Source organism: Oncorhynchus mykiss, chromosome 1 (genome assembly GCF_013265735.2).
Source record: "Oncorhynchus mykiss isolate Arlee chromosome 1, USDA_OmykA_1.1, whole genome shotgun sequence".
NCBI lineage: Eukaryota > Metazoa > Chordata > Actinopteri > Salmoniformes > Salmonidae > Oncorhynchus > Oncorhynchus mykiss.
Genome location: NC_048565.1, coordinates 31,934,729 through 32,511,444, shown reverse-complemented (window position 1 = coordinate 32,511,444; position 576,716 = coordinate 31,934,729). Strand labels below are relative to the sequence as shown.

Below are 576,716 nucleotides of genomic sequence, written 5' to 3'. Positions count from 1 at the left end.
GCTGGATTTCTTCGTTATTTCAATTCAACATTGATAAGATAATTTTGTTCTCAAGGTACATAACCCAGGCCCAGCTAAAATAGTCAAACAGGTTTATTCACTGGAACGTTCTAAAGTCAAGAATACAAAACAATTCATTTTATACTGACTTCTCACGCCCACACATTCACACAACCATACGCACACACATACACACAACCATACGCACACACATACACACAATCAGACGCACACAATGTCCTGCTACGCACACACTGTCTGCCTCACTACCCAGCCGACAGAGATTAGTGACCTTGTCCTTGAGACGTACTCCCCGTTCTCTCCCAAATCTCTAGTCAGGTCGGCACCAAGCTCAGACAGTCTGTGTTTATAATACCATAAAGACATATTGTTTTACCCTAATTCTGACTAGGACTACACATTTATTGATTATGATTTTATACATTCTAAACAATTCCATACAATTATATGTTTCAGGGCGGAATATTCTAGTCATTCAATGAACAGATAATTCTCAACTAACAAACATGAATGGCGATTCCGAGGTAATACACTTTGTCTGTTGCCTAAATGGTCTGCTGGAATAACATATTGAGAATGGAGTCGTATTTAAATAACTGAATCAAATAAGGGACAGTTACCTACATCTAACGAATTCTAATAATAGCGGATAAGTGATTGCGATGGAGTTGTGACCATGATCATAACTGATATCTAAACATGGATATTACTTATTGCAAGATACAACTGTAAAGAACTGAAGTTGTGGGCATGAAAAGGCTCTGGTATTCCGAAATGTATTTTTTTCCTTATTTATTGACTGATGTACAGTGGTGCAAAAAAGTATTTAGTCAGCCACCAATTGTGCAAGTTCTCCCACTTAAAAAGATGAGAGAGGCCTGTAATTTATCATATGTACAGTTCAACTATGACAGACAAAATTAGAAGAAAAAAAATCCAGAAAATCACATTGTAGGATTTTTTTGCAAATGATGGTGGAAAATAAGTATTTGGTCAATAACAAAAGTTTATCAATACTTTGTTATATACCCTTTGTTGGCAATGACAGAGGTCAAACGTTTTCTGTAAGTCTTCACAAGGTTTTTACACACTGTTGCTGGTATTTTGGCCCATTCCTCCATGGAGATCTCCTCTAGAGCAGTGATGTTTTGAGGCTGTTGCTGGGCAACACGGACTTTCAACTCCCTCCAAAGATTTTCTATGGGGTTGAGATCTGAAGACTGGCTAGGCCACTCCAGGACCTTGAAATGCTTCTTACGAAGCCACTCCTTCGTTGCCCGGGTGGTGTGTTTGGGATCATTGTCATGCTGAAAGACCCAGCCACGTTTCATCTTCAATGCCCTTGCTGATGGAAGGAGGTTTTCACTCAAAATCTCATGATACAGTACATGGCCCCATTCATTCTTTCCTTTACACGGATCAGTCGTCCTGGTCCCTTTGCAGAAAAACAGCCCCAAAGCATGATGTTTCCACCCCCATGCTTCACAGTAGGTATGGTGTTCTTTGGATGCAACTCAGCATTCTTTGTCCTCCAAACACAACGAGTTGAGTTTTTACCAAAAGTTATATTTTGGTTTTACTGATGGTAGGCTTTGTTACTTTGGTCCCAGCTCTCTGCAGGTCATTCACTAGGTCCCCCCGTGTGGTTCTGGGATTTTTGCTCTTGTGATAATTTTGACCCACGGGGTGAGATCTTGCTGGAGCCCCAGATCGAGGGAGATTATCAGTGGTCTTGTATGTCTTCCATTTCCTAATAATTGCTCCCACAGTTGATTTCTTCAAACCAAGCTGCTTACCTATTGCAGATTCAGTCTTCCCAGCCTGGTGCAGGTCTACAATTTTGTTTCTGGTGTCCTTTGACAGCTCTTTGCTCTTGGCAATAGTGGAGTTTGGAGTGTGACTGTTTGAGGTTGTGGACAGGTGTCTTTTATACTAATAACAAGTTGAAACAGGTGCCATTAATACAGTTAACGAGTGGAGGACAGAGGAGCCTCTTAAAGAAGAAGTTACAGGTCTGTGAGAGCCAGAAATCTTGCTTGTTTGTAGGTGACCAAATACTTATTTTCCACCACAATTTGCAAATAAATTCATTAAAAATCCTACAATGTGATTTTCTGCATTTTTTTCTCTCATTTTGTCTGTCATAGTTGAAGTGTACCTATGATCAAAATTACAGGCCTCTCTCATCTTTTTAAGTGGGAGAACTTGCACAATTGGTGGCTGACTAAATACTTTTTTGCCCCACTGTATTTTATACATTTGGCACATTTTAAAGTCTTGGACATTTCATAAGTGTGAAGCTGAAAGAGAAGAGAAAGTTGTCACGTTTGATTTTACCTAACGATAGAGGTAAGCGCAGAACATTGTTAAGAATGTTGTTTTTTCCCCAGCTGGTAAGAATACAAGAGGTTCCATGTTTTAGTCCGCTGGTGAAAGCGTGTTGTGCTCGCTGGGCTATATCGAGCTGTAAGGGATGTAGTGGGACATTTGCAGTAGAGGTCTGAATGGTTGAATCGGAAATGTTCTTTGATAATTACTGTTGCTGGGTTTTATAGTTTAGGTAACACCAGTGAATTTGAGCATGAAGTGAATGTATTCTAACATTATAATCTGTTTCCATTACGCGGAACCATGTCCGGTCATTAAAATGGAATCCAGTTTGAGTTTATTTTTATTTTTACAGGGACAGTGCACATTAATCAACGTTTCAGTAAAAGGGCTGGTTTTAGTCAGCTGACTCATTTTCAACTGCAGTCAATTCAATTCGCTTTATTGACATGAGGTAACATATTGCCACACTGCCGTCCCTGGGCAGGTTATTAAAAACAATAACAATACAGACAATCAATGAGTAGTGAGCACACGCAGAGCAACATAGAATAAGCAAGAACAAGCAACATGTAGCACGCAGACAGAGCCATAGTATAAAAAGCAACAAAACTGTTATGTGTGCTCCCTATCCGGCCTCTTGGTCACCAGGCTGCTCGTTATGGCACACACCTGTAACCATGGTTACGAGCAATTGCACGTCGTCAGACTCACCTGGACTCCATCACTTCCCTGATTAACTCCTCCCCCTATGTCACCCCCCTTGGTTCCTTCCCCAGGTGTCATTGTTTCTGTTTCTTGTCTGTGTGCTGTTAGTGTTTCTTGTTTTGTATTATGTTCCATTTATTTTATTAAAAAACTCACTCCCTGAACTTGCTTCCCGACTCTCAGCTCACTCATTACAAAAACAAAATACATAAAAGCAACAAAGTTTTTCCACACCTCACCAGCTACAGAAAACAATGACAGTGGAAATACACAACTAGGGATTATGTTCACTAATCTGATTCGTTTTTAGCCATGTCTTCATGTTTTTTGGGAAGGTGTGATAGGTGGTACAGTTGTGTGTGTCTGATGGCAGTGTATTCCTGACATGGGAAGCTCTCACAGAGAAATCAGATTGATTAAAGGTGCTTTTCCTTAAGGGAACTATACAGTCACCTCTCATGGCAGACCTTGTGGATCTGCTGCCATAGGTTTGAGTTTTCTGTTTAACAAAAGTACTGAGTGGAGGGGGAGCCAGGCCATTTAGGATCTTGAATACAAGACATGCGTCAGTGTATTGCACAAGACTTTCCAAATCAGGAACTTGTGCTTTTTGAGGATGTAACAGTGATGATGGCTATTGGGCTTCCTATCAAGCACTTTGAGAGCCTGGTTGTATACAGACTGAATGGGTTTTAATGTTGTACAGCAAGCTTTGCCCCAACTACTCAAGCAGTATGTATGTTAAGGGAGATGTAGGAGACCAGTCGCAAACAACTTTTTAATAGATGCCTGGGATCAAATATCACTGATTCCTTACGCTGAGAAATTGACTACATTTGCGACAGGAAAAAAAAGTATTACATTTAGTAACGATACCAGGATATTGTTATATGGTTATGGTAAAGAGAGGCCAGTCATATAATATATTGGAGGGAATTAATAGACTCGGTGGCGAGATACATTTTGCTGTGTCTAAGGGTAGCTAGCACATGCTAAATGAAGCGCACATAAACATTGGGGTAGATTAAAACAAATGATTAATGATTTGAGGGAGTACAGTGGACTTTTCATTATTATGTTATGTTTGTAGTTACAACTTTTGGGTGCTGATTAAGATGTAGTATAGTGGATATTGATTAATTGTACACGTTCTCTAGGAGGAGAAATGTTTCTATGGTCTATGGTCTTGAGGAGAGAAGTGAGTGAGATTGAGATCGTAAACTACCAAGTTAAATAAGGCCTGGCCATTTTTGTTTGTTTTTACCTTAAGGTTTACAAATACCCACACACAACACACTTATTATGACTATTTGTTGGTGTTTTTAAAATACTATGTTTGATTTATTTGTTAAGTGTTTTATTTCATTTGGGTTTAGTGAGTTTGTCTTTGTGCCAAGGTATCTTAAAGGGGCACACACACACACACACACGGAACTTCTGAAGAAGTTTTAATAGAACACCTGAATTATTTTTATAAGACATGCTGGAAACCTGGGATACAAATGTATGAAATGTTTGACTGTTTTTCATCAATTAGTCTAATATAGCAAGAAATACTTATTTGAAGGGTTTGTATGACCTCTGACCTCTGTCCTGATTTTCCAATGCGGTTTGATCACCCTCACTGGAAAGCCATGTGGATGATGAAGTTAAGGTAATTTGTAATACTGTTTTGAAGGTCATTTGTAATATTGATAATTATGTTGAAGTTTATAGTTCTTAGCCATATTTGTGATTTGGACCAACGGGGAGAAGGAGAGGGCGTTGCCTTTAATTAAGGGTAGGCTGTCTTAAGTCTATTTTACTATGACCGTATGGGTACAATTATTTTTATTTATGGAGTTGTTAAGGGTAATGATTCTAATTTGATTTTTTTTTATTTGAAATGATTTTGTTTTCTTTTTAACCAGTAGTAGTGTTTTTTTTCTCACATTACTCACATTGGGAGTCATATGTCAAAATGAGGGAGGTAAAAGTCCTCTGAGTAATATGTAGGAGTGCATTGAGTGATATGTGAAGGAGTGTATTGTTGTGTTGTTTGTGTTCTTTGTTCTGTTCTGTTTTGATACAAATCTCACCAGATTAGGTCTGCTGGATTGTTGGGATGTGGTCTAATTTCCTAATCCTGTGGCTCCACGATGGACTTGACAGTGTGATGGGGAGTATAAACCAATTTGAAAAAATTGTTTCAATACAATGTGTTGTTATTCTCTTTGACATATGTTTAGACATTGGTATTAAGAATAATTGTCAAAAGTAATAATTTATCATATAGTCAATGCTTGTCTGGATGTCCTGAATCAGAAATTAACTGAACTAAACTGTTGTTCTGATCTTTCCTCTCTCGAGGTCACAGTCGGTGTCTCAATGCATAAAAGGGATAATTTGACCACGAGAACGGTGAGAACCTCAAAACCCCCTCTAACTGGATGAAGAAAAGTGACAAAGGCATTAGATACGGCCCGCACGACTTTTACCAGAGACCCGAGTCCGAGTCAGCAACCGGTGTACAGCATCCAATCTAAGCTGTTTTTTTCTCTCATGTCTTTTCTCTCAGGAGTGTGACAGGAGTCCACGTGGAGTGAGCATAGGGAGAAATATGTTCCTAACTTCTCTTATGTTGCTGGTATACTGGTTGACAAATGGACAAGACATAATGGGTGGTAACGGTGGTGGTGGCTCATGTGAGACATTGAAATTGGGACATTATCATGGGACATCCACATTGAACTGTAAAGCTATCTGAATGCAATGAAGAAGACACCAGAAGAATCAATGCCTGAATGGGGGGGTTGGTCAACTGTGCCCAAAATTGATTTAGACTTTTCTAAAAATCGTTTATTTCGGGGTATCAGGTTGATTGTAGAGGTCTACACAGTGCTAAACTTATAGTAATTTAGATTAAGAATGTATTAGGATACTGATCTGTAATTATAATCATGATAATAAAGTTAATACTTGAATTATCTGATAATTATACTGTATGTTAATATAAATGTACATTCTGCCAATGTTGATGTGTGTTAAATTGAGGGGTTTGAGTGATTGGTCATTTAACATCTTGGTTGGATAATTAATTGGGTTTTGATTATGATTTGGAAACTGAATGATTGTTAGAACTGATGGATTGATTGGTGAATGGGGAGAGTAAAACTGATGGATTGATTGGTGAATGGGGAGAGTAAAACTGATGGAATGATTGGTGAATGGGGAGAGTAAAACTGATCCTAATCTATTTGACTTATTTCCATTACCAAATTACATTTTTGATGATAGTGATAACACTCAGGAACTATAACAGGTATGGTGTTAATGGCACATAGAGACGATAGGAGTTGCCTTATAAATAGTGGAATCACGATGCTTGTCTTGGGCCATGTTCATTAGGCACCAATGGAATACATTTTACTTAAACCAGGAGTCACTAACTGGATTTGTCCAACAAGATATGCTCATTTTAGTTTATTGGATGGAAATAGTTATTTCCACCATGCTGATCCATTGGAGTGTGATAGATAACTAAAGATGATTTTATTAAACTCCATTGTTGCATGCACTACATTATGCATTAAATATTTGATTTTGACTGTCTATGAAGATATTGCCTTGAATCATATAAAATGTATGCATCTTTTGTTTTTCTTCATGGGTACGTGCAGGTGACTGTGTATCATGACCTTCCCAGACAAATTGGTAGAATGCTTAGGATATGTGTTGGAGGTTGAAATGGGAGACAGTGTTAAGTTTCTTGGGAGGAGGCTGAGCCAGTGCTATAACAGCCGGTCACATACATGAATCCATGCAATGAATTATTGATTTTATGCTTCTTGTTTTATGAAGAATGTATGCATTTTCTACGTTTTCTTTGTACATTTATTTTAAGTTGAGAGGACTCTCAAAATGGGAAAATGCCAGAACAGAAATTACACAATTATGTTATAATACTGTTATTGCATAAAATGGTTGTTTTTTGCAACATAATAGTTTTTTTAGAACAATCTCATCTGTGTGTGTAGACTGAAAGTGGACCTATGGGAGATTTAAAACTAACAGTGGATTTACGATGGATTGGTGACAACATTCCATTCCATGATTAGTGTCTGTGTGCCTGTCTGTCGGTAACAGTGAGAACCAATCTCCAGTTTCTTTACAGAAAGGATGTAGTATTCTAGGTTGCATTAGTATTTTTGTATAAACAAGCAGTAAATGAACTAGAGACAGATATTTGGCGCCATGTAAATGTTGATGTCTGTTGCATGAGAGCAAAATGTGCATTTGTATAAATCATCTATGATTTGTCATGAACATCCAGGAGGATGGACTTTTCTTTAACGGGGGCTCGTTGAAAAGCTCAATTATTGCAGTAATTAACTAATAAAGTTGACTTGTTTTGAAGAAATGTAAGTGTCTCCTTTTGATTAGAATAATTCCACGGCACTTCCTTAATTGACCCCCCCCCCCCCCCCCCCCCATAAACGTAACGGACATATACCAGGATCACTGGCTTGTATGCGAAGCATTAATTGTTTCAAAACATCTCCTGCTATGTCACTGATGCATCGTGAAACAGTGTCTGTATAGTTTGAAGGCATTGTCTGTATAGTTTTTTGGCATTTTCCCCGAGCATTGTTCAAGCCATATCTGCAGCAGGAAGAATTAAGTCCTCCACAATAGTATGGGGCTTGCCTATCCTAGACACTTGGTAGCTCACCATATAAGACGCTTCTAGACCCTTCTTATTAATGGTATCTGTTGTTTTTATACATGTCTTACTACTCAAAAGTCGTCTTAATTTTCGCTCCAAAAACTGCTGTGGATTATTTTTCAAATTTTTCAAATTTGTTTCTTAATGTCTGCGCAAGAGTGAAGGTTTCATTGAGTTGAGATACTTTTACACATATAACACACTGTGGCTGAGGAAAGGCACTACTCCCAATATAAGTGAACCTCAAATCATGGTCCAACGTCCCTGTCTGTTGTTCAGTGCTTTCCCAGGTAAGGGGGCAGTAGCTCTTCGGCTGCATCAGATTCGCAACTGTCAGTGTCCATGCTAGCTGGGCTAACAACAAATGTAGAACTACTGATGCGAGCATTGGATGTGCTGCGTGGGAGTAGAACAACTTCTGTTGTCGACAGGTGCAGATGTAGTACTGCTGGTTGTAGCAGTACTACCGGTAGAGCGGGTATGTGTCTTTATGGATGCGGGCCTTAATTTTTTGAACCATTTATCAATATTCGGGCAAACGGAATGAGCAGCAGCTACGTTTGGCTACATAAGGACCAGTAGTAAAATTCCCGCTAGAGAGGAACGGTTAATGTGATTGGATGTTAATTATTAGACTACCTGTAGTTGAGTTTGTTTTGTTATTTCACTGATGGTTTCATTTTATTTTTGGCAGAGAAACGAGGCTACTCAGGTGAGAAAAAAACATCACCCAAATGTAAAGCCCCATTGGAATATCTAAATGGACTGTTTGAAAATGTGAATCACGTTTTTATTTGGCATAGCCCCGACGGCATTGCGCGTACCCCTGGGAATAGCCGGGTTATACCATTGGCCATATGTAGGTCAATCTTCTTAACCCCTAACCTTAAACTTAGTTTAGACTGAAGCTGTAAAATCTTGTGTGAGTTTTAGTAACTTCCAGATTGGCAGCACATCATGGACCTAATGACATTTGAAAACCAAACCAATCAAAATGCAGGATCATTCACAGTCGGTTTGGGCCTGTGGTATGTCTCCAGCCAGGGGCGAAACTTTAACTGGGGACGGGTGGACATGTCACACCCACATTCTGAAATTGCATTTTTGTCTCCCCCAGTTTTATCATTAGAATGTGATACAAAATGTAGCAACAGTGTGCTTTAGGAACATGCGGAGGCCTCCGAGCGGTCAGGTAGGCTGTTTGGCATGTTTATATGACTGAATAAAAAATATATACCATACAGTCAAAAGTTTGGACACACCTACTCATTCCTGGGTTTTTCCTTTATTTGGACTATTTTCTACATTGTAGAATAATAGTGAAGACATCAAAACTATGAAATAACACATATGGAATCATGTAGTAACCAAAAACAAGTGATAAACAAATCAAAATATATTATATATTTGAGATTCTTCAAAGTAGCCACCTTTCGCCTTGATGATAGCTTTGGACACTGTAGGAATTTTCTCAACCAGTTTCATGAGGTAGTCACTTGGAATGCAATTCAATTAACAGGTGTGCCTTGTTAAAAGTTAATTTGTCAAATTTCTTTCCTTCTAAATGCGTTGATCCAATCAGACGTGTTGTGACAAGGTAGGGTTGGTTTACAGAAGATAGCCCTATTTGGTAAAAGACCAAGTCCGTATTATGGCAAGAACAGCTCAAATAAGCAAAGAGAAACAACAGTCCATCATTACTTTAAGACATGGTTAAGAAATGAAAGTCAGTCAATTTCAACAACTTTGAAAGTTTCTTCAACTGCATTCGCAAAAACCATCAAGAGCTGTGATGAAACTGTCTCTCATGAGGACCGGCACAGGAAAGGAAGACCCAGAGTTACCTGCTGCAGAGGATAAATTCATTAGAGTTACCAGCCTCAGAAATTGCAGCCCAAATACATGCGTCACAGAGTTCAAGTAACAGACACATCTCAACATCAACTGTTCAGAGGAGACTGCATGAATCAGGCATTCATGGTTGAATTGCTGCAAAGAAATCACAACTAAAGGAAACCAATAAGAATAAGAGACTGGATGGGCCAAGAAACACAGCAATGGACATTAGACCTGTGGAAATCTGTCGTTTGGTCTGATGTTGGTCAAAATTTTTGATTTTTTGTTTGACCAAGAAGGAGAGTGATGGAGTGCTGCATCAGATGACCTGGCCTACACGATAACCAGACCTCAACATAATTGAGATGGTTTGGGATGATTTGGACTGCAGAGTGAAGGAAAAGCAGCCAACAAGTGCTCAGCATATGTGGGAACTCCTTCAAGACTGTTGAAAAAGCATTCCAGTTGAAGCTGGTTGAGAGAATACTGAGAGTGTGCAAAGCTGTCATCAGGCAAAGGGTGGCTACTTTGAAGAATCTAAAATATAAAACATTGTTTGATTTGTTTAACACTTTTTTGCTTACTACATGATGCCATATGTGTTATGTCATAGTGTTGATGTCTTCACTGTTATTCTACAATGTAGAAAATAGTAAAAAAATAAATAAAGATAAACCCTTGAATGAGTAGGTGTCCAAACTTTTGACTGGTACTGTATATACTAGGCGGTGTCAAAGGATTGTCCAAAAAACGGTAAAAGTCTTCAGTCACCCAAGTCATAGACTGTTCTCTCTGCTAATGCACAGCAAGCTGTACCGGAGTGTCAAGTTTAGGACCAAAAGGCTCCTTAACAGCTTCCACCCCCAAGCCATAAGACTGCTGAACAATTAATCAATTTACACTACTGCTACCTCGACTAACCTGTTCCCCATAGTACATTGACTTGGTACCGACATAGCCTCCATATTTCTAAAAACATTTTGCTTTAGTTTATTTAGTAAATATTTTCTTAACTCTATTTATTGTTGGTTAAGGGCTTGTACGTAAGCATTTCGTGGTAAGGTATACCATGCGCCTGTTGTATTTGGCGCATGTGATGAATAACATTTTATTTTATGACAAAGCTTACTGACAGTGAGATCATGTCCAAAAGAGGGGGAGGCAAATTTTAGCGTCATTTCAGCGGCATGCTCCAAACTGGTTGGCTGACTTCAGCTTTTCATCAGTTAGCCTTTATCTCGATTTACATACCCTGTATCTGAATTTCTGAACAGGGAGGGGCAACAGAAACAAATGACTGGAGAAGAAGAAACATTACATAAGCAGCCATCTCGGATACAGTCACAGACGGTGTACTGTTTCATTGCATAACAGTTTTACATTCGAGGAGATATCCATAGACAGACATGATTTAGCTTTCAAATCTCACATCCTGGGACTACGGTAAGGAAATAGCCTAATTTAACACTGGAGGCTTTTGGACAGTTTCCTATGTTTTAACAATGTTGAGCTATGCATGCTGACACAGTAGCCTTTGTGAAACTCTGCAGATGACTGCAGTACTTGAGGGCCGTGTGGAATAGTGCTGGTAGCACAGCTAAAGAGGGTGAAGAAAATTTATATTTTTCTCTCTCCCCAGGTTAAACTACTAGCATGGCTGAGTCTGCAGCTTTGATTTCAGATGGTATGTGACATACTGGCTTTGTGATCAACTCTTAACTCACAAATGATACTGAACTATTTTCATATGGATACGGACATAATTACATTTATCCAAATATTGTATGGTTTAATCACATTTCTCCAAGAATGGTATATGGGAAAAGAAAAAGGGAAAATATTTCACTTTCGCTATTTGATAAAGAGAGGGAGTCCAGCGGCAAAGCAGAGGGGGAAGATACAGCACGATAAAACTGGGTTGACCTAATGCTTATTTTTTCATAGATGAAACATCGGATCGCTACATAATTTTCAGTTCCCAAAACTAGAATGTGTTGTGAACAGAGTGCACAAAGTTTTTTAGACTTGGGCAATTGCCATACTCTCTAGAAATGATGTTATTTAGAAGGAGTGCAACGGCAGTTTCAAGATCTTGCGTACAAACTCATACAGAGTAGGCGTTCCCTGATGCAAATACATGGTAAAATGTACCAGTAGGATATTGCTAACTCTGGGTGGTGCTTGGCTCTTGTTATTCCCACAACGTGACAACGATTTCCATTTTAAAAAGCCCATAGGAACTATTTTGGGGAAGCTATAAGAATACTTCTATACATTGTAAATACAGTTAAATGCTGCCGTGTTTTGTTCAAAATCAAAGCAATGATTGTCCTTAAAGATTAACATTGTGCGGTAAACTGTGGGGTGTTGGGTTGAGCGTGCAGAGATTAACACAGAGACAGGGAGGTTCTAGTCAGAAAACACGATTTTACTAGGCAATAAAATACACATAACAACAAAATCACTTAGGTTTGGCTCAGCCCTTCTTCTCAGCCTCTGTTCTCCCCCACGGTGTTCGTTTTATGTGCCTCCACGGCTGGTTGGCACTTTCCCCTAATAACCTCTACTTGGAGCCATCTGTGTCGGGGTGCCCAGCCCGTGTACTCCCAGCAGAGGGAGCCAGCGCGCAGCACGTACCTCCCCCTCTATTACCAACCCCAGGGGTAGACTTCCCGGGATACCACAATTGTAATAAACTGTCTGGAATGATGCCCTCCAATGTCAGTCACAGAGACGTTGACAGATGTTTGTAAAGTCATATTTGTGAAACATGTGATATTCAAATCTTTAAAGCTTCCCTCCTAGTCCTACCCACTTCGGAGCAGATTCACAGAGATGATGTGATAACTTGGCTTGATAACTTTGCATCTTTCTTATCTAACATCACTCCCAGATGCCCAGTTTGTGGATAAGCATATGGCTGAGCTCATTCAGAGGGTTATCATAGTGATGCCCATAGCAGATGACCTACTCCAGAGGCGCCTGATCCATAAGGAGGTGTACTCTAATATCCATGCTACCAGGACCAGCCAGGGACAAATGAGACTGCTGTATGAGGCCCTGCATTCAGGAGGGGTAAAGGTGAAATCAGCCTTTTACAGGATTCTACTGGAACAACAACCTCAAATAGTCCAAGATCTAGGTAAGAGCATCTCTCTCCCTCTTTGTGCTGCAGAAATACAATGTATAAAGTTGGGATATCTTGGCTTTTTTCACGTTTGCTATTCATCACTGTCCCATGAGTTAAACCAAAGCCAGTACCTCAATCGCAGCTCAGACAAGATGCAATGTCATTGCTGTGGTTTATGCTAAATGCTTACCATATGTAAGGATCAGTTGATTATGCATCGATTAAAAACACTACAGGCAATGGTAAACAATGCTGAGTCTCTCGATATCCTCACCAAAAAATAATAAATGCACCGATGAGAAGGCATTGGTTGCCATTAATGTTCTGTTGCTCTCTCATCCCAGGTGAACCCTCTGCAGTCCATGTCAGCACAACTCTGAATTCTAAAGTCAAAGGTAAATGAGGTGAAATATTGGCTTTGTGATCATCAATACCTGATTGACTGACTTCCTACAATATTAAATTGTGTCCTGTGTTAAAGTAGTTTAAAAAGTACAAATAAAGGTTGCATTCTTCACCAATGTTATTGTTTTTCAGATGGGAATATTGAAATGTGCCAAACAGAATTGAAATCGTACCTGAAGAGAACATTTGAAAGAATATTTCCAGGAATAGCTACACAAGGACGTCCAACACTCCTAAATAAGATCTACACAGAGCTCTTCATCACAGAGGGTGGAAGTGGTGAGGTTGATAAAGAACATGAGGTGATGAAAATTGAGGCAGTATTAAGGAGACCAGCGACACAAGAGATACCAATCAAATGCAACGACATCTTTAAACCCTTACCTGGACAGGACATGACTATCAGAACTGTGCTCACAAAGGGAGTCGCTGGCATTGGAAAGACCGTCTCAGTGCAGAAATTCATTATGGACTGGGTTGATAGAGAAGCTAATCAGGATATACAGTTCATATTTCCAATTCCTTTTCGGGAGCTGAATTTGATGAAGGAAAAGACACTCAGTTTGATTGACCTACTCCATGATTTCTTCAATGTCATCAAAGAATCAGGACTTTCCAACTTTAAAAAAGTGTTGTTTATCTTTGATGGGTTAGATGAGTGCCAACTTCCTCTGAATTTCAACAGAAATGAGATCTGCTGTGATGTCAAAAAGTCAATCACAGTGGATGTACTTCTGACAAACCTCATAAAGGGGAATCTGCTTCCTTTTGCTCTTCTCTGGATAACTTCACGACCAGCAGCTACCAATCGGATCCCTCCTGAGTGTGTTGACCAGGTGACTGAGGTACGAGGGTTTAGGGATGAACAGAAGGAGAAATACTTCAAGAAGACAGTCAGTGATGAGAAACTAGCTGAAAGAATCATCGCACATATAAAGTCATCAAGGAGCCTCGACATCATGTGCCACATACCAGTGTTCTGTTGGATCTCAGCCACTGTTCTAGGGAAACTGATGAGTAAAGCAGAAAGTGGAGACTTGCCCAAGACTCTGACACAAATGTTCTTACAGTTTCTGATCTTTCAGATAATACAGACAATGAGGAAGTATCATGAAGACCCTGACACAGATCTCCACTGGGATAAAGAGATCATTCTGAAACTTGGAAAACTGGCCTTTGAACATCTTGAGAAAGGCAACCTGATCTTCTATGAGAAAGATCTGAAAGAGTTTGGCATTGACATCAGACAAGCTTCTTTGTGCTCAGGAGTGTTCACACAGATCTTAAGAGAAGAGTGTATGTACCAGGAAGTGGTCTACAGCTTTGTTCATCTGAGCCTTCAGGAGTTCATTGCTGCTTTGTATGTGTTTCTTTCATTTGAAGACAACAATGAGGATGTTATAACACCCCAACTACCATCCTCCTCGACTGGAATTGTCTTGTATGAAGAAATTCGTCCTGACAACATCTACAAGAGCGCAGTGGATAAGGCCTTAAAGAGTCAGAATGGACACCTGGACCTGTTCCTGCGCTTCCTTCTTGGCCTCTCACTGAAGTCCAACCAGACACTCCTTCGAGGCCTACTGACACAGACAGAAGGGAGCTCACAGAGCAACAAGGGCACAGTCGACTTCATTAAGGACAGGATCAGGAAAAATCCCTCTCCAGAGAGGTGCATCAACCTTTTTCACTGTCTGAATGAGCTGAACGACAATTCTCTGGTGGAGGAAATCCAAATCTACTTGAAGTCAGGAGGTGTTTCGAAGGTTGAACTCTCATATTCTCATTGGTCTGCTCTGGCCTTTGTTATGTTGTCCTCAGACGAGGAGCTGGATGTATTTGAGCTGAATAAATTTGTCAGATCAGACGAAGGCGTTATGAGACTGTTGCCAGTGATCAAAGCCTCTAAAACGGCTCTGTAAGTACTCTGCTTTCTTTCTCGCTCTCTCTCTATCCTTCTCTTCTTCTCATAAACATTCAACAAGTGACAGGTTGTCCTTTCTCAGATTCAGATACATGTTCAAAACACACAAACCTGGGCTGGTCTATGGACTAAAGTTATAGAAACACTGGACTAAAACACTGAGTGGTATTTTCAAATGTTCCTTATTTCCCTAAGGATGAATTCTTGCAATATCACTTGGAGATGTTGTGAGAATCTGGCCTTATCTTTCGGATCATGTACCTCAAGTTTGAGAAAGCTGGACCTGAGTCACAATGGCCTGACTGATTCAGGGGTAGAGCTGCTCTGTTTTGGACTGGGCAATCCACTCTGTAAATTGGAAACACTGAAGTGAGTATTATAACTATTATATTATTGTTATTTAGGTAACAGATCTATATTCAATGTATTAATTATTTATCGTAAAATAAATTATTTTGTAACTTCTCAGCTTTTTGTTGGGTGTCCTGAAAGAGTAAAACCCTTTCTACTTATATGCAGGCTGTCAGGCTGTAAAGTCCAAGAGAAAGGCTGTGCTTCTCTGGCTTCAGCTCTGAGGTCAAACCCGTCGCACCTGAGAGAGCTGGATCTGAGTTACAATAACCCAGGAGATTCAGGAGTGAAGCAGCTCTCTGCTGCACTGGAGGTTCCAGACTGTAAACTGGAGACACTGAGGTGAGTATTCTCTCCACTCAGCAGGTCACTTTGTTAACTTTAGAGTAACATTTGATTAAATATACAGCACCAATGTTCTTTTTTCAGTCTGATTGAGTGCAGCCTAACTGGGACATGTTGTGATGCCCTGGCCTCAGCTCTGTGCTCAAGCTCTTCAAGTCTGAGAGAGTTGGATCTTAGTCGCAATGACCTGCACAGTATTGGGCTGGAGCTGCTCTCTGCTGGACTGAGGAGCACCAATTGTAAACTAGAAACGCTGAGGTGATAATTGTCATTATGTTTAATCGTTTGCATTTCAGAAATTGTAAAAAATCTCTTGTAAAAAATTACAGAAGATGATATTTCACAAAGCAGGATGAGTGACTCAGTCTAAGATGCTTTCTTTATTTCAAACATTTTCATTAATTGATTGATTACTGTACATTGCCGATTCTATTACTGACTCTATTAAACATCATGCATGTTACGGTGCGTGAATGAGGACCCAAAAGCGAATTAACTTAAACAGAGCTTCTTTAATTACCAAACATAGGTAGGCTCAGACGGACCGGCAGATTCCGACAGGACAAGACAAGGTTACAGCAAACATGACGACAGTCTGGTTCAGGCATGAAACACAACAAACAAGAATCCGACAAGGACAGGAGCAGAAACAGAGAGAGATATAGGGACCTAATCAGAGGGAAAAAGGGAACAGGTGGGAAAAGGGGTGACGAGGTGGTTAGGAGGAGACAAGACACAGCTGGGGGAAAGAGGGGGAGAAAAGGTAACCTAACAACGACCAGCAGAGGGAGACAGGGTGAAGGGAAAGGACAGAGACAAGACACAACATGACAGTACATGACAGTACCCCCCCACTCACCGAGCGCCTCCTGGCGCACTCGAGGAGGAAACCTGGCGGCAACGGAGGAAATCCTCGATCAGCGCACGGTCCAGCACGTCCCGAGAGGGAACCCAACTCCTCTCCTCAGGACCGTACCCCTCCCAATCTACGAGGTACTGGTGACCACGGCCCCGAGGACGCATGTCCAAAATTCTACGGACCCTGTAGATGGGTGCGCCCTCGACAAGGATGGGGGGGGGGGGGGGGGGGAAGACGAGCGGGGGCGCGAAGGACGGGCTTGATGCAGGAGACATGGAAGACCGGGTGGACGCGACGAAGGTATCGCGGAAGAAGAAGTCGAACTGCGACAGGATTAAAGCCTGAGCGGAGGGGACGCTGGACTCGGCGAACTGAGATGAGAACAGCGGAGGCTGGTACCCGAGGCTACTCTGAAAAGGAGATAGCCCGGTCGCAGACGAAGGAAGCGAGTTGTGGGCGTATTCTGCCCAGGGGAGCTGTTCTGACCAAGACGCAGGGTTGCGAAAAGAAAGACTGCGTAAGATGCGACCAATAGTCTGATTGGCCCGTTCTGCTTGACCGTTAGACTGGGGGTGAAAGCCGGAAGAGAGACTGACGGAAGCCCCAATCAAACGGCAAAACTCCCTCCAAAATTGAGATGTGAATTGCGGACCTCTGTCCGAAACGACGTCCGACGGAAGGCCATGAATTCTGAAAACATTCTCGATGATGATCTGTGCCGTCTCTTTAGCAGAAGGAAGCTTAGCAAGGGGAATGAAATGAGCCGCCTTAGAGAACCTATCGACAACCGTAAGAATAACAGTCTTCCCCGCTGACGAAGGCAGTCCGGTGACAAAATCTAAGGCGATGTGAGACCACGGTCGAGAGGGAATAGGAAGCGGCCTGAGACGGCCGGCAGGAGGAGAGTTACCGGACTTAGTCTGCGCGCAGACCGAACAAGCAGCCACGAAACGACGCGTGTCATGCTCCCGGGTGGGCCACCAAAAACGCTGGCGAATGGAAGCAAGCGTACCCCGAACGCCAGGGTGGCCGGCTAACTTGGCAGAGTGAGCCCACTGAAGAACGGCCAGACGAGTAGGAACGGGAACGAAAAGAAGGTTCCTAGGACAAGCGCGCGGCGACGGAGTGTGAGTGAGCGCTTGCTTTACCTGCCTCTCAATTCCCCAGACAGTCAACCCGACAACACGCCCCTCAGGGAGAATCCCCTCGGGGTCAGTGGAGGCTACTGAAGAACTGAAGAGACGAGACAAAGCATCAGGCTTGGTGTTCTTAGAGCCCGGACGATAAGAAATCACGAACTCGAAACGAGCGAAAAACAGCGCCCAACGCGCCTGACGCGCATTAAGTCGTTTGGCAGAACGGATGTACTCAAGGTTCCTATGGTCAGTCCAAACAACAAAAGGAACGGTCGCCCCCTCCAACCACTGTCGCCATTCGCCTAGGGCTAACCGGATGGCGAGCAGTTCGCGGTTACCCACATCATAGTTACGTTCCGACGGCGACAGGCGATGAGAAAAATACGCGCATGGGTGGACCTTGTCGTCAGAGAGGGAGCGCTGAGAAAGAATGGCTCCCACGCCCACCTCTGACGCGTCAACCTCGACAACGAACTGTCTAGAGACGTCAGGTGTAACAAGGATAGGAGCGGATGTAAAACGATTCTTGAGGAGATCAAAAGCTCCCTGGGCGGAAACGGACCACTTAAAGCACGTCTTGACAGAAGTAAGGGCTGTGAGAGGAGCTGCCACCTGACCGAAATTACGGATGAAACGACGATAGAAGTTCGCGAAGCCGAGAAAGCGCTGCAGCTCGACGCGTGACTTAGGGACGGGCCAATCAATGACAGCTTGGACCTTAGCGGGATCCATCTTAATGCCTTCAGCGGAAATAACAGAACCGAGAAATGTGACGGAGGAGGCATGAAAAGTGCACTTCTCAGCCTTCACAAAAAGACAATTCTCTAAAAGGCGCTGGAGGACACGTCGAACGTGCTGAACATGAATCTGGAGTGACGGTGAAAAAATCAGGATATCGTCAAGGTAAACGAAAACAAAGATGTTCAGCATGTCTCTCAGGACATCATTGACTAATGCCTGAAAGACAGCTGGAGCGTTAGCGAGGCCGAAAGGAAGAACCCGGTATTCAAAGTGCCCTAACGGAGTGTTAAACGCCGTCTTCCACTCGTCCCCCTCCCTGATGCGCACGAGATGGTAAGCGTTACGAAGGTCCAACTTAGTGAAAAACCTGGCTCCCTGCAGGATCTCGAAGGCTGAAGACATAAGAGGAAGCGGATAACGATTCTTCACTGTTATGTCATTCAGCCCTCGATAATCTATGCAGGGGCGCAGAGACCCGTCCTTCTTCTTGACAAAAAAAAACCCCGCTCCGGCGGGAGAGGAGGAGGGGACTATGGTACCGGCGTCAAGAGCTACAGACAAATAATCTTCGAGAGCCTTACGTTCGGGAGCCGACAGAGAGTATAGTCTACCCCGGGGGGGGGTGGTTCCCGGAAGGAGATCAATACTACAATCATACGACCGGTGTGGAGGAAGAGAGGTGGCCCTGGACCGACTGAACACCGTGCGCAGATCGTGATATTCCTCCGGCACCCCTGTCAAATCACCAGGCTCCTCCTGTGAAGAAGAGACAGAGGAAACAGGAGGGATAGCAGACATTAAACATTTCACATGACAAGAGACGTTCCAGGAGAGGATAGAATTACTAGACCAATTAATGGAAGGATTATGACAAACTAGCCAGGGATGGCCCAAAACAACAGGTGTAAAAGGTGAACGAAAAATTAAAAAAGAAATGGTTTCACTATGATTACCAGAAACAGTGAGGGTTAAAGGTAGCGTCTCACGCTGAATCCTGGGGAGAGGACTACCATCCAGGGCGAACAAGGCCGTGGGCTCCTTTAACTGTCTGAGAGGAATGTCATGTTCCCGAGCCCAGGTCTCGTCCATAAAACAGCCCTCCGCCCCAGAGTCTATTAAGGCACTGCAGGAAGCTGACGAACCGGTCCAGCGTAGATGGACCGACAAGGTAGTGCAGGATCTTGAAGGAGAGACAGGAGTAGTAGCGCTCACCAGTAGCCCTCCGCTTACTGATGAGCTCTGGCCTTTTACTGGACATGAAGTGACAAAATGACCAGCGGAACCGCAATAGAGACAGAGGCGGTTGGTGATTCTCCGTTCCCTCTCCTTAGTCGAGATGCGGATACCTCCCAGCTGCATGGGCTCAGCACCCGAGCCGGCAGAGGAAGATGGTAGTGATGCGGAGAGGGGGGCCACGGAGAACGCGAGCTCCTTTCCACGAGCTCGGTGACGAAGATCAACCCGTCGCTCAATGCGAATAGCGAGTTCAATCAAGGAATCCACGCTGGAAGGAACCTCCCGGGAGAGAATCTCATCCTTTACCTCTGCGCGGAGACCCTCCAGAAAACGAGCGAGCAAAGCCGGCTCGTTCCAGTCACTGGAGGCAGCAAGAGTGCGAAACTCAATAGAGTAGTCTGTTATGGATCGATTACCTTGACATAGGGAAGACAGGACCCTGGAAGCTTCCTCCCCAAAAACAGAACGATCAAAAACCCGTATCATCTCCTCCTTAAAGTCCTGATACTGGTTAGTACACTCAGCCCTTGCCTCCCAGATTGCCGTGCCCCACTCACGAGCCCGTCCAGTAAGGAGAGATATGACGTAGGCGATACGAGCTGTGCTCCTGGAGTAAGTGTTGGGCTGGAGAGAAAACACAATATCACACTGGGTGAGGAACGAGCGGCATTCAGTGGGCTTCCCAGAGTAACACGGCGGGTTATTGATTCTGGGCTCCGGAGATTCGAAAGCCCTGGAAGTGGCCGGTGGATCGAGGCGGAGATGGTGAACCTGTTCTGTGAGGTTGGAGACTTGGGCGGCCAGGGTCTCAACGGCATGTCGAGCAGCAGACACTTCCTGCTCGTGTCTGCCTAGCATCGCTCCCTGGATCTCGACGGCAGAGTGGAGAGGATCCGAAGTCGCTGGGTCCATTCTTGGTCGGATTCTTCTGTTACGGTGCGTGAATGAGGACCCAAAAGCGAATTAACTTAAACAGAGCTTCTTTAATTACCAAACATAGGTAGGCTCAGACGGACCGGCAGATTCCGACAGGACAAGACAAGGTTACAGCAAACATGACGACAGTCTGGTTCAGGCATGAAACACAACAAACAAGAATCCGACAAGGACAGGAGCAGAAACAGAGAGAGATATAGGGACCTAATCAGAGGGAAAAAGGGAACAGGTGGGAAAAGGGGTGACGAGGTGGTTAGGAGGAGACAAGACACAGCTGGGGGAAAGAGGGGGAGAAAAGGTAACCTAACAACGACCAGCAGAGGGAGACAGGGTGAAGGGAAAGGACAGAGACAAGACACAACATGACAGTACATGACAATGCACTTGGTTGTGGTAAACATTTTGAGTAAAACAAATTATTGTGTGGCTTCTCAGCTCTTATGTATGTATACTGAAAGAGTGAAACTCTTTTCTACTTCTCTGCAGGCTGTCAAACTGTGAAGTCGAAGAGAAAGGCTGTGCTTCTCTGGCTTCAGCTCTGTGGTCAAACCCCTCACACCTGAGGGAACTGGACTTGAGCTACAATCATAACCTGCAGGATGCAGGAGTGGCCAATCTTTCTGCTGCACTGGGGAATCCACTTTGTAATCTGGAGTCACTGAGGCAAGTGCTGATAAAGAATAGTGTTGTTAAATCTTGTTCCTGGAGACACCATCTGAGTTTCAGATAGTTGAGATACTGATGGTTGACACTCAAACTGTACAGACTCAGCTGAAACAGAAAAAACATATCCCTCTCTTATCTGAAGGCTTGAAACCTGTAAAGTCACAGAAGAAGGCTTTTCTTCCCTAGCCTCTGCTCTGAAGTCCAACCCTTCACACCTGAGACAGCTGGACCTGAGCAGCAATAAAGCAGGAGACACCGGAGCAAAGCTGCTCTCTGCTGCACTGGAACATCCAGGTTGTAAACTATTGAAATTGAGGTTAGTCTTTTTGTAACAATTTGTAACTAAACAGGAACGGGATTTGGATTTTTAGCTAAGGTTACTGTCAACGCTGGTATCAAGATGGAGTGAAGGCCTCTTCCCTTCCTTTGTGCAGGCTGTCATTCTGTAGTGTCCTGGGGAACGGTTGCTGTTCCCTAGTTTCAGCTCTGAGGTCAAACCCCTCACACCTGAGACAGCTGGACCTGAGTAACAATTTCCTAGGAGACTCAGGAGTGAAGTTGCTCTCTGCTTTATTGGAGGACCCACACTGTGAAATCAAGACACTGAGGTACAGTTACACGACTTACAACAATACTTCATTCATATAATTCCTTGTTATATTTGGAAAGAGTCAAACTGTGAAAGTCTGTGGCTCTAAGCTATGTGTTTAAAATTAGGATGAGGCTGTCCTGTTCCTCCTCGTCCAGCACTACTGGAAGTATCTTCCCCAGAGCTAAAGAAGTGCTTGTGCACGTTATGTCTGGTGTGCGTCGGGTTATGTGCCCATTTATTGATTGTTCTGTTTTCCGGTGGAGTTTTGTTATTAAACTGCGCCGTTGGAAACACAGTTTTTGTTCTCCTGCGTCTGACTTCTCTGCCGCCACAGGTACACCTCCAATTGACTCAAATTATATCAATTAGCTTATCAGAAGCTTCTAAAGCCATGACATCATTTTCTGGAATTTTCCAAGCTGTTTAAAGGCACAGTCAACTAAGTGTATGTAAACTTCTGACCCACTGGAATTGTGATACAGTGAATAATAAGTTAAATAATCTGTCTGTAAACAATTGTTGGAAAAATGACTTGTGTCATGCACAAAGTAGATGTCCTAACCGACTTGTCAAAGCTACAGTTTGTTAACAAGAAATTTGAGGAGTGGTTGAAAAACAAGTTTTAATGACTCCAACCTAAGTGTATGTAAACTTCCGACTTCAACTGTACAAGCAGGCCACCATAGTCCCTGTGCCCAAGAAAGCGAAGGTAGCCTGCCTAAATGACTACCACCCCGTAACACTCACGTGGGTAGCCATGAAGTCCTTTGAAAGGCTGGTCATGACTCACATCAACACCATCATCCCCTCAGGCGTGCATCCTTAGTACACTCCTGTACTCCCTGTTCACCCACGACTGCGTGGCCAGGCACGACTCCACCACCATCATTAAGTTCGTTGACAACACAACAGTGTGTCACGGCTTCCGCCGAAGTTAAGTTGGTGCCTCTCCTTGTTCGGACGGCGTTCGGCAGTTATCGTCACCGGCTTTCTAGCTGCCACCAATCCACGTTTCTTTTTCCATTTGTGATGTCTTGATTGTACACACCTGGTTCCCATTACATTATTATTATTTCCCTATTTAACCCTCTGGTTGTCATTATGTTTTGTTCTTGATTGTTCCCGGTTCTGTGTTAGTCTGTTGTGTTAGGGTTTGTGATATTGCAGGGATTTATTTTTGCTGATTATTTTTCCTGAGTAAAAGTATGTTATTTTACTCAGTTCTGTGTCCTGCTCCTGACTCCGCTCTCACCTCTGCACAACTGACACATGACACAGTGGTAGACCTGATCACCGACAACGATGAGACAGCCTACAGGGTGGAGGACAGAGACCTGGCAGCGTGGTGCCAGGAAAACAATGGAGCTGATCGTGGACTGCAGGCAAAGGACGACCGAACACGCCCCCATTCACAGCAACGGGGCTGTAGTGGAGCGGGTCAAGAGTTTCAAGTTCCTTGGTGTCCACAACACACCTTTTCCCCCTCAAGATTTGGCATGGGTCCCCAGATCCTCAAAAAGTTCTACAGCTGCACCATCGAGTATTCTGACCGGTTGCATCACCTCCTGGTATGGCAACTGCTCGGTGTCTGACCGTAAGGTGCTACAGAGGGCATTGCATATGGCCCAGTACATCACTGGGGCCAAGCTTCCTGCCATCCAGGACCTGTATACTAGGTGGTGTCAGAGGAAGGCCCAAAAAATGGTCAAAGACTCCAGTCACCCAATCATGGACTGTTGTCTCTGCTACCGCACGACAACCAGCACCGGAGCACCAGAGTCCAAAAGGCTCCATAACAGCTTCTACCCCCAAGCCATGAGACTGCTGAACAATTAATCACATGGCCACACAGACTATTTACATTGACCCCACCTTTGTTTTACACTGCTGCTACTCGCTGTTTATTATCTATGCATAGTCACTTTACCCCTACATACATGTACAAATTACCCTGACTAACCTGTACCCCCGCTCATTGACTCGGTGCCGGTACTCCCTATATATAGCCTCGTTATTGTTATTTTATTGTGTTAATTTTTATTTAGTTTATTGAGTAAATATCTTCTTAATTCTATTTCTTGAACTGCATTGTTGGTTAAGGGCTTGTAAGTAAGCATTTCACTAAAATACCTGTTGTATTCGGCTCATGTGACAAATACACATTTTTATTTGAATCTGTGTATAGAGAATCTGGCACATGCAGCCACTCCTTTGACGTTATAACATTATATTTCTCTCTGTAGGCTTACAGACTGTTACATTTCAGAGGAAGCATTTGTTTCTCTGGCTTCAGCCCTGATATCAAACCCCTCGCACCTGAGAGAGCTGGACCTGACCAGGAATTACGTAGGAGATTCAGGAGTGAAGCTGCTCTGTGCTGGACTGAAGGATCCATGCTGTAAACTGGAGAAACTGAGGTGAGTTTTATAATCGGCAGTGTTTAACTAATTACAGTGGTTAAGAGAAAATTCTGTTTCTCATTATCTGTTGACATTTTTGCCAGCCTGTTTTGTTGTAAACTGAGTTGGGAATGCTGTGAGGCAATGGCAGCAGCTCTCCGCTCAACCTCAAGTCTGAGAGAGCTGGACCTGAGTCACAATTATCTGGGGAATTCAGGAGTGACAATGCTCTCTGCAGGATTGGGCAATCCTCACTGTAAACTGATGATTCTGAGGTATTGGATTTAATTGAACTATTTTTATTGATTTTAAAGTCACCAATTATTTGGCTTATTTTAGATTTTCTCAACCTTTGAGTTGAATTTCAGAAATGGCTTAGTGAATTACTTTCATCCTCTGCAGGCTCTGTAATTGTGGTATGACAGAGGAAGGCTGTGCTTCTCTGGCCACAGAGCTGAGGTTAAATCCCTCTCACCTGAAATATCTGGACCTGAGTTCCAATTCTCCAGGAGACCCTGGAATGAATCTGCTCTTTGCTGTGCTAGTGGATCCCTGTTGTAAACTGGAGATTTTGATGTGATTAATCATGACAAACTTTTGTGATATTACAATCACTGCAATTAGCTTATTCCATGTTGTGGGTTTGATTTAGTTAACGGTATGGTTATAGATGTAGTATACAGAAAGCAATAGAAAGTCATTGCTGTCATATTACAGTTTGTATCCTAAGTTTCAGTGTTTTTGGTTTCCCCTCCAGTCTGGATAACTGTCACCTCACTGAGAATTGCTGTGCAGCACTGGCCACTGCTCTCAGCTCAAACACCTGTAGTCTGAAAAGCCTGAACCTGAGTGACAACAACCTATATGATTCAGGAGTACAGCTACTCTCAGCTGGATTGAAGAATACACAGTGTAAACTGGAGACACTGAAGTAGGTGTACATGGCTTAGCCTTAGCCAATGCAGATGTGGGCTTTATACTGAAAAGTTTTATACAATCATTTTTGATCTGACATGGAATAACTGGATTCTCTTCCTGTAGGGTAGCAAACTGTAAGTTCAAAGAGGATGGCTGTGTTGCTCTGGCCTCAGCTTTAAGCGCCAACCCCTTCCACCTGACAGAGCTCGATCTGAACCAGAACCGGTATGGGCGTGGAAAAGCCCAGCTCAAAGCATTGCAGAAGGATCCACACTGTAAACTAGAGAAAGTGGGGTGAGTGGTATAGTTGTGGTATAGTGTCAAGAGTATCACAAATGTCATTCAAGATGTGTTTGTGTTTGTTAATAATATTGCAAGTCATTGAGTTTCATTGAAAATGCAAGGTGACTGAAAACAAATGCCTTAATAGTGGAACAGTAAAATGACAGAGCTCTTTATTACGCCATATGTTTCTTTCTGATGGTCCTGTATTTAGCTCTCCTGTATACATACAACTCATTGTTATTGTCCTGCAAAATCCTCTCTTTTAGATTGGTCCCAATGTGAAACAGCCATCATCATACAGGACCGAGAAATGAGCCGCATTCTGAAGAGACAGTCAATAAGTGAGGTGGACGTAGTGCTCGACCGTTCTTGAAACCACTGAACTAAAAACACGCTGTGTGTAGACCAAATAGACCAAACGGATGCAGCGTAACATTACAAACAAGTGAGATGAATACATGTTTTGATTATACTTTATCATTTTGAAAACGCTCAACACCTACTTTACAAATGTAATGCATGTGTTTGCAGTGCAGTCCTGATCTTTGAAAAATATATAGGCTATGTATTTTCCGGGATAAATGTGTACATATTTACAAGGTTTTATACACATTGTATAAGGGGATTGATTGTCAATGTTCTATTTAATGTCATAGGAATAAAATACAATGTAAGAATGGTACGTCATTGTGCATATTCTTAGACATCCTCATCAAATGAATATCTTAAGATAGTTTGTCACACACGCATGTACACACGCACGCACACACACACACAGGTCTGCTGGTTTAAAGGCTGAATTCTCCTGTTTCCATTAGGGGCTCATTAGTGTCCTCATCTGGGCCCTGTGAAAAACAGAGACTGTTTAGTGAGTCCAGTGCAGCTAAACATGTGACCATGTCAATATGTATTTGATTGTGTGAGTGTGTATTCGGCCAGGTGCATATGTGCTAGTGTTTGTATATGTGTACAGTGCCTTGCGAAAGTATTCGGCCCCCTTGAACTTTGAAGCCTGAAATGTGGCAAAAGGTCGCAAACATAAAGATATAAAACTGTATTTTTTTGTGAAGAATCAACAACAAGTGGGACACAATTGTGAAGTGGAACGACATTTATTGAATATTTCAAACTTTTTTAACAAATCAAAAACTGAAAAATTGGCCGTGCAAATTTATTCAGCCCCCTTAAGTTAATACTTTGTAGCGCCACCTTTTGCTGCGATTACAGCTGTAAGTCGCTTGGGGTATGTCTCTATCAGTTTTGCACATCGAGAGACTGAATTTTTTTCCCATTCCTCCTTGCAAAACAGCTCGAGCTCAGTGAGGTTGGATGGAGAGCATTTGTGAACAGCAGTTTTCAGTTCTTTCCACAGATTCTCGATTGGATTCAGGTCTGGACTTTGACTTGGCCATTCTAACACCTGGATATGTTTATTTTTGAACCATTCCATTGTAGATTTTGCTTTATGTTTTGGATCATTGTCTTGTTGGAAGACAAATCTCCGTCCCAGTCTCAGGTCTTTTGCAGACTCCATCAGGTTTTCTTCCAGAATGGTCCTGTATTTGGCTCCATCCATCTTCCCATCAATTTGAACCATCTTCCCTGTCCCTGCTGAAGAAAAGCAGGCCCAAACCATGATGCTGCCACCACCATGTTTGACAGTGGGGATGGTGTGTTCAGCTGTGTTGCTTTTACGCCAAACATAACGTTTTGCATTGTTGCCAAAAAGTTCAATTTTGATTTCATCTGACCAGAGCACCTTCTTCCACATGTTTGGTGTGTCTCCCAGGTGGCTTGTGGCAAACTTTAAACAACACTTTTTATGGATATCTTTAAGAAATGGCTTTCTTCTTGCCACTCTTCCATAAAGGCCAGATTTGTGCAATATACGACTGATTGTTGTCCTATGGACAGATACTCCCACCTCAGCTGTAGATCTCTGCAGTTCATCCAGAGTGATCATGGGTCTCTTGGCTGCATCTCTGATCAGTCTTCTCCTTGTATGAGCTGAAAGTGTAGAGGGACGGCCAAGTCTTGGTAGATTTGCAGTGGTCTGATACTCCTTCCATTTCAATATTATCGCTTGCACAGTGCTCCTTGGGATGTTTAAAGCTTGGGAAATCTTTTTGTATCCAAATCCGGCTTTAAACTTCTTCACAACAGTATCTCGGACCTGCCTGGTGTGTTCCTTGTTCTTCATGATGCTCTCTGCGCTTTTAACGGACCTCTGAGACTATCACAGTGCAGGTGCATTTATACGGAGACTTGATTACACACAGGTGGATTGTATTTATCATCATTAGTCAATTAGGTCAACATTGGATCATTCAGAGATCCTCACTGAACTTCTGGAGAGAGTTTGCTGCACTGAAAGTAAAGGGGCTGAATAATTTTGCACGCCCAATTTTTCAGTTTTTGATTTGTTAAAAAAGTTTGAAATACCCAATAAATGTCGTTCCACTTCATGATTGTGTCCCACTTGTTGTTGATTCTTCACAAATAAATACAGTTTTATATCTTTATGTTTGTAGCTTGAAATGTGGCAAAAGGTCGCAAAGTTCAAGGGGGCCGAATACTTTCGCAAGGCACTGTATATGTTGCTGTGTGTGTGAGTGCGTGTGCTGGCATTTGTGTGCATTTATTCTTGCCTGTGCTAGACGATTGTAGGTCTGAGTGTGGGGGCCGCTATACCGTCGTAGACCTCTCCAGGACAGGAAGAGAGTGTAGACAGAGGCCAGCAGACACTGTACTGTGAACATGATAGAGCTGCCCTTCGCTATGTACACACCCGCACGCTGAGAGGGAGACAAAGAAAGGAGGAGGTTACACAGAGAGAGAGAGAGAGACACATGCACATACATACACACACATACACAGACAGTACAACACACCTGTTGGTCTGTGTAGAGTGATTTAGCCTGTGACGTGATGAGGCTGTAGGCCAGCAGAGCACAGCACCCCAGCAGTAGGCTGAAGATGTTCAGGCCTATCAGTGTGGTCACCTGTTCAACACGTTAACAGAGCAGTGAGCATAACAACTTAACTTAAAATAAAAAATGGTGAAACACTTCACAATCACAGAAGCAATGAATTTAGCGACTCACTACTAACATTGGCGAACAACACAAAAGATTCACTAGGGTGAGACTTCCAAATTGGGATAATGAATTCAAAAAGTATCATCAATATCATACATTTTTTGATTAATCAGATCACTCGTTGAATAAAGCATTTGTGTGATATATGCCTAGTTAAAAAAATACAAATATACATACTCACATTGAGTTTGTTGGGTTTCCTCTGAACTTCCATTGCCAGCCCTCCAGTGGCCAGATACTGTAACAACACACAATAACCAGCTTAGTGAAACATCAAATCAAGCTTTATTTGTCACGTGCGCCGAATACAACAGGTGTAGACCTTACAGTGAAATGCTTACTGACATCATCTATACCAGGGTCGTGTTCAGAGGGCACATCATGGGAAAAACATTTTGAAACAGGTAGTGACAACATAGACAGTGTCAACCGGGGATGCCTAGGCATTATCTCAGTGGGCTAACACAGTCTTGCATAAGACAGTGAAAAGCGAGGACTCACAAACAGGCCGGACCAGACTGGTGTAGTCAAGGAGACGGAACAGTTGAAGCTCACGCAGGCGTAGGTTACTGTGGTTAGAATGGAGGCCAGGGCACCGAAGACCTGCAAAACCTTAGTGACAGAGAAGGACAGGAGAAGTACTCTAGAGTGATGGTTTTGGGTAACACTTTATTTCACAGGAAATGGTAACGTATTTACAAAACTACATGGTAAAATTATGATAACTGATTAATAACAGTATTTGGTCACAGGGCAGTGATTAAGAACCACCGGGTTGCTTTTTGTTTTCCTCATCTCACCCCAGTGACAAGGAGGCGGGTGTTAACGACTGTCCCAAACCAGCGTCCAATCCGCACATCTTTAAATTCTTCCTGATTGGTGGTTACAGTGAGTGGGTGGCTCGAGGTGCGGTCCTTAAAAAAAACATGGTACAGCCCCTCTTGGAACATGTTCTGAGTCATCTGAGAAAGGCAGACAACAAAAACATGTCGCTGTTTGATGATGTAATAGCTACAGCTGAAGATATCAGGAAAACGTATCTCATCTAATGGGCATATCAGGCTACACACACACACACACACACACACACACACACTGTCACATGCAGACACACTCCGATCACAGCCTTTCTCTCTCTATCTTACCTTCAGCTGCAGTGGGTCCACAGCCTGGCTTCCTCATGAACAACTTTCATATCCACAAAGAATAGAATAAGCCTTCTAAACCTCATAGAGGGAAAAAAGAGAGGGACCTGAAATCATAAAGGCTTTGTGTTGGTCAGTCATTCACAGCGTCTCACTCTTCCGCCCTCACCACCCCAGACTGACACGGTCAAAGTTCACCTGAGGCATAGTTTACTTCCAGGCTGATATGGTCCACCTCTAAGGAAGGGATAATGTGTTCTGATTGGCCAGAGAGCGAGAGAGACTTGATCAATGAGGGGATCTGACTAATCTGGCCAGGGTGCCCGGTTGGACGCGTTTTGCACCTGGTGAAAGTTGATTGCATAACTTTAGGAATCGGGCTGCCTCCAGGGTGTGAGCCAGGTGCTCCCTTCAAAACCCATGGCAAAGTCAGCTCAAAACATAATTAAACACGTGGAGTAATGATTAGGATTAATTGCCTTTCCAATGAAAACTAGTTTGAAAATTCAAACAACAGTCAAATGTTTGGACACACCTACTCATTCAAAGGTTTTTCTTAATTTGTACTATTTTCTACATTGTATAATAATAGTGAAGACATCAAAACTATGAAATAACACATATGGAATCATGTAGTGATGAAAAAAAGTGTTAAATCAAAATATACACTGCTCAAAAAAATAAAGGGAACACTTAAACAACACAATGTAACTCCAAGTCAATCACACTTCTGTGAAATCAAACTGTCCACTTAGGAAGCAACACTGATTGACAATAAATGTCACATGCTGTTGTGCAAATGGAATAGACAACAGGTGGAAATTATAGGCAATTAGCAAGACACCCCCAATAAAGGAGTGGTTCTGCAGGTGGGGACCACAGACCACTTCTCAGTTCCTATGCTTCTTGGCTGATGTTTTGGTCACTTTTGAATGCTGGCAGTGCTTTCACTGTAGTGGTAGCATGAGACTGAGTCTACAACCCACACAAGTTGCTCAGGTAGTGCAGCTCATCCAGGATGGCACATCAATGCGAGCTGTGGCAAGAAGGTTTGCTGTGTCTGTCAGCGTAGTGTCCAGAGCATGGAGGCGCTTCCAGGAGACAGGCCAGTACATCAGGAGACGTGGAGGAGGCCGTAGGAGGGCAACAACCCAGCAGCAGGACCGCTACCTCTGCATTTGTGCAAAGAGGAGCAGGAGGAGCACTGCCAGAGCCCTGCAAAATGACCTCCAGCAGGCCACAAATGTGCATGTGTCTGCTCAAACGGTCAGAAACAGACTCCATGAGGGTGGTATGAGGGCCTGACATCCACAGGTGGGGGTTGTGCTTACAGCCCAACACTGTGCAGGACGTTTTTCATTTGCCAGATAACACCAAGATTGGCAAATTCGCCACTGGCGCCCTGTGCTCTTCACAGATGAAAGCAGGTTCACACTGAGCACATGTGACAGACATGACAGTCTGGAGACGCCGTGGAGAACGTTCTGCTGCCTGCAACATCCTCCAGCATGACCGGTTTGGCGGTGGGTCAGTCATGGTGTGGCGTGGCATTTCTTTGGGGGGCCGCCATGTGCTCGCCAGAGGTAGCCTGACTGCCATTAGGTACCGAGATGAGATCCTCAGACCCCTTGTGAGACCATATGCTGGTGCGGTTGGCCCTGGGTTCCTCCTAATGCAAGACAATGCTAGACCTCATGTGGCTGGAGTGTGTCAGCAGTTCCTGCAAGAGGAAGGTATTGGTGCTATAGACTGGCCAGCCCGTTCCCCAGACCTGAATCCAATTGAGCACATCTGGGACATCATGTCTCGCTCCATCCACCAACGTCACGTTGCACCACAGACTGTCCAGGAGTTGGCGGATGCTTTAGTCCAGGTCTGGGAGGAGATCCCTCAGGAGACCATCCGCCACCTCATCAGGAGCATGCCCAGGCGTTGTAGGGAGGTAATACAGGCACGTGGAGGCAACACACACTACTGAGCCTCATTTTGACTTGTTTTAAGGACATTACATCAAAGTTGGATCAGCCTGTAGTGTGGTTTTCCACTTTAATTTTGAGTGTGACTCCAAATCCAGACCTCCATGGGTTGATAAATTTGATTTCCATTGATATTTTTTGTGTGGTTTTGTTGTCAGCACATTCAACTATGTAAAGAAAAAAGTATTTAATAAGAATATTTCATTCATTCTGATCTAGGATGTGTTATTTTAGTGTTCCCTTTATTTTTTTTACTTAGTGGGACTATAATTTGTTTTTCAACAGGACAATGACCCTAAACAAACCTCCAGGCTGTGTAAGTTTTATTTGACCATGAAGGAGAGTGATGGTCTGGCCTCCACAATCACTCGACCTCAACACAATTGAGATGGTTCGGGATGAGTTGGACCACAGAGTGGAGGAAAAGCTGCCAACAAGTGCTCAGCATATGTCGGAATTCCTTCAAGACTGTTGGAAAAGCATTCCTCATGAAGCTGGTCGAGAGAATGCCAAGAGTGTGCAAAGCTGTCATCAAGGCAAAGGCTGGATACTTTGAAGAATCTCAAATATAAAATATATTTCGATTTTTTTTCTCCCTTACTACACGATTCCATGTGTGTTGTTTGATAGTTGTGATGTCTTCACCATTATTCTACAATGTAGAAAATAATACAAATAAAGAAAACCCTTGAATGAGAAGGTGTGTCCAAACTTTTGACTGGTACTGTATATATAATACATTTCCATTGATTCTTGAAGAATATAACTTACACATGCCACATGAGCTTAGTTCAACTGTCACACTCCATGAGAACCCAAAATATAAGCTTGTTTTTCTCCAATGTTTTGAAACTTTGTAAATGTAAGCAAACACTGTATAGCCTCATAACATGGTTAAAACAATCATTATGATATCATGGATGGTCAGTCCTTTCATCCATAGCTCTGTCTATTAATCTGAGAGCGGTTACATGTCTCCAGGCCCATCCCTCAGCTTTTTACCAAAACAAAGGCGGGGCAACCGTTTTGTTATTGTTTCATCTGTGGATTTGCCATTTAAACAGCTGCATATTATCAAGATATCAAAGTGTCACAAACAAAAAGGTAAACAATTGGCCTATAGCAAGTGCAGCATATAGCATTCATTTTTCACATGTAAATAGCACTTTTCAGTAGTGCTCAAAGCATGTCATTCCATGAGAGCAGCATTTATTTTTCAATGCGAATCAATGAGCCCAATCAGTCCTCCATGACAACAACATCATAAACCACAGAGTAGGGCTGGCTAATAAGTCCTTCGTTTTGGGGTTATGCTCAGGTAAAGCAATTTGGCTAATCTATACTTCCATATTTCCAAGTCCTATTCTTGAAGATCAAGGGGTATAACATTTATTGGAATTATTGGAATTCTGATAGACATTGTTTTTTAATGTAAAGATATAATTTAATCGTATTATTATATGCAATAGAAAGCGATGGGTCAGAAGAGGCCTACATAACCCACCCATAAAGTAAAATTTAACATCCATATATGGCCAGCTATGTAAACTTTAACATTGATTTATCCTGCAATAGATGTCATTCAATTGGTAACATATGTTTATGTCTTCTTCTAATTACTCTTAAGAGGACAGTAATGTAAAATTATTTGAATGTAATCAGATTGCATTACTGACTTTGGGTAATCCAAAAGTTACATTACTGATTATAATTTTGGACAGGTAACTAGTAACTGTAACAGATTACATTTAGAAAGTAACTTAGCCAACCCTGTGTGTTACATAGCATGTTGCACAAAATGTCTGCCATGCATTTCTCAGGTGCTGCAACACATTGTTGGTGGATAGGGTGAGTTTGTCCCAGAGAGTGCTCTGAGACCTAGTGTGGCAAGGTCTCTATAGCTCTGGCACTATACTTGACTTTTCATTTTATAAATTCATCATCACTATTGTTATCAAGTGTGGATATTTTGGAGACTTGTCTTTATTTTTTATAAATTTATTTTACACTTATTTGACCATGTAAGTTGACTGAGAACACATTCTCATTTACAGCAACGACCTGGGGAATAGTTACAGGAGAGAGAAGGGGGTATGAATGAGCCAATTGGAACTTGTTGTATACATTACTGATATATGGCACCCCATTGAATACAGTTGAAGTCAGAAGTTTACATACACCTTAGCCAAATACATTTAAACTCAGTTTTTCAAAATTCCTGACATTTAATCCTAGTAAAAAGTCCCTGTCTTAGGTCAGTTAGGATCACCACTTTATTTTAAGAATGTGAAATGTCAGAATAATAGTAGAGAGAATGATATATTTCAGCTTTTATTTCCACAAATTTTTGTGATGGCCACTCCAATACCTTGACTTTGTTGTCCTTAAGCCATTTTGCCACAACTTTGGAAGTATGCTTGAGGTCATTGTCCATTTAGAAGACCCATTTGCGACCAAGCTTTAACTTCCTGACTGATGTCTTGAGATGTTGCTTCAATATATCCACATAATTTTCGTCCCTCATGATGCCATCTATTTTGTGAAGTGCACCAGTCCCTCCTGCAGCAAAGCAACCCCACAACATGATGCTGCCACCTCCGTAATTCATGGTTGGGATGGTGTTTTCGGCTTGCAAGCTTCCCCCTTTTTCCTCCAAACATAACAATGGCAAAACAGTTGTATTTTTGTTTCATCAGACCAGAGGACATTTCTCCAAAAAGTACGATCTTTGTCCCCATGTGCAGTTGCAAACCGTAGTCTGGCTTTTTTTCTTGCGGTTTTGGAGCAGTGGCTTCTTCCTTGCTAAGCAGCCTTTCCGGTTATGTCGATATAGGACTCGTTTTACTGTGGATATAGTGGGGCAAAAAAGTATTTAGTCAGCCACCAATTGTGCAAGTTCTCCCACTTAAAAAGATGAGAGAGGCCTGTAATTATCATCATAGGTACAGACAAAATGAGATTTAAAAAAATCCAGAAAATCACATTGATGAATGAATTTATTTGCAAATTATGGTGGAAAATAAGTATTTGGTCAATAACAAAAGTTTATCTCAATACTTTGTTATATACCCTTTCTTGGCAATGACAGAGGTCAAACGTTTTCTGTAAGTCTTCACAAGGTTTTCACACACTGTTGCTGGTATTTTGGTCCATTCCTCCATGCAGATCTCCTCTAGAACAGTGATGTTTTGGGGCTGTTGCTGGGCAACATGGACTTTCAACTCCCTCCAAAGATTGTCTATGGGGTTGAGATCTGGAGACTGGCTAGGCCACTCCAGGACCTTGAAATGCTTCTTACGAAGCCACTCCTTCGTTGCCCGGGCGGTGTGTTTGGAATCATTGTCATGGTGAAAGACCCAGCCACGTTTCATCTTCAATGCCCTTGCTGATGGAAGGAGGTTTTCACTCAAAATCTCACGATACATGGCCCCATTCATTCTTTCCTTTACACGGATCAGTCGTCCTGGTCCCTTTGCAGAAAAACAGCCCCAAAGCATGATGTTTCCACCCCCATGCTTCACAGTAGGTATTGTGTTCTTTGGATGCAACTCAGCATTCGTTGTCCTCCAAACACGACGAGTTGAGTTTTTACCAAAAAGTTCTATTTTGGTTTCATCTGACCATGTGACATTCTCCCAATCTTCTTCTGGATCATCCAAATGCTTTCTAGCAAACTTCAGATGGGCCTGGACATGTACTGGCTTAAGCAGGGGGACATGTCTGGCACTGCAGGATTTGATTCCCTGGCGGCGTAGTGTGTTACTGATGGTAGGCTTTGATACTTTGGTCCCAGTTCTCTGCAGATCATTCACTAGGTCCCCCCGGGTGGTTCTCACTGTTCTTGTGATAATTTTGACCCCACGGGGTGAGATCTTGCGTGGAGCCCCAGATCGAGGAAGATTATCAGTGGTCTTGTATCTTCCATTTCCTAATATTTGCTTCAACAGTTGATTTCTTCAAACCAAGCTGCTTACCTATTGCAGATTCAGTCTTCCCAGCCTGGTGCAGGTCTACAATTTTGTTTCTGGTGTCCTTTGACAGCTCTTTGGTGTTGGCCATAGTGGAATTTGGAGTGTGACTGTTTGAGGTTGTGGACAGGTGTCTTTTATACTGATAACAAGTTCAAAAAGGTGCCATTAATACAGTTAACGAGTGGAGGACAGAGGAGCCTCTTAAAGAAGAAGTTACAGGTCTGTGAGAGCCAGAAATCTTGCTTGTTTGTAGGTGACCAAATACTTATTTTCCACCATAATTTGCAAATAAATTCATAAAAAATCCTACAATGGGATTTTCTGGATTTCTTTTTCTCATTTTGTCTGTCATAGTTGAAGTGTACCTATGATGAAAATTACAGGCCTCTCTCATCTTTTTAAGTGGGAGAACTTGCACAATTGGTGGCTGACTAAATACTTTTTTGCCCCACTGTAGATACTTGTGTACCTGTTTCCTCAGGCATCTTCACAAGGTTCTTTGGTGTTGTTCTGGGATTGATTTTCCACTTTTCACACCAAAGTATGTTCATCTCTAGGAGACAGAACGCATCTCCTTCCTGAGTGGTATGATGGCTGCGTGGTACCATGATGTTTATACTTGCATACAATTGTTTGTACAGATGAACGTGGTACCTTCAGGCGTTTGGAAATTGCTCCCAAGGATGAACCAGATTTCTTTTGATTTTCCCATGATGTCAAGCAAAGAGGCACTGAGTTTGAAGGTAGGCCTTGAAATACATCCACAGGTACACCGCCAATTGACTCAAATGATGTCAATTAGCCTATCAGAAGCTTCTAAATCCATGACATCATTTTCTGGAATTTTCCATGCTGTTTAACGGCACAGTCAACATTTATCAACATTGTCAACGTTATCAGCCAAGACACTTTGACACTAAAAGGGTAATTCATGCATAAATTAAATGTTGTGATTTGCCAGATCACAGTTTGGATTGAGCTTCTTCTTGTTGCAGGTAAGGCCAGAGTAAACTTCTGACCCACTGGAATTGTGATACAGTGAATGATAAGTGAAATAATCTGTCTGTAAACAATTGTTGGAAAAATTAATTGTGTCATGCACAAAGTAGATGTCCTAACCAACTTACCAAAACTATACTTTGTTAACAAGAAATTTGTGGAGTGGTTGAAAAACGAGTTTTAATGACTCCAACCTAAGTGTATGTAAACTTCCGACTCCAACTGTATATCTGAAAAGACCCGATTGAATATTACACTCCGAAAGCTTCTCAACAACTTGTGGTGGAGTGCCGTATGTACAGTGCCTTGCGAAAGTATTCGGCCCCCTTGAACTTTGCGACCTTTTGCCACATTTCAGGCTTCAAACATAAAGATATAAAACTGTATTTTTTTGTGAAGAATCAACAACAAGTGGGACACAATCATGATGTGGAACGACATTTATTGGATATTTCAAACTTTTTTAACAAATCAAAAGCTGAAAAATTGGGCGTGCAAAATTATTCAGCCCCTTTACTTTCAGTGCAGCAAACTCTCTCCAGAAGTTCAGTGAGGATCTCTGAATGATCCAATGTTGACCTAATTGACTAATGATGATAAATACAATCCACCTGTGTGTAATCAAGTCTCCGTATAAATGCACCTGCACTGTGATAGTCTCAGAGGTCCGTTAAAATCGCAGAGAGCATCATGAAGAACAAGGAACACACCAGGCAGGTCCGAGATACTGTTGTGAAGAAGTTTAAAGCCGGATTTGGATACAAAAAGATTTCCCAAGCTTTAAACATCCCAAGGAGCACTGTGCAAGCGATAATATTGAAATGGAAGGAGTATCAGACCACTGCAAATCTACCAAGACCTGGCCGTCCCTCTAAACTTTCAGCTCATACCAGGAGAAGACTGATCAGAGATGCAGCCAAGAGGCCCATGATCACTCTGGATGAACTGCAGAGATCTACAGCTGAGGTGGGAGACTCTGTCCATAGGACAACAATCAGTCGTATATTGCACAAATCTGGCCTTTATGGAAGAGTGGCAAGAAGAAAGCCATTTCTTAAAGATATCCATAAAAAGTGTTGTTTAAAGTTTGCCACAAGCCACCTGGGAGACACACCAAACATGTGGAAGAAGGTGCTCTGGTCAGATGAAACCAAAATTGAACTTTTTGGCAACAATGCAAAACGTTATGTTTGGCGTAAAAGCAACACAGCTCATCACCCTGAACACACCATGCCCACTGTCAAACATGGTGGTTGCAGCATCATGGTTTGGGCCTGCTTTTCTTCAGCAGGGACAGGGAAGATGGTTAAAATTGATGGGAAGATGGATGGAGCCAAATACAGGACCATTCTGGAAGAAAACCTGATGGAGTCTGCAAAAGACCTGAGACTGGGACGGAGATTTGTCTTCCAACAAGACAATGATCCAAAACATAAAGCAAAATCTACAATGGAATGGTTCAAAAATAAACATATCCAGGTGTTAGAATGGCCAAGTCAAAGTCCAGACCTGAATCCAATCGAGAATCCGTGGAAAGAACTGAAAATTGCTGTTCACAAATGCTCTCCATCCAACCTCACTGAGCTCGAGCTGTTTTGCAAGGAGGAATGGGAAAAAATGTCAGTCTCTCGATGTGCAAAACTGATAGAGACATACCCCAAGCGACTTACAGCTGTAATCGCAGCAAAAGGTGGCGCTACAAAGTATTAACTTAAGGGGGCTGAATAATTTTGCACGCCCAATTTTTCAGTTTTTGATTTGTTAAAAACGTTTGAAATATCCAATAAATGTCGTTCCACTTCATGATTGTGTCCCACTTGTTGTTGATTCTTCACAAAAAAATACAGTTTTATATCTTTATGTTTGAAGCCTGAAATGTGGCAAAAGGTCGCAAAGTTCAAGGGGGCCGAATACTTTCGCAAGGCACTGTATGTATTAACAATGAGAGGGCTAGGCAGTGTGCTAATGCTAGGCAATTATGCTTGCACAAACAGACTGAGGGGTTTCTCTGCTCCTACAGACAGTAGGCTAGTTAATGGTTAACACTAGTTAACCATTACATCTCCAGTATACAGTATGTGTCCAGTAAACAAGGTCATCCCCGCCCCAAGAGATTAGACTTTCATTGGAGCAGTAACATACCTTTACACAGAGAATAACTAGGACAGGGTCATACTTTCTGCACTACAGGAACTATATGTTACCTTGGCATTTACCCTATCAGCATTTATCAACATTGTCAACGTTATCAGCCAAGACACTTTGACACTAAAAGGGTAATTCATGCATAAATTAAATGTTGTGATTTGCCAGATCACAGTTTGGATTGAGCTTCTTCTTGTTGCAGGTAAGGCCAGAGTAATCATTTACAAGTCAATGTTGATCTTATAAGCTTTAAAAAAAATGTAACTGGAGTGGAGTTGTGCTTACAGAAATATTTGTTCCTAAATGCATGTTTGCCCACTTGTCACCTGTTGTGATTCCTCTTAATTCTGTGAGGGTCGTATTAAACTTCCCTGAATTTTGATATTGCTACACTTGTAATGCTTTTATTTTGGTCAAGTTTCAACCACAGAGTTTTAATTGGTGTGCTCTGTGTAGGTATTCTTCTCTCATCACATTGTCATAGAAATTCTTACACAGGGACACTCAAAGTCAACCTTAATCATTGTTTATTGTAAGCACGCTGGAGAGGTTCCAACAAACTTGACGCACCATAGTGAACGACTGTCAGGAGCTCTTCCGGGGCAGTCCCGTTAGTTCTCTTATATACTGCAGACAGGTCATATTTGCATGATTTAGCTTATTCATAAATAATTCATCATTAACGTTTGCTTTATTCATGTGGCCAACCAACACTGGGTCATCCATGTGACAAATCAATACCTCACAAGGCTTCTTCTCTCAGCTAAGACCTTGAAACTGAGATATCTTTTGTCCTCAAAATAACGGTCTAGGTGTACTGCCAAATTGCAGATACTGATAGTAAGGATTCGCTCAGTGAGTCACGCATGAACACAGAAAACGGTTATTAGAAAAGTTTTAAAAAAACAAATTCCATCACAGCATAAACTTTCAGACACTTTGCCCATGTTAAATGTACTGGATGTACGTATGCTGCTGTCACCCTTTTAGGTTATCATCCCCCCAGGACTGTGGCAAAGGTCAAATCAAATCAAACAGTGACATCCATTACAGACACTACAATAAGAATAACTGGTGATAACTTGGTGAAAATTGTATTTAAACTTCACAAAAGCAGACTTTATAGAACTCAATCATTGTGGCAAGAGTTTATTCACAATAAAAAGTTTAATAAATATGAATGGTGTTTGAATGAGCTCAGGATTTGAATGTTATGGACATGCTTCCTAATTGGTGGAAATTATGTTTATGGTCTAACAGGTCTGCTAAAACATTGAGAGGACCTTGGCCCTCGTTTAATTGATAAAGGCTTAATCAGGGTAGCCTAGTGGTTAGAGTGTTAGTGTTGGACTAGTAACCAGAAGGTTGCAAGTTCAAATCCCTGAGCTGACAAGGTATGTTGGTCTGCCCCTGAACAAGCAGTCAACCCACTGTTCCTAGGCTGTCATTGAAAATAAGAATTTGTTCTTAACTGACTTGCCTAGTTAAATAAAGGTAAAATACAATTTTAAAAAAGGTTAGGAGGGAAGGGATTATTTGAGTTATTTTCATTATATTGCATTTTTTTATTGTACTAGACTGATTTTTTCAATTTAACTAGGCAACTCAGTTAAGAACAAATTCTTCTTTACAATGAGACCCCACCCCGGCGAAACCCAGATGACACTGGGCCAATTGGACTCCCAATCACGGCCGGATGTGATGCAGCCTGGATTTGAACCAGGTATACGCTTCTTGGGGGGCGTGATATGCTCTTATCTATTCAGTTGTGGGGGTTTGGAGTCGGACACACGCTTTGCTGTATAGACAGTTTAGTTTCTCTTCTCTCCCACTTGTGGTGGATATCAAGTGATCTGGAACAGTGCTTGCAATTAGTTCTTCACTTTTTCTATTAGTTTACAATTGTAAACTTGGTGAGAAGGGAACGGGAAAAATATAAAATAAGGAACATAGCATTCTGTTGCCCTCAGCTTGCAGGCCTGCTCCTGCCCATAGCAAGCAAGACGCATAGCTGATCATTTGTGCTCAGTTTTAATAGGCACAATCTTAGTGACAACACACCTTCTCCTTATCACTCTCTCACACACACCCATTGTAATTATGCAGTACAAAGCAATGTGCTCTCTTTTCACAATGGTCTGTTCCTAGAGTTGTGAGTTTTAAGTTTGAGTTTCAAGTTTGAGGAAGCTTACAATGGATTTGACCATTTCTACCGATCTACCTGCCAGTTGTGATTTTCATATGCGCACATTTGTTGAACAGTGTTGAATAATTGAATAATGTTGAATAATGTTTTTGTTTCTCAAAATCATTGTCATGTGGTTAATGTAATGGGGAAAATAAACAATCAAAGGGAAAACAATTAACACAAAAAAACAATGACTGTGCAAGAATTGGTGGGAGACAACTCAGTGCATTATGGAGAGCTGAGCGCATTTTGGTGCGAGATGAGCCTATATCTTTGCCATACACCCCCCTCCCGTTCTTCTTGTCTCAACATTTCAAATTATACTGAAGACACTATCTTTACACATATTTTAGATGCATTGCTTTTCACTGGCAGCCACATCTCAATAATCAGCCAGGCCCTTTCCCTTATTTCCACGCACACTGCCCAAACTGTGTATATAGATAGGCCTACAGGCTTATGATTTGAAACGATCCACAGCTTTAAAAAAAAAAAAGCTAATGATCCTCTGTGGCTAAGTCATGCTCTCTGGTGAAGTATGTTTAATGATTTGATTGATTTATGTCTAGACAGGAGGAATTATATACTTTTGACACTTTTATTGAAATTGACTTTAGACTGCAGTGACTACTGTTACCGAATCTTGTCCTACTCATCACATTAGGAATTGTATGTTATTGTTAGCCTGCAAATACCTTATTATGAAGGTGTTTTTTATAAAGGTGTTCGTGGACGGCACAAGGGTGGGGGTCCAGCCATAGGGGCCACGTCGGCACAACATTCTCAGGACGGTTATTCAGACCTCTCTGGAGCTGACTCAGATTATAGTCTTGAAAGAGAAGGTAGATTATGTTAGATTATAAATAAAACCCCTCCAACCCAAAAAAGGCCTGTGGTGTTGATGGTATCCCCAATGAAATTATAAAATATGCAGACAACAAATTCTAATTGGCTATACTTAAACTCTTTAACATCATCCTTAGCCCTGACATTTTCCCCAATATTTGGAACCAGGGAATGATTACCACAATCCTCAAAAGTGGTGACAAATTTGACTCCAATAACTACCGTGGGATATGCGTCAATAGCAACCTTTGGAAAATCCTCTGCATTATCATTAACAGCAGACTTGTACATTTCCTCAGTGAAAACAATGTACTGAGCAAATGTAATGCTGGGGAGTCCTCCAGCGCCAGGGTGGAAAAGCGAGAGCAGGCGTGACAACAATGGTGTTTGTTTTTCACTGATTGCCCCTTTCTTGTGGCAACAGGTCACAAATCTTGCTGCTGTGATGGCACACTGTGGTATTTATATATATTTATATATTTATATTTATATATATTTATCAAAATTAGATTTGTTTTCTAATTCTTTGTGGGTCAGTGTATGTGTCTCTAATATGGTCATACATTTGGCGGGAGGTTACAATGTGCAGCTCAGTTTCCATCTCATTTTGTGGGCAGTGTGAACATTTTCTAAATGTTTTATTTAACTAGGCAAGTCAGTTAAGAACACATTCTTATTTACAACAACAGCCTAGGAACAGTGGGTTAACTGCCATGTTCAGGGGCAGAACAACAGATTTTTACCTTGTCAGCTCGGGGATTTGATCTAGCAACCTTTCAGTTACTGGCGCAACACGCTAACCACTAGGCTACCTGCCGCCCCAACATAGTCTGTCTTGGTCCTCCTTTCTTTTTGATGACCAATTTACCCCTTTTACCAAACAGCACCTTCTATCTACCAAAATGTACTATTGTGTACCTTAGTAGCGCTACCCTTCCTCCTCTTTCTAATAGTCTGTCTTCTCTTGAAAGCCAGATCTGACTATGTCGGCCTCTCTCAATAGTAAGACTATGCTCTTCTTTCACCTCTTCCCCATCCTCTTCTCTCCTTCCCCCTCTCCTCTCTTCTCCTCTCATCTGGTAATCCTCTCCTCCCCCTCCTCATCACAGTAGTAAATGTTGTCTTTGACTTCCTCTTCCTTCAGCAGGACGTTCTTCTTCACTGGTCTCCTCTTCCGCAGGAACAGCAGCAGCAGCAACACTGAGGGGGAGACAGATTACATGAATGACCTAGCACACTGTATAGGCATACATGAAATCGCTACGGTTGTTGGACTGTCAACATAGCCCACTCTTCCAAAGGGAAAAACGGTATATTGCAACACCCAATTTTGTTAAATAAACAACAACACGCGTGTAAAAGAACAGAAGCATGACACGGATGTCTACGGTCCCCCTGCACTGACATACCTCTGTCCATCCATGTGTTTCATCACACTCTGTTTGTGATCTACACTACCGGTCAAATGTTTTAGAACACCTACTCATTCAAGAGTTTTTCTTTATTGTTGCAATTTTAATAGTGAAGACATCAAAACTACTAACCCATATGGAATCATGTTATAACCAAAAAAGTGTTAAAATATATTTTATATTTGAGATTTTTCAAATAGCCACCCTTTGCCTTGATGACAGCTTTGCACACTCTTGGCATTCTCTCAACCAGCTTCATCTGGAATGCTTTTGCAACAGTCTTGAAGGAGTTCCAACAATATACTGATCACTTGTTGGCTGCTGTTCCTTCACTCTGCGGTCCGACTCATCCCAAACCATCTCAATTTGGTTGTCGGGGGAATGTGGAGGCCAGATCATCTGATGCAGCACTCCATCACTCTCCTTCTTGTTCAAATAGCCCTTTCACAGCCTGGAGGTGTGTTGGGTCATTGTCCTGTTGAAAAACAAATGATAGTCCCACTAAGCCCAAACAAGATGGGATGGCGTATCGCTGCAGAATGCTGTGGTAGCCATGCTGGTTAAGTGTGCCTTGAATTCTAAATGAATCACAGACAGTGTCACCAGCAAAGCACCCCCACACCATAACACCTCCTCCTCCATGCTCCATGGTGGGAAATACACATGTGGAGATAATCCGTTCACCCACACCGCATCTCACAAAGACACAGAGGTTGAAACCAAAAATCTCCAATTTGGGCTCCAGTCCAAAGGACAAATTTCCACCGGTCTAATGTCCATTGCTCATTCTTCTTGGCCCAAGCAAGTCTCTTTTCCTTATTGGCGTCCTTTAGTAGTAATTTCTTTGCAGCAATTTGACCATGAAGGCCTGATTCACATTGTCTCTGATCAGTTGATGTTGAGATGTGTCTATTACTTGAACTCCCGTGAAGCATTTATTTGTGCTGCAATTTCGGAGGCTGGTAACTCTAATGAACTTATTCTCTGCAGCAGAGGAAACTCTGGGTCTTCCTTTCCTGTGGCGGTCTTCATGAGAGCCAGTTTCATCATAGCGCTTGATGTTTTTTGCGATTGCACTTGAAGAAACTTTCTAAGTTTGTGACATTTTCCATATTTACTGACATTCATGTCTTAAACTAATGATGGACTGTAATTTCTCTTGGCTTATTTGAGCTGTTCTTGCCATTATATGGACTAGGTCTTTTACCAAATAGCGCTATATTCTGTATACCACCGACTCCTGTGGCGGGCTGGTGTACGCTAACCAAGGTGGCCAGGTGCACGGTGTTTCCTCCGGCGCATTGGTGCGGCTGGCTTCCGGGTTGGATGTGCGCTGTGTTAAAGAAGCAGCGGCTTGACTTTCAACCTTCGTCTCTCCCGAGCCCGTACGGGAGTTGTAGCGATGAGACAAGATAGTAGCTACTACAACAATTGGATACTATGAAATTGGGGAGAAAAAAGGGGTAAAAATTTTAAAAAAAAAAACAAAAAAAAAAGAAGGCGGTGTACAGCTGTTGTCACATGCACTCTTCTTACATGGCCAGAAGATGAAGACCATTTGCTTAAGTTACATATGTGTGTAAGTGTGTGTGTGCATGCATACGTTTGTGTGTGTATTAGTCTTGAAGCTAGGTGGACTGGTAGCTCCTCTATCGCCACATCTTGAAGCTAGGTCGACTGGTAGCTTCTCCATCGCCTCATCTCCTCAGCTAGGTCGACTGGTAGCTCCTCTATCTGCTCTTCTTGAAGCTAGGTCGACTAGTAGCTCCTCTAACTCCTCATCTTGAAGCTAGGTCGACTGGTAGCTCCTCTATCTCCTCATCAGGAAGCTAGGTCAACTGGTAGCTCCTCTATCGCCTCTTCATGAAGCTAGGTCGACTGGTAGCTCCTCTATCTCCTCATCAGGAAGCTAGGTCAACTGGTAGCTCCTCTATCGCCTCTTCATGAAGCTAGGTCGACTGGTAGCTCCTCTAACTCCTCATCTTGAAACGAGGTCAACTTGTAGCTTCTCTATCGCCTCATCTTGAAGCTAGGTCGACTGGTAGCTCCTCTATCTGCTCTTCTTGAAGCTGGGTCGACTGGTAGCTCCTCTATCACCTCATCTTGGAGCTAGGTGAATTGGTAGGTCCTCTATCTCCTCTTCTTGAATCTTAGTTGACTGGTAGCTCCAGTATATACTCGTCTTGAAGCTAGGTCAACTGGTAGCTCCTCTCCCTGTGCTGATGCTGTGTTGACTGGTGGTTTTAGATCAAATGAGCGTAAAGCTGGTACAAAGGAGAAGGTAAGAGTAAAGTTACTATTATATGCGTTTCTGGCATTGAGAAATATGTGCTGCACTGCATTTATTTAGGCAGACCTAGACCCTGACAGACTGAACGAGCCAAGACACCCGACAAATGTTTACTGCCTAATGATTTGCCCACGACATGTATATTTTGTTTGCGATGGAAACAATCTTGCTGTAAGATGGCTAAAATCATACAGTCTGCAAAGGCCTTTAGATAACATTGCAGCAATTAAAGAAAACCTTGCTACACTAGGAAAAACTAACCACATCTACCGTAATTTCCGGACTATAAACCGCTACTTTTTTCCCACGCTTTGAACCTCGCGGTTTATACAACGACGCGGCTAATTTATGGATTTTTCCCGCTTTCACAAGATTCATGCCGCCAAAAAAACTGAGCTCCGTCACATAATGTGACGTAAATCGAGCGCGCTCAAACTTCCCATCATTCTGATTACGGTAGTCATTTTGTCACCCTCATCATTGCAACGACACGGAAAAATGCATATGATGCAGCTTTCAAGTTGAAGGCGATCGATCTGGCTGTTGGAAAAGGAAATAGAGCTGCTGCACGGGAGCTTGGCCTTAATGAGTCGATGATAAGACGTTGGAAACAGCAGTGTGAGGAACTGACTCAGTGCAAAAAGACAACAAAAGCTTTCAGAGGGAAGAAAGGCAGATGGCCCAAAGTATTTGCAGCCACTCGACATCAGTGTAAATCGTGCATTTAAGGTGGCGCTCCGTGTTCAGTGGGAGGCTTGGATGACAAGTGGGGAGAAATCCTTCACTAAAACGGGCCGCATGCGAAGAGCAACTTATGGTCAAGTCTGCCAGTGGGTCCTGACAGCGTGGAGCATTGTCAAAAAATCCACTATCATCAACAGGTTTCGAAAGGCTGGACTGCTGCGTGTTGAAGAGGGCAGCATGAGCTCAGCGGGGAATTTGCCTCCGGATGAAAGTGAGGCGATCGACAATGAAAACGATCCAACATCGGATGAAGCAATTCTGAGGCTATTCAACTCCGACACCGAAGGATATGACTTCAGTGGTTTCACTGCACCGGAGGAGGAAGTGACCAATGACTTTCTTGGTAGGCTACTGTTTACTGCTATTTTTTAAATTTTTGTTACAAGCCGTGTTTCGTTAAAGCCTATTTATTTTTGTTACAAGCCGTGTTTCATTTAAAAGCCTATTTATTTTTGTTACAAGCCGTGTTTCATTTAAAGGCTGTGTAAAGTTCATTTGTTTCAATGTACCGGTAGGCACCTGCGGCTTATAGACATGTGCGGCTTATTTATGTACAAAATACATATTTTTTAATAATTCAGTGGGTGCGGCTTATAAGGGGGGTGTGGCTATTAAGGTGCGCTTAATAGTCCAGAAATTACATGCAGACTCAACCTGAATTCCACTAAACACATTTTGAGAACAAAATTCAAATCAAATAAAATGTTATTGGTCACACACACACATGTTTAGCAGATGTTATCACAGGTGTAAGGAAATGCTTGTGTTTTTAGCTCCGACAGTGCAGTAGTATCTAACAAGTAATATTCTATCTTTATCAGTCAGACAGCTAGGAATTCTGTCATCTTCCGTTACCTTAGCAGTTTTATGCCACTGTTCAGTTCTAGGCCTATTTGTTTACACAGAGTATTTTCCTGGTTCAAAGTACTCCTTACCCTCACAGTGCACAGAGAACTACTATTTATTTAGTGAGGGACTTATGCATGAAACATAGCAAGCACATAAAAGGTGCTTTACTGACACCTGCTAGACGTTTGCAAAAATGTAAAAAACATTTTTTTTTTTGCTTTGTCATGGTGGGCTATTGTGTGTAGATTGATGAGCAGAACAAAAACATTTATTTAGTTAATTTTAGAATAAGGCTGTAACGTAACAAGATGTGGAAAAAGTCAAGGGGTCTGAAAACTTTCCGAATGCACTGTATATTTAAAAACAAATACTTTTAGACTTTTACTCAATAAGTATTTTACTGGGTGACTTGTACTGGAGTCATTTTTTATTAAGGTATCTTTACTTTTACATCATCATTGGGTACTTTTTCCACCACCAGACCACAAATACTTATGACTTGTTCAAATGGGGGAACCAGATACATAAAATGCATTTTATTATGCTTTTATTATCTCTAAATGGTAAGACATATAATGTACAGTTGAAGTCAGACGTTTCCATACACTTAGGTTGGAGTCATTAAAACTCGTTTTTCAACCACTCCACACATTTCTTGTTAACAAACTATAGTTTTGGCAAGTCGGTTAAGACATCTACTTTGTGCATGACAAGTCATTTTTCCAACAATTGTTTACAGACAGATTATTTCACTTATTATTCACTGTATCACAATTCCAGTGGGTCAGAAGTTTACATACACTAAGTTAACTGTGCCTTTAAACAGCTTGGAACATTCCAGAAAATGATATGATGGCTTTAGAAGCTTCTGATAAGCTAATTGACATAATTTGAGTGAATTGGAGGCGTATCTGTGGATGTATTTAAAGGCCTACCTTCAATCTCCGTGCCTCTTTGCTTGACATCATGGGAAAATCAAAAGAAATCAGCCAAGACCTCAGAAAAAGATTTGTAGACCTCCACAAGTCTGGTTCATCCTTGGGAGCAATTTCCAAATGCCTGAAAGTACCACATTCATCTGTACAAACAATACTATGCAAGTGTAAACACCATGGGACCACGCAGCCGTCATACCGCTCAGGAAGGAGACGCATTCTGTCTCCTAGAGATGAACGTACTGTGTTGCGAAAAGTGCAAATCAATCCCAGAACAACAGCAAAGGACCTTGTGAAGATGCTGGAGGAAACAGGTGCAAAAGTATCTATATCCACAGTAAAACGAGTCCTATATCTACATAACCTGAAAGGCCGCTCAGCGAGGATGAAGCCACTGCTCCAAACCGCCATAAAAAAGCCCGACAACGGTTTGCAACTGCACATGGGGACAAAGATCGTACTTTTTGGAGAAATGTCCTTTGGTCTGATGATACAAAAAAATAACTGTTTGGCCATAATGACCATTGTTATGTTTGGAGGAAAAATGGGGAGGCTTGCAAGCCGAAGAACACCATACCAATCGTGAAGCACGGGGGTGGCAGCATCGTGTTGTGGGGGTGCTTTGCTACTGCAAGGACTGGTGCACTTCACAAAATAGATGGCATCATAAGGGAGGAAAATTATGTGGATATATTGAAGCAACAACTGAAGACAGTCAGAAAGTTAAGCTTGGTCGCAAATGGGTCTTCCAAATGGACAATGAACTCAAGCATACTTCCAAAGTTGTGGCAAAATGGCTTAAGGACAACAAAGTCAAGGTATTGGAGTGGCCATCACAAAGCCCTGACCTCATCCTATAGAAAATGTGTGGGCAGAACTGAAAAAGTGTGTGAGTAAGGAGGCCTACACCCCTGACTCAGTTACACCCGCTCTGTCAGGAGGAATGGGCCAAAATTCACCCAACTTGTTGTGGGAAGCTTGTGGAAGGCTACCTGAAACGTTCAAACCAAGTTAAACAGTTTGAAGGCAATGCTACCAAATACTAATTGAGTGTATGTAAACTTCTGACCCACTGGAAATGTGATGAAAGAAATAAAAGCTGAAATAAATCATTCTCTCTGCTATTAGTCTGACATTTCACATTCTTAAAATAAAGTGGTGATCCTAACTGACCTAAAACAGGGAATTTTTACTAGAATTAAATGTCAGGAATTGTGAAAACTGAGTTTAAATGTATTTGACTAAGGTGTATGTAAACTCCCGACTTCAACTGTAAGTATATAAATACTCTCAAATGAAAGGTGACATTCAGTACTGTCACCTCATATTAAACATTTGATCTCAAATCCAAATTACTGGAGAATAGAGCTAAAATTAGACTTTTATGTGAGCTCCTGGAGTTGTTTTTACTCTGCACTTTCACATACCTTTTCTTCTCCCATTCAGTCTCCTATGTTTCATGCATGTTTAAACCACACTCACACACCCAAAGTCCTGGATTGCATAAAATTGTATCAAACTAATATCTATGCCGAACCAAAATATAAACGCAACATGTAAATTGTTGGTCCCATGAAATAAAAGTTCTCCCATCCAAACGCACAAAAACTATATTTCTCTCACATGTTGTGCACCAATTTGTTTTCATCCCTCTTATTGAGCATTTCTCATTTGCTAAGATAATCCATCCACCTGACAGGTGTGGCATATCAAGAAGCTGATTAAACAGCATGATCATTACACAGGTGCAACTTGTGCTGAGGACAATAAAAGGCCACTCTAAAATGTGCAGTTTTGTCACACAACACAATGCCAAAGTTTTGAGGGAGCATGCAATTGGCATGCTGACTGCAGGAATGTCCATGAGAACTGTTGCCAGAGAGTGTAATGTTCCTTTCTCTACCATAAGCTGCCTTCAACATCGTTTTAGAGAATTTGGCAGTACTTGCAACCGGCATCACAAACGCAGACCACGTATAACCACGCCAGGCCAGGACCTCTACATCCGGCTTCTTCAGCTGCGGTATCGTCTGAGACCAGCAACCCGGACAGCTGATGAAACTGAGGAGTATTTCTGTCTGTAATAAAGACCTTTTGTGGGGATTGGCTGAGCCAGCTCCCCAGTGGGTGGGCCTGGCTTCAAAGTCCTTCAAGGCCCAGCCCAGTCATGTGAAATCCATAGAGTGGGGCCTAATGGATTTATTTCAATTGACTGATTTCCTTATATGAACTGTAACTCAGTAAAATCATTTGAATTGGTGCATGTTGCATTTATATTTTTGTTCAGTATACATATGGTGAGGACTGTAAGTCATGGATACTGAGTAAAAGGTGTGAGGATGGGAGCTGATGATTAAACTTACTGCAGTAACCACATTATTGCACAAGGAAATAGAAATTGCTACCGGTTTCCATGTTTTCATTCAGACATGATAACAGATCTGTATATAATAAGGTGCTCATAATAAAATGAAAAACATACTTTTTTTTGTCGCATACACCGGATAGGTGCAGTGAAATGTATTGCTTTACTGGGTCAGCCATAGTAATATGGTAGCCCTGGAGTCTCTGCCCTAACAATGGGAGTCGTTGTCTCGGCAGGCAGCAAGCGTAGGTCTGCTTAAGCCGATAGAAACACATTGCCTTATTTTGGCAAGAGATAACCCTCTCACTTCACCTCTTCCTCGCTGATAACAAGTTAACCATCTTCTAGAACCAGGAAATAGATACCAGGACAAACAGGAAGTGAGATTGTGATTGAGCGTACTTTGTATCAGGAAGGCAGGCCTCAGGGGTTCAGGGCAATCTTCTGGTACACTCACTTAGAGGCACAGCATTAACATGGAAGTTACAAAACTTGAACCACTGGCGTCTAACATAGTGTATGTAACAAAGGTGTTTCGGTGATCCACGTCATATGATGAGTAACCTTGTTTCAGACCTGAAGACTTGTGTTAGCTCCCCCAAGGTAATGTGGTGCTCAGATGACCTGGGTTTAAACCTGTTGGTCACATTATGCAAATGTCTCTGATAGTTAGGGCCAACCACACTGGGCCAAACTATAGTGAATACAGCACTGGAGCATTAGTGTTGTCAACTCTATTTTGGAACAAAGCCTCCTTCACTCACGCCGCAAAACTTACCCTAGTAAAACTGACTATCCTACCGATCCTCGACTTCGGCGATGTCATCTACAAAACAGCTTCCAATACTCTACTCAGCAAACTGGATGCAGTTTATCACAGTGCCATCCGTTTTGTTACTAAAGCACCTTATACCACCCACCACTGCGACCTGTATGCTCTAGTCGGCTGGCTCTCGCTACATGTTCGTCGCCAGACCCACTGGCTCCAGGTCATCTACAAGTCTATGCTAAGTAAAGCTCCGCCTTATCTCAGTTCACTGGTTACGATGGCAACACCCACCTGTAGCATGCGCTCCAGCAGGTGTATCTCACTGATCATCCCTAAAGCCAAAACCTCATTTGGCCGCCTTTCCTTCCAGTTCTCTGCTGCCTGCGACTGGAACGAATTGCAAAAATCTCTGAAGTTGGAGACTTATCTCCCTCACCAACTTTAAACATCTGCTATCTGAGCAGCTAACCGATTGCTGCAGCTGTACATAGTCTATCGGTATATAGCCCACCCAATATACCTACCTCATCCCCATACTGTTTTTATTTTATTTACTTTTCTGCTGTTTTGCACACCAGTATCTCTACCTGCACATGTTCATCTGATCAATTATCACTCCAGTGTTAATCTGCTAAATTGTAATTATTCACTCCTTTGGCCTATTTATTGCCTACCTCATGCCTTTTGCACAGAATGTATATAGATTTTTTTTTTCCTACTATGATATTGACTTGTTTATTGTTTATTGTTTACTCCATGTGTAACTCTGTGTTGTTGTCTGTTCACACTGCAATGCTTTATCTTGGCCAGGTCGCAGTTGCAAATGAGAACTTGTTCTCAACTAGCCTACCTGGTTAAATAAAGGTGAAAAAATAAATAAAAAATAAATAAAACTCAGACCAATCATTCCAGGGTATTACAAGTCAGTCCAAATGTTTGTTTCATTCATTCCATTCAGTGTTAGAAAAATCTCCTGCAATAGCTTCACTGCTTGCCAGGAGACAGGCCAAACCAATTTATGAAACCCATGTTCTAAATGGGTGAGGAGGCTAGAGACAGAGAGCGAGAGGAGCGAGAAAGAAAGAGAGGCCTACGTCGAGAGGACCTACATCCAGACCACAGCATCACCAGCCACATCCACACCCCAACCAATCAATACCCCGCAAACAAACCGTGCGCACACCTCATATAGGCCCCCCCAGATCAGACCTATGCCCCTCCTGCCCACCACTCCCACAAAGAGGGCTTCAACATGAAAGTCACACACACACTCAGGCTGTGAACAGGCAAACAGGCCCAACCCCCACTCTTACACTAGCCCAAGCCAATGGCATGTTCCAGATGCTAAGCAGGCTCTGCTCACACTTACTGGTCTGAGGCCAAACCACACAACATTGGACACTTTAAGGAACACAAAGCCTTCCCTATCTCATCCTGGAATATCCAAGGTCTGAGGTCATCTGCCTTTGGCCTGAAGAGCAGGAACCTGGACTTCACCAAATAAATCAGAAATACAGACATTGTCATCCAACAAGAAACATGGTATAGAGGAGAGGGACCCACTGATTGCCCTCTAGGTTACAGAGAGCTGGTGGTCCAATTCCTTAAACTACCAGGTGTGAAACAGGGAAGGGACTCAGGGGGTATGCTAATTTGGACAAGAACCTGACACCTTCAGCACACAGGGGGAAAAACATCTACCTGGAGGGGACAGCATTCCCTCCATTCCCCATATGCCCCCCTAGGCACAACATAACCAACAAAAACAGGTGACAATTCCTGCAGCTCTATCGCATGCTGGGTATGTACATAGTCAATGGTAGGCTTTGAGGGGACTGCTACGGTAGGTACACCTAAAGCTCATCTCTTGGCAGTAGTACTGTAGACTACTTTATCCCTGACCTCAAACCAGAATCTCACGCAATGTTCACAGTCAACCCTATCAGATCATAGTCTGAGCAATACTCAATCATGAGGCATCAAAGCCAAAGGAACTGAATAATATTAAGAAATGCTATAGATGGAAGGAAAGTAGTGTGGAAACCTACCAAAAAAACTATTTATAACAACAAATTTGTCACAGCTGTTGAAAGGAGAGGACCAAGGTGCAGCGTGGTAAGCGTACATTTTCTTTTAATCAAAAACTGCACTGCACTGCACTGCACTGCACTGCACTGCACTGCACTGCACTGCACTGCACTGCACTGCACTGCACTGCAAAACATAGTCAACTTCCCACAAAGAAAGGAGGGAAAGAGCTACCTAAGTATGGTTCCCAATCAGAGACAACGATAGACAGCTGTCCCTGATTGAGAACCATAGCAGGCCAAAAACATAGAAACACTAAATCATAGAAAACAAAACATAGAATGCCCACCCCAAATCACACCCTGACCAAACCAAATAGAGACATTAAAAGGCTCTCTACCGTCAGGGCGTGACAAAATTAAATCCCTTTAGACAACTTCCTGGACAAAACGTTTCACTTTAATAGTGAAGGTGTAAACTTTGTAGTAGAAAACCTAAACAGTATATTTGACCTCTCAGCTTCCCTTTAAAATCTAAACATTTCAAGCAGACAGCCTAAGAAAATGAACAACAATGACACATTTTTTCTTGTTTATTTCACTTTTGTTTATTATCTATTTCACTTGCTATGGCAATGTAAACATATGTTTCCCATGCCAATAAAGCCCCTTAAATTGAAAAATTGAGAGAGACAAACATCCCAGTAATAGTGCCCACTCCATCACATTCATTAGGAGGAGGTTGTCTATTTGAGAGAAAAAACATGTGTAGTTGTTACAATACTTTCATAATGCATCCTTCCAACAGCTCCCTGAAGAAATCACTGATCTCAAATGATTGGCCAGGTGAAAGGAAAGATTCCACTTTATAGCTTTCATACATCCAGACCAGTGGACCATTCAAGAAGGAGAGGAAGTGGGGATGAAATAAGGAAGGAAGGATGGAGGGAAGGAAGGATACATTTATCTGTTGGAACATGGTCACAGTCTCCGGGCGTACGAGCGACAGTGGGCGCGCGCACAAATACACACATCCCAGACAACACGCACTAAACCTCTGTCCAAACTTTCCTCCCCTTCAGTCTGTGCGTGCCTCGCCAAGTCGTGAGAGCGCAAGAAGAACTTTCCGCTCTCTAGCACGGCTAAATTCACGTTTTAATTCCGCTACCAAGGTTAGTAAATATCTTCTCTACACTGCACTCTATAATGACGAAAAGTCATTGTATTTATGTATTTTTTTTGTTATTTTTAGATTAGCCTGCTGTTTTATGTTAGTGTGCTTTTCACTCGAGGCTGTTTCAGCTTGTTCAGCAATCGGCGACCCCGCCTACCTCATCAGCTCTCTTTTGTTCTTTCTCCGTTCAATTTCATCTCCTGAACACAAGGTCCGCTCATTCCCCGTTTATTAATGCTAATTTGTATGAATATGCGCAGCTGTGGAGGTCTCAGTGCGGTGTTCGGGTTACTTTGGTGATGGGTGAGTTTAGAGGGCTGTCTGTGTGTAGACGATGTCGGACTGGGACCCATTTTTGTGCTGCCTAGTAAACAGCAGCTGGAGGAACGTGTGGTTTGGGTGGTAATTAGCTTAATGAGATTCCCTAAGAAACATTCGTCATCAATAACTGATTAATTTAAGTGGCTTTTGTGCATGTTCAGTTTGACGAATATTTAACCATTTAAACCCCAAATCTTACTGCGCGCATTACTTGAGACAATCAATTTCACTGTTTGCGCATTTGTCGTGCACTGTATTTGGAGCGCAACACAAGTGTGTGAATCTCTTGTTTCTTCGTAGTGCGTAGTTTGACTCCAACGCGTTTTCGAGGATTGTTTTAAATCGTCGCATGCACCGGCGGTGCCCATGGACATGTAGCCTACATACCACGCACGTGCGCTTGTAGCTCGGGGGACGGGGACGGGGGACGAACGGGACACTCACTATACGCTCCATAGAGCGGACACGTGATCCTGCACGGGATGGAACATAATGTTCCAATGCATCGAGGTCAATAGTGCCTCTTAACCTGTGTAGCACAACTTGGTTGGTGAAATTCCCCTAAGTATGATCCCAATATTTAACCATAGTAGTTTACCATTTTTGTCTCTGCAGAATTGCACCAACCATTTGCAGAATAGTGAAGTTGTTTGAAGTAAATGCACGTTGGTAATTTGTGAAGGGATTGGATAGGTTAAAGCTAGAATCCTTAATTGAAATAATAATAATAATTTATTTATTTCACCTTTATTTAACCAGGTAGGCAAGTTGAGAACAAGTTCTCATTTACAATTGCGACCTGGAATAATAATGGTCACCCCACCTGTATTTTGGTACAAACCTTAGGGATGGGCCTGGAGAAATGAAACCACTCTCAAATTCACAGAATGGGCTGGGTATGTAAGGACTGATGACCATCCATGATATCAAAATGAGTTTTAACCATGTTTTTAGGCTATACAGTGTTTGTTTACAAACATTGAAGTAAAACAAGCTTGTGTTTTGGGTTCTGATGGTGTATGACAGTTGAACTAACCTCACGAGGCATTTATAAGTTGTTATTTAAGAATCAGTGGGTGGGGGTGTGTGTGTGTGTATGTATGTATATATATATATATCTCTATCTCGATCTCGATCTCTATCTCTATCTCGATCTCGATCTCTCTCATTCATTTTATAAGTCCAAAAATGCATGTAGAAACAAAGGATTCCACTACTCAGAAGTTCAGTGACATGGACAGCTCACACTAATTATACCACATACAATAGAATGATAATGCAACTGCCAGTGGTGTAAATAATTCTGATGTGGTTGTCACATTACTGGTTCATCAGGGACAAGTCTCACCATGGTTCGATGATTATAAGCCAGCTCGAAATCCACAGTTTATTGTTGGTGACAGAGCAGAAAAACCACTTTGAGAAGTAGACTAAATGCTGTATCTCCTCCCACCCCTGACAGCATAAGACAAGTTGATTCAGATATTACACTCTACACCGTCTCCTCACTGGTGTAGCTTGTGGCGATGAGAGCGGTGTTCATCAGTTGGTAACTGTTAGTGTTTAAATACTGGAGAGTTGAGACCAAATCACAGACGCTGGACAGAGTGGATTTCAGTTGTAACAAAAGACAGTTTTAATGAGTCAAAGATATCTTGTCCCGCAGTTTTACGTGCACGGATCTAATTCATATAACTCGGCAAGGAGTCAGGTGAAAAAGAGACCTTATACAAAGGTTACATTCATTTTTATACATAGAATAAAGTAGGTGGAGTCTTGTCGTTTCGGTCTTCTGACTGGTCGGAGGGTTGGAGGCGGGCCTTGCTCTAGCCAGAGCGGGCCCCATTTTTGCACAGCAAAAGTCCTTTGCTCTTGGGACTGGCCAGTAGAGGGGGATGAGATGTGTGTTTATACAAGGAGATATTTGTGTCTGGAAATCTGATACCAGAGAGCAGAGGGGGTCGTGAAAGAAGAGAACAGAGGGGGTCAGTCTTATGGCTGGATGTATGTGTTCTTGCGATGGAATGTCTTTGTTTATATGAGCTATGTGTATGAATATTTATATAACATAACCAAACACTTATTTCCACTAGGGATGCACAATATATCGGTGAACATTTCGAAATCGGCCAATATTAGCTAAAAGTGCCGAAGTGAAAACCCAACGTCAAAGCTGACGTGCATACCTAATATAATGTAGGTACATGCCGTAATGACATTTTGCGCTACACGTGCAAGACCACATTCTTAACCTAGCCCACAATGTCTGCTGTGGGGATCGAGCAGTCAACAAGTTGAGTTGTCATTTGAAAGAGTAAGAACATTTCAGCGAGACAACTCAAAAGGCGAAATCCATTAAAGCCAAGATAATGGGATTCAATGCCCTTGACAATCAACTGTTCTCTGTCGTGGGTTCGCGGACTGGTCGGGCACCGGTACACACTACCAAGTGCGTTAATTTTCAGATGTTGCCCTACCGGAATTACTTAGTAATAGCGTCACTGCTATTAGCTTCAAGACATGCATACTATGGAACACAGTTTGGGTCTTTGCATTTCAAAAAAGATACAGTAGCACTGTCAAAGCTTTTTTTTTAAAGTCTGAAAACACCAGCCACAAACGATGTGTTTGCCATACCGCATTGGTAATAAAGCATCATTTGTTCGACCGCAACTTCCACTAGAAACTGTAGTCAATTTCATTATTCGTAGCAATGCTTTAGGAATCCTTGTGAGTAAGTATTAGCTAGGTTGCCACTTGTTGTTCGCCTATTGAAATTGAACTTCAGTTAATGACAAATAACTATCCCGCTACTTAACCCTGTTGCCCAAAGCTAACGTTATAAGCAGCCAGCTAGCTTCATCTGGCCAGTGAGGCTCGACCGGACTTGGTTGTGTTGTGAAGCTAGCCACAATAAGGATTAGGCACAATAGTGGAATTTGCGGTTTGCATTCAACATAAAAGTATGTAATTGACAGTGATGCAAATTAAAACAAATACTTTTATTTTGAAGGCTAACCGCAATGTCCACTATTGTGGCTTGCTTCACATAGATGGGTCCGACCAACATTAATCAAATAAAAACTCTTTATAAATTAAGGTTATTTTAGATAACACCTAGCGAGCTAACTATATAGCTAATTAATAGCTACTGAAACAGATTGTCGTTTTGGTATGTTTTTGCGGAAGAACATTGTTTGCATCCATGGGCTAGCTAGATTTTATTTAGGACCAGTACTGTAGGTACTGAACTACCAGCATCATCGCATACGTATCGTTGTGACATGAAATAAGTGATGGTGTAATCAATGTAATAACTACGTTAAATTATGAACGCGTTAAATTATGTGGCGTGCAGTCATATTCATGTCCAGACACGTCAATGTTTTCAACTTGTCATACTATTCTTTTTTGACACGCAGTGACCCAAACGGCGTTCCGTACGCAGAGACCCAAACGGCGTTCCGTACGCAGAGACCCAAACGGCGTTCCGTACGCAGAGACCCAAACGGCGGTCCGTACGCAGAGACCCAAACGGCGTTCCGTAGCAAAGAAATGGCACAGCAAGGAAGTGAAAGAAATAGGTTTTGATTATGCTTTACTGGTACGGGGGACATGTGTTGTAAATGCCAACCAAAAACTTTTTGGTGACGCCTGATATGCAGTGCCTTAGACTGCTGCGTCCATGTGTGTTAATTATTTAACTGTACTAGAATGCTTAAGACTGTTACAATTTTAAATATCGGTATCAGGTTTTTTTTTTTTTTAAAGGAAAATATCGGTATTGACCAAAAATGTAATATCGGTGCATCACTAATTTCCACAGTTAGTTTACTTGCTCTCACTGATGCCTATGATTTATGGCGTACTAAGTCAATAAGCACATCCAAACTGGGAACTGGTGCTGGGAAAATCAAACAAGGCACAAGGTCAGGGAAAAGTCCAGCACACACAACCTAATAGCTGTGAATGAAAGGTGAATGTATTTTATCCATTGTTGAGTTCATTAGCTCATGTGCTAGTCCGTGTCCAAGACGACAAACTAAATATAATTCTTTAAATTACTGATTCACCAGACCTGTTAAACCTGTAACATACATGTAAATGGACAGGTATACAGCCACCCTTAAGAAGCAGGACTTTGTCCCAGTTTATCTCGGTGCAAAGTTTGGGTGTGCAAATGGCCTTTTCCCCCTCTCCTGATCTGCTCGCTGTCGGGCCCTCTCCTCATGGTTGAGGTGTCTCTCTCACTCTGCCGGTCTCATTGTCTCCAGGTGCACCATGGGAAACAAGATCAGCAGAAGACGGGACACTGCACCAGCCGAGCAGAAGGCTGCAGAGGAGGCAATCGACACGCAGGAAGCTGTGGTGGAGGCAGTAGCTGATGCGCCAGTGGTGGTTGCAGAGGCGACTGAACCAGTAGTCGAATCAGTGCCAGCACTGGTACAGGAGGCTGAGCCAGAGCCCCCCAAGCAGCCAGAGACGGAGCCCTCATTGGAGGAGCTGGTGAGCGTCCCACTAGTAGCCCCAGCACCGCCTGAACCCGAGCCCCTGGTGTCAGTCAGCAAACCAGTGCCAGTCGTCCCGGAGCCAAAGCCAGTCGTCCCGGAGCCAAAGCCAGTCGTCCCGGAGCCAAAGCCAGTCGTCCCGGAGCCAAAGCCAGTCGTCCCGGAGCCAAAGCCAGTCGTCCCGGAGCCAAAGCCAGTCGTCATAGAACAGGAGGCTGTCCCAGAGCCAAACCTCTCCCAGGAGTTCCTCCTACAGCCAGTCATTCCAGAGCCCTTCCCCTCCCCCGCCCCTCTTCTGGACCTGGGTGTCCCTGAGCTGACCCCTAAGCCCCTCGATGCTCCCCCCTCCCACAGATCTGCCCCAGACCAGCCCACAGACCTGGGGGGTGCAGAATGCTATGACGACAAAGTAAAGGCTGCCTGGAATTCTGTCTCCGTCCCAGAAGAGTCCAAAGAAACCCCGGAGAAGCCAGCAACCATGGCGGAGAAGCTTCTGTGTGATGTCATGGGCAGCGAGCTGAGCAAAGCGGATTCTTCAACCACTTAGACCTGACGGCCGATGACATCATGGTCAATGATGTCATAGCAGACGACATTCCGGAAGGTGACGTGTCCACTGAGCTGATATGGGCGGAGAAAATAAAAATAAAAACTAGAAGAAAAAAATGGACAATGACGTTCTAAAAAAGGCAGACGCAGCAGAAAAAAAATTTATAAAAAAAGAGTACAACTTTGATCTGAGAAGGCTAAAGGGAAAACTAAGACCGTGAAGTAGCAATCAGATAATCTGAGACCTGGGATGTATTCCCTAGGAACCAAACAGAACCAAGCGTACGCAAACGGAATTAAACTGGGTGGGACCTACCTGAATTTGTCCAATAGAAATTCTAGTTTCTGTTGCGAAACATTTTGGAATAATGATTAGACCCCAGGTAATAGACATGCCTTTCTTTCTGAGTGTAGGTTGACTAAAGGGATTTGGTGATGGGTGGCCAGGGCAGAAGTGTACCCATCATCGCCCTCTGAGCCATATAGACATAACACTGCATAGTAGAACACTTACAGTAACTATGTGGTAACTATGTATGACAAGACGTTTGCCTTGGTGTGTACGCCTGATGAATTGTAACAACGTTTGAAATCGGCCTACATTCTATGATGTACATTCATGCTTGGACTCTCTCAATCCTTCCTCTTTAACTCTGAAACGGAGGTGACCTTATTATATTTTCTTGGTGGTGAGAAGTGGTTTGAAGGAATGTATTAAAGGTGATGGTCTGGTTGTGAAAATAAAATAAGATTGTTCCACCTTGAAGATGATTCTTTGTTTTCGTTCTTTTCTAATGTGGTTTTTAATCTTTAAAGAGGCTGAGGGCTGCAAGTGCATTGTTTCCAAGACTGACGTTTTCTATTAAGGCTGTTTTCAGAGGTTTATGTGCTGCCACTAATGCTGCAGCGATATGGCTCAGCATAACCAAGAAGATCAGCAAATAAAGATTACCTTAGTGAGTCAATTTCAATCCCTAAACATCAATACAGAGATCAGCAAATCAATAGGTGAATTAATTCTCTACATAATGACAGACCATCAGTTGTGGGCTACATTACATTTTTAACTGAACACTTGCATTTAGATGAATGAGCACTTGAGCAGTGCATCAAGTTCCTTCTATGCTCCAGTACACTCTTTCACTATGCAAAAAAACATTTCTGCCCCAGAAACAACTAGATAGTGGTTTTGCTTGAATAGAGCCCTTGGTTGTTCATAACCATTTCCTTATGGCTCATGTCCCTGTAGGTATGTAGGAGGGGACTACTGCAAGCATAGAACTAGAATTGTTGGAACAAACATGTTTAGTAAAGCAACACTAGGACAGTCTGGGCGTGGTTTGAGTGGAGAGGGAAAATGTGCTGTTGGCAGAGGTTTGGAACTCTCTTATTGGTCTAACTAATTTACTGCTTGGATATATCATCGTGGAAGGCCAAAACTCGCTCCCACTTAACAGGCTGAAATTTCAGGTGGACTTTACAAATCGCTCTTACACTAAAAGGGCATTGTCACAATTTCACAGTATTATTCTAACCTCCATAGTGTGGAAATATATGAAACACAGGAAAATCACTTTTTTACTGCCCTGGGCCTTTAAGATCCATGGCCAATACAGCATGTGGGAAGCATGAATGTGTTTCTGTGCTCATAGAACCCCTCTTGCCCCTCCTGCTCATCCTGATCACTGCTCAGGGAGTTCCCACTCTCCCTCAACACACACTGTCATTCCAACCCACATACACACATACATGCTGCGGAAGCACGTTCACATACATGCGCGTACACATACAGTGCAAAACATGTGTGCACATAGAGGAAGACCGAGCGCTCTCACAGAGTGAATTGGCGGTTGAATGTGGGAGTGGAGAGGGAAGGAGCGAGGAAAGGGGTGATAGAGAAAGGGGGGTGGGAGAAAAAGGAAGACACAGGGAATGGAGAGGGAAGGACGAAGGTTGGGAGAAGAGGGAGTGAGGGGGGGGAAGGGGGTTTCAGGGGTCTAAGTCAGTGGTCTCCAGTGTGACTGTGCTAGAGTGCAGCATGGGAAACTTTTCTACCCCCCCCCCCCCCACTCTGAGAAACAACTCTTCCACCATGGATGTATTCAGTGGGTTGAAATGTTCAGAATGTTTCAGATGCAATATTGTATAAGTTGATTTACTACATGCTCCTCCCAGTGCTTCTATACAATAGTCATTCGATGACCACGCTAGAAAGGTCAAAGGTGTCAAAACTGATGAGCATGTAGTACATCGGCTGCTTGTTCTGCCGTTAAGGTTTGAGTTTACTGTTCAAATTGTAGTTCAAATGTGCTATACTTCTGTCCTGTCTAGTTTGGCCACATACTGACATACCAGTCCCCTTACTCATAAACCTCAGGGAGGATGTAGTATTACTGATGGAAATGTATAGTGTAGGGGCCTCCCGAGTGGCGCAGCGGTCTAAGGCACTGCATCGCAGAGCTTGAGGCATCACTACAGACCCGGGTTTGATCCCAGGCAGTGTCACCACCACCCATAGGGCCAGCGTTGTCCGGGTAAGGGGAGGTTCTGGCCAGGAGGGGCTTTACTTGGCTTGTCAAGCATTAACGACTCCTTGTGGCAGGCCGGGCACCTGCAGGCTGACTGCAGTCATCAGTTGAGTGGTATTTCCTCCAACACATTGGTGAAGCTGGTTTCCAGGTTTAGCAGGCGGGTGTTAAGAAGCGCAGTTTGGCGGGTCATGTTTCGGAGGACGCTTGACTTGAACTTGGCCTGTCCCGAGTCCGTTGAGGAGTTGCAGCAATAAGACAAGATTGAAATTGGGGAGATGCATGACTTGACCTTGGTCTGTCCCGAGTCTGTTGAGGAGTTGCAGCAATAAGACAAGATTGAAATTGGGGAGATGCATGACTTGACCTTGGTCTGTCCCGAGTCTGTTGGGGAGTTGCAGTAATAAGACAAGATTGAAATTGGGGAGATGCATGACTTGGCCTTGGTCTGTCCCGAGTCTGTTGGGGAGTTGCAGTGATAAGACAAGATTGAAATTGGGGAGAAAAAAATAAGACATGTATAGTGTAGAACCAATATAATTGTTTTTAATGTAGAATCCAGAATCTGGTCAGCTCTATTCACAGTTTACTCACTGAATACACCCCACATCGCTCCCCCAGTCTCTCCCTTATGACAGTGCAGACTAGGTCAGTGAGGGTATTTTGGTATTTTATTGGATCCCCATAAGCTATTGCGAAAGCAGGAGCTATTCTTCCTGGGGTCGACTCAAAACATGAAATATTACAGAACATTAATAAACAAGAACAGCTCAAGGACAGAACTTGTGGCCACACACACACTCCCATTGGTCAGTTTTGTGTTTCATCCATGATGATTAAGGATAGGATCTGGAGAGGGTAACATCATCATAGATCTGATCCTAGATCTGCCAGACATAGCAACAGTCAGACCAGCAGCCTGTTCTTCTCCAAATGTGATTCCTATCATTCCACAGGCTCTGAACTCAATAAACAACACTTCATATATCCACTCGAGATGTGGTCACCATTAGGGGATGGGCTACTGGCCTATTTTAATAGGAAGACATAGTGAAAGCAGCTAGTCATATGTAGGTTCATGATGTAGTCTGACTGGTGGTCGCTATTATCACTTCATTATTCGTTTTCTGAAGTAAAAAAACTAATCAGGGATTCCTGATTATCAGAAATCATAATATAAGCTAATTTAAATCATAATTGTCAAACATTTGAGTTTATAAAACCTCTGATATAACACAGGAGTATTGAACAGAAGTTTGACTCAACAGGTTCTTCTCACTAGCGATCAGAACCAACGTCCAATTGCTGGTAAAACTCCATGTAAGAAAAGTATGAGCTCCTGGAGTTGTTTTTACTCTGCACTTTCACATACCTTTTCTTCTCCCATTCAGTCTCCTATGTTTCATGCATGTTTAAACCACACTCACACACCCAAAGTCCTGGATTGCATAAAATTGTCTCCAACTCTAATATCTATACTGAACAAAAATATAAACGTTAAACGTTGGTCCCATGTTTCATGAGCTGAAATAGAAGATCCCAGAAATGTTCATATGCACAAAAATCTTATTTCTATCAAATGTTGTGCACTAACTTGTTTACATCCCTGATAGTGAGCATTCCTTTTTTGCCTAGATAATCCATCCACCTGACAGGTATGACATATCAAGAAGCTGATTAAACAGCATGCTCATTACACAGGTGCACCTTGTGCTCGGGACAATAAAATGCCACTAAAATGTGCAGTTTTCTCACACAACACAATGATACAGTTGTCTCAAGTTGAGGGAGTATGCAAATGGCATGCTGACTGCAGGAATGTTTGTCCACCAGAGCTGTTGTCAGAGAATTGAATGTTAATTTCTCTACCATAAGCAACCTCCAACTTCATTTTAGAGAATGTGGCAGTACGCCCAACCGTCCTCACAACCGCAGACCATGCTTAACCACACCAGCCCAGAACCTCCACATCCGGCTTCTTCACCTGCGGGATGATCTGAGACGAGCCACCCGGACAGCTGGGTTTGCACAAGCGAAGAATTTCTGCACTAACTGTCAGAAACAGTCTCAGGGAAGCTCATCAACATGCTCGTCGTCCCCACCAGGGTCTTGACCGGACTGCATTTCGGCAGTCTTAACCAACTTCAGTGGGCAAATGATCATCTTCAATAACCACTGGCACTCTGAAGTGTGCGCTTGACGGATGAATCAGTTTCAACTATACTGGATAGATGGCAGACAGCGTGTATGGTGTCGTGTGGGCGAGCGGTTTGCTGATATCATTGTGAACAGTGCCCCATGATGGCGGTTTGGTTATGGTATGGCCAGGCATAAGCTACGGACAATTGCATTTTATCGATGGCAATTTGAATGCACAGAGACAGTGACGAGATCTTTAGGCCCATTATTGTGACATTCATCCACAGCCATCAGCTTATGTTTCAGCATGATGGTGATGGATCTGCACACAATTGCTAGAAGTTGAAAATGTCCAAGTTCTTCCATGGCTTGCATACCCAGACATGGTCACCCATTGAGCATGTTTGGGATGCTCTGGATTTACATTACGACAGCATGTTCCAGTTCACGCCAATATCCAGCAACTTCGCATAGCCATTGAAGGAGCAGGACAACATTCTACAATCAACAGCCTGATCCACTCTATTCAAAGATGTGTTGTGCTGCATATAGGACCTCCCTTCTGTTTAATGCAATAGAAACAACTTCAGGAGATGACAAGTGAACCACCGTCTCAGTCTCAAGACATACATGAACAGTGAACAAAATTATGAAAAATGTCGAGTTACATTAATCATTTCCATTTTTCTATTCCAAATAATATTCAACTACTTCACATAGGCACCAGATCAGATCGGTCATTAATCCTCAATGAGTATTAAATTAACGCATTTCAAATAGATCTTCATGTAGTTTACTTACAGTAGTACAAAATAGAAGTTAACAATTTCAAACTGGGGATTAAATGTAAGTACTTCAAAACTATTACTCAATATTAAATTAGAGTATTTCAAATATATTACTGTGATGTACAATAGACAAATCAGTGTGTTCTTCTCAGATCTCAGGGAGAGGTTGAATCCATACCCTGGAATTTAGCCTGTGGGAGAGAAAGAGAAAATGAGAGGGAACAAGACAGAACGGGACAGAGAGACAGCAGGCTCAGTCGAATACTCACCAACTGAAATTGAAGTCAATGACAAACATTTGTAAAACCATTGTTGATGCCTGTTACCTGCAGGTGTTTGTATGTCTTGGCCAGATCTACATTGGTGCGCCCCGGCTGGAAGGGATAGGACCACAGGATGGTGTTCCAGGATAGACCAAACCTCGACACAGGTAACGCTCCTCGTCACGGCTGAATTTCCTCCTCTCCCTCTGTAGATGAAGAGAGGGAGGGAGAGAAAAAGAAAGAGGGCAGGGCTTAAATTGGAAAGACTGAATGTACGAGAATGCAGAGAACAGAAAGAGACAGGAAGAGGACATGAGACAAAACACAAATCAGTCATCATCCTCCTTTCCTTGGTTTTGCGACAGACAAACTTCCCTACTGAACAGGGAAGGAGCCACCATCACACAAACACATACTGGCATAGTTGTCTGCTGTCACATTGCCTGGTAACTAGAACACTAGCCATCCTATACAGTCCATCCACTATAGATTAACCTCCATTCAACACACACTTCTACAGAGACAGAGCTGGTCTCTCTCTCTCCTTACAGTCAGAGAGGGTTTTCCCATGAACAGAGTCTCCTGCTGATCATCAATGGCACCATCTTCCTCATGATCTGTTCTCCTGTCTGTGTGTGTCAACGAGAGAGAGAACATTATTCTGTGTGTGTGTGTGTGTGTGTGTGTCAGTCATAGAGAAAGAGAGTGAGAGACAGAAAGCAAAGAACTGATGTCACGCCTCATTGAGAGCAGAGACCAACAGTTGTCAGAGCGTATTGAACTAAACACAGACAATCTCTCCCTCTCTTCTCCATTGGAGTGACATTACGTCACTCGTCACACCTAATACAGCTGCCTGCAACCAGAACAATAGTACACAAGGGAGAGATTCAATGGCCAGAGAGGGAGAGAGACTGAGCAAGAGAGAGGGGCAGAGAAAGAACAGAGAAAAGCGATAAAGACAAAGAGGGCAGGGGGGTAGAGACTCTAGAGCCCACGAGAGGGCGACAGACAGAGAAAGAGAATGTAGTATTTCAAACAAAAAAAAGTGGATGACGAGGAAGCATGTGTTCAAAAAGAGAGGGCAAGAGTAAATCTAAATGAAGAGTGAAACACAAAAGACTAGAAGTGGACACTGCTACATGACATTGGGGAGGGGGGGGGCCTTGACAGCGCTATAACAGAGTTTAAACTAGCTAGCGTCGTACAGCTGTAGAGCTCAGTAACAGAGTGATGACTACTGTAGCTAGGAGCTAGTGTTGAACAACTAAGGCCGCTCTGGCCTGTGAGAACATTGGCAGTGGTTCAACATTCCTCTGTGCTGCCAGGAATATACTGGACACCAGGAATCTCACGAGAAACACACACAACCACAAATGCGCACACACACAGGCATTCAAGTCGCATATTGGTTATAACCTCAAAGCAGCCCGTCACCACCGTCGTCTAACTTATCCCATAACTATCCAATCTCCAACACCCATTTCAAATTTAGCCCAAATCTCAGCCTCTTTCTAACCCCATTCTGTATCCGAGCACAAGACTGACCCTAACCTCTGACCCCTTGCCATGATCGAGTGAGATACCCCCAATCATACCAGTGTAATTGTTGCACAACACCATAATGCATGATTATATAACCCTGACAGCTAGCAGGCATGATCAGAACAACTTCCAGAAGTAATATTTAAACACACACACTTCCATCCAAAAAGAAATCGAAACAAAACATACAGGATCACATTTCAACAAAAGCTTAATTTCCTTACCTTCAGAGGGCCGAGCCTTCTTCAAGGGAGTGAGACTAACATCTGTGTGTGTGAGTGAGTGAGAGAGAGAGGACATATTAGAAGCAATAAGGCTATCTCATTATGAGCCGGGTTAAATGAAGGCTAAAGTGCCAATGTGCTGCAGTGTGTTAAGTTGTCTGAACATCCTGTACCTCCTCTCTCCTGCCCCCTGCTGGTCACAGAGGAGACGCTCCTCATAAGACCACCTCTACGCACAGGAGTCAGGGTGATATCTCCATATGGACTACGCTTCTTTAGAGGGGTGAGACTCACATCTGACAGAGATGGGGGGGGAAGAGAGAGATGGGGGGGGGGGGGGGGGGGGGGGGCAGAGAGGGAGGAGAAAGAGCGCGATAGAGAATGATATAATAGGTTGTCGTTTTCCAACCCAAAGACAGAGGATAGAACTTTTGGTGAGATGGTGAATCTTACGGTTGTGGTCATTTCTGTGTTGTCCTCTGTGGGTTGAGAAGCTCTTCAGCAGGGTTCCTTTATGGATAGGAGTTAGACTGGCATCTGTTACAACAGGACACACATCACGTCAGATTGCGTCAGATCGTGTGTGTTCAGCACTTCAGAATTCTTACCTCTGCAGTTATCCGGGACGCTCTGCATCCCTCCCTCTCTCTGCTTGGTCGTGTGTGCGTCTCTCCTCCTGCATATTTCTCGGAGGCACTTTGTGTAGCTGTGTGTGGCCTGCTGCAGCACCATGTGCAGGTCACAGCTGTGAGGACAGAACCTCTGGAGGAGAGGGAATGACCGGCTGGTCACCTCACTGAACCGCAACCCACAGCCTGGGGAGATGGAAACAGCTGGGTTAACAAACAAACACACACTATACTGTATACACACACACACACAATACTGTATACATACTCACACACACCTGAGCACCTATAGGTGGGTTTATATGTGGTGACTGGAGTCTCCATTATTTTACGGATCTCACTGTCCAGCAGCTCAGAACACACAGAGAGGACATCTAAGAGAGGCAAGAACTATATTACTGTTGGGATTTGGTAAGAGACTGTTCAACTTTATTTCAGAACTGTAGATAAAGCGATAAACACAGTTTTGCATTGTCACTTTATCCCATTGACATGTAGTACCTTCATTGTCCAACAGTTTCTTCTGCCTGCCCAAACCTGACTTGCCTGGAGCTGGGCACTTGAACACTTGGCTAAACCCCGAACCACGAGGGAGAGAAAAACAGGTATATACAGAATTCCACTTCATTTCTTACATAACATTAAGATGAAACACTTCACTAGAATCATGTTTCAATAAATATAGCATTTGCATATTATGCAGTGTACTGACCTGTGTGTGTGTGTCTGGGAGTGTCCCTCTAGTGGCCTGGAGGAAGAGGAGGTGACCAGTGTTCCCGTCCCCAGACATACAGAACACCTCTCATCCTCTCCACCACTGGGCTGCCCCGCGACACCAGCTGTACCAAGTCCAGCATGGCCCGTGGCTGACACAGTCTGCCGTCTCCTCCCAGGGTGCTCGTCTCGGCGGTTCTCGGTCTGTGTGGTTTTGTCTTTCTCTGCCAGTGTGTTCGTGTAGAGAGGATAAGTGTTTCTCATAGCTGCCGAGCCCCTGTCCCTTTTCTTCTCTCTTTGTGTGTTTCCAAGTGTGTGCAGCGTGGTGCATCTTTCCTGTGCTGCCGGTGTGTTTCTGTGTGCTGCCCTGTCGCTCTCCCTCTCTTGATGTGTGAGAGAGTGTGTGCGGGTCCTCTTCTCTCGCTCTCTGCTGCTGCGGCTGTGTTTCTGCGGCTCCTCACTGGCTTGGAATACCAGTCTCCTTACACGCTAGTGGTCAAAACAACCACAACTTTTGACAGCATATCATACGACATGGTGGAGCTACAATATTGCTTGTTATACCTATCCAATCCTTTCAGGTGAACATGAAGTGCCTAGAGCAGACCTGGGCAACTCCAGCCCTCAGGGGCCTGATTGGTTACACTCCCAGCATTTTTAACTGAAGATCATGATTAGTTGATTATTGGAGTCAGGTGTGTTAGCTGGGGCAAAAGCGTGACACCAATCAGGCCCCCGAGGACTGGAATTGTCCAGGCCTGGCCTAGAGGGTAGGGGCCAAGGGTCTGTACAGACAATTGTGTGGGGACTGGACTGGAACCTAGTTAGACCCTCACCGTTAGGTCATGCCCTCTGTTTGTGGGTTGATTCTCCTCTCTCTGGTCTCGCTTCACTCGCTCTCCATCTCTACCCACCCTCGCTAAGACAGGAAGGACAGGGGTCTCTCTCTCGCCATCCATTGCCCTCTCCTCTCCTTTCTCTCCTCCCCTTCCATATCTTCTCTGTTGGCCCCTCCGCTCTACTCCTCTCCAACTTTCCTCACACCTTTTATCTCCTCCTCTCCTCTCCTGGTATGGTAAGGAGATGTGGTGGGGGGTTGGGGGGAGGGGTATGGGTGAGAGTAGCTCCTTCCTCCCCAATCCTGTAGGGTTCTGTTGGTCTGGAGGGTTCGGTGTGTCCTCCTCCCACTCTTCCTCAGCTCCCTGGGCAACAACCCCAACACCACACACACAAGATAAGAGGAAGACTTGTGTGTCTATATAAAAGCTTGGGGTTTGAGGAGTGTGCATGTGGATGAGGGACTGAGTGTATTTGCCTGTGTGTAGGGGAGAAGACTGATGTTTGTAGTGCCTTTGTAAAGATTGCTGTGTGTGTGTGTGTGTATTTAGTACACCTGAGCCTGTTGTCTCTCCAGCTGGTTGATCCTGTGCAGCATGTCTCGTGCTGACCTCCAGTATCCCTCCATGTCCACAGGGGGCTCCAGCTCCCCATTCTGACCCAGGGACACCCCCTGGACTGCACCACGCAGAGACACAGCTGGGAAGAGAGAAGGATGATAGGAGAGTGCTTTGGACATCAAATGGCTAGACTCACTTTAACAGACTCGCGGACCTTTGAACAGGTCTTTGTGTGTGTGTGTGTGTGTGTACACTCACTAGCCTGTTTGCAGGTCTGCAGTATGAACGTAGCAGCCTTCCTGAGCTCTTCGCTGGTAGACTCAGTCAGTAGAGTGATGATGAGGGACAGACCTCCACACTGTAACAACTGAGACTGGTGCTCCTCTGGAGGGGGGGGGGGTTAAATACTCTAGTAGTTATTCCAGTTATTACTGTGCGGTTATCATTGATGTAATATGGTCATTATTTGTTTCCAATTAAGCTGTGCTAGTTACCAGAGGCCTCAGTGCAGTGTCCCAGGGTGAGTATGATAATTAGCCTGCCTTGGGGATCCAGGATGGGGCTGGACAGCAGGGAGATGAGGGGGGGAACCAAACCATAACCTGCCAGACCTGACACCAACACAGCTACGCACAGAGGAGAGAATGGACTGGTTACCTGAGGAGCGCTGGTTTACATGGCTGTATGAGAGTGAATGAGTTCTATACAAGTGCCTAGGCCTATAGCAGGGATAGGCAACAGGCCAAAATCTTCCTGTGAGCAATTTATTTTTTGCCCCCCCAAAGTTTCTAGTAAAAACAAATATTTGTTGTGTGTTTTTGGCAACACAAAGTCTGTAAAATCATCAGGAATTCAGCAAAAAATGATTTAGGATATATGTGATTGTGTCTCAATGTGATCAAGGTATGAAAACTGTTATTTTCAAATACCATCTCCTTTTGGGTTTAGTTGTGGTCAATTTTCAGTATACAAATTCTTATGTTCCAGCTCCCCGACCCTCCGCTCTGACAAAAATCATCCCGCCGATGAATCTAGTTGCCAAGGGGGTAGGGGTTGATTTGCGATTCAGGGAGTGATTCACTCACGGTTGTCAGTGATGCAGGCTGACACGGTTTTGGTCATGATGACAGACAGCTGACAGGCCAATGGGCTGTGGGAGGCATCAGAGGCAAAGTGAATCAGCGTTTGGGTCAGAGTTCCGAGCCCGCCAACTCTGGAAAAACTCTCCTGAGCACAATCTGATAGAGAGAGAGGGATCCAGAGGGAGAGATAGATAGTGAGACACAGAGAAAGGAGTGAAATACAAGATAATGGGAGTTCAATAGATAAACCAAAACTGTTCTCTACACTGTAGTATCTACAGACTAAAAGCATCCATCCATGACACGAGAGAGAGACCTTCATCTGAACAGTTAGTGAAACGTTGTCTAAATCAAAACACTCCAAGATACTGTAACCTCTACAGACTGAAGGTCTGCATCAATCCTTCACATCTTTGTCAGGCCATCATGGAAATAGAACCAACAACACTACACTTATAAAACTAGTCGGATTACAATTACAAATCATCCATTGCAAGAGCAACCTAGATATTCTGTGTGTGACAGACAACTTAAGCAAATCTTTGAAAAAGGCTAACCGGCCATTTTAAATCACAAGATATAGATACATATGTAAGTAACAGACTCCAAACAGTGTCAGTGCATCATCCCGGTCTTACTCACGGTTGTTGGCGACCGTCATGGCTATGAAGGAGCAGATGGGCTGAACCATCTCTGCCTGGGGGTGAGAGAGCTGCTGCAGCCAGGACTTGACCAGGGGGAAGGCTGACACACAGATACGCTGGCTCTCCTCTAGGGAAAGAAAGGGTTAAGACATGAGACAAAAATAGTTTTCTTCCTTCGATTTCCCTTCTGTTCCATCTCTCTAAAACATTAACCTACTGCAAGATACACACATGCATGCGTAACCACAGTTGTTTATTTTATGTTCAGCTGCATAGAACACTGTACAAGGACACAAACATACACACAGACACAGGTGTTACCATTCTGGGGGTTGTTGACACAGCCACAGAGAGCACTGGACACAGAGGTCCAGAGTTGGAACAGCTGAGTGATGTTCGCAGGTTTCACTGTGGCCTTGCCAGAGAGAGGGAAACTAGTCCTGCGGAGAGAAAAATCAATCAACCTGAACTGGAATTGGTGTTGTCCTATATAGTTTCAGTGCTATTTGTATCTACTGCTCACCTCGACCATTCAGGTCTTCTGTAAAAGTAAATTAGTTCTCCATTTGGAAACTTCTGCCTGAAAACCAGTGGTGCTATTCAGTGTTTACCTGAACAAGTCTAGCAGGATGTCCAGACAGCCAGAGGTCTGAGCGAAAATCTGTCCAGACCCTAAAGCAGCACACACAATCACATTTAATGTGTAATATACAGTGATTTCACATAAACATCCCAAAGTGCCTTACAGTAACGTGGCCTAGACCCCAAAGATCAAGCAGTAGCACAGTGGCAAGGAAAAACTTCATGGAAGGAAGTAACCTTGAGAGGCACCAGACAGGGGAGCCCAAGAAGGGGCGGTCCATCCTCTGGCTGTACCAGCTAAACACATGCCTGTCATGACAATCACTCCCTGTCCAAAATCAATTCTCAACTGCAGCGCTTACTGTTGTTGGCGACGAGGACAGAGATCAGGTAGACAGCTACTCTCCTCTGGGTCAGTGGGCTGTCCTGCTGCATCAGACCATCTGTCAGATCACTGAACAGCTCCCTCCTACACAAGGCCTGCTTACAGTACACTACACACACAGCCTGTTTACAATTCACATACAGCATCAGAGAACCTGCTTAAAGTACACTACCAGTACACACACACCATTAGCCTCTGCCAGCGTTCCCAGTATGAAGAGAGAGGTCTCCCTGACCTCTGCGTGAGCACTAGATTTGGAGAGGTTGTACACAAACACCACCCCTCCAATCTCTCTGAAGAAGTTCACATTCTCCTCTGAGAAAGAGAGAGAGAAAATCAGTGCCATTGCATAACTGTTAGATTTATAGACAAATTGACAAATATATCTTTAGGGGATTTGCTGTGTGTGTGTGTGTGTGACCTCTCTGTTGACAGATAGAATAGATGGTAAGAAGAGCTTGTTTCTGTGAATCAGGACATCTCATCTGGTACTTCAGACACTCCAGCAACAAACTCAGATCTGTCTTCGTGGCTGTAAAGTAAAAATAAACTCATGGAGATACAGACAAAACCAACAAATAAACCGTCAAGTACTGTTGTGTAACTTATAGAAGTCCATCAACAACGACCAACACTCACCATTATGTTTGCTTACGCTGGAAACATCCTTTTCCATCTTCAATGGATATGCTTCGTGAAATAAGGACGCTAGCTAGCTAGAACAGATGTTCCAAAGATATGAATCTGTGCAGTTGCCGTAACAGCTAGCATGAAAGCAGTCAGATTGCCGGCGTTGTCACACTGCGAACTCTCCTCATGAGCGACCGCACTGAAATCACTTAACGTTAGCTAGCTAGCTACTTGCCAATTCATAATTTCACTTCATTAATTACAATTCAAAAGTATACTCTTTTACATTGTCATTTGTCCTTTGCTGGACTCTAAACAGATATTAAGGTGCTGCTGTGTTGCTGGATTGTTAAAATGACAATGGATGGAAGTTGATTATAAATTGCCGCTACGATGCCATCGTTTCTGATTGGCCACAGTAAAGGGATGCTTGATTTGTAGGGGAAGACGGAACGAAGCAAGGTAGTTAATTAGCTAACAACGCCCGCGTTAAAACCGAGTCAATGGTTAAACATGAGCTAAATACCACACAGATACGAAGGCAGTTTGAGACGTGGCACCGTTTTCTGCGAGAGGAATAGGTAGGATTCGAGCGCTGGGGGGAGAAGCGGGAGACATGAGTCGAGCGGTTACGGGGAGGACGAACAGAGTGATGCCGGCATCTGTCAACTAAGCTAGGAATAGGGTTGTCACTAGTTATCACAGTCACAAAGTTATAAATCCCGCCTTTTATACAATTTATCTTTGGGGATTCCGGATGGAAATTGAGAAGTTTTTTTTTTATTGTTCCCGGAAATGGAATGGAATCTAGCGACTTTTTCTGGTGTTAATGGAGATTCTGACGTGAAAGCACGTGTCCCTGGAGCAGTGTTGCCAACTTAGTGACTTATCGCTATATTTAGCGAGCATTCAGACCCCTCTAGCGACACATTTTCAAAAAAGCGACTGGCGACAAATCTAGCGACTTTTTCTGGTGCTTTTGTAGACTGACGTGAAAGCACGTATTGTTCTTAATCTTCTCAACTTGCAGCGGGTGCTGCCGTGGGTCTCGTCCCAAAACACTCACAGGCGGCCCAGTCGTAGCGCTGCAGTCAGAGCAGGAGATCTTCATCCCTCCTCGTCCAGACTGCAAATGAATCGCACATGCGGGAAGCCGCTGGCTGATCCCGCCCTGGTCTACATTCAGGGCGTGATGTAAATGTAAAATGTTCTTTGTATATTTGTCTAAATAAATCACTGCATTTGACTCACACAGCCTGTCACTTACTCACCTTGTCCACTGTGTGTGTGCCTCTCTGACATAAGCTAAACGTCTAGCTGGCTAGCTCATCATGTCTCAGTCTAAACTGTACAGTCCTGGCCAAAAGTTTTGAGGATGACACAAATATTAATTTTCACAAAGTCTACTGCCTCAGTTTGTATGATGGCAATTTGCATATACTCCAGAATGTTATGAAGAGTGATCAGATGAATTAATTGCAAAGTCCCTCTTTGTCATGCAAATTAACTTAATCCCCCCAAAAAACATTTCCACTGCATTTCAGCCCTGCCACAAAAGGACCAGCTGACATGTCAGTGATTCTCTCATTATCACAGGTGTGAGTGTTGACCAGGACAAGGCTGGAGATCACTGCTGATTGAGTTCAAATAACAGACTGGAAGCTTCAAAAGGAGGGTGGTGCTTGGAATCATTGTTCTTCCTCTGTCAACCATGGTTACCTGCAAGGAAACATGTGCCGTCATCATTGCTTTGCACAAAAAGGGCTTCACAGGCAGGGATATTGCTTCCAGTAAGATTGCACCTAAAACAACCATTTATCGGATCATCAAGAACTTCAAGGAGAGCGGTTCAATTGTTGTGAAGAAGGCTTCAGGGCGCCCAAGAAAGTCCAGCAAGCTCCTGGACCGTCTCCTAAAGTTGATTCAGCTGCGGGATCGGGGCACTATCAGTGCAGAGCTTGCTCAGAAATGGCAGCAGGCAGGTGTGAGTGCATCTGCACGCACAGTGAGGCGAAGACGTTTGGAGGATGGCCTGGTGTCAAGAAGGGCAGCAAAGAAGCCCCTTCTCTCCAGGAAAAACATCAGGGACAGGCTGATATTCTGCAAAAGGTACAGGGATTGGACTGCTGAGGACTGGGGTAAAGTCACTTTCTCTGATGAATCCCCTTTCCGATTGTTTGGGGCATACGGATAAAAGCGTGTCCGGAGAAGAGAAGGTGAGCGCTACCATCAGCCTTGTGTCATGCCAACAGTAAAGCATCCTGAGACCATTCATGTGTGGGGTTGCTTCTCAGCCAAGGTAGTGGGCTCACTCACAATTTTGCCTAAGAACACAGCCATGAATAAATAATTGTACCAACACATCCTCCGAGAGCAACTTCTCCCAAGCATCCAGGAACAGTTTGGTGACGAACAATGCCTTTTCCATCATGATGGAGCACCTTGCCATAAGGCAAAAGTGATAACTAAGTGGCTCGGGGAACAAAACATAGATATTTTGGGTCCATGGCCAGGAAACTCCCCGGACCTTAATCCCATTGAGAACTTGTGGTCAATCCTCAAGAGGCAGGTGGACAAACAAAAATCCACAAATTCTGACAAACTCCAAGCATTGATTATGCAAGAATGGGCTGCCATCAGTCAGGATGTGGCCCAGAAGTTAATTGACAGCATGCCAGGAAAGATTGCAGAGGTCTTGAAAAAGAAGGGTCAACACTGCAAATATTGACTTCGCATCAACTTCATGTAATTGTTAGTAAAAGCATTTGACACTTATGAAATGCTTGTAATTATACTTCAGTATTCCATAGTAACATCTGACAAAAATATCTAAAGACACTGAAGCAGCAAACTTTGTGGAAATTAATATTCGTGTCATTCTCAAAACTTTTGGCCACGACTGTACACTCAAAAATACAGAAAGGAGTGGGAATCAAATCCTGAATTCAAAGCCTGGTTGAAGCCATTTATTGGAGATGGTACACGGGCATACTGCCTGCATTGTAAGGCTGATTTCTACGCCAAACTTAGTGATGTAAAAAAACACATGACAACTCAAAAACATACTCAAAAGGCAAAGCCTTATAACAGTTCCACCCAAAACAAGCTGCCATTTATAGTTTAAAAAATTGACTCTGCAAAAAAGGCTGAGGCCACCATGGCATGGCATTAGCTATCGCTGAACACTGTTCCATGCTGGCATGTGATCACATTGGAGAAGCATGTAGAGCTTCTTTCTCCGACTCCACTGCTGCTACCTACTTCAAAGTGCACAGAAATTATTAATGGTGTTCTAGCACCATACTTTCTGAAAAAGTTGGTTGCAGATATGGGTGACCAGCGTTTCAGCCTCCTTCTCGATGAGTCCACGGATGTAAGTGTTTCTAAGTACCTAGGGGTTGTGATAACGTACTTTAGTGACACCAAGCAGACAATTGTGTCATCATTTCTAGGGCTTGTTGAGTTGGAGGGAGGAGATTCCAAATCTATAGCCTGTGCTGTTGTGGCTTTCCTCGAGAAGTGTTGTCTTAAAAACTCCTGGGAATAAGGACTGACAATGCCTCTGTTATGACGGGGATTAACAATGGGGTCCATAAAGTGCTGAAGGAGGAGTATGGCTTCAAATATCTGGTTCTTATTCGCTGTGTGTGCCACTCTCTGCAGCTTGCTGTAAGTAATGCTTCCAAATACACCATCCCCGTAGTGTGGAGTACTTGGTACGAGATACTTATAACTCGTTTTCAGTGTCTCCAAAGCGCAGGGAGGCCTACAAGGCCATATATGAGACCATCAACTGTGTGGGGAAACCTTTACAGATAACCAAGGTGTGTGCCACATGTTGGCTCTCCATTGAACCCGCGGTTTCACACATTTGGACCAGTGGGGGGAGCTTAGGCTGCATTTCGCAGTCACCAAGTCCAGTGAACACTGCTACATGGCTGAGGTTTTATACTCCATGTACAGTGATCTTCAAAACATATTGTATCTGACTTTTATGAAGTCAGTTCTGGGTGAGGTACAGTTGGCCATCAAAGTTTTTAAGGGAGAGCAAGTAGATCTTCTTAAGCTACTTGACAGTTTGGTTAGCCTGATCAAGTCTGTGAGCAGCAGGGTGCTGAATCCACTGGCAAATGTTGATGTTCTCAAAGGGCCAATAGATGGATACATCAGTCCCAAACCGTACCTTGGTTACCTTTTTGAGTCAAAGGCAGCTGAGCTCCACCTTGCGCCTGAGGATGAAAACAATGTCTGAAAGGGGTGTGTAGCCTTCACCATCTCCCTCACTAATGAGTTGAGGGTGAGACTGCTGGACACATCGAAGAATTGCAGTACATGTCAGTTTTCAATGTGGAGGAAACTCTAAAGCACAATAAGAGCCTTGGAGAAATATAAAAAATAGCCAAGCTACTCACCTGCAGAGATAGGCAAGATTGTCCAGCAATGGCGTTCCACCCATCTTGGTAAATGGAATGAGACAAAAAACACACTGGGCTTCTGGAGTGAGATTTGGAAGTTCAGGGATGCAGCTGATATCAACCCGTTTCAAGAACCTGCCATGGCTGCTGTGTCTGTGTTGTCCTCGCCACACTTGAATGCTGAAGTCGAGAGAGTATACAGCCAGATGAGTGTGTAAAAAGCAACCTTAGAAATCGGATGTTCTTGCAGACCCTTAACTCCATTCTGTACATTCAATATGGGACTGAAGCTGTCTGGTGAGGCTTGCTATGAGCACCAGCTGCCTGATAATGTTTTTCAACTTTTTGGCACATCAGCTGCTTACTCATTTAAGTCAGCTCCCTTTACCAAAATTACGATGACCCACTCTTTCTGTGAGCCAGCACATCTTGTGTGTGTGGAGGGGGTTCTGAAAATTTAAAAAAATAACCGAATTAGGGCCAGACTAGTTACCATAATTTTCTCACATTGCAATTGACAGTTGTTTCTATTGTTTCTTTTGGGTCCATTTAGATTGTTCATTTAGAGTGTATACAAAAACATGTAAAAAAAATGTTATGGTTAAAAATGTTCATGTTTTACTTGTTGTGGACCATAAGGTTAAAAACCAAACCAAATTAAGAAAATTGAACTAAAAAACAAAAATCAATCAAATAAAAAATCTAATAAAAGAGACACCGCCAGTGTCTCTTTTGGGTCACTTTTGCAGGTCCCAAGCCTGGATAAAGGAGGAGGGTTGGAATTGTGACATGAAAAAAAACAAGAATCGACAGAAGAAAGTTCATTTGTAGTTCTAAACATATTAGGGTGTTTTTTACTCACTTTTTGTCTCTCCCACGATGTTATTCCTCTCTCCTACAGCATCCATCACAATTACATGCACATGGCTAATTATGCAAATTAGGTGATGATGTAATTTAGTGACTTTTAGGACAGCCAATAGCTACTTTACTTATTGAGGAGTTGGCAACACTGCCCTGGAGAAGGCGGGAAGGAGATGGCGGTCAGGCGTAGTGCAGTATTATCATGAGGAGACGTATACGTTGAAAACAGAGGAGGAATGGAGGGATATGGAGCGGGAGAGAAGGTATAAGAGAGAGGGAAGAAGGTCTAAGAGAGAGAGGGAAGAAGAGGGTGAGCTTGAGTCAGATAAGAATGGTTGAAAAAAGGGAGATGGTTTGTTAAAGAAGAAGGGAAGAAAGTGAAGGGAAGAAAGTGTAAGCAGAGGGAGGTAAAGACAGGAGGAGAAATGGAAGTGAATGAGGGTGAAGTATGCACCGAGGATCAGGATAAAGAAGAGTCTGTGACAGTAGGAGCGAGGTTTATGGAAAAAGGGGACTCCATTTGTGGTTTCACAGTGGGTGAAAAAAGAGTTGGGTCATGTGGAATCAGTGAGGGTAACCAGAAGTGGTCTAGTGATAATTGTTTGTGTTTCTGTTGGGCAGAGTAAGAATGCGCTCGAAGTAAAACTAATGGGGGCAAAAAAAGTTAATTGTTTCATTCTCAAGAAAAGTGATAACTGGGGTAGCAGTAGATATAAAAGTTGACTAGCTGAGGGCAAAGATTCCCGGTGTATGTGATGCTCGTCAATTGATGCGACGCAGACAGGTTGGAGAGAGTCGGGAATCAGAAGAGTCATTGTCTGTTCTTTTGAGTTTGGAAGTTGAGTCTTTGCCTGACACAGTGAAGTTAGAATATATAAGTTATCCTGTACAAGCGTATGTGCCGAATACATTACGATGTTACAGGTGTCAAGCTTATGGGCATGTGGCAGCAGTGTGTAGGAGGGAGGGTCCAAGGTGTGAGAAATGTGCAGAAGGGCATGAGACAAAGGGATGTTTAGTATTGAGGAAAGTAGTGGAATGTGTTAATTGTAGGGGTGCCCATGGGGCTGGGGATCAGAAATGTCTGGTGCGAGAGAGGCAGGTTGAGGTTTCCAGGGTTAGAGTAGAGCAGAAGTTGCCATATGCTGAGGCAGTGAAGAAAGTAGAGGAAGATGGGTTAAGGGGGAGGAGTAGTAGAGATGTACCATTACAGAGGGATAGGCCAAAAAGTGAAATAAGTTTCAGTAAGATTGGATTTTTTGCATTTATACCAATGCTTATCAATTGTACTGCAGGGATGGATCGGAAGTCTCAGAAAAGTGAGGTTGTGGTGGTATTTGGGTGTGCGAGACTTGACATCAGAAGAGTTACAGGGTGTGTTAAGTGGTGATGTCACATCCTTTCAGGATGATGGCATGAGGTAGGAATAAATACATTTAATTAGTGGAGTAGGATGGTGTTAAATTCTGTATATCATTTTGAAAATAGTGAGTGTAGTGTTAGATGGTAGGGTATTTATTTAGTAAATTTTTATTATTTTTTCAAGCAAAGTATAAGGGAGTTGTACTCCAGTCTAGTAGGTGTTGGTAATGCAACAAATTGGATGCCAACCGCTGTTAAACCTCATAGAAGATGAAGAAGACAATTTATCTTTTGAAAATGTGATTTTCACACTGCTAACCTTATGTCTAACCCTTACCATTAATTATGATCAAAAATCCCATTTTTGTTGTCATTCACTTTTACAATAAACAATGATGACTTTGTGGCTATAGTAACTAGTGGAAATCTAGGATCAGGGAGGTGGAAGTTGGATAATGATGCTGCATTCCTCCATACTATGCTTTCCTGTAAAACTTCAGGACCACGAAGGAGAGAGTCGGGGAGAAACTATAAGGACACAGCTGACGCTCAGATCGACTAGCAAAAACCTAACGCTAACCATTACCTTAACCTAACCTCGTCGCGAACCAGGCCCGACAACATTGTGATTTTGGAGGTATGGCAACACGAGACTACCCAAACCCTAACCTAATTTTGATACATTCTGAAATGAAATCGTTTGGGCGTCAGGCTTCTGTGTCCTTATAGCCTTTTCCTCAGGACCCCGAGTTGCTCTCAGGTGCGCGGTTTGAGACCGGGGCTAAATTAGTTTTATACTGGATATTTGGTTCTCTCGCCATAGCTATTGTATTGAACCAAGCATTCCATCACTATGAAAATGATATATTCTGAATCAGGTGAGGATGGGAGATGCATCCAGCTACAGCCCTGCTACAGCCTGTGGCTAAAACTAACATGCTGCTCTAGAGGAGACCAAAACATAGCTGCCCCCTGTAAAACTAGAATAGTCCCAGTAAGCAAAATTACATTGAAAAGATGTCTAAAATACATATTTTCCAGACATTGAAGTTTAGTTCAATTTAGGTTTTGAATTAAAGGTGAAAATAAGTATTTTCAGGTGTTTAAAATACGTATATTTCCAATGTTGAAAAGGCATTTTTGGTTTGGATTTGGCTTGACTCCTATCACATCGCTTCAAGAGAAATGCACAATTGACAGAAACAACCTCATTTGTTGCATCTCGTTGTGTTGTTTCCCTCCGGTGGCTAGCTAGCAAAAATGGTCCCATTCTTCAATTAGCCATAGATGGAGATAGGGATTTGGACTTGTGGTTTTACTTAATTCTCCATACTGGCCAATGATTATAACCGCAATTCTGATCCAACCATAAATGCATACACATTGTGCCCCTGGACTGAGAGGATGGAAGTTCAATATGTAGCTAAATGTAGGAGGCTAATGTTGCACATGAAAGGAAGTTATGCTAGCAAGCAAGCATTTTAGCCAGGTAGCCTATAAGACAATAAAAAATAAAGGGTGTACTGTATGACAGAGAATATACTTTTTTGTCAACATGAAAAAGAGGATGATGGCATTGGCGTTTCTGTACAAGTAGGGTGAGTCGACATGTTTTTTCTACTTGCATGCACACGCACACAGAAATCAGAACCATAGACCTTCACATCCTAGGTTTAGGTTACGTTGACCGAACTAAATCTTTTTTGGTAATTTTTTGGTTGTCACTGTATTAGACTAAGCATAGCTACAGTATCACCCTCAGGCACTTAAGGAAATCATGAATGTCATTGATATGTTGGAATTAGTGGATATATGGAGGCTTAAATACCCTGACCTAGTTAGATATTCATGGCGGAGGCTTAATCAAGCTAGTCGTCTTGATTACTTTCTTATGTCATTCTCTCTGGCACCAAAAGTTTAAAAAGTGTTGATAGGGGACAGAATGCAGTAGGATCATCACACAATTGACATCATATATATATTACTCTTACATAATTTACACGTATGCGAGGCTATTGGAAATTTGATCAAAGCCTACTGGATGATAACTTGTTTTTAACTAGGACAGAATCATTTATAACTGACTTTTTCCGACATAACATAGGAGATCCCCTTATTGTATGGGCCACTTTTAAATGTGCCTTTAGAGGCCATGCAATTCAGTACTCATCTATAAAACAAAAGCAATTTAGGTCGAGTCTATATTAACAAAGGAAATTGAAGGACTAACAGTACAGATAGATAGCAATAAAAACTGTACCATAGAGGCTCAGAGTAACTTAGAGGAAAAACAAAAATAAATGGAGGAACTTATTCAAGAAAGATCCAGTGTAATATATTTTTTTAAATAAAGCGAACTGGAAGGAATATTAGGGAAAACGCACCAAATTATTTTTCAATCTTCAACATAGAAATGCTACCAACATTTTTTTACAGACATTTGTTACAAATGATGGAGTCACTCATGATTCACCAAACAAAATTTTGAAAGAGGAAGTAAAGTACTTTAAGCATATGTTTTCGTGTCAGTCTCCTCCATCTCCACTAACCGAAGCTAATTGTATAAATTTCCCCCCGTATTAATAATGTAAAATTAACATCTGTACAGAAAGACTCATGTGACGGCCAAATTACAGAGAAGGAACTTCTTGATGCAATTAAAGCCTTTAACTCTGGGAAAACTCCAGGGCTGGATGGCATACAAGTGGAGGTATACCAAACTTTTTTTTATATACTCAGAGGACCGTTATTAGAATGTTCTAACCACTCCTATAAAAATGGTAGATTATTGTACACTCAACAACAAGGTCTGATTTCATTATTACTGAAACAGGATCCAAGTGGTACATATAAAGATACAGTCCATTAAAAAAATGGAGGCCTCTTACACTTCAGTGTTGTGATGCAAAATTTCCAGCTAAATACTTAGCGCATAGAATTAAAAAGATTTTGTCAGATATTAGTCCTCCTAATCAGACAGTTTTTTTTACATGGACGATACATTGGAGATAATATAAGACAAGTACTGGAAACAATAGAACACTATGAAATGTCTGGGAAACCAGGCCTGATTTTCATAGCTGTCTTTGAAAAGGCTTTTGATAAAGTACGACTGGAGTTTATATATAAATGCCTGTAATATTTCAATTTTGGAGAATCTCTTATAAAATGGGTTAAAGTTACGTATAGTAACCCTACACGCAAAATAGTAAATGATGGCTGCATCTAGGGTTGCAAAGGGTCAGAAATGTTCCGGTAAATTTCAGGAATTTTCCCGGACCTTTTCCATGGGAAGTTAAGCCCTGGAATCTGGGGAATTTTGCTTAAAATCATCAAAAAAGTTAGCTTATAACAGTGACCCTTTTTTGTGGGATACACAAGGCAATTAATTCTAGGTCTTTTGGCATATTTTGGTTAAAGTATCCCCAATTCAATGGAATTGCAACCCTCTGCATGTACAGTACAGTACATTCTCCCTTCACATGTGCTCTTCCATCACATGTACAGCTGATTCAAGATCTTGCACATTAATGAGATGCTATTGAGCACACGCTACTATACTGTCTGAGCCAAGGACTACATGCTTTCTGGTATGTTTTGATTACAATACTGGGTGGGAATATTTTATATGAAATACATTTTTTGTTAAATAGTAGCCTACAGCAAAGTGTGTTTAAACCATTTTCTAACTTGTTAATTTCTGCTAGTTAGTTTTTGCTACAATGTGGGTTTTAGCTTGCTTGAGCCTGCTAACTGAGGAGTGTTAATTCACCTGTTTCCATACATGTTTCATTTTAAAACATTTATTTTACAGTTGTTTAATCTAACTGCTAACTATTTATCTGTACATGGAATTGTATTCGTTTTGTTTAAAAAAAACAAATCTTAACAGGAAAATGCAATGGGCACTATATGTGTGGAGACATTTCACTGCAGCCAATGTAGAAGGAAATGCTGTGTACATTTGCAAATACTGTGCCAAATCATGTGAAGAATGCAACAAAGATGGAGTCATCTGGCCAAGTGCATAAAGTTCCCTCAGCGCTCACAACAAGCAACCACTGACAAAATATATTTTTAATTTAAGGTAAGTTTTGTCCCTTGTATGATCTAAATTGATATTGTTTCATGATGATACCATCTATTGTTTCATATTTGTGAAAATCTAAAACAGAAAATGGACACAATTCGATAGAAATCAGAGGTAGAAATATGTAGGCTATAAGAATATGTTGAAGGCTAGCTGTATTGGGTGCAGACTTTTTTTAAACATTCAAATAGCTCCTTGGTCATGTAACCTCAACCAAGGTTCAGAATGTCCACTGACTACCCTTCTATATTGCACACCCTTTTGACACTTCATCTCAGGTGATTTGACATTTCAATATCGCCTTGGTTATGTGACCTACTGACCTCAAACAAGGTTCAGAATGTACACTCAGTGGGTCTACATATTGCACACCCTTTACTTTGTCCATTTTACATTTATTTTTTAAACTAGAATTTCAATAGCTCCTCGGTCATGTAAATTGCACACCTAAGAAGTGTGCAGTGGATATATGTATACCCATACTGCATAACCTCTAGTTTTGTATCTTCTATATTGTTGTACATTAATAGTTTGACAATTAGGGGGTTCAATCCAGTGTTGTATTTACCCTTTTCTTTCATATTTATCTGTGATAAATTGGTCGTTTTGAGTACTTTTATTTTCCCTTTCCTTAAGTCTTTATTTTGCCACAGTATTTAACAGTGGTACACAATAGGACAGAAAGAGAATATCTCCCTTCATCGTTAATATCAACCATAAAGGAAAAAGGGCAAAGTATGAGAGTCATGTTATTAATTGTCCAAAGCAGACATGGAGAGTGAACTGCACAGCCAGTAAGGTAGGCTGTAGTGGGTTCAGGCAATACATATACTGAACATGTAACCACAATAATGGTGGCCAGATAATCAATGAATTCAAATTAAATATTGACAAATTAAACAAATTGTAGACCTTTAATATTTTCCAAAATGTCAGACACTTTACGTCAAATAAGTACAAAACATTTCAGTGTTAACTTCCTCTTTTCCTGGTTGATGTACATTACAGAGCCTCTTCAGTGTGGATGGGGTATAGCATACATTTTAAACAAAGACATCACTTCCAGTTTGTGTTCTTCACTCTATTGAACTCATTTGTATTCATCCCTAGGTACAGCACATGGAACCACCGTTGGCATGCAAAACATTCAATCTAAAACAGAACAAAGCGTAACACGTTACAAATAATATCAAATGTCAATGCAGTATGACAAATTAGCCATCCATTGTGTTATCATAAATTGTCTTACATGCTGTCTGTTGTCAAAAGATTATAAACATGTTAAATAAAGTAACTAACCCAGTCAGTCTTTGGGCAACTGCCAGGTACTTTATCAATGGCACACATGGAGCAGTTGTTGCCTTTGTTGAACTCTGAAATCATAGGCATGAACTACATAAAAATAATTTACATTTACTTTGAATTACATTTCATTACATACCAGGCATTTTTAGTATATCCTCAGCCATTTCTTTTCTCAGCTGCTCTGTGTTTTTGTGAAGGTTCTATATCCATTTGGGAGGGGATGTTGGGGAAGTTCTGTGCAACTTCCTTGGCCATCTACACCAAAAAAGAAAATCGTTTTTGATCTAAATTGTCACATAACAGCTAACCATTCATTATTGAAAATATAACTATCAAACCTGCATTACAAAGACCCCGCAGCTGAAGTTGTCCTGCTGCATGGTGTGAGTTATTTCCCCTCCGTTCCACTTTATGTCCACCCAATCTTGTCCATGGCAGGATCTTCATTTTGAAGTATTTTCTTTATGTAAACATAATGGAATTCTGATTAGTTATAGGCAAATGAATACACAGGCCAAAACTGTATGCTCTTTTCCTTATCAGCATAATCTAGTAGTGGTAATTTCCTTTAATCCCCATTCTACACAGCCTAAATTAGAGGCACTGAACCATTTACAGGATGACAATAAAATTAACATTTAGGATCCAATGCTATCACAGAGTGAATAGATGCAGGGAGTTTGTAGACAAAGAAAAAAATATTAAGTGACAGTTTCATCAGAACGTGCTTAAAGTCATATCACAAAGGCCACAGATGACAGTGCCCACCAAGTCCATGACAATAGAGAATTCATTGTAAGCACCAATGTGTTTTGTCAAAATATGATCTGAAAATGTCAGTTGTTACGGATACAAGTATTCTGTGTGTATCCTGGGTGTATTTATTTTCTCTCCCCCTACTCACAGATGGCAATCATTCCCCAATCAGTCGCTAATCAGAAGACACCTGCTCCTTTTCTCCTACCCAATCACAGTTCCCTTCCCTTGGTTTAAAAACCCTGTCAGTTGTTCTCTCTGGAGCAATCTCTGTAAATGCCATATGTTTGTAGATCTAGTGTGGTTTAGGATACATGTCACTTTGTCCCCACGTGTGAGTATTGTTTTTGGTTATGGTGTTTGATTGATGTTGAGAAAAGGGGGTAACCAGACAGGTCGCCCATTGGCATACACTACCTGTAGGTAAACTTTGGGGGGGGATTAATCATTATGCAACTTAATGGGTCATTGTCACATTGGGGAGATTATGTATCATAGATAAGGTGTTGCTGACAATACTGTTTACATCTTCACCATTTACTTTAAAGTGACAGAACAAGGGCCATAATTATTAAAGTGTGTGTCATCAGAAACATTCAACTCCAATTCCAGTTAACTCCATGATAATATTTAATATTCTTAGACTTGGTTAGGTGCACATCTAATGTACTTCTATGTTCATCCTTCATACTGTATGACATTTATTTTTACATGATATGTTTAGAATTGTGATTGAAAAATCCTTATTGTCATGTTATGTCTAGTATTTATTACCTCACCCACAAACCATTTGTGGGGTTGCAGGGTGCGACTACTTCCCGGAGGAGAACAAGAGACAAGACGACTGGATACCGGACCCCTTTAGAGTGGAGATGGGACGCGTCACGTTGCCAAGCAACAAAGACAATCTGATGGTGGAGCTGTCATTTGATCGCGGACTGAGCATGCACTTCCCTGAAATGACACCACCAAAGTTCTGGTGCAGCGTAATGGGATAGTATCCTGTTCTCGCCTGTCATGAAATCAGAATCATGCTACCGTTCAGCACTACCTATCTGTGTTAAAGTGGCTGAAAACTAAAGTTATGATTCACTATTTTAATTATTATTGTTAATTCATTCTGACATGCATATGACATTTTATTGAACTGGTTAAAAACTTACACCTTTAAAAAAAAAATGTAAGGTTGTGAAACTATTGACATTGTAATTGATGATTAAGAATTTCTGCTGATTGCTGTTTTTTCTATTTTTAAACACTGGTATGTGTTACTGTTCATTAACATTATTGGACTGGTTTTGATGTCATGTTCTGAGTCTGATCATTCCTTACACCCACTCCTGAACTGGTCACCTAATTAAATGGCCTATTCTCTTCAACTGATAATAAAAGTTTGCTCAGTTAATATGGTTAATATGGCTGTGTAATGACTTTCTTACCATTACCATTTTTTACCATAATTGAGACAGCCTATTTTGCAAGTGAAGCCTTCCCAAGAAGGTAGCTGCAACACAACATTATAAAATGTAATCATCGACAGTTCATAATGTTGGGTCGCGACTCAATTGTCAAATTTGGGTCCCCAGGCAAAACCAGTTGAGAACCACTGCTGTAGATGACATAATAGGCAGGACAAGGAGCGGGTGTGGCCTTGTATGCTGATGATGTGGCTGTATGGAAGAGAGGTGGGAATGTGAAATATGTGATGAGGAAGATGCAATAAGCTGTGTGAGTTAATGAGGGCCGAACAGGCAACTGCTCAGTATCTGACCGAAATGTTCTACAGTGTATGGCCCAGTACATCCCTGTGGCCAAGCTTCCTGACATCCAGGACCTATATACTTGGCGGTGTCATAGACTGTTCTCTCTGCTACCGCATGGCAAGCGGTACCGGAGCGCCAAGTCTAGGACCAAAAGGCTCCTTAATAACAGCTTCTACCCCCAAGCCATAAGACTGCTGAACAATTAATCAAATGGCCATCCAGACTATTTACACCTCTGCTACTCGCTGTTTATTATCTATGCAGAGTCACATTACAAATTATCCCGACCTGTAACCTGTACCCCCGCACATTGACTCGGTACCGGTACCCCCGGTATATAGCCTTGTTATTGTTATGTAACTTTCTTGTGTTACTTTAAGATTTTTTTTATTTAGTAAATATTTTCTTAACTATTTCTTGAACTGCATTGTTGGTTAAGGGCTTGTAAGTTCACATTTCACCTGTTCTATTCGGCGCTTGTGACAAATACAATTTGATTTGATTTGAGATATTCAGGTTCTGTTGGGCTGTAGGGAAGTCAAGTCCTTGATCCGGGCAAAATGGCTCGTTCTTTGGTAAAGGTAGTGCGATTCTAGTAGTAAGGGAAGGCAATTTTATCATGTGCACCGGTCAGTTGAGGAAGAGGTGGGGAGTATGGGATGTAGGAGAGAGGATGTTGTGTGGAGCAGACCAAGGTATGGGCATACAGGTTTGAATGCCACATTGTGGACGATAGAGCGACATGAAACAGGTCTGTGTGATGAGTGTTCAGTGGAGGAAATGGTGGAACATGTGTTGATATTTTGTGAACTGTATGGTTTAGAAGTGGTATCTAGGGCTCTATTTCACTTTCTTAGAGGAACAGGACTGAAGATAATTAAATGTAGGTATGACGTGACTGGCCTCACACTCCAGTACAGTAGTTGGCAGTGTATGCACCTTTAAAATTGGACGGCTCGTCAACCCCCAATCTCAAAGAAGAAGGTGTCGATGACAGGCAAGCAGTAGCTTACCTGTCTTGTTCTTTTGGGCAGCTGGCACACACCGCAGCAGTCGATCTGAGAATGGTTTGATTTACACTTCTTCACTCGTTAGATACCTGATTCATTATTATACGTCCGATAAATATCGCTATCTAAGTATCGCTTGCAAAGCATTCGGTGGACAACTTCGCTTGCTATTCTGCGCACATCAGTGGTGGCTAGCTAACACCGGCAGTCTGTTTGGTCGTATTCATCTAAGCACACCGTAGCATTAACTGTTAAAGTTAACCCAAACGGTGTAAGTAACGTTAGCTAGCGACGTTGCATAACGTTGCTACAGTGTGTGCACTAATGAGCACGATCTGATGTAGGCTAGCAGGTTACGTTACTGTATCCTGTTTATATTTTAGCTAGCTAGCTAACGTTACCTGAATTTGTTTCCACATTAAATCTACATATATAGCCAACTTAGCGCTAGCTGCACCAAACGTGTTATAACGTTAGTGCTTGCATCTTGTGTCCGCGCTCTACTTGAACGACAAAAGTAGCTAGCTATTTCCACTCCCAAATCCGATAAGCTTAATCAGGTGTGCAGGTGATAATTGCAGACATTTTATTGATTAGCCGCTGTTTTCTAGGTCTGAGGCACATCAGAGCCTCTCATCCTCAAGCCTTCGGATGTCTAGCCATGTGTGTGGCCGCATCCTTCTGCGAGCTGCAAGCAGCACCCTCAGCCCTCTCTCTCCCCCTCCCCAGGTAGGTGCTGTCTGAGAGATCAGAAACACCAAAGCGTTCAATCAGTGACTGGTTTAGGACAATTGTCTGCGAAACCAGGTGTTTGCACTCAGCAAGTAGACTAAATAACATTAATGGATGACTTGGATTGCAGCCCTTGGAGGGAGCGAACGCTTGCACTATCGATGTAAATGCTGGCCTGTCATTATATCTATCCATTCCTTCTCCTGTCTTTCTCTTTTGGCCATCATGCCCTCTACTCCTCCATACCCTCCTGCCCCTCCCCCTCTCAGTGGCCCAGTCTGACCCAGCGAGCCTGCCTCTCCTCCTGGGGCTGCTCTGTGTCTGGTGCTAGGTGTAGGTCTGGGGCCACCATGCGCTTCCTCTCCACCCGTCAGGACCTGGACTTTCAGCTGAGCCGTGTCCAGATCAGCAGCATCCTGCGAGCCAACGAGCAGGTAGCACTTATTATAATAATCACTACGTAATCATATAAAGCAGGAGTGTTCATTTCCCATCTGTATGTGGGCCACTTCAGGATGCACATTTTCGTTCCACCCCAACAAAATTGCACCTGTTTTAACCTATCATTAATGCCCTTGGGTAGTTGAATCAGGCGTGATGGCATTGGGCTGGGCTTTCTCAGGACCGAAAACCCTTGATATAAGCCATCAAGCAGGAGAATGCCTTTTTCTAATGAAGGTTGTTGATCTAGTACAGTCTAGTATTTTTCCATGGAGTGATTTTGGTATATGGTCTGCATTCACACCCTGTCTGCATCAGGGTGCATGGCTCACCCCTAACCAACATGTTTTAGGCATCATTTATTCTCCAGTTATTTAAATACAACCTATTGTTCTGTCTAACCCAGGCAGTGAGCATCCCTGAGTTTGATGGCCGGGGTCTCAGTGCTGTGAGGAAGTTTGAAAGCAACCAGCTGGCAGCTAACACCCCCAACGAGGACCGCCGCAGCGCAGCCACCTGCCTACAGGTGTGTGTGTTGCTAGTTACAAACAAGCAGGAGAATGCCTAACATGCTCCCCCAGTTCCTCCTGCTCTCTCTCCCCCAGACTAAGGGAATGTTATCCAGGATGTTTGACAGTCTCTGTTCCCCAGACTAAGGGCATGCTGTTCGGGGTATTTGATGGTCATGGTGGCTGGGCGTGTGCCCAGGCGGTCAGTGAGCGTCTGCTGTACTACGTGGCGGTGGCCATGATGTCCCAGAGAGGACTGGAGGAGCTGGAACACTGCATGGAGCAGAGCAGGCCTGTCCCTCCCATCCTACAGTGGTACAAAAACCACGGAGACTACAACTACAGAGAGTCAGCCTCGCTCTACGTTGAACACCTCCGGGTCTTCTGGCAGGAGCTTCTGGACAGCGAGGAGCACGGCGACGGAATGAGGTGGGGCTGTGTGTGGACGTTGTGAGACAATGAGCATGGCATGAGGTGTGGGCCTGACTCATCTCTCTGATTGTTAACCAACTGTTTTTGTCTTCTGGTTCTTATACGTCTCTCCAACCCTCTATCCTCCTTGCCTCCCTCCCAGTCCGCCTGATGCTCTTTATTATGCCTTTAAGCGTCTGGACACAGACATCTCTCTGGAGGCCCAGGTCCCACACTCTAGCGACCTGATAAGGAGTACTGCCATACAGGTGTGAGTGTGTGCCGTCCACCTCATTCAAGATTAATCAGGAATTTCAGATTTTCTCACCTAAATCAGCAATGCTATTGCCTGGGTCTGTAACTTATTGTGGCAATGGATCGGTGGCAATTCTCCCCTGACTTTCTCTGTTGTGTTTAACACATCCAACTAGGTGGCGTTTGCTGGCTCCACAGCCTGTGTTGCCCACGTGGGCACTGAGGGGATCCATGTGGCGAATGCAGGTAGGGTGGGATATACGCTGAGTGTACAAAACATTTAAGAACACCTCTTTCCATGACATGGACTGACCAGGTGAAAGCTATGACCCCTTATTCAAATCAAATGTTATTTGTCACATACACATGGTTAGCAGATGTTAATGCGAGTGTAGCGAAATGCTTGTGCTTCTAGTTCCGACAATGCAGTAATAACCAACGAGTAATCTATTAATTCCAAAACTACTACCTTAATACACACAAGTGTAAAGGGATAAAGAATATGTACATAAAGATATATGAATGAGTGATGGTACAGAACGGCATAGGCAAGATACAGTAGATGGTATCGAGTACAGTATATACATATGAGATGAGTAATGTGGGGCATATAAATATAAAGTGGTTAGTGATACACGTATTACATAAAGATGGCAAGATGCAGTAGATGACATAGACTACAGTATATACATATACATATGAGATGAGTAATGTAGGGTATGTAAGCATTATATTAAGTGACATTGTTTAAAGTGGCTAGTGATATATTTTTACATCAATTTCCATTATTAAAGTGGCTAGAGATTTGAGTCAGTATGTTGGTAGCAGCCACACAATGTTAGTGATGGCTTTAACAGTCTGATGGCCTTGAGATCGAAGCTGTTTTTCAGTCTCTCGTTCCCTGCTTTGATGCACCTGTACTGACCTCGCCTTCTGGATGATAGCGGAGTGAACAGGCAGTGGCTCGGGTGGTTGTTGTCCTTGATGGTCTTTATGGCCTTCCTGTGACATCGGGTGGTGTAGGTGTCCTGGAGGGCAGGTAGTTTGCCCCCGGTGATGCGTTGTGCAGACCTCACTCTCCTCTGGAGAGCCTTACGGTTGTGGGCGGAGCAGTTGCTGTACCAGGCGGTGATACAGCCCGACAGGATGCTCTCGATTGTGCATCTATAGAAGTTTGTGAGTGCTTTTGGTGACCAGCCAAATTTCTTCAGCCTCCTGAGGTTGAAGCGGCGCTGTCCGTGACGTGTACGCCGAGGAACTTAACTTACTACCCTCTCCACTACTGTCCCATTGATGTGGATAGGGGGGTGCTCATGTTTTTAAGTGGGAGAACTTGCACAATTGGTGGCTGACTAAATACTTTTTTGCCCCACTGTAGGTATTTCTCTTGTCCAGATGGGTTAGGGCAGTGTGGTTGCGATTGCATCGTCTGTGGACCAATCGGGGCGGTAAGCAAATTGGAGTGGGTCTAGGGTGTCAGGTAGGGTGGAGGTGATATGGTCCTTGACTAGTCTCTCAAAGCACTTCATGATGACGGAAGTGAGTGGTAGTCGTTTAGCTCAGTTACCGTAGCTTTCTTGGGAACAGGAACATTCTTATTGATGTCACCTGTTAAATCCATTTCAGTTAGTGTAGATGAAGGGGAGGAGACAGGTTAAAGAAGGATACGCCTAGAGACATGGATTGTGTGTATCATTGAGGGTAAATGGGCAAGAGTAAAGATTTGTGCTTTTGAACAGGGTATGCTTGTAGGTGCCCGGCGCACCTTTTTGAGGGTGTCAAGATCTGCAACTCTGCTGGGTTTATCACAATACACACGGGAAACTGTTGAGCAAGAATGGTCCACCACCCAAAGGACATACAGCCAACTTGACAAAACTGTGGGAAGCTTTGGAGTCAACATGGGCCAGCATCCCTGTGGAACGCTTTCGACAGCTTATAGAGTCCATGCCCTGACCAATTCTGGCTGTTCTGAGGGCAAAGGGGAGTGCAACTCAATATTAGGAAGGTGTTCTTAATGTTTTGTAAGCTATCTATAATGGGATTGTATCATGATAACTCTGTGACAATGACACTCTTAAATTACTCCCCGTTCGCAACAAATGGACATTAAAATACTATACTATTATTTTCTTCTTTGAACACAAGTTATTTTCTATTGTGTGGCGTAAACTTAGGTGACTGCCGTGCAGTGCTGGGGGTGCAGGAGGAGGACGGGTCGTGGAGCGCCTTACCTCTGTCCCAGGACCACAACGCACAAAACGAGGCTGAGCTGGGAAGGCTCCGAGCCCAGCACCCCCCCTCGGAGAGGGACACTGTGATCACTGACAACAGGCTGCTGGGGGTCAGAACACACCACCACTATCACATAATAGTTGTTCGATCAAATACTGTAGATTTATTTGTATATCATAAGAAAGACCAGGCTGCGCTGGAGACTGAAACGGTGGTCACTGGTGACAGACTCATACAGTATAGTTACCTCTGCATGTATTCTGTGTGACTAATTCTCCATCTCGTGATCTCTAGATCCTGATGCCTCTGCGTTCGTTTGGAGACGTAAGGTTCAAGTGGAGCCTTGAGCTGCAGCAGAGTGTTCTAGAAAGCCTGGAGTCTGGAATAGAACTGGACTTCCTTAACCTCTACCAGTACACTCCGCCCAACTACCTGAGCCCGCCCTACCTGGACGTGGCGCCGCAGCTGACCTATCACAGCCTCCGACCGCAGGACCGCTTCCTGATCCTGGGCTCTGATGGGCTGTGGGACGAGATGAGCTCTGAGGAGGCGGTTCGGCTGGTGGGCGAACACCTGAGTGGGATTCATCTACAGGTAAGGATGAGAGGGTGTGTGTGAGGGCTTTAGGGAGAAACTTCTTACAGGTGTTTTTTTGTCTAGGTGCATATATCCAATTATCAGTTCTATTGTCGTAAACCGTCATCCCTCTAGGCTCCAGTCTCCCCCACTGAGAGACAGTTGAACCTGGGCCAGATGCAAGAGCTGCTGTGGAAACGCCGTGCCCTTGCCATGCCCACCCTGGACCCCAATGCTGCCACACACCTCATCAGACATGCCCTGGGCACCGGGCAGTATGGAGAGCTCTGCCAGGAGAAACTGGCATCTATGTTGGCTCTGCCTGAGGACCTGGCACGCATGTACAGAGACGATATCACAGCTACTGTGGTTTATCTGAACTCTGATCTGGTCAGACAACACAGGTAATGCAGATGGGGACACACAAGAACATACAATTTTTACAGTAAAGATGGTATACTTCAACTCATGCCTGGTCACATAACACACACACATTTCTTGACAGTTGTTTACTTTACCCTACGGTGAAAACATTTGCTGCGTACCTAGGCCTAATGCTCAAACACTGCTCGCAGAGAACTGAGTGGCATTGTATTAGTGTTTTTCAGATGGTTAAATAAACTCAGCAAAAAAAAAAACGTCTTCACTGTCAACTGCGTTTATTTTCAGCAAAGTTAACATGTAAATATTGGTATGAACATAACAAGATTCAACAACTGAGACATAAACTGAACAAGTGACTAACAGAAATTGAATAATGGGTCACTGAACAAAGGGGGGTCAAAATCAAAAGTAACAGTCAGTATCTGGTGTGGCCACCAGCTGCATTAAGTACTGCAGTGCATCTCCTCCTCATGGACTGCACCAGATTTGCCAGTTCTTGCTGTGAGATGTTATCTCGCTCTTCCACCAAAGCACCTGCAAGTTCCCTGGACATTTCTGGGGGGAATGGCCCTAGCCCTCACCCTCTGATCCAAAAGGTCCCAGACGTGCTCAGTGGGATTTAGATCCGGGCTCTTCGCTGGCCGTGGCAGAACACTGACATTCCTGTCTTGCAGGAAATCACGCACAGAACGAGCAGTATGGCTGGTGGCATTGTCATGCTGGAGGATCATGTCAGGATGAGCCTGCAGGAAGGGTACCACAAGAGGGAGGAGGATGTCTTCCCTGTAACGCACAGCGTTGAGATTGCCTACAGGCTCTGTCCGATGATGCTGTGACACACCACTCCAGACCATGATGGACCCTCCACCTCAATCTCGCTCCAGAGTACAGGCCTCGGTGTAACGCTCATTCCTTTGACAATAAACGCGAATCCGACCATCACCCCTGATGAGACAAAACCGCGACTCGTCAGTGAAGAGCACTATTTGCCAGTCCTGTCTGGTCCAGTGACAGTGGGTTTGTACCCATAGACGACGACGTTGCCGGTGATGTCTGGTGAGGACCTGCCTTTACAACAGGCCTACAAGCCCTAAGTCCAGCCTCTCTCAGCCTATTGCGGACAGTCTGTGTACTGATGGAGGGATTGTGCGTTCCTGGTGTAACTCAGACCGTTGTTGTTGCCATCCTGTCCCGCAGGTGTGATGTTCAGATGTACCAATCCTGTGCAGGTGTTGTTACACGTAGTCTGCCACTGTGAGGACGATCAGCTGTCCGTCCTGTCTCCCTGTAGCGCTGTCTTAGACATCTCACTGTACGGACATTGCAATTTATTGCCCTGGCCACATCTGCAGTCCTCGTGCCACCTTGCAGCATGCCTAAGGCACGTTCACACAGATGAGCAGGGACCCTGGGCATCTTTCTTTTGGTGATTTTCAGAGTCAGTAGAACGGCCTCTTTAGTGTCCTAAGTTTTCATAACTGTGACCCTAATTGCCTACTGTCTGTTAGTGTCTTAACGACCGTTCCACAGGTGGGAAACTGTGTTTTTAACCTTTTACAGTGGTCCGTGAAGTAAATTTGGATTTTTAAGAATTCTTTGGAAGACGTGGTCCTCAAAGGGACGTTTCTTTTTTTGCTGAGTACACATGAAGTTCTTTTTAGCTTGAAACTCCTACATTTAGGTGAATAACCATGATGTTTTATGTGTGGATGTATGCTGATAAAACTGTAATTATTTACTGCATAGTCCCAAAGCACAATCGGCGCTAAGTGTTTCACAAGTCTTGACTGGGTACCACATCATACTTGGCCATAGTTTTAAATAAATCCTATTTTCTTATGAACTCTGGTGCACTTCCTCACTTTTTACTGAGTCTGATAAAATCTTAAATATATTTTCAGAACTATGTTTTGTATTTGTTACCTGGTGTTAGTTTGGTAAACCTGCTATGTATCATATTTTGACTATTTGCTGACAATCTACAGTCCACAAACTGAATGTTTCATTGTTATTGACATATGCAAATTGTACTCGTAATGCCAAGTTAAGAGTAGTCCGATCAGGGGATGAAGTGAAATTGTTCATTGTTTGCTATAAATGTTTTTTTCAAATCACGATTTGAACTTTAAATCACTTCCTGAATGAAAATATGTTAATGTTAACAAAAAGCCTTCAATTCTGTTAGTTGTTTGCCTGCCTGTGTTAGGTTTGAGTTTTCTTCATCTACTGTAATGTGTCTGCAAGTTACTCGTCCTCTGCTCTCTCAAATCCTGTTTTCCTCTTAGGATTTTTAAAAATGTATTATGCTCGCCTCTCCCACAGGGATTCTTTAGTGCAATTAACACTGGAGCAGAGGCTGGACGAAGTGTACTTTTTAGTCACATGTCTGTATTGTCAGTATTTTAGGTCACAATGTACCATCTTCTGTTTCAATAAAGGACATTTTGGTTAAATTAATGCAATTCCCTTCAAAATGGGAAATTAAGGCCTTATTTTCAGTTGTTCTCATTTGAACTTCAAACATTTCAATCTTCCTGTGCCACCACCACTACTTTATCTTGGGTAATTGTTTCATGTACAAAATGAACAAATTTAAAATAGTCCATTTTTTTCTGTTCTCTATTGACAATGAAGCTCTTCAAATTTGGAGAACTGTATAAACTGGAAGTGTTTTGTCAAGATCTGCTAAAATCTTGTAGGGTGTGCCAGATAAAGCCAATTTGGGGCGGCAAATAGCCTAGTGGTTAGTGTTGGGCCAGTAACCGAAAAGTTGCTGGATCGAATCCCCGAGCTGACAAGGTTACAATCTGTCGTTCTGTCCCAGAACAAGACGTTTAACTCACTGTTCCCTGGTAGGCCACCATTGTAAATGAATAAATCTGAATTTGTTATTAGCTGACTTGCCTAGTTAAATGATAAAAATTACTTTTAAATTACCTTTTCAATGTTTACTCTTAAAATCCATGTAAGATGTAAGTCATATACAGTAGTCTGTCAGTGTAACTGTCATTACCACTCAACTCCTTTATGAACATTCTGAGGAACATTCTGAGGAAGCAGCTGGGCAATTAAACTGTAGGACTCCCCTAACATTTTGTTCTTGAATGTTGTGAAATGAAATAAAGGAATTTGTGTCCTACTGTTACCCAGCTGCTATACCTTAGTGTATTTATGCAGGAGTTGAGTCGTAATAAAGAACTAATAAACAAGAGCACAGAAAACGACAGGGTTGTTTGGGGATGGTTATAAGGAAGTCTGTTAGTTTCACTTCTACATTCGACTAAGTGCCTTCAGAAAGTATCCATACCCCTTGACTTATTCCACATTTTGTGTTAGAGCCTGAATCTAAAATGGATTACATTTTTTTTGTTGTTGCTCACCCATCTACACACAATACCTCCTAACAAAGTGAAACATGTTTTTAGAAATGTTAGCAAATGTGCTAATTACAGAAATATCTCATTTACAAAAGTATTCATGCCTCTGAGTCAATACATATTAGAATCATATTTAGCAGCGTTTACAGCTGTTAGTCTTTCTGCGTAAGTCTAAAAGCTTTGCACACCAGAATTGTACAATACTTGCATTTTATTTTTTTCTTCAAGCTGTCAATTTGGTTGTTGATCATTGCTAATCCTTTTTCAAGTCTTGCCATCAATTTTTCAAGATAATTTAAGTCAACTGTAACTCGGCCACTCAGGAACATTCAATGTTGTCTTGGTAAGCAACTCCAGTGTATATTTGGTCATGTGTTTTAGGTTATTGTCCTGCTGAAAGGTGAATTTGTCTCCCAGTGTCTGTTGGAATGCAGACTGAACCAGATTTTTCTCTAGGATTTTGCCTATGTATTCTATTTATTTTTAGCCAAAATTACTCCCTAGTCCTTGCCGGTGACAAACATACCCATAACGTGATGCAGCCACCACCATTCTTGAAAATAGGAGTGGTACTCAGTGATATTTAGTTTGCCCCAAACATAACACTGTATTCAGGACATAAAGTACTTTTCTTAGCCACATTTTTTGCAGTTTTACTTCAGTGCTTTATTACAAAAAGGATGTGTGTTTTGGAATATTGTGATTAAGTAGAGGCCTCCTTCTTTTCACTATGTCATTTAGGTTAGTATTGTGGAGTAACTACAATGTTGTTGATCCATCTTCCCATTTTCTCCTATCACAGCCATTAAACTCTGCAACTGTTTCCTTCGTCTCTGGCATTTTAGTTAGAAAGGACGCCTGTATCTTTGTAGTGATTGGGTGTATTGATACACCATCCAATGTGTAATTAATAACTTCACCATGCTCAAACATAACATTGGTCATTATGGCCAAACAGTTCTATTTTTGTTTCATCAGACCAGAGGACATTTCTCCAAAAATAACGATCTTTGTTCCCATGTGCAGTTGTAAACCGTAGTCTGGCTTTTTATGGCGGTTTTGGAGTAGTGGCTTCTTCCTTGCTGAGCAGCCTTTCAGGTTATGTCGATTATAGGACTCATTTTACTATGGATATAGATACTTTTGTACCTGTTTCCTCCATCTTCACAAGGTCCTTTGCTGTTCTGGGATCTATTTGCACTTTTCGCACCAAAGTACGTTCATCTCTAGGAGACAGAACGCATCTCCTTCCTGAGAGGAATGACGGCTGCGTGGTCCCATGGTGTTTATACTTATGTACTATTTTTTGTACAGATGAACGTGGTACCTTCAGGCATTTGGAAATTGCTCTCAAGGAAGAACCAGACTTGTGGAGGTCTACAATTTTTGGCTGGTTCCTTTTGATTTTCTCATGATGTCAAGCAAAGAGGCACTGAGTTTGAAGGTAGGTCTTGAAACACATCCACAGGTATACCTCCAATTGACTCAAATTATATCAATTAGCCTACCAGAAGCTTCTAAAGCCATGACATAATTTTCTGGAATTGTCCATGCTGTTTAAAAGCACAGTCAATTTAGTGTATGTAAAGTTCTGACCCACTGGAATTGTGATTAAGTGAAATAATCTGTCTGTCAACAATTGTTGGAAAATGACTTGTGTCATGCATAAAGTAGATGTCCTAACCGACTTGCCAAAACTATAGTTTAACAAGAAATTTGTGGAGTGGTTGAAAAACAAGTTTTAATCTCCAACCTAAGTGTATGTAAACTTCAACTGTAAGTAGAGCGCCATAGCCAGAGAGAGAACTTTCTTTGAGGCATTGTAATTGAGATTGTCACCTGTAGAATTACATTTACTAGAACAGCCATGCCCATTCAAGTCAACATTCCAGGACAGTTGGACCAGCAACCATCAACTAAACTGACATTACATGTGCCACATCAAATTCCCACACCAGCTCTGTCAGGAGGAATGGGCTAAAATTCACCAATTTATTGTGGGAAGCTTGTGGAAGGCTACCCGAAACATTTGACCCAAGTTAAGCAATTTAAAGGCAATGCTACCGAATACTAATTGAGTGTATGTAAACTTCTGACCCACTGGGAATGTGATAAAATAAATAAAATCTGAAATAAATAATTATCTACTATTATTCTGCCATTTCACATTCTTAAAATAAAGTAGTGATCCTAACTGACCTTAAACAGGGAATGTTTACTAGGATTAAATGTCAGGAATTGTGAAAAACTGCGTTTAAATGTATTTGTCTAAGGTGTATGTAAACTTCAGACTTCAACTGTATGTGCTGGCCATAACTGATATCTGAGATGTGAGTTCACAGATCCAGGAAGTGAAATGTTATAGGTCCGTGAAAGCCACTCCTACTCTGCAAACAAGAAACTAAATGTATCTCTGACGCTCAGTCTTTTTATGTGTTTCAAAATGGCAGAAGCCATGGACTCGGTCAGTTGTTCGATCTGTTTGGAGATACTAAAAGATCCAGTGACTATTCCCTGTGGACACAGCTACTGTATTGGCTGTATTAAAGGCTACTGGGATCAGGAAGATCGGAAGCTTGTCTGCAGCTGTCCCCAGTGCAGACAGACCTTCAACCCAAGGCCTTTTCTGAACAGAAACACAGTTATGGCTGAAATGGTGAAGACACTGACAGAAAAAAATACTAAAAAGAAGAAGAAGAAGAAGACAAAACTCCAAACTGCTCCTCCTGCTCACTGTTATGCTGGACCTGGAGATGTTGATTGTGACGTCTGCACTGGGACAAAATTAAAAGCTGTCAAGTTCTGTCTGGTGTGTCTGGCCTCTTACTGTGAGACACACCTCCAGCCTCACTATGAATCTCCTGCCTTTAAGAAGCACAAGATGGTCAAGGCCTCCACACAACTCCAGGAGAAGATCTGCTCTCATCATGACAAACTACTGGAGGTTTACTGCCGGACAGATCAGCAATGTATCTGTCATCTGTGTATGTTGGATCAACATAAAGGCCATGATACAGTCTCTGCTGCAGCCGAAATAGCTGAAAAACAAGTAAGAACCTTAATTCACTTGCTTAAATATTAAGAATTACAAAATAGGGGATGGTAGGGGACGCCATGTGCGACTGACGTGTTTTCCGTTTGCTCCCGTGGTATTCTTAAAGTTTGAATTCTGCAGCAGAACCGTATTTATTTTCAAATATTAATTTGGTGATCCCTTTCCGTAAAAAACAAGACTACTTTGCTTCCGAATGTCAGCATGTCGACCAAACATAAGGCCAAGAGCATGACTTTGAGAAAACCAGACGCGCTCTCAGGTTGAATTGTTCAGTTCTAATGTTGTCATTCTGTCTTTTTAGTTTTTTTTCTGTTTTTTCTGTACTTTTCCCAAACATTTACCACCGTACATTATTACTCTGAGACAAGTTATTCAAAGGGTTTTGGGCGCTCATTGCTTTTCCATTCTATGCTCTTAATGACAGGGTTGAATAAGGGGAATGCCCAGAGGGGCCGAAATAATACGATCAAGTACATTTCTTGGAATACCAAAAGGGGTTAACAACCCGGTGAAGCGTAAGAGGGTGTTGACACACTTAAAGGGTTTGAATGCAAATATTGCATTTCTACAAGAGACTCACTTGAGGACTGGTGAGCATTTTAGGATGCGTAAGGACTGGGTTGGTCAAGTGTTCCACTCGAACTTTCATAGTAAATCAAGAGGTGCTGCTATTCTGGTTGATAAAGCTACTCCCTTTGTAGCTTCTGAGGTTATTGCTGATCCTAAGGGACGATATGTCATAGTAACCGGTGAACTGTTTTCTACCCCTCTTGTTTTGGCTAGTGTTTATGCTCCCAATTGGGATGACACAAGTTTCGTTTCTTCCTTTCTGTCTACTATTCCCAATTTAGATTCTCATTTGTTGATTTTAGGGGGGGATTTCAACTGTAAAATGTCCCCAGTTCTTGACAATTCCTCACAAACAAATACAGGCCCATCTAAATGTGCCCTACTTATTCAATCCTTTCTTCAGAAATATGTTATGTTTGAGGCCTGGCGTTTCCTACATCCTACAGATAGACAGTATTCCTTTTTATCTCATGTTCATCAAACATACTCCCGGATTGATTACTTATTTTTGGCCAAAAAACTTCTGCCTAACCTTCGGCAGTGTACTTACGAGAGTATTGTTATCTCTGACTATTCACCATTAGTGCTTGAACTAGAGTTTCCCCAGCGACCTCCTATGTGTTATCAATGGCGTCTCAACCCCATTTTACTCTCAGATAAGGAGTTTGTCAATTTCATTTCTTCTGAAATCACCTTATTCCTAGAAACTAATTCAACACCAGGTATGTCCTGCTCTACCATATGGGAGTCTCTCAAAGCATACCTACGTGGCCAAATTATTTCTTATACAGCCGACCAAAACAGAGTTCGCTCCCAGCGACTTCGGGACTTGAGCGAGTCCATAGCCACATTGGATGAGAAGTATGCTACGGATCCTTCCTCTGATCTGCATAAAGAGCGCCAACTACTCCAATCTAAATTTGATGAGCTTTCTACCAGGCAAGCTGAACAGTTACTCTTGCGAGCTCGATACAAAGTCTATGAACTAGGCGACAAGGCCAGTAAACTCCTTGCACATCAGATCCGTAAATCTGAGGCCTCACGTTTAATCCCACAAATAAGGACCCCGTCTGGTGCCACCACAGTTATACATAAAGAGATCAATGATCAATTTAAACAATTTTACTCTTCGCTATACACCTCTGAATCCCCTCAAGACCCCTTGCTGATTGACTCCTTCTTTAATGGCTTGAATATGCCTTCAATTGATACAGACTCCCATGACTGTCTAGAAGAAGAATTTAGCTTGAGGAGATTGCAACAGCAGTGTCCGCAATGAAAAGTGGTAAATCACCGGGTCCGGACGGTTTTCCAACCGAATTTTACAGGACATTTTCTGGTCTGCTTTGCCCATTCTTGTCTCGACTATTTGCAAAGTGCCTCAATACTTCAAAGCTACCGCCTAGTCTTTATCAGGCTTCAATTTCATTACTACTAAAGAAAAACAAAGACCCCCTGGAATGTGGATCCTATCGCCCAATCTCGCTTTTAAACTGTGATTACAAAATCCTAGCTAAGCTTTTAGCCATCGGTATGGACGTTTTGCTGCACCAAGTAATACACTCTGACCAGACTGGCTTTGTGAGAAATAGGCATTTATTTTTCAATATTAGGCGCCTTATGAATATACTGTACTCCCCAGCGTCGGAGGACCCGGAGGTGGTGGTCTCACTTGATGCCGAAAAAGCGGTTGACCGCGTTGAGTGGGATTACCTAACAGCTGCCCTTTATAGATTTGGCTTTGGCCCAAAATTCATTGCGTGGATAAAGATTCTTTATTTTTCCCCCATGGCTTCGGTACGGACTAATAACTTGTCCTCTGACTATTTTCCCTTGCACTGCGGATCCAGACAGGGTTGCCCACTCTCCCCCTTGTTTGCTTTGGCAATCGAGCCTCTCGCCATTGCACTACTCTCTAATGATGCCATTCAAGGCATAATCAGGGCGGGCTGGGAGCAGAAAGTCTCGCTATATGCTGACGACCTCCTTTTGTTAATCTCCAACCCCAATACCTCATTGCCACGTGCCCTATCTGTTCTTAAAAAGTTTGGATCAATCTCCGGGTACAAGCTGAATCAAGGCAAGAGTGAGCTTTTTCCGGTAAACAAGGCTGCTTTAAAGTGCTCTTTTACAAGTTCTCAGTTTAGGATTGTCCGGGATCAATTCACTTACTTGGGAGTAAAAGTGACAAGGAAATATTCAAATTTGTTTCAGGAAAACTTTGTTGCTCTAGCAGACAGATTGTTTCAATCTTTTATTTCACTGGATCAAACATTCATGCATTTTATTTGGGATGGCAAGATACCACGGATTGGTAGAAAACATTTACAGAAGTCTAGGTCATTGGGGGGTTTAGCTCTACCAAATTTTCAGACATACTACTGGGCTGCAAATTTCAGAGACGTTCTGTACTGGCTGCAGACTGATCCTACTGGCCCTAGACCACTATAGGTCCAGATGGAGTCTGAATCGTGTAAACCTGCAGCACTTTCCTCTGTGCTGTGCTCGTCTCTCCCAGTGTCCCTAGGCAAAAGGTGTGTCAACCCAATTGTAAAGCAGTCTCTTAAAATGTGGAATCCGTTCCGTTTAGCCTTTAGCCTCCGAGGCTTTTCTCTATCAAGCCCAATCAATCAGAACATTTTATTTCCTCCATCTTTGAATGATGGGACTTTTGGCATTTGGCACTCACTAGGCCTCTCCTCGCTAGCCCAATTATTCTTTGATACATTTGCCTCTTTTTCTCAGCTGCAGGAAAATTTCAATCTCCCCCAATCCCACTTTTTCCGCTATCTCCAGACTAGAAACTTTGTCAGGGCTAACACACCTGGATTTCCCAATAGGCCTGCGAATACAGCTATAGAGAGCATCTTGGAGCTGAACAAGCTTCCTAGGGGCACAATTTCAGATGTATATGCAATCATTCATGACTTACAGAACCCTTCTTTGGTGCCTTTAAAGACTCGATGGGAAAAGGATTTGGGGGAGGAACTTGGGGAAGACGCCTGGGAATCTGTGCTGCACAGGGTGCACTCGTCCTCTTTTAGCACTAGACACAGCCTCATTCAATTCAAGGTGGTTCACCGTATGCACTGGTCGGGGGCCAAACTTGGAAGAATATTCTCTGATTTTGATCCTACCTGTGTCAGATGTAAAGTGGAACCAGCCACACTGTTGCATATGTTTTGGGGCTGTCATAAACTGTCAGGTTTCTGGGAATTAATATTTAAACGTTTCTCTGATATATATGACACTGTTATAGATCCGTCTCCCCTTACAGCCCTTTTTGGAGTACTGCCCATGGGTACTCCCCTATCAAGAATCCAGTCGGACACTGTTGCTTGTACAACTCTTTTAGCTAGACGGCTAATGCTACAGAACTGGAAGATGGCAGCTCCCCCATCTTATAAATATTGGGTGAGGGATGTGTTGTGCTCTCTGAAACTAGAAAAAATTCAATTCACGTGGGAACCCCAAACTGTTTGAAGCTTGGGCTCCATTCCGGTCTTACTTTAAACAGTCTATCCTCTGATGGCATTCCAATTAATACTAAAATAAGTCTGTGACTTAAGGGTTGGAGGAGCTTCTCTCTGTGTTTTTGCTGGGGGGGCATTAAGGTCCATGTGCTTATTGATTGTGATCCGCAGATGCCTTGTTCATCTATTGCCAGCAGCATACAATCCTGCATACCACTGCTGGTTTGCTTCTGAAGCTAAGCAGGGTTGGTCCTGGTCAGTTCCTGGATGGGAGACCAGATGCTGCTGGAAGTGGTGTTGGAGGGCCAGTAGGAGGCACTCTTTCCTCTGGTCTAAAAAATATCCCAATGCCCCAGGGCAGTGATTGGGGACACTGCCCTGTGTAGGGTGCCGTCTTTCGGGTGGGATGTTAAACAGGTGTCCTGACTCTCTGAGGTCATTAAAGATCCCATGGCACTTATCGTAAGAGTAGGGGTGTTAACCCCGGTGTCCTGGCTAAATTCCCAATCTGGCCCTCAAACCATCATGGTCACCTAATAATCCCCAGTTTACAATTGGCTCATTAATCCCCCTCCTCTCCCCTGTAACTATTCCCCAGGTCGTTGCTGCAAATGAGAACATGTTCTCAGTCAACTTACCTGGTAAAATAACGGATAAATAAATAAATAAAAATCTTGCCCAGGCAGAGACTGAAGTGTGAGGTTATTTTTACATTTTGTTCACGCCTACATGAATAATCATTTAATTTTTTTATTTTAAAGCATTGTAAACTTTTTTTCTGTCCAGTGGATGGTCGGTCTGTGGCCATGTCTCTCTGTGAGTGGTTGCATTTCTCCACCCTTATCCCTTGACTGTTTACAGGAACAATGGTGAAGTGTTTGCTCTGTCTCTGTACTATAGATTGCCCTTTAACCTCTGTAGCTTTCTGCCTGGTGTGTTTAACTTGTCTAAAGTATGGGATCTTTAAAGCTATTTTTTTATTTGTATTTTTTTTCTAGTTGAGTTATTTATATTGCTTTGTCTTGTCTGTGTGTGTGTGTGTGTGTGTGTGTGTGTGTGTGTGTGTGTGTGTAAAACTTAATAAACTGTTTTAAAAAATAAAACAACGGACAATGTACCTTATTTGTATCTGAACAAGGACGAATTCCATTTATGAACTTGCAAAACAGGAAAAAATACACAACCCTTTTCCTTCGATAAGACATGGACATTGACATGTCTGACTATCATTCATTAGAACAGAAAAATAATGAATTAAATTACATTTGTTTCTCTACAGAGGCAGTTGGGGGAGAAATCTAAGCAGAGAATCAAGGAGAGAGAGAAGGAGATGCTGGAGGTGAGACAGGCTGTGAAGTCATTCAAGGTGAGTTTTGACCATTTGTGACCAAGCGCCTCGATTCGGTCTTATGTAGCAAAACATTTTTATACCAACATTTGAAATTGTGTTTTTTACATTAGATAAAAGTAGAGACACAGAGCTAGAAAATGGTATATCATACACTGCAGTTAACGGACAATGGGAAAGTAATTCTGCTTTGAAATGTTATTAACTTGTAACCCCACTTTTGAGAAAATGTCATTTTGAATGTTTTGGTACATACTGGAGAGCTCTTCTTTGTCTACACCCATTCAGCATCGTTCACACCCTCTTAAGCATTAGCCCCACCCATCTCTTTAAGGATTCACATGTGAGGCCATGTGGTAAACTCACGCTAAAATCTAAGCATATTTGTCACATGCATAGGATACAGGTGTAAACAGTATAGTGAAGTGGTTAGTTGCATAGTAGCAATATCAAAAACAGAAAATATCCTGAAAATATTTTATCATTAGTAGATGATGCTTACCTGACACACGTGTCTAAATTGATTGGTCATGTGAAGGAAATGCTATAACCCTCCCACGGCCACATCTACTAAGTGGGTCACTATTGTCTAGACATGTACACATATTCATGAAATATAGTGGTTGGCCGTATTCATCCCCAGACACACCTGGCTAATTTAATGGGTCATGTAATAATCAGGGTCCTTTGTTTAGACATGTAGCTAGCTAGCTAAACAATGAACTAGCATAATCCCAACTCATACTACTAGCAATACAAACATTGTCATAGATGTAGTATGAATCTGCAGGTAGCTAAAGCTAACAAACTAGGTTCAGCGTTAGCTAGCTAACATTAGCTATAACTAGCAATGCAAATTAATTTTCTGATTCAAATAATATTACCTCACAGATCATACATTTAACATTAGCAACATTTGCTAACTAACAGTACGCTTTAACTTGCAATAAAAATGATTTTCTGTCTAAATTAGAAACATATCTGAAAATGTAGCAAGACTCTTACCCATATACATGGATGATCGCTTCACGGCAGAGTGGAACCATTTAACTCCATTTGTTTGTAGCTGGCGTTACATCTTGTTTGGACAGCATTGTGTCTAGTCACTCTGGTTCACACTGACCGTGGCCTGTGCAGAAATGAACCCATCACTTTTTACAACTGATCTGTCGCTAGTGCCTGTTAAATTCAGGGCATCAATGTTGTTGAGAAAAGTACTTCTCAATGGCTAATGTTATATGTTTTAAAAACAGCACGGTAGAAAGGACTGTCAACACATATTGAGCAGCTCACGTATAAACAGATGCGTGCTACATGGCAGACCAATCCAAACTCATCTCCCGGCATTTCCAGCCCATCCATTATCTCAGCCAATCATGGCCAGCGGGTAGGCCCTTGTCTTTTTCTGTGGCAAAACGAACTAGGCTCGTAATTTAACAATTGTATTCATATTTTTGGATGGAATACAAGTTTGTTATTAAGGCAAATGAAAGTTCACATGTTCCAGAAGGCATTTCTGCCAAAAAACACATTTTGATAAAAAATAAATGTTTATGTTCGAATGCCACTCCTGAGAAGTAGTGATGTGCGACATGCTCCTAGTTTCCTGAAACAAGTCACATTTACATGCTTTCACTTAGCAGATTGTCCTTTCTAAGTGACTTACTATTCTTAAACTAAAGTCCAGCAAAACTAGAGCCAGTTAGGAATCCATGGAGGGCCACATTCCCATCCCACTGAACCTCACTGTGGGGAACAGGCTGTCTGGAGTTCTGGTGAGAGCTGAGTGAATGGGGTGATTAAAATCCCCCCCACCTCTCCTCTTTGTGTGTCCTAACAGCACTCTACACAGGCAGCAGTTGAGAGTAGTGAGAAGATCTTTAATGAACTGATCCGCTCCATTGAGGGAAGGCGCACTGAGGTGAAGGAGCTTATCAGAGCCCAGGAGAAGGCTAATGTGAGTCGGGCTGAAGGACTCCTGAAGCAGCTGGAGCAGGAGGTGGCTGAGCTGAAGAGGAGAGAGGCTGAGCTGGAGCAGCTTTCACACACAGAGGATCACATCCATTTCCTCCAGGTGACGTCACTGTCCATTGCAGCAGGTGTCTCTAAAGGGAAATCTTTAATTAAATTATTTGAATCTATAAATTGTGCCTTCCTGTGTTATACTTATGCTAAAACGTTTATTCTGTTCTACTGAGCCATTCATTTTATGTTCGTATTCTTACATTTTCTTATTTCTTAGAACACTCGCAGACCCCACAAGGCGGGGGGCATAAACAACAAAAAACATAGCACCAGATAGCATATGAACACGTCATAAGCATTTATTTATTTATGACAGGAAATTGGCTTTAAAACTGCAAAAAAAGTTCTCAGCCTCATGGAAAAATGTGTAGAATAGCAGGAAATTAGTTCTAAAACAGCAGTTTATTGGAGGTGGGGATACTGCGCTAAGCCTCTGGTCTACCTGCAAGTAAGCATTTTGTTGGATGGTGTATACCATGTGTATCCCATACGACTAAATAAAATAAAACTTTAAACTAATTTGTGTTTCTCAATAATCATATTTTCCTTTTTTCCTTGTCTTTGAATCTAGAGCTTCCAGTCTCTCTGTGTCCCTCCTGGGTCTGAGACCTTACCCAGCATCACTATCAACCATCACGTCTCCTTTGAGGATGTTATGAACTCTGTCTCTGAGCTGAGAAACCGACTTCAAGATATCTGCGCTGGAGAGATAATTATGTTGTCTGTACAAAGTAAGGACACATCTTCTTAGACCACATTAAAATATGGGATTCAATCAATTGCCGATGGTTACGTTCCTGATAGGGCATTTGATTTGCACTGCAGTGTGTCCTAAATGGATGGAGTTGACTCTTAATTTAGAATCTGGTAGTGCCATGGGAAATTAAGCCCTGGAATTTGGGGAATTTTGCTTAAATTCATTTTAAAAAGTTAGCTTATAACAGTGAACCTTTTTTGTGGGATATACACAAGGCAATTCTAGGTCTTGTGGCATATTTTGGTTAAACTATCCCCAATTCAATTGCAACCCTCTGCATGCACTCTTCCATCACATGTACAGCTGATTCTCAAGATCTTGCACACTAATGAGATGCTGTTGAGGTAAGTTTTGATTACAATACTGGGTGGGGTGAATATATTTTATGACATACATTATTTTTTGTTAACTAGTAAATAGTAGCCTACAGCAAAGTGGGTTTAAATAATTTCTAACTTGATAACAATTTCTGCTAGTTAGTTTTTTTTCTACCATGTGGGTTTTATTTTTTTTATTTCACCTTTATTTAACCAGGTAGGCTAGTTGAGAACAAGTTCTCATTTGCAACTGCGACCTGGCCAAGATAAAGTATAGCAGTGTGAACAGACAGAGTTACACATGGAGTAAACAATTAACAAGTCAATAACACAGTAGAAAAAAAAGAGTCTATATACAGTGCCTTGCGAAAGTATTCGGCCCCCTTGAACTTTGCGACCTTTTGCCACATTTCAGGCTTCAAACATAAAGATATAAAACTGTTTTTTTTTGTGAAGAATCAACAACAAGTGGGACACAATCATGAAGTGGAACGACATTTATTGGATATTTCAAACTTTTTTTAACAAATCAAAAACTGAAAAATTGGGCGTGCAAAATGATTCAGCCCCCTTAAGTTAATACTTTGTAGCGCCACCTTTTGCTGCGATTACAGCTGTAAGTCACTTGGGGTATGTCAGTTTTGCACATCGAGAGCTTAACATTTTTTCCCATTCCTCCTTGCAAAACAGCTCGAGCTCAGTGAGGTTGGATGGAGAGCATTTGTGAACAGCAGTTTTCAGTTCTTTCCACAGATTCTCGATTGGATTCAGGTCTGGACTTAGACTTGGCCATTCTAACACCTGGATATGTTTATTTTTGAACCATTCCATTGTAGATTTTGCTTTATGTTTTGGATCATTGTCTTGTTGGAAGACAAATCTCCGTCCCAGTCTCAGGTCTTTTGCAGACTCCATCAGGTTTTCTTCCAGAATGGTCCTGTATTTGGCTCCATCCATCTTCCCATCAATTTTAACCATCTTCCCTGTCCCTGCTGAAGAAAAGCAGGCCCAAATCATGATGCTGCCACCACCATGTTTGACAGTGGGGATGGTGTGTTCAGCTGTGTTGCTTTTACGCCAAACATAACGTTTTGCATTGTTGCCAAAAAGTTCAATTTTGGTTTCATCTGACCAGAGCACCTTCTTCCACATGTTTGGTGTGTCTCCCAGGTGGCTTGTGGCAAACTTTAAACAACACTTTTTATGGATATCTTTAAGAAATGGCTTTCTTCTTGCCACTCTTCCATAAAGGCCAGATTTGTGCAATATACGACTGATTGTTGTCCTATGGACAGAGTCTCCCACCTCAGCTGTAGATCTCTGCAGTTCATCCAGAGTGATCATGGGCCTCTTGGCTGCATCTCTGATCAGTCTTCTCCTGGTATGAGCTGAAAGTTTAGAGGGACGGCCAGGTCTTGGTAGATTTGCAGTGGTCTGATACTCCTTCCATTTCAATATTATCGCTTGCACAGTGCTCCTTGGGATGTTTAAAGCTTGGAAAATCTTTTTGTATCCAAATCCGGCTTTAAACTTCTTCACAACAGTATCTCGGACCTGCCTGGTGTGTTCCTTGTTCTTCATGATGCTCTCTGCGCTTTTAACGGACCTCTGAGACTATCACAGTGCAGGTGCATTTATACGGAGACTTGATTACACACAGGTGGATTGTATTTATCATCATTAGTCATTTAGGTCAACATTGGGTCATTCAGAGATCCTCAATGAACTTCTGGAGAGAGTTTGCTGCACTGAAAGTAAAGGGGCTGAATAATTTTGCACGCCCAATTTTTCAGTTTTTGATTTGTTAAAAAAGTTTGAAATATCCAATAAATGTCGTTCCACTTCATGATTGTGTCCCACTTGTTGTTGATTCTTCACAAAAAAATACAGTTTTATATCTTTATGTTTGAAGCCTGAAATGTGGCAAAAGGTCGCAAAGTTCAAGGGGGCCAAATACTTTCGCAAGGCACTGTACATTGTGTGCAAAAGGCATGAGGAGGTAGGCGAATAATTACAATTTTGCAGATTAACACTGGAGTGATAAATGATCATGTACAGGTAGAGGCACTTCCAAGCAAGGGCTTTGGGATGGAGATGCAATATGACAGTCGTGCCAACATATCTCATCAGCCACTTGGTGGAAGGGACTTTGTGGATCTGAGGCTCCTCCCCCTGTTGCTTCCATCATCCTCCAAATACCACCAACACCAGCCACCTCAGAGTGCTGCTGGTCCTTGTTTGGGAACACACACATCAAAGCACGCAACAGGTTTACCAATACAAGGGTTGAAAATTGGTGGCCATCCGGGCAAATTGGAGGCTTTTTGAGCCTGACAACGAGCCATCCTCAACAAGGTTGGAAAGTGACAGTGAAGATGAGGCCTCAGAGTTTGATGTTCAAGAGGTGGACATTGAGGAGGTCCAGGGAGAAGACATGGAAGCCTGAGAGGAAGACAGTCTAGAAACTAAAGCTTGGTTATCATTTTACAGACGTATGTTGAAAACGTTTTTGGGAGATGCGATGGATCATTGGGGTCATTCAAAATTCCCTTTCTATTGTTGTTCAGTGAAATCATCCCATGTGAAGAGTCATTCAATTAAAGTTGTCAACTCATTTAATTAAATTTCAATTCATAACTAAAAACTTTTTTACATTTCTATTGGAAGGATTTAATCATTTGCAATTATGTCTACTTATGATAAGGTAAAAGGTTTATGCTTCTGTTTCCATATGTAATAGTAAATATATCCGATGCAAAACATCTGTATAATTAGCATATATTTCTGTTAATTCCCATATTCCCATTAATTCCCGCGGAAAGTTTCCGCCTCTGAATATTCCTCAATGTGCAACCGTAAACCTGATCAGTCTGGAAAGACCAGTCATGTTTGATTCTCTCTATTTTCATAGTGTCAGGACTTCACATTGTCCCACCTCCTGTGCCCAGGACCAGAGAAGAGTTCTTGAAATGTGAGTTAAACACACACACACACACACAAAAACATACTTTTTTTTATTCAACAATACCCACTGACATCTTGAGTTCATCTTCACCACAGCTTTTCTCTCATATATTCACAGATTATTGCCAGCTGACTTTGGATCCCAACACACCAACTCAACGTTTGTATCTGTCTGAAGAGAACACAAAGGTGGCATACAGTCGTGAGCGCCAGATCATACGTCCTCACAATCCAGAAAGATTTCATATGTGGCACCAGGTGCTGTGTAAAGAGGGTCTGTCTGGGGCCTGCTACTGGGAGGTAGAGTGGAGTGGGATGGTTACTATAGCAGTCTCATATAAAGGGATCAAGTGGCACGGTGGAACAGAGTGTTGGTTTGGGAACAATGATAAGTCCTGGTGTTTGGTATGTTATTCAGATGGCTGCTCTATCAGGCATAATATGGCACCATTTGAGTCACGTTTGGGATTTAAAAGGGACTTTGATAAGGACTTTACAAAAGAGATTAAAATCCCTGTCGCGCCCTCCTCCAGAGTAGGAGTGTACCTGGACCACAGTGCAGGAACTCTGTCCTTCTACAGCGTCTCTGACACAATGACCCTCCTCCACAGAGTCCAGACCACATTCACTGAACCACTTTATCCTGGGTTCTATTGTAATTGTGATTCATCCGTGAAGATAATTCCTTTGTACACATGTAGTGTTAAGGCAATCTTCACATACCAAACAAAAAGTAATCATAATTTACTGTAAATCTGATACATTAAAAAAGGACACTAAAGAAATTACAGAAATAAGTGTTATCGACAATAATCAAATTTGACAACTCATTTTTAAGTAAATGTAAAACTTTAAAAGGAAAATGACAATGAGTAACATTTTCTGATCTGAAATGCAAAAAGCAACTGTTACTTACAGTAACAGCATGATGTATCTCCACTTGAGATGAGATGGTGGAGATCATTTATGCAGACCTAAAGTAAAGTCAACAATGCATGGAATTAAATTATGTATTGTGTTGAATTTTGTGGATTATTAACGGTTTGAAATGTTATTTCTTTTTGATAAACTCCCTTGTAACCTTTGAGGGCTGGTTAGTGGACAGAAAAGGTAGTCGTCACCTTTAGAGAAGAACAAATTGCTTTATCAAACCAGGAGAGGACAGCAGTGAGTCAGAAAGCTGAATTTATTGGCTGTCTCTAAAAATGTTACTAGCTGTCTCAAATCTCATTGGAGGAGGTCAGAGAGAATAACCTCCTGGATCCTCTCTTCAAATGTGCTTTGAGAGGAATTTAGAAAACCAGGATAGAGGAAGCAAGGGTATGACAGCTAGTAACATTTTCAGACACATCCATTGCATCTAATCTCTTTATTTTTCAAGCAGCAAACAAACTTGATTTTATGAGGCAAATCATGCTGGATTTGTTTTGCTGGATCGCTCTCTCTTTCTGAAAGCTGCCTATTCCTGTCTTTCGCTCAGTGCTCTCTGGGTTTTTAATTATTTGAACTAAACCCCCACCAGTGCTTAGGCTTTGATTGCAAAGCTTTATATTTGACTAAATTAAAAAAGTGGGGGAAACACTGTCTAGGCAAGAGTGTATTTTAAGTAGAAACATGCAGAATACCGTGTGTGTAAAGCTCTCATTGAGCAATCACCACCAGGAGATTGAACTGCACAGCAAATAATAAATCCTCAATCTTGTCTGTTTTTCCTTCTGGTTCCAAACCGTTGCTGATTTTCAGTTTAATGTTCTGATGCTGTAGTTCTTCACCAGGAGAGCAGGATAGCAACACAGCAGAGTGCCAAATTGACTCATCTCAATATTACACCACGTTTGACATCAGAAAAACCTTTTTGAATGAACTATCCCTATAAGTGTTTTCTATTTTTACTAATGATCTACCACTAGCCTTAAACCAGGCCTGTGTGTCTATGTATGCTAAAGATTCAACCTCATACACGTCAGCGGCCACAGCTAGTGAAATCACTAAACAAAGAGTTGCAGTCAGTTTCAAAATGGGTGGCTAGTAATGAACTAGTCCTGAATATGTTGAAGACTAAGAGCATAGTATTTGGTACAAATCACTCCATAAATGTTAAACCTCAGCTGAATCTGGTAATGAATGATGGCTGTTGAGTGGCTGTTGAGCAGACTTAACATGTTGGACTGTAAATTGTCATAGTCAAGGCATATTAATTAAATTGTTGTAAAGATGGTGAGAGGTCTGTCTGTGATAAAGAGATGCTCAGCATTCTTAGCACCACACTCGACCAAACAAGTACTGCAGGCTCCCATTTTATTTTGACTTCTGCCTGAATATATGGTCAGGTCTTGCAATGAAAAACCTTGGAAAGCTGCAGCTGGTCCAGAACAGAGCTGTGTCTTGCTCTTCACTGTAATCAGAGGGCTAATGTCAACAATATGCCTCTCAAACTCTCTTCGCTCGAAGTATAGAAGAGAGTGACTAAGTTAAAACACTACTCATTTTTGTAAATATTAATGTGTTAAAAATTCCATACGGTCTATTCATTCAGCTGACAGACATACAGTTGAAGTCATAAGTTTACATACACCTTAGCCAAATACATTTAAACTCAGTTTTTCACAATTCCTGACATTTAATTCTAGTAAAAATTCCCTGTCTTAGGTCAGTTAGGATCACCACTTTATTTTAAGAATGTGAAATGTCAGAATAATTGTAGAGAGAATTATTTATTTCAGCTTTTATTTCTTTCTTCACATTCCAAGTGGGTCAGACGTTTACACTCAATTAGTATTTGGTAGCATTGCCTTTAAATTGTTTAACTTGGGTTAAACCTTTCGGGTAGCCATCCACAAGCTTCCCACAATAAGTTGGGTGAATTTTGGCCCATTCCTTCTGACAGAGCTGGTGTAACTGAGTCAGGTTAGTAGGCCTCCTTGCTCGCACACGCTTTTTCTGTTCTGCCCACAAAGTTTATATGGGATTTAGGTCAAGGCTTTGTGATGGCCACTCCAATACCTTGACTTTGTTGTCCTTAAGCCATTTTGTCATTGTCCATTTGGAAGACACATTCACGACCAAGCTTTAATTTCCTGACTGATGTCTTGAGATGTTGCTTCAATATATACACATACATTTCCTACCTCATGATGCTATCTATTTTGTGAAGTGCACCAGTCCCTCCTGCATCAAAGCACCCCCACAACATGATGCCTCACGGTTGTGATGGTGTTCTTCGGCTTCAAGCCTCCCCCTTTTTCCTCCAAACATAGCGATGGTCATTATGGCCAAACAGTTCTATTTTTGTTTCATCAGACCAGAGGACTTTTCTCCAGAAAGTACAATCTTTGTCCCCATGTGCAGTTGCAAACCGTAGTCTGGCTTTTTTATGGCAGTTTTGGAGCAGTGGCTTCTTCCTTGCTAAGCGGCCTTTCAGGTTATGTCGATATGAGACTTGGTGTTTATACTTGCGTACTATTGTTTGTACAGATGAATGTGGTACCTTCAGGCGTTTGGAAATTGCTCCCAAGCATGAACCAGACTTGCGGAGGTCTACAAAAACAATTTGAGGTCTTGGCTGATTTCTTTTGATTTTCCCATGATGTCAAGCAAAGAGGCACTGAGTTTGAAGGTAGGTCTTGAAATACATCCACAGGTACACTTCCAATTGACTCAAATGATGTGAATTAGCCTATCAGAAGCTTCTAAAGCCATGAATTTTCCAAGCTGTTTATAGTCACAGTCAACTTAGCGTATGTAAACTTCTGACCCACTGGAATTGTGATACAATGAATTATAAGTGAAATAATCTGTCTGTAAACAATTGTTGGAAAAATTACTTGTGTCATGCACAAAGTAGATGTCCTAACCGACTTGCCGAAACTATAGTTTGTTAACAAGAAATGTGTGGAGTGGTTCAAAAACGAGTTTTAATGATTCCAACATAAGTGTATGTAATCTTCCGACTTCAACTGTACTTATCCCTCCAGGCATGCTACTAGGGGTCTATTCACAGTCCCAAAATTCAAATGAAGTTAAAGCAACGCACAGGATTTATAGAGCCATGGTCAAATGGAGATCCCTGCCATCTCAAATCATTAAAGCAAACAGCTAAATTAACTTTTTTTTAAACAGCCCCTCACAACACAACGCCTCTCCACTTATTGACCTAAATAACTTGTAAACCTAAGCATATGTACTGCTGTATGAATGTGGTGTAGGAAAAATAAAATGTAAATTGTTGAGGTGGAAACCATTACGTTTTGAGTGGGAACCCTTTACACCTTTTTGCTTGTCTGGAAACTATTAGGTTGAAACTTTAGCGGGAGGAAACTACACGATTCAAGGTTGCTGAGCTCACATTAGGGGGAAATGGCGGGAGTGATACTTCGGTGCAACTCCATATGCAAGAGATTACATGTTACCCCAGGATACCCATGTCAGGCAGGAACTGTAGATGACAAGTTAGCTATATTCACGTCAGGGGAATTTAGTGAAACATTGTAGCTAATGTCAAGTGGAAGAACAAAGGACACGGATGATTCCTGATGTTGTGGGATGATTCCTGATGTTGTGGGATGATTCCTGATGTTGTGAGATTCTCTCCGCTGTTTACAGAACAACTGGTGCTGTGAGATTAGAATATCAGGATATCAAGACCTGCTTATCCTGCTGAAAAAAACAGCATAGACCAGCCTTCGTTGTGTTTTTACTGGTGACCAGCCTTCGTTGTGTTTTTGCTGGTGACCAGAATTCGTTGTGTTTGTACTTGTGACCAGACTTCGCTTTGTTTTTGCTGTGTACCAGCCTTTGTGTTTTTACTGGTGACCAGCCTTCGCTGTGTTTTGAACACTGGTCGCCCACAAAACCAGCACCATATCACATTTGCTGGCTTGCATACTGATGTCTAATGCCTTTTGGAATCCAGCCGCTGAGTGAGGATATCCAATAATTTGAACTTTCATTGACACACAATCAGCATTCAGAATAACTGCCAGGGTTAGAAAAATGTGTAAATGAGACTACCAAACCATGGTAGTCCATAATGGTTGCAATAAGTCCAACTAACACACACTGTTTGTCTAGATGAAGTTCAGATCAAATTTGATGACCAATTTATGCAGAAATCCAGGTAATTCCAAAGGGTTCACATACTTTCTCTTACCACTGTATTTCTTTCCTTGTGCTGTACTTGTCTATTAATGTTATGTATTACAAGTACAAGTAGAACAATGAGCCAGATGTTTCACCAGATGTATACATTTGAAGAATCTGGTTGGCATTTCCACTCATCACGAATATGGTGATGAGAGGAATCCCAGTGGCTGACAGTGGGAGAAGGTGGAGCGGGATGGATTTTGTCTGACATTCTGCACATTTTGTCATCCATGGAACATTTGATCTCAATACCGCTTTCTGTTCCCAAAACTAAAAGAGTGGACTAAGTTTGGTTGACTTTACCCTTTGCCAAAGTTTCTAAAAGGTGCATTGTTTAGGAGTGCAAGGGCGAATTCAGTTATTTCACACTTGCATTTCAGAGAGTAGGTGTTCCTTAACGGAAATATGCAAATACATGCTAGAACGTGCCAATAGGATCTCGCTAGGGCGTGCTTGGCTCTGCCCATCTCCTTGCTTATTCTGCTCACTATGATTAATTTGCTCCCATTGGAAATGACAGACAAGAATGAAAATGGCACCGGAGGATATGGCCGCCGTTTTACGGTCTCCTAATCAATTGTGCTATTATGTGGGTTTTTTTCGCGATATTTGTCAATTATTTTGTACATAATGTTTCTGCAACCGTATCTTACGGAAGAAAAGAGCTTCTGGATATCAGGACAGCGATCACTTACCTCCGATTAGACGATGATTTATTCAACAACACCAAGCAGGACTCACACGATATTCTCCAAACACCCCACTGGACAGACATCCCAATTATTCGCAAAAGGAAGCGACGCAGAGGATGAAGAGCCGGATGCCTCGTCCGGACCCGCAGAAAACTAGGAACGCTGCCGTTACCGTCAATATTACTCGCCAACAGTAATACCTTTAAACAGGTCAACATACACAAGGCTGCGGGGCCAGACGGATTACCAGGATGTGTGCTCCGGGCATGTGCTGACCAACTGGCAGGTGTCTTTACTGACATTTTCAACATGTCCCTGATTGAGTCTGTAATACCAACATGTTTCAAGCAGACCACCATAGTCCCTGTTTCCAAGAACACGAAGGCAACCTTCTTAAATGACTACCGACCCGTAGCATTCATGTCCGTAGCCATGAAGTGCTTTGAAAGGCTGGTAATGGCTCACATCAACACCATTATCCCAGAAACCCTAGACCCACTCCAATTTGCATACCGCCCAAACAGATCCACAGGTGATGCAATCTCTATTGCACTCCACACTGCCCTTTCCCACCTGGACAAAAGGAACACCTATGTGAGAATGCTGTTCATTGACTACAGCTCAGCGTTCAACACCATAGTACCCTCAAAGCTAATCACCAAGCTAAGGATCCTGGGACTATACACCTCCCTCTGCAACTGGATCCTGGACCTCCTGACAGGCCGCCCCCAGGTGGTGAGGGTAGGTAGCAACACATCTGCCACACTGATCCTCAACACTGGAGCTCCCCAGGGGTGCATGCTCAGTCCCCTCCTGTACTCCCTGTTCACCCACAACTGCATGGCCAGGCACGACTCCAACACCATCATTAAGTTTGCTGACAACACAACAGTGGTAGGCCTGATCACCGACAACGATGAGACAGCCTATAGGGAGGAGGTCAGAGACCTGGCCGGGTGCTGCCAGAATAAGAACCAATCCCTCAACGTAACCAAGACTAAGGAGATTTTTGTGGACTACAGGAAAAGGAGGTGGAGCAGGTTGAGAGCTTCAAATTCCTTGGTGTCCACATCAACAACAAACTAGATTGGTCCAAACACACCAAGATAGTCGTGAAGAGGGCACGACAAAGCCTATTCCCCCTCAGGAAACTAAAAAGATTTGGCATGGGTCCTAAGATCCTCAAAAGGTTCTACAGCTGCAACATCGAGAGCATCCTGGACCGGTTGCATCACTGCCTGGTACGGCAATTGCTCGGCCTCCGACCGCAAGGCACTTCAGAGGGTAGTACGTACGGCCCAGTACATGACTGGGGCTAAGCTGCCTGCCATCCAGGACCTCTACATCAGGCGGTGTCAGAGGAAGGTCCTAAAAATTGTCAAAGACCCCAGCCACCCCAGTCATAGACTGTTCTCTCTACTACCGCATGGCAAGCGGAACCGGAGTGCCAAGTCTAGGACAAAAAGGCTTCTCAACAATTTTTTCCCCCAAGCCATAAGACTCCTGAACATCTAACCAAATGGTTACCCGGACTATTTGCATTGTGTGCCTCCCCCCAACCCCTCTCTTACGCTGCTGCTACTCTCTCTTTATCTTATATGCATAGTCACTTTAACTATGCATTCATGTACATACTACCTAAATGGCCCGACCAACCAGTGCTCCCGCACGTTGGCTAACCGGGCTATCTGCATTGTGTCCCACCACCCGCCAACCCCTCTTTTACGCTTCTGCTACTCTCTGTTCATCATATATACATAGTCACTTTAACGATACCTACATGTACATACTACCTTAATAAGCCTGACTAGGTGTCTGTGTTTAGCCTTGCTACTCTTTTTTCAAATGTCTTTTTACTGTTGTTTTATTTCTTTACTTACCTACACACACACACACACACCTTTTTTTCACACCATTGGTTAGAGCCTGTAAGTAAGCATTTCACTGTAAACTTTACACCTGTTGTATTCAGTGCACGTGACAAATAAACTTTGATTTGATTTGAACAATCTTTAGTATTATGTCCTGTTTTATGTTTTGTGTGGACACCAGGAAGTATAGCTGCCTCTTTAGAAGTAGCTAATGGGATCCTAATAAAATACAAAAAAAATCCTTGTTGGAACCTAGCAAGTCAACAAAACCAATATCTCAAGGATGGAATGTCAATCTCTGCTAGCAAAAACTCCTCTAATGTCCTAATGTCTCTGCTAGCAAAAACTTCCTTTCTTTTTCCCCTCCTCAATTCCTTCTGTATTCCTGTTCCTCTGTGAATCCCTCTCATTTCCTTGTTTCTAATTAAATAATTTGGAAGGAGTCTTCCTGGTACACGACACCAAGTCAAAGACTTCTGACCAGGTTGACCCTAGTTTGAGTAAGGGCCACCCTCTTATTAGAGAATGATTGTGATTGGCCATTGAGATCAAATGGCAGACGCACGGGGGGGACTACTTGAGTAAAGAGATCACACAGAGCAAGACATATGCACGAACACAGACAGCCATACGCTCAAAGGACCAACATCAGTGAGTGGATTTGGGAGGAGGAGTGGTTCTGGTGATGAAGTGAAGGAGGATTTATTTATTTTGAGTCACACAGATGGTCCGATGCCAGATCCCATAGTACACCACAAGTGTGTGTGTGTGTGTGTGTGTGTGTGTGTGTTTACCTTCTAGGCTTTTAATCTATTTTCTTTGCAGTAAGTTGGAAATCTTCCATTGGGAGCTTTTGTTCTGTCTAGAGCAGAGATTAATGTACAGCTGTGCAGAGTTGGTACCCAGTCTCCTCAAATAAATTATGTGGTGTACAAACTGTGTGTGTGGTAAGTAAATAAAAAAATTGGTATATAACACCTTTGAATTATAAAGGTAAAACTTGAAATCTCTCACTCCCCAATTATCAGACTCCTCTGTTTCTCTCTATCCGCCTCTCATATGCACATATGCAAACACACCTGCACACACACATTTTTCTCTCCTCCAAACACAAGGAGAAGAGGAACTCGACTCAAAATGTATTTAAGTCCTGCTAGATTTGCCTGACAAACAATATGCAGAACAACATGCTGCTACTTCTTTGTTCCTCTACTGTGACTGTGCCATCATGAAAGGATGAGCAGAAGGACATCCATTTGCCTAGAGATTCATTCTGTTAGGTTCTATTAGAGTAAGAAATCGACGGACACTGTGAAAGCCTAAACCAAGTTTATTCTTCCCAGAGGGTCAGTACAGCTGCATTAGACAAAGACATGGTTTCTCCCGTGGTAGTATACATACCCCACTTTGGGTGGAGTCTCCTCTATATAGCTAAACATTGCATATTTTTTGCTAGGCAGGGAGCTGAGTGATATGGGCCTTAAATGGTTCCTCCCCTTATCAGTATTGTCACATGTGACCATTTTCCCTGCACTCAGCCCCTCCCGAGCTTCATTATGGCACCGCTCATGTCTCTTTTATAACTAATGATTAATAATAGTTAAAAGTCAGAAACCAAACCTATCAATTCAATCAAAGCCACACTGTGGTGTTTATAGTAGTGTAGGCTACAGTATGAGATTGTTCTGAGAGGAGGAAAGAGATGAATTAAGGAATTCAGAGAGAGAGTTAAGAAATAAATTGTGCGTTTTGTGCCATGTCACTCACTATAAGGTTGTGCCGGGCAGATTAGAAACAAAAATGAAATCCTAAAAACCATCAAGCTAGCATTCTAAGAGGAGAAAAATACACACTAATTTTTGTGTGTATGTCAGGTTTGTTTGTGTTTAGTGTATGCTTATGTCTGAAGGAGAGAGATATACAGTAGAATACCAAATAAGGGCAGGAACTTGGTGTGGCTGTTGCTCTGATTTTTTGGAATTCTTAGGTGGCACAGAGCTACTGCTGAGATCTTCTGCCTGTGTGTGTGTGTGTGTGCGTGCATATGAACAGTACATCTTCATCTTCAACAGTCTGAGTGTGGGTCACAGTCAGGGTCAGGGATTACCTCATGGGGGTTAAGACAGATGGGAATAAACCACTACTGTAATTAACAGGCTGTGTCATACTATGATAATGAACCATGACTGTAAGCCCATGTGATACGGCTGGTTTGTTTCTTCATGAGCTACAACGCAGAGAGGTTTTACTCTGCTTAAACCATGACTAGCTGTCACTGATTCCCAGAAAATACTTAAATACTTTGACTTTCCTGTTTAAACAGTCATCAGGATGGCACTGACCAGTAATTTACTTTTATTTTTTATTTTTTATTTCACCTTTATTTAACCAGGTAGGCAAGTTGAGAACAAGTTCTCATTTACAAATGCGACCTGGCCAAGATAAAGCAAAGCAGTTCGACACATACAACAACACAGAGTTACACATGGAGTAAAACAAACATACAGTCAATAATACAGTAGAAAAATATGTTTATATACAATGTGAGCAAATGAGGTGAGATAAGGGAGGTAAAGGCAAAAAAGGCCTAGTAAATACAATATAGCAAGTAAAACACTGGAATGGTAGATTTGCAGTGGAAGAATGTGCAAAGTAGAGATATAAATAATGGGGTGCAAAGGAGCAAAATAAATAAATAAATAAATGCAGTAGGGGAAGAGGTAGTTGTTTGGGCTAAATTATAAATGGGCTATGTACAGGTGCAGTAATCTGTGAGCTGCTCTGACAGCTGGTGCTTAAAGCTATTGAGGGAGATAAGTGTTTCCAGCTTCAGAGATTTTTGTAGTTCATTCCAGTCATTGGCAGTAGAAAACTGTAAGGAGAGGCGGTCAAAGGAGGAATTGGTTTTGGGGGTGACCAGAGAGATATACCTGCTGGAGCGCGTGCTACAGGTGGGTGCTGCTATGGTGACCAGCGAGCTGAGATAAGGGGCGACTTTACCTAGCAGGGTCTTGTAGATGACCTGGAGCCAGTGGGTTTGGCGACGAGGATGAAGCGAGGGCCAGCCAAGGAGAGCGTACAGGTCGCAGTGGTGGGTAGTATATGGGGCTTTGGTGACAAAACGGATGGCACTGTGATAGACTGCATCCAATTTATTGAGTAGGGTATGGGGGATATTTTGTAAATGACATCGCCGAAGTCGAGGATCGGTAGGATGGTCCGTTTTACGAGGGTATGTTTGGCAGCATGAGTGAAGGATGCTTTGTTGCGAAATAGGAAGCCAATTCTAGATGTAACTTTAACTTTTTTTTAACTTTGACATGAAGTAGCAGCTAACCCTGATCCACAACCAACACAGAGAAATCTAAAATGTTCATTGCTTGTACTTCCTTCCTCCTTAACAGTGTTTAAGTTATTTTCTCCAATGAAGTCAGCTACAGTGGAAGGAATGTGGATGTGCCCACCATGACATGATGGTGACTTTTCATTCGAGGTGCCCACCCGACATTGTTTATTTACTACCATGACATGATGGTGACTTTTCATTCGAGGTGCCCACCCGACATTGTTTATTTACTACCATGACATGATGGTGACTTTTCATTCGAGGTGCCCACCCGACATTGTTTATTTACTACCAAATGTTCAAAAACAGTCCTTTACCACAGTAATTCAGTTTCAACTACCTATTTCTGACCATATGTGACAGACCTTAAAGAGAGGAAACAAAGTTCCATTCTTATTTCCTGTCTGTACAATGACAGATTGAGGGAGAAGAGATGGAGGAGCAGTACCTCATTATAAACACAGAACAACAAGCTCTAAGCCATCCGATAAATCCCTGTTGAAAACTATTGTGAAATACAGTATGTGGAATCAGTCACTTTAGGATTAAAATAAATCGGTCTCCCCCACGCCAGCATACCCACCCTATCCAATCCTATCCTTGCACCCAGCTCTTTAGTGCTTGGTTGACAACTTGATATTTTTCCTATTTTTATTTTTCTGTCCCTTAATTTTATTGTTCTTCTTCTTTATCAATAGAAAATGAAGAAATACATTTTTTTTTTCAGAAGCATTGCAATAACCACTCAGCCATACAACTGGCCACATTAAGAATGTCACAAAGTGCTTATAGAGAAACCCTGCCTAAACCCACAAAGAGCAAGCAATGCAGAAGCACGGTGGCTAGGAAAAGCTCCCGAGAAGGCAAAAACCTACAGTCGTGGCCAAAGGTTTTGAGAATGACACAAATATTAATTTTCACAAAGTCTGCTGCCTCAGTTTGTGTGATGGCAATTTGCAATATACTCCAGAATGTTATGAAGAGTGATCAGATGAATTGTAATTAATTGCAAAGTCCCTCTGCCATGCAAATGAACTGAATCCCCCAAAAAACATTTCCACTGCATTTCAGCCCTGCCATAAAAGGACCAGCTGACATCATGTCAGTGATTCTGTCATTAACACAGGTGTGAGTGTTGACAAGGACAAGGCTGGAGATCACTCTGTCATGCTGATTGAGTTCGAATAACAGACTGGAAGCTTCAAAAGGAGGGTGGTGCTTGGAATCATTGTTCTTCCTCTGTCAACGATGGTTACCTGCAAGGAAACATGTGCCATCATCATTGCTTTGCACAAAAAGGGCTTTTCAGGCAAGGATATTGCTGCCAGTAAGATTGCACCTAAATCAACCATTTATCGGATGATCAAGAACTTCAAGGAGAGCGGTTCAATTGTTGTGAAGAAGGCTTCAGGGTGCCCAAGAAAGTCCAGCAAGCGCCAGGACCGTCTCCTAAAGTTGATTCAGCTGCGGGATCGGGGCACCACCAGTACAGAGCTTGCTCAGAAATGGCAGCAGGCAGGTGTGAGTGCATCTGCACACACAGTGAGGCGAAGACTTTTGGAGGATGGCCTGGTGTCAAGAAGGGCAGAAAATAAGCCATTTCTCTCCAGGAAAAACATCAGGGACAGACTGATATTCTGCAAAAGGTACAGGGATCGGACTGCTGAGGACTGGGATTAAGTCATTTTCTCTGATGAATCCCCTTTTCGATTGTTTGGGGCATCCGGAAAAAAAGCTTGTCCGGAGAAGACAAGGTGAGCGCTACCATCAGTCCTGTGTCATGCCAACATTAAAACATCCTGAGACCATTCATTTGTGGGGTTGCTTCTCAGCCAAGGGAGTGGGCTCAATTACAATTTTGCCTAAGAACACAGCCATGAATAAAGAATGGTACCAACAGATCCTCCGAGAGCATCTTCTCCCAACCATCCAGGAACAGTTTGGTGACAAACAATGCCTTTTCCAGCATGATGGAGCACCTTGCCATAAGGCAAAAGTGATAACTAAGTGGCTTGGGGAACAAAACATTGATATTTTGGGTCCATGACAAGGAAACTCCCCGAACCTTAATCCCATTGAGAACTTGTGGTCAATCCTCAAGAAGAGAGTGGACCAACAATACCCCACAAATTCTGACAAACTCCAAGCATTGATTATGCAAGAATGGGCTGCCATCAGTCAGGATGTGGCCCAGATGTTAATTGACAGTATGCCAATTAACTTGCCAATTGACTCTTTGCATGAACTTCATGTAATTGTCAGTAAAAGAGTATGACACTTGCTTGTAATTATACTTCAGTATTCCATAGTAACATCTGACAAAAATATCTAAAGACACTGATGCAGCAAACTTTGTGGAAATTAATATTTGTGTCATTCTCAATGGCGCCCCCCTTGGGTTGTGCCGTGGCGGAGATCTTTGTGGGCTATACTTGGCCTTTTCTCAGGATGGTAAGTTGGTGGTTGAAGACATCCCTCTAGTGGTGTGGGGCTGTGCTTTGGCAAAGTGGGTGGGGTTATATCCTTCCTGTTTGGCCCTGTCTGGGGGTATCATCGGATGGGGCCACAGTGTCTCCTGACCCCTCCTGTCTCAGCCTCCAGTATTTATGCTGCAGTAGTTTATGTTTCGGGGGGTTAGGGTCAGTTTGTTATATCTGAAGTACTTCTCCTGTCCTATCCGGTGTCCTGTGTTTAAGTATGCTCTCTCTAATTCTCTCTTTCTCTATTTCTTTCTCTCTCTCGGAGGACCTGAGCCCTAGGACCATGCCTCAGGACTACCTGGCATGATGACTCCTTGCTGTCCCCAGTCCACCTGGCTGTGCTGCTGCTCCAGTTTCAACTGTGCTGTCTGTGATTATTTGACCATGCTGGTCATTTATGAACTTTTGAACATCTTGGCCATGTTCTGTTATAATCTCCACCCGGCACAGCCAGAAGAGGACTGGCCACCCCACATAGCCTGGTTCCTCTCTAGGTTTCTTCCTAGGTTTTGTCCTTTCTAGGGAGTTTTTCCTAGCCACCGTGCTTCTACACCTGCATTGCTTGCTGTTTGTTGTTTTAGGCTGGGTTTCTGTACCACACTATTTTGATATCAGTTGATGTACGAAGCGCCATATAAATAAACTCGATTTGATTTGGCCACGACTGTAGAGAGGAACCAGGCTGTGAGAGGTGGCCACTCCTCCTCTGTTTGTGCCGAGTGGGGGGGATGGTTAGAGATGAAAATTGCACGCCCAGTGAACATGTCAGGTTTCCATAGCCGCAGGCAGAACAGTTGTAACTGGAGCAGCAGCATGACCAAGTGGACTGGGGACAGCCAGGAGTTATCAGGCCAGGTAGTCCTGAGGCATGGTCCAATGTTTCAGGTCCTCCGGGAGGGGAGGGAGAGAGAGAGAGAGAGAATAAGAGGGAGCATACTTAAGTTTACGCAGGACACCAGATAAGATATGAGAATTTCACCAGATATAACAGACTGACCCTATCTCCCCAGCACATAGACTATTGCAGCATAGATACAGGAGGTTGAGGCAGGGGGGGTCGGGAGACACTGTGGCCCCGTCCGACGATACCCCCGGACAGGGCCAACCAGGCAGGATATAACCCCACCCATTTTGCGTGAGACACTGATGCGATCTTCTTGTCCGGTTTTGCACCCCATCTGGCTTGTGGGCCACACCCACTCAAGTCGAGGAACGTGACGCACCCGTCCTAGGGACGGTATGGAAGAGCACTAGTAAGCCAGTGACTCAGCTCCCGTAATAGGGTCAGAGGCAGAGAATCCAGTGGAGAGAGGGGAGTCGGCCAGGCAGAGACAATTAAGGGTGGTTCGTCATTCCAGTTCCTTGCCGTTCACCTTCGCACCCCTGGGCCAGACTACACTCAATCATACGACTTACTGAAGAAATTAGTCTTCAGTAAAGACTTAAAGGTCACATGGATAAGCACACCATTCCATAAAAATGTAGCTCTATAGGAGAAAGCCCTGCCTCTACCTGTTTGATAACAAATTCTAGTGACAAAAATAAGACCTGAATTTTGTGACCATAGCGTATGTGTAGGCATGTATGGCAGGAACAAAATCGGAAAAATAGGTAGGAGGAGGTCCATGTAATTTAGGTGAGCAGTAAAACCTTGAAATCAGCCCTAGCTTTCACAGGAAGCCAGTGTAGAGAGGCTGGCACTGGAGTCTAGCAGCCATTTTTAGCACTAACTGAAGTTTATCCAGGTAGCCGGCATTGTTATGAAGATAAAGGAATGCTGCCATTGAAATATTCTTGATATGTTGGTCAAAAGAGAAGTCAGGGTCTAGAATAACGCTGAGGTCCTTCACAGTTTTATTTGAGACGATTGGACAACCATCAAGATTAATTGTCTGATAAAACAGCAGATATCTTTGTTTTTTGGGACCTAGAATTCGCATCTCTGTTTTGTCCGAGTTTAAAAGTAAAACATTTGCCGCCATCCACTTCCTTATGTCTGAAACACAGACTTCCAGGGTAGGCAATTTTGGGCTTCACCATGTTTATTCTAAATGTACAGCTGTGTGTCGTCCTCATAGCAGTGAAAGTTAACATTGTGTTTCCGAATGACATCACCAAGAGGTAGAATATACAGTATAGTGTAAACGGAACCTTGAGGAACTGCGAAACGTACAATTGATTTGGCAGAGGACAAAACGATGCAGAGCCTTGGTCTGACGCCATTAACAGGTAATTTACCATCTTCACGAGTGCAGTCTCATGATGAGGTCTAAAACCAGAGTAAAGCATTTCATATACATTCTTTCCCTGTACAGACACTGTTCATTTCAATTCTCTTCTGACTAATGAAGAATTTGTTGTATTATTTCACTGTCTGTCCGTCTCTCTCTCTCTCTCTCTCTCTCTCTCTCTCTCTCTCTCTCTCTCTCATCTAGAGATCCCTCTTTGTGTCGCTATATCGCACTCTGAACTCTGCTGCTAGTGGCTGTTTGTGAGGAAAACATACAGGTTTGTGTTTGTGGTTGCATGCGTGTGTTTTAGCAATCGATTCCCCAACATCTTAGTACCAAATGACACTCACAGCCTGTCTATTCGGTCAAAACAAAAGTAATAAGGGGAAAGCAATCTGGATAAAGCTTTAACCATCACTGTCTGCTCAGTCTATCCGCGCCTGTGCACGCGAATGTGTGTTGCCAGCTGAGATATTCAGCCAAGAGTTTGTATTCTCAGAGGATTTGCTCTGTCCAGTTACTGGCACTCTCTTATTAATTCAAAAGGCAGTTGCAGTGCTGAGTAAGAGTCTTGAACACAAGCAGCATTGAACTGAAGTAAATGATTCATGCCCTTGTAGAAATACATTCTTACTAGAATCAATCCCAAAAATCCTAAAAGCTGATTTTAATTCCCTTACCATAGATGGTGTGTGTGTTTGTGTGCGTGCATGTGTTTGTTTGTGTCCATGATTGATAGCACACCTAGTGTCATTTCCACTGGAACCACAAACACTTACTGTGTGATTTACTGCCATTACAATCAGGTGAAGAGGACAGAGAAAGAGAGAGTGTACGTGTGTGAGAGTGAGACACAGAGAGAGAGAGTGAGAGAGAGGGAGAGAAAATGAGGCAGAGAGAGATAGAGAAGGAGGTAGAGGGATTGAGAGGGAAGGGGGAGAGAGAGGGGGAGAGGATTTTGGTTAGTTTGAGAATAATAATTGCATGATTTATCCTTCTACGGTATGTATGTAGGTAATATAGTAGAATGTTATGAACCGACACTGAATCGTAGGAGCTAACTACTAGCTATGTAAAAGTTGGAGGGAAGAAGGCCCAGTGCTGCTTACCTGAGATGCCATCATCACACAGTCCTTCTTCGTAGGTGTCCGCTATGATTTCCTTGGTGTCAGAAAAAAGTTGCTTTCAGAACAATTATTTTTGATTGAAAATAAAAAAACGTTTTTGCTCTTGACAGAAAGACACAAATGTACCTCCATAGCATATAACAATTTGCCTGTGAATAACCACACCTTCATACAAACTTGCTACTGTATGCAGAATTCTTCACGCACAACCAAAGATGCTGCCATATCTTGCCAGCACGCCCACAAGCGAGCCAGTCAGGCGTAGAATGACGACTCGTGGAAGAGGGAAAGGAACGAGATGGGAACAACAACAATTTGTTGCAAGTTGGAGAGGGGGGCTAATAGCTGAACAATAGACTATTCAACCTTTACTAAAGAATTGTCTCATAGCCGAGCTAGGTGTGAAACCCCCCTCCTATCACAGACCATATTTCCCTAACGACCAAGGGGTAGCTTGCTGCTCAATGTAATAAAGGAATGACTTTTCAAGTAAGTTACCTTACACGTTATGTTGGCTGACAATTTGTTAGCTACGCTCTCCTTACGAACCACATAGCATATCATTATGGCAATATGTATGATAGTATGTTAGCTAGCTACCTAAAGTTCGTAGTTATACATCAAACTTGCCAGTATATTAACTATAGGCTATCTAACTACCCAATGTTTGTTGACTTGAATATTCCCGTCATTCTTAGCTTAGCTAAATGGTATAGTCGTTGTGCGTTCTCAAAGTTCTCGTAAATTCGCTTTGGCTATCTACACCGATTTCAGAGCACTCTCATCTGAGTGTACCAGAGTGCAGAATAATTAATTTCCGAGAACCCAACACCCGTTGAATATGGCTGGTGTCAGTAAATGTTGGCAAAAAAGTTAAATGAAATTGTTTCCAGCAGCACAGTTACATTCACAATTGCTCTAGTTAACACGAAAACAGCCTTACCAGCTCTGCTAGGGCAAGTAAATTGGTCAGAGTGGTCTCATGTGTGTCTGGAAGTAGCTAGCAAGCTAGCAGACATTAGCTTGAGTGCTTAACTGCCGGTGTAAGGTTAGAACACTCAAATCAACCCTACTCCTCAGCCTGAAAGTCCAGTGTGCGCTCCGAGAGCGAAACGGTCTGAATTTACAAACTGACAATCTGACAATTCAGAGCGTGACGTACAGCGCCATATTTTCTGTCCATCCTAACGGAAACTCTGAGTTTTTTTTCCATGGAATAGAAACACCATAATATTAATCAAATTAATTAAGCAAGTACCAGTTAAAAGTTTGGACACACCTACTCATTCCTGGATTTGTATTTATTTTTACTATTTTCTACATTGTAGAATAATAGTGAAGATATCACAACTACGAAATAACACCGGTCTCCCACGTGCCCCACATTCTGTAGTACAGACATGGCCTGCTCTCCGTATGTAAGGAATTAGGCACTTTCCTATGTTTACTACAGTATGTATTGTAGACTGCACAGTAGCCTAATAAGCAAATAAACACATTTTGTTAATAAAATGATCAAAAAGTGATAAAAAAATACTCTTTCAAAACGCAGATGTTAGTTTAGTTATGGATCCATAACGAATTACTATGGGAATAAATATCACTGATTTACAGAAATATTGGAACAAAGTTGTCTAATGAAGGCAAACAATTTAGAATCCTCCAATCCTGTAGCCTACTCCCGACCGTCACGTTGTACAGCGCCATATTTTCCATTCCATCCTAACGGAGACCCTGAGGGTTTCGTTTTTCGTTATTCTCTGAATAGAAACAACATAATATTAATCAAATTAATTAAGCCAAATTTCTTAAAATCAATCCCATATACTATGTTATTACAAAAAAGGTTTTAAATTCTCTGGTAATACCAATACGGAATACAATACAATGCTTTTCAAAGATGCCCTCTAGTGGTCAAACTAGCAATAACTTGCAGTAACAGAAAAAATGCCCGACAATTAAATGACGTGCCACAGAATGCTGCGGCAGCCCGCAAGGTGTGCCGCAGTATGGCACAACATTTAAAGGAGGAACCACTGTATACTAATGAAGGATGTAAGAGTGAACTGCCTCCCATGCCAGCAGCAGTTCAGAAGAGGCAGTCAGTGTAGTCTTGAACAGTACAGTGGTGTTGGTGTGTATGTTTATTACAGTGTAATAGAGTGAGAGAGAATGCACCAACCAAGGATTCACAAAATGGAAACAACACCAAATTGAGACTATGCGTGCAGAATTCTGCAAAATGATCCTCTGTGTACAATGTAAAACACCAAATAAAGCATGCAGAGCAGAATTAGGCCGATACCCACTAATTATCAAAATCCAGAAAAGTTCAATTATATAAGTTCAATTCAATTAAAGAAGAGTTAAATTATACAATTACCAAAAAGGAAGCGATTCCCAAACCTTCCATAACAAAGCCATCACCTACAGAGAGAATCTCGGAAATAGTCCCCTAAGCAAGCTGGTTCTGGGGCTCTATTCCAAAACACAAACATACCCCACAGAGCCCTAGGACTGCAACACAATAAGACCCAGCCAAATCATTAGAAAACTAAAAGATCATTACACACATTCAAAAGAATTTACAAAAAAATTGAGCAAACTAAAATGTTATTTGGCCCTAAACAGAGAGTACACAGTGGCATAAAACCTGACCACTGTGACTGACCCAAAATTAAGGAAATCTTTGACTATAAACAGAAAGGCCACCATAGGCAGACCTCGCTTCAAGAGAAGACAGTCTATGTGCTCACTGCCCACAAAATTAGGTGGAAACTGAGCAGCACTTCCTAATCTCCTGCCAAATGTATGACCATATTAGAGACACATATTTCCCTCAGATTACACAGACCCACAAATAATCTGAAAACAATTCCCAGTTTGATAAACTCTCATATCTATTGTGTGAAATACCACAGTGTGCCATCACAGTAGCAAGATTTGTGACCTGTTGCCACAAGAAAGGGGCAACCAGTGAAGAACAAACGTTATTGTAAATACAAACCATGTTTATGTTAATTTATTTTCCCTTTTGTGCTTTAACTATTTGCACATAGTCACAACACTGTACATAGCCGTACTATTCCTCTGGAACTTGTGTAAGTATAATGTTTACTGTAAATGTTGTATTGTTTATTTAACTTTTGTTTATTATCTATTTCACTTGCTTTAAGAATGTAAACATATTTCCAATTCCAATAAAGCCCTTCAATTGAATTGAGTGTAATAGATGCATAATAAGAACAATGTGCTTCTGGCACATCCTGTGTGTGTGTGTGTGTGTGTGTGTGTGTGTGTGTGTGTGTGTGTGTGTGTGTGTGTGTGTGTGTGTGTGTGTGTGTGTGTGTGTGTGTGTGCGTGCGTGCGTGTATGTGTGCGTGTGCTTGTGTGTCAGAGAGAAAAACTGACAGATAGACACTGCTGAAACAAAAACAATTGAAAACATGGTTATTTGGTAATTAAACAATCAAATCAAAAATAACGAAAGTTGGTTATCCCTATTAATCAAACGCTCGAAAAAAACGAAGGAGTAAAGGGAGTTATGGAGGGGGGGGGGGGGGGGGGGGGGGGGGGGGGGGGGGGGGGGGGGGGGGGGGGGGGCGATGCCTGGCCAGCAGTGTCCAATCTTTAAAAAGGGCCGCAGCCAGCTAGTTCCGAGAGAGAGAGAGAGAGAGAGTATCTTTCTCTGAATGGCTGAACCTACAAATTAAACAGAACTTTTAGTTTCATGTTTCTCAAAACAAGGCTATACCCATCTACATAAAGAAGCAATATTTACAGGGACTTCATCACTTCGTGGGATTTTTATTGAACAAGTAGCCAGTTTTGGATAATGATGATTTCCGTTAAGTTTTTTTCCTTATTTGAGATGACAGGGATTCGGAGTCGTTGATCAATTACATTGTATATGTCTATATTTAGAGCTTTTTACAAAAACACGTAGCAGTGTCTTATCCGCGGCGATGTAGTGTAAATTGCATTCTACGAGGAAAGTTGTGGTTTGTAAAAGTCGATTCTAACGTTTTACCCTGAAAAGCGTAAAGGAGGCGGGTATTAAAGGAAGAAAGCAAGGAACGAAGAAAAGCTTTGTAGCCTAGCAAGCCATCCTGTGAGGAAACTGAGCGGAGGAGGAGATGTACATATGTGAGTTTAGACTGGGTGTGGGTGTGTGTGCCAACTGTCTTGTCAGCCTCTTTCTTGATGTGGTTGTTTTGCTGGTCGGCCTCTGTTTGCGTGTGTGTTGTGTTTGCGCGCGCGCCTTCATGCGTTTGTGTATCCATTTCCATTTCATTTTCATCAGCAATGAATGCTCAACTGACAGACTTTAGTCAGAGGCGCATGATGCCCACATCAGCTCGTGGTACAAAACTGGGTGATTCAGTGCGCAAGCGGCCCAGTGATGCTGAAGTGACAGCTCCCTCAGCGCGCTGTCTCTTTCCACACACACTCTGTAAAACACCAGTAGCAGATGTGCCGCTGATGGTCCTCGGGTTTCAGAGTGTGTGTCTTTTTATTCTTTATCCCTCAAACTCTCTCTCTCTCTCTCTCTCTCTCTCTCTCTCTCTATCTCTCTCTCTCTCTCTCTCTCTCTCCTGATTTACTCTCTATGCCCTATTCAACCCCCATCCAGTCTGGGTAGCTCTCTTTCTGATAGAGGAAGGCTTTGCATTGGCACAGAAAACCAAAGGTGGGTGTGATCTCATTTATATGGCAGAAATGTGTTCTATTTAGGGTGAATGTTTGTTTTAATTCACTGAACAAAAATATAAATACAACATGTAAAGTGTTGGTCCCATGTTTCATGAGCTGAAATAAAATATCCCAGAAATGTTCCATATGCACAAAAATCTTATTTCTCACAAATTTTGGGCATGTGGTGGTTCATTTCTTTACTATCAAATGAGGAGAGACAAACTTATCACACAAGTCAGAGTTATACTTAAACTACATCTTTAATAGTGAGAGCTTGGCAATAGCAATGGCTTGTCGACGAAACACCGTCTCTGATGATCCTTTGAGAGCGGCAACACAAAGGCTACTGAGATCTTTCATAGGAAAGATACACCCCTTTCAACCTACATGACGAACAACAGATAGATAGAATGGGTCACAAGGTTAAGATTTGTATGAAAGATATCTATAATACATAGCAGACAGTATCTGCTGTGTCAACAGTTGTCATTGTAGACCAGTGTCTCCACTCCAAATTGGAACCATCTCTCCCTGGTACCATATAGAACAGAAACATTAACTCATGCTCTGGAATGCTCTTTAGGTTTTATCACCCAAAGACATCGTAAATCTTCTCTGTCAGTGTTATCTCCCAGAGGCCCATCCTCAGTAGAACACACACACACACAAAAGCTATAAGAATACTCTATTCTGTCGAATAAAACAACCATTTGATGCAATAGAAGTATTATAACATAATCTTGCAATTTCTCTCACAGGCACAAATGTGTTTACATCCCTGTTAGTGAGCATTTTTTTATTTGCCAACATAATCCATCCACCTGACAGGTGTGGAATATCAAGAAGCTGATTAAACAGCATGATCATTATACAGGTGCACCTTGTGCTAGGGACAATGAAAGGCCACTCTAAAATGTGCAGTTATGTCACATAACACAATTCCACAGATGTATCAAGTTTTGAGGGAGCGTGCAATTAGCCTGCTGACTACAGGAATGTCCACCTGAGCTGTTGCAAAGAATGTAATGTTCATTTCTTTGACATAAGCTGCCTCCAACGTCGTTTTAGAGATTTTGGCAGTACGTCCAACCAGCCTCACAACCGCAGACCACGTGTATAGCGGTGTGTGGACGAGCGGTTTGCTGATTGCTGTCAACGTTGTGAACAGAGTGCCCTATGGTTGCGGTGGGGTTATGGTATGGGTTGGCATAAGCTACGAACAACGAACACAATTGCTTTTTATCAATGGCAATTTGAATGCACAAAAATACCACGACGAGACCCTGAGGCCTATTTTTTTTAAGCTATCTGTGGCCAATAAATACATATCTGTATCCCCATTCATGTGAAATTCATAGATTAGGATCTAATGAATTTATTTAAATTGACTGATTTCGTATATGAACTGTAACTCAGCAAATTTTTTGAAATTTTTGCATGTTGCGTTTATATTTTTGTTCAGTATATTTTATATCTGTCACATTTTATAAATGTCACAGAAACTCAGTTGTGATCGGTTCAGTTTGTGATGTCTTTCAAGGAATACATACGTTAATTCATGTGTGTTAATTTCAAGTTTGGAAATCAAACTAAGACAGTGCTTTTGGGGTCATCCCCATTATATAGAAGTACCCTCATAATCAAGCTGTTTCTACACCTGAATAATATCGGTGACATCACTGTACTAATAAATACTTCCTGGTGTGTGGTGTGTGATTGTTTTTTCCATGGCATCCGTAGACTCTCAGAATGTGGGTAAGATTTCCCAGAATGCCCGACAGTGTGGCACCTGGATCAGAAACATCAACGGGGGGCAGTTCAGCTCTCCAAACTACCCTAAAATCTACCCTCCCAACAAGGAGTGCCTCTACATACTGGAAGGTAACACACGCACGCACGCACGCACGCCCACACACACACACACACACACACACACACACACACACACACACACACAAACACACACGCACACACAGATTAAAACGCTTACATATTTTGACACAGAGCGCCTTTTTACCTTGGCCAAATAGTGACACCTACTCTCCTTCCAGCCCTGCCCCGTCAGAGGATCGAGCTTCTGTTTGATGACATCTTTTACATTGAGCCATCCTTTGAGTGTCGTTTCGACCACATCGAGGTGAGAGATGGTCCGTTCAGTTTCTCTCCTCTGATCAACCGCTTCTGTGGCTCCTCCAGCCCAGGCCTGGTGCTCTCCAGCGGACGATTCATCTGGATCCGCTTCTCCAGTGATGAGGAGCTGGAGGGACTGGGCTTCAGGGTCCAGTACACCTTTACCGCAGGTAATTTACCTAAGCCACAGCTAATGAACCACAACACACCTTTTACACAGGTAATACACTTCTATACTTACCTTTACCGCAAGTAATTTACCTGAACCACAGCTAATGAACCACAACACACACTTTTACTGCAGGGAGTGGCTAACTCAATCCAACATAACACATCTAGGCATCAGGGTCCAGTACATATTTTCTGCAAGTAATTTACCTCAACCACAGTTAGCACTTTACTGTAGGTAACACATCTTAGGAGCAAACATTGACTTCAGCTTTTTTATTATGTTCAGACCCAGAGTTTCACCTCCACGTGGGAGGAATATTAAATCCTATTCCAGGTAATTCATCAACACTTTAACCACTTCTTCAACTAGATAACAATAATATGACACTTTATTTAACTGGATTTAACAAGATCATATGTGTTTCTTCAACCCACCCTATCACCTCTCTTTCTCCCTGTCTTTCCCTCTCTCTCCTCCCCCCTCCCCCCTATCTGTCAGACTGTCAGTTTGAGCTAAGTGGAGCTGATGGTATGATCCGGTCCGGTCAGGTGGAGGAGGAGGACAAAGTCAAACCTGACCAGGCGGTCGACTGTATCTGGACCATACGAGCTCCGCCCAACTTCAAGGTCTATTACACCTCTATGACATGTCTCAACTCTCTACATCTAAATATCTATATCTAACAATCTATATCTAAATACCTACAGTGCCTTGCGAAAGTATTCGGCCCCCTTGAACTTTGCGACCTTTTGCCACATTTCAGGCTTCAAACATAAAGATATAAAACTGTATTTTTTTGTGAAGAATCAACAACAAGTGGGACACAATCATGAAGTGGAACAACATTTATTGGATATTTCAAACTTTTTTAACAAATCAAAAACTGAAAAATTGGGCGTGCAAAATTATTCAGCCCCCTTAAGTTAATACTTTGTAGCGCCACCTTTTGCTGCGATTACAGCTGTAAGTCGCTTGGGGTATCTCTCTATCAGTTTTGCACATCGAGAGACTGAAATGTTTTCCCATTCCTCCTTGCAAAACAGCTCGAGCTCAGTGAGGTTGGATGGAGAGCATTTGTGAACAGCAGTTTTCAGTTCTTTCCACAGATTCTCGATTGGATTCAGGTCTGGACTTTGACTTGGCCATTCTAACACCTGGATATGTTTATTTTTGAACCATTCCATTGTAGATTTTGCTTTATGTTTTGGATCATTGTCTTGTTGGAAGACAAATCTCCGTCCCAGTCTCAGGTCTTTTGCAGACTCCATCAGGTTTTCTTCCAGAATGGTCCTGTATTTGGCTCCATCCATCTTCCCATCAATTTTAACCATCTTCCCTGTCCCTGCTGAAGAAAAGCAGGCCCAAACCATGATGCTGCCACCACCATGTTTGACAGTGGGGATGGTGTGTTGCTTTTACGCCAAACATAACGTTTTGCATTGTTGCCAAAAAGTTCAATTTTGGTTTCATCTGACCAGAGCACCTTCTTCCACATGTTTGGTGTGTCTCCCAGGTGGCTTGTGGCAAACTTTAACCGACACTTTTTATGGATATCTTTAAGAAATGGCTTTCTTCTTGCCACTCTTCCATAAAGGCCAGATTTGTGCAATATACGACTGATTGTTGTCCTATGGACAGAGTCTCCCACCTCAGCTGTAGATCTCTGCAGTTCATCCAGAGTGATCATGGGCCTCTTTGCTGCATCTCTGATCAGTCTTCTCCTTGTATGAGCTGAAAGTTTAGAGGGACGGCCAGGTCTTGGTAGATTTGCAGTGGTCTGATACTCCTTCCATTTCAATATTATCGCTTGCACAGTGCTCCTTGGGATGTTTAAAGCTTGGGAAATATTTTTGTATCCAAATCCGGCTTTAAACTTCTTCACAACAGTATCTCGGACCTGCCTGGTGTGTTCCTTGTTCTTCATGATGCTCTCTGCGCTTTTAACGGACCTCTGAGACTATCACAGTGCAGGTGCATTTATACGGAGACTTGATTACACACAGGTGGATTGTATTTATCATCATTAGTCATTTAGGTCAACATTGGATCATTCAGAGATCCTCACTGAACTTCTGGAGAGAGTTTGCTGCACTGAAAGTAAAGGGGCTGAATAATTTTGCACGCCCAATTTTTCAGTTTTTGATTTGTTAAAAAAGTTTGAAATATCCAATAAATGTCGTTCCACTTCATGATTGTGTCCCACTTGTTGTTGATTCTTCACAAAAAAATACAGTTTTATATCTTTATGTTTGAAGCCTGAAATGTGGCAAAAGGTCGCAAAGTTTAAGGGGGCCGAATACTTTCGCAAGGCACTGTATATCTCCCCTCTTTAACAACTCCCTCCCCTCCCTCCATCCATCTGTTTCTCTCTCCCTTTTTTCTTGGTCAGATCTACCTGCGGTTTCTGGAGTACCAGCTGGAGAATTCGAACGAGTGTAAGAAGAACTTTGTGGCCGTGTACGACGGCAGCAGTGCCATAGAGGACCTCAAGGTAGGAGTTGGAATGAGAACTACTTCACTGACTCACTCGCTCACTCACTACTATGCAGTAATACATATCATTCCCACATTGTACCCATTCATAATAAAACTAGAGGAGAGTTAGCACTAATCAACATTAACTACTCATCGGAATAAAGCTTGTGCAGTGATGCATGTGATAGTGAGTTTATTGTTGTCATACTTTTAGAATGTTATGAATTGTTTATTTACTGTGACATCACGGTCACTGCAGGCCAAGTTCTGCAGTACCGTGGCCACTGACGTAATGCTTGACAACGGGGTGGGCGTGGTCAGGATGTGGGCCGACGAAGGCAGCAGACTCAGCCGCTTTCGGATGCTCTTCACGTCTTTCGCAGACCGTGAGTCCATCACGTTCTTTCTGTCTTTCTCTTCACCCCTTTCTTCACCTGTTTGGCCTACCATGAGTCTATCACCCACTCACTTTACCTCTCTATAACTCTTTCTACCTCTCTCTTTCCCTCACAGGCTCACTCTTTCCCTGAATCTGTCTTACGCTTCCCCTTTCCCGCTTTCTTCATCTCATCCTTATCTGCTGTGTGTCTCTCTCACTTTACCTCTTTGTACCTCTCCTGTATTTCTATTGCTCATACTTACTTTTTTTTTTATCACTTTCGTGATTTTTTTTGCACGTCTGTGGTACATTTTCACAACTCTTAAGCACAAAAATCAAAACAGATCATCGAAATGGCTGATGTTTCAAAACTCTAAGGACATTTTCAACTGACTGAGTACAACAAAAAGATTCACAAAGTCACTTGTTCACTGCACCAAATCACTCTTTAAATGTAGATACATATTCAATCCAAGTATCTGCTTTTCAAAATTCTATATTCACTTTACTTTTGATATAGTTTTCTTATAATTTGTTAACAATACAATTAATTATCACTTTATCAAACTACTCAAAACTGGTAACTACTGAGCCAAAATGATGTAGTGCCTAGTTAACGTATATAGTTTGATAACTGCTGAACACTGTCAAATTCTATATTTCTACCTCATAAATGTATCAATTTGACATCAATTTATGTTTGAAGGTTAAACCAAATCATATATGGATGTGACTCAGGTGTATCAATGAAATTCAGATCATGTGTGGAATATATTGTTATACAACCCAGGTATTCCAGCTGTGCATTTTATACTACACTATAATTACAAATGGTAGCAAATAGTGACTTTTTCCACTATGTGTTACCATTTTGATTTATAGTGTAGTATAAAATGCACTGCTGAAATACCTGGGTTGTATAACAATATATTCCACTCATTATCTGAATTTCATTGATACACTGTAAGCTGAGAAACAGGTGATACTGTATTAGTTGACAAGTCACGTAGAAAAGGTGATCTTGTACAATGTTCCATTGAGTAGAAATCAGTGGAGGCTGCTGAAGAGAGGACAGCCCCTAATAATGGCTGGAATATAGTGTAATGGTATGGAGTAAATGGAATGATATAAAAACCCATGAAAACCAAAAGAAATGTGACACCATTCCATTTACTCCGTTCTGGACATTATTATGAGCCATCCTCCCCTCAGCAGCCTCCACTGGCAGAAAGGGCTTACAAACCGTGGTTTTACCGTAGCCGTCATTGTAAAATAAGAATTTGTTCTTAACTGACTTGCCTAGTTAAATAAAGGTCAAATAAAAATACAAAATATAAAGTAGCCAACTGTTTAACAATACCCCTATTTCTGATGATTTGTCCTATGTACTATATGTATTGTATGGTGCATGCCAAATTATAATCAAATACTATATGGAATATATTTACCATCTACTACTTGGTTCCATTCTGCACTGCAAAAACTACAGTTTTGCAATGTGTATCTTGTATTTTTTGCTATTGGCTTTAATGGTAGTTAAAATAACTAAATGGTGAGCCTATCATTATCTGATGTATTGGTGACCGAATGAAATGTTCTCATGGTATTTCACAGAAAACATTTGCATGAATCACTGATGAATGATTTTGCATGAATGACTCAGTGTTGAAAGATGTGTGAAACCCCAACGAATGCACAATCAAACGTTCTGAACATGCAATAGGGGGCATTACAAATTCACCACATACTTGTGAAAATAGCACCAAAGCGAGTGTAAAAAACTGTAACATAATTGTATCCTCTTGTAGCTGAGACTTCACATAGCTGTTTCAGATTTGTTTTTCTCTTACGTTATAGGTTTACATACACTATATATACAAAAGTATGTGGACACCCCTTCAAATGAGTGGATTCGGCTATTTCAGCCACTCCCATTGCTGACATTTGTATAAAATCGAGAACAAAGTCATGCAATCTCCATAGACAAACATTGGCAGTAAAATGGCCTTACTGAAGAGCTCAGTGACTTTCAATGTGGCACCGTCATAGGATTCCAACAAGTCAGTTTGTTAAAATGTATGCAATGCTAGACCTGCCCCGGTCAAGTGTAAGGGCTCTTATTGTGAAGTGAAAATGTCTAGAAGCAACAACTGCTCAGCCACAAAGTGGTAGGCCACACAAGCTCACAGAACGGGACTTCTGGGTGCTGAAGCACGTAGTGCATAAAAATTGTCTGTCCTCGGTTGCAACACTCACTACCGAGTTCCAAACCGCGGTTTCCGTGGCCAAGCAACCACACACAAGCCTAGATCATCTACTATGCCAAGCATGGAGTGGTGTAACTCTTGCCCCCCCCCCCCCCCCCCCCCCCCCCCCATTGGACTCTGGAGCAGTGGAAACGCGTTCTGGAGTGATGAATCACACTCAACCATCTGGGTTTGGCAAATGGCAGGAGAACAGGAGAACTACACCTGCCCCAATCCATAGTGCCAACTGTAAAGTTTGGTGGAGGAGGAATAATGGTCTGGGGCTGTTTTTCATGGTTCATGCTAGGCACCTTAGTTCCAGTGAAGGGAAATCTTAACGCTACAGCATACAATGACATTCTAGATGATTCTGTGCTTCCAACTTTGTGGCAACAGCTTGGGGAAACCCTTTCCTGTTTCAGCATGACAGACAATGCCCCTGTGCACAAAGCGAGGTCCATGCAGAAATGGTTTGTCGAGATCAGTGTGGAAGAACTTGAATGCCCATGATTTTGGAATTAGATGTTCGACGAGCAGGTGTCCACATACTTTTGGTCATGTAGTGTAGCATAACTGTGCTAGTAAAGGTTACAACTAACATAATGGCTCGTCATATCGAATAACTAAAAAATGATTTGTGTGTGTGTGTGCTGTGTGCGTGCGTGTGTGTGTTGCAGCCCCATGTTCAGGCGACATGTTCTTCTGTCACAGTAGCATGTGCATCAACAACTCTCTGGTGTGTAACGGGGTGCAGAACTGTGTCTTTCCCTGGGACGAGAGCAACTGTAAAGGTCAGACACATGTTATGTTATACTGTGTTATATTTTCATAATATCATCTTCATATTTCACATCAAGAGGAAAAACACATTTTTGTTGGACGATTCCCGGAATCAGTAGGGAATGAGCAGGAAATCCAGAATCCTCCCACCAGGTTTTCTAAGAATTTTGCAAAAGTTACCGGAATTTTGGAACCCTAAGTCTCTCGTTCTCTGTCTCTCTGTAGAGAAGAAGCCAAAAGGTATATTCCATCACATTACTAAGACCCATGGGACAATTATAGGTGTGTCTACAGGACTCGTCCTCCTCCTCCTCGTCATCTCCATACTGGTGCAGGTCAAACAGCCCCGCAAGAAGGTGTGTAGCAACCAAATGTTGACAAATATTACAAATGATGTTTGACAGTCAATCGTCTGTGTGTGAATGAACAACATTCGTAAAATGAAGCACTTTACTATTCTACGAGTGGCATGGGTCTGGGTCGTCGAGAGAGAAATAAAGTGTCTATCCCGCTTGTGGGATCCTAACCCTTGTATGTTAACAGGTGGTGGCGCGGAAGAGTGCCCTTTTCAATCGAGCGGACTTCAAGGAAGTGTTTGAACCTCCGCACTACGAACTCTTCTCACTCAGAGAGAAGGTGGGTTTAACATCTAGACTTAATGATATATACCAAACCAAAATATAAAAGGCAACATGCAAAAATGTCAACGATTTTTCTGAGTTACAGTTCATATAAGGAAATCAGACAATTTAAATAAATTAAATCTATGGATTTCATGACTAGGCAGGGGTGCAGCCACAGGTGGGCCTGCAAGGGCAATGGCCCACCCACTGGGGAGCCAGGCTCTGCCAATCAGAATTTGTTTTTCCCCACAAAAGGGCTTTAATTACAGACAGAAATACTCCTCAGCACCCCGGTTGGACGTACTGCCAAATTCTCTAAAACAACGTTGGAGGCAGCTTATGGTAGAGAAATGAACATTACATTGTGTGGCAAAAGCTCTGGTGGACATTCCTGCAGTCAGCATACCAATTGCAATGATCATGCTGTTTAAGCAGCTTCTTGACAGATTATATTGGCAAAGGAGAAATGCTCATTAATAGGAATGTAAACAAATGTGTGCACAAAATTTGAGAGAAATAAGCTTTTTGTAGTTTTGGAACATTTCTTGGATTTTTTATTTCAGCTACATGTTGGGTTTATATTTTTGTTCAGTGTAGTTTATTATGCTACTGATGTTTTAATCTTGCATTTTACTTTGCTTTACTTAGTTTATAAAGTAGTGATGATGATGATGATGATGACGGTGGTAAGGAGGATGATGACGATGATCACTGTATGAAGATGGTTATCATCATCTTTGTCATCCTAAGGAGTTGTCTACGGACATAGACCTACCAGAAGAACTCCAATCTCTCAACGCTCTGAGACGTTCCTCCACCACTTCCCGCTGCATCCATGAGCACCACTGTGGCTCCCAGACCTCCGCCAACCCCAGCCGACGTGCTTCCTCTGTGGGCATAGGATCCATGGAGCTCCCCTTCCGGTGCGAGTTCACCCAGGGTCAGCCAGGCTCCCTACCCTCTCTGAGAGGCGTCAACAGCAGCCTGAGGAAGAAGAGCTGGCCTAGTATGAAACAGGTAGGACTGGTGGGAGGCGAGGACCTGGTGGACCGGGTAAGGGGGAGGGAGGATAGGGTGATGGAAGAGGAGGAAGAAGAGGAGGTGGAAGGAGGGAAGTGTGATGTGTATGTACGCAGAGGGATGAGCATGAGATCCATCTGTGAGATGTCTCAGCAGAGATCGATGTCCATGGACTTCTGAGAGAGAATGAGGAGAGGAGGAAGGGGACAGAAAGGAGGATGTGGTGGAGGAAGGAGAGAACATTTGTGATAGAAAAACAATCAGTATCGCTTGACACATTTACTATGAAGGAAAATAGATTGGACCCCAACCCCTAACCTAGACACTATCTCTGAAACTCCGACTATCCTGTTGCACTGGATCTACGAGTTAAAGGCATCATCTGTAACTTCGATCACCGTTAAAAAGTACACCCTGACACTTTTCTGAAGGTGACAATCTGGTATGCAAACCACAAGTATGACAACCAAAAACGAAGAGGAACAGGAACACACTGATGTTTTGTTTTAAGTTAATTATGTTTGTATTTCATGTTTTTGCCACAGGGAAAAGAGAATTGATGGAGTGTGTCCTTAACGTCGGCCTCCTTTAACAAATACTGTTCCAAGGCTGGAGACAGGCCTTATAGTGTGAAGTTCTTATTTATTTCATGACATACCTCACTGTGTATTTTTTCCCTAAAGGTTTTTTCTCTCCATTTGTTGATTTTGTATTCATAGTTTTAGAGAGGATAGTTGATGGAGAATTGTGTTTACGGTTAGCACTGGATGATAATGATGAAGGATGCCTTGTATCATTGTGTTGTTGTTTTGTTTTGATAAATTTTGTTTTGTTATTGAATCTATTAAAGAATGTGGCTCTTGGTGACTGGGGTGAGTTGATGGTGACTGAACCATGTGGCTGTGGTAGATGAGGATCAGAGTGAGTTGGCCATGGTTTCCGTTGAACACTCCAACACCCACCCCTCTCTCTGCTGAGACAGCATGGTTTTATGAGGCTTCCTGTAATGGTCTGTCACACCACTACGCAGGCAAGAAAGCCCCTCTTGAAACCCTGACTAACACAACCAAGCAATATACAACCAATAAACAACCAAATGTACAAACAATATACATACTGTAGACAGTGAGCGCCAAAAGTATTGGGACAGTGACATTTTTTGTTGTTTTGGCTCTGTACTCCAGCACTTTGGATTTCAAATGGTACAATGACTGCAAGGTTAAAGTGCAGACTGTCAGTTTTAATTTGAGGGTATTTTCATCAATATCGGGTGAACCGTTTAGAAATTACAGCACTTTTTGTACATAGGAACCACATTTTAGGGGACCGAAGGTATTGGGACATATTCACTTATATGTGTATTAAAGTAATCAAAAGTTTAGTATTTGGTCCCATATTCCTAGTGGCTCTACAAACTTGTTGGATGCATTTGCTGTTTGTTTTGGTTGTGTTTCAGATAATTTTGTGCCCAACAGAAATGAATGGTAAATAATGTATTGTATCATTTTGGAGTCACTTTTATTGTAAATAAGAATAGAATATGTTTCTAAACACTTCAACATTAATGTAGATGCTACCATGATTACAGATAATCCTGAATGAATCGTGAATAATGATGTTACAGATGCACAAATATGATACCCCCAAGACATGCTAACCCTATAACAATAATAGGGGATGTTAGCAATTGGGGGGGGGGGGTATCAATATTAGCCGTAATCATCGTAGCATGCACATGAATGTAAAAGTGTTTAGAAATATATTCTGTTCTTATAGTGATTGTATCATTTCAAATCCAAACTGCTGGAGTACAGAACCAAAACAACAACAAATGTGTCACTGTCCCAATACTTTTGGAGCTCATTGTAGCTTGTCAGAACCACCCTATGGGCAGTGGTTGGTTGGCTGAGATTACTTCTCCAATCATGTGGGGGAGTTTTAGAATAGATGGTCTGTATTTAGGATATTGATGTGGATACCATTTACTTCCATTTTTAATCTCCCCCAATTGAATGCATGCAATATACAAGCAAAAATGTATTTACATTTGAGTTATTTAGTTATGCAGAGCTACAATAAGAGCATTACCTACCTCAACTAAGTTGGGTAAGACAATGATATATGACTACTAAGGACTGATATAAGCCTGGGAATAAAACACAGGTCCTCCCATCTAAGTTACAGCATATTAAGACACATTAACCAGAAAATACTTCAGTGATGAGTCAGAACATAGCTCTTATTCAAAATAATTCACTGCCAGCAGGACTGTGAACTAACTCTCTCTGTCGCAAGCACGCACGCACACGCACGCACGCACACACACACTTGTACCTGCATGGTATGAGGACAATGAGATATGTCATTACTGATGGTATGTGACCCATTTGAGTCAGACTTGGTTTGGTAAACAGAGTAGATGAAGGTTTAACAAACGTGAAGCCTTGGGTCTGGTGGCTCACATCCAACTTATTCTCCATGAAAGAGGATGGCTTTGTCATAACGTGTTGATTACTGCTCTATGTAGGTCACTCATATTGTATTAATGCTCTAACATTTGCTGTGTTTGATCTTTCGTTCCATAGATATGGTATGAAAGAATGACCCATAGTGTTTTATTGCCAGGGCATTTTATTTCTTTATCTTATGACATATAGTTCAATCAAAGTAGACTAATTGCACTGGTCAACTTTGGGCTGCTACATCATTCATTGAGTGATTTCTTTAATGTGCAAAAATAATAATTTGGGACTAAAGTCTTTAGAAATATCTAAATTGTGTTTTATTTTTTATTACATTTATTTAACCTTTATTTTAGCAGATAGTCCCATTGAGACCAAGGTCTCTTTTCCAAGGGAGCCCTGCATGAACACAATTGATACAGTGTACAAAATTCAAGCATACAATGTCATAAAAACATACAATATTACAAGCAATTTAAGAAGCAAACACATTCCTCAACACTGAGTTTCTCCATTAACAAAAAATACAATTAACTTCTACTGGCTTAATCTATTGATGTAATTCATCATTAAAATAGTATAACTCACTTTATTTAAAAAGCATACACAGTATTCACTAATGACCTGATTCACAGATAACATAATCACATGCAACTAGAACTTTGGCATAGATGATCCATGTCAACGGCAGACATGCGCTGAAAAGTTAAGCACGCAACTGTGCACTGATCTCAAATCAGAGTACAGCCTGCTGAAAAGTTAAGCATGCAACTGTGCACTGATCTCAAATCAGAGTACAGCCTGCTGAAAAGTGAAAAGGCACAGGACCTAACTATGGCTTTTTGGCTTTTTGTCTCTGTCGGTGCTGTAGGAATTCACACTTTTCACCCCTGTCTCAGCACCTGTGGGCCAGAGACACACACAGGAAGTACAAACACATACAGGAAGTACAGATGTTAAAACATTCATAGATTTCAGTTTCAGACACAGCATGAAATAACAGTATTGGAGATGAGTTATTTGAAACAGGAGGAAGAGGGGTTATTTGATTAAGTAAAGCTCAATTCAAAGTTCACAGCTGCAATAGTCCACTGGCCTATTATAACATACAACATATAGCAAGTCTCATATCACCAAAAGCGTGAACATACAGTGGGGAGAACAAATATTTGATACACTGACGATTTTGCAGGTTTTCCCTACTTACAAAGCATGTAGAGGTCTGTAATTTGTACCTATGATAAAAAATTACAGACCTCTACATGCTTTGTAAGTAGGAAAACCTGCAAAATCGGCAGTGTATCAAATGCTTGTTCTCCCCACTGTATGTCATAATGGACCGGCAGGCTATTGCAATTTTACTATATACACTATATTTACAAAAGTAAATTAGTGGATTCGACTATTTCAGCAACACCTATTACTGACAGGTGTATAAAATCAAGCACATAGCCATGCTATCTCCATAGACAAACACTGCCAGTACAATGGCCTTACTGAAGAGCTCAGTCACTTTCAATGTAGCATAGTCAGTTCGTCAAATTTCTGCTCTGCTAGGGCTGCCCTGATCAACTGTAAGTGCTGTTATTGTGAAGTAGAAACATCTAGGAGCAACAACGGCTCAGCCGCGAGATGGTTGGCCACAGAAGTTCACAGAACAGGACCGCTGAGTGCTGTCCACGCTTGCAACACTCACTAACAAGTTCCAAACTGCCTTTGGAAGCAATGTCAGCACAAGAACTGTTCATCGGGAGCTTCATGAAATGGGTTTCCATGGCTGTGCAGCCACACACAAGCCTAAGATCCCAACGTGCAATACCAAGCGTCGGCTGGGGTGGTGTAAAGCTCACCGCCATTGGACTCTAGAGTAGTGGAAATGTGTTCTCTGGAGTGATGAATCACGCTTAACCCTCGAGCAGTCCGACAGACGAAATAGTGGAGGTCAAGTCACTGTTTGTGAAAATAAAATAATGACGAGACTTACCAATCAACTTGTAGATAAATTGTCTCTACTCCATGGCTCTAAAGTTAGTGAGAGAGAGCAGAATTGAAATAGCTGTCTAAGAAATCTAAAGTATAGCTCAATTGTTACATTGATTACTTTTAGCAGTAAATAAACAGAGAAGAGGTGGACAATTGGCATCTAAACATTGAGGTGAAAATAGAGAAAAGAAGAATGTCAACACAATAAAATAGTTTTTATCGCTGTCGAGATGTTATCAGGAAAAGCTACGACTCTCTCCCAGAGCGCCCGGGTCTTTCTGCCTTGGGCTCCAATGTGTATGACTATTGACTTTATGATACGTTATCAATAACGCAAATTAATCTCCATTTCCATACATTTGGTTTCCATGCAAAAATGTAAAGAATGCTATTTTATTTTATAGAAGGTTCAAACAATACATTATGTGTTTAATGTCTGGGTTAAGTGCTTAGCTGGTGCAGGGCAGATCTCATGTTTTTCTTAGTTCATTGAACAGTCTAATGGCTACAGCAAAAAACATTTCCTCCTGTTAGTCTTACAATGGGGGCAGCAGAGGAGCCTTCCAAATGGCAGGAGTTCAGATGCGGGATTGAGGATTTGGATTCCATCACCCAAGATTGCATAATATGGGCCTTCCTAAGAGTTTTCTGTCAGGCTTGCTTGACCTTGGAGCTGAGGTTCACAATACTTTGAATGTCAATATTCAACCAATGATCTTAGGGATTTGGGAAACAAAATGTGTCCTTATAAAGTGTACCTTGCCATGTCAAATAAAATGACAACACTGACCTTCTGACTCCAGCGAGTGTGTACCAAGGCAAAATAGGTAAACACAAAGACCTACTATGAAACTTTCCATTTTCCACAGACTGAGTCTGTATATCTCTTTGTGTAGGTAACCTAGTAGTCAAATGATGTGTTATATTACACCTTGTCCTGATCAACCACTAAAACGTCATATAGTACCTGCCCTGGGTCTCTCTGGCTAACCATTAACAGTGGTTTAGTGTCAATATAGAGTGACCTCTCGACCTGAACCACTGTTGTGTCTGCAGGGAGGTGTTTATATTAGGAGGGATAGGGTGGGGCAGAGTGATTGAGGAGAGAGGTTGTGAGGGAAGGGGTGTATGTGGTACTTATGATAATGGGGTGGGGGGGTTAGGCTTGGCCCTTAAGACCCTCACAAACTTCTACAGATGCACCATTGAGAGCATCCTGTTGGGCTGTATCACCGCCTGGTACGACAATTGCACCGTCCGCAACCGCAGAGCTTTTCAGAGGGTGGTGCGGTCAGCTCAATGTGTTACCGGGGGCACACTGCCTGCCCTCCGGGACATCTACAGCACCCGGTGTCACAGGAAGGCCAAGAAGATCATCAAGGACCTCAGCCACCCGAGCCACTGTTCACCCCATGAGGGGGTTAGGACAGGTCCATCAAAGCTGAGACCGAGAGACTGAAAAACAGCTTCTATCTCAATGCCATCAGACGATTAAATAGTCACCACTAGCCGGCATCTGCCCAGTACCCTGCCCTGAACTGAGTCGCAGTTTCTAGCCAGCTCCCGGCTGGAGTGTTGTAAAGCTCGCCACAATTGGACTTTTCTGGAGTGATGAATCATGCTTCACAATCGGGCAGTCCGACAAACAAATCTGGGTATGGAGGATGCCAGGAGAATGCTACCTGCCCCAATGCATAGTGCAAACTATACATTTTGGTGGAGGAGGGATAATGGTATTGGGCTGTTTTTCACAGTTAGGGCTAGGCACCTTAGTTCCAGTGAAAGGAAATCTTAATGTTACAGTATACAATGACATTCTAGACAATTCTGTGCTTCCAACTTTGTGGCAACAGTTTGTGGAAGGCCCTTTCCTGTTTCAGCATGACAATGCTCCCTTGCATAAAGTGAGGTCCATACAGACATGGTGTGTCGAGATCGGTGTGGAAGAACTTGACTGGCCTACACAGAGCCCTGACCTCAACCCCATCGTACACCTTTGGGATGAGTTGGAATGCCGACTGCGAGTAATACGTAACCGCCCAACATCTTCACCTCACTAATGGTCTTCTGGCTGAATCGAAGCAAGGTGCGTGACCTTAATCTTTTAAACTCTCATGTCTCTCATCACACACTTTCACATGTATAGTCACACACTGACTGGGCCTGACACAGCACAAAATCCTATCTCATTTATGTCACCACTTGACTCAGCACTCCGATGTCTGAAGTCATTATGATACAAGGTCACCATAGGACTAAACCATTTTTTCCTTAGCTTACCATAAAAGAGATGAGGAGAACATCAGTAGAATGGGACTGGGTAAGAATGCATTTATTGTACAAATAAACATCATAACAACATGTCATGTCAAGTTCTCCTGGGATTTTACTGACCACAAAAGAAGGTATACTTGTCAAAATATAATAAAGCACTGGTCAACAAATAAATGCAAAATGACTCACATTCGTATTTTTCTACTTTTATACACATGTCAAACAGTATTCCCTTTAAACTGCGCGCAGTAGCTTGAGACTGCCCCGCAGCTCCCCCAGGACTGCCTTGCAGAGCACAGAAGAAATATCAGCCCACAGATAGAAGAAGATAGAAGATTGAACTTCACTCAACTTCCTAGCGTTTTCCCTGTTAGTTAACACTATCAACGTTTCCCTTTACTGTGGCAATTGTGACCAAGTGAGTTATTAGCCCAGTTATAGATAATGTGCAGTCAGCAATGGGAGAGTGATTCCTTCCTACAAGAGCACAACATGTCAACATTTCTAGACATCTCTGAAAAGCTAGTCAAATAAAGAGCTTTTTTGTCTTAAAGGGGCAGTGTTGTAATTTGAGACAGGCATGAATAAGCGTAGTAGCCAATAGGCAGAGGGTAGCACAATTTGTCTGATTCTCTGTAATAATGGTATTAGAATAATAATGCATTTTATTTGGTTTCTTGAATTAAACAACACAACAACATGTTCAGTCCCCTCCGTGTCTGAAGGACAAGTGGATAAACAGGTTCATGTCAAGCCCTGCATGTTTTTCTTCTAAACTCTCATGGAATGCAGGCCTACATTGAGCATCACACATTGCTACTGTAGGCTGAATGATAGAACAGCTATTTCCATGCGTTATGGGATGCATTTTCTCCATTGTTTTTCATGGTAGGCCACTCTGGTAGGCCTATATTATGATCAAATAGCAACAGTAGCCTACTTGGCCACTGTTAAAACTGTAACTTAAAGCGAGTACAGCCTCAGTGTGCACAGTAAATGCATGCTGGAAGATGCACAGAATTTTCACAACATTCAAGTTTGCGCTCAGCAGACCCGAAATTTGCTAAATGCCCCCCCAAAATCAAGGGATCATTGATGTCAAATGATAGAATAAAAAACATACCCCTGATCTTTCTTCAGTTTGTTCAGGGTGATACTATATTTACATTGACATGTTTGTCATTTATTAGACGTTCTTATCCAGAGTGACTTACAACCTGATACAAAAGCCTGTGAATGTGTACAAATGTGTACAAAACTGAACGTGTACAAAACTTGCTATTCTTGCTAGTTACATTGTTTGCTATGTTGTAGACAATTCCTGCCGTAGTAACTCTAGCTATCTATTGGAAATTGGGAAAGGGGCCCATCCCCCAACCCTTAAGGAAGTGCTTTGTAAACCATATTAATCAATGAATTAATCAAACGAGAATCATTGTCATATCATGTTGACTTCTATTATTCTCCGGCCCACCTGGCTCTACAACTCATCATAATAATCACCTTATCAACCCTTCTTACAGAAAGAACACAGTACTAAAAATATGATATGAAAGCATTGAAGATTATTTTCAGAATAAATAACAGTAAAATAAGTACATCATAAACTCCATTGTCTTGGCTCCAGAGGAATGAAGTTCTCCCTAGAAACGGATCTAAGGCCAGTGTTGAATCGCTTTCCTCAATGGTGAAGGTTAGTACTTGAGCAGGGAAAACTCTTTCTAGATCTGGGCCAGAGGGAGAATTCCACCAGCGGCATCTCTCGAGTCTGGGTTAAGGGCTAGAGGTCAGGCGTCAATGGGCGCCCCCAAAAATGGTGGATAGATGAGATGTCCCACTCAGGCCGTTTACCATTGACCAACAATGGTCAGTTCCTTTCTGCTTAAGGGGGTGGCTCTCCCATAGCACCATTGCATTAGTAGCTGGGTTTGGTCTGTTTAGTTTATTGACTGTATATGAACCAGAAAAAACTAGCGAGTGGAATGTCTCGCTTCCTCTTCCGTCACTCTGGCGGCCCCCTCAGTGATTCATCGAAGAAGGACAGGGGGGCGTCTTGGCTGAGCAGGGGCATCCTCTCTCCAAGCACAGCGTCTCTGAAGTTTGGTCGTCTCCAGGCGTAGACTACACTGTTCAGACAGCCCTGCAGCGACACCGTCACCGCCTGCAGCGACACCAAGATGGAGTATAGTGGGTACCCAACCAAAGAAATCTGTATTTATTTTCACACAATGTTTTGCCTAAATCCAATGACATGTTGACGTTTTTTTGTTGATTTCACATTGAATTCACGTTAGTTGACTACTCAACCAAATGTCAGTCAGTTCAAAGTCTAGTTTTGATTTACATCTGTGCCCAGTGGGTAAGGATAAAGCATTATGGGTGCTTATCTAGTGTCATTATTAATTTGACATAGTTAAAGAACGCTCTCTAGGGGAAAGGGCAATTCATTCTGGGTGATGGCATCTTGTTAGGGCTATGTATGTCTGCAGTCAGCAGTGAGATAGTTGTACAGAAATACTGACCTGTATAACATAGAGGGGGAAGAGCTTCTCTTTAGGTATGTCTGGCATCACAGACAGGACAACCAGAAGAAGAGCTGGGGACAGGGAAAAAAATAGGAGGTTGGAGATACACGCAGACAATGTGTGTGTGTATCAGAGGAGGCTGGTGGAAGGAGCTATCAGAGGACAGGCTCATTGTAATGGCTGGAATAGAGTAAAACACACTTTTCCATGTGTTATATTTGTTTGGTACACTTCCATTGATTCCGTTCCAGCCATTACAATGAAACCCGTCCTCTTATAGCTCCTCCCACCAGCCTCCTATGGTGTGTGTGTGTGTGTGTGTGTGTGTGTGTGTGTGTGTGTGTGTTGGGATGACTTTGTGTACCTGGCGTCCAACAGAAGATGATAACCACAATCATGTAGCGAACAGTGGAGAACACACCCCTCAGTCTTTTCCTTGAACGTGCGTCTCCCTCCACAGGAAATAGTCCCTCCTCGTACCTGCGATACAAGCTGTCCACCTTGTAGTAAACCACCTGCACAGATACAGTACATCACTCATCATTTTCATGATCATCCTTCTTCATTACATTGGTTGTAAACTACTTAAACTACTGTAAATGAACCCATGTTGATATGGTAACTGTATTGTGTGTTGTATGCTAGACTAGTGAAGATGTCTGGTACTTACCGTGCAGCACACCAACACTAGTATCACACTGAAGAAGAGGAAGCATCGCATGAACATGTCATGGATCTGTTCCTGAAAAAAAAAAAAAAAGGTCTCATTCAATATGCTCTCCAGTCCCTTCATAAACACACAGATACAACCCAGGTGGAACCAGGTATTTACTCACAATATCTGAGCAGTGGTCACTCCAGACATGCAAGAAGAGGATACAGCTAGGAGGAAACACAATCACAGAGAGACGTGAGATAAGGAATCCATTTCATTCATACGATTTGTTTCGCAAGAGTGTCTACATTTTCTCTCATTCGTGTCATTAGACAAATCTTGACACACACACACCTGGTGCAATATGTGCTAACTTCACTGTTGTTTGCTGTCCCGTGTCCGGCTGGTACCAAGTCCGCTGTGGTCAGGACTAAAGACATTGTGTACGCAAAGTACATCACCAACGGCGTAAACCTGTTGGGGCACCGCACACACAAACAGTTAGGGACATATGCTGCTTTTAACACACTACGCAGATCAGTTTGGTTAAATCCAGGGACGTTTTTAGTTGGAAATTAAATAGTGACTCACCACACAAGTGTATTTACAGGCAACACCACCACCCTTCGTCTACACTGGGACTGGGGGGAGAGAGAGATGTTTGATTTTTAGAATGAATCAAACAAAGTCGAGGTGTGTGTGTGTGCCCTTGGTGGAGGGTTGGGACCTCACCTCTTCCTCTCTTGGTCTCTCCCTCCATCTCTCGACAGCTTGCTTTGACTCCCAGGCATACACTACCACCAGCAGAAACGACACACAGTAAAATGTCTGGAACAGAGAACACACACACACACACACCATACACACACAAACACAAAGTTAAATGTATAGACAAAAAAACACACAGTAAAGTGTCGAGAACAGGAAGCGCACCAGGTAAAGAAAGGTCTGTAATAGAAAAGGACAAGCTGTAAAACGGCTTCTTCACACTCTGTCTCTATAAACGACACAGCATAATGTCATGCTCCATGACATAACACAGGATAGAACAGTTCCTCCACCCCAGATGTACTGTGTGTTCTGTCTGCCCTGCAGATTCATCTGCTGGTATGTGAATGTGAAGTCTAAACAAACATGAACTAAAATGCTTTTAAAGTTGGATCACTCGCACTGCAGCACTCAAAGACAGACTATGTACAGTATCTATGCCTTATCTATACCTCAGTCTAGAGGTGAGCACACAAGCATTCTAGTCTTTTCATGAACCACATTTCAAGTAATTCATAGATCTGTAGTGCGTCTCAAAGCTGTAGAGTGTTTTTTAAGGAGACCACGTACAAAATTGAACTCGATTGTATCTACAGAACGTTCATTCTAAGTTGAGGATTGTTATAGTGCACTATCCCTGCAAATAAGAACCACAGTAGGCTGGCTCACCAGTGACAGAGGCAGTAGGTGTTTACAGATTAACACACTGTCGGTGAAGCTGTCGGTCTCATTCATTGCATTGGTGAACATCAAGGTGGCTGCTGCCAACAGATCAGCTACAGCCAGCTGGACCAGGGGATTCACCTAGAGAGACACAGGCGCGTGTTAGCAAAACTAAGAGAAAATGACAACAACATTGTACATCAACGGCCACAGAATATAGCCTGTCTAATGTGCTTGAGGTAAGTGGGAATATACTTGATATCATTCATAGCCGTGGTGTTACAGCGTCTGTAAGACTGTGTCAAGGGTCACGTTGGTCCCATCACCAACATTTCTGACGGTGCTCTGGATGGGTTATTGTATGTTTAGACTTCATGGACATTCAGTAAATAGTTTGTACTGGTACTGTTCGTTCCCTGTTCTATAGTTCAGGTATTATTGTCCCTTTGTCCAGCCAGCCTTTGTGACCCTACTAGAATATTCCTCTGACTTTAGCTAGAGTTGATAGAGCACACAGTCCTATAGTTCTGCCTCAATGAGGGAGTATAGACACAGGCAGACAGACAGATAGTAGCCTGGGCCACGTTCAGCTGGCCACAACGTTTCGGGAAACATAATGATTATGTTTTGTAGAAAAGACATTTAGAGTAAGGAATCATGTCAGCTCTATTCATGACTATTCTACCTGCAATGTTCAGGTAGTTACATCCTGAGTGAGCCTGGTAGACAGATATTTAGCCAAGACACCGCCTTGGAAATAATTTTTACAATAACTAAGTTGCATTATCACACTCACACACACACAGGTACACATAAGCACACACACACAAACATACACACACACACACACACAAGCACGAACACACACACACACACACACACACACACACACACACACACACACACACACACACACACACACACACACAATCAAACATTCTCTTCTCATCCACCCACCTGTTCTTGTAAGTGCCTCCTCCTTGCGATGGAAACCACCAGCACTGAAAAACTCCCAATCAAGCTGTACGCAGAAAGTAAAATACCTCAATACTGACTGTATAAAATTGTAGCACTATTACACAACATTCAATCATTTCATTCAGCATGTTCACAAAGGTTGTGATGGAGAATAATTACAATCAAATTGAAACAGAAACCCATGAAATACAATAAAGAAATATAAAATCCAATATAAAATGTAATGTCCTGTAAGCCTACACTTGACCAATAAACCATCGGAATAACTAGCAGGTATGCCTGACGTAGATGGATTTAATTGAGCACACTGCCCATGAACTCTCTCACTCACACACACACACACACACACACACACACACACACACACACACACACACACACACACACACACACACACACACACACACACACACACACACACACACACACACACACACACACACACACACACACACACACAAACACACACACACACACACACACACACACACACACACACACACACACACACACACACACACACACACACACATTTGTTTTACTATCATTGTGGGGACCAAACAATTGATTCCCAACTCTTAACCTTAACCTTAACCCCAAACCCCTAATCCCAATTGTAACCCTAAACATAAACCTTAAGCCTAAAATAGCCTTTTTACTTGCGGGGGCCAGCAAAATGTCCCCACTTGTGAGGATAGAACTTGTTTTGCTATCCATGTGAGGACTTCTGGGCCCCACAAGGATAGTAAAACCAAAAAAACACGCACACACACACACACACACACTGTGGAGGGGGCTTGGTTGAGGTTATTTAGTAAAAAGGGGGAGCTGTCCAGCCGAGTAGGTGCTGAAATGGGAGGCTAACAACTCAAAAATCACTCACTCATCTCAATTCCTCTGCAATCAGATATAGGCTACATACATTCAAATATAAGAAGTCAAGAAAAAGAACAAGGTAGCCTCAAAAATTACGTATATAAAACTTGACCCAAAATAAACGTAACAAATCAAGCGTTTCTTTGCAGCCAAGCAACAAACTCCTCATCTGCTGTGCAGGCTTAAATTGCACTATGGTAGTGGTGTAACGAGCTATGGTTAGACATAGAAACATAGTGCTTTATATTTTTCTATGGGCCCAGGCTATGATGAGTTAGGATACATTCAGCATTGCGTTATTAACATGCATGTCAGGTTGCTCAACTGGTCTGACTGGCAACACTGAAGAAATATGAATCTGAAAAGATGGGAGGCCAACCGTGTTATTATGACTTGACACATGAAGTCAACTTCTCAGTGGTGTAGCTTGCCAGTCTACATTTTCAACAGCAACAAACTAAAATATGTTCTAGACTAACCTACTATAAATTGGTTTGATTTGAAAACACATAGGTAAAGCTATTTTCACTACACTTAAAAGCAGATAAATGTAGAAACAGCTAGACCTAAATGTCCTCAAATCCTAGCCAACATGAACGCAACACTTTACATTCATGTGTCACAGATAGCCTAAGGGTGTTTGAAGTCAGATGTGCTTACCTTAACGACAGAGATACTAGGTACACAGTCGAGAGACCAGTGATCTAAATAAAGGAAGAACATTCAAATCAATTCAATAGTGTGTTAAAATAGCCTCCTATATAAAACAGACTGAGCCTGGGCTTATAGCACCAATGCAGCTCTGTATGGACCTCTGTATGGATCCACTAGGCCTATAGCTATACCTAAAATGTAAATAGGTTTAGGATACACAACAATTTACTTGCTCTAATCAGTAAAAAAATATTTAATACCTGGTCGTTACTTAAAGTTCCATTCGAAGGATCCATAGTGAATGAGCCACACAATTGCCACCTTGGCAAAGTTATTCAAAGTGCACCTGTCCTTAGCCTGAAATAAAGAACGCGTTATCCATGTGGTCCACAGCACAAAAGATATGATTCTTTCCATAAATCTGAGTGGGTTATTAACAGACGGCCCCGCCCATGGCACAAAGATATCTGCACCTTGGACCAGTCTGTCACGTGTCCACTTACCTGCACAACGAAAAGCCCCGCGGCAAGGGACAGGTGAAGGAATGTCCCCTCGGGAATGCTGTGCATGGCTTTCTTTTGCCTGTCAATGAACCATGACTCATACAGGTTTGGAGATTTTTAGAAAAGGCCAGAGAGGGAAATGCATCCTTGCATAACCTGGAGATTCCAGAATATGGGGCCATTGAAGTTATTTCTTTATGGGACACACAAATATAGGAGAAAGGAGGAGAAATACTAAAATGCAGTAAAAACATTGTTTACTCTAAATACCCGGTTAACACGTTTCTCTGTGATGGTAGACTGTGATACTAGGTTAGCTGCCCTAGGTGTCTGTTACACGCTCTATAACCACTGTGATTATTATTTGACCATGCTGGCCATCTATGAACATTTCAACATCTTGTAGAACAATCTGGCCTTAATGGCCATGTACGCTATAATCTCCACCAGCACAGCCAGATAAGGACTGGCCACCCCTCGGAGCCTGGTTCCTCTCTAGGTTTCTTTCTAAGTTCCTGCCTTTTTAGGGAGTTTTTCCTATCCACTGTGCTTCCACATCTGCATTGCTTGCTCTTGTTTTAGGCTGGGTATCTGTATAAGCACTTTGTGATAACTGCGGATGTAAAAAGTGCTTTATAAAATAAATGTGATGGATTGATTGGGGCAGCACACTCCTGATAACACAGAAGTCTCAAGTTTTGCACAACTATTGCACAGAATATTCTCAGTTAGTCTGGTGTGCTCTACACCTGTCGTGTGTGTGCACGTCGTGCGTGCAAGTTTATTTAAAACAATCTCTATTATGTGTGACATTGGTCCCTGCCCATTGCAGAAACAAACACATGACATCCCTCACACTTCAGAATTTAAATACCAAAGATGAATTATATACACTACATGACCAAAAGTATGTGGACACCTGCTTGTCGAACATCTTGTTCCAAAATCATGTCCCCCCTTTGCTGCTATAACAGCCTCCACTCTTCTTTGAAGGCTTTCCACTAGATGTTGGAACATTGCTGTGGGGACTTGCTTCCATTCAGTCACAAGAGCATTAGTGAGGTTGGGCACTGATGTTGGGAGTCTGCATTCAAATTAATCTCAAAGGTATTCGATGGGGTTGAGGTCAGGGCTCTGTGCAGGCCAGTCAAGTTCTTCCACACCGATCTTCACAAACCATTTCTGTATGGACCTCGCTTTGTGCATGGGGGCATTCCCATACTGAAACAGGAAAGGGCCTTCTCCTTCTTCATCCGCAAAACCCAGATTAATCCGTTGGACTGGCAGATGATGAAATGTGATTCATCACTCCAGAGAACGCATTTCCACTGCTCCAGAGTCCAATGGTGGCAAGCTTTACACCCCTCCAGCTGATGCTTGGCATTGTGCATGGTGATCTTAGGCCTGTGTGCGGCTGCTCGGCCATGGAAACCCATTTCATGAAGCTCCCGAAAAACAGTTATTGTGCTGACTTTGCTTCCAGAGGGAGTTTGAAACGTGGTAATCAGTGTTGCAACCAAGGACAGAATAATTCTGTGAGTTTATGTGGCCTACCACTTCGTGCTGAGTCAATGTTGCTCCTAGACATTTCCACTTCACAATAACAGCACTTACAATTGACCAGGGAAGCTCTAGCAGGTTGAAAAGGTGGCATCCTATGATGGTGCCACGTTGAATGTCACTGAGCTCTTCAGGAAGGCCATTCTACTGCCAATGTTTTGTCTATGGAGATTACATGGCTGTGTGCTCGATTTTATACACCTGTCAGCAACGGGTGTGGCCGAAATAGCCAAATACACTAATTTGACCACATACTGTCCACATACTTTTGTACTTCTATATACATGCAAGCACATCGACTATTCCTCGGGAAATACTGACCAGAGAGTCAATCTGATGTGACATTGCAATAACAGCGTAACCGTGTTGTAAGGACATCTGGTGCCACACAATTGAACTGCATCTTGCTGGCAAAAGCAGTGTGAACAAGTTACCATTTAACATACTTTTTTTATGTGATACAAATGAGTAGTGTTGGATCGGTCGAACCCGTAAATGCAGAGTTGTTTTACTTACGATAATGTTTGTCAAGACAAATGGTCTTGCATTAGTGCGTTAATATTATTGCTGTTGTTTAATTTCCATCACCACGTTGAACCCATTGTATTACTAATAAAGTTGAGTCAAATAGATGACGTCGGGAGTTCCACGTTGGCCCGGACGTGGCAGCAGCATCAGAGGACAGAAATAAACGATTCTTGCTTTGGGTGTCACAAACATAACGATTCACGCCTCGTCTCAACAACGACAAGAATTTAGAAAAGCTTTGCTTAAAATTTTGACATTCACTCACAACATGGGGCTTCTCATCTCGTCAGTTTTTACCAGACTGTTCGGCAAGAAACAGATGAGAATACTTATGGGTAAGTGTCAGCTGAGTCTTTATTGAGTAAGTAGCCCATGAAGAAAAACAGATTCGTTGGACTCAAAAGATTTAGCTTGAAGATTCAATAGTAACGGTAACAAATTAGCTACGTTAACATTTAAAGTAACGTTAGTAAATATTTGTTAGTGTTAGCTAGCTACAGTAATGTAGCAGTTAACAACGTTAACTCACTCGTATTTCATATGTCACAACGATTCATGCTATGATGCTGGTGAAGTTGTTTCGCGCACCTACAGTGCTGGTCATAAAAAAAACTATTTGTTTTGTTGGTTCATTGTGTCAACTAACTTACAGAAAGTTCATAGCCAACTAGCTAACACAAATACCTATCTACTCTAGCAATGTTTTCTTTGAGTAGTTTCTCTTGAGTAGTTTGTTAGTTCTAGTTAACGTTAGCTAGCCATTTTAGCCTATCTGTCATTTGAATGGTGGATTTTCGTGTCTTTAATCAGCTGTATCGATATGGACAGTCAAGTGTCAATGCGACAGTGTAGACATGTTTGATTGCTCGCTCATGCTTGCAGTTGTATGTGCGAATGAGATCTTGTTATTTTAATCATAACGTTGTTTGTGTTTTCTCAGTTGGCTTGGATGCTGCAGGGAAAACCACTATCTTGTACAAACTGAAGCTGGGAGAAATAGTGACCACCATTCCAACTATTGGTAAAACACACTCAGTCACACCCACCACCTTTCACCCTCCAGTCTCAGCTGATTCCTACTCGAATTACCTTTGTTGATGATCACCATAGCTAGGTATATTGGAGTCACTAATCACATTCAGAGTGTACAAAACAGGAACCCCTGCTCTTTCCTTGACATCGACTGACCAGGTGAATCCAGATGACAGCTATGATCTCTTATTGATGTCACGTGTTAAATCCACTTCAATCAGTGTAGATGGAGACAGGTTAAAGATGGAATTTTAACCCTTTAGACATCGTTTGTGTGTGCCATTCAGAGGGTGAATGGACAAGACAAAATATTTAAGTGCCTTTGAAATAGGCATGGTAGTAGGTGCCAGGTTTACGGTGAGTGTCAAGAACTGTAAGGCTGCTGAGTTTTTCACACGCAACAGTTGCCTGTGTGTATCAAGAATGGTTCTCCACCCACATTAGATCCAGCCAACTTGACACAACTGTGGGAAGCATTGGAGTCACCATGGGCCAGCATCTCTGTGTTCCTAATGTTTTGTACACATTGTATGTAGCCTAATATTGACATCCATAAATTGTGGGAGTGACATTTAAACCCAATACATGCATACATACAGTCCACCACACACCCTCAAAGTTTCCAAGGTGATAGCTCATGTGACGACAATTGTTTTTGAACACTGGAAATTAGAAATGTCTATTTGTTTAAGTCCCTTAATGGTGTGGGTGACAGGCTTTAACGTGGAGACGGTGGAGTACAAGAACATCTGCTTCACAGTGTGGGATGTGGGTGGTCAGGACAAGATCAGACCTCTCTGGAGACACTACTTCCAGAACACACAGGTAAACTCACGCACCAAAAGGAAACCGGGGAGGCTACACCACAGCCTGCTCTTTTATTCCTCTTATGTAATGCCTCCGGGCATCCTCCTGACTGTCCCTGCCCTGCTCTGACTTTGTGTTCCTCCCTCAGGGTCTGATCTTTGTAGTAGACAGCAACGACAGAGAGAGAGTGGCGGAGTCTGCAGAGGAGCTCTCCAAAATGGTGGGTACAGTGTTCTAGATTAAAATAAAAATTATTGGTGGTCACACTGGTGCTCACAAATTACACTGGTGCTCCCATCTTTAAAAAGTTAGAAGCACCACATGACATTTAGGAACACCTGAAAATGTTATTTAAATGTTTTGTTTTTTAATTCAGAGCCCATATTGGGCCTAAATTAATTATAGCTGCTCTTGACACCTGTTGTGCTCTAGAAACGAATATGTAACATTGTAAATTAGAGCTGAACGATATATCGGTGAACATATCGGAATCGGACGATATTAGCTAAAAATGCCAACATCAGTATTGGCCGATGTCAAAGCTGACGTGCATACCTATATATCGTATGTACGTGATGTAATGACGCCATGTAAAATTTTGCGGCACACCTGCAACACAGCATTCCTAACTAGCCCACAATGTCTGCTGTGTGGATCGAGCAGTCATTTGAAAGAGTAAGAATTTCAGTGTGACAACTCAAAAGGCAAAATCCATTAAAGCCAAGATGATGGAATTCGTTCATCAACCGTTCTCTGTCGTGGATGATGTTGGCTTTTGCCAACTGGCCGAGCACCGGTACACACTATCAAGTGCGCACATTTTTAAATGTTGCCCTTCCGGAGTTATACAGTGATAGCGTCATACATACTATGGAACACAGTTTGGGTCTTTGCTTTTCAAAAAAGATACAGTAGCACTGTCAAAGCTGTGTGAACAAGCAAACGCCGGCCACGAAACGTGTTTACAATACCTATTTGGTAATCAAGCATAATTTGTTCGACCGCAACTTCTGGGGTAGCTAGCTTTAGCTTGGTACCTAGCTAGTGCCAATACAACCAGCCTGAAAACAATGACCAGTGGAAACTGCAGTCATTTGAATTATTCTCACTTGTTGTTCGCCTATTCAAATTTTTATTCTGTTCATGAAAATAAATAGCTAGCCAGCCACTTAACCCTGTTGCCCAAAGCTAACGTTATAAGCAGCCAGCTAGCTTCATCTGGCCAGTGAGGCTTGACCGGACTTGGTTATGTATTGTGAAACTAGCCACAATAAGGATTAGGTACAATAGTGGAATTTGCGGTTTGTCTTCAAAATAAAAGTATGTAGTTGACAGTGAATCAAATGAATACAAATAGTAGAATTATCTCATACTTTTATTTTGAAGTATAAGAACTGTCTTATAAATTAGGGTTATTTTTAGATGACTCCTAGCTATATAGTTAGCTAGCTAAACTGTTGAAACAGAATGTTTTACTATGTTTTTGGGGAAGAACATTGTTTGCATTCATGAGCTAGCTAGCTTTTTATGACCAGCACTGTAGGTGCACGAGACAACTTTACCAGCATACGTATCGAATCGTTGTGACATATGAAATACGAGTGAAAAAATGTGTTAAATTATGTGATGTGCATTCATATTCAGGTCCTTGGTCAACAAGCTTATTTGACACGTCAAGTAGTGTTATTTAACGTATCTTTTTTTGACATGCAAAGACCCAAATGGCGTTCCATAGCAATCCTGGTTGAGAATGAAACGACTGAACAAATAAGCGACGAAACAGCACAGCAAGTAAGTGAAAGAAATAATGGGGACATACGTAAATGCCAACAAAATAACTCTTTGGTCAGTGCGGTGTGCGTGTGACCTTTATTTAACTAGGCAAGTAAGTTAAGAACAAATTCTTATTTACAATGACGGCCTACCCCGGCCAAACCCGGATGAAGCTGGGCCAATTGTGTGCCGCCCTATGGGACTCCCAATCGCGGGCGGATGTGATACAGCCTGGATTTGAACTCGGGACTGGAGTTATGTCTCTTGGACTGAGATGCAGTGCCTTAGACCGCTGCGTGTATGTGTTAACTTTAACTGTACTAGAATGCTTAAAAGTCTGCAAAAATGTTAAATCGGTATTGTTTTTTTTGGGGCAAGGAATGTAATATCAGTGCATCACTATTGTGAATACATTAGTTTATTATAAATGCTAAAATGTTGATACAAATATCTGGATATACTGGTAAAGTTACCAGACGGGTATACGACAAAGCAGGATCAATGAGTTAGCCAGTTAACTTTGATAAACAACCAGAAATAACTACTGATTTTTCTGGTTCGTTGGTGGTTGAGTCAATTAGACCATGCCCATTTCACGCTTATCCCACCCGAAAAACGTTATTTCAGAATATTTAGGCAAGTTAGCTGGCTAATTCATTGATGCTGCTTTGTAGTATTCTACTGTAGTTAGCTAGATAGCCATTGAGTTAACATGGCTGAACAAAGTGTAACAAATGGTTAACAACGTCAACGTGCGAGTAGTTTTAGAATGACCCGCGACATGATTTATCAATGTGAAATGCGCTCTGGGAAGATACATTTTGAGCTGGTAATATGGGCCGGATCTTTTGACCTGGTTGGTCTAGAAATGAAGCCGTTTGCGCTGCAGTAATGGTGCACCCATGACTCTTATGAATCGGCACACATTTGTTTCTCTAGGGCACTCGGAAACAACGGTACATCAAAGCTTAATCATTACAACAATTATCTGGGAGGTTTTTCACACAGTGCTCCCAAAATAAAACTCCTGATCAGAGCAAAATATTTAGTCTCCTGTGCAACCAAATTAGTTGCACTTTAGAGCCCTGGGTAGGAATATTTACTCTATGTATGATATGTAGCCAGCTAATAGTAGGTATTTTTAGTGTTGGTATGGTATGTAGGCCTATAGGCCTGGTCTGTTTTATTTATAATTGACTGGACATTGCAACTTGGTGGGGGTGCACACCCCCATTTACATCGACAGGGCTGCAGTGCAGAGGGACAAGAGCATCAAATTCCTCGGTGTCCACATAACTGAGGACTTAACAGGGTCCTCTCACACCAGAAGGGTTGTGAGGAAGCCACGGCAACACCTCTTCTCCTCAGGAAGCTGAAACGTTTTGCATGGCCCCTCAGATACTCAGGAACTTTACAGCTGCACTATTGAGAGCTGACTGGTTGTACCACCGTCTAGTATGGCAACTCCACCGCCCATGACCGGAAGGCCCTACAGAAGGTGGTGCGGATGGCCCAGCTCCCAGGACATATATGCCAGCCGGTGGAACAATTGCCCAAAACTCCAGCTACCTGAGACATGGGCTGTTCTCCATACTCCCGTACGGCAGGCAGTACTGGTGCATCAACGCTCAGGCAGACTCCTAAACAGCTTCTATCCCTTGGCCATAACTGTTAAATGGCTAACAACTACTACTCTCCCACAGACCGTCCAAACTGACTCTATGCCCATCCACAGGTCTCTACACACTCAGACACAACTTACACTGCTGCTAAAATGATTATTGATTAGATGTATTACTTCCTTAAGCTGCTGTAGATTGATTGCCAATACCGTTAGTATTTATCCTGTTACTGGTCACTATTACCCCTGTTTACGTGTGTGTATACACTACTGTTCAAAAGTTTGGGGTCACTTGTAAATTGACTTGTTTTCCATGTAAATATACATGAAATTAGTTGCGAAATGAATAGGAAATATAGTCAAGACATTGACAGGGTTATAAATAATACTTTTTAATTGAAATAATTGTGTCCTTCAAACTTTGCTTTCGTCAAAGACAACCTAGTTGTCAATTTGTTGAGGTAATCTGAAGAGATTTCACCCCATGCTTCCTGAAGCACCTCCCACAAGTTGGATTTGCTTGATGGGCACTTCTTACGTACAATACGGTCAAGCTGCTCCCACAACCCCTCAATAGGGTTGAGATCCTGTGACTGTGCTGGCTACTCCATTATAGACAGAATACCAGCTGACTGTTTCTTCCGTAAAAAGTTGTTCTTTTGTCCTGTTTGAGAAGAAAGTGCTTTGTTTCTGGCCATTTTGAGCCTGTAATCGAACCCACAAATGCTGATGCTCCAGATACTCAACTAGTCTCAAGAAGGCCTGTTTTATTGCTTTTTTAATCAGAACAACAGTTATCAGCTGTGCTAACACAATGTGCTATTGGAACACAGGAGTGATGGTTGCTGATAATGGTCCTCAGTACACCTATGTAGATGTTCCATTAAAAATATGCGATTTTCATTTACAACATTAACAATGTCTACACTGTATTTCTGATTAATTTGATGTTATTTTAATGGACTAAAAATGTGCTTTTCTTTCAAAAACAAGGACATTTCTAAGTGACCCCAAACTTTTGAACAGTTGTGTATATAATTGGTATATTACCAAAAGTATTTATATATTCATGCTACCAGTCACTTTTTCAGCCCTGTTTGCTTGAATAGTCTACTACCAGTCACTTTTTCAGCCCTGTTTGCTTGAATAGTCTACTACCAGTCACTTTATGTATAAACCCACCTTAACCACTCCTGTACCTGCACATTGAACAAGGTACTGGCACTGACATGTGTATATACTTGTGTTCCTTTTACAATAAACTATGACAAGTTATTCTATCACTGCATTGTTGGGAACGCCCTCTCAAGGTATGAATTACACTGTACTGTTTTATACCTCTTGTGTCCTGTGCACGTGGGGAATAAGCTTTGAAACTTCGTATCCCAAACCTGCGATCTAATCACTCTGCGCCCCCCCCCCCCCCCCCAGCTCCAGGAGGATGAGTTGAGAGAAGCAGTATTGCTGGTGTTTGCTAACAAGCAGGACCTTCCCAACGCTATGGCGGTCAGCGACCTCACGGACAAACTGGGACTGCAGAGCCTCCGCAGCAGAGTGGTGAGTCTCACTCACGCCCGTGTAAACGCCGACAGACATACACGCACACTCCTCAATGTTTTTATTTCTCACTCTTCCTCCTTAGTGGCACGTGCAGGCGACCTGTGCGACGCAGGGCACAGGACTGTATGAAGGACTGGACTGGCTTTCCAACGAGCTGTCCAAGCAGTAATACCGGACATCACAGACGAGAAAAGCAGAGCACGATAGAGAGGATGAGAACACCTCGGAGAGAGACTGAAACCTTTAATGAACTTTGGTCTTGAAGAACCTGTGCCCCTAGAGTGGACAGAACTTGTGGACAATGCAATCAATACCTATTGGAACATGTTATGTTACTACTCTTTTTACTTTATTGTCATCCCTTCAGATACTTGTCTAATCTTCACATTTTCCCCAACCTCATGTCTCGCAGCAGATAAACTGTCGCTCTGTTGCATGTTTAGAAATTGCTGCTCTGAGACACCTTGGAGACGACCCCTCTTTCCTCTGCACATTGTTCAGCTGGGTCGAAGTTGCCCCAAAACGCTGATCCTGGGTCACTTTTTTTTATTTTTATATGCTTATGGTTAAGATTAGGATTGGGTGTGTTGTAATCTGATCCTAGATCTGTGGTTAAGGGCAACTTCTACCTCAAACTGTTCAGCTCCACTAGACTTCATGGACATTTTCACTGAAACAACCTTACCCCTCACCCCTGTGACCTCATTGCCATTCTGTCACCTCGGTAAGGACAGAAGCTTCTAGAATGAGATGAAGACACTGATGCCATAAACCTCAAGATGTTTGAGGAAGTTTTTGTGCCCTGGGAGCCAAATGGAACTCCTTTTAGTGAATGGAACCACTGGAAACAGTTGGCTCCTGGTACTTCCTATTTTCTTCATCTCATTGTAGAGTAGGTTTGCTCTGGGTTCTCCACATGTCCTTTTTATTTTTTATGCAATAACCCATTTCCTAATGTGCTTTGATCTAAACTGGGAATCTGAAATGGTAAGGTAGTTGCTGCCACTAAGCATTGAAACGGGCTGAATACTTTTTCATCCACCTTATGGTTCAGGTTAGGATGGGTTATCTGATGTAGGAGCTGTGTTTAGGTACAACTTCTACCTCAAGCAAGTTGAAACCACACAAGGCTGTTTTGTGAGAATAAGCAGCACCTAACCCAGACTGCCTGTTCTAATACTTAAATGTTTTCTTCCCTCCTGCCCTTCCTTGAAATGTATTAGATTTAAGAAGTACTGGCTTGAAACAATGCAGTGGAAACCTTGTCCTCACTTGACCAATCTTTGATAACCTGAAGGAAAGGAAGCAGAAATTGTGTTTTCTAAGCATTGGAACAAGGCCAATATCAGTGTTGTATAGTGCAGGGGCATGCTTTGGTTCAGCTGCGCATGATTGTGGTTAGGTGTGCTCTTCTGGCTGATTTTGCACACTTAATCTGACTCTTCCACACACCCCTACTCAATCTCCCTGGGCTAGGCATACATTCCAGCTGACTGACTGCTTCTGGAAGCTGCCTCACAACTTTGAATGATCTGATAACTAATTGTTTTACAAAAGATCTCTAATAAATTCACCTGTTAAATTGTGTTTTTCTGAGGATTTTCTATGTCTATGTTCATGTGTTCTGGATATTTCAGTATACGTCTGTAATTCTCTGTAGGTTGCGTTAAGGAATGTGTAATGTACTCGTGCTTCATGTTTGGCAGCCAAACGCTTTAGGTCTCTCTGGTGGAAGTGAATTTGCTTCTTTCTGGTATTCTTTCTGGTATTGTTCCAAAGCCAACAGTAAACAAACCTCTGTGTGACTGTGCACATTCACTTGCCTGGCTGAGTGGTAATCTGGAATTAGATGAAATGAGGACCAAACTGATGCAAATGACTTCTGTCTAATGTCCTTGCTGTCACACGGTGCCTCATTCAAGGTTTACCAAAAATATAGAGGGGGTGTGACACCATAGTCCACACTACCACATCTCGGTTTAGGGTGAAGTTGCCCATAGACACTGATCTTGGGACAGTTTAGCATTTCCCCCTGCTAATGGTTAGGATTTGGGGAGGGGAAGCTGATCCTAGATCTGTACCTAGGGTAACATCCTGGAGCCCATGTCTCTTTGGCCTTCCTATTGGTTGTAGTGCTGTACATCAACTAGAATAATCTTTAGTTTTTCAGGTACAATGATACCACACCAGTTGTCTTAGTTTAATGGAAATTGGGCGGCAGGTAGCCTAGCCGCGGGCCAGTAACCGAAAGGTTGCTGGTTTGGATCCCAGAGCCAACTAAGTGAAATCTGTATGTGCCCTTAACCCTATTTGATCCTGTAAGTTGTGGATAAAATCATCTGCTAAATTTGACTTTCTAATGTGCTACGCAGCTGAATCAAATAACCAACTCATCATCATGCTTTGATTATGTGAATCAGCTGTGTAGTGTTGGGGCAAAATAACTAAATGTGAACTCGGGGTGTCCCAGGACCGAATTTGGAAACCTGTAATAGAGGACTAAAACCATCAGACAGATCTTGACATGGCAGTTGTTATCCAACAGAGGGGGTAGTTAGCATGGTAGCGTGTGTGTGTCAGCCCAGGTAGTTTCTGTTGGGAGGGGTTGGGTACAAGCTGTGTTTGTGCTATGTCAGTACTATGAAATGTGATATATTTTTCTCAAATTACAGATAAGTAATTTATGGAGTAAAGAGAGTGGATTGGTCAAACAATACAGTAGGAATTATCCTCATTCACAAGGGTCCTTTTATTTGTGTAACAGCAAAGACCAACATGTTGAGTCAAATCAAATGTTATTTGTCACGTGCTTTGTAAACGACAGGTGTAGGCTAACAGTGAAATGCTTTTGCAACAATATAGACATTCAAATAAATCAAATGAAATAGTGACAAGCGGAATACACAGTGAATAACAATTGAGTACAAATAACATGGCTACAGTGTATGTACAGGGAATACCAGTACTGAGTCGCTATGCATGGGTACGAGGTAGAGATACTGTAGGAAGGGGTAAATTGTCTAGGCAACAGGATAGATAGTAGGCAGTGGCAGCAACGTGTGTGTGTGTGTGACGTCAGTATGCATGCGTTGGGGTGTCAGTGTAATTATGTGTGAGTGTGCATAGTCAGTGCAAGAGTCAAAAAAGAGTCAATGCAGATAGTCCAGGTAGTTATTTAGGAGTCTTAAGGCTTGGGGGTAGAAGCTGTTCAGGGTTCTGTTGTTTCCATACTTGGTGCATTAGTGAAGAGAACAGTGGCTTGGGTGACTGGAGTCTGACAATTTTTTGGGCCTTCATTTGACACTGCCTGTTATAGAGGTCTTGGATGGCAGGGAGCTTGGCTCGAGTGATGTACTGTGCCGTACTCACCACCCTCTGTAGTGCCTTGCGGTTGGGTGCCTTGCTGTGATGCAGCTAATCAAGATGCTCTCAATGGTGGAGCTGAGGACCCATGCCAAATCTTTTCAGCCTCTTGAGGGGGACTAGGCGCTGTCGTGCCGCCTTCACAACTGTGTGGGTGTACGTGGACCATGTTAATTCCTTAGTGATGTGGACACTGAGGAACTTGAAACTCTCGACCCACTCCACTACAGCCCCATCGATCTGGATGGAGGTGTGCTCGCGCCTCTGTTTCCTGTAGTCCACGATTGGGTGAACAGGGAGTATAGGAAAGGACAAGCACACACCCCTGAGAGGCCCCTGTGGTGATGATATTTTCTGATGTCTTGTTGCCTACCCTCACCGCCTGGAGGTGGCCAGTCATGAATCCAGTTGCAGAGGGAGTTTTTCAGTCCCAAGGTCCTGAGATTGGGGATGAGCTTTGAGGGGACTATGGTGTTGAATGCTGCGCTATAGTCAATGAACAGCATTCTTACATAGCTATTCCTTTTGTCCAGGTGGGTGAGGGCAGTGTGGAGTGCAATAGAGATTCTGTCATCTGTGGATCTGTTTGGGCAAATTGGAGTGGGTCTGGGGTTTTTGGGATAATGGTGTTAATGTGAGCCATTACCAACCTTTCAAAGCACTTCATGGCTACGGACGTGAGTGCTATGGGTGTGTAGTCATTTAGGCAGGTTACCTTAGGGTTCTAGGGCACAGGGACTAAGGTGGTCTGTTTGAAACATGTTGGTATTACAGATTCAATCAGGGACATGTTGAAAATGTCAGTGAAGACACCTGCCAGTTGGTCAGCACATGCCCGGAGCACACGTCCTGGTAATCGGCCCCGCGGCCTTGTGAATTTTGACCTGTTTAAAGGTCTTACTCACGTCGGCTACGGAGAGTGTGATCACACAGTCGTCCGGAACAGCTTGCCTCGAAGTGAGCATAGAAGTGATTTAGCTCGTCTGGTAGGCTCGTGTCACTGGCAGCTCGCGGCTGTGCTTCCCTTTGTAGTCTGTAATAGTTTGCAAGCCCTGCCACATAAGACGAGCATCAGAGCCGGTGTAGTACGATTCAATCTTATCCCTGTATTGACACTTTACCTGTTTGATGGCTCGTCGGAGGGCATAGCAGGATTTCTTATAAGCTTCCATGTTAGAGTCCTGCACCTTGAAAGCGGCAGCTCTACCCTTTAGCTCAGTGCGAATGTTGCCTGTAATTGATGGTTGGAGTACGTACGGTCACTGTGGGGACGATGTCCTCGATATACTTATTAGTAAAGCCAGTGACTGATGTGGTGTACTCCTCAATGCCATCGGAAGAATCCAGGAACATGTTCCAGTCTGTGCTGGGACTACCTGACATGATGACTCCTTGCTGTCCCCAGTCCACCTGACCGTGCTGCTGCTCCAGTTTCAACTGTTCTGCCTTATTATTATTCGACCATGTTGGTCATTTATGAACATTTGAACATCTTGGCCATGTTCTGTTATAATCTCCACCCGGCACAGCCAGAAGAGGCCACCCCACATAGCTTGGTTCCTCTCTAGGTTTCTTCCTAGGTTTTGGCCTTTCTAGGGAGTTTTTCCTAGCCACCGTGCTTCTACACCTGCATTGCTTGTTGTTTGGGGTTTTAGGCTGGGTTTCTGTACAGCACTTTGAGATATCAGCTGATGTACGAAGGGCTATATAAATAAATTTGATTTGATTTTATGAAAACCTGCTCCAGAGTGCTCAGGACCTCAGACTGGGGCGAAGGTACAACTTCCAACAGGACAACGAACCAAAGTACACAGTCAAGACAACGCAAGAGTGGCTTCGGGACAAGTCTCTGAATGTCCTTGAGTGGCCCAGCCAGAGCCGGACTTGAACCTGATCGAACATCTCTGGAGAGACCTGAAAATAGCTGTGCAGCAACATTCCCCATCCAACATGACAGCGCTTGAGAAGATCTGCAGAGAAGAATGGGAGAAACTCCCCAAATACAGATGTGCCAAGCTTGTAGCGTCCTACCCAAGAAGACGCGATGCTGTAATCGCTGCCAAAGGTGCTTCAATGAAGTACTGAATACTTATGTAAATGTAATATATATCATTTTTTTTGCAAAAATAAAGAATCTTAACCTGTTTTTGCAGTGCCATTATGGATTATTGTGTGTAGATTGATGAGGGGAAAAAACAATTTAACCAATTTTAGAATAAGGTTGTAACATAACAAAATGTGGAAAAAGTTAAGGGGTCTGAATACTTTCCGACGTCACTGCATGTTAACATGGGCTATTTTGAGCACTTTTCTGGGATGCTTGTTTTCATTGCTTTACTGAGAAGCTTAGCAGAAGTAGAAATTTTCATGTTATTTATGTTAGTGCAGGATGAGCTGCACACAGTGGACTTCCTAATAGGGCACACGACCTCAGTGCTAACAGCATAAATCTGGTTCATAGGCACGTTTGCTGCATACAATAGCGGTAGGATCAGCAGGGGCATTCAGGGCAGTTAGAGGGAAATAAATTAGGTTAATTAAACATTGTGTCTTCCAATGCCCCTCGTATAATGTACATTTGCTAAAGCATTATGATGACTCAGTGACACAATGGCATGGGTTAACTGAGCTGGGCTTGGATCATTGATAAGTCATTGTCTCAACGCAGCCTTATAATGCTGTGAAAGGATCCAGGAAACCAAATGATTTGGGTGTTATCAGATAGATCCTGGAACATATTCCAGTCTGTGCTAGTGAAACAGTCACTGGTACTTCCTGTTTGAGTTTTTGCTTGTAAGCAGGTAGAAGGAGGATAGGGTAACGGTCTGATTTGCCAAAGGGAGTGTGAGGGAGGACCTTGTATATATTTCTGTGTGTGGATTAAAGGGGATCTAGAATTTTCCATTTCCCAGCACTGGCCACGAGAAATGCCGCCTCTTAATGCCAAATGTATTGTGTGCTTACGGCCCTATACAGATCATTGAGTGCCAGCATTGGTTTGTGGTGGTAAATACTATAGACCGCTACAATAAATATAGATTAAGACTCTCTTGTTAAATAGTATGGTCTGTAGTCATGAGGTATTTTAACTCAGGTGAGCAAAAACTTGAGACCTTAACATTAGAGAACACGGACCAGCTGTTGTTAACAGAGACAGACCCTTCCTCCCTTTGTCTTGCCGTCTGGTTCTGACAATGCATAGAAAAATCAGTCACGACTCTGAGAGACATAGGATATTCCCGTTTTTCAGGTCCCGTTAGCAGGATAGTCTCGAACGGCTCATCCAGCTTGTTCTCCAGTGACTGCACGTTCGCCAATAAAGGAGGGCAATGCATTCTATTTGGTCGCCGACCTAATCTCGTCAGGATGCTGCCTCGCCTGCCTCTCTTTCACTTCCACTTCCTCTTTTGAGTCCAGGGGATTATGACCGGGTCTGGAGTAAGCAGAATGATAATAAAACGTGTAACAAAAAGTAAAATGAAGATGTGATTGCTGATGTGAAAGTTATATAAAGACAGAGTTTTATGTTAAGAGTTGTATTGGTCTTTCATTGCCATCTAAAAATAAGAGTTGTACTTGTTGAGAAGGGTGCCTAGAAACCTAGTAACCAGACACACACCCTGTCTTGAGAAAAGGGAGCAGGGAAATTAAACTCAAGACAGACTTTACTGGAAACAAAACTGAAGGGAAAGACTTTTGTGGCAAATAGCCATTGTGCTCAGCGTGTGCATGAGTCAGCACACACCGCAGAAGGCTGCTGAGGGGAGAACGGCTCATAATAATGGTTGGAACAGAGCAAATGGAATGGCGTCAATGGAAACCATGTGTTGGATGTATTTGATACCATTCCACCTATTCCACTCCAGCCATTACCACAAGCCCATCCTCCCCAATTAAGGTGCCACCAACCTCCTGTGACACACACACAAACAATGTGGGCTGAGGGTAAATTAGGTGCTTTCCTGTGGCCCTCGGCATTGACAGTTGAGGAAGAGGGGAGGGTTTTTTCAGAGAATAGATGGATGATGCAACGTTTGATCTGTCCTTTTTATTCTGCGGAGCCCTTGGCTAAAGGGTTCAGGGGCGAGTTTCTTTTCCATAGAGATCTAATAGCTTGTATTGTTTTATTGTTTAATGTGCTTTGTATGTAATTCACTTTGCATGCATTTCAATGTCATCAAACCAAAATATTGTATTTGTGTTGTTCATTTACAGTTACACGGAAAGGCTACTGTTTTGTCTTTAGAGTAATATTGCTATAGTACAAGATAACTTTGACAATAATATAATAAATGGTAAGAGTATTTGTTAAACATCAATCCTGAACCAGGAAGTGTCAGTGTCGCCTACGTCACTTACATCTATGTGTGTCCTTCCTTGTGATGCAGTACTGGTGACCCTCTGTCAGGTCACCATGGAGTTCCCACTCTGTCTGCTTGCTTTGTATTTTATTGTACCTCACATCCGCAACATGAATGTGCCTGTGATGAATAAACATTTTATGGACAATAAAGATTAATAGAATTCAAATGAACCTGTAAACATACTAAATTGTAGGGCCAGAGTTGCCTTGTGGACTAGCTGTGACTAAAACAAAGTATTGTCCCACGGTGACAAGGAGGAAGAGAGGAGGCTCCCAAGGGGAGATCACTGGGTCCCTGACCATGTCCTGAGGGGTGTGTTGGGAATCTGTTCACTAGCAGGTACTGACCCTCAGCATGACCTTTCAGGACCTGTGCCCGGTTTCCCAAAAGTATCTTGATGCTAAGGTTCTAAGATTAACTTAGCCTTAAGATGCTTCTGGGAAACCGAGCCCTGGTCGGTCGGGCCTGGTGAGCAGAGCCAGGTGACCTTGACGCACCGACGAACCCAAGCGCTAGACACCCGAAAACACCTAGGACGACAAGATGAAGCTCATCCAAAGCACAAAGCTTATATTACTTACCTGAATACTGAAACAATTAATACTTACCTGAATACTTAAACAAGCAATGTAACTAAATAGAATGCAGCCAGATGAAGAACCATTATTTTCTTTATTTTGGTTGGCTTCTGGTTGTCCGTGTTTCGGCAGCTCGTGGGGGAACTGCTGATTTAAACACAATCCCAAATACACTACAAGGCTGAAAGCATGATTTCCTTAAATGTTTTTAAAAATGAAAATAAAAATGGAAAGAACCTATGCGACATGAACAAACTTGCCTGTGTCATTTGTTTTGTAGTTTTGCCATTCAGGTCTCTGATATTGATTCCACATTGCAGAGAACTACTGCAAAATGATACATATAGATAGTAGTGTAGTGTAAGTAAATGATATCAATCTACTTGACACATCCTTGAATTGATACATACTAACAATTTCATATCAGTCTCACTGCATTATTTTATTCATACTTTTTTGAAATTAGCTTCATGTAGGCCAAGATTACCGTGTAGTTTAGAGCCTTCTCTGGTTTTATACTTCCTTGAATGGGATTGGCCTCTCTCCTGCCACGCACGCACACATACAGTGCATTCAGAAAGTATTCAGACCCCTTGACTTTTTCCACATTTTCTTACTCTACAGCCTTATTCTAAAATTGATTAAAAAACTATTTTTAATACACACATATAAATAAGGTATTTTTGTGTTTTATATTTAGTAAATTTGCAAACATTTCTAAAAAACTGTTTTCACTTTGTCATTATTGGCTATCAAGTATTCAGACCATTTGCTATCAGACTCTAAATTTAGCTCAGGTGCATCTTGTTTCCATTGATCATCCTTGAGATGTTTCTACAACTTGATTGGAGTCCACCTGTGGTAAATTCAATTGATTGGACATGATTTGGAAAGTCACATCTGTCTATATAATGTCCCACAGTTGACAGTGCATGTTAGAGCAAAAACTAAGCCATGAGGTCAAATGAATTATTCGTAGAGCTCTGAGACACGATTGTGTTGAGGCACAGATCTGGAGAAGTGAACCAAAATATTTATTCAGCATTGAAGGTCCCCAAGAACACAGTGGCCTCCATCATTCTTAAATATAAGAAGTTTGGAACAACCAAGGCTCTTCTTAGAGCTGGCCGCCTGGCCAAACTGAGCAATCGGGGGAGAAGAGCCTTGGTCAGGGAGGTGACCAAGAACCCGATGGTCACTCTGACAGAGGACCAGAGTTCCTCTGTGCAGATGGGAGAACCTTCCAGAAGGACAACCATCTCTACAGCACTCCACCAATCAGGCCTTTATGGTAGAATGACCAGATGGAAGCCACTCCTTTGTAAAAGGGTCAGGACAGCCCACTTGGAATTTTCCCCAAAACAGGTTTTGACTCTCAGAACATGAGAAGCAAGATTCTCTGGTCTGATGAAACCAAGATTGAACTGTTTGGCCTGAATGCGTTACGTGTTACGTCTGGAGGAAACCTGGCACCATCCCTACGGTGAAGCATGGTGGTGGCAGCATCATGCTGTGGGGATGTTTTTCAGCGGCATGGACTGGGAGACTAGTCAGGATCGAGGGAAAGATGAACAGAGCAAAGTACAGAGTGATCCTTGATGAAAACTTGCGCCAGAGAGCTGAGGACCTCAGACTGGGACGAAAGTTCCCCTTCCAACAGGACAACGACCCTAAGCACACAGCCAAGACAACGCTGGAGTGGCTTCGGGACAAGTCTCTGAATGTCCTTGAGTGGCCGAGTCATAACTCGGACTTGAACCTGATCGAACATCTTTGGAGAGACCTGAAAATAGCTGTGCAGTGGCTTTCCCTTTCCAATCTTACAGAGCTTGAGAGGATCTGCAGAGAAGAATGGGAGAACCTCCCCAAATACAGGTGTGCCAAGCTTGTATCGTCATACTCAAGAAGACTCGAGGCTGTAATCGCTGCCAAAGGTGCTCCAACAAAGTACTGAGTAAAGGGTCTGAATGCTAATGTAAAAAAATACATTTTTGCTTTGTCATTATGGGGTATTGTGTGTAGATTGAGGAAAAAACTATTGAATCCATTTTAGAGTAACACTGTAACGTAACAAAATATGGAAAAAGTCAAGGGGTCTGAATACTTTCTAAATGCACTGTACATGTACGCACGTCATAGTTTGGTTCTTTTTTTAATACACAATTACGGGTTCTAAAGAGGCAGGGGCTCATCTCATTCGCCAGTTCGCCACTGGAACCAATAAGTGATATATCTCAATTATTATCTGTTAACCAGGATTACGAAAGTAACCTTGAGTTTTGTTGTGTTGTGTTTGTTCAGCACCTAGTAACCAAATAAGGCACACCCTATCTGAGAAATAGAGGCAGTGCAAAAAATGAAACTTAAAGATGGATGTTGATGTACAACAAAACAGACAAAGAAAGAAGTAAAGCTTGCTCACACACACACACACACACACACACACACACACACACACACACACACACACACACACACACACACACACACACACACACACACACACACACACACACACACACACACACACACACACACACACACACACACACACACACACACACACACACACACACACACACACACACACACACACACACACACACACACACACACACACACACACACACAAACAAACACACAATGCAGGCTGCTTGTCTGAGGCAGGGCTAAACAGTTCAGGGTATAGGACGAGGGAGAGTAAGAGGAGGAGCAGGAGCAGGAGAGGAGGGGGAGGAGTAGGAGGAGGAGAAGAGGGTTCTCAGGGTATATAAGGAAGATGCAGTGATTCATCTGTCCTTTCTATCCTGCGGACATGTCTGCTGAAGGATTCAGGGGTGAGTTTTATCTCTATAATGATGAAGAACTTACTGTAAACATTGACCTGTGTTATTTGACCTGATGAATATATAGTTGAGTTTACATTAATTTCAGCATAATTATTGCTTTTATTTTTTAAAGTAAAGTTGATATGACAAACAGGAATGTTTTTTAAAACTTTTAAAAAACGTTTAAAGTACATTTCCTGTATTATGAATAAGAGCAGTACAAGTAGAAGTATAATGTGATGTACAGTCATTATCATATGCTGTTGTTGTTTAGTCAGAGAGTAGCAGATTTATTGAGAAAATATGAAAAATAATTCAATGAATAGCTTTTGAATTATTGATAAACCATGTAACACATTGAATTCAGAATCAGAAAAAGAGTCTGAAAAAAGGGAAGTGACCATGTTTTGTAATTATTGACTGTGTCACATCTAAGTCTGTCATTCCTTGTGTTTCAGGGCTGGTGACCATAACCTTTTAACAGGTCACCCATGGAGTCCCATTCTGTCTGCTTGCTATGAATCATGTAAATATCTCTGTTTGAAGTATCTCTGTAAAATAATATATTACTGTTCAGAGATGTCAGGTCCTAGATAATGTATCTGTAAAAAAAGGAGACAAGTAGACTTCCTTTTTATTGCTGTAAATCAAGAAATTTCTCACAACTACTCAGAACTGTCAATAAGTCTGTATTGGGACACGTTCAATGATACGTATCAAGACCTCTACCGCTGCTGTTTTCTCTGCCACTCCCTTGCATCACCACTGATAAAGTACTGTTTGATAAAGGTTTATTAGCAAATGTGAAGGTTTTGCTGTGGTGAAGGTTTATGAAATGTAGTACTGAACACAATCTCTCTTCCCACAGTGAGGAGGAGGAGGAGGAGGAGGAGGAGAAGAAATCCTGGGCTAGACTAAGGGCGGGTCGCGCCTCCCCCGCGACCGTCCGGTCATGAGAACACTACACATCGGGTGCGGCCTTCACTAGGGAGTAACGCAACAGTGGTGCTGCCTACCGCAGGAACAAGGCCGGTGCGTCGTGTTCCCATGCCGGGCCAGCAGGGGGTGACGTGTGCAGAGCCAGCGCTGCAGAAATGCAGTGACCTCGAAACAACTAACCAAAACTCAGACTACAGAAGCAAAACCACAAAAGCCAAAACTACTTTCCACTTCCCCTTTTCCCTTTGGCTTCTGGTGGTCTGCGTGCTTGGTTAGGTGGGCTCGAGGGAGGGGCCTGCTGATAAACACAATCCCATAATAGATTCACCTAAAAAGGCTGTACGCAACATTTACTGTAAAAACCAATGAAAATGTGAAAATAAAACTGTAAACACATGCAACTTTAACATGTTTTGTCCAGTGTCTGTTGTTTCTATGTGTTGTTTATTCCATATTATAAACCGAGTGGTTCGAGTCTTGAATGCTGATTGGCTGAAAGCTGTGGTATATCAGACCTTATACCATGGGTATGACAAAAAATGACTATTTACTGTTCTAATTACATTGGTAAGAAGTTTATGATAGCAATAAGGCACCTTGTGGGATTGTGCTAAATTGCCAATTTTACCACCCCTCCTTGGGCCTTATTGCTTAATTGTATCCTTTCACCAAAATATAGTATGTTTGAATTCTCTATCGATGTGTTAACCAAGTGAGTCTTTCCCTCATCGGTCCTACTAGTATTAGTTAAATTCAAACGTAAGAATGGTTTATATGAATTGTTATAGTAGGATTAGTTTTGATAGGAGTTTTAGTGCCAATTATGTTACAGACAGGAGAACAACAGGCTGACAACAGTGACACAACAGTTCAGTAACATACATATAACTATGAGAACTGTCATTTGCTCAATATGGGCACAAGGTCACTAGCCATTAGCAGGTATAAGGTGCATTAGTGGGTGGGTGCCAGCTGGGTAGTCAAGAGTGACAAAATCCTAGTTTACATTTATTAACATCTGTAGTTTTAGAAGGTCTCATCATGAGACTTGAGGCTCATGCACCCCACTGGTGTGACTTTTCAAAATGTCCAGGGGAAATAAATGATTACAAAGGAATGCAAAGTACAATTACACAATATTTGATAATAACATAATATTAATCATCAGATAATGTACAGTGTACCTTTCTAAAGACAAATAAAATATAAAGTCTGCCTTTGTAAGATATTTCTCTGACCATAGTTTCAAATGTTTAGTAGTGTATTGTGCTAAAGGCCTTTTAGCACTTGTAAAGGGTAAGAGTTGGTACAAATACACCTCTTATTTCCACCTTCCAGTTGATTGTATTCCTCCAGATGACAATAATGCAGTAAACACCAGCCTGTACACTCAGCCAACAGAGTAGATGACAATAATGCAGTAAACACCAGCCTGTACACTCAGCCAACAGAGTAGATGACAATAATGCAGTAAACACCAGCCTGTACACTCAGCTAACAGAGTAGATGACAATATTGCAGTAAACACCAGCCTGTACACTCAGCCAACAGCGTAGAGGATGTATTGGCTCCACTAACTCCATGGCAGGTGTGTCAGGTGTTTTCCAGCAGAGGTGTCAGGCTTTTCCAGTAGAGGTGTCAGGGGTTTTTCAGCAGATCCATTGGAGGGTGAGTGAGTGAGTGAGTGAGTGAGTGAGTGAGTGAGTGAGTGAGTGTGCATGTTTAGTATGCACTGTGCTCAGTCGTACTTCACTGAGACACACCCTTTCCCATCTGTTTTGTTTCCAGAAAAGTCGGTCTGAGTTTCATTTCACAGGGGAGGTGGAGACTCAGGTTTTGTTGCTACCCTGCAGTATAAAATCCACACACGGCTCGCTCTCCTCAGTCCTGCAGTCCCCTGCTGAACGCCATTATGGTAAGCTTTGTGTTTTTTGATTGCAACAATGACAACTTCTATTTTAGGAACAGTCCAATATATACCAGCAACACATAACTACTTACACTGTAATACATTGTATTGCTACAAAATACTGTTTAGTTTTAAATTTGATATTTTGTAAAAGTGATCAGTTGTATCATTCTCACTCAAATGTACAGTCAACATCACATGATAAAGGATCTCTCACACACACTGCATAACTGATAAACATGTTCTATCTGCAGACGACCACAGATGAGCAGGATGAAGAGGAAGATGAAGATTACAAGTATAATTACTTTTTATAGTGTACAGTCAGTCTACTGCCAAGGGTAGCGCACCGGGTTCCTTTGTGGAACCGGTGGGCAGAAGTCCATCTGAGGCACTGAAACAGGCCTTAAAACTAGGAGGAGGAACTCCTTCCAGATGAGGAAGGACTTAACCTCGAACAAAACAGACTATCACTATGCTATGTGAAGGTACTTGAAGGAATTTCTGAGTGGCTCAGAACATTTCAGGGTTGCTGCTTTGGCTAATGGTTAGGATTGCATAATTTACTATATGAGGATATTATGGTTGTAGATATCTTTTCAATAATGTAAGATATGTAGATGCATCTAACCTCCAAACCCAGGATCTCTCCTGAAATGAAGCCACAAGTCTAAACTCCCATCTTCTGCTGTGTCATGCAAAAACTGCATCACAAACCACTGAAAGGCATAAAAGAGAGCCACTAGGAGACAGGAGGGCAGAGTTCCACCTGAGGTACTGAAGATAAGACAAGATGTCTACCAGGCCTTAAAGGGAGAAGCGGCGCCTACCAGATGAGGAAGGAGGACTTAAGCCTTGAAACCATGAAGCGAGAAGACTCTCACAATATGAAGGCACTTTATTATGTTAATCATAACATGATACATAATTTCTGTTGTACCTTAAACCAATGAACATACTGTATGTTCAACTATCACAATGCTATGTGAAGCAATGTGAAGTGTCTCAGAACATTTCAGGGTAGCTGCTTGCCCAAAATGGTCAGGATTGCATAATTTCCTATATGAGGATATTATAGTGGTATACCTTTTCAATAATGTAAACCATGCATCTAACTGATAAATGAGGAAATAGGACTTAAGCCTTCTATACTTCAAGTGAGAAGACACTCACAATGTGAAAGCATACAGTTACAGGGTATAAATAATATAATAGTATGTTTATTATCGAACCATGTTTACTTGTGCTGTTATTACCGATGTGAAATGGCTAGCTAGTTAGCGGGGTGCGCGCTAATAGCGTTTCAATCGTAACGTCACTTGCTCTGAGACCTTGAAGTAGTTGTTCCCCTTGCTCGGCTTTTGTGGAGCGATGTGTAACTATGATTCAAGGGTGACTGTAGTCTATGTGTGCAGGGGGTCCCTGATTCGAGCCCAGGTAAGGGCAAAGAGAGGGACGGAAGCTATATGGACTATGTTCAACTATAACTATAAGGATTTCTGTCGCTTGGTTTTGTGGCTAAAGGGAACATTTGAGGGTAGTTGTTCAGGATAAAATGGTTATGATTGCCTATATTTTCATAATGTATTATGAACATAATTTAGGGTGATTACACATGTTCATTATTAATGTATATGTAGATACAACTAACTATCAAAGCCAACATCTCCCTTCACTTGGAGCCACATGTTGAATGTCCCTTCTTGTGTTTTACTTGTTTTGAAATAAATGTTTTCTTTCATTCTAATGTTGTCTGTACTTTGTATTCAAATTAATGTAATTCCTGTGAGATTAATGTGCAAGTACTTCCATGCCTATCATTATTGCTGAAACCTGTTGAACCATGATATTACTATGCCTAATTTACTTGCTTTGTTACATATTACTCACGTAAGATCAGTGAATCTTACTCCAAGAAAGGAAATAATAAAATTATTATTGTTAAAAGTATTCGAAAGGGCTGTTTGACAAACACACTTGTCCGTCGGCAAAACCCTCCGTACTGGAACGTAAATTCACAAGCTATGATATGAGAGCATTTGCCCATAGAGAATGATAGAGGCCGAAACGCCATTGAAGGCGTCCACTATTTGCATGTAGTAGAAAACTGGGTGGGACGTCCAACATCGTTGTGACCATGTTGGAGTGATGTCCAACCGGGTCATCAGAAGGGTGGGTCACCAGGAGGGGTCAGCCAATCGTGAAGAAGAAAACGTTCTAGAGATTGCCTCAATTGTCCTACATATGCTGTCAAATACCCTAAAATAGCATAGATACAAAGATGAGTCACCTATCCATCTCTATGCAGTTGCTTTACTTTAGCCTCGGTTTGGCTGCAAGTTTGACATTTTATCTGCTGTTTGAAACAATAAGGCACTGGTCGCAATGGAGTCTTTTGTTAAGTTTACAAATCAAAGTCAAGGAAGGGATCGTATTTTCAGGTATGTCATTGGTAAGTTAGCTAGCTAAATCGTCTTATTTAGTAGAAAGCTAACGTTAGCTGTCTGCAGTAATTTAGCTAACTCATAATTTAAAAGTTAGGGTTGAGCATAATTCCAACCTTAGCTAGCTAACTAATGCCAATGTTATCCATCATTAATTTGCTGCAACAAGTTACACCTCTTTGTTAATGTAGCTTGCTGACTGTCAATCTAGCAAGTCAGATCAGCTTAGACTGAAAAGGAGATCATCATACAAACTAACGTTATTTGATACATATTGCTCCCGAGTAGCTCAGTGCTAGAGGCGTCACTACAGACCCTGGTTCGATCCCGGGCTGTATCACAATCGGCCGTGATCGGGAGGGCGGCGCACAATTGGCCCAACGTCGTCCGGGTTAAGCCGTCATTGTAAAATAAGAATTTGTTCTTAACTGACTTGAATAGTTAAATAAAAGTAGACATGGTTGCTGAGATGTGTCTAATGGTCATAATGTCTATTGCTTGTATTTCAGGACAACCCAATATGCATGTGCCTTGGTGAAGTATTTGCTTCGCAATAATTCTGCAAGGAAAGAGCTTGTTGTCAAGCTGCAGAGTCTGGAGTCCAACATGAGTTCTGGAAGGAAATGTGAGTTTGTACAACCTTCACCACCACCAACTACTACGTTCCCCAGGGACATACTGTAGCTAACTAACCTTTTAGAACAAGTGTTTTTGAAACGAGCTGTAGGCTAATTATTATTGGATGGCTTTATTGACTAAGTGGAGAACATTTTGGGTATCAGACCCTCAACCACTCGGAAGAGTAGGACCCCTAGGCTGTTTCTGCAATTGCATAAGAGACTGTTAATAGTTACATAAGCAGATATTTTCCCCAGCCATAGGTCATATAGGAAAGCTGTCGTTCTATTCCTGGGAAGAAGCTCTAGTTTTGTGCTGACAAATATTTGGTTCAACAATCAGTCAAATGTAGCTTACTTGATGATAACTGTTTTCATTCATGAGCAAGTGCTGAATTCTGTCCTTTTATGTTCTTTGTTTCAGTGTTCAGACTGGGGAACACTGTGAATTCCATTGACGCTGCCAAGCGAACCTTGCAGCTCTCTGACCCTGTGTTGCGCCTCTGCCTTACTGTGGCGAACATCAACCGCGCCCTTTACTTTATCTGCGACAATGTGCTCTGGGCCAGAAATGTTGGCCTTGTCCCTGGTATCGACAAGGAGCGCTGGAGCTTGAATGCCTCTTGTTGCTACTTCATGTCCCTGGTTATGAGTCTGACCAGAGATGTTTACGTAATCACCCAGACTATGGTTCAGAGAACCAGAGAGAGGCAGTTTCAGGAGAAAATGGATCAGCACCTCAATGACAACCCTGATGTGGCTACTGTTATTGTTCCTCAACTGGATGCTTTTCTGTTCCTGCTTTTCCAGAGTCTTAAAAGCCATCCCTCGGTTACCCTTGACACACTGAAAAACATTTGTGATATTTTCATTCCACTGGACAGGCTGGGTGTGTACCGGTCAAACCCAGGAGTGGTGGGCTTTTGTGGGCTGATTTCATCTCTCTTAGGGATAGTGTCAGTCTTGCACCCCAGTTTGAAAATCCAACCGTAACCTAGAGTTGAAGGAAAATGAAAGGAGCAAGAATTATGAAATGAAGAGAAGCCATACACAGTACAATGGGCAGATGCCAGTACTAAGGTTTATAGTCATTTTTCAGGGGTACTATCCTACTTTGAATCACTTCAGGGGAAGTTGCATGCTAGCAGAAGTTCACTGATTACAGCAACCCCTTCAGATAGCAATTAGGAGCTTAAAGGGCAAACACTTATGAGTAGCCAATGTTTATGATTACTGTTAGGACCAGCAACAGCTCATAGGTGGATCCATATGTACCTTTTTAGACATTTTCAAAATTAATATATTATGAAGGGAACTTTGCAGTATTTAGGAACCACAAAGACAAACGAGGCTGGACAGGGATCTTAGTCAACTTTGTTTTTCTAGTGTTTATTTGAGCACGAGGAGGTTTGTGATATATGGCCAATATACCACGGCTAAGGGCTGTTCTTATGCACAACGCAACATGGAGTGCCTCAACACAGCCCTTAGCCGTGGTATATTGTCCATGTATCATAAATCCCCAAGGTGCCTTATTGCTCTTATATACTGGTTAATGTATTTAGAGCAGTAAAAATAAATGTTTTTTCATACCCATGGTATACGGTCTGATATACCATGGTTGTCAGCCAATCAGCTTTCAGGGCTCGAACCACCCAGCAATTTTTAATTGAACGTAGAGCACTGTAGGTGGGGGCCATAATGCTTTATTAGCTAAATAACTTGACGGATCATGAGTTGCGTGATTCAGCATTACCACACTGTCTCCTGTATGTCTTTGATTCTAAGGCCACTTTGTATCAGGTGAATTTGCACAGCCTGTGCAATTGATAAAAGGAAGCATTCACGTTGGAAATAAGGCCCTTATGATGTAGAATATAACTGATTGAAATGAACACAAATTCAAGTGTACTTTAGATTGTGACCAATTGGAGCATTTACTAAACAAGTTTTGTTAATGTCTTGTGTAATTGTCAAATCATGTACAGTATGTTTCTTTATCGTTGTTTAACTATGTACCAATACATGAAACACTGATGTTTAGGCCACTCCTGCCTTTTTTAGTTACAAAAATCTTCCTCTTAATAGATGCTGTTCAGCATACATAGTCTACCTCACTTTTTAGATGGTCTGCATTTTGTATTCTGCCTGGGATATCAACTATGGCAGGGATATGGCCTAGAAATCAGTATTTCTCCAGCGCTGTGAAATGTTTGTAACAAACACTATGGTTATAGAATGAAATCAAAGTTTCAAAAGGTTCTAATGAGTAACACTAATCAATAGTTGTAATGTTCTGTTTATCATGAGAAAAGTACAAAAAGTCTATGCAAATAATGTATTCCATAATGGAAGAGCCTTATTAATACTTAATATATTTCTATGCATAATGCAATGTAACAAAATGGATTGAATTTGACCAAACCTGTTCAATAATAAAATAGATTCTGTTGACGTTTATGCTATAATTCACAATGCATATGTAAAGTTATTGGAAGTCCTGAGTTGGACAAAGTTAAAATAACATAAGTTAAAAACCAAGCATGTTTGATAAATGGGGCCCATGGGACAGAAAAATATTGTAACACAAAGTAGATGATATTTTGGTGTTGAAATGCATTTTTTTTTTATCAGATTGCAAAAGTTCAAAGTAATGCATTATTGCTCAAGGTTCCCTTTCCCCACATTGCTAATATTTACCTAATTTTTTAAAGGTAATAACCAAGGTTACTTTGATGATTTGGGAAATAAGTGCATCTTATCCAAACATGGAGAATATTTGTCGTTTGCTTAATTGATTTTATCTAAAGTTGTGCAATTTTCCCCAAACTACTCGGCAAAAAAAGAAATGTCCTCGCACTGTCAACTGCGTTTAATTTGAGCAAACTTAACATGTGTAAATATTTGTATGAACATAAGATTCAGCAACTGAGACAGACTGAACAAGTTCCACAGACATGTGACTAACAGAAATTGAATAATGTGTTCCTGAACAAAGGGAGGAGCCAAAATCAAAAGTAACAGTCAGTATCTGGTGTGGCCACCAGCTGCATTAAGTACTGCAGTGCATCTCCTCATGGACTGCACCAGATTTGCCAGTTCTTGCTGTGAGATGTTACCCCACTCTTCCACCAAGGCACCTGCAAGTTCCCAGACATTTCAGGGGGAAGTGGCCCTGGCCCTCACTCTCTGATCCAACAGGTCCAGAGGTGCTCAATGGGATTGAGATCCGGGCTCTTTGCTGGCCATGGCAGAACACTGACATTCCTGTCTTGCAGGAAATCACGCACAGAATGAGCAGTATGGCTGGTGGCATTGTCATGCTGGAAGGTCATGTGAGGATGAGCCTGCAGGAAGCGTTGAGATTGCGTGCAATGACAAGCTCAGTCCGATAATGCTGTGACCCTCCACCTTCAAAATCGATCCCGCTCCAGAGTACAGGCCTCGGTGTAACGCTCATTCCTTCGACGATAAACGCGAATCCGACCATCACCCCTGGTGAGACTAAAACGCGACTCGTCAGTGAAGAGCACTTTTTTGCCAGTCCTGTCTGGTCCAGCGACGGTGGGTTTGTGCCCATAGCCGATGTTGTTACCGGCGATGTCTGGTGAGGACCTGCTTTACAACAGACCAACAAGCCCTCAGTCCAGCCTCTCTCAGCCTATTGCGGACAATCTGAGCATGGAGGGATTGTGCGTTCCTGGTGTAACTCGGGCAGTTGTTATTGCCATCCTGTATCTGTCCTGCAGGTGTGATGTTCCGATCCTGTGCAGGTGTTGTTACACGTGGTCTGCCACTGCGAGGACGATCAGCTGTCCATCCTGTCTCCCTGTAGCGCAGTCTTAGGCATCTCACAGTACAGACATTGCAATTTATTGCCCTGGCCACATCTGCAGTCCTCATGCCTCCTTGCAGCATGCCTAAGGCACGTTCACACATATGAGCAGGGACCCTGGGCATCTTTCTTTTGGTGATTTTCAGAGTCAGTAGAAAGGCCTCTTTAGTGTCCTGAGTTTTCATAACGGTGACCTTAATTGCCAACCGTCTGTAAGCTGTTAGTGTCTTAACGACCATTCCACAGGTGCATGTTCATTCATTGTTTATGGTTCATTGAACAATCATTGGAAACAGTGTTTCAACCCTTTACAGTGAAGATCTGTGAAGTTATTTGGATTTTTACAAATTATCTTTGAAAGACCGGGTCCTAAAAAAATGGATGTTTCTTTTTGAGTTTATAATTGACATTTTGACTAAAGTAGAGAATTGTGTGATGTACAGTCAATATTTAAGATGTAGGCTGCCGATAATATCAGTTTGTGATGCAAGGAATTCCAATAAACCTGCTGCAATGTCGCCACCTTAAGGAAATAAGAATTTTAACTCAATTCTTGATGAAAAGCTTTATTCTTTGTTTTTAGAGACAATACATGTTGTAGGAACAGTAGGTGATAAAGCATCCCCTCCCACTGAAAATTGCAAAAATATATATTCCATTTCCCTTTTTCCAAGGAGAGGCTTCTCGTCTGCCTTATAGACTGAGAAAAGTGTGCAAAGGAGGAACCAAAAAAAGAAAACATTAAAAGCAATAAATAGTTACACAAATGTTCTCATAGGTAGACTGCAGTGACATACTGGACGAGATATCATTTCACATTTCTTTTGAGACGTTTAATTGACCAATATCAACAAAGTAAACGCACCAGCAAAAGCAAGACAATTACCTTAAAATAATCTTAGAGTTGTTTGATTTGTAAGCAGTATTCAGATGAAATTTCAAGAGCACATTGTGGGTGTCATAACAGTTTTTAAAGGACCTTTAGCCACGAAGCTGTAGACCTACACATGAAAAATACAATTTGGGGACCAATAATTTGAGTGCATACATTTGATTTCAACTGCATGTTATGCAATAATATCAATTATGAAAGATAAGAACATTATGTAAACACCAATGTGACTCAGAGTTTCCTATTAGAAGGCACCTAGCTAACTCCTGCATATATCACAATTTGCACTTATTCAGATGACCAGCCTCTATTGCTCAGTCCAATACTGGACACAGAGACAGTGGTATATATGCTGGTCTCATATCTGATCATGTGCTTTCCAGAATACCACAGTAGCATACATTTCATTTAGGACATTTAGAATTCAACATTAAAAACTAAACCAAACTGTGACAGAAGAACTCTGACATTTACATGTCAGTGATGAATCTGGTCGAGTCAAGCACTTCTGACAGACCTTTCACATAGACACTTATACATAGCTCTTGAACCAGGTGGTTTGTGACAGTGGTGCAGAATTGTACTGGATGAGAAAAGGCCCTTAACACAATCACAATAATTTTTTCTACTCTATTCATGATTATCAAAAAGATCCACAGACCACTCATATGGATGAGGGAAATTAACCTATGACAAACACAAAAAGGATGAGGGGCTCTATTCAATCTAACGCTGAAGCATTATAGGCTGCATTACAGAAATGTAAAGGTCATTTCTGATAGAGACGACATATGCAGCGATTACCATAACTACAGTCTGCACTAACGCTGGAACATTGCCTTTAAAATGTCAATCACTCTGTAATGTTGACTCATTAACCTGGCTGATGTGACCCACGTGACTACACAGCGAGCTGTGACTCATCGATGTTAGTAAGACTAAGGACTCACATGGTAGAGAAGGAATACATATACATTGTATTCTAACACAAAAAAAATGCTCTGACATAACGTAATATTGAACACATCCATGAACTTAAATTCAGAATTTCCTTAAACCTAAAAATAAGTGAACTAAAATACGTGATCCTGAAATGTGTATATGCAGATAAAAAGTATAGAAAATTCATATCAGAGACATGGAAATGTGTGATGGGTATGTTAAGGCAAAAATGAACTTTATCTTCCCATTTACACCCATCTTAAGACAGCAATTAAGTAGCAAGATTGTGTACACTGACAGTCACATCGACTTCAATACTGCGTTTAAGAGTAGTCACTGTATCTGATATATATATATATAAAAACACACACAGTACCAGTTAAAAGTTTAGACAGCTGCTCATTCAAGGATTTTTATTTTTACTATTTTCTACATTGTAGAATAATAGTGAAAACATCAAAACTATGAAATAACACATATGGAATCATGTAGTAATCAAAAAAGTGTTAAACAAATCAAAATATATTTTAGATTCTTCAAAGTAGCCACCCTTCGCCTTGATGACAGCTTTGCACACTCTTGGCATTCTCTCGACCAGCTTCACCTTGAATGCTTTTCAAAAAGTCTTGGAAGCATTTCCCACTTATGCTGAGCACTCGTTGGCTGCTTTTCCTTCACTCTGCGGTCCAACTCATCCCAAACCATCTCAATAGGGTTGAGGTTGGGTGATTGTGGTGGCCAGGACATGTGATGCAGCACATCACTCTCCTTGGCCAAATAGCCCTTACACAGTCTGGAGGTGTGTTGGGTCATTGTCCTGTTGAAAAACAAATGATAGTCCCACTAAGCGCAAACCAGATTCAATGCAGAATTATGTAGTAGTGGTAGCCATTCTGGTTAAGTGTGCCTTGAATTCTAAATAAATCACTGACAGTGTCACCAGCAAAGCACCCACGATCTCTTTGCAGCAATCGATCATGAAGGCCTGATTCACACAGTCTCCTCTGAACAGTTGATGTTGAGATGTATTTGTTACTTGAACTCTGTGAAGCATTTATTTGGGCTGCAGTGTCTGAGGCTGGTAATTAATGAATGTATCCTCTGCAGCAGAAGTAACTCTGGGTCTTCCTTGCCTGTCGCAGTCCTCATGAGAGCCAGTCTCATCATAGTGCTTGCTGGTTTTTGCGACTGCACTTGAAGACATTTTCCGAATTGACTGACTTTCATGTCTTAAAGTAATGTTGGATTGTCATTTCTCTTTGCTTATTTGAGCTGTTCTTGCCATAATACTGACTTGGTCTTTTACCAAATAGGGCTATCTTCTGTATACCACCCCTAACTTGTCACAACACAACTGATTGGCTCAAACACATTAAGAAGGAAAGAAATTCCACAAATTATATTTTAACAAGGCAGACCTGTTAACTGAAATGCATTCCAGGTGACTACTTCATGCAGTTGGTTGAGAGAATGCCAAGACTGCAAATCTGTCATCAAGGCAAAGGGTGGTTACTTTGAAGGATCTCACATATATTTTGATTTGTTTAACACTTTTTGGGGTTATTACATGATTCCATGTGTTATTTAATAGTTTTGATGTATTCACTATTCTACAATGTAGACTATAGTAAAAATAAAGACAAACCCTGGAATGAGTAGGTGTGTCCAAACTTTTGACTGGTACTGCAATCATGTATGCATGTAAGTAATATAGCTCTCTACAAGCCACAGATAATGAACTGTATGAAATCCCAGGTAATGATACATCCAGAGAGGCTAAGTTAATGTGGTCCAGTTTGTTGAAAGGCATTCACTCCAACACATCCATATGTTGGAATGGAACATTCACTGTTTCAAACAGAAAATAAAACTGTCCTATCTTGGCAATCTATATTGTTTGTGGAGGTGAAATCTAGTGAACTGCTACAGCAACACAATGAAATGCCACAGTATTGTCCTACAAAGCAGTGCACACACATCAGAAAATAGATCTGTGAGATCTCATCTTTGAACAACAGGATGGACAATCTTATTTAGGAGGCCCTGAATCCGGTTGGAATCAGCAGACACAAGCAGCTTTAAGGCATTGCATTTAATCACTGCATGGACGCAACCCTATGTTTCTTGCTGGACTGAGAATGCATTCACAAGCAGAAGCTGATAGGAAGCTTCAGGAAGTACTGTTAAATGCTCTGGTACTCCACCCAGTCTCACAAATGTAATGGACTATTGATCGAGGTAATAAAAGATTTGTTAATATTGTATGAACTTTATTACCATCAAAGGTTAGAGCATACTGGCTCAAACAATGAAAACCATTTACTCTAAAAGGATAAGTAGGTAATAGAATGCCACAACAATCTTGACAAATGTTCTATTAATTGTGCTTGATTGCTCTTCTTATTCAGAATAGTGTTCTTTCAGTAACGATATAGTGTTTTAAAACAGAAATATGGGAGTATACTGTATGACTATGATGGCACTTTCCTCTATCCTACACATTTCAGGAGGCAATTCCCCTTGCCCAAATTTGATGAAGCAGAAAGCCATAATTACTGCCAACAGGAACCACAGACTGAATGTGATGTTTGGGTTAGAGGCAGATGTATAGGATGTTTGACTGGCATGTCCGATTAATGACATGCACTGCATCATTAACTTTAACAAAGATCAATTATCATCTCAAACAGTTAAGTTCATGTTCATAGATGTCTAAGATATTTCCACAGAACATTATGTTTAGGCCACTCCTACCTTTTTACAATATTCCTCTTAATATCTGCTGTTCAGCGGCTCAGCATACATAGTCTACCTTCTTTTTTAGATGGTCTACATTTTGTATTTTGCCTGGGACATCACCAATGGCAGGGATATGGCCTATGAGGCAGTATTTCTCTACAGCGCTTTAAAACATTAGTGAAATGTTTCTGTAACGTAACAAACACTATGGTTATAGAATGAGATATACGTTTCAAAAAGGTCCTAGTGATTAACACTATCAATAGTTGTAGATGTTTTCGGTTTATCATGTGAAAAGTAGAAAAAAAGTCTATGCAAATAATGTATTCCACAATGGAAGAGCATTACTAATACTGATTGAAATGAACAACAAGTTCAAGTGTACTTTAGATTGTGACCAATTGGAGCATTTACCAAATAAGTTTTTTTGTTAATTACTTAGCTAATTGTCAAATCATCTACAGTATTTTTCTTTGTAATTTTGCATTGTTTTTTTTAAAACTATGGATCAATACCTGAAATGCTGATGTTTAGGCCACGCCTACCTTTTTACACAGTTACAATATTCTTCCTCTTTATAGCTCCTGTTCAGCATACATAGTCTACCTCCTTTTTTAGATGGTCTACATTTTGTATTCTGCCTGGGACATCAACAATGGCAGGGATATGGCCTAGAAGTCACGTCTAAGATATTTCCACAGAACATAAAATATCTTCCAGTTTTCCCTAATCTTAATCCAGTGATTACAACCCTCTCTATAGGAATGAAGACTTTATATAAGTATTTTACATCTATACATTCAGTGAAATAGCAAACAACAAATTGTACTGGGTACTTAAATATAGCATTGATAGAAGACTGGGTATGAAGAGCATTTGTTCTTATCTGTCCTTATGATTGTACCATCAAACCAATATGCCTTTGTGTGTAGTCATGATAATAGACCAAACGATAAAAGCATTTGGGCAGGAGAGTTCATGTACATTTTGCATTATGGGTAGAAAAAGGAATTTGGCTTCAATTGTGTCATCTTATGATTTATACACCACAACAAATTCCAGTCATTACAACCCTCGCCCTCAACAACAAAAACATGAAAGGGTTTCACTTGCTCACAAGTTGCTGGTCTTGGCCCACTTCATATAAGAGAACATCGCTCCTCTCTCCCATCAACACTGGGAGGAGTGAAGTGAATGTGTGATTCATATGCGATTCCAGGTCACTCCAGGACCCAGGCTTGGCTGGGCAGTCTTTTGGTCCACGGGGAGTCTTTTGGTCCATTGATACAGTAACACCCTGTGGCAGCAGGGTGCAGGCCAGTCACTATGAAGGGGCCTGGGTACGGTCATAGTCCAGGATCAGACCTTTGATGTGAGAAAGTTTCTGATGCAGATACTCGCATCGCTTCTTCTCTTCCCGGTAACCAGGGAACTTCTGTAAAGTCAAGGCAGAGGGGTGTCAGAGAGCTGGCATTACGGTGACATGGTCAAGGCAGAGGGGTGTCAGAGAGCTGGCATTACGATGACATGGTCAAGGCAGAGGGGTGTCAGAGAGCTGGCATTACGGTGACATGGTCAAGGCAGAGGGGTGTCAGAGAGCTGGCATTACGGTGACATGGTCAAGGCAGAGGGGTGTCAGAGAGCTGGCATTACGGTGACATGGTCAAGGCAGACGGGTGTCAGAGAGCTGGCATTACGGTGACATGGTCAAGGCAGAGGGGTGTCAGAGAGCTGGCATTACGGTGACATGGTCAAGGCAGAGGGGTGTCAGAGAGCTGGCATTACGGTGACATGGTCAAGGCAGAGGGGTGTCAGAGAGCTGGCATTACGGTGACATGGTCAAGGCAGAGGGGTGTCAGAGAGCTGGCATTACGGTGACATGGTCAAGGCAGAGGGGTGTCAGAGAGCTGGCATTACGGTGACATGGTCAAGGCAGAGGGGTGTCAGAGAGCTGGTATTACGGTGACATGGTCAAGGCAGAGGGGTGTCAGAGCTGGCATTACGGTGACATGGTCAAGGCAGAGGGGTGTCAGAGAGCTGGCATTACGGTGACATGGTCAAGGCAGAGGGGTGTCAGAGAGCTGGCATTACGGTGACATGGTCAAGGCAGAGGGGTGTCAGAGAGCTGGCATTACGGTGACATGGTCAAGGCAGAGGGGTGTCAGAGAGCTGGTATTACGGTGACATGGTCAAGGCAGAGGGGTGTCAGAGCTGGCATTACGGTGACATGGTCAAGGCAGAGGGGTGTCAGAGAGCTGGCATTACGGTGACATGGTCAAGGCAGAGGGGTGTCAGAGAGCTGGCATTACGGTGACATGGTCAAGGCAGAGGGGTGAAGAGTGATTAATATCACTGGTATAAGTTCAAGTTATTTGTGATATTCATACAGGCTACAGTAGACAAGACCGGCTATACAATAATTAAATTATATTTCCTGCTCATGTGTTACTTACTTTCTTATACTTTCTGTATTTCTGCAGTATTTGCTCCTCCATGAGCTGTAAGGGTGGAAAAATAGAAGACATTTAGTAAGTCCTTGAAAGTACATCAAACCAGGTCTTCAACTGTTTAACCAGAAGTGTTTTGTGTTGTGTGAGTGGAAGTGATGTCAGTTCCTTGCTCATACCTTGTATTCCTGTGTACCGGGGGACAGAGTGTTTATCTTGGAACCCAGCTGAACAAACATCTCAGTGATGGTACCGATCTGGTCGTGCAGGGCCCTATACTCATCGTACTCTGCACAGAAATCCTGCTTGTACTGTTGTCGCTGTTCTGAGGCTGTGATGGTGTTGTACTTTCTGGAAAGAGAGACCAACATCTTGTGAGCTGTCATTTCAACAACCAACGTGGAAATAGAAACATTCATGGTTCTTTCCAGAAGGTGGCACTGCAGATTAGCAGAGTGATGGCCTATGACTCCCCAATGATTTCATAGAGATTTAGAAATGTAAGACAGATACTAATAATTAGGTGCTTACATTTGTCCCATTTCACGTACAAGTGTGTATTATACACGTGTGAATTGGACATTTGTTTTTTGCATATCCCACTCCCCTTGAGATACCCTCAGAGAGTGGGGTCACGGCTAGGGATCTGCCATTATAGATGGCGACACTGGAGCAATTAGGGTTAAGTGCCTTTCTCACGGGGACATCGATGCCTAGTACATTTTCGATTACTGGCCCAACGCTCTTAACTGCTAGGATACCTGCCGCTCCTAGATTATTTGTTTTCTAAGTCACTCTCTTATTTATTTTTTAACACAAAACATAAAAATAAAAAACAACAGCATACAGGTGCACACAAACATCAATGACATCAGACTCCCCCCATGGCCATATGGCCTCAAACTGCATAATTTTGTTTCTCTCTATCACTCACACCTTTCCATTGTGTTAAAGGTGGAGGATTGGTTGATTTCCAGTTTAAGTAGACGTTTTTTTCAAGATGATTGACAAGACAAGTATCGTCCAACACATTGGGTCTCACTACTCACTCAGATGCATGTATTGAAATATGCAGACAGATGGATTAAAAGTACATTTGCATTGTAATACTTCTGACAGACACCTTTCTAACTCCGCTCATAACTTTTAGACTTCATAGCATTCCCAGAAGGCCTGGATTATTGAGTCATTGTTAGTTTTACACTTATTAAGACATGACTCTGCCTTTGTGCTGTAGGATTTGTAAATGTTGTCTCTTGTATAATAAATTCTACACATTTCCATGAACTCTTTCCTCCAGCTTGTGCCAATATCAGTTATTTTTAAGTCTTGGTTCCAATAGTAAAAAAAAATTTTAAAAAAAGAGATTGTCAGTCGGATATGCTGCAAGGTTTTGTATATCTTAACTACACTACATGACCAAAGGTATGTGGACACCTGCTCGGCAAACATCCCATTCCAAAATCATGGGCATAAATATGGAGTTGGTCCCCCTTTGCTCCTATAACAGGCTCCACTCTTCTGGGAAGGCTTTCCACTAGATGTTGGAACATTGCTGCGGGGACTTCCTTCAGCCACAAGAACATTAGTGAGGTCGGGCAATGATGTTTAGCGATTAGGCCTGGCTCGCAGTTGGCGTTCCAATTTATCTCAGAGGTGTTCGATGGGGTTGAGATCAGGGCTCTGTGCAGACCAGTCAAGTTCTTACACGCTGATCAACAAACCATTTATATATGGACCTCGCTTTGTGCATGGGGGCACTGTCTCGCTGAAACAGGAAAGGGCCCTCCCACAAAGTTGGAAGCACAGAAATGTCTAGAATGTCATTGTATGCTGTAGCATTAAGATTTCACTTGACTGGAACTAAGGGGCCTAGCTCGAACCATGAAAAACAGCCACATACCATTATTCCTCCTTCACCAAACTTTACAGTTGGCACTATGCATTGGGGCAGGTACCGTTCTCCTGTTATCCACCAAACCCAGATTCGTCCGTCAGACTGCCAGATGATGAAGCATGATTCATCACTCCAGCGAACGTGTTTCAACTGCTCCAGAGTCCAATGGTGGTGAGCTTTACACCACTCCAGCCGACGCTTGGCATTGCGCATGGTGATCATACGGTTCTGTGCGGCTGCTCGGCCATAAAAACTCTATAGTGAGGGTTGCAACCGAGGACAGACAATTTTTATGCACTACAGACCTCGGCGGTCCCATTATGTGAGTTTGTGCGGCCTACAACTTTGCGGCTGAGCCGTCGTTGCTCCTAGACGTTTTCACTGCACAATAACAGCACTTACAGTTGACCGGGGAAGCTCTAACAGGGCAGAAATTTGACGAACTGACTTGTTGAAAATGTGGTATCCTATGATGGCACGTTGAAAGTCACTGAGCCCTTCAGTAAGACCATTCTACTGCCAATGTTTGTCTATGGAGATTGCATGGCTGTGTGTTCGATTTTATACACCTTTCAGGAACAAGTGTGGCTGAAATAGCCGAATCCAATCATTTGACTGACCCATATATATATATACACACTGCTCAAAAAAATAAAGGGAACACTAAAATAACGCATCCTAGATCTGAATGAATGAAATATTCTTATTAAATACTTTTTTCTTTACATAGTTGAATGTGCTGACAACAAAACCACACAAAAAATATCAATGGAAATCAAATTTATCCACCCATGGAGGTCTAGATTTGGAGTCACACTCAATATTAAAGTGGAAAACCACACTACAGGCTGATCCAACTTTGATGTAATATCCTTAAAACAAGTCAGAATGAGGCTCAGTAGTGTGTGTGGCCTCCACATGCCTGTATGACCTCCCTACAACGCCTGGGCCAACTCCTGGACAGTCTGTTGTGCAACGTGGCGTTGGTGGATGGAGCGAGACATGATGTCCCAGATGTGCTCAATTGGATTCAGGTCTGGGGAACGGGCGGGCCAGTCCATAGCATTAATGCCTTCCTCTTGCAGGAACTGCTGACACACTCCAGCCACATGAGGTCTAGCATTGTCTTGCATTAGGAGGAACCCAGGGCCAGCCGCACCAGCATATGGTCTCACAAGGGGTCTGAGGATCTCATCTCGGTACCTAATGGCAGTCAGGCTACCTCTGGCGAGCACATGAAGGGCTGTGCGCCCCCCCCAAAGAAATGCCACCCCACACCATGACTGACCCACCGCCAAACCGGTCATGCTGTAGGATGTTGCAGGCAGCAGAACGTTCTCCACAGCGTCTCCAGACTCTGTCACATCTGTCACATGCTCAGTGTGAACCTGCTTTCATCTGTGAAGAGCACAGGGCTCCAGTGGCGAATTTGCCAATCTTGGTGTTCTCTGGCAAATGCCAAACGTCCTGCACGGTGTTGGGCTGTAAGCACAACCCCCACCTGTGGACGTCGGGCCCTCATACCACCCTCATGGAGTCTGTTTCTGACCGTTTGAGCAGACACATGCACATTTGTGGCCTGCTGGAGGTCATTTTGCAGGGCTCTGGCAGTGCTCCTCCTGCTCCTCCTTGCACAAAGGCGGAGGTAGCGGTCCTGCTGCTGGGTTGTTGCCCTCCTACGGCCTCCTCCACGTCTCCTGATGTACTGGCATGTCTCCTGGTAGCGCCTCCATGCTCTGGACACTACACTGACAAACACAGCAAACCTTCTTGCCACAGCTCGCATTGATGTGCCATCCTGGATGAGCTGCACTACCTGAGCCACTTGTGTGGGTTGTAGACTCAGTCTCATGCTACCACTAGAGTGAAAGCACCGCCAGCATTCAAAAGTGACCAAAACATCAGCCAGGAAGCATAGGAACTGAGAAGTGGTCTGTGGTCCCCACCTGCAGAACCACTCCTTTATTGGGGGTGTCTTGCTAAATGCCTATAATTTCCACCTGTTGTCTATTCCATTTGCACAACAGCATGTGAAATTTATTGTCAATCAGTGTAGCTTCCTAAGTGGACAGTTTGATTTCACAGAAGTGTGATTGACTTGGAGTTACATTGTGTTGTTTAAGTGTTCCCTTTTTTTTTGAGCAGTATATATATATATATATATATATCCTTTTCTGACTCAAATCAGATTCCCTCAATATTGCGCTGATGTCCAAAAGATTTCAAATCGAAATTTCGTGATATGAAACTTAAGTTACATGCATGTAATAATTTAATAATCTACATTGGACAGACTAAAATTGCATCTGAATTCTGTAATGGAAATTATGTATTTCCTATTGTAATTTATGGTTACCATGGCTTTAGTTTTCCATGTGGACCAATTTAAAAATCAGTGAATTACGAAAAGCTATCCAAGGATTGTTCCATACGGTTGTGTTTTATGGGAGTGATATTGGCTCATGTAGAATAAGTAAATTTTTTCCCCATATTGTTATAGTGTACTTAACTAGGAAGTTCTTAATGTTCTTAGCTTTAGCCTTTGAAAATAGACACGTGAAAAGATAAGCATGTGCATTTTCAATTTGTACACATTGCTCTTCTTTAGTGCATTTAACGATATGGTCGCAAGTAAACACCTTGGGTGGCGAGTTGATACAATTCCAAGTCTGAAAGGTAAAAACACCCTCAGACTTAGAAAGATGTAAAACCTTCCTTTTTGTTTTATGAGTTGTATTTGCCTATATCAAGTCTGTTATGACCGAGTAAACTTTTTTAAATAATGTCTTCGGTGGGGTAATTGCTATTACCGGGAATAAATATACAAACGTTGGGAGCCATATCATTCTGAAGAGGTTTATTCGACCTGGAGGATTGTTCCATTTATTTTGATATGTTTTCATATTGTTGAGTAATGGGATAAAGTTATTTTTATACATTTGTTGTTACTTATTAAGCATCCTAAGTTTGTGGTCCACTTAAAGGATTACTGTAGATCATGGGTTATTTTTTTTAGTTGCCATTATTTTGGGGGTTTTCCATATTAATTTTATATCTTGAGATTTTAGAGTATTTTGAAAATATTTTTAGCAAGGGGGGGCATTGAGTTTTCAATATTGGTCAGGTATATCAGAAGATCTGCAAATAAGTTCTGTTTATATTAATATTTTCCAATACTGATTCCTGTTACATTTGTGTCCTGTTTAATTCTTTCTGCAATTGGTTTAATTACCAGTGGAAACGGGAGGGGGGAGAGAGGACATCCCTGTCATGTGCCCTTTCTAAAACCATTTCATTAGATAATGTATTATTTGTGTATATTTTTGCTTTAAGACATTTATATAACATTTTTATTAAATGTATTATTTCAGCTTGAAAGTTACTAAAGTTTTGAATAGAAAGGCCATTCAAGATGTTTGAAAGACGTTTTGGCCTCAACAGCCATTATTGATCTATCGATATCATGTTTTTTTGCGTATTGTATGTATTAAACTGAAACATGTTCTTTAATTTGCGTAAATGTTTTATATACCCTGTCTGGTTGATAATACTTTTGCCATTGTACTGCTTTTGAGCTTTGTTATTATTTTGTCAATTTATAAAATGTATGGGTCTGTAATCAACAGGGGGTTCTCCAGATTTTCCTGGTTTGATATAACTGAAATAACTATTTGATACACGGAACTAGGAAGCCATTTGTCATTTGTGTAAATAGTGTGGCGCACATTTGGCCCAGCATCGTCCGGGTTAGGGGATGGTTTGGCCGATGTAGGCCATCATTGTAAAATAAGAATGTTCTTAACTGACTTGCCTAGTTAACCTTTTATTTAAGAATATATATAGATTTATTTTAAAAGGCCATTACTTTGTCCCAAAATGTTAAATAGAATTCTATGGGAAAGTCGTCCATTCCTGATGCTTTTCTCCGCGCAAATACTTTAGTGTCTAATATTTCATTTTGGCTGATCTTTGTTTTTAGTGATTCTTTTTTTGTCTACTGATAAATGCTTCAGGGTTGTTGAGTCTAAGGCTGTAGGATCAGTCCAAAAGTTGTTTAATTTTGATTGATATAGATTTTCATAGACGCTTTTAAAATGGTCATTAATCGCGTTGATTCTAAATAACGCATTTGTATTTTTCATCTTTTAAAATTGTAACTGGTTTGGCATGTATTCATTTTGTGAGAGCTGCGAGATGTTAACCAAGCTTATTTGCCATTAGTTAATATGCTTTATTTGAGTTTAACCTGTAGTTGTTGGCTCTCTACAAAAGTAAAATGTCATATCGCTGCTTAAGTTCAGACATTTAATTTTCTTCTTTACAAGAAGTTTATTTTGAATGTTTTTTTAAAGTTTTTTTTATAGTGATTTCTGGGCCTCCCAAGTGGCGCAGTGGTCTAAGACACTGAGGCATCACTACAGATCCGGGTTCGGTCCTGGGCTGTCGCAACTGGCCATGACTGGGGGACCCATGAGGCGGAGCACAATTGGCCCAGCGTCGTCCGGGTTGGGGGAGGGTTTGGCCAGCTGGGCTGTCCTCGTACCATCGTGCTCTAGCGACTCCTTGTGGTGGGCCGGTGCGCTAGCGTCGGTCACCAGCTGTACAGTGTTTTCTCCGACACATTGGTGGGACTGGCTTCCGGGTTAAGTGAGCAGTGTGCCGTGTTTCAGAGGAAGCATGGCTCTCGACCTTCACCTCCCCCGAGTCCGTACGAGAGTTGCAGCGATGGGACAAGACTAACTACCAATTGGATATCACAAAAAATGGGGGAGAAAAAAGGTGTAAAAGTACAAAAATAAGCACTGTGACATCTGGTCATGTAAAATGGGCTTTATAAATAAATGTGATTGAATTTGATTGCTACAGTAGATGGCAGCATAGGCCTCTCCAACCAAGCTCCTCTTTAAATATTCAATTTCTCATAGAAATCTTTTTTAAACTCTTGCAGGAAAACCACATCTGCTGACAATCTCTTTAAGTGTTCAAGAACCATATGCTTTTTTTTTTTTTTTTTAAATGTATGGAGCCTGTGCACATTCCATGTAATAAGTTGGATACTTACTTGTATAAAATCAAAGTTAACCTTGTCTGTTCTGTCGGTCATTGAAGAGCTAGATATAACAATTCAGCAGACATTCCATGGAATGGGAGAGTCATAATATGAATACATAGTCATTATATACATTACAAATACAGTGTAGATTGTGTGGGCATGTGGGCTGAGCAGACATTTAACAGAGAATACACAAAAAACAAAGCAAAGGTGTTATTTTTAGGGATTTTAAGCTCCAACTCATCTCCTAATGTACCAAGATTATGTCATTTATATATTGGAGAAAGACAACCACTTAAGTATTGTGGTCAGTTTGTATTGCCTTGTAAATTCAATTAAAGTATAGTGGATGATAGGTCTCTACTTGGGGAGAGTGAGTCCACCAAGAGACTGAAGTGAGATGAGTGGAGGCCCCACACAAAACTGTCTGTCTGATGCCCTCCCAGTCACCTCGTCCCAATTTCTCGGATAGAGCTCCTCTCCACTCTCAACAATAGCCACCATTGAATCTTAGCTATAATAATAATAATAACAACTCGACATACTCTCCTAATCTGTCCAGAACCCTTATTTATTTTACAGCAGGTTTGCAAGTCACAAAAAAAAATCAAATTACATTGTTATATAGTTAAATCCTTCCGACTCTCTCCCAAGCCCATTCCTTTCCAACTCCCCCTCCCAGTTCCCCCCCCCTTTACCTCACCCAAGCAAAGCTTGTCCCAGCCTCCCATCCAAGTTTGCCCCAACCTCCCATCCTTGCCCACAAAAGCTAAGATTGTCCTTCCCTATCTCCCACCCTTGCACATCCAAGCCAAACTTGTACCAACCTCCCAACTTTTCCCACCCTTCCTACTGCTCAGACACACTTACACCCATCCACTTACTCATCCATTCTCATTATTTCCCACCCAACATCCATCCTGTATCCACACACCCATTCTCTCCCATACCTACTCACCATCCCTCACACACCTACTCACCATGCCTCACTTTTCCCACACACACACACACCTATTCACCATCCCTCACTTTTCCCACACACACACACCTATTCACCATCCCTCACACACCTATTCACCATCCTTCACTTTACCCACACTTTCCCTTTTGACTTGTCTTGTCAGTGTCCATGTAGCCCATTGGCGTTGGCTACTTCTGTCGTTACTTCATAGAGGAAAACAATTACTTGGAGAAAGTATAGGTTGTATTGGGGGAGGGGGAAAGGATATTGTCTCAACTTAAGATAAGCTTGTTTTTTCCTACTTGACTAGGGATTCACCGGCGCTTATGAATTCCATCCTTTGCGTTCCCTTCGATACCCACAGTACTGCCGGGAAGCAGAGCTGAGACTTGATCCCCTTTTTCTCCAGTGTCTGATCGAAATGTATTCCTTCGTCTCTCTCATCCTAGTTGACAAGTTGTAGATTACAATGATTGGGTATTTAGCGTTCTTCTGTCTTCTGGTGATAGATTCACATCCAGTTCCTCTGATATCAGTTTGACCACTTAGCTGGAAAGGTCTCCTTTTTCCTCATCTTCCAGTGAGGACAAAATACTCTTTCATCCAATTCATCTTCTGAATTCTGAAACTTGGTCTCCAAAAGGCTTGTTTTGTCGTCTTGACCGTTCATGTGCACGTCTTGTTTGTGTGTGACTGACACGACAGCATCTATTGTCTTTTTGAGCTAATCTCATTTTGTAATAACAGATTGTAGCAGTTTGTTTTGTTGTGCATTGAGAGCATTTTAGCCATGTTTTCCTAGATATCCTTCAACTGTTCATTACACGAATTTGCATCCCCAAGCTGCTCCTTATCTTTTCCTCCGGGGAAGCCATGGCTTGTTGGACTCGTGTCACCGGGCCACTTTACCAGCTGATTGGGTGGCTTTTGTACATCACTGATCGCTCACACTCACCCAGTTGCTTGGGGATATGTTAATTTATCGATTTTAGAGGCTTGATTTAAACTTTGTCTGGTTTCAACATATAACATATAGCTAGCTACTCACACCCCATGCGTCCTATTGGTACGCGCTTGCGCCTCATCTTTTTAAGTCGTTCTCAGTGAAGCTGTGCTATTAATGCACATTTGACAGACCATTTAAAACTTCAAAATGTTCCACTATTTATGTGAATGTTTTCAAGCCAAATCCAGACCTTTTGGAACAAATCACTTTCCTTTCACAACAAAAGTGACTAAAGTAGTAATACCATTAAACATAAACATTGGAGCAACAGATGGCAGAAACGGAAACTGAGACTGAGACCTGAGACCACATACTGGTTTCACTTGTACCATGTTTACAAAATGAATGGGTTTCACATAACTTATCAACCTAGAAGTACAACTCAGCAACCCAGGGCAATTCTGGAGAACTTGTGAATGAAGCAGTGTGTTTAAACTTACATTAAAAATTCGGGCAGCTCCTCCGGTGATGTATGAGTGACAGGTGTTTTAGCCCCCTCATTGTCTGGAGATAAAAACAAGCAGAGAGAAAAAAAAGTTCATGTAATCTGCCAATGCAAATGTGATAAAACTCATATCATACCAAGGCTGATGGAGTCGTTTATCACTACTACGGATAAGAGACCTGCTAACAAGGCAGGCAGTGACGCCAGAAGCGCCCCAGATTGGGAGTCAGAGCAGCCTGCTGACTCGATGGACCGTGGGTCACCCAGCTGTTCCACAGAATCATCTACACACTAGCCAGGGAAAGGGATGGGGGTTGCTAGCTGAAGCTACATACACAGCACCCTTTCCACTGGAAATTCTCTTCAGATCATTGATTTGTCGCCACTCTGTTTAAAACCTACAGCAATTCACTGTGAGCCGTATATCTAGATATGTCACCTAAACTTTTGGGGACCGATCCCTTTGAAGTTTCAAAATACTTTTCTAGAGCAGGTCGTTTTTTTTACTACTGTAATAAATATGGGTTAGGAAAACAGACATCTTGACTGGGTTTTTACTACTTTGCAAATGGAAAGTTTTAAGGACAGTGTTTATGTATACGGAGAGTGTTTATTCGTATTTATACAAATACTGGGCAGTCTTTTCTGTAATCTTGTTGGCTCAAATACACTGATTAGATGGTTATTGTAAATTATTAAACTTCTGATTTCAATGCGGTCATAGACCAGTGGTGCTGTAAATATATCCTTTGATGTCATTACTGTATCATTATCAACATGTTCTGTTTCTGCTATCATTATAGTCAACAAGGCCTCAAAATGATATCATTTAGTTGAAAATTACATTGGGAAAGAGATGATGCCTGTCTTACCAGTGATGTTTTCCTGGTTCTGTTTCAGGTCGGGACTGTTCTCTATCCAGTCCTGTTTTAACCGCTCCCTGTCCTTGTCTTTGTGCTTCTTGGACTTCTTCTTTTTGTGCTGGCCGTTGGCTAGCTGCTGGTCGGTGCAGATGGAGGGCTCAGTCTGTGGAGCCTTGGGGCTTGGTACTGCTAGGCCTGGCTCTGTCCTCTCCAGCTTGGGAATACTGGAGGAGCAACCCAATTTATGCCTTGTGTAGAGACCATTAAGGCTCTCCTGGACGTGATTGTTGGTTCTCTCAAACTCTGTTTTAGTCTGTACACTGGTGTTGCCTGGACCAGATGAGCTACGGGCTCCAAAGGTGCCAAGCTGTCCATTGGAAGGAGACTGCAGAGATAAACTGTGGTCTAATAGTCTTTGCTTCTTGGGGGTCTGATAATCAGATAGGTCGGAGGGCACGGGGCGTTTCTATGAGAAGGGTAAAGAAGAGGTTTTACCTGTAATACAACTTAGCGAAGACCAACTTACCCTACATTTGAAAGGAATGGCTCCTCTACATTAAAACATCATAACTGGCTCCTGAAAATGTCAGTGACTGAACTGCCTCCAGCACTCCAATGAATAAAAAGCAGATGCTACCAAACCAAGCAACTTTCCTCTCATTTCTCCTTTACTCAAGCTTATTCTGCAGTCAAAAGGCATGACACTATTCAAACATAAATTATTTAACCCCTGAAATGAATCTGTGCATTCTCTTATTTCTAATCAATCTCAAGCTTTTAAGAAAAACAATGAGTAAGGGCAGGATGTAGGAATTCTTTTAGAGTTAGGTAGGAGAGTATTTACCACAGAGGGAGTCTTGACCGGGCTGAGTTGTGACGGAGAATCCGCAGGGGTTTTGTGGAATGAATGGTTTGACTGGAAACTCTTCAACTGGCTACTGCTGCTCAGTGGCTGCAGTTTCCTGCAACATTAAAAGGGGAAGACATTTTTACTTTGCTATTCCGTTTATGTTAGGGCAGATAACCCAAGCTTAACTCATTTTTTTGACAGATTTATTATGTTTTATTCAACGTGTAGGTCTAATCCGGAATGCAGACTGGTTAAAAACTCATTTTAGCTGGTGTCAATTCCACAATTTACCACTGGCTAAATCTATGACTTTTAAAGGCCTATTTACTCTGTTCCATTTGTGTAATCCACTGTCTTATCAGCCCAGGCAGGGAAGTTATACACTTTATCTCCACTATATATAAAAAAAGCATCTAGACATGATCTCACATTTCTTTTAGACTAACATTTAGTTTTCAACAGCGGAGATTTGTATAAACATTGCGGTCAGTCTCCGATATTTGCAACATTGTTTCTATATTCAAATTCAATCTTCAGCTGTCCCATAGTAATGTTAAACGTGTCGGGAGTCGGGACAGGCAGGCAGCTGTTCTCATCCCGTCGAAATCAGCATTGTTCTTTGTATATATCCATACAAATTATCAATAGAAAACATGAAAAATGAAACAAAGTGCAGCTAGTTTGCCGTCGTTCCAGTTTCAGTTTGAAGTGATTGTGTTAGCTAGCTCCTCTGAACAACAGCGTGCTAACAAGAGAGCACATTTCCTACGGCAGGCGAAATTTATTTGAGTACATCCATAACAATGTCACTAGAAAACAGCTTAAACAAACGCAAATGCAGCTACTTCGTTGTTATTCTGGCTGCACTAGTGTTTGACGTGGCTGTAAATTAGCTCGCTAGCAAGCAAGGGATAAGAATGTTGCCAGTCAGGATGGCAGTGGAACATTCAGAACGAACGACTGGGTCCATAGATACAGAACATAACGACTGAATGAGTCTGGCAACCAAACCGATAGAACGCCGCTTGGGTAGCAACCCTAGGTGTGTGTTGGGACTATATCTTGTGGAAGAATTAAATAGTATGAATAAATTAAAACATGTTATATGAAAATATGTAAATCATTATTTGAATATGTTGGTAACTGGTTGTATAAACGTGAGAATGCCCTCGAAGCCGGTGTTTGGAGGATATATTGGCACGGTTTGCCGGTCCTCAACTTTTTCTCGGGCCTAACACCCGTGCCAATATATCCTCCAAACACTGGCTCCTCTGGCATTATCACTTAAGTAAATAATGGTTCAAACTCCAATTGCAATTGCATGGTTTACAGAGAAGTGAGCGAGGTGGGGCCATGTTAACAGAGGAAAACACAACACAAAACAGGTTGAACCGGTTGGTTACTGCAAAGTCCACCTTGACGCAGCTGTTCACATGAATATTGCATTAGAACAAATAGACCACATTGTCAGACAGATGTTACACTCCCATTATCTACACTTGACCTCAGGGTGAAACTGACACATTTTTCAGCATGTTTCAAAGTGTTAGGCTGTTTGTAGTGTTTCTAGGTTACAGAACACAGATTACATCTGCAAGAGGCAGGCACTAAGACAGAGCGGTGTCCAGTCACTTCAGTGAGGAGAACAATGGTGCCAGATGCAGGCTCTGTTAGGCCAAACACTCCTCTCTCCACTGGCAATCTGCTTCCTCCAGCTCCTTCCTCACAGAAACCTCACTGGAATCAGAGTTCCATCATACCTCCCACAGCAGCCACATGACCTTTTCAACTACATGATCAATGGAATCTCCTGGAAGCACCACTGGCTTTCAGGACATTCCAGACATGAGACCCTCTGACAGACTAGGCTTCCAGCAATATGGTTGCTTTCTGGGATAAACTATAAGGAAAGGCTCTGATATCGAAAACAATTGTTGTTTTTTTAAACGGTCATACACTGATGAGCCACATCAACCTTACCTTGTACATGCAGCAAAACAACATGTCCACTTCCATTCAGAGCTCTCTTTAGAACATCTGAGTAGTGTAAACAGAATGAAAACAATAAGCAGGCAGGAGGTCCATCTAAAAAAGCTTATGAAAGCCACCCCCTAACTGACCAGTGGCAGGATAGGACACGTACTTAACGTGGGATGACGTCCACTCTCATTCTGAACAGCTCAGCCAGGCTACCTTCCTCCACATTAATGCTATTTGACAACACCAAGCAGAGAATATTTCTCTCCCCGCTTTGATGTGCCCATTAAGAAATTCATCTGTGTAGAGAAATAGTCATTTAGAGTCTCGCCTTTCACCATGATCACAGCAGCCTGCCACAGTAATCCAGTAGTCTCAACGGCAGCACGTTGTCAAAAAGCATCAGAGCTACTGAGAAGAGTTAATCATCCAATTACTGACGCTTAAAGGTTAAATTAAGATAAACTACAGATTCGGGGACTCTCCGCCATGACACCAACATGTTGATACAGGTACATATTTAAATATTCAGTGGTGAAAATGTGAAGGAGAGTATGATGGTAGAGAAGACAGGTGAGTAGAAGTACAAGCCACACCCACCTGGCCAGGAGCCTATGGATGAGCGGCTTCTCTTCCTCCAGGTAACCGGGCCAATCCTTTTGGACGTGCCTGTAGAACTCATCCTTCAGAGTAAAGCTGTGGTCTTTGTGGTTCAGTTTAGCAACCTGCAAATCATTGACAAACACATTTGAACCCTCTGTCCCTGTAGCATTAAAATACACTTTTGACCCCGGTTAAAAGACAGGCTCAACTGGCAGACTATCAGAATAATAATACATTGTTCACCATGTAATTGATAGCAAACACAGCAATTACACGAGCACTGCACCAAGTTAGTGCTAAGTCAGTCACAAAAACAGTACCAAATCTAGTCTACCCAGAGAGCCTCTGTGACAGACGACATCCATTTGTCAGAGTAGTACTGGCCTGGCTGGAGATACCCCACCCTCCCCGGTGGAAACACTGTCTTCTCCTCCAGACATAATTAAAGCACAGCTCTAATTACAGCTACCAGTAGAGGCAGTAGCAGCAGCGACACAGTCGCTCCTTGTATGACTGCACTGGGACTCCCAAACATACCCAGAACAGGAAGTACGCCTCAAATATACCAACTGAGATCACTTAGCTGCTCAACATTTGGTTGTAAAAGGAGCCATTAGCATTAGATTCAGAGTGGATGTAGAGAGCGAGCGAGGGAGACAGAGCGGCTACACTACAGTGTTTCCATTTGGAATCCCTGGAGGGATTTAGAATTGCTTATAGATGCAGCTGAATCTCAGAGGCACTTTTAAAGACCCTGTCCTTTCTTTCAATGTGAAAGTTGCTGTGATGTTTTAAATGTTTCATTTACAAAATAGATTGTTTATTCATTTCAAATGCATTACAATTGGAATACAATATGCAAAAGTTGTGCATTATTGAGTTATAGCTCCACTTAGTAAAACCAGCACCTACCATGTACACATATCTACATCCTAGTATCGGAGTACAGTTTTAGTGTTGTGCCGTGTTGCGTTCTACAGGTCTCACCTCATCCAGTACTGCTCCCAGGTCAGTCTTGTCCTTGGGAGTGGCCCTCTCCCTCTCCAGCCACAACAGGAGCTCAGGCTTCCTGTAGGGCTTTAAGGCCAGGACGTGGATGATGCGGTCTCTCAGGGGCCTGAGGACTACTGGGTTGGGGGCCCCGCTCTTCTTGTTGTTAGGGGAGTGCTTGTTGCTGCTGCTGTCCATGCCTGACGACAGGCCCTGCTTCCTCTGGATCTTCACACATTTACCTGACAGAGAAAGGGAGATGCACAGAGAGGCGCCATTTGACAAGAAAAATGTTTAGTAACTTACAAAATATCTTTCCGTCATAAAAGCTACCTTCTTACTAAGCTACTGTTACCAAGTGAAAAGCAGTGGTTTTGTGCTCGTCAGTCAATGAAAGTTTCAGCAATTACCACAATTATGACTTGGATAATTCAAAGCTCTCATAGAAGCAGTACACTGGAAATGTGACAAGTGGCGATGGAAGTGTTATGCTTGTTCTAACTGCCTCTGAACAGGATTCAAAATACACAGACACTTCTCTGAATAGCCCAGACCAGTTATGCAAAAAAGGCCTGGTCTAATGTGACAAGGGCCAGAAGCAAAACTTTGTCTTGACAGATGTCAGTTATATATACAGTATGCAAACACCGCACACAGGAATGGCACCTTGTGTCCCTAGTAGGAAATAGCGTCTTAAAATATTTAGCCAGAGCTCATGAAAGCCTCCTGTACACATACACACTAACCCTTCGATCACACCGACAGCATCCTTGCGCAAAATAGTACCCAGGATCATCTGGATATTTATGCAACAAAAGTTCCACATTCACCTTCTGCTACCGTTTCTGTCAAGCCGTCTACACATACAGGTTTGACGCGTACGTTCGATAAGTCCAATGGATGCACCACACCGAACGCACTGCAACACACTGCTCCAAGACAAACGCATCCCTTCATTGGAAATGAATGCAATTCTGGTGTACCAAACCGCAATGACGCTGTCGGTGTGATCGAAGCGTTGGTACGCAGCACCAGGCTTGGAGTGCAGTGAAAGGGTTGACAGTGAGGTTGGCCAGTTCCTGTGTAAACAGAGGAGCATGGAAACTAATGCACCTTGCTCACTCACACACAGAGACCATTTTTCCTGTTGCAGAACTAATTAACCTGGCTCCAAGCCAGCAGGCCATGGTGGTGCTTATACTGTATGTAGATGTATCTCCCCAACCTAATCTCATTAAACGTTTAAGATCTGCTTTCAAGGTTGCTATAGGATGAAAAGCACAGCCTCTATGTGGGAGCAGTGTGGTTCTGGTATCAGGCATCTACTGCATTATGTAAAGTATTGTACGTGAAAGAGTTGATCTATTATATTTTATTTAACTAGGCAAGTCAGTTAAGAATAAATTATTATTTACAATGACGGCCTACCCCAGCCAAACCCAAAGGACGCTGGGCCAATTGTGCGCTGCTCTATAGGACTCCCAATCACGGCCGGTTGTGATACAGCATGGAATCGAACCAGGGTCTGTAGCGATGCCTCTAGCACTGAGAGGCAGCGCCTTAAACTGCTGTGCCACCCGGGAGCTAGAGTAGGTTTAGATATGACAATCTAAATAGTATTTTAAGGAGTATGTCAATTATTTGGCTCCATGCACTCAAGTTCACATTTCTAAAAAGGCCACAGTTGTTGCACAACTGGAATGTAATAATGTTAAAGATATTGAATAACAAGTCACCAAAATGTCTCTATTCTTGTGTGTTATGCATCAAACATTATACAAACAATTCATGACATTTTCTTTAATGTGAAAAATGACGATATCAACAACATATAATATGAGCCCTAGTAACAAACTATTTTTTTTTTTTATCAACTCTGGGCCTGAGGGTAAATCTCTGCTTTTGCCAAATGCAATGTAGTTTCGAGAGCTTGTCGTAACAGCTACCCTGGTTCAAGACGCATACATTTTACAGTCCAATATCTTCCTGTCGTGTAGAGAAATAGCCTGTATTGCCTCATTTTAAAACAAGCCGCGACTAGACGCTAACAATAAATTAAATCTGCTTGTCATGTAGTTGGTTATGGGAAGGTTTGTAAAACGCTATTCTTTCTACTGCACATGCTTGACTGAAACATAAGTTGCTTTTCAGAAACATGATATGGGTTGGTTTCCTTGTTTGTAAAAAAATATTTGTTCAACATCATGGCGTACAAAATCAAAAACAGAATCTTTATGTCACCCAGAATCACATTTATTTTCCATGCTACAGCATGCAACATTTTACATACAGTAACTTTTTTAAAGGACCAAAGAGTTACGTTTGCTTTGTGTTTTCCTGTTTGCCATGGAAAATCAGGTATTGTAGTATTGCGATCCTGGTATCGTGACAACCCTATACTAGATAGTCATGTTTGGATACACCAATGTTTATCACATTCAAACCACAACAGTAGCATTCGTCCAACATGTATAGTTACACCGAAGACCATCATAGCTCAGTTTGAGATTATCGGGTGTTCCTCAGCCTGTCTATCACCAAGGTGTAATGCATTACAACAATAAGTCATGTACGTCAGACTGACACCAGACCAAGCGGAGAAGTGAGGAGTTAGTGAGCCTATAACAGGCTTACGATGAGTTCTCCATGGTTCCCAGGTTGGACTTTAGCCAGGAGGGCAGGGTTAAGTTCTACTCCAGCATTAAGTGCCATAGGATCTTTAGTGATCACAGAGAATTATGATCTTGGCTTATCATCTCATCTCAAAGACAGCACACAGTTTGTGGTATTCCTCACTCCTTGGGTGTATTGGCATGTCCTACTGCTACCTGATGTTCTCCTTACCAGATAAATGAGTCTAACCAGACCCAACCATAACTGGACTAACCAAGCCTAGCCTTTCTTAACCTCAATATCAGATATTTTGGAGGGGGTTTCGGTTATTAAACAACTAATTGACTAACGTCGGTTCATTACTTGAATTCCACGTAGTATTTTATTTTGTGAGCCCAACGCGCCCTTTCTCTAGGGTGAAATCAAATCATTCACGAGAGAAATCAAGTCAAGAACTATGTGGGACGCTGAACTGATGGGAGTTGTAGTTTACATTAAGCAAATGTTCAACCTAGTTCAGCGCAGAAACGTGGTAATTAACTAGGTGTAGTGTCTCACGTGTTGTTTTCAAACTCTCCTGAGAATGTTTCAGATGAAGTAGATGTTCACTCATTAGATGGTCCTCCAATTGAACGTGTTGCAGCATATACATACTTAGGCATTTGGATTGATATGGGATTTGACGTTTATAAACAAAATCATACTGTAGATGAGCTGGTAAAGAAGCTAAGATTTAAAGTGGGCGTTTCTAAAGAAACAGATTGTGCCTTTCTATAAGCAGCAGGAAGCAGATTATTCCATCTACCTTTTTATCTGTTCTTGATTATGGTAATATTATTTATCCAGGTGCAGTTGTTACTACTCTTAAACCTTTGGATGCATCTACCATAGTGCCCTTCGTTTTTTTACTCATCACTGCATCAAAAGGATGGCTGGACTTCGCTAAAGACCCATAGATCTCTACATTTTTCCCTTTTTGTTTACAAGGCACGACTTCATAAACTTCTGTCTTATCCAACTTTGCTGTTAAAATATAGACACCCGAGTTGCCTAACCCGTTCACAGGACTGGTTAACAAGGTTCCTAGGGTTTCCACTGAGCTAGGTAAATCTGCTTTTAGTTTTAATGCACCTTATTGCTGGGTCAAAAATGTAAATACATTTCATCTTGACGTTCTGGTGCATTTCAGGCAATTTAAAGTATTGATTGGGGACTTAGATCTCTTTTACAAATGCGCCCTGTATACACAATGTAAATTTACACATTATACCCAATCGATCTCTAAATACAAAAAGTAATGGGAAGCACAAAAGATATACACATTCCTACACAAATACACTGCCTGAAAAAAGTACATGTTTTTCAGTTAATTTCCATGACTGGTATAGTGACTAACATATACTGCATGACAAAAAGTATGTGGACACCTGCTCGTTAAACATCTCATTCCAAAATCAGGGGCATTAATATCGAGTTGGTCCCCCTTTGCTTCTATAACATCCTCCACTCTTATGGGAAGGCTTTCCATTAGATGTTGGGACATTGCTGTGGGGACTTACTTCCATTCAGCCACAAGAGCATCAGTGAGGTCAAGCACAGATGTTGGGTGATTAGGTCTGGCTCGCAGTCAGCGTTCCAATTCATCTCAAAGGTGTTCGATGGGGTTGAGGTCAGGGCTCTGTGAAGGCAAGTCAAGTTTTCCACACCAATCTCAACAAACCATTTCTGTATTGACCTCACATTGTGGACAAGGGCATTGTCATGCTGAAACAGGAAAGGGCCTTCCCCCATACTGTTGCCACTAAGTTGGTGGCACAGAATCGTCTAGAATGTATTGTATGCTGTAGCATTAAGATTTCCTTTCAGGGGCCTAGCCTGAACCATGAAAAACAGCCTAAGACCATTATTCCTCCTCCACCAATCTTTACAATTGGCACTATGCATTCGGCAGGTAGCGTTCTCCTGGCATCCTCCAAACCCAGATTTATCTGTCGGACTGCCAGATGATGAAGCGTGATTCATCACTCCAGAGAACGCGTTTCCACTGCTTCAGAGTCCAATGACGGCAAGCTTTACACCACTCCAGCCGACGCTTGGCATCGCGCACGGTGATCTTGGGCTTGCTTGCGGCTGTTTGGACTTGAAAACCCATTTGATGAAGCTCCCGATTGACAGTTATTGTCCTGACGTTGCTTCCAGAAGCAGTTTGGAGCTCGGTAGCGAGTGTTGCAACAGAGGACAGACCATTTTTACGCGCTGTGCGCTTCAGCACTCGATGTTCCCGTTCTGGAGCTTGAGTGGCCTAGCACTTTGTGGCTAAGCCATTGTTGTTCCTAGATGTTCCCACTTCAGAATAACAGCACTTACAGTTGACCGGGGCAGCTCTAGCAGGTCAGAAATTTGACGAACTGACATGTTGGAATGGTGGCATCCCATGACGGTGCCACGTTGAAAGCCACTGAGCTCTTCAGTATGGGCCATTCTACTGCCAATGTTTCCCTATGGCGATTGCTTGGATGTGTGCTCGATTTTATACACCTGTCAGCAACGGGGGTGGTTGAAATAGCCAAATACACTAATTTGAAGCGGTGTCCACATACTCTTGCATATATAGTGTAGGTCTCAATGTCTTCCCTGTTAAAATAAAAAGGTTAAATAAAACTAAAATTACCATTATACATTGAGTCTGTTTTTTCAGGCTTGGACAGATGGATACAATTTTACACTAACTATGTTAGGTTAGATACGCACAGACCACATGAGAGGACTTGTTCAGTGGCGGCAGGTAGCCTAGTGGTTAGAGTGTTGGACTCGAATCCCCGAGCTGACAAGATAAAAATCTGTTGTTCTGCCCCTGAACAAGACAGTCAACCCACTGTTCCTAGGCCATCATTGACAATAAGAATTTGTTCTTAAGTGACTTGCCTAGTTAAATAAAGGTAAAATAAAAAACAACATGAGAGGGAGAGACAGTTTGTTAAAGTATGCCTTATCTACCTTGAAGAACGAGTCAAATTTTGTCAGACAGCTCTGTAGAATACTTAGGCAGGCTAGCCTAGCTAAATAGGATGACTAAAGACAGTACAGTATGGGGAGCACAGAGATCATGTTAAATGGTCTGGCTGGCCAGCAGCTACTCCCTGAGCAGACATGAGACGATGACATTAAGGAATTAATGTCTTAAAAGCGCAAAATAATATTAAAAAAGGTACAATATTTTATTATTTCTTAGCAATTTTCTATTTTCTACTGATGTCTACCAAATTTGGACCTGACAGAGACAATGGAATATTTTAAATTTTTGGCTTTGTAATTTCTATTAAAAGACATTCTGGGTTCGAGTTCAGGCTCTGTCGCAGCCGGCCGCGACCGGGAGACCCATTTGGCAGCGCACAATTGGCCCAGCGTCGTCCGGGTTAGGCCGGCAGGGATGTCCTTGTCCCATCGCGCACTAGCGACTCCTGTGGCGTGGGGGGCCGGACGCAGTGCACGCTGACACAGCTGTACGGCGTTTCCTCCAACACATTGGTGCAGCTGGCTTCTGGGTTAAGTGGGCATTGTGTCAAGAAGCAAAACAGCTTGGTTGGGTTGTGTTTTGGAGGACACACGGCTCTCGACCTTCACCTCTCCCGAGTCTGTACTGGAGTTGCAGCGAGGAGATAAGACTAACTATCAAAATGGATACCACAAAATTGGGAAGGGAAAAAAAGGTTGAAAAGTAACCAAAAAAATAAATAAAAATGGCTCTAAAATCAATGTCATTATTACATAATACAAATCAAAACCAAAATCAAAAACCACGATAAAGAAAATAAAGAATCCAACCAAAACCGACCTCAAAAAGTTGTAATCACAGCATACAAGTGGTGGGAGATGGGGCTGCCAATGGGTTTCCAGATATAGCTTCCCAATACTTTTATCACTACTGAACTAAAAAAATGATTTTTCCCTTCATAAGACAGTTTTGTAAAGAATGGTCAGTGATGACCTTAAAATGCCTTTTGCAGAATTTCTTCAGCAATCCTTTCGCTGGGAAAGTACAGGTTTTTGAGCCATACATTACAACTAAAATCATAGATGGTTGGTATTTAGAAAGATGTCGGTTTGTGTGCTCCGTAGCGCATATGACGTATAGTTTATGACCCTTTCATTTAAGTTCCCTTTGATATCAAGTATATGGGCACCTTACTGTCCTGTCCTGTCCATGCTGTGGGAAAGCGAGCCCAGTTGTGTGCCTTACACCCTATGAAACATGAGAACCAATGTCAATGTTACCAGGCTAAGGCTGCAAGTGGCCTTCTACATTTTTACTTGATAAACTTTAATGTAAAAATGATGTATTTGGATAAGAAATAGCTCTTTTTTTTTGTACTCATTCAGCAGAGATATTACACAGCAAACATGCCAGCTACATTTAACTGGGTTGTGCAAGAAGAGGAAGAGGCCCATTTTCAGCAGCAGACCATGGGAGGTCATGTGTCCTGCTTGCTTCAACAGCTGTAGAAAATGGCTTGTGCAGGAATTACCATTAAATGTTATAATTATGTTTTAGACAATATGTGTAAAACTGTCAGTGTGTGCAAAGATGAGCTCCATGTGGCTTAAAGCCACTAGTATAACGTCATAAACGCAGCAATTTTGTGTGCGTCCAGGTTATAATACACAGCATCTGCAACATGTCCCTTCAGACAACAAGACATAACCCATCAGAAGACACAGAAGCCTGTGTCTACACCCTCCTCCTGGATGAAATATAACTAATGCACATTCCAACGGTCCCACTGGTTCTGATGCTGTGTAAAGGCATGTACAGCACTGGTATGCTCCCACAATAATTTATTTACTTTGTGGCGCAAATAAACAGTGTTTTAATTTAGATCTTCATTAGTTCATAAGTTCTTATGATGAATTATGGCCTTTGCTTCAAAGAATCTCCATACATTATTCAGTTTTTCAATAGATGAAAACTAATTGAGTCGCAGCCACTGTAATTAAACTCTTAGGCAAAACTTCATCCACTCAGCATGAGACTAGTTAGTGCATACTTCTGGCAAACTCAATCACATGAATGGAGCTGCTAGGCAGGTTGGCAACGTGCCTAAGCAATCTGGTCAAAATGAAGGGAAAAGGAGAAGAAAAAGAGGCATCCCCTCTCGCATGAATAATTGCAACCCAGTACTTTGATCAATTATGTGAAAACTTTCACACCATATGGCAATTATCAGCAGGACAAGATGGTAGAAGGCGATGGATTAGAAGCTTTCCGAGAACATTAAACACCTCCATTATTTTTCCCTTGATCCCCAGGCAGCAAAGGACTCCGTATGAAGCTGGTTTGGACCTAACGCAGTCAGCATAGGTAAAGGCAGCCTGTGACTGCAGACTTACCATGTGTGGAGCCTGGTTTGATCTCGATGGCCGACCTGCTCATGATGTCCTTCTCAACCTGAGACATACGCTCTCGGGTCATCTGGTATGAGTCATCAGTGGCACACACCGTGATCTTGTCCTGAATACTGCCCTGGCCCTCCAGGTGCTCCCTGCCCTCCCTGAGGAGAACACAGGATCAGGCTCACATAGCAGCAACTGGTAATGTACAAAATATCACACACTACTTCCCATTAAATAGACCATTTCGTGAAAGTGTATTTGTGTTTCTGTCTACGTGTGACATATGCCTCACTCCCATGACCGGTTCTTTGACTTCTGTCCTCATGCTCATTCCTCACATCCTATGCTATGGCATTAAGCTGTACAACAAGTGAAGATGCCTATGAGCTGCAGTGCTAACTAGAGGTCGACCGATTAATCGGAATGGCCGATTAATTATGGCCGATTTCAAGTTTTCATAACAATCGGAAATCTGTATTTTTGGACACCGATTTGGCCGAATTCTTTTATTTTTTAAAAATTATTATTTATTTTTTTACACCTTTATTTAACTAGGCAAGTCAGTTAAGAACACATTCTTATTTTCAATGATGGCCTAGGAACGGTGGGTTAACTGCCTTGTTCAGGGGCAGAACGACAGATTTTTATCTTGTCAGCTTGGGGATTCAATCTTGCAACCTTACGGTTAACTAGCCCAACCACCTGCTTCTCATTGCATTCCACAAGGAGCCTGCCTGTTACGTGAATGCAGTAAGAAGCAAAGGTAAGTTGCTAGCTAGCATTAAACTTATCTTATAAAAAAATAATCAATCATAAATCACTAGTTAACTACACATGGTTGATGATATTACTAGTTTATCTAGCGTGTGCTGCGTTGATGCGGTGCGCATTTGTGAAAAAGGACTGTTGTTGCTACAACATGTACCTAACCATAAACATCAATGCCTTTCTTAAAATCAATACACAACTATACATTTTTAAACCTGCATATTTAGTTAATATTGCCTGCTAACATACATTTATTTTAACTAGGGAAATTGTGTCACTTCTCTTGCAACAGATTCAGGGTATATGCTGCAGTTTGGGCCGCCTGGCTCGTTGCGAACTAATTTGCCAGAATTTTACGTAATTATGACAGAACATTGAAGGTTGTGCACATGTAACAGGAATATTTAGACTTATGGATGCCACCCGTCAGATAAAATATGGAACGGTTTCGTATTTCACTGAAAGAATAAACGTTTTGTTTTTGAAATGATAGTTTCCGAATTCGACCATATTAATGACCAAAGGCTCGTATTTCTGTGTGTTATGTTATAATTAAGTCTATGATTTGATATTTGATAGAGCAGTCTGACTGAGCGATGGTAAGCAGCAGCAGGCTCGTACGCATTCACTCAAACAGCACTTTCGTGCGTTTTGCCAGCAGCTCTTCACAATGCTTCAAGCGTTGAGCTGTTTATGACTTCAAGTTTATCAACTCCTGAGATTAGGCTAGTGTAACCGATGTGAAATGGCTAGCTAGTTAGGGGGTGCATGCTAATAGCGTTTCAAATTGGTGACGTCACTCGCTCGGAGACTTGGAGTAGTTGTTCCCCTTGCTCTCCTAGGGCCGTGGCTGTTGTGGAGCGATGGGTAACGATGCTTCGAGTGTGGCTGTTGTCGATGTGTTCCTGGTTCGAGCCCAGGTAGGAGCGAGGAGAGGGACGGAAGCTATACTGTTACACTGGCAATACTAAAGTGCCTATTAAAACATCCAATAGTCAAAGGTATGTGAAATACAAATGGTATAGAGAGAAATAGTCCTATAATTCCTATAATAAACTACAACCTAAAACCTCTTACCTGGGAATATTGAAGACTCATGTTAAAAGAAACCACCAGCTTTCATATGTTCTCATGTGCTGAGCAAGTAACTTAAGCGTTAGCTTTTTTACATGGCACATATTGCACTTTTACTTTCTTCTCCAACACTTTGTTTTTGCATTATTTAAACCAAATTGAACATGTTTCATTATTTATTTGAAGTTAGTGTTCATTCAGTATTGTTGTAATTGTCATTATTACAACTACAAATAATTAATTATTATTTTGAAATTGTCCAATTAATCGGTATCGGCTTTTTTTGGTCCGCCAATAATCGTTACCGGTATTGAAAAATCATAGTCGGTCGACCTCTAGTGCTAACAGAGCAGCACAGAGCTACCTTTGACCCCCATATGACCACAAACACTGATCTCACCATTCTCTGATCTCACCATTACCCGCAACCTGTGCAATGTTGCGGGTAACATGTTACAAAAGTAATGCATTACGTACTCAGATTACTTTTACTTTTTCAAAATGGGTAATATTACAACGGTTACGTTGTCAAACAGTGTGTGTTACTTTCAGAATCAAATCACATTTTATTGGTCACATGCTTCTTAAAGAACAGGTGTAGACCAACAATGAAATGCTTACTTAGAGCCCTCCCAACAATGCAGAGAAAAATAGACAAATAAATAAACAATGAGTAACAATAACTGTCCTATATACAGGGGGTACCAGTACCGAGTCGATGTGCAGGGTTACAAGGCAATTGAGGTAGATATAGGTTGGGGTAAAGTGACTAGGCAACAGGATAGATAAAACAGTAGCAATGAGTCAAGAGTTAGTGCAAAAAGGGTCAATGCAGATAGTTTGGGTGACTATTTGGTCAGCTATTTAATAGTCTTATGGCTTGGGGGTAGAAGCTGTTTAAGGTCCTGTTGGTACCAGACTTTGTGCATCGGTACCACTTGTCGTGCGGAGGCAGAGAGAACAGTCTATGACTTGGGTGGCTGTAATCTGACAATCTTTAGGGCCTTCCTCTGACACCGCCTGGTATAGAGGTCCTGGATGGCAGGAAGCTTGGCCCCAGTGATGTACTGGGCAGTACGCACAACCCTCTGTAGTGCCTTGAGGTTGGAGGCCGAGTAGTTGCCATACCAGGCAGTAACTCTCGATGGTGCAGCTGTAGAACTTTCAGGATCGGAGGACCCATGCCAAATCTTTTCAGTCTCCTGATGGGGAATAGGCTTTGTCGTGCTCTCGTCACGACTGTCTTGGTGTGCTTGGACCATGTTAGTTTGTTGGTGATGTGGACACCGAGGAACTTGAAGCTCTCAACCTGCTCCGTCGATGAGAATGGGGGCGTGGCTCGGTCCTCATTTGCACCCATAAAGTGTATTCCTTTGTAGTGTTCTTCTGCAGTATTACTTTAGAGCCTTGTTGCAAACAAGATGCAGGTTTTCTATTTATTTTGTATATATGTGTATTCTTCTTTTCACTATGTAATTTGAGTCATTATTGTGGAGTCACTACAATGTTGTTGATCCATCCACAGTTTTCTCCCATCACAGCCATTGAACTCTGTTTTTAAATCACCAATGGCCTCATGGTGACATCCCTCAGCAGTTTCATTCCTGTCCTGCAGCTCAGTTTAGAAGGACAACTGTATCTTTGATGTGTCTGGGTGGTTTAATACACAATCCACAGCATAATTATTAGCTTGATTATGCTTAAAAAGAGATATTCAATGTCTGATTTGTTATTGTTACCCATCTACCAATCGCTGCCCTTCTTTATGAGGCTTTGTAGTTGAATCTGTGCATGGAATTCACTTGACTGACTGTATGTATGGGGGGGGGGGGGGGGGGGACAGAGGTTTAGTCATTAAAAAAATGATGTCAACCCCTATTATTTCACACAGTCAGTCCGTGTAACTTATGTCATTTTTTAAGACAAATGCTACTTCTAAACTAATTTAGACATGCCTGAACATATGGGCTGAATACTTATGCAACAACTCTATTTTAGTCATGTCATTTTTATTTTGAGTAGATTGTTGACAAAAAAACAACTATTAAGTAGCTTTTAATCCTGCTTTGTAACAATAAAATGTGAATAAATCCAAGGATGTGAATATGTTTGCAAGGACTCTGTTGTGTAAGTACAGGACTTTGTCTATTTTTCCCATTTAAAAATGTATGTAGTTATGTCCTTGAGCTGCTCTTGTCTATTTATGTTCTGTACCATGTCATGTTTTATGTTTTGTGTGGACCCTCGGGATAGTAGCTGCTGCTTCAGCAACAGCTAATGGGGATCCTAATAAAATACTAATACACCAGCAGTCAAACTTCAGCAACACAGCACGCTAAATAGGTGCTTACAGTAACTCAAAGGAAAAACAAGACCTCAACAAATACTGCTTAACTCAAAAAGGTTAGAGTTTATGAGTAGTTCAAAAATAAGACTGAACTATACATGGTAAGAATAACAGTCTGGGATAAGGTGTCATTGGTTTCTAGCGGTCAGTCACATGAAGACAAGGGTTACTTGCGTTAGCAATGAGAGATAGAGCAAGAGAGAGAGCAGTGTCTACAAAATGCAAAATGTCTACAATAAGTGATCTGTATGGTCGGTGTCGAGAATGTTTGGTTTATCGGCCCAGCTCTACTGTGAAATGACTGAATTCCATCTGTGGTTGACTGAAAACAGTAGAGTGGGCTTACCCTGAGACATGCTGGTGGATGCAGTCAACGCTGGCCTGAGGTTTGTCTTTGCTATCACTGGACAGGTAGAAGGAGAAGACCCGGAGTGCATCTGGGGCCTCTGGGGATGGGGCGGGGATCTTGATATACTGTTGTAAGGGGAAACAGAGAGCGCATTAGATCACTGAGGAGATCATGTGTAAAGTTATAAAATGTTTATGACCAAGCAGTTTTAGCATATTCAGCTGTGCTTTCGGTTTGCATTTTCTACATTTGAGTAATTTAGCAGATGCTCTTATCCAGAGCGACTTACAGAACTGAGTACATACATTTCAATCCTTTTATTTTTTTGCTGGTCCCTGTGGGAATTCTAAACATGCTAAATAAAACGCCTTGGGTTTGTATCATACAATCCGAAACGTTTTGGTAACTAGTGTATAAAGGACCGCAAAGGATGAGCCTTACGTTAGTCATCAATTAGGCTACACATTTAATTGGAGAGCAAAACAGGGTAAATCGGAAGTCTGAGGTCATTTCCATTACGTATGAGTCAACTGCTCGGGGTGACAGCCAGGCAGTCTCTGGCTTAATTCGATTTCAAATGAAGCCCCATCTGAAGCATATGAAAATCAACTAGGCATAGCATATCACTTTTCCAAACTAATCCCAAACTACATCAGCACACATCTTGAAATCTGTGCTGTGGCTCTATTCTCATCGATTACACAGTATTTAATCTGTGGTTGCTAACTGAATGCTGTGTCCTTTTTGTTTGTGTGTTTAGTACACAATCCAAACTCACGACACGCGGGCAAGTCCATGCGAAAGTTCAGACGAAAATTCATATTACAGTTCGTAGAAAAATGTCAAACGAAGTATAGAATCAATCTTTAGGATGTTTAACATTATTGAAGATTTGTTTCAACTGGAGAATTCCTTTGTCTTCAGAAATGTAATGGAACAGAGCTAACTCTCACGTGAGCGTGCGAAACTGAGCTCGTGGCTCTCTGTCATTCCCCCCCACTTCACAGTAGAAGCATCAAACAAGATTCTAAAGACTGTTGACATCTAGTGGAAGCCTTAGGAAGTGCAATATGACCAATATCCCACTATCTTCGATAGGCAATGAGTTGAAAACCTACAAACCTCAGATTTCCCACTTCCTGGTTGGATTGTTTCTCAGGTTTTTTGCCTGCCATATGAGTTATGTTATACTCATTCAAACAGTTTTAGAAACTTCAGTGTTTTCTATCCAATTCTACTAATAATATGCATATATTAGCAACTGGGCATGAGTAGCAGGTAGTTTACTCTGGGCACCTTATTCATCCAAGCTACTCAATACTGCCCCCAGCCATAAGAAGTTAAGGGTATATTGTATATTAATAATATTACATTGTATTGTATCTGCAACTTTTCCACATACCACTTGGCCAAATTTGTTTAATCTGCTAGCAATATTGATATTTAAAAAAACAATATTAATTAAATAAAATCTCTGGCCTGGACGCCCTACTGTACCTCTGCGAGCCGCAGACCCTACTTTGGGAACCACTGCTTGTATCAACCTTGCAGCATTGCTGTTTTGATGTTATTGCTTTGGAACAACACACAGTTATGTATTGAGTACTTTAAAAAAAAGTAGTATCTCCCCAGAAGGTGATTAGAGTAAAGGTAATCTAGAAGTGTATTTGTTAGTGGACCAAAGTCACACACACACACGTATGCGTGTGTATATATACAGATACTGTACATACATTTTAATTTAACGAGGCAAGTCAGTTACAAACAAAATCTTATTTACAATGACAGCTTACCGGAGAACAGGGTGTTAACTGCCTTGTTCAGGGGCAGAACGACAGATTTTGAACTTGTCAGCTCGGGATACGATCCAGCAACGCTCTAACCACTAGGCTACCTGTATTGATATGAGAATGAGCTTGACCCTCCGCTATTCCAGCCATAAAACTGACCTAAATAAGCCACTGGTTAAGCCAATAACCCAGGCCACGTGGGACCTCCTATGTCCCAAAGTGGCAACCTCTAGTCAGCTGTTGGAACAGTGAGGCTGATATCCTGCCCTTAAACATAGGGACTTGTGTCTCGCTACCTAGGTGACAGTATTCTACTGTACTGTCCAGAGCTCCCCTGGAATCAAACAGACCCACAGGGAGCTATGGGGCCCTAAACCAGCTAATGAAATGGCCTAAAAACCTACTTTCACAGAATGGCCAATTAAATCACTGGAAGTCATTAACTAACAGGTATTGCCGTGTACTTGAACACACTGGGTGCCGACTGCCCTTTCATTCCAGCTGAAATGGACCGTTTTGTTGATGCTGAGCCTGTGCCCTAGATTCAGAGGACAAAATGAAAGGGACAGAGCAATAGATGGTCCACAGAATGATTATCACTTCTTTTGACCCAGCATGATCACTGACTGACTGACTGACTGACTGACTGACGCCATACAGTCCTCAGAAATTGTTTCCAAATCATCTGAAAATAAGTAACTTTCACTTCCCTAGTGGTCTCAGACTAGGGTGAGATGGCTAACACAAAAAGGGCTCCATGTAATATTTCCCTTTTATTATGAGCACTAAGACAAACAGAGGACAGTCAGTCGGCCTTGAAACAGCCTCTTTAGCTTAACTGTGGAAAGTGATTGATTCCAGGCTGACTGGTAGAATGCACAGTGCCTGGGGCAGATGTGGCAGGCAGGACTATAGCTGTCACAAATGCCCAGTCATGCAGTACAGCCAAAAGCGGTTTCTGTAGCGTGTAGCCAATAAACAGCTTCTCTTTCAACCCCCCCCCTTCTTCCACTGAACTCCACAGCGAGCTTTGCACTCTCCCCCCCATCACCCTCAGTGCTCTTAATAGCACCCAACACACAAGCCAACCATCGCAACACAAAGCACAAGGCAGCCCACAAAGCCATGGACACTTTTGATATCAAACTGACTATTAGTTATGTTGACCTATATCTGTCCAGCCCTTCAGATGAAGTGGTGGGGCAGGATTCCACTAATGTCTGCTTCAGGTTTCCACTAATTAACTGTCATCATCCAAAAAAAGCGTCAAAGTAAATAGGAGCAACAGAAGAGCCATGCCTTCAGGACCTATTACCTCAAGACGCTGTCGAAAGTGGTAGCGGTCTTGACCAAAACGCCAAGCAACAAGTCATAGAGGCGCTCCAGAAGTAGGTCAAGGCAGATAGCACTGCAATGGAGAATGATTTCTTTCAAATGGAGATGCTGATAAACAGCTTGACTGCCCCCAGGCGAGAGCACCGCTCAGGATTTACAGTCTTAGCTCTGCAATCACCCCCCCTCAGAACCCCATACCACCACATCCCCCTCAGTCACTGTGCGCCTTTGGTTCGAGGCAAGCAGCAAGCCCCCCCCCCCCCCCCCCCTCCCCCCTCCTCCCTCCCTCCTCCTTCCCTCCCTCCAGCCAAGCGTTAGAATCACCCTCTCCTCCCCATCCCTGCCACCGTGCACACATATTCTAATTCTAATCACTGTTACTCAGGTCAGTCCATTCTGAAGTTGACCCCGTTTTATCCACAGCTTCCACCTTCATAACCATATGTCATTAGTTCCCAGCTCTATGCTCCCTGGCTCATGGGGGAGCTTCTCCTGGTTCCTTTTAGCCCATACAATCCCTTATGTGAAGATTAAGGGCCCCCAAAATGACGCATTCCAGTTAAAAGCTCTGTCTGAGCACACAGGGGCCATCCTTGACTTGCTACCTGCAACTTTTTTTCTCTCTCATCTTCAGATTACATTTCCCAGGACAGTTGTTCATGCTAGAGGGTTTTCGAACAAACACTCAAAAGAAACAGAAAACAAAACCTTAGGCCTACATTTTGTAGGCTTTTGTGTGCGTACAAAAAAAAGAAAGTATAATCTATAAAAATGTGCATCACAAAAATGCTGTTGAAATATTTATAATTTTTAGAATGTCATTCAATTATTTGTGGGCTCCCATTTCCAAACTGACGAAAATCTACCAGGACTTTTCCCCTCATCCCAATCTGTTCCAGAACCACAACCCACATTGACAGGTAAGTCTAATATCAGTGTGAATAACAGAGGTGTGTATTTCCATAGAACTGACGACACAGGGCAGGGCGGCTGTACCATGAAGCTGCCCTTTACATCCCTGATTAAGCCAGGGGAGTCCCACACTTCCGCAAGTCACATGGAAGGACTAAGGTCAAACATCTCCTAAGCTACGCTGCAGCTGAGGCCGTATGCCACAACTCAACATCAGCTGTCAATGCCCCCAACTAACTTACTAGGCCAACATGTGAATACTAAATAGTGATTAGTTTCCGTAACTGCGGGAATTAAGCTTCACCCTTCGGGTCTGTACTCTTACGATATTTTATCTGCCCATTCCTAAAGGGACATTTCAAATATATAGTAAGCTATGCCATATTACACCAAATGTATATTGTTCAAATCATTGTTCAATATCTCATGACAAGACAAGTTCCATTTTTTGGGAGAATGGATAACATATGCAAATGATTCTAAAAACTCCCCAACACAACAAATGGAAGTCACTGTGCTACAGTGTACCATCAGGAAAGTGGTAGGTCAGTCAGATTTGCCCAGTAGTGTCCATCCTGTGAGCTGAACTTGGCAGTCGGACAGTTAGTGTCGTCCTTGCCAAATGGCATTAGATCGACAATCCTCAGCACCTTGTCAGAAGAGCCTCTCTACAGGGTGCCAGGGCAGATACAATAGCCCCCTCTGTGGCCCAGGCCCAGGCACATCTGCTGCAGCCTGCACACGGCCGGGGCCGGATGGCTCTGTGTGTTTGGAGATGTCAAATACTTTCAGGCTGTTGTAAGGTATGAGCTGGACGGGAACGGAACAACTTGGCGTGGGTTCTGCCGTTAGAGCAGGACCAATGGCACCCTCACTGGTGTCCATGAAAAATTCCCCCTTACCCCATTTAGTATTTATCACCTTTAAATCACGTTTAATAATGCTCTTCTCCTGCCTTACGTTTGGTGGCAGATGAGGAAAGGATTCTGGTAAAGAGATTTGTTTCCTACAGCTAACCACACATCTGCTAGGAAAGATGAAGTCTTTTTTTTGGTGATGTTTTTTCTTCTTCTTGGGTCTGTAGATGTAAGCGGACAGGCAGAGATCCCAGCTCTATTTAGCATGGCAGCACAGTGATGAGAGCAAGCGCCTAGATATACAAACGTGATTTACTATAGACTGTGCCTCCTGCCTCGGTCTGTACTGACACTGCTGGCCATTGTCCTCTCATCCCAGTCTGCCTCGGTCTGTACTGACACTGCTGGCCATTGTCCTCTCATCCCAGTCTGCCTCGGTCTGTACTGACACTGCTGGCCATTGTCCTCTCACCCCAGTCTGCCTCGGTCTGTACTGACACTGCTGGCCATTGTCCTCTCATCCCAGTCTGCCTCGGTCTGTACTGACACTGCTGGCCATTGTCCTCTCATCCCAGTCTGCACTGACACTGCTTGCCATTGTCCTCTCATCCCAGTCTGCCTCGGTCTGTACTGACACTGCTGGCCATTGTCCTCTCATCCCAGTCTGCCTCGGTCTGTACTGACACTGCTGGCCATTGTCCTCTCATCCCAGTCTGCCTCGGTCTGTACTGACACTGCTGGCCATTGTCTTCTCATCCCAGTCTGCCTCGGTCTGTACTGACACTGCTGGCCATTGTCCTCTCATCCCAGTCTGCACTGACACTGCTGGCCATTGTCTTCTCATCCCAGTCTGCCTCGGTCTGTACTGACACTGCTGGCCATTGTCTTCTCATCCCAGTCTGCCTCGGTCTGTACTGACACTGCTGGCCATTGTCCTCTCATCTCAGTCTGCCTCGGTCTGTACTGACACTGCTGGCCATTGTCCTCTCATCCCAGTCTGCACTGACACTGCTTGCCATTGTCCTCTCATCCCAGTCTGCCTCGGTCTGTACTGACACTGCTGGCCATTGTCCTCTCATCCCAGTCTGCCTCGGTCTGTACTGACACTGCTGGCCATTGTCTTCTCATCCCAGTCTGCCTCGGTCTGCACTGACACTGCTGGCCATTGTCCTCTCATCCCAGTCTGCTCAGTCATGGCTGCTGCTGTGAGCTGCCTGTCTTTTGTTCTTGCATCTTCCCCCACACAGCTGAGTGCAATGGCCCGTCGGCCCGCCTGGATTATTCATGAACAGCATGGACGTGTGGTTGGCGGGCGGGTGGGAGAGGGGGACAGCACTGTCACGGTGTGGCTCCCCGCTCAGCTCGTGCATGAGGGATAGCACTCCACAGTCCCCGCTTTCCTCTCCCTCTGGAATGTGGTCAACACTAAAGCATCCCAGCAAAGGGACAAACAGAACAGAGAAAACTAGTCTGGGAGGAGGGGAATGGGTAAGAGCTGGTGCGAACAGCATTCCCTCTCTGCATCTCTTCGCAAACAGCCATACGCACACGCTGGATCCATGTGTACTATGGGGAAACACTGATAAGACATTCACAAAGAAAGGCAACGTTTTTCCTCTGGAGGCTCCACACAGAGGTATTGGTCAAAAAGGAAAAGAAAGCTTACAAGTGGCATTTAAAAAGGAAGGCATAATTCCAGTGACACATGCAGACAACTATACAAGGCAACACAGGCAGGCGATGCCTCAGGGAATATTCATATTAATTCCTACTCTCCACAATCCTCCCACTGTTTACCGTATGATCAATGACTCTGTGGTGACTCAGATTGTGAATACAATGCATGAGATCACCTCTCCTTTAAAACCAGGCTTTTAGTGAGGCTGGCTTTTTGTTCCTGTGCTTCAAGTCAGCCTGACCGTTGAGGGGGTTGGTAGAGAAAGACTGAAGATCCACAGAGAGGAGGAGTGGGGGTCTGAAGGGGGTTGTGAGGGGAGTAGGGGGTGGGCAATTGTTGTGGCGACAACATCCCCCAAGGTATTGGCTCTTATGCCAAGCTAAATTTGCCTTCTCCAAGAGAGGCTGGGCTAATCTGTCAACCTCAGCAAACACATGGGTCACCAACTCACCGCCTCCCCTCAACATCCCCTCTCCTCCCAGCAGTGTTCCTGTCTGAGTGGATACACAGATAGGGGGGTGGAGAACACTGATGGCAGGCTTCATAGACAGCCCATTTCAACATTACATGCAGACACTTTTCCACTGGTTACTATAGTTACAGTGTTTGAGGATTCTCTAGGCCCATGTCTAACCATAAGGCTTGGGGGTGGAGGGGCCCGTATGTGATATGTGATGTCGTGTTTTAATCAATTGTTTAATTACAGTGATCATGACCAACTTTGAGAATGATCCAAATACGCCCTTTGCCGGACCTAGATTCCAAACAGTCGGTAATCCTTTAACAATTCCCAGATTGTAACATGGGAAAGTACATCCAAATCTGATTAATTTACGCAGAGCCTCAGAGAAACAAGACAAAATGGAAAACATGCACCGAGCGGTGACGTGGAAACCCAGTGTGAGCAGATAAGCCTTGCCTTGTGCATGACAAACAAACACTCATAAACCAACACATGCCCAAACACACACAAAACATACAGTGAAACCTCAGTATACACCAAAGTCCTCTTTGCACACAAAGTATATCTCCCACTGTCAATGTGGTAAAGATTATCTTAGGTTGTTATTCTTCTTTAGGTTAAACAATAGCTCCGTCTGTAGTACTCTAGTGATTTGAGCCCTAAAAGAACAAACTACACACTGCAGACAAACCCTGCCCTTTGACCATTCCACTTCCCTAACCATGTTTGTTTACCGGGGCAGCGTTGCATGTATCCTGTTGTGCTGCATTTTTAAATGGCGGAAAAATAATGGATGTGGGAAGAGTTCAGGAAAAGCAACCATTGCAGATAGCCGAACAACCAACGAGACCAACAGAAAGATTGGAGGAACAGAGGATTGCTCTTTCTTACATCACATACTGCTTTTGACTCTCGCTGATGGACGTTTTGTAGCACTAGTGCTTTCAGTGATGTTATTACCCACCAAAAAGGTAACTTCTGGGTCAGTCTTTACTGGTTTACAGAATGGTGAGGCATCTTGCATGAATGGGATTAGATCCAACAGGATCTCATTGGTCTAGCCTATTCTTGTGATATAATTTAAATATCCATCATGATCCCAGTTAGATGTAGTAAGCATTTGCTAAATTGGCAAGATGTCTCACAGAATGACTACATCCTAAATTCTACATTGATTATATGTCGGCCAGGCATTCTATTCTGATGTCTCGGCGACGTCTTGCTAGTGTGCAAACACTCTCCGAACGACATATTCCCTACCCATTTTGATACGTCGGCCAAAAGGTGTGCGTGCTTTTTGGGATATTCCTAACACTGTTATTGGAATGTAAGGAGAACACTAAGACTGTACAAGTATAAACAATTGGGGGTGTTTCAATCAGTCTTTCTAATAGATTTTTGACCTGTGCTAATAAACAAAATGGTTGACCTAATACTGTATGTGAGCAGAGCTACAACAACCTCCTGGAACCGATAGTCATCCTGGTGAGGATACTACACACTGAGGCTGTGCCAGGCCAGACAGATCAGTGCTGCTGGGAATCAACGGTCTCAGTTCAATGCGCCAAACAATCAAAACTCTTTACCTTCAGTTCCATATCAGTGTTAAGTTACGTGTTTAATTGCTACACAAAAACGAGCTAAAATATGCTCGCTAAAAGCCCTTGTTGTGCGATAACTTGGATAATATCATCATCAAATGACTACTTCGGAGCTACATTAGCAATCTCAATATCAGAGGAGCTTGCTAAAGAAAGAGGGCCAGCCTTCCCTGGACTGGGAGATGTCTCATGCAGCTTGTCCCTCCGATATGTGATCCCAAAATGGGGCCAACAGCTTTGCCAGTCAAAACAGTGGGCCTCAGACACGCAGGGCTTTTTGCCTGACACATCTGGATGAATAGAGCGGCGTGTGCCCTTTCAGGCACACGTGGGACGACTCCCCCAACCTCTGGCTGAGCCACTGGGAAAGGACCTTGCTCTAACCGCATTCCTCTTATTGTTATTCTAATTAGTGTTCGGGGAAAAAAAATACTGACTGACGGGCGTGCACACACACACAGAACAAGAGCTCATTTGCAGTGAGAAAGGGAGGCGGAGCGCTCTGGGTGGGGGTAGATGTCTCCCAAGCCAAGGCACGGGGTGAAACGGCACAATAATCTGGGGGGCAGATGGGAGGGGGCAGCTAGCTGATCCTTCACACACAGTCGTCATGAGAAGATCTCTGGGAAGAATGCTCCCTTCCTCTACTCTCCTCCTCTAAGCACCAGCCAGTCTTCAGTTCGATAATATCTGGATGGTCTGCCCAGCAGCTATGTATATCAACTCTTATATGCAAGGTATTCCCCATATCTGGAGGGGGATGAGATCACCATCAATGTGAAACAACACAGAAAGAGACTGCTCTGCAATATATAGCCCAGACAGATTATAGAGAGCACACGTTTTTAAAAAACTGTGGCTGTAACACTGTATTATGGCATTTCTGGCAAGAGCAGAGATCCCATTTTGAGGGCATACTGTACCAGCAAAACAATGCTTAACCCAGATCCTTTCTCTAGTTCTTATTTGGGAAACTGAGTGGGAAGCAAAACAGGAATCTCATCATTTGCAAGAAGATTTCTGGAGGCAAACAGGAAAGTGATCACACTGCAGGATTATGTGATAGAATTCTATCCCCGCACGACAGAGCCATGAGGAAATAGTGTGCCAACCTAATCCAAAAATCAACACTATCCAATCTCACAAATTGCAATATCCCTACAATGAATGAATTGTCACCATATGGCACAAATACTGTAACAGAGCTCATTGGACAGAACTCTTGCTAATAAAGACAGCCGCTACCTTAGGTGTGGAAAAACAACTTGAAAATCACACACTGTTCATTTGTGTACATGCACTCGACATGAGAGATGGATAATATGTCCAATGCTGTGAAAACGCAGTAAAAAAAAATACAAATCACCACGTGTCCTATAATTGGAGACCAAAGAGAGCTAAGAGCTAATAAAGGATTCCATTTCTACTAAGCAGACATAAAACATGCCAGCTAAAAGACTGCTTTGCCAGCACTACAGGAAAATAAGCACTAGGATGTGAAATTCCAGACCATGAGAACCCAAACTGAATAAGTTCCTAGATCCCAAGTGCCGATTTCAAAGTAATCCAGACCTGAATTCCTTTTAGACTGAGAGCTTTTGTGAAATGGGAAAAGAATTTCACATAACCCTCTCGTCTTCACGTTTATTTCTTTACAGTTGCGTCACCCGCTCCACTTTTAATTTGTTAGCTTACATGACAAGGTTGTTATTTCTTTAACCACTGCAACTGAAATCTCATTACTGATCAAGCTTTTCAATTTTCTTTCCTTCAATAACATTCTGAATATGACAAGGATAGCTAGTTGTTATGAGCAAATGGTTCCAACATTATCATTGGGGGGGGGGGGGGGGGGGGACACAATGTGGGCACTTGTCAAGCATGAGTGACTACACATCACCAGGTGATACATAGTTGGCCACATAGCCAGAGGAAATCTGTGCGTCAACCACAGCATGGCATTGCTTGATCTGGGGACTAACTCCTAACACCAAAGGTGTTGGAGAGAGGCCAGCAGAGTGGTTATGGGAATTCCCTTGGCTTACTGGCACTGGAAATGGAAATGTGACATGAGCTTGCAAGCCCTGAGACAAGAGCAGGAATTGTTTGAACTGGTAGGGCACATCTAATAGGACACTGCCACCTGTCACAAGAATCACCCCTCTCTTCACTCACTCTTCCTCTAGGCTAGTAGGTTTTTCTAATATGTTGCTCTAGATAAGATGGGCAAGGACACTTTACTGTACTGTTGTAAGGCACCTTAGAGCCCACTGGTCCCCCTCTGTCTGGTGTACTCCCCCAGTCTGCCATGTTACCAGCATCCCCCCCCCCCCCCCCCCCCCCCCCCAACAGTAACAGCTTAATCTGCTCTCCCTCCAACGGCTGCAGATAGCTCATTAATGCCCAATCGGCCTGCGCAGGGGGGCGCTGTCAGAGGGGGAGGGAGCCTATACTTGAATTCCGCCAAAGCAATTTGAATATGTAATGTGCCAACAAATATATAATCACAAAATCCTATTCAGTGATTAAAGCACACTTCAATTACACACTAAACAGAACGACTGACGTTCCCTATCCGTATTCATCTCGTGTGTTTTGCATATGTTCAATTACACTCGCTGGTTTGCATATGCCTTAGATAGGTTTGTTTTTACCTAAGCTACATTCTGTGTCAGAATACTTTATTATTTTCTGATGAAGCGCCATAAAGAACAGTGCAGACAGAGGGAGAACAACTCCACGGCTGCCATAGCATCCCCCTTTCCTCATCTCAGCTCTTTCATGTCTACACAGAGACAACAGGCGTGGAGACATGGGGCTCCCTGGGGTTCACCAACTCCCCAACCTCCTCCCCCTCTCCAAACAAAGCCTTTCCAGTTGCCAGCCTGACCCAGTAACCTGGCTAGCAGCCTGAGGGTATGGTGTACCCGCTCTTAGGGCCCGTGTGAGCGCACAGGCCAGCGTTTGTGTACAGAGCGAAGTCACTTTCGTCAATGCAATCGGCTCTTGCAGGGATTAGAGCAGCTCCTTTTAGACAGGGCTGATTGTGTGGTAAATGTGCAGTAGGCAGCGCTGGGTAGGCTGCTCTAGTGCCCCGGCTAATCTGGTTGGACACAGGCATCTTTCTTTACTGCAGTTTCACAGGAATGTCTTCTCCATTTCACTGCCAAGTGTTTCTGTAGGTGATGTACTAGGTCTGACTACACTCAGCATCAAGGATAATATGACACAGAGCCACATTCAAACAAACCTGCATTGCAGTATTTATGCATTTGCAATATTACCTTTTCCCCCCCGTAGCCAGATAAAAATCACAAACATGGTCCTGGAATACTGTGAGAATACCAGCTATATGCTTCCAGTTTTCAGAATGACTGGCAGTACTGTACTTGTGTAAATAAAGACTCTGTATAAACATTGCTGTGGCAGGACCAATTAAATCCGGTTCTAAATCTAACATGGAAAAAGAGCTGTCTGAAACATAAACCTTAACTCACACGCCACAAATGCAAAGGGAGGCCACATTAAACACTGATAGTCTCTTTGCGAGGCAGTCAAGCTTTTAATGTATTTATAACGACAAATATGAGAACTGCTCCATTCTACTGTATATCCCTGTAAGGCAACAATAACCACCAGCTGAAGAATAGAACAAGATCCTCACAATATGCGCCATCTAAATCAGGCAGGCCTTCAGGGTTTAGTCAGTGGATGCACATGCATGCAGCTGAACTGCCCTCCTGTTTCAAGCCATTGGTTTTGGATCTGGTGAAAAATGCAGCGGCAGAGCGGTTGCGAGTGCTGCCTGTACGGCAAATCAGAACTAATTAAAGCATTTCATTTCTAAAGCTTTAGAAAGGAGGTGCAAAAACACATTCATCTTACCCCCTGGCTCCCCTTGAAGCAAACTGCTGGCTGATTTGGTAAGGATCCCTGGGAAGGAGGAGAGAAATGGAGAAAGTGGTTATCATTTAATATAACAAACACAAGCATTGCAGGTAAAATACAATTGATCCTAAAACACATTAGGTAGCATTTAAAATATTGAAAAGGAAATATTGTTATTTCATATCTGGTCAAGATATGCTAGCAAATACCTTTTCTGCAATTGCACGCTCAACACTGTCAATTTCTCACAAAGCAATCACCCTTTATTCATCAAGCTAACAATGTATTACAACAGTACTACTTAGTTCAATTAGACCAGTGGGGAAAATTATACCCATTAGCCAACTATCACAATAATTAGAGTTTCCTATCGCTTATTTGCCCCAATGGCCAGCGTACAACTTCTTAACTGTTAATTCAATAATAAAATGTGCTCTTAAGGCTTTGTGAGTGCTCATATTCGTGGCCCCCCGCCAGTATCGTGGTTCTATACGGCCAGGTCCACAGATCAAGGGGCTTCACTGCTAATCTGCACTGGAATGTGTCTGATTAATCAATCTAGAGCACAGAAACCTTGTTTCACTCAATCAGTTCTCATAGTCAATTGGAAATTGGGGACAGAGGGGGGGAGAGAGAGGCGTATCAACGGAAATGCCTCATCACAAAGCTTTTAGTGTCAAATCCCTAATCATTTTCTTAGCTGATTACTAATTGTACCTTCGTTTACAAGTGGGCTACATTTGATCAGCCCTTAGGTTTGTGTAAGTCACAATACAGTCGTTCATGTACAAAGCTGTCCCCCAAATAAGCCTTTATCTAACCGTAAAGAGGTGACCATGCTGTGCATGCTTCAGGAGTTCCTCAACATTCAAGCATCAGTACCTTCATATGACCAGAATGTAACATTGAAGAGAACAAAAAAAAAACTGTTCTCTGCTCTCTGAGGTACTCCTAGCGATGGTACAGGGTCAAGAGATAAGAGCCACTATCTGAAAGTTACAGCTGCAGCCATGGTCAACAGGCCTGTTTATCTATTATAGATGGTTTTGGGAGAGGTCATCATGCTCGTTTCTTTCCCTCTGGTCATTGCTTAACAGGCCTACAGCTCACTTTGTATTTTAAAGTGTAGGCTTATTACAGATCCATTTCTTTTCATGGGTTGCAGGATAAACGTCATTAACAGAGGTTAGGGACTGGCACTTTGCTCCTATAGTCGGAGTGAAACCCATAATGACCAGACTTGACCACCGTTGCTGCTTTTTGACTGTAACACCAGTGTTACACTAGAGCAAAGCACTTAACCCTAATTGCTCCAGGGCCGCCATTGATAATGACAGACCCTGGCCATGACCCCACTCTCTGGGTGTGGGGGGGGGGGGGGGGGGGGGGGGTTGTGATATGCAAAAAACAAATATCCAGAAATAGGACAAAATATAAGCCCCCAAATTATATTAAAAAAACAACATTTGGGGAATGTGTGTATACAATCTGATGTTATACTAGGGAAATTGTGTTTGTATCTAGGGCTGACAGTGAAGACCTGTGAATAGCAGAATCAACAACCTCTGGATAATCAAAACAGTTGCTTTGTGAGAAGGTGTTAACCGTTGAAGGAGTGCGCCGGTGTGCTGAATGAGGAATATGATCAGGGCTCTAAAGTCCACCCCTTTTGGTCACATATGCTCCAAAATATTTTTTCTGCAAGAACTGCCATTTTAGTTAAATAAAAAAAAATGCTAGGTAGTTAGCCAGCTCTAGGTCGGCTGTACCTGCGCCAAATCTCCAGTATTTCTCATTTTTTCTCTAGTTTGTTCTCCATCTTCTTTTAAAAAAAAATGGTAAGCCAACATGTCAGCACTTTTATTTCTATGACTGATCAAAACAAGTTCTCATGGCTCTCTCATGTCCCTCTGCAGCAGATGAGCAACTTGAGTATTTTGGCAAGGAATTTGTTTGGAGCATCGAATTGCAATAAAATGCCAGTATCGAATCGCAATACATTTAGAATAGTGAGAATTGCAATACATAATTGTATCGGCACCTAAGTATCGTGATAATATCTTGTCGTTAGGTACCTGGCATTTTCCAGCCCTAATTATTAGAGAGAAACTAATTGTTCAAAAGATATGGCCTACATGTAGGTGCTACATTTTTTATTTTGCACAGTGGTGGGCCGCATGTACACATTCATAAGCCATGTCGCAGGCCGTTCTAAAACTACTCCTGGGCCGCTAACCATTCGTTTACACCTGGTTCGGTTAGCTAGCTGACAACAATAGGAAAAGTGTGCTTCTACACAATGCAGAAACCTAATATTCCACAAATGACTAATTTCATTAATAGGTATGTGTATCAACATTTTAGGTTATAATTAACAATGTCTAAAGGGTTTTTCGTTTCTAAGGCACAGCGTGTGCTTCAAAAAAATAGCTGGAGTTCATATAGGCTTTATCTCAATCAATGTAAAAATCTGCTTTTCTGGTGCTACTAAATTTATTTTGTGCTCCTAACTTTAAGTTGGGAGTACCAGTGCTACCAATGCTTTTTTATTTTATTTTAGAGCCCAGCATATAATCAACTAAAACCCACACAGAATTTATACATGAGCTATGAATATTTGGTTAAGAGAAAATAATATATATAATAATAATCTACTTTGACTGTTGAAATGAGAGCAGAATTAGTCTACATTAGTGAGACAAAACACCCGTATATTTTACTCTGCATCTGTTTATACTGCAGCAGCCTACATTGGCCTTCAACAGATGAGGAAGTTACCGTGCATTGTCATTGGGGAAAGCAACCCATAGTTCTACACCACCTAATGGACCAATAAGCTCTGGAATTGGGCACGGTTTCAAATGTTTAAAAGGACACCACCAGAGGACAATGCCACCCACCCCTATTTCAATGTAATTCCTGTTCTAGAGTGGAAATGCTCGTTTAGGTTCCACCTCCGAAGGATGACGCAGGCTACTTACACATATTCACGAATTGGGGAAGGGAAGGTGATTTCCACATGGAGTGGAGAAACATCAATAAATAGCTAGCTATAATGACAGCTGTCAGTACCCTATCCTGCAAACCTTATTTAGCTAGCTTTTGTTATCAGTTGTTGCTGTGATTTTTTTAACTACACCATATTCAGAAGATTAACCAGCTGGCTAGGCTGTGGCTGGTGCTGGACTTTTCATAAGCATTTAGGGAAAACACAGATGGAAACCAGTATCTTTGACTTCGTCATCTATTGACGTCTCCAAAGTTTGGGCATTTTCCATAAATTGTGGCCACGAATCCGCCACAGAAACAGTAATAAGATGAAGCTCGTTATGGATAACTACTGAAAGGTTTAGAGACATGCGTTTTTCTACATTGCAATGGACACGGTGCAACCTTTGTTGCCTGGTAAGTGGACTGAGAAGACATTCTCATTTACAGCAACAACCTGGGTAATAGTTACAGGGAATATAGGCTGCTGGTATGTGGGCTGCTGGCAGGATTTGGCTGCAATATAGCAAAGCCAAATCAGCCCGTGCTCATGGTTCTCACAGAGGAAGTGAAATGATAGGCTACTATGACTTTGCCCATGATGCACTCCGCAAATCACATGTAACAACACCCTGAGCGCATCAGACACAAAACACCAATACAAATGTAACAGCACAACAACAACAAAATTCATAAACATGTTCCTTCAAATGTCTTTCACAGGTGCCTTTTCATTACAGGACAGACACTTCTAGTTTCTAGCTGCACCAATCAAAGCAGTGGAGAGTGTAGTGAAGTAAAAACCATTTATCTTGACGGGACGGGACGGGACGGGGGGGCAGATATGCAAAATGCAACTATGAAAATTACTATAATTTTCTGATAAAGTAGCACTGCAAAAACATTAGTTTACATCCCCTGTTTTAATTTGCTCCACGGCTTAGGTGGCCAAGTGGACTCAAGGCTGTTTGGCTCAGCTCAGTCACAAAGAGGAAGAACTTTGCAGCTGTTTTTGATTAAGAAACAATGCCATGCTCAGGGGTGGTAAGGAAACACACAACAATGACACGGATTTCTACAAAATGTCCCACTTCGGATTTCCCATTTCAATTCCAAATTAGCGCAACTGGCTGCAAGATGGCCCTATTATTCATTTTACATCGTTTGTCATCTTATGCCCAAATGTAATGTATTCAGCTGGCAATATCTCATGTCCTCCATGGACCGGCTCGTACACAAAACATCCCCCTGCAAAAGGGTCAGTTTCCTCAACTCGAGTTATGGCTCGTCAGTGGGAGAAAAAAAAAGTGAAAATATTTCTGCTGTCTTCAGAAAAAACAACATTTTACCACAACCGTTTTTGGATTTTCCGTCAACTTCCGGATGTTGCACGCCACGTCAGTCTGTTGTTCACTTCTGGCTGAGCTTGCACCACAACATCAGGAAGTAGCATCACCTGGCACGGTGATGGAAAATAGTGTTTTATTAGACAGTACTAATATTTTCCCCGTTTTTCCTCCCACCGACAAACCATTAAATCAAGTAAATGAGGAAACCGATGCACCTTTAAAGCCTGAATGGAGGCTGTTGTGTACGAGGTCCATGGGGACACGAGTGTATTACCAGCTGGGTTGAATGCGTCGACGTCGAGAAGTAATAGGTCATCAGGAAGAACTACGCCCTCTACAGGTATTGGCGCTAAAGGCCAACTATATCATACTTTGACTAAAACGATGACTTATTGACTTACAGTAAATCGATGTGCAACATCATGGGTAAGGTCCGGGCATCGTGCTTCAGTCTAAAAAAAAAAAGTGCATTTCCTATTAAGTCCTATTAACCTGAGTTGAAGAGCAGCAGTATATAGTCTGTGACGTGAACAGGCAAAAGCGGTGAGGGAGGAGCACCCTTCTCAAATCGAACAGTAATCTGCACAACTCTGTCAACAAGGCAGCATGGTGCATCATCTGGAAACATACACATCTTTTCCATCAAATATACACTACCGTTCAAAAGTTTTGGGTCGATTACAAATGTCCTTGTTTTTGAAACAAAAGCACATTTTTTGTCCATAAAAATAACATCAAATTGATCAGAAATACAGTGTAGACATCGTTAATGTTGTAAATGACTTTTGTAGCTGCATAAGGCTGATTTTGAATTGAATATCTACATTGGCATACAGAGGCCTATTCCAGCAACCATCACTCCTGTGTTCCAATGGCACGTTGTTAGCTAATCCAAGTTTATCATTAAAAAAAAGGCTAATTGATCATTAGAAAACCCTTTTGCAATTATGTTAGCACAGCTGAAAACTGTTGTTCTGATTAAAGAAGCAATAAAACTGGCCTTTTTTAGACTAGTTGAGTATCTGGACCATCAGCATTTGTGGGTTCGATTATAGACTCAAAATGGCCAGAAACAAATAACTTTCTTCTGAAACATGTCAGTCTATTCTTATTCTGAGAAATGAAGGCTATTCCATGTGAGAAATTGCCAAGAAACTGAAAATCTGGTACAAAGCTGGTACTACTCCCTTCACAGAACAGAGCAAACTAAAAAATGTGGCTGTTCACGGATGAGTCCTGGTCTCAATTGTACTGGGAAGATGGCAGACAGCGTAGCGTGTATGGCGTCATGTGGGTGAGCGGTTTACTGATGTCAACGTTGTGAACAGTGTGCCCCGTGGTGGTGGGGTTATGGTATGGGCAGGTATAAGCTGCGGACAATGAACACAATTGCATTTTATCAATGGCAATTTGAATGCAGAGATATACCCTGACAATATTCTGAGGCCCATTGCCATGGCCGCCATCACCTTATGTTTCAGCATGATAATGCACGGCCCCATGTCGCAAGGATCTGTACAAAATTCCTGGAAGCTGAAAATGTCCCACTTCTTCCATGGCCTGCATACTCACATTACATGTCCCCCATTGAGCACTTTTGGGATGCTCTGGATCGATGTGTATGACAGCGTGTTCCAGTTCCCGCCAGCAACTTTACACAGCCATTGAGGAGGAGTGGAACAACATTCTACAGGTCACAATCAACAGCCTGATCAACTTTATGCTGAGGAAATGTGTCACACCAGATACTGACTTGTTTCCTAATCCACGCCCCTACCTTTTTTTAAAGGTATCCTGTGACCAACAGATGCGTATCCGTATTCCCAATTACTTGATTTCAATTGATTGATTTCCTTATATGAACTGTAAATCTTTGAAATTGTTGCATGATGCGTTTATATTTTTGTTCTGTGTAAGTGCACGCACATGACACTTTGGCAAAAAAGATGGCTTTATAATATCGGAGTTGCGCCTGTTCACACGAGTATCTGCATTCTCATTGTCTAGAATGGTCCCACCGTATCTTGTCTCCTTCCGCCTGCCTTACATCTTTGAGGACATGTATTTTCATTGTTAGAGGGACTATCTTTTCAATATAATAGAAACTATTTGGCCGTGGGCTTTGAACAGAGCACTTGGCTCAATCACGCTCGTGAGACCAGCCCGGTTCCAAAACAACTGCAATCACCTTTCACCCGATGTAAACTCCTCCCACCAGCGTTACTGGGGCCAGATAATCGAATCCCCTCACTGCACAAAAGCACAGCAACAAAACTGCCCTGCCACCTCCACCCAATAGCAACAAGAGACTCCAGGGTTGGGGTGACAAGTTTTCATGTCCTAAATAAGGTATATATTTCTCACCAAATACACCACGTTTAGAATAGATATCATTTGGAAATTTGAGTAATTTAGAAACGCTTACACATTATCCATGTCACATTGGCATATTGCTATTAGGCTAGGCCTACACATTTTTCTAAATGACAAACTGCAACATGTTATCAGAAACCATAATAGGTCATGTAGGCTGTTACTTTTGAAAGTAACACCATTGCTGGATAGATTAAAGCCTACTTTCGATGGCCTACATTTATGCTACATTCAAGCTAAGAATTAAAATGTTAATTATTGTTATATTTAGAGCCTAAATATGGTGGCTATGTCGCCATGATCTGTCTCAGAGACTATCCCAATGTTAAAAAGTAGACTACAAAAGTTATGAAACGACAATGTAGTTAGGCGCTTTATGCCAACATATCACGATCATTTAAAATACCTGCATTAATTGTTAGTTTCTCAATTACGAATAGATAGCCCAAACATGAAGTCTGTCTGAAGGAATATAAAATATGTTTACTTTAAAACACCAATGGATCACATACATACGCTAATATTCTACACAACAAACATGCATCACACAAATTACATCTCATTCTTTTTAGCGAAATCTTTGGCATTTTCCAAGCAATTTTAAAACAACCTCAAATTGTGTATTGGATGCTATGGCATTATTTCTATGAAGTCCCATATAATCAAGCAACCATAGCCTACTTAAACGGAACGCTTTCCCATCGACCAATAAAGCTTACACCTACCTATACAGTGCAAGCACAAGGAAGTGTACAATCACCACATAGGCTACTGTGTCGCTGACACTTTTGGAACTTTTTACCCCAGTGGTCTACCTCTTTTCACTGAGATTAGACTAGTCGGAGGAGTATCCAAACAAACACCTGCGCGATAGTAAATAAAGAATTGTCTAGGACTTACCTTGAGATTCTGATAGGCTTCAAGCGTTCGAATGGCGGTATCGGTTAGCTTGACGTGAAATAGAGTTTTATTTTGAGCTTTCTTGTTGATTTTTGCACAGGAGAGCCCATACCGATGCTCCTGTCTCAGCGCTGCCATGACTTCAACTGGGGTAAATTGGCGACATTCTCATTGAAACGTCACTAGGACCTAGGAGGAGTTTACATTGCCTGCGTTGCGGTGATCACGTCACACACACACACACACACACACACGCACACACACACGCACACACACACACACACACACACACACACACACACACACACACGAATGGTTAATTTGCATGTCTTTGAATGTCTTTGTTTTGGTATTATAATAACAATGTCATACAACATGTTTGCATAATAATCCTTCTCAGTTGTTTTCTACTAAATGAGAGGGGAAAACATATTGAAGAATTGCTTGTGACAGATTTTTTTGTTTGTTATGCATCCATTGTGAATATTAATCAGAATCATTGTTATTACTATATTGCATAAAGTGAAATATATCATATTTTTGTGTAGCCTAATACAGATAACTATGTTTATAACCAATGTTCTAATTCATTCTACAGCCCTGGGGTCATAACAAATAAAAACATTATTATATATTTTTTTCAACTACAAAAATAGCTGATCAGCTGGGCCGATCCCCTGCTCCTAGACAGATAAGGTGAAACAGACAGTGATGAAAAACTAGGAAATTTGGGTTAATTAAAAGGTGTAATCCCTAACAGACAAGATGCTTGGGCAGTGGTTAAGGAGATCTATCACAGCACTAATGGAGTCTTTTTACTTGTCAAATGGCCATTTGAGGTTCTCTATGACTATCTGAACCAGACTATCAACAACACATGCCTCACAGCAAATGTACAGTACATAGCCTAGTGCAGTATGTTGTCTTTGGCAATAATGTGAGAGGAGATAATGAATTCAGACCCCAGAGATTATCACTGTGAGTGTTCTTGTCGGTTGTAGCTACTATGTGGGACAATATACCTCAGGAGATTTAACAACCCAAATCCAAACTCTCAAGTGATGGTATTACGGAATTGTAGAATGCAAGTGTGGCTCTTGCTCAGCTGTGTATTAGTCTAATAAGGGTCTTTTCAGTAAATGTCTCTAAGCTGTTTTGCAGTGCTACAGTATTAAGGGTGTTGTGGATAAAACAGAGGGGGATCATCAAACCATATGTAGGTACAATTAGAAAGCCTTGTTCATGTTGCGTTTCCACACGTATGTTAGTACTTTTGGTTCCCTTTTCCTGTTGCGACATGACCAGAAACAACAATGACACACACACACACACACACACACACACACACACACACACACACACACACACACACACACACACACACACACACACACACACACACACACACACACACACACACACACACACACACACAAACTCAAACAAGAAAATGTAATAACTGTATAAAATGAATGCAGATCTCAGTTCATGTATCCTTGTTAAGATAACAAATACTTGATATTATGTTGACACAGTGCCAGGGGATACCTGACAGACACTCCAAAATCATGAACGCAAAAACATTATGTTTGTGTCACTGTTTAAAAACCAAAGCTGTTTTCATTTAAATTGTGAGTGCATTTTGAATTGAGGGATGGTTTATGATTACATGGGTTGTGGTCGTATATTCTGATCTTGGTTGAATTTGCAATTCAATGAGTTATTAAGCTAATACACTCTATGAGACACAGTGTGTAGTCATTATAGTACTGAGGCCTGTCTTGTCTTGAAAGTGTTGCTTACTGGCTCCTGTTCCACAGAAAGTATGTGGTAAACCTAGAAAAACCTGTTCGGTTTTCAGAAATGTATTACCCTCAGATCACATCAGATGATAATAATATCTAGTTTGTGCCACACACATGTTGCTGTGATTGTTTTTCCCTTCAAACGTATAACAAGATTAAAAGGTGTGGAAGTGCATACATTGTTGATTATTAGTATATAAAGGGAAATCCACTCGACTCAATCTAGCACTCAATGTCTCACATAGGTCATCAGGGCCATCCTAGGAACATTGGGTCTCTCTCCTAACACTTGACTACTTAAAAAGGGAAAATAAGATCTCGCGCCACAGAATAAGACAGAACTACGCCCAAGACAGCAGTCCCTAAGATCTTATTGGTGGAAAGCATTCATGGAAACTGCATTATGGGGCAGCGCGATGAAGTCATTAAGAAGCTTACAGACGTTCTGCCAGATTAGATGTTGCTCTCCTAATCCTACAGATTACAGTCACGCAAGCCTGCTGACCGAGTGTGCTTTGTTGTGTTGTACAATTTCTTTGCATTGATAATTTCTTGTTGCTCCTAACTCTCTGGAATATATAGGCTATCAAGGAGTAACAGGATTGAGAGGAGGTTAAGGTGAGACTGTATAGCTCTAGTTGATAAAACAAGGCACTGGTAAAATCTATTGATGCAACCGGGATTCAGTCTAGTTATGGATGTTTTTAAATTGGATTTAACAACAGTTTATGTGAATGTTTGGTTTTCATAAAAACTACAGACTGTCTCTAATGGATGAAGGCACATCTCAGCTGTAACTAGACCGAGCAACTGCTTCCACACTACAGAACCAACCAGCCAGGCAGGCCGTGTGGGGAGAGATAGGTGGAGAAGGATCATCTCTTTGGGAGGCTTTCACAGATGGTGTCCCTTGCTCCCTGTAGTGATATGGAGACAGAACCCTGCCCTGGAATGCAAGAGAAGCGGGTGGTGGAGACCAATGAGCCAGTGTTGAAGAAGGCCTACACAGTCCCTGGTGACAATGAAAGTCAGGAGGAGAAAGAACTGTTCCATGGGCTTCAGCAGGAAGACAAGGAACCCCATGGGGAGGGAGACCCCAGGATAAACAGCCAGGGTGGAGGGAAGGAGGGCACTACGTTAAACCAGCTCCCTATGTCTGAGATTACAGAGATCCCCTGTGTGGAAGAGAGGAAGCTGAAGACCCCCAGTTTTGTGAAGACAGTGCGGTTCAGTGAGACAGAGTCTGTGGAGGACAGAGAGAACTCGGAGGAGGTGCTCTTCCCTGACCATGAGATGGTGCAGTGGACCTCCTCCAGCTTCGAGGAGCTGTTCCTGGCTGAGGACTGGGAGAACATCACAGGTATGATACTCAATCAATACTGTCACATCAAAGTTTTTTAGGAATGATGAAATATTGAAATGGTTGTTGAAGTTGAAGCAATATTGCTCTCATGGTAAACGTTTTTGTTCTATTGTTTGTCAATTATTGTGGCACTGCCTGTAATTTGCTTGCCAACAAATTCTACAGACATTGGAAGTTATGTGGGGTATTGTCTATGTAATTCATTTAATTCTATTTAGTCAAATTCTATTCTATTTAGTCAAACACTGGCATGTAATGGCTTCTGAAACGTTATTACACAACATTATGCCCTTTCCTAATAGTTGTTTTGTCTCCAAGTGTCTGTTGATCAACAACAAGCAGATTAACCCCAACCTCCTTCCTCCCTCTTTCTCTCCCCCTCTGTCTGTCCATCCCTCGCTCCCTCCTTTCCCCAGATGATCGGCTGTTGAGGAAGAAGGTGCTGGTGCCTGGCCCCCAGCAAGCTGAGCACCCAGCCTGGGGTCAGGAGGTCACAGTCAAAATGCAGGGAGTGCTGGAGGACAGGACTGTGGTGGAGAAGGACCCTAAACTGGTGTTCGTCATCGGAGAGGGAGATGTAAACCAGGTGGGCCCTACAGACATTCTGACTGACGACAGGACAGGTTCCAGCACACCTGTCCTCCACCCTGTCACACACACCTGCACCTGCTAAACATAACACAGGGTTGGCCTGCTCCTTCAGATAATCTACATGTGATATATACAGTATAGGTTGCAGTATAGCCACAACACAACAGCATTGTAAGTTATGTATTGGTATTCTATGTGGCTATAAGGTTTCAATGTATGCCATCGTAACACTAGACATTTGAGGTAAGTTAATCACTCTTCATTAATAGATTTTCATAATTATTATCTAATGTGTGCAAATAAAGTATTAACAGTGAGAGATCGGTGGATAATACAGTGCCGTTTGACACACAGGCCCTGGAGGAGTGTGCCATATCCATGCAGCAGGACGAGATCGCATTACTGCTGGCAGATTCACAGTACACCTATGGACTTCTGGGAAGGTAAACACCGCTGGGAGAAAAACACATTCATGATCCACAGCACCACTGTAGGGCAAAGACACAATCACAACACTAACAAAACGAAGATATTGGTTAAATTAAACTTGAGTCCTGCCCCTCCTCCGATCTATAAGGAGGTTGTGTTATGGGGGTGAGGGTGTAAAAACCCCAAAATTGATTTGGCCATCTATCACCCCTCATTTCAAAAAAGTAATGTGACATATATCATCACACTAAGGAACTGAGTCCTATTGTACCTGTTGATCAGAGTGTGGCGGTCCCAAGTAGCCTGACTAATGAACCACAACCCGGAGCAGATGGCCCCCTCCAAACACCATTCACACATGGCTAGAGGCCTCTACCCTCCCTCCCACCCTATGGTAAAGACACCACTCAAATGACAGCCAATGGCTTGGATTTACAACCCATGCCCTGTTAATGAGCCATTGCATGCATAGAAGCATGCATAGAATTGAACACATTGACACCTGTGGTTCTGACACAATGATACTTCACATGCAATGTTTACTTCAACATGCCGCTGTAATGTGATCCTTGCTCTGCAAATTACCACTTGATTTGCAAAAAACATATATATATTTTATTTTTTAAGCAGTTCACCAGCTGTAAATTCAGACATTTGCCGTATGTCATGCTACCTTTTTCCAAAGTATACATTAATGTTGTTCATGCACAGGCATATAACGGTGTGTTTCTAACAGGTAAACAAAACTGGATAAAGCTCATGAATAGAGTGTCATGTCACACAACATGTTTAATCTCCCACACAGATTACCAAATCATGTTGTTTAGGATCTTCCTCTGGATATTGACATTCAACCCAATGGAGCTAATCAAGATGTGACAATATTTTTGGACAAAACAGCATGAAGATAATACAGCTGTCCTATATGCAAAGAGTTATCCGTTGCACTCTATTTGCATTTTATAGTTTACATCCCGAAATATAGCTGTTTCAGAGGATCCAGGGGCAAGGGTGTCCTCCGACTGTGGCATGTGTCTGTGTGGTCTTTTATTTCTTGCCAGAGCCTGATGCAGTGTGATGAGCATGCAGTGCACGTCTTGGCCTCGATGTGTGGTCCTATTCTATGTGTGAGGTCTTGTTAGTATTGAGTTTGTGGAGCTCTAGAAAGTAGTTGTTCAATTCTGTTTTAGCAGAGAGAGGGGTGAAAGGAAGGTGATCCTCTGAGGAAAATCTCTACCTCTGTCTGTTCCTGAGGTGAGTCCCCTGGTCTGTTCCTGAGGTGAGTCACCTGGTCTGCGTGTAGACAGAGAGAGCTAGAGAGGCCAGGCAAGCAAGCAGGCAGGAGCTCAGTTAATGATTGTTTTGCTGCATCTGGTTAAGGCTGTGTACTGTGGAGTCAAATTTAGCCCTTCCCCTGAGGTAGTCCTCCTGGGCACCATGCCAGCTCCTAAAAGGGTGGTGACAAAGCTGTTTAAGTAACTTCTCCCTGCTGTGATGTCCAACAATGAAAGACAGCTAGTGGTGTCTCAGAGAGACTTCCGAAACTAAAATATTACAAAAGGAGTGACATAAATTAAACAAGGTGCCGTTGTACAGTGCTTTTTATACCATGACGTGATTCAAAGACAGTAATACCACTGATATTTTAAGATGGAATAACAACTACTTTTTTTAAAAATAGCATGCAAAATAATGTCATTGCCCTCTCCCCATCCTCTAATGGATACATTGATTGAAACTGTCGGTCGCCTGTTGCAGACAGCGGCACTGTCTCTGCTGAGAGCACTTCATAGCTATTTGTCTGAACATTTTGCTTCCCCGCTGATTCGCTGGTAGGATGCACTGTGGCGTGTTGTGGGTTCGCTGCTGCATCTGATCCTAAAATACTTGGTCTGTTAGGATTATTTGACTGATGATGTTACAGTATGTTAGGATGTGTCCAATGAAACCCCTGGAACGGTCTCCATGAGCAACAGTTTACCTGGTTCCATATCTCAGACAGGCTGGTGAAAGGTTTACGGGATAAATCAAGTGTAAAGCACAGTGACGTTTGTGTTGCCAGGAATGAGCCATGGAACAAGGCAATAAAGAAGTGACTCCATCATCATAGCCATCTCTGACACAAGTAACATACGCCAAAAGCATCCAAGTATTTCCAGGGAGATACAGACTGGACTCTGTCATTCACCACATCCTAATCATAAACCCATGGAGAGCAACATCTGTGGATCTGTGCTCAGGGCCAAGACCAACACAGTCGGAAAGTCCTAGGGGGGGAGGGGCAACACCCCCTCAGCTCCTCATTGACCCAAAGTCAACAACATAAAACATGTGCACTGACAGCTGTTGTGAGTCTTTGCAAATATTAGGAAAGTTTATACAATTAATTTTGGGTCCTGCCTGACTACTTGACACCTATGTTATTTGACATCTGTACAAAACACTATGAATTCCTAACTTTAATATAACTTTTGTACTAGAAAAAGGGTTACACTGTGTCAGGATTGCGAGCGGAAGTTGTTTTAGAAAGTCCTATTCAATAGAACCTTATGTCCCAGCAGGGACTCTAGTATCATTTTTGGCAGATATTTGTTTTCTTGGCAGTGATGAAAGCAATGTTAATGATGCATGTTAGAGAGAGCGGTGTTTATTTTCTAGGATATTTGGACATATTCTAATAATTCTAATAACACAAACATTCTAATAATTAACATACCTCAGAGGGCTTGGTCTAGTCAAACCAAAGTCTGATTTAAGGCGCTGTATAATAGCCAAAGGGTGATGAATTCTATCCATTTCAATTCAAATAACTTGTATTTCCTGACAACATAGTGGCATAGAAGACAAAAACAAGCAATCTATGCAACCACGGACTATATACACTGAATGTAGAAAACATTATGGACATCTTTCCATGACATAGACTGACTAGGTGAATCCAGGTGATGTCACTTATTAAATCCACTTTAATCAGTTTAGATGAAGGGGAGGAGACAGTGTAAAGAATCATTTTTAAGCCTTGAGACGATTGAGACGGATTGTGTATGTGTGCCATTCAGAGGGTGAATGGGCAAGACAAAAAGAGTCAAGTGCATTTGAATGGGTTATGGTAGTAGGTGCCAGGCGCATCGGTTTGTTTGAAGAACTGCAAAGTTGCTGGGTTTTTCATGCTCAACAGTTTCCTGTGTGTATCAAGAATGGTCCACCACCCAAAGGACATCCAGCCAACTTGACACAACTGTGGGAAACATTGGTCAACATGGTCCAGAATTCGGGTGGAATGCTTTCGACACCTAGGGTCCATTCGCCGATAAATTGAGTCTGTTTTGAGGGAAAAAGGTAGAGGGGATGGGGGGGTGCAACTCATTATTAGGAAGGAGTTTTTAATATTTTGTACACTCAGTGTACTGTATATACAAATAAGAATAAGAACCTAAAAAGTTCAGGAGTTTGATGAATGTTGGCACAAAACTAGAAACTGCCCTCTTAAATTTGTATGCCAGAGATATACTTCTGTAACCGGGGGGTAGGGGGCTATACTGGTCATGGAGTGTGTGCGTAATGTCCAAGGCTATTTGTTCCCCCTTCTTCCTCACTCGTTATTTATAGATGTCACTGAGGGCTTCCTGGCTTTCTCCAATGACCTTCGTTCCCACTGATTTTTATAACCTTGTTCAATTGGTTCTGACTAGTGTTCCCTAGAGCAGGGGTATTCAACCGGGGGTCTGCGGCAACCTATGGGTCTGCAGAGGTACTTCAGGGGGTCTGGCAAAATAATATACACTACATGTCCTCTGTTGCAACACTCACTACTGAGTTCCAAACTGCCTCTGCAAGCAACGTCAGCACAATAACTGTTCATTGGGAGCTTCATGAAATATGTTTCCATGGCCGGGCAGCCGCGCACAAGTGTAAGATCATGCAAGGCGTCGGCTGGAGTGGGGTAAAGCTCGCCTCCATTGGAGCAGTGGAAATGCTTTCAATCTGGGTGTGATAAATCTGGCAGTCCGACGGACTAATCTGGGTTTGTCGGATGCCAGGAGAAAGCTCCCTGCCCCAATGCATAGTGTCAACTTTAAAGTTTGGTGGAGGAAGAATAATGGTCTGAGGCTGTTTTTCGTAGTTCGGGCTAGGCCCCTTAGTTCCAGTGAAGTGAAATCTTAACGCTATAGCATACAATGACATTCTTGACAATTATGTGCCACCAACTTTGTGGCAACAGTTTGGGGAAGGCCCTTTCCTGTTTCAGCATGACAATTCCCCTGTGCACAATGCAAGGTCCATACAGAAATGTTTTGTCAAGATCGGTGTGGAAAAACTTGACTGACCTGCACATAGCCCTGACCTCAACCACATCGAACACTTTTGGGATGAATTGGAACGTGAGTGCTCAACCTCACTAATGCTCTTGTGGTTGAATGGAATCAAGTCCCAGCAGTAATGTTCCAACATGTAGTGAAAAGCCTTCCCAGAATAGTGGAGGCTGTTATAGCAGCAAAGAGGGGACCAAATCCATATTAATGGCCATAATTTTGGAATGAGATGTTCGATGAGCAGGTTTCTATATACTTTTGGTCATGTATTGTAAATATACAGTACCAGTCAAAAATGTGGACACTCCTAATCATGCAAGTGTTGTATAACAATAATTGTTGAAAAGTGTTAAACAGTGTTGAAAAGTGTTAAACAAATACATCTATTTTATATTTGAGATTCTTCAAAGTAGCCACTTTTTTGCCTTAACAGCTTTGTACACGTTTGGCATTCTCTCACCCAGCTTCATGAGGTAGTCACCTGAGGTAGTCACCAACACAATTAACAGGTGTGCCTTCAAAGTGAATTTGAGGAATTTCTTTCCTTTTTAATGCATTTGAGCCAATCAGTTGTGTTGTGACAAGGTAGGGTTGGTATACAGAAGATAGCCCTATTTGGTAAAATACCAAGTCCATATTATGGCAAGAACAGCTCAAATAAGGAAAGAGAAACGACAGTCCACCATTACTTTAAGACATGAATGTCAGTCAATCAGGAACATTTCAAGAACTTGGAAAGTTTATTCAAGTGCAGTCGCAAAAACCATCAAGCTATGATGAAACTGTCTCTCATGAGGACCGCCACAGGAAAGGAAGACCCAGAGTTACCTCTGCTGCAAAGGATACATTCATTAGCGTTACCAGCCTCAGAAATTGCAGCCCAAATAAATGGTTCACAGAGTTCAAGTAACAGACACATCTCAACATCATCTGTTCAGACGGGACTGCGTGAATCAGGCCTTCATGGTCAAATTGCTGCAACAAAAAAAAACATTACTGAAAAGGACATCAATAAGAACAGAGACTTGCTTGAGCCAAGAAACACAAGCAATGTACATCTGGAAATCTGTCTTTTGGTCTGATGAGTCCAAATTTGAGATTTTTGGTTCTAACCGCCGTGTCTTTGTGAGACGCGGAGAAGGTGAACCTATGATCTCCGCATGTGTGGTTCCCACCGTGAAGCATGGAGGAGGAGGTGTGATGGTGTAGGGGGTGCTTTGCTGGTGACACGGTCTGTGATTTATTTTGAATTCAAGGTGCACTTAACCAGCATGGCTACCAAGGCATTCTGCAGCGATACGCCATCCCATCTGGTTTGCGTTAAGGGTGGCTATTATTTGTTTTTCAACAGGACAATGACCCAATACACCTCCAGGCTCTGTAAAAGCTATTTGACCAAGAAGGGCAGTGATGAAGTGCTCCATCAGATGAGCTGGCCTCCAGAGTGAAGGAAAAACAGCCTACAAGTGCTCCGCATATGTGGGAACTCCTTCAAGACTGTTGGAAAAGCATTTCTCATGAAGCTGGTTGAGAGAATGCCAAGAGTGTGTAAAGCTGTCAAAGGCAAAGGGTGGCTACTTTGAAGAGTCTAAAATATATTTGGATTTGTTTAACACTTTTTTGGTTACTACATGATTCCATATGTGTTATTTCATAGTTTGTCTTCACTATTATTCTACAATGTAGAAAATTGTAAAAAATAAAGAATAACCCTTAAATGAGTAGCTGTGTCCAAACTTTTTACTGGTACTGTATATAAAATAAGGGAATCATTTTTGTAAGATGTTTTTATGAATATCACTAGCAACAACAGAATACATATATTTTAAATGACATACCTACAGTAGAAAAGAGGATAATATATTATTTCTAATATCTGACATAGGCTTTCAGAAAGCATCCGTGAGTATGCTACCAGTTTGGTAAGTGCCGCTGGCTGCTGGTAAGCTTTCTTGACTTGGACATACACTGCCCTACAGCACCAAACTACCCCACAAATTAAACCATAGGATGGATTGTATAAAGCATTCATAAAATGCTTGGAGTATGGATTGGTGTATATTAAACTTCTTAATTTCCATAAAATGAACAGCCGTTGTTGACATTTAGAGTGAATCTGTTCGGTGTTTGTTTTTTTAACTCATACAGAATAAGGGATTACCACATTCAAAACCTGAGACCCGCAAAGGAAAAGTGGATATATTGTTGAGGATTCACAGATGGCTATCATGATCAGAATTCTGCAAGGAGCAAAGCAAACTAGTTTATCCCAGTTGTTTAAAGTGCCACCCACAGTAAGCATAATGGTTTGATAGTGTCTATTTGCTGAATCATCTCATTTGGAAGATAAGAAAATTATACATTCTGTTCCGTTTCTTTATTTACCCAGAAAACACAGGTAATTTGCATACCACTCCAATTTGCATACCGCCCCAACATATCCACACTGCCCTCACCCACTTGGACAAGAGGAATACCTATGTAAGAATGCTGTTTATTGATTACAGCTTAGCATTCAACATCATAGTCCCCTCCAAGCTCATCACCAAGGTCAGGACCCTGGGATTGAACACCTACCTCTGCAACTGGATCCAGGACTTCCTGACGGGCCGCCCCCAGGTGATGATGGTAGGCAACAACACATCCGCCACGCTGACCATCAACATGGGAGCCCCTCAGGGGTGTGTGTTTAGTCTCCTCCTGTACTCAGTGTTCATCCATGACTGCACGGCCTCGCACGACTCCAACACCAAGTTGGCTGGCGACGTGATGGTGACAGGACTGATCACAGCGACGATGAAGCAGCCTAAAGGGAGAAGTTCAGAAACCTGGCAGTGTGGTGCCAGGACAACAACCTCCTCTCTCAATGTCAACAAGACAAAAAGGAGCTCATCGTGGACAACAGGAAATGCAGGGGCGAGCGGTACACTTGCACCAAATCTCGAACCTGCCCAGCTTCTACCCCCAATCCATAAGACTGCTAAATAGCTAATCAAATGGCTACCGGACTACCTGCATTGACCCTTCTTTGTACTAACTCTATACACACACACACACACTGCTGCTACTGTCTATCTATCCTGTTGCCTAGTCACATTACCCCTACCTATATATACACATAGCTACCTCAATTACCTCGTACCTCTGCACATCGACTCGGCACTGGTACTCCCTGTATATAGACACGTTATTTTGACACTTATTCACTGTGTATTTATTCCTCGTATCACTTCTGAGACACACCAACATCCAGCAGAGAATGTACCTGCTTAACGTAACAGTGACATTCTTAGAAGAAAAGAGAGCATGCGGACAACGTGAGCCACAAACCACCACCACGTGAGAGGGCATGAACTCTGGGTTGTGATGAATGACTTGTCTAATGAGTGAGGGTATCTGTGTGTGTTGCTATTCTCAATGAAAATGTAGAATTTCCAATTGTCATATGACACATACACACACACGGCATATGACACACACACACACCCACTTTGTGTGAAAGTCTGTTTGCAACAGGGATATGAATCGACACATCCAGCCCTGGTGACTCCCATCCTTTCCCAAGCTTTGAGAAAGACCAGAACAACAGGAGAAAAGAACTGGCCACAGCTTGTTCTCTGGCATTAATAACAATAGACTCAGCTGTCCAATTGGGTCTAGTCCCAAGATTCGAATGGTAGTAGTTTTTCAAATCCATAGCCACAAGTACAGCCAGTAATAGTCACATTTGGTAAAACATTAATTCACAACATTAATTCACCTTTGGTACTTACACTGTAATACTAACTTGGTGCAGTCGAGAAGCAATGCTCTGAGTGTGTGTTTGTCCATGTATGCATTTGTGTGAATGCGTGTGTGTGTGTCTGTCTTATGCTCAACCCAGTGTGATTGTAAAATGATATGACCCAGAACATACTTCTGCTTTACGTTTGGAACACTGGTAAGAGGATATGTATTGGAATAGTGTACTACAGTAAATCTCTCACGGAAATGGTCTGCTTATAAACGTTCCTGCATGCGTGTGCATGTATGTGTACGTGTGTCTGGCAGAAAGGCCCATTAGAGTAAATGAGCTGTCTGCCGTGACGCATCATCCCAGAGATGCATCATCCCAGAGATGCGTAAACAGGGCTGACCACAGAGGGGAACGTGTGATCGAGGAGAGGCTCTCTGAACCCAAGATAGAGTGTGACTCACTCCCCATCGTGACATCAACAACTACACTACCAGGGTCAAAATCAAGTTCTGACACCACCCGAGCCATCATGGATGACTTAAAATAATAAACCAGTTTTACAAACAGAATTAAACATGTTCAGAAGGGTTTAGCAAGATAAACCGTGGTCAATAGGGGCAATGACTAAAGACAGGGAGTAGGGTGGATCATTTTCTGCTGAAAATGTCCTTGTATGAGGTGACGTCATTCATTGACGGCCTAGAATTATTGTAGGATGATTTTTCAGGAAACCTGAAATTGAACTTGTGTGTATGTGCAGTCAAATATCTGAGAAGTTAGAATTTTAGGACTGTGTTTGTAGTTTTCCTGTCATAGGAGCAGCAGGCAGACAAGAGGCCACACCCAGCTGTCATACAGCAGGAGCATGCTGTTTAGCACAGACAACAACAACAACACACACACGCGCGCAATATTATATCTGTACAGTCTTCAGGTCAGCAGCAAGACTCAAATATAACAGATTTAGTGAGGGGAATATAGAACACTATTAGAATTAATAAAATATACATTAAGTTTATCAGGGGCGCAACTTTGGTTTTAGAAGTGGGGGGGAAATATATACACACACATATTTATATATACACAGTTGAAGTCGGAAGTTCACAATTCCTGACATTTAATCAGAGTAAAAATCCCCAGTCTTAGGTCAGTTAGGATCACCACTTTATTTTAAGAATGTGAAATGTCAGAATAATAAGAGAGAGGATGATTTATTTCAGCTGTTATTTCTTTCATCACATTCCCAGTGGGTCAGGAGTTTACATACACTCAATTAGTATTTGGTAGCGTCGCCTTTAAATTGTTTAACTTGGGTCAAACGTTTTGGGTAGCCTTCCACAAGCTTCCCACAATGAGTTGGGTGAATTTTGTCCCATTCCTCCTGACAGCGCTGGTGTAACTGAGTCAGGTTTGCTTGCACATGCTTTTTCAGTTCTGCCCACACATTTTCTATAGGATTGAGGTCAGGGCTTTGTGATGGCCACTCCAATACCTTGACTTTGTTGTCCTTAAGCCATTTTGCAACAACTTTGGAAGTATGCTTTGGGTCATTGTCCATTTGGAAGACCCATTTGCGACCAAGCTTTAACTTCCTGACTGATGTCTTGAGATGTTGCTTTAATATATCCACATAATTTTCCTGCCTCATGATGCCATCTATTTTGTGAAGTGCAGCAGTCCCTCCTGCAGCAAAGCACCCCCACAACATGATATTGCCACCCCTGTAATCCATGGTTGGGATGGTGTTCTTCGGCTTGCAAGCCTCCCCCTTTTTCCTCCAAACCTAACGATGATCGTTATGGACAAACAGTTCTATTTTTGTTTCATCAGGCCATAGGACATTTCTCCAAAAAGTACGATCTTTGTCCCCATGTGCAGTTGCAAACCGTAGTCTGGCTTTTTTATGGTGGTTTTGGAGCAGTGACTTCTTCCTTGCTGAGTGGCCTTTCAGGTTATGTCGATATAGGACTCATTTTACAGTGGATATGGATACTTTTGTATCTGTTTCCTCCAGCATCTTCACAAGGTCCTTTGCTGTTGTTCTGGGATTGATTTGCACTTTAAGCACCAAAGTACGTTCATCTCTAGGAGACAGAACGCGTCTCCTTCCTGAGAGGTATGACGGCTGCGTGGTCCCATGGTGTTTATACTTGCATGCTATTGTTTGTACAGATGAACGTGGTAGCTTCAGGCGTTTGAAAATTGCTCCCAAGGATGAACCAGACTTGTGGAGGTCTACAATTTGTTTTCTGAGGTCTTGGCTGATTTCTTTTGATTTTACCATGATGTCAAGCAAAGAGGCACTGCGTTTGAAGGTAGGCCTTGAAATACATCCACAGGTACACCTCCAATTGACTCAAATGATGTCAATTAGCCTATCAGAATCTTCTAAAGCCATGACATCACTTTCTGGAATTTTCCAAGTTGTTTAAAGGCACAGTCAACTCAGTGTATGTAACCTTATGACCCACTGGAATTGTGGTAGAGTGAATTATAAGTGAAATAATCTGTCTGTAAACAATTGTTGGAAATATTACTTGTCTTGCACAAAGTAGATGTCCTAGCCAACTTGCCAAAACTATAGTTTGTTCACAAGACATTTGTGGAGTGGTTGAAAAGCGAGTTTTAATGACTCCAACCTAAGTGTATGTAAACTTCTGACTTCAACTGTGTGTGTGTGTGTATGTATGTGTGTGTATATATATATATATAGCAGACATTTGTTGTTGCAATGCATGCAGGTCAACCAAACAACTATATAGAGTGTGACTCATATATATATATATATATATATATACACACACACACATTTGTTTTTTTAATTTAGTCAGATACACTCCAAACTCCCTACCTGACCTCTTGGAGGAATTTGCACACCGTTGCCTCATTCTGTATCACATTCCAATGCTATAACAAAAGTGCAATTTCAAAATGTGGGGGGACATGTCTCCCCGTCCCCAATGAAAGTTGCATCCCTGGTTTTTATACCCCTTTTACTTTTGTTTTCGTCAAGGCTAGTTGTTTGGTTGACCTGCATGCATTGCAACAACAAATGTCTGCTGTCAGGCTGTGTGTGACCTCTGCATGTGCTCGCTGGATGTTTATCTTTTAGACTTCTTGCTAGCAGCAAACCCCACACTTATCGCTCCCATCGACACAGCCCACATTGTAATACGATACTGCCTTGGAACAGGTCAACTTCTGCTCTTTATTTCTGGAATCTGTGGTGAGAGGATATTTACTGGGATACTAAATCTCAGTGAGTGGAATCTCTCAAGATAGAAAACTCTTCCCACAGAAACTGAACTAAGTTAGTGAGAGTGTTAAGTTAAGCTGTTTTGTGCTTGACTGACCAAAACGTATTCACTTGTGCCTGCATCAGACAACCGACACAGTTTAATTGTTGTTGTTAAAATGGCAACATGATATATTGATGATTCTTTAGTTTAGACCATGCTTTTTTAGCCACGATGTTGATAGTAAGAGCTGGGGTCATTTTGAAAGTATGTCACATGAATCCTTCACAGTACCATTAAAATAATTGCTTGTTTCTCGTAATATAAACATGCTCTGCTATTAAGCTGTTTTACATTGTTAAAGTATAGTATTGTCTGGATGGGTGCCAGATAAAGGAGATAGACAGTCTGCTGCTCTCCTGCTGACCCACTGTTAAATAAACCCTCCCCTTTATCTTCACAGTTTAATAGCCAGTTAGAGATAGGCAGTCCACAGTATCAAAACAAGCTGTTTGGACTGAAGCACAAAGAGAATATTATTTTTCTGCTTCAGTTATTGAAAGCCCTTTTTAGTCCATTGTTACACTCGCCCCAGCATGTTGGGTCTACACGGCCATGTGGCGGTGCATCATTGTTACACTCGCCCCAGCATGTTGGGTCTACACGGCCATGTGGCGGTGCATCATTGTTACACTCGCCCCAGCATGTTGGGTCTACACGGCCATGTGGCGGTGCATCATTGTTACACTCGCCCCAGCATGTTGGGTCTACACGGCCATGTGGCGGTGCATCATTGTTACACTCGCCCCAGCATGTTGGGTCTACACGGCCATGTGGCGGTGCATCATTGTTACACTCGCCCCAGCATGTTGGGTCTACACGGCCATGTGGCGGTGCATCATTGAGAGCGACATGCATAGGAAACACGCGGAGGTGCACACGTGAGGTAGCACTCCACCTCTAATCAAGCCTAGCTACCTGCTCCTCCTCGCCTCTTTGTGCCGTTCTCTCCCCAACGCATAGCCAATAAGGGAAGGAGATTACTGGTGCATGGCAGAGAATAGAGGAGCACATGAGGCGCAAGGATCAAATCTGCCACATCCACAGGAACCTGATGTCCTCTCCAGGCACAGATGAATATGTATCAGGACCCCAGACATTCTCCACTATGGTTGAGGCTGGGGGAGGTCTGGGCTCTGGGGGATACAAATAATGATTTGAAACTTGAGGGCGTTATATTTTTTTCCTCCCTGGTTGCTTTTGAACTGTTTTCTTAAATCGCAAAATACACTTCTACTCTTGCACAAAAGTTAAGAAAAGTGAGAGAGGTCCACACAGACTAGTTAGCCCCGAAGTGCTACACCCTTTAGCACTTGAAAAGTAATTGCAATATGTCTGTGTATTGATTAAGGCCAAGACACCTAAAGTGTGTAACGAGAGGACATGTATGCTCTGCCGTTCCTCTGTGTTCATAGCTGGTTTCCATCCACCTTGTTGTTCTCCATACATAGTAAGTGTTTAACAGACTTCGTTTCTGGGACTCTTTCACTCCAGGGCCACCCTGCTTCTCTCCTAATTTGTGGTCCACCCATGTCAACTGTTATTATACTCTTACATATAATTTAAGGCATGGCTATCAACCCCCTCCCCAGAATGCTCCCTTCTCATAATCTGCCCTGAGCTAGACCCTTTTGTGATAACAGACGCGTAGTTGCTGGGCAACTCATAAACACACCCACTACATGACTTTTCTGTTTGTAGCACCATTATAGTGGAAGCAGATGGGAAAGTGTGTGACCAGCTGTTGTTAGCAAGAGAGAGCGACACAGAAAAACATGCACACACACGCACATACACACAGTAGGAGCTCTGGGCAAGTCCTGGCACTCTGGTCTGTATTTAATAGCTATAGCATGTTGACTGTGTCACACACTAGAGTCTATATGCAGACACAGTCAACATGCAGAGAATGACCCAGTGATGTGAGCTGTTTGTGTGTCTCTGGCAGTACAGTGTGAAATGGGAGGCAGGGAGCCAGAGAGGTATACTCATGGCAGAGCAGCCAGTGCCACGGGGGGCCCCCCTCCGTCAGTGAGGACGTGGAGTCGGGGTGACTCATCATGTGAGACGTCAGTGCTTCGTCACCAGCCGTCTGCATCTGCAAAGCAGTCAATCACTGAAACTCTGTGCTCACACTAACAAAATATCTTCAATGGGCTTTCTATCTCCTTAATTCATCACTAGCAGGCTCCATCTTACTTGTGTGATTATAACACTAAACCTATATTTTGAAGATTAGTTCAGTAGGTCTTAATTATCACAACCAGAATTGTCTTAATAATAGTGATACAATAATGAGTATTTCAGTGTCGAACAGCACAGGGCACAATATGTATGTTTGTATTGTGTAAAATACCTGAGTCTATATGGTAAAGAAGACGTATGATAATTATCTTTTGTATGCTCAGTTAAATGACTACACATTTCTCCTAATTGCATGTGAGGCTTTCTCTCTGATGAGTATAATCCAGTGCCATTGCCCCTGGTCAAGTAAAGTCAAGTCCTTTCTCCTCCTGTCTAATGACTGATGCTCTGGGTCTCATCCCTCCTCATGGTGATGATCTGAGGGAGAGAGTGTGAAGAATGGGATGGGCCAATGGCAGTGCTATATTAAGTGTCCAAGATGTGTAGCTAGAGTTGCAAAGCTACCAGTAATTTACTGAAGTTGCCAGAATCTTTAATAATTAACAGGTAATATGGTAACTTTGGTAATTTATACTTGAATAACTTTAAATAAAATCTATTCATATGCAATGCCTTCAGAAAGAACTCACACCCCTTGACTTTTTCCACATTTTGTGTAAAAATCTATTTTTTTATTAACGGTCTACACAAGATACTCTAATGTCAAAGTGGAAGATTATTTTAAAAAGATAAAAAAGAGACACTAATATACAGTATCTTGATTAGATAAGTATTCAACCCCCTAAGTCAGTATACAACTCCAAGCCAAAAGTTGACACACCTAAATCATTCAAGTTTTTTTCTTTATTTTACTATTTTCGACACTGTAGAATAATAGTGAAGACATCAAAACTATGAAATAACACATATGGAAGCATGTGTGTTATTAAACAAATCAAAATATATTTTAGATTCTTCAAAGTAGCCACCCTAGACTGTGTCACCAGCAAAGCACCCCCACACCTCCTCCTCCATGCTTCACGGTGGGAACCACACATGCAGAGATCTGTTCACCTACTCTGCATCTCACAAAGACACGGTGGTTGGAACCAAAAATCTCAAATCTGGATTCATCAGACCAACGGAGAGATTTCCACTCTTCTAATATCCTTAGCTTGTGTTTCCTGGCCCAAACAAGTCTCTTGTTCTTATTGGTTTCCTTTAGATGTGGTTTCTTTGCAGGATTTCGACCATGATGGCCTGATTCACGCAATCTACTCTGAATAGTTGATGTTGAGATGTATCTGTTTCTTGAACTCTGTGAAGCATTTATTTGGGCTACAATCTAAAGGTGGAGTTAACTCAAACGTATCCTCTGCAGCAGAGGTAACTGGGTCTTCCTTTCCTGTGGTAGTTCTCATGAGAGCCAGTTTCATCCAGGCGTTTAATGGTTTTTACGAGTGCACTTGCAGATACTTTCCAAGTTCTTTACATTTTCCAGATTAAGAAGTGAAGGTCAGTCAAAGTAATAATAGACTGTCGTTTGTTTACTTATTTGAGCTGCTCTTGCCATAATTTGGCAAATAGGGCTATCTTCTGTTTACCACCCCTACCTTGTCACAACACAGCTGATTGGCTCAAATGCATTAAGAAGGAAAGAAATTCCACAAATTAACTTAAGGCACACCTGTTAATTGAAATGCATTCTAGGTGACTACCACATGAAGCTGTTTGAGAGAATGCCAAACGTGTGCAAAGCTGTCATCAAGGCAAAGGGTGGCTGCTTTGACACATTTTTTAAAACAGTTTTTTGGTTACTACTTGATTCGATGTGTTATTTCATAGTATAGTGAAGACATTAAAACTATGTAGAAAATAGAATAAATAAAGGTGTTAAACTGCAATGGTATTCACTAAGTTGGTTTATATTTACAATATTTTACAGCTTTGGGGGAGGGGGGGACAGAGGGAGCCTCAGTTTAAAATTAGTTCATTTTGTGAACTCTAGTTCAATTACCCGTTTTATCAGTTTATCCGAATGAATCTTTCTGGCACTGTTTGTGATGCTATTTGACCCAATATTGCTTGATTTACAAAGCAAAAGATCAGCATAGACACAAGTCGGTCATGGCAGGTAGGCATCCTGGTGTGGGATGCATGATTAACACGTTGTCTATCCACTGGGTGATATTGTAGACATGGTGACATTTCTTTGATCACCATTTAGTCTCTGGTTCTTACCTTATGATTTTGTTTTTTTCAATACATGCACCAGTAGCGACTTTGAAATATTTTTTTTTTCTATTTTCATGACATTTATTCTATTCTCAGTGTCACACGTAAATGACTAAGCTGCACGTGGTCACAATTTTTTGGGTCATCAGAATTCACAGAAATCTATTAGGAGATGATTGTATATTAAAGTGGGTCTGTCTCCCAAACATAGCTCAAATGTGTAGCAGTAGTGTGAGGAAGGAAATTTGAAACCTTGTTGGATGAGGATGATTTATTTGATTCATTACTACAATGTCGTGCTGTTCATTTTTCACTCACTCCTCTCAGATACATACTAAATGGCATACCACCGTTCTGTAGTTCACTGGATATGCTGGTGCCAGAGGAAAACTACAGCACGTAGCTTAATTTAACGACAATCGTTGTGACTGTGTAGATCAGGGATCCCCAACTTGTGGTCCGCGTGCCAAATTCTGTATTTGTTTTACTTACATTGTTGAACATAAGACTGTAAAAACACCGCCAAACCAGCGGAAGATTATTTCAATAAGAAATCTGTTCAAGTATTCCCACACAAGAAAGAGACACGTAAGTCGTATGCAAATGTAAGGTTTGAAATGATTATGTTTTAGTCAAACATATCTCTTTGAGCTTATTGCAGTCAATTTACAGTCTACAAATGATTTGTAATTACGTTCCGGCACCCCGACCAGCCGCTCAAGAAATATATATATATTTTTTTTAAACGCCCCGCAGCTGTATCTAGTTGATGATCCCTGATGTAGACAGTATGTGACACACTTTAGCACCCAGCACATTTAGTACTTCCTTGAATCTTGAAATTATTGGATAGACTGAGAGTCAAGCATATGCCTAACTAAATTAATCTGGTGTTGACATTTACCTCACTAATAAATATACTGAACCAAAGGTTCCTCGGACTGCGCGCAAACTAACATATTTGCCTAAGTCTAGTCTTAATTAATCCTGTAGTCAAATCTATTGTGCAAAGTACCAACCCAAAATTGACATTTAATATCCCTGAAATGATAGCCTCTGAATTCCCCTCCAAAATAGGTCTCCTTCCGATAATACTTTCATTGAACAACCCATAATAAGGATTGCATTTGTATGTTCCAATCAGTTAACACCAGTGAAACAGGAAGTACTGTATTCATAACGTAACCTGTAGTCACACCTTCCTTCACAACATCTCTGACATTCCAGTGATGATGTGGAGCAGTTGTTACAAACTGTACTTGTGGATCAACTTGAAAATGGAATGTATGATTGGTTCATGTTTCATGTACAAAATGCAGCCTAAAAATGCATAAATTGTTTGGTGCAAAACAATATTGGTGACTTTATTTAACTAGGCAAGTTAGTCAAGAACAAATTCTTATTTACAATGACTGCCTACACCGGCCGACGCTGGTCCAGTTGTGCGCCGCCCTATGGGACTCCCAATCACGGCCGGATGTGATACAGCCTGGTTTCGAACCAGAGACTGTAGTGACTCCTCTTGCACTGAGATGCAGTGCCTTAGACCGCTGCACCACTTGGGAGCCCAAAACACACCCTCCGATCAGTGTCATGTCTCAAAATGCTAGGCGATACCCATAGACCTAGTTAGCATTGGCTTGCGAAATTACATCGAATTTCCTTCGTTCTGGACACAGAGAAAATGGTATCCACAAGTTCATCTGACTCTGGGGAAGTAGATAAAGGGTCTCATTGCCAAAATACTGAAGTATCCCTTGAGCCACACTGTGTTGACCCATGTCTCCCTAAACCGCAGATAGTCGTCATGATATAACTGTGGTTCTAGCAATCTGCCTCCATCAGCTCGGACCAGCACACAACTGGCTATAAAAAGATACTGTAGCACTGTAACTAGCCCCAGGCCTGAGATTGGATTCATTTTAACAGGCTAAGAAGGCCTGCTCCAGATTATATGAGGACTTTTGAAGAGCTCACCCCCAGGCAGTGGGCAGGAACTACCCTTGATGTCTGCTGTTGTTTTCTCCCTCATTGGATTTTGTGGACAAGGGAATGAAAATAAACAATGTAGTAAACAGAGGCATCAGCTCAGTTAGAGGTACATAGTTGACAGAATAAAACGTTGGCTAGTCCTTGTATCATAGGACAGTAACAGAGGGCTGTTTTGCAATAAATTAACCGCTTAGGCGAGGCAGAAAAACAGCTGTGACGTTTCACTGAGGGCAGGATTAGAGCTAAGCTCCTTTGTGTGGTTGTTTTGATGTTGTGTCCAGAGCTGCCAAAGTCTCTTTAAAGAGCAAAACAGAAACAAATGAATGTCCAGTGGACAATCCAATTGATGTGTTTATCATGACATTAAAGTGACTATCCTCAAATCTTACACCGGGTGATGTTAGCATACGATTTGTACAACACATCTATTTTTATTACTGGCTTGTACTATGGTAGGTTATCTCCATAGCAACCGCAGTGAGACACTTTCTGGGCATTTCCATCATTTAAAGACGCATGATGAAAATGGAGTGCCTGACGTCAAAGGGACTTCTGTTTTTCCCCCACTGAGGTATATTTCCTTCATTCACACTGACACGGTGTCTGTTTGCCTGACAGATAACACTATGAGTCAGCTGCATTAAGTTTGCATTGCAGCTCTCGGTGAGACAAACAGATCAGTCATGGATGCATGCATCCCATAGAGATGACATGGGAGAGAGGAAAACAAAACCTTCATAAGTGTGGACCATTATCCAAACAAACACTATGGGATGGCAGGTGTTACACACACATTCTATTGACCTGACAAGTGTATATGAATTGCATCAATATATTTCTCTGCTTAATTCTAATGAAGTACCGGTCACTTGCACTACTGCTTGTGTTATAAGAAACATGCCAAGCGTTTGCTGTAAATTTTGCCTCTCCCTACAGGCCTACTCTTTCGCTTTAATGGAGACTGATAACGTACCTCAACAGCCCCTGGCCAGACGATCCTGCCAATGTGACTCACTCAACCTGTATACCTCTCAGCACCACTAGCAGACTTGCTGCTTCAGCTAAATCCTTGTCCTAAGTCTCTTGTAATTTTACTGCTATCCTCTTCCATCTGACCCACCTCCAGCATACCCCACACCCACTCAGCTCAGTCACAGTGCTCAGGGTCAGCTCTTTACCAACAGGACAGTGTCAGCCCTAAAGGTTAAGTCTACCTGATGTAGGGCTTGAGTAAATGTGTTACTATTCTGCCTTTTATTACCCCATCACATTTCAAGGCCTGAAAACGGCAATCAGCCTGTAGAAATGTAGCCGATATAACCTATTTTCTCTGGTCTCTGTCAATAGCTACTCAAAAAAAAACTCAACTACACACATACCCCTCTTCTGGCTAACTGTGGGTGGCTTACTTTTCTGGGCTTTAGACTTTTAAAAAAAATTCTGTATATGTGTGAGAATCTAATGGCCTCTTTAGGCTACAACACCGATCGGTGGTGTGCCAGGCACTGCTAGGCTTAGCCTCGAAGGACCCTGGGTTAGTGTCAAATGAGTTTGTCCCACTGACCAGCCTGTGTTTCCTGTCTTGTAATTAGGCCCTGGGGGCTCATTCACTGCGCTCAACATACCAGAGGCCGGTTATGGGGCTAATCACTAGTGCCCTGTGTGACACTGTAAACCCAGTGGAGTTGTGATCTCAAATGACAAATCTCTGACAATGCCTGTTTGGTTTGAAGAATGTACAGTTGAAGTCAGAAGTTTACATACACCTTAGCCAAATATATTTAAACTCAGTTACAGTTCCTGCCATTTAATCCTAGTAAAAATTCCCTGTCTTAGGTCAGTTAGGATCACCACTTTATTTTAAGAATGTGAAATGTCAGAATAATATAATTATTTATTTCAGCTTTTATTTCTTTCATCAGTTTACATATACTCAATTAGTATTTGGTAGCATTGCCTTAAACAATTTAAACTTGGGTCAAACATTTTGGGAAGCCTTCCACAAGCTTTCCACAGTAAGTTGGGCGAATTTTGGCCCATTCCTCCTGACAGAGCTGGTGAAACTGAGTCAGGTTTGTAGGATCCTTGCTCACACACACTTTCAGTTCTGCCCACAAATGTTCTATAGGATTGAGGTCAGGGCTTTGTGATGCCCACTCCAATACCTTGACTTTGTTGTCCTTAAGCCATTTTGCCACAACTTTGGAAGTATGCTTTGGGTCATTTTCCATTTGGAAGACCCATTTGCGATCAAGCTTTAAATTCTTGACATGTCTTGAGATGCTGCTTCAATAAACCCACACACTTTAACTTCCTCATGATTTCATCTATTTTGTGAAGTGCACCAGTCCCTCCTGCAGCAAAGCACCCCCACAACATGATGCTGCCACCCCCATGCTTCATGGTTGGGATGGTGTTTATTCAGCTTGCAAGACTCCCCCTTTTTCCTCCAAACATAATAATGGTCATTATGGCCAAAGAGTTCTATTTTTGTTTCATCAGACCAGAGGACATTTCTCTAGAAAGTACGATCTTTGTCCCCATGTGCAGTTGCAAACCGTAGTCTGGCTTTTTTATGGCGGTTTTTGGAACAGTGGCTTTCTCCTTGCTGAGCGGCCTTTCAGGTTATGTCGGTATAGGACTCATTTTACTGTGGATATAGATACGTTTGTACCCGTTTCCTCCAGCATCTTCACAAGGGTCTTTGCTGTTGTTCTGGGATTGATTTGCACTTTTCGCACCAAAGTATGTTCAACTCTAGGAGACAGAACGCGTCTCCTTCCTGAGCGGTATGACGGCTGCGTGGTCCCATGGTGTTAATACTTGCGTACTATTATTTGAACAGATGAACGTGGTACCTTCAGGCTTTTGGAAATTGCTCCCAAGGATGAACCAGAGGTCTGGTTCAATTTGTTTTCTGAGGTCCTGGTTGATTTCTTTTGATTTCCCATGATGTTAAGCAAAGAGGCACTAAGTTTGAAGGTAGGTCTTGAAATACATCCACAGGTACACATCCAATTGACGTCAATTAGCCCATCAGGTGGGCCTCCCGGGTGGCGCAGTGGTGAAGGGCCCTGTACTGCAGCGCCAGATGTGCCACCAGAGACTCTGGGTTCGCGCTCAGGCTGTGTCGTAACCGGCTGCGACCGGGAGGTCCGTGGGGCGATGCACAATTGGCCTAGCGTCGTCCGGGTAAGGGAGGGTTTGGCCGGTAGAGAAATCCTTGTCTCATCGCGTACCAGCGACTCCAGTGGCGGGCCGGGCGCAGTGCGCGCTAACCAGGGTTGCTAGGTGCACGGTGTTTCCTCCGACACATTGGTGCGGCTGGCTTCCGGGTTGGATGGCGCTGTGTTAAGAAGCAGTGCGGCTTGGTTGGGTTGTGTATCGGAGGACGCATGACTTTCAACCTTCGTCTCTCCCGAGCCCGTACGGGACTTGTAGTGATGAGACAAGATAGTAGCTACTAAACAATTGGATACCACGAAATTGGGGAGAAAAGGGGTAAAAATAAAAATAAAAATTGCCTATCAGAAAATAATTAAGTAATTTTCTGGAATTTTCCAAGCTGTTTAAAGGCACAGTCAACTTAGTATATGTAAACTTCTGACCCACTGGAAATGTGATACAGTGAATTATAAGCGAAATAATCTGTCTGTAAACAATTGTTGGAAAAATGACTTGCGTCATGCAAACTAGATGTCCTAACCGACTTGCCAAAACAAAAAGAATTTGTGGAGTGGTTGAAAAACGACTCCAACCTAAGTGTATGTAAACCTCCGACTTCAACTGTAGGTGCAATTCACAGCTGTTCATATTTTGGGGTGAAAGGAAAAAAGACTTGTGATGTTAATGGAACTTCAGCTGTATGCTACACAGTCCACCTTATGTAGCCTGGCAACAAGGGGGCAGCCAATTTGTTGCTTTTGCCTTTCAACTTCTGACGCATTGACGCAGCTGGTGATGTCGTTATAAATTACACTTGTCAAAACTATACCATAACGTGCACATAATTTGAAATATATACTTTTCTGGTGAAAAAAATTATTTACATTTCAAACGTTTGTTTTCTCCAGTGGAGGCTCCTCAGAGGAGGACCATCCTCAGTTAATCTCATTAAAAAATATATTTTTAACCATTTAAAAAGTTATCCTTTTAAGACAAACTTATACTAAATATATTCACGTCACCAAATAATTGATTTAAACACATTGTTTTGCAATGAAGGTCTACAGTAGCCTCTACAGCACTGTAAGGTAGCATGATGTAGCCGGACAGCTAGCTTCTGTCCTCCTCTGCGTATATTGACTTAAATACAAACCTAGGAGGCACATGGTTCTCACCCCCTTCCATAGACTTACACAGTAATTATGACAACTTCCGGAGTACGTCCTCCAACCTATCAGAGCTCTTGCAGCATGAACTGAAATCTTGTCCACCCAATGAAAGGATCAGAGAATGAATCTCGTACTGAAAGCATAAGCTAGAGCTAGCTAGCACTGCAGTGCATAAATTGTGGTTAGTAGTTTACTCAAGGAGAGGCAAACAGTTGAACAAACACATTTCTTTCACTTTCACTTAGCTAACAAATGCAGCTAGCAAGTTGAGCCTACTCAAACAGAGGGGTGCTGTGTTAACTAGCTGGCTATGACTATTCAAGACAACACTGGAGCTCTTCCAAGTCAAGGTAAGCTTTTGGTTTGACTAATTCATTGCCACTGGGGCCCGCCTGTGTAACTGCTAAACTGCTTGATTTAAACACATTGTTTTGCAATAAAGGTCTACAGTAGCCTCTACAGCTATACACTAACGTTACTGCTTGACTGTAGCGGGTTTACTAATGCGTTAGTTCTATTAGCTATGTTGAGTATGAAGTTACTTTAGCTAATATGGTGACAACGATGTAGGCTGTGTGTAGCGGTTATGATAGTGTTTGGCTTGGAAAGGTATTTTCACCTGGTCACGTACTGTGTGTTGTGCTTTGAAGTCCACAAATGGAGGGAAAAGGTGAGAGGAGAGTACAGATGCGAGAAGGAATACAACGTGACTGCTATGAAAGTGAACTGTGTTTTACGGCTGATTAGGGGTGTTGAAAAACGTTATTTTTAAACGTAAGCAAGATACCTGCATCTGTCCAATAGAAACTCTTGTTGGCAACTTTTTAACTAATGATTACACCCTAGATGAGCTAGATGCAGGAAAGAGTGTGCAAGGCAGTATTGAATGTGTCACTGTCTGTACATGTGTCACTTCAAATGTTTCTTGACATGTGTACAACTGCGTTGCAAACCTTTCATAGGCTAGGTTTTAGCAACCTCATGATGGGTGTAGGGAAAATTCTAGTATCATGTAGAAGCCTAAACCTATCGATGTTACATTGAACTGGGTGAATGGAATATGAATGACAGTCATCCAATATGCTGTAATTGAAACAAGGCCGTGCTCATGAAAAACAAAATTGTCCTCCCGGATCATAAAAGGCACCGACCCCGATTCCCATAGACTTAACATGGCCAGTTAGCTAGCTTTGTAGCACAACAGATTACAAATATCCAACCTTATGTTATCGCCTACCTAACGTTGTCTACATCAAAACATCTTTGGGGGTAAATACATTGAGATAAGTCATCCTGTCAGAGAGATTGACATGGTTATCAAAATGCCACGCCAGGGTAAGTCTACACCAAACATAGCCCATATTTGAAGTGTTTCTAAAATTCTCTATGGGAACAATTAATGGAGCTTCCACTGTGGGTGTGGTCGTGGCTGTGGTTCATATTCTATTGATGTGGCTGTGTTTTAGGAGCACACCGCACCAGTGCATTAATCAACCAGTGAGTTTACCCTAACTAACTGGATGCCTGTAGCACAGTGATCTGCTTTTCTTAGCTAGTCAAACTGGCTGGTGAGAGGCTGTGTTTGTTTCTTCAATACAGTCCAGTGTTACATAATGTAGCCTTTGGACTATTGTGAAATGTAGTGAGATAAGAGCAGAAAGGGAAAACTCCAAGGCAAAGAGAATCAAATCACTGTTCTAGTAGGTCTATTTATACATTCTCAGCAATTGTCATCCGTCGTGGTTAATGGATTTACATGGAATGTGTGACCAGAATGAGAAAACAAATAATAATTGTCACTCATGAAGGTGAAATGCAATGACATCAGTTGTTGGGCTGTTATATAAATTCATAAACTATTCACATTTCCATTGGTTTATCACATAAATAAATCATTATAATGCCAGTGAGGACTTGTACAGAAAGGTGATGGACAGATTTATGGCAGATCATGAAAGGATACTTCCTCTGTAGTAAGCTCCAAAGAGGACAAACAATGTGTGTTTCTCAATATGCATACAACCGTGCGCCACACTCTTGCTCCAAGTATATTCTCCATGGACATTCTCTTGAGTATGTCCTTGTGAGGACGAGTGTGGAGAACGCATAAAACACTACATTTGAGAAGCACTCACACACCCTTACTGTATTACCTCGTGCTGCATCTCTCCATTCACTGAACATTCTTCCAGCCTGGACGATGGCAACAATAGACAAAACAAGATATACACAAGCAAAACATTATCAGCTAGATATACAGTATGGGAATCTTTGTAATCTAGCCAGCCAGCTAACTAGTTAAACAGGAAAAATTGACCTAAAACTAATGGTTATGCAAGGTACAGTAAATGTCAATTCTTTGTTGGTAGCGAGCTAACACTTCTTTGTGGCCAGCTAGCTAGCCCAATTGACTTACCCATTCACTGAACCTTCCTTCTTGCCATTGTCCTGGCTATAGAGACGAAACAAGATACAAAGCAAATGTTTTACTTCATAACGATGTGAATCGTAACATTGTCCTTCATTCATCTGGTTAGCTACAATGAATTCCATTTTATTTTTGTGTCAAATCACCAATTGGCAACCCATCCCTCATGGGATTAATTGACAAACAAACATTACGATAATTTACTGTGATAATTAAGATAATTATTTTTCCTGTGTTCTCTGCAGTGCAAATAAATTGTAAATAAGCTCATCCAAACAATAATTTAAATTCAGAAAAAATAAAATGAAGGCATTTGAACCCAGTCTGGCACAAAGAAGATTCATGTGGGAGACAGGCCTATATACAGTTGCGGCCAAAAGTTGAGAATGACACAAATATTAATTTTCACAAAGTCTGCTGCCTCAGTTTGTATGATGGCAATCTGCATATACTCCAGAATGTTATGAAGAGTGATCAGATGAATTGCAAAGTCCCTCTATGCCATGCAAATGAACTGATTCCCCCAAAAACATTAACTGCATTTCAGCCCTGCCACAAAAGGACCAGCTGACATGTCAGTGATTCTCTCGTTAACACAGGTGTGACTGTTAACGAGGACAAGGCTGGAGATCACCGTCATGCTGATTGAGTTCGAATAAGAGACTGGAAGCTTCAAAAGGAGGGCGGTGCTTGGAATCATTGTTCTTCCTCTGTCAGTCATGGTTACCTGCAAGGAAACACGTGCCGTCATCATTGCTTTGTACAAAAAGGGAAGTGTTGTGAAGAAGGCTTCAAGGTGCCCAAGAAAGTCCATCAAGCTCCAGGACCATCTCCTAAAGTTGATTCAGCTGCGGGATTGGGGCACCACCAGTACAGGGCTTGCTCAGGAATGGCAGCAGGCAGGTGTGAGTGCATCTGCACACACAGTGAGGCGAAGACTTGGTGTCAAGGGCAACAAAGAAGCCACTTCTCTCCATGAAAAACATCAGGGACAGACTGATATTCTGCAAAAGGTACAGTGATTGGACTGCTGAGGACTGGGGTAAAGTCATTTTCTCTGATGAATCCCCTTTCCGATTGTTTGGGGAATCCGGAAAAAAGCTTGTCCGGAGAAGACAAGGTGAGCGCTACCATCAGGCCTGTGTCATGCCAACAGTAAAGCGTCCTGAGACCATTCATGTGTGGGGTTGCTTCTCAGCCAAGGGAGTGGGCTCACTCAACATTTTGCCTAAGAACACAGCCATGAATAAAGAATGGTACCAACACATCCTCCGAGAGCAACTTCTCCCAACCATCCAGGAACAGTTTGGTGACCAACAATGCCTTTTCCAGCATGATGGAGTACCTTGCCATAAGGCAAAAGTGATAACTAAGTGGCTCGGAAAACAAAACATCAATATTTTGGGTCCGTGGCCAGGAAACTCCCCGGACCTTAATCCCATTGAGAACTTGTGGTCAATCCTCAAGAGGCGGGTGGACAAACAAAAACCCACAAATTCTGACAAACTCCAAGCATTGATTATGCAAGAATGGGCTGCCATCAGTCAGGATGTGGCCCAGAAGTTAATTGACAGCAGCTACTGTAGATTGACAGGGCGGATTGCAGAGGTCTTAAAAAAGAAGGGTCAACACTGCAAATATTGACTCTGCATCAACTTCATGTAATTGTCAGTAAAAGCCCTTGACACTTATGAAATGCTTATAATTATACTTCAGTATTCCTGTTACATCTGACAAAAATATCTAAAGACAATGAAGCAGCAAACTTTGTGGAAATTAATATTTGTCATTCTCAACTTTTGGCCACGACTGTACACTCGTGCCTGTAAGGTTCTGCTTTTCTTTGTCAACCTTGTGTTTTTATTCTTTGTGTTCTTGAACGTAGCCCTGTCTTTCATTTTTGTTCATTGATTTCACCTGTGTTCGTTTCTCAGCTGGTCTCATCAGCTCCCTATTTAGTTCAGTTCTTTCTGTTTGTATGTTTTTTTTTTACCATTGCCTGCGACCACGATTCCTGCTTTCTAAGGTTTAAATAAACATCTGCCACACTCTGCGTGTGAATCAATACCTTTTTCTCCATGAGTATTCATTAGTGTCATTTGTCAGAAGCAAATTTTTATCATTTAATTATAGGTAGCCCTTTCTTTTATTCCAGGCTTTATCTAAATATTCCGCAAATGGAAATACACAATGGACAAAACAATTTCAGTTTCTTTTCATCGCTCAGCCACAATGCCAGGGTATATCTGGTGTGCTTTCTGTAATAAGAGCAAGTGTATATCGTAGTAAAAAGGGAAATAGAGGATCAAATTAGTTTAATACTCAATTTCTTTGAGGTCCCAATAGTTAGTCTTTCCTCTTCCGTTTCACCACATACTGCCTGTTTCAATATGCAGGGGTAATATCCCAGATGTTACCTGTGCACTTGACGATCTCTTGCATTTAGATAGGTTATACATAATATACAGTGCATTCGGAAAGTATTCAGACCTCTTGAATTTTTACACATTTTGTTACAGTACAGCTTTATTCGAAAATGTATTTTTTCCCTTATCAATCTACACACAATACTCCATAATGACAAAGCGAAAACAGGTTTTTGGAAAATGTACATAAGTATTCAGACCCTTTCCTATGAGACTCAACATTGAGCTCAGGTGCATCCTGTTTCCATTGATCATTGAGATGTTTCTACAACTTGGAATCCACCTGTGGTAAATACAATTGATTGGAGATTATTTGGAAAGGCACACCTGTCTATGTAAGGTTCCACTCTTGACAGTGCATGTCAGAGGAAAAAACAAAACATGAGGTCGAAGGAATTGTCTGTAGAGCTCCGAAACAGGATTGTGTCAAAACATTTCTACAGCATTGAATGTCCCCAAGAACACAGTGGTCTCCATCATTCTTAAATGGAAGAAGTTTGGAACCCCCAAGACTCCTCCCATAGCTGACCGCCCAGCCAAACTGAGCAATCAGGAGAGAAGGGCATTGGTAAGAGATGACCAAGAAACTGATGGTCAATGACAGAGCATCAGAGTTCCTCTGTGGAGATGGGAGAATCTTCCAGAAGGACAACCATCTCTGCAGCACTCCATCAATCAACCCTTTATGGAAGCCACTCCTCAGTAAAAAGCACATTACAGCCCACTTGTTGGGCAAAAGGCACCTAAAGGACTCAGACCAATATTCTTTGGTCTGATGAAACCAAGAGTTAACTCTTTGGCCTGAATTCCAAGCATCATGTCTGGAGGAAACTGGGCACCATCCCTACGGTGAAGCATATTGTTGGCAGCCTCATGCTGCGGGGATGTTTTTCAGTAGCATGGACTTGGAGACTAGTCAGGATCGAGGGAAAAGATGAACAGAGCAAAATACAAAGAGACACTTGATGAAAACCTGCTCCAGAGTGCTCAGGACTTCAGACTGGGGCAAAGGTTCACCTTCCAACAGGACAACAACCCTACGCACACAGCCAAGACAACACAGGAGTGGCTTCAGGACAAGTTTCTGAATGTCCTTTAGTGGCCCAGACAGAGCCCGGACTTGAACATCTCTGGAGAGGCCTGAAAATAGCTGTGCAGTGACGCTCCCCATCCAACCTGTCAGAGCTTGAGGGGATCCGCAGAGAAGAATGGGAGAAACTCCCCAAATACAGGTGTGCCAAGCTTGTAGCATCATACCCAAGAAGACTTGAGGCTGCAATTGGTGCCAAAGCTGCTTCAATAAAGTACTGATTAAAAAGTTTCTGAATACTTATGTAAATGTAATTTCAGTGAAATTAGAAAATAAAAACATTAGCAAAATGTCTAAACCTGTTTTTGCTTTGTCATTATGGCACATATTGTGTTGATTAATGAGGGGGGAAAAAACAATTTAATCAATGTTCGAGTAAGGCTGTAACGTAACAAAATGTGGAAAAGTCAAGGGTCTGAATACTTTCTGAATGCACAAACAATTCACCCTTAAACCCAATTTGAGAACCTTTTGTTTGATTAATCTCCTCCACCCATTTTTTTCATATTGCATCAGTGTTTTTTATATCTACAGAAGGTCTACTTTAATTTGGTTTTCGTACAGATGTTCAGTCTGACTGGTATTTTGTGTAACAGGCAAAAATGACCTAAAACCAATGTTATCCAAGTTAGTTGTCAATTCTTTGTGGGTAGCTAGCTAACTGTTCTTTGTGACTATATGGCTAGCTAACAGTAGTAGCTAACCAGTTAGATAAGTTGACTTACTATTATGCATACCTACAAATCCCTGCACGTCATCTCCAGACAATACCTTTGCTAAGAAGTATTATGTCAATTTAAAACTTGCACAAGACAGTTCACAGAATTGTCAATTTAAAGAAAAGTAGCCTATTTACTAAGTTACAATACTGAACAAAAATATAAACGCAACAGCTAAGTGCTGGTCCCATGTTTCATGAGCGGAAGTAAAAGAGCCCAGAAATGTTCCATACACACAAATGTTATTTCTCTCAAATTGTGTGCATAAATGTGTACAACCCTGTCAGTGAGCATTTCTCCATTGCCAAGATAATCCATCCACCTGACAGGTGTGGCATATCAAGAAGCTGATCAAACAGCATGATCATTACACAGGTTCACCTTGTGCTGGGGACAATAAAAGGCCACTAAAAATGTGCCATTTTGTCACACAACACAAAGCCACAGATGTCAAAAATGTTGAAGGAGCATGCAATTGGCATGTTGACTGCAGGAATGTCCACCAGAGCAGATGCCAGATAATTTAATGTTATTTTCTCTACCATAAGCCTCTTTCAATGTAATTTTAGAGAATTTATGTCCAACAGGCCTCACAACATGTATGGCGTTGTGTGGACAAGCAGTTTGCTGATGTCAACGTTGTGAACAGAGAGCCCCAAGGTGGCGGTGGGGTTATGGTATTGGCAGGCATAAGCTGTGGACAATGAACACAATTGCATTTTATTGATGGCAATTTGAATGCACAGAGATACGAGATCCTAAGGCCCATTGCCGTGCCATTCTTTTGCCATCACCTCATGTTTCAGCATGATAATGCACGGCCCCATGTTGCAAGGATCTGTACACAATTCCTGGAAGCTGAAAACGTCACAGTTCTTCCATAGCCTGCATACTCACCAGACATGTCTCCCATTGAGCATTTTTGTACATGACCCTAAGCATGATGGGATGTTAATCACTTAATTAACTCAGGAACCGCACCTGCTTTTAATATACTTTGTATCCCTCATTTACTCAAGTGTTTCCTTTATTTTGGCAGTTACCTGAACATCTACATATGCTAAATATGAATATTCCACTACAGGGATGGGCACCTCCAGTCCTAGGGGACCTGATTGGTCTCACACTTTTGCCCCCAGCCCCAGCTAACACATCTGACTCCAATAATCAACTAATCATGATCTATAGTTTAGAATGCAATTAGTTTAAATCAGCTGTGTTGGCTAGGGATGGGGAAAAAGTGTAACACCACTCCGGCCACCGAGGACTGGAGTTGCCCATTCCTGTTCTACGAGCTAGTCACCATCACTAATGGTGGAGTCTGACTTCTAAGGTTATTTCCTCTTTTGTCTACTCATCCAAAGCCTAAACTGATAAACATCTTTGAATGCCCCTACTTCCTCCAGTCCCAAGGGATCCATCTCATGTTTCCAAGGCCATAGCTCATCTGCTACATGCTCCTGCATCATGTAACACTGGATGTAGTCCCTTGGGAGGAGAGGTGAAATGGTAACCCGATTCCACCTGACGACACAGGCACAGTGATCGTGCTCCCCCGCTCAGACATTGCATGCATCACCAATGGTTGCGTGCCACGTCATCGACTGCGTCATCAACTGACTGATTGCTATAACATAATGATGTGGTTAGCTGAAACTTAAAATACCTATCCACGCATTGTAAGATCTGGCATGCGTCATCAATGCCTGGTCAGAGGAACGCGCCCAAAGACTGGTGCTTTACTAATTATGTTAAACAGACAAATTGTGTTATTGACACAACCAATTTGAATAATTCATGATCTGACACACCACAGTGTTATCACCTTGCAATACAACTACCAGTAGCAGACCTTGCTATGACAACTGGACTGGTATCAGATTTCATTTAAAATCTCTACTTTCTAGAACTGAATTTCTAACATGATCCGATTGGCTTGTTTCTTTCTCCTTTTAAAGTGAATTGATTATTACAACTTTATTTTGGCATATGACCTTGACATACTTAAGACCCTAGAAATCAGAATTGCACCTTCCAATTATGCCTTCATATTGAATGAGGGATGATAATAAGACAGGGCTTACCAATTTCACTATAATTAAGCAAGGGGTGTGCACTGTACCATCTAGATGTTGACATATGGTATGGGAATTGTGGAGCTCTCCTCCCAACTCCCGAATTCAAGTCAACCTACTGCTCCCTCTGCTAAACGTAATCAATTAAGTGAGCCCATGTCATGCACGCTCCATTGTGTGCTATAGGGTCACAGGTATCAACTGCAGAACCAATTTAACTTTCCTTCTGAGTGACTCTTGCGTAAACTGAAGACATCAGTAATTTACAGGTGTAACTCACAGGTGGACCAGATTACATTTCTTGCCAGTTTGGAGGGATTGGAATACCCTCCCAAGTTCACAAATCCTAGGGCTTGTGGTGACTTAGATATTAAACTTTAATTCACTGTAGTAACACTGCCTTGGGATAGAACAGCTGTCAAGTGTGAACCGACAGGAATATATATATACAGTACCAGTCAAAAGTTTGGACACGCGAACTCCTTCAAGGGGTTTTCTTTATTTTTACTATTTTTGTACATTGTAGAATAATAGTGAATACATAAAAAACTATTAAAAAACATATGGATTCATGTAGTATCCAAAAAAGTGTTAAACAAATCAAAACATTGTTTATATTTTTGATTCTTCAAAGTAGCCACCCTTTGCCTTGATGACAGCTTTGCGCACTCTTGGCATTCTCTCAACCAGCTTCACCTGGAATGCTTTTCCAACAGTCTTGAAGGAGTTCCCACATATGATGAGCACTTGTTGGCTGCTCTTCCTTCACTCTGGAGTCCAACTCATCCCAAACCATCTCAATTGGGTTGAGGTTGGGTGATTGTGTAGGCCAGGTCATCTGATGCCGCACTCCATCACTCTCCTTCTTGGCCAAATAGCCCTAACACAGTCTGGAGGTGTTTTGGGTCATTGTCCTGTTGAAAAACAAATGACAGTCCTACTAAGCGCAAACCAGATGGGATGGCGTATCGCTGCAGAATGCTGTGGTAGCCGTGATTGTTAAGTGTGCCTTGAATTCTAAATCACACTTCCTTTTCCATGCTTCACGGTGGGAACCATACATGCAGAGATCATCCGTTCACCTACTCTGCGTCTCACAAAGATGGTCTCATCAGACCAAAGGACAAATCTCCACCGTTCTATTGCCCATTGCTTGTATTTCTTGGCTCAAGCAAGTCTCTTCTTCTTATTGGTGTCCTTTAGTAGTGGTTTCTTTGCAACAATTCGACCTTGAAGGCCTGATTCACGCAGTCTCCTCTGAACAGTTATTGTTGAGATGGGTCAGTTACTTGAACTCTGTGAAGCATTTATTTGGGCTGCAATTTCTGAGGCTGGTAACTCTAATGAACTTACCCTTTGCAGCATAGGTAACTCTGGGTCTTCCTTTCCTGTGGTGGTCCTATGAGAGCCAGTTTCATCATAGCGCTTGATGGTTTTTGCGACTGCACTTGAATAAACGTTCAAAGTTTTTGTAATGTTTCGTATTGACTGACCTTCATGTCTCAAAGTAATGATGGACTGTTGTTTCGCTTTTCTAATTTGAGCTGTTCTTGCCATAATATGGACTTGGTATTTTACCAAATAGGGCTATCTTCTGTATACCACCCCTACCTTGTCACAACACAACTGATTGGCTCAAATGCATTAAGAAGGAAAGAAATTCCTCAAATTCACTTTTAACAAGGCACCTGTTAATTGAAATGCATTCCAGGTGACTACTTCATGGAGCTGGTTGAGAGAATGCCAAGAATGTGCAAAGCTGTCATCAAGGCTACTTGTGGCTACTTTGAAGAATTTCAAATATAAAATATATTTTGATTTGTTTACACTTTTTTGGGTTACTACAGGATTCCATATGTGCTATTTAGTAGTTTGATGTCTTCCCTATTATTCTGCAATGTAGAAAACAGTAAAAATAAAGGAAATCCCTTGAATGAGTAGGTGTGTCAAAACTTTAACTGGTACTCTATATACACACACTTCCATTCACCCACAAGAGCGTATACTCTATATACACACATTGCTTCCATTCAGCCACAAGAGCATTAGTGAGGTTTGGCACTGATGTTGGGCGATTAGGCCTGGCTCCCAGTCGGCGTTCCAATTTAGCCCAAAGGTGTTTGATGGAGTTGAGGTCAGGGCTCTGTGCAGGCCAGTCAAGTTCTTCCACACCGATTCAACAAACCATTTCTTTATGGACCTTGCTTTGTGCATGGGGTCATTGTCACACTGAAACAAGAAAGGCCCTTCCAACAAAGTTGAAAACACAGAATCGCCTGTAATGTCATTGTATGCTGTAGCGTTAAGATTTTCCTTCAATGGAGCTAAGTGAACAGACCATTATTCCTCCTCCACCAAACTGTACATTTGGCACTATGTATTGCGGCAGGTAGTGTTCTCCTGGCATTCGCCAAACCCATATTTGTCCGTCGGACTGCCAGATGGTGAAGCATGATTCATCACTCCAGTGATGTGATGTGACTATCATTAATGTGATTACAGCTATTTATTTAATAATTACCTACTACGTTTAATTATTACTCGATTAAATTAATCATGTAACAATTAACTCATTAGGAATTTGGGGCACCACAGCAGAAGTTCTTTACCGAGTTACTATCTTCCGACTTAAAATCTAAATATTCATAAATATCTCTTACATCAATAACAGACAATTATTAATTATTACCTCATCAGTCTCATTCTGAATGTCACAATGTCCCTGGATCCGCAAGAACCCTAGCCCTTTTGAACATTCAGTACTTCACAAATGTATTTAATCATTTATTTATTAACTAACTAAATAATAACACAGAATACCATGCACACTTACATGAGATAAAAGTCCCTAGTGGACTGACACGATATGACGGCTTGTTACACAATGGAAAGGGGTGGGGAAAGGTAAAGAGTGGGAGAGACAAAGAGAATGGAGTTGTCATACATACATACATACATACATACATACATACATTTGGAAACTATGCTCGCCGTAATATGAATACTTTGTACATGAACGGCCGCTCATTTGGAAAAGAAATGCAATGTATATATTTAGACATAGATGTCTTTGTCGTCTCTCTGTTGAACTTGATGGTTCTATGGGAATGGGTTTGATGATGTAAGTCTCTGGTTGTCCACCTAAGGTCACAATGACCTTCTTAGTAGGCCTCTTTGTCTTGGTGTGTTCTTAGAATGGGTACTTCAGGTGTACCACACGGTGGTGAGAGGAATCTGTTCTTTCCTCCCATCTTTGGTCAATTGCTCTAGACTACTTTACATACCCAGCTGCAGACTGTGGGTGTTTGGTCTAGTCTTCAAATTCTTCACTCATCGAGAGTTTCAGAGGGTCTTACCATTTTCTGGTCTTGTAGTTTTAACCATTTCAATGTGTGGACCACATCCTCACATTCTCTGGACTGTATTTCAATTCTCAGCGAGTCCTTTTAAGCACTCTGGCCTTGCAGGGCTGTTCCATCATGTGGAAACGACCTCTGACCTCATTAGGGGCGTGACTTAGTTAGTATACAACAGACATGAAAAACCATTATCTTATTAGAAGACTAAACTCACGTTTCTATATTTTCAAACATAGTTTCATCGTTCTTCATATTGTATTATCATCCTATTGGGTAGAAACTTTACGGCTAGAATGTGTTTCCTTCCTCAGTTACAGTATTTCCGTTATAGCCTTGCTGATAATTTTTACATCACAAAATAGACATTCATTTTCCATATTCCATCCCTCATCATTCCCAGAATTTGGATGTTGAAATATATTGTCCAGTGACCGTTGTTTAAGTGTTGGCGGCGAAGTCTCTCTGTGTAACAAAGGGATTTTTTACTTTTTAATACTGCAGGGCAAGAGAGAGAAAGTTTACGACCGGCATTAAGTCATAAAACCGTCCCAACTCCCCACTTCCTCCCTGGTGGGAGAGAGGGGGGAGCCTGGCTATCTGTCAGAGCTCTTCAGTAAAGCCATTCAACTGCCAATGTTTGTCTATGGAGATTGCATGGCTGTGTGCTCGATTTTATACACCAGTAAAAGGTGTTGCTGAAATAGCCGAATCCACTCATTTGAAGAGGTGTCCACATACTTGTGTGTGTATATATATATATATATATATATATATATATATATATATATATATATATATATATACACACATATACACACCATACACATTTACATATACATACAGTTGAAGTCGGAAGTTTACACACACTTAGGTTGGAGTCATTAAAACTCGCTTTTTAACCACTCCACAAATGTCTTGTTAAAAAACGATGATTTTGGCAAGTCGGTTAGGACATCTACTTTGTGCATGACACAATACATTTTTCCAACAATTGTTTACAGACAGATTATTTAACGTATAATTCACTGTATCACAATTTCAGTGGGTCAGAAGTTTACATACACTAAGTTGACTGTGCCTTTAAACAGCTTTGAAAATTCCAGAAAATTACATCATGGCTTTAGAAGCTTCCGATAAGCTAATTAACATCATTTGAGTCAATTGGAGGTGTACCTGTGGATGTATTTCAAGGCATACATTCAAACTTAGTGCCTCTTTGCTTGACATCATGGGAAAATCAAAACAAATCAGCCAAGACCTCAGAAAACAAATTGTAGACCTCCACAAGTCTGGTTCATCCTTGGGAGCTATTTCCAAATGCCTGAAGGTACCATGTTCATCTGTACAAACAATAGTACGCAAGTATTAACACCATGGGACCACGCAGCCGTCATACCGCTCAGGAAGGAGACGCGTTATGTCACCTAGAGATGAACGCACTTTGGTGCGAAAAGTGCAAATCAATCCCAGAACAACAGCAAAGGACCTTGTGAAGATGCTGGAGGGAACAGATACAAAAGTATCTATATCCACAGTAAAAATGAGTCCTATATCGACATAACCTGAAAGGCTGCTCAGCAAGGAAGAAGCCACTGCTCCAAAACCACCATAAAAAGCCAGACTATGGTTTGCAACTGCACATGGGCACAAAGATCGTACTTTTTGGAGAAATGTCCTCTGGTCTGATGAAACAAAAATAGAACTGTTTGGCCACAATGTCCATCATTATTTTTGGAGGAAAAAGGGGGGCGCTTGCAAGCCAAAGAACACCATCCCAACCGTGAAGCACGGGGGTGCAGCATCATGTTGGGTGGGTGCTTTGTTGCAGGAGGGACTGGTGCACTTCACAAAATAGATGACATCATGAGGCAGGAAAATTATCAACATCTCAAGACATCAGTCAGGAAGTTAAAGCTTGGTCGTAAAGTTGTTGCAAAATGGCTTAAGGACAACAAAGTCAAGGTATTAGTGTGGCCATCACAAAGCCCTGACCTCAAACCTATAGAACATTTGTGGGCAGAACTGAAAAAGTGTGTGCGAGCAAGGAGGCCTACAAGCCTGACTCAGTTACACCAGCTCTGTCAGGAGGAATGGGCCAAAAGTCACCCAACTTATTGTTGGAAGCTTGTGGAAGGCTACCCGAAACGTTTGACCCAAGTCAAACAATTTAAAGGCAATGCTACCAAATACTAATTGAGTGTATGTAAACTTCTGACCCACTGGGAATGTGATGAAAGAAATGACAGCTGAAATAAATAATTATCTCTACTATTATCCTGGCATTTCACATTCTTAAAATAAAGGGGTTATCCTAACGGACCCAAGATGAGGAATTTTTACTTGGATTAAATGTCAGGAATTTTGAAACTGAGTTTAAATGTATTTGGCTAAGGTGTATGTATATACAGTGCCTTGCGAAAGTATTCGGCCCCCTTGAACTTTGCGACCTTTTGCCACATTCCAGGCTTCAAACATAAAGATATAAAACTGTATTTTTTTGTGAAGAATCAACAACAAGTGGGACACAATCATGAAGTGGAACGACATTTATTGGATATTTCAAACTTTTTTAACAAATCAAAAACTGAAAAATTGGGTTTGCAAAATTATTCAGCCCCCTTAAGTTAATCCTTTGTAGCGCCACCTTTTGCTGCGATTACAGCTGTAAGTCGCTTGGGGTATGTCTCTATCAGTTTTGCACATCGAGAGACTGACATTTTTTCCCATTCCTCCTTGCAAAACAGCTCGAGCTCAGTGAGGTTGGATGGAGAGCATTTGTGAACAGCAGTTTTCAGTTCTTTCCACAGATTCTCGATTGGATTAAGGTCTGGACTTTGACTTGGCCATTCTAACACCTGGATATGTATATTTTTGAACCATTCCATTGTAGATTTTGCTTTATGTTTTGGATCATTGTCTTGTTGGAAGACAAATCTCCGTCCCAGTCTCAGGTCTTTTGCAGACTCCATCAGGTTCTCTTCCAGAATGGTCCTGTATTTGGCTCCATCCATCTTCCCATCAATTTTAACCATCTTCCCTGTCCCTGCTGAAGAACAGCAGGCCCAAACCATGATGCTGCCACCACCATGTTTGACAGTGGGGATGGTGTGTTCAGCTGTGTTGCTTTTACGCCAAACATAACGTTTTGCATTGTTGCCAAAAAGTTCAATTTTGGTTTCATCTGACCAGAGCACCTTCTTCCACATGTTTGGTGTGTCTCCCAGGTGGCTTGTGGCAAACTTTAAACAACACTTTTTATGGATATCTTTAAGAAATGGCTTTCTTCTTGCCACACTTCCAGAAAGGCCAGATTTGTGCAATATACGACTGATTGTTGTCCTATGGACAGAGTCTCCCACCTCAGCTGTAGATCTCTGCAGTTCATCCAGAGTGATCATGGGCCTCTTGGCTGCATCTCTAATCAGTCTTCTCCTTGTATGAGCTGAAAGTTTAGAGGGTCGGCCAGGTCTTGGTAGATTTGCAGTGGTCTGATACCTTCCATTTCAATATTATCGCTTGCACAGTGCTCCTTGGGATGTTTAAAGCTTGGGAAATCTTTTTGTATCCAAATCCGGCTTTAAACTTCTTCACAACAGTATCTCGGACCTGCCTGGTGTGTTCCTTGTTCTTCATGATGCTCTCTGCGCTTTTAACGGACCTCTGAGACTATCACAGTGCAGGTGCATTTATACGGAGACTTGATTACACACAGGTGGATTGTATTTATCATCATTAGTCATTTAGGTCAACATTGGATCATTCAGAGATCCTCACTGAACTTCTGGAGAGAGTTTGCTGCACTGAAAGTAAAGAGGCTGAATAATTTTGCACGCCCAATTTTTCAGTTTTTGATTTGTTAAAAAAGTTTGAAATATCCAATAAATGTCGTTCCACTTCATGATTGTGTCCCACTTGTTGTTGATTCTTCACAAAAAAATACAGTTTTATATCTTTATGTTTGAAGCCTGAAATGTGGCAAAAGGTCGCAAAGTTCAAGGGGGCCGAATACTTTCGCAAGGCACTGTATAGACACACACACACACACAGTACCAATCAAAAGTTTGGACACACCTACTCATTCCAGGGTTACCTCTGCTGCAGAGGATAAGTTCATTATAGTTACCAGCCCCAGAAATTGAAGCCCAAATAAATGCTTCACAGAGTTCAAGTAACAAACACATCTCAACATCAACTGATCAGAGGAGACTGCGTGAATCAGGCCTTCATGGTCGATTGCTGCAAAGAGATCGCTATTAAAGGACACAAAGGAAGTGTGATGTTGTGGGGGTGCTTTGCTGATTACACTGTCTGTGATTTATTTAGAAATCAAGGCACACGGAACCAGCATGGCTACCATAGCATTCTGCAGCGTTACACCATCCCATCTGGTTTGTGCTTAGTGGGACCATCATTTGTTTTTCAACAGGACAATGACCCAACACACCTCCAGGCTGTGTAAGGGCTATTTGACCAAGACAAAGAGTGATGGAGTGTGGCATCAGATGACCTGGCCTCCACAATCACCCGACCTCAAACCAATTGAGATGTCTTGGAATGAGTTGGACCGCAGAGTGAAGTAAAAGCCGCCAACAAGTGGGAACTTCAAGACTGTTGGAAAAGCATTCCAGGTGAAGCTGGTTGAGAGAATGCCAAGCATGCCAAGCTTATGCAAAGCTGTCATCAAGGCAAAGGGTGGCTACTTTGAAGAATCTAAAATATATTTTGTTTGTTACACTTTTTTTGGTTACTACATGATTCCATATGTGTTATTTCATTGTTTTGATGTCTTCACTATTATTCTACAATGTAGAATAGTAAAATAGTAAAAATAAAGAAAAACTTTTGACTGGTGCTCTAACTAGCTATCTATCTAGCTTAGATCACAGTGCCAATTCCCTGTCGATCAGATAGCAGATATTGGTTGTCTTCTAATACATATTGCAGGTGAAGTCACCAATCAATATACTGTCCAATCAAACAAGATGTTACCGAAACAACTTAAAACTTAGTTGTGGTATTGGAAAATGACTGGCACATGGGTAATGACTTCAGACAACCATTCTGGTGATGTCAACAACATGAGTGATATGATATGCACTGACCCAGCATATTTCCACACAATCAAAGTGAGATGTTGATGCAGATATTTAGGCTATCCATCCCTATTGCTCCGGTCTGGGTGTGATTAAAGGTTTGTGTATGTGTGTATTTGTTTTTGGCAGGGAGACAGATATTCCAGCCTGGGCCCCCTTACTCTACCAGCTGCAGCTCCTGGACATCAGAGAGAAGCCCGACCCTCTGATTCTCCCCATTTCGGACCGTATGCGCATCGGAAACCAGAAACGAGAGCGTGGGAACTTCCACTTCCAGAGGGAGGAGTACAGCATGGCTGCCAGAGCCTACTGGATGGCTCTTGATGTCCTTACTACACATAATAGAGGTAATCCTTTCTTTCAACACGTGTGTCATGCTACTCATGCACAGGGGCACGTGCCCCCTCAGATTTGTCTTGTTAATAAATAAATACACTTTTTTTTCTGTAATACTACTAGCCATCTACAGATGTAGGATCTTAATTTGAGCCAGTTTGCTAAATCAAGAAAATAATCCTGTGGGAATATGAAATGTGAATTATTGTATGGATTATAATGAATGGACATTTTTGTAGGGTTTGATACATTTTTCGTAAGGGAAAATCAAAGGTAATTTCAAATTGGAAATTACAAACTTCAGAAGACTTTTTAAACCTCATATACACTACACATTTAAAAATGTCATGCATTGCAGGAAGGTTCTCCTGCAACAGGGTGATCAGATGAAGTTCCTACATCTGTAGCAATTTTATGAAGTTGGCTTTAGCTAGCCAAGATAGGTTTCCAATCCCTCAACCTCATAACTAGCTACCAAAAAGACATTTCAGGATATCAATCAAGTTAGAGTAGCTAGCTTGTTTAACTATCTTAGCTGGCATGCCTGCTGGCAAGGTTGGTAGACTTTAGAAAAGCAAACAATTACTAAATGTACTGAATAAGACTCATATTTTTTACAGATGCAGAGAAGCATATTTTTTAATTTGTTAAAATATACCAATTTTAGTATATAATTAAGCATAATGATTATGCCTCTAGGTTGCAGGAAAAAGCTATTTCAGGTGTTTGAAAAATTATAAATTCTGCAACTTCCGTCCCACCCCCAGCCATCCTCACATACTTTGTGCCCCCTCAGATTTTCGGGTCGCCCGACGCCCTGCGCACGCACACAGCTTTTAGTTAACTAGCACACTTCAGAAAAATACAGTGTCCACATTTCCAGCAGCCAATTGCCTGATAGTCTCTTCATGGCTTACTGGTCGTCCATCTCAGAACTAATCATGCTATCATAATGAGGAGCATATCCAGCAGAGGTCACTGTCATGAGAAATGTTATTGTTGATTCTTAATCAAACCTAATAAATGTTCATGTTAATTCAAGGTCCTTAATAATGTTCATTGCTGGAAAGGCAGGGTGGACCCAAGAGAGACATTCGACAGAAATTAGTCAGTGAGGAGAAGCGTGTGGGCTGCATCTAAATGTATCAATGATGATAGGCCAATGGCTACATTTTACTCAGCACTTAACAAGAAATGAATATATTCAATGCAAAAAGACTGTGAATTTAGCAGGTTAGCATTTTTCATCCTGAATCTTGTTCTGGAGGCAGCTCTGCAGATTGTGGCTGCGCCAGCAAATGACCAGAGTCATAAAATCCTATTTTAAATCGAACCCTAACCTTAACCACACTGATAACCCTAACCTTAAATTAAGACCAAAAAAGCACATTTTTGTTTTCATAAATTTTTACAATATAGCCAATTTCGACTTTGCAGCTGGCCCATCTAGCTGAAATCACTCATTCTGCCTCCAGGGCAAGATTCATGACAATGCTTGAAGTTATAAAATGTGGTAATGCAACAGAATATTGAGAAATGTAATACATGGTGAAAAAAACTCCATCATTGAATATCTGCATTAGAATTATCACTGACTATCCCAACAGATTTGGTTTCTCTCCCCCTGTATGTGTAGAAGTAGAACAAATATACATAAATAGAACTTGCATCAAAACACTGATTTACATCTCTCATGATCATTTACACTTAAATACACAATGGCAATGCACCAAACTTTAGATTATGATGACTTCTTCCTGGATTTTAGTGAGATGAATTAACTTTACCGTCTGTATAATATACTGTAAATCCTTGAATAACTGCTCCTTCCTCCCAATCTAATCCTAACATAGCGCTGCTAACAACAATCCCTCACAGATCTTAGACTAAAAACTCTCACTTCAGCTGTAACAGAGAGACTTCCAAACTCACAGGAGTGTCAAAGTCTGCGTGTCCATAATGGCGCTAACAATGGATTTTTACTGAGGCAAACAAACACACAGTACATCGAATACCCAAAGTCTCTCCTCCCTTTAGTTCCTGTGAGTATATAATTCTCCCTAACACTCAAAGACTGGGGCTCCAAGGACATATACATGACAATAGCCCAGGTGTGAGGCTTTGTGGCCTGTGCCCCCCCTCCCCCTGTAGATGGTAGTAGTGATGTGCTGTTGGAGGGGGAGGAGGAGGAGGTGCAGGACTACCGGGTGAAGTGTCTGAACAACCTGGCAGCAGCTCAGCTGAAATTGGAGCAGTACGATGACGCACTACACACCAGCCGGGATGTTCTGTCCCTTGATCCACAAAACGTCAAAGCCCTCTTCAGGACAGGAAAGGTGAGGGACACACTGTAACATTACCTGTCCTTCACAAGTCTACGGTGCCTGGGTGGAAGGGGAATTCTATTCTAAAACCATATTCAGACATTTTAGATGGGTGTAAAGATGTACTGCCATTCAACATACTACTGAAACATGTACAGTATACAGCTGAAGGATGATTGTTGATTTAGCTGTTCAGATATATTGCAATCTACTTGCAGCTTCTGTCAGACAAGAGCGAGTACCAGGAGGCAATGGAGATACTGAAGAAGGCCCTGAAACTGGAGCCGTCCACTAAGGTGAGATAGCCTATTTAAATGAGGTTCTCAACACCTCCACCTCTCCCTCGCCTCTAGACTGCTAGTGAAATCCACCCCCCACAAACAGATAAAGGGTCAATGTCACTACAGGTCCCTGAAATCATTGCCCAATTAAACACACTCATATGACACTAGGCCAGAGATATTTTGTAAAACTGCACGCAATACTCAACAAGTTCTTAAACCATGTCTAGAGTAGTGTGACTCACAGTTCACAATAAGTTTACAGAGTTATGTACTATTGCCCAATACTGCCAATATTGAAGTAATGCCAAAAATGAACAACCTTATGGCATGGGTTTGTGTTGGATTTGCACAATATAGTTCAGAAAAGCAAAGTCAGCCAAAGGTATTAGAGCCTAACACTTTGCAGATATCATTGTGTGGTGTTACTTCCATAGCCCCAGTGAAGACCTGTTCTGTCTTGCTCCTAGTGCTGTCTGCTAAACTCTCTACTCAGCCACAAAGACCCTGATGTCACACATTGAGTGATAAAGCAAATCGACATTTTTATTAATTTAACATGTTTTATTACTTCAGTTAGTTCCAACTCATTATGCTAAACAACTCCAATGCTACCAAAATACAAAGTGTGAATAACAACATTTAGAAACGTTTGCCCTTGTGGGTAGACTTCAGAATATTGCGTGTTGGTTCGTTTTTTTAACCCATGCTCTGAATGTGTTTTTCTGTGGCCTCAGCCCCACTTGGCCTGACCTGCAGTGTGCACTGCTGTCATGGTGAGACAGTCTTGTCTAGACAAAACTGAAATATCTGCTGCTTTGGTAATTACACCCTTGTCTTGATGGAGAATAAAGTCATCTTTCCCTTTAGAGACCTGATTTAGGCGTGTGGGTAAGGCATTGAAAAACAGAAACATGATTCTGAATCAGAATTATATAGAAAAGCCATTTTGGGCTATAGGTTAGACCAATAACCAAGGGTTGGAACCAGTTCAGGGAACAGAACAGAACCGAAATCCAGAAAATACAAATTTTTCAAGGAACAGAAACAAAAGTGATCCATACCAGTATTTTAAAAGCATGGGAACCAGTTAATAATGTTATTTTATGTTTCAGGCAAATCTTTGCCAGTGTGTGTGTTCAGCCTACCTTCCTGTATTCCCAGTCATGTGAAATCCATAGAGTTGGGCCTATTGAATTTATTTCAATTAACTGATTTCCTTATATGAACAGTAATGCAGTAAAATCTTTGAAAATATTGCATGTTGCATTTATATTTTTATTCAGGGTAGTTAGAGAAGAATAGATTAACTTTGTCAATGCTAGTTAAGGATACTACAGGCCTATTTATCACGTTTCACATTGAATTTTCTAACTACAAAAAGGTAAGAGGTGTGTTGTTAGCTAGCTCAAAGGACATTAAACGTCTCTCCATAGAAGCTGCTCCTACTATGTATAATTCTGTGGACCTAGCTATTAAAGCGTGCCAGATTGTATGTAGTCCTAAAACCCGGAAATAAATTACCTCTGGTTCGTTCAGCCATCCATATGGAAAGAATGAATGGGGAAAGAATAGGGTTTTGGAATAAACACCGAAAATAAAGTTAACAGGCTTAGGAGATCTTTTACGTTTTGTTTTATGAGATAATAGCAATCAGTTAACATGCCCTTAATTAATTATAAAGCCTTTGTCATGTATGTTTTATTATTACATAAATTCTTAAAAATTATCAAAAAGTGAGTAAACTGATGAAGATTATCTAGAACAAAACGTATACGATCTCCTAAGCGTGTGTTTACCACATACCTCATTTTCGGCGTTTATCCAAAAACGCCATTCATTTTCCCTATAGGCTTTGTGCAACAAACCATGGTAGAGTTGGTGCCGACAAAAATACGCCCTTACATTCAGATAATGCAGATCATAACAATTTGCCCAGCGCTTCAAGCCTACCCCTCAACCCTTTCTCGGGTAATAGCTAGAGGGGATCCGGCTTTATTTTGTATTTTAGCTAACCCCTCACCCTTTTCCTAACCTGCTGCATAAATTCTCCTAACTTGCTACGAAAAGTCCAATCTGACGTTAATTTGACAAAAACTGGATCCCTTCTAGCTAAAACCCCTCTCTCGCTCTCTACCCACCCGACAAATTTCAATCGCATTTTACGCCATAGGCTACACTTGTCTGTCCATCAAGCATGTTAACAACTAGTTTGCCTGCTCTATCCGGACTGATTGGTGAAGTAATTTAATGAGCTAAATTAAGAAGAAAAAAACGGTTGATTTCACAGGTTAAAAAAGGAACAGAAATTAACGATATAACCGGTGCTTTTTAATTGTTTTCTGGTTCACAACTTTATTTGGCTGGTCGGAACAGTGGAATGGAACGGGAAAAAAAGTGATGGTTCTGTTCCGAATTAAACGATTGGGAAATAATTTCGGTTTCAACCCCTGCAAATAACAGATCGTGTTCAGGTTACACATCCCCCCATTAGGTTACCAAGAACCTATAAGGGTCAAAATGCAAAGAAATGCGAAACAAAGTAGGCTACAAAAAACAAGACAACTTTAGTTATGAGAGCTTAACAGGAAACTGGTTAATATTTGTTGTGTAATATTTGTTGAAAATACTTGTTATGCATGAAAGATAAACAAAATTTGATTATCAACGGGATCTGATTCAATTATAAAGTCCAACTATGGCTTGAGCCTGAGATTGTTGCATTTAATATGATCAATGATGCCATCTACTGGACAACCTCTAAACTACAACCTCATACTCATTGACAATCCACTCCGCACTCTTTACTGCTAAAATACTAAACCTAGACTACTTTACTGCTGACATAATAAATTGTATAAGACTTTGTATAAGGTTATTAGGATAAGTTGTCACTTGTCTCTCCTACCAGAGTGCCAAATCTAGGACCAAAAGGCTCCTTAACAGCTTCTACCCAAAAGCCACAAGACTGCTGAACAATTAAACAAATCAAATGGCCACCCGGACTATTTCCACTGATCCCCCTCGCTTTGTTTTTACACTACTTCTACTCGCTGTTTATTATCTATGCATAGTCACTTTGCAAATTACCTCGAATAACCTGTACCCCCGCACATTGACTCGGTACTGGTACCCCCTGTATATAGCCTTGTTATTGTTATGTACATTTCTTGTTACTTTTTGATTGGTTAGATGTTTTACTTTAGTTTATTTAGTAAATATTTTATGAACTCTATTTCTTTCACGGTAAGGTCTACACCTTTTGTATTTGGCGCATGTGACAAATACAATTTGATTTGATCCCCAGGCCATCCATGTTGAGTTGTCCAAGCTAGTGAAAAGGCAATCAGGAGGCAAAGATACCCAGAAGTGGCAAGCCAAACCTGCCCAGCTCCTCGGAGACAATATTGCCCCATTTCTGACTCCTTCTAAAAAGAAGCCACCTGTAAGCCTCAACTTTCCCTGTGTGAAATGTTTTGGTTTAATTCAGTTCACAATAAAAAAAAAATTTGTTGACTGTTTGTTGACATTGCGTCACTTGGTGTTTCAGGGAATTTCATGGACTTTCCTGCTTGGTGCTCTGGTGGTGGCCTTGGGCAGTTTAGTGACGTCAGTGGTTCTCACTGCAAGAAACTGACATCCTCTACAAAGGAACTGTCCTCTACACAAGTCCAGCTCATGAATACTAAACTGAGTTGTCTACTGTGAATAAAATAAAGATTGCACTGAACAATAAAAACAACATTTGCACCCCAGATTGTGTTTGAATGTAACAGAGTAAACTAATGGCACTTTAATTTTTTTGAACAATGAACACAAAATAGCTTTGTGTTGTAATCGTTTAGTACAGTTATTAGCTAATAAATGTCACCAATTCCATAGAAAAATGCCCAAATTCCAAAACTCATTCTGGAATAGTCACATGGTCAATGTTCCTCCACAAAAGATTGAAGAGAGCAGTATTCTCGTGTTACAGCTTTTAAATGTATTGTATGGGGTTTCTGCAATAACAGGTTGTGTCCAAATGAATAATCTATGTCAATGGAAAATCTAATAAAAACACTTGTAGGCTTACTGTCCGTTGATACAGAAACAACATCAATAAAGCTGCATACTGTCATAGCTATGTTCCAGTCATTGCTTATGAAGGGGGGGGGGGGGGGTGTACTGCCAATTAAGTAAATACAGTGCATTCTGACCCCTTCCCTTTTTCTACATGTTGTTACGTTACAGCTTAATCTAAAATGGATTCAATAAAAAATTGTCCTCACCAATCTACACACAATACCCCATAATGACAATGCAAAAAGTTTTTTAGTTTTTTTGCCAATTTATTAAAAAAATTAAAACAGAAATACCTTATTTACATAAGTATTCAGACCTTTTACTATGAGGCTCGAAATTGAGCTCAGGTGCATCCTATTTCCATTACCGTTGGAGGAGTACCAAAATTATTGTGCGACCTTCAATATAGCGTCCCCTGTCAGTCATTCAGGGTTTATACACATTGAATAATGCCCACTAAATTTTCATGAAGTCTAATATTAATAAATATCTTTGGGAGGAACAATTTTGTTTACATTTGTATCTAAAATCTTAATTAAGAAAAATCACATTCCAGTTGCAAATAGCCTTTAATATCTATCATAACGTATTTGTAGTTATTTAAAAATGTATTGAATCACTGAGAAATACAAGTTTTCCAACATAATTTGAAGCTATATATACAGTTATTTTACAGTCAAGTAGCCTGCCAACCACCGTAACATAATCTCTTTGGTTATTTTTTGTTAAAGAATGTAGTATATTTATGATATTTCATAATCTTCAAAAGCCACTGGGGAATTCAAATCATTGATACAATTTAGCATTTTTAGGTTTTATAGTACTTTTATTGATTATCACGGTATGAGTCATAATAACCATAACAACTAGTGGTCAAACAAGGAAATTGTTCTTTTCCACCATACATTTTTCCCATAGGGGATTTTAGAAACACTTCAAATAAGGGCTGTGTTTGAAGGTGTAGGCTTACCCTGGCGTGATGTTTTGATAACCGTGTAAATCTCTCTAGGACAAGGTGACTTTAATCAATATATTCGCCTGCATTTACCCTCCCAAAATGAAATGCTAATTAGCTGCTAATATGGCTATCATAAACAACTACAAATGCCATGATGATCTGGATGAGACTGCCGAATCGAGTCAAAAGTAAGAATATCTGGATTAATTATTTTTATTGAACCTTTATTTATTATCTAATGTTAGCTAAATTTCGTAATGAATACATTGGCGACATTTATTTAATGGACAATTCTGTGAACTGTCTTGTGCAAGTTTTAAATTGACAATACCTGCTAGCAAAATTAGCAGCTAGTTGACGTGATGTCTATTTCCATGCAAATTAGCATTTTCGAATCTGAGAGTAGAGTTGAATATGTTGATTAAAGTAATCTTGTCTAAGATATATTTACATTGTTATGAAAACAAATGGTGGGAAAAATATTGGAACCATTTCCCCACTGTGGGGCTCTATTGTCGCGTCAAAACAACTGGTAACTCAGAAATTTCCGACCTCAGTGTGTTCAAATCAACTGGGAACTCGGAAAAAACGAGCTTCAACTGGAAAAAATATATTTGAACGGTCTTCCAATTCGCGAACTCGGGCCTCTTTCTAGAGCTCCTACTTTCTGACCTGAAGATCACTAACGTCATCATTTGTTCCTGTATTTTCCGAGTTCCCAGTTGTTTTTAATGCGGCATAAAGTACTGACATTATGCAGACGTCAACTACAAGAATACCGCTACTCTCGCGATGTCTCGTATTAACGCGTTCAGTCGCAGTAAAGTAAATCGAATATTGTCGGTGCACAGCTGGCAGGCTTGGCAGCCTTCTCCAGACCGTTTACCTAGAAACAACAACATGACAAGTGAGTATATTGCTATATTTTATTTACTAGCTACTAAGCTAAAGTTGTGCTCGTTGGTAGCTTAGCTAGCTACGTATCGCGCTTTGCTGTTTTAAATAAATAAAATCAGAGACAATCAATGCTAGGTAGCTAACGTTAGCGATCTATGTTTGAACTGGATAAGTGAAAAAAAAACAAGTTAATATAGCTAACTAGAAAGTATAGTGTAACATGGTTTTCTGTTACCATACACATTTGTTTTAGTGCTATGAAATGTATATTTTTTTCATTATTAACTGGTAAGAAGGATCTGATTTGTAGTTAACGTAACGTTAGCTAGTTAGCGAGCTAACGTTAACTGTCTAGGCCCGTGAAGTGCCACGCACAATAACAAACCAGGCTAAGCAGTTGCCTAGCCTTGTACGTACGCATATTTATCGATTAAACAGTTATTTTCGTCTTATCCATTCGTTAACTGTTTTATCTAGCCAGTTACGTTACCAAACGATCAATACAGGGCTGTAGATGGCCACTAGCTAATGATGCTTGGTTTTAAGGAATTCTTTAAAATGTAAGACATAAGCAATGACTCTGCAACTGTACTCTCCTCACCTGGGTCTTTCAAATCGATTTCTTTGCAGGGGGGAATCAGCGTGACCTTGCTCGTGCTAGAAATGCCAAAAAACAAGGGAATGACAAGGGAAAGAAGGCTGATGATGGCATGTCTGCAGCTGCGAGGAAGCTGAGGTAAGTCACTAATATTGGCTTTTAGGAAGTTCTCCTGGTATACAGGTGAGAATCTTTCACTGAAACCAGGACACGTTTTTAACATGCATTTCGTTTTTATTTAACTGTTTTTATTTGGTTTAACAATTTGTTTTGTCTGTCTTCTTTAGGGATGCAGAGATAATGCAACAGAAGCAGAAAAAAGCCAATGACCCTAAGCCGGCCGACGAGAAAGCCAAATAGCAGGATACAGAGCCCAATCACAACTATTCTCAGATACCCAGATGTTACCCATTATTGAAAGATGACCAGGTCTTGCTTTTGTCCCATAATCTGGGGTTTAGAACCAGTTTGTAATATTTTGTGGTGGTGGTACAGTATAGTTTGGGAAATGAATAAGGACTAATGCGTATGCCTATTTCAATACACAGGTCGAATGTTAATCAGTATTTACAATGTAAAGAGCAGGAATTTCAAACTCCACTACTTGGAATTACAAAAAAGCTTGTATTTTTGTATTTCCTCATCTAGATTGTTACACAACTAGTGGTTTATGGTTTCTATACCATGTTTATTGCTTTTATATTGAGGATGAACATATGCAGTGCTGTAAGATTAATCAAATAAACTAATGAAAGATTCAATATGGGGAACTTTAATCTAACAAATTATACCACACACCTCTGTACAGAAAGTTTATTCAATTAAAACAAATAAAATCAGCTGACATAAATACTGAAAGCACCCCATTGTAAAATGTACTTGTTTCTAACCACATCATTAGCATTGTAGTTTCAACTGAGCCTTTCTGAATACAGTAAATTCCTGATGTGTACAACGGATATATGCAAACTATTTAGGAGCCGTACACGTCCCATTCAAATACATTCATTAAACATCTCTGGAGATCTACATGCTCCAGGTCAGTTATGTGCCATTACTTTGATTAAATTGAAAATATGAATTAGACATATCTACAGTAATCTCAGGAGATTTGTTACACAAAACAGCTCTGCATGACAAGTTCGCAATGACCAGCTGTGGTGCTAAAATTGTCTCCATCCTCCCAACTCTCCAGTCAGATGCATTCCATATGATGAAGTGATGGGCCTCCATGGTTATACTCTGCAGCAGTTGGTCAGAGCTTTCTTTGAACTGCTTAAACTCAACTTCACCTGTGACTCTGATTGCCGTCTCAGTTTCACATTTTTCTTAACTTCTCTGTTAGGAAAAAATGGTAAGAGCTCAGTTATAGTTTAGGTATTTGTGGTAGGGAGTGGATGGGAAGATTTAAGATTCTTACCTGGCCAGGTGAAGTACTGCCTCCACTATATTAGTTCCCTCTTTAGCACTAGTTTCACAGAACAGGGCATTGTATGTCTGAAACACATGTAATATTGTGATTTAATAGTTATTTGATGGACCCATGAACAGCTGTTATTTTGACTGGTAAAGGAGATTGTACCCTTGCCAGCCTTTCCCCATCAACAGTGCTGACACAGCTTCCCTCCGGTCGATCTTCCCGCAGGTCCACTTTATTCCCAATCACACACATTGGGAGTTGCTCATCTGTGGATTCCTGGGATAACAAGGGCACTTTGTTTTTCACTAAGTTCCTGATTTATGTGTAATAACAGAAACATACATTATGGTCTCAAACTGAAATATAAACAACCATTATTTTGGCAAGCCATTCCAAGTTTTTATTATCTCAAGGACCATAAAACCCATCCACTGTGATTGTTACCTGAATCTGGTCCATCCACTCTCTGACATTAAGGAAGCTGCTTTCAGAAGTGACATCATACAGCAGTAAGACTCCATGGGCTTTACGGAAATAAGACCTGGCAATACTGCGGAACCTACAGTAATAGGGAAATCCCATTTAATTTTTGATATTACATGATCATTTGGAATCTTCAAGCACTTCAGATTAACAGCCACATCATCAAAGACACATTATGAAACAACTCTGATAAGGCTTTTAGTATGTCAATGTACAGAAACATACCTCTCTTGTCCAGCAGTATCCCATATCTGGAGGTTTGTTTTTTCTCCATCCACCAACATCTTCTTGATTTGGAAATCAACTCCTAAGAACAACATTGTAATGGAAACAGCAATGCACTTTCTGCATTTATTCTACAACTACTAAAAATGTACTGTACATGTACTTACCCAACGTCGTCTGAATATCTCCCCTGAACTCATTGAGACTCAACCGCAATAGAAAGCTGGACTTCCCTGATCCTGCATCTCCCGCCAAAACTAACCGGTACATGGGACCAGGGCACTCAGGGCCACCAGTGTCAACAAGGTCTGCTTCTGTTTGCTGAGGACCAAGTAGCATTACTTAGGTTATGGAAAATAAAAAAGATGCCATATTTTTATTTTACTTCACCAGGTAGGCCAGTTGAGAACAAGTTCTCATTTACAACTGTGACCTGGCCAAGATAAAGCAAAGCGATACAAACACAGTTACACATGGGATAAACAAACGTACAGTCAATAACACAATAGAAAAATCTATATACAGTGTTGTGCAAATGTAGTAAGATTAGGGAGGTAAGGCAATAAATAGGCCATAGTGGCCAAATAATTACAATTTAGCATTAACACTGGAGTGATGTGTGCAGAAGATGAATGTGCAAGTAGAGATACTGGGGTGCAAAGGAGCAAAAAAAATAATATCGGGATGAGGTAGTTGGGTGGGCTATTTACAGATGGGCTGTGTACAGGTGCAATGATTGGTAAGCTGCTCTGACAGCTGATGCTTAAAGTTAGTGAGGGAGATATAAGACTCAAGCTTCAGTGATTTTTGCAATTCGTTCCAGTCACTGGCAGCAGAGAACTGGAAGGAAAGGCGGCCAAAGGAGAAGTTGGCTTTGGGGATGACCAGTGAAATATACCTGCTGGAGTGCGTGCTACGGATGGGTGCTGCTGTGGTGACCAGTGAGCTGAGATAAGGTGGGGCTTTACCTAGCAAAAACTTATAGATGACCTGGAGCCAGTGGGTTTGGCGACAAATATGAAGCGAGGGCCAGCCAACGAGAGCATACAGGTCGCAGTGGTGGGTGGTATATGGGGCTTTGGTGACAAAACGGATGGCACTGTGATAGACTACATCCAATTTGCTGAGTAGTGTTGGAGGCTATTTTGTAAATGACATCGCCGAAGCCAAGGATCGGTAGGATAGTCCGTTTTACGAGGGTATGTTTGGCAGCATGAGTGAAGGAGGCTTTGTTCCGAAATAGGAAGCCGATTCTAGATTTAATTTTGGATTGGAGATGCTTAATGTGAGTCTGGAAGGAGAGTTTACAGTCTAACACCTAGGTATTTGTAGTTGTCCACATATTCTAAGTCAGAACCGTACAGAGTAGTGATGGTGGGTGGGCAAGGGCAGCAATCAGTTGAAGAGCATGCATTTAGTTTTACTTGCATTTAAGAGTAGTTGGAGGCCACGGAAGGAGTGTTGTAAGGCATAGAAGCTCATCTGGAGGTTAGTTAACACAGTGTCCAAAGAAGGGCCAGAAGTATACAGAATGGTGTCGTCTGTGTAGAAGTGGATCAGAGAATCACCAGCAGCAAGAGCGACATTGATGTATGTATACAGAGAAAATAGTCGGCCTGAGAATTGAACCCTGTGGCACCCCCATACGAGACTGCCAGAGGTCCGGACAAAAGGCCCTCCGATTTGACACATTGAACTCCATCTGAGAAGTAGTTGGTAAACCAGGCGAGGCAGTCATTTGAGTAACCAAGGCTCTTGAGTCTGCCGATAAGAATGCAGTGATTGACAGAGTTGAAAGCCTTGGCCAGGTCAATGAAGACGGCTGCACAGTATTGTCTTTTATCGATGGCAGATATATCATTTAGGACCTTGAGCGTGGCTGAAGTGCACCCATGACCAGCTCGGAAACCAGATTGCATAGCGGAGAAGGTATGGTGGGATTCGAAATGATCAGTGATCTGTTTGTTAACTTGGCTTTCGAAGATTTTAGAAAAGGCAGGGCAGGATGGATATAGGTCTATAACAGTTTGGGTCTAATGTGTCTCCCCCTTTGAAGAGGGGGATGACCGCGGCAGCTTTCCAATCTTTAGGGATCTCAGATGATACGAAAGAGGTTGAACAGGCTAGTAATAGGGGTTGCAACAATTGCGGCAGATCAGATTTTAGAAAGATAGGGTCCAGATTGTCTAGCCCAGCTGATTTGTTGGGGTCCAGATTTTGCAGCTCTTTCAGAACATTAACTATCTGGATTTGGGTGAAGGAGAAGTGGGGGAGGCTTGTGCAAGTTGTTGTGGGGGGTGCATTGCTGTTGACCGGGGTAGTGGCAGCCGTAGAAAAATGCTTATTGAAATTCTCGATTATCGTAGATTTATCAGTGGTGACAGTGTTTCCTAGCCTCAGTGCAGTTGGCAGCTAGAAGGAGGTGCTCTTATTCTCCATGGACTTTACTGTGCCCCAGACATTTTTGGAGTTTGTGCTACAGGATGCACATTTCTGTTTGAAAAAGCTTGCCTTTGCTTTCCTAACTGCCTGTGTATATTGGTTCCTAACTTCCCTGAAAAGTTGCATATCGTGGGGGCTATTCGATGCTAATGCAGTACGCCACAGGATGTTTTTGTGCTGGTCAAGGGCAGTCAAGTCTGGAGTGAACCAGCATATACCAATTCCACATAAGCCTCCCTACACAATGTCTTACTGTGCTTCAAAACTGAGCACCTCAGCTCAAAGCCTTACCTTCATTGGGAAAGCAGACAAGCGTCTCCGGATGGATGACGCAATGGAACTAGCTTTGCTGGGAGCTACAGACAGTATTGCCTGACTTGCTTCCAATTTCACATCTGATATCTGGTGCAGAAATAGGTACATTCATGTATTAGAATGTGAAACGTACTAATAAAATAGTTGGTCAACCCTTGTAGTTACCCTTACCTCAATGTCTGAGGGCACATATGAATAACTGTGGTGTACTGTTTCTGTAGAGTCATCACTGTCAGACTCGCTGCCTGAGCTTTCAGTAGTGTCCATAGGCAAGGACACACCGCTGTCCGGGTATGTATCAGCCCAGCTGGCTACATGGGAGTTGGTCGTTTTACTGGATCCTACAGTTGTGTGTGCTCCCTCTGAACTGGACACAACATAGGGATGAAAAAATGTAAACATTAGTTAAGTGGTCAATTAATAGGTCCAGATTTCTTGGATAAGAATATAGTATGTGTACTTTATAAGCGTGCTTTGTCGAACTGGCTTCATTCTTCGAGCTGGGATTTCATTGTTGGGGGACAGCTGTGGGGAGGAAGATTTGTAACACTAAATGCCTTATAAATGTTTTATATTTACATTTATACAGGGGTAATGTGAGTCTTCTTTATCTTGAGTGAAAACAACCAAACTTACCCTCCTTTTACTCGATGCCACATCGTTGACTAAGGCAGAGCGCAAGCCATCATTGCTGTCATACAGCTTTTTGTTCATGGCCCTAATAGGAAGGAGTCAATGTAGAGAACATTTCAGATGCTTAACTAATCTTTTAGCCTGCCACCTTTAGAGTAGAGTCAGCGTTCATTACAATGAGCATATGGTGTGCACTGCACGGATGTGCATGCATGACTCAAAGCTATGCTTGACTACGATACAACAAAAACAATCATGAAAGGACATACTGTACTAATGAACAATCGGGTCAGACAGACTTACTGGAGAATTTCAATGTGACTGGAGTAAGACTGGTATTCAATAACCATCTTTTTCAGTTCATCGCTTTCTCTGTGAAAATAGACAAATACAACATTTCTTATCAACTCGTCTGTATTTACTGAGTTGGACTTGATCCATTGGACCTGAACGTGAAGTCGGTGATCTCACCTCTCATGCTGAAGTTTCTGGTCTGCATACATGTTCTTCAGCTTGTCCATCTCTACCTGCAGAATGGAGATGTTTGTCTGCGCTTTGAAGAGAGAAGTCCGTAACTGCTCCTTTTCCTGAGGATACATAATGTAATATGTACAACATTACTGGAAAGTGCACAGGAAATAACGTTCAGGGCATTCGGAAAGTTTGCAGACCCCTTCCCTTTTTCCACATTGTTGTTATGTTACAGCCTTATTTTAAAATGGATTAAATAATAAAATGCACACACAATAGCCAATGACAAAACAGCTGAAGAAATTTTAGCAAATATAAAAAATAAACTTATTTACATAAGTATTCAAACCCTTTGCTATGAGACTCGAAATTGAGCTCAGGTGCATCCTGTTTCCATTGATCATCCTTGAGATGTTTCGACAACTTGATTGGTGTCCACTTTTGGTAAATTCAATTGATTGGACATGATTTTGAAAAGGCATACACCTGTCTATATAAGGTCCCACAGTTGACAGTGCATGTCAGAGCAAAAACCAGGCTATTCGGAAAATTAATTCAACCTTAGAGCTCCAAGACAGGATTGTGTCGAGGCACAGATCTGGGGAAAGGTACCAAAAAAGTTCCGCAGCATTGAAGGTCCCCAAGAACACAGTGGCCTCCATCATTCTTAAATTGAAGAAGTTTGGAACCACCGAGCCTCTGCCTAGAGCTGGCCTCCGGTCAAACTGAGCAATCGGGGGAGAAGGACCTTGGTCAGGAAGGTGACCAACAACCTGATGGTCACTCTGACCGAGCTCCAGAGTTCCTCTGTGGAGATGGGAGAACCTTTCAGAAGGACAACCATCTCTGTAGCCTTCCACCAATCAGGCCTTTATAGTAGAGTGGCCAGATGGAAGCCATTCCTCAGTAAAAGCCACATGTCAGCCCCCTTGGAGTTTGCCAAAAGGCACCTAAAGGACTCGCAGACCATGAGAAACAAGATACTCTGGTCTGATGAAACCAAGATTGAACTCTTTGGCCTGAATGCCAAATCTGGAGAAAACCTGGCACTATCCCTATGGTGAAGCATGGTGGTCGCAGCATCATGCTCTGGGGATATTTTTCAGTGGCAGGGACTGGGAGACTAGTCAGGATCAAGGAAAATTTAACAGAGCAAAGTAGATAACCTTGATGAAAACCTGCTCTAGAGCACATAGGACCTCAGACTGGGGCGAAAGTTCACCTTCCAACAGGACAATGACCCTAAGCACACAGCCAAGAAAATGCAGGAGTGGCTTTGGGACAAGTCTCTGAATGTCCTTGAGTGGCCCAGCCAAAGCCCGGACTTGAACCTGATCGAACATCTCTGGAGGGCTGAAAATAGCTGTGCAGTGATGCTCCCTATCCAACCAGACAGAGCTTGAGAAGATCTGCAAAGAAGAATGGGAGCAACTCCCCAAATACAGGTGTGCCAAGCTTGTGGCGTCATACCCAAGAAGACTAGGCTGTAATCGCTGCCAAAGGCTCTTCAACAAAGTACTGAGTAAGGCTTATTTCAGAATAAGGCTGTAACGTAGCAACATTTAGAAAAAGTCAAGGGGTCTGAATACTTTCCGAATGAGACTCAAGATCCAGTTGTTTATCTGATCCAACGTACCTGAGTCAGTTCACTTATTTGGTTCTGTAGTTTGTCAACATCCTGCCTGGAACTGTTGAGTTCAGATTCCCCTTGAGACTACAATGAGAAGGTTTCAATTAAGATTAAGCATCAATTGAAATCATATTCACAATTAAGACTGCATGAATCTAGCTAAATAAAGTACTGCAAACATAAGCGTGGCAATCCTAGGGAAAGATGAAATAACCTTTCAACACCAACAATAATAGGTCAATAGATGAAATATGTCACAAAACCTGTTTCAAATAGATGACACCTACCTTTAACAACCTATCCATAACAGTATGCAGATCTGCCACCTCATTCTCATGCCTTCTCTGGAGTGCCGCCATGACTCCCTCCATTCTCTTATGCTCCTACAGACAAGAAACCCAAGGAGAGACAACTTTGCTCATTGGCTCTGAACTAAAAGAGGGGCTTTCACAAAACTGTAGAAAGGGGCCTTTGTGAGAGTTTGAGCTAACTGCTCTCCCTTCTCTAAAAGGTACTTCCCCTACCACAAATATGCGGATAAACACCTGTGCCGAGGCCCCTCTTGAAATTAAACAGTTTAATCTTAATTTCCAACAAACTATTTGCCCAAGTCTATTATATTAAACTTTTTCTCACCATTAAAAAAAAAAAAATTATAAACATTTTCTAAGGTATGTTTTCAATGACACCAATGCCTTTTTAATGACTTAGCTTGCTTTGTTTGTTTTTAGTTCTTAAATACTTGATGAGAGTGAATTACATGTTTTATTTCTAGCACAATGTGTAGAATATACTGTAGTAACTAAGTCCTCATAATACATCACTTACCTCTTCTCTCACCCTGACCTCTACACAGGCAAGCTGCTGCTGCATGTCCTCCTCCAGCTCTGTCAACTGACTGGTGTTCAGCTCCTCTGTTCTGTCGGCACACAGAGGTACATACCATTTACATGTCTGCCCTGGTTGTTCATCAAATGCAAAACAACTGCCCAAACACTAGTCCAGCGAAAGTGATGAGTCAGAATATAAGGTGAAGGTGAGGCACGGTTTGCAAGCAATAACACATCTTCAAACACAGCAGCAACACAGCACACAGAACTACACCTTTTGGTTTTCATCTAGTGGTGAACTTTGAGCGGGCGGGACACTATTCAGTTAAATGTGTTTTATCATAATAAAAAGTGACAGCACTTGGTCCAGCCAGTCAAGAGACTCATGAGGGCCCCTAGGAGGAAAATACCACAGGTGCACAAGACTGAGATTTGCAGTGTGAGATTGAATGAATCAAAATACAGCACGTCTCACCACTGATTAGCAAACATTCTTACAGGCACATTCATTTGCATAAGGGTTAAGATTAGGCCTAAATGGAAATATAAAAAAGGGATAACTAGGTTTACAAGTGGAAAATGGGGTGAACAAGACCAGCAACTCATTTAAGAGTACTTCATTGGGTGAGAAATGTCATCCCTATCAAGAAATGCAGCCTCCGAACCGTGAAAGCAACTCCACCCCATCTACAGTGGCAAGAAAAAGTATGTGAACCCTTTGGAAATACCTGGATTTCTGCATAAATTGGTCATAAAATTTGACTTGATCTTCATCTAGGTCACACCAATAGACAAACACAGTATGCTTAATCCAATAACAAACAATTATACGTTTTCATGTCTTTATTGAACACACAGTGTAAACATTCACAGTGCAGGATGGAAAAGTATGCGAGCCTTTGAATTTAATAACTTGTTGACCCTCCTTTGGCAGCAATAACCTCAACCAAACGTTTCTGTAGTTGAGGATCAGACCTGCGCAACGTTCAGGAGGAGTTTTGGACCATTCCTCTTTTCAAAACTGTTTCAGTTCAGCAATATTCATGGTATGTCTGGTATGAACTGCTCTCTTGAGGTCATGCCACAGCATCTCAAATCGGGTTGATGTCAGGACTCTGACTGGGCCACTCCAGAAGGTGTATTTTCTTCTGTTCAAACCATTCTGTTGTTGATTTACTTCTGTGTTTTGGATCGTTGTCCTGTTGCATCACCCAACTTCTGTTGAGCTTCAATTGGCGGACAGATAGCCTAACATAACATAACCCTGCAAAATGTCTTGATAAACGTCGGAAATTATTTTTCCGCCGATGATAGCAAGCTGTCCAGGCCCTGAGGCAGCAAAGCTGCCCCAAACCACGATGCGCCCTCCACCATACTTTACAGTTGAGATGAGGTTTTGATGTTGGTGTTCTGTGCCTTTTTTTCTCTACACATAGTGTTGTGTGTTCCTTCCAAACAACTAAACTGTAGTTTCATCTGTCCACAGAATATTTTGCCAGTAGCACTGTGGAACATCCAGGTGCACTTTTGCAAACTTCAGACATGCAGCAATGTTTTTTTTGCACAGCAGTGGGTTCTTCCGTGGTATCCTCCCATGAACACCATTCTTGTTTAGTGTTTTACATATCGTATACTTGTCAACAGGGATGTTAGCATATTCCAGAAATTTCTGTAAGTCCTTAGCCTTAACCTCATTGAGCATTCTGCGCTGTGCTCTTGCAGTCATCTTTGCAGGACAGCCACTCCTAGGGAGAGTAGCAACAGTGCTGAACTTTCTCCATTTATAGACAATTGATGATCATCAAGGCTTTTAGAGATACTTTTGTAACCCTTTCCAGTTTTATGCAAGTCAACACTTCTTAATCTTAGGTCTTCTGAGATCTTATTTGTTCGAGGCATGGTTCACATCAGGCAATGCTTCTTGTGAATAGCAAACTCAAATTTTGAGAGTGTTTTTTATAGGGCAAGGCTGGACTCCAGGTTAGCTGACTCCTGACAGCTTATGGAGAAGTCATTAGCCTAGCGGTTCACATACTTTTCTGTACCTACACTGTGAATGTTTAAATGATGTATTCAATATAGACAAGAAAAATACAATAATTTGTGTGCTATTAGTTTTAAGCACACTATGTGTGTAAATTGTTGTGACTTAGATGAAGATCAGATCAAATTTGACGACCAATTTATGCAGAAATCCAGGTAATTCCAAAGTGTTCACAACATGCAATTGTGTCTGATTATAATAACCTTACTGTGGGAAGCATACTGGCGCAACAAATACTCACATGTTGTAAATGTTAACTGATTAATAGCCCAAGCCTGATCTTGATTGAAACATCGTTGCATGGATATCCCACAACATAAACACTACATTGTGTTTTTGGTAACACAAACAGGCAAATGACAAAGTTAACTGATATAGAAATTTGTTCCATTCGTGAAGAGAACATCATTCAGACAATATAGTTTGGTAGATTGTTTCTCAATATATTGCTCTCCTCTTATTGACGAATCTGAGCCAAGAGATGCTGCTATGACACAATCCCTACCTTCTCAAACTGGTTTCCAGCTGCTCACTCTCAAGCCTGTGGTCCTTGCTTTCACTGACAAGAGCATCGACAAGTCCCTCATATTGTTGCAACAACAAAGGTTCTGAGATGTACATGGCTTGGTGAAGTTCAGCCAACTGATCCCGCAGTCTGAAAGATGAAAGATTATGGATAACCATCATTTCTACATTTGACATAAGTTATAAAAACAGAGGGATGAACGCAGAACGAACATCTACATATTACACCCACAGTCTACTGTAAGAGCTGTAATAGCAGGTGCAACTTTCTGTCAAACAATTGACACCCACCACCAGATTTACCTTCCTGAGAGGAGACCGGTTGCATCGTCCATCCTGCTCTGGAACTCTTCCCAGGGACTCCCTTGACTTTGAGGAGACGCTCCAAAAGAGGCCAAATTCAATGTTTCTGAAACCTCTTGAAACCGTGATGAAAAATTGCTGTAATTAATACATCCATCTTCACTAGCGCCGAATTTGTTGAATAAAGTTTTGATTTCGTCTTCAGGCACATTCAGCTCTCGACAAACAACTGTAAAGTCTTCGTATTCAATCACACCAGATTTATTAATGTCACACGCTGAAAACAGTCTCTGGAGGCTGGGTTTGTCCATGACTTCGTATTTCGAGTTTAAAAGTTACATGAAGTCCGCCTTGGGAAATAAAGCCTTGTGTAAAATAAAAAAGATAGGCTAGCAACAGGTGCAATACGTGACCATTTGATCCCCACCTTTATTTGTGTAACCTTATCCCGCACCAGTGATCAGAATTTTAGCCCGTCAGTATGAAGTGATGAAGGCAGTAATACTTTTCCCACGCGAATGATAACTATATTCACCGGGAGACTTGCTGTACAATCAAAAAGCCACTGATTGGCTTAGCCTGCCTGAAATGGGCGTGACAGCGCTGGGGCCAAGACATCAGACTGAGAATGTGCGTCACCTGTACTTGGCAATTTTTTTTATTTTTTACTGTTGTTAAAAATGTCAGTGTTTGTACACGTTGTCATGCAACACACATAGTATTATTTTTTATTGAGTGGATGTAGGTATCACAAATAAAGTTTAAACAAAATACACAATTTACATGTATAAAACACTCATATAAAATATTTAAATGAAATGTATCTCAATATTTTCAAATAGTATATGATGTATTTGCACAGGGGTGGAGAATAATTGTATATTCATTGCTAGGATGTGGCAAGGATTCTACCTATGACACCAAAGTAGACTATTTTCCTTTCAGGTGTGGACTGCACTCTTTATCAAGAATACTTGCCTGCCTGCCATTGTTACACTGTACGCATACTCAGTAATTAACTCCACCCTACCATGTGATATCCCTAGCCATACTTATTTTTATTACTGCGACAGAAACACCACTACTAAAAAAACACAGAACTACACTATTAGCTTATTTGTTTTACATGATAATGCAAGAATTAGGCTCACATAAAAAAAAAAGACTGAACAAGTTCAACAGGAACTTTCCGCGCTCTTCTTTGCATGTTTTTATTTGAGTCTGGTGGAATGCGTCAGCGAAACGCTGTGCTCCACCTTAATGTGACTAATGTGTTGACAGAAGACACAGTCACTGTTAACATTTTACTAATCAAAGAACAGAGGGGATAAAAATGGCTCACACATACTGCTTTTAAAGAACATACCAATACCAACATTCCTTACTGTAATGACAGAAATCCCTTTTTACATTACAATAAATCTTCTGAAAGTTGTTGATAATATTGTGGCCACACAGGGGCAGTGTAAGAGCAGAATCAGGCAAGTCTGGAACTACTTCTTACACCAATACAGTATTTGTATCCGTTTAGCAATGACTGAACCTTTATGATATAGACAGATTTTGAACATTTGTTTGATTGGTGTATTGCTTCATAATCAAGTGCAGCAATGTGACAAGCACAACTTGTGTCCTGGATCCTGTCTAAATTGAGGTTATTCTCTAATTTCATGTGGTATTACAACTATAGAGTTCATGAACCATATAGGAAACTAATTGTATCCATTTATCTTTATTTAAAAAAAAAATGTAAATAAAGTGCTTTTATGTACAGAACAATAAAAACAACTGAAACAGTAGTGATGTATAATATTAAAAAAATACAGTTCACAAGAGCTTTTTACATTGGCAGCTCAATTTACAAAGCATTTTAACATACAAACTTACAAGACATGTTGACATGAGTCAGAGAAACTTGTTACACTGTCACAATTAGAAGGCTTGGCTGAAGTGGTTCTTCAACTAACAGAGGTGCCTTACTGCAACTCAGTAGGAGCTTATAACAGCAGTCTCAAATCTTATGTCTATTCATTTGGAGCAGTGATCAAACAAGAGATTTATATGCTGCTTGTCTGAACCTATTATGCTAGATATTCAGGCTGATTTTGTTCTGCATTCGGCTAATGTATTATTGAGTTTAGAGAACTTTACTCATCTGATCCAAGCTGTCATTTCTTCACTTGCAATCTTTGTCACAAAATAAAAAATAATCATGAAATGTTCAGTTGTCAAGACAATGTTTCAACTTCTTCTCCTCCCATCTTTGTTACAATTGGAGTCATTGAAACCCTGATGGAGTTCACAAGTGTTGTGCAGACCTTACCAGTATGGGATTTCTGTACAGGTTGAGACTATAATTCCATATACAGGTGTTTGCAATAGTGTCAACACAGAAATACATTGTGACTGAAGTTGAAGCCATTCTAACAGAGTTGTTGTACTGATACTGGCCATAATCTAAAAGGAATTCACTCAAAGTGTTGTAATTGTATTGTTGGGCATGCCCAGTAGAGTCCTACAGTCTATTCTGTTGTACATATCATGCAGGTGATGCTGCTGCTGCTACCAGGTTATCCATTTGATTAATTAATGTCACAAAGACAGGAGAACACATTTAGTATCCCAAGATGTACAACTCAATTCTTTAACTTTGCTTAAAAGGCATGAAAAAATAAATTGAAAACCTAATACATAATTCAACAAAATCCTAATTTGTATCCCAAACTAAGTCTTTCCAACATTCTGTGCAAAAACAACGCATTCTCAAGGTGTTTGCTGGTTCTGCACTTTCACCACAATGATACAACTTTCACCAGTCTTCTCCAATACAATACAAATGTACATTATATACAATCAGCCAACATGGCAGTCCTTTAGCAGTATGCTTTTTGCACAGCTACTTTGTCATTTTTTAAAAATTGTCCCTTGTACAAAATTCAATATCTAGAATAAGCTTAAATAAACAGTTTTACTTAGAAATTGTTTTGGAATACTTGTATCACCACATTCCACAACACAATGTTGCAAGAGTTCATATTTACCACAATTTTGCACTGACATAGCAACATCTATGGAATACGAAATTGATATTCTTTCATTTTAAATGTATAATTATTATTTATTTCCCATCATGAACAGCTGAAAACATATACCTGTTATTGGGTATTGTAATGGCTGAATAAAGCCCTTGCTTTTGGATGATCAAATATTCTCCAGGTTTTATTACTTTAACAATATCGGTTTCTATAGTCGTTCTTTTTTAAACACACACATTCCTCCATTGACTGGTCCATAACTGCTGTGTGACCTTTCGCTCCATGTTAGTAAAACCCATTTTACAGTCATTAGTGTCATTAAACCAGAGGTGATGGTTGTAACTATGACAGCTTTCATATGCACTACGTTATGAATGGCCTAAGAACATACTGTTCGGTACAGTACATGCTGAATCATTCAGGCCCATTAAACATAAGACATTGATTTGACATGACAGTTGTGGATGAAAACAGAAGATGCATGATTTAAAAACTAGTTATTTTTGGCACAACAATCACTTTGTTTACATAAATTAACACGCAGGAGCTTGGTTGCCTCTGGGTGTGTCACATCAACGACACTAAGAGCTCCATAGCCCACTGGCTGATTCTCTGTTGTTGCCACTCTTCCTTTGGCTCTTCTAAACTCTGCTGTCTACTGGTTTCTGAATAACAGGACCAGAACAGAGCTATCTAAACAATGTGGTGAACAGGTTTTTATAGTCTCAGCCCACTTTAACTTGGTGACTGAATTTGGATTGAAGGAATCATTTCCTGACTGGCACTCTGAACTAGTCATTAACCATTTTATACTGGGACTTCAGCCTAGCTACATCAACTCCAGGCCTAGTGATAGTCTTTATCTCATCCCATGCCTCTATGACACAGAAATGGCTCAAAATCATTTGCATACTAAATTGCATGTGAGTATGCCTCTCATTCTCTGTAATTAAGAATGTGCTTGCAGTCTCAAGATCAGATTTCGGTGTGACCTTTCACCCCACTTCACATGATGTGCTTTGCATAGTCTGTCTGCTCCACAATGAACAATATGTTAATACCTGGTCTAGGGTCTTCCCGAATGTCAAGAGTACATTTCAAACCTGTGAATGTCAATCTTACACAACTTAGGCACCATATCCTCCAATACTTTGGGACTTACAAACCCCATCTGTGCCACTCTGGTGGAGCAGAGCAGTGGACCTCAAAAATACCTCTCCAGTGTTATGTTATTCTGTTGTGTGCTGTTTTAACCTCACCTCATTCCAGGTGGTCACTACCTCTTTCATTCCTTCCTCATTGGTTCCTCTCCATGTCTCTCTGGTACTGCTAGCCCTTCTCTTGACCAGTGGATACCATTCTAATGCCTGTCTGGTTATGCTGCATTGAGGTTTATGTACAGTTTAAACTGCCTTAAATTAATAGGGGCGGCAGGTAGCCTAGTGGTTAGCGCGTTGGGCCAGTAACCGAAAGGTTGCTGGATTGAATCCCCGAGCTGACAAGGTAAACCTCTGTTGTTCTACCCCTGAACAAGGCAGTTAACCCACTGTTCCCCGGTAGACCGTCTTTGTAAATAAGAATTTGTTCTTAACTGACTTGCCTAGTTAAATAAAGGTGTAAAAAAATTGCTGTTATAACTAAGTCATAGCCCTAATGATCTAATGTTTGAATACGAGGTTGTATATTCCACTGCTATCCATGCACTGAGTCTGTCTCAGTGCAGGGCTAAGCCCATGCTTATGGATGTAGGTGGGAGAGTTAAGGGTCAGTTCTTGACCCATAGAGTATCTCTCTACTTTCAATACAATGCCAACAGAGTATTTGGACGGATTGAGTGGCAAAGCATACAAACATGACTAAACCATATACAAATTGTTACAGAAGGACAATATCAGCTGTATGTGTCCTATACCCACCATGAGCATAATTCCACGGCTTCAATAGTCTGAAGGCAATCTGTATCTGCTTCTCTTCATTGTGCTTCAGATGCACTAGAGAAAGAAGAGTCACTGAACAAGGAAATGAGAACTGACTATAGGGACAAAATGAAAAAGACAAATGTGCAAAATCAGTGTAATGAAATGTCCCTCTTTGCGAAGAGGTTGGCGGTTTTCAGTGTTCCCTCCTTTAGTGTTTTTCTTTTCTTTCACTTATAGTCCCCTCTTTCCTTACAGTTCAAAGTTAGTCACTCTGCATTACAGTTTTATCTCCTGCTCAAGTTGATCAAAGCCGTCCTCACACAATGGAGTCTTTGATCTCTGAGCCCAGTCTCACCCGAGGCCGCGGGCAGGTGTGCGAGATCTCTACAGTGCTCTCCTTCAAGTTCAGAGGCCTCTTCTCTGACTCTGAGAAGCTCTTGCTGTTGTCTGGTGATGAGCATTCATGTGACGGCGTGTTGCAGATGTAGTTGTCATTGAGGGTCTGGTAACCCTTGTGGTCTGACACAGATGCTGGAACTGTGTTGTTGCCATTCAGAGGCAAGTTTTCTGCTGGCTTCCCCACTATCCTGGGTTTCTTCTGCTGCATGTTAGGACACTCACCCTCCTTCAGCATGGACTTCATGCGGTCACGGTTCCTATAGACCACAAACAGGGAGAAGACCACCAGGGAGAAGCCCAGCAGGGCACACACTACGATCAGCTCGTTCCAGTAGGTCTTGGTGTTGATCTGCGGGGAGCGGGTCTCTCCAGGTAGGATGATTGGCTCCTCCTGGGGGACCAGAGGGGTGCGTGAGTGGCCGATCAGGGTGGTGCTCTCTTGTCTGGCCTCACCTCTCACACAGTAGTTGGCCAGGAGTTGCCTGAAGCCCTCCTCCACTGACCAGCACTCATAGGTCTCCTGTCTGTCAGCCTGGGCCACCACCACTAGACCTCCCTCAGGACTGGGGTACAGGAAGTGACCTGCACCCTCACTGTACTCCCACTTCCTCTCAGCCAGGTTGGAGCGCAGCTTACAGGGCAGCACTTTGAATGTGTTGGCTGGGATCATTATCACCTGGCATGAAGACATCCCTGCAGACAACAAAAGGAAGGGCTTTTTCATTTTTCATTAGTGAAAGCAAGTCCATCCCAGGTAGTTTGAACAAACTGCATTATTATATCACTGTGGTAGCTGAGTAGGAGTGCGCTGAGAAGGAATACATTAAATGAGCTGGGTACGAATAATGATGGTAAGGGAATATTGGAATAAAATTGTCAGCAAAATGTTAATTTAAATGCAGCAGTCCAGGAGTAGAGCGCAGTGGTACAGTATAGAGCCGAAAGGATTTAGTCCAGCAGGAGCAGATGGTATGGTACCGTACTTACGTGTGGGTGGGGGTTTAACAAAGCGAGGGCTGGGCTGTGTCTTGTTGCAGATAACTGATGTGTCTGCCTCGTCCACATCCTGCTGCCAGTGGCTGAGAAAACAGACAACAGTAAATCAGAGAAATGGGTGTCTCAGAACAGCTCTAACGTGCACTATCAATCTACACATAGATGGTCTTGACAGACTACAGTGTTAGTCTGCACACATATCATGTAAGCAGACAGCATTGAACATTTTCCTGTATTGTCACTTTTTCTTTGGAGTAGTCAAATGTTCTGGAAAGTTTTCAGTCATTATGAGAGCTTAGCATCAAAATAGTTTATACCTATCTCTTACATGCCAATACAAGGCTAGTATCTATTTGATGAGTAACACCTACATCTCTCTGAGTGGACCATGGAAATGTAAAGTATAATGGTTGGTGGTCTGGATGAAACATACCTATCTGGTGGAGCCAGCCTGACATCCAGGCACTGCCTCCCTGTCCAGGCACAGTAAGGGTCTCTGGACAGGACACACTCTCCACAGCTCTGGTAGTTGGAGCAGTTGGCCACAGGGACCTCTACTAGGCCAGAGTAGGAGGACACAAACAGCAGGCCCTGTAGAGAGACCAGTCAGTCAGTCAGTCAGATGCCAGGGAGGAATAGCCCTAGGTCATGTATTCACATACAGTTACCCCTCTTTAATATAGTATCAATACCATCCCCTCTACGAACCGAATGCTGGAATAACATCACAGACTAACAGCACAGACTACCAGCACAGGCTACCAGCACAGGCTAACATCACAGGCTAACAGCACAGACTACCAGCACAGACTACCAGCACAGACTACCAGCACAGACTACCAGCACAGACTACCAGCACAGGCTAACATCACAGGCTAACATCACAGGCTAACAGCACAGGCTAACAGCACAGAGTAACAGCACAGAGTAACAGCACAGAGTAACACAGGACAAAATTCATGATGGGTCACACGCTGTATACAACCCATCTGTTTTCAGTTCCCCTGAGAGGAAGTTGCATGCAATTATCCCAATGAATGTGAGCTGAGCTCCCCTTCAAGCTCCGGCTCTCTTCACGGCTCATGGGACCCCTAAGCTGAAAGTGCTGACATTTAGTGAGCTCAATATTACTACCACTATGAGGAGATGCTTCAGAAATAAACAGAGTTCCCACTCTACACTCTGTACTGTACCTTCTCAGACTCCAGTTCTATGTGTTCTACAGGCTGGGGGTCAGTGAAGAGCACCATCTCCTCAATGATGTGCATCTTGTTGTTGACATTAATGGCTTTGTGGAGTCTTCCGTCATCTGCCAGAGACATATGACAGAACAGTAGATGGTTAATGTCTGCTAGAGCTCTGCCTCTCATACAGAACAGGAAAGGGGGAGAAGTTCTGTCAGCAGAGCCTGTTTACAGTACCTGTTCCAATGAAGAGCACATTGTAGTGTTTGTGGATAGCCTGGACCCGGTGGACAGCTATCTGGGTGTAGCGGACGCTGCGTTTCAGCAGGAGGGGCTGGCTGCGGATCACACTGTCCATCAGGAAGTGGTCCTTGACGAAGTTCAATACCTTGTCAGGCATGTGCATGGAGGAGGGGATGCCCTGGTCCCGGGCTGCATTAGTGATGCACTGTGGAAGAAACACAGGGAGTCTCATAAGCACACACTGGGCTACAATACACACTACACAACCATACTACGGCCCCATGCCTACTCCCCCATCAATATGTGTTTGTATCCTTCAGTTGATGTGGCCATGATAACACTACCAGGAAATGAAAGTAGCAGCAGCTTTTTGATAACATCAGGCCTTCTGGGAAGAGGGCTGCCAGTGACAGCAAAGAAACAGATAACTTAGCTGCTTAAGCACTGATGTTCAGGCCAGATTGGTGATGTGACTAAGGCAGGCTAGAACATATCAGACCTGCACACACGAGGTTGGCTAAAGTTTACTGTAGACTTCCCAATGGAACAATTTTGCGCATATATTATAACAATATTTTGGTGTTAGGCAGCTTTCAGCAGTTTTTTTCTTCGGCTGTTCGAGCACACATTCTTTCCTTGAGGCTTGTTGTCACAACTTCTACCGAAGTCGATGCCTCTCCTTGTTCGGGTGGTGTTCGGCAGTCGACGTTGCCGGTCTTCTAGCCATCGCCGATCCATTTTCCATTTGTTTTGTCTCTTTTTCCCACACACCTGGTTCTCATTTCCCTCATTATGTGTTGTGTATTTAACCCTCTGTTCCCTACATGTCTTTGTGTGGTATTGTTTATTGTAAGTGCTTGTGCACATTTTGTTTTACTGGTGCGCGTCGGGTTATTGTGCCCATACTTTGTATTTCTTATGTCGTTGGTTTAACTATTAAACTTCTCCGGCTATTATCAAGTTCTGCTCTCCTGCGTCTGACTTCCCTGCATCCAGATACGCACCCCTTACAATTGTAGTTCGGTAGTCAAAGTTTACGCCACTTCGTCGGTGATTGGTCAACAGTAGATTCTTTAAATGTTTGTTGTCATTCAAAGACAGGCGACTAGTTTTAATGTAAATGTTTTCACTTGAAAAAGACTGCACCTAACATCTTAGTTAAAACTGCGTGACTAAGACCTCCTTGGCAAAAATGTCCAAATGAATTACAGATTTCTTGCGTTATCTTAGATCATTTCGGACTATTTTGAGGAAGTGTACTGGCTGATACAGCGTTTCATGAAGATGGCAGACGTTTTACGTGCTCCTAACCAACTGTTAACGAGTCTGATGAGCCCGACGTGAAGGACATACTGCTTTCCGGTAACAGACCCAAATCCCTGTAATTTGCATGAAGAGAAGGAAGAGAAAAAGAGTTCACATTGTCGGATGTGGCTGGGCTTACAAACCATCACAGACTACAAAGAGAAGCACAGACGAGAGCTGCCCAGTGATACGAGCCTACCAGATGAGCTAAACTACTTCTATGCTCGCCTCGAGGCAATTAACACTGAAATATGCATGAGAGCACCAGCTGTTCCGGACAACTGTGTGATCACGCTCTCCACAGCCGATGTGAGTAATAACTTTAAACAGGTCAACATTCACAAGGCCGCAGGGCCAGACGGATTACCAGGATGTGTACTGCGAGAATGCGCTGATCAACTGGCAAGTGTCTTCACTGACATTTTAAACCTCTGCCTGTCCGAGTCTGTAATACCAACATGTTTTAAGCAGACCACCATAGTACCTGTGTCCAAAAACACTAAGGTAACATGCCTAAATAACTACCGACCCGTAGCACAAGTGCATTGAAAGGCTGGTCATGGCTCACATCAACAAAATTATCCCAGAAACGCTAGATCCACTCTGATTTGCATACCGGCCTAACAGATCCACAGATGATGCAATCTCTATTGCACTCCATACTGCCCTTTCCCACCTGGACAAAAGGAACATCTATGTGAGAATGCTATTCATTGACTACAGCTCACCGTTCAACACCATTGTGCCCTCAAAGCTCATCAATAAGCTAAGGACCCTGGGACTAAACACCTCCCTCTGAAACTGGATCATTGACTTTCTTTTCTTTTTTTGTTTCTTTTTTTGTTGAATTTTACTCCTTTTTCTCCCCAATTTCGCAATATCCAATTGTTAGTAGCTACTATCTTGTCTCATCGCTACAACTCCGTACGGGCTCGGGAGAGACGAAGGTTGAAAGTCATGCGTCTTCCGATACACAACCCAACCAAGCCGCACTGCTTCTTAACACAGCACGCATCCAACCCGGAAGCCAGCCGCACCAATGTGTCGGAGGAAACACCGTGCACCTGGAAACCTTGGTTAGCGCGCACTGCACCCGGCCCGCCACAGGAGTTACTGGTGCACGATGAGACAAGGATATCCCTACCGGCCAAACCCTCCCTAACCCGGACAACGCTATGCCAATTGTGCTTCGCCCTACAGATCTCCCGGTCATGGCCGGTTACGACAGAGCCTGGGCGCGAACCCAGAGTCTCTGGTGGCACAGCTGGGGCTGCAGTACAGCGCCCTTAACCACTGCGCCACCCGGGAGGCCTGATCCTGGACTTTCTGACGGGCCGCCCCCAGGTGGTAAGGGTAGGTAACAATACATGCGCCTCGCTGATCCTCAACACATTGGCCCCTCAGGGGTGCATGCTCAGTCCCCTCATGTACTCCCTGTTCACTCATGACTGCCCGGCCAAGCACAACTCCAACACCATCATTAAGTTTGCCGATGACACAACAGTGGTAGGCCTGATCACTGACAACGATGAGACAACCTATAGGGAAGAGGTCAGAGACCTGGCCGTGTGGTGCCAGACAACCTCTCCCTCAACATGATCAAGACAAAGGAGATGATTGTGGACTACAGGAAAAGGACCAAGCACGCCCCCATTCTCATCAACGGGGCTGTAGTGGAGCAGGTTGAGAGCTTCAAGTTCCATGGCGTCCACATCACCAACAAACTAACATGGTCCAAGCACACCAAGACAGTCGTGAAGAAGGCACAACAAAACGTATTCCCCCTCAGCAGACTGAAAATATTTGGCATGGGTCCGCAGATCCTCAAAAGGTTCTACAGCTGTACCACTCCCTGGTATGGCCATTGATCGGCCTCCGACCACAAGGCACTACAGAGGGTATTGCGTACAGCCCAGTACATCACCGGGGCCAAGCTTCCTTCCATCCAGGACCTCTATACCAGGCGGTGTCAGAGGAAGGCCTTAAAAATGGTCAAATACTCCAGACACCCTAGTCGTAGACTGTTCTCTCTCCTATCGCACAGCAAGCGGTCCTGGAGTTCCAAGTCTAGGTCCAAGAGGCTTCTAAATAGCTTCTACCCCCCAAGCCATAAGACCCCCCCCCCCTTATGCCGCTGTTACTCTATTATTATCTTTGCATTGTCACTTTAATAACTCTACCTACATGTACATATTACCTCAATTACCTCGACTAACCGGTGCCCCCTGCACATTGACTCTGTATTGTTATTTTAATGCTGCTCTTTAATTACTTGTTCCTTTTATTTCTTACTCTTATTTTTTAAACTGCATTGTTGGTTAGGGGATTGTAAGTAAGCATTTCACTGTAAGGTCTACACCTGGGAGCAAACTACCTACCCTCCAGGACACCTACACCACCCGATGTCACAGGAAGGCCATAAAGATCATCAAGGACATCAACCACCCGAGCCACTGCCTGTTCACCCCGCTATCATCCAGAAGGCGAGGTCAGTACAGGTGCATCAAAGCTGGGACCGAGAGACTGAAAAACAGCTTCTATCTCAAGGCCATCAGACTGTTAAACAGCCACCACTAACATTGAGTGGCTGCTGCCAACACACTGACACTGACTCAGCCACTTTAAACAATGCTACCTTATATAATGTTACTTACCCTACATTATTCATCTCATATGCATACGTATATACTGTACTCTATATCATCGACTGTATCCTTATGTAATACATGTATCACTAGCCACTTTAACTATGCCACTTTGTTTACATACTCATCTCATATGTATATACTGTACTCGATACCATCTACTGTATCTTGCCTATGCTGCTCTGTACCATCACTTATTCATATATCCTTATGTACATATTCTTTATCCCCTTACACTGTGTACAAGACAGTAGTTTTGGAATTGTTAGTTAGATTACTTCTTGGTTATTACTGCATTGTCGGAACTAGAAGCACAAGCATTTCGCTACACTCGCATTAACATCTGCTAACCATGTGTATGTGACAAGTAACATTTGATTTGATTTGATTTGATTTGTTGTATTCGGCGCATGTGACTAATACAATTTAATTTGATTGATTTGATTTGAACAGGGACAAACCGCTTTTTGTACTTCTGGTGTACCAAATGCAACTGCACTATTGGTGTGATCGAGGCGTAATTCAGGTTAGTGATACTGTGTCAGCTGTCCAGCAGAGGGCAGTGGACACTAACTCACCGTTCCAGGCCGTGGCTCAGGGACAGGGTGGTTGTAGGTGTACCACTGCTGGGTCTCCCGGTTGACCTCCCGGTAACGGCCGTTGAAGGCCTTCTCCACCTGTTCCATGGTGAAGGCACACACTGCTGAGCTGCCAGAGGCCCCTTTATACCTGGGATAACACCACACAGCAGTTAGGCTGCATCACATTCCTCTTCCCCCAAGTCATCCTATTCTTTACTCTGACAGTAGTGCCAAACTAATATAAAGTACGTGATCAATGATGTCTCCAATACACCATAGACAAACAGAGGGAATGGAGGTGTGGCTGTTTGCCCACGACTGGGTCAATGATAGTCTGCTATAAACTGTATGGAAAATGTTATTGAGGAGATGAGTGTAATACCAACCAACCCAGACACAGAATATTTCATTACCCAAATCAATAGAAAATCCTACACACTCTCACATATGTACTGTATGTCTTAGTGACAAAGTGTTTCCTCACCACTGTGAAGTGAAGACCCCATAGAACACGGTGTTCTTCCAGTCTTCTGGGCGGGGCGTCAACACAAACATGTCCTGGATGATGTTGAAGGGGAAGCCATCGTCAGGCAGCGAACAGAGGAGCTGTGCTTTTAGGAAGGTGGTCCATTTCTTCTGCAGCACCCTCTCTCCTCCTTTGTCACCCTGTAAAACAAATCAGAGCTTTGTTACAGTATATGGACCTGCAGTCACAGTAACCCAGTGTCCAGTAGAGGGCACAAGCATGTACGTTTAAACTGCAAACACAGTAGTTGAAATGGTGAGAATGCATAATAATCTGATGTCATGGCAAACAACTTGCCTAAATATTATTATGGTTTACATTCTGCCTGGTATACATGTTCTACACCTGTTGTATTCGGCACGTGACAAATACAGTTTGATTTGATATATGTCTGAAACATTATTCTCCCCAGTTGTTTACCTAGAAACGAGGCACTGTTTGAATTGGCATAAATGAGAACCAATATTGTAAAACCACCAGACTGAGTACAACGGATTGTGGCTATAACACATCTCCCCTGGGGCAGTGGAGTTCTAGGTCAAGAAAACAATAAAATACATCACAACTGGATGGAAGAAAAACACTGGGGCACTGGGGAGGCCAAATGCTTTTCAGTGAGAGAGAGAACAGGACACTGCTCACACACAATGCCTCTCCACGGACACTACCACTTTGAACCTGTGCCTGTGGCACTACCCTGCCTGGTGGGCTGTGGTCATCTATGGGAGCATAATACTTGGTTGGCTTGAGAAGCTAAAAAAGTAGCACAACTTTTCCATTAAGAAATGATTAATTCACTTAGATCACTCCAACCTCGGCATGAAAGAGATTATTTGTGAGCCTTACAGCCATGAATGCTGTACCTATACAGATAGCTGGATGTACAGGGAATGTGTGGGGACATACAACTGAAAAAAGTAATATAATTGTCTGTTTACATTCACTTGAGTCTGTGGCTCAGAGTGCAGCAATTACTCCAATTCTTGTCTGGGACATAGATCTGAGGAGATTGAAAAGGCTGAGGGAGGAACGGTAAGTCATCTTCACAGAGCACTGTTCAGAGGACTAAAAAGAAACCAAAAGAAGTCTAGTCTACATAACCCAGAGCCCTGTAAGATGTGCCTTCATCTGAGTCCCCCTCTGCCCAACATTAATCAGAGGAAATGACATCAGTGAATGGTAAAGGGAAATTACACGTGACTAATGCTGAGTTTCAGAAGCAATTACTTGCTGTATTAACCCAACCAGATAATGAGCTACATGTATTCCCTGCTCTGCTCCCCTGGGTCTACCTAGTTATTATTAAAACCAGAGAGAGTGTGTACCTAAAGTCTCTCCTTCTGAATATTGGACAGAAAATGCTCAATTCATTATCCCTTACATAAGCCTCCCTTTCCAACATGCAGGTACTCAGGGCCAGGTTGAATTTCCAGAGTTTCAGTAATAACAGTAATACCAGCTTGTTGTGCTTGTCTGTTTTCTGCACAGCTGTATACATCCACAATGCTCCACCCAACAAAAGTTTTATTTTCAGTATTATTGTAATTCTGTATTTCTGACAATGACTTGTCTACAGTTTCACCAACACATATTGTACCATCCAAACCTTTACAAGGCGAATTCTCTAACAAAGACACTATGGTGGTGTGTATGGCGTGAGGATAAGAAAGACCAGGAGCTGTAGCTAAGATACTCTGTACTCTGAGTTCAAATCTCCCCTGTGATTGGCCTGCACACCACCATTCTGTGTTTCATTTTAGAGGAGAATCAAGGGTGTGTCCTCCAGTCTCATTCTAACATTGGCAGACACACTGGTTACCATTTGACTGCCACTCAGTGTAAAGACATACACCTTCAGACAGCTACTGTAGAGAAGCCTTTCTGCTTGCAGTCTGCAGAGCCTGGGATGTATAGGCAGTCAAAATCCTATTACTAGAAGCTGTCTGCTGCCTGTTTGAAAAATATAAACAAGGAAAAATATCCCTCCATTGGAACTGTAACGTATGGGGCCTCTTAAAATGCAAAAGATGCCTGTCGCTGCTAAGTGTAGACGGCTTTAATGAGTTTAGCTCGTATGGCCGAGGTGGGTATTAAATTAAAAAGGCACGGAGGCAATTGAAAATGACTTGTGAGCTGGCCCCAAAGCAGAGCTCTATTTCACATCTCATCATGGTAAATATTTTCAAATTAAGTTTGATAATGGGCTTTGGTGGATTCATTCCGTTTGTTTGTCATATGCGGGAGGACAAGGTGCTGCCTGCAGGAGGACAAGGTGCTGCCTGCAGGAGGACAAGGTGCTGCCTGCAGGAGGACAAGGTGCTGCCTGCAGGAGGACAAGGTGCTGCCTGCAGGAGGACTCAGTCACACAGCTCCTCCCTTCACTGTATGCACCTCACTCTGCCCACTCTGGCAGCACTGAAATGGTACTGCTGATCTCTTCATAAAACAAAAAAAGAAAAGAAATGCAATATTACAAGATGCTTTCCCGGAAGATTGACTGCTGGAAATGCAAAGCCTGGGAGGAGGGGTGTTGCCCATAAAACTGTCAGCTAGTATTTCACACTGTATTTGGATTGGCTATACTACAGCTGGGATAAACAAGAGGCCATGACCATGCTGTCAAAGTGAGGGCAGATTCTCTGGTCACAGAGAATAGAAGAGGTTCATTAAATTATTGTGGAGAATAGACTGGTGGTATAATGATTGGAAACCATTCCTTTCAGGTTCAAATTCTGGAAACTGAAATAAAGTGTTCCGGCTGCTCATAGTACACCCTTGTCTGCAGGTACGTGCAGGAAAGAGGTGGAAAAGGAGAAGGCATTTTAGGTCTGCTGTGAATCCTAGCTGAACGCTAATATTTGCTGAAATGTGATAAGAGTAGAGGAGGAGGGCCCAAACAGGGGGAACTCACAGGAGGAATGTTTTTATGTAACACGAACCCCTGTGTCCCTCCCACCCTGTGAAACCAACCACTTCCACCCTTAAATCCCCCACCTCACACACACATGCATACACCACATAGAAGTGTACACACACACTTCTCCCACTCCATTAAAGTGTGTCTAGATCGGTGGGGTTGAGGAGAGCCTTGCTCAAGGGGAAAGACACTCTTTAGACAGGCCATCTCCGTTGAAGCGTCACTCACCTTACACACGCGAGCGATGCGTGACACAATGGTTTTGTCAAAAAAATCGAACTCTTTTCCTGCTTCGCTGAAGAAGAAGTAAATCTTATCGTCGTCGCCTACTGGGTTGCCTTTGGGCAGGCTCTCCTGGATGTAGGCAGAGCCCACAAAGGCTGGGTCTGGAACAACAACAAAGAAACCACAGGGTAAAATGTAAACCTAGAACTATGCATTCTAGTACACAGACATGCTTTTTACATCCACAAACGTCTTCTACTCTTATTCAGTGATTTTGCAACAGGAACTACTGCATGTTGAAATTAACAAAATACCATGGAAACGCCTATAGTTCTTCAAAGCTACGGTCATTTTCATTTATCATGTCCAGCCTGAGGTCTTCAAATACTGATTGTAGGTTTAGAGGGAAACTATTTACGCATGTATGTCTACCTTATCATCTAGCTTCATATACAAACAGTAGACCATGACATGAAGCAGTTACCAGATAGCTTGCTGCCTGAAGATCTGAACTTACCTTGGAGCCAGTTCAAGGAGTTTTCTGTTTTCAGGGCAGCGCCTTGGCCCAGGCTCTTGTAAATGATAGGTTCATTTCCTTGGAAATTACTGACCGTACCAGCATACAGTTCTCCATCTATAATGTAAGGAACGATAAGATGAAGACAAAGAATATCTGGACCTAGAGAAGGAGCCTCTGTGTAACAAACCCTGGAATCTAGAAGGGAAGAGTTGTCTGCTAGTATATTTACAGTATGGAAGACACTAAGGATGGTAAAATATACATTGCAGCTACTGTATATAAAATATTTTATAATTGATAAATCAGTAATTAAGTATGTCTACATTATGTCTATAATTTGTATGCATATATTGACTTGTATACAGTATGTATTGTGTACACAGTCTTATGGAAGCCAAACATATTTCCCTGACAGTAAATAAGTGACCCATATAGAGAACCTACCGGCCATGATGGCAGTGGACTTGTACTCAGGGTTGAAAGGGCAGCGGCTGCGTCCGTCCTCTGTCACTATCTCTCCAGTCTGGCTTCTCACCAGGGTGAAGTCAGCTGTGTTCTGGAGAGGACCCAGAGAGAAAGAGAGCCTTGAGGAGAAGTAGGGCTGTAATCTACACTGACAATTCCCACTGCCTGCTGGCCACTCTGTTCGCTACTACAGCGCTGTAGCACAAATTCTGGGGCGGGAACCACTGTGTGGTCACAGTCGGTCACTTTGGGGTGGGTCAAACCACAGGGTGTGGTTTGATATTGGTGACTCGTGTGTGTTCACAGGTGGGAGGAGTTAGCCAAAACATTTAGCCAATTAGCTTCAGCGGCTGGTGTGCAACCGTGGGAAAATTGGTTTGACTTTGGATAGCCGATCTCTGGGGCTGTTTAGGGACCGTCAATAAATTACAGAATGTTCATGTTGCACAACTTTTAGTTGTCTCATTAAATGCTTTCAATATTTGTATGTGAAAATGTATAGATGGTTTGAAGTTTTTAAGTCATTGACATTTGAAGCTATTGACCTTTTAAAATATTGTCCGATGTACATTGTGCAATTTACTGATGGCCCCTAACCAGCCCCATAGGGATATCGAGTGTCAAACCAAACTGACAATGGGCATTACAATCGGCTCGGGTGCAGCTGCGCTCCGAATGTATGATTATGTGGGTGCTGCCATCTGTGGGCATGATTGAAATAAACCCAACCCAAACTTTTACGCTACCCTTCATTTTTTCCATTATCTTGCAAATCTGACTTTTGAATGAGACTGACTTTATGACCAAATTTATCCTATTTTCACATTGTAGTACATTTTGGACTCATATTTATGCCACATATTCCATTTTCAAATGAGAAATAGCTTTTTAGGGGCCGTCGCTGTTTAAGTAAATGTTATTATACAATTCCTTTTAAAAGCGATCTGGTGATGGAGAAGATGATGAGTGCTGCTTCCAGAAGGAATGGACATAATGTTGTATACTGTACTTTATATCTCTCTGTGTGGGCTGAGACTCAATGGTTGTGATAAGAGAGACACTCGGGAATCCTGGTTCACAACCTAGAGTTCAGCCAAGATACTTCCCCTCCTCCCTTAATGTCCCCCCATATTGAAGTAGAACAAAGGGGAAAGGGACACACATTTGAGATGTTCTTTGACTGTCAATATTTTTAAATGGAAATGTCAATGTTATTCTGAATTGCCTCAGAGACTTGTCTGCTCCATCAGCAGAACACTTTTAAAGATGCACTTCCTCTCAAATCTGTGTTCCAAAACGTCTTCATACAACCCAGAGCCACACATGCTCACTAAGCATCTGTAAGCAGTCTCCAGGGGGATAATCGCATGGAGAAGAAAATATGTACCTTGATTGACAGAGTTAAATACATGGCTAATTACACCTCTCTCCAACACACAGGCATGGTGGTTCTCCCTACAACACACAGGCATGGTGGTTCTCTCTACAACACACAGGCATGATGGTGCTCTCTACAACACACAGGCATGGTGGTTCTCCCTACAACACACAGGCATGGTGGTTCTCTCTACAACACACAGGCATGGTGGTTCTCTCTACAACACACAGGCATGGTGGTTCTCTCTACAACACACAGGCATGGTGGTTCTCTCTACAACACACAGGCATGGTGGTTCTCTCTACATCACACAGGCATGGTGGTTCTCTCTACAACACACAGGCATGGTGGTTCAATCTACAGCACACAGGCATGGTGGTTCACTCTACAACACACAGGCATGGTGGTTCTCTCTACATCACACAGGCATGGTGGTTCTCCCTACAACACACAGGCATGGTGGTTCTCTCTACAACACACAGGCATGGACGTTCTCTCTACAAACACACAGGCATGGTGGTTCTCTCTACAACACACAGGCATGGTGTTTCTCCCTACAACGCACAGGCATGGTGGTTCTCTCAACAACGCACAGGCATGGCTGTTCTCTCTACAAACACACAGGCATGGTGGTTCTCCGTGCAACATACAGGCATGGTGGTTCTCCCTACAACACACAGGCATGGTGGTTCTCTCTACAACACACAGGCATGATGGTGCTCTCTACAACACACAGGCATGGTGGTTCTCTCTACAACACACAGGCATGGTGGTTCTCTCTACAACACACAGGCATGGTGGTTCTCTCTACATCACACAGGCATGGTGGTTCTCTCTACAACACACAGGCATGGTGGTTCAATCTACAGCACACAGGCATGGACGTTCTCTCAACAACACACAGGCATGGTGGTTCTCTCTACAACACACAGGCATGGACGTTCTCTCTACAAACACACAGGCATTGTGGTTCTCCCTACAACACACAGGCATGGTGGTTCTCCCTACAATACACAGGCATGGTGGTTCTCCCTACAACACGCAGACATGGTGGTTCTCTCTACAACACACAGGCATGGACGTTCTCTCTACAAACACACAGGCATTGTGGTTCTCCCTACAACACACAGGCATGGTGGTTCTCCCTAAAATACACAGGCATGGTGGTTCTCCCTACAACACACAGGCATGGTTGTTCTCTCTACAACACACAGGCATGGTGGTTCTCTCTACAACACACAGGCATGGTGGTTCTCTCTACATCACACAGGCATGGTGGTTCTCCCTACAACACACAGGCATGGTGGTTCTCTCTACAAACACACAGGCATGGTGTTTCTCCCTACAACGCACAGGCATGGTGGTTCTCTCTACAAACACACAGGCATGGTGGTTCTCCGTGCAACATACATGCATGGTGGTTCTACCTACAACACACAGGCATGGTGGTTCCCCCTACAACACACAGGCATGGTTGTTCTCTCTACAACACACAGGCATGGTGGTTCTCTCTACATCAAACAGGCATGGTGGTTCTCTCTACATCACACAGGCATGGTGGTTCTCTCTACATCACACAGGCATGGTGGTTCTCTCTACAACACACAGGCATTGTGGTTCTCTCTACAACACACAGGCATGGTGGTTCTCTCTACAACACACAGGCATGGTGGTTCTCTCTCCAACACACAGGCATGGTGGTTCTCTCATAAGCACACAGGCATGGTGGTTCTCTCTACAACACACAGGCATGGTGGTTCTCTCTCCAACACACAGGCATGGTGGTTCTCTCTACAACACACAGGCATGGTGGTTCTCTACTTCACACAGGCATGGTGGTTCGCTCTACATCACACAGGCATGGTGGTTCTCTACTTCACACTGGCATGGTGGTTCGCTATACATAACACAGGCATGGTGGTTTTCTCTACAACACACAGGCATGGTGGTTCTCTCTACAGCACACAGGCATGGTGGTTCTCTCTACATCACACAGGCATGGTGGTTCTCTCTACAGCACACATTCATGGTGGTTCTCTCTACAGCACACAGGCATGGTGGTTCTCTCGACAAATAACAGGCATAGTGGTTCTCCCTGAAGCACACCGGCATGGTGGTTCTCTCTACATCACACAGGCATGGTGGTTCTCTCTACACCACACAGGCATGGTGGTTCTCTACTTCACACAGGCATGGTGGTTCTCTACTTCACACAGGCATGGTGGTTCTCTCTACAACACACAGACATGGTGGTTCTCTCTACATCACACAGGCATGGTGGTTCTCTCTACAGCACACAGCCATGGTGGTTCTCTCTACAACACATAGAAATGGTGGTTCTCTCTACAGCACACAGTCATGGTGGTTCTCTCTACACCACACATTCATGGTGGTTCTCCACTTCACACAGTCATGGTGGTTCTCTCTACAGCACACAGACATGGTGGTTCTCTCTACAACACACAGGCATGGTGGTTCTCTCTACAACACACATGCATGGTGGTTCTCTCTACATCACACAGGCATGGTGGTTCTCGCTACAACACACAGGCATGGTGGTTCTCTCTACAGCACACAGGCATGGTGGTTCTCTCTACAGCACACAGTTATGGTGGTTCTCTCCACAGCACACAGGCATGCTGGTTCTCTCTCCAGCACACAGGCATGGTGGTTCTCTGTACATAACACAGGCATGGTGGTTCTCTCTACAACACACAGGCATGGTGGTTCTCTCTACAGCACACATGCATGGTGGTTCTCTCTACAACACACAGGCATGGTGGTTCTCTCTACAACACCCAGGCATGGTGGTTCTCTCTACAGCACACAGGCATGATGGTGCTCTCTACATCACACATGCATGGTGGTTCTCTCTACATCACACAGGCATGGTGGTTCTCTCTACATCACACAGGCATGGTGGTTCTCTCTACAACACACAGGCATTGTGGTTCTCTCTACAACACACAGGCATGGTGGTTCTCTCTACAACACACAGGCATGGTGGTTCTCTCTCCAACACACAGGCATGGTGGTTCTCTCTACAGCACACAGGCATGGTGGTTCTCTCTACAACACACAGGCATGGTGGTTCTCTCTCCAACACACAGGCATGGTGGTTCTCTCTACAACACACAGGCATGATGGTGCTCTCTACATCAAACACGCATGGTGGTTCTCTCTACAACACACAGGCATGGTGGTTCTCTGTACATCACACAGGCATGGTGGTTCTCTCTACAACACACAGGCATGGTGATTCTCTCTGAAGCACACAGGCATGGTGGTTCTCTCTACAGCACACAGGCATGGTGGTTCTCTCTACAACACCCAGGCATGGTGGTTCTCTCTACAACACACAGGCATGGTGGTTCTCTCTAGAACACACAGGCATGGTGGTTCTCTCCACAACACACAGGCATGGTGGTTCTCTTTACAACACACAGGCATGGTGGTTCTCTCTACAACACACAGGCATGGTGGTTCTCTCTACAACACACAGGCATGGTGGTTCTCTCTACAACACACAGGCATGGTGGTTCTCTCTACATCACACAGGAATGGTGGTTCTCTCTACATCACACAGGCATGGTGGTTCTCTCTACAACACACAGGCATGGTGGTTCTCCCTGAAGCACACAGGAATGGTGGTTCCCTCTACAGCACACAGTTATGGCGGTTCCCTCTACAACACACAGGTTTGGTGGTTCCCTCTACACCACACAGGCATGGTGGTTCTGGCTACATCACACAGGCATGGTTGTTCTCCCTGAAGCACACAGGAATGGTGGTTCTCTCTACATCACACAGGCATGGTGGTTCTCTCTACATCACACAGGCATGGTGGTTCTCTCTACAGCACACAGCCATGGTGGTTCTCTCTACAACACATAGGCATGGTGGTTCTCTCTACAGCACACAGTCATGGTGGTTCTCTCTACACCACACATTCATGGTGGTTCTCCACTTCACACAGTCATGGTGGTTCTCTCTACAGCACACAGACATGGTGGTTCTCTCTACAACACACAGGCATGGTGGTTCTCTCTACAACACACATGCATGGTGGTTCTCTCTACATCACACAGGCATGGTGGTTCTCGCTACAACACACAGGCATGGTGGTTCTCTCTACAGCACACAGGCATGGTGGTTCTCTCTACAGCACACAGTTATGGTGGTTCTCTCCACAGCACACAGGCATGCTGGTTCTCTCTCCAGCACACAGGCATGGTGGTTCTCTCTACAACACACAGGCATGGTGGTTCTCTGTACATCACACAGGCATGGTGGTTCTCTCTACAACACACAGGCATGGTGGTTCTCTCTACAGCACACATGCATGGTTGGTTCTCTCTACAACACACAGGCATGGTGGTTCTCTCTACAACACCCAGGCATGGTGGTTCTCTCTACAACACACAGGCATTGTGGTTCTCTCTAGAACACACAGGCATGGTGGTTCTCTCTACATCACACAGGCATGGTGGTACTCTCTACAGCACACAGGCATGGTGGTTCTCTCTACAGCACACAGGCATGGTGGTTCTCTCTACAACACACAGGCATGGTGGTTCTCTCTACAACACACAGGCATGGTGGTTCTCTCTACAACACCCAGGCATGGTGGTTCTCTACTTCACACAGGCATGGTGGTTCGCTCTACATCACACAGGCATGGTGGTTCTCTACATCACACAGGCATGGTGGTTCTCTCTACAACACACAGGCATGGTGGTTTTCTCTACAGCACACAGGCATGGTGGTTCTCTCTACAGCACACAGGCATGGTGGTTCTCTCTACAGCACACAGGCATGGTGGTTCTCTCAACAACAGACAGGCATGGTGGTTCTCTCTACAACACACAGGCATGGTGGTTCTCTCTACAACACCCAGGCATGGTGGTTCTCTCTACAACACACAGGCATGGTGGTTCTCTCTACAACACACAGTCATTGTGGTTCTCTCTACAATACACAGGCATGGTGGTTCTCTCTACATCACACAGGCATGGTGGTTCTCTCTACAGCACACAGGCATGGTGGTTCTCTCTACATCACACAGGCATGGTGGTTCTCTCTACAACACACAGGCATGGTGGTTCTCTCTGAAGCACACAGGCATGGTGGTTCTCTCTACAACACACAGGCATGGTGGTTCTCTACTTCACACAGGCATGGTGGTTCGCTCTACATCACACAGGCATGGTGGTTCTCTACAGCACACAGGCATGGTGGTTCGCTCTACATCACACAGGCATGGTGGTTCTCTACTTCACACTGGCATGGTGGTTCGCTATACATAACACAGTTATGGTGGTTCTCTCCACAGCACACAGGCATGCTGGTTCTCTCTCCAGCACACAGGCATGGTGGTTCTCTCTACAACACACAGGCATGGTGGTTCTCTGTACATCACACAGGCATGGTGGTTCTCTCTACAACACACAGGCATGGTGGTTCTCTCTGAAGCACACAGGCATGGTGGTTCTCTCTACAACACACAGGCATGGTGGTTCTCTCTACAACACCCAGACATGGTGGTTCTCTCTACAACACACAGGCATGGTGGTTCTCTCTACAACACACAGGCATGGTGGTTCTCTCTAGAACACACAGGCATGGTGGTTCTCTCTACAACACACAGGCATGGTGGTTCTCTTTACATCACACAGGCATGGTGGTTCTCTCTACAACACACAGGCATGGTGGTTCTCTCTACAACACACAGGCATGGTGGTTCTCTCTACAACACACAGTCATGGTGGTTCTCTCTACATCACACAGGCATGGTGGTTCTCTCTACATCACACAGGCATGGTGGTTCTCTCTACATCACACAGGCATGGTGGTTCTCCCTGAAGCACACAGGCATGGTGGTTCTCTACTTCACACAGGCATGGTGGTTCTCTACTTCACAGGCATGGTGGTTCTCTACTTCACACAGGCATGGTGGTTCTCTATACATCACACAGGCCTTGAAGAATTGTATGCCGTATGCTGCAGCTGAGTAAAAAATGTAACACTTACTATGTATGCACAGATTGGGCTGAAGGCGTACGTTCCACACACGTATAGATGGGTACTGTTCACACGCAGTAAAATCTTGATGTAATTGAAGCAATCCGTCTGCATTAAAGGCACATGAGAGGAGAGAGCATCGTTAATATGATTCATATGTTCCCACAAACTATTCTGGAGGGAGAGTTACTCAGGTTGAATGGAGTAGCTCATTAGGCGACCCTCCAAGCATATTCCCACATTACTTGGCTGGAATGAATTGCTTTCAAATAGCCTGGGAGGGCTGTTGGCAGCAGTGTGACAAACATCTGAGTGACTGTCTCACACAGAAAACAGATTAGAGTGTCTTCATCAAGATCCTGGTCTATGAGCCTCTGTACCACAACCAACCAATCAATAAACCATAAATGAATCATACAATATGGCCTTCTGATAATATACTTCCCACAGAATTGAGGATTCACCACAATCACAGGGGATTGGTTAGATGGTAGACAATTTATCTGGCTGTAACAAAATCACTCAGGCCTCCACTGCTGAATGGATATGTACTTAAATGAGAGTTTCCACTGCCTCTGACTAAGTTCATTTTCAGTACTATAGCAAAAAAAAACAAGCCTAAGGACTAGAATGGAAGTGTAAATATTGTCACTAGAGTTCCAGACATGTTGCGCAGTGTACTCACCTGTAGGTCTTTGCCTTTGAAACTGCACTCGTCTCTCTTCATTTTCGGGGTACTCCATGTAAGCTACAGGAGAGGAGAGTACAGGTGTCAGGCACATTACTAAGACACATCATAGAGCTGTAAAGAAAGTAGCTGCCGAGCACTGTCAAAAAGAGCAGTGTCGTACACCATATAAGTTATATAATTCACATACACACACACACACACACACACACACACACACACACACACACACACACACACACACACACACACACACACACACACACTCACTACAGTACTGTGATGATGTGTATCTGAGAGCAGAGAGGGTTTTACATACCACCTCTAAAAATACAAATGTTTCAATATTCACACACAGACACACACACACACACACACACACACACACACAGACACACTCGTGCCCACTTACATTGCGTTGTAGTTTGACTCTGCTGATATCAGAGAGGTTGAGGGCGAAGAGCTCCTCTCGTGCTCCAACATAGAGCATGTTATCTTCCTTACTGAGGAGGAGAGACGTGTAATTGAAGACTCCATCCACAGAGAATCTCTTGGCTGATCTCTCCTTTGCATCTGGGGAGAGAGGAAAAACAGAAAGAGGAGAAGAAATATTAACCTTACTGCAGTGGGCTAAATCAGGGTCAAAGAATGTTTCTTGGTAAGTCTTAAACAAACCTGCTATGAAACTCAAGTATACACCTCACACACATGGGGTTGGTTTAAAAAAAAGAAGACACCTGTACCATGTAAGATATAAATGCATTCAATGTTGGGTTTGCATACCAATATTACACTTTATAGACATCACAGAAGACTGAAATAACACCAAAACGTTTGACATAGAAACATCAGATTTTCTGCACTAAAAAAAATAGTTTATTCATTATAAAATTATGAAAAATATTAATATTATTCCATTCATGAGGCCACTAGAGGGCAATTTGGTCATTTGACTGCAGGAAAGGACTACCGAACAGAATGTATTACTGCAATATGAGCCTGCAAAGAGCATTCAAAGAGCCTTCTGGGCAAGAATGGGCAAGAATTAAACATAAAAACTGCAGTGTGTGTGTGTGTGTGTGTGTGGTCACATAACATCATGAGCAGGATAAAGACAGATGTTGTGTCTTAACCAGAGACACCAGCACACCATGTCATTATTGACGGTGTTCCTTCAGGCTGTATATCTGTTCCCATGACAACAACACTGTCTGGCCTAGCAGGCTGTCTCTCTCCATCGCTACAGGGGAGCTACAATAGAGATGGACAGAGCCTGGCCTCCTGTATGTGTGTGTGTGTGTTCAGTTAACAGTATACATTAGCAGCCTCCAGTCTTATCACCCGCTCTCATCACCTCTGGAGTGGGCTGCAGAGAAAGAGAGCGAGAGCCGGCACCCAATCTGTCTCTCACCATCCTGACACCCCTTGAAAAGCCCTCACTCTGTCTGCAGCCTGTAGCCACGTGTCTTATCATTGACTCTCTCTCTAAGCCTTCAGCGTTGCTGTCAAAGCTTCACAATCAGCGCACTGTTGCAGAGTGGAAGTCTTTAGAGCTGGCCACCGTCAAACACTTTGTCTTTACGCAAGTCCATCATTAGCAACATGGAGAACATTCTGTCATGCAAACAACGCCTACTAAGTGATTCTCAGAGGACATTACTGCCTTATGGATTATAAGCCAAATACTTCTAGGTAGTGTGTAGTTACCTCCCGGCCTGCTAACCCCACCACAGACGACAGAAGGTGTATAGAGAGGGTTCGCTTCCCCAGGGGAAACTACAGGCTAATAGCAGTGCATCAACGCCGCAACAGGAGGCTTTTTTACCACAAAATCATGCTGCAAAACAACAGGATCCTCTCTAGTCTACATAGCAAAAACCCAAGCCCACCAGGACTGCTCCCTCCCTGTCTGTGATTACAGGATGTAGTATGATTGGTGCTCTATGCTAGTGCCATTTACCCTCTCTCCTTCCTTCTCGCCTCTCCTCCATCTTCCCTCTCTCACCTCATTTCCTCTCCTCTCTTCTTCTCTCTCCCTTTCGCTCCTCTCCTCCCTTAGAACGTTGGGCAAATTTAACAGTGATTTACACATGCTAAGACAAAGTCTGGAGCTTGAACCAAAACAAGGGGATAGAGGGATTTCCACAGAGGAGGGCATCTACACAGTTAGAGTTAGATCACCACTGTCATGTTCTCTGAGCACTGCTGAGGGAGGCACAATGAGGTGTCCAATGTCCAGGGCACAGCTGGGAGCTGAGGGGGGTCTATAACAGGCGGCAACGGTGAGAGACATTTATGGAGAGATTCATTTGAAAAATTAGAAGCTCAAACTGTTTGGGCATAGACCTGGAAAGTATGACAGAACTTTGCAAGCTATCTCTGCAGTATATTGCAACTCCTCCCCCTTTGTGTGCTAGTGTTATTTATTCGAGGTACTCCTCGCTCTTTTGTTTGGGTTTCAACCCTGTGTTTTTGTTATGTGTTTGTTTGGTCTTCGTCCCCGTGCCTTTACATGGCACGCCATAATTTGGGCATAATTTTAAAAACTATTACGCATTCCTGCGCCTGTCTTCCGAATCTCTTCATGCCAACGTGACAACAAGGATATGTGTGTCCAGAACACAATGTTTTCCATGCATCAGATGGCTTGCATTAATTCATTATTCATGGAGCATACTAAGATAATTGCTCATAAATCCAAGATAATAATCTGGACTGATCCAAGAAAATGACCCTATAAAATGTATCAACGATTTGAGCAATTCCACACATTTCCAGGAAATGGTAACATATGGAGTGTGAGGCTTTTGGCAGAAGAGGTGCAGCTGCAAGGATGGCTACAAAAAAACTCAAGGGAGTAAATATATTGGATAAAGATATAATAGAAGATATAATAAATATTGACAGAGTCTGTCTGCCTGAATGTACTGGTGCTGCTGTTAGGGATTTAGTTTAAAGGTGCTATTACAATGGCATAATTTAGGAGATAAATACAACATGATTGCTGATCTCAAAGGTACAAAATATGATTTGGAAATAAAATAACATTTCTAGCCCTGGGACAACAAACCCCAATAGTGAACTGGAAAAACTGTGGGTCAGTGTCTGTCTGTCGACTATCTCCCCCAGTCACCATACAGACAGACAGTCACCACAGTCTCTTTCAGACAGACTACAATCTATTGTTGTTAGAGCGTCCGAGGTTGACTCCCGGGGGCCATTCCATGACAACGCAGGCAGCCATGGAAACGCTGTGCTGTAGTCTACTCTGGGAAGAGAAGAGGTCTGGCCTGTTTAGTGTTTAGAGGAAGCAGAAGCATTCAAGAGCTGCTAGTGTCTTCTGGAGCTTGGGAGACAGGGGGATGTCTGCCGGAGCTGAAGAAGGCGATGGCGTTGGGGAGGGCAGGTAAGTGGGCACAGTGTAACAAATGAATAGTCACAACAAGCTATATCACAACTAGCATGCCCTCACTTTGTTGAGCACACTCCCTACCCTGCATGGCCTGTGCCCCCGGCAAACCAGAGCTCCACAGTACTGGTCCACAGGGACATCTCATTATTGAGTCCCACAATTTCAATGACAAACAGGGGAAATCAAGCTAATAGAGGCTGGGTTCAAATAACAATACACTTACGTTGGAGAGGAGACATGGCTATCTAGGCTAACAACCTAGCACGTGTGCAAAGGAAAATGCATTGACAGGTGTTGTTAAAATGACCACAACACTGTTTTCTGCTATCACTGCGGGGTTTGTCACTGTTTTGAACATTCATTTGGATAGACTCAGTCCAAGTACAACATTGGTGCATATCACAGTTCCCAGTCTCCGTTTCACAGACAGACTCAGAGTTCATTCAACACAGTCCTATTTAACCTGCTGGCTCTGACTGAAAGACACAGCCTCCACCTGACACAGCTGCCAGTCACACCTTTCTCTTCCTGCGTGCCAGCTCTCTCACCGTATCGCTATACCCAGGCCCCCGTCCGTCCGTCCTTCCATCCATCCCACACCCTCAGAGAGAGCAGCTTTGTGTGACTGGGAGCACTTCCTGTGTGACCCCACAACCAAACCACACAGACACACCACACAGACACACCACACATACACACCAGTGCTCCTTCAGCAGGACACACAAAAAGATGCAGTTAGGGGGGTTGGCTCAACCACGGACAGCTGTAAGCAATATGAGATCTTTACAATCATTATGTAATTAAATGTCATTTTTGCAAATTACACTGCTAAATGGATTGTAATATCCACACTGCCTTGTTCACTAATCCATTTAGGGGCAAATTAGCGATGTGGGATTTTTGGGAACCCTAGTCTACATTTTGTTGCCATGGATTTCCCAACGGCTCTGAGTTCCAACAGCACAAAGTTAATTATGAGCACAGAACATCCCATCTAAAAGGCAAACCTCAACTAGCCTGTACCTCTGCACACTGACTCGGTGCCGGTGCCCCCTGTATTTAGCCTCGTTATTCTTATTTGTGTTATTTTGTATTATTTCTTTTTATTTTAGTCTACTTGGTAAATATTTTCTTCTTCTTGAACTGCACTGTTGGTTAAGGGCTTGTAAGTAAGCATTTCACGGTAAAGTCTACAGTCGTGGCCAAAAGTTTTGAGAATGACAAAAATATTAATTTGCACAAAGTTTGCTGCTTCATCGTCTGTAGATAGTTTTGTCAGATGTTACTATGGAATACTGCAGTATAATTACAAGCATTTCATAAGTGTCAAAGGCTTTTATTGACAATTACATGAAGTTGATGCAAAGAGTCAATATTTGCAGTGTTGAGTTTCCTTGTCATGGACCCAAAATATCAATGTTTTGTTCTCCGAGCCACTTAGTGATCACTTTTGCCTTATGGCAAGATGCTCCATCATGCTGGAAAAGGCATTCTTTGTCACCAAACTGTTCCTGGATGGTTGGGAGAAGTTGCTCTCGGGGATGTGTTGGTACCATTCTTTATTCATGGCGGTGTTCTTAGGCAAAATTGTGAGTGAGCTCACACCCTTGGCTGAGAAGCAACCCCACACATGAATGGTCTCAGGATGCTTTACTGTTGGCATGACACAGGACTGATGGTAGCACTCACCTTGTCTTCTCTGGACAAGCTTTAATCCGGATGCCCCAAACAATCGGAAAGGAGATTCATCAGAGAAAATGACTTTACCCCAGTCCTCAGCAGTCCAATCCCTGTACCTTTTGCAGAATATCAGTCTGTCCTTGATGTTTTTCATGGAGAGATGTGGCTTCTTTGCTGCCCTTCTTGACACCAGGCCATCCTCCAAAAGTCTTCGCTCCACCTGCCTGCTGCCATTCCTGAGCAAGCTCTGTACTGGTGGTGCCCTGATCACACAGTGGAATCAACTTTAGGAGATGGTCCTGGCGCTTGCTGGACTTTCTTGGGTGCCCTGAAGCCTTCTTCACAACAGTTGAACCGCTCTTCTTGAAGATCCGATAAATGGTTGATTTCGGTGCAATCTTACTGGCAGAAATATCCTTGCCTGTGAAGCCCTTTTTGTGCAAAGCAATGATGACGGCACGTGTTTCCTTGCAGGTAACTATGGTTGACAGGGGAAGAACAATGATTCCAAGCACCACCCTCCTTTTGGAGCTTCCAGTTTGTTATTCGAACTCAATCAGCATGACAGAGTGATCTCCAGCCTTGTCCTCGTCAACACTCACACCTGTGTTAACAAGAGAATCACTGACATGATGTCAGCTGGTCCTTTTGTGGCAGGGCTGAAATGCAGTGGAAATGTTTTTTGGAGATTCAGTTACATCTCCAAAAAACAACTGTATACTTGTTGTATTCAGCACATGTGGCAAACAAAGTTTGATTTGATTTTGATTTGATTTGAAATGTGGAGTAATCTGTCGTTCAGTCAGGGAGATCCAAGTGCTTCATTTTGTAGGGCATTCATCTACAGTAGCACCCTGATTCACTAAATGGCCTCTCCTATGAAGGGGTGTTGGCTTTCACATTTGTGGGTTGAGGAGTTTGAAGTATGCATTCCCCATTACAGACAAATGTTGTTATTGTTTACTTCAATGATGCAGAACTAGCTGGAAACAGTGATGGCCACTGGCAGAGCCATGTGTATCTCTAGTACACGTCGATGGATGGCAATGGGACAATACACAGCAGACTGAACTGCTTTTGAATAGGGCCAGATTCTGTTAATGTATGTTTTAGAAATCTAACAACAACACCAGCATCCTAACAGAGGCAGGATAAAAACATGATGAGTACTCTTTCCATTCCTCAAATCCCCACCCTTCCCCCCAATTCAGACCTGCATTATTTCAGCAAATAGATTAGGCTAAAGTAAGTGACAGCTCTCTATAGCTGCAATAAGATACGGTGTCTGTTCAAACAGTCATTAATTTGGTGCCTGTCATAACAGCAGATGACCTGGAAACAATCTCATCCCTCTTCATTGAGATCAAGCAGCATGCCCTGTTGGTGCATCTTGAACAGGAAGTCTGATGTCCCATTTCTAGCAGTCTGTCTATAAACATGGCCTAGATTCTCCTGTGGAGGGACACATGAAGATACTTCTATGGCATTGGCAGCAGGAGGCCACTATGGACAAAAGGGCTGTGCCTTCTGTAAGCAGGGCAGAACAAGCGTATCAGCAGCAGAGAGCTGAGCACAGCCCCACAGCCACAATTACAGCCTGATGGAGCTGAACCTATTACTCACAATAAGACAGAGCACACCTCCACAACCAAAACACACTAGAGCAGGGTCTCAGCAGCACCACATGCCATACAAAACCTGTCTGTGGAACTACATAAACTAACAGGGCCTCCACAAGATTCAAGAGCTTATGGGGTTTTCATTAAGATGACCCAAAGATGTACATACACAGGCCACTTTGGACATATCTCAGGAACAATTAATTGTAAGCAGATGATCAGGCCTATCTATTCATAGGTAACTGGGATTTAGCCTAAAAAGGATAGCTGTGTTGTGAAAGCCATAGGATAAAACTTTGTCACTATTGAACACATGCATGAAAGATATCTGCCCAGAAAGTCCAATCAAATAGGTTGGACACAGATACCAGAACTTAAAAGCACTAACTTTTGCGTTGTGTTAAGAGTCGGAGTCTGTATTGGGAGTATGCTGAGTGAGTGGGGTTTATCAAGGATTAGGCCATAAGCTTTGGAAGGTGAAGTCATGGTGGGGTTTAAAAGAGAGGTTAGGTAGAAGCAAGGGGGTGGATGGCAGTGAGATTGTTTCACCACAGCCAGACCAAAGAGGACAGAGGGGCTCAATGTTGTTTCATATGTCTCCGAGTCTTTCTGCTCCACCTGTATCAGAAACACTCACTGTCTTTTCATCTCACATCTCCACACCTATCTCATGTGTCTATCAGCACGCAGACACACACACAAATCTGTGTCATCACCATACTTGTTCTTACAGGATCCTCTGTTTTGACTTTGTGCACACTAAAACCAGGCGGTTACTTTTAGTCATGTTCTTTTTCAGTTGGATCTGACCCAATGTAGAAGAACAGATACATAACATTCAATAACCCAACATGTTGTTCTACTCACAGAGGAAGTGGTCACACCCCAACTCTTGGGAAACAGTACCAGGAACCCCTAACACAGTTAGAACTGAACAGCTCTTCCCGCTTTCTAGAAACCACTTTCCCAAAGGGGACAGACTGAGCTAGGAACAAAGTCAGTTCACAACTTCCCCTATCATCCCATCTAATCATATTCTCTGTGGACAAACAGCAGGAAGACAAAACCCACCACAGACCTTGTTCATTGTGGAGGCACACATGACATCAGTTGACCTAGAGTGGGAACTGAGTCAACCCAATGCTCTGGGACCTGGCAGCTTGCATGAGTAGTATGCTGCGGAGGTGAGAAAGCAACATGAACTATGATTAGTAGAATGGTGCATGGCCGTGGTAGAGCAGAGGCAGAGAAAGGGGCAGACATCAGATCCACCAGGAGATTCATTAGGCACTCTGTGAGTCAGCTGTTTGTTTAGGGAAGGGCTTGGGTCTTGGCTCGCTGTGGTTAGCAGGAGATAGGCTAGAGCTCACAAATGGTAGCATGAACAAAACATGGTGATGCTGAGAATTCTGGGAAGTTTATACACAATCTATGTGAAGAGGATGTTGGTTACCACAACAATTAAATGAAGATGTGCATATTAATGGTGTGAAAATGCAGTATCATAGAACTCAATAGGCATCTACAGAACAATTAATTTTGCCTAATTAATAGCTTCGTTAGGCAAAGAGGGGCGTAACAGGTTTCATGGGAACCATAGTAACATTTATTGGGAGAAAGAATGAAACTGCTCAGTGTTTTCAGAATTGGTACAGCCTGCAATTTGCAAACAACGGTGTGGCTCGGCTATAATTAAACTCATTCCTGCAGGAAAATAATGTTGCCCTCCTATGATCCAGGATCTGTTCTGCTGGTCAGAGAGATCATGCTGCTGTATGCTGCCGAGTGTTGCTGCTGACCCCTCAATATGGTGCTCCACTCCACAATGTAAACCAGCCGTGGCCTCAGGTGCTCAGGCTCAGGACCTCCTCATGACCCCTGCTGCACTATGGGGAGAGGCTGAGCATCAGCACCATGTAGTCAGAGTCCTTGGTGTGAGAGGACAGCAGGGGGCTGAACAGGCTGGCGGCAGAACTAGGCTACATGCTGAGTGGAGCACCGGACTAGACTATACAGTGTGTTGAGGAGTCCCTCCCCACAACACAGGTTAGGAGATGAGGGTGGAGGAGGAGCAGCAAGGAGGGTGTTTTCAAAACAAGGCCTGTCCAGGGTGATTTATGAGCAGCTAGCTCCCTGGTGGACTGGAGAAAGTGGCTGGGTCTCATAAACACTAGCAACATCAACATCAATGTTCTCTTTATAATGAACCTCAGTCACCCGAGCCACGGCCTGTTCACCCCGGCGGAGACAGACCGAGAGACTGACAAACAGCTTCAATCTCCAGCCATCAGACTGTTAAATAGCCACCACTAGCAGTCCACCGCCCAGTACCATGCCCTGAACCTTAAGTCACTGTTACCACACGGTACTCTACCCTGCAACTTAGAGACTGCTGCCCTGTGTACAGTTGAAGTTGTAAGTTTACATACATATAGTTGCATACTTGCATGACACAAGTAATTTTTCCAACAATTGTTTACAAACAAATTATTTCACTTATAATTCACTGTATCACAATTCCAGTGGGTCAGAAGTTTACATACACTAAGTTGACTGTGCCTTTAAACAGCTTGGAAAATTCCAGAAAATTGTCATGGCTTTAGAAGCTTCTGATAGGCTAATTGACATAATTTGAGTCAATTGTAGGTGTACCTGTGGATGTATTTCAAGGCCTACCTTCAAACTCAGTGCCACTTTGCTAGACATCATGGGAAAATCATGGGAAAATCAAAAACAATCAGCCAAGACCTCAGAAAACAAATTGTAGACCTCTACAAGTCTGGTTCATCCTTGGGAGCAATTTCTAAATGCCTGAAGGTACCACGTTCACCTGTACAAACAATAGTACGCAAGTGTAAACACCATGGGACCACGCAGCCGTCATACCGATCAGGAAGGAGACGCGTTCTATCTCCTAGAGATGAAGGAAGGAAGGAAGAAGCCACTGCTTCAAAACACATGGGGACAAAGATCATACTTTTTGGAGAGAAGTCCTCTGGTCTGATGAAACAAAAATAGAACTGTTTGGCCATAATGACCATTGTTATGTTTGGAGGAAAAATGGGCAGGCTTGCAAGCCGAAGAAAACCATCCCAACCATGAAGCACGGGGGGGGGGGGGGGGGGCATCATGTTGTGGGATTGCTTTGCTGGAGGGACTGGTGCACTTCACAAACTAGATGGCCCCATGTGGGAGGAAAATTATGTGGATATTTCGAAACAACAGCTCAAGACATCAGTCAGGAAGTTAAAGTTTGGTCGCAAATAGGTCTTCCAAATGGACAATGACCCCAAGCATACTTCCAAAGTTGTGGCAAAATGGCTTAAGGACAACAAAGTCAAGGTATTGGAGTGGCCATCACAAAGCCCTGACCTCAATCCTATAGAAAACCTGTGAGCAGAACTGAAAAAGCGTGTGCGAGCAAGGAGGCCTACAAACCTGACTCAGTTACACCCGCTCTGTCAGGAGGAATTGGACAAAATTCACCCAACTTATTGTTGGAAGCTTGTGGAAGGCTACTCTGAACGTTTGACCCAAGTTAAATAATTTAAAGGCAATGCTGCTAAATACTAATTGAGTGTATGTAAACGTCTGACCCACTGGAAATGTGATGGAAGAAATAACAGCTGAAATAAATCATCCTCTCTACTATTATTCTGACATTTCACATTCTTAAAATAAAGTGGTGATCCTAACTGACCTAAGACAGGGAAAATTTACTAGGATTAAATGTCAGGAATTGTGAAAAACTGAGTTTAAATGTATTTGGGTAAGGTGTATGTAAACTTCCGACTTCAACTGTACATAGCCATTGAATACTGGACACTTTAATAATGTTTGCATACTGTTTTACCAATGCAAAGTGCCTTCAGAAAGTGTTTATACCTCTTTATTTATTCCACCAATTGTTGTGTACAACCTGAATAAAAAAATGGATTAAATATATTTTCCCCTCACCTATCTGCACACAATACCCCATAATGGCAAAGTGAAAACATGTTTTTGTAAACTTTCACAAATCTATTGAAAATTAAATACAGAAATATCTCATCGACATAAGAATTCACACCACTGAGTCAATACTTTGTAGAAGCACCTTCGTAGGCGATTACAGCTGTCTTTTTGGGTAAGTCTCTAAGAGGCTTGCACACCTGGATTGTACAATATTTGCACATTATTCTTTCAAAAATGATTCAAACTCTGTCAAGTTGATTGTTGATCATTGCTAGACAGCCATTTTCAAGTCTTGCCATAGATTTCCAAGCCGATTTAAGTCAAAACTGTTCCCGCTCAGGAACATTCAATGTTGGTAAGCAACTCCAGTGTAGATTTGGCCTTGTGTTTTAGGTTATTGTCCTGCTGAAAGGTGAATTCACCTCCCAGTGTCTGTTGGAAAGCAGACTGTAAAACTTGATCAATCAGACTTGATCTTCTAGGATTTTGCCTTTGCTAATGGTTGTATTCTGTTTCTTTTTATCCTAAAATAACTCCGTAGTCCTTGTCGATGAGAAACATAGCCATAACATGATACAGCCACCACCATGCTTAAAAAGAATATGAGTGGTACTCAGTCATGTGTTGTGTTGGATTTTCCACAAACATAACGCTTGTATTCAGGACAAAAAGTTCATTTCTTTGCCACATTTTTTGCAGTATTACTTAAGTGCCTTGTTGCAAACAGATTGCATGTTTTGGAATATTTGTTATTCTGTACAGCCTTCCTTCTTTTTACTCTGTCATTCAGGTTAGTATTGTGGAGTAACTACAATGTTCTTGATCCATCCTCAGTTTTCTCTTATCACAGCCATTAAATTCTGTAACTGTTTTAAAATCACCATTGGCCTCATGGTGAAATCTCTGAGATTTCCTTCCTCTCCGGCAACAGAGTTAGGAAGGATGCCTGTATCTTTGCAGTGGCTGGGTATCTTGATACACCATTCAAAGCCTAATTAATAACTTCAGTGTCTGCTTTTTTATTTTATTTTTACACATCTACCAATAGGTTCCCTTCTATGTGAGGCATTGAAAAACCTCCCTGGTTTTGTGGCTGTATCTGTGCTTAAATTTCACTACTCGATTGAGGGACCTTACAGATGACTTTATGTGTGGGGTACAGAGATGAGGTAGTTATCCAAAAACCATGTTAATTAAGCAATAAGGCACAAGAGGCTTTGCTGTATCATGAACACAGTCACAGGTAAATGCCGTTTTTCGGTCCGCTATAACAAAGGGGTTGAATTCTTATTGACTCAATGTTAAATTCAGGCTGTAACGAAACAAAACGTGGAAAAAGTAAAGGGGCATGATGCTTTCCGAAGAGACTGTATATACTGTATTCTAGTCATGGCTCATCCTATATAACTACTGCTGTACACACATTTTCTACTCATATGCTGTCCATACTTATGTATATTAATTTCGGACTCGTTCTGATATTTCTTAATTTCTTAATTTTTATTTGGGGGATTTGTGTGTATTGTTTTGTATTGTTAGGTATTACTGCACTGTTGGATCTAGAAACATAAGCATTTCACTGCACCTGCATTTACATCTGCAAAATATGTGTACGTGACCAATAGAATTTGATTTGATTTAACGAAAACAGATACCAGTGTGCTGCAACATCTAGCAGATTTTAGCATGAACAGGTAAAACAGCATGTTTTCACACATGGTCACTCTTTTCATGGATGGTATACACTGAGTATACCAAACATTCTCCCGTCCCCCCCCCCCTTCCCCGTCTCTGCCATGGGGCTGTGGTCTAGTGGAGCGTGTCTAAGTACCTACGGCCAAACCCCTCCCGTAACAACACAGTCCACAGGCATGGAGACCATTTCAAGCATACTTAAAGAAGATTACGGTATAGTAGCTACATTGTGCAACTATACTGTACATACATTCTTGGTAGTCATTTTCAATCACTTCAACGTGAGTGAGTGGCTCAACAGGCCTAATCACAGTCCTACAGGACAAGAACAAAGCACATTCTGATTTACATTATGTGCTTTCAAATGAATGATCTTCTTAATTATTAGTGCTGTAGGCATGGCCGCTATATGCTGACCTATACCATGACTGGCCGCACTGGATTTAACAAACAGAGGGCTGAATAGATCGGCAGGCACATAGGGCCAACATAAACCGCTTATAGGTGTCCCTTTAAATAGCATTCTAGCACTCTAAGCTCTTCGGCATGGTCTGCATTAAAGCCAGGAACAAAAGAAGAGAGCAAAGCAGATGTAGGATCGCCTCCCTGAACCCATGATCCGTCCTGATAGGCGCATAATGAGAACCAGATCTATGTTCACACCATAACACACACAAATCCCCATTCAATATTCATGGAAGATTAGCCTCTCCATTGAGGCGGAGGGCAGATCGGAGGGATGGTGGGGGAGGGGAGAGGAGAGAAAGGCTGTCCAGGGAAATGTTGCTGCTGCTTGGCCTGACGAGGGACTGGGGAGGGCCTGGCTGGTCTGAGTGCACCAGAATCATAAGGCATGCAGTCATGACAGCTCACATACAAACAGACAGGACTGAGGGGCAGATGGAGAGGAGAAGAGAGGAGTCAGCCTGGTTCTGTAAGACCTAGGTCCCCAATGGTCATGGCACGAAGTGTTGCTTTGATACAGTAAACAAAGAGTGACACAGCCCTTTTGCAGGGAGCCTAGAAAATGTAATCACACCGGCACCGATGTTAGCAGGCAAAGGCAGCTTCCATCGTCAGGCCACTGGCAATCAGCATCCCTATCAACATGGCCACTTTGTTTTCTCTTCATGAAGGTGTTTGCTTAACCAATGGAAAATATATCACTACTGGGCACAAACATTTGCCTATTCCATAGAAACAGATCTGTGTAGGTTGTTTAAATGTCAGTGGGACCACATAATTTCCCTGTCAGGTTCAGTGCTACAGCTGGTAAACATTTATATGACTGTAACTGTATCATGAGCAGACAGTCAGTTCATTTTACTACTGAACCTCTCAAAGTTTTAAGAGCTGGAAGTCACTCCCATTGTTATTAAAGTAGGCTGTTTCCTTACGTTGACCCCATTGAGAAAAACATGGCTCATCAGTAGAACAGTGGCAAGACTGCAGTACGATGTCCAGTAATGTTATACTAATTAGCTTATAGCTTTACATAATGACTGAATGGGTTTATGGATCATTCCCAATGGATGCTTCTGTAACAATGGTTTTCTAAACCAAAAAACACAACCTACAGAGTACAGACACACAAGTGAGAAGATAGAAACTTGGCCTATGTCCAGAACCTTGACATAATGTAGGCATCTTGACATAATGTAGGCATCTTGACATAATGTAGGCATCTTGACATAATGTAGGCATCTTGACATAATGTAGACATCTTGACATAATGTAGGCATCTTGACATGATGTAGGCATCTTGACATAATGTAGGCATCTTGACATAATGTAGGCATCTTGACATAATGTAGGCATCTTGACATGATGTAGGCATCTTGACATAATGTAGGCATCTTGACATAATGTAGGCATCTTGACATAATGTAGGCATCTTGACATAATGTAGGCATCTTGACATAATGTAGGCATCTTGACATGACTGACTAGGAAAGTGACATTTAGGTCTTACATGAAAAAAAAGAGAGAAAAGAGAAGTGTGAAGGGACTGAAGGGGCCTTTTCAGGTAGTGATTGATGGTGTATGCTGTTATGAAATGCTCTGTCAGGGCCGTGCTGGGGGCTTTATGAAGGCTGGCAGGTGAGAGAGATGACCTGGGACTATAGAGGTCCACCAAGAGAAAGCCAGGATGCAGGCTGGGACAGGCAGGCAGGCAGGGCTCCGTGACCCATTTCAATCTTCCCCTGGCCTCAGAGGAGAACACAGTGGCTTACACTATTGTAGGCAAAGATATTATGACAACGAAATCTGAGCACACTGTTTCTATGCCAGTATGTGCATAAAGACTATAGGCTGATTGGGATCATTGGGATCAACAGCTCATTGGGATCAACAGTAAACTAACCCTATTCCTGCATTTGCTGTCTTGCATCACTACTATCCCATGCAAATAGCCATAAAGCTTTTGTCCTCCTATGAAAACAAAAATGTTACAGATTAATGAAAAGTATAGCTAGGATTTCTAATGCTGCCCTCAATAGAGCTGGACCCCCTGCCCCCCAAATGGTCTGTAAGACCGGAGACCATGTGAACCGTGGTGAATTGGGTGGTAAATCACTTTATGAATGGTTCACACCAAAGGGCATGGGAGCCATCCATAGCTTTAGCATTATGTGCACACGCTCATCAAACCTTGCAGAGCATTAGTATGTTGACAAATGGGCTGTATTGCCATTACATATAATTTGCTTCCTTCTTCCAAAACCACAAATCTGGAGCCATATTGAAATCAGATGAGAAAGCATAATCCCTATGCTTATTAGTTTAATGCACTGCACTGAATAAAGATGTGTTTTGAAGATTTAAAAAAAATACGGTGTAAGTTCATCTTGCAAACAAACCATTAGCACAGACTTACGAGGACGACTCCAGAAGAGCAATACCTCCCTGTTGATGGAAACTCTGTGTGTGATATTGTTCTGAGTAAGACTGAGTACAATGACCTGGTTCATGTTGTAACTACCTCTGACCTGCTATGGCTTGATAGACCCACCCTGATGGAACTGCCATTCATGCCCTGGGATTTAGCTGGCTTTACTGCCATTAAGGTCTAGACACACTGAGTAACACACTGTCACGAATGCCGTTTCCTGAGTCTGTTTTTTGCCTATGTTCTGTCCTGGAGTGTTTTTTCCGGCGTCCGGCGTCCGCACCCTGTCTGGTTGCCGGGCAATGTAGCCAGTTGGGGTTTCTGATTACCCGCACCTGTATCCCATCAGCTATCTGCACACCTGGTCCTGATCATCATCTCTCCTCTTCATAAGCCCGGACCTGACATCCATTCCCTGCCGGATCGTTAGCCATGAACAGTATGTTGTGCCATAGTATCAGCCTCAAGTTGGATAGAATTTGTTTTGTTGTTTTTTACGTATTGCTTGCCTTAAACTTACCTCCGTTTGTTCTGTCTTCAGTTACTCACCCGGATCATTTACCCCATTCCCGCCTGGTCGTCGGAGGATTCCGCTTCCCCATTGGATCCACCTATTTACTCCCATCAACTCACCACCGCTACCCACTACGCCACCTGGATATATCTACCCATTCACATTCACTTGTAAATAAATACTCACCTTCTTCCTACTCTCCTTGTCCTGGTCTGCTTCTGGGTTCGTTTTTGAAGAAACGTGACAGAACGATCCGGCCAAGAATGAACCCAGCGGACCTGCATTCCGTTTGCCATGCCATTACCCAGCAGGGGTAGACATTGGGACAACACAAGACGGCGCTACAGGAGATAGCGGTTGCAATCCAGAACTTATCTGCTAGCTTGACACAAATCCAGGATCAGCTCAGTTTGCTGGCGATTCATTCACCACCTGTTTCACCCATCTCACCTGCCGTGTCTGATGCAGTTTCCTTCCGTGAACCCAAGGTACCGACGCCTGATAAATATGAAGGGGATTTGGGAAGATGCCGTTCGTTTCTTATGCAGTGTGGGTTAGTGTTTGATCTGCAGCCCCATTCTTACGCCACTGACAAGGCTAGGATAGCCTTTGTTATTGAACTGCTGCGTGGAAGAGCTCTGGAATGGGCTTCAGCCGTTTGGGAACGACAGGGGACCTGCATGGCTTCATACCAGGAATTCACGGGAGAGATGAGAAGGCTTTTTGACCATCCAGTCCGAGGTAAGGACGCAGCTAAACGTTTGTTCACTCTTCGCCAAGGAGCTCGCAGTGTGGCAGACTTTATGATCGAGTTCAGGACATTGTCTGTGGAGAGTGGTTGGAATGAGGAGTCACTACAAGCGGCTTTTTACCAGGGGTTGTCGGAGCAACTCAAGGACGAGCTGATATCCTATCCAGAGCCTAGTGACCTAGACAGCTTGGTCACTTTATCTATTCGGGTAGATAATAGAGTCCGAGAGAGAAGGAGGGAGAAGCAGTGGTTGTCCATCTAATCAATCTGAGACTCGGTTACCATTCGGGTCAGGAAGTGGACCAGAACAGGTTGATCGTTATTCCCCACACGGGATTAGTGGAGGGGTCTTGCCACCAGATCCTGAACCAATGCAAGTGGGGCGACACGGGCTAACTAAGGAGGAGCGCCAACGTAGACGTGAGACCAACAGCTGTCTCTACTGTGGTAGCTCAGGACATTACATCTCCGCTTGTCCACAGCGCTCGTTAAACTGCCCGGCTCGCTAGTTTTGGGAGGAATTTTAGCGAGCCAGATTCAACCTCTCAAGAATCCTGTCAGACCCCGTTTTCCTGCGACCCTTATGAATAAGGATCAGAGCTTAGAGATGAACGCTTTTATTGATTCAGGTGCCGATGGCAGCTTTATTGATGCCGACTTGATGGAACAGCTGGGGCTTTCCAAGGAGCAATTGCCGGAAGCCATTGAAGCAACCACTCTGAACGGCAGTAGTCTAGCACGGATCACTATGAGGACTGAACCGGTTAAGATGTTGTTGTCGGGGAATCATTCAGAGTTTATCTCCTTCTTGATTCTGTCCTCGCGCCATGTTCCTCTGGTTCTTGGTTACCCCTGGCTGAAGGAACACAATCCCTCGTTTGATTGGGTGACGGGTAAGGTAACTAGTTGGATTGTCATGCTAACTGTCTTAGGACTGCCTGTTCTCCTGCCGTTTCCAGTCAGGTCAGTGACTCTGCTCCTCCTGATTAGTCCCTGGTTCCAGAAACATATCACGAGTTGGGTGAAGTATTCAGTAAACAGAAGGCTCAGTCCCTTCCTCCCCACCGACCTTATGACTGTGCGATTAATCTGTTTCCTGGAGCCGCCTTTCCCAAGGGACGGTTATACAGTATCTCTCGAACTGAACGTGAGGCCTTGGAGACCTACATCAAGTCATCACCTCTGGGAGCAGGATTTTTTTTTTGTGAGCAAGAAGGATGGCTCTCTTCGACCGTGTATTGATTATCAGGGTTTGATATTACGGTCAAGAACAAGTATCCCCTGCCCTTGATGAGCTCGGCTTTCGATTCTTTACAGGGTGCTACGGTTTTTACGAAGCTTGATTTACGTAATGCTTATCATTTGGTTCGGATCAAAGAGGGGGACGAGTGGTTGACTGGGTTCAATACTCCGATGGGACATTTCGAGTACCACGTGATGCCGTTTGGACTGACCAACGCTCCTGCTGTGTTCCAAAGTATGGTGAATGACGTTCTGAGAGATATGATTGGTATTTTTGTGTTCGTTTACCTGGATGATATCCTCATCTTCTCGAAGGAGCTTTCTAGCCACGTTCAGCATGTCAAGCAGGTCCTGCAGCGGTTATTGGAGAACCGTCTGTTCGTGAAGGCTGAGAAGTGTGATTTTCACGGCCACACGACGTCCTTCCTCGGGTACATCATCTCCAGGGGAGAGATCAAGATGGACCAAGAGAAGGTTCGGGCGGTTCGGGATTGGGTCCAGCCCGGTACGAGATTGCAGCTCCAGAGATTCCTGGGGTTTGCAAATTTTTATCGGAGGTTTATCCGTGATTACAGCCGGGTGGCCGCCCCTTTAACTGTACTGACGTATTGCACCAGAAAGTTCTGTTGGTCTCCTGAGGCAGACCGAGCATTTCTAGATTTGAAGAGCCGATTCACCAACGCCCCGATTCTCTCTCAACCTGACACTTCCCGTCAGTTCGTTGTGGAGGTGGATGCGTCTGATGTGGGGGTGGGCGCCATCCTGTCCCAGCGTAGCTCCACTGACAGTAAACTCCATCCCTGCGCCTTCTACTCTTGTCGTCTTTCTCCAGCTGAAAGAAACTACGATGTGGGTAACCGGGAGCTTCTCGCTGTGAAGCTTGCCTTGGAGGAGTGGCGTCACTGGTTGGAAGGAGCGGAGCAACCGTTTGTGGTCTGGACTGACCACAAGAATCTGGCTTACGTGCAATCGGCTAAACGTCTCAACTCCCGTCAGGCCCGGTGGGCTTTGTTTTTTGGACGCTTCAATTTTTCCCTGACGTTCCGACCTGGGTCGAAGAACGGGAAGGCGGTCGCCCTGTACCGGATGTTCTCCAAGACGGAGGAGAGTGGGGCCAAGACTGAGACGATTCTTCCCCAGAACGTTGTCGTGGGAGCCGTTACATGGAGGATTGAGGAGGAGGTGATGGCGGCTCTTCGGACACAGCCCGGGCCCGATAACGGTCCACCCGGTCGGTTGTTCGTGCCTGAGTCGGTTCGTTCTGCTGTCCTTCAGTGGTCCCACGCCAGCAAGATAGCTTGTCACCCTGGTGTTGCTCGGACTATGGCGTTACTGCGCAGACAATTTTGGTGGCCTGCCATGGGAGAAGATACCCGGAGGTTTGTTGCCGCTTGTCCTGTTTGTGCGCAGAATAAGAGTACCAATCGGGCCAGCTCTGGTCTTCTTCACCCCCTACCTATTCCCCGGCGACCTTGATCGCATCTGGCCCTGGATTTTGTCACGGGGTTGCCCTCTTCTGTTGGTAACACGGTTATTCTGACCATTGTGGATAGATTCAGCAAGTTTGCCCACTTTGTTCCCCTCTCCAAGCTGCCTTCTGCCACTGAGACGTCCGAGATCCTGGTTAGGGAGGTGTTCAGGGTCCACGGGTTGCCCTGTGACATTGTTTCTGACCGTGGTCCTCAGTTTACCTCTGCTGTCTGGAAATCCTTCTGTTTGGCCACAGTCAGTCTCACATCTGGATTTCACCCCCAATCTAAGGATCAGGCGGAGAGAGCCAACCAGAAGATGGAGTCCATGCTGCGTTGTCTTGTCTCCTCTGATCCCACCTCTTGGTCATCTCAATTACCCTGGGTTGAGTATGCCCATAATACCCTTCCTTCATCTGCCACTGGGATGTCCCCCTTCCAATGCCTGTACGGATACCAACCTCCCTTGTTTCCTTCTCAGGAGAGGGATCTTTCGGTCCCTTCTGTCCAGGCCCACATTCGTCGTTGCCACCGGACCTGGCATCATGCCAGGAGGGTCCTCCTTAGAGTTTCTGACCGGTATCAGATCCAGGCGAATCGTCGCCGTATTCCTGCTCCCGCTTATACCATCGGAGATAAGGTGTGGTTGGCTACACGGGATCTTTCTCTACAGACTGAGTCGAGGAAACTGTCACCAAAGTTCATTGGTCCGTTCGTGGTGGAGAGAATCATTAACCCTGTTGTGGTCCGACTCAAATTGCCGGGAACGCTTTGAGTACACCCCACCTTTCATGTCTCCTGCCTCAAGCCGGTTCACCTCAGTCCTCTGTTACCCCCTCCTCCTCGTCCTACTCCTCCTCGGATGATCGGAGGTGGTCCTGTCTACACGGTGCGCCGCATCTTGGACTCCAGACGGCGGGGTCGAGGGTTCCAGTATTTAGTGGATTGGGAAGGATATGGTCCTGAGGAGAGGAGTTGGATTCCTCGGCGTCAGATCCTTGACGATGACCTGCTTCGTGACTTTTACCGCCTCCACCCTGGCGCTCCGGGTAGTCCGCCCGGTGGCGTTCGTCGGAGGGGGGGTACTGTCACGAATCCCGTTTCCTGAGTCTGTTTTTTGCCTATGTTCTGTCCTGGAGTGTTTTTTCCGGCGTCCTGGAACGCACCCTGTCTGGTTGCCGGGCAATGTAGCCAGTTGGGGTTTCTGATTACCCGCACCTGTATCCCATCAGCTATCTGCACACCTGGTCCTGATCATCATCTCTCCTCTTCATAAGCCCGGACCTGACATCCATTCCCTGCCGGATCGTTAGCCATGAACAGTATGTTGTGCCATAGTATCAGCCTCAAGTTGGATAGAATTTGTTTTGTTGTTTTTTACGTATTGCTTGCCTTAAACTTACCTCCGTTTGTTCTGTCTTCAGTTACTCACCCGGATCATTTACCCCATTCCCGCCTGGTCGTCGGAGGATTCCGCTTCCCCATTGGATCCACCTATTTACTCCCATCAACTCACCACCGCTACCCACTACGCCACCTGGATATATCTACCCATTCACATTCACTTGTAAATAAATACTCACCTTCTTCCTACTCTCCTTGTCCTGGTCTGCTTCTGGGTTCGATTTTGAAGAAACGTGACACACACAGAGTCAAATGCATGGATTGGAAACTTTTCGTACTGCTGAGCCATCATGAATGTTCCTTTAAATTTTGCGAGGAACTGTCAGTGAAATGTATTGAAATGTTGCACAATGACAGTGGAAGTTAATCAATGGAAACACAAGCAAAATGTAAAATCACTGACAAGAGCATAATTCTCACAATAGGTTACATAGTACAGTATCTTGTACTGAGTAACAATATATCACTAAGACCTTGCAGAACATGCATTCTCTCCTTTTCAGCAGGATAACATTCAAAGTGTGTGAGGCACTGTCCTGAAATACCAGCGACTTTCCGTGAGCATGGAAGTTATGTCAATGTTGTGCTCCACCACGATGTGTCCCACTGAGAACACACTGAGCTCCTCCACAGAGCCGGTTAGAGAGGAACAGCCCTGCTCCCATCCATCAGTTCATCAACACCTTGCCAAGCGTTACTGTCCATGTCGTATATTCCTCAAAGCCCTGCCTGAGCCCCAGCGCTCCAGAGCTCTCCTCTCTTCTCAACACCCTGGGCCATCCCAGTCACCTCCACCACAACCCCACCCCCACACTACTCCCTGCTCTTATTTATAGACAAGCAACAACTCTGGGAGGGAAGCAGGCTGAGGCTGCCTTACACATTTTTCAGTAAATGGATGATCTACACACCCAGGTCAGTGGGGAGAGCACACCAAGAGCACACTCTCACTCACTTTGTTTCTCCAACACTCAAGGAATTATTGTGTTTCTCACACTATGACCTTCAACTGGTCCTGGAGAAACAGGAATACAGAAGGGAGGAGAGTTACAGTGCATTCGGAAAGTATTCAGAACCCTTGACTTTTTCACATTTTGTTACATTACAGCCTTAATCTAAAATTGATTAATTTGTTTTTTCCCCCTCATCGATCTACACACAATAACCCATATTGATACAGCAAAAACAGTTTTTTAGAAATGTTTGCAAAACTTAAATATCACATTTACGTAAGTATTCAGACTCTTTACTCAATACTTTGTTGAAGCACCTTAGGCAGCAATTACAGCCTTGAGTGTTCTAGGTTATGACGCTACAAGCTTACCACACCTGTATTTGGGATGTTTCTCCCAATCATCTCAAGCTATGTCAGCAGTACAGCATCGCTGCACAGCTATTTTTAGATCTCTTCAGAGATGTTTTATTGGGTTCAAGTCCAGGCTCTGGCTGGGCTACTCAAAGACATTCAGAGACTTGTCCCGAAGCCACTCCTGCGTTGTCTTGCCTGTGTGCTTAGGGTCTTTGTCCTGTTGGAAGGCGAACCTTCGCCCCTGTCTGAGGTCTGGAGCAGGTTTTCATCAAGGGTCTCTCTGTACTTTGCTCCGTTCATCTTTCCCTCGATCCTGACTACTCTCCCAGTCCCTGCCACTGAAAAACATCCCCACAGCATGATGCTCCCACTGTAGGGCCAGAGAATCTCGTTTCTCATGGTTTGAGTCCTTTAGGTGCATTTTGGCAAACTCCAAGTGGGCTGTCATGTGCCTTTTACTGAAGAGTGGCTTCCGTCTGGCCACTTAACCATAAAGGCCTGATTGTTGGAGTGCTGCTGAGAGGCTTGTCCTTCTGGAAGGTTCTCATATCTCCACAAAGGAACTTTGGAACTCTGTATGAGTGACCATCGGGTTCTTGGTCACCTCCCTTACCAAGGCCCTTCTCCCCCGATTGCTCAGTTTGGCCGGGCGGCCAGCTCTAGGAAGAGTCTGGGTGGTGCCTCGACACAATCCTGTCTTGGAACTCTATGGACTATTCGTTCATAGAGGCTTGGTTTTTGCTCTGACATGCACTGTCAACTATGGGACCTTATACAGACATGTGTGTGCCTTTCCAAATCATGTCCAATCAATTGAATTTATCACAGGTGGACTCCAATCAAGTTTTTGAAACATCACAAGGATGATCATTGGAAACCGGATGCACCTGAGCTCAATTTCGAGTCTCATAGCAAAGGGTCTGAATACTTATGTAAATAAGGTATTTCTATTATAAGTTATATTATAAGTTATAAGTTAAGTTATATTCTATTATAAGTTATATGTTATATTATAAGGTATTTATATTATAAATTTGTAAACATTTTTACAAGACTGTTTTTGCTTTGTCATTGTGGGGTATTGTGTGTAGATTGATGAGGATTTAAAAATATATATAATCCATTTTAGAATAAGGCTGTAACATAACAAAATATGGAAAGTCAAGGGGTCTGAATTCTTTCCGAATCCACTGTATGTTCCCATAAAGAACCACAGCTATTCTAACAGTCAGGAAGGAAAGCAATGGATGACACTTACTGTAAGTGAAGCTGAGTCGTGGAGTGACATCGTCCTCGGTGGCAGCTGCTTGGACAAAGGCGTAGGCCAGTAGGAGAGTGAAGGCCGGGAAACAGAGCTGGACCATGCTTATTGTCCACATGGCTCCTCTCCTCACGACTGCCAGCCAACTCACACTGTTTGTTTTTCAGGATTTGGGGGAATTCATGAACAGCTTCTTTTTCTCCCGTGTTTATTTTCTCTCCCGCTCTTCCTGTAGGTCTGGGCTCCCTAAATGGGAGACCTGTGCTCTGTTGTGAAAGTGAAGCTTCTCCGGGACTGCAGACAACTCTGGCCTCGGAATGATGACCTTTCACCTCACAACGAGCCTCCCAGGACGGACAGCCAATCAGCCTCCATACAGTCAAACCACCCCAAGGGCTCAGCTGAGATCTACACACATGGACAAAAGAACATTCATTCACATTGGTGTACAGACAGTGCAACACAGTTCACATGATTCCTCTCCTTATCATGGAACATTGGTTCGGAAAAACACTCCATTCGCACATGTCTCAGTACTAACAAAGGCTTTAGCCATAAGGCTACTGGCTACATAGGAGCTACTTTAGGCTGAGTGCACTTCCCTGTGTTTGTGTTTGTTGGACATAACTGGCTGGACGTATATTAATTTCATAGCTTGTGGTGATTTCTGTCTGTTTTCAGATGGGCAGAGTGCACTCTTTACCTGGACCAAAACAAACACATCCTCGGTCCTCTTAACGGGCCCGTAATATCATATCTGACAGACTGAGACAAGCAGAGCTGAGACAAAGACTCCCTTCTCCATGGGAGTTAGACTGGCGTTTTCACTACAGTTAATATCATAATAATATCATAATACTGTATCATAATATCACCCGGCTTGTATGGGTCTGCTTTCAATTGAAATTAAAACCAAATCAAGTTTAATTGGTTGCGTACATATATTTTCAGATGTTATCGCAAGAGCAGCAAAATTATTGTGTGTCTAGGTCCAGCAGTGCAGTTATACCTATTAATACAAAACAGTACAAGCAAATATACAGTACCAGTCAAAAGTTTGGACACACCTACTCATTCAAGGGTTTTTCTTTATTTTTACTATTTTCTACATTGTAGAATAATAGTGAAGACATCAAAACTATGAAATAACACATATGGAGTCATGTAGTAACCAAAAAAGTGTTAAACAAATCAAAATATATTTTATATTAGAGATTCTTCAAAGTGGCCACCCTTTGCCTTGATGACAGCTTTGCAAACTCTTTGCACTCTTGGCAATAGTAAAACTAAAGAAATACAGTTGAAGTCGGAAGTTTCCATACATTTACGTTGGAGTCATTAAAACTTGTTATTCAACCATCTCCACAAATTTCTTGTTAACAAACTATAGGTTTGGCAAGTCGATTAGGACATCTACTTTGTGCATGACACAAGTAATGTTTCCAACAATAGTTTACATATAATTCACTATCACAATTCCAGTGGGTCAGACGTTAACATACACTAAGTTGACTGTGCCTTTAAACAGCTTGGAAAATTCCAGAAAATTATGTCATGGCTTTAGAAGCTTCTGATAGGCTAATTGATAACATTTGAGTCAATTGGAGGTGTACCTGTGGATGTATTTCAAGGCCTACCTTCAAACTCAATGCCTCTTTGCTAGACATCATGGGAAAATCAAAAGAAATCAGCCAAGACCTCAGAAAACAAATTGTAGACCTCCACAAGTCTGGTTCATCCCTGGGAGCAATTTCCAAATGCCTGAAGTTGCCATGTTCACCTGTACAAACAATAGTACGCAAGTATAAACACCATGGGACCACGCAGCCGTCATACTGCTCAGGAAGGAGATGCGTTCTGTCTCCTGGAGAGGAACGTACTTTGGTGAGAAAAGTGAAAATCCCAGAACAACAGCAAAGAACCTAGTGAAGATGCTGGAGGAAACATGTACAAAATTATCTATAGCCACAGTAAAACGAGTCCTATATGGACATAACCTGAAAGGCCGCTCAGCAAGGAAGAAGCCACTGCTCCAAAACCGCCAAAATAAAGCCAGACTACAGTTTGCTACTGCACATGGGGACAAAGATTGTACTTTTTGGAGAAATGTCCTCTGGTCTGATGAAACAAAAATAGAACTGTTTGGCCATAATGACCATCATTATGTTTGGAGGAAAAAGGGGGATGCTTGCAAAACGAAGAACACCAACCCAACCGTGAAGCACGGGGGTGGCAGCATCATGTTGTGGGGGTGCTTTGCTGCAGGAGGGACTGGTGCACTTCACAAAATAGATAGCATCATGAGGGTGGAAAATTATGTGGATATTTCGAAACAACAGCTCAAGACATCAGTCAGGAAGTTAAAGTTTGGTCGCAAATAGGTCTTCCAAATGGACAATGACCCCAAGCATACTTCCAAAGTTGTGGCAAAATGGCTTAAGGACAACAAAGTCAAGGTATTGGAGTGGCCATCACAAAGCCCTGACCTTGACAATCATATAGAAAACTTGTGAGCAGAACTGAAAAAGCATGTGCGAGCAAGGAGGCCTAGAAAACTTGACTCAGTTACACCCGCTCTGTCAGGAGGAATGGGACCAAATTCACCCAACTTATTGTGGGAAGCTCGTGGAAGGCTACCCGAAACGTTTGACCCAAGTTAAACAATTTAAAGGCAATGCTACCTTCTGACCCACTGGGAATGTGATGAATGAAGTAAAAGCTGAAATTAATCATTCTCTCTAATATTATTCTGACATTTCACATTCGTAAGATAAAGTGGTGATCCTAACAGACCTAAGACAGGGGGATTTTTACTAGGATTAAATGTCAGGAATTGTGAAAAACTGAGTTTAAATGTATTTGGCTAAGGTGTATGTAAACTTCTGATTTCAACTGTATAATTGTGTGTAGAAAGACAGTATGGACAGTATATGAATGGAGAAGGTGTGTACAGTGGTAGTTTAATATGATATGAGCCTTGACTAGAATACAGTATATAAATATGAAGTGTGTAAAACAGTGTATAAACATTATTAAAGTGAGCGTTATTAAAGTTTTGTTTCTACGGGTAAACAAATAAAATACACAAAGAGATGGTTTAGTAATGATTCACAAAATACTAAAGACATAATTTAACTCTGCCTGTAGGCATGCATTTCTCTGTGTGCATGAGGTAATGCGTGAGGTCAGGTTCATTTGAAGGCATCACCTCATGACGAAACATCCTCAAGGCCTGAGAACTGGTATCTCCATACATACACTACATGGCCAAAACTATTTGTACACCCCTTCAAATGAGTGGATTTGGCTCATTCAGCTACACCATGCAATCTCCATAAACAAACATTGGCAAAAGAATGGCCCATGCTGAAGAGTTCACTGACTTTCAACGTACCATCATAGGATGCATCATTTCCAACAAGTTCATCAAATTCCTGCCCTGCTGGAGCTGCCCCAGTCACATGTAAGTGCTGTTATTGTGAAGTGGAAACATATAGGAGCAACAACAGCTCAGCTGCTAAGTGGTACTGTAGGCCACACAAGCTCACAGAATGGGTCCACCGAGTGCTGAAGTACGCAGCGAGTAAAAATCGTCTGTCCTCAGGTTGCAACACTCAATACCGAGTTCCAAACTGCCTCTGGCAGCAACGTCCTCACAATAACTTTTCATCTGGAGCTTCACAAAAGGGGTTTCTATGGCTGAGCAGCCACACACAAGCCTAAGATCACCATGCGCAATGCCAACCATCGGCTGGAGTGGTGTAAAGCTTGCCACCATTGGACACTGGAGTAGTGGAAACACAATCTCTGGAGTGATGAATCACACTTCACCATCTGGCAGCCCAACGGACTAATCTGGGTTTGGCGGATGCCAGGAGAACACTACCTGCCCGAATGCTAGTGTCAACTGTAAGGTTTGGTGGAGGAGGAATAATAGTCTGGGGCTGTTTTTCATGGTTACATATAGGCCTAGGGTTTCAAGCTGGTTGATTTAAAATTTAATGATATTTAGTGATATTGAATTGTGTTTGGTTGTCAACGCAACCAAATAGTAACATTTGAAGGAGATGTACTGCATCTTCTGCTTTTAAATGATTGAAAGCTCAGTGATAGACATTTGGGTGACAACTTACCCAAAAATAAGACATTGTTTTTCCATTGGAATTTTGTTGTACTTTTAGATGGTTGAAATCATATTGATAACACATTGGAAATTCAACTAACTTTTGGCTGTCTTTTTGAGTGGGTAAATATAGGATGTACGTTTCAACCAAGTATTACCCAATTATCCACATTGAAATGACATGGTGTGCCCAGTGGGAGTAGCCACTGAGATAAGAGGCCTTGTGTTTATTCATAATTGATCATAAGATGTTTTGCTTTTCACTGTACAAAACAGCCTGTCTGCTTTCAATTATGTCCTCTACAAAACCCTATTAAAGGAAATTGGAATAAGTAGAGCTTGTTGCCAGCCATTTGTGGTGGGGTTTGAAGAAAATGAAAGGACCAATGCCCACAGGAGAAGAGAGGCCTCTGTGATTAAACATGGTTGGACACAGCTACAACACTCCTCAACTCTCTATGGATCAATGAAAGGCTATTAAATCTTTAATGTACTTGCCAAGACCAGGAGTGGACACTGGCTACCTTGTATGCCCACATCTTAGCCAATATGATATGTGAAAGCATCAGGACAAAACCACAAAGCAGCTGTACAAGAGCATTAATGTGATGTGAACCACTGAAATGGACAGTGTGGCAAACGGCAAAGACTATATAGTAACAGAATGTAACGTGATAATTTTAAAAAATAATAATACAATAAAATACAGTGAGGGAAAAAAGTATTTAATCCTCTGCTGATTTTGTACGTTTGCCCACTGACAAAGAAATGATCCGTCTATAATTTTAATGGTAGGTTTATTGAACAGTGAGAGACTGAATAACAACAAAAAATCCAGAAAAACACATGTCAAAAATGTTATAAATTGACTTGCATTTTAATGAGGGAAATAAGTATTTGACCCCTCTGCAAAACATGACTTAGTACTTGGTGGCAAAACCCTTGTTGGCAATCACAGAGGTCAGACAGTTCTTGTAGTTGGCCACCAGGTTTGCACACATCTCAGGAGGGATTTTGTCCCACTCCTCTTTGCAGATCTTTTTGAGGCTGACGTTTGGCAACTCGAACCTTCATCTCCCTACACAGATTTTCTATGGGATTAAGGTCTGGAGACTGGCTAGGCCACTCCAGGACCTTAATGGGCTTCTTCTTGAGCCACTCCTTTGTTGCCTTGGCCATGTGTTTCGGGTCATTGTCATGCTGGAATACCCATCCACGACCCATTTTCAATGCCCTGGCTGAGGGAAGGAGTTTCTCACCCAAGATTTGACGATACATGGCCCCGTCCATCGTCCCTTTGATGCGGTAAAGTTGTCCTGTCCCCTTAGCAGAAAAACACCCCCAAAGCATAATGTTTCCACCTCTATGTTTGACGGTGGGGACGGTGTTCTTGGGGTCATAGGCAGCATTCCTCCTCCTCCAAACACGGCGAGTTGAGTTGATGCCAAAGAACTCCATTTTGGTCTCATCTGACCACAACACTTTCACCCAGTTGTCCTCTGAATCATTCAGATGTTCATTGGCAAACTTCAGACGGGCATGTATATGTGCTTTCTTGAGCAGGGGGACCTTGCGGGTGCTGCAGGATTTCAGTCCTTCATGGCGTAGTGTGTTCCCAATTGTTTTCTTGGTGACTATGGTCCCAGCTGCCTTGAGATCATTGACAAGATCCTCCTGTGTAGTTCTGGGCTGATTCCTCATCGTTCTCATGATCATTGCAACTCCACGAGGTGAGATCTTGCATGGAGCCCCTGGCCGAGGGAGATTGACAGTTCTTTTGTGTTTCTTCCATTTGCGAATAATCGCACCAACTGTTGTCACCTTCTCACCAAGCTACTTGGCGATGGTATTGTAGCCCATTCCAGCCTTGTGTAGGTCTACAATCTTGTCCCTGACATCCTTGGATAGCTCTTTGGTCTTGGCCATGGTGGAGAGTTTGGAATCTGATTGATTGATTGCTTCTGTGGACAGGTGTCTTTTATACAGGTAGCAAGCTGATATTAGGAGCTCTCCCTTTAAGAGTGTGCTCCTAATCTCAGCTCGTTACCTGTATAAAAGACACCTGGGAGCCAGAAATATTTCTGATTGAGAGGGGGTCAAATACTTATTTCCCTCATTAAATTGCAAATCAATTTATAAAATTTTTGACATGCGTTTATCTTGATTTTTTTGTTGTTATTCTGTCTCCCACTGTTTAAATAAACCTACCATTAAAATTATAGACGGATCATTTCTTTGTCAGTGGGCAAACGTACAAAATCAGCAGGGGATCAAATACTTTTTTCCCTCACTGTATATAATGTAGATGTATGACGCAGGACAACCCCATCCACCGCCTCCCTTGCAGGAAGACCCCATCCACTGCTTTAATTATAGTTGTCGAGAGGCTTTGCTGGTGCTATATTTGTGCTATATTTCAGTGGTGCTGAATAACAAATGATCCAAATGTATCAATGTCAGAAAGCCCCTCAGGTTAAGAACGTCTCGCCACCACCAGTAAATACCCACACAGGGAGCCGCAGAGCTCCTCATACTGACTGTATAATGAATTAAATCAGGAGCATCTGGATCAGACAGGATACGTGTTTTACTCCGTCAACACTGCGGAAGGTGTCCCGTCTCCTGTTTCAAACTGATGTCTATTTTCTCACACAACTAAATCACTCAACAGTAAAATACATTCACAAATGCAAATATGTACGCATTTTCAAAACTCCAACCAGGCTATATTTCTCTCTAACCCCTTGTAGAGTCCTAATTCGAAAAACTGGTTGCTGTAAGAACATAAAGAGCACAAAGAGAGAGGCTTCAGAGAGTTGTGATAGTCTGCTTGGCTATGATACCCCACCAAGTGCATCAATGATAAAGATAAAATGAAAGATAACGAGGCCATCTAATTGAAAAGGGCCACACTGTAATGGCAGCGCCTTCCAAGTTTCCCTGTCTTTTGTGTGGCCTGTTACATGCCGTAAACAGGGCCATGGTGAGGGCCACATCAGCAGGGGAGACAGCCACAAGCATCATTAGCCTTCTTTGTGGGGAGCAAATTGGAGTCGTCCCATCTGACCGATGAGCAGCCGCTGCTCCATTAATCCTTCTGTTCTGTGACAGGAAGAGGTAGTCCTACGCTACACTACTGGCCCACATGCATCAGGCCGAGTTTTGCTGAGGCATGCCAACACTTGAACTCAATGTGAGTAATAGAAGGAGGGCCTCTGACAGCATAAAGATTGCAACTCTGTATTTCTCTCTAGTATGGTTTATCTGAAGGCACTGAATCATCTCATTGTCTTGCTATCATCTCTTTCACACAACAGCCTACGATTTACTATGGTCAAGATACAACGGACCATAGCAAACATATATGATACAACTGAATAATGGATTTCATTGATATCAACGTAGGCTACTACTTAATTGTCATTCAGATACAATCAGGTTGGAGCAACCCTTTCTACTACTGTAGCAAATGTCAAGGTTGTTGATAAGAGCTGCGAGTTATTTTCCAATTTAGGTTGGAATAGTGTTTCTGGCATGTTTCTTTGGACACAATGTAGGGAAAAGAATGTGTATTTTTTGTGCAAATGAAAATAGCAGTGAAAAAAAAATCTAAACACTTACATTTCCAAAGGAGCAAGATGATGATGCCATGGTTTATTATTGAGGTGCTGAGTGAGTAGGTCTACAATTTCTAATAGACCTCACATTTTCAAAGGCATAAAGATGCTTTCCCTCAGATTCATACTAGCCTATCATCTGCATGATGAGTAACAGTAATAGTTTTGACCAGTCACTGCAATGGATTAATTTGGAGAGGAGGTGACCAATAAAACTAACTAGGTCTTTCCCAGTCACTGTGAGAGTCACTCTACTGGCCTTCCTAATTACTGGCCTTCCTATACTGGGAGAAACCGGAGCACTTGTGAGAACTGCATCACACAGTGATGTGCCAGTGTGCTGGGGAGCCACCAAGGAGTTTCTTACTGGAATTGTTTACAGAATCATGAATGTTTCCACTGCACTTTTAAACGGAGCAGTGATTATTATGTAGTGATTATTCAGAGCAAAGCTTTGAGGCAATCTAGACATATTAACTCAACATTAAAAGGGTATTAAGAGCTATGACAAGTTCAGAGCAGGATCAGCTGGAGCTATGTTATTGTTCCCACACTGAAGAAATAGATCATAGAAGGGTCTGACGCAAAAGAGGAAATACGTTTTATATTGAACTAAATCAGGGAAATTCCCAGTACTCTGTATAAGTATACTCTGTATAAGTCATATCCTGGAATACAGTTCCTGTTGTAACTTCCAGTGTATATCACTGTATTATAAAGTCAGTCAAAGGATAGCTCTACATATAAATGTGTTTCTCATACAGAAGTGGTTGTTGGCCTACAAGTTAAACAGGCGCTATGACTAGCAGGTTTGCCATTTGAGTAGTGAGGGAAGGTTCAAGGCTTCTTGAATTCCACTCTGGACTGTTGACTGGAAAAGTGTTGATTGATAAATAGGCGAAGGCCCCCCTTGGCATGCACGTCATCTACAGACACCTGTAAACACAGGCACCGGGCACCTTAATTGTGGAGGACGGGCTCACAGTAATGGCTGGAATGGAATCAATGGAATGGTATCAAAAACATACATGTGTTTGATACCATTCCATTCACAACATTTCAGCCATTATTATGAGTCATCCTCCCCTCACCAGCCTCCTGTGACACACACACACCACCTGGGCAGCCTGGGTCACAGCACCTCTCTCTGGTAAAGCAGCGTCAGATGTGTGAAGGAGCGAATGTGATTTGTGAAGGAGAAGATGCAATGTGTGTCAAGGAGGATGTGTCATCTGTCAGGAGGGGCTTTAATGTGAGATCAGGACACAGGCACATAAGGAACCTGGGCCTGATGCATCGGCCAGCAGGCTCGGGGGCCAGGGGAGCAGTGTTGACACAGTCCTACAGCAACACTCTCAGGTCATTTCACAACCAGTTACACAGATCTAAAGATACCACCGTTGAGAAAGATAACGAGCTAAGGAAGCACTAGAGCAGTATCAGAGCCATAGTGACTAACGAAGCAATTAATGGTAAATTTCACCGCTGCTCTATTTCACTATGTATACACAGTATGTCCATGAATATGTTATTAACATATACAGTACCAGTCAAAAGTTTGGACACACCTCAAGGGTTTTTCTTTATTTTCTATTTTCACTGGAGTAATAGGGAAGACATAAAAACTATGAAATAACACATATGGAATCATGTTGTAACCCCAAAAAGTGTTCAAATCAAAATATATTTTATATTTGGGATTCTTCAAAGTAGCCCCCCTTTGCCTTGATGACAGCTTTGCACACTCTTGGCATTCTCTCAACCAGCTTCATTGGGTAGTGAATTGTGCCTTGTTAAAGGTTAATTTGTGGAATTTATTTCTTAATGCGTTTGAGCCAATCAGTTCTGTTGTGACAAGGTAGGGGTGGTATACAGAAGATAAGTCCAAATTATGGCAAGAACAGCTCAAATAAGCAACGAGAAACAACAGTCCATCATTACTTTAAACCTCTACAGGATCAGTGGGTCCCCCGCGGGACGGATTGAGCTAACGCAGGCTAATGCGATTAGCATGAGGTTGTAAGTAACAAGAAGATTTCCCAGGACATAGACATATCTGATATTGACAGAAAACTTAAATTCTTGTTAATCTAACTGCACTGTCCAATTCACAGTAGCTATTACAGTGAAATAATATCATGCTATTGTTTGAGGAGAGTGCACAGTTATGAACTTGAAAAGTTATGAATAAACCAGAAGTGCAAAGGCTCATTGGATCAGTCTAAAACGTTGCACATACCCTGCTGCCATCTAGTGGCCAAAATCTAAATTGCGCCTGGGCTGGAATAATACATTATTTTAGGTGAAAATTGAAAAAAGGGGCGGATCCTTAAGAGGTATTAATTTGCAAGTAAACATGTTTCAATGAAACAGTAGATACGTCTGTCAATATAGCAAATAAGTAAACATGGCTTATATTCAAGACAACGTTTATTTTCTCTGGAGACCAAGGTTTCCCAGCAGTTATGGCAATGTATGATACAATAGAAAGAAAAATATACTACTAACGCTTTCAATAAATATTACAGTTCCACAAAGGGAGTACTTCCATATTGTGTGTTTGGGTGGTGCAGTGAGGTGTTTGGAGTCACTTTGATACAAGGGGAGATTGTTGTTTTCACATCTCACAAAGAGTCAACTTCTTTGAATCCAAGCAGTATTGTCTGTGAGAGAAAGACAAAAACGAAATTACACTTTCATTGGCAATCATTGTGTACTGTCTATATTTCTACTGTAGCAGCATGGTGTAGAATATGAGACATCTCACAGACACACGTTAGAAAGCTAGCTACAACACAGGTACAGTTACTCCAAGACTAATATGAATCATAAAGCCAAAGTCATTCCTTTACTCTCCGAAATCATCATCAAACATTTATCCAGTTTTGCTCCTAATGAGAGGCACGGAGGCTAGCCAGGCTAGTTAGCTAGGTAGCTATAATGTTAGACTACAGTACATTTTAGGTTTAGCTAGCTAAACTTGGCTAGGTTGCCTTGTAATGGTACTAGCAAGCCCCGTTATGGCCAATCATCAAATGTTACTGTACTGAACAACACTCCCTCATGTAAAAATATACCTTATATTGCTAGCTAGTTAGCTACTGACAGCGAAACAACTTTCTCGTTTGTCATTTGCCCTCCTGAGTCCAACTGGTCTAGGCTGCCGCAACTGCTTGCTGGTCTCAAAATGATTTTTCTCGCAGTCTCAACTCCTCTTTCTGACTGAAATAAATGGGGTTGTATATTCCTATGTTAAAGAACATTTACATTTTGGGGGGGGAAGGAATGATCAGAATGTCATGCCCTGGCCATAGAGAGGCTTTTATTCTATATTTTGGTGAGACCAGGGTGTGACTAGGGTGGGCATTCTATGTTCATTTTCTATGTTTTGTATTTCTTTGTTGTTTGGCCGGGTGTTGTTCTCAATCAGAGGCAGCTGTCTATCGTTGTCTCTGATTGAGAACCATACTTAGGTAGCTTTTTCCCACTGGGTTTTTGTGGGTAGTTGTTTTCTGTTTTTGTGTCTGCACCAGACAGAACTGTTTCGGGTTTCAGTCATTCTCTTTGTTATTTTGTTATTCAGTGTTCAGTTCAAATAAAAAGATGAACACGTACCACGCTGCATCTTGGTCCTCACCTTCTTCCACCAACAGCCGTTACACAGAAGCAGCCGTTGTAGCTAATTATATAGCAATCCCGGATTGACAGTGCATGGTAACATAGCTTCCATAAACCTGTAAACTACTACAGCCCCCATTTTGAAAAGCCTGCCTTCGAGGGTTGGAACAAGGAAGTAGGGCTCCCGTTAGGCTGTAGTCTTTACAAAGCCAGGGAATATTTGTCAACCTAGATATTCTACAATATCCTGGCAGATACGAACATCTTTAATGTCCAATGGTTTTAATGAAAAAGGACAATCATATCTACTCACTGCTAGCTTGATCGTGCAATCGGCAAAACACAAAGGCCACAATAATTGCTACAAAACATGACCCAATTAAAATCAAATTGTATTTGTCACATGCGCTGAATACAACAGGTGTAGGTAGACCTTACAGTGAAATGCTTACTTACAAGCCCTAACCAACGATGCAGTTTTAAGAAAATACCTAAAAATATATAACATTTTAAAAGTAAGAGATAAGAAAAACAAATAATTAAAGAGCAGCAGTAAATAACAATAGCAGTGCTATTTTCAATGGGTACCGGTACAGAGTCAATGTGCGGGGGCACCGGTGTGGAGGTAATTGAGATAATTATGTACATGCAGATAGCTATGCATAGATAATAACAGAGAGTAGCAGCGTGGGGGAGGGGAGGGGAGGGGGGGGTGCAAATAGTCTGGGTAGTCATTTGATTACCGCCTTGCAGTAGCAGAGAGAACTAGGGTGGCTGGAGTCTTTGATGATTTTTAGGGCCTTCCTCTGACACCTCCTGGTATAGGACGGCAGGGTAGCTTAGTGGTTAGAGCGGTGGGCTTGTAACCGAAAGGTTGAAGGTTCAAATCCCTGAGCTGACAAGGTACAAATCTGTCATTCTGCTCCTGAACAGGAAGTTAACCCACTGTTCCTAGGCTGTCATTGAAAATAAGAATTTGTTCTTATCTGACTTGCCTAGTTATATAAAGGTTAAAAAAATAGATTCAAAAAAGGGGTCTTGAATGGCAAGAAGCTTGGCCCCGGTGATGTACTGGGCCATGCGCACTACCCTCTGTAGTGCTTTGCGGTTGGAGGCCGAGCAGTTGCCATACCAGGCAACCAGTCAGGATGCTCTCAATCTGTAAAATCTCTTGAGGATCTGAGGACCCATGCCAAATTTCTTCAGTAGGTTTTGTCGTGCCCTCTTCCTGACTGTCTTGGACCATGTTAGCTTGTTGTTAATGTGGAGGCCAAGGAACTTGAAGCTCTCGACCTGCTCCACTACAGCCCGTCGATGAGAATGGGGGTGTGCTCGGTCCTCTTTTTCCTGTAGTCCACAATCATCTCCTTTGCCTTGATCACTTTGAGAAAGAGGTCCTTAGGTCTGTGACCTCCCTATAGTCTGTCTCATCATTGTCGGTGATCAGGCCTACCATTGTTGTGTCATCAGCAAACTTCATGATGGTGTTGGAGTTGGCCGTACAAGCAACTGGCCGTGCAGTCATGAGGGAACAGGGAGTACAGGACTGAGCACGCACCCCTGAGGCGCCACCATGTTGAGGATCACAATAGCGTATGTGTTGTTACCTACCCTTACCACCTGGGGGAGGCCCGTCAGGAAGTCTACGATCCAGTTGCCGAGGGAGCTGTTTAGTCCCAGGCTCCTTAGCTTAGTGATAGGTTTTGAGGGCACTATGATGTTGAACACTGAGCTGTAGTCAATGAATAGCATTCTCACATAGGTGTTCATTTTGTCCAGGTGGGAAAGGGCAGTGTGGAGTGCAATAGAGATTGCATCATCTGTGGATCTGCAAATTGTAGCCGTGACCAGCCTTCCAAAGCATTTCATGGCCACAGATGTGAGTGCTACGGGTCGGTAGTCATTTAGGCAGGTTACCTTAGTGTTTTTGAGGACAGGAACTATGGTCGTCTGCTTGAAACATGTTGGTATTACAGACTCAGACAGGGCGAGGTTGAAAATGTCAGTGAAGACGTCAGTTGGTCAGCACAGTACACGTCCTCGTAATCCGTCTGGCCCAGCGGCCTTGTGAATGTTGACCTGTTTAAAGGTCTTACTCACATCGGCTGCGGAGAGCGTGATCACACAGTCATCCGGAACAGTTGAGGCTCTCATGCACGTTTCAGTGTTAATTGCCTCGACGCGAGCATAGAAGTTATTTAGCTCGTTTGGTAGGCTTGTGTCACAGGGCAGCTCTTGGCTGTGCTTCCCTTTGTAGTCTATAATAGTTTTCAAGCCCTGACACATCCAACGAGCGTCGGAGCCAGTGTAGTACGATTCGATCTTAGTCCTGTATTGAAGCTTTGCCTGTTTGATGGTTCGTCGGAGGGCATAGCGGGATTTGTTATAAGCTTCCGGGTTAGAGTCCCGCTCCTTAAAAGTGGCAGCTCACCCTTTAGCTCATTGCAAATGTTACCTGTAATCCATGGCTTCTGGTTTGGGGTATGTACATACATTTTTAGATCAGACAGCAAGCTCAATCAACCAATGAGTGTGCTCTGGGCGTTCGTAAACTCAGAGCATTGTCAGATTGGCCATTTGTAAATTCAGGGCATCTCGCATCTCGCTCAGAGCGCACCCTGGTGCTCTGGCCGAAAAGTACGGTTGATCTGAGCTTTCTGACCTAACAACAGCAGTCAAGCACCCAAGCTAACAGGCTAGCTTTGGAAAAAAAATCCCATTTTCATGGTATCCAATTGGTAGTTACAGTCTTGTCCCATTGCTGCAACTCCCATATGGACTTGGAAGCAGTGAAGGTCAAGATCCGTGCATCCTCCGAAACACAACCCAGCCAAGCCGCACTGCCCGCTTAACCTTGAAGCCAGCCGCACCAATGTGTCAGAGGAAACACCATACACCTGGTGACCGTGTCAGCATGCATTGCACCTGGCCTGCCACATGAGTCACTGGAGTGCAATGGGACAAGGACACCCCTGCAGGCCAAGCCCTCCCCTAACCTGGACGACACTGGGCCAATTGTACACCGCCCCATGGGTCTCCCGGTCATGGCCAGCTGGGACAGAGCCTGGACTCGAACCAGGCTCTCTAGTGGCACAGCTAGTACTGCGAGGCAGTTCCTTAGACCACTGTGTTGCTCGGGAGACCCAATGTTGGCTAGCTTGCTAGCTATTCCAGACACAAATGAGAGAACAGCTCACTCTGACCCTTTTACTCACCCCACTCATTATGTCAGCCAATCATGGCAAGCGGGAATGTAGCTGTCTTCTTCCATGGCTAAACCAACTAGGCTCGGAATGTAACAATTTTATTCGTATACAGATGGTATACAAGTTTGTTATTAATAAGGCACATGAAAGTTCACATGTTCCAGAAGGCCAAAAAACACATTTTGATTCAAAAAAAAAAGTTTACGTTCAAATGGCACTTCTGTGAAATACTGATGAGCGACATACACCTAGTTTCCTGAAACTAGTCACATATCATCACATTGTCCTCTGGATACTTCTCGCATTCCGCTGCAGCACATCATCATTGCTGTTGAGATGTTCCTGTAGTTCCTGTAGTAAATGGGAACCGTGCAGCCAGCTAGTCTGTGTGAAGGTGACCGAGGGGCCTGGAAAGGCCACGTCTCTCTGCCCATTTCAAAGTCCGCTCCCCAGGCCCAGCTTAGAGTAATTAATGGCTTATTCATTCCTGAGCAAACCATCCAGCAGTAATTATGACCATATGCTATTTCAAAGACCTTTAATTGGCCAATTAAAATCTTATTAGACACCAGATCAGAGATGGGAGAATTTTTTTTACTTCAGGTTTTGGGAGTGTAAAATTCTTCAAGCCAAATTACCACAGGGACTCCTGAACCATGGTCAGTAGCCATTAATTTAATCACAAACAGGGTTTTTAATGGATAAAAAAGCGTTGTGGCAATGGGCGCAGTCGGCCCATTGGCGTGGTTGGATCTTAGAGAACATTTTAGAGGACCCCATCTTGGCGGTGTAGAGAAAAGTTTTAGTATTTAAGCCAATTTCCTGCAACTCTATACATTTTGCCATGGCTAATGCTGCATTATTTAGCTCAAACATAATAACAAAATCAATATAGCAAAATCAATTGTTTTGGGAATTTTCAATTCTCTCGGACTGTCAAGCTTTAATTTTGGTGATTGTTAGTTCTTAAAGATTATATTATTTAAAACAAAATCTAGGTCCTTTTCTACATACTTAATAAGTCATTTAAGTTTACACTGAAAGCGTTTTTTCCATCCCGAAAATGTATAAAACAATATTTATTAAAATGTTTGACACTGTTTGGACTTAGCCATCCCGAAAAAACACTTAGGCGGCCCGTCCAAGGATTTCAGTGGCAGAAACATCCCTGACAACTGCTGACTGGATGAAATCGTTCCTATGTGAGGAGGACATCAGATGCTCTCTGTGAGCTCAGCTCATTGATATATTAATGTAATATATGGCTGTGAAAGTGGATGAGAATATTTCATCACCTCTGTCTTTGAAACCTACGCAGCAAACTGCCTAAATCAACCAGCTCTCAGAAGTGGAAATATTTGAAATGGTATTCCGTTTCATTCCATTTCCCATCTGTGCTAAATTTCCGTAACAGATGTGGAGGCAGCAGAAGCACCTACTGTATCTGATGAAATGTAAAGTGTCTGTCTGTCTGTCTGTCTGTCTGTCTGTCTGTCTGTCTGTCTGTCTGTCTGTCTGTCTGTCTGTCTGTCTGTCTGTCTGTAGCTAGCCCTGCTGTCACTATCAGAGCTGTAGAGGATGAAGGAGAGCAGCTACACATAGGATATAAAGGTGCTACACATAGGATATTTTAGAAAATGTCCATGTACCATCTAAATTGCTGTGAAATATCTTTTCAAAAATAAAAAATATTGTTTTTATAGCTGTTTGAAGCTGGTGGATCAGAAATGTAAGTAACATTCGATTTTGGTCCACCAGCTTCAAACAGTTGAAAAATCTATATTTTGTGTTATTGAAAATATATTTCACAGAAATTTAAATGGTACAATGATTCCCTACACTATTCAGTGCTTGTTTTTTCACATAAACTGAAATTGAGCAAACAGTGTAGAATTTTAGCAACCAGGAAATGACAGAGCCTTTTCCACTAGATATCACAGCCACAAAGTCCAAACTGCTTTCCCAGATGTAGCTCTGGTGGGAAAAATCAACAGGTAAATATCACAGCCAATCACAACACTGTCAGGTAAGTCATACCGTGAAACACTATCATTCCACTGTTAGTGGAAGGAGAACTACAACTCATCTACCCGAAAGAGGAGAGCAGTATGGCAGACTGTTTCCCCCTGTAAATGTGAAAGTATCCAATGTGCTGCCTGCAAAAGAAATCATCATCATGACATTCACAAAGCCAATGTCTAGGCCTACACCTTCTGTGAGTTATGACCATCATATCATGCATCCCCCCCCCCCCCCCTCTTTTACACCGCTGCTACTCTCTGTTGTTATCATCTATGCATAGTCACTTTAATAACCCTACCTACATGTACATATTACCTCAACTAAACATTTCACTGTAAGGTCTACACCCGTTGTATTAGGCGCATGTGACTAATACAATTTGATTTGATCACATCAGTAGCTCTTAGGAGTCATTTTTGGTCAGTTTTGACCAGAGAAATAACCTAGTTAATATTCAACATCCTGTAAAAATACTATATTCTCTTTCCATTGAGAGGTGTGCTTTAGGTGGTTTTGTCCTGTGAGCTGTGCTGGCCTAACTGAGTGAGAGAGGGCTGGCGCCTCCCTTCCTCTTACAGCCAGGGCTTTTTTTCCTGGCACTGGGGCCAAATCTCCCTGTCAAAACACATCAGGCAGGGTCTAAACCAGGTGGATTAAAACCTCTCGTGTGTTGTCATGAAGAAAGTTTCATAACACAGTGAATGCAGAGGGATTGAGAAACCTTTTGAATAGTCAGAGGGACCATTTCTTCGTATTCTCCACAACTCTTGAAGAACTCTGCTGTAAGCTGATCTTCTTTGGGAGGTACCTTGTTGATTCAGTTGAGGTGGCCTGATTATTTTCTACAGTTTGTGTTGCTCTTGTCACACCCTGTATTGTGCATAGGAACACCTCTACTTCCCCTTCACTATAGCACATGATATTTATTGGACCACTGGCTATTTGATATGAAGCCACTATATTCCCATGGTGTAAGCAACAGTACAGTGAGCTTTCCAGAAGGTAATTCTGAGACCTCATAGTGGGCATCCACAAAAGATGAATCCATGCAGGAACTTCAAGAACAAATGAGATTCCTCATTGAACTATCCAACACTTGAGGTATTACATGCTCTATACACAGATCCCATTATTTGAATGCATGGCAGAGTTGTTATTGTTGTCTTAGCGGTGTATGGTTAGTAGCATCCCCTGAGATAGCTGAAATAAAAGGCTTAACATACCTAATTTCCTGGGTAAATACAGTATGTCATGCTGACATTTGCTTTGCTTTGGGGGGGGGGGGGGGGGGGGGGGGGGGGGGGTGTAATGGTCCAGAGGAGTTTTTCAGATACAGATACAGAAGACTGTGTGGTGAGCTACAAAACCAACCTTGACTGCCATCTCAGTTATTTGAAATGATTGAGTATTCAACACATACATTAGTGTGTAGCCTATAGCCTACTCTAAATGCATGCATTGTTATCATGTTCGCTTATCTCCAACACTATCAAAGCCGGTACTGATTGGGCTCCAGCTGGTGCATGTTTAACTGATTCTTGCCAAAGATATGCAAAATCACCAATTATAATCTTTGTCTTGTATGTGCTGTTATGATGATAGTATTCAACTGAATCAAAGCCTGCAGGTTCTATTCCCCTTCTAAACATCCTCATCAACAGCTGTTAGAGAAGTCATAACACTTCCATCTGTTGAGCCTCCTGGCTCCCAACACTCACAGAGCTGCTCAACATGCAGTCGGATCAATTGTCATCCCACATGTGTTTGGCAAGCACCAACCTGGTCTCAGAGCATTTCAGATTATTCTGTATGTAAATCTGAGACACTCCATTTAGTATGACATGTTACGTTTTGTATGGTATTTATTCATTTGTGGATGTCCATCATCCATTTCTCATGATATGTTACGAATTACAATTTATAGGATATGTTACGAATTGCAATTTGTTGTTGCTAACGTTAGTTAGGTGGCTAGGTAGTTAACGCTAATATTAGCTAGCTGGCTAATGTTAGCTAGGCTAGGGGTTAGGGGTTAGGTTTAAGGATGGGGTTAAGGTTAGGAGTTATGTTAAATTGTTAAGGTTAGGTTTAGGGGAAGGGTTAGATAAAAGGGTTAAGGTTAGGGGAAGGGTTAGCCAACATGCTAAGTAGTTGCAAACTAGTTAAACATTTGTAAGTAGTTGAACATTTGCTAATTAGCTAAAATGCTAAAGTTGTCCGTGATGAGATTCCAACATGCAACCTTTGGGTTGCTAGACGTTTGCGTTATATGCCCACCCATCCTCTCTGACCCACCATCCGCCTTTCGTTTTTGCCTTAAGTAACCTTCTGTTTTATGTAACCATACCAAACGTAACGTATCATACTAATTTGAGTGCCCTGGATTTACATGTATTATGTTACGTCTAGTTTATGAGACCAGGTTGCAAGCACTGCTGGGACAGTCAGGAAATACAGTACTGTACTAGGGGTATATCCTCAACCCAGGCCAGTCCTCTACTATCTCACTCTAGTATTGATTTGTCCTTGGTGCAGAGGTTTGTGTGCTGAATGGGGACAGTACCGGGCTAGCTAATTATGTGGACATCCGGTAATGAGACTCACATATGCAGACCTGACAGTGGGATTATGGAGCAGTCTTTTCCATTACACATAAAGACAGGGGGCGTGTGCCTGCAGAATGACTCAAGGGAAGGCTGCTGTCTTCATTACAGCCTTAAGGAGACCCTCATATAATTACAGTCACACCAGCCTGGCAGGACCACACCTCCTAGACCACTTGACCTTGAATGTTACATATTGGAGGATATGCAAGAAAAATACCTGAAATATAAATAGGAAAAAAACATACTGTATGTTGACTAATCAAAGGATTTTCATTAGGAAAACTTTGCAGAAAAGTATCCATTCAACTATACCATCCACTCTGAAATGTCTTACTGTAGAAATGTTCTCAAGGCGTGCTTTGTTTATGAGGGGTGACATCGTCAGAGACGCAGGAGAAGAGCTGTGAAAGTCCTGGCTGCTTAAAGTAGGTCAGAGCAGGTCTGTCCAAACGCTTGCTGCTCCGCCTCTAAGTTGTTTTGAATTATCTCCACGTGTCCTTTGTTGTACATTTACTGCCGGAGCAATATTGACCCTGATACGCTAAGCACTGATAAGCCTGTTACAATCTGCATGATTTCAAATCTCACTGTAGGTTCTGTTTTGCTTCAGGTCTGACTGCATGTGGTAGATTGGTTTTTAATGGCAAGGGCCTATTATTGTTAGTTCAAAGTACACTGTGGATGCTTGCCTTATAAATGACTAACACATCAGGTTTTACTAATGCATAACCTAGGTACTTTAATTAACATTATGTTCAATTGTTAAATTTTTCATTGAATGGTCACAAAAAGTGTATAGTTATTGATCACCAGATCTAACCTGCATAGTTAACATGAAGACATGTCAACGATTATTTAACAAAATTCCTGAGACTAGGAGAAAGATAACATACAGAAAAACATAGGCTATTTCAGAATTTGATTGAATACGGGTGCACGACCAGTGCTCTATTTGGTTGCGCGCATTCCAATAGCTTAGAGGCTTAGACAGATGCTCAGAGCACTGGCCAGATCAGGGCGGTGTGCTCAGTCCATCCATCCGTCACTGTGTAGGGCCGATAAAGGGCTCAGAGTCACTGCTCCTACACACACCCATCACTGACACACAGTCCCCAAGGCTGTATCTAGACTTGACAGTTAATGTAGTTTTTGTATTCTGATCATGGAGTTCTGGAATTCCAAACACATCATGCGTCTACACTTACAGTTGAATATGTCCACCATGTTCACACTATGTCCGGATTCTCTTTTCCTGAGCTATATTAAAATGCCAGTATGCATTTTGCAAATGGTGGAATAGGCGAAATATGATAATAATAACAACAACTGTAGCTAACTAGCCAGCTAACCTCTGTAGCTAGCCAGAAAGCTAGCAAGCAAAGCTAAAGGGATTGCAAAATTAAATTGTTTTTCTAAATATTAGCTAGCTTTATGAGGCAAATCAAAAACTTTCCTCACGCTGGGAACGTATTTCCTCCAACGTTATAATGAAAAGGTGCCTGGAGTGCTGGAGTGCTGATGATATCACCCACTGTATGGGCTCTCGTGGCCTGATTGCGTCCAGACTTAGGAGAAATCCACACACAATGTGCTCCGGCTCGTCATCTGACCAAAGCACCGGTTCTGATTCAAGTGCCAATGCCGTTTAGCAAACTTCAGGCATTTACATTTGTTGGATGACACGAAAATAGAGCTCTTTGGCCACGCACACCAGTGGTGGGTTTGGTGTTGAAATGAGAATGCATGAAAATAACCCCTTATCTACTGTAAAATATGGTGGTGGATCTTTGATGTTATGGGGCTATTTTGCTTCCACTAGTCCTGGGGCCCTTGTTAAGGTCAATGGCATCATGAATTTGACCCATTACTAGGACATTTTAACCAAAAACCTGCTTGCCTCTGCCAGTACGCTGAAACTTGGCCGCAAGTGGATCATCCAGCAGGACAATAACCCCAAGCAAACATCAAAATCCACAAATAGATGATTGTTTGGCCACAAAATCAACGTTTTGCAATGTCCGGACTTGTAACCCATTAAAACCTGTGGTTTGAATTGAAGAGGGCAGTCCATAAGTGCAGACGAAGGATATTAAGGATCTGGAAGGATTCTGTACGGAGGAATGGTCTAATATCCCTCCTAATGTGTTTGTGAACTCAGAAAAAAATTCAGAAAAAGGATCCGTGTCATTATCGTTGCAAGGTGAGGTATTGAACGCTATTGAAAATAGGGGTGTCAATCATTTTGACCTCAACCTTTTTGAGAGAAAAAAATATTACATGTTGAACAAAATATCTTTCTCTGAGAAATTACATTAGTGTCAAATAATAGAATTTCCCAATTTTTTGGATCATCCAATATAGCTCAGTATTTGAATTATTTACTTCATACAGTAATATTTTATCATCTTTATCAAGTGTCAATCATTTCAGGACCCCACTGTATGTGGGTGTATTGTTATCTGCATCTATAGACTACTTGTGGTCAACTCATAGCAAACCCTGCACACGTTTACACATAGCTTACTGTGTTAAGAGCAGAGGAAGAAACTGACTACAACTCGATATGCACTACACACAATATGACCTAGAGGATAACATTGATTATTTAGCCTACATGTCTGAGAGGTGTAAGAAGAGATTATGCATACAAAGTAGTCATATAACTGCCCACAGTAGAGTACCAGAAAACAGAGAAAGAAAGATACAAGCAATAAATACATACATACAAAACTGATGGCCACAACAGTCAACTGGGGGGTGACATTAACGTGTTCCTTCTTTGATGCTCGTTATATCGGCACTCTATTTGACTGTTATCATGATGCTCATCCCAGATGCTTGGTCACCCTCTTCCATGCACCAGTTTGTGTGCAAGCTGCTCTTATTTGCCGTGTGAAGATTGTAAATTGATATTTCATTGCAAGGTGTGTACTGGAGTAAACCTTCATCTGAGCATCCGTGTTTTCATTTTCATAACGCAGAAATAATGATAATTACAATGCTAATACCAAATATCAGGTCTCCCAGCTCAAACTGAATGCAGAAGTTGCCGTAATATGCAGACTGCTCTGCTCTGCCTTTGTAGTCAGGCTGTGCTCTGTATGATAAGACACTTCTCTATAGGCTGCAGATAGGAGAAAATGTTCTCTAAACATTCTGAGGTTGAATTCTAAACCCTGAACACAGTGCAAAGATTGCAAGACTGATATTATTTTGCCAATCAGGTTCACAAAATCCGGTTTACAGGGATATGCAAATGAGGTGCTACTAATCCTGGGGCAACAGCAGCAGACACTCTGACTGATGCCTGTAGGTAGTACCTCCAGTTCCTCTGCTTCGTACTCAGCCGTGAAATGTGTGGGGATGATACCAAGTACCAGCCCAAGCCCCCTGGTTGTCTTTATCTAGCAGACAGAGCTTTTAGTTTTTAGCATAGTCTGTGTGTGGGCTATTGGCCCTCCACATGCAGTGACCTCATAGTGGAGTGATCAATAGCATGCTACTCATTCCTAAAGAGCATTGGTATGCCAGTCATCCTAGACATATCATCAATCCTTTACACCACAGATATATAGGGTACATTCCACCCAGCAACCTAGACAACTGGCTTTGACCCCAAGGGGGGGGGGGGGGGGGGGGGGGGGGGGCTGGTTGCCAATCAGGGGAAGACTTGGTCTTGTCACTCAATGTGTCAACCTGATAGCCATAGAACGCTAAAGCGCAACACAGCTCCTAGTTCTTGTTTAATAGTAAAACCTATCATTTTAGGTCTAATTGAAGATAATCTCACATTGGAGGGATTGTTCTATCAAGCCTTTCTCCTCTTTTTTTGTTCATATTTCTAAGTAAAGTTCTGCAGGGTCCCTATGATCCCTGTGCTGTATGGTTATGAGGCTGACTGACTGACTGCTCTACTTAACCAGACAAGCATAATAACACGATTAGCAGCCTATCAGATGACACAGTATAGTGAAGCTGGTTGCAGGTACATACAGGCCCACATCTTATGTCACATGGTCTGGTCAACAAGCACTATGCAGTATTAGAGTGCAAATGGCTTAATTTGAAACTTAATGTCTGAGAAAGAGGGTAGAAATTAAGTTTCTCCTTTTCATTAACACCAAGCAAAAATACATGTATAACATGCATTAAAATGCATAACCTTTATATCACATTTCTGCTAGTGGGAGTTAGCTTTCAGCTTGCTTTCACTGCCTCTGCAGAGGAATGTTGGTTAATGTAGTACAGAGTGGAGTGAACCTCAAAAGCACCCTTGACGTTCCTGTGGCCTTTGTTTGCAGTGAAGGGCCCAGTCATAGAGTGCAGTGGATGTGTGTGAGATCCAATCAGAGTCCTAACACGTCCACACAGCTCAGCTCTTTGCAGGGCCCTGCGGCTGCAGGCATGGAGGTGGGAGCTGATGTCATGGAGAGATGGCAGTGAAATGATCTGTGACAGGAAAGTTGAGCCTCTTCAATACCATGTTAGAGCCAAGCCCACATTGTCACGGCTGTTGAAGGAACTGGACCAAGGTGCAGCGTGGTGAGCGTACATTTTCTCTTTTAATCGAAATGACGCCGACAAAGCAATAAACAATACAAAACAAACCGTGAAGCTTCAGGCTATGTGCCATCAAACAAAGTTAACATCCCACCAAGACAGGTGGGAAAAAAGGCACCTAAGTATGGTTCCCAATCAGTGAGAACGATAGACAGCTGTCCCTGATTGAGAACCATACCAGGCCAAAACATAGAGATACAAAATCATAGAAACACAACACATAGAAATGCCCACCTCAACTCACTTCATCTACTTTCACAACAGAGGTCAAGGCACGTCAAACCACATGTCAGGCCCTTGGAAAAAGCAGCATCTCTCTTGCTCTGCTCATGTTTGGAAAAGAGATTGCATCCTCTTTTCCAGACATGAGCAGAGCAAGACAGATGCTGCTTTTTCCAATATACACAGAGAAGAAAGATATTGTGCAGAACTGGAACAATGATAACCTATTTTCTTATCTGAGAAGTGAATCTATCAGGCAGACTAAATCCAAGTAGGTACTGTAGATGACTATCAGTTTTAAAAGAGTTTTGCTTAACCTTAAGAGCTGGGTCTGAACAAACCAAAGGTTTTATATTATACCTGGATCCAGAGTCAACTGATTAGAGGGCACAGGAAGACAAACAGTAATTTCAAGAAGACACAACTCAGACAATGAGCATACAGCATCCCTCAGGAGCCATACAAGGCAATCTCCCAAAATACCCTATAACTTCAGGGTAAACTGTAACTTGAGAAACTAGGCTCTACTGCTATGTTGTTCAGTAAAAAAGCAAATATATGCCATAGCTCTTTCTTTTGGGCAACCTCATCACAATAAGTAATACAGCATCCTTCAAATAAAGCACAAGAAGGTCACATCCCTACTTCATTAATTCAGGAACATGAGGAGTATGGCTGTGTAGAGGGACAACATGAGGATATCTGTGTAATCTGAACCAATTAGACCAGCGGCCCTCTCCTCTTTTCCACTGTCCCACCAACCACGCTGGCAGCAGTGGTGAAAATGAGCATCAAAGCATCAAAAGCGTTAGTTGCTTCCTGTGAGCTGCTACCTGCATGCTAAGCAGTTCCATTCCCCCAGATGTCTAAAAGCTCTGCTGGACCCCAGGCAGAAGCAGCATTTCTGTAACCATCTCCCTCCCAGGCGGCCCAGACCAGACTAGCCAGGCAGACAGTGTAGTGGACAGGTGCAGGGATCTGAACCCTGCTGTCACTCACAGAACAAGAAAGCACCGGGATAAGATGTTAGCTTCCTTTAAAAGGCCAACGGATGCCCTGCCCTGGGTGTTTATACATCACATATTCGATCCTATGCCATTAATTATTCAGACTGCACTCTGCCTACTGTGGCTCTTACTTCAAACACCTGCACTGTCTGCCTACCTGCCCTGGGTAACAGTGTTACCGTAAGAAGTACGATTCGATATGTATCTTGATTAATGGGCTCCGATACGATACAGGAACGATACGTTTTAGTTTGAAATGATTCGGTGCCATTCAGTTTCATTAGAATAACGAATCGATGTGATGCACTAACATTTGTTGCATAAACACATTCATTTTACATGATATATTAAAAGTGTGTGTGTGTGTGTGTGTGTGTGTGTGTGTGTTAATTATGTATATGTCTATGGTGTACACACTTTTGATCTGAAATCACCGTCACCCACTAATTCATTTGTACCCACTGAATATATAGCACAACTTTGGATTCCACCCTTCTCATAATCAAATGGAAGTTATGAAAGACTGGACCTAAAATTGTGTATAAATGATCAAACAAGAGGTTTTGCCATGATTCCTATGTTGAAGATGTGAGAATTATTTGTTGGTCTGTAATGAGGAACATTCTGACGCTGCACTTGAAGAAGTTATGAATGTACTTCTCCGGTTACTGGTAGGCATGCACCCATCAAGAAACTGACTGTTAGAACTGACAAATCCCCATGGATAGATGATACATTGAAAAACGGTATGGCTGAGAAGGATGAGGCAAAGGGAATAGCAAATAAGTCTGACAACACAGCAGACTGACAAACAGACAGTAAATTGAGAAATCACCTAACTAAACTAAACAAAAAGAAGAAGAAACTATACTATGGAACAAATAGAAATTATATAAAGAATAATAGTAAAAAGCTCTGGAGTACTTTAAATGAAATTCTAGGTTCCATCCTTCATTGAGGCAGATGGCTTGTTCATAACAAAACCCTTTGACATAACTTATTTTGTTGACAAGATTAGAAACTTAGGCATGACATGCAAACATCAAATGCTGAGTCTTCATATTCATGCATACTGGACCAAATAATTAAAGACAAGCACTGTAATTTGGAGTTCCACAAAGCGGGTGTGGAAGAGGTGATTTCTTTTTGCTATCTATAAGGACAAACCACCTGGTACTGACAACCTGAGGTTGGTAGTGGAATTGCTGAGGTTGGTAGTGGAATTGCTGAGGTTGGTAGTGGAATTGCTGACGTTGGTAGCGGAATTGCTGAGGTTGGTAGCGGAATACATTGTGACTCTTGTTTGCAACATCTTCAATTAAAGCCTGGAAGACGTTGTGTGCCCTTAGACATGGAGGGAGGCAAAGGTCATTCCGCTGCCAAAGAATAGCAGAGCACCCTATAATGGTTCAAACAGCCGACCAACCAACCTGTTACAAGTTCTTAGCAAACTTTTAGAAAAAATTGTGTTTGATAAAATACAAAGTTATTTTTACAGAAAACAAATGAACAACATACTTTCAGCATGCTTAAAGGGAAGGGCTCTCAACATGCTCGGCCCTGACACAAATGACTGATGATTGGCTGAAAGAAATTGATAGTAAGAAGGTTGTGGGAGCTGTTCTGTTCCCTCAAAAACTTTTCGGCACTGAGCAAATTTCAGAGCAAACTTGAAATTCTATGCAACTTCCAGTGTGCGTTTACTGTGAACACTGAGGCTGTACCCAAGTTACAGCTTAACAGTGGCCAATTAGGCTACTGTGGCTATTTGATCATAATCTAGGCCTACCAGTGGTCTACCACCAAAAGCAATGGAGAAAATCCCATACATAACATTTTAACACAGAAATAGTTTTTCTACCATTCAGCCTACAGTAGAGCTAATGTGTGGTGTTCAATGTAGGGCTTGACATGAACCTGTTGGTCCATCCTTCAGACACAGTGACTGAAAATGTTGTTTTGTTTTGTTTGATGCACGCAACCACTTCACAAAATGAAATGCCATTGTTAGAGAGAATCAGACAAATTATGCTACCCTCTGCCTATTGGCTACTTAGCATATTCAAGCCTGTCTCAAGCCTGCCCATTTAAGACACAAAAAGCTCGTTACCTTACTCGCTTTTCAAAGATGTCTAGAAATGTATATGTTTTTTTTGCTCTTGTAGGCAATGGTGTATTTGCATATAGGTTTACTGCAGCTCTGCTTGTTTATGCAACACAGGTCTGTGTAGAGTAAGGGCTGAGTCGTGTGTGTCAATGCAATAGAATCCTACTCCGATGCATTCTGCCTACAACAAAATGTCTTGTGTAGTTAGTTTTGGGTATGTTTCATTGAAAGTGGCTAATATTGTGTTGATTCAATCACAATAGCCACAGTTAAGGAAAACGTTGATTGAGTTAACAGGGAAAATGTTATTGTATTTCAAAATTTGAGGTAGGCTATATGATCTCACCGGTAATATATCCATTGTTGTGTTACTTGTGAGGCACAGCTGAGTGAGCAAAAATGTTAATAATTAGCTTTTTATTTGTATTTTACTGGGCTGATGCTGCCTGCATCTGATGGTTAGTCTCAGTGGAGGGAGAGAGCAGACTGAGGGTCCGCCTCTCAACATCCCTCCTCTCTCCCTTTCCTCCACTGACACAAACCAAAATGGGACACCGTCTTCCATCTGATGGTGAAACTCGAGTCGCACCGCATTATTTCGGCCTCATGCACTCATTCATGCTGTTACTCCTATTAACAGAAAAAGTGAAATATTCCTCCATGTTAAAAAAGACCCAAGCCGCTAATAATAACAACAAAGCAAGCCTATTGATATTCATTCATTACTGCTGCACTGCTTGTTGTTACTCTGAGTTGAAATAGGAGAACGCATATTTTATGATTATAAAAGTGTTGAATACACAATGTTGACAGTGCTGAGTGAGAACTTAAAAACATGAACTCAATCATAAAAATCAGCTGTTCTTTGCTGTATTAGTTGACAGTCTCTTTCTAGTTAAATACATTTCAAATTTAGCATACAGGAGCAATTAGGTTTAACTGTGTCTTGCTTAAGGGAACATTGGCAGATTTTTCACCTAGTCAGATTCAAACCAGCAACCTTTTGGTGACTGCCCTGACCTCTTTACCACCAAGCTAACTGCTGCCATGATTTTAAAGTCTTTGAAATCTCACAATCTCAACTTTGCTGTAGTTTTCTTATATGTCTGCTACGTCACTGCAGACACGTAATCTGAGCCATCCGATTGGCCAGCGGTAGGCTTATAGTGCACTTGATTTGGTCTCTGGGCCGCCGGGAATGCAAAGTTTGAAACCTTCAGACACATGAAATGGTTAAAAATGGAAACAGTTTGCCTACCCGGAGCGCAGGGCAGCTGAATCGGATTCACCTACCATCAGAATAGTTTTTACAGAAATGTTCAAGGCACTAGGAATGCCTTGGAGATCGACCAGTCGATCGCAATTGACCCGTTAGTGACCACTGTTTTGGAAAGTGGTCACGAACTCGTACTTCTCTCTGTGGGCTGATATTTCTTCTGCGCGGCAGTCCTGGCGGAGCTGTGCGGCAGTCTCAGGGCTACTACACGAGGTAACATTGATCTTAACCTATTGCTGAAAAGATGTAGGTGTAATGGATTAGCATCCTCTGCTTTATTATGGATTGAGAGTAACCAATCTAAGAGAACACAGAGGGTTTTCTCATGCAAATTCAGTTGAGTGTGGTGTCTTGCAGGCCCTAGTTTTGTCGCACCTGGACTACTGCCCAGCTGTGTGGTCATGTGCGGCAAAGGGACATAGATCAATTAAAGTTGGTCCAGAACAAGGCAGCATGCATCGCACTTAGATGTACACGGAGTGCAAGGGTCAGTTACATGCATGTCAATCTCTCCTGGCTTAAAGTTGAGGAGAGATTGACTGTATCACTATTGGTCTTTGTGCGAGGTGTTGATGTGTTGAAGGTTACCCAACTGTCTGTTCAAGCAGTTGACACACAGTTTGGACACTCATCGCTACAACACAAGACATGCAACCAGAGGTCTCTCCACAGTCCTCAGGTCTAGAACAGAGGCTGGGAAACACACAGTATTAAATAGAGCCATGACTACATGGAACTCTCTGCCACTCCAGGTAACTCAAACTAGCAATAGAAACAGATGAAAAAAACGGATTAAAGAACACCTTACTGCACAAAGGGGACTGTGAAAAGACAAAGCCATTTTATATATCTTGTATTGTCATTTGCACTTTATTATGTGTTAGACCTAGATATTATGTGTATGTACTGATATGTAACCTATTTTTTTTACGTTTTAAAATGTACACTACCGTTCAAAAGTTTTTGATTACAGGCTCAAAATGTCCAGAAACAAAGAACTTTCTTCTGAAACTCGTCAGTCTTTTCTTGTTCTTACAATTGAAGGCTATTCCATGCGAGAAATTGCCAAGAAACTGAAGATCTCCTACAATGCTGTGTGCTGGCAGCTTCATTAAATAGTACCCGCAAAACACCAGTCTCAACGTCATCAGTGAAGAGGTGACCCCGGAATGCTGGCCTTCTAGGCAGTTGCAAGCAAAAGAAAAAGCCATATCTCAGACTGGCCAAAAAAAAGAAAATATGAACCTTTTCACAAGTACCAACACACGGGTGTGATTATTCTACAGTGTAGCGTACGATCAAACCGGTGTGATTAGAATGCTTATTTAGAAGGCTTATTTAGAACGGACAGTTTCAAATGACACAACAATCAGCATTTGAGCTTAACTTATTTTCAGAAACAATTTGCACAAACACTGTCCTTTGAAAGTTAACATTTGAACTGGGTGAATCGTTACATCCCTAATAAGAAGCTTTTTGACTGCCACTGTCTACAATCAGTCTTCCAGTTCAACTGGAAGCCCCGGACAAGCACACCTAATTCAACTTGTCAACGAATCATCAAGACCTCAATGAGTTGAATCAGGTGAGTTTGTCGGGAGCTACAACAAAAATGTGTGCTGTTGGGGGTACTTGAGGACTGGAGTTGGGAAACACTGAACTAGGGTGATAAAACCAGCATACAGTACTCCCTTCACTCACTCCTTTGTTTGTGGATTCCAGCTATACATGAAATGGCCAAATACCAGCATCTCTCCTCCTGGTTCTCCTCTGTGAAGGTCTCCCACTCCTAACTATCAGCAGAGATTCCTGACTGGATAATGTGACCAACACTTCCAAGTTTAGAGGAGGACAGAATCACCCAACTACAGTTGAAACAGCCCGTGACTTCTCAGCTAGGCCTAGGCTAAATGTTCAGTTAGCCTTCACATGATTGGATAATTGACAAAGAATATATGATCCCAAAAAAACAAGGCCTATGCCGTGTTTTTTTGCCACTCTGCGATTCTGTGATTAATTTTCTTAATGCAAAATCAACAATGCCTAGCATATTATGAGAGGGCTTGCAAATTTGACCAATCACTACACTATTTCTGCATAAAACAGTAAAATCCTCTCAATGTTATTGCATAAAACTGAACCATCACCGTAGTACAAAAAGAGGGCTCCCAATTTCAACCAATCATTGCACATTTACTGCATAATATGGTTCAATCAAGCCACACATCAACAAACATCCCACCTCCCACCAAAATCCTGGCATACTGCCATGCAAAATGTCAGAATTGGCACAGCAAAATCAAGTATTTTGCCTGCAAATATCACACCAAATCCCTGTGAAAAGCAGTAGAAAAGCAATTAAAAGCCTTCTATGATCAGTGGTCTGAAGTTGGGAGTCTGGGAGGGTCAGTAGCACCATTATTGGAGTAAAGGACACAACCTGGAATGCTGGGAGATATCGAATCACTGCAGAGGGGAAGGAGAGGGGGAGGCTGCCATTGTACAAGGCTGATTCCATTCATCACACACAGCAGCTCCACACTGGTGTCAAAGAGGAGCACACCAACACCATCACAGTGAGAAACACCTCATATAGACACGTTTAGATCAACATGGCAGCGAATGACACGTCGCCCTGTTTCTAGCTCCTAGACAACTTTGCTGTAGTTTTACTTTGTTATTTCTTACATTATTTACTCATAAGGTTTTTGAATTATTACCTACAGACGGAAATAACATTTGGATCTTAGATCGCCAGTCACTTACCAGAATTTTTAGCAAAACAATTGACTTCCCTGGCCTGGATCCTTTGTTTGAACTTCCCGAGCTCTATTCAACCTGGGGGCTGCACCAAAACGTTGATGCCGGAGAAGAGGTAGAAGGAGTGGGACCCTAGTCAAAGTCAGGCGGTGTGTATACCATCCACCGCTTCAGAGTTTTTACTTACTAAGTTCAGTCCCAGGATAATAAAGAGGACAAGCTCAGGGTGAGGATATCTTTCCAGAGAGACACCAGGGGCTGTAACATTCTCTGTTTTACGGAATCATGGCTCTCTACAAATATATTATCCCCGTCCATTCATCCAGCCAGGTTTTCCATCCATTGAACGGACAGGAAGAAAGAACTCTCCAGGGAAAAAAAATCAAGTTTTCTAATGACACAACAGTGGTAGGCTTGTTACCAACAATGATGAAACCCTGGTGGAGTAATGCCAGGAAAATAACCTCTCCCTCAACGTCAAAAAAACTAAGGAGGTGATCATGGACAACAGAAAACAACAGAGATAGCACGCCTCCATCAACATCAACAGGGCCACAGTGGAGAGGTTCAAAATCTTCAAGTTCCTCGGTGTACACATCATGTCGGTCTGGTACGGTAATTGCAGCATCCGCAACCGCATGGCTCTCCAGAGGGTGGTGTGGTCAGCCTAACGCATCACCGGGGGCACACTGCCGGCCCTACAGGACATCTACAGTGTCACAGGAAGGCCAAACAGATCATCAAGGACCTCATACATGCGAGTCATGGCCTGTTCACCCCACCACCATCTAGAAGGCGGAGACAGTACAGGTACATCAAAGCTGGGACCGAGAGACTGAAAAACAACTTCTATCTCCAGGCCATCCGACTGTTAAACAGTCATCACTAGCCAGCCTCCACCCAGTACCCTGCCCTGAACCTTAGAGACTGCTGCCCTATGTACATAGTCATTGAACACTGGTCACTTTAATAATGTTTACATACTGTTTTACCACTTATATATATATATATATACAGTGTCTTGCGAAAGTTTTCGGCCCCCTTGAACTTTGCGACCTTTTGCCACATTTCAGGCTTCAAACATAAAGATATAAAACTGTATTTTTTTGTGACGAATTTTTAACAAATCAAAAACTGAAAAATTGGGCGTGCAAAATTATTCAGCCCCCTTAAGTTAATACTTTGTAGCGCTACCTTTTGCTGCGATTACAGCTATAAGTCGCTTGGGGTATGTCTCTATCAGTTTTGCACATCGAGAGACTGAAATGTTTTCCCATTCCTCCTTGCAAAACAGCTCGAGCTCAGTGAGGTTGGATGGAGAGCATTTGTGAACAGCAGTTTTCAGTTCTTTCCACAGATTCTCGATTGGATTCAGGTCTGGACTTTGACTTGGCCATTCTAACACCTGGATGTGTTTATTTTTGAACCATTCCATTGTAGATTTTGCTTTATGTTTTGGATCATTGTCTTGTTGGAAGACAAATCTCCGTCCCAGTCTCAGGTCTTTTGCAGACTCCATCAGGTTTTCTTCCAGAATGGTCCAGAATGGTCCATTTGTTAAAAAAGTTTGAAATATCCAATAAATGTCATTCCACTTCATGATTGTGTCCCACTTGTTGTTGATTCTTCACAAAAAAATACAGTTTTATATCTTTATGTTTGAAGCCTGAAATGTGGCAAAAGGTCGCAAAGTTCAAGGGGGCCGAATACTTTCGCAAGGCACTGTATATATACACACTGTATTTCTGGTCACTTTAACAATGTTAACAATGTTATTTTAAGAATGTGAAATGTCATAATAATAGTAGAGAGAATTATTTATTTCAGCTTTTATTTATTTCATCACATTGCCAGTGGGACAGAAGTTTACATACACTCAATTAGTAATACCTTGACTTTGTTGTCCTTAAGCCATTTTGTCACAACTTTGGAAGTATGCTTGGGGTCATTGTCCATTTGGAAGACCCATTTGCGACCAAGCTTTAACTTCCTGACTGATGTCTTGAGATGTTGCTTCAATATATCCATATAATTTTCCTCCTCACAATGCCATCTATTTTGTGAAGTGCACCAGTCCCTCCTGAAACAAAGCACCCCCACAACATGATGCTGCCACTCCCGTGCTTCATGGTTGGGTGTTCTTCGGCTAGCAAGCTTGCCTGTTTTTCCTCCAAACATAACGATGGTCATTATGGCCAAACAGTTCTATTTTTGTTTCATCAGACCAGAGAACATTTCTCCAAAAAGTACGATCTTTGTCCCCATGTGCAGTTGCAAACCGTAGTCTGGCTTTTTTATGACGGTTTTGGAGCAGTGGCTTCTTCCTTGCTGAGCGGCCTTTCAGGTTACGTCGATATAGGACTTGTTTTACTGTGGATATAGATACTTTGTACCTGTTTCCTCAAGCATCTACACAAGGTCCTTTGCTGCTGTTCTGGGATTGATTTGCACTTTTCACACCACAGTACATTCATCTCTATGAGAAAGAACGTGTCTGCTTCCAGAGTGGTAGGAAGGCTGGGTGGTCCCATGGTGTTATACATGCGTACTATTGTTTGTACAGATGAACGTGGCACCTTCAGATATTTAGAAATTGCTCCCAATGATGAACCAGACTTGTGGAAGTCTACATTTGTTTTCTGAGGTCTTGTTTGATTTCTTTTGATTTTCCCATGATGTCAAGCAAAGAGGCATTGAGTGTGAAGGTAGGCCTTGAAATACATCCACCTCCAATTGACTCAAATTATGTCAATTAGCCTATCAGAAGGTTCTAAAGCCATTACACCATTTTCTGGAATTTTCCAAGCTGTTTAAAGGCACAGTCAAGTTAGTGTATGTAAACTTCTGACTCACTGGAATTGTGATATAGTGAATAATAAGTGAAATAATCTGTCTGTAAACAATTGTTGGAAAAATTACTTGTGTCATTCACAAAGTAGATGTCCTAACCGACTTGCCAAAACTATAGTTTGTTAACAAGAAATTTGTGGAGTGGTTGAAAAACAAGATTTAATGAATCCAATCCAAGTGTATGTAAACTTTCGATTTCAACTGTAACTACTGCTGTCCACACCTTTTCTATTCATATCCTGACCATTCTGTCTTTACACACCATTATACACTAAATGCACAAAACATTAGGAACACATCTCTCTGCTGTTTCCTGAAGTCTACGATCATCTCCTTTGTTTTTTTGACATTGAGTGTGAGGTTATTTTCCTGACACCACACTCCGAGGGCACTCACCTCTTCCCTGTAGGCCGTCTCGTCGTTGTTGGTAATCAAGCCTACCACTGTAGTGTCGTCTGCAAACTTGATGATTGAGTTGGAGGCGTGCATCGTCACGCAGTCGTGGGTGAACAGGGAGTACAGGAGAGGGCTCAGAACACACCCTTGTGGGGCCCCAGTGTTGAGGATCAGTGGGGTGGAGATGCTGTTTACCTAACCTCACCACCTGGGGACGGCCCGTCAGGAAGTCCAGTACCCAGTTGCACAGAGAGAGACCCAGGGTCTCGAGCTTGATGACGAGTTTGGAGGGTACTATGGTGTTAAATGCTGAGCTGTAGTCGATGAACAGCATTCTCACATAGGTATTCCTCTTGTCCAGGTGGGTTAGGGCAGTGTGCAGTGTGGTTGCAATTGCAACGTCTGTGGACCTTTTGGGGTGGTAAGCAAATTGGAGGGAGTCTAGGGTGTCAGGTAGGGTGGAGGTGATATGGTCCTTGACTAGTCTCTCAAAGCACTTCATGATGACGGAAGTGAGTGCTACGGGGCGGTAGTCGTTTAGCTCAGTTACCTTAGCTTTCTTGGGAACAGGAACAGTGGTGGCCCTCTTGAAGCATGTGGGAACAGCAGACTGGGATAAGGATTGATTGAATATGTCCATTAACACACCAGCCAGCTGGTCTGCGCATGCTCTGAGGACGCGGCTGGGGATGCCGTCTGGGCCTGCAGCCTTGCGAGGGTTAACACGTTTAAATGTTTTACTCACGTTGGCTGCAGTGAAGGCGAGTCCGCAGGTTTTTGTAGCGGGCCGTGTCAGTGGCACTGTATTGTCCTCAAAGCGAGCAAAGAAGTTGTTTAGTCTGTCTGGGAGCAAGACATCCTGGTCCGCGACGGGGCCCGATTTTCTTTTTGTAATCCGTGATTGACTGTAGACCCTGCCACATACCTCTTGGGTCTGAGCCGTTGAATTGAGACTCTACTTTGTCTCTATACTGATGCTTAGCTTGTTTGATTGCCTTGCGGAGGGAATAGCTACACGGTTTGTATTCGGTCATGTTTCCGGTCACCTTGCCCTGATTAAAAGCAGTGGTTCGCGCTTTCAGTTTTGCGCGAATGCTGCCCTCAATCCACGGTTTCTGGTTTGGGAATGTTTTAATAGTTGCTGTGGGTACGACATCACCGATGCACTTGCTAATAAACTCGCTCACCGAATCAGCGTATTCGTCAATGTTGTTGTTTGACGCAATGCGGAACTTATCCCAATCCACGTGATCGAAGCAATCTTGAAGTGTGGAATCAGATTGGTCAGACCAGCGTTGAACAGACCTGAGTGCGGGAGCTTCCTGTTTTAGTCTCTGTCTATAGGCAGGGAGCAACAAAATGGAGTCGTGGTCAGCTTTTCCGAAAGGAGGGCGGGGGAGAGCCTTATATGCGTTGCGGAAGTTAGAATAACAATGAACTAGGGTTTTACCAGCCCTGGTAGCACAATTGATATGCTGATAGAATTTAGGGAGTCTTGTTTTCAGATTAGCCTTGATAATTAAAATCCCCAGCTACAATGAATGCAGCCTCAGGATATGGATAGTTTCCAGTTTACATAGAGTCAAATAAAGTTCGTTCAGGGCCATCGATGTGTCTGCTTGGGGGGGAATATATGTGGCTGTGATTATAATCGAAGAGAATTCTCTTGGTAGATAATGCGGTCGACATTTGATTGTGAGGAATTCTAAGTCAGGTGAACAGAAGGATTTTAGTTCCTGTATGTTGTTATGATCACACCACGTCTCGTTAATCATAAGGCCCCTCTTCTTACCAGAAATATGCTTGTTTCTGTCTGCGCAATACGTGAAGAAACCAGGTGGCTGTACCGACTCCGATAGCGTGTTGATGTTGCTCTTAAATCCAGTAGTTCCTCCCGACTGTATGTAATAAAACCTAAGATTACCTGGGGTACCAATGTAAGAAATAACACATAAAAAAACAAAATAGTGCATAGTTTCCTAGGAATGTGATTCGAGGCGGCCATCTCTGTCGGTGCCGGAAGTAAGAGTAAATGACACTCCCAGACACTCACATTCCCTAGCTCAACACTGTTTAAAATAGAACGGTATAATGTGTGTAACATGGACAGGCAAGAACAACAGGTGTGAACCCAAGGGTGACGGACAGCACGCCCTGAAGACAATTTTGCAATTCTCACATGGACACATGAGAAACACTGAACATATTCCAAATGTCTTCCCAAAACTGTTGCACAAGCCAGCTTGTGTACAGTTAAAATAAGTCACTGGTCGGGTGATGTGAAAGCCCGAGGCACCTTGTAGTACATGTGCTGTGTTTCTGTTCAGGTCTCATATGGGTTAAAGGCAGATCTGAGGCTCTCTGAGACAGCCGAGCAAACACAGGGTTCTGGCTAGGATCCATGTCCACAGCCATTTCCCACATCATGCCACTGTGACTGCTCTGGACTGGGAAAACACAGGAGACTGCTAGCTGTGTTCCCAGAATGACTGTTTGCAGAGTTCCCATGAGTAAGTAGACAGTAATAGGACTCCCTGAAGGCCCATGTTTAACCTTCAGGTTACAAGTGGCTGCCACTCCATGACCCATCCCCCTCTAGTCTCTCCCTGCTATCAACACCTCTCTCACTCACGCTATATATCCACCCCAGCAAAAACTAACTGCTCTCTCACATTAAGACCCTTGCATTTATCATAGCACCTCAGTCCCAGCTGGCTTTTACAAACATTAAGTGGCAATCAGTCATCATAATGGTGGATGGGTCCTCCGAAGGACAGTGTTTCAGCTCACTCACATTACTTAATTTGCTTCCTCATTGAACTAAGCACATGGCTGTTGAGAGGGGGATGGGTTGGGTGAGGGTTGAAGTTTATTTACATTCCTTATTTTTACGACTAGAACGAATTGCATGACCTTATTTGTGATCCACTTCACACACACACACAAGCAAGTGTGTACACATGCGCACACACACACGCACACAGGTAAACAAACACTCACCCAGGTACTAAGCCCAAAAAATAAAGAAGATAAATCAGTGTAATGCTGAGAAAAGGCCCCTGGGATTATATGATGAATGTGATTAGAAGCATGTGCTAGAAAGGGGCCAGGGTGGGTTGTGCTGTGCAAAGATACTACAGTGTGATGAATTTCTTATTTTATTTTTCTCAGAGCCGGATCACTAATCTGTAACAGGTTGTGCATTGCACTCACATTGTGAAGCTTCAGTGCACAGAAGCACAATTTTTCTTTCTTTGCTTTGTGCCCCTCAGCTGCTGGAACAGCATATCAAGAACGTCCTTCCACTGTAGCTAAAAACAGCCATGAAATGTTGTTTACTTTAGGCATTATATTATCACTTTTAACGTTAGTCATATATCCGAATATTTGAATATGTGTGAGTATACATTTTTGTGAAAGAAAAATGCATATAGGTCTATTTTAACACTGAAAAGGCTTTTTCTAAATTAAATGTAAAATACCCATGTGACGTTGTTACGTAAAGGATATACCATGACATTTCAAATGATTAATTAAATAAAACAAAACTTTTCAATGTAGTTTAGCAAAATGAGAAGGAGTAGGGTACAACGAGCAACCAACAGGTAGAATGTTGTTTTATCTGAATGGGGTTTGGGCATGGCCGGGGGAAGAAGTATTTTTCTCCACTCATTTAAGAGTAATAAAGGCCTAGTGCATTAATTTAGTAAAAATAAATAATGGGTTGGGGAGAAAGCGCACCATGTAGCCTCAGTTAGCCTAGCTAGCTATAGCCAGCTAGCTTAGCTAGCTTCTCTAGGCTGCTCCAGTCAAGACAGGCACTGTTATATGGGACAATAAATAACATTGTGTCTGCTACAAGTTAGCTAGTCTTGGCTGTAGCCGAGTTGCCTTGGCTAGTGGCTACAGTGTCTGTCTCTCCCTCCATCTGCTCACTCCTATCTCACACATACTGGTCCATCCACAGCTGCAGCAATAGAGCGCCAGCCTCTCCCCCAATTAAGATATATTGGAATATATGCATATTCGACCACAACATCTGACCAAAATTCATGATATTATTCGAATAGTGAAATTAGTCAAAGCACAATATAGATATTTACACTGTACTATTGGCAATGAGAATACCACTATAGAAACATCCATTTACAGTTCATATCCAAGGGACCTCATCCATTAACAGAACATAGAATATCACAAAATGAAATGTACATCTCCCAATGGGATACTAGAAGTGGTGAGCTGGAGTGTGTATTTGAGGTATTGATGTAACAGGCACCGTTCTCTACCCCAGAGCCAAACTCTTTGTGACAGCGTCATACAGGCAGCTCACTGTCAAGGATTCTGTACCCAGAATTCTGTTGCCAGCTGTTGTTTTTATGGATCAGACCAAAAGAAAACACAGGGACAAGGTCATCAGTAGAGGCAGGCTTTTCTTCTCCTCGCAAATGTGCCACAGATGGGGAAATCAACACGTTTCCAAATGAACTAGGTAACATAATTCACCTTGTTTAAAGAAGATATCCATTGTTCTGTCTTCTCATTCGGAGAGGAACCCCCTCTGACTGTTTGTTGCAAAAAGCTGAATATCTTTGCTGTAGTTCTACATTTGCTGTTTGTGTTGTCTCCTGTAGCATATCCATGGTTGGGATGGCTATCCTATTGCACTTCAGTGATACAGTATCTAGGCTATGTAGTCCCGAATAGGTTGATGTTGACGCCATATTTTGACAAAAAAGTAGGCATTGACCAATGTGCACTAGTAACATAAAGTATGTCCCAGAATTAACACACAACTATTGTATAGGTTAAGTCACCGTTTCCCAAACTATGGGTCACAAACTCAATGTGGGGTTGCCTGATTTGAAGATGGGGTCATGAGGGAAACTCTGAAAGAAATGAAATGCAATCACACTTGGGTTACGTCAGTAACCTCTGGCAGCCGCTAGATGTGGTAAACATCTCAAATAAACAGAGTGGTTTGGTTTTTTTCCCTACAAATGTGGCTCTAACATTTGGACCATTTAAGCTAAAAAATATTATGACCCCATCACTGAAAGACTCTCAGGAACACATACATGTCTTCTGGGTCCCTCTACCAGCTCACAAGCTGGGCAGGTCTCATTAGAACAGAGTGGACAAGACCAGGCACTAAATCAGACTGGGGGGAAAAAGAACATCATCAATGATGAAGTTCTTTACTACACAGAAGAGCATACAACACGATGATCGCCTGATGATCTTTTGAACTTCCCAATACTTTTCTGATGCATTTCAGTCATTTCAAACCATACTTCCTTCAGATTGAAATACTGTCAAAAGTAATGTCAGACTGATTTGTAATAGACTGTAATAGCCCAAATTCAAAAAGTAAACACTGGCTGCTGATTGCATCACTTTTTTCACATGGTGGGGTGGTGATTTTTTAAATATATCAAAATGGGGTGCGGCCAAAAAAAGTTTGGGAACCCCTGGGTTAAGTTATGTACACTAAGTACTTGGAAACCCTGACTCTCCAAAGAAAGGCACAAAGTGTAACAAAGGTTGGCTTGTTTACTTCTTCATAGACAGGTTTCAGTTTCCATTTATGTAATATTGAACACACCTCTAACACATTGGCAGGCACCTCTAACACATTGGCACCCTCAGAGTGAGGGTGAGAGGTTTGAATTTCACACTGTAACACCTGCAGGCTGTGGCCTGAAATGCCCAGCCAGACCCATAACCCCTGACTGGCATCACAACTCAAACCACCACAACAGTCCTGCTGCACAGCACAGCCTGAAACCACTACGGGAGAAAAGGCATAATCATGCTAACACACTCTCAAATGTTGCTTTTTTGTTTGTTCTTTCCCCATCATTTACAAAGCCAACTTTACCACAGGCCACAGAGTTCAAGGAAAGTTCCTGTGCTGAGAGAGGATGAGTGCACTGGCTGCCACATTCACTGACTCCTATCTGTAGAGGCCCCATTCCCTGTCACACACTCTATTTGCCACAGTGGTTGTCTAGTTTAAAGAGCTGGAGAGACTGAGCCATCATCTCCACTAGAAAAAAACACTGCTTTACTATGGTCCCTCACGCACAGGCCAACAACCCTTTAAATGTGAACACACCCAGGTAAATAGCTGTGTAAATACAAAGAGAAAAATACTGAGTCAACTGTCAACATCTCTTTTTTTGCAGGAGGATTTAAACACACCCAAACATATAGCCTGCCACTATGTAGAAAAAGGCAGCCCTTTAAAAAACCCTCTACCCTGCTATCACCTTGTGATAAAAACTTACTGGGGAGAGGCTGTCTCATGTCAGCATACACCCACTCTGGCAATGTGCACAGAGAGAGGGAGAGCAGCAACAACTAACCCCATGCAGACAGAGAGAGCCATAAAGTAGCCCTAAGCCCATAATGCAGCGAGACGGAGCAGAATGACAGCACAGAGAGAATGACGTCATTTCAAAAGGTAACCAAAACCACAGGAGACACATCAATGATTAACTGAGGCTAGGCTCAGCGCCGTTAATAAATACAAGGCTGCCTCTATAGTAGTGGCTTGTAGTTACACAACTCTTGTACTTACACTCTTTCTGGCACTTCTCTGTACCAAAATGATCTTTAGATTTAAACAAAGGTTCCTTTAAGGTGAATCAGAGATAGAAGTCCTTCAGGGATTGAGTAATAGATTAGCCAGTATGTTATCCAGCGTAGAGCAGTTCGAGTACCAGTAGTTAAGGGCTCCTACTCCGTGTCTGTCTGCCTTCTCTCTCTCTATCTCTCTAACAGTCTGACACACTGTTGTAGTACAGCCTGCCTCAACTCTGGCCACTCTCCACTATAGCCCCTCCCCTCACACACTGCTGCCAGAGAGAGAGCGAGAGAGGAGGGAGGGGACTCTTATATTCTGATTCCACAGAGGTGGGGGAAGAAAGTGAGGTGGACAGGATACATCCACAGAAAGAGAGAAAACCAATCTGATGCATGAACCAGGCTTAACTAGAATTACCACTCCAAACAATGGAACCATTTAGTAGGGGTTTGAAGAAGGAAAAACCTACGCCTGTTTAATTTAATCAAAAAGTAACTTTGTATTTGACTTGCTACATACATGTACATATCTACTGTATGTCACTGTAATTTGACTAGGCTATATAGTGATATGTCCCCTGAAAGTTCAATATTTCACACACAATATTAGGCATATTATTATAAAAGGTCAGTGAATGATATTGGATGGGTTCGGGTTACATCCATTAAAAAAAAGATGTTCATCGTATCTAGAAAATTCAGTGGGAAAACTAACTTCTCTGTCCAATTTCTTTGATGAGTATCACTATCAGAGTATTAATTGGAAGAAGTGAACTGGTTAAGAGGAACCACGAGTGTATTTTATATTCATCAGAGGAAGCAGAGGCAGAGTATGAGGCTATACCTGACATGATGGTGTCATGAAGTGCTACTAAAATAATACCCAACCCACTACCAAGGACGAGCTTTCAGGGCTAGGCATACACAGCGAACAAGTCTGGGTGGGAATTGCATTCAGAACTAAGAGACCATTTCATACGCTGAAAAGGGGCCACTGTCTTCTGGTGAAACCGCATACTCCCATGCTAAATAGACATAGTTTGGAGTTGGCTCTCATTTCAATAGCATTAGTAAATGCTGTTATTCTTGCATGAGTGCCTTGGAGAAGGCTGAAATGGAATTGAAAATGGACAAATCATATCACTCAGCCATCACATGCTTTTTTCCCTTTATCAAACAAAACAACCATGAGTGTTTTGTAGAAAACAGGTGCATTACATGCAAACACTTTAAGGAATGGATTCAGTCCAATTTCACACACAAAAAGTTACAGTCTCTGATGTGTAAAAATAACTTTTGAAAGTAGAAAAAGCCATCCATAAGAACACAGAGAGGTGTAAGGGAGCAGGCTGTTGAGAGGGGGACGCCTGTGTCTAAACTAGTGGGTGCTAATTAAGCCTGTTAACAAATACAAATGATTCTTTATGCCAGAGTGCTAAGGAGGCAGACGGAATGCCAGGTTTAGCCTAGAGGTGTCAGGAATGGAAATGCCAGCTCTGGGCATCTCTGCGAGAAGGTATGAGGCTGAGATTCCATTGGTCCCATGAGGACTACTATGGCAAGGCGAGCCTACTTTACAGACGTCTTATTTACAGTCACTGGACACGGTCAGTCAGTCCTGTAGGAGACCGTCTGTTCTGCAGCACATACTGAAGCCAGACAGACAGTGTACCTCTATAGAATGTGTGTAGGACAGTCAGTTAAGTTAGAACAACTGTCATTGCCTATACCAGATGTCCCTAAAGTAAACAGTACTCAGTGCAGAAGGAACCCCTCACCGAGGCTGGGAATATGTGGATCAAACTAGTCAAACAAAAAGGAGACAGAGGTGATCATTAAGGCTCTTTCTGTTGTCTGGGATCCTATTAATACATTTCAACAGGTATCTCTGGAATTCAGACTCCAGTCTACATACGCTACTGTATGGAGGGAATGCAGATAGGCTAAGCAAAAGACTCATTTCACATAACGGTACCTATGAAATAGAAGGCATTAAACATATTCATAAAATATTTGTTTAATCCTTCTGTGCATCACACACCCAGAGGAAGTGTTGACAAGTCACTTTATACAAATTACTTACAAATAGTGAACAAATTACAGCACAGTGATAAGAGTCTGTATTACACATATTAACCTAATGGGAAAACACCAGATAAGGTCCCTATTGAACTAGTGGGGCTGACAGGACCAATGAGACAAGAGAGATAGGCTAGCTCCTCATTGTTATCACCTCTGTGTTCAGGGATTATTTTATTATATTCAAGAACTCATCATCTTCAGGATAAGGTTTGGGTTTCACCTCCAACCACACAATGTCAACATTTACACTCTTTGCTCCTCCAATGTAACAAAAACTTCAGATATTTTTATCCGTAGAAACACTGGTGATTGATGTTGAGTGACCTTGTTACAGACAGCTGTGTAGAAACCGCTTTCTCTCCCTCTCACCTTACTTTGAGAGGACACACACATCACCATCATTATCATCATCATGGTGTTGAATTTAGAAGGTCTTAGTTGAGTGTGCACTGCATATGAGTAAGTGATAATAATTTTGAAACTTTCAACAATTAACAGCAGGGAATGTTGTGGAAGGTCACTTTATTCATGTGAATGTGCATCCAGAGGATAGCCTCTCTGACTCAGTGATTCTGACCTCTATAGACAAAGACAGGTACTGCAACATCAATCACATGACACCACTTGACCTTTCCAGTGTCGTATCAGGAAAGAAAAGCATACAGAGATGCATAACGGTATTGAATGATAGATATGTCAGAAATACGGTAGTCGTGATACAGAGACTATGAACCCAAGGTCAACTGTCTACTCCCACGCTCTCTCTCTCTGTTCTCAGGTTATCTATTGTAAAAACGATACGGCACACCTTTTACATCACGTCTCAGCTTGTCACAGCCACAGGCACTTTAAACAGAGTGACGGTTTGCCTCTGTTCACACAAAGTGTTGAATACTTTAGACCAAATTAGTGTATGTTAGAATACGATTTTAACGAAAGTCTACAAGTTACAACTTAAGTAATTAAGTAATTGCTCTCACAGTTCATTTATATTATTGTGACCAGAGAAATTGTTTTTCTCTAGAAAAGTACAGGCAGGAGTGGCACTGTGTCACAATGCTGGGGGTGAAAGAATCATCTTCACCCCTGAGAGACTGTAGCCAGTAGCAAGTTGCGTTAGAGTGGCATAAACAGTCATGTACTTCTCAGATGCCTGATGTAACAGGGAATGTAAGGCCAGGTTTCCCCTCTAGATGATGAAATCTGTAATTGCTATTTTGAAAATTCACTCAGAAGAGTCATTGAGCTGTACAGTATGAACAATACTAACATCAGTATGGTGGCATGGCATAGCCTGTCACAAGCTATTGAAGCCAGATCCTCCATCTTCCCAACAGCATTAATATATAATCTAGCATTATAAAACAGTAATTCCCTGACCAGAAGCCTTATTATTAAGCCACCAATAATGCCTCTGTATCTCCTAGGGAGGGGTAGGGTGCGTGCCCTCTGGCAGATTGGCAATCCCACTGCTCCATCCCAGGATGTGTTGTAAAAGAAGGTTTGTGATAATCTGTGTGACTCACTACACGACATGTCCTTTCATTAGAATACTGAGTCCATGCCTGCTCCTCTGTCTCATACACTATGTCACTATCATTACTCATCAGTCTAACCTCCCTCTCTTTCTCCAGACCTGTCTGTCATGTGCTCATCATATCAGCTGTGTGCAACATCCTTTTCTCTCCTAAACCTGCTTTATCCCTCCTCGTTCTCTCTCTCTCTCCCTCTCTTTCTCATCCTCTATGGAGCATCTGAATTTGTGACATAATCACAAATGTGCAATATTGAATAATCATAGTCAAACTCCTTCAGCATCTCTCTTTGTCAGTATTGAGAATCTATGTTCTGGCTTGACTAGAACAAGCACCTGTTCAATATTCAGATGGGGCTTTGGGGAGAGAAAAACTCCTGTGCTCCTCAGGTGGCCCTCCATGTCCATATCAAAGGCAACAGCAGCTCACTTTCATGTCTCCTCTATTTCAATCCCTCTGATGGCATGCAACAACATCGCCTGTCCTCCTCACTTCAATAGAGAGAGAAATTAATTAATTGAGCAAATCACTCCGCTCTCTCATGGCCAGTGATCTGATACTGTACCACAGTAGTTATTATTAGTAGGTCCAAGAGTTTTACCTGACCATGTGACTTGACCAAGGAAAACTCTTGGTTATGTACTAAAAAATATTGTTTTGGAATGTTATTTTCAATAATGTTTGTTTTAAAAATGGAATCCACATTAGGGGAAACAGCGTCACTGTCCGACCCCAGCACCTTTCCCACTGGGCACAGATGAAAATTCAATTCCGCATTGGTTCAATGTACAGCACTTTCGTTGAAAGGACTTGGACGCAATGTTGATTCAACCGGTGTGTGCCCAGTGGGTTGTATTGGGGTTTTTTCGTGGACAAAACGGAGTTAAGGTGTGTCTAGCAGCATGGTTAAGGTGTGTCTAGCAGCATGGTTAAGGTGTGTCTAGCAGCATGGTTAAGGTGTGTCTAGCAGCATGGTTAAGGTGTGTCTAGCAGCATGGTTAAGGTGTGTCTAGCAGCATGGTTAAGGTGTGTCTAGCAGCATGGTTAAGGTGTGTCTAGCAGCATGGTTAAGGTGTGTCTAGCAGCATGGTTAAGGTGTGTCTAGCAGCATGGTTAAGGTGTGTCTAGCAGCATGGTTAAGGTGTGTCTAGCAGCATGGTTAAGGTGTGTCTAGCAGCATGGTTAAGGTGTGTCTAGCAGCATGGTGAAAAAATGCAGTACATTGCACATGCAATTATGTCAGAGGGAATAAAACTGTTTGTTGTTTGCAATAACTTCTTTGTTATTGTAATATCCCAGAAGGACGTTCCAGTTTCCCCATTAAGGATTCCAGCTTGAAAGGAGTGCTGAATATACACTACATCACCAAAAGTATGTGGCCACCACTTCAAATCCGTGCATTCTGCTATTTCAGCCACACCTGTTGCTGACAGGTGTATAAAATCGAGCACACAGCCATGCAATCTCCATAGACAAATAATGGCAGTAAAATGGCCTTACTGAAGAGCTCAGTGACTTTCAACGTGGCACCGTCATAGGATGCCAACTTTCCAAAAAGTCAGTTCGACACATTTCTGCCCTGCTAGAGCTGCCCCGGTCAACTGTAAGTGCTGTTACTGTGAAGTGGAAAAGTCTAGGAGCAACAACGGCTCAGGCGCGAAGTGGTAGGCCACACAAGCTCACAGAATGGGACCAGCGTTCTCTGGAGTGATGAATCAGGCTTCACCATCTGGCCGATGGATGAATCTGGGTTTTGCGGATGCCAGAAGAACGCTACCTGCACAAATGCATAGTGTCAACTGTAAAGTGTCACGCCCTGATCTGTTTCACCAGTTCCTGTGATTGTCTCCACCCCCTTCAGGTGTCGCTTATTTTCCCCAGTGTATTTATCCCTGTGTTTCCTGTCTCTCTGTGCCAGTTCGTCTTGTATGTTTAAGTCAAGTTAACCATTATGTTTTTCCCGTACTCCTTTTGCTATTCTCCTTTTTCTAGTCCTCCCGGTTTTGACCGTTGCCTGTTTCCGGACTCTGTACCCGCCTGCCTGACCATTCTGCCTGCCTTGACCACGAGCCTGTCTGCCACTCTGTACCTCCTGGACTCTGATCTTGTTTTGACCGTTTTGCCTGTCCATGACCATTCTCTTGCCTACCCCTTTGGATTAAAAAACCTGCCTCCTATACCTGCATCTGGGTCTCACCTTGTGTCATGATATAAAGTTTGGTGGAGGAAGAATAATGAGGTTTTCATGGTTCGGACTAGGCCCCTTAGTTCCAGTGAAAGATTTTCATATTTTAAACACTTAAACAATCTGTATAAATCTTTCCATGTTGGTTGGTTGTGTGGGGCTGCTGAGGTTGGTGGGGGCTTGCAAGGGACTGCTGGGGTTCAGGGGAAGTCAAGGCTTATGAGAAGGTCTGCTGAACCCAGGAAGCCAGCTGGAAGTCTCTAATACAAGCCTGTACTCTGGGGCCTGAAATAAAACACTAATTAACTCAGAGTAGTGAAAATAAATGACTAAGTGCCTTTATTCAGCACAACATCCTTCTGATGTGTAGTCTGGAGCAAAACGACAGCAAAACACAGTCCTAAAAAGGTTAATGAAATTAAGAAATCTCCGTAAAGGATGAAGTACAACATATTGATTCTTCTGCTGGTGTTCAGCTTGTAAAATAGTAATTAGATTGTGCTTTAGAATAATGGGCCTGAGAAGCCAACACACTGAGCAGGCATAATTGGGTAATATTTGGTTGAGACATTGATCAATAAGATTACAACCTATATTCAGCCACTCAAAAAGTTAGTTGAATGTCCGATGTGTTATCACTATGCTTTCAACCATCTAAAAGTACAACCAAATCCCAATGGAAAAACTGTCTGATTTTTGGTTTAGTTGTCACCCAATGTCTATCATTGCGCTATCAACCATTTAAAAAGATACAGCAAAGTTCAAATAGGAATACAATGCCAGATATTTTGCTTATTTATACAACATATTAATGTGTTATTCCTGTGCTTCATCAAATAGCAGAACCAAATGACCAGGATAGCGGTTGAGATTACATTAAAAGTACAGGGTGCATTGCTTAATTTGTAAATCTGGAACGACACAGTCCAAAACGGAGACTCGCCGGACACTGTTCCTGCAGGATCCGGTGTTGTTCCGAAAATCTCCCCCCTGCTAGACCCCCCCCCCCCCCTTCGCGTTCCTCATTGCTGCGACTTGCTTGCTAGTTTAGATTTCTGCTCTTCACTCTGTTGTTAGTTTAGCCTACATTTCACTTATCTTAGTATCAGAAAGCATTTTTGTCGGCAGTTTTCGGTTTGTCTAACTTTATTTGTTTCAAGTATAGCCTCGAAACCATAATGACTTGGAGAAGATCTGCAAAGAGGAGTGGGACAAAATCCCTCCTGAGATGTTTGCAAACCTGGTGGCCAACTACGAGAAACGTTTGACCTCTGTGATTGCCAACAAGTACTAAGTAATGTTTTGCAGAGGGGTCAAATACTTATTTCCCTTATTAAAATGCAAATCAATTAATACATTTTTTGACATGCGTTTTTCTGGATTTTTTGTTGTTATTCTGTCTCTCACTGTTCAAATAAACCTACCATTAAAATTATAGACTGATCATTTCTTTGTCAGTGGGCAAACGTACAAAATCAGCAGAGGATCAAATACTTTTTTCCCCTCACTGTATTCATTTTGCTCCTTTGCACCACATTATTTATATTTCTACTTTGCACATTCTTCCACTGAAAATCTACCATTCCAGTCTTTTACTTGCTATATTGTATTTACTTCACCACCATGGCTTATTTTTGCCTTTACCTCCCTTATCTCAGCTCATTTGCTCACATTGTATATAGATTTTTTTCTACTGTATTATTGACTGTATGTTTGTTTTACTCCATGTGTAACTGTGTTGTTGTAGGTGTCGAACTGCTTTGCTTTATCTTGGCCAGGTCGCAATTGTAAATGAGAACTTGTTCTCAACTTGCCTACCTGGTTAAATTAAATTAAAATAGTGGCACAGATGGAATTCTCTGAGCAGAAGATACATCTCCTTCAAATGTGACTAGGCTGGGCATTCTAGTTTCTTTATTTGTATGTTTTCTATTTCTTTGTTTTTGGCCGAGTGTGGTTCCCAATCAGAGGCAGCTGTCTATCGTTGTCTCTGATTGGGAATCATACTTAGGTAGCCTTTTCCCCACTTGTGTTTTGTGGGTAGTTATTTTCTGTTTAGCTGTTTTGTTGCCTGACAGAACTGTGCCCTTTCGTTTTTTCTACTTTGTTATTTTGTTGCGGTGTTTAGTTAATTAAATATCATGAACGCCTACCACTCTGCACCTTGGTCTCCTTCTTCAACCCACGAGAGCCGTAACAGAACTACCCACCACCAAAAGACCAAGCAGCGTGGCCAGGAGGAGCAGGGATCCTGGGCCCGGGAGAAGAGTGAGTGGAGGACCTCATGGACATGGGAGGAGGTTATGGCAGGAGACAAGATCCTGCCATGGAAACAGGCGGAAACAGCAAGGGAGGAACGGCGGTGATACCAGGAGTCAAGGCAATGAGACAAGCACAAGAGGCAGCCCCAAAAAATGTTTGGGGGAGGGCACACGGGGAGAATGTCAGAGTCAGATTTCAGACCTGAGCCAACTCCTCGTGCTTACCGTGGGGAGCGAGTGACGGGTCAAGCACCATGCTATCCGGTTCTGCGCACCATGCCTTCAGTGCGCATCCACAGCCGGTCCGCTCTGTGCAAGCTCCCCGCAGTGGCCGTGCTAGAGTGGGCATTCAGCCAGGATGGATTGTGCCGGCTCAGCGTTCCTGGCCTCCGGTGTGTCTCTTCGGCCCAGGTTATCAGGCGCCAGCTCTACGCACCGTGTCCCCGGTTCGCCAGCAAAGCCCAGTGCGGCCTGTTCCAGCTTCCCGCTCTTGCCGGGCTAAGGGGGGTATCCAGCCAGGACGAGTTATGCCAGCTCTGCGCTCCAGACCTTTGATGCGCCTCCACGGTCCAGTGTGTGCTTCGCTGGCTCTATGCACTATGCCTCCAGTGCGCCGTCATAGCCCAGTGCGTCCTGTGCCAGCTCTCCACACTCAACGGGCTAGAGTGGGTATCCAGCCAGGACGTGTTGTGGCAGCTCCACTCACTAGGCTGCCAGTACGTCTCCTCAGTCGAAGCCTCCAGTGATGATCCATGGCACAAAGCCTCCAGTGATGATCCATGGCACAAAGCCTCCTGGGATGATCCATGGCACGAAGCCTCCAGTGATGATCCATGGCACAAAGCCTCCAGTGATGATCCATGGCACGAAGCCTCCAGTGATGATCCATGGCACGAAGCCTCCTGGGATGATCCATGGCACGAAGCCTCCTGGGATGATCCATGGCACGAAGCCTCCAGGGATGATCCATGGCACGAAGCCTCCAGGGATGATCCATGGCACGAAACCTCCAGGGATGATCCATGGCACGAAGCCTCCAGTGATGATCCATGGCACAAAGCCTCCAGTGATGATCCATGGCACAAAGCCTCCAGCGACGGTCCCCGGTCCTGAGCCTCCAGCGACGGTCCCCGGTCCAGAGCCTCCACCTGTGTTTTGTGGGTAGTTATTTTCTGTTTAGATGTTTTGTTGCGGTTTTCAGGTAATGACATATCATGAACGCCTACCACGCTGCGCTTTGGTCCGATCCTCATTCCGACGAGAGCCGTAACAAATATTGATATTTGGTTGCATTGAAATGTGGTTACCATGATGATATAATACTGTGGTTGAAGCTTCACCCTCAAAACAACAGTTTAAAAAAAATCCAATGTACAGTGCCTTGCGAAAGTATTCGGCCCCCTTGAACTTTGCAACCTTTTGCCACATTTCAGGCTTCAAAACATAAAGATATAAAACTGTATTTTTTTGTGAAGAATCAACAACAAGTGGGACACAATCATGAAGTGGAACGACATGTATTGGATATTTCAAACTTTTTTAACAAATCAAAAACTGAAAAATTGGGCGTGCTAAATTATTCAGCCCCTTTACTTTCAGTGCAGCAAACTCTCTCCAGAAGTTCAGTGAGGATCTCTGAATGATCCAATGTTGACCTAAATGACTAATGATGATAAATACAATCCACCTGTGTGTAATCAAGTCTCCGTATAAATGCACCTGCACTGTGATAGTCTCAGAGGTCCGTTAAAAGCGCAGAGAGCATCATGAAGAACAAAGAACACACCAGGCAGGTCCGAGATACTGTTGTGAAGAAGTTTAAAGCCGGATTTGGATACAAAAAGATTTCCCAAGCTTTAAACATCCCAAGGAGCACTGTGCAAGCGATAATATTGAAATGGAAGGAGTATCAGACCACTGCAAATCTACCAAGACCTGGCCGTCCCTCTAAACTTTCAGCTCATACAAGAAGACTGATCAGAGATGCAGCCAAGAGGCCCATGATCACTCTGGATGAACTGCAGAGATCTACAGCTGAGGTGGGAGACTCTGTCCATAGGACAACAATCAGTATATTGCACAAATCTGGCCTTTATGGAAGAGTGGCAAGAAGAAAGCCATTTCTTAAAATTATCCATAAAAAGTGTTGTTTAAAGTTTGCCACAAGCCACCTGGGAGACACACCAAACATGTGGAAGAAGGTGCTCTGGTCAGATGAAACCAAAATTCAACTTTTTGGCAACAATGCAAAACGTTATGTTTGGCGTAAAAGCAACACAGCTGAACACACCATCCCCACTGTCAAACATGGTGGTGGCAGCATCGTGGTTTGGGCCTGCTTTTCTTCAGCAGGGACAGGGAAGATGGTTAAAATGGATGGGAAGATGGATGGAGCCAAATACAGGACCATTCTGGAAGAAAACCTGATGGAGTCTGCAAAAGACCTGAGACTGGGACGGAGATTTGTCTTCCAACAAGACAATGATCCAAAACATAAAGCAAAATCTACAATGGAATGGTTCAAAAATAAACATATCCAGGTGTTAGAATGGCCAAGTCAAAGTCCAGACCTGAATCCAATCGAGAATCTGTGGAAAGAACTGAAAACTGCTGTTCACAAATGCTCTCCATCCAACCTCACTGAGCTCGAGCTGTTTTGCAAGGAGGAATGGGAAAAAAATTCAGTCTCTCGATGTGCAAAACTGATAGAGACATACCCCAAGCGACTTACAGCTGTAATCGCAGCAAAAGGTGGCGCTACAAAGTATTAACTTAAGGGGGCTGAATAATTTTGCACGCCCAATTTTTCAGTTTTTGATTTGTTAAAAAAGTTTGAAATATCCAATAAATGTCGTTCCACTTCATGATTGTGTCCCACTTGTTGTTGATTCTTCACAAAAAAATACAGTTTTATATCTTTATGTTTGAAGCCTGAAATGTGGCAAAAGGTCGCAAAGTTTAAGGGGGCCGAATACTTTCGCAAGGCACTGTATTTTCCAAGTCACAATACGTTGACAAATTACATTGAAACAACTTTAATTCAAACAATTTGTGCCCAGTGGGAATGTTAAATTTTCAACAACTGTTTAAAGGTCAGACACATTAACTTTATAAACGTTACCCTAGTGCACACAGACCAGATTTTTTAAAATGTAACCTTTATTTAAACTACATTACTATGATTTCTATATATTTTTTTTAAAAGTAAGGACATAAGAGTAATCGGCATAAAAGTGACCAAAACCAAATGTATTTTCAGACCTATACTATCCAACCCTCATTCAAAGGGTTCATAGTAGACTGATAGTATGATACGATTCCATTGGGAGTCCACTGTATGAGCAGCCCCTATGTTCTCCCCAAGCCTTTTTCATGACTAAGGTCTGAGTGTAATATTTGAATAGCAATCCACCACATCTCAGAGACAGACAGGTCTTCCCCAGCTACTCTCTTAATTGGAAACCATTTCCATAACAAGTCTATTTATGGATTTCACTCCTTTCCCAGGAGAAGTTTGACACAAAAACACCTGCTGTCATGGTGCTATATTCAGCTAACAAGTGTAATAAGCAAAGCCCTTCATTTACAGAATCACTTTGGTGTAAGATTCACATTCTTTAGACGCCACAGCTCAATAGAATCAGATTGGACCTTTTTTTCCCCATTTTGCCTAAAATGACATACCCAAATCTAACTGCCTGTAGCCCAAGACCTGAAGCCAGGATATGCATATTCTTGATACCATTTAAAAGGAAACACTTTTACTTTATGGACATTTGTAATTAATGTAGGAGAATCTAACACATTAGACCTGGTAAAGGATAATACAAACAAAAAACATGCGTTTTATTTTTTCTTCTTCATCATCTTGAAATGCAAGAGAAAGGCCATAATACAGTGTAGCAGTTTAGGCGCAATTTAGATTTTGGCCACTAGATAGAAGCAGTGTGTGTGCAAAGTTTCAGATTGATCCAGTGAAGCGTAGCCATACCGGACAATATTTTGTATCAAATCTGCTCAAATTGTTCAATTTATACATTTTCTTTTCTTTTTTCTTTTTCTTTATTTTTACCCCTTTTTCTCCCAAATTTCGTGATATCCAATTGTTTTAATAGCTACTATCTTGTCTCATCGCTACAACTCCCGTACGGGCTCGGGAGAGACGAAGGTTGAAAGTCATGCGTCCTCCGATACACAACCCAACCAAGCCGCACTGCTTCTTAACACAGCGCCATCCAACCCGGAAGACAATGTGTCGGAGGAAACACTGTGCACCTGGCAACCTTGGTTAGCACGCACTGCGCCCAGCCCGCCACAGGAGTCGCTGGTGCGCGATGAGACAAGGATTTCCCTACCGGCTAAACCCGGTCGACGCTAGGTCAATTGTACGTCACCCCACGGACCTCCCGGTCGCGGCCGGTTACGACAGAACCTGGGCGCAAACCCAGAGTCTCTGGTGGCACAGCTGGCGCTGCAGTACTGCGCCCTTAACCACTGCGCCACCCGGGAGGCCAATTGATACATTTTCAAGTACATAACTATAGAGAACATACCAAAATTATATGGTAATACAAAATGTAAGTTTACACACTCCCAGGGACGTCATACAGGATGGATCATTAGCTTATACACTAACTTTCACACATCTAGATGGCCGGGCAGGGTGGGTGTGGAGCCAGAGACAGCAGGGTTCAAACTGTAAAACCCAGTTCCTACATCAGAATATAAAAATGGATTTTATCAAACAAAACTATGCCACATTTTTATCTCTGGGACCCTCAGGATGACAAATCAGAGCAAGATTACTGAATGTAAGTATATTATTTACCTTCAGAGGTGAATGTGTCAAACCAGTTGCCATGATAAGTTTTTTGTTGTTGTGCACTCTCAAAAAATATCATGGTATTTTTTCACTGTAATAGCTACTGTAAATTGGACAGTGCAGTTAGATTAAGACGAATTGAAGCTTTCTGCCCATATAAGACATGTCTATGTCCTGGGAAGTTTGCTGTTACTTACAAAAGGCATGCTAATCACATTAGCACACGTTAGCTCAACAGTCCTGGTATAGGGACACCGATCCCGTAGAGGTTTAAGGAGGAGGTGCATATTTTTTGTGAGAAGCTAAGATTGTGAGAGCACTACCTGGGGACAATCATTTGGCTGAAATGACACATTAAAGAGCACTCCATTGAGCACTCCAGGAGGAAAGTTTGCATGCATTTCATTTCAGCTCTCTACAGCAGTGTTTCCCAACCATGGTCCTCGAGTACCCCCAACAGTACACATATTTATTTTAACCCTGGACAAGCTGTAATAATGGAGCTGTAAATCGGGAAGCAGGTGCAGGTGAAACATTAAATAAAACAACAAAACCAGTAACAAGACAATTCCATGTGGCTACACACCGGTACACAATAATAATACCAACTGGTGAGTGAACATAAGAGAGTGACATATAAAATGGGGACGAAATGATGAAGGTAACGAAGTCCAGGTGGGAATCATAATGATTAACAGGTGCGTGTAATGATAAGTGCCAGGTGTGCGTAAAGATGAATCACAGGACCGGTGGTTAGTATTCCGGCGACGTTGTCGTACACTGGAGGGAAGGAGCGGGAGAAGACGTGACAGTACCCCCCCGGTGATTTCCACCTTTGCCACCCGGACCGACCCGCTCCTCGTCCGAGGGGTCGTCCCTCTGGTTGGCATCCTCCTGCGGTTGGAGCCTCGCGTCAGTGGGGGAGGGGGGTACTGTCACGTCTTCTCCTGCTCCTCCCCTCCCACAGGGATAAGGGATCGGCTGCTGACCTGGGAACACAGCTGTCAACACTGGACATCCAGGTATTTCTCGCACCATCCACACCATCACTGAGAAGTACTGGTGGCCCACCTAGGTGCAGGATGTCACTTGGTATGTAAACTCCTGTTCCATATGTGCTCAAACCGAGTCCTCCCCCCGGAATGATCCAGCAGGGAAGCTCCTGCCACTTCCAGTGCCTCAGCGACCTTGGTCACATCTATCCATTGACTTTGTAACTGATCTTCCCTCCTCTGATGGTTTCACCACCATTCTGGTGGTAGTGGATATATTTTCCAAGTCATGTCGATTAATCCTTCTTCCGTGTCTCCCCACTGCACTCCAGGTCGCTGAGGCACTCTTCCAGCAGGTCTTCCTGCATTATGGCCTTCCAGAGGATATCGTCTCTGACCGTGGCTCCCAATTCACACCTCACTTCCGGGTATCGGCACCTGCCCTGCAAGAAACTGAGCCCCCGGTTTGTGAGGCCATTCAAGGTTCTTCGGAGGGTCAACGAGGTGATGTACAGGTTACAAATACCCAGTCACTATTGTGTCTCACCCTCTTTTCATGTCTCCCTTCTCAAGCCGGTGGTTCCTGGACCCCTAGCTGATACTGTCCCCCAAGACACACCTCCACCTCCCCTGGACATCGAGGGGGGTCCGACGTACGCTGTCAGATCCCTATTAGACTCACGATGTTGTGGGGGTCAGCTCCAGTATTTGGTGGGCTGAGACGGGTATAGCCCAGAGGAGTGGTGTTGGGTTCCGGTGGGGACATTCTGGACCCCAACATCATCCGTGATTTCCACCCTCACCACCCGGACCGACCTGGTCCTTCTCCTCGTCCCTCTGGTCGGTGTCATCCTGCGGCTGGAGCCGCGCATCGGGGGGCGGGGGGGATACTGTCACGTCTTCTCCTGCTCCTCCCCTCCGGTGTACGACGCCGCCGGAATACTAACCACCGGTCGTGGGATTCATCATTACGCACACCTGGCACTCATCATTACACTCATCATTACTCGTTACTGGTTTTGTTGTTTTATTAAATGTTGCACCTGCTTCCCGACTCACAGCTCCATTATTACACAAGCACACATTGTCAACTAATCATCAAGCCCTCAATGAGTTGAATGAGGTGTGTTTGTCGAGGGCTACAATGAAACTGTATACTGTTGGGGATACTGGAGGACCAGGGTTGGGAAACATTGCTCTACAGTATGCTACACATGCAGATGTTTAAATGTTTAAATTGCCTGAAACGTACTACTGTATGTTGGCTGAATACTACAGTATAGTTTGGCTCAAAGAGCCAATTACCTTGACTGTAAACATCACCTCTTCCCATAGGGAAATCATAGGATGACCGTCCCCCCCCAACATCTCACATGATCTTACCTGACCAATCAAAGCAGGAGATTGTTGTCTACGGTAGATCTTCTATGCACAAAGGATCCCCAATATTCACACCTTTTAGTGTTTGGTTTGAATGTTTATATAAATGGATGATTAATCTGAAAATATGATGAAATCATTTCCAAATTGTTTAAAGTGTACCAATATAGTAGCCTGAATGTCAAGCAGCATAGTGAGATAAGTGAACATATTACAGTCCTTAATTACACTGAGTGGTTAGTGGGTACAGAGGGGTGTAGGTATTCTCCTCTGATAGTGGAAGGGGATATCCTCTGGATGAATTAGTAATGTCCACAGACAAGACATTAATTATTAACATTGCATCAGATAACGTACCAGAGTTTAGCCCAGGCAACCACTGAGAATTCACAAGCTACATTTAAAATATCAACAGATTTGAAGCATATGCACCAGAAATATATATCCAGAGTATATTTTTGACAATATGATGATGTAAGCATGATGCATTAAACCTGTACGTTATCAATCTACCTCCACTTTTAAAACAGTCTATGATCTAAATGGAAAGAGATCTGCAATCATGCAGATGACTCCTACTGTATAACTCATGCATCATTGGCTGTGCACACACCCACATTTTCTGAATTGAAAAAAATCATATTGAAAATAGATAGAAACCTATAATTATTACACTTAGACAGAACAGCATAATCATTCATTTAGTTACAGCAAAATGTATTTTTTTTAAGTATGAGAAAGAATAACAGTAACCCTGTATCCCTGTTCTTTTCAGAAATATGCTTACTCTTAAATAATTTAGAAGAAAGGGAAGCTTACTGTAATTCTCCATAAAATGTGCCTGGGAAAAAAGGAATAACCTTTCCAAATGTAGCTCTTCACTAGACATGCTGAATTAGCTCTGAGCCAGTATGGGAATCCATCCCATCTTAACCATGGTAACCAACACCTTATACTACATGCACAGAGAGGCAGGCAGAGAGAGAGAGTGGGGGTGCGATAGCAGAAGCCACAGGGTGCAGAATTCAATCTATTGCCATGGCAGCCAGCGCTACAGAGACAAGAAGCTTTCACCGCACAGACCGATTCATTCAGCAGTTGACTGGACACCAAGCCAGGTTTCTCCTGTCATTCCTCTCTCCTTTCTCTGTCTCTCTCTCTCTCTTCCTCGCTCTTTACAATATATTCCTTTGTGGTGAGCCAGACGATTTACCTTGAGTAATAGAGGATAGGTATTGCGGTGGTCTGTACCAGTATCTTCTAGTCAGGTGGTGACAGAGGAACAGAAGCTCTGCAGGGATCCCTAGAGATGCCGAGAGCTGCAGCTGAACCAAACCAGCGCCCGGCTCGCAGACTGAGCCACTACTACCAGCAGCCTCAGAAGCAGCAGACAGCAAATAGGAAAGGGAGGGGGAAAATCTAAAACAGGAGAAGGGTTTGCTCTATCAGTGGCAGGCACATTACATCATAGGCTGCTCCTGTAGAAGGGTGGGAGAGGAGAGGAGGGGAGGGCGCTGGGGAGAGGAGCGGCTCCCTGTAACAGCAGTACTCTCTGTCACTGGTGGGCTCTTCACACTGCACACACCACAATGAATGCACTGTTAATTCTGTTAAGAGTCTGAGGTCATTAACAGAAGATTCTGTAATGCTGTAATTAATGCTCAGTATTGCTGATTGTTACAGAAGATTACTGTTATTGTTAATGGTACTAATGCTATGCATCTGAGTGTTATTCTAAAGGGTGTAATTTGTGTGTGGTTGCATAGTATTGGTGAGCATGCTTGTATTGTGTGCGTTGGCGGGTGTTTTTGTGTGTGCACGTATAGGTGGTAGCATTGCAGGTTGATATTCAGCTCCTAACAAAAGGTAATTTTAGATTCCTTACAGCAATGTTATTGAGAGTGAAAATATGGAATTGTTGCTGGTAGACATCTGTTCAAGTTGATTACATTTAAACCAAACTGTCACAAATAAGTGAGGCAGCAGGAAAGCTGCTATGTGAACAGCTCTCCTCCTGCAGCAAGTCTCCGACAGAGAGAGACACACATTAAGACAGAACACAGACAGATTATCAGGTGGCCACAGAGTCTGGCTGGTGGCACTAGGGAAGACATGATGGTGGTCCTCCCTTCACCAGCAAACAGATGTTCATCCCCCACCAACAGACCCACAACAATGAGTGTTCAGAAAAATATTAACTTTATATCATCCACTCATCCACTGCTAATGTAGGCTATTGGCCTGATATCCTCACACATCCAGCCTGTTAGATGAGGCAGGGTGAGACTGGCCTTGTCCCAATACTCATATTAGCGTACCACATACTTAAACTGCATAGTATGTACTCATCGTAGCATACTATTTAGCACACACTGTTCAGTAAAAAGTAGGCAGAATGTTATGGCGTAAACGCAGTAGCGGCTCCTGATTGGCTGTGTAGGTGGGGCGTTGGCGAGTGGATTTTTCCGAATTCAACAGACATGCATCACATTAACCAGCATTTGTTTCTCTAAACTCTGAATATAATAGGAATGGAGGTATAGGCCTACTCAGGCTGCTTATAGGTAGACTATCACATTCAACCTATACAGGAGGTTAAAAAGGACTGAAGACAGAAACAGATCATTTGGGTCCATTTCAACATATTTATTAGTGAAACCAAAGTGATATAACATACATAAATTAAATCAAATAGTATAGTACACACACCAAAACAAAATTAATACTTCTGTTCAAATCTTGAACACCACCGTAGAAGCTTTGCTATTTGGCATCTTCCCAATTAAGTAGCCTTGTTTTGTTGTATGGCTACTTGAAGAGAACTAGGGACTATCACTCGCAGCCCACCTCTTCCAATGCATTGTGTGCATCGAAGGTGTGCATCGAATTCTACTAGATGAAGAGTGTGCATCGAATTCTACTAGATGAAGAGTCAAAACGAATATAACATACTGGTATTTAAACCATACTTGATTTTCAAAAATGTACATACTATAAAACATTCTATTTTCGCATACTTAGAATCCGTCATGCGCGATTGTGTTGTTTCCCGCTATTAGTTGATTTCACTAGCACATCCCTATATCTAATTGATCAGCTGTTGTCAAAGCCGAAATTAGTATGACATCCGGACATTTAAAGTACACTCGATTTTCGAAATATTGCCTACTATTAAACTTTTTGTTCGCATACTCAAGCAGCCTACTATTTAGGACGGACATATGGGTATTCAAAAACAGCCAGTGTTTTCAAGAGGTCTTGACCGCACATTGAGTCAAACAGCAGAAAATAGCAGCCAATGTTCTCCAGCTGGTGCCAGATGTTACTGGCAAAGAGCACAGCTCCTCAGTCCCCCCTGCTATTACCTCAAGATTGAAGGAAACATTGAAACCCTTGGACTTCTCTCTTTGCTCAGTCTCATATCGATCCATAGAGAGAACTGAAGAAAAAAAACAGAATCGATTGACGTTTTAGAATGAAAAAGACCATAGACAAAAATTGGAATCTAAAGCGTGAAAAATTATCCCCTCTCCCCCTCCTACTGTCCCTGCATCTTGTGCCTCCCAACGGAGACTGTGGCCTCATGTTATTGTGTACCCTCTGTGTTTACACAGCTAGCATTCCAAGTTAAGCTCTGTCCATCCAGGAAGATAGTATACTGTTTGCCTTGCAGCCACACTGCTTGTACCACTGTGCACACTTTTCCCATCTGGCAAATTGCCATTGATAGATAATACTGTTCAAATTGACTTTATATTGTTCAGATTGACTCTTGGAACATCATTGTTTCGACTTACAATTCAATGTCAATCATGTGGGTTACCTGTTTGGGCCACTTTGAACTGTCCAGTTTACCCAGCATTGTAGCACTGTCAAAACAAATGCTACCACTCAACATCATCAAACAAAGGCCATTTAACTCAAGCGTGAACTCAAGAGATCCTGCTGTGGAGCTGATGAATTGTGTTAGTGTTTGAAGGACATATTGTGTATAGTTGTCATATGTCTTTATGGTAAGGTTGAGGTAAACTGCTTCAAATACCGTGCTGGTTGTCACATGTCTTTATGGTAAGGTTGAGGTAAACTGCTTCAAATACCGTGCTGGTTGTCACATGTCTTTATGGTAAGGTTGAGGTAAACTGCTTCAAACACCGTGCTGGTTGTCACATGTCTTTATGGTAAGGTTGAGGTAAACTGCTTCAAACACCGTGCTGGTTGTCACATGTCTTTATGGTAAGGTTGAGGTAAACTGCTTCAAATACCGTGCTGGTTGTCACATGTCTTTATGGTAAGGTTGAGGTAAACTGCTTCAAATACCATTCTGGTTGTCACATGTCTTTATGGTAAGGTTGAGGTAAACTGCTTCAAATACCGTGCTGATGATATGGAAACCACCGTCGGTTTGCACTTCCATGTAAAAGCACCCATGAGGATTTCATAGGAGCATGTCAAATCTGGTGTCAAATGAAAAATAAAAGTTTTCATTTTAGAGAAATGAAGGCATACAGTTGAAGTCGGAAGTTTACATACAGCTTAGCCAACTACATTTAAACTCAGTTTTTCACAATTCCTGACATGTAATCCTTGTAAAAATTCCATGTTTTAGGTCAGTTAGGATCATCACTTTATTTTAAGAATGTGAAATGTCAGAATAATAGTAGAGAGAAAGATTTTTCAGCTTTTATTTCTTTCATCACATTCCCAGTGGGTCAGAAGTTTACATACACTCAATTAGTATTTGGTAGCATTGCCTTTAAATTGTTTAACTTGGGTCAAACATTTCGGCTAGCCTTCAACAAGCTTCCCACAAGGAGTTGACAGAATTTTGGTCTATTCCTCCTGACAGAGCTGGTGTAACTGTGTCAGGTTTGTAGGCCTCATTGCCCGCACATGTTTTTTCAGTTCTGCCCACAAATATTCTATAGCATTGAGGTCAGGGTTTGTGATGGCCACTCCAATACCTTGACTTTGTTGTCCTTTACCCATTTTGCCACAACTTTGATAGCATGCTTGGGGTCATTGTCCATTTGGAAGACCCATTTGCGACCAAGCTTTAACTTCCTGACTGATGTCTTGAGATGCTGCTTCAATATATCCACATAATTTTCCACCCTCATGGTGCCATCTATTTCGTGAAGTGCACCAGTCCCTCCTGCAGCAAAGCACCCCACAACATGATGCTGCCACCCCGGTGATTCACGGTTGGGATGATGTTCTTCGTCTTGCAAGCCTCCCCCTTTTTCCTCCAAACATAACGATGGTCATTATGGCCAAACAGTTCTATTTTTGTTTCATCAGACATGAGGGCATTTCTCCAAAAAGTACGATCTTTATTCCCATGTGCAGTTGCAAACCGAAGTCAGGCTTTTTTATGGCTGTTTTGGAGCAGTGGCTTCCTCCTTGCTGAGCGGCCTTTCAGGTTATGTAGATATAGGACTCGTTTTACTGTGGATATAGATACTTTTGCACCTGTTTCCTCCAGCATCTTCACAAGGTCATTTGCTGTTGTTCTGGGATTGATTTGCACTTTTCGCAACACAGTACGTTCATCTCTAGGAGACAGAACGTGTCTCCTTCCTGAGTGGTATGACGGCTGTGCGGTCCCATGGTGTTTACACTTGCGTATTATTGTTTGTACAGATGAACGTGGTATCTTCAGGCATTTGGAAATTGCTCCCAAGGATGAACCAGACTTGTCTACAATGTTTTTTCTTGGTCTTGGCTCATTTATTTTGATTTTCCCATGATGTCAAGCAAAGAGGCACTGAGTTTGAAGATAGGCCTTGAAATACATCCACAGGTACACCTCCAATTGACTCAAATTATGTCAATTAGCCTATCAGAAGCTTCTAAAACCATGACATCATTTTCTGGAATTTTCTAAGCTGTTTATAGGCACAGTCAACTTAGTGTATGTAAACTTCTGACCCACTGGAATTGTGATACAGTGAATTATAAGTGAAATAATCTGTCTGCAAACAATTGCTCGAAAAATGACTTGTGTCATGCACAAAATAGGTGTCCTAACCGACTTGCCAAATCTATAGTTTGTCAAGAAATTTGTGGAGTGATTTAATGACTCCAACCTAAGTGTCTGTAAACCTCCGACTTCAACTGTATATACATTTTTTCCATCCTAAATACTAGGAATAAGCAAAGGCTTGGAAAAATCTGTGAAGTAATTACTACAATGGGAAATCATAGTGGTCACAAACCACAGTTGGGTCACCTGCTACAGTTCTCCCTTCCACTGGCATACCGTTATGTTGAGCTCATAACCATTATTTCTTTTTCTGTAGTCTCTCTCTCTCCAGTTAATATAACCTCTCCCTAATCTTACACCGAACCATGAGCCCCCTCTCTTTCCATTTACATCCTTACCCACTAGTACCGACTGACACCCCGGGTGTTCATGGATGTTTAAAAGATGTTGACATTTTGCCAGTCCGCCTTGGCCCTAATTTCAAAGTCCACAGATGTCATTTTTTTGGTACTTCCGGACCAGCTTTAATTTCAACGTCCACAGATGTTGACTTTTGGTCCAGTCTGGACTTGATTTGGCCCAAACATAGACGTCTATGATTGATTCAAATTTGGTCCAGTCTGGATGAAATCTGAACCAATCACAGACGTCTATGTTTCACAATTTTGGAGAGCACAGTACAATACAGTAGAGCACAGGGTATAGTAAAGCAACTTAAAAAAAAAGTTGAGTATAGTGGCCGACGTGAGTAGGTCATTTACAAGTGTTAACCCTCGCAAGGTTGCCGGCCAAGATGGCAGCCAAGCCACGTCCTCCGAGCATGTGCAAACCAGCTGGCTGGAGTGTTTGAGGACATATTCAATCTCTTCATATCCCCAGTCTGTTGTCCCCAGTTCCTTCAAGATTTCCACCATTGTTCCTGTACCCAAGAAAGCAAAGGTAAGTAAACTAAATGACTCACTTCTGTAATCATGAAGTGCTTTGAATTTAGTTAATGAGGACCATATCACCTCCAGCTTGCCCGACACCCTAGACCCACCACAATTATCATACCACCCCAACGGGTCCACCTGGACAAAAGGGGAAATGACTATGTAAGAATGCTGTACAGCTCAGCTTTCATCACCGTATTGCTCTCCAAGCTAATCACCAGGCTAGGAACCCTGGGACTGATCCCTTCCCTATGCAACTGGGTCCTGGTGGTGAAGGTATGCAACAACACCTCCGCCACGCTGATCCTCAACATGGGCGCCTGTCAGGGGTGCATGCTAAGCCCCCTCCTGTACTCCCTTTTTTACCCATGACTGCGTGTCCACGCACGTCTCCATCTTATTCATCACGTTTTCTGACGACACAACAGTGGTAGACCTGATTACCAACAACAATGAAACAGCCTACAGGGAGGAGTTGAGAGCCCTGGCGGAGTGGTGCCAGGAACATAACTGCACCCTCAATGTCAACAAAACAAAGAAGTAGATCATGGTCTACAGAAGAGAACAGCAGAGCAGAGAGAGCACACCCCCATCCACATCGACGGGCCACAGTGGAGAGGTTCAAAAGCTTCAAGTTCCTCGGTGTGCACATCACTGATGACCTGAAATGGTCCCTTAGTCACTGTTACTAGCCGGCAACCACCCAGTACTCTACTCTGCACCTTAGAGACTGCTGCCCTATGTACATAGAGTTATTGAACGCTGCTCACTTTAGTGTTTACATACTATTTTACCCACTTCATATGTACACTAAGTGTACAAAATGTTATGAACACCTGCTCTTTCCATGACATTGACTGGGTGAATCCAGGTGAAAGCTATGATCCGTTATTGATGTCACTTTTTAAATCCACTTCAATCAGTGTAGATGAAGGGGAAGAGACAGGCAAAAGAAGGATAAGACTTGAGACAATTGAGACGGGATTGTGTATGTGTGCCATTCAAAGGGTGAAGTGCCTTTGAAGGGGGCTATGATATTTTGGTATAATCAGTGTATATACTGTATTCTAGTCATGGCTCGTCCTATATAACTACTGATGTACACACCGTTTTCCATTAATATACTGTCCATACACCATGTATATATATATATATATATATATATATATATATATATATATATATATATATATATATATATATATATATATATATATATATATATACACACACACTGAACAAAAATATCAACACTACATGTAAAGTGTTGATCCCATATTTCTTTAGCTAAAATAAAAGATCCCAGAAGTTTTTCATACACACAAAATGCTTATTTCTCTCAAGTTTTGTGCACAACTTTGTTTACATCCCTGTTAGTGAACATTTCTCATTTGCCAAGATAATCCATCCACCTGACAGGTGTGGCATATCAAGAATCTGATTAAACAGCATGATCATTACACATGTGCGCCTTGTGCTGGGGACAATGAAAGGTCACTCTAAAATGTGCAGTTTTGTCACACAACACAATGCCACAGATGCCTCAAGTTTTGAGAGTGCGCAATAGGCATGCTGACTGCAGGAATGTCCACCAGAGCTATTGCAAGATAATTTATTGTTAATTTCTCTACCATAAGCCGCCTCCAATGTTGTTTTAGAGAATTTGGCAGTATGTCCAACCAGCCTCCCAACCGCAGACCATCATGTGGGCGAGCGGTTTGCTGATGTCAACGTTGTGAACAGAGTGCCGTATGGTGGCTTATGGTATGGGGAGGCATAAACTATGGAAAATGAATACAATTGCATTTTATTGATGGCAATTTGAATGCACAGAGATACCGTGATGAGATCCTTAGTTCCATTGTTGTGCCATTCATCTGCCTCTTTCACCTTATGTTTCAATGCACGGCCGTATGACGCAAAGATCTGTAGACATTTCCTGGAAGCTGAAAATGGCCCAGTTCTTTCATGGCCTGCATAGGGGGTGACCTTGATAATTTATTGTTAAAACGAGAGGCTGCCTGGATCTTTAATTTAAAGATCCTTGCGCCCCTCGGTCTCAACGTACTGTAGACTTTGATCTGAAGCCATTCTTGTGATTATTGTGACTTTGCCATTGTAATTGTTTGTAAACTTGTGTAGTCAAATTAATCTATGATCGTATGCTATCCATTTGTTGTTTGTATGCTGTTCTTTGTATGACATTTTAATATTTGATTATTAACCAATGATATTAGGCCACTCTTGGCCATGATTACAGACACCTGTGTCTTTTGACACTATATAAACAAGTCATCCCGCAGTGTTTGTGATTATACCCTGATGAAGACAGCTTGGCTGTCGAAACGTTGGTAATACAATTTTTGCATCTGAGCTCCTAGAGTGTGCGGGTCTCTTTTATTTTCAAATGGCCTGCATACTCACCAGACATGTAACCCATTGAGCATGTTTGGGATGCTCTGGATTGAAGTGTATGACAGCGTGTTCCAGTTCCCTCCAATATCCAGCAACTTTACACAGCTATTGATGAGGAGTGGGACAACATTCCACAGGCCACAATCAGCAGCCTGATCAACTTTATGCACAGGAGATGTGTTGCCCTGCACACCAGATACTGATAGGTTTTCTGGTCCATGCCCCTACCTTTTTTTTAAAAGGCATATGTGAACAACAGATGCATATCTGTATTCCCAGCTATGTGCCTAATGAATTTATTACAATTGACTGATTTCTCTACTTGAACTGTAACTCAGTAAAATTGTTGAAATTGTTGCATGGTGCGTTTTTATTTTTTGGTCAGTGTATATACTCAGCGGACAGTTTTACTAGGTACCCATATAGTACCAGGTCGGAACCCCTTTTGACTCCGGGAACATCCTGAATTCTTTGGGAATGGATTCTACAAGGTTTTGGAAACATTCCACAGGGATGTTGGTCCATGCTGACGTGATGGCATTATGCAGTTGCTGCAGATTGGACGGTGGTACATTCATGCCAACAGCCCATTCTATCTCATCAGAAAGATGCTCTATTGGGTTTGGTCAGCAACAATGTTCAGATACGCTGTAGCGTTCAATTGTTGCTTAATTGGTAACAAGGGACCTAACATGTGCCAGGAAAATATTTCCCACACCAGTACACCACCGCCACCAGTCTATACCGTTGCCACCAGGTAGGATAGGTGCATGGATGCTGCTTACACCAAATCCTGACTCAGCCATCAGCATGACGCAACAGGAACTGGCATTCATCAGATGAGGTAATGTTTTTCCACTCCTCAATTGTCCACTGTTGGTGATCCAGTGCCCACTAGAGCCAATTCTTCTTGTTTTTAGCTGATAGGAGTGGACTCCAGTGTGGTCGTCTGCTACAATAGCCCATCCGTGACAAGGATCAACGAGTTGTGTGTTCCGAGATGCCGTTCTGCACACCATTGTACTGCGCCATTATTTGTCTGTTTGTGGCCCGCCTGTTAGCTTAAAAACTGTTTGGTTTACATTAATTCTGATTATTTTCAGAGATATATTTCAGGATGTTGTGTATGTAGATATCTTTGTTAGAAATAATACTATATTTCCCTTGATGTAGTGATGCTTTTGGGGCGGCAGGTAGCCTAGTGGTTAGAGTGTTGGGCCAGTAACCAAAAGCTTGCTGGATCGAATCCCTGAGCTGACAAGGTAAAAATATGTTGTTCTACCCCTGAACAAGGCAGTTAACCCACTGTTCCCTGGTAGGCCATCATTGTAAATAAGAATTTGTTCTTAACTGACTTGCCTAATAAAAAAATGGCTCTACATGTTTTTTTCCAGCTGGTTTAAACAATGAACAAAGTTGACTTTTTTATTAGGTCATGCAGCTGAATCCTGAGATCACTTGAGATTTTACCATTGTATGGGCATGTCAGCATGATGGCTGCCTCAGTGATTGATGTGGTGCCATCAAAGCGTCACTAGTGATTTACTGATACTTACTTCTTATTCGTCCCTACATAGCCATCATTCAACTCTTATCCAGCACCATGGACAAACTGTACAGGCCAGAAACACACTCCCCAGATGAGTAGGAATACTACAGTGTATTTTCTCAGTAACAACATGTCATGCTTTGATTTGTGTTTAAAAATGTAAATGTAAATTACATAAATGGGATCAAAACACTACATTCTATTAATTTGGAAAAGTGGCCTGGAAATGGGAGTTATATTTCACCTCCCTCGTCAGATGCCTTTTCCACATCTTACCCCTCACTCACTCTCTCCCTCCAATCAAATCACATCAATCACCTTCCTAATATTGAGTTGCAGCCCCCCTCTCCCTATGCCCTCAGAACAACCTCAATTCGTTGTGGCATGGACTCTACAAGGTGTCAAAAGCCTTCCACAGGGATGCTGGCCCATGTTGACTCCAATGCTTCTAACATGTTGTGTTAAGTTGGCTGGATGTCCTTTGGGTGGTGGACCATTCTTGATACTGGTATGCCTTGCACCTACTACCATACCCCGTTCAAAGGCTCTTAAATCTTTTGTCTTGCCGATTCACCCTCTGAATGGCACACGTACACAATCCAATCTCAATTGTCTCAAGGCTTCCATTTTCTTATTTAACCTGTCTCGTCCCCTTCATCTACACTGATCAAAGTGGATTTAACACATGACATCAATAGCTTTCACCTGGATTCACCTGGTCAATCTATGACATGGAAAGAGCAGGTGTTCTTAATGTTTTGTATACTCAGTATATATATATATATATATATATATATATATATATATATATATATATATATATATATATATATATATATATATATATATATATATATATATATATATATATATATATATTTATATATTTGGGACTCTGACATGGCTTGTTCTGATATTTCTTTATGTGTGTATATTATGTGTGTATTGTTTTGCTAGGTATTACTGCACTGTTGGAGCTAGAAACACAAGCATTTTGCTGCAACTGTGATAACACATTTGTGTACCTGACTTGAGTTCAGTACATCACAGGATTGTAGAGTACAGTCATGTACTGTACTTTACAGTAGAGCACACTAGAGTTGAGTACATTAAAATGTACTGTATTGTCCTACACTCTACTGTACTGAACTAGGCTATACTCTACTTTACTGTACTCTACTGAAATGTACTGTCCTGTATTGAACTCTACTTTTCTGAGAGATTTTTTCAAACTTCAGGTGTCATGTCATAGCTGACACCCCATTCTTTCTGCAGACATGTTTCGGAGCAGATATTTAACAGTTTTTGGAAAACTGAGGGAGATTTTACTGTAATTCTGTTACCAAACGTTGCATCTGCACAGTTCTTCCAGTTAATGTGTCATACATTTTAAAGTGAGGAATCTGAGTCTTAGCTCAAAATTCCGTTATCATGGACTTGCGCACCAATGACAGACCAGGGGTACACCCTTAATTGTAGCCCTGTTGACAGGCTCCAAAGGTCACAAATACTGACAGACAGCCCATAATGATATTTCATAGTTGTATGAGTAGGTTTCAAATGAAACTATAGATCATAAATGCCATATCTTTGAACGTAGCCATCTACAAAATCAATATGAGTATGTTTATGAATCTTACTATGCTAGTCTGAGAATATCCATAATTATGTCCAGGTGTTTTTTCTGACAGCGTTTCCAAGAAAGACAGAATACAGCTCCAGCATCGTAACACGCAGATGTGACCTTCACTTCCCAACAATATAGCACATCTCAGCAGTGATACGCCCAAACAGAATGAGAAAATAAAGGGGCCATTGTGTGTTGCTGTGTAGAACTTAAGAAGTATGACAGGCAAGGGAGCAAATCAGTCTAGCTAGTCTTTTGCTTCTGCCTCTTTTACAAACTGAAGAATGAAATTCCAAACGTGTTAGATACTGTAGGTTGACTGGAATGCAGAACAGAAGATGATCTTGGAGAGAGCAGACTGACTGTATGATGTCCAGTGTGTGTAGAGGACATGGCCTACTATTGAGTAGAGAACAATTGGCCTGGGGAAGGCCAAAATGTAAACACCCCTCCAGATGGAGCTGACCCCTACTACCACAAATTGGTTGAACCCTTATAACCGCAGGGGACAGCAGCTATGAAATATTATTGCTCAACACACAGCTTTCTATTTTCCACTGCAATAAAATGCTATTTTCCCAAAGAATTGTGCGGTTACAAAGTTGCTCATAGATTCCAGTATTACATTGCATGAAGCGGAGGGGAAATAACAAAAGCATTCAACTGGAGGGGATGACCTTGACAAGAGAAGCAAAAAGGAAGAGAATCATTTTCATGGAATACAGTGGTTCACTTCAGCCATTAAACATATTAAAGTAGAAATATTCATATTATGTAAGTGAAGTAACATTGTAAAATGTTAATCAAACAAAGAACAATTAGCCTATTCTTATTATATCAATATCACATTGTACAGAAAGCAAAAATGGAACAAAGAAAAATCAGGCATATATCTAGTTATTGTTTTGCTTCGTTCTCCTACCAATCCAAATATTTAGCTACAAAACACGGACTTTCATGAGAATCACAGTGTCTAATTCAACAACCAGACAATGAGTTCCTTTGAGGGTGTTAGATGTCAGAGAATTACTCAGATTTCACACATGGAGTTGAGAGGTGATCAGTGTTCAGGCTCAGCGTGATGCATGGTGCTGATTAATCACACTTAGCAGCACATCCTGGCTCCCGGCCCCTAAGAGCACTTCCCTAATTAAAAGGTCAGAGGCGAGTGCTAGGCCCATTCTGTAACCGCTGAACAGAGGCGAGAACAATCAACGTCATGACAACCCCACTCAGTGACATCCTCCCTGATACGAGGAAAAGGATGTAGAAGCAACATGGACATTAGTGTAGTGATATCTGGCCTCACACATACATTAATCATGGGAGATAATGCCACACCAGTAATGGTGACATACTTAACCCAATGCATGGACAGACTCAGCCAACTATGAGTGGGGTCAAGGGTCAAACAGACAGAGAGTTATGCTCTGAAAGCATAAAGGTCCCCATATCACTGATGTAGAAGACGGGTATTCCTTCTAATATGGTGTCCTCCACATCACCTCACTCTCATTACTAGGCCTATACATTTTAAAAAGTGAATTATAAAATAATACCCTAGGCTAAAAGACTGGATGTCTAATGTTCATAGTCTATGTACCTTACCAAAGCATTTTAAAGCACATTCTTCCCACACACTGAAACTTTGCAGCTCTGCTCACATTTACCACGGTCTATTAGACCAGCTTTGCAATTAATAACCAGGGTCAAGCCAGGCCTTTCAGATGCCTCTGCTAATGCTACAAGCAATTCATCACTTCGACACTTCCACAGCCTGTTTTCTCTGGATTTTTCCATCCTTTGTTTCTGTGCTGTTAACAAGTCAAACAGAACAAAACAAGAGTGCAACAGTTCTAAATGAAAGAATGACAATGCAAACAGATTAGTACAAGGGCATGAACACGAACACAACCTTATTTTTTGTCAAAACACTTGTGGCAGACAGTGAAGCATCAACAAGAAACACAAGCTGAAGCCCTGGTGATAAACATGCAACCCTCTGGTAATTGTGTACTCTAATGATACAAAAATCAAAACGAAAACAAGTGAGGTCTTACAGATGTCTAAACATGGCCATGAGAACATCTGACCTTCATTACTGTTGAAGCCTTTAAGGAACAAAATGCAGCTAGAATGCAGTATAAATGCAGATCAACTGCAGTACACTGCAGTTATTCTGCAATTGCTGCGTCCAAAATACAACCGTTGACTTAGGTTACTGCACTTTTACTGCAGTTTCAAAACTGCAATATTGACTTGAAAGGGAGGATATGTGTCTCTACATCAGAACCCTCAGACCTCCAGCTGTCCAGTGAGATAAAGTAACTAGTGAGGATACATCATCATTGTTAGCTGTCCTTCAGCCTCAGATAGCATTGTATGCAGCCCCGTGTAACAGCTAAATCACCTGAGTCTGGATAAGGAGTGCTATGTCCTGAGCAGACAAAGGTTGGGTCTCTAAAAACCATAAAGCAATGATCTAGCTGTAATAATCCAAAGCCAGGGCACTATCAGATGTCATCATCTCACATTCAACCTCTTGTCACTCAATATCATGTGACTGTGGCAAGAAACTAAATCCTATTACATCTGAGTGCCCGACTTGGTACTATACTGCACAGTAGGTCTAAATGTCAAATGTGTCATAGGGTTATCCAGTATGTCTGAAACTACATAAGGATACGCAGTGTTATTTTACAATCCGCACAAAGTTAACAAAACAGAAGTGTATTACATAAGAAATGCTGCAGGGATTTAACACTTCCTTTGTAGTCTGAGCTAACTGACAGGCAGGGTCGGCTGACCATGTGCTGCTGTCAATAAGAGACAGAGGTACAGCAGTTGTAGTCTTGCCATGCCTTGAAACAGTGACCCTAATCCCTGGCATAATCACAGCATCCAGCCAGGAGATAGCAGCCCCACCCCAGGCACCATGTCAGAAAGCCCCCCGGCCCCCAGCCCCCTACCCTCTGTCAGAGAGGAGTGTGTCGCACTGGGATGAGGGACGATAGTTTGACCTCCATATCTACAGTGATTGTGGGACAGCTGCTCTGAAGTAGCTCTAATAGAAAGATGTGAAACATTCCTCTGGCTTCACCTTCATCATACCACTGAGCTCTGGTCAATCAACATCATACAACCTAACTACAGACCCTAACTCTACAAACACCTGTATGTACTGTACAGTGCTTTCGGAAAGCATTCAGACCCATTGACTTTTTCCACATTTTGTTACGTTACAACCTTATTCTAAAATTGATAAAATTGTATTTTTCCCCCTCATCAATCTACATACAATACCCCATAATGACAGTTTTTGCTAATTTATTAAAAATAAAGAACTGAAATATCACATTTACATAAGTATTCAGACCATTTACTCAGTACTTTGTTGAAGCACCTTTGGCAGCGATTACAGCCTCAAGACGTTTTGGGTATGACGCTACAAGGTTGGCACACATGTATTTGGGGAGTTTCTCCCATTCTTATCTGCAGATCCTCTCAAGCTCTGTCAGATTGGATGGGGAGTGTCGCCGCACAGCTATTTTCAGATCTCTCCAGAGCTGTTTCGATTGGGTTCAAGTCTGGGCTCTGGCTGGGCCATTCAAGGACATTCAGAGACTTGTCCCGAAGCCACTCCTGCGTTATCTTGGCTTTGTGCTTAGGGTTGTTGTCCTGTTGGAACATCCGCACAGCGTGATGCTGCCACCACCACGCTTCACCGTAGGGATGGTGCCAGGTTTCTTCCAGATGTGACTCTTGGAATTCAGGCCAAAGAGTTAAATCTTGGTTTCATCAGACCAGAGAATCTTGTTTCTCATGGTCTGAGAGTCTTTAGGTGTCTTTTGGCCAACTCCAAGCGGGCTGTCATGTGCCTTTTACTGAGGAGTGGCTTCCATCTGACCACTCTACCATAAGGCCTTATTGCTGGAGTGCTGCAGAGATGGTTGTCCTTCTGGAAGGTTCTCCCATCTCCACACTCTGGGTTCTTGGTCACCTCCCAGACCACGGTCATTTTCCCCCAGTTGCTCAGTTTGTCCAGGTGGAGAGCTCTATGTGGAGTCTTGGTGGTTCCAAACTTCTTCCATTTAAGAATGATGGAGGCCACTGTGTTCTTGGGGACCTTACATGCTGCAGAAATGTTTTGGCACCCTTCCTCAGATCTGTGCCTTGACAAAATCCTGTCTCAGAGCTCTACGGACAATTCCTTCAACCTCATGGCTTGGTTTTTGCTCTGACAAGCACTGTCAACCGTGGGACCTTATATAGACAGGTGTGTGCCTTTCCAAATCATGTCCAATAAATTGAATTTACCATACGTGGACTCCAATCAAGTTGTAGAATGGATACAGGATGCACCTGAGCTCAGTTTCGGGTCTCATAGCAAAGGGTCTGAATAATTATGTAAATAAGGTACTTCTGTTTTTATTGTTTTATAAATCTGCAAAAATTTGCAAAAACCTCTTTTCACTTTGTCATCATAGGGTATTATGTGTAGATTGCTGAGGATTTTAAAAATATATATATTTTAGAATAAGGCTGGAAAGTAACAGAATGTGGAAAAAGTCAATGGGTCTGAATACATTCAGAGGGCGCTGTATATCTCAAATTCAATCAAATGTTATGTGACATGTGCCGAATACAACAGGTGTAGACTTTTCTGTGAAATGCTTGCTTGCAAGCCCTTCCTAACGATGCCGTTAAAAACGAATAATACAAAGAAAAGGAGTAACACAAGGAATAAAATACACAAGAATGGAGCTGTATAAAGGGAGTGCCAGTACCAGATCAATGTGCAGGAGTACAAGATATTTGAGGTAGATATGTACATGAAGGCAGGTTAAAGTGACTAGGCATAAGGATAAGAAGAGTAAAATACAGAACAGAGTAGCAGCAGCATATGATGAGTGTAAAAGTGTGTGTGTGTGTGTGTGATTGTGTAGTCTCTGTATGTATGTGTGTGTATGTGTGATTGTGTAGTCTCTGTATGCATGTGTGTGTTATGTGTGTGTGTGTGTGTGTGTGTGCATATTTAGTGCATGTAAATGTGTGTGGGTTTTGTGTGAGTGTGTCAGTGTAGTGTATGCGAGTGACTGTGTATATAGTATGTCTAGTCTTGTGAATATGCATAGGGTCAGTGCAGATAGGGTATCCAATTAATTAACCATTTAGCAGTCTTATGGCTTGGGTGTAGAAGCTGTCTCAGAGCCTGTTGGTCTGAAAGCCGATAAGCCGGTACCGTTTGCTGGATGGTAGCAGAGTGAACAGTGAGGGGGAAGAGGCGCTGTCATTCCCTCTTCAAGACTGTGCGGGTGTGTGTGGACGATGTTAAGTCCTTAGTGATGTGGGCGCCAAGGAACTTGAAGCTCTCAACCTGCTCCACTACAGCCCCATCGACGTGGATGGGGGCGTGCTAAACCCTCTGTCTCCTGTAGTCCACGATCAGACCCTTGGTCTTACTGATGTTTTGGAAAAGGTTGTTGTCCTGGCACCACATTGCCAAGTTTCTAACCTCCTCCCTGAAGGCTGTGTTATTGTCGCCGGTGATCAGGCCTACTACGTCGTGTTGTCAGCAAACCTGAAGGTGTGGTAGTCATGCTTGGCCACACAGTTGTGGATAAACAGGGAGTACAGGAAGGGACTAAGCACACACCCCTGAGGGGCCCCCATGTTAAAGGTCAACGTGGCAGAGGTGATGTTGCCTACCCTCAACACCTGGAGGCGTCCGGTCAGCTAGTCCAGGATTCAGTTGCAGAGGGAGGTGTTCAGTTCCAGGGTCCCCAGCTTGGTGATGATCATGGTGAGGACTAAGGTGTTAAACGCTGAGCTATGAACAGCATTCTCACATAGTTACTTCCCCTCTTGTCCAGGTAGGAGAAAGGGCAGTGTAAAGTGTAATTGAGATTGCATCATCTGTGGATCTGTTAGGGCTAGGGTTGTTATGGTGACCATATTACCGCCACACTGGCGGTCACGAGTCATGACTGCAGTCAAATTCCATGTGACGGTCTAGTCATGGTAACTGGGTTTCTATAATACAAGTGTATTATCACTTGTGAATGATGCCCAATGTGTGCATTACACAGCGCATGCCTTTTTCTTACGGCTTTTTCAAATCATAGTCGCACACCTCATGTAGCCTTGACCATGGCCCTACATGTTTTGATAAGGTTTGTATCACAACTAAAGTGGCCAAATAACTTCTAAAAATTAAGCATATGAATCAACATTACAACCGGTGTAGCCTAACTGGCATACATAGGCGGTACCTGAGTTTCAATTTTGGGGAATTTTCACCATAAAAATGCACTTTAATAATAAAGTATAATACTAATAATTGCGGTCACTATTGAAAACAGTGTGTCGTGGAAATTCTTACACAGGGACACTCAAAGTCAATCTTAAATTAATCATCCTTTATTTGTCAGTGCGCTGGAGAGGTTCCAACCAACTCAATGCACCCTAGTACACATCACGTCAATCAGGAACTCTGCCTGGGCAGTCCCAGCAGTCTTATATACAGTCTTATATACAGCTATACACAGACACGTTATATTTGCATGATTTAGCATAATTAATCATTACTGTTTTGTTTCATTCACGTAGCAAATCAATACTGGATCCTAACATGTGACAGACCAATACCTCACAAGGCTTTTTCTCTCTAAGCTGAGACCTTGAAGCTGAGACATCCTTTGTTCTCAAAACAAGGTCTGGGTGTACTGCCAAATTGCAGCTACTGATAGTGAAGATCCGTTCAGTCAGCCACTTGCATGAACACAGAAATTGGTTTATAGAACACAGAAATAAAAAAAACACAAACATAAAAATTCAATTTCAAGTGTTTTCCTGTTAATTGCATTTTGGAATATTTACTGCCGTGTGTGCATTTCTACGCTTATAATGTGAAGAAATATCCTTACAGTTCAATAACATTTTAAGCTAAACATTCTGATCTGTTGCATCAGCCTCATTGCTTTAAAAAAAACGTTGTTAGTTTGGGATCTATCGCATCCCACAACTGCCCCAGAGTATGTTTGGAATATTCATTTATTGCACAGAAGGACAAGTTGACCAATAGAATAGGTCAACTTCTGTACTATCTGTACTTGTAGATTGACATAGGCTAGTGATTTTGCGGCTTGTTAGGCGTACTCATCTTGTTGACTGACGAAAAGTAAATGTGGACAGTTCTTCTAACATCTTCAATATGTGCCTCGGAATTTGATAAGAAGGACAAGTGCAGTTGTCCAAAACATACATCTATTTATACGGGTTTAGATTTTTATCTCAGCAAAAGTGAGATTTGAATAATTATTCAGATGTTTCAAGAGAAAACCGTCTGCCCTTTCAAGCTTCACACGCATCATAAAAGTATAGACTTGGTCTAATATTAGTTCTTAATTCTTCGATGTGTCTGTCTTCACTTGTAGCCTACATCTTAGCCGAGATGCCTGTGAGAAGGAACCGATCACATGACGGCATTGGCTAATAATAATTGAGATATCCAAGAGAGTCATGTGAGTGAGAGGTGCTTTGTTAATTATAATAATAATTATATTCAGCCCAAGGGCACAAAGGTCTCTTTGGCCGCAAAAGGCGTATATTTTTTAGGGGGCATTATGGCCACACAAGGGGGATGTCGCCGGGAAATTTGAGACCCAGTGAGAAAATTATCAAGTGCTTGTGAAATTGTGAATGATAGACTGACGAAGTGTGTGCAGCCTGCACAAGAAACAAATCAGAGCTCATGCATGTCGTGTACTTTTTTAAATCATCACTTAGAATGTATTAAAAATCTAAACATACAGCCCAACGTTTGTATCACAACTAAAGTTGAATAAATAACTCTAAATTAAGCATATAGGATAATCTATTTCTTTGTTAACCACTCAACACAGAATAGCCCAAAATATCCTTTCTATTTTATTCAGTTATGTTCAATTGTATTCTTTTTAAAATGTAGATGTTCCAAGGGTCTGCATCAGAGGCTTGTAGGCTATGGGCGGAAACCAGGAGATGCTAAATGTCTTTATGTTAATTAATAATGAGAAATTGAGAATTGGAGTGGGTCCAGGGTGTCTGGGATGATGGTGGGGATGTGTGTCATGACCAACCTTTCAAAGCCCTTTATAATTACATATGTGAGTGCTACAGGGTGATACCTTGGAGTTCTTGGGAGCAGTGACAATGGTGGTCAGCTTGAAACATGTTGGGATTACAAACTGGGAGATTGAAAATGTCAGTGAAGAAACATGCCAGCTGGTCTGCGTATGCTTTGAGAATGCGCCCTGGTATTTCATCTGGCCAGTGGTCTTGCGAATGATAACCTGTTTAAATGTTTTCCTCACATCAGCCACAGAGAGCGAGATCACACAGTCATCCGGAACAACAGGGGCATTCACACAAGACTCAGTGTTGTATTCCTTGAAGAAAGCATAAAAGGCATTTAGTTCGTTTGAAAGTTCTGCATCACTGGGCATCTCACGGCTGGGTTTCACTTTGTAATCCATTATCGTCTGCAATCTCTGCCACATCTTACGAGCGTCGGAACTGGTGTAATAGGATTCCACCTTCATCAAATATTTTCCTTTAGCAGGTCATATATGTACAGTTGAAGTGGGAAGTTTACATACACTTATGTAGGAGTCATTAAACCTTGTTTTCAACCACTCCACAAATTTGTTTTTAACAAACTATAGTTTTGGCAAGTCGGATAGGACATCTACTTTGTGCATGAGACAAGTCATTTTTCCAACAATTATTTACAGACAGATTATTTCACTGTATCACAATTCCAATGGGTCAGAAGTTTACATACACTAAATTGACTGTGCCTTTAAACAGCTTGGAAAATTCCAGAAAATTATGTTATGGCTTCAGAAGCTTCTGATAGGCTAATTGACATCATTTGAGTCAATTGCAGGTGTACCTGTGGATGTATTTCAAGGCCTAGCTTCAAACTCAGTGCCTCTTTGCTTGACATCATGGGAAAATCAAAAGAAAATCAGTCAAGACCTCAGAAAAAAACAAACATTGTAGACCTCCACAAGTCTGGCCCATCCTAGGGAGCAATTTCCAAATGCCTGAAGGTACCACGTTCATCTGTACAAACAATAGTACGCAAGTATAAACACCATGTAACCACGCAGCCGTCATACCCCTCAGGAAGGAGACGCGTTCTGTCTCCTGGAGATGAGGGTACTTTGGTGCGAAAAGTGCAAATCAATCACAGAGCAACAGCAAACTTCCCTGTGAAGATGCTGGAGGAAACAGGTACAAAAGTATCTATATACACAGTAAAACGAGTCCTATGTTGACATAACCTGAAAGGTCACTCAGCAAGGAAGAAGCCACTGCTCCAAAACCACCATAAAAAAGCCAGACTACGGTTTGCAACTGCACATGGGGACAAAGATCAGACTTTTTGGAGAAATGTCCTCTGGTCTGATGAAACAAAAATAGAACTTTATGGCCATAATGACTATCCTTATGTTCAGAGGAGGGGGAGGCTTGCACTAAGGGGGAGGCTTGCAAGTCAAAGAAAACTATCCCAATCATGAAGCACGGGGTTAGCAGCATCATGTTGTTGGGTTGCTTTGCTGCAGGAGGGACTGGTGCACTTCACAAAATAGATGGCATCATGAGGGTGGAAAATGATGTGGAAATATTGAAGCAGCATATCAAGACATCAGTCAGGAAGTTAAAGCTTGGTCGCAAATGGGTCTTCCAAATGGACATGACCCCAAGCATACTTCCAAAGTTGTGGCAAAATGGCTTAAGGACAACACAAAGTCAAGGTATTGGAGTGGTCATCACAAAGCCGGGACCTCAATCCTACAGAGAATTTGTAGGCAGAACTGAAAAAGTGTGTGCGAGCAAGGAGGCCTACAAACCTGACTCAGTTACACCAGCTCTGTCAGGAGGAATGGGACAGAATTTACCCAACTTATTGTGGGAAGCTTGTGGAAGGCTACTCAAAACATTTGACCCAAGTTAACAATTTAAAGGCAATGCTACCAAATACTAATTGAGTGTATTTAAACTTCTGACCCACTGGTAATGTGATGAAAGAAATAAAAGCTGAAATAAATCATTCTCTCTACTATTATTCTGACATTTCACATTCTTAAAATAAAGTAGTGATCCTAACTGACCTAAAACTGCATTTTTACTAGGATTAAATGTCAGGAATTGTGGAAAAACTGAGTTTAAATGTATATGGCTAAAGTGAGTGTAAACTTCCGACTTCAACTGTATGTATTGCAATCCGATACTGTGATTTATTTGCAATTCGATGATCCAAACATATAGGTCACTATACTGTATGTCTGCTGCAGACAGACAAGAGAGAGCCGTGAAAAAACAAGTTTTGATCAGACATGGAAATAAAAGTACTGAAAACAATTAGAGTTTTGCTGTATATACAGCCAACCAGCGCAAAAACAATTGTGTGATGTTGTCAAAACGATACGATATATCGTCAAAAATAATATCCAGATAGGTAACTGTATAGATTTGTTTTCCCCATCACTGACTAGCAGGCGTGCTAACATCACGTAAATCCAGCATGTTTTCTCCAGTTATCTCAAGAACATATTGTACTCTAGGAATTTCTTCATTTTGGGCGGCAGGGTAGCCTGCAGGATAGAGCATTGGGCTAGTAACCGAAAGGTTGCAAGTTCAAATCCGCGAGCTGACAAGATACAAATCTGTCGTTCTGCCCCTGAACAAGGCAGTTAACCCACTGTTCCTAGGCCGTCATTGAAAATAATATTTTTTTCTTAACTGATTTGCCTAGTTAAATAAAAATGTTTTTGGAGAAAGTCACGCATTTTTCTGGGACAAGATCAACACAACAGAGGAGGAAGTTGTTAGTAAGATATGAGTTTTACTCAGCCCTCCCCTCAAGTAATCCAGGCAGGGTTCAAACCACCCACGGCCTTGTCAGACTACAATGCAACTGTACAGTACACTTTCCTTACACTTCCCGGAATGTCATTTGATCAGCCCTTAATTTCCCATTAACCAGGAGAGCAGCACAACCTCTAACACCCTACCGCTGAGCTACTGCAGGTAATTACTTCTGTTACACCAGTACCTGTCCAGCCACCCCTCCACCTACCTACTTTCGCTGCGGTGTCCTGTTCCCCGTTACCTAGGCAACACAGCGGTTATGTTCTCCTCTCCATTCACACAGCACTTTTGTCCCACTAAGGAACACTCTGGTTGTCAGCACACTCTGAGAGAACAAAAAAGAACCATCCACTCGGCCATTACAACAAACACTCAGTTTCACTACAAGCAGGGGGAAAAGGCCCCTCCCTACTTTATGGGATATTTCAATCAGACCGGCTGTGATGTGTAAAGGTGGCCTCAAGGGGTTAATGCTCACATCTCATGGAGGAAGAGGTGGGACAGATTTAATGAAGTTTTACAACACTGCTTTCCCAGTGTGCTGCCAAGGGCAATGTCACGTTTCTTTATCTATGGCACACGGTACAGAGCAGCTCTCCCTATTCTGTTATCTCCTCATTGGACACCAGCTGAAATGTACTGCACCAATGATAACCAGGTCAAACACACAGGAACAACATCGTCACTTTGGTACATTGGTAAATTCAACTCCTAAGGTACTGGTAAATATTTTGTTAATGTAGCTAACTGTGTGAACTCATCTAGAAAACCTGAGTATAAACAATTTATAACCACAAATAATTCAAAATAGCACCATCTACTATAAGATTCCACAACAAACTGTTGGAGCGAACCATTGAGGAAAGCTCAGCATTGCATGTAGATAGGTTTGGCTGCTAGGCTGAAGTAGCAAGGACATGCACATTAAGAGAAGATGATATCCAGGCCATATGACACCCAGACCATACTCTATTTTTGAAAGAATACATTAACCAAGACCATACGTGCATTCATGACAGCTGAACGTGCTATGGTCAGCAGGATACAGGAAGAAATATGTAGGCAAGATAACTGATGACTAACATGTAAAAACATAAGCATGCAATACATACATTATTTTTAGAACATGGAAAGAGTTCTGCCATCGTTGTAACCAAAAGCAGATACTAAGGGGGAGTAACTTTATTGACATATGTGATGTACACAAATACTATGCCTGTATAAAAGCAGAGCCAGTGCTAAGAAGGGGCGGCTGTTCCGCGGACCAGCACGGCTCTTAATAACTTTTATTAAAGTCTACATTGAATTCACAAAGTTCTTCTGAGAGTATTATATTTCTGAAACAATTCTCCACGACAAAACACATTCAGATGCTGCTTCCATGGGTTGCCCATAACTATGAAGGAGCAGAGCGAAGTCTTCATCGAACTGGGTAAATCCTCTTTCAGTTTTAAAGCACCTCATTGCTGGAACCAATTACACTGAACAAAAATATAAACGCAACACGCAACAATTTCATATAAGGAAATCAGTCAACTGAAATAAATTCATTAGGCCCTAATCTATGGATTTCACATGACCGGGATTACAGATATGCATCTGTTGGTCACAGGTACCTTCAAAAAAAGTAGGGGTGTGGAGCCGAAAAACCGTCAGTATCTGGTGTGACCACCATTTGCCACATGCATTGCAACACATCTCCTTCGCATAAAGTTGATCAGGCTGTTGATTGTGGCCTGTGGAATGTTGTCCCACTCCTCTTCAATGGCTGTGCGAAGTTACTGGATATTGGCAGGAACTGGAACATGCTGTTGTACACGTCAATCCAGAGCATCACAAACATGCTCAATTGGTGACATGTCTGGTGAGTATGCAGGCCATGGAAGAACTGGGACATTTTCAACTTCCAGGAATTGTGTACAAATCCTTGCGACATGGGGCTGTGCATTATCATACTGAAACATGAGGTGATGGCTGCAAATTAATGGCACGACAATGGGCCTCCGGATCTCGTCACGGCATCTCTGTGCATTCAAATTGACAAAATGCAATTGTGTTTGTTGTCCGTAGCGTATGCCTGTCCATACCATAACCCTCCGCCACCATGGAGCACTCTGTTCACAACGTTGACATTAGCAAACCGCTCGCCCACACGATGCCATACACGCTGTCTGCCATCTGCCGGGTACATTTGAAACCGGGATTCATCCATGAAGAGCACACTTCTCCAGCGTGCCAGTGGCCATCAAAGGTAAGCATTTTCTCAGAGAAGTCAGTTTACATCGCTAAACTGTTGTCACGCCCTGACCTTAGTTGTCTTTGTTTTCTTTATTATTTTGGTTAGATCAGGGTGTGACGAGGGTGGTTTGTTTAGTTTTTTTATTGTCTAGGGGGTTTTGTATGTCTCTGGGTTTTTGTAAGTCTAGGTGTTTATATGTCTGTGGTTGACTAGATTGGTTCTCGATCAGAGGCAACTGTTTATCGTTGTCTCTGATTGGGGACCATATTTAGGTAGTCATATTCCTTGGGTAGTTTGTGGGTTCTTATTCTATGTTTAGTTGCCTGTTCTGCACTTCTCATATTAGCTTCACGGTTCGTTTTGTATAGTTTATTCAGTGTTCGTCCTTCTATTAAAATAAGTATGTATGCTTACAACGCTGCGCCTTGGTCTCCTCCATATGACGACCGTGACAACTGTATTCAGGTCAAGACCCTGTTGAGGACAACGAGCACGCAGATGAGCTTCCCTGAGACGGTTTCTGACAGTTTGTGCAGAAATTATTTAGTTGTGCAAACCAACAGTATCATGAGCTGTCCAGGTGATTACACATGATCTGCAGTTGTAAGGCCGGTTGTACGTACTAACACATTTAGTGTTAGTACGTACAACTGGCTACATTATTACAACCATTTACGTTAACACACTACGTTATTAAAGGTGGCTTATGCTAGAAAAATTAACATAAACATTATCTGGCAACAGCTCTGGTGGACATTCCTACAATCAGCATGTCATTTGCACGCTCCCTCAACTTGAGACATCTGTGGCATTGTGTTGTGTGACAAAACTGCACATTTTAGAGTGGCCTTTTGTTGTTCCCAGCAAAGTGCACCTGTGTAATGATCATGCTGTTTAATCAGCTTCTTGATGTGCCACACCTGTCAGGTGGATGGATTATCTTGGCAAAGGACAAATGCTTTCTAACATACTTTTTCCCCCTCACCCATCCGCACACAATACCCCATAGGCCAGTGACACAAAATCTCTATTTTTATCATTTTAAATTCAGACTGAAACATAACAAAATGTGGAAAAAGTCAAGGGTTGTGAATACTTTCAGAAGGCACTGCCCATACCAAGGAGAAAGTATAACTTTGTTTATCGTCAGTCTGACATCATGGCTGTGTTTATTGGGTTGGGGAGTGCTTCTCTATTCTGATGGTGTCCTTCACCCATTTTCACCTCATCTCTTTCCAGATTAGGAGCCACAAACATTAGGTGAGTACAGCTGTTCCCTCATCTAGATTAAACATTTTCCTTCTGCATTCAGAGTCAGCCCTCTCATGCACTCCTCAATTATTCCGTTTTTCTCTAGCCTCAGAAAGGAGGATCATTTGAGCAGTGGTAATTTGAGGGCTAGAGTTAAAGAGCAGGTAGGTATGTCAGGGTGCTCTGGGCTGTGTGCACATCACCAGCCTGTTTATTTGCTGCTAACTCCTGTCTGATTGCTGCAGGTCTAATGACAGGCTGTATATCCAATAAAGTAACACATCAGATCAGCCCCCTGAATGTCACCTGGTACAGCAGAAATACACAGCACTCATCCCACTTGGGTATACTCTATGTGATTAGAGCAGAGCATCCTCATAAGGGTGCTGCAGAGAGAGACACTGGGTCTGTCCATCAGTCCGTTCATCTGTCAGTCTTCCCGTCTATATCTGCCTGGCTGCCTACCTGCCTGTATCTCAGTCAGTCAGTCCCCCGGAGAGCAGAAAGCAGGGCTTCATTACTCTCGCCTCCATGCAGTAAGCTCTGATATGCAGAGTGACATCTCCCAGCGCAAACAGTAAGGCAATCAATTTGGGACATAATTACAATTTTCACGGACACTGCTCTCAACTAACAAGGATTAACTGTAGCGATAAATGAACGGCAACGCATCACATTTTATACATAAGTTCATGTCTCATCCATTTCAAGTGGGACATTGCACACACCTTGTGTTTTCTTAATCAAGATGCTGGTATTTACAGAAAGAGATTGGACAAAATAACGAAATACCTTTGTCATAATGTTTCAATGGGGAAAGGGAAGCCATGAAGTGGCAGTGACATTGTAGCTTCAGGCAAGGTGACCCTCAATGTGAAATCAAGGTAATATTTACAGAGCAAAGCATGGAGATGGATGTGTGCAATAACAAAACTGTTCCAAATGAACTCATTTTAGGAGAATTCCCCTTAAATTAGAGCAGTAGATTCTGAGAAGCAAACCAAGCTGACAGAATCTGTTCTATAAATGATCCTGTATCAGACGTAATCCCTGTTCAAACATTAGGTACGGGAAGCAGCAAGAAACGTTCAAACTTCAGAGTTTATTTTTATAAGAGAAGCTTCGTCATCGGCTATTCCTGCCTCTCTTCATAAAATATTAAGCATATGACGCACACCAACAGTGAGTGGCATGGGCACAAGGCACCAGGCAGAATTACTCAGCATTAGCTGTGGCAAACTTGGGGAAGCAACGTTTGGGTTGAGAATATGTTGTGCATTACCGGGTTCTGATGAGCTGTTAACTTCCATGCTGTGTTGTCCTAATCTGAACCACAAAAATCATAAGGTAACATTGACACTCGTATTAAGCTTATGTGAGCTTAACTGGGGAATATGGAAAAACCCATTTAGACATCCAAAATAGAGCATCTCCCTGTACTGCAGAGCCAGAGTTGGAAATAATGGTAACAATGAAGCCAGGTATAGCTTTCCTCAAAGCTGCACCTGACACAGTGTCTCTCTCTCTCAATCTCATTAACACAACTGATATGCTATTTACACATACACCTGAACAGTAACAGGTATGAGCTTTGATGTGAGAATCACACCTTACACTAAATAAGCTATTCCATCTAGGGGCGGCAGGTAGCCTAGTGGTTAGAGCGTTGGGCCAGTAACCGAAAGGCTGCTAGATTGAATCTCTGAGCTGACAATGTAGAAATCTGTCATTCTGCCCCTGAACAAGGCATTTAACCCACTGCTCCTAGGCTATTGTACATTAGAATTTGTTCTTAACTGACTTGCCTAGTTAAATAAAGGTTAAATAAAAAATTAACTGCACAAAACTTGATTTAAACCAATACAGTGAAGTATATGTGCCTATCATTTCCCCCACTAAAAGATGTGAAAGCTGGGTGAGCATCTATTACAAAAGGACAGGAACTGAACAGTGGGTTCTATCCTCTTCACTGTGGTAAGAGCCACAGCCATCTTTAACTGGTGATTTAATGATGTGTCACAAGAGTACTCACTATAGGCCTGCTTACCTTATCAATGAAATAGTCTGGTTTTTCTTGAACTGACTGCACCGTTGTAGGCTACTGTTTGTCATTGAAAAACGAGGCTATTTGTTTTGTCTGTTTGAATTTGTCATTTTCCCTAGATACCACATATTTCTCTAACCATGATCCAGAACAGTTTCAATGCAGCTTGGCATAGATTCTACAAGGGTGAACGCCAGCGGAAATTATTTTTGGTATCTCAAATTGTTCTGGCAATCCTCACTTAGAAACTTCATTGGGAGGAAGGATGTTTGACATGTGTTTCACATTTGGTGTTTTGTTGATGGTGGTGGAAAATGCTGTCTCAGGCGCTGCTCCAGAATCTCCTGTAATGTGAGGCATATCAAGAAGTTGATTTAACAGCATGGTTATTTCACAGGTGCACCTTGTGCTGCGGACAATAAAAGGCCTCTCTAAAATGTGCAGTTTTTTCACACAACACTTTGCCACAGTCTCAAATTTTGAGGGAGCGTGCAATTGGCATGCTGACTACAGGAATGTCCACCAGAGCTGTTGCCAGATAATTTCATGTTAATGTCTCTAACATGAGCCACATCCAATGTTGTTTTAGAGAATTTGTCAGTACATCCAACCGGCCTCACAACCTCAGACCTCGTGTAACCACGCCAGCCCAGGACCTCCACTTCCGGCTTCTTCACCTGAGGGATCGTCTGAGACCATCCACCCGCATAACTGATGAAACTGAGGAGTATTTCTGTCTGTAATAAAGCCCTTTTGTGGGGAAAAACTAATTCTGATTGGCTGGGCCTGGCTCCTCAGTGGGTTGGCCTGGCTCCTCAAGTGAGCGGGCCTATTTCCTCCCAGGCCCACCCATGGCTGCACCCCTTCCCAGCAATGTGAAATCCATAAATAGATCCTAATTAACTTATTTTAATTGACAGATTTCCTGAAATGAACCGTAACTCAGTAAAATCATTGAAATTGTTGCATGTTGCATTTATACACTGCATTTTTGTTCAGTATACTTTGTATCCCTCATTAACTGTATCTCTGTGTTCCTCATCCCATTTGTGTGGAGCCCTGAGACAGGATACAACAGCAACAAACAGTCAGCTACATGCATCTCTGTTCCCCCACTGCCAAATGATGCTATTTATTTTGTTACACACAGACGGGTGAGGATCAATCGCTCGCCCCTCTCGCTCATTGATGTTTGACATTTATTCAAATACTGTTCACATGAGCACATGGCTCAATGGCAACTCTATTGACTATCACTGGCCAGCTGCACACCAGAGGATAACATCATGTACTCTAATACATCATATGAATTAAACATTACCTATTTTTTTAAAGGGACAATGTCAAGAGATTTTCTTGGGTAGCTGGTGAAATGATTGTAAAACATATCATTATCAAACAATAAATATGATCATGAAGACAGGCTGTTGTATTGAGCGTATGTAAGGAGAGTAGAGCTCAGAGTGGCCTGCTCAAAGTCTGAGGTGAATGCGTGATGTGTACTAGCGTTATACAGCATGTGTTTTTACTCCCGTGCCAGTCCAAATAATACACTGACCCGGCATGCACCCCAGTCACAGCCAATACAGCTACACACACGGGCCTCGTTCTCCATGCTGGCAGTGCCCAGAAATCCTCCCAAATCCTCTAACTCTCTCTCTGCAGGCCTCTAAAGTTTGCTCAGCCCAGAAACAGAACGGAGAAGATCAGTGGACGACGGTATGCAGGCCTGCTGCTGGGTCGCATGGCAATCCCTTAAAGGGCACAAAGATATGTGATAACTGCTAGAATTCCCAGGCAATGCCGTTGTCATCACGGAACCTTAGCAAACACTTTTATCCAGGAGACTTCGTTTGAACTGTGACAGAGGAATGCACAACCCTACACCCCAGAGATGATTCAAAAAGCTACATTGAAAGTTTAAGTTTTCTACACGTTCTCACAAACAATTACATAATCTGGTTCTTATATAAAGATGTGGTTCTTAGAGATGAGGAGTATCGTGCAGCTATAAAGAAAACATTTGATGTGACATTGAATAATTCCAGCAGATGTTTTTTTATTTAACTAGGCAACCTCTTCAGGCTAGGGGGCAGTATTTTCAGGTCCGGAGGAAGTAAACTGTCTGCTACACAGGCCAAGAAGCTAGGATATGCATATAATTGGTAGATTTAAATAGAAAAAAACACTATTTTCACTATCAAACACTATCAAAGTTTCTAAAACTGTTTGAATAATGTGAATATAATAATGTGAGTAATAATGCACGTGGCATAGCATGGCGCATGGTGTGCAGTTGCTTCGGCCATGGAATCCCATTTCATGTAGCACCCGACGAACAGTTCTTGTGCTGATGTTGCTTCCAGATGCAGTTTGGAACTCAGTAGGACAGATGATTTTTACGTGCTACGCGTTTCAGCACTTGCCGGTTCCATTCTGTAAGCTTGTGTGGCCTACCACTTCGCGGCTGAGCCGTTGTTGCTCCTAGATGTTTCCACTTCACAATAATAGCACTTAAAGTTGACCAGAGTAGCTCTAGCAGGGCAGACATTTGACGAACTGACTTGTTGGAAAGGTGGAATCCTACGACAGTGCCACGTTGAAAGTCACTGAGCTCTTCAGTAAGGCCATTCTACTGCCAATGTTTGTCTATGGAGACTGCATGCCTGTGTGCTCGATTTTATATCCGTCAGCAATGGGAAATAACCGAATCCACTAATTTGAAAGGGTGTCCACATACTTTTGTATATATAGTTTATGTTGGTTGTATGAATTCAGACACGTCCATGCTCTTTGTTAGGGATGATGTTTAGGTGAGTGAAATAAATAAACAGGTCATTGTCTACATTTAAATGGTTGCTTATGCTTTCTGGAAGATTGCGCTGGAGGCTAGGGCTGCCGTCTTATCGACTCTTAACCAACCATACTATTTTGTTATTTTTTTTGCGTTGTTCGTAATGTGTTTTGTACGTAATGTTGCTGCTACCGTCTCTTATGACTGAAAAGAGTTTCTGGACATCAGAACTGGGATATACTACGGACACCCGACCAGGCCCAGATCCGTGTGATCCTTGTGATTTGCTGGAAAAGGAAACGTAGGTTTCACGGAAAGAGATCAGGATGCCTTGTGTGGATCAGGCGGCGATCTGGCTAATCTGCCCTTGCCTTCCGTTCTGCTAGCTAACGTTCAATCGCTGGAAAATAAATGGGACGAGCTGAAAGCATGTGTATCCTACCAACGGGACATTAAAAACCTTAATATCTTATGTTTCGTGGCTGAACGAAGACGTTAAGAACATACAGCTGGTGGGTTATCCACTCTATCGGCAGGACAGAACAGCAGCCTCTGGTAAGACAAGGGGAGGAGGGGGCCTATGCATATTTGTAAACAATAGCTGGTGCACGATATCTAAGGAAGTCTCAGGGTTTTGCTCGTCTGAGGTAGAGTATCTCATGATAAGCTGTAGACCACACTAGAGAGTTTATCTGTTTTTTTCGTAGTTGTCCACATACCTCCACAGCCCGAAGCTGGCACTAAAAGCACACTAAATGAGCTGTATTCTGCCATAAGCAAACAGGAAAATGCTCATCCAGAGGTGGCGCTCCTAGTGGCCGCGGACTTTTATGCAGGGAAACTTAAATCAGTCTTTGCTCATTTCTATCGGCATGTTAAATGTGCAAACAGAGGTCAAAGATTTCTAGACCACCTTTACTCCACACACAGAGACGCATACAAAGCTCTCTATCGCTCTCCATTTGGCAAACCTGACCATAACTCTATCCTCCTGATTCCTGATTGCAAGAAACAATTAAAGCAGGAAGCACCAGTGACTCGGTCTATAAAAAAGTGGTCAGATGAAGCAGATGCTAAACTAGAGGACTGTTTTGCTAGCACAGACTGGAAAATGTTCCGGGATTCTTCCGATGGCATTGAGGAGTACACCACATCAGTCACTGGCTTTACCAATAAGTGCACCGAGGACGTCCCTGCGGTGACTGTGCGTACATACCCCAACCAGAAGCCATGGATTACAGGCAACATTCACACTGAGCTAAAGGGTAGAGCTGCCACTTTCAAGGAGCGGGACTCTAACGCGGAAGCTTATAAGAAATCTATGCCCTCTGACAAACCATCAAACAGGAAAACCGTCAACATAGGACTAAGATCGAATCGTACTACACAAGCTCCGAAGCTTGTCGGATGTGGCAGGGCTTGCAAACTATTACAGACTACAAAGAGAAGCACAGCCGAGAGCTGCCCAGTGACACGAGCCTACCAGACGAGCTAAATAACCTACAGTGGGGAGAACAAGTATTTGATACACTGCCGATTTTGCAGGTTCCCCTACTTACAAAGCATGTAGAGGTCTGTAAATGTTATCATAGGTACACTTCAACTTCAAGCAAAAATCCAGAAAATCACATTATATGATTTTTAAGTAATCAATCGGAAATCTGTATTTTTGGGCGCCGATTTCGGATTATTATTATTATTTAAAAAAAAAAAATTTATACCTTTTATTTAACTAGGCAAGTCAGTTAAGAACACATTCTTATTTTCAATGACTGCCTAGGGGTTAACTGTGGGTTAACTGCCTTGTTCAGGGGCAGAACGACAGATTTTCACCTTGTCAGCTCAAGGGTTACAATCTTGCAACCACACAGTTAACTAGTCCAACGCTCTAACCATTGCAATCCACGAGTAGCCTGACTGTTACGCGAATGCAGTAGAAGCCAAGGTAAATTGCTAGCTAGCATTAAACTTATCTTATAAAAAACAATCAATTATAATCACTAGTTATAACTACTAATCAAATTTAGCAGGCAATATTAACCAGGTGAAATTGTGTCATTTCTCTTGCGTTTATTGCACGCAGAATCAGGGTATATGCAACAGTTTGGGCTGCCTGGCTCATTGCGAACTAATTTGCCAGATTTTCACGTAATTATGACATACATTGAAGGTTGTGCAATTTAACAAGAATATTTAGACTTAGAGATGCCACCCGTTAGATAAAATACCGTATTTCACTGAAATAATAAATGTTTTGTTTTTGGATTCGATCATATTAATGACCAAAGGCTCGTATTTCTGTGTGTTATTATGTTATAATTAAGTCTGATTTGATAGAGCAGTCTGACTGAGCAGCAGCAGGCCCGTAATCATTCATTAAAACATCACTTTCGTGCGTTTTGCCAGCAGCTCTTCGCAAGCACAGCGCTGTTTATGACTTCAAGCCTATCAGCCTAATGGCTGGTGTAACCAATGTGAAATGGCTAGCTAGTTAGCTGGGTGTGCGCTAATACTGTTTCAAGCGTCACTCGCTTTTAGATTTGGAGTAGTTATTCCCCTTGCGCTGCAAGGGCCGTGGCTTTTGTGGAACGATGGGTAACGATGCTTCGAGTGTGGCTGTTGTCGTTGTGTTGCTGGTTCGAGCCCAGGTAGGGGCGAGGAAAGGGCCGGAAGCTATACTGTTACACTGGCAATACTATAGTGCCTATAAGAACATCCAATAGACAAAGATATATGAAATACAAATGGTATAGAGAGAAATAGTAATATAAATACTATATTACCTACAACCTAAAACCTCTTACCTTGGAATATTGAAGTCTCATGTTAAAAGGAACCACCAACTTTCATATGTTCTCATGTTCTGAGCAAGGAACTTAAACGTTAGCTTTTTCACATGACACATATTGCTTTCTTCTCCAACACTTTGTTTTTGCATTATTTAAACCAAATTGAACATGTTTCATTATTTATTTGAGGCTAAATTGATTTTATTGATGTTTTATATTAAGTTAAAATAAGTGTTAATTCAGTATTGTTGTAATTGTCATTATTTCAAATTTAAAAAAGTATCACCGTCAACGATTGACAGCCTATAGGGAGGTCAGAGACCTGACCGTGTGGTGCAAGGACAGCAACCTCTCCCTCAACGTGAGACAAAGGAGATGATTGTGGACTACAGGAAAATGAGGACTGAGCACGCCCCCCATTCTCATTGACCGGGCTGTAGTGGAGCATGTCCACGTCACCAACAAACTAACATGGTCCAAGCACACCAAGACAGTTGTGAAGAGGGCACAACAAAACCTACTCCTCCTCAGGAGACAGAAGAGACATGGGTCCACAGATCCTCAAAAGGTTTTACAGCTGCACCATCGAGAGCATCCTGACTGTAACGGCTGTCGTGGGAAGAAGGTGACGACCAAAAAGCAGCGTGGTAAGTGTTCATCTTATTTAACGAAAACTGAACACTGAATAACAAAACAACAAAGAAACAACAGGAACAGTTCTGTCTGGTGTAGACACACAAAGACTGAAAACAACCACCCACAAAACACAATCGAAAACAGGCTATCTAAATATGGTTCTCAATCAGGGACGACGATTGACAGCTGCCTCTGATTGAGAACCATACCAGGCCCAACACAGAAATAGAAAATCATAGAAAAACTAACAGACAACTCACCCAACTCACGCCCTGCCCATACCAAAACAAAAGACAAAACAAAGGAACTAAGGTCAGAACGTGACACTGGCAGGTTGCATCACTGCCTGGTATGGCAACTGTTCGACCTCTGACTGCAAGGCACTACAGAGGGTAGTGCGTACGGCCCAGTACATCACCGGGGCCAAGCTTCCTGCCATCCAGGAACTCTATACCAGGCGGTGTCAGAGGATGGCCCTAAAAATTGTCAAAACTCCCACCACCCAAGTCATAGACTGTTCTCCCTGCTAACGCATGACAAGCCGTCTAGGTCCAAGAGGCTTCTAAACAACTTCTACCCCCAATCCATAAGACTCCAGAACAGCTAATCAAATGGCTAATCTTAATTAAATAGTATCTGCAAAACACCAGCCTCAAAGTCAGCAGTGAAGCGGCGACTCCGGGATGCTGGCCTTTTAGGCAGAGTTGCAAAGAAAAAGCCATATCTCAGACTGGTCAATAAAAATTTAATATTAAGATGGGCAAAAGAACACAGACACTGGACAGAGGAACTCTGCCTAGAAGGCCAGCATCCCGGAGACGCCTCTTCACTGTTGACATTGAAACTGGTGTTTTGTGGGTACGGTTTAATGAAGCTGCCAGTTGAAGACTTGTGAGGTGTCTGTTTCTCAAACTAGACACTCTAATGTACTTATCCTCTTGCTCAGTTGTGCACCGAGGCCTCCCACTCCTCTTTCTATTTTGGTTAGAGCCAGTTTGCGCTGTTCTGTGAAGGGAGTAGTACACTGTGTTGTACGAGATCTTCAGTTTCTTGGCAATTTCTCGCATGGATTAGCCTTCATTTCCCAGAACAAGAATAGACTGACGAGTTTCAGAATAAAGTTATTTGTTTCTGGCCATTTTGAGCACAAATACTGATGCTCCAGATACTCAACTAGTCTAAATAAGGCCAGTTTTAGTGCTTCTTTAATCAGAACAACAGTTTTCAGCTGTGCTAACATAATTGCAAAAGGGTTTTCTAATGATCAATTAGCCTTTTAAAATGATAAACTTGGATTAGCCATTGGAACACGAGTGATGGTTAATGATAATTGGCCTCTGAACACCTATGTAGCTATTCCATTTTAAAAAATCTGCCGTTTCCAGCTACAATAGTAATTTACAACAACACACTGTATTTCTGATCAATTTTATGTTATTTTAATGGACAAACATTTAGCTTTTCTTTCAAAAACAAGGACATTTCTAAGTGACCCCAAACCTTTGACACAGAGAGAAGTGATGTGTAGGGCCGGGGCCCAGCAGCAGAAGGCAGGGAAAAAGAGGAGTTACAGATGATAGGAAGGATAGATATGAGGAGGGAGGAGTGGCGTGAGAGGAAGAGGAAGATGGAGAGGAGGGAGCAGAGGGAGTGGAAGAGGGAGAGCACACCCAAGAGGGGAGCCTCTATTTCCATGGAGAGAGTCTGCCCCAAGTCCCACCATTCACCCTTGTACCACACAGCCTGGGCCTAAAGTGACACTGGCAGGGATATTGGAGTTGTTTTTAAAAGTAGTAGGAGTCTGTTTTTTTCCCCTTCAGATCTTGTGTTTAACACCAACCTGTCACTGAATTGTTGTCAAAGTAGGCTACTATTTCTAAATGTTGTGTCGGGTCTAGTCTGTACTAAATCTTATTGAAAGAGGTTATCTACATTTCGAAATAGTTGTTTGGATTTTTACAGAAGTAAGAATCTTTGTCAATACAACAGCCTACTTTGTATCAATGCATTTAGATTCATTCTCTGGATTTTTTCCAATACTTGTTGTGTTTACTGAATTGTTTTCAAAGTACTATTTTTACATTTTGTGCTACTTTGTAGGAGGGGCTGTGCTTCAAGAAGTGTCATGGCATATTCTAGGCTAAATGCAAACACTCAAGTGACAGTGTGACATGAATTTGTCCTACAAATCTTTTCGGGAAATGGTGTACTTTTTAAAATAGTTGTGTTTTGTATCTTCTGTCTTTATCTGTCTCTATCTAATTCTTGTTGCATTCACTAATTTGTTGTCAAAGTAAGGTACTATTTCTACTTTTTGTGTCAGGCCTGGTCTGTACTAAATCTTATTAAGAGAGGATATGTACATTTTGAAATAGTCTCTGAATAGTTGTTTACATTTCTACATCATTACAGAAGAAGAATCATTGACAATCAAATAGCCTACTTTGTGTGGGTATTGAAATACTTTCTGAATATTGTCCTCTGGTCACATTTAGGATTATAAATAATACACTTGGTACATTTTGAGAGAGTAATTAAGTCAAATTTACTACAATTTAATATTCTGGAGTTTTTTTTTGTGACGAGTGTTAATCGTTTTTTGATAGTGAATGTTACTCTTTACAAAATGGAAGACAAAAATAGTGTTATTCCTATTGAAATGAATATGGTTTCATATTAAAGACGAAGTTGTGCTCTTTAAAACAAAGTTAACTTGTAATTGTAATTTGTTCTTTGTTTTTGAGCTATGTCTGCTTGTTTGAAATGTGTGAGAAAAATAGCTTTATCTTGAAACGGTAATCTACAGCAGCATTCTATAATTATATTAGGCTCTAAAGGGTTAATAGACCAATAACAAAGAGAGTTCCAAACCTCTCTCTAATAACAGTTCGTTTTCAGTTTCCCCCTCCCCACTCAGACCAATCCAAGAGAGTCCTAGCTAAATTCTTGCTTGAGAAATATTTTTCAGCTAAAAATACATTTTGTTTCTTTTAGACCATTTTAATGTAAAACTATTATAGTAAATTACTTAATTGTAACCCAGAAATGATTAGATATTGATATAAAAATGGCTGCATTCGGCCTTTAAAGATGCCGACAATATATTTCATTGTGTGCCATATTTTTACACCACTTCTTGGTGAGAGGTTATTTGATAAGATTTCAACCCTATTTGGGGATTTTTTATTTTTCATGCCTGGTTTCCACCAGATGTGGCGCTTGGCATTCAGGTCAAAGAGTTCAATCTTGGCTTCATCAGACCAGAGAATCTTGTTTCTCATGGTCTGAGAGTACTTTAGGTGCCCTTTGGCAAACTCCAAGTGGGCTGTCATGTGCCTTTTACTGAAGAGTGGCTTCCGTCTGGCCAATCTACCATAAAGTTCTGATTGGTGGAGTGCTGCAGAGATGGTTGTCATTCTGGAAGGTTCATGTCCAATCAATTGAGTTTGCCACAGGTGGACTCTAATCAAGTTGTAGAAACATCTCAAGGATGATCAATGGAAACAGGATGTACCTGAGATCAAAATGTCCAAAACCCCGTTTTCTCTTTGTCTTTATGGGGTATTATGTGTAGATTGATGACTACATTCTTTTTATTTAATCAATTTTAGAATAAGGCTGTAACGTAACAAAATGGGAAAAAAGTGGGGGGAAAAAGTGGAAAAAATGAAAGGGTCGGAATACTTTCCGAATGCACTGTATACTGAAAATAAGAAATTGTTCTTAACTGACTTGCCCAGTTAAATCAAAGGTTAAAAAAAATACAAAAAATAATACTTGTAAGTAAAAATGTCACAAGGATAATTGAACTTAGACAAAGCTTTTTCATCATTAAAATAGGCAACAACAAAAAAACACTCAAAAAATGAACACTCACTCAAGTAATTGATTACTAACATCCGTTCGGATATCCGGATATTCGATTAACTGTGCCCGGCATCCCTAATAAACAATATTCTGTACGTGCTGTAATTTATGTGAAACCTATGACTGTGTACCGTATAGGCACAGCCATTTCACCCAGGATGCTTTCTGAACTCTAGATTTGGTTCCAAATAGGAAATCAGATGAGTTCAAAATGTGCTACTCACATGCAGAAATGCATGACTGTGACCTCTCTGACAGGTCAATGTGGGCCGAGGGAGAGGATGACATGACATGTTCTTTCCAACAGCCCAGTGTGGGCGTAAGCTATGGGATGTTCACATTCTGTACTTACACATCTTTGGAATTATAAACACAAAACTGCTTGATACGCAAGTCAAACCCATGGCAGAAAATGGGCACGTATCTGAGAGCACGTCAGCTATAAGTACAGTTAGAATGTACCACCGGGACAACTGGTGTTTAGACAACTGCATATTTAGATGCAGTTTCAGAAAAACATGCCCAAGACCTGAGGATGACCTCTCAGTGGTTAAGAATAGAGACATTCACTTGGGGGCAGGAGTAGGCTTGGAACAAATCAGGTTGATCAAAGAGCTGGAGAGGAGTTGAAAGGTCACGGAGAGAAGAACACAATAACTTTGACAACAATAACATTATGAGGAGACATAATGATGGACACTGTCTGCTAGGAGAAACCTAACCATAATAACAAGAGGCCAGACAGAATTATTCTCTGTTTTGGGTCTTCTTTGTTGGGGGAATCAAAGCAGATCTGTAAAAAATCTCCAAATCAAAAAGGAAAGTCCAGAAAGAGGAGAATTACAGACTGTACAATACTGTTCAACCATCACACAGAAACACATTTGGAATATAGGACTTATGTCCAACCCTCCTCCTCCCCCCAGAAACAAGATTCTCCAGAATACTTGGGGAGCAAAATAAAATGACCCGTGGGCCATATTCGGCCAACAGGTCACCAGTTGGGGAACCCTGCTGTAGACAGTAATCATGTCTCTGTAGGTGAGGAACTGCCATACAGACACCTGGACACCACATAGAAACACCAGACAAGTGGGTAAAAATAACTGTAAGGAGTTGGAGAGTGACTCATCAGTTGAAAGACTTTTTGACAAAAATAGAGAAATGTGTCAAAACGTTGCCTTGGCGGGTGTTGTGATGCGATGCAGACCCGCCACCAGCCTATTTCTTGTTCGTCTGATGGACACAGGCCTTGTGTCATAACATCAGCACCTCATTTCAAAGCCCCCTTCCTCTATGTTTACTGAAATCACTCAATGAGGTATCATCTGAGCAGATTTATTTTGACAACTCAGGACTCAACCTGCTGGGATCATTTCTGAAGTCTGTCATGAGGAGCCTGCAGAGATGATTTCCGAGGATTTTTTCTTCTTAAATTGAACTGCTGCTCCCCAATCTTCACGCTTCCTTGTCCCTACGGGTCCAATAATACTGCTGCATGGCATAATTACACATCCATGCATGGATGCCTACAGCATGGAAATCATAATACCCTTTTTGTTCTGGGCTAAATCTGGCTGCAAATCTGCCTCCCTTCTCCAATTACACCCCTTTTAATATCAGGTTCACAGAGGAACCTCTCCATTACTCTCAAACAACAAACTCACATCACACAGTATAAAATATGGAAAGGTGTAGATTTGTCTGTACTTTTACAGCAACACTACAACGATTTTGCATTGACATTCATAGCCTCCTCCTACAAAAAAAAAATGAACAGCAATCTCCTCCAGAGAGAACACAAAACACATGATGTCTAGAATGAAATCTCTACTCGCACTGCAACCTGTTATTGCAGCTGGCTGCCTCTTCGTATTCCTATTACTGAGGGTGGGACTTCAGATGGACTATGTTATAGTATGTTTCCTCTTGGGGAAGGAGGGAGCAGTTCCTGTGGCCAAGGGTGTGTCCTCTGAGCACCTTTTATCTACGCACAATAACAAATTAGAGCACAGGAAGAACCATGTTTTGTTCTGAAACCCACCCAGTCCATACAGACATAACACACCCATCAGAGTCAATAGGAGCCCCTCTATCTGAGTTGAACTGGACTGGATATGTCAGCCTCAAGAACACATGGCTCTCCATATGAATGGTCTTTTCAAAGAACATCATTCTCAGATCTTCTTGGCATGATCACTACAGTTGTAGTAACAGGAAAGAGGGTAAACAACAATAGACAGAGGTGATGCGTCATGCTTTCCAGGAACCCTGAATCACCTTCACACCAAAACCACTTATACCAGTGACCCACCCAGGGTCATTATGAGGGGATGTGGAGTATTTCCTACAAAAAACAACAACATCTAGCCTTCTGAATAACACTATGTATCACTCACTCTAGGTATATACACTCTGACATAGATGGACCAGGTGAACCCAGGTGAAAGCTATGATCCCTTATTGACATCACTTCTTAAATGCACTTCAATCAGTGTAGATGAAGCGGAGGAGACAGGTTAAATAATTATTTTTAAGCCTTGAGACAATTGAGACATGGATTCTGTATGTGTGCCATTCGGAGGGTGAATGGGCAATACTAAATAATTAAGTGGCTTTGAGTGGAGTATGGTAGTAGGTGCCAAGCGCACCGGTTTGTGTCAAGAACTGCAACACTGCTGGGTTTTTCATGCTCTACAGTTTCCCATGTGTATCAACAATGGTCCACCACCCAAAGGACATCCAGCCAACTTGACACAACTGTGGGAAGCATTGGAGTCACCATGGGCCAGCATCCCTGTGGAACGCTTTCGACACTTTGTAGAGTCCATGTCCGACGAATTGAGGCTATTCTGGGGGCAACTCAATATTAGCAAGATTATTGATTTCATTTCATTAGAGGAAGAGAGTGAGGCGTGATGTAGAAAATGCATCTGACGAGGGAGGTGAAACATAACTCCCATTTCCAGGTCCCTTTTCCGAATTAAAATAATGTCATGTGTTGATCACATGTATCTAATTTCTATTTTTAAACACAAATCAAAGCATGACATTTTGTTACTGTACACTGTAGTTTTCCTACTCATCTGGGGAGTGTGTTTCTGGCCTGTACAGTTTGTCCATGGTGCTGGATAAGAGTTGAATGATGGCTATGTAGGGACGAATAAGAAGTAAGTATCAGTAAATCTCTAGTGAAGCTTTGATGGCACCACATCAATCACTGAGGCAGCCATCATGCTGACATGCCCATACAATGGTAAACTTAGCCTTCAAGGCCTTACTAAAATCTCAAGTGATCTCAGGATTCAGCTGCATGACCTAATAAAAAAGTCAACTTTGTTCACTGTTTAAAACAGCTGGAAAAGAACGGACAAACATGTAGGGGAGAATGTTGAGCCATTTTTTACATTCAGCATCACTACATCAAGGGAAATATAGTATTATTTCTAACAAAGATATCTACATATATTTCAGGACGTTGTGCATCTCTGGAAATAATCCGAATTTAGTTTTGAAAAGAGCTTGTCAAAAAAAAGTGGTCTCTTGGAACAACTTACCCTGGGTATGGGTTTAGTTGAGCATAGGGACAGAGTATGTTGAGCCGCCTTGGGGTAAGTGGGTGATGGTGCTGGTAGTTAAAAGTATATATATATTTTTTTCCATCTTCTTATTTTTGCACTTTTTGATATCCAATGACAGTCTTGTCCCATCGCTGGGGCAATGAAATCCTGGCTGGCCAAACCCTCCCCTAACCTGGACGATGCCTTAGACCACTGCTCCACTCAGGAGGCCGATAGTTCAAAGTTTAATTCATGGAATGGGGGTGTGGTGTATTGTATATCTTAAATGTATGCCTACATTCATATATAGATCTCTCTGTTCAATATCACTTACCCTTCCATTTCTAGACAAGTTGTCTTGAACAGGGATGTTTTTTCAATGTGCCAATTCTTAGGCAAGTTCTCTGCATTTGGGGCTTTCTATACACAGGCCATGATGACGTATTCCCTGTAACAATAAAAATGCAATTCATATGCATATGCATTTCTTCCTTCCTTCACAGGTTCCATAAAGACCTCTTCCTAAATATTTAGTCACATGAGGGGTGGCTCAACTAGCCCTTTGGCTCAACTTACCCCACTCTCCCCTACTTTAGTCTAATACCACTATGCAGGCACTTTGTCTGTTCAGTACAGAGCAGCAAGTCAATGTTTGATGGTGTTTGCCAGCATCATAATGGGAACGTTCAGATAATAATCAAAGTCAGTGGCTACATGACAGAAGTCAAATTGGCAGAAAGGTCCAACAACCCACGTGTAACCCAATATCATCCTTCTCCAGCAATAGTGGTATACAACATCCCCAGGCTCTTCAAAGTTAAAAGGCCTTAAGAAACCACTATGCCATTACTTAGCTACATCAAATGTAACCTGCCTTAGAAACACCTGCACCGGGTGAATCAGGACACAGATGTAACACTATATCTATATATTACATCTGATCTTTATATGACCTGCAAGTAACCTCAGGCTAAAACTCAAAAAGGTTTGGAAAATGAAAATGGATGAAAAAGGTAAGAACAAGAAGAGAAAGATGGTCCCTGTCTGAGGTAAGAGACATGGTCCTCTGCTGCTGCTCACAATAAGGACTGACAAGACCTTTGGAGGCATTGATTGAGATCATCATTCTGTAATATGTTAGAAGGATTGTTAGTCATCTAGTTCTAGTTCTTCCCTGTTGACATCCCCTCCACTAAAGTGTCAACCTTTCCTATGAAATCCGTATTACTGTTTGCATCTGTGCTTGATGCCTGTTCTTTTTATACTGTGTTGTATTTTCTATTGGCATAATATTACCAGCTATGCTAAGGACAGTAAAGTGTTATCATGAAGCCAATATAATTTATACAGGCCCTTACATGATCTCTGAGCCCCTGAGCATCCTGAGGACTTGGGCCATCCCCAAAAAATACTGGAACATTGCACCTGCAGCACTGCAAAGGCTTATCAAGAGCTCAGCAAGCTCATCCGCTCATAATACAACACAGGGATGTAAAATGTAAACAGCCTCCCTGTCCCGACTCATTCTTGTTGATGTGATGCCTCACATATTATTGCTGCTGGAGCACTTATTTTAAAGAGCACTTCACCCTGACTAGAACACACAGAAAACCCCACATAGCTGAACAATCTGGAGGTGAAGCGTTAACACCCACTGGGCAAAAACTGGTTTGTTGTTTCCATGCAATTTAAACCCAATAATTCAATATTATGACATTGAATCAGCGTGGAAGACTGATTAGATTTGACATATTTTTTTTCACAACATTTTTTGGTTGATTTCACTTTGAATTCACATTAGTTGACAAGCTAACCAAATGTTAATCAAAACTAGACGAACTGACGTCTGTGCCCAGTGGGAATACTGTGAAATGCATGTTTGGATTCTTAGTTGATGATATGCTCTTCATTTCAATAATAAGAGCAGGAAGGTACATCCACTTCCATATGAATAGGTAGGTCTATGTATTTCATGTGATTGAAATAAAAGTCAACCAGGATTGTAAATGACAATTTCATGAGGTTTGAGAAGAGGTCTCTATGAACGTTCTCCTTTACAGCAGTATTTTTTTTAAAATGGGTTGCTTTGAGCAACTGCAGCGGGAAGACAGAGGGAGACAGTCAGCTTTTAGAACACTGCTGAAGAACAGTGCTCGTTGAGAAATACAAAGGCTCTGGAGTTTACAAATCTCAGTGGGAAAATGATATATTTTGGTACGATAGCGTCATCAAAGCAGAAACTGAACCCTGCAGCTGAACTAGACAAGTAGCACAGAACAGGCCTGTTGAGTATCATTGACCTTGAGGGTCTTTGTGAGAGAGTTTCAGTCAAAACCACAGTATAAGACAGTTCAGAGATTTAGTCTCAGCTTATTAAGAGCAGAATATCTTTCCCTGGTAATGACGAGCCTGTCAGGGCTGCACTCACATCAAACAATGAGAGATTATTCCTTGTTTGTCTGTTCAGACCTCAGGCAGTATCAGCCTGGCCTCAGTCTGGAAGGAGTACAATTGAAACCTGAGACCCAATCACAACTGGACTGCCACAAATGTTGAGCCAACATGACACTTTGGAACCATCTCCCTTCCGTATGCATGTACCTTCCTCTGACAAAAACGGGGTTGGTCCTGGTCAGTCCCTGAATGGGAGACCAGATGCTGCTGGAAGTGGTGTTGGAGGGCCAGTAGGAGGCACCTTTTCCTTTGGTCTAAAAAAATATCCCAGGGCACCGTGTGTAGGGTGCTGCCTTTCGGATGGGATGTTAAATGGGTGTCCTGGCTCTCTGTGGTCACTAAAGATCCGATAGCACTTATCGTAAGTGTGTTAAGCATGGTGTCCTGGCTAAATTCCCAATCTGGCTCTCATACCATCATGGTCACCTAATCATCCCCAGTTTACAATTGGCTCATTCATCTGTCTCCCCTGTAACGGTTTCCCAGGTCGTTGCTGTAAATGAGAATGTGTTCTCAGTCAACTTACCTGGTTAAAATAAATCAATAAAACCTAAATATTGTACAATAACCTCTCCCTTTCAAAGGAGAGACGTAGTTGAATGAAATTAACATATGTAAATGGTGACTGCATTAATCAATAGTTTCCTCGCCACGCTACACTAGTGATAACAGTATTTTGACTTCAATCACACTAAAGCTGCAAACTGACCAGGCCCATTTTTACAGTGTATCAACAGGTAAGTAATAAAAATAGATGTGGGAGCACCACTGTCTATACAGGCATAATGGCTCCCTAATACATCTATATTGTGTGTGTTGGTGTGTAAATTATGCGCAACGGAGCCCAGAGCTGATCCTCAGCCCTAAGCAGAGTCCTGCACAGGGACTGGATGTGACAGCTGAGAATGATTATTTAGCCCATTATCCCACCAGTCATACTGCTGCCTGGAAGCCATCACACTTCACTGTCACGTCACCACACAATACATTGAAAACACATTCCGCTGCATCTCCACCAAATACAGAGCAGTACCAGCAGCAGTGGTGGCCATTGGAAGAGAGTTAATGTCCTTTTCAACCTTACATGCGGCAGGTAGCCTAGTTTTTAGTGCGTTGGGCTAGTAATCGAAAGGTTTCTGGATCTAATTCCTGAGCTGACAAGGTACAAATCTGTGGTTCTACCCCTGAACAAGGCAGTTAACCCACTGTTCCCCGGTAGGCCGTCATTGTAAAATAAGAATTTGTTCTTAACTGACTTGCCTAGTTAAATAAAGGTTAAATAAATAAATATATATATATATATATATATATATATATATATATATATATATATATATATACAGTGCCTTGCGAAAGTATTCGCCCCCCTTGAATTTTGCGACCTTTTGCCACATTTCAGGCTTCAAACAAAGATAAAAAAAAACTGTATTTTTTTGTGAAGAATCAACAAGTGGGACACAATCATGAAGTGGAACGACATTTATTGGATATTTCAAACTTTTTTAACAAATCAAAAACTGAAAAATTGGGCGTGCAAAATTATTCAGACCCCTTAAGTTAATACTTTGTAGCGCCACCTTTTGCTGCGATTACAGCTGTAAGTCGCTTGGGGTATGTCTCTATCAGTTTTGCACATCGAGAGACTGACATTTTTTCTCATTCCCCCTTGCAAAACAGCTCGAGCTCCGTGAGGTTGGATGGAGAGCATTTGTGAACAGCAGTTTTCAGTTCTTTCCACAGATTCTCGATTGGATTCAGGTCTGGACTTTGACTTGGCCATTCTAACACCTGGATATGTTTATTTTTGAACCATTCCATTGTAGATTTTGCTTTATGTTTTGGATCATTGTCTTGTTGGAAGACAAATCTCCGTCCCAGTCTCAGGTCTTTTGCAGACTCCATCAGGTTTTCTTCCAGAATGGTCCTGTATTTGGCTCCATCCATCTTCCCATCAATTTTAACCATCTTCCCTGTCCCTGCTTAAGAAAAGCAGGCCCAAACCATGATGCTGCCACCACCATGTTTGACAGTGGGGATGGTGTGTTCAGCTGTGTTGCTTTTACGCCAAACATAACGTTTTGCATTGTTGCCAAAAGTTCAATTTTGGTTTCATCTGACCAGAGCACCTTCTTCCACATGTTTGGTGTGTCTCCCAGGTGGCTTGTGGCAAACTTTAAACAACACTTTTTATGGATATCTTTAAGAAATGGCTTTCTTCTTGCCACTCTTCCATAAAGGCCAGATTTGTGCAATATACGACTGATTGTTGTCCTATGGACAGAGTCTCCCACCTCAGCTGTAGATCTCTGCAGTTCATCCAGAGTGATCATGGGCCTCTTGGCTGCATCTCTGATCAGTCTTCTCCTTGTATGAGCTGAAAGTTTAGAGGGACGGCCAGGTCTTGGTAGATTTGCAGTGGTCTGATACTCCTTCCATTTCAATATTATCGCTTGCACAGTGCTCTTGGGATGTTTAAAGCTTGGGAAATCTTTTTGTATCCAAATCCGGCTTTAAACTTCTTCACAACAGTATCTCGGACCTGCCTGGTGTGTTCCTTGTTCTTCATGATGCTCTCTGCGCTTTTAACGGACCTCTGAGACCATCACAGTGCAGGTGCATTTATATGGAGACTTGATTACACACAGGTGGATTGTATTTATCATCATTAGTCATTTAGGTCAACATTGGATCATTCAGAGATCCTCACTGAACTTCTGGAGAGAGTTTGCTGCACTGAAAGTAAAGGGGCTGAATAATTTAGCACGCCCAATTTTTCAGTTTTTGATTTGTTAAAAAAGTTTGAAATATCCAATAAATGTCGTTCCACTTCATGATTGTGTCCCACTTGTTGTTGATTCTTCACAAAAAAATAAAGTTTTATATCTTTATGTTTGAAGCCTGAAATGTGGCAAAAGGTCGCAAAGTTCAAGGGGGCCGAATACTTTCGCAAGGCACTGTATGCACGAACTGTTCCAAACTGTTTCAGATTAGAAGCACGTGGATGCCTTTACTGGTACATATACTAAGATTCCCATGTAACAGAGTCAATGCTTAAATAAACACCTTTTTGTTAACGTGTAATTCTGGTAAACATTCAGTTTGGTGCTTCCAGTGCTCTAAAACATAGAGTAAACTCTTTATCACTGAGTAATTGCTTTGACCTGGCTTACCTCCGGACCTCAGCATTGTGATGTTAAGTGAATCACCAACGGGTACATCACTGCATAATAAGATTTTTCAAAAGATTGAGCTATTGTTTGTTGAACATTGAAGTCTTTACAAATCCTCCTGACTCACGTAGCCTGGATCAGAGCTTTTTATTACTCAGTCGTCTGTTGGTCATGGTCAGGGGCTTGACTGACAAGAAACAGTAGCTCTAGCAACCCAGGAGGCACACTAGATTCACACTGTCTCTGCTAAATTAGAAACATACTGTCTGGGAGGTGATGGGCTGAACAGAATTATAAAGCTGTAGCCTCGTAATTGGGATTTCATAGGGCCACTTTCATTATTTTAACCTGAATAGTTACATTAGAATTATTGGCGCAATACTAAATCTACCAAATTCTACTTTATTCTAGTTCACTACTACCAGTTCCCTTCTCCAGAATTAGATAAAATTGCGACAAAGATAAGTCATCAGAATGAGAAATTAAATATACAATATTGAATGGTAGAAATTGGATACCTCAGACTTGGCGATTCAATGATATTGCTAATACTGGAACAAACTACATTGTCAATGTAGTGATCATGCAGTTTATCTTTTCAGAACCAACTAATGAACATTTCTATATCACCAATGCAATCAGCTATCACAAGTTGGAATAGAAAGTATGCCAATGCCCAAACTCTGTGTTGAACATCTGTTCTGCCAGTTAAGATGCAGGGAGGAGTCTGGTTATATTTTTGTTGTGCGACCATACACACATGCTCACTCACAGCCCCAGAGCTAGCCTACATTGTTCCATAACCTGAATACTTGACTCCTCACCCCGGTGCTGTGGTGGTGTGTTGCTCTTCTGTTAACCACACTGTTTTGTCTAACATACTAAAGCTTTGGTCAGTCAGCAGCCGTGAACCTGAAGCTGGGACTGGGAAATAGAACAGAGCTATATTGAGTGCATTCTTCCATTGGAAAAGCAACTCTTTTTGGAAGCTATTTACAAAGGCACAAAGGACGTGTTAAGTCAAAGTGCTACGGAGGTCAAGTTTCTGCTGTTGCAGGTGTTTAAACAGGACATTTGGTCTGGATAGTGCCTTTTAAGAACAAGATTCATTCTGTGATCTGACTGAGCGCAGAAGTCATTTCAACGTCAGTTTTGATTTTCATTCGGTTGAGCTGTCAATAGTGATGTGCATCTTTCCTTATCAACACAATTTGATTCATGTCTCAAAATGGGCTACGATACGATACAGGAACAATACGTTTCAGTTTGAAACAATTCGGTGCGATTTGATTTGATTAGAGGAACGAAGCAATGTGATCTGGTTAAAAGCGATTCATTAACATTTGTTGAATAAACACATTCTGAGCTGGTCCTCTCTGAGCTGACTTCTCTCTGTGTGTGTGTGTGTGTGTGTGTAAATTATTTGCATTTACAGTGCCTTTGGAAAGTATTCAGACCCCTTGACATTTTCCACATTTTGTTACGTTACAGCCTTATTCTAAAATGTATTAAATAAATAAAAAATCCTAAGCAATCTACAAGCAATACCATAATGACAAAACAAAAAACAGGTTTTTGGACATTTTTGGAAATGTAAATAAAAATGTATATACCTTATTTACATAACTATTCAGACCTTTTGCTATGAGACTCAGAATTGAGCTCAGGTGCATCCTGTTTCCATTGATCATCCTTGAGATGTTTCTAGAACTTGATTGGAGTCCATCTTTGTAAATTAAATTGATTGGACATGATTTGGAAAGGCACACACCTGTCTATATAAAGGTCCCACAGTTGACAGTGCATGTCAAAGTAAAAACCAAGCAATGAGGTCGAAGGAATTCTCCATAGAGTTCCAAGACAGGATTGTGTTGAGACACAGATCTGGGGAAGGGTATCAACACATTTCTGTAGCATTGAAGGTCCCCAGTGGACAGGACACAGTGGCCTCCATCATTCTTAAATGGAAGAAGTTTGGAACCATCAAGATTCTTCCAAGAGCATGTTGCCCTGCCAAACTGAGAAATCGGAGAGAAGGGCCTTGGCAAAGGAGCTGACCAAGAACCTGAGGGTCACTCTTACAGAGCTCCAGAGTTCATCTGTGGAGATGGCGGAACCTTCCAGAAGGACAACCATCTCTGCAGTACTCCACCAATCAGGCCTTTATGGTAAAGGGGCCAGGCCGCATGGAGTTTGCCAAAAGGCACCTAAAGATTCTCAGACTATGAGAAACAAGATTCTCTTGTCTGATGAACCCAAGATTGAAGTCTTTGGCCTGAATGCCAAACGTCACATCTGGAGGAAACCTGACGGTGAAGCATGGTGGTGGAAGCATCATGCTGTGGGGATGTTTTTCAGCATTAGGAAATGGGAGACTAGTCAGGATGAAAACCTTCTCCAGAGTGCTCAGGACTTCCGACTGTGGTGAAGGTTCACCTTCCAACAGGACAATGGCCCTAAGCACACAACCAAGAAAATGCAGGAATGACTTAGGGACAAGTCTCTGAATGTCCTTTAGTGGCCAAGCCAGAGCCCGGACTGGAACCAGATCGAACATCTCTGGAGAAATCTGAAAATAGCTGTCCAGCAATACTCCCCATCGAACCTGACAGAGTTTGAGAGGATCTGCAGAGAAGAATGAGAGAAACTCCCCAAATACAGGTGTGCCAAGCTTGTAGCATCATACCTAAGAAGACTTGATGCTGTAACCGCTGCCAAAGGTGCTTCAACAAAATACTGAATAAAGGGTCTGAATAGTTATGTAACTGTATTTTCATATTTTTTAAAATATATATAAATGAGCAAAAATGTCTAAAAACGTGTTTTTTTGTTATGCCCTGACCATAGAGAGCCTTTTTATTCTCTATTTTGGTTAGGTCGGGGTGTGACTAGGGTGGGTAATATAGGTTGTTTTATTTCTATGTTGGCCTGGTATGGTCCCCAATCAGAGGCAGCTGTTTATCGTTGTCTCTGATTGGGGATCATATTTAGGCAGCCATTTCCCCACTGTGTTTTGTGGGATCTTGTTTATGTGTAGTTGCCTGTGAGCACGCCATAGCTTCACGTGTAATTTGCTCTTTATTGTTTTTTGTGCGGTTCACTCCTAATAAAATGTTGAACCGATTTCACGCTGCGCTTTGGTCTGAATGTTATTAAGACGATCGTTACAGAAGATCCCACCACACCAGGACCAAGCAGCGTGCCCAGGAGGAGAAGGTATCCTGGGCTTGGGAGGAGATCAAGGAGGAGAATATATCCTGGACTTGGGAGGAAATAATGGGAGGAAACAAGTCTTCCTTGGAAGCAGACGCAAGGAGAGAAGGGAAGACAGCGACGACGCCGGGGTTCGCGGCCACAACAAAAGCCCAAAGAACAGCCCCAAATATGTTTTGGGTAGGGCCCCATGGGGTGGTCGGCGAAGCCGAGGAGTGAACCAGAGCCAATCTGGGAGAAGATGGAGAAATTGGAGGAGAGAGAAATTAGAGAGTTGTTGTGTTGGTGTATGATGCACAATATTCGCCCTAAGAAGTTTTAGTTAGTTTAATGCCACCAGAGTTAGCTCTCCGTACTCGCCCTGATGTGTGTGTCACCAGTCCGGTACCACCTTTGCCGGCTCCACGCACTAGGCCTCCAGTGCGCCTCCCCAGTCCGGTACGTCCTGTGTCTGCTCCTCGCACACGCCCTGAAGTGTGTGTCACCAGTCCAGAGCTTCCGGCGACGGTCCCCAGTCCAGAGCTTCCGGCGACGGTCCCCAGTCCAGAGCTTCCGGCGACGGTTCACAGTCCAGAGCTTCCGGCGACGGTTCACAGTCCAGAGCTTCCGGCGACGGTTCACAGTCCAGAGCTTCCGGCGACGGTTCACAGTCCGGAACCTCCTGCGATGGTCCACAGTCCGGAACCTCCTATGACGGTCCACGTTACGGAACCTCCTATGACGGTCCACGTTACGGAACCTCCAGCGAGGGTCGATGGTCTGGAACTTCCAGGCAAGGCGTCCAGTCCAGCTCCAGGCCAGGAGCCTTCCTCAGCGCCGGTGCCCAGTCCAGGCACGGCATGCAGTCCCACTCCATGGCAGGAGCCTTCCCCTGGGCCGATGCCCAGTCCAGGCATGGTGTCCAGTCCTGCTCCATGACCGGAGCCTTCCTCTGCGCCGGTGCCAGTCCAGGCACGGCGTGCAGTCCTGCTCCATGGCCCGATCCTTCTTCTGCGCAGGTGCCCAGTCCAGGCCGGCGTCCAGTCCCGTTCCATGGCAGGAGCCCTCCTCTGCGCCGGTGCCCAGTCCAGGCGCGGCGTACAGTCCCGCTCCATGGCAGGAGCATTCCCCTGGGCTGGTGCCCAGTCCAGGCGTGGCGTCCAGTCCCGCTCCATGGCAGGAGCCCTCCTCTGCGCCGGTGCCTGTCCAGGCGTGGCATCCAGTCCCGCTCCAGGTCAGGAGCCTTCCTCTGCACCTGTGCCCAGTCCAGGCGGCCAACTCAGCTCCATGGCTGGAGCCTTGTCCGGGTGCGGCATTCAACCCTGCTCCATGGCCGGACCCGTGGTCTGAGCACTCCATAGCTTCACGTGTCGTTTATTGTATTTTGTGCGGTTCACTCCTAATAAAATGTCAAACCGATTTCACGCTGCGTTTATGTCTGAATGTTATTACGACGATCGTGACATTTTTGCTTTTTCATCATGGAGTATTGTGTGTAGATTGACGAGTAAAAAATACAATTTAATAAATTTTAGAATAAGGCTGTAATGTAAAAAATAATTGGAAAAAGTCAAGGGGTCTGAATACTTTCCAAAAGCACCGTTTCCACTAGATAGTAAAGATGAATAAAAACAAACTGATTTTGTCGTCTTCATTTAGGGTTAGGCATTAGATTGGTAGTGTGGTGAAGGATAGGTTATAAATAATATTTTAAGAAGAGAAACTGCAGAAAATAGCAGGTTTTATGACTTTAACTGTGTTAACCAGAGACGACCCACCTGAGGTGAGCCATAACGGAAACTGGGCATCTACCACTATCAGATAAGGGGGGCAATGTTTGCTCTTTTGCAGATTCAAAGTGTTTGAGCTGGCAATGAATCAATATTTATCTTTAAAAATTAGATATGTCACAGCCAACGAAAATATAGAACAACTTTGGATTTCACACTCGTCTCAAAATCGAATGGTTTACATAGTTTGGAATGTTTTATTTTTCGTCCCGCTTTGACCGTGCAGTGCAGGTAGAATGTTTTTGTTGTCCTCATTATGAAATTATCAATTTTACCCTGTATATTTACAAATGACCATGTACATTGATTGTTCAAAACAAAGCTGTCAAAACTATTGCTGATGGTGACCCCGAACAATACAAATGAAATCCAATGAAGCTTAGACCGCATTCACCAGGTAGTCTATATAGCAAGGTGAGAGTCATGTATCAAGCGTTTGCTTAGTTAGGCTACTTCCCCACTGGTCGATGTTGCTTCCACGTCATTTCAATTCAATTACATTGAACCAACATGGAATAGATGTTGAAATGACGTTTGTTTCCAGGGGGTTTATTTCGGTAAAATACCATTTTCAACAGCACATTTGATAACAATAACCTAGCTAATTAAATTGGTTCAACTAATAAAGCCTAACATTGCGCAAGCCTTTTTACAAACATTAGAAAGCTGAAGGTGATGTGTGGCTTACCTCTCTCTCTTTGTTAGTGAACAGGCGATTAATAACGTTTGAAACGGTTTTCTGAACGATGCATGCTAATTTTTGAAAGCAGTTTGGGATCCTGCAGACCAATCAATGCACTCGCATATGAAACATTTGTTTCGGTGAATCATCCCTAGTTGTCAATTTATGTGATTTCAACGGGAAAATCAACAAAAAATGTCACCATGTCATTGGATTTAGGTTAAAAGTTGGGTTTAAAAAAGACAAATGTTGATGATTTTTTTGCCAATCCAATTAGTTTTCCAGGTTGATTCAACGTTGTCACATTGATGTCTTTTGTTGAAATTATGTGGAAACAATGTTGATTCAACTAGTTTTTGCCCAGTGGGATTTAATATCACAAGGGATATATTATCAGTTCAATATTGTTGTGAAACATGGCTATATAAATATTTGAATCTACATTACAATAAACTAATGAGGCATTATAATTGACATGCTTTGATTTTCCATCAGAAGGTTTATAAAAGAGGAACATCACTAATTACCTGAAGGCTGCACCGTTTTCCTTTGAAAAGAAAATGAAACGCCAGCGAGTTAGGGTTCAAGCTAATTAGAGATCCATCCATTTCTAAAGGAAAAAAACAGCTCCAAGTCAACGCTCTCAGCTTAGGCGAAATTGCGAAGGTAAATTGGTAGAGCCCAGGGTCCAGAAAGACCTTCTTTGGACTTTCCTGTTTGTCTAGGTTCATCAACAATAATCATTTGACATTTCCCTTTGTGAAAGACTGATCATTCAATAGGAATTTATATGGCAACTATTTTGAAATGCCTTGTACACTCTGAGGTTTGAATGATCTATCCTCCTTTCTATTGGCAAACGTACAATCACTAGAGAACAACCTGGGCGAGCTCCGTTTGAGACTATCCTGTCAATGGAACCTGAAAAACTGTAATGTCCTATGTTTTTATAGTCATGGCTGAACAAGGACATGGATAATATACATCTAGCTGGTTTTTCTTTTTTTGTGACCACATTTCTATTTGTTTTGTTATTTTTTGTTTGGGGCGATACAGGTACATTATCCCAAAAAACATCTAGCTGGTTTTTCTATGTATCGTCATGACCGAAATGCAGCTTCGGGTTAAGGTTGCGGGGGAGGTGTGTGTTTCTTTGCTAACAACATGTTAATATTAATAAGGAAATCTCAAGGTTTTGCTCACCTGAATTAGAATACCTCATTGTAAGCTACAGACCATACTATTTACCAAGAAGGTTTTCATCTATATTTTTCGGAACTGTCTATTTACCACCAGAAACCGATGCTGGCACCAAGACCACACTCAAAGAGCTGTATAGGGCCATAAGCAAACAAGAAAATGCACATCCAGAGGCAGAGCTCCTAGTGTCCGATGATTTTAATGCAGGGAAACTGAAATTAGTCTTACCTTATTATTACCAGCATGTCACCTGTGCAACTAGAGGTGACAAATTCTAGATGCCTTTTACACCACACACAGAAATGCATACAAATCTATCCCTTGCCCTCCATTTAGCAAATCTGTCCATTACTCTATTGTTACAAGCAAAAACTTGAACAGGAAGCAACAGTGACGTGCTCAATACAGAAGTGGTCCGATGAAGCGGATGCTAAGCTACAGGACTGTTTCACCAGAATATGTTCCGGGATTCATCCAATAACATTGAGGAGTTTCCCACTTCAGTCATCGGCTTCATTAATAAGTGCTTCGACAACATCGTCCCCACAGTGACCGTTTGTACATATCCCAACCAGAAGCCAAGGATTACAGGCAACATCCTCACTGAGCTAAAGCTGACCCTTTCAAGAAGCGGGACACTATTCCGAACTCTACGAAGCATTCCCGCCAGGGCCTTCGGTGAGCCATCAAACAGTCAAAACATCAATGCAGGCATACGTTTGAATCCTACTACACCAGCTCTGATGCTCGTCGGATGTGGCAGGGCTTGCAAACAAACTACCACGGATTTCAAAGGGAAACCCTGCCGCGAGCTGCCCAGTGACGCAAGCCTACCAGATGAGCTTCTATGGCATGCCTTTCAAGACAAGCAACACGGAACCATGCATGAGAGCACCAGCACCAGCTGAATGACTGTGTGATCTCACTCTCTGTAGCCAATGTAAGATCATTAAACAGGTTAACATTCATACGGATTACCAGGACGCATATTCTGAGCATGCGCTGGCCAGCTGGTAAGTTTTTTCCTGACATTTTCAACCTCTCTACGACCCAGTCTGTAATTACCTACATGTTTCAAGCAGACCACCATAGTCCCTGTGCCTAAGAATGCCAAGTACCTATCTAACGCCTCTCAGGAGGCTGGAAAGATTCTCAGATCCTCAACAAGGTCTACAGCTGCACAATTGAGAGCATCTTGACTGGCTGCGTCACCGCTTGATATGGCAACTGCTTGCCATTCGACCACTAGGCGCTACAGAGGTTAGTGCGTACAGCCTAGTTCATCTCTGGGGCCGAGCTCCCTGCCATCCAGGACCTCTATAGCAGACAGTGTCAGAGGAAGGCCCTAAAAAACGTCAAAGACTTCAGCCACCTAAGTCATAGACTCTTCTCTCTGCTCCGCACAGCAAGTGGTACTGATGCACCAAGTCTAGAACCAACAGGACCCTAAACAGCTTTCTACCCCCAAGCCATTAAACTGCTGTATCATTAACCAAGCAGCTACCCCGGACTATCTGCATGGCCCCTTTCTGCATGAACTCTTTTGACTCATCAAATACAATGCTGCTACTGTTTATTTATCCTATTGCTTAGTTACTTTATCCCTACCTATATGTCCATATCTACCTCTATTACCTCGTACCCCTACACATCGACTCAGTACTTACCCCATGTATATAATGATGTTATCTTTACACATTGTGTATTTGGTCCTAGTAGTATTTTTCTATTTTTTCTCTATTTGTCTCTCCGCATTGTTGGGAAGTGCCCATAAACAAGCATTTCACTGTTAGTCTACACAATGACGTGGATGTCGATTAAGGCAACCCCTCGCACCGTTCTGATTCAGAGGGGTTGGGTTAAATGTGGAAGACACATTTCATTTGAATGCATTCAGTTGTACAACTGACTAGGTATCCCCCTTTCCCAGTTTTTCAGTGTTGTTTCTGAAGCATGTGACAAATACAATTTGATTTGACATGCAGTACATTGTTTTTAACTCCTTGTATGCTGGCTGGGCTTTGACAAGGAAAACACACTGAGCCTTTTAAGATTACAAATTACCCACAGTGCTGACAATGGATTGAGAGGCAAACACTTTGGGGCTCTACTGTGGATTTTCTTTCTCGATGATTGGTTTCAGAATTGTTTGCACAGATTTATACCCCTATGACTTTCACTATATCAATCCATCAAATGTTACACCAAATTCAACTTGATGTGGATGTGTGCATGAATGTGAGTAAGCATTATATATTTGCTAAGTTTTGCACGTTTGCTTTTGCGTATACTTATATGATGCTTGAGAAGTCAATTTACAGTATGTCATAGTATTGGGCCTACAGTGCCTTCGGAAAGAATTCAGATCTTTTGACTTTTTTCACATTTTGTTACGTTACAGCCTTATTCTAAAATGTATTAAATAAATACAAATCTGCAACAATCTACACACAATATCCCATAAAGACAAAGTGAAAACAGGTTTTCAGAAATGTTAGCATGTATTCAAAATGAAAAACAGACATACCTTATTTTTGTAAGTATTCAGACCCTTTACTATGAGACTAAAAATTGAGCTCAGGTGCATCCTGTTTCCATTTATCATCCTTGAGATGTTTCTACAACTTGGAGTCCATCTGTGGTAAATACAATTGATTGGACATGATTTGGAAAGGCACACACCTGTCTATATAAGGTCCCACCGTCGACTGTGCATGCCAGACCAAAAACCAAGCCATGAGGTTGGAATTGTCCGTAGCGCTCCGAGATAGGATTGTGTCGAGGAACAGATCTGGGGAAGGGTACCAAACTATTTCTGAAGCATTGAAGAGTCCCAAAAAAACACAGTGGCCTCCAGCATTTTAAATGGAAGAAATTTGGAACCACCAACACTTCCTATTTTATTTTATTTTTTATTTCACCTTTATTTAACCATGTAAGCTAGTTGAGAACAAGTTCTCATTTACAACTGCGACCTGGCCAAGATAAAGCAAAGCAGTGCGACAGAAACAACAACACAGAGTTACATGGAATAAACAAGCAACACAATGAAAAAAAAGAAAGTCTATATACAGTGTGTGCAAATGGCATGTGGAGGTATGGCAATAAATAGGCCATAGTAGCGAAGTAATTACAATTTAGCAGATTAACACTGGAGTGATAGATGAGCAGATGATGATGAGCAGACGATGGTGTGTAAGTAGTGATACTCGTGTGCAAAAGAGCAGCAAAGTAAATAAAAACAATATGGGGATGAGGCAGGTAGATTGCGTGGGCTATTTACAGATGGACTATGTACAGCTGCAGCGATCGGTTAGCTGCTCAGATAGCTGATGTTTAAAGTTAGTGAGGGAAATTTAAGTCTCCAGCTTCAGCAATTTTTACAATTCGTTCCAGTCACTGGCAGCAGAGAACTGGAAGGAAAGGCGGCCAAAGTAAGTGTTGGCTTTGGGGATGACCAGTGAGATATACCTGCTGGAGCGCATGCTACGGGTGGGTGTTGTTATCATGACCAGTGAGCTGAGATAAGGGGGAGCTTTACCTAGCATAGACTTCTAGATGACCTAGAGCCAATGGGTCTGGCGACGAATATGTAGCGAGGGCCAGCCGACTAGAGCATACAGGTTGCAGTGGTGGGTGGTATATGGCGCATTGGTAACAAAACGGATGGCACTGTGATAGACTGCATCCAGTTTGCTGAGTAGAGTTTTGGAAGCTATTTTGTAGATGACATCGCCGAAGTCAAGGATCGGTAGGATAGTCAGTTTTACTAGGGTAAGTTTGGCGGCGTGAGTGAAGGAGGCTTTGTTGTGAAATAGAAAGCCGATTCTAGATTTGGAAGGAGAGTTTACAGTCTAGCCAGACACCTAGGTATTTGTAGTTGTCCACATATTCTAGGTCAGAACCGTCCAGAGTAGTGATGCTAGTCGGGCGGGCGGTTGTGGGCAGCGAACGGTTGAAAAGCATACATTTGGTTTTGCTAGCGTTTAAGAGCAGTTGGAGGTCACGGAAAGAGTGTTGTATGGCATTGAAGCTCATTTGGACGTTAGTTAACACAGTGTCCAAAGAAGGGCCAGATGTATACAGAATGGTGTCGTCTGCATAGAGGTGGATCAGGGAATCACCCGCAGAAAGAGCGACATCGTTGATATATACAGAGAAAAGAGTCGGCATGAGAATTAAACCCTGTGGTACCCCCATAGAGACTGGCAGAGGTCCGGACAACAGGCCCTCCAATTTGACACACTGAACTCTATCTGCAAAGTAGTTGGTGAACCAGGCGAGGCTGTCATTTGATTAACCAAGGCTATTGAGTCTGCCAATAAGAATACGGTGATTGACAGAGTCGAAAGCCTTGGCCAGGTCGATGAAGACGGCTGCACAATACTTTCTTTTATCAATGGCGGTTATGATATGGTTTGTACCTTCAGCGTGGCTGAGGTGCACCCGTGACGATTTCGGAAACCGGATTGTACAGTGTAGAAGGTACAGTGGGATTCAAAATGGTCAGTAATCTGTTTATTAACTTGGCTTTCAAAGACTTTAGAAAGGCAGGGCGGAATGGATATAGGTCTGTAACAGTTTGGGTCTAGAGTGTCACCCCCTTTGAAGAGGGCGATGACCACGGCAGCTTTCCAATCTTTAGGGATCTCGGACGAAATGAAAGAGGTTGAACAGACTGGTAATAGAGCTTGCAACAATGAAACAGCTGGCCGCCAGGCCAAACTGAGCAATTTGGGGAGAAGGAGAAGGACCTTGGTTAGGGAGGTGATCGGGTCACTCTGCCAGAGCTCTAGAGTTCCTTTGTGGAGATGGGAGAACAATCCAGAAGGACAACCATCTCCGCAGCCCTCCACCAATCAGGCCTTTATGGTAGAGTGGCCAGACGGAAGTAATTCCTCAGTAAAAGGCACATGACAGCCTGAAGCTTGCCAAAAGGCACCTAAAGACTCTCAGACTATGAGAAACAAGATACTCTGGGTCTGATGACACCAAGATTAAACTATTTTGGCCTGAATGCCAAGCATCATGTCTGGAGGAAACCTGGCACAATCCCTACGGTGAAGCATGGCGGTGGCAGTACCATGCTGTGAGGATGTTTTTCAGCGTTAGGGACTGGGAGACTAGTTTGGATAGAGGGAAAGATGAACGGAGCAAAGTAGAGAGAGATCCTTGATGAAACCCTTGCTCCAGAGCGCTCAGGACCTCAGACTGGGGCTTAGGTTCACCTTCCAATAGGACAACCCTAAACACACAGCCAAGACAATGCAGGAGTGGCTTCGGGACAAGTCTCTGAATGTGCTGGAGTGGCCCAGCTAGAGCTCGGACTTGAACCCGATCGAACATCTATGGAGAGACCTGAAAATAGCTGTCCAGCAACGCTCCCCATCCAACCTGACAGAGCTTGAGAGGATCTGCAGAGAATAATTGGATAAACTCCCCAAGTACAGGTGTGCCAAGCTTGTAGCATCATACAACACTCGATGCTGTAGTTGCTGCCAAAGGTGCTTCAAAGTACTTCGTAAAGTGTCTTAATACTTCTGTAAATGTGATATTTTAATTTTAAAATGTTTGCAAAAATGTCTAAAATCCTGTTTTTGCTTGTCATTATGGAGTATTGTGTGTAGTTTAATGAGGGGGAAAAGTATATTGAATAAAATGTTAGAATAAGGCTGTAACAAAATGTGGGGTCTGAATTCTTTCCGAAGGCAAGGTATAAAATCCCACTGTTCTTACCACCCCCCCCCCCCCCCCCCCCCCCCCCAGGTAACATCTATTGGTTCACATTTTGCATGCTAGGTTCTGGTAGGAGATGGAGTGGAGAGAGACTGCACACAATTTATGCCCCGACAATGAATACTGGAAAATGTATACAGCTTGCTTTGGAATATAGGCCTGCATTGAACTAACCACTGAAAGTGACTAGCCTTCATGCCACATTAGTGTGCTAACGTGGGCATGTCAGTTCAGAAGCCAAGAGTTTTCTCTTTGCCGATGTTAACCATGCCAATATTCTGTTCATATTGTCAACTGAAAAGCATGGGGAACAAAGTCTTTGAGGGTGCAAGAGCTATTGCTCCCACACCCAGATTAAATAAATAAGCAACTGAAAGGAAAAAGTGCAAATAACCCACTAGCTCAATTACAAACATCCTTGCACATAACATTTTCATCTGGGTTGGAACATCGCATTTGTCAAATTTTACAAACAAATACTAGCTGACTATCAAGGCAAGACCCAGATGCAGACACAGGAGGCAGATGGTTGGAGTCATAATGTTTATTAATCCAAAGGGGTAGGCAAGAGAATGGTCATGGACAGGCAAAAAGGTCAAAACCAGAGCAGAGTCCAGGAGGTACAGAGTGGCAGACAGGCTCGTGGTCAAAGCAGGCAGAATGGTCAGGCAGGCGGTTACAAAGTCCAGAAACAGGCAAGGGTCAGGACCGGGAGGACTAGAAAAAGGAGAATGCAAAAAGCAGGAGACCGGGAAAACCGCTGGTTGACTTGGAAACATGCAAGACGAACTGGCACAAAGAGACAGGAAACAGGGATAAATACACTGGGGAAAATAAGCAACACCTGGAGGGGGTGGAGACAATCACAGGAAAAGGTGAAACAGATCAGGGCGTGACAGTACCCCGTACTACAGTACTACACCATCACAAGTGCTACACCTTCACAAGTGCCGTCTCAGTGCTATGATGGGGTCTAAAACCAGACTGAAGCATTTCGTATACATTGTTTGTCTTCAGGAAGCCTTTTCTAAAATGTTTGAGAGGAATGGAAGATTCGATATAGGCCGATAGTTTTTTATATTTTCTGGGTCAAGGTCTGGCTTTTTCAAGAGAGGCTTTATTACTGCCACTTTTAGTGAGTTTGGTACACATCCGGTGGATAGAGAGCCGTTTATTATGTTCAACATAGGAGGGCCAAGCACAGGAAGCAGCTCTTTCAGTAGTTTAGTAGGAATAGGGTCCAGTATGCAGCTTGAAGGTTTAGAGGCCATGATTATTTTCAAACATTGTGTCAAGAGATATAGTACTAAAACAAAGATAAAGAACATTTTTCTTAACTAATCTAATAATTTAGTTTGATTCTTTTGCACCCGTTACTGAAATGGTGTTTCCAGTTTAAATGGCTTAGGTAGTCTCCTCACACTGTTCCTAACCCCGGCAGTCGTTATGAATTGTTGGATATCCTAGCTCTGGCTAGATTGCAATAGGAATTACACATCACTTTGCAAGCCAGCATAATGTGATTTGCAGGTAGGGTTGCAAAATTCTGGTACATTTCCCAGGTCTTCCATGAAATAACGGTTGGAAGATTTATGGAAATCCTTCGACCAGAATGTTTAGAAAATCTGGAATTTGGGGAAAGTTACCAGAATTTTGCAACCTGCTGGCAGGCCTGATGTGGCCTTCAAACCATGAGTTTCAGGCCACTGTATTAGGGTAATGTTAGGCCTCATAATAAGGCATTATAAGATGCTGTGTGTAAACTATTGTTATAAAGAGTTTAATTATAATCATAATATCTGCCTAGGAACTCAAAGTGAATTCCTCTGATGCTGTATCATTCGTTACATACTTTCATCTGAGACTGCCATCATTGAAGTTGTTTGGGGTGAGGTGAAAATGAGTGTTGTGTTGTACAAAACAAAGTGTTGTACAAAACAAAGTCATCAGCGATTGGATCATTTCTAACCCCTCAGAGTGTCAAAGCCATATTTTCAAAAGGTCGCTTTACCCATGTGCTTTCTGGCTGTGGCCCAACCCATCAGTTTATGTGACAAATCAGACAGATTCTAGAAATCATCAGTTAGGTATTCAGATCCAGACTCATTGTGGAGAAAAACCATCCGTGTGCATGGTGAAGCGTTTGGCCGGAGTAAGGAGTTTGGGTAGCCGGGGAACTTAGTGTAGGCCACAGGACTGAAAACGAACGAATTCAACAACCATATCTTTGTCACTAACAAATACAGTCATGTGTGGTAACTCTACAATTCACTCGAAAAGGCAAGGCACACTGGGAAAGGATATTGAGTGCGTGGCTTAATGGGGGCATTACTCAACATTTTCAAACTGATACAACTCAAATTTGGACACCCTACAGAGTCACAGTGACTCTAAGGGTTTGAGTAATGACTACACTATCACTTTATGTAACTGTACTCAAATAGATAAAGTGCAATGGGTTTCCTCAAAAGTCTTGAGTAATGACAGGACATTGGGGTTTATAGCGTGGTATTTTGAAAATGCATCTGAAATAGCATCTCAAGCCTTATTTAAAACATTTGAATTGAGGTTTAATTATTGTGAGATAATAACTGCAGGATTAGTTTGCTTATGCAATTATGGATACATACAGAGATATTTATCCTTTTCATTTTAGGCTGTCACAAGTATCAACATGAAATATCATGTAATGTATCCTCATTGCTCATCTTATTTCTGTCTGTGAGTAATCGTGGTGTGAATTCTTTGTCACTATCACTATGTTGCCAAGAGCACAGGAAGAATATATCAGTGTCAGTGTCACACCCTGATCTGTTTCACCTGTCCTCGTTATTGTCTCCACCCCCTCCAGGTGTCACTTGTTTTCCCCAGTGTATTTATCCATGTATTTCCTGTCTCTGTGTGCCAGTTCGTCTTGTATGTTTCCAAATCAACCAGCTGTTTTCCCAGTCACCTGCATTTTGCATTCTCCTTTTTCTAGTTCTCCTGGTTTTGACCTTTCCTGTTTCTGGACTTTGTACCCACCCACCTGCCTGACCATTCTGCCTGCCTTGACCATGAGCCTGTCTGCCACTCTGTACCTCCTGACTCTGATCTGGTTTTGACCTTTTTTCTTGTCCACGACCATTCTCTTGCCTACCCCTTTGGATTAATAAACATTTATAAGACTCCAACAATCTGCCTCCTGTGTCTGCATCTGGGTCTCACCTTGTGCCTTGATAGTACAAACTGGCCATGACAGACCCAGCAGACTTGGACCAGCTCCCCCACTCTGTCTCCCTGCAGAGAGCCACAATTAGGAGACATGAGGAGTTGGTTCAGGGCCTTTTGGAAGGACTCAGGTCCTTGACGGAACGCCAAGCCCATGGGTTAAAGGCTATTATGGAGAAAATCAGGGAGTTAGCTCAGAGGCTGCCTTTCACCTCTGGAAAAACTCCAATCAGCCAGTAATTGTTTTACCCTATCTGTGGTGAGTTTGTACAGCCTATCCCGGCTCCCTGAGAACCCCGCTTACCACCTCCGGAGCGATATTCAGGGAATCATGGTACCTGTCGGGGATGTCTTTCTCAATGCTTGCTTATTTTTGAGCTACAGCCATCTTCGTTCCCTTCAGACAGATCGAAGATGGCCTATATTATTACGCTAATGTCAGGAAGAGCGCTCTCCTGGGCTACGGCAGTTTGTGAGCAACAATCTGCCTTTTGTTGTCATCTGGAGAAATTCACCTTCGAGGCTGTCATTTGAGTAACCAAGGCTATTGAGTCTGCCAATAAGAATACGGTGATTGACAGAGTCGAAAGCCTTGGCCAGGTCGATGAAGACGGCTGCACAATACTTTCTTTTATCAATGGCGGTTATGATATGGTTTGTACCTTCAGCGTGGCTGAGGTGCACCCGTGACGATTTCGGAAACCGGATTGTACAGTGTAGAAGGTACAGTGGGATTCAAAATGGTCAGTAATCTGTTTATTAACTTGGCTTTCAAAGACTTTAGAAAGGCAGGGCGGAATGGATATAGGTCTGTAACAGTTTGGGTCTAGAGTGTCACCCCCTTTGAAGAGGGCGATGACCGCGGCAGCTTTCCAATCTTTAGGGATCTCGGACGAAATGAAAGAGGTTGAACAGACTGGTAATAGAGCTTGCAACAATGAAACAGCTGGCCGCCAGGCCAAACTGAGCAATTTGGGGAGAAGGAGAAGGACCTTGGTTAGGGAGGTGATCGGGTCACTCTGACAGAGCTCTAGAGTTCCTTTGTGGAGATGGGAGAACAATCCAGAAGGACAACCATCTCCGCAGCCCTCCACCAATCAGGCCTTTATGGTAGAGTGGCCAGACGGAAGTAATTCCTCAGTAAAAGGCACATGACAGCCTGAAGCTTGCCAAAAGGCACCTAAAGACTCTCAGACTATGAGAAACAAGATACTCTGGGTCTGATGACACCAAGATTAAACTATTTTGGCCTGAATGCCAAGCATCATGTCTGGAGGAAACCTGGCACAATCCCTACGGTGAAGCATGGCGATGGCAGTACCATGCTGTGAGGATGTTTTTCAGCGTTAGGGACTGGGAGACTAGTTTGGATAGAGGGAAAGATGAACGGAGCAAAGTAGAGAGAGATCCTTGATGAAACCCTTGCTCCAGAGCGCTCAGGACCTCAGACTGGGGCTTAGGTTCACCTTCCAATAGGACAACCCTAAACACACAGCCAAGACAATGCAGGAGTGGCTTCGGGACAAGTCTCTGAATGTGCTGGAGTGGCCCAGCTAGAGCCCGGACTTGAACCCGATCGAACATCTATGGCGAGACCTGAAAATAGCTGTCCAGCAACGCTCCCCATCCAACCTGACAGAGCTTGAGAGGATCTGCAGAGAAGAATTGGATAAACTCCCCAAGTACAGGTGTGCCAAGCTTGTAGCATCATACAACACTCGATGCTGTAGTTGCTGCCAAAGGTGCTTCAAAGTACTTCGTAAAGTGTCTTAATACTTCTGTAAATGTGATATTTTAATTTTAAAATATTTGCAAAAATGTCTAAAATCCTGTTTTTGCTTGTCATTATGGAGTATTGTGTGTAGTTTAATGAGGGGAAAAAGTATATTGAATAAAATGTTAGAATAAGGCTGTAACAAAATGTGGGGTCTGAATTCTTTCCGAAGGCAAGGTATAAAATCCCACTGTTCTTACCACCCCCCCCCCCCCCCCCCAGGTAACATCTATTGGTTCACATTTTGCATGCTAGGTTCTGGTAGGAGATGGAGTGGAGAGAGACTGCACACAATTTATGCCCCGACAATGAATACTGGAAAATGTATACAGCTTGCTTTGGAATATAGGCCTGCATTGAACTAACCACTGAAAGTGACTAGCCTTCATGCCACATTAGTGTGCTAACGTGGGCATGTCAGTTCAGAAGCCAAGAGTTTTCTCTTTGCCGATGTTAACCATGCCAATATTCTGTTCATATTGTCAACTGAAAAGCATGGGGAACAAAGTCTTTGAGGGTGCAAGAGCTATTGCTCCCACACCCAAATGACATTTTAATGGCATCGGACCGAGGCTCTGCATCTGTCCTCGTGCTCCTAGACCTTAGTGCTGCTTTTGATACCATCGATCACCACATTCTTTTGGAGAGATTGGAAACCCAAATTGGTCTACACGGACAAGTTCTGGCCTGGTTTAGATCTCATCTGTCGGAAAGATATCAGTTTGTCTCTGTGAATGGTTTGTCCTCTGACAAATCAACTGTAAATTTCGGTGTTCCTCAAGGTTCCGTTTTAGGACCACTATTGTTTTCACTATATATTTTACCTCTTGGGGATGTTATTCGAAAACATAATGTTAACTTTCACTGCTATGCGGATGACACACAGCTGTACATTTCAATGAAACATGGTGAAGCCCCAAAATTGCCCTTGCTAGAAGCATGTGTTTTAGACATAAGGAAGTGGATGACTGCAAACTTTCTACTTTTAAACTCGGACAAAACAGAGATGCTTGTTCTAGGTCCCAAGAAACAAAGAGATCTTCTGTTGAATCTGACAATTAATCTTAATGGTTGTACAGTCGTCTCAAATAAAACTGTGAAGGACCTCGGCGTTACTCTGGACCCTGATCTCTCTTTTGAAGAACATATCAAGACCATTTCAAGGACAGCTTTTTTTTCCATCTATGTAACATTGCAAAAATCAGAAACTTTCTGTCCAAAAATGATGCAGAAAAATGTACCCATAATTTTGTCACTTCTAGGTTAGACTACTGCAATGCTCTACTTTCCGGCTACCCAGATAAAGCACTAAATAAACTTCAGTTAGTGCTAAATACGGCTGCTAGAATCCTGACTAGAACCACATTTTTTTATCATATTACTCCAGTGCTAGCCTCCCTACACTGGCTTCCTGTCAAAGCAAGGGCTGATTTCAAGGTTTTACTGCTAACCTACAAAGCATTACATGGGCTTGCTCCTACCTATCTATCTGATTTGGTCCTGCCGTACATACCTACATGTACGCTACAGTCACAAGACGCAGGCCTCCTAATTGTCCCTAGAATTTCTAAGCAAACAGCTGGAGGCAGGGCTTTCTCCTATGGAGCACCATTTTTATGGAACGGTCTGCCTACCCATGTCAGAGACGCAAACTCGGTCTCAATCTTTAAGTCTTTACTGAAGACTCATCTCTTCAGTGGGTCATATGATTGAGTGTAGTCTGGCCCAGGAGTGGGAAGGTGAACGGAAAGGCTCTGGAGCAACGAACCGCCCTTGCTGTCTCTGCCTGGCCGGTTCCCCTCTTTCCACTGGGATTCTCTGCCTCTAACCCTATTACAGGGGCTGAGTCACTGGCTTACTGGGGCTCTCTCATGCCGTCCCTGGAAGGGGTGCGTCACCTGAGTGGGTTGATTCACTGATGTGGTCATCCTGTCTGGGTTGGCGCCCCCCCTTGGGTTGTGCCATGGCGGAGATCTTTGTGGGCTATACTCAACCTTGTCTCAGGATGGTAAGTTGGTGGTTGAAGATACCCCTCTAGTGGTGTGGGGGCTGTGCTTTGGCAAAGTGGGTGGGGTTATATCCTTCCTGTTTGTCCCTGTCCGGGGGTGTCCTCGGATGGAGCCACAGTGTCTCCTGACCCCTCCTTTCTCAGCCTCCAGTATTTATGCTGCAGTAGTTTATGTGTCGGGGGGCTAGGGTCAGTTTGTTATATCTGGAGTACTTCTCCTGTCCTATTCGGTGTCCTGTGTGAATCTAAGTGTGCGTTCTCTAATTCTTTCCTTCTCTCTTTCTTTCTCTCTCTCGGAGGACCTGAGCCCTAGGACCATGCCCCAGGACTACCTGACATGATGACTCCTTGCTGTCCCCAGTCCACCTGGCCGTGCTGCTGCTCCAGTTTCAACTGTTCTGCCTTATTATTATTCGACCGTGCTGGTCATTTATGAACATTTGAACATCTTGGCCATGTTCTGTTATAATCTCCACCCGGCACAGCCAGAAGAGGACTGGCCACCCCACATAGACTGGTTCCTCTCTAGGTTTCTTCCTAGGTTTTGGCCTTTCTAGGGAGTTTTTCCTAGCCACCGTGCTTCTACACCTGCATTGCCTGCTGTTTGGGGTTTTAGGCTTGGTTTCTGTACATCACTTTGAGATATCAGCTGATGTACGAAGGGCTATATAAATACATTTGATTTGATTTGATATAGCATAAGTTGAATCAATGACTCATTGTACATGCAAAAACACAGATATTAAAAACAATTCCCACCTTCCGAGTGGTGCAGCGGTCTAAGGCACTGCTACGCAGCTGCGTCACTACAGATCCTGGTTCGATTCCAGACTGTGTCACAGCCGGCCGCAACCGGGAGACCCATGAGGCGGCGTACAATTGACCCAGCATTGTCCGGGTTAGCGGAGGGTTTGGCCGGAATTAAAGTGAAATTATAAAAATGTTAAATTAAATAATGAATAAAGTACTTTTTTTTTTCTTATCAACCTGCAGTAGAACATGCTGGGAAAAAAACGTTTAAAATTACAGTTGATGTGACTTCTCATTTAGTTTTGAGTCAGTAGCACAAATATATAAAGCTATAATGACTTAATTGACTTTGTGTTCAATTTACAAAGTATTTTAGTTAAAAATGCCTTGGGGTTTACCGTGCAGTGCTGTATGTCCACATAATGGACCATGACCCTGCATTTGAAATAGACCTGCATGTCTAAGCAAGTAAGGTTAGGAGGGATAGCAGAGGCACACAGATGTGACGACAGGAGCTGTTCTCACACAGTGGCCAGTGCTGCAGGTAGCCTGCTGCTGCTGACAATGATGCTGACCTGGACAGACCTCCAGCCAAAGAGGCCAGCCCAACTCAACACATAGAGATCTCTCACTGCTCACATAGTCAGACACACAGTGCTTTTCTGGTTTACAGGATACTTTCTGACCTTTGCCATGCAAACCTGCCAAGCTCTCAGCTAAAAGGGGAAGGTCTAGATGTACAGTTCAAAACACACTCACACTCAGACCATGAAAATGAAAAATTCAAGGAGGCCGAGATGCAAAGATGTACTTAATAATCCATGCTTGAAATAATACAAAGGTAAAAGTGTAAAGTGATAAATCATGGTGATGTATAGAAACAAACTTCTGATGAGACCCAGGTATTCCCATTGCTATGTCATTTTTCCTTTGTGGCATGTTTTTCAACCTGATCAGTTAATTCCCATTATTTTACTCAGCAATCTTCCTGTATACTACGAGTCTAGCTAATCCTTCTGTGTGTGTATAAAAACAGACGCAGCAGTGTTAGTGATCATAAATGTTCCCCTGGGTTGGGGGCTTCACCCTGAAGGCAGTGTAGTGTAGTGCTGACTTTGAACCTTGGAGGTAAATCAACATTAAGGTCATGGCTGGGACACGTCTGCTCCTGCACAGCTGGGAGCTCCAGGTTATGACATCAGACGGAGCAGCAGCACAGTCAGACAACTCTAACACAGCCAATCTCAGCCCAAATTTGGGATTAGTAATCCATTAAATATGTTTTGTGGCACATAGGGCCTAACATTAGATGGTGAGTCTTTTTTTGCATGTGTTTCGGTCCTGAACATTACCTTGAGGTTAGGGCTCACTTTCAAGCAGAGCTGGTTAATGTGAGCAGAGGGGGAGACCAAGTTGTTTCCAACCACTGAACTTCCTGATCTGTTCAATGCCAGTCTAAGCAGTGACGGGACTTTTATTTTGACTAGTTAAGCAGAGAGGAAGTGGGTCTACAACAGACCCACGTTTGGAAAGTCATAATACAAACTTTTAGATAGTTTGTCTCAACTTCCCCCAGTCGTAACGACCAAATGTCATGCCCATCGGCACAGTAAATATAAATGGAATTGTATTTAACTTCTGTCTTCCCTCAAACTGTTTTTGTGCAACCCAATAATTGGGTGTAATGCGAGTGTATGTAAATACACATGTTGCTAAAAGCAGATAGAGAGTAGGCAGATGTAATCACTCAAAATCATAGAGATATATGGATGCAAGGACTACCCATCCAGGATACCGAATATATAGTTTAACCATGTTTTAATGCTAAACAGTGTTTGTTTGCATTTACATTGTTTACAAACATTGGAATAAAACAAGCTTACATGGGGGTTCTGATGGGATACAACAGTTTAACTAAGCTTATGGGGCATTTTTAAATTGTTTTCTTCAAGAATAAATGGGTATATAGAAATAATTTATAAGTCCCAAATGGTTCCAGCTTTAGTTTAAATTGTCTTGGAGCTCCTGCGCCATCTGGTGGAATTTGCATTTCACTACAGATAATGATGTCATGGAATTTCTACTAAAATAGGTTTAATTCACAGATATGGTTTATAATGTTGGTGAATTTGGTAGACCACAGGAGGCTGGTGGCACTTTAATTGGGGAGGACGGGCTCATGGTAATGGCTGGAGCAGAATAGGTGGAATGGCAGGAAAAATACATCAAACACATGGTTTCCACATGGTTTCCACATGGTTTCCATGTGTTTGATGCTATTTCATTTTCTCTGTCCCACCCATTATTATGAGCCTTCATCCCCTCAGCAGCCTCCACTGCAGTAGACCTGTCTAGAAAGCAGAAAATCACATTTTGCTGTATACCTACTCTTTAGTATTGTTACTTAACTTTAATCTGCACAAACACTGTTCTCAGTGAGCTGGAACTGGATCAGGTGAAGAGAGCCGGTTGTTAGGCATTTAAGTGTATCAATCACATATGTTGTTTGAATCGCATTTAGGGATTTATTTGGTGCAAACGTTGAGAATTATTTTATTTACCATAACAGTTGATATCTTGTGCGCCCACACACTCCCTCAAAGCAGACAAAGCCAGTCAAGTCCCTAATCATTCTGAAGAAAATCTTCCAAATTCATAGAGACCCGAGAAAACTTTTCGCCTACTTCAAGTGATTCCTTAAGCAGCTAGTTTTTGGTAGCCAGCTAGCTAGTCTGATCGTCACTAGTTACCACAACCACAAAGTCATAAACCCTGCCTATTTCTATAATTTCTCTTTATTTCAATTTTATTTAAAAAATTTTGAACCTAACCATAACCACGCTGCTAACATTATTTTTACAATATAGCCAATTTGGACTTTGTGGTAACTAGTGGAAACCAGTTTCTCCAAAACATATGTAACAAAATTGCTTAAACATCTCAACCTAACCAAATCCAAATTCAGTAGCAGGCTGGAGGTTCTGTTTTGCTGATAATTATTTATTGGTGCAACAGCTAGCTGTGGCTAGCATTGTATTCCCACGACTTTAAGTGTCGGATATGTGAAAATAGTCAATTCTTTTAAATTATTCAGTATATTATTACCTGTCCCTAGCTTGTTGTGAACCTTGTTAGCTAGCAATGCAGCAGCCATCACATCAGTTGGCGGGTTGTTTGTCAGAAGGAAGTCTGTACAACCAAATGGTAGGCGATCATCACTAGGATGCTTTAGCTGCTAACTAAGATTGCAATCTAGCAGGTATCTCTACACACACCGACAATCTGGATATTAATTAGCATTTGAAAAACTGTCCCAGACAGTCATACTATGCTACCCCTTTGAGTCCTGGGATCTTTAAAATCAATAAATAAAACATGAAACATTAACTATCCTACATTCATAGTGACAATCTAAAAGAAAACAGACATGTGGCAAACATACAAAAGATTTTGATATTAAGTTGAAGTGCAGGCAGGCGCTTCCCGGAGGAGGGGGTATTATGGTAGTTGAAAGGTGTAGGCTACCCTATTTTTACTCATGAGTGGCCTTCGAGCAAAACGATGCAAAGTGTATTTTTAAAAAGCCTCTATTTCTTGATTAACCTCATTCATAATAAAATACACCCTGAAATGTCCTGGGTTGACCACTGTTCCAGATGTGAGGGTATTCCTGAGTCTAATAAACTACTCTCTGTCCCACTCAGACCAAAGGTAGTCAGGAGATTTCAGGATCTGTTGGGAAAGTGTAAAAGGCATTATTTTTTGCATTTTTTAAGGCATCATCCAAAATAATTTAAAATTGATTGTGAAGCTCAACAAAGTTACTTATACATTTTACAAATGACCTTCCACTGACCTTGAATATAGCCTGTGTGTCTATGTATGCTGACGACTCAACAGTATACATTTTGGCTGCAACCGTAAAACAAATAACTGACACCCTTAACATAGAGCTCCAGTCAGTTTTAGAATGGGTAACTAGCAATGGGCTGGTGCTATCGAAAAAACTAAAAGCATCATTTTCCACTAAACCTCTTTTAGATCTATTATTATTGAATAATGTGGCTATTGAGCAAGTTGAGGAGACGAAACTAGATAGCAAGCTGTAATGGTCAAAACATATAGACTCAGTGGTTGCTAAAATGGGAAGAGGGCTGTCTATGATAGAGTGTTGCTCTACCTTCTTGACATCTCAGCCAGGCAGGTCTTACAGGCCCTAGTTTTGTTGCACCTGGACTATTGCCCAGCTGCGTGGTCATGTGCGGCAAAGAAGGACATAGATAAACTGAAGTTGTTCCAGAACAAAGTAGCACATATCGCACTTCAATGTACACAGAAGGAAAGTGTCAGTAACATGGCTCAAAAGTTGGCTCAAAGTTGAGGAGAGATTGACTGTATCACTATTGGTCTTTGTGCGAGGTGTTGATGTGTTGAAGGTTACCCAACTGTCTGTTCAAGCAGTTGACACACAGTTTGGACACTCATCGCTACAACACAAGACATGCAACCAGAGGTCTCTTCACAGTCCCCAGGTCTAGAACAGAGGCTGGGAAACACACAGTATTAAATGGAGCCATGACTACATGGAACTCTCTGCCCCCCCAGGTAACTCAAGCCAGCAATAAAACCAGTTTAAAAAACACCTTACTGCACGAAGGGGACTGTGAAGAGACGCAGCCATTTTAAATGTATTGTATTGTAATTTGCACTGTACTATGTATTAGACTTAGATATTATGTGTATGTACTGATATGTAGACTTTGTGTGATGTTTAAATGTATGTGTGTCAGTCCTTGACTAATAATGTACAGTACTATACATTATGTTATGTTTCATGAGGAGCCCAGGAAGAGTAGCTGATACTTTTGCAGCGGCTAATGGGGATCCTAATAAATACCAATACCAACAGAAGATTTGAACATGATGCATGAAAAATGCTAATATCGATCACATGACTTGAATGGGATTTCTGCCACAAATGCTAAAATGTTATCATGTGGAAACAGAGCCAGGAAAAGTAAACCAAAGAACAGATTTCTGTCATACCTTGTCCATAGTCTGCTTACAGGGTAAGGAAACCAATATGTACAGTTCTAATTTGGGTGAATTATCCCTTTAACAATTAAAGGTCAACCTTAACCAGCATCACTCATGTCTCAACACACCAGAATGCAGAGATTACTAACATATATTAGTATTTGTTATGTTTTTAAGCTACTGCCCTCCAGTTGTATATGTGTGGTGCTTTAGAGTATCTAAATACCTTTTTATTTATTTTTATTTTTTATTTCACCTTTATTTAACCAGGTAGGCTAGTTGAGAACAAGTTCTCATTTACAACTGCGACCTGGCCAAGATAAAGCATAGCAGTGTGAACAGACAACAACACAGAGTTACACATGGAGTAAACAATAAACAAGTCAATAGCACAGAAGAAAAAAAAAGAAAAAAAAGACTATATACATTGTGTGCAAAAGGCATGAGAAGGTAGGCGAATAATTACAATTTAGCAAATTAACACTGGAGTGATAAATGATCAGATGGTCATGTGCAGGTAGAGATACTGGTGTGAAAAAAGAGCATAAAAGTAAATACATAAAAACAGTATGGGGATGAGGTATGTAAATTGGGTGGGCTATTTACCGATGGACTATGTACAGCTGCAGCGATCGTTTAGCTGCTCAGATAGCAGATGTTTAAAGTTGGTGAGGGAGATAAAAGTCTCCAACTTCAATGATTTTTGCAATTCGTTCCAGTCACAGGCAGCAGAGAACTGGAAGGAAAGGCGGCCAAATGAGGTGTTGGCTTTAGGGATGATCAGTGAGATACACCTGCTGGAGCGTGTGCTATGGGTGGGTGTTGCCATCGTGACCAGTGAACTGAGATAAGGCGGAGCTTTACCTAGCATGGACTTGTAGATGACCTGGAACCATTGGGTCTGGCGACGAATATGTAGCGAGGGTCAGCCGACTAGAGCATACAGGTCGCAGTGGTGGGTGGTATAAGGTGATTAAGTAACAAAACGGACGGCACTGTGATAAACTGCATCCAGTTTGCTGAGTAGAGTATTGGAAGCTATTTTTTAGATGACATCGCCGAAGTCGAGGATCGGTAGGATAGTCAGTTTTACTAGGGTAAGTTTGGCAGAGTGAGTGAAGGAGGCTTTGTTGCGAAATAGAAAGCCGACTAGATTTGATTTTAGATTGGAGATGTTTGATATGAGTCTGGAAGGAGAGTTTACAGTCTAGCCAGACACCTAGGTACTTATAGATGTGCACAAATATTCTAGGTCAGAACCATCCAGGGTGGTGATGCTAGTCGGGCGTGCGGGTGCAGGCAGCGAACGGTTGAAAAGCATGCATTTGGTTTTACTAGCGTTTAAGAGCAGTTGGAGGCCACGGAAGGAGTGTTGTATGGCATTGAAGCTCTTTTGGAGGTTAGATGGCACAGTGTCCAAGGAAGGGCCAGAAGTATACAGAATGGTGTCGTCTGCGTAGAGGTGGTTCAGGGAATCGCCCGCAGCAAGAGCAACATCATTGATATGTACAGAGAAAAGAGTCGGCCTGAGAATTGAACCCTGTGGCACCCCCATAGAGACTGCCAGAGGACCGGACAACGTGCCCTCCAATTTGACACACTGAACTCTGTCTGCAAAGTAGTTGGTGAACCAGGCAAGGCAGTCATTAGAAAAACCGAGGCTACTGAGTATGCCGATAAGAATATGGTGATTTACAGAATCGAAAGCCTTGGCCAGGTCGATGAAGACGGCTGCACAGTACTGTCTTTTATCAATGGCGGTTATGATATCGTTTAGTACCTTGAGCGTGGCTGAAGTGCCCCCGTGACCGGCTCGGAAACCAGATTGCACAGCAGAGAAGGTACGGTGGGATTCGAGATGGTCAGTGATCTGATTATTAACTTGGCTTTCGAAGACCTTAGATAGGCAGGGCAGGATGGATATAGGTCTGTAACAGTTTGGGTCCAGGGTGTCTCCCCCTTTGAAGAGGGGGATGACCGCAGTAGGTTTCCAATCCTTGGGGATCTCAGACGATATGAAAGAGAGGTTGAACAGGCTGGTAATAGGGGTTGCGACAATGGCGGCGGATAGTTTCAGAAATAGAGCTCTTTCAGAACATCTGCTATTTGGATTTGGGTAAAGGAGAAGCTGGGGAGGCTTGGGTGAGTAGCTGCGGGGGGGGTCGGAGCTGTTGGCCGAGGTTGGAGTGGCCAGGAGGAAGGCATGGCCAGCCATTGAGAAATGCTTGTTGAAGTTTTCGATTATCATGGATTTATCGGAGGTGACCGTGTTACCTAGCCTCAGTGCAGTGGGCAGCTGGGAGGAGGTGCTCTTGTTCTCCATCGACTTTACAGTGTCCCAGAACTTTTTGGAGTTAGAGCTACAGGATGCACATTTCTGCTTGAAAAAGCTGGCCTTTGCTTTCCTGACTGACTGCGTGTATTGGTTCCTGACTTCCCTGAACAGTTGCATATCGCGGGGACTATCCGATGCTATTGCAGTCCGCCACAGGATGTTTTTGTGCTGGTTGAGGGCAGTCAAGTCTGGAGTAAACCAAGGGCTACAGTGGGGCAAAAAAAGTATTTTGTTTAAGTTCTCCCACTTAAAAAAATGAGAGGCCTGTAATTTTCATCATAGGTACACTTCAACTATGACAGACAAAATGAGAAAAAAAATCCAGAAAATCACATTGTAGGATTTTTTTAAAATTTATTTGCAAATTATGGTGGAAAATAAAAATTTGGTCACCTACAAACAAGCAAGATTTCTGGCTCTCACAGACCTGTAACTTCTTCTTTAAGAGGCTCCTATCTCCTCCACTCGTTACCTCTATTAATGGCACCTGTTTGAACTTGTTATCAGTATAAAAGACACCTGTCCACAACCTCAAACAGTCACACTCCAAACTTCACTATGGCCAAGACCAAAGAGCTGTCAAAGGACACCAGAAACAAAATTGTAGACCTGAACCAGGCTGGGAAGACTGAATCTGCAATAGGTAAGCAGCGTGGTTTGAAGAAATCAACTGTGGGAGCAATTATTAGGAAATGGAAGACATACAAGACCACTGATAATCTCCCTCGATCTGGGGCTCCACACAAGATCTCACCCCGTGGGGTCAAAATGATCACAAGAACGGTGAGCAAAAATCCCAGAACCACACGGAGGGACCTAGTGAATGACCTGCAGAGAGCTGGGACCAAAGTAACAAAGCCTACCATCAGTAACACACTACGCAGCCAGGGACTCAAATCCGGCAGTGCCAGACGTGTCCTCCTGCTTAAGTCAGTACATGTCCAGGCCCATCTGAAGTTTGCTAGAGAGCATTTGGATGATCCAGAAGAAGATTGGGAGAATGTCATATGGTCAGATAAAACCGAAATATAACTTTTTGGTAAAAACTAAACTCGTCGTGTTTGGAGGACAAAGAATGCTGAGTTGCATCCAAAGAACACCATACCTACTGTGAAGCATGGGGGTGGAAACATCATGCTTTGGGGCTGTTTTTCTGCAAAGGGACCAGGACGACTGATCCGTGTAAAGGAAAGAATGAATGGGGCCATGTATCGTGAGATTTTGCGTGAAAACCTCATTCCATCAGCAAGGCCATTGAAGATGAAATGTGGCTGGGTCTTTCAGCATGACAATGATCCCAAACACACCGCCCGGGCAACGAAGGAGTGGCTTCGTAAGAAGCATTTCAAGGTCCTGGAGTGGCCTAGCCAGTCTCCAGATCTCAACCCCATAGAAAATCTTTGGAGGGAGTTGAAAGTCTGTGTTGCCCAGCAACAGCCCCAAAACATCACTGCTCTAGAGGAGATCTGCATGGAGGAATGGACCAAAATACCAGCAACAGTGTGTGAAAACCTTGTGAAGACTTACAGAAAACGTTTGACCTCTGTCATTGCCAACAAACCTCTGTCATTGCCAAAGTATTGAGATAAACTTTTGTTATTGACCAAATACTTATTTTCCACCATAATTTGCAAATAAATTCATTAAAAATCCTACAATGTGATTTTCTGGATTTTTTCTCTCTCATTTCTCTCTCATTTTGTCTGTCATAGTTGAAGTGTACCTATGATGATAATTACTTGCACAATTGGTGGCTGACTAAATACGTTTTTTGCCCCACTCTATATCTGTTCTTAGTTCTGCATTTTTTGAACTGAGCATGCTTATCTAAGATGGTGAGGAAGTTACTTTTAAAGAATGACCAGGCATCCTCAACTGACGGGATGAGGTCAATATCCTTCCAGGATACCCGGGCGAGGTCGATTAGAAAGGCCTGCTGGCAGAAGTGTTTTAGGGAGCGTTTGACATTGATTATGGGTGGTCGTTTGACTGCGGACCCGTAGCAGATACAGGCAATGAGGCAGTGATCGCTGAGATCCTGATTGAAGACAGCGAAGGTGTATTTGGAGGGCCAGTTGGTCAGGATAACGTCTATGAGGGTGCCCTTGTTTACAGATTTGGGGTTGTACCTTGTCGGTTCCTTGATGATTTGTGTGAGATTGAGGGCATCTAACTTAGATTGTAGGACTGCCGGGGTGTTAAGCATTTCCCAGTTTAGGTCACCTAACAGAATAAACTCTGAAGCTAGATGGGGAGTGATCAATTCACAAATGGTGTCCAGGGCACAGCTGGGAGCTGAGGGGGGTCGGTAGCAGGCGGCAACAGTGAGAGACTTATTTCTGGAGAGATTAATTTTTCAAATTAGAAGTTCGAACTGTTTGGGTATGGACCTGGAAAGTATGACATTACTTTGCAGGCTATCTCTGCAGTAGACTGCAACTACTCCCCCTTTGGCAGTTCTATCTTGACGGAAAATGTTATAGTTGGGTATGGAAATCTCAGATTTTTTTAAAAACTAGGTCAGGAACTGTAGCCCTCGTGTTGTCTTTCCCTTCCACATTCTCAGTCTAGTGTAGCCTGCTGCATGCCTATAATGAAGGATAAGACATTCTAAGATATAATTTATCAGGAGGATCCATCACACTTAGTATGTCGCCAACATATTTGGCTTGTGGACAACATTCATTTTATAGACTTGGTCTGGGTGAAGTTTTTGATCCATATATCTTTAAAACCTCACCAGGCCCGAGGACCCCAGCAAAAATCAGTGTTTTTTTCACTACTTTATTTATCTGAATGTCCAGCCCTTATATTTAGCCTCATGATGAAGTGTTTTACCATTTTCTTTTCAGGACAACCAGGGCTACAAGTAAAACACAAAAACATTGACATAAACAGTAGCATTTATGAGTTATATGGACAAATGTCAACACAAAAATAAGGTCCGCCAAGCAAAACCCTCAGCTTTTCATAGAAACTGTATTAATAGTAGCTCAACCATTCGGATTTTACAGATGTTTTTGCGAGGAGAACCGCCCCCGGACCCCTTCAGAATCTGCCCTTGTCTCACTAACACCGCTCTAGCTCAGCCCCCATTAATCACATAGACTAATGGTTGGTATCAGTGGATGCAGAAGAGATAAACATATGTGGCTCAAACACAATGTTTAAAAGGGGATAGAAGCCCAAAACGCGCCGGCGTCACGGTGGGACTGTAGGAGTTAAAGTAGCTTTTTTTAAGCCTTGTTGACAACAGATGACCAATATCAACAGAGGTGCCTGTGCAGTAGACCTACAACTCCAGACTGTAATCTCTCTAGCTCTGATTCAGTCCTAAGTGTGATACTTTTTAAATAGAATTGGTGATTACTGTATGGTGCTGTGGATAGATACTTTGTTTAAATCACAAGTATAGGCCTGCCCTCTCGTTATTACTTAATCATTCATATTGGCCAACACTGTTATTATTGTTCGTGATGTGCAACTTTGCCAGAGTAGAGCTGGAAGGTCAGTGTTTTCAATTACAGATTGCATTGCTGATATCCGGTATCAGATTCTTGATCATTACATAATTTGTGCCTGTGTGTAGAGTTAACCTCATGGAGGCCACACACAGACAGCGAAGTGAATAGTGTTGCTATCACTGTCAGATGGAGAAAGGATGGATTGGCGTGGTCGCTCACATGATTAGTCATCAGAGATAATGTTCCCCTTTCAATGCGTGATTGTATTTCAGGCACCATCTTTTCTAGATAAGTGATTTTGTGAATGTCATTTTCAAAAGACATCTATGGATTTAATTTTGTCAGAAACACTCACAAATGTTTGTCTTAAAAATAGCCAAAATGTCACAACTTCCGCCGAAGTCGGTCCCTCTCCTTGTTTGGGCGGTGTTCGGCGGTCGACGTCACCGACCTTCTAGTCATCATTGATCCATTTTTCATTTTCCATTGGTTTTATCTTGTCTTCCAACACACCTGGTTCCAATCCCATCAATTACATGTTGTGTATTTAACCCTCTGTTTACCTCAGCCCCCGTGCTGGCCCATCCGGATCCCTCTTTGGCGTTCATAGTGGAGGTGGACGCGTCCGAAGCTGGGATAGGAGCGGTGCTCTCGCAGCGCTCGGCTACGCCACCGGGAGCTGTTTGCTGTCGTCAAGGCCTTGAAGGAGTGGAGATTTTGGTTTGAGGGGGCTATACACCCTTTTCTCATCTGGACTGACCACCATAATCTGGAGTACATCCGGGCGGCGAGGAGACTGAACCCTCGCCAGGCAAGGTGGGCCATGTTTTTCACACGTTTTGTATTTACCCTTTCATACAGACCAGGCTCTCAGAACACTAAGGCAGACGCATTGTCCCGGCTGTATGATACAGAGGAGCGGTCCATGGATCCCACTCCCATACTCCCGGCATCTTGCCTGGTGACACCGGTAGTGTGGGAGCTGGATGCGGACATTGAGCAGGCGTTGCGTACAGAGCCCGCTCCCCTTCAATGTCCAGCTGGGCGTCTGTACGTTCTGTCTGCTGTCCACGACCGGCTAATCGATTGGGCCCACCCTCTGATCATCCTGGTATCGGTCGGACGGTGCGCTGTCTTAGTGAGAAGTACTGGTGGCCCACTTTAGCTTAGGACGTGAGGGTTTATGTTACCTCCTGCTCGGTGTGCGCCCAGTGTAAGGCTCCTAGACACCTGCCCAGAGGTAAGTGGGATGCTGCTCAGACGTGGGATGCTGCTCAGATCCACCGGGGGATCGGGTCTGGCTCTCGACCTGAAACCTGCCCCTTCGCCTGCCCTGCCGGAAGCTGGGTCCGCGTTTTGTGGGGCCATTTAAAGTCCTGAGTAGAGTGAACAAGGTATGTTATAGGTTACAGCTTCCCCCCAATTACTGCATTAACCCCTCGTTCCATGTGTCTCTCCTCAGGCCGGTAGTAGCTGCCCCACTCCAGGAGTCTGAGGTGAGGGAGGTTCCTCCACCCCCTCTGGACATCGAGGGGGCCCCGGCGTACTCCGTCCGTTCCATACTTGATTCGAGACGTCGGGCGATGGGCCATCAGTACCTCGTGGACTGGGAGGGGTATGGTCCGGAGGAGATATGCTGGGTTCCGGTGGAGGACGTGTTGGATCCTTCTATGCTGCGAGATTTCCACCGTCTCCATCCGGATCGCCCTGTGCCTTGCCCTCCAGGTCGTCCCTGAGGTCGTCCCTGTATTTAACCCTCTGTTTCCCCTCATGTCCTGGGCGGAGATTGTTTGTTGTACAGTATGTAGGTGTTTATTGTTCATTCTGGTGTGCGACAGGTTTTGTACCCTCTATTTGTTATTTTGTATACTTTGGTTTTCGGAGGTTTTGATGTTTATTAAACATCTCCGTTGTTACCAAGTTCATTCTCCTGCGCCTGACTTCCCTGCCACCAACACGCACCACATTACACAACTTCTACTGGAAAAGGCATATCCTCCTGTCCCAAAAGTTGCTCTTCAATATATTCTGTTATGTGTTCAGAGACCTTTTTCATATTGCCTACACATAGGCCTAGTTGTCATTGTTCAAAGCAAGCTACAGTTGTAGTCGGAAGTTTACATACACTTAGGTTGGAGTAATTAAAACTAGTTTTTCAACCACTACACAAATATCTTGTTAACAAACAGTTTTGGAAAATCGGTTAGGACATCTACTTTCTGCATGTCTCAAGTAATTTTTCCAACAATTGTTTACATACATATTATTTCACTTATAATTCTCTGTATCACAATTCTAGTGGGTCAGAAGTTTACATACACTAAGATGACTGTGCCTTTAAACAGCTTAGAAAATTCCAGAAAATTATGTCATGGCTTTAGAAGCTTCTGGTAGGCTAATTGACATCATTTGAGTCAATTGGAGGTGTACCTTTGGATGTATTTCAAGGCCTGCCTTCACACTCAATGCCTCTTTGCCTGACATCATGGGAAAATCAAAAGAAATCAGCTAAGAAACCAGAAAAAATTGTAGACTTCCACAAGTCTGGTTCATCCTTGGGAGCAATTTCCAAACGCCTGGAGGTACCACGCTCATATGTACAAACAATAGAACGGAAGTATAAACACCATGGGACCACACAGCCGTTATACCACTCAGGAAGGAGACTCATTCTGTCTCCTAGAGATGAACGTACTTTGGTGCGAAAAGTGCAAATCAATCCCAGAACAACAGCAAAGGACTTTGTGAAGATGCTGGAGGAAACAGGTATAAAAGTATCTGTGTCCACAGTGAAACGAGTCCTATATCGACATAACCTGAAAGGCCGCTCAGCAAGGAAGAAGCCACTGCTCCAAAACCGCCATAAAAAAGCCAGAATACGGTTTGCAACTGCACATGGGGACAAAGATCGTACTTTTTGGAGAAATGTCCTCCGGTCTGATGAAACAAAAATACAACTGTTTGGCCATAATGACCATTGTTATGTTTGGAGGAAAAATGGGCAGGCTTGCAAGCCGAAGAAAACCATCCCAACCATGAAGCATGGGAGTGGCAGCATCATGTTGTGGGGGTGCTTTGCTGCAGGAGGGACTAGTGCACTTCACAAACTAGATGACATCATGAGAAAGGAAAACTATGTGGATATATTGAAGCAGCATCTCAAGACATCAGTCAGGAAGTTAAAGCTTGGTCGCAAATGGGTCTTCCAAATGGACAATGACCCCAAGCATACTTCCAAAGTTGTGGCAAAATGGCTTAAGGACAACAAAGTCAAGGTATTGGAGCGGCCATCACAAAGCCCTGACCTCAATCCTATAGAGAATTTGTGGGCAGAACTGAAAAAGCGTGAGCGAGCAAGGAGGCCTACAAACCTGACTCAGTTACACCAGCTCTATCAGGAGGAATGGGCCAAAATTCACCCAACTTATTCTGGGAAGCTTGTGGGAGGCTAGCCGAAATGTTTGACCCAAGTTAAACAATTTAAAGGCAATGCTACCAAATACTAATCGAGTGTATGTAAACTTCTGACCCACTGGGAATGTGATGAAAGAAATAAAACCTGAAATAAATCATTCTCTTTACTACACTGCTAAAAAAAATAAAGGGAACACTTAAACAACACAATGTAACTCCAAGTCAATCACACTTCTGTGAAATCAAACTGTCCACTTAGGAAGCAACACTGATTGACAATAAATTTCACATGCTGTTCTGCAAATGGAATAGACAACACGTGGAAATTATAGGCAATTAGCAAGATACCCCCAATAAAGGAGTGGTTCTGCAGGTGGTGACCACAGACCACTTCTCAGTTCCTATGCTTCCTGGCTGATGTTTTCGTCACTTTTGAATGCTGGCGGAGCTTTTACTCTAGTGGTAGCATGAGACGGAGTCTACAACCCACACAAGTGGCTCAGGTAGTGCAGCCTATCCAGGATAGCACATCAATGCGAGCTGTGGCAAGAAGGTTTGCTGTGTCTGTCAGCGTAGTGTCCAGAGCATGGAGGCGCTGCCAGGAGACAGGCCAGTACATCAGGAGACGTGGAGGAGGCCATAGGAGGGCAACAACCCAGCAGCAGGACCGCTACCTCTGCCTTTGTGCAAGGAGGAGCAGGAGGAGCACTGCCAGAGCCCTGCAAAATGACCTCCAGCAGGCCACAAATGTGCATGTGTCTGCTCAAACGGTCAGAAACAGACTCCATGAGGGTGGTATGGGGGCCCGACGTCCACAGGTGGGGGTTGTGCTTACAGCCCAACACCGTGCAGGACGTTTGGCATTTGCCAGAGAACACCAAGATTGGCAAATTCGCCACTGGCACCCTGTGCTCTTCACAGATGAAAGCAGGTTCACACTGAGCACATGTGACAGACGTGACAGAGTCTGGAGAAGCCGTGGAGAACGTTCTGCTGCCTGCAACATCCTCCAGCATGACCGGTTTGGCGGTGGGTCAGTCATGGTGTGGGGTGGCATTTCTTTGGGGGGCCGCACAGCCCTCCATGTGCTCGCCAGAGGTAGCCTGACTGCCATTAGGTACCGAGATGAGATCCTCAGACCCCTTGTGAGACCATATGCTGGTGCGGTTGGCCCTGGGTTCCTCCTAATGCAAGACAATGCTAGACCTCATGTGGCTGGAGTGTGTCAGCAGTTCCTGCAAGAGGAAGGCATTGATGCTATGGACTGGCCCGCCAGTTCCCCAGACCTGAATCCAATTGAGCACATCTGGGACATCATGTCTCACTCCATCCACCAACGCCACGTTGCACCACAGACTGTCCAGGAGTTGGCGGATGCTTTAGTCCAGGTCTGGGAGGAGATCCCTCAGGAGACCATCCGCCACCTCATCAGGAGCATGCCCAGGCGTTGTAGGGAGGTCATACAGGCACGTGGAGGCCACACACACTACTGAGCCTCATTTTGACTTGTTTTAAGAACATTACATCAAAGTTGGATCAGCCTGTAGTGTGGTTTTCCACTTTAATTTTGAGTGTGACTCCAAATCCAGACCTCCCTGGGTTGATAAATTTGATTTCCATTCCATTTCCAATTTTTGTGTGATTTTGTTGTCAGCACATTCAACTATGTAAAGAAAAAAGTATTTAATAAGAATATTTAATTCATTCAGATCTAGGATGTGTTATTTTAGTGTTCCCTTTATTTTTTTGAGCAGTGTATTATTCTGACATTCTTAAAATAAAGTGGTGATCCTAACTGACCTAAAACAGGGAATATTTACCAGGATTAAATGCCAGGATTAAATGCCAGGAATTGTGAAACACTGAGTTTAAATGTATTTGGCTAAGGTGTATGTAAATTTCCGACTTCAACTGTATGTTATTTTTCACAGAGAAACATAGAAAACGCATAGGCCTGTTGTGCTGATGGTATTAGAGTCGTCTATATTCAAATGTAGAAATATAGTGATGTTCAGGTTTTATGGAATAGAACAAAGCAAGGAAGTCCCATCTTTACGGGTAACCTGCTGCCAAGACTCCTTTACTGCTCTCAATTCAATAGGATCTGTGGAATATCTGAAACATCAATATTGCACCTTACTTGTGTTCTTAGAACGGGCTAATGTAAGATGTTCTATATAATGCAAAACATGCAAGCCATTGGTAACTAATGGTCTCTTACAGCAGTGCTAAAAACACTCTATTGGCAGATGAAAGCGTTTATTGTGTCTAACCAGACTATGTTAGCTTTGTATATATTCTGTAAGAAATCCTTTGTAATGTATTCCTCCTTTCTTTTTCTCCTTCAAAATGCATTTCCACTGAAACATGTCTTTCTATTCGAACATTCAATACCTTTTCTCTCTGCTTTTCTCTGTCTCTTTTTCTGTCTCCCCTCCTTCTCTATGTCCGCCTTTCATTCCTGTTTTCTTTCATTGTTTTTCTTTTTTCCCTCGCCTTGAGACCCCATATTTTTCTTTTCCTCTATTCAGGTTTTCTTTATTCTCTTTCCTGAATAGTTGTGGTACTTTGAGGGGAAGGAGAAGAGAAGGAGAGGGAGGTTAGTTTCAGTCAAAGCTGCAGCACAAAACTTCCTCCCACACCACATGCACTGTCTCTTGGAATGAGTTTGTCACTGACTCCATGTTACTTTGTCCTACACAGTCTCAACTATTTGTCTATATGTAATGAATCGGTGAGTGTTCTCGCCAGCATCGACATGGCATGTTGCAGAGCACCGGAGGCTGGTTGCACCTTAATTGGGGAAGACAGGGCTCATAGTAATATCGGAAATGGAGTCAATGGAGTGGTATCAACCACATGGAAACCACATCGTTGATGTGTTTGATACCATTTAATTTACTCCATTCCAGCCATTATAATGAGCCGTCCTCCCCTCAGCAGCCTCCTGTGTTGCAAAGAGCCAAATCGTTCCATTCCCTGGCTGAGAGGTGTTGGGTTCAGTGTTGCCTGGTAAAACTTGATGGGATGGTGCGTTAAACTGCCACAGCTGTGTTCAAATGTTGTTATCTCCGAACAGAGGCACGTACAGGGAAGAGGCATTTGCCCTACACAAGAACATATTCATCACTGCACAGAGATGACAGGCTACAGGAGGCGATGCCATGTAGAGTAGCACTACCTACTCACAGGCCTCAGTCTCAGAGATCCACTCAGATAAGCACATCTAGATTACTGTAACTCATTGTACAGTGCATTCTGAAATTATTCAGACCCCTTCAGATCCACATGTTCTTACTTTACAGCCTTATTCTGAAATGGTAATTGTTCTTTCCCTCATCAATCTAAACACAATACCTTAAAATGATAAAGGAAAAACTGTTTTCTAGAAATGTTTGCAAATGTGTAAAAAAAACAAACTTAAATATAACATTTACATAAGTATTCAGACCCTTTACTATGTACTTGTTGACGCACCTTTGGCAGCGATTACAGTCTCGAATTGTCTTGGGTATGCCACTACAAACTTAGCACACCTGTATTTCTCCCATTCTTCGCTGCAGATCCTCTCAAGCTCTGTCAGGTTGGATGGGGAGCATTGTTGCACAGCTATGTTCAGGTCTCTCCAGAGACGTTTGATCAGATTCAAGTCCGGGCTTTAGCTGGGCTACTCAAGGACATTCAGAGACTTGTCCCGAAGCCACTCCTGCGTTGTCTTGGCTGTGTGCTTAGGGTCATTGTCCTGTTAGAAGGTGAACCTTCGCCCACAGTCTCAGGTCCTGAGCGCTCTGTAGCTGGTTTCAAGTATCTCTCTGTACTTTGCTCCGTTCATATTTCTCTCGATCCTCACTTGTCTCCCAGTCCCTGCCACTGAAAAACATCCCTACAGCATGATGCTGCCACCACCATGCTTCACTGTGGTGCCAGGTTTCCTACAGATGTGACACTAGGCATTCAAGCCAAAGAGTTAAATCTTGGTTTCATCAGACCAGAGAATCTTGTCTTAATAAGGTGCCTTTTGGGAAACTCCAAGCAGGCTGCCATGTGCCTTTTACTGAGGAGTGGCTTACGTCTTGCCACTCTACCATAAGGCCTGATTGGTGGAGTGCTGCAGAGATGGTTGTCCTTCTGGAAGGTTCTCCCATCTCCACAGAGGAACGTTAGAACTCTGTCAGAGTGACCATCAAGTTCTTGGTCACCTCCCTGACCAAGGCCCTTCTCCCCCAATATCTCAGTTTGGTGGTTCCAAACTTCTTCCATTTAAGAATGATGGAGCCACTGTGTTCTTGGGGACCTTCAATGCTGCAGACATTTTTGATACCCTTCCCCTATTCTGTGCCTCGACAAACAATTACATTTACCACAGGTGGACTGCAATCAATTTGATCAATGGAAACAGGATGCACCTGAACTCAATTTCGAGTCTCATAGCAAAAGGTCTGAATACTCATGTACATAAGATATGTCTGCTTTCATTTTTAATACATTTGCAAATATTTCTAAAAACCTGTTTTCGCTTTGTCATTATAGGGTATTGTGTGTAGATTGATGAAAAAAATGTAATCCATTTGAAAATAAGGCTGTAACGTAACAAAATGTGGAAGAAGTGAAATCGTCTGAATACTTTCCGAATGCACTGTACATGTCTCAGTCAGAAATCACTCCATTGTCTACAGTTAGTTCAAAATGCTGCAGCTCTGCTTTTAACAGGCACCAGAAAATGTAACCAAATCACACCTATTTAGCTTCTTCACACTGGCTACCAGTCACTTTTAGAATATGTTTAAAAAATGGATGAATAACATTTAAGGCTAGGCATCATAAATCACATATATTTTATCTCCCTACAAGCCAGGATGCAGTCAGAGATACTGTACCCTGGCAGGGCACTGTTGACCATTCCAAAGTCTAGGTTGAAAAGGAAAAGAGACCAGGCATTTGTCATTAGGGCCTCTAGACTTTCGAATTGTCTGCCAGAGGAGATCAGGCTTGCAGATTCAGTGCCTCCTTTTAAATCCCTGCTGAAGACACACTTTTTTAAAGATGCTTTTAGTGTATGATTTCAATGTACTGTATGATTTTAATATTTTTTAATTCTCCTTCCTCTTGTCTTTGTTTCTTTCTTAGTTTTTGAAATTGTATGTTTATGATATGAAGCACTTTGTTACTTGTATTGAAAAGTGCTATATAAATAAAGTAATTACTATTATCTGGGACTGCACTCCACCTAACTACCAATACAGACAACATGAATGAGTAAACAGTTATTTGTTTCGTAACATATGTTTATTAAGCTATAGTAAGAAGGTGGATAGCGCAACCTCAGTCAATGATTGTTACTCAGAATAAATCATTTAAAATCAACCAGTTATATCTAGATTTTTTTGATGATGGTATAAGAGTAGTCTAACTGAGCACATTTGGTCTATATCTTACAGTCACTCATTCTTTCTTGGACAATAATTGACAGCATAGAAAAACATGATGGCAATGGAAAGTGAGTTGTATAAATTGGAAATGATTAAAAATGCAGAATTGACAGGGAAACCGATAAAACTTTCTCTCCATAAGTAAGAACCAAAAACCAGCATGATGGAATGGCAGGCTTGAAGGAGAGAGAAAGGTGAAAGACAGATGAAAGTGAAAAGAGATAAAAGCCGGAGAGAGGAGGGTGTGGGATAAAGCAGGAGGAAGGGAGGCAGAGATGAAAGCAAAATGAGAAAGATAAGAACAGAGTGAGAGAGACAGAGAGGGAAACGGAGGAAGAGATAGATAGTGTACAGAGCAGAGGGGTAACCATGGAAACAGGAGGAAGGTACAAAAGAAGAGATAGACAAAGGGTTTTGATTTAAAAGAATGAAACTTGGACGAAGGAAAAGTAATTCGGACTGAAATTTGTTACCGGGAGGTGAAGGAATAATACAAAAGAGTAAGGAGGACCATAGAGGGACAACAGCAGCTCGGTCCTGCAGTCTGTTTATGAGTCCATGTGAATGAGGTGGGCTCTTCCCAACACCAGGCACTCCAGAGACCTCTAGTGTTAATAGGCTTCACTGGCTCGTCATGGGCCTCACCTTGAGTAAATCTTGAGACCTGGGAGTAATGTAGGACAATGGCCTTACTCCAGCTCTTGGTGTGCAAAGTGTCAGGGCCTGTCCACACAATGACTGGATAAAACTTGATGAGACTATACCTCAGTTGAGAGATACCTTTACACATTCTGCATGGTGTGAGTCTGAGGCTCAACGTCCTTGGGATGAGATATCTGGGTAGATCTATCACAAACCTTGTATTGATATGAAGCTGTAGGCTATAAATTATATGAAAATATATGGCTCCTTCCTCCATGGTGCCACTTTACATTTAGTTATTGAGTCAAATCATTTGAGGTCTAGGCTATATGCTGTACTGCCGTCTTCTACTCCATCATAAATGTATAAAGAGCTAGAGATATCTATATAGTAAAATTCCTATTTGTATATATATATATAGAAAGAGAGAGTTACAGGCAGACAGAGGCTTTTTATTGTTGTTTTTTAGTCTCTTGTGGCTCTCTTTTTCTCCCTTCCCCCTCTCTGTTTTTCTCTTCTCTGTCTTTCTCTCTCGTCCTCTGTCTCTGTTTCTCACTCACTCACTCCCCCTCCCTCCACTCCTCCCTCCCCCCTCTCTCTCTTGATATCTCTCTCCTCTCAATCTCTCTCCACTCCCGCTCTCTCTCTCCCATGCCCCCCTCTTTCTCTCACTCTCTTATGCTCTCTCTACTCTTTCTCTCTTTCCTTCCATAGCTCTCTGTCTCACTCCCTCGCCCCCCTCTCTGTTCCTTTTATATCCTCCTTGCTGAATGCTCTTCTCCTCTCCTCCCTCAACTCTGTCTTTTCTTCTTTATATTCAGTCTTTTTTTACAGCTCTCCTCACACTCCTTTCTCTAATGTTGTCTCTTAGCAGAGCTATTTCATTCCTAATATTCTGTCCTTCCATTTAGTAGCCCTGTGCTGAATGAGGGGAGTAATCTTTTATTTACGATTTTGGCTCTGCCCATCTCTGCATCCTGTCTCTCTGCGTCTGTGAGACTGATTTGTTAGAAGAATCTAACAGTGTAAAAAAAACATTTCAGAAATCAGTGTTGATAAATCACTAATGCTGCATTTGCTGCAAATACTTGTTTGTTTGCTTGAGTAAGCGTTGTCCGTGTGAGTCACCTACAGGCCAACTTCGTCTGAATACGCTTTGAGATCATGCATATCTGACACTTAAAGTTACTGCATAGTATGTACTCAGATGAGGACTGAGCCCTGTGTTGGGTGCTCACCTGTCCATGTGTCGTTTCCTATCAGGGTTCACCTGATAGCAGAGCAGGCTGGTCTCATAGACTAGACAAAACAAAGTAAACTCTCAAATTAGTATATGTTTGGTAGGGTTATGTAGCACTTGTGATGTCTAGTACTGCTATGCACACCATTCAACCACATTCAAGGGTTGGACCAGTCAAGGTTCTCTGCTGGAGCAGAATGGATAAATAATAAGGCTGGGGGACAGTTGTAAAGTGTAAAAGATAATGCAGGCTTGTATTAAAATAGAGATAGGAATAAGGTAATATGATCGATCAATATACAAAGCGCTCAAATTAATACAGTTACGACAGAAAATTGTAATAACCATGTAATGACAATGGGTAAGAAAAAAACTCATAATAATCTTGTTTTGAACATCAACTTTTTGGCAGTCAATAGTATTTCAAGGTCATTATAATCTAACAGAGTAATTATAATATATTGGGTGTACCCTTTAAATCTAAACCTGATAGAAATACAATGTAGCAACACAAAATCTGTTTCAGAAATGTATAAAAAAATCTATAGTTAAATACAATCAATTCACCCATTCAATAATACAACAATCCCACCACGTTAGTAAATAACCCACAGTGAAACCAACGTGAGTACAATAGAAATGTGAGTCTACACTGAAATGTGCAGAGCAATGAGTGGGAATAGTTTCCTCCTACCAGTACACTATATAAACAAAAGTATGTGGACACCCCTTCAAATAAGTAGATACAGCTATTTCAGCTATTGCTGAAAGGTGTATAAAATCAAACACACCACCATGCAATCTCCATAGACAAACATTGGAAGTAGAATGGCCATACTGAAGAGCTCAGAGACTTTCAATGTGGTACCGTCATAGGATGCCATCTTTCCAAAAAGTCAGTTCGAAAATGTATGCGCTACTAGAGCTGCCCCGGTCAACTGTAAGTTGAAACGTCTAGGAGATACAACGGCTTAGCCACAAAATGGTAGGCCACACAAGCTCACAGAACGGGACAGCCGAGTGCTGAAGCGCGTAGCATGTAGAAATCGCCTGACCTTAGTCAATACTGAGTTCCAAACTTCCTCTGGAAGCAATGTCAGCACAATAACTGTTCGTTGGGAGCTTCATGAAATGTGTTTCCATGGCCGAGCAGCCGCACACAAGTCTAAGATCACTATGCGCAATGCCAAGCATCGGCTGGAGTGGTGTAAAGCTTGCCATGGAAAACCATGCATCCTGTTTCTGCCACTGGACTCTGGAGCAGTGGAGAATGCCGCCTGCCCAAATGCATAGTGCCAACTGTAAAGTTTGGAGGAGAAGTAATAGCCTGGAGCTGTTTTTCATGGTTCGGTCTAGGCCCCTTAGTTCCTGTGAAGGGAAATCTTAACGCTACAGTAGACAAGTACATTCTAGACGATTCTGTGCTTCCAATTTTGTGGCAACAGTTTGGGGAAGGCCCTTTCCTGTTTCGGCATAATAATACCACCATGCACAAAGCGAGGTCTATACAGAAATGGTTTGTTGAGATCGGTGTGGAAGAACTTAACTGGCCTGCACATAGCCCTGACCTCAACCCCATTGAGCACCTTAAGGATGAATTGGAATACCGACTACAAGTCAGGCGTAATCACCCAACATCAATGCCCGACCTCACTAATGCTCTTGTGGCTGAATGGAAGCAGGTCCCCGCAGCATTGTTCCAACAATTATTGGAAAGCCTTCCCAGAAGAGTGGAGAATATTATATTATTAACGTCCTTCCAAGGAAAAAAGTATTCGCATAAGGCCAAAAGAGATAGACATCAACATAATTACAATATAGTAAAGTTCAAGTATAACAAATTACATTCATTCAATTAGCTTTGGTTCAAAATAAACATTATTTCAACATGAAATCAAGTAAAATTGCTTTTCTCACCAATCGTTCAATGGTACATGCACTCTGCATGCACTCAGGCCATCACGAGGTGGCGGTGTGCAGTACACGAGGACACAGATAGGGGAAAAAAGATATCCAACAATGTGGCATGAACAGACTTTTTCATTGAGTAAATTAAGTAAGGGCTAAAAGTGCAATAAAACAAACAACAGTGCATCTAGTGCAACTTAAATTAATTATCAAAACATAAGGCATGAGGGGAAAGTAATACAGTTCAAATTCAAGAGCTATTTTACAGTTAAAGCTGCAATATATCACTTTTTGTGTGAGCCAACCAAATTCACATACAGTGCCTTGCGAAAGTATTCGGCCCCCTTGAACTTTGCGACCTTTTGCCACATTTCAGGCTTCAAACATAAAGATATAAAACTGTATTTTTTTGTGAAGAATCAACAACAAGTGGGACACAATCATGAAGTGGAACGACATTTATTGGATATTTCAAACTTTTTTAACAAATCAAAAACTGAAAAATTGGGCGTGCAAAATTATTCAGCCCCTTTACTTTCAGTGCAGCAAACACTCTACAGAAGTTCAGTGAGGATCTCTGAATGATCCAATGTTGACCTAAATGACTAATGATGATAAATACAATCCACCTGTGTCTAATCAAGTCTCCGTATAAATGCACCTGCACTGTGATAGTCTCAGAGGTCCGTTAAAAGCGCAGAGAGCATCATGAAGAACAAGGAACACACCAGGCAGGTCCGAGATACTGTTGTGAAGAAGTTTAAAGCCGGATTTGGATACAAAAATATTTCCCAAGCTTTAAACATCCCAAGGAGCACTGTGCAAGCGATAATATTAAAATGGAAGGAGTATCAGACCACTGCAAATCTACCAAGACCTGGCCGTCCCTCTAAACTTTCAGCTCATACAAGGAGAAGACTGATCAGAGATGCAGCCAAGAGGCCCATGATCACTCTGGATGAACTGCAGAGATCTACAGCTGAGGTGGGAGACTCTGTCCATAGGAAACAATCAGTCGTAAATTGCACAAATCTGGCCTTTATGGAAGAGTTGCAATAAGAAAGCCATTTCTTAAAGATATCCATAAAAAGTGTCGTTTAAAGTTTGCCACAAGCCACCTGGGAGACACCAAACATGTGGAAGAAGGTGCTCTGGTCAGATGAAACCAAAATTGAACTTTTTGGCAACAATGCAAAACTTTATGTTTGGCGTATAAGCAACACAGCTCATCACACTGAACACACCATCCTCACTGTCAAACATGGTGGTGGCAGCATCATGGTTTGGGCCTGCTTTTCTTCAGCAGGGACAGGGAAGATGGTTAAAATTGATGGGAAGATGGATGGAGCCAAATACAGGACCATTCTGGAAGAAAACCTGATGGAGTCTGCAAAAGACCTGAGACTGGGACGGAGATTTGTCTTCCAACAATGACAATGACAAGCCCAATTTTTCAGTTTTTGATTTGTTAAAAAAGTTTGAAATATCCAATAAATGTCGTTCCACTTCATGATTGTGTCCCACTTGTTGTTGATTCTTCACAAAAAAATACAGTTTTATATCTTTATGTTTGAAGCCTGAAATGTGGCAAAAGTTCGCAAAGTTCAAGGGGGCCGAATACTTTCGCAAGGCACTGTATAAATGTACGTTATAGATCTGTCATTCTCATTGAAATCAAGTCTAACATGTGGTAGATATGTTCTATGTGCGCAATTTCTATGCTTCTCGTTCTTAAGTTTACTTTTTGCGTCTTATAATTTTGGTTTTGTACACTAGCTTCAAACAGCTGAAAATACAATATTTCTGGTTATTGAAAAGATATTTCACAGCGGTTTAGATGTTACAGTGATTCTCTACACTATATTTGCTTCTTTTGTCACAAACTGAAATTAGACAAACTATTATAATTTTAGTAACCAGAAAATGGCAGAGCGATATCTGCATAGTGAACCTTTAAAATATTAAAAAATTGCATTTAGCTTTAATGCCTAGCAAAGAGCAATGTTCAATTTTAAGTGAATGGAGCAGTTAGCATGCTAACTAGATTAGCGACTAACAGAGCTAGAACATTTTGAAACATTGTAGTTCGCCAAAGTCTAGGTCTCACAAACTCAACCAAATCTTGTTCAAAACTATCCCTCAACATGGAACGGAAGCTTCAGGTGAGGAGGAAGTTGTAGTGGTTTAATTTATCCAAAATATTCAACATTATAACTATTTTCAAGCACTTTTCTGTCCTTTTCTCTGGTGGAATCTTCATTCATCGGCAGTCTAGAATCTTCTGGTCGTCAGAGAGTATATTCCAGCGGGCAGGGTTGCCAGGTCTAGATAACATTTCTAGGCGAATGCACACTCAAAACCCACCCAAAAGGCCTGAAAACTAGCCCAACATTCCATTGTATACAGTACCAGTAAAAAGTTTGGACACACTGACTCATTTCAGGGCTTTTCTTTATTTTTACTATTTTCTACATTGTAGAATAATAGTGAATACATCAAAACTATGAAATAACACATATAGAATCATGTACTATTCAAAAAAAGTGTAAAACAAATCAAAATTCATTTTATAATTGAGATTTTTCAAAGTAGCCACCCTTTGCCGTGATGACAGCTTTGCACACTCTTGGTATTCTCTCAACAAGCTTCATGAGGTAGTCATCTGGAATGCATTTCAATTAACAGGTGTGCCTTCTTAAAAGTTCATTTGTAGAATTTATTTCCTTCTTAATGCGTTTGAGCGAATCAGTTGTGTTGTGACAAGGTAGGGGTGGTATACAGAAGATATCCCTATTTGGTAAAATACTAAGTTCATATAATAGCAAGAACAGCTCAAATAAGCAAGAAGAAACGACAGTACATCGTTACTTTAAGACATGAAGATCAGTCAATATGGACATTTTCAAGAACTTTGAAAGTTTCTTCAAGTGCAGTCGCAAAAAACGAAAAAAGCGCTATGATGAAACTGTCTCTCATGAGGACCGCCACAGGAAAGGAAGACCCAGAATTACCTCTGCTGCAGAGGATAAGTTAATTGGAGTTACCAGCCTCAGAAATTGCAGCCCAAATAAATGCTTCATAGAGTTCAAGTAACAGACACATCTCAACATCAACTGCATGAATCAGGACTTCATGGTCGAATTGCTGCAAAGAATACACTACTAAAGGACACGAATAATAAGAAGAGACTTGCTTGGGCCAAGAAACATGAGCAATAGACATTAGACCAGTGTAAATCTGTCCTTTAGTCTGATGAGTTCAAATTTTAGATTTTTGGTTCCAACTGCAGTGTCTTTGTGAGACGCAGAGTAGGTGAATGGATGATCTCTGCATGTGTTGTTCCCACCGTGAAGTATGGAGGAGGAGGTGTGATGGTGTGGGGGTGCTTTGCTGGTGACACTGTCTGTGGTTTATTTAGAATTCATGGCACACTTAACCAGCATGGCTACCACAGCATTCTGCAGTGATATGCCATCCCATCTTGTTTGCGCTTAGTGGGACTAGAATTTGGGTTTTACACTGGACGATGACCCAACACACCTCCAGGCTGTGTAAGGGCTATTTTATCAAGAAGGAGAGTGATGGAGTGCTGCATCAGATGACATGGCTTCCACAATCACCAGTTGAGATGGTTTGGGATGAGTTGGACATTTTTTGGTTACTACATGATTACATATGTGTTATTTCATAGTATTGATGTCTTCACAACCATGCAGAGAATATTGCAAATAAAGAATAACCCTTGTATCCAAACTTTTGACTGGTACTGTATATCAAAAAAATATATGCCAGCACGCCAACTAGCATACTGAAACATGAGGTGATGGTGGCGGATGAATGGCACGACGATGGGCCTCTGGATCTCATCATGGTATCTCTGTGCAATCAAATTGCCATTGATAAAATGCAATTGTGTTCATTGTCCATAGTTTATGCATGCCCACAACATAACCCACCCGCACTCTGTTCACGATGTTGACATCAGCAAACTGCTCGCCCACACGACACCATACACGCTGCCTGCCATCTGCCCAGTACAGTTGAAACCAGGATTAATCTGTGAAGAACACACTTCTCCAGTGTGCCAGTGGCCATCGAAGGTGAGCATTTGCCCAATGAAGTCGGTTACGAAGACGAAATGAAGTCAGGTCATGACCCTGGTGAGGGTGATGAGCATGCAGATGAGCTTCCATGAGACGGTTTCTGACAGTTTATGCAGAAATTATTTAATTGTGCAAACCCACAGTTTCATCAGCTGTCCGGGTAGCAGGTCTCAGACGATCCCGCAGATGAAGAAGACGGATGTGGAGGTCCTGGTTTGGCATGATTACACGTGGTCAGTGGTTGTGAGGCCGGATGGACGTACTGCCTAATTCTCTAAAATGACATTGGATGCGGCTTATGATAGATAAATTAATCTCTGGCAACAGCTCTGGTGGACATTCCTGCAGTCAATATGCCTATTGCACACTCCCTCAAAACGTGAGACATCTGTGGCATTGTGTTGCATGACAGAACTCCACATTTTAGAGTGTCATTTTATTGTCCCCAGCACAAGATGCACATGTTTAATGATCATGCTGTTTAATCAGCTTCTTGACATAGCACACCTGTCAGGTGGATGGATTATCTTGGCAAAGGAGAAATACTCACTAATAGGGATATAAACTAATCTTTTATTTCAGCTCATGAAACATTGGACCAACGCTTTACATGTTGCGTTTATATTTTTGTCCAGTATACTTTTTAGCTACTTTGCACCTAACCCCTAAGCCCTTTAATTCTAACCATAACCATAAGATCAAATCGTACCACACCGGATCCAATGCTCGTGGGATGTGGCAGGGCTTGCAAAACATTACAGAGTACAAAGGGAAGCACAGCCGCGAGCTGCCCAGTGACACGAGCCTACCAGACAAGCTAAATAACTTCTATGCTCGCTTCGAGGCAAGTAACATGCATGATAAAACATGCATGAGAGCATCAGCTGTTCCGGACGACTGTATGATCACGCTCTCCTAAGCCGATGTGAGTTAGACCATTAAACAGGTCAACATTCACAAGGCCGCAGGGGCAGACGGATTACCAGGACTTTTACTCCGAGCATGCGCTGACCAACTGGCAAGTGTCTTCACTGACATTTTCAACCTCTCCCTGTCTGAGTCTGTAATACCAACATGTTTGAAGCAGACCCCCATAGTCCCTGTTCCCAAAAACACTAAGGTAACCTGCCTAAATGTCTACCAACCCGTAGCACTCACGTCTGTAGCCATGAAAGGCTGGTCATGGCCCACATCAACACCATTTTCCCAGAAACCTTAGACCCACTCCAATTTGCATACCTCCCCAAAAGATCCACAGATTGCAATCTCTATTGCACTCCACACTGACCTTTCCCACCTGGACAAAAGGAACACCTATGTGAGAATGCTATTCATTGACTACAGCTCAGCGTTCAACACCATAGTGCCCTCAAAGCTCATCACTAAGCTAAGGACCCTGGGACTAAACACCTCCCTCTGCAACTGGATCCTGGACTTCCTGACGGGCCTTCCCCAGGTGGTAAGGGTAGGTTACAACACATCCGCCACGCTGATCCTCAATACGGGGGCCCCTCAGGGGTGCGTGCTCAGTCCCCTCCTGTACTCACTGTTCACTCATGACTACATGGTCAGGCACGACTCCAACACCATCATTAAGTTTGCAGATGACACAACAGTGGTAGGCCTGATCACCGACAACGATTGACAGCCTATAGGGAGGAGGTCAGAGACCTGGCCGGGTGGTGCAAGGACAACAACCTCTCCCTCAACGTGATCAAGACAAAGGAGATGATTGTGGACTACAGGAAAAGGAGGACCGAGCATGCCCCCATTCTCATCAACAGGGCTGTAGAGGAGCAGGTTGAGAGCTTCAAGTTCCTTGGTGTCCACATCACCAACAAACTATCATGGTCCAAGCACACCAAGACAGTCGTGAAGAGGGCACGACAAAACCTATTCCCCCTCAGGAGACTGAAAAGATTTGGCATGGGTCCTCAGATCCTCAGAAAGTTTGACAGCTGCACCAGAGAGTGGTTGCATCACTGCCTGGTATGGTAACTGCTCGACCTCCGACCGCAAGACACTACAGAGGGTAGTGCATACGGCCCAGTACATCTCTGGGGCCAAGCTTCCTGCCATCCAGGACCTATATACCAGGCGGTGTCAGAGGAAGGCCCTAAAAATTGTTAAAGACTCCAGCCACCCTAGTCATAGACTGTTCTCTCTGCTCCCGCACGGAAAGCGTTACTGGAGTGCCAAGTCTAGGTCCAAAAGGCTTCTCAACAGCTTCCACCCCCAAGCCATAAGATTCCTGAATAGCCAATTAAATGGCTACCCTGACTATTTGCATTGCCCTCTCCCACCCCTCTTTTACGCTGCTGCTATTCTCTGTTTATTATAGTCACTTTAACTCTACCTACATGTACATATTACCTCAATTACTTCGACTAACTGGTGCCCCCGCACATTGACTCTGTACCAGTATCCCCTGTATATAGCCTCGCTATTGTTATTTTACTTCTCGTCTTTAATTATTTGCTACCTTTAATATTTTTTTTTACTTATCTATTTTTTACTTAACACATATTTTTCTTAAAACGGCATTGTTTGTTAAGGGCTTGTAAGCAAGCATGTGACAAATAATTTGATTTGACCTTAAGCCCTGACTTAACCCCTTGCCTAGCTAATGTTAGCCACCTTGCTAATGTTAGCGTTTGCTACCAAGCTAACATTAGACACAACAAATTGCAAATCGTAGCATATCATACGAATTGGAATTCGTAACATATCATACGAAATGGATGATGGACATCCATAAATGAATACATACCATACCAATCGTAACATATCATATGGATTTTGTTTACTATGTTTAGTCTAGCCCTGTGTCCAGGTTAAGAAGACAGTTGGAGAGATGCAGGCAGGGTGAGGCAGCTTTTTTACCCATTGCAATATTCCATCTGTGACACTCACATTCAAGCTGTGCAATTGTCTGTGCTTATGAAAAAGCCTGCTGTGTTTTTTTGGAAAAAGCTTAATTACGGCAGCTAATCATGCTTGAGGCACACTATTATATCAGTGTGTCATGCAGAGGTGAGGCTTGTGTGGCTCTGACTCTGGTTCTGGCTGCTTCCTGATACAGGTCTGAGATGGGAGGCCACTTGACCCCAAACAACATTAGCCCATAGGACTGATCACAAGTCCAGGTTCAAAACCAGAGAGGGAAGTTATTTCCTTTGAAGTTTTTTCACATTGTTTCCCAGGGTGTAGAAAATGTAAAAGGGTTTACTGGAACGACGGGTCGACGAATACACTTTCTATACCTCACCTGAGGCTTTGAACGGGATATGATAGTAGGTGCCAGGTGCGCCGGTTTGTGTCAAGAACTGCAATGCTGCTGGATTTTTCACACTCAACATTTTGCAGTGTGTATCAAGAATGGTTCAACACCCAAAGGAACAACCAGCAAATGTGACACAACTGTGGGAAGCACTGGAGTCAACATGGGCCAGCATCCCTGTGGAAAGCAGTCGACACCTTGCAGTCCATGAGAGACAAATGTAGGTATTCTGAGGGCAAAAGGGCAGGGGGGATGCAACTCAATATTAAGAAGTTGTTCCTAATGTTTGGTATACTCAATGTATGGAGAAGGACTAACCTGAGACTGAAGAGTGTGTGGGTGTTTCTGCATGTGTCTCACATAATAATTACTCATCACTAGAAGTCCATCCTGACCCCTGGTAGCTGAGTCTCTCTCTCTCTCCCAGAATAAATTGTATCAAATCTGACTATCACTGAGATATGATACTGTTGGCTATATTATGGTTCTTATTACAGATGTAAAGAACCAGTCTGTGAGGAAATTTAAAGGAACATTTTTACAGTAACTTACACAGACACCCATGTCAAGTGTGTTGTTTCAGAGCTGTAGGGTGGTGGAGGGACCTGAAAGTGTGTGTTGATGTCAGTGTGCGCCTGTCCCTGTTCACAGAAGCGCTCGCACACATACACACACACACACACACACACAGTGGAAACCCCAGTTGAGTGTTAGTAGATACACTAGTGAGAGCTGGGCCATGGCTCACTTCCCTCTGTTTCTCTCAGTATAAGATGCATGTGGAAACCTGTGGAAACACAGAGAGGAGTGACATGAGCAGGCTCTCATTATTCATTGTATGTTTCTCTCTCTCTCTATCATATTAGTGCTGGTTTCCAACAGCAGCCCCATATTTACTGGCAAATTGCCAATTGGATAGGGCTGGGAACTGACAGCGACCTCACAATATGTTATTATCACCATACTTACGCGCCGATACGATATGTATTGCGATTCTCACGATTCTGTTTTACTACAATTCGATAGAGCAATTTTATTGCGATTTGGTGTTACAAACATAATGTTATTGCTCATTATGTCTGCTGCAGAGACAAGAGAGAGCATTAGAAGATACGTTTAGATCAGTAACCGAAATAAAAGTACTGAAAACATGTTGGCTCACTAGTTCGAAATAAAGTGGAGAACAAGCTTTAAGATGAGAAATACCAGAGTTTTGGTACAGCTAACTAGTACTAGCTAACACTACTTAGCTAACGCTACCTCGATACTCCAAGTACAAATCGATACTTGTAGTCAAAGTATCGATATAATATTGTCCAAAATAATATTGAGGTACGTAACTATCAACTTTTTCTGGTGTTATGGTGTTGTAAAGATGCGGGCCTGGAACAGAGATTGTGTGTTCCTTCCCAAAACTTTTGTCGTCTTTTTCATTTTCCCCATAGGATAGTTCTGTGTTGTTTTATGCACGTGTCCCTTGTTGTTTCTTCCATGTGGTTTCTTTGTCTTTCAGCCTCTTATCTCTTTGTTTCTTCCCTTGCTCTCCTTCTATTTTCTCTCCTATTTTCTCTCTTGACTTCCTGCTATCTCTCCCCCTCAATCACACCCTCACTCAATCTCTCTCTCCCCCTCCTTCCCTCCCTCTCACTCCCTATCTCTGTATCTCCTTCTCCCTTCCTCTCTCTATCTCTCTCTCATTCTCAGCACTCCCAACCACTGATTATTTATCAAGGTTTTCAAGGTTTGCCCTTTCCTGTTATTTAGTGGAGAATAGTATGCACAGCCTGCCTCCATACAATCAGGATTAGCATGTGCTCATTTACTGTAGACTGTGTGTCTGTGTGTTGTGATAGTAGTCCCCTGTCAGGGATATTGATCAGTTGTTTCTGAATTAAAGAGAAGCACGTTCATAATAGCGTACCTGTCTCATTATCAAGATCAGCTCGACCACTGACTGCCTTCCCACACACACACCCAGTGCCCAGCCCGCAGATACTTTGCCGCACTCTTTCTGAACACAGCCTGAAAGAAATCTGGAAGTTCAATAGTTAATGTCTTCCCTTGCTGTTTTTCCTTTTCCTCACTCTCTCCCTCGCTCGCTCCCTCTATCTCCTTTCCCCTCTCTCCCTTCCCCTCGCTCTCACCCCTCTCTCCTTCATTCTGCACTCCCCCTCTCTCTCTCTTGCTGATGGACTCTTCTTTTTATTTTCACACTCCACCATACCCCCTTTTTTGTTCTCTTTTTCCCTCTCCTTCTTTCCTCTAGCCCTCCCTTCCCCTTCTCCCTCTTTCACTGCATGTTCTTTCAGCCCTCCCTCTCTTTATCTCTCTTCCCCATCCCCACCCCCTCTAGAGCACTCCTCCCTCCCTCCCTCCTCTTTTCTTTTCTTTTCTTTTCTTTTCTTTCTTTCATTCCTTCTTTTTCTCTTTCTTTTACCACATCCTTTCTTATGCTTTTGCTCTCCCCGTCTCTCCTTTCCCTTCTTCCTCCTTTTTTGCTGCATTCTGTTCTTCCCTCCCCCTCCCCCATCTCTCTTTCCTCTCTCTCTTTTTCTTTCTGTCTCTGTCTCTCTCACCCCCCCCCCCCCCTCCTCTCTGCCTCACTCCCCCTCCCTCTCCCTCTTTCTTCCTTATTCTCTCTCCCCCACGTCTGTCTCACTCCCTCCCTCTCTTTCCTGACTGCTTTTCTCTCCTTTCTTTCTCCTTCTCTTTCTTTTGTCACTCATTTTTCTACTGAATCTCAGACATGGTACACTTCAAACTGTCTCGCGTTTAATTCATTAAATGTAATAAATAAAGACAGAAATATACATGTTCTCTGGAAAGTTAAAATGTTAGCATATCTTATTTGACAGTTAGCCACTGACAGAGACACATCCACCTATACTGTGTGTGTGTGCATGTGTGTGAATGTGTATGTCTGTGTGTGTACGTGCGCACGCACAGAGGAACTACCGATTAGATGTTATAATTGTTTGTGTGTTTGATTAGGCTTGCTAAAGGAAATGCAAAGTATGAGTGTGATAAAGAGAAGATAGGCTTGGGTTTCTGTGTGCCTTAAAGACAAACGTCTGTTGGAGGGTCATGCTGAATTGTGTGTGTGAGAAAGAGAGATAAAATGTGTGCGCTGTATGTGCGTGTGTTTGTCGGTGTGTCTGTGTGAGTGAAAGAGAGAGAGAGAGAGACTAGGAAGAGAAAGAAAAAGGAGAGGGGGAGAGAGATAAAGAGAAGTGAGCTGGGAGGGAGAGAGGGAGGGAGAGAGAAATAAATGGTGTGTGTGTGTGTGTGTGTGTGTGTGTGTGTGTGTGTGTGTGTGTGTGTGTGTGTGTGTGTGTGTGTGTGTGTGTGTGTGTGTGTGTGAGCGTGTGTGTGTGTGTGTGTGTGTGCGTGTGTGTGTGTGTGTGTGTGTGTGTGTGTGTGTGTGTGTGTGTGTGTGTGTGTGTGTGGAGGGGGGGCAGGCACAGTCAGTTCTGATAACAGCAACAGTAGGAGGAGGATGAGTCGTGGGACCGCCCCACTCTCCCACAGATATAAATAGGAGCCGGATTTTTTTTACTCCACTCAGTTCTCCTGAAGGATGAGATCCCTGAAACACCTCAAACATCACACCAGGAACAATGTGGTGAGTTGTTAGCCTAAACTGAGACCGTGATTACAATACTAGTTCAGTGGGGATGTTGTATGTTGATTTAAAGGTGGTTACACTGTCTCTCTCTAAGTCAAAGGAGATTACTTTTCTACATTCATACAGTGCTGCAGCAAGAACATATTTTACAGCTAAGAGTAGACCACCAGACTAGACTACTAACTATTCTCTCCTCTCTGTCTCTGTCACACCTCTGCTAAGCTGCTAAGCTTCATATTGTTCTGATTGTTTGATATTTGTCTTAAACCTTCTTTCACATAGAACTTCAAATGTATAAGTATAGACTTGCAATTACTATCTTGCCTTTCTGTTTCTCTGTCATTTGTCTTTTTGTCTTTCATTTAGCCTGCCTTTCATTTTGTCGTGCTTTTCTCCTTCCTTCCCCCTCTCTACCTCCCCTCCTTTCTCTCACTCACTCACTCACTCACTCACCCTGTCTCTCTCTGTCTCTCTCACTCCTCCCACACCCCTCCCTCTCCTTTTCCTTTCTCTCCCTCTCCCCATCTCTCTCACATGCTCACTCAATCTCTCCCTTCCCCTCCCCCCCTTTCTTTATCTTTCAGCCTCTGCATCTCATTTCGCTCCCTCTCCCTCCACTCCTCCCCTGCCCACATTTCGCTTTCTCTTTCTTTTCCTCCCTCTCCTACTTTCTCTCTCACAAACACACACACACACACACACACACACACACACACACACACACACACACACACACACACACACACACACACACACACACACACACACACACACACACAGAGAGAGAGATACACACCTCACTCTCTGTGTTCCTCTCACAAACACAAAGTCTGTCTCTGTCTGACTACTTTAAAAGGAGTAATTATAAATTATGTGGTTACCAGGGCATCCAGGTCTACCCCCCCCCCCCCACTCTTCCCTGTTTCCCTCATTTCTCTTCCTCCTTTTTTTCTGTCTCCATCCCCTCTCTGTCTCTTTCCTCAGTATTGTATTATGAAAGATAGCAGCTCGTAATCTGTTGTAGTGTATGTCTTAGACCAGGGGTACTCAACTCTTACCTTACGAAGTCCAGAGCCTGCTGGTTTTCTATTTTACCTCATAATTAATTGCACCCACCTGGTGTCCTAGATCTAAATCAGTTCCTGATTAGAGGGGAACAATGAAAAAATGCAGTGGAACTGGCTACGGGTTCCAGAGTTGAGTTTGAGGGTCCTAGACTAAGGTGTATGAAGAGGCTAGGGTCTATCTCATGTATTTTTCCATCATTACACCAGGTTTGAAGGAAATTACCTGAAAGTATTGGGGTACACTTGGGACCTGTCATTTGTTATAGAGCTGGAGCTTGGTTGTGCCAGCATTTAGCGTTCTTCTAGTTCCACTCTGTTTTGCCTTTTCAATCATCTAGAGGGCAAACACAATCATTTGTAGACCAAAATGCTGCTTTTTGGTGTATAACAATAACAATACTCTTATGTATAAGTATTGCATACTTAATCTGTTCTCCGCGCGATCATATTTCTGTCATGGTTATAACTGAGTATGTCTTCTACCACCTTGTAACGGAAGCCCTGTGGCAGTGGAGGTGAACTGTGAGAGGAGACCATGTGTTTGGTGTTAGCCTACTATTAGCAGTGCAAGGCAGACGGCTAGGCTTGCTCCTCACGAATTGGACTGATAGATAGCCCCAGCCTCCAGCCCAGTGATGATGAACCCAGTATGGTCAGCCTGGCCAGGGCCACTCTGGACTCCACAGGAAGCTCTGTGGACAGGTCACGGAAGTCCACTTCCTGGTGGGCCTGCATTCCATTTGTGTTCCTTATGATTTTAAAGGCTGTCAAGGAAGGAAACGGGGCTCGAGTACCGATCTGCCTTATCTCCTCCATCTAATGTTCTCTGCTGGATTCAGAGCAAAGAAGCAAGACGTTGTCAGAATGCAGCTGACTGTCTCTAGCAAGGGAGTTGGGAGTTGGGAGGGAGTTGCATAAAAAACAAATGTGTCAGACCACTTCAGGGATCTTATGAACTATCAATCATTATTCCCACCACACACACCTACCATTGATTTCTTAGGAATACATATCACTTAGAGAGATCTGACAGTCAGTCCTTGTACTTAAGCAATATGTGGCTTATATAACGGTAGTATATTATAAAGCAATCTCACAATGTTGAATACATGTCTTTGTGTGGTGTGGTCTGCTGCTGTGTGCTGACCTGATCAGTGCTGTGTGTGTGTTCTCTGTTAGGAGGAGGAGAGTGGCCGTCTGGTGCGGTGCTACCCCAAGGTGGTGGAGGGCCAGGTGGATGCAGGAACACAGACAGAACCCGTGGTGGTGCTGTCACTGGCCCAGGCTGCTGTTCTGGGCCTTATCTCCCAGAATGAGATCTTTGGAGCCACCATCGCCCCCAATGGCTTCTACATGGGCGAGCCCAGGGAGAATGGCAGGACCCCTCCTACTCCAGAGGGCATGGAGTATGAGTACGCTGACCAGCTGATTGGGGCCAATGGGGACTACCTGGCTGAGCCTGTTGGGGAGTCGGAGCCCCACAGCAGTGAGAGGAGACGCCCCGGGCCCAGAGGGAGGACCAGGAGACCCAGGAGTGAAGGAGGAGCGCCAGGGGAGCCCCCTCACAGAGTCCCCAACACACAGACTCAGGTCAAAGGGGAGAGGGGAGAGTCTGACACCCCTCCGTCCTGCATCCACATGGCGAAGAGCCGTAGCAGCCCAGGCAAGACAGATGAGCCAGCCACTCACAGACGGCCTCTGAAGGAGGAGCAGAGCTGTGGTAACTGTGTTGTGTGTGTGAGAGAGACGTCCAGTCAGACCCAGACAGAAGTACGGCCAGAGCAGGGGCCAGAGGAGAGGAGGGAGGGAGGAGGAGAGGGACAAGAAGAGGAGGTAGCTGAGGAGGAAGAAGGAGTGTTGAACCTCAAGACTGGAGGAGACAGGGGACACAGTCCCAGTCCCGTTATGAACCGCTACTTTGAGTCCAGCGAGGTGGCCTATGAGTCTGCTGACATGGCCGTGGGGGACTATGACGAGGGCAGCCAGGGAATGTTGTGGGCTGCAGACGCTGAGGGGATAGCCAGGCGCATGCAGATCGACCGGCTGGACGTCAACGTCCAGATAGATGAGTCCTACTGCGTGGATGTGGGAGAGGGCCTGAAGAGATGGAAGTGCCGCATGTGTGAGAAGTCTTATACCTCCAAGTACAACCTGGTCACCCACATCCTGGGCCACAACGGCATTAAGCCCCATGAGTGCTTGCACTGCGGCAAGCTGTTCAAGCAGCCCAGCCACCTCCAGACCCACCTGCTCACCCACCAGGGCACCCGGCCACACAAGTGCACCGTGTGTAAGAAGGCCTTCACCCAGACCAGCCACCTGAAGAGGCACATGCTGCAGCACTCGGACGTCAAGCCCTACAGCTGCCGCTTCTGTGGCCGAGGCTTCGCCTACCCCAGCGAGCTCCGGTCCCACGAAAACAAACACGAAAACGGCCACTGCCATGTGTGTTCCCAGTGTGCCATGGAGTTCCCCACCCACGCCTACCTGAAGCGCCACCAGACCAGTCACCAGGGCCCCACCACCTACCAGTGCACTGAGTGCAACAAGTCCTTTGCCTACCGCAGCCAGCTGCAGAACCACCTCATGAAGCACCAGAACGTAAGGCCCTACGTCTGCCCAGAGTGTGGAATGGAGTTTGTCCAGATCCATCATCTCAAGCAGCATTCCCTCACTCACAAGGTACTGACACCACAGGCCCTCGCCGACCAGGTACTAAAACCCCACTGACTTGATATTCCATATATTACATTATTCTGTACCAACCCTTGTTCTAACTCCAGCTCAGAGTATCAGAGTAGTCCAGGTTCTCACAGGGTCACCCAGGGGTCACACCAGCTCTAGAAGGTCATCAAGATCTCCGCTTCTTATGAATCACACATTTCTTGATTGATGCGATAAACTCTGAGAAAACATCCATAGCATGCTGCTCACTGAACAACACTCTCTGAGCTGTTTCTATGAATTCCCAGTAACTTGAATTAATTAACAGGCAGAGACAGACAGGGTTAGGTAAACTCAGAGGTATATCAAAATACCTGTTAGGCTGTTATTCCTATTGCCTGAACAAGTTGCAATGTAAACATAGCCTTCAAAATGCTTGGTTTGTTATGTTTGGTCTGACCTAATCCAGCATGTGCTTTGTGCTGTGTGTTGTCATGCAAACACATACCACCCTTCATGCCTGATGCTACAGTCTATGCTTTGATCCACAGGAGGTTGGTGGCACCTTAATTAGGCAGGACGGGCTTGTGGTAATGGCTGGAGTGGAATAGGTGGAATGGTATCAAATACAACAAACACAAGGTTTGATGCCATTCCATTAGCTTCGTTCCAGCCATTATTATGAGCCGTCCTCCCCTCAGCAGCCTCCACTGCTCTGATCTCTACACTGATTCATCCTAGGCCTAGAGCCTCAGTCGGAGAAATTGTAGTGTCACATTGACAGGGTATTTACTTAAATATTGGCTTACACATATTGTCACAAACAATTAGATTTATTTTTTAGCGTTCATCAAAATGTAGGTGTATCCAAACATTCATGTTAATGTTTTAACATGCTTTTCAATACTAATCATGCACCTTTCCATATTGTGAGAGTATCACAAGCTTAGAGAGCCAACACTTGGTGGTGCTAACGTGTATGCATCAGGTTGCTGCCATTATGCAAGGATTTCACATCTACCCTACAGCAGTTACACCTCTTGACCTATAATGTCTGTGTGTTTTTGTGTGAAAGCTCGATCTGATAAATGACTATAACAACCACCCATCTTAGTGTTCATTTCAACGTGTAACTTGCTGTTCAAACCGTAACTTGCTGTTTATCAACAATAAACCCAACTTTATTCAACCAAATGAATTAAAGAGCCAATCCTCTTTATTTTCCCAGAGTATGAAGGAATTCAAATGTGATGTGTGTGCCCGGGAGTTCACCCTCTCTGCTAACCTCAAGAGGCACATGCTGATCCACGCCAGCATCAGGCCCTTCCAGTGTCACGTCTGCTTCAAGACCTTTGTCCAGAAACAGACCCTCAAAACACACATGATCGTCCACCTGCCTGTCAAGCCTTTCAAATGCAAGGTCAGTAGAGGTCTCTATAGACAGCATGGGTTGAGTTCCACTGTTTCTAGAGTGTTGAGATTGAGTGTTGTTCTCTTGTGTTCCAGGTGTGTGGCAAATCTTTCAACAGAATGTACAACCTCCTGGGTCACATGCACCTCCACGCTGGCAGCAAGCCCTTCAAGTGTCCTTACTGCTCCAGCAAGTTCAACCTGAAGGGCAATCTGAGCCGACACATGAAGGTCAAACACGGCATCCTGGACGCTTCACCAGACGGACAAGGTGACTAACATTATTCATTGATACTATTCTTCAATTATGTACCTTGTTAGTTATGATTTGATCTTGAATTAGCTAATTCAGTTATGTGATTTTTGTTTCTTGGTACAGAATGTTTATACACTAGACATTTCAGTGGGCTCCGTGTTTCATTGTGTTTTTAGTCAGTCTGCCCTTAATGCACTTTAACTCAGCATGTATGTAATCTACTGACAAGTGTTTTGGTGCTTCTCTGCCACTCCCCTCCCTCTGTGTTTCGCAAATATAGAAGTGCTTGGACTAGACATGCCGGTCTCTATCGGTAGAGAGGGATAGGGAGGCAGGGGAGGACTGTACTGTTCTCTATGAGGCTGGGAGTAGCTGTGTGTGTGGGTGTGTGTGGTTGTGTAGACAGGATGGGCTCGTATGTTTGTGTGTGTGTGGACAGGATGGGCTTGTGTGTGTGTGTGTCGACAGGATGGGCTCATGTGTGTGTCTGTGTATTTCCTTCCTCAGCCCCCCCTGACATAGAGAACCAGGAGGACTATGATGAAGACAACTTTGAATTCAGCGAACGAGAGAACCTGGCCAGTAACAACACACCAGACATCGCTAAACTATCTGAAATTGAGTATTATAGCAGCTACGCCAAGGGTGCAGGGCGCTACAAAACTGCATGAATGATTAAAAGACCCCATATTGAGTAGAAATGTAAACTAATAAAGGAAGTTAGTGCCACTAGCAGCTGACAGCAATGTGATGAGCTTTTACTCACTGTAAGGACATGATATAAAGTGGTGGAGTCTGCCCATTTGTATACACTGGAATCTGTTCTCTCGCTCCGGCATTCATTGGGAGTGAGAGACGGGTAATTTGGGATTGTACATTTCTCATCGGTCTGTTTGTTTTGTGCTGAAATGTGACTTCAGCTCTAGCTGCCACAACATTGTGATTGATAAATGTAGTGTTCACAGGAAAAAGGGGTCATATCTGAAAATAAACCATCATCTAAACCTCTGGGAGAGACATACTCAACATACATCCCCAGAGGTGGCCTAACTCTGTAAGCACACTTTGTAGGGAAACACCCATACGGTACCGACGTGGCTCAGTTGGTTGCGTACGGTACTTGCAACACCAGGATTGTGGGATCAATTTCCACGGCGGACCAGTACGAAAATGTAATCACTCACTACTGTAAGTCGCTCACTACTGTAAATCGCTCACTACTGTAAATCGCTCTGGACAAGCGTGTCTGCTAAATGACTAAAATGTAATAGTAAAATGCACTTACTCGTTCAGAGCCATCCCCCAGTAAGTGTGTGTGGGTAAATTAGAATACAGCTGAGTATTATTGCTTTTATTAACATATATAACAATGCATACAAGCCAGTCAAGTAAATGTGTCCTCTGTTCACGTCACTTACCAAAGCTGATAACATTCAAGCAGTTCTCATGATGGTTAGCCAACCAACTTTTATTTTTATTTACTTCTCTGTTTTACTTTTATACTGTGAGTAGTTTCAACTACAGTTCTAGGTTTAGATAACATAGGATGCTCATTTCATATTCTGTTGTATTTGAAATGTGCAGAAAGAATCATTCGGCCAGTGTCATTCAGACTCCTCGAGTTGGCTGGTTCTGCACATCATCACTTTATGGCCCCATGTTACTAGCTTGATTTGAAGTGTCTGCATTGGCAGACATTTTTGTTATTGATCCCGAGTTAAATAATTGTACTGATGCAGCCCACATCTTTAAGTGAGCTAAAAGCAAAATAAAGTATGTTCGAATTGCTCTTCTGATGTAGCCACCATGTGCCAAAGAATCTGACCAATGTTGGGCCACATTGCCAAAGCCTACAGCTGAGGACAATAGCAGTCTAGTGGCACCCACTCTCTGCTTTGTAGAGCTGGACATTCGATTTCACGTCCCCCAATAGCAGACTTCATGCAATTACTTTTTAGGCTTCATGCTCCTCCCAGTAGATTTTTTCCAAACGATTACCACTGAGAAGACACTAGTGCAGTTTTTTTAGGATCCTTCACAATTCATGCCCCATGCAAGCCTTCATGGAACAGACTGCAACATTTCTCAAACGCAAACACAGCCCCTGCATACTCATTGTGGTTTTGATGGGTGAATCGCAACAGGATCTGTCCTAAAAAACTTTAGACAGAAATAAAGTGCCCTTGTGTCTCCAGGACTGTGCCATCCATCATGCTACACACTGGTCTAAAGTGATGAACGACAACCTCCCAACATGTGACAGGGCCACAGACCGAGCAGAAAATGACTTGGGAAATTCCCTATATATTGTTTCCCCCTGTGCTTTGCTTTAAAACCACCTGCAAACTAGGTATATATGCAAGGTTAATTTTGAATTGTACACATTTGCAGCTAAAAGCTGAATACATAGGCCTACGTAAATTAAGAGATGTAGTATACAACATTGCAGTTATGCAGACTCAAAGTAAGGCATAGGGCTGTTGTAGTACCTGCCAGTCTGAGTAGAGGGAAGGTTCAGTGTGTGACTGTATCGGGTAGATTTGCCAGACATGGCCTCTTGTCTGAAGCAGCCATTTGTTGTAACACCATTATGGTATCCATACACAATGTTGATATAGTGTGCTTAATATACAAAATGCTCATTTTTGTGGGGGATAACAAACACCTCTAGTGATGAAACAAATGGAGAAAAAAAAAACAAGATCTGGAACTTGAATGGCTTTCTGTGTTAAACATTGGTGTGGAAATATGCTGTTGATAGAAATTTTAAAATGTGTACCAGACAATACTGTAAAATAATAAATTTATTTTAAAACTTTAAAAATCAGTGTGCACTTTATCTTACAATATTAAAATGGAGGCAGAATACAAGCATAGGATCCAACAAGGAAGATTTATTAGCAAATATTCTTGACATGGCCTTCAAGTTTCTTCCAAGGTATAATACAGTACTTCACATATAAATATAACCTCAGAGACATGGGGAAAGAAGGTTGAAGGAGTGCTAGATGGAACAGAGCTCTGAATAGAAGGACCTAATCTGGTACACTGAATAATGCTCTACAGATGACTTCTTCCTTCAGACAATACGCATGTGGATATCTTGACCTAAATTAAAAACGAGGTACAAAAACAGAATGACATTTGTCATTTGCAGGCTAGCTGTACTCCAAATTTAAATCCTTCATTTGCCCAGGGCTTTGTCCAGGTTGTTCTTGATGGCATCCAGGAAGTCCTCAGTGTTGACGTAGTGTACATTCAGCTTGCATCTGCAATCACAGATCAGACCATAAGTTACTCAGTCCTCACAGTCAGGACCCTGTTCCTGAGACAGAGAATCATACAAACTTCCAATAGGGAAATAGGATTCCCCCCTTGATTATAATACAATCCATGCATTAATAAACATGTTAGATCAAGAATTTGGTCAACGCAATAGTAAGGAGCTCACTTGGAAAGTCCGTGAATGCAGCCGGCGAGGTCCTTAGTCATAACACCACTCTCAACGGTCTCCACACATACCTTCTCCAGAGTCAGGGCGAACCTGCAGGTCAAACAGACAAGATTCAGTAATGGGCAAAACAATTGGCTTGTGAATATAAAACACTTTGCCAATTGCCTGGCAAACACCAATTTATTTATTTTACCTTCATTTAACTAGGCAAGTCAGTTAAGAACAAATTCTTATTTTAAATGATGGCCTAGGAACAGTGGGTTAACTGCCTGTTCAGGGGCAGAATGACAGATTTGTACCATTTCAGCTCGGTGTTTCGAACTTGCAACCTTTCAGTTACTAGTCCAACGCTCTAACCACTAGGCTACCCTGCTGCCCCAATGGAATAGGACACGGGGACAGTACACCATTATATAGTTAGTGACAATATTAGTTTAAAAAAATGACATGATGCATTCATTTCTTACTTGATCAGGTCAGGGTTCCCATCAAGTTTACCCCGATGCTCAAGCCCTCTGGTCCAGGCAAAGATGCTGGCAATGGGGTTGGTGCTGGTTGGGTTTCCCTAAAGGTGGATACAGAAGGGGTAAAGTTAGGTTACAGTTTACCAGTGGAAATACAGATACTTTTACATAATCTGTAAAGTATGGACAACATAACTCCAATAATCCCATGTTGAGGGATCATTTCCTTCATCCTATGAAGTCATTCTGGCAGCATATTGTCCACCACAAGATGGCACTGTTCACATAAGACATTCAAATAGAGCCACTGAAATTTGACTGTTGTACGTACCACGGAAGATGATTTATGTTTCTCTAAATATGGATCTTGGGCTGCAATAAAAGTTAGTAGAATGAGTCTAACCTTCTGGTGCTCGCGGTAGTGTCTGGTCACTGTGCCGTGGGCTGCCTCAGCCTCAATGGTCTTACCATCAGGACATACCAGCACTGACGTCATCAGACCCAGAGAGCCGAAACCTATGGAGCCCAAATAGTATGTCCATCACCCATAGTCTGATATAGGACTCTCTTAATCTAATCTCTACTGCACTCAACATTTGGATCATAATTTCTATTCCATTTGAAATTAGACTGAGGTGTCCCTAATCCCTCACCCTGAGCCAGGATGTCAGACTGTACGTCTCCATCGTAGTTCTTGCAGGCCCACACGAAGGCACCATCAGACTTCAGCACCTGGGCAACCATGTCATCAATGAGCCTGTGCTCATACCAGATCTTCAGCTTGTCAAACTCTGGCTTGTAGTTCCTATGGACACAAAACACATGGTAGTGTGAGAGCACTGCATTAAACATTATAACCTGGGTAATTTGGGTCCTGGATGCTGAAGCAGCATTCCAGCTAGGTGTATAACAAACAATATACCCCTTGGTATGGCACAAAACTACTTGTTTACTGTTATATTTATGTTGGCAACCAATTTATAATAGCAGTAAGGCACCTTGGGGTTTTGTGTTATATGGTCAATATACCACAACTAAGGGCTGTATCCAGGCAATCACGTTGTGGCTAAGAAGAGCCCTAAGGCGTATATTTAAGCAATAAAACCCGAGGGGGTGTGGTATATAGCACAGCTAAGGTATGTTCTTTCGCACGATGCAATGCAGAGTGCTTGGATACAGCCCGTAGCCACGGTATATAGAGCACCACAGTATGAGTCATAATACCCACAAAACCTAGAGGTCAAACAGGGAAATGGTTCCAATGGTCTTTCCACCATTCATCTTTCCCCATAGGGAATTTTAGAAACGCTTAAAATAAGGACTGGGTGTCGTGTAGGCTTACCCTGGCGTGACGTTTTGATAACCATGTCAATCTAGGACAATGTGACTTTCCAATATAGTTGCCTGTATTTACTCCCCCCCCCAAAAAAATGAAATGCTAATTAGCCGCTAATGTGGCTATCATAAAGAACTACAAATTCCATGACCATCTGGACGAGACCGCCAAATTGAGGCAAAAGTAAAAATCTCTAGATTAGCTAACATTACATAGTTAAATGTAGTAATGAATAAATTGGCAACATTTCTTTACATGGAACATTTTGTGAACTGTGTTGTGCAAGTTTTAAACAGACACAAAACCTGTGGGCAAAGGTGTCAGCTAAAATATGACATGCAGGAGCTTGCAGGGATTTGTAGTTTTGCATGATGTCTACTGATGCTAATTAGCATTTTAGAATCTCAGTAAATAGAGCATTATAACACCTCCGCTCTATATCACATAGCCCCGAGGTGCCTTATTGCTATTATAAACTGGTTACCAACATAAGTAGAGCAGTAAAAACAAATGTTTGGTCATACCCGTGGTATACAGTCTGATATACCACGGCTGTTAGCCAATTAGCATTCAGAGCTCAAACCACCCAGTTTATAATGGCCAATATGCTAGAAACCCAATATTAGACTTTAGTTAATAAAGTGTGCATGGCTGAGGTACTGGTATTTCACTGCCCAATTGTTTTATATTCACAGGTCTGGAATCCTGTTTCAACCAATCAGTATCCAGGACCACAGCCCAATACATGTTGAGGCTAATGAGATCATAAAAAGCAACAAATACTAACGCCTGGTAGATTTCCTCAAAGATGTCCTTGAATCTGCCATCATAAGCTTTGAGAATGGTGTTCTTGGTGCTCAGATAGAGGGGCCACTTCTTGCCAATGGCATACTGGAAGCAGCTATGTGCGAAGCCTGAAATAGACTGATGGAATAGAAAGTGTACAAAGGTCTCCACTAGCGTAGCATGTAGGTCATATGAGCAGCAGTAAGAGGTTAACAACCTTCTATCTCTTAACCCTCAACTAGTCCCCAATTCACACTTCCATTTCCACTAGACAAGTTGAAAGTCTGCCACATGACCTCTGACGGCATAAAATCAAACAAAATCTTGCTTGTGATGGTAAACAAACAATATTAAGGCATGTTTACAGGAGGCCAACTCACTCCATTCACTACTGCTATAATTTCATGAAGGGAAAAATCTGTGGCAAAATAAAGTCTGACAAATTATAATAAAATAAATCTAGTTAGCAAAACAAACCACAGTGCTGAACTCACCTCATCTGTGTTGTACATGCCCATTCCACAGCCACCTCCGGGGAACTTGTATACCTCCCACTCCTGGCCTTTGCTCCCATCAGTAGGAGAGAAGACCATCTTGAAAGTGCCTGGTTTGCTGACAACAAAGTCTGTTGCTCTGTACTGTAAAACAATGGATCGGTTACAAATAACACAATGAAGATAAATATTAAAATCGCTCCAATTTAGAAGGAACTGACCTGGTCACCAAAGGCATGTCTGCCAATGGTGATGGGCTGTGTCCAACCTGGAACAAGCCTGGGAATGTTCTTGCAGATGATTGGCTCACGGAAGACTGTGCCTCCCAGGATGTTCCTGATGGTTCCATTGGGGCTCTTCCACATCTTTTTCAGTTTGAACTCTGATGGTAAACGACAGTTCTCACAAAACAGCAACATTTAAAACACCAACCATAGGTTCCTATTGTCGGTTTAACTACAAAAATAGTGCAATGTGTGATTGCTCTCTAAGCCAAGTGACCCTTAAAGGGAGCATTTGGAGAGGGAATTAAACCTTTATAGCAAACTATAAAAACACTGCTTATATGCTATTCAAATACCTTCTACTCTTTGTTCGTCAGGAGTGATGGTGGCACATTTAACAGCGACATGGTACTTCTGGGTGGCGATGGCAGAGTCAATGGTGACCTGGTCGTCAGTCTGGTCACGGTATGGCAAACCCAGGTCATAGTACTTCAGCTCCACATCCACATTGGAGAGGATGAGCTGGAAAAGCAGAACATAGTGACAGAGGAATCAGAACTCATTCTTTCTTTACATTGTCAACTGCTCTACAGGATTTCACACTGTTTATGTCAGTGAACTTAGAATGGACGTGCTTTAGTCAATGGACGCACCCCAGTCCAAGCACATAAGGGTCAAAATTCCAGGCTGTATCACAACCGGACGTGATTAGAGTCCCACAGGGCAGAGCACAATTGGCCCAGTGTCGCCCGGGTTAGACAGTCATCGTAAATAAGAATTTTTCTTAACCGACTTGCCTAGTTAAAAAGGTCAAATACAAAAACAGTAATATTTACAAGAACAATCTTTAAAAATACTATAACTTAATGCAATATAGATTGCACCATATCTATTGATAGATGTAATAATCGTATCTTCATTCATGTGTAGTTTTACGTGGGGGACAATACACATTTAAAATTGTCAGAAAAAAAAGGTAATGTTTTTTACTCCCATGAATCTCCATGTTCAGACTGAGCCAACTACTCCAGAGGTGAGTAGCCAATGGGTGACAAACCTTACAAAAACCCCTCCTCCCACATCATACAGACAATCTCCCTACACTCAGGCACATACACACTCATTCACTCTGAATCTATGCTTCAGTCAGTTGTGTAAAAATAGACTAGTCAGCACAGGCCTTCCCTGGGGGTGACAGACACCACTGTCGTTCCCCTCCCCTCCAAGTTCAGCACCTTCTCTTTGATGAACTCCCAGATGATCCTGGTCATCTCATCTCCATCCATCTCCACCACAGGCTGGGACACCTTGATGCGCTTGTCCCCATCTGTCCAAAATAAAAAGAAACCGTACATTAAATGGAGACTGCCTGTCGTCACAATTGTGACCTACACACATTAGTAAGGAGCACGTTAGCGTGTTTTCAGCACAAAAACTGCTGAGCAACCAGTCACTGATTATAGCTTATTACGACATACAATTATATATTACAATAATACATCTGTTTGACTGGCAACATGGCCCCGAAGAACTATGACAACCAATACTACATACTGGAATATTTTTGTTTGACATGGTCTCTATGAATAGCCTATATGGCGTCTAAAGGTCTCGGGAAATGTTCCCTGAATAGGCTCATGCCGTTTGTGAGGGTTCAAGAAACAGTTGGTTCTAAATTAGGGGAGTCGTGTGATCAAAGTCACCTCATCCTACAAAGAGACTGCACTGTCATTTAGACTTCATGGTTTCATCTCTCCATGGACAGTAACATATTCAGCTCTCTTCACGCCTATAATACAGAATATTGACAGCAAGACATTTCTATTTTCATTCATCTGTAGCTACCATGCATCTTGCCCTTTGATTCACCCAGACTAGTAGTCCAATTATCTAGTAAAACAAGTCTCTGCTCCCACACTGCTCTGCCCTTTAGTGTCCCTGGGAGAAGGCAGGCCCTCACCCACTCTCCCAGCTAGACCATGCAGTGGAGACAGAGTGGAAGAGGGGCGGTGCAGGGAATCAAGTGACTTTCTAATGTTCCTGCCAAGTCTATGCTTCCACTGCTCCCCATGACATCCAAGAATAGTGTTTATACTTAAGGAGAAACAAAATGGCGGTATCCAGCGGAATGATGAAATAACACCATCACGTGGATCTGTGCTGTATGACAACCTTGATACCAAGTATACACACGAACATGAGACCTTTACTGCAACTACGCACCTGTCAAAACAACCTACTCACAACTCAGTTGGACATGAACAAACCCTCACAGCAAGAGACTGTAAAACAAAGCCCATATAGGCTAACCTTGCCCGCAAGCAAAGACCTGGGTATATACACTGACTGATCGCCTATTCCTTTCTCCCGCAAGCCTGTTAGCTTCATCCATTGAGAGACAATAGTTTACTTTGCGTGAAGAGCCACCGCAATAGGCAAGGATTAGGTTATCCTTTATAATACTGTAGTGAACACGTAGCAGAACTCAGAAGATGTGTTTTGAGCACAAGTTTGCCAGGTGTGAAAAGCATACAGACACCGGGTGAAGTCTGAATGAGCTGTGTCTTGCTGCAATGTATAATGGGTAGAGATATATATATTTTAAAAAATTGCCGGCTGGCTAAAACAGTCACTTTTACTGAAACATTGATTAATGTGCACTGTCCCTGTAAAAAAAACAACAACCTCAAACTCCTATTGTTTTTAAGCTGATGATTTTGGCTGAATTACAGAACACCTAAATCCATCTGCACAATCAGTATAGATCAAATTCACTGCAGACATCAGTCCTGTAGGGGGATGGGTGAAAGGTGCTTATATGCCGTTTCTAACAACTAAGTGGAATATGTAGTGACAGCTGAACTTTTCGAAGGTCAACACCTTTGCTATGCATATTCTGCTAGTTAAAATCTGTTACGATTGTGTTTATGATCATTTTAAAACATATTACTAAAATGTAGGCCCTATGTTCACAACTGCACTTGGCTACTCTTCAAGACACATTAAACTAGCAAATGAAAGTATTCATTGATTTGAAGGGATTGTGTATGGTAGTAAAAGATGACCAAAACCTGTGCCACTATAACTCCATTGTCTGTATTATTTATATCACTCAACTTTTAAACTAACATCTTATATCAAATAAAACAAAAACAGATCACTGAATTTGATCTACATGTCAATTGAGTCAATGCAATACAAATCAGATCAATGATCTGAATCAATGCAATACAAATCAGATCAATGATCTGTATTGCATGACCAGGCAAAAAACATTGGTCCCAAGACATGAAAATGTGTCAAATAATGTCACACCAAAATACAATGACCCAGAAAATACCCCATATTTTTAAACATTTTCCATTCATGATCATTGTTATATATTTGTTATTTTATTTTACATCTGTCCTTAACAACCACAAGGGTATGTGACTGGCTAGATAGTTTCAAGGCGTTGGTCCTGTTAAAGCAACACACTATCTAGAGCCCCTCAATTTGATTCAATCCTCACATAACCCTATACAAACACATCGGTGACATCTGCAATCTGGTGAATATCAGGATCATGATTCAGAGACAGCTGACTGTAGAATGTGCAGACTGGGGAAGACGAACTGCCCTTCAATTGACCTGCTACTTTATACAGTCCTTCAAAGTCAAATAGAGGGGGCAGGGCATTTTAGGCCTTAAAGCTATCTAACAAAACAGCTAGCCTAAATACCATATTTTGGACTTTCTAATTTGAAAGTTATTCTGGAAGGTTATATAGGAGGACAAAGAGGGTCAAATTTATTTTTACAGTGCGTGTAAAACAGCTTCCTAGATCGACTCCACAGTTCAGACATGATTTAGTTATGCTGCTGCAGAAAATAGGATTTGGTGGGCCATTGAACACTTGTGGCAGCCATTGCAGAGCGTCCCACTATAGGCTGACCTTGTGGAAGTTTCTTAGCAAAAAAAGTAGCTAGCGCTCAAACAATGAAGGTGTAAACTTTTGAAAACAATTGTATCAATGTATATTCAATATTTCTAATTGATTGACACATTTCCACAGCGTGTTTACACAGTTCACATGCATGATTGGCATGGGCAGGTGGCTTGGAGTCTTCGATTCAATTGCTGCCAATTGGTTTGGTTGCGTGGCGAATGGAAATGGTCACATTTTAGATTAAACTATTTAAGAGTATTTTAAACCAATCTCGAGATAAGCTGATTTATTTAACAGTATATTTAACAGTATGTACATTCACTCTACTTTTTAGGCCAAAGCAAATGTGATTTATTTTTATGGCCAATAGAGTGACGCAGACAAAGAAATCTCCCTCGACCCTTTTTATCTTCCCCTCGCTAGCGGTTTCTAGGGAAGGCGGCTGACTTTGCTTGCGAGGAGAGTTCATTTTGTGACAACTAACGTTACCTAGCTCCATTCACCGAGCAAATGTGGGACTCTGCATTAATGGGATAATTTAGCGAACTGACGAATATTTCATTATGGTAGCAACAGTTACTTCACCAACAAACAATCCAAAACTGGCCAAATGTGGCGCAAAATTATGCCTAGCTAAAAGTAACGGCGAGAAAGCTAGACTACTAGCTAAGCCACCAATGCGATTAAAACTGGGTCTGGTCTACTTTCTTAGTTCACACATATGAACCAGAAACAAATGAGTGGGAAGCCTCGCTTCCTCTTCCGTCTATGGCTAGCTTCCACACAGTGAAAAGGCCAACGTTATTTGACGGGGTTTTGCGTTAGGCATTATACATTCACTTTCTGTATGATTTTGTAAAATATCATGTAACCATGTTAAAGGTCGGACATTTTGCTCAAAACTCACAGTTCCTCTGTTGCAAACTCTGGAAGGTTGCAGCTGGAGCGAGTACCGCGGGGTTTTTGGAGAAAGTGGCCGCCGACCTAGATAGAGAGCTGAGGACCTTCAAGTATCCAGCCATGGCTTGCCCAAATTACTAGCAGCTGATACCCGACAAACTCCGAGCAAAGAAGGGTCGAAATGAAATGCCGCGCACTGCAATAGACTCAGCACCTCCCCACTCTACGCGCTTGACGCTACGACAAAAAAAAGTGATAGAGGGAGGGACTTCTAATTGACCAGCCCCAATCAGAAGAGTATTTATGACTTTCATTCTAGTACTGCTGTCTAGACTCCAGATAAGGGTCAGTTAATTTTCGTTCAAGGAGATGTATGGTACGAGATATGGTACTCCCTGTATATAGCCGCATTCAGGTGGTCTTTATTCCTCTGTGTTATCATTTAAAATATTTCTTATTTTTAACATCATTGGGAAAGAGCTCGTAAGTACGCATTTCACGGTAAAGTCTACACCTGTTGTATTCGGCGCATGTGACAAATACAATTTGATTTGATGTTAGAAGCCTGGACCTTCATACAGGCAGAATGTTACATGCTGCCATGCATAGATCGAATAGATTATAGAGTGAATAGCCATGCAGCCATGTATAGACGTAATAGATTATAATGTGAATAGATGAGTATGTCTTTATGTAGGTATAATTGATTCTCAGCAGTAAGAGCAAAGGCACCTTGCTGGTAGTCCAAATTCAGTGTAGGTTATATATTATAAGGGTTGATTTATGACTGGTTTATGAAGCTGAAACAATCCTCTCACATTCCATATCCTCAGTCACCACTGTGAAGGGCCCTAATTTTAGCTGGGGCTGTTTACCATACTGGGAGAAAGAATGGGTAGTGTGTAGTCATGTGGGAGTCGAAGCTTGCAGCACATTAAAGTCCCTCAGCTCAGAGCAGCCAGGTCACCTCCCAAGGAAGAGGGAGCATTAAAGGACAAAAACACTGCACATCTTTGAAACTCAGAAGAACACAAATGTATCAATTTTCCAAATAGATGGGCATGTGGTTGGTTAACCTCTAGATACCTGGACAATATGTTTGCATTCATTTTCACTATTACAGTGATCTAGATGAAAGGTCAGTCAGAGGAGAGTCAGTGCTATGACATAATGTGATGACTTGAGTGAGCACCCAACCTTTGGACCCTTGGAATGTAAACAGTTTTGTAATACAGTTGGAATGCAGTTCAACCAATGACAGTTCAAATAGTCTAACAGATGAAGAATCACCCAACAAAAGGCTCTACGGTACTAAGGTCAGGTACATATCTTTAGGGCACCTTCTGTTCTGGATGGCACACCTAGTAGTCTCTCATCTTGTGACAGATTGTCAGTGCACACACGATTCGTGTCTGGGTTCAGAGATGAAAGGGTCCAGGTTACCCACATCTCTCTAGGACACCCTAGTGAAATGTAAAAACATTTCAAATTATCTAAATCTAGCATAACATCCTGTATCACAATACAAACCAGTAAGAGAGAAAAATGTATGACATTCTACACTTATAGGATAAGTTTCTCCACGTGAAAGAGGTTATTTTTAACTAGGTAAGTCAGTTTCGAACAAATTATTTTTTACAATGACGGCCAGGAACTGTGGGTTAACTGCCTTGTTCAGGGGCAGAACGACAGAGTTTTACCTTGTCAGCTTGGGGATTCAATCTAGCAACCTTTTGGTTACTGGCCCAACCCTTTAACCACTAGACTACCTGCCACCCTTTATTTAAGTGTAGATGTCACCCAATAGGCAATATGTAATTAATCACATTGCATAAATGTGGCCCAAGAAATATGTTATCTCCTAAGTGTGGTTTTTATACAGTTGTAGGTCTTTGAAAAATCATTTGACACTGTGTTCTTTCAGCCCTACCTGCTGGAATAAAATATGAATGCATTTGTAGAACCTGAGTGGGCCTAGAGCGACCTCTGCTGGATTGAATATTGTAGATTAAATGATAGGCAACCCATACAATTCATTAATACCAACATGATTCCACTGTTCGATTGGAGGTATTATGGCAGCTGGTTAGCTGGATGGTTAGCTAAGTTAGCTAAGAAGATTAATTGTATTGTGTTGAAACAAGGGTTATCTGCGAGGATGGCAGAAATGGGGCTCCCAGTGCAGTGGTCTTAGGCACTGCATCTTAGTGCAAGAGGCATCACTGCAGTCCCCGGCTCAAATCCAGGCTACATCACATCTGGTCGTGATTGGGAGTCCCATAATGCTGTGTGCAATTGGCCCAGCGTCGGCCAGGTAAGGCCGTAATAAGAATTTGTTCATAATTGACTTGCCGAGTTAAAAACATTAAGAGGAGGACATGGTACATTTTCAAGTATGTTGTTGAAGTTAAAATGTTAGGATGTTGGCTATCAACAAGGCAACTCCTATGACTAATTGGGAATGGGACGCAAGCATAGGATTGATCACCCAGTCGCTGGCCGCCTTTGGGGAGGGTGTATAGTGTGAAAGGCTGAAACACCCTAGGAACCAAAGGTACACTACTGACGATGCACTCCCCAAATTTCACCAGGCTCACTGTTCATGAACTCTTGGAAGTGCTTGCACAAAGGATAGTAACATCTCATCCTGTGTTCTTGGAATCTGTCAGAAATGTATGATAATTGGAGACCGGCGGTTATGAAGAGAGAGAAGCAGCCCGGAAAGATGAGTGGAGGAGACCCTGTTTCTTGGTCGGAAGCAGAGATGGGAAAGCAAGGAAGAAGGAGAGGAGCTGAGTGCAAAGGGAAACAGTGTGTCGAGGAGGATTGCCGCTAAGTGCAAAGTGTGCTTAGAAAGTGAAGTTGATGAGTGAGTTGGCAGGTGTGGTGAAGATCCCCAAGTCTTTTCCCAATGGTTATGACAACAATGATTCTGGCCCAGTAGGAGTGACATTCTTGGAGAAAGTGGATCACTGCCTTTTGGCTGACAAAGTCATGTTAGGATATGTCAGGTATCCTGTTAGAGCTTTTGTGCCGAACCCACTACGGTGTTTCAGGTGCCATGCTTATGGTCATGTTATAGCAGTGTGTAGGAGGGATATTCCTAGATGTGAGGAGTGTGCAGGAGGGCATGGGACAGAGGAATGTGTTGTTTGGGTGAAAAAGTTGTGCGTACCAACTGTAGGGGTGCCAATATTACTGGGGATCAGAAGTGTCTGGTGTGAAATAGGCAGGTTGAGGTGGCCAGTGCCAGAGAAGTACAGGTGTCGTATGCTGAGGCAGTGAAGAATGTAGAGGATGATGGATCAAGGTTGAGGGATCCTAAGAAGTTTGATGTGGGTGTGTCTTTGCCATGCAATCACAACAAACAAATGCAGTAGTGAGTACAGCGATGTAAGCTAGGCTAGCTTTGCTCTGGCAAGAACACATTTTTGAAGTTGAGGACTTCTCCCCTCCTAACTGACTCACCATCTCAAGGTGGTCAGTTCTATGTGTAGGCTAAAGCTTGCGCTGACTTTGTGTTTAGCCAAGTTGACAGCAGCTATCTACAGTGCCTTGCGAAAGTATTCGGCCCCCTTGAACTTTGCGACCTTTTGCCACATTTCAGGCTTCAAACATAAATATATAAAACTGTATTTTTTTTGTGAAGAATCAACAACAAGTGGGACACAATCATGAAGTGGAACGACATTTATTGGATATTTCAAACTTTTTTAACAAATCAAAAACTGAAAAATTGGGCGTGCAAAATTATTCAGCCCCCTTAAGTTAATACTTTGTAGCGCCACCTTTTGCTGCGATTACAGCTGTAAGTCGCTTGGGGTATGTCTCTATCAGTTTTGCACATCGAGAGACTGACATTTTTTCCCATTACTCCTTGCAAAACAGCTCGAGCTCAGTGAGGTTGGATGGAGAGCATTTGTGAACAGCAGTTTTCAGTTCTTTCCACAGATTCTCGATTGGATTCAGGTCTGGACTTTGACTTGGCCATTCTAACACCTGGATATGTTTATTTTTGAACCATTCCATTGTAGATTTTGCTTTATGTTTTGGATCATTGTCTTGTTGGAAGACAAATCTCCGTCCCAGTCTCAGGTCTTTTGCAGACTCCATCAGGTTTTCTTCCAGAATGGTCCTGTATTTGGCTCCATCCATCTTCCCATCAATTTTAACCATCTTCCCTGTCCCTGCTGAAGAAAAGCAGGCCCAAACCATGATGCTGCCACCACCATGTTTGACAGTGGGGATGGTGTGTTCAGCTGTGTTGCTTTTATGCCAAACATAACGTTTTGCATTGTTGCCAAAAAGTTCAATTTGGTTTCATCTGACCAGAGCACCTTCTTCCACATGTTTGGTGTGTCTCCCAGGTGGCTTGTGGCAAACTTTAAACGACACTTTTTATGGATATCTTTAAGAAATGGCTTTCTTCTTGCCACTCTTCCATAAAGGCCAGATTTGTGCAATATACGACTGATTGTTGTCCTATGGACAGAGTCTCCCACCTCAGCTGTAGATCTCTGCAGTTCATCCAGAGTGATCATGGGCCTCTTGGCTGCATCTCTGATCAGTCTTCTCCTTGTATGAGCTGAAAGTTTAGAGGGACGGCCAGGTCTTGGTAGATTTGCAGTGGTCTGATACTCCTTCCATTTCAATATTATCGCTTGCACAGTGCTCCTTGGGATGTTTAAAGCTTGGGAAATATTTTTGTATCCAAATCCGGCTTTAAACTTCTTCACAGCAGTATCTCGGACCTGCCTGGTGTGTTCCTTGTTCTTCATGATGCTCTCTGCGCTTTTAATGGACCTCTGAGACTATCACAGTGCAGGTGCATTTATACGGAGACTTGATTACACACAGGTGGATTGTATTTATCATCATTAGCCATTTAGGTCAACATTGGATCATTCAGAGATCCTCACTGAACTTCTGGAGAAAGTTTGCTGCACTGAAAGTAAAGGGGCTGAATAATTTTGCACGCCCAATTTTTCAGTTTTTGATTTGTTAAAAAAGTTTGAAATATCCAATAAATGTCGTTCCACTTCATGATTGTGTCCCACTTGTTGTTGATTCTTCACAAAAAAATACAGTTTTATATCTTTATGTTTGAAGCCTGAAATGTGGCAAAAGGTCGCAAAGTTCAAGGGGGCCGAATACTTTCGCAAGGCACTGTAGCATAGCTTGGTGATGGCTGAAGCTGGCTATCCAATCTAGCTGATATTTCTCTGTCAAATCGGTTATGGCAAGATAGCTTAAAGAGTAATATGAGAAGAATGAAATTGCTAAAGATATTCTTAACAAAGTGTTTTGACGACTTTCAAGTATAAGTTCCATGTAGAATAAACCATCCTTCACATAATATTGTAGAAGCGGTGTTCTGCTAATATAACAATGTGCAAATATTACACCCGTCTTTCATCTTTTATTGTCATTCACAGCCGACAGAGATAGTGTACCTATCAACTTTTTGTCTGGTGGTGCTGCGGCTACCTTGCCGCCTCCAGACGGCCACCTTAACCAAACATGTCAGTCGTCAAACCTTCCTGTATGGTGTCACATACCACCCCCCCCCCCCCCCCTCCCCACCCTTGATAGTGCCATTTGATTCAATAATAACAAAATATGATAACAAGTTATAGATGTCTTGTATAATTCTATTGCTGAGTGCAAGGGCTCGCTCCATTCAGAGACATCAGCATCAAGCCGTCTGTCAGTCTGGCCTCTTATCACGTCTTGCAAGTCTCCCAAATGCTGGCTCCATATACAGTAGGTATCTGTGAAAAAATACACACATACGTACGTAGTTGCTGTTCTATTACCAATGGCAGTTAGAGTAGGTGATATCTGACACACAAACAGATACTATGTTGAAGTTTGAACAGGTCAGACTAAACCTACCTTATTCTGTTCTTCCCATCAACAACCATTGGTGAGAAGACAAGAGGTGAGGCTGGAGGTGAGGCCTTTGCCAGAGCCTCATTGATGGAAATAGCAGCGTAGATCAGCTCAGATACTGGTCGGTCACACACACACACACACACACACACACACACACACACACACACACACACACACACACAGAGCACTGATTACATTATCAATGTCTATTATGATTAGCCTGGTGGAATCAACCAGATCGATGCGCTCACCTTTGTTTCACTTCAGATATCATAAAATGTGAAGTCCAATAGAATGGTGAACACAGCGATTAGGTAGGTTCCACCAGGCTAGGTTATGCCCTGGACATTATATGCATCTAAGTAGATATTAAGCAAAAAATAATGTCAGATACATAACCAGCAGTCTATGGTCTAGTTACCGGTATACTTACCACCACTGGGGACCAATGAACTCCAACCACCTATTCCACACGGCAGGGTCCTTCAGCAGTGCATGCAAACTATTGTTGGCTGTGCATCCTGTTGGAAGCATGCATTGTCAAACTGGAGCCGAAGGCATGGTCAATACGTATTGGGCTTTTCAGTCTCAAACGGCAGATGAAACATCAGCGACCCATTCATTCAATGAAGGAAAGTGAAGTGGGCGGAGGGGCAATTTCCACATGGAGCTTGGCAAAAGAGTGCATGAATTGTTGACATAATTGTAATCCAAACCCAACCTACAATTGACTTGTGACACACTCTTTTCTTAACAAGACTGAATTTATGTCAAAAATGATCTTATTTACACTTTGTAGCCAATTTTGAAACTATAATAAATGTTTCTTACTGACTCGTATCAATGCCACATAAGAGGTTTTCAAAGGTATTAATTTGTTGTTTTTTAGAGGGAATCATTCCTTAACCCTTGGCCTACAATGTTTGCGCCACCACGGAAATCGAATTAACATAACACAAAGAAAATCCAGAAGATCTCCAAAATCGGTCTTCTCAAAAATCTCTGTAGCATCAGAATGGTTTGGCCTACAAACTATTCTAACCACTATTGAAAGCGGAGACTCTCACAAGTATGATTGTGTTGATCTAGGATGCTCATAAGCCTCACAAGACACATCTGAAGATCCCGGGTACCAGTTAAAACATTTTCATGGAACCATATATGAGTTTAGTGCCATTTGTAAATATGAATTTGTTCTTAACTGACTTGCATAGTTAAATAAAGGTAAAAAAAAAAAAGGTTAGGGTAACCTAACATAGAGGGCTTAAAAGAAACGCCTCAAACTAGATCCCCCTACATACTGGTTTTGACGTGAAGAAAAAAACTGTCTGAGGAGGTTCTCTTCTGATACTGTTCAACCAATCCAGTAAATGTGGAGGAGGAGTTCATCTGGAGTGTCGCCTTATTAACGTCCAAAAGCGCAAGTCACGTCACATGCTCTCTTTCCATTTGCCCTGAAAACCGGAACTTCTGGTTGAGACTAGGTTTAAGTAAGGGTTATGGATAGGCTAAGGGTAGGGCCTAAGGTTAGGGTTAAGTTTAGGGTAGGGACATCCCAAGGATTCCAAAGCACTGACCGCTCTGTAACAAGTTGTTCCCGTGACCTTCCACTACTTCCTGATTGTACATCATATCACAATGGTAAACAATTTTACTGTATTTTGACAAAGTTGGTATGTATGGGATGGTAATATATTTTTGTTGAATTAAACACAGGTTTTATAACTTTGAATAGACGCATGCACCATTGAATCAGAGACTACTTCAATAGTCAGAAGCTGTTACAAAACTGAAAACATGCAGAACTACACTACAGTAAAGCAATAAATACTTTTTTTGGACATCCGACAGGGATCGCTCTTATTACAATCACAGGTTTAAAAATATATAAAAAAATCTATTTCTTTTTTTGAGGTTTTTGCGCAATTAAATATTTTGAGATGCACCATCTAATTTTCAAGTATCCAAATGAAAAAAATGTAAACAAACCTAGAAAGAGAAACAAGAATAATAAGGCAACTACTGTCTAATATTAATAACAATGAACTGGGAAGTCATACTGAGACTAGGTTCTATTTTTTTAGATGAGGCCTGCATTAATACATCAAACATACAGTACCAGTCAAAAGTTTGGACACACCTACTCATTCAAGTGGTTTTCTTTATTTAGACTATTTTCTAGATTGTAGAATAATAGTGCAGACATCAAAACTATGAAATAACACATATGGAATCATGTAGTAACCAAAAAAGTGTTAAACAAATCAAAATATAAAAGCAGCTATACCCATCTCTGTGGAGAACAAAGGGGCCTCCAGTGTTATCCAAGCCTGTGACCGACCGGGTTTGGTCATTTGTAAGTCTAAATTCAATGAATGATGATACAGTTGAAGTCGGAAGTTTACATACACCTTAGCCAAATACATTTAAACTCAGTTTTTCACAATTCCTGAAATTTGAGTAAAAATTCCCCGTCTTAGGTCAGTTAGGATCACCACTTTATTTTAAGAATATGAAATGTCAGAATAATAATAGAGAGAATGATTTTATTTCAGCTTTTATTTATTTTCATCACATTCCCAGTTGGTCAGAAGTTTACATACACTCAATTAGTATTTTGTAGCATTGCCTTTAAATTGTTTAACTTGGGTCAAACGTTTCGGCTAGCCTTCCACAAGCTTCCCACAATAAGTTGGGTGAATTTTGGCCAATTCCTCCTGACAGAGCTGGTGTAACTGAGTCAGGTTTGTAGGCTTCCTTGCTTGCACACGCTTTTTCAGTTCTGCCTACACATTTTCTATGGGATTGAGGTCAGTGCTTTGTGATGGCCACTCCAATACCTTGACTTTGTTGTCCTTAAGCCATTTTGCCACAACTTTGGAAGTATGCTTGGGGTCATTGTCCATTTGGAAGACCCATTTGCGACCAAGCTTTAACTTCCTGACTGATGTTTTGAGATGTTGCTTCAATATATCCACATAATTTTCGTTCTGATGATGCCATCTATTTTGTGAAGTGCACCAGTCCCACCTGCAGCAAAGCACCTCCACAGCATGATGCCGCCACCCCTTCATGGTTGGGATGGTGTTCTTTGGACTTGTTTAACTGTGGATAGAGATACTATTTAGGGTATGTAAACATTATATTAAGTAGCATTGTTTAAAGTGGCTAGTATGTATAATGTATAATGTATAATGTATCCAGGCTGTATCACATCCGACCGTGATTGGGAGTGCCATAGGGCAGCGCACAATTGGCCCAGCGTCGTCCGGGTTTGGCCGGGGTAGGCATCATTGTAAATAAGAATTTGTTCTTAACTGACTTGCCTAGCTAAATAAAGGTTAAATAAATAAAAACATGGAAAAAAGACCTACAGAGGATTGGGAAAGTATTCAGACCCCGTGACTTTTATCACGTTTTGTTACTTTACAGCCTTATTTTGTGATGGATGATTTTTTTCTATTCTTATTCTCATCAATCTACACACAATACCCCATAATGACAAAGTGAAAATATGTTTTTAGAAATGTTTGCAAATGTATAAAAAAAAACTGAAATATCACATTTACTTAAGTATTCAGACCCTTTACTTTGTTGAAGCACCTTTGGCAGCGATTATAGCCTCAAATCTTCATGGGTATGACGCTACAAGCTTGGCATACCTATATTTGGGGAGTTTCTCCCATTCTTCACTGCAGAAGCTCTCAAGCACCGTCAGGTTGGATGGGGAGTGTCGCTGCACAGCCATTTTCAGGTCTCTCCAGAGATGTTAGATCGGGTTTAAGTCTGGGCTCTGACTGGGCCACGCAAGGACATTCAGAGACTTGTCCTGAAGCCACTCCTGCATTGTCTTGGCTGTGTGCGTAGGGTTGTTGTCCTGTTGGAAGGTGAACCTTTGCCCCAGTCTGAGGTCCTGAGCGCTCTGGAGCAGGTTTTCATCAAGGATCTCTCTGTACTTTGCTCTGTTCATTTTTCCCTCCATCCTGACTAGTCTCCCAGTCCCTGCCACTGAAAAACATCCCCACAGCATGATGCTGCCACCACCATGCTTAATCGTAGAGATGGTGCCAGATTTCCTCCAGAAGTGATGCTTGGCATTTAGGCCAAAGAGTTCAATCTTGTGTTCATCAGAGCAGAGCATCTTGTTTCTCATGGTCTGAGAGTCCTTTAGGTGCCTTTTGGCAAACTCCAAGCAGGCTGTCATGTGCCTTTTACTGAGGAGTGGCTTACATCTGGCCAGATTGGTGGAGGAACTAGAGGAACTCTAGAGCTATGTCAGTGTGACCATTGGGTTCTTGGTCACCTCCATGACCAAGTCCCTTCAACCCCGATTGCTCAGTTTGGCCGGGCGGCCAGCTCTAGGAAGAGTCTTGTTGGTTCCAAAATTCTTCCATTTAAGAATGATGGAGGACATTGTGTTCTTGGGGACCTTCAATATTGCAGACATTTTTTGGTACCCTTCCCCAGAACTGTGCCTCAACATAATTGTAATAATAATGTAATTGTTTTTAGGCCAGCTGTTTTTAGTCAAGATGTTTGTGTTTTTAATGTAATATGTAATTGTTGTACTGTATGTGTGTTTATAGTTTTGTTTAATGTTATGTTAGTGTATGTAAGTTGTTTTGTCTGAAACGTTGTTCCCCCTGCTGCTATTGGATCAGGTCTCTCTTGGAAAAGAGATGTTATCTCAATGAGGAAAAAACTGTATAAATAAAGGTTAAATAAATAAAAAATAGTAAAAAATAATGCTGTCTCAGAGTTCTACGGATAATTCCTTTGACTTCATGACTTGGTTCTTGTTCTGACATGCACTGTCAACTGTTGGACCTTACATAGACAGGTGTATGCCTTTCCACATCATGTCCAATCAATTGAATTCACCACAGGTGGACTCCAATCAAGTTGTAGAAACATCTCTGGGATTATAAATGGAAACAGGATGCACCTGAGCTCAATTTCGAGTCTCATTGCAAAGGGTCTGAATACTTATGTAAATAAGGTATTTCAGTTTAAAAACATTTGTAAATGTACAAACATTTCTATAAACCTGTTTTTCCTTTGGAATTATGGGTTATTGTGTGTAGATTGATAACTAAAATGTGTTATTTAATCAATTTTAGAATAAGGCTGTAACTTCACAAAGTGTGGAAAAAGGGAAGGGGTCTGAATTTTCCGAAGGCACTGTAGCATTAATGGAATTGTGGGTAGAATTATTATTTGAGGTAACAGATGAGCTAATAGGTGAGAAATAGTGATTAAAAACAGCAGCTATATCTGCTGGCTCATGACTGTCCTGGAGGATTAGTTGCTGAATGGGTTGGTTAGTTAACCTATTTAAAAGGTAATACAATATGTGTATTTCCAAAACTGCTGTGCTTGTTTTTGAATTATTTATAAGACTATCCATATAGAACGAGGCTTTTGCATTTCTAATTTTAGTTTTACTGGCGTTTCTTAATTTTCTATATGATTTCCAATCATTCTGATCTTTGGTTCTATGGTACTTGGCCCAGGCTTCATCTCTCTCTGAACATATGCATTAAGCTAACACATGGAATTGTTTTAAGATGGTCATATTTAGGACCCCTTTAGGTGTAGAAAAAGTATATATTTTTGGGGGGATATAATGTTTTCTTTGACCTTTACTACTATAGCCCATAGAGACGCATTGAATAAGACATTCATAAATACGAACCATCCACCTACTGCTATTGTCACTATGAATGGTGGATAGAGGGCAGGAGAGACATTGCAGTTGACTTTGTTTTCTATCCTAGCTAAAGTGACTGCACCTCAAAAACTGTGGGTCCTCAGGGCAGCTGCCAGAAGCTGTGGGACTTAAGTGCTTCCATGGTTGGTCTGGCATGATGGACCTGATTACCACCAGGACTGGCCTAGCCTTTAGAATGAAACTATACACAGCAGTCAACACATATTACCATCTGATGATGATGAACTCTGTAAGTGAAATGCGTTCAAATATCATTGCATTTGGTAAGAAACTGTTGAATGACAAGTGCTTAGAGACATTTATTTAGAATATACAGCAAACTACATACAAAAATACTATGCATCAAAATATGTTAATGTTTAATCAGAAGGAATGTCTTACAGTTAAGTTACATGGCAGCTGTATTAACTTTTACTTAAATTGCCATAAGTGTAAATTATATTCTAGAGGAACAACAACCACTAAAGTCTGTATTTACGTTTGTAGTGTCCAGATATGTAACTCAGCAAAAAAAGGAACGTCCCTTTTTCAGGACCCTGTCTTTCAAAGATAGTTTGTAAAAATCCAAATAACTTCACAGATCTTCATTGTAAAGGGTTTAATCACTGTTTCCCATGCTTGTTCAATGAACCATAAACAATTAATGAACATGCACCTGTGGAATGGTCGTTAAGACACTAACAGCTTACAGATGGTAGGCAATTAAGGTCACAGTTATGAAAACTTAGGACACTAAATAGGCCTTTTTACTGACTCTGAAAAACACCAAAAGAAAGATGCCCAGGGTACCTGCTCATCTGTGTGAACGTGCCTTAGGCATGCTGCAAGGAGACATGAGGACTGCAGATGTGGCCAAGGCAATAAATTGCAATGTCCGTACTGTGAGACACCTAAGACAGAGCTACAGGGAGACAGGACAGATAGCTGATCTTCCTCGCAGTGGCAGACCACGTGTAACAACACCTGCACAGGATCGGTACATCTGAACATCACACCTGCGGGACAGGTACAGGATGGCAACAACAACTGCCCGAGTTACACCAGAAATGCACAATCCCTCCATCAGTACTCAGACTGTCCGCAATAGGCTGAAAGAGGCTGGACTGAGTGCTTGTAGGCCTGTTGTAAGGCCGGTCCTCACCAGACATCACCGGCAACAACGTCGCCTATTGGCACAAACCCACCGTCGCTGGACCAGGACTGGCAAAAAGTGCTCTTCCGTCGACAGGACTGGCAAAAAGTGCTCTTCACTGACGAGTCGCTGTTTTGTCTCACCATGGGTGATGGTCGGATTTGCGTTTATCATCGAAGGAATGAGCGTTACACACTCTGGAGCGGGATCGATTTGGAGGTGGAGGGTTCGTCACGGTCTGGGGCGGTGTGTAACAGCATCATCGGACTGAGCTTGTTGTCATTGCAGGCAATCTCAACGCTGTGCGTTACAGAGAAGACATCCTCCTCCCTCATGTGGTACCCTTCCTGCATGACAATGCCACCAGCCATACTGCTCGTTCTGTGTGTGATTTCCTGCAAGACAGGAATGTCAGTGTTCTACCATGGCCAGCGAAGAGCACGGATCTCAATCCCATTGAGCACATCTGGCACCCTTTGAATCGGATGGTGAGGGCCAGGGCCACTTGCAAGTGCCTTGGTGGAAGAGTGGGGTAACATCTCACAGCAAGAACTGGCAAATCTGGTGCAGTCCATGAGAAGGAAATGCACTGCAGTACTTAATGCAGCTGGTGGCCACACCAGATACTGACTGTTACTTTTGACCCCTCCCTTTATTCAGGGACACATTATTCCGTTTACGTTAGTCACATGTCTGTGGAACTTGTTCAGCTTATGTCTCAGTTGTTGAATCTTGTTATGTTCATACAAATATTTACACATGTTGAGTTTGCTGAAAATAAACGCAGTTGCTTTTTTTGCTGAATTTGTGTTGTTTTGTCATGGAACTAATGTATGAAAATACATGCCCTGCTATATCTACAAAACATTTGGAGAAACAACATTTTATTTTTCTCTTGGGCAATTTAGAATTTACGATAATGAAGTGCTGATTTCCATAATCTCTTTAATTGTACTTAAGGCATATAAGTCATAGGATTTGTACGTTTTCTTAGCCTTTCATATTGGGCAGGAAACCAACGGCACTAAAACAAAACACCCTTTGGTTGCATTGGGACTTATAAATAACTTTTTGATCCACCTTCTTTTCCGATAATTGTCTTGAAGGCACTGTATACAAATTTGCTACAAAACAGTCAAACTCCCTTTCATACTAGAGCTACAACATACAAAACATAACACATTTTTTTGTATTTCTAGTTAGCCCACCTGCATTTTGAATGAATAACATAATTCTACACAACCATCTGGTTTGTTGGCTACACATGTATTTCCTACTGTATGTGTTCTTAGGATTGCACATCTAAAGGACTTGATGGCCCAACAAATAATTGTTATTCATACGGTTACATTCAAATAGTTTTTGTGATTTTTAATTGTCTAGAAATGTAATGCTTTTGAATCTCTCAGCCATCAGTTGTTACCTTGAGATGTTGCTAGTGTCTAACCTGTAATGTTGAATAGGTGGTGCTGATATTCTAAGAGCATTAATAACATTTACAACTGTATAAGCAAGCTATATTCTTGTTCCACTGATTTTCTAAGAGGAAAGGTTGAAATAAAAAAAATCTACAAAATCAGGACATTTTCTTTAGAAAGGTTACATTTTTTTTTATGTGGTGAACATTGCTACGTCTACAAACAATGAGTCCCACTACAGCTCCTCAAAAGCAGAGAGTTGTTTCATTTGCTCCACTTGCATAGAGTGCCTCCTTACAAGTTTCTTCTTTGACTTGAGCTGGCCTCTATTTGGTGAGTTTGCTGCTACTGGAGCTATTGATCTGAAACCTGAGGCAAGAGGGGATGAGGGCTTGCTGCTGGTTCCAATGTCAGGTATAGGAGGGTTGGGGTTGAAGTTCAGGGGGGGTAGATGGCCAGGCCGGGTATGGGAAATGTAGTCCAGCAGCAGAGTCCCTGAGCCTCGCCTCTCCAGGAGGCCTGGTGCGCACCGTCGTGCTGTGCTGGGAGATGACGTGCTGTTGTTGATGTCAGTGGAGTTGGTCAGAATGGCTAACGGAGATCCGTTGAGTTTCTTCCTTTCTAGAGGAACCTTAGGAGAGTCCAGCATGCAACAGTCTGAGTACAGCTGGAAGTCTGAGTCATAGTGGTCAGTGCCCAGCCATCTCCTGTAGACTGTGTCTCTCAAACTGGCTGGCCCAGTGTTACTGCTACTGTCCTGCTCTGCAGGGACGGTGCTACGCCGGGCTAGGGGCTGGTGCTGCTGACACAGACTCTTCTCATATGCCGATTTGGAAGTTGGAGGGACAGATAATGAGGACGAAATTTGTGGAAACAACACATCCTTGCCATTCACACTGTTTTGTCGAGACAGAGTCGATCTCTTGGACAGAGAAAGTCCATTGATGCCTGTGACAACGTCCTCATCAGAGGACGTTCTTTTACTCTCCTCGTGGGCCGCAGCTGGAGCGAGGACGGAGGGAGCGATCAGCCCCCAGGGCTCTGACTGCAGACGTTTCAGCTGGGGTAAACGAGCACGCTTGGGGTTGGCTGGTCGCCGCGTGGGAGAAGTCGGCCCATTGGGAAGCTTTGCTGCTGTGCTGGATGATGTTTTCAACTTTGTCTGGAAACTGAAGATCGTGTTGTGCTGCTCGGCTGAGTTAGGTGATGAGGAGGTGTTGAGTTCAATGTCAGAGGGAGTGGTGCAGAATGCAGCGGAGCACTTATCCTCTAGCTCTGTGGAAGGGGGGGCATTCAGGTACTGCTTGGTGGTTTTGGTGCCAGAGGGTGACTTGTCTGTGGTGATAATGATGACCTCTTTGCCCTTGGCTTTACATGCGTCTAGGAGACCCTTTAGGGTCTCCTTATCGTCTCCGTTAATGGCATAGACCAGAGCAGAGGCCCCACTCCTGTCTTCCAGACTTGGGTCTGCCCCATTGGTCAACAGGTGGGACACCACCTCATGTCCCGCCCTCTGGCTGCAGGCGTGCATCAGGGCCGTCCGGCCTGCTTTATCCTGGATGTTGGGATCAGCCTTGTTATCCAGTAGGTACTTAACCAGTTTTGCCTTACTGACGCTCTGCGGGTCGCTGTGTTTGGACATGCAGGCCACCATGAGCGGTGTCTCTCCTCGCTCGTTGCTCTCATTGATGTAGGCACCCCCATCCAGCAGGAGCCTGGTGAGCCGCAGGCGTCGGAGCCACACCGCCTTCAGGAGAGAGTTCCCGTCTGTCCGCAGCTCTAGTATGTCTGCCATCATCACCAAGACATACACAGATAGTGCCCTCCCTCAGTGGTGAAAGACAGTCACTACCTGCAGCCCTTCAAACAAAGCATAGATTATTTTGCATGATATTTTGCTTAATATATAGGTCGGCTTACTGATTCATCCATCTAGTATTATCACAAACACACAAGCACAATGGATACTTTCCAAGCCTCTCCCAAGACTACCACCAGGAGGCAATCTGTGTTCTAAAAATCTATTTTATTAAGACATGAACAGGTATGGAAATTGTGGAAGGAACTTTATACCTATTTAGGTAGTTTTATTGTCAAAACAGTAAACTGTGCTAGTGGCAACGAAAAAATATATAATTTTGTGAATAGTGGTCAAAACTTGTCACATGTATCTTCTGTAAGCTTCCATCTCCCTGTGTAAAACATCAATTAGATGGAAGATTGTGCATTATAGCCTATATGTAATCAAGCCATTTATCTTGAATGTATTGCTTGTTAGATATTGATGGACAATAGCCTAGTATTCAATATTGTAATGTTATTTTGTTATTGTTGCTCTGTAATTGACCAATTAATCCCAGATCTAAGCCTATAAATGAATTAGCTGAACTTTTCGATCATTAAATACCAATAATAAATGACATGACATATTGAGATAATCATATGGTTGTGGAAAAAAACATCGTCACCATAAGCGCTAATCATCCTAGAAGAGTTGAAGAGTTGGGTCACATGTTTTCAGCAAAAACATCTATGTAATGTTCAGATAATTTTTTCTTACTCGATTCAACGACAACTAAGATGTATCTTCTTCGGGTAGGCTACCTAACGTGCATTATCTGTTTAATAGATTACCATTAGACTAGGCTATACCGCGTCGCTGTCCATGGTCCTCATTTTGGATAACTTGTGTTAGAGATGCGCATCTGTTAGAAAACGTTTCAATACAAAATTCCTGATCTGTTGTACAATTTAGGCGACTTTTTTTTACAGACATATAGTACTTACTATGATTCCTTTATGTCGTTAAAATAACAGTAAACTTGTTATCAGCAGAAGTAACCCGAAGGACCACAATTTAATGTGTTATTTTGACTCTTCACATAACCATGGACTCCTCACATTTAATATTCTCATTAGCTAAACAAACTATCTTCCATTATCGAATTATAATATACTTGTCTACTCAAAAAGGTGTGTGGGATTTAATATATATATATATATATATATATTAATATGTAGACTATTTACGTTTTCTGTGAAAATGACCTGCATTAATCCACATATTCTTATGTTCAAGATATCAAGAAGGTGTAACTGTCATTCCACCACTTATCTTACCTGATGCAGGCTTGTCATGTTCAAAGGTGTCCCAATGTTTTGTCATTAGCGACCCTGAAACATAATGGGAAAAAAATGAAAATACAAGGTTCTTCTTTATAATCCCTGGATTTATTCGGAGTTTATTCGGAGCTTACTGTCCTGGTTTAGGTTCCGAGCTCTGGGAGCGTAGCGCATCATGCTCCTCGCTTTTGTTATGGAAACGTTCTAAATCAATCCATTAGGCGGCATTCCTTTCACTGCGCGTTCAATAACCACAACCTCAAGATACTGAGGTTGTAAATAACTTTCTTTTTTTTTGCCTGGTGAATGAAACGTGCATTTTCTTGACGTCAGAGTCGACAAAAATAAAGATTGCGTCTGGTAAGAACCATCACACAAACAATCCAGTTCTACCTTCCAATAAAATGGAAAGGTTCACAGTTTTATAACACATTTTTTACAGCATATAATGACAAAACATTTTTAGAGATTAGCCTATGTCTCACTTCCACAACATAGGGAGAATCAAGATTCAGTATATACAAAAAGTATAATTTAATATTTTTGTACACTGGAAGTTATACAGTTTCATGTGATCATTCATATTAACATCACAGATGTTGAGCCAGGGAAGGTGGCTGTCACTTGTCTGCCCTATGACAGAAGTGGAAAACTTGTGCTGAAGTTAGGTTCAGTAGCCTAATCATGTCAGGGTGTCTACATGTCCAAGACATCAAAATTGTAATTTGGTTGCAATATTTAGCCCTCCTGACCACAAAGACAAATACACTCATGTTTATTTCTTGAATACACATTGCAGATGTTTTTTGACATTTTTGTCTTGGATTTATTATATTGCAAAAATAATGGGTAAATCATAATCTTGAAAACAGGACATGTTTACAGCACAATTAAAGAGGCCACAACTTGTTCCAGCCATCACAGCCATACTGCCTAATAGGGACATTTCTATTTATAGGTTGCTATGAGACAGCAGAGAAGCAGTTCCTGATGAGAGCTATGGAGTTCTCAGCTTTGCAAGGAACAGGTAATCAGAACAATAACATTGCACCAAGAAACAGGAGGGCTATTATGTCATTTACCCGAATGTATTTGTTGATGATGTTTTCCATTTGCACAAAGAATCCCAAAGCCCATTGATCATTAGCCCTTATGACCCCTGCATTTTTCCTCATAGGGGACAGATTTATCACTACTCTGATGTTGCAGGACTTTAACAGTCAAGGATGTCAGTGATTTCCCCCCTAGTGATTGCTTGACAGACTCCTGGGAAATGTTGTTATTTACCAGGGAGGCACACGGGAGATGTGGTTTATGGAACAGCAGGGAGTCACCTACTTCCATGCTCGTGTTCATCCCAGGAACTGATAGAAAGTCATTATGGCTGTCTGGCTATTCTGTGTAGGAACAGTCCACATGGTTCTTGGTACAGACATCACTTAAAAAGGAGAGGTAATCCAAGGAAAGGGCATTGCCTAGATGTAGATCTCTGAGAGGTAAAAAAAAAAAGGTAAAATATAATGGAGTCAAGGCCTTCTGATGAGTGTTGTCAAGCAACAAAAAGGGATCTTTGTTGGTGGACTTAAGCAGGGAGGCTGTAATATACCATGATAATTGGAATAATGTAGATGCTGAAATAAGACACAGTCTGTACCATTTTGAGGTGAGGGGCTAGTCTATCCTGTCATGTATTGTCATGTTGTGTCTTGTTTCTGTCCTTTCCTTTCACCCTGTCTCCCTCTGCTGGTCGTGTTAGGTTACCTTTTCTCCCCCTCTTTTCCCCAGCTGTGCCTTGTCTCCTCCTAACTACCTCGTTACCCCTTTTCCCACCTGTTCCCTTTTTCCCTCTGATTAGTCCTCTATATCTCTCTCTGTTTCTGCTCCTGTCTTTGTCGGATTCTTGTTTGTGTTGTTCATGCCTGAACCAGACTATCGTCATGTTTGCTGCAACCTTGTCCTGTCCTGTCGGAATCTGCCGGTCCATCTGAGCCTACATTTGTTTTGCTATTAAAGAAGCTCTGTTTACGTTAAGTCGCTTTTGGGTCCTCATTCACTAACCGTAACAGAAGAATCCGACCAAGAATGGACCCAGCGACTTCGGATCCTCTCCACTCAGCCGTCGAGATCCAGGGAGCGATGCTAGGCAGACACGAGCAGGAATTGTCTGCTGCTCGACATGCCGTTGAGACCCTGGCCACCCAAGTCTCCAACCTCACAGAACAGGTTCACCATCTCCGCCTCGATCCACCGGCCACTTCCAGGGCTTTCGAATCTCCGGAGCCCAGAATCAATAACCCGCCGTGTTACTCTGGGGAGCCCACTGAATGCCGCTCGTTCCTCACCCAGTGTGATATTGTGTTTTCTCTCCAGCCCAACACTTACTCCAGGAGCACTGCTCGTGTCGCCTACGTCATATCTCTCCTTATTGGACGGGCTCGTGAGTGGGGCACGGCAATCTGGGAGGCAAGGGCTGAGTGTACTAACCAGTATCAGGACTTTAAGGAGGAGATGATACGGGTTTTTGATCGATCTGTTTTTGGGGAGGAGGCTTCCAGGGTCCTGTCCTCCCTATGTCAAGGTAATCGATCCATAACAGACTACTCTATTGAGTTTCGCACTCTTGCTGCCTCCAGTGGCTGGAACGAGCCGGCTTTGCTCGCTCGTTTTCTGGAGGGTCTCCGCGCAGAGGTAAAGGATGAGATTCTCTCCCGGGAGGTTCCTTCCAGCGTGGATTCCTTGATTGAACTCGCTATTCGCATTGAGCGACGGGTTGATCTTCGTCACCGAGCTCGTGGAAAGGAGCTTGCGTTCTCCGTTGCCCCCCTCTCCGCATCACTACCATCTTCCTCTGCCGGCTCGGGTGCTGAGCCTATGCAGCTGGGAGGTATCCGCATCTCGACTAAGGAGAGGGAACGGAGAATCACCAACCGCCTCTGTCTCTATTGCGGTTCTGCTGGTCATTTTGTCACTTCATGTCCAGTAAAAGCCAGAGCTCATCAGTAAGCGGAGGGCTACTGGTGAGCGCTACTACTCCTGTCTCTCCTTCAAGATCCTGCACTACCTTGTCGGTCCATCTACGCTGGACCGGTTCGTCAGCTTCCTGCAGTGCCTTAATAGACTCTGGGGCGGAGGGCTGTTTTATGGACGAGACCTGGGCTCGGGAACATGACATTCCTCTCAGACAGTTAAGGGAGTCCACGGCCTTGTTCGCCCTGGATGGTAGTCCTCTCCCCAGGATTCAGCGTGAGACGCTACCTTTAACCCTCACTGTTTCTGGTAATCATAGCGAAACCATTTCTTTTTTAATTTTTCGTTCACCTTTTACACCTGTTGTTTTGGGCCATCCCTGGCTAGTTTGTCATAATCCTTCCATTAATTGGTCTAGTAATTCTATCCTCTCCTGGAACGTCTCTTGTCATGTGAAATGTTTAATGTCTGCTATCCCTCCTGTTTCCTCTGTCTCTTCTTCACAGGAGGAGCCTGGTGATTTGACAGGGGTGCCGGAGGAATATCACGATCTGCGCACGGTGTTCAGTCGGTCCAGGGCCACCTCTCTTCCCCCACACCGGTCGTATGATTGTAGTATTGATCTCCTTCCGGGAACCACTCCCCCCCCGGGGTAGACTATACTCTCTGTCGGCTCCCGAACGTAAGGCTCTCGAAGATTATTTGTCTGTAGCTCTTGCCGCCGGTACCATAGTCCCCTCCTCCTCTCCCGCCGGAGCGGGGTTTTTTTTTGTTAAGAAGAAGGACGGGTCCCTGCGCCCCTGCATAAATTATCGAGGGCTGAATGACATAACAGTGAAGAATCGTTATCCGCTTCCTCTTATGTCTTCAGCCTTCGAGATCCTGCAGGGAGCCAGGTTTTTCACTAAGTTGGACCTTCGTAACGCTTACCATCTCGTGCGCATCAGGGAGGGGGACGAGTGGAAGACGGCGTTTAACACTCCGTTAGGGCACTTTGAATACCGGGTTCTTCCTTTCGGCCTCGCTAACGCTCCAGCTGTCTTTCAGGCATTAGTCAATGATGTCCTGAGAGACATGCTGAACATCTTTGTTTTCGTTTACCTTGACGATATCCTGATTTTTTCACCGTCACTCCAGATTCATGTTCAGCACGTTCGACGTGTCCTCCAGCGCCTTTTAGAGAATTGTCTTTTTGTGAAGGTTGAGAAGTGCACTTTTCATGCCTCCTCCGTCACATTTCTCGGTTCTGTTATTTCCGCTGAAGGCATTAAGATGGATCCCGCTAAGGTCCAAGCTGTCATTGATTGGCCCGCCCCTAAGTCACGCGTCGAGCTGCAGCGCTTTCTCGGCTTCGCGAACTTCTATCGTCGTTTCATCCGTAATTTCGGTCAGGTGGCAGCTCCTCTCACAGCCCTTACTTCTGTCAAGACGTGCTTTAAGTGGTCCGTTTCCGCCCAGGGAGCTTTTGATCTCCTCAAGAATCGTTTTACATCCGCTCCTATCCTTGTTACACCTGACGTCTCTAGACAGTTCGTTGTCGAGGTTGACGCGTCAGAGGTGGGCGTGGGAGCCATTCTTTCTCAGCGCTCCCTCTCTGACGACAAGGTCCACCCATGCGCGTATTTTTCTCATCGCCTGTCGCCGTCGGAACGTAACTATGATGTGGGAAACCGCGAACTGCTCGCCATCCGGTTAGCCCTAGGCGAATGGCGACAGTGGTTGGAGGGGGCGACCGTTCCTTTTGTCGTTTGGACTGACCATAGGAACCTTGAGTACATCCGTTCTGCCAAACGACTTAATGCGCGTCAGGCGCGTTGGGCGCTGTTTTTCGCTCGTTTCGAGTTCGTGATTTCTTATCGTCCGGGCTCTAAGAACACCAAGCCTGATGCTTTATCTCGTCTCTTCAGTTCTTCAGTAGCCTCCACTGACCCCGAGGGGATTCTCCCTGAGGGGCGTGTTGTCGGGTTGACTGTCTGGGGAATTGAGAGGCAGGTAAAGCAAGCGCTCACTCACACTCCGTCGCCGCGCGCTTGTCCTAGGAACCTTCTTTTCGTTCCCGTTCCTACTCGTCTGGCCGTTCTTCAGTGGGCTCACTCTGCCAAGTTAGCCGGCCACCCTGGCGTTCGGGGTACGCTTGCTTCCATTCGCCAGCGTTTTTGGTGGCCCACCCGGGAGCATGACACGCGTCGTTTCGTGGCTGCTTGTTCGGTCTGCGCGCAGACTAAGTCCGGTAACTCCCCTCCTGCCGGCCGTCTCAGGCCGCTTCCCATTCCCTCTCGACCGTGGTCTCACATCGCCTTAGATTTTGTCACCGGACTGCCTTCGTCAGCGGGGAAGACTGTTATTCTTACGGTTGTCGATAGGTTCTCTAAGGCGGCTCATTTCATTCCCCTTGCTAAGCTTCCTTCTGCTAAAGAGACGGCACAAATCATCATCGAGAATGTTTTCAGAATTCATGGCCTTCCGTCAGACGTCGTTTCGGACAGAGGTCCGCAATTCACGTCTCAATTTTGGAGGGAGTTTTGCCGTTTGATTGGGGCTTCCGTCAGTCTCTCTTCCGGCTTTCACCCCCAGTCTAACGGTCAAGCAGAACGGGCCAATCAGACTATTGGTCGCATCTTACGCAGTCTTTCTTTTCGCAACCCTGCGTCTTGGTCAGAACAGCTCCCCTGGGCAGAATACGCCCACAACTCGCTTCCTTCGTCTGCGACCGGGCTATCTCCTTTTCAGAGTAGCCTCGGGTACCAGCCTCCGCTGTTCTCATCTCAGTTCGCCGAGTCCAGCGTCCCCTCCGCTCAGGCTTTTGTCCAACGTTGCGAGCGCACCTGGAAGAGGGTCAGGTCTGCACTTTGCCGTTATAGGACGCAGACTGTGAGGGCTGCTAATAAGCGTAGAACTAAGAGTCCTAGATATTGTCGCGGTCAGAGAGTTTGGCTCTCCACTCAGAACCTTCCCCTTAAGACGGCTTCTCGCAAGTTGACCCCGCGGTTCATTGGTCCGTTCCGTATTTCTCGGGTCATTAATCCTGTCGCAGTTCGACTTCTTCTTCCGCGATACCTTCGTCGCGTCCACCCGGTCTTCCATGTCTCCTGTATCAAGCCCGTTCTTCGCGCCCCCGCTCGTCTTCCCCCCCCCCCCCCCCATCCTTGTCGAGGGCGCACCCATCTACAGGGTCCGTAGGATTTTGGACATGCGTCCTCGGGGCCGTGGTCACCAGTACCTCGTAGATTGGGAGGGGTACGGTCCTGAGGAGAGGAGTTGGGTTCCCTCTCGGGACGTGCTGGACCGTGCGCTGATCGAGGATTTCCTCCGTTGCCGCCAGGTTTCCTCCTCGAGTGCGCCAGGAGGCGCTCGGTGAGTGGGGGGGTACTGTCATGTATTGTCATGTTGTGTCTTGTTTCTGTCCTTTCCTTTCACCCTGTCTCCCTCTGCTGGTCGTGTTAGGTTACCTTTTCTCCCCCTCTTTTCCCCAGCTGTGCCTTGTCTCCTCCTAACTACCTCGTTACCCCTTTTCCCACCTGTTCCCTTTTTCCCTCTGATTAGTCCTCTATATCTCTCTCTGTTTCTGCTCCTGTCTTTGTCGGATTCTTGTTTGTGTTGTTCATGCCTGAACCAGACTATCGTCATGTTTGCTGCAACCTTGTCCTGTCCTGTCGGAATCTGCCGGTCCATCTGAGCCTACGTTTGTTTTGCTATTAAAGAAGCTCTGTTTACGTTAAGTCGCTTTTGGGTCCTCATTCACTAACCGTAACATATCCACACTGGTGCCACTTCAAGGAGGTAGATTATGGAGTGGGGATCATAACACAGGGCAAAGCCATATTCCCCAAGCTTACCGGTCTAAGCACGTTCATTAACTTGGGAACTACAGACATCAGCAGTCTCCATATGATCTTTGCCCCAACGCTGCTGTCGTCTGCAGCATATTAAAGGGGAAATAAATAATTAAAACAGAGAGAATAAGCGCTGTCACCCATGGGAGCAGTTCCCATCTTCAGATATCTTACATCGCACTAGCCAATTAAACTCAACTCCCTGATATACATCCCATCCACGAAGTTCAGCGGCAACTAGTGTGGGTGGACTGGAGCTCCGACGTCACATAAAATTAAGTTTAGATAAAAACTACGTATTTCAGCACCAAAAGAATAGCGTGCAAATACACAGTATTTTTGTTTGCTGAAATCTGTAGTTTTTTTCATGTGATGTCGGCACACACTAGTCATGCCAATGTTCCCTCTAAGCTGCACGAATGCGCGCCACGCAGAAGACATTTCTGCTCATGCAGAGATGCATGAGAGTGAACTTCACTCAACTTTCTAGTTTTCCCCTTTAGTTAACACTATCAACATTTCCCTTTACTGTGGGAATTGTGATCGAATCAACGGAATATTAGCCACTTTCAATGTTACCTACCAAAACAAAACAAACTATGCAAGACATAGTATAAAAAACTGTGCAAGAGATTTTCTAGTAGGCAGAGCGCATTGGAGTAGGATTATATTGCATTGACTGGGATGACTCAGGCCTGTACTCTACACAGACTGGTGAGTCATAACCAATCAAAGCTGCAGTAAACGTACATGCAAATAGTTGTTGACATATATGGATCTGTGCCATTCACTTTGAGCTAGACTGTGTTTATAGCATGAGTAGATGAGCTTGTTTTTATGTCAAAGTGAGAGCTGCATGTTGCCACCTGTGCACATTTGTTCATATTCTTTGCTAGTTAGTGAGTTATTATCCCAGTTATAGCTGATTTCTAGTCAACAATGGGGGAGTGGTTATTTCCTACAAGAGCACATAATGTGCGCTTTTCTAGCCATCTTTGAGACCTTTTTTTTTATAACTTATAGGGGCAGTGTTGTATTTTGAGACAGTCTTGAATAAGCTAAGTAGCCAAAAGACAGATGGTAGCATCATGTGTCTGATTCTCTCTAATAATGTTATGGGAATAATAATGTATTTTATTTTGTAAAGGGGTTTCTTGCATCAAACAACACAACATGTTCAGTCACCTCCTTGTCTGAAGGACAAGTGGATAAGCAGATTAATGTCAAGCCTTTTTCAAAAGTCTCATGGAATGTAGGCCAACATTGAACACCACACATTTGCTGCTACAGTAGACTTGTTGACAGATCAGCTATTTCTTTGTTAATATTTTATGGGATCCATTTAGTTTTTTATGGTGGGCCACTCTGGTAGGCCTACATTATGATCAAATAACCACATTAGTCTACTTGGCCACTGTTAAAACTGTAACTTAAAGCAGGTACAGCCTCAGTGGTCACAGTAAACGCGCACCGGAAGTTGCACAGGATTTTCACAATGTTCAAGTTTGCGCTCAGCAGAGATTAAGTTTGCTCAGTGATGAAAAACATGAGAGGGAACATTGGTCGCCTCTCAACTCAGTTGATGTGAAGTACATCCTGGAGTTGAGTTTAATTGGCTAACATCACACCTGCTGCACTGCCTCCTTTTAAATACAGCATTTTGTCTCTCGACTCTGATATCATGCAATGCTTCTCGATGGGCTAAAAGAACAGGGGTGTATTTCTGGATCATACCTATGAAAAGTTCAAGCTTGATATAAATGAAACAACATCTTTCAAAATTAAGACAGTTGAGAGTTTATTTTGTTTTAATTAGACAACCCACAACAAGTACAGTATGACATCCCAAGAGATCTGGAGGGTTTCCCAAGATACAGTCATATGGAATCACATCTAATGGTAGGAAACAGCAAGACATGTCCCAAAATAACAATGTACAAGTTAGATCTCTGTACTAGTTTAGCATTGTCTTTTTTTATGATCAACTGAGATCAACATGAAACTGAGTGAGACAGTTGAAATTTGAATTCTACTCAGATGCCATGCCAATTTATGATGTACATTTGGCCCTATACTCCATCATTTTGGATTTGAAATCAAATATTTCATATGATGTGACAGTACAGAATGTCATCTTTTATTTGAGGGTATGTTTATACATATCCATTTTACCCCAGTCTTACCGTTTTAGAAATGAAATCACTTTATGTACAGTTGCAGACAAATATATTGTCACCCTTTCACTTTTCTTAAATAATTCAAATATCCTCTAAAATAATTAAAACAATTTAAATACATGTTTAGTTACAATGTTATTGGATTTCCAACAATGCAATTTTTTTGTAAACTTAAGTTTACCATTTTATTTTTTGAAAATAAAGACAAATGGTCTGGACAAAAGTATTGGCACCCTGGAGCTAATACTTGGTTGCACAGCCATTGGCCAAGATAAACATTTGTTGGCAGTTATTTTTTCTTGTAGCTTGCTGCACCTTTCTACTGGCAATTTGGCCCACTTTTCAGCTGCAAACTGCTCTAATTCTTCAATATTTGAGGGGTGCCCTTCACCAGCTGCTGATTTTATCTCTCCACAGGTTATGGATGGGATTCAGATCTGGACTCTTCGCTGGCCACTCCAGAACAATTCAGCGTTTTTTTTCTTGAACCATTCCATGGTGCATTTGTTTGGGGTTGTTGTCCTTCTGGCAGTTCCACAACCTTCAACAGAGACAGAGTTTTTGAACACTGGGTTGAACATTGCACTCCAAAAGACCTTGGCATCCTGACCCTCCCTACAATCAAATATGGGGAGCTTTGATAATGCTGTGGGGTTGATTTGCTGCCTCTGGTACTGACGGCCTTAAACATTTCGCAAGGCATCATGAAATCATCAGATTAACAGGTGTTTTGTGGTCCAATTGTTATCCCATTGTTCAAAAACTGGGTCCCCATTGAAGGTTGTGAGTCTTCCAGCAGGACAACAACCACAAGCACACATCAAAAAGCACCAAGGAAAAGTTCAAGAAGAAACGCGAGAGCTGAAAATGTAGTCTACTGACTACATCACACACAGCATTAAAATAGTCTAATGATTCTAATCAATTTCATACAATCATATGGTTTCAGAGTGTAATATTCTAATCATTCTAATCATATAATTCTATTAACAAGCAGTTAGTGAAGGGTACCACTCAAACGTGGACGAATTAGAACAGTTTGCTGCTGAAAAGTGAGCCAAATTGGCAGTAGAACGGTGCAACATGCTCATTGATGGATACAAGAATCATTTGTCTGAAGTTATCTTGGCCAAAGGCTGTGCAACTAAGTACTAGCTCCATTTTGTTAATGCCGAATGTCTTTATTTCCTTAATTAAAATTGTAAATTTAACTTTACAAAAATACAATTGGTTCTCCAATGTTGAAAATCCAGTAACAAGGTATACAAGCATTTATTTACTTGTTTTTACTTATTTTAGAAGAAAATGGGAATTATTGATGAAAAGTGCAAGGGTGCCAATATATTTTGCCGCAACTGTATCAAGTCCTCCCATTTTTATTTATTTATTTATTTTTTACCTTTATTTAACTAGGCAAGCCAGTTAAAAACATATTTGGGATCGGTGTCCTTCCATGGGACGGTTGAGCTAATGTAGGCTAATGCGATTAGCATGAGGTTGTAAGTAACAAGAAGATTTCCCAGGACATAGACATATCGGATATTGGCAGAAAGCTTACATTCTTGTTAATCTAACTGCACTGTCCAATTTACAGTAGCTATTACAGTGAAATAATACCATGCTATTGTTTGAGGAGAGTGCACAATATTGAACATGACAAGTTATTAAAAAACAAATTAGACACATTTGGGCAGTCTTTATACAACATTTTGAACATAAATGCAATGGTTCATTGGATCAGTCTAAAACGTTGCACATACACTGATGCCATGTAGTGACCAAAATCTAAATTGCACCTGGGCTGGAATAATACATTATGACCTTTCTCTTGCATTTCAAAGATGATGGTACAAAAAAAAAATACAAAATGTTTTTTTTTTTCTTTGTATTATCTTTTACCAGATCAATTGGGTGATATTCTACTACATTCCTTTCACATTTCCACAAACTTCAAAGTGTTTCCTTTCAGATTGTACCAAGAATATGTATATCCTTGTTTCAGAGCCTGAGCAACAGATTTGGGTATGTCATTTTAGGCAAAAATTTTAGGCGAAAATTGAAAAAAAGGGGCTGATCCTTAAGAACAAATTATTTCTTACAATGACTGCCTAGGAACAGTGGGTTAACTGCCTTGTTCAGGTGCAGAACAACAGACTTATACCTTCTCAGCTCAGGGATTCGAGCCATGAACCTTTCGGTTACTGGCCCAACGCTCTAACCACTAGACTATATGCCACCCCATTCTAAATTAGAATATAAGATGTTAATGAACACTTCTGCATTAATGTGGATACTAACATGATTATGAATCATCAGGAACAAAGATCATACCCCCCCTAAAAAAGGTTAACCTTTGCAGTTATTGGTGAAGGTGAGAGGTTAGCATGTCTTGGGGCTATGATTTTTGTGCCTCTAACTTTTTCACTCAACATTATTCACGATTCATTCATGATTATCTGTAATCATGGTAGCATCCACATGAATGTAGAAGTATTCGGGAACATATTCTATTCTTATTTACAAAAAAGTGACTCCACAATAATACAATACATTATTTACCATTCATTTCTATTGGGAACAACATAATCTGAAACACAACCAAAACTAACTGCAAGTACTAGGAATATGGCGGCTAGGAATTTGGGACCAAATACTTTTGACTACTTTAATACACATAAGTGAATTTCTCCAAAATATTATGGCACCTTTAAATGGGAGGACTAGATACATGAAGTGATTTCATTTCTAAACAGTAAAACCGGGGTAAAACTGCTATGTATGAAAATACCTCCCCCAAAAATATGACATTCTATACTTTCACATTTATAGCATACTGCCATGTGTACATTGCTATGCTTATAATGTGAAGAAATAGCCTAATAGTTTAACATTTTAAGCTAAACATTCTGATCTGTTGCGTCAGCCACATTGCATAAAAAAAGTATTTTTGATGCTAGTGGTTGTATTAATTGGGATCTGTCGTATACCCAACTGTCCCAGACTATGTTTGGAATATTCATTTCTTTCACAGAATAGAATAGGTCAAATTTGTACAATGCGGGATAGTAGATTGACATAGGCTAGTTCTTTTGCTGTTCGTTAAGCTTACTCATCTTGTTGGCTGACAAAGTCAATGTGGACAGTTCTTCCAATATCTTCAATATGCACCTCGGAATTGGATAAGGATGTGCGCAGTTGCATCCCCGATGTGTCTGTCTTCACTTGTAGCCTGTAAGAAAGACCCGATCATGTTATCACAAATCAGGTACGACCCAGATGCAGACAGTGTCAAAGAAACAAATGTTTATTTCTAATACAGGGGCAGGCAACCGACAGGTCAAAGGCAGGCACGGGTCAGTAATCCAGAGAAGGTGCAAAGGGTCCAGAACGGCAGTCTCAGGGTCAGGGAAGGCACGGGTCAGTAATCCAGAGAAGGTGCAAAGGGTCCAGAATGGCAGTCTCAGGGTCAGGGAAGGCACGGGTCAGTAATCCAGAGTATTTGCAAAGGGTCCAGAACGGCAGTCTCAGGGTCAGGGAAGGCACGGGTCAGTAATCCAGAGAAGGTGCAAAGGGTCCAGAACAGCAGTCTCAGGGTCAGGGAAGGCACGGGTCAGTAATCCAGAGAAGGTGCAAAGGGTCCAGAACGGCAGTCTCAGGGTCAGGGAAGGCACGGGTCAGTAATCCAGAGAAGGTGCAAAGGGTCCAGAACGGCAGTCTCAGGGTCAGGGAAGGCACGGGTCAATAATCCAGTGAGGTGGGGCAAGGTTTAGAACGGCAGGCAGGCTCAGGGCAGGCAGAAGGGTCAAAACCGGGAAGCACTAGGAAACAGGAGCAAGAAACAGAGAAAGGTGAAACAGACATGTGAGGGAGAGGTGCTTCTGAGTGTGAAGCACTCAGGGAGAAGGGCACAATGCAGCACTCCGGGCCAAGGGCACAACAGCCACTGGCCACAATGGGCATTGATTTATTTAGGGTGCATTAAGACCACACAAAGGGGATGCATCCGTGGAATTAGAGGCAATATCAAGAGCTTGTCAAATTGTGAATGGGAGACTGGTGAAGTGTGTACAGCCTGTGCAAAAAAAAAACAAATCAGAGCTCATGCCTTTCAAGCAGCATTTTTCAAATCATCATTAGAGTCGCATCATGCAGCCTTATAACGTATTAAAATTCAAAACATACAGTGCCTTGCGAAAGTATTCGGCCCCCTTGAACTTTGCGACCTTTTGCCACATTTCAGGCTTCAAACATAAAGATATAAAACTGTATTTTTTTGTGAAGAATCAACAACAAGTGGGACACAATCATGAAGTGGAACAACATTTATTGGATATTTCAAACTTTTTTAACAAATCAAAAACTGAAAAATTGGGCGTGCAAAATTACTCAGCCCCTTTACTTTCAGTGCAGCAAACTCTCTCCAGAAGTTCAGTGAGGATCTCTGAATGATCCAATGTTGACCTAAATGACTAATGATGATAAATACAATCCACCTGTGTGTAATCAAGTCTCCGTATAAATGCACCTGCACTGTGATAGTCTCAGAGGTCCGTTAAAAGCACAGAGAGCATCATGAAGAACAAGCAACACACCAGGCAGGTCCGAGATACTGTTGTGAAGAAGTTTAAAGCCGGATTTGGATACAAAAAGATTTCCCAAGCTTTAAACATCCCAAGGAGCACTGTGCAAGCGATAATATTGAAATGGAAGGAGTATCAGACCACTGCAAATCTACCAAGACCTGGCCGTCCCTCTAAACTTTCAGCTCATACAAGGAGAATACTGATCAGAGATGCAGCCAAGAGGCCCATGATCACTCTGGATGAACTGCAGAGATCTACAGCTGAGGTGGGAGACTCTGTCCATAGGACAACAATCAGTCGTATATTGCACAAATCTGGCTTTTATGGAAGAGTGGCAAGAAGAAAGCCATTTCTTAAAGATATCCATAAAAAGTGTCGTTTAAAGTTTGCCACAAGCCACCTGGGAGACACACCAAACATGTGGAAGAAGGTGCTCTGGTCAGATGAAACCAAAATTGAACTTTTTGGCAACAATGCAAAACGTTATGTTTGGCGTAAAAGCAACACAGCTGAACACACCATCCCCACTGTCAAACATGGTGGTGGCAGCATCATGGTTTGGGCCTGCTTTTCTTCAGCAGGGACAGGGAAGATGGTTAAAATTGATGGGAAGATGGATGGAGCCAAATACAGGACCATTCTGGAAGAAAACCTGATGGAGTCTGCAAAAGACCTGAGACTGGGACGGAGATTTGTCTTCCAACAAGACAATGATCCAAAACATAAAGCAAAATCTACAATGGAATGGTTCAAAAATAAACATATCCAGGTGTTAGAATGGCCAAGTCAAAGTCCAGACCTGAATCCAATCGAGAATCTGAGGAAAGAACTGAAAACTGCTGTTCACAAATGCTCTCCATCCAACCTCACTGAGCTCGAGCTGTTTTGCAAGGAGGAATGGGAAAAAATGTCAGTCTCTCGATGTGCAAAACTGATAGACATACCCCAAGCGACTTACAGCTGTAATCGCAGCAAAAGGTGGCACTACAAAGTATTAACTTAAGGGGGCTGAATAATTTTGCACGCCCAATTTTTCAGTTTTTGATTTGTTAAAAAAGTTTGAAATATCCAATAAATGTCGTTCCACTTCATGATTGTGTCCCACTTGTTGTTGATTCTTCACAAAAAAATACAGTTTTATATCTTTATGTTTGAAGCCTGAAATGTGGCAAAAGGTCGCAAAGTTCAAGGGGGTCGAATACTTTCGCAAGGCACTGTATAGGCCAATGTTTGTAGAACAACTAAAGTTACATTAATAACTCTAAATGAAACATAATGGAGTACCTATTTATTTGTTAACAGCTCAACACACAATAGCTGCATGTGCGCACTCCCTCAAATCATTGAGAAAATATACTTTTTATTTTATTCAACTTTGTTCAATTGTATTCTTCAAATTATAAAATTAAATAAAATAATGCCACAGAATTCTAAGCAAATCTTGTCTGCTTAATGAAATAGTGTAGCTCACAGCCATTTGGCAAAGCCAGATGGACCTAACTTAAGGACAATATGTTATTCTGTTCTTCTGAAATAGACTACATTTTCTTCATATCATGCTTCTTTAGACCTATCTAAAATAAATAATAGATTTATTGTGAAGGTGTAAGCTATTTTACATGGATTAAATGTAGATATTCCAAAGGTCTGCATCTTTGGAAGCCAGGAGATGTTAAATGTGTTTTTGTTAATTAACAGTCAATAACCGTGAGACCAATAGTTATTTGCTTGACAATCACCGGCTGATGAAATGTCGTGACCTCCACAGCCCTAGTTGAGGTCAGGGATCTGTGCAGGCCAGTCAAGTTCTTCCACACCGTTCGACAAACCATTTCTGCATGGACCTCGCTTTGTGCAAGGGGAATCGTCATGCTGAAACAAGAAGGTTCTTCCCCAAACTGTTGCCACAAAGTTGGAAGCACAGAATCGTCTAGAATGTCATTGTGTGCTGTAGCGTTAAGAGTTCCCTTCACTGGAACTAAGGGGCCTTGCACGAAACATTAAAAACAGCCGCAGACCATTATTCCTCCTCCACCAAACTTGACAGTTTGCACTGTGCATTCGGGCAGGTGGTGTTCAGATATGTCCGTCTCACTGCCAGACGGTGAAGCGTGATTCATCACTCCGAAGAAAGCGTTTCCACAGCTACAGAGTCCAATGGCGGTGAGCTTTACATCACTCCAGCCAACACTTGGCATTGCGCATGGCGATATTAGGCTTGTGTGCAGCTGCATAGCCATGGAGACTCATCTCATGGGGCGGCAGGTAGCCTAGTGGTTAGAACGTTGGACGAGTAACCGAATCCCCGAGCTGACAAGGTAAAACTCTGTCGTTCTGCCCCTGAACAAGGCAGTTAACCCACTGTTTCTAGGCTGTGATTGTAAATAAGAATCTGTTCTTAAATGACTTGCCTAGTTAAATAAAGGAAAAATAAAATGAAGTTCCAGACTAACAGTTCTTGTGCTGATGTTTTTCAAGAGGCAGTTTGGAACTCAGTAGTGATATTTATGCGCTACGCACTTCAGCACTTGATGGTCCCATTCTTTGAGCTTGTGTGGTCTACCACTTCACAGCTGAGCTGTTGTTGCTCCTAGAAGTTTCCACTTTACAATAACAGCACTTACAGTTGACTGGGTCAGCGCTAGCAGGGCAGAAATTTGATGAACTGACTTGTTGGAAAGGTGCCATCCTGTGACGATGCCACTTTGAAAGTCACTGAGCTCTTCAATAAGGCCATTCTACTGCCAATGTTTGTCTAAGGAGATTGCATGGCTGAGTGCTTGATTTCTATACACCTGTCAGCAGTGAGTGTGGCAGAATTTCCATATACTTTCTTTATATATAGTTTACTTCTATTGAAGTAAATCTGCCTCTGTCTAAAACAGAGAGGACTTGAAAGGTTTACAGAACATATTTTGTAGAAGGAGCTGTTTAAATGCTACTTATTATCAAAAGAGCTTTCTATTTTCATTCTCTTGATGAATTCTCTCTTAAACTGGGGTTTCTTTAGACCTCACCACAGTATTTATTAACATATTCTTCCATAACAGGTAGAAATATCCCATATGTTTTGTGTTGCTGCAGAGATGGATGTTGGTTGTGGAACTGAGACAGTTGTCTCTTTAAAAAGTGAGTCTGACATTCTCATGGCATTTGGTGTCTCAGCGATTGCATCAACTGAATGTGTAGGCAGTGACAGCGATGAACTGGCACGAACCTGGCTGCAGCTTTGTCCTGGCTCTATATAGCCTCTCTACTTTTTCAGTTTTGGGAAACATTTCCGGTATGTTTTGCAAATCCGTTATCCTCTGCTTATGTTATTGGGATATAACCAGTGGATAATATAGGGATTTCTTCTTCTTTCGTTTTATTAGATTATGTCCCTTGATGTACGATCCATTTACAGTCCCCCTTCCTATTGTCTTTTGATATTGAGATGTGTTATGCTGTCACACCGGAAGCCTTGAAATGGTTCCGCTCTTGCTTCACTCTGCCGATGTCCTCTCAGATCTCACAGTGCAGGCCAACACCTGCCCCTCTCCTGGCTAACAGTAATTGTTTAAGAAGAGCATTATTCAAGAGCTTTATACAGGCAACATTTTTGCTGGGGGATTATTGTGTGTGGCGGCCGTATCCTAGGAGATTGGTGAATATCTAACAAGGAGTTTGGTACTCATTTTGCAAAGTGGGTGCTTTGATGTCCTCTGTGTTGAATTTTTCATTTTTTCCTCAATATCACTCCTTACGAAGCAGTAAGCCTAAAGGTTTAACATTGGTTGCTTATTAACAGTAAACTCCATATTGAAATGGATAACCTCTCATTGGCCTGCATTAATCAAACCGTCAAATGCTAAAACTAGGACTGTAATGCCGTAGGTCACAGCGATACCAGGCAGCAATGTCCAACAATACTGGAGACAATCCTCTATAAGGCAGATGGTTGTCAGGCATACTACTTGCATCTTATGTACCTTCAGATTGTTCTACTGTGTGTTTAAGGTTAGACCCTTGTTTATGTTTTGCTTGTTGTCAGATTCCCAGATTATCAGCTGTAGCGCTATTGACTGCAGGTGGAATAGTTGCCAAATGTACACTACCGTTCAAAAGTTTGTGGTCACTTAGAAATGTCCCTGTTTTTGAAAAAAAAGCGGATTTTTTTTGTCCATTAAAATAACCTCAAATTGATCATCAGAAATACAGTGTAGACATTGTTAATGTTGTAAATGACTATTGTAACTGGAAACAGCTGATTTTCAGGTTGGCCTTCTAGGTTGAGTTGCAAAGAAAAAGCCATATCTCAGACTGGCCAATGAAAAGAAAAGATTAAGATGGGCACTGCTGCCTGTTCCCCCCGCTACCATCCGGAAGGCGAAGTCCGTACAGATGCATCAAAGCTGGGACCTAGAGACTGAAATACAGCTTCTATCTCAAGGCCAGACTGTTAAACAGTCATCACGAACACAGAGAGGCTGCTGACTAGATACAGACTTGAAATCATTGGCCACTTTAATAAATTGATCACTAGTCAATTTAATAATGCCACTTTAATCATGTTTACATATCTTGTGTCATGACGCTGGCCTGTCTGGGGAGGTTTATGACCCCATAAATACCTTTCCCCTTTTTCCTCTCTCTACTCTACCAATGTCACTATTGAAAATCCCTTTGTTAACATAGAGAGTCTGGGAACATCAGAAGATGGTAAACGGAACCATATTTCGGTAATCCAACCAGTTGAAAATATGCGTTGGTACTTAATGAATATGATGTCAGATCAGTTGGCGTCTGAGACATTACTACTGATGATAGGACGACATAAACTGTATCTTGGAAAGTCCACACATTCTAGTTATCAGATTCACATGGAATTGTTGCGCAATTTTAAATGTTTAAATATGAAACTATGTGAAAAGATTAAATGTAATTTTAGTTTCTTAAATGAGAGAACGGTTTGTCACAACACCACTCTGCTCACTCAGAGGCCCTGCCCAAGTGAACAGACATGGGTTGTAAATCTAGGAAACACGCCCTTCTTTCACCACTATATAAACCCGTTGACGAAAATGTAACTTTCTGTTCCAAGGACGTGCAGACTGGCAGTCGTTGAAAGGACAAAGACCACCTACAGAACTAAACCAACATCAGCAAGAACCTAACGAAACTGGCATCGAATTTCAATGTGAAGGTGACGACCTACATGCCAAAAGGATGAATTTCGACTATAACAGTCAGAATATAGCATGAGCTTAAAGTATGGCAACTTGGTATGAACTTTGAACTCTTATTTACTAAAGAAGTGCTACCCGCTCCGCCCGCTAAAAGTGGGCTAGGAGAGGACGGACAGAGTATCCATTTTACCATGCTCCAGTTCACCACTAGACAGTCTTCAGAGGACCAGAGATCCATGCTGGGCCACCCGGCCTACGATCTACGACCAATCTACCGAAGTGGAGCTCAGAGTAAATAGAACACTGAACAAAAACAACAAAGTGAACGAACGAAACCGAAACAGTTCTGTCTGGTGCAGATACACACACTCAACAGAAAAAAAATCACCCACACCACACAGGTGGGAAAAGGCCACCTAAGTATGATTCTCAATCAGAGACAACGAATGACACCTGCCTCTGATTGAGAATCATTTTTTCCCACCTGTGTGGTGTGGGAGATTTTTTTTCTGTTGAATGTTTGTATCTGCACCAGACAGAACTGTTTCGGTTTCGTTCGTTCACTTTGTTGTTTTTGTTTAGTGTTCTATTACTTTATAAAAAATATGGACACTTACCACCACCTTCCACCGACGACGAACAGACCATGTTTCTCTCAATTATGAAAGGACAAAGGTTGCATACCAGCTTACCTCGATAACGAGAGGGCCAAGGTTTGAGAGGAGACCATAAACCTAAGGTTCGTCATCATGGGAAGGTGGTGGTAAGTGTCCATATTCTTTATAAAGTAATAGAACACTAAACAAAAACAACAAAGTGAACGAACAAAACCGAAACAGTTCTGGGAGCTGATAACCCACCGAACACTCGAAAGGCGAGAGACCTGTGGCTGAGCAGGGGAGCGTGTTGCGGACATATTCCACCCACACAAGTTGCTGGCTCCAGGTGATGATGTTGGCGGAGACGAGGCAGCGAAGAGTTGTCTCCAGGTCCTGATTGGCTTGCTCCGACTGGCTCTTAGACTGGGGGTGAAACTCAGAGGACCGGCTGGCCGACGACCCAATGAGTGTGCAGAATGCCTTCCAGAACCAGGACGAGAACTGAGGACCATGGTCAGAGACTATGTCAACCGGAAGTCTATGAATCCGGAAGACGTGCTTCACCATGAGCTCCATGGCTGAGGGTAGCTTGGGGAGGGGAATGAAATGGGCGGCTTGGAAAACCTGGCCACCACCGTAAGGATAGTGGTGTTGCCATCAGACGGAGGGAGACCAGTGACGAAGTCCAGAGATATGTGACCAGGGACGGTGAGGGACAGGAAGTGGTTGAAGGAAGCCAGCCGGAGCTTGCTGAGGAGTCTCGTTCTGAGAACAGACAGTGCATCTGGCGATGAACGCCGGCGGATAAGTCAGGGACCATGGTGGGCCACCAAAAGAGTTGTCGAACAAAGGTCAGGGTCCGACGGGAGCTTGGAGGAATGAGCCCATTATTAAGTGATTAAACTGATTAATCAGTTAACTGTAATTAACTAGGAAGTTGGGGCAGCAAGGAAAATATTCAGATTATAAAGTTATAATTTTCCTAATATAACTTTCAGATATTTGAATATCTGATCACTTAGTCTTCGAATTAATGAATTATTATTTACCTCATGTTAGTCTCATTCCAAACTTCGTAAATTGTTGGTTATCTGCATGAACCCACTCTTCACTTGACTATGACACATCAAGTGTCTTAAATAATTTATTTACTAACTAAGTAATTCACAGAAATGCATAAACAAACAGTAGATAGTTACAAGGAAATGATAGAGGAGTTTCCCTAGTGGGATAAACCGGTATCGCGGCTTGGGGGACAAAAAGGGAAGTGGGGGTCAACTGAGATGAGACACTACAAAGTTGATAATTCTAACAATTGAAATGCTAATCCTTTGCACATGAACGCTCACTCATTCGGGAATAATTGCAATCAATATATATATTTACGCTCAGTGTGTCGTCGGGATCTCTTTTGAAAAGTTTGTTTCTGTTGGAGAGTTTGTCCGCCCTCTCTCTGTCATGGTTAGAATGAATAGTTCAGAGTGACATTCATTCATGTCGTTATTGATTAGATGTTTTGGCGGTTGTCGATCTTCGTGATCAATGATACCAAATTCCTAGCTGCAGACTAGTATTATTCGGAAGAGCAGAAAGCGGCCTATCCCAGGACGCCAGACCATAACTGTGCTCATGGGCGGTCCTCTGATTTAGTTAAACTCCAAAGCGAATTGGAGTTTCCTTCATTAAACAGTCCAAAATCACATTACACAATTTCACAAACGGTATCAACCTCACTCATTCATCTTATACAACAATTAGATGTAAGCCTCATATCTGAGGTTATTGTATAAACAGCGTTATGGTAATGTGGCCGTATTGTCTCTCGTGGGTTTCACAGAATTGTACCAAACGGACCAGTTCGTAGCTGGATTCTTCACCCATCTTTTATACGTTCTCCAGAACATAAATACTGTTCGGACCTCCAGTTCTGTGAAGTGGAAGAAATTATTTTGTTCTTTCTATGAAAACTCACTCTCTCTCTATACTGTGGCCAAGAGGAGATAATCTCCTCCAGGAATGTATGACCTGAGGTCGCAGGAGCCTAAGTGTAGGAGACAGAGAGAGGGGGATGGTGCTCGCTGTACCCAAAGAGGGCAACGTCATGACAAGGGATTATGAGTTCCAGGCACTCTCGGCTGCCAACATTCTGAAATCAACAGCATTGTCTGCCACACTGCAGATTTCTCGACGAAGCTGGAGTAACTACCGGGCAGCCTATCTCCCAGACAACAGAGAATCAGAAACAGTTTTCACCTCAACCACAAACTACTCCAGACTGAAGCACATGGCTGATTGTTGTTCCCATTCCGCCGTAACCCAGTCGAGGCCCCTCCCGGACATCAGCGTTATGAGGTATGCTATCATCGAGCGGTTCGAGGTAACGGACAAGGGCTGCAGCTCGAAAATGGGGGGACACTGCAAGAGAAACATTCCGGAGGAGGTAAGCAGGGTTCTCGGGGGCCGGGGTGGCCTGGAGAGTTGCTAACAGTGGGGTTACTGAGGGGCTGGGAGGTTACTGTCGTAGCTATCTGCCTAACAGACATTCGGCGGAATTGCTCCAGCAATGTATTCAAGGCAAGGTCATGGCGTTACACCAAGGATGGGAATCCTACTATGAGACCTCGAAGTAACTACTTGTATCTCCCGATGGTGGCTTCCTTGGGAGGAGATGGCGTTGTGGAGCTGGTCTGAGTCTACTGGGTCAGTCATGGCCAGTTCGTACAGTCAGAACTCAGGATAAGACCCAGATATAGACAATTTGAATCACATTACTTTATTTACAAAACAGAGGTCAGGCAAACAACAGGTCAAAGCAGGCAGAGGTCGGTAATCCAGGGCAGAGTCCGTAACAGCGGCGTAGCCACGGGTAGCGGCCTACCCAGTTTGATCTCAGGCCTACCCCAAAAACGTTATTATTATTCAATATACATTTTAATTTGTATTTATTTTATTACATGTTTAAAATAAATGCATGTGAGATTTATTTCCTTTGGGTAATTTTAATACAATGTAACAAAGAAATAGTCCGTGACAATCAAGTTGGCTTCCAACTATTGGTTACATTTAAAAAAAAAAAATCATAAGGTGGTTTACTTGAACAACGTCATGTGGATAAACTTTGTAGCGCATAAGCTAGCAAGCTCTACCATGCTAGTTTACTCAAATTGACTCACCAGCTAAGGTCATTTAGTAGTTCTAGCTTCTTATGGACAGGTGGGACGGTAGCGTCCCACCTCGACAACATCCAATGAAATTGCAGAGCGCGAAATTCAAAATACAGATGAACTTCTTCTTAATCCAATCGTCCAATCATTTTTAAAGAGGAACTTCTTGTTACTCCAGCCGCTGTGTCAGATTTCAAAAAGGCTTTACGGCGAAAGCATACCATGCGATTATCTGAGGACAGCTTCCTGCTTCCTACAAAAGCATACAAACATTTTCCAGCCAAGTAGATTAGTCACAAAAGTCAGAAATAGCGCTAAAATTAATCACTTACCTTTGATGATCTTCATATGGTTGCACTCACAAGACTCCATGTTACACAATACATGTTCGTTTTGTTAGATAAAGTCCCTCTTTATATCCAAAAGAACTCTGTTTTGTTGGCGCGTTTTGTTCAGTAATCCACTGGCTCAAAGGCGGTCACAACAGCCAGACGAATAGATCCAAATAGTACCGGTAAAGTTCGTTGAAACATGTCAAACAATGTTTTTTATTAACCTCTAGCGTCAAGCAATCCCATATCCGGGACCGTAATCATAGCCTCAAGCTCATCACCACAACGCAACGTTTCCTATTCATGAAAATCGTAAATGAAATGAAATAAATATATTCAAACACAAGCGTAGCCTTTTGTTAACAACACTGTCATCTCAGATTTTCAAAATATGCTTTTCAACCAAAGCTACACAAGCATTTGTGTAAGAGTATTGATAGCCTAGCATAGCATTAAGCCTAGCATTCAGCAGGCAACATTTTCACAAAAACAAGAAAAGCATTAAAATAAAATAATTTACCTTTGAAGAACTTCGGATGTTTTCAATGACGAGACTCTTAGTTAGATAGCAAATGTTCATTTTTTCTCAAAATATTATTTGTGTAGACGAAATAGCTCCGTTTTGTTCATCACGTTTGGCTAAGAAAAAGACCGGAAAATGCAGTCACTTACAATGCCAAACTTTTTTCAAAATTAGCTCCATAATATCGACAGAAACATGGCAAACGTTGTTTAGAATCAATCCTCAAGGTGTTTTTCACATATCTATTCGATAATCTGTGGTGGCAGTTGGCTTCTCATCAGAAGCAAACGGAAAAATACTGCAGCTGGAGATTACGCAATAATTGCAATGGAGGACACCAAGCGACCACCTGGTAGATGTAGTCTCTTATGGTCAATCTTCCAATGATATGCCTACAAATATGTCACAATGCTGTAGACACCTTGGGGAAAACGTGGAAAACGTAAGCTGACTCCTAGCTCCTTCACAGCCATATAAGGAGTCATTGGCATGAGGCGGTTTCAAAAAATGCGGCACTTCCTGATTGGATTTTTATCTGGATTTCGCCTGTAACATCAATTCTGTGGCACTCACAGACAATATCTTTGCAGTTTTGGAAACGTCAGAGTGTTTCTGTCAATTATATGCATAGTCGAGCATCTTTTCGTGACAAAATATCTTGTTTAAAACGGGAACGTTTTTCATCCAAAAATTAAGAGTGCCCCCTATATCGAAGAGATTAATCCTCAGGTTGTCTATTGTCTTTATAAACTATAACATTTCAACCGTACAATAGTGTTTTCAATACAAAGGAAAAAGAACGGAGGGTGTGCTCCCGGTCTCGCGCGCAAAAAGCTCAGGTTCATTCGACCGACCACTCAGGAAAATGTTGTCATTCTTACTCATTTTTCAGAATAAAAGCCTGAAACAAGGTCCAAAGACTGTTTACATCTAGTGTAGGCCATAGGAGCTACAATCTAGGTCCCATCCATTTATATGGTGGATAGGCTTTCAATGGAAAAACACTTCATTCAAAAGAATGCCACTTCCTGGATGGATTTTCCTCAGGTTTTTGCGAGCCATATCAGTTCTATTATACACAGACATTATTTTAACAGTTTTGGAAACTTTAGTGTTCTCTATTCAATACTACCATGCATATGCATATCCTAGCTTCTGGGCCTGAGTAACAGGCAGTTTACATTGGGCACCTCATTCATCCAAAATTCAAAATACTGCCCCCTGCCCAAGAGAGGCTAGCAATGGCAAACCAAATGTCGATAGCTAGGTTTTTTTTTAAAAAGACGTCTGGAGGAAAAAGAGTGTGTGCCAGAAAATAATTTGAATCAATCTACCGATAGCTTCCAGAATGAGACATTAACAGGTGGTTCCAGGATTGAAACAACAGCAACCGCAATCGTCATCACAACCGCCAATGCCACATTGAGCCAGACATGCTTCCCTACCCCACCGTCTCCTCTCGTTCTTGATGCTGCAGGCGGGGGTGAACCTGCAGTAGGTCCACCGACAGATTTGTCTGCCGTTGATGAACCAGCATGTCAACCAAAGCTAGCATAGTTCCCTTAAAGTATGATAAATGGCAAATCACGCTGCTTCTCTTCAAGGTGGTATGACTAGTTTGTATGGATTGAGTATAGTAAAGCAAAATATGTAATTTATTGTACGTTTTGTAGGCACTTTCCTCTGGCAAATATCGAATTTAGATTTGTACGAGATGGATTTAAAAACTGGAAACTCACAAGAAATGCTTGCTGCAAACATGAGAATAGCAAATGACATGCTAGTGCCCTTGCAATATTTGAATCCTACAAGGCAACCCATGAGCCTAGAAGTCGTGGGACTGTGTTGAACCAAATACATGGTGATGCAAACATGGATTTTATGTTACATGTTAATAGGTATTGTTGTAATGTGTGCAAAGCAGGATATTCCACTCAGAGGGTATAGAGAAACCGAAGAGGCAATCAACAAATGTAACTTTTTAGAAATCTTCAATTTCATCTCAAAGAATGACTCAAAAATACAAAACAGGCTTAATGAGCTACCTCGCAATGTCACGCTTATGAGCCCCGAAATTCAGAATGAGTTTCTGGAGTGTGCAGCATCATTGTTACTGTGCAGGATAAAAGATGAAGTTCATTCTGCGTCTTCCACGTATTTTGCCATTCTAGCAGATGAATATAAAGATCAATCTAAACGAGAACTTATTGCTGTGTGCATCTGATACATTCATGCTGGAATGATTAAAGAAAGAGCTGCTGGGTTTATGTAAACCGCTGATTTGTCTGCACAAGGAATTTCTCGGAAAATACTTGAAGTGTTGCAACCATGGAGTTGGATCCCACTCTGTGTGTGGGTTTTTGTTTTGATGGCGCTTCAGTCATGTCAGGGAACAGAGGAGGGGTACATGTCCTACTAAAGCAAACATTTAAGCAAGCTGTATATGCGCATTGCAACTCCCACCGTTTGAATTTGGTTCTGTACACCGCAGCAAATGTCTCAGGACTTGTCAGTACTTTTCTTGACATAGTAAACCAGCTACACACATTTATGAGTGGATCCCACAGACATGCTCGATTCATAGAAGTACAGAAAGAGTTGCATCCTAATAGACCATGTATCGAGCTAGAAAGATCCACAGACGTTGGAGTTCAAAATCAGTGTCTGTGAGTAAAGTGCTGTCACTGCTAGATGTCATTTTAGAGGTTCTTACATCAAATCCAGAACAAGAAGTTTGTATTCCTGTTAGTCACGTTTAGTAAATTGTTTGACACTAGTGATTTTGCTACGAAGGAATTCTAAAGCTCAACATTATCTGTGACGGACTGTATTGGTGTAATTGAAATCCTCAAAAGCAGCTTTTCTACGTTCAGAGAACTCAGGGGGAGACTTTGATAAAGTTCTCAAGCTAATTGAAGAGATGATGATTAAGCATGATATTAGTCATTGGGATGGGAGCGCATCACGGCAGTGAAAACTGCCTGTATAATTGGCAGACAGTGTAGTCACAACTTCATTGGGGAAAACATCCAGCATCAAGAGTGACAGTGACCTGAGGCAACTTTGGAACAATATTCTAGACAGATTACTGAGTTGAACTCAAGATTTCAAGAAGACGCATATGGGATCACGCAAGTGGCAGCCTCCTTTTCAAAAGATTCCCAAACCTGTGGCCTTAAAGAGCAGATGAAGACCATATGCAGTCATTATGCAATATCAATTAAGGATGCTGAATTCACTGTTTTCTATTCTGCAGTTGAGTGGCAAAATAAACATGGGAAATAGTGAGTTTTCCTCCATAATGAGTGTACTTGACAGCTGCCCTGATGATATTTTCCCCAATATAAACTCTCTGTTAAGGATCATTGTCCCACTTTCAATGACATCATGCAGTGTGGAGAGACTTCTCTCAACAACAACTAAGATGAAACAATTATCTTCGCACATCAAAGACAAGCGTCCGGCTGAACCACTTCAGTTTGCTGTCTTTTGAGCGTGAACTGACAGATACATTGGATTATGATGAAATCATCACCATATTCAACTCAAAGCCTCGCTGTCTGCCCCTTGTAATGTAGGTCACGCCTTATGATACGTCTACTAAAGGTAAGGTATATTTTTATAGTACTACTGCCTGCCGTGGTATAAACGGTAACATCAAATATAGGCTTGTTTCCCCTTTGTGATTAAAGTGGGCCTGAAGATGAGTTTTATGTTGTTGGCAAGTTGGCAGCTGGTCTAAAAATACTGTCTTATTTTAATATGCTGGAATAAGTAATTATTTATATATGTAACAAGGTTGCTTAAAGTACTATGCACTAGTATAAAACGATTGTTTTACGAAATAATATACGGTGCACACCGCAAAATAAATGTAATAAACAAGTAGAAAAAATGCCTATCCAAATTTTCCTAGGCCTATCCCCCCCAAAAATTCTGGCTACGCCCCTGGTCCGTAAGGTACAGAATGGCAGGCAGGCTCAAGGTCAGGGCAGGCAGAGGTCAGTAATCCAGGGCAGTGTCAAAAGGTACAGAACGACAGGCAGGCTCAAGGTCAGGGCAGGCAGAGGTCAGTAATCCAGGGCAGTGTCAAAAGGTACAGAACGGCAGGCAGTCTCAAGGTCAGGGCAGGCAGAGGTCAGTAATCCAGGGCAGTGTCAAAAGGTACAGAACGGCAGGCAGGCTCAAGGTCAGGGCAGGCAGAGGTCAGTAATCCAGGGCAGTGTCAAAAGGTACAGAACGGCAGGCAGGCTCAAGGTCAGGGCAGGCAGAATGGTCAAAACTGGAAGCACTAGAAAACAGGAACTAAAGATAACAGGAGTACGGAAAAACACACTGGTAGGCTTGACGAGACAAGACAAACAGAAAATATAGGTATAAATGCTCAGGGGATAATGGGGAAATTGGGCAACACCTGGAGGGTGGTTGAGACAAGAGCAAGACAGGTGGAACAGATCAGGGTGTGGCACAGCTAGCCTTCAACATATTCTTATAGCCTACATATTCCTCTTTGTTTATTGATATCAATTGAATTGTGTCCATTTTCTGATTTAGAAAGGTTTGCACAAATATGAAAAGATAGATGGTATCATCAAGAAACAATATCAATGTAGATCATACAAGGGACAAACATTACCTTAAATTGAGAACATCTTTACATGTTTCAGTTATGTGTTTGCACCTGCTCAAATCAAAATCAAATTAAATGTATTTATATAGCCCTTCGTACATCAGCTGATATCTCAAAGTGCTGTACAGAAACCCAGCCTAAAACACCAAACAGCAAGCAATGCAAGTGTAGAAGCACAGTGGCTAGGGAAAACTCCCTAGAAAGGCCAAAACCTAGGAAGAAACCTAGAGAGGAACCAGGCTATGTGGGGTGGCCAGTCCTCTTCTGGCTCTGCTGGGTGGAGATTATAACAGAACATGGCCAAGATGTTCAAATGTTCATAAATGACCAGCATGGTCCAATAATAATAAGGCAGAACAGTTGAAACTGGAGCAGCAGCACGGCCAGGTGGACTGGGGACAGCAAGGAGTCATCATGTCAGGTAGTCCTGAGGCATGGTCCTAGGGCTCAGGTCCTCAGAGAGAGAGAAAGAAAGAGAGAATTAGAGAGAGCACACTTAAATTCACACAGGACACCGAATAGGACAGGAGAAGT

General features: G+C 42.6%; 18 protein-coding genes and 3 long non-coding RNA genes across 44 annotated transcripts; 13 read left to right on the top strand and 8 right to left on the bottom strand.

Moving 5' to 3' along the window:
• The first annotated feature begins 10,609 nt into the window (after positions 1-10,609).
• LOC110521272 (NACHT, LRR and PYD domains-containing protein 12) lies at positions 10,610-26,200 on the top strand. Of its 5 annotated transcripts, XM_021598730.2 has the most exons (17): positions 10,613-11,041; positions 11,238-11,282; positions 12,492-12,740; positions 13,073-13,123; positions 13,266-15,051; positions 15,253-15,426; positions 15,577-15,750; positions 15,838-16,011; positions 21,148-21,324; positions 21,470-21,643; positions 21,762-21,935; positions 24,163-24,336; positions 24,423-24,593; positions 24,721-24,894; positions 25,076-25,249; positions 25,360-25,530; positions 25,788-26,200. In XM_021598730.2, exons 2-17 carry the CDS (start codon positions 11,252-11,254, stop codon positions 25,801-25,803), a joined length of 4,044 nt encoding a protein of 1,347 aa, XP_021454405.2. In that variant the 5' UTR covers positions 10,613-11,041; positions 11,238-11,251; the 3' UTR covers positions 25,804-26,200. The 5 variants fall into 5 exon arrangements, with proteins under 5 accessions (XP_021454429.2, XP_021454421.2, XP_036831637.1 ...); XM_021598746.2 differs by lacking the exon at positions 24,721-24,894 and having other exon boundaries at positions 10,611-11,041; XM_036975742.1 differs by lacking the exon at positions 15,838-16,011 and having other exon boundaries at positions 10,612-11,041.
• On the bottom strand, positions 25,979-29,983 carry si:dkey-30c15.13 (uncharacterized protein LOC558731 homolog). The gene is made up of 7 exons (XM_021598957.2): positions 29,765-29,983; positions 29,420-29,581; positions 29,121-29,231; positions 28,801-28,857; positions 28,413-28,523; positions 28,170-28,316; positions 25,979-26,366 (listed from the first exon to the last, which is right to left on the bottom strand). Exons 2-7 carry the CDS (start codon positions 29,579-29,581, stop codon positions 26,310-26,312), a joined length of 645 nt encoding a protein of 214 aa, XP_021454632.1. The 5' UTR covers positions 29,765-29,983; the 3' UTR covers positions 25,979-26,309.
• A 24,261-nt stretch (positions 29,984-54,244) lies between these two features.
• LOC110521397 (protein TsetseEP) lies at positions 54,245-60,598 on the top strand. 3 transcript variants are annotated; one of them, XM_036975868.1, is made up of 3 exons: positions 54,245-54,452; positions 59,050-59,349; positions 59,392-60,598. In XM_036975868.1, the coding sequence occupies exons 2-3, from the start codon at positions 59,057-59,059 to the stop codon at positions 59,828-59,830; spliced, it is 732 nt and encodes a 243-aa protein (XP_036831763.1). In that variant the 5' UTR covers positions 54,245-54,452; positions 59,050-59,056; the 3' UTR covers positions 59,831-60,598. The 3 variants fall into 3 exon arrangements, with proteins under 3 accessions (XP_036831763.1, XP_021454605.2, XP_021454611.2); XM_021598930.2 differs by having other exon boundaries at positions 59,050-60,598; XM_021598936.2 differs by lacking the exon at positions 54,245-54,452 and adding an exon at positions 54,539-54,757 and having other exon boundaries at positions 59,050-60,598.
• Positions 60,599-64,566: 3,968 nt separating this feature from the next.
• On the bottom strand, positions 64,567-74,539 carry terb1 (telomere repeat binding bouquet formation protein 1). 4 transcript variants are annotated; one of them, XM_036975770.1, is made up of 23 exons: positions 74,298-74,539; positions 73,392-73,468; positions 73,174-73,284; positions 72,939-73,067; positions 72,730-72,861; positions 72,397-72,457; positions 72,107-72,225; positions 71,784-71,912; positions 71,145-71,297; positions 70,554-70,685; positions 70,318-70,443; positions 70,056-70,198; positions 69,499-69,864; positions 68,661-69,151; positions 68,450-68,520; positions 68,227-68,322; positions 67,928-68,134; positions 67,773-67,856; positions 67,493-67,615; positions 67,320-67,361; positions 66,100-66,179; positions 65,614-65,756; positions 64,567-65,478 (listed from the first exon to the last, which is right to left on the bottom strand). In XM_036975770.1, the coding sequence occupies exons 2-22, from the start codon at positions 73,426-73,428 to the stop codon at positions 65,643-65,645; spliced, it is 2,946 nt and encodes a 981-aa protein (XP_036831665.1). In that variant the 5' UTR covers positions 73,429-73,468; positions 74,298-74,539; the 3' UTR covers positions 64,567-65,478; positions 65,614-65,642. The 4 variants fall into 4 exon arrangements, 3 of the variants coding, with proteins under 3 accessions (XP_036831665.1, XP_036831667.1, XP_036831670.1); XM_036975772.1 differs by having other exon boundaries at positions 73,392-73,464; XM_036975775.1 differs by lacking the exon at positions 74,298-74,539 and having other exon boundaries at positions 67,773-67,829; positions 73,392-74,281.
• An 11,656-nt stretch (positions 74,540-86,195) lies between these two features.
• Positions 86,196-87,581, top strand: LOC110521450. The gene is made up of 2 exons (XR_002473147.2): positions 86,196-86,508; positions 86,979-87,581. It is a non-coding gene; the product is annotated as an uncharacterized LOC110521450 (long non-coding RNA).
• A 957-nt stretch (positions 87,582-88,538) lies between these two features.
• pdp2 (putative pyruvate dehydrogenase phosphatase isoenzyme 2) lies at positions 88,539-94,748 on the top strand. Of its 8 annotated transcripts, none has more exons than XM_036975799.1 (10): positions 88,539-88,632; positions 89,559-89,676; positions 89,949-90,113; positions 90,527-90,646; positions 90,772-91,058; positions 91,204-91,309; positions 91,472-91,541; positions 93,473-93,639; positions 93,825-94,124; positions 94,242-94,748. In XM_036975799.1, exons 1-10 carry the CDS (start codon positions 88,592-88,594, stop codon positions 94,512-94,514), a joined length of 1,647 nt encoding a protein of 548 aa, XP_036831694.1. In that variant the 5' UTR covers positions 88,539-88,591; the 3' UTR covers positions 94,515-94,748. The 8 variants fall into 8 exon arrangements, with proteins under 8 accessions (XP_036831694.1, XP_036831695.1, XP_036831723.1 ...); XM_036975800.1 differs by having other exon boundaries at positions 88,540-88,632; positions 89,559-89,667; positions 89,946-90,113; XM_036975828.1 differs by lacking the exon at positions 88,539-88,632 and adding an exon at positions 88,670-88,688 and having other exon boundaries at positions 89,559-89,667; positions 89,946-90,113.
• A 5,523-nt stretch (positions 94,749-100,271) lies between these two features.
• Positions 100,272-109,069, top strand: LOC110521335 (E3 ubiquitin/ISG15 ligase TRIM25). Its single transcript, XM_036975856.1, has 4 exons — positions 100,272-100,916; positions 106,245-106,331; positions 108,154-108,412; positions 108,910-109,069. The coding sequence occupies exons 1-4, from the start codon at positions 100,299-100,301 to the stop codon at positions 108,942-108,944; spliced, it is 999 nt and encodes a 332-aa protein (XP_036831751.1). The 5' UTR covers positions 100,272-100,298; the 3' UTR covers positions 108,945-109,069.
• A 23,860-nt stretch (positions 109,070-132,929) lies between these two features.
• neto2b (neuropilin (NRP) and tolloid (TLL)-like 2b) lies at positions 132,930-145,012 on the top strand. 2 transcript variants are annotated; one of them, XM_021598845.2, is made up of 12 exons: positions 132,930-133,411; positions 133,899-133,955; positions 135,701-135,841; positions 136,012-136,260; positions 136,548-136,595; positions 136,761-136,888; positions 138,652-138,753; positions 138,997-139,123; positions 142,040-142,153; positions 142,368-142,498; positions 142,686-142,778; positions 143,516-145,012. In XM_021598845.2, exons 1-12 carry the CDS (start codon positions 133,402-133,404, stop codon positions 143,963-143,965), a joined length of 1,650 nt encoding a protein of 549 aa, XP_021454520.1. In that variant the 5' UTR covers positions 132,930-133,401; the 3' UTR covers positions 143,966-145,012. The 2 variants fall into 2 exon arrangements, with proteins under 2 accessions (XP_021454520.1, XP_036831691.1); XM_036975796.1 differs by lacking the exon at positions 133,899-133,955.
• Positions 145,013-150,546: 5,534 nt separating this feature from the next.
• si:dkey-30c15.2 (uncharacterized protein LOC558938 homolog) lies at positions 150,547-158,077 on the bottom strand. Its single transcript, XM_021598921.2, has 12 exons — positions 157,884-158,077; positions 157,630-157,673; positions 156,073-156,136; positions 155,122-155,256; positions 154,417-154,512; positions 154,276-154,325; positions 154,039-154,158; positions 153,866-153,911; positions 153,700-153,771; positions 153,394-153,544; positions 153,027-153,100; positions 150,547-152,665 (listed from the first exon to the last, which is right to left on the bottom strand). The coding sequence occupies exons 1-12, from the start codon at positions 157,917-157,919 to the stop codon at positions 152,507-152,509; spliced, it is 1,047 nt and encodes a 348-aa protein (XP_021454596.1). The 5' UTR covers positions 157,920-158,077; the 3' UTR covers positions 150,547-152,506.
• A 2,234-nt stretch (positions 158,078-160,311) lies between these two features.
• LOC110521431 (ADP-ribosylation factor 4) lies at positions 160,312-168,596 on the top strand. The gene is made up of 6 exons (XM_021598968.2): positions 160,312-160,549; positions 161,155-161,235; positions 161,962-162,071; positions 162,202-162,273; positions 166,879-167,004; positions 167,090-168,596. Exons 1-6 carry the CDS (start codon positions 160,483-160,485, stop codon positions 167,174-167,176), a joined length of 543 nt encoding a protein of 180 aa, XP_021454643.1. The 5' UTR covers positions 160,312-160,482; the 3' UTR covers positions 167,177-168,596.
• A 9,432-nt stretch (positions 168,597-178,028) lies between these two features.
• LOC118964447 lies at positions 178,029-179,486 on the top strand. Its single transcript, XR_005051487.1, has 3 exons — positions 178,029-178,149; positions 178,599-178,666; positions 179,009-179,486. It is a non-coding gene; the product is annotated as an uncharacterized LOC118964447 (long non-coding RNA).
• A 1,372-nt stretch (positions 179,487-180,858) lies between these two features.
• On the top strand, positions 180,859-182,735 carry LOC110521442. The gene is made up of 2 exons (XR_002473145.2): positions 180,859-180,994; positions 181,243-182,735. It is a non-coding gene; the product is annotated as an uncharacterized LOC110521442 (long non-coding RNA).
• Positions 182,736-183,245: 510 nt separating this feature from the next.
• Positions 183,246-186,510, top strand: pex11a (peroxisomal biogenesis factor 11 alpha). Its single transcript, XM_021598947.2, has 3 exons — positions 183,246-183,429; positions 183,942-184,057; positions 184,474-186,510. The coding sequence occupies exons 1-3, from the start codon at positions 183,374-183,376 to the stop codon at positions 185,040-185,042; spliced, it is 741 nt and encodes a 246-aa protein (XP_021454622.1). The 5' UTR covers positions 183,246-183,373; the 3' UTR covers positions 185,043-186,510.
• A 6,389-nt stretch (positions 186,511-192,899) lies between these two features.
• Positions 192,900-242,391, bottom strand: LOC110521325 (RNA polymerase II elongation factor ELL2). Of its 2 annotated transcripts, XM_021598812.2 has the most exons (13): positions 242,226-242,390; positions 239,354-239,404; positions 234,613-234,660; positions 222,089-222,216; positions 217,551-217,711; positions 209,547-209,791; positions 208,557-208,681; positions 205,974-206,091; positions 205,139-205,595; positions 204,262-204,325; positions 195,084-195,255; positions 194,911-194,955; positions 192,900-193,892 (listed from the first exon to the last, which is right to left on the bottom strand). In XM_021598812.2, exons 1-13 carry the CDS (start codon positions 242,361-242,363, stop codon positions 193,782-193,784), a joined length of 1,863 nt encoding a protein of 620 aa, XP_021454487.1. In that variant the 5' UTR covers positions 242,364-242,390; the 3' UTR covers positions 192,900-193,781. The 2 variants fall into 2 exon arrangements, with proteins under 2 accessions (XP_021454487.1, XP_021454496.1); XM_021598821.2 differs by lacking the exon at positions 239,354-239,404 and having other exon boundaries at positions 242,226-242,391.
• On the top strand, positions 241,215-292,687 carry LOC110521366 (peptidyl-prolyl cis-trans isomerase FKBP8). 4 transcript variants are annotated; one of them, XM_021598889.2, is made up of 10 exons: positions 241,215-241,301; positions 242,326-242,376; positions 244,954-245,390; positions 245,810-245,979; positions 246,339-246,427; positions 285,763-285,980; positions 288,121-288,305; positions 288,512-288,589; positions 291,882-292,019; positions 292,125-292,687. In XM_021598889.2, the coding sequence occupies exons 3-10, from the start codon at positions 244,958-244,960 to the stop codon at positions 292,209-292,211; spliced, it is 1,398 nt and encodes a 465-aa protein (XP_021454564.1). In that variant the 5' UTR covers positions 241,215-241,301; positions 242,326-242,376; positions 244,954-244,957; the 3' UTR covers positions 292,212-292,687. The 4 variants fall into 4 exon arrangements, with proteins under 4 accessions (XP_021454564.1, XP_021454573.1, XP_021454557.2 ...); XM_021598898.2 differs by lacking the exon at positions 241,215-241,301 and having other exon boundaries at positions 242,280-242,376; XM_021598882.2 differs by lacking the exons at positions 241,215-241,301; positions 242,326-242,376 and adding an exon at positions 243,865-244,648 and having other exon boundaries at positions 244,791-245,390.
• A 1,479-nt stretch (positions 292,688-294,166) lies between these two features.
• Positions 294,167-295,942, top strand: LOC110521435 (small EDRK-rich factor 2). Its single transcript, XM_021598981.2, has 3 exons — positions 294,167-294,504; positions 295,125-295,230; positions 295,380-295,942. The coding sequence occupies exons 1-3, from the start codon at positions 294,390-294,392 to the stop codon at positions 295,450-295,452; spliced, it is 294 nt and encodes a 97-aa protein (XP_021454656.1). The 5' UTR covers positions 294,167-294,389; the 3' UTR covers positions 295,453-295,942.
• On the bottom strand, positions 295,892-306,970 carry zgc:162879 (ras and EF-hand domain-containing protein). The gene is made up of 17 exons (XM_021598800.2): positions 306,414-306,970; positions 306,091-306,240; positions 303,540-303,630; positions 302,999-303,094; positions 302,718-302,795; positions 301,082-301,197; positions 300,914-300,982; positions 300,614-300,695; positions 300,438-300,502; positions 300,149-300,344; positions 299,954-300,064; positions 297,388-297,541; positions 297,221-297,302; positions 296,957-297,071; positions 296,675-296,788; positions 296,513-296,589; positions 295,892-296,430 (listed from the first exon to the last, which is right to left on the bottom strand). The coding sequence occupies exons 1-17, from the start codon at positions 306,722-306,724 to the stop codon at positions 296,328-296,330; spliced, it is 2,010 nt and encodes a 669-aa protein (XP_021454475.1). The 5' UTR covers positions 306,725-306,970; the 3' UTR covers positions 295,892-296,327.
• A 162-nt stretch (positions 306,971-307,132) lies between these two features.
• On the bottom strand, positions 307,133-412,236 carry LOC110521304 (semaphorin-4B). Of its 2 annotated transcripts, none has more exons than XM_021598780.2 (15): positions 395,614-395,825; positions 354,658-355,068; positions 331,873-332,033; positions 331,458-331,520; positions 330,782-330,880; positions 323,353-323,464; positions 322,906-323,022; positions 322,392-322,549; positions 319,205-319,386; positions 318,718-318,868; positions 314,184-314,394; positions 313,956-314,071; positions 313,196-313,353; positions 312,754-312,845; positions 307,133-312,459 (listed from the first exon to the last, which is right to left on the bottom strand). In XM_021598780.2, the coding sequence occupies exons 2-15, from the start codon at positions 354,776-354,778 to the stop codon at positions 311,684-311,686; spliced, it is 2,517 nt and encodes an 838-aa protein (XP_021454455.1). In that variant the 5' UTR covers positions 354,779-355,068; positions 395,614-395,825; the 3' UTR covers positions 307,133-311,683. The 2 variants fall into 2 exon arrangements, with proteins under 2 accessions (XP_021454455.1, XP_021454464.1); XM_021598789.2 differs by lacking the exon at positions 395,614-395,825 and adding an exon at positions 412,089-412,236 and having other exon boundaries at positions 311,684-312,459.
• Positions 412,237-513,782: 101,546 nt separating this feature from the next.
• Positions 513,783-522,145, top strand: LOC110521251 (zinc finger protein 710). 2 transcript variants are annotated; one of them, XM_036975701.1, is made up of 5 exons: positions 513,783-513,921; positions 516,171-517,673; positions 518,884-519,075; positions 519,162-519,336; positions 519,829-522,145. In XM_036975701.1, exons 1-5 carry the CDS (start codon positions 513,877-513,879, stop codon positions 519,990-519,992), a joined length of 2,079 nt encoding a protein of 692 aa, XP_036831596.1. In that variant the 5' UTR covers positions 513,783-513,876; the 3' UTR covers positions 519,993-522,145. The 2 variants fall into 2 exon arrangements, with proteins under 2 accessions (XP_036831596.1, XP_036831590.1); XM_036975695.1 differs by having other exon boundaries at positions 516,171-517,703.
• A 50-nt stretch (positions 522,146-522,195) lies between these two features.
• LOC110521263 (isocitrate dehydrogenase [NADP], mitochondrial) lies at positions 522,196-531,160 on the bottom strand. Its single transcript, XM_021598719.2, has 11 exons — positions 530,915-531,160; positions 527,315-527,406; positions 526,436-526,601; positions 526,077-526,237; positions 525,856-525,999; positions 525,363-525,499; positions 523,893-524,044; positions 523,643-523,755; positions 523,243-523,340; positions 522,773-522,865; positions 522,196-522,590 (listed from the first exon to the last, which is right to left on the bottom strand). Exons 1-11 carry the CDS (start codon positions 531,027-531,029, stop codon positions 522,506-522,508), a joined length of 1,356 nt encoding a protein of 451 aa, XP_021454394.1. The 5' UTR covers positions 531,030-531,160; the 3' UTR covers positions 522,196-522,505.
• A 13,408-nt stretch (positions 531,161-544,568) lies between these two features.
• LOC110520271 (ankyrin repeat domain-containing protein 34C-like) lies at positions 544,569-546,881 on the bottom strand. Its single transcript, XM_021597495.2, has one exon. It carries the CDS (start codon positions 546,879-546,881, stop codon positions 545,319-545,321), a length of 1,563 nt encoding a protein of 520 aa, XP_021453170.1. The 3' UTR covers positions 544,569-545,318.
• Positions 546,882-576,716: the final 29,835 nt, after the last annotated feature.

Bases quoted from the DNA above. Each gene is read 5' to 3' on its own strand.
- LOC110521272 (XM_021598730.2), top strand. From the start codon at position 11,252: ATGGCTGAGTCTGCAGCTTTGATTTCAGATG. The intron at 11,283-12,491 runs GTATGTGACATA...CATCACTCCCAG, and splicing joins TGCAGCTTTGATTTCAGATG to ATGCCCAGTTTGTGGATAAG. The intron at 24,895-25,075 runs GTGATTAATCAT...TTTCCCCTCCAG, and splicing joins TGTAAACTGGAGATTTTGAT to TCTGGATAACTGTCACCTCA.
- si:dkey-30c15.13 (XM_021598957.2), bottom strand. From the start codon at position 29,581: ATGACTCAGAACATGTTCCAAGAGGGGCTGTACCATGTTTTTTTTAAG. The intron at 28,317-28,412 runs GTGTGTTGTACT...TCTCCCTCTCAG, and splicing joins CACTCTACACAGACCAACAG to CGTGCGGGTGTGTACATAGC. The intron at 26,367-28,169 runs GCAAGAATAAAT...TGTTTTTCACAG, and splicing joins CCTACAATCGTCTAGCACAG to GGCCCAGATGAGGACACTAA.
- LOC110521397 (XM_021598930.2), top strand. From the start codon at position 59,057: ATGGGAAACAAGATCAGCAGAAGACGGGACACTGCACCAGCCGAGCAG.
- terb1 (XM_036975770.1), bottom strand. From the start codon at position 73,428: ATGGAAAAGGATGTTTCCAGCGTAAGCAAACATAATG. The intron at 71,298-71,783 runs GTGAGTAAGACC...TCTCTCTATCAG, and splicing joins CATGACGGTCGCCAACAACC to ATTGTGCTCAGGAGAGTTTT. The intron at 70,444-70,553 runs GTAACTAGCACA...CCCCCCCTCCAG, and splicing joins ACACTGCACTGAGGCCTCTG to AGGAGCACCAGTCTCAGTTG.
- pdp2 (XM_036975799.1), top strand. From the start codon at position 88,592: ATGGGATGTAGGAGAGAGGATGTTGTGTGGAGCAGACCAAG. The intron at 90,647-90,771 runs GTGTGTGTGTTG...TCTGTTCCCCAG, and splicing joins GCGCAGCCACCTGCCTACAG to ACTAAGGGCATGCTGTTCGG. The intron at 91,310-91,471 runs GTGTGAGTGTGT...ACATCCAACTAG, and splicing joins TAAGGAGTACTGCCATACAG to GTGGCGTTTGCTGGCTCCAC.
- LOC110521335 (XM_036975856.1), top strand. From the start codon at position 100,299: ATGTGTTTCAAAATGGCAGAAGCCATGGACTCGGTCAGTTGTTCGATC. The intron at 100,917-106,244 runs GTAAGAACCTTA...GTTTCTCTACAG, and splicing joins CCGAAATAGCTGAAAAACAA to AGGCAGTTGGGGGAGAAATC. The intron at 106,332-108,153 runs GTGAGTTTTGAC...GTGTCCTAACAG, and splicing joins AGGCTGTGAAGTCATTCAAG to CACTCTACACAGGCAGCAGT.
- neto2b (XM_021598845.2), top strand. The intron at 135,842-136,011 runs GTAACACACGCA...CTCTCCTTCCAG, and splicing joins GTGCCTCTACATACTGGAAG to CCCTGCCCCGTCAGAGGATC. The intron at 136,261-136,547 runs GTAATTTACCTA...TATTATGTTCAG, and splicing joins CCAGTACACCTTTACCGCAG to ACCCAGAGTTTCACCTCCAC.
- si:dkey-30c15.2 (XM_021598921.2), bottom strand. From the start codon at position 157,919: ATGGATCCTTCGAATGGAACTTTAAGTAACGACCAG. The intron at 154,159-154,275 runs GTGAGTCACTAT...GTGCCCCAACAG, and splicing joins CCTGTAAATACACTTGTGTG to GTTTACGCCGTTGGTGATGT. The intron at 153,772-153,865 runs GTGAGTAAATAC...TTTTTTTTTCAG, and splicing joins GTGACCACTGCTCAGATATT to GAACAGATCCATGACATGTT.
- LOC110521431 (XM_021598968.2), top strand. From the start codon at position 160,483: ATGGGGCTTCTCATCTCGTCAGTTTTTACCAGACTGTTCGGCAAGAAA. The intron at 162,072-162,201 runs GTAAACTCACGC...TTCCTCCCTCAG, and splicing joins ACTACTTCCAGAACACACAG to GGTCTGATCTTTGTAGTAGA. The intron at 162,274-166,878 runs GTGGGTACAGTG...CCCCCCCCCCAG, and splicing joins CAGAGGAGCTCTCCAAAATG to CTCCAGGAGGATGAGTTGAG.
- pex11a (XM_021598947.2), top strand. From the start codon at position 183,374: ATGGAGTCTTTTGTTAAGTTTACAAATCAAAGTCAAGGAAGGGATCGT. The intron at 183,430-183,941 runs GTATGTCATTGG...CTTGTATTTCAG, and splicing joins GGAAGGGATCGTATTTTCAG to GACAACCCAATATGCATGTG. The intron at 184,058-184,473 runs GTGAGTTTGTAC...TCTTTGTTTCAG, and splicing joins CATGAGTTCTGGAAGGAAAT to TGTTCAGACTGGGGAACACT.
- LOC110521325 (XM_021598812.2), bottom strand. From the start codon at position 242,363: ATGGCAGCGCTGAGACAGGAGCATCGGTATGGGCTCTCCTGTGCAAAA. The intron at 239,405-242,225 runs GTAAGTCCTAGA...TTTTTTTTTTAG, and splicing joins AAGCCTATCAGAATCTCAAG to ACTGAAGCACGATGCCCGGA. The intron at 193,893-194,910 runs GTAAGTAACACA...TTGACTTTACAG, and splicing joins AATACAGAAAGTATAAGAAA to AAGTTCCCTGGTTACCGGGA.
- LOC110521366 (XM_021598882.2), top strand. From the start codon at position 244,931: ATGGTGTCCCTTGCTCCCTGTAGTGATATGGAGACAGAACCCTGCCCT. The intron at 245,980-246,338 runs GTGGGCCCTACA...TTTGACACACAG, and splicing joins GAGAGGGAGATGTAAACCAG to GCCCTGGAGGAGTGTGCCAT. The intron at 246,428-285,762 runs GTAAACACCGCT...TGTTTTTGGCAG, and splicing joins ACCTATGGACTTCTGGGAAG to GGAGACAGATATTCCAGCCT.
- LOC110521435 (XM_021598981.2), top strand. From the start codon at position 294,390: ATGTCTCGTATTAACGCGTTCAGTCGCAGTAAAGTAAATCGAATATTG. The intron at 294,505-295,124 runs GTGAGTATATTG...ATTTCTTTGCAG, and splicing joins TAGAAACAACAACATGACAA to GGGGGAATCAGCGTGACCTT. The intron at 295,231-295,379 runs GTAAGTCACTAA...TGTCTTCTTTAG, and splicing joins GCAGCTGCGAGGAAGCTGAG to GGATGCAGAGATAATGCAAC.
- zgc:162879 (XM_021598800.2), bottom strand. From the start codon at position 306,724: ATGGACAAACCCAGCCTCCAGAGACTGTTTTCAGCGTGTGACATTAAT. The intron at 303,095-303,539 runs GTAAGTGATGTA...TCTTGTCTGTAG, and splicing joins AGGTCAGGGTGAGAGAAGAG to GAGCATAAGAGAATGGAGGG. The intron at 297,072-297,220 runs GTATGTTTCTGT...CTATTACTGTAG, and splicing joins GATACTGCTGGACAAGAGAG to GTTCCGCAGTATTGCCAGGT.
- LOC110521304 (XM_021598789.2), bottom strand. From the start codon at position 354,778: ATGTGGACAATAAGCATGGTCCAGCTCTGTTTCCCGGCCTTCACTCTC. The intron at 331,521-331,872 runs GTAAGTGGGCAC...CCTCTCCTGTAG, and splicing joins GAGTCAAACTACAACGCAAT to CTTACATGGAGTACCCCGAA. The intron at 312,846-313,195 runs GTATGTTTCATC...CTGTTTTCTCAG, and splicing joins AGGCTGGCTCCACCAGATAG to CCACTGGCAGCAGGATGTGG.
- LOC110521251 (XM_036975695.1), top strand. From the start codon at position 513,877: ATGAGATCCCTGAAACACCTCAAACATCACACCAGGAACAATGTG. The intron at 513,922-516,170 runs GTGAGTTGTTAG...GTTCTCTGTTAG, and splicing joins ATCACACCAGGAACAATGTG to GAGGAGGAGAGTGGCCGTCT. The intron at 519,076-519,161 runs GTCAGTAGAGGT...CTTGTGTTCCAG, and splicing joins TCAAGCCTTTCAAATGCAAG to GTGTGTGGCAAATCTTTCAA.
- LOC110521263 (XM_021598719.2), bottom strand. From the start codon at position 531,029: ATGGCTGGATACTTGAAGGTCCTCAGCTCTCTATCTAGGTCGGCGGCC. The intron at 526,602-527,314 runs GTGCTGAACTTG...CTGCTTTTCCAG, and splicing joins GGGAGTTCATCAAAGAGAAG to CTCATCCTCTCCAATGTGGA. The intron at 523,341-523,642 runs GTTAGACTCATT...ATCCACCTTTAG, and splicing joins ACTACCGCGAGCACCAGAAG to GGAAACCCAACCAGCACCAA.
- LOC110520271 (XM_021597495.2), bottom strand. From the start codon at position 546,881: ATGATGGCAGACATACTAGAGCTGCGGACAGACGGGAACTCTCTCCTG.